Consider the following 576,716-nt stretch of genomic DNA (forward strand, 5'->3'; position numbering starts at 1 on the left):
CATTCCAGCTGACTAATTTTCCGATGCTCGATGGCCCACTTGCATTGGTTTCACTTGCCACCCGACAATCAAAGAGTTGGAATCTGGTCCATTTTCTATGATTTTGGAATGACACCACCTTCGTGTAGAAGTGCCATGACCTTGTAGTGTCATCTACCTTCCACCAATCACTTGGTCTGTTATCCTAATCAATGACTGTGGAGCCCCACACCTTCTTGCCAATACTTATAATGTTTTGAATGCTTTGTCAAGAGAGAGAAATGAAATCACCGTTACTAGCAAGAACACAGCCCCTTACCTCTTGTTCAGTGGCATAGACAGCCCCACAGCACGCCCAAGTGCGCCTTCCCAACCTTTTAGTAAATGCTTGGAAATTCGGGCTCATCTCCTTTTAGGCATTGGCGCTGGCACTTAAAGGGGGCAGGTGAATTTTTGCTCTTGGTATTATGCACCATTACGAGTTTTTGGCTTTTAAAGGGAATAATCTCGAACATCAATGTTTGTGCGCCAATCTCTGCATGTGTTTTTCACTTTCCGGGTTTTAGCAGACGAGCTATATCTGCGAAAAAACAAAGAAAAGGTGCATTAATTCCTCACACGTTGGATTCCATATTCTGGTGCAAACTACTGCTTCTGATGGAAATATATACATTATAATAAAACTCATAATACGGTCAATTGTGCGCTGGGGAGGCCCAATAATTATAAACCTGTGTATAAGTATTTCTCGCGTTCAGCTCACTTTTCAGTTGCCAATGAGCTTTCGGGAGACGTAAGGCCGCTCATGAAAACCTACTCTGAATTTCAGTGGGTTCCTTCTGCGGTACGGCGTGTATCTCATGAGAGAGGCGGGGGTCGAGGTGCCAGGGCACGTGTCACTTTAGTGCTAGCACCAAGGAAACGCACCTCGATGTGGGCGGACCACAGTTCACATATAGAAGTTAAGTGTGGTCTCTGGAGTTCCCTTGAGCTTGGAGAAGGTCTCTAGAGACCAAAGGAGGCCTCTGGGGCCGAGGGGAGGGCCTGCACCTCGTAGAAAGGCACAAACCTACAGCTTTCACCGGGATTGTGCGGTATGTAAGCTCAACAGCGCTGCGTGAGGGAGGCCGTCTATACCGGAGAGACAAGGGCCACCAATCTCTAACAGTGCTGATCTAGAGGGTAACCTCAGCGCCTTGAGACCTTCACGTGTGAGTACTGCGCTTTACAAATTCCTAATTGATTGATTGAACCTACTCAACCTAACCCTCCCTGGACCAACCAAAACATCAAAGGGGACTGGATGGAGGGAACCCAGTCAAAGACGGGAAGGTAACAGATAATTTCTCCGTCAGCGTGTTACATCTGTATGAAATAACAGGTGCACACAGGAGGAATGTTTACCCTCTCTCTCCAACAGGGTTTAAATTAAGCAACCGACACGTGTCTTCGGTCAGCATCTATTTCAGTACAACTTGACAGCCCCTGCCTAATGTCTGGCACACTTTAATTTACTCAAACCTAATTAGTCATCCCTGGTCTCAATTAAAGTCTTAAAATACACAACCTTGGGTATGGAAATTTCAGGCTTCTTAAAATCACAAATCAAATTTAAAAACAAATCTCCCCCTCTAAACCCGGGGAGACGTCCACTCCCAATCACACCAGAAAAGGGCAAGTCAAGAAAAGTTTTGATTTGTTTGCCCGAGACCCGACGGCACCAGATCCTGCTCTTGACTGCCCTTTTCTTGGGACTAGTCTCGCCACTGCATGGACCAGCAGACGTCTTGAATGGAGAATGTAACCCAGGTAAAGCCCAGTTTAATTTAGTAACTTTTGAGAAGGGCTTATAAATAATCATCTATTTAATCACACGATGGGTAAACACTAATCATTAATGGAACAGTCTCTGCATCAGAAAGGGGCATCACACAATACGGTGGAAGGGAAAAGTAGGTAGAAAGTGGCTGAGCAGGTGATGGACGGAGAGACATGAAGAGGTGAAGACGGACAGCACGTGTGCGTGAGGTAGAGTGAACGCCGTGGAGGATGCGTGTACTCGGTAAGAGAAGGGGAGAAGCGAGAGGGGAGGGGAGGCTGAGGGGGAATAAGGCGGACCTTTCATTCGAGGGAGGGAGGAGGAGGAGGGCTGACAGGGTTGGGCGACGGGCAGCGTTTCACTTTTAACAGGAGCTCTGGCACAGCCCGGATGGATTTGGATGTTTGCCACGGAGGAGAAGTCTGTGTCCTGTCATCCTCCAGATTGCTGTAAGCAGCACGGACGGCTGGGGAGAGAGAGGTGCTGAGGCTGAACCCCGCCTCGCTCCGCCGTACGGGAGCGTTGCTGCTCGGCTGCCTGTCTGAACTGTGACCAGAGCTCCACCAGACCCCCCAATCCTGGGGGACGGGATACCGGCGGCCGGCGTAGCCCCAGCCCAGCCGCTGCGCACACCCCTGCCTTCATCTAACCGCGCGTCTCATCGCCTTTACAGACTGCCTGTGCAGCAGGTCGCCTTTATATTTGAAGAGCCTGCTGACAGACTGCATCATATGGTGAAGTGAAGGCGGACACTGGTCCTATTTTGAAAGCATTTTTGGCACTCGTAATACAAGCATATTTCTTGATTGGACATCAGACAATGGGAATTAATTTAATCTATTTTTGCTTCATAATTAATGCATGGATACCAGGTAATAAGTTTACAGATGTTCAACCATCCGCCTTCCTTTCCTCCCGTCCATCCATTCATAAATCGATTGTCCCTTTCTCCTTCCATCACTTCCACTTCCACCTTTTCTTTTCTTTCCTTTCCTTTCTTTTCCTTTCCTTTCCTCTCCTTTCCCCTTCTTCGCTGTCTCATATCCTTCATTCATTCCACTTCTTTTCATCCTTCCTACCTCCTTTCCTTTCCTTCCCACGCATGCTCTCTTCATTTTCTTTCTCTATTCGATAACATTTTTTCCAGTTTTCTACTTGTCTTGTTTTTCTCATTATTTGTCTATTTGTACTGTTTCAAAGTAGAATTTAGCAACCCTCTGCATGATAAATGCAATATAAATTTAACATCTGCCCTTTAAGTGGTGGACTTTAGTGGCTTTCAAAGTTAAGTGTATGCTTTTTGGAGTAGTGCCGCACGCACTCATTTAGCAGTACAGTTTCCCTGCTTTGTGTATGTATGTGCACTTCACCCACTTTCTATTTCCGCTTTTCAAGGGTCCCTGCAAGGAGATTCGCAGAGGAGGCTGTACAAGGATCTGCTGAAGAACTACAACCCCCTGGAAAGACCTGTAGCGAATGACTCCCACCCACTGACGGTGACCTTTGGCCTTAGTCTCATGCAGATCATGGATGTGGTAAATACAGAATGAATTTTCCACTCAGGTGGAGGGGAAGGGATGGCAATGTCTCGTATTGGCATTAAGGCGTGTGGTTGTGGTGACTGGTGTCTTGTTATTGTTCCTGTTGACTACCCCATAAAAGCAAAGTTTAAACATGTCAGAGTTTGACAATCCTTCAAATGGAACTTACATAAAATATGTATGTGCCAAGGGATCATAACTTTTATCTTGTGTTCTTTGTTGAAAATCTGTCCACAGTCAGAAGCTAGTGACCATGTCTCTCTCGCGGTGCCTCTGTAACCCACAGGTCCCCCGAAATGCAGGATAAGAACCATTTTACCACTTAGGATAGTTTAAAAAATAATAAGGTTTAGGCTGTGGTTTGTACTAAAAGAGACAAAACAGAAAGTCAAAACGATCGGGGCCTCTGAAAACTTGACATTCATAAAATTCTTTTAGTTACTCTGGGTCTGACACACGTTATCTGTTGCACATATAACATGCAGAGTACGAACCTGAACCAGTGCAGCTGCAGAGTCATCAGCTTTAAAACCCGGCCACGTGTTGTGGCAAACCCGATGATGCCTAAACGTCTTTAAAATTTAGTATTTGTTTTGCGTCCATCAGCGGTTTTCTTTAATTTGCCCGCTTTGTAGTTGATCCTAAGAAACTTAATTAGAGGCAGCTCTTTATAGGTTCTAATGTTTCACTTGCACCAACTGGTGAGTTTTATTAATAAATGGAGTCTACTTATTGGTGTCTACAATAATTTATTGCTGATCCTGCATCCTAATTTGGGGTAATTGTTGCACCCTCGGAGGAAACATACATATGGGAAAAGTGTGGCTTGTAGGAGCATGACCAGGTCAGTGCCTCGCAGGTGTAGAGTGGTTGTGGTCTCAATCCTGACAGGCGGATTCAAAGTGCGCCAGGATCCGGCCCACCCTCAGGGATAGTTTTAGGGAAAGGTTATACTAGACAGCTACCTAGAGGACCACCAATAAGTCAGGTGGCCGATTATAAGCATCAATGGCTGCTCCTATGCCAGGGCAAGACGAGGGGAAATGGCAATTCATGGAGCTTGACAGTAATACCTGTTCCAGATATGCCCACTAGGCCGTTCCAATCTACGTCTGATAACTCAAATCGACCCTCCTCCAATCACATTTACACTGATCTAGGGCCAGCATTACAATTGAACTCGCAATCATGATCTTCATTCCTAGACAGTGGATGACAGAATGGCTTATTTATTGAATGAATGTAGCACTATATGTTTGTTTAGCTGCATCACAGCTTGATGATTCTTCCAAAAAATCCTACCTTACATCTGAGATGTTGGCCAAGAGGACTAGTGGCTCACAATGCAAGTATATGGCTAGGATTCACTATGCATGGATAGGAAAGCAGGAAACTAGACTGTGACACTAGCTTCCATAGCTAAGCCCTTTACCTTTTGATGTGAGACATAGCATCTAAGCTAACTATCTGTAAAATCAGAAAGACTGTTTTAACAAATACAGGGGACGTTTTAATCACGTGACAAGCTAGTGACTTGTAGAGCACAATCAATATCTAACTGCTAGTCAATTACAATATTCAGGCAGCAGCACTTGTGTCACTCCAAGGAGTGGTGAGGGAGGTATTTGCCCTTAAAATAATTCCCTTGAAGTCGAGCCTCCAAACCCACAGACATCCTACAGTCATGTAAGCAGGTATTCTCATCACCACTGTATGATACATAAGATGCCGTGCTGTGTTTTACTAAACCCCTTCAACTGGTGTAAGGCTGTTCACTTTTCCAGAATTCTAGCAACATCTCGATCTCTAACATATGCTTCAAATGGGAGATTCTAAGGGACAGATTTATGGAAAGTGGCGCTGCACCTTTCCCTGAGCCCCTTAGCGCTCTCCTACCGCCACCATGTGTGCGCCGTATTTAAAATACGGCACACCATGGCAATTCTATTTCACGCTACTGATGTACTCTGCAGGAGTGTCGGCAAAATGTTGGCGCTACTCCTGCAGACTACATATGGGCCCATTCTAAATAATTGAAGCCCCTTTTTAACGCCTGGTCTGAGTAGGCATTAAAAGTGCTGAAAAATATGGCGCAAGGAAATCTTATATATTTCCTTGCGCCATTTTTTCAGCCCCCATAGCGGGGGAATGCCCCCCCTTGCTTACATTATACCTGGTGCAGGTATAATGTGGTGCAAGGGTTTACAAAGTGGTGCAATGCAAGCATTACACCACTTTGTAAACATTGTGCTTGGGAAATGCTACCTTAACACCACATTTGCGTCAAAATAAATGCCCCAAATGTGGCGCAAGGTGGCGCTAGGGGTGCATAAATATGCCCCTAAATATTTCTTCCAGAGAAATTTGCACCTATCCCTTTCTAAAATATGTAAAAAACATTACTTGTGGCAATCAGATATCCGTCCCGCTACATTTCCGGCAAACTGTTGAGAATCCCCTATTTCTCAGTTACTGCTTGGATACAAGACTGTGAATACCTTTTGTACCCCCAAATTGTACTTCAGAGAGACGAGTTAAGGGTCACGATTTGCTTGTCCTCCTTTCGTCCTTGATTTTATAAATTCCTTTGCAGGCAGGTATGTACTTCTATACCACCCTTATACCACAACCTTGATTGCTACGATCATTCTTCGTTTCAGGCTAGATTTCCAAGATTAACAGTATTTGGAACGTTTAGTTCATTACACACAGTTAATAGCACAATACATACAGCCGAATTTTATGGGAACTGAGTAATGGCATTGAACGGAAGGTGATTTGACGCATATATTTGGTTTAGTGTTTGGTTACTTTAGTACATTAACTGCTGTTGGCAATTTGGGGATTATTACAATATCTTCCTGTGTTTTTTAAAATTAATAACTCTCTTATTTGAAGACTGATTTGCTTCTTTAGCCACTATGTCACCAGATTTGTACTGTTCTTGGGTTTACAATGGCTATTTAGGACACTAGCTGTCAGTCCATATGCCATTAATAGACATAGGAATGGCGTTTACTTCCTTGGCGAGCCACAGCAGCCAATGAATAGATGTACTTACTTTTTGTGGTCTAAGAAAAAGATGCTGAAGTTTTTCTTGGATTCCTCACATTCTTCTGTCACTGCTGTTGCAAAAAGGGGATTGTGGGACTTCAAAGAGTTATCTATTTTACCTTCTTTGCATTTTCTATTCAGTTAGTCCAATAAACGGTGTGAGAATGTCTTATGTACCACACTGCAAGCTATTTCAAGTGATAACGTCTACTTCCTACAGGAAGGATTCAACCACAAAAGGTGGTTAATGAATAGTACAATTAAAATATTGCTAATGTTATTACTATTTCATATAATTTATCCGGATAATGTTGATCCCTCACACACCAGCATCTCTTCTGCATTACCATTCCACCCTAAAAAAAGCAGCTTTGAAAACAATACTCTTTGTTGCTGCAGAAGATGCAGATGGCAATTGGGCTGAATAAATCTATGTGAGACAGGTTCTTGCCGCCCACCCATGGATCTTTTACAGGCTGTGTATTCTGGTGCCAGACACGTCTTGTGTCTGGCACGAGAATACACAGTGTCATTGAAAGAACATCACATATCCATAAAACACAAAACAAAGCCACTTTCTACACCACCGGGAGTGTCAGCCTTTCACCTCACTTGAGTGGAAAACACATAGGTATGACTCCTTATCCTCAACAGTGTGTGCTCTATAGGCGGGTCTGCCTTGTGTAAATTGATTTTGCAGCCTTTTTGTCACTTAATAAAGAATGAAGTAAATAAATGACTGCAGTCCTTGCCCCCATTTAATCAGCTCCGCAGGGTTTGTATTCATGGAATATAAAAGCCACATATCTCTCATCTAACTACCTAGTCTAATAGTACCTCTAATGTAACTATATGATCACAGGAAAGGATCTTTTCATTTGAAGCCAGGAGACTTTTTGGGCCAGATATATCAAAGGATTTTACCAGTGCTTAATTTGTAAACAAAAACGTGCTGGTGCCCAAAGCTCTCCTGTAAAACACACGGCTGCTGCAATTAAATATGCGAACACAGAACATCAAGGCAGCGTAATCCTAAAACCTTCAAGGGCCTCTTTAATCCATTCACAGCCACTCCCTGTCTCTTCAGCTCACTCTTGCAGCCTTCTGCTCTCTCCTTTTGAACGCTTTTTCGAATTTTCACTTCCTCCGCCTTTCCCATACGTGTCTTTTTCTCGCAAGAAATCCCTGATGCAGAAAAGTAAGCTCCGGCCCTCAAAAATAAGGAGGAAACAACAAGCACAAATTAAGCACTGGATTTTACCCATTCTGTGTCCATGGAAAATGCTTTAGTGTGGATGATCCTTTGTGGCATAACACAAAGCTTTCCCCAATACTAGAGGGAACATGAACCCTGTTTTAAAGTAATCTCTAATAAATCAACAGATAGCTTGGGAACAGATATAGACAGAGAGGAGAATGCAAAGAAGTTCTAGGACATTGTTATTTTCTTAAGGCTAGATAGACTCAGCAAATAAGCCACAGTTGTCTTTTAGGATCGCGCACATACACCACATAAAATGCCCATCCAAGCCCAACATGCAAAAAAATGAAAATGAGTCCAATGAACCACTGACAAACTTAAAAATAAAACGCGAAAAGCAAGAGCACGTAACGCCTGCCTTAAAACTATTCCGTTGGCCGATGGTTTCATCCTGAACTGAGTTCAAAGTCATTTTCACTATCCTTATGATTTTCTCAGTCAAGAACCCAAGCTAGCTGCAGACGCCTGTTTCTCACCGCAGGGTGACCATAAACCTTCCAAGCTGATACCCCCTGGCAAAGCACCAACAGAAATCTAATGCAGATCAAGCACTTGAGCAATGGCTCAATCACTGCTGGTTGAGTTGTGTCCTTCGCGTTTCAGTGTGGAGTTTTACCTGCGTCATAGCTGGCATGATGTGGACCTTGGGCATCTCATGAAGTATTGTTGTCGCTCATACTTTCTGCTTGTTGTTAGGAGCAACTAATATATATATTCAGCTTTACTCTAAAAGAACACGATTTTTGATTTGAAGTGATCTCTTCTCATAGTTAAAGCACGTACGCCAACTTCCATCCATTATTCTTTCACAGCAGCTTGGACATTCTGAACATTCTCCTGGAAGTTTTTCATGACCCCAGTATGATTTCTTTGTGGACCCCACTGTGGCCACCACACACAATTAAATAAATGACATTGAAACAGTAAATCAGAAACGCTTTTTTTGTACTAATGTTGTTAGCAGAGATTTAAATATCTTCCAGTTTCCACATGATTTGTTTCTCACTACGTACCAAACAGACATCTTTTTTCTTTACATTACTATTGCACCGGGCTCCCTCACATGGGGGGAGCCCCACATATGGCAGGTCCTGCACCAGGCCATCATACCTGGGTAGGGGTGGGGGTGCAACACACCTCTGAACCCCTAACATGGCAGTAGGGATGGGATTATTATGGCAGGGTGAGATCAAGATGGGTGGGGCAATTCGGCTTACCTTTTCTTACTTGAGCATGACACAAATGTCATGGGACTCTCCAACGATGCTGGCAGGGACACGAAGGTAACATCCAGGGGCAGAGGGTTGCGGGACTTCAGCTAGTTACCACTGAGGTTTGCACCCAGAGATGTTGCGGTGGTGGGGTTCTCCCATTTGAAGGGACCCACCCTGGGTCACTTAGCCCAAGTGGTGGTTCCAGGGATTGAGAATCACCTTCGGGGCAAGTCATGATGTCATCCGCAGTCACTGATTTGGATATGCAGCAAAAGGAATTGAGATAGTGTTAGTAAAGCAAATGTATTAGTGACTCTGTGAAGGCTAGATATCTACACATGTAAATTAAGCTCTAAATAGAATGGATTACTGCGTATAAATGTTTGAAGTGATGATTGATTTTAAATATTGTTGTTGTAAAAATAAAATATGGCTGGGATTTACAACCCCTAACTCAAAAAGGGTGCCTTACTGACTAAGGGGGTCATTCTGACCTCCGCGGGCGGCGGAAGCCGCCCGCCTGGCGGGAACCGCCAGAAGACCGTACCGCGGTCGAAAGACCGCAGCGGTCATTCTGAGTTTCCCGCTGGGCTGGCGTGCGACCGCCAGAAGGCCGCCCGCCAGCCCAGCGGGAAACCCCCTTCCATGAGGATGCCGGCTCCGAATGGAGCCGGCGGAGTGGAAGGGGTGCGACGGGTGCAGTTGCACCCGTCGCGATTTTCAGTGTCTGCTTGGCAGACACTGAAAATCTTGGTGGGGCCCTGTTAGGGGGCCCCTGCAGTGCCCATGCCATGCTGCAGTGCCATTGGCATGGGCACTGCAGAGGCCCCCAGGGGCCCCACAACACCCGTTACCGCCAGCCAGGTTCTGGCGGTCAAAACCGCCAGAGCCAGGCTGGCGGTAAGGGGGTCGGAATCCCCATGGCGGCGCTGCCTGCAACGCCGCCATGGAGGATTCCCTTGGGCAGCGGGAAACCGGCGGGACACCGCCGGTTTCCCGTTTCTGACCGCGGCTGTACCGCCGCGGTCAGAATGCCCATGGGAGCACCGCCAGCCTGTTGGCGGTGCTCCCGCGGTCGTTGGCCCGGGCGGTCCATGACCGCCAGGGTCAGAATGACCCCCTAAATGTGTAAAGGGACCCGTAGAATTCTAACTCTGGGGCTGAAGGGAGGCCTCGGCAGTATCACGCCATATACAAGGCTGCTCATTATCCTTTATTGGTAGTGTCAGCAAAAAAACTTTGAAGTACTCTCTATCCCATAGTATAAAACTGCCTTAAAAAACTAAAATACATGTTAAATAATGGTTTTCGTTTGAAACTAAGCTAAGACTGATTTTGTTTGAAGTACAAACGTTGATATCTACTGAGGGAATAGCACTAATTAATTATATCTTTTTTTTTAAATAGTAAGAATATTTAACTTCTTAGTGGAAGGCAGACGTTGCCTATATTTCCGACACTTTCTATTGAAATGTAAGGCTAATCCTCAAATGTATGTCTAAGCCACTACGATTACATTTTGAAGCAAGAGTGTGCTCATCACGGCCTTCTGACGTGAATTGAAACTACAAAATCAATGCATGGTACAGTATTTTGCTCATGTTTTCTCAGAGATGCTATCCTTTTGACAGCACCTTATAAGGTAAAAAAAGAACGGGATGATTGAATCAAACATCCCTTTACTTCCTCAGTGGTAACTAGCTGAAGTCCCAGAAACGATTAATGTAGTCCAACTCCAAGCTCAATAGACAACCTAGGAATCAAGCACTGGCAAAGCCAATAGGTCTCACCTCCTCAACAAAGAAATTCAGTTTAGTGAGTAGGGGCATTCTTCAGTAGAAGATGCTCTCACTACAATAGAGCTATACCGGCATGTGCAAGATCAGTGGGAGCAAGAGATCAGTACTAGTCTATGGCCTTGTCCATTTTTCAAGACAACAGGAGATGGCACAGGAGATGCTTTGGATAACAAACAGTTCATAGCAAGTATTGGTCAGAAGAGTTCAGTGCAAACTACAACTAAAGATTATAGCATGCAGAGGTAGAAGATCTTTGTTGCTATGTTTCAGCTTATTTAAATTGTGGCCACAAACCAGTTTTTGTGTTATTGACTTCTTTCAAAACCTGCATGGTTCTTCTGCTGTAACTACGGATGTAAAAACATGCTACTGCTCTTAACAGATAATTTCATTTGTTAAATGGGTTGCTGATTAAAGTGATGCTGTTAGACTTTTCATCCTTGGCGTGGTCTCCCCTAACTTTTTGCCTCTGTTTCCAAGGTTGTTGATGTGTGCTAGACTCTGTTTTTGCTGTTTTTGTTACTCTGGGCACTTTACCACTGCTATCCAGTGCTAAAGTGCAAGTGCTCCTGTATAAAATGTGTATATAATTGGCTTTCCACTATTGGCATATTTGATTTACTGGTAAGTCCCTAGTACAGTGCACTAGAGGTGCCCAGGGCCTGTAAATCAAATGCTATTAGTGGGCCTGCAGCACCTGTTGTGCCACCCACATTAGTAGCCCTGTAAACATGGCTCAGACCTGCCACTGCAGTGTCTGTGTGTGAAGATCATAACTGCCAATTGCCACTTGCCAGGCCTAAACCTTCCCTTTTCTTACATGTAAGACACCCCTAAGGTAGGCCCTAGGTAGCCCCATGGGCAGGGTGCAGTGTATGTTTAGGGTAGGACAGATATTAATGTGTTTTATATGCCCTGACAGCGAAATACAGCCAAATTCGTTTTTCACTGTTGCAAGTCCTATCTCTCTCATAGGTTAACATGGTGGCTACCTTTAAAAATGATTAAAGCGTAGATTCCCTTTGGGAGCAGATAGACATGTGGAGTTTGGGGTCTCTGAGCTCACAATTTAAAAATACATCTTTTAGTAAAGTTGATTTTGAGATTGTGTGTTTGAAAAGGCCACTGTTAGAAAGTGGGCATTTTCTTGCTTAAAACCATTCTGTGACTCTGCCTGTTTGTGGATTTCCTGTCTGGGTCAGTTTGACAGTTGGGCCGTTTGCACCTCTCTCTAGACAGTGACACAAAGGGAGCTGGTGTGTAGCCTGCATATCCTGATAAGCCATCTGTGCTTGGAGGGAGGGGAGTAGTGGTCACTTTCACCTGAAAGGGCTGTGTCTGCCCTCATACAATGCAGTCTCCAACCCCCTGGTGTGTTTCTGGGGCCTTGCCCGGGCAAGGCAGGATTTCAGAAACAAGAGAGACTTTCCTTTGAAGTAAGCCTACTTCAAAGGCCAAAATGGGTATAAGAAGGGCACCCAAAACCACAGATTTTAGATCACTTCTGGACATCAAGAGGAACCTCTGCCTGGAGAAGAGCTGAAGAGCTGAGGGGAAGTGCTGCCCTGCCTGTGACTGTGCTTTGTGGAGCTATCCGGCAGTTGCTGCTTTTGCCTGTGCAAGGGGACAAAGACTGGACTTTTTTGTGCATTCCTGCTTGTGAAGAAATCTCCAAGGGCTTGTCCTGAGCTTGCCTCCTGTTGTTGATGTCTCAGGGCCATCAAAGACTTCTCCTGCCAGCACCTGGACTCTCTGCTGAGACTCCTGCCCTGCCATGTGGTACCCTATCCAGTTCCTAGGGCCTTGACAGGTGAAGCTGGCAGACCAAGATTGAAAATCCACGCACAGACCACCGTGCGGGGAAAATATTGATGCACCTTCCAAGACGTGGCTGAAAAACGACACACCACCGGCTTCACAGCAGAAATCGATGCTCCACCGGCATCGCGGCTGGAAGATCGATGCATGCAGCTGGAGAAACGACATGCAACACCTGCTGACGGAGGTTGATAACGTCACAAGCCACATAGCGCGGTTTGGCTGATACCGTGCAGCAGGATTTTCAACGCAAACATTGATGGGCATGGAAAAATTACGCAACGTCTGCCAGGACTCGAGTTCTTGCCTGGATCGATGCCTGGATCGATGCATCGCTCTCCTGCGAAGAGGAAAAACAATGCACACCGACCCGACGGGAGAAGGAGAAACAACACACTTTGAGGGTGAGAAATCGACACATCACTAACCTTTTTCGACGGACACTCGCCCTTGCATGTTATTTTGACGTAACCCAGGTACTTTTCAACGCTAACAGTGTTTTTACTGTTTTCTCAAGGATTTGAGACTCTCTTGCTTTTAAAATTAATAACTTGACTTGTGCTATGTTGGATTTTTTTTGTCATTTTGGTCTTGTTTTGTTTAGATAAATATTTCCTATTTTCCCAAACCTGCATTGTGTCATTTTGTAGTGTTTTCACTGAATTACTGTGTGTGTTGGGACAAATACTTTACACCTAGACTCTGAAGTTAAGCCTGCCTGCTTGTGCCAAGCTATCAAGGGGGTGAGCGAGGGTTAACTGAGGGTGATTCTCCTTTACCCTGACTAGAGTGAGGGTCCTTGCTTGGACAGGAGGTTACCTGACTGCCAACCAAGTACCCCATTTCTAACAGATGCCTTATGTTTACAAATTGATAAGTACAAGTTCACTAATTTTGCAACTTTTTTTTAACCAATGTTATGTCAATAACCTTCATGAATCACATTACACACAAAGGCCAAGGTGTTTTTTTATGGTCTGGACATTGTTACTACGGCTTTGTATTTAACTTAATTCCTCTCTTGCTTGTATATATTTGTAATTTGCGAGTGCATTGCTTTCAAATTGGCGGGCTCAGTTTAATTTGTAAGGAAGCAAATATGTACTGCTGTGGTTTCATATATGCCCCTGCCTTATCTAAAGTATAATTTATGTTTAAAAATATCAAATTGTAAACAACTACATTGTAGCGCTGTACAGGTTAATACTAATGATTAACACATTTCATCAAGAACCAATGAGCAAACATATTCAAATTGCTGCTCTGATGCCTACGAGGTCTAATGTTGTTCCATGGTTCACGGAAAGTTGTATTGTATTTAGTACCCTATTTATGAGTTGCCCGGACTGTTGGGGAGCTAATTCCTCACACTTACTGACACTATGCGGTGACAGCCAACCATTACCCTGCAATTATGAGTTAAACTCCTTGAAATGGGGAGTAACTGTGCAATACAGAATTAATATTTTTCCCTCGTGGCCTAGTGCATTCACTTACCTCCTGCTTTGACTAGGTAATAAATATATGTGGGGTCTTCTATGTAGGACGGGAGCGGTGGCTGGGGTAGATAAGGCAGGGAAGATAAGGGGAAGTTCATTTCTAGAAGAAGAACATTGAATTGTCCTCCCTTGCCAGAGAAAAAAGCAGGGGCGGAGAGAGGAAAAGGGCTTGACTGCTGTTGTAGCCAAAGTTTGGGGAATACAGTTTTACAGGTCTAAAGTACCACCCAGTAAATTCCAGTGTTTGTGTGGGAAATCCAACCCCTGGAATACCACTAAACCTGATTTTAAGTTAAGACAGGAGGCGAGCGTTATCCATAAGCCTTTTATTCACCGCTTCTGTGCAGCACTTTTAAAGACTCATTCGAACTGAACATGAAGCCACAATACAAATAGAATGTTAACAGTAAACTCATTTCATGCTCTTGATTCACTGGAGATTTTATACCTCGGGCGTCAAGGCTACCTCTGCATGTCTTAACAGCGATACTAACTTCCATTGGATGCTCCTTAGAGGTTGTGAGGACCAGCCAACATGTTCGGATCCATCAGCATCACATACCAACCTGCGCTTTGCCTTCCAGTTCCCTAGAAGCAATCAAATAGGAGATAGGGAAACAGTAGCTATCAATCAGAGTCAATAACACTAAGTCATCAAAATAAAAATATTAATGTGCTCTCAAAAGAAAAAGTGAAAGAGCATGCCTAATGAGTGTGTTTCACATGTCTATGGATGTAGAAATGACAATTACATAAAAAGCTAAGGGATGCATCCGTAGAAACACATTAAATATAAGTCTCCTCGCCCTCCTAGCCAATGCAATACGACTCATGTGACATATATTCCCATTTTCCAATTCTACTGTATTTTTTCTGACTTCTTTAATCTTTTTAGGTTCACTGAATCTGCTCTCACCCTTCGCCACTTTCCTGACAGATTGTACTCTCACCCACTGTCCAGCCTTTAGATGCACCTCTTTAACACCATGTCTGCTGTCAATATAGACCTTATTCTTTTCCTGAGACTTAAAATATTTTTCCTTACATCCTCTGTGTTCCTGTATTAATTGCTTGCTCCTGCACATCCATCTTGGATTTAATTTGGAAAAAGGTACCCGACCTCTCATTAAACCAAAAGGACTCTCCCTAACAGACTCATGAGGTGTTTATCTATTTGACCATAGCATTTTCTTCAGTTCATATTCCCAATTCTTATTTCCTTTGTTAGCTATTTGTACAATACCTTTAATAACTCTATCTACTCTTTCCACTACAGCATTACCCGTAGGATGAGACAATGCTGTGAATTTTTTCTCTATACCAGCCAACTTCACAAAATTCCTCATCTCTTCTGACTTAAACTGTACACCATTGTCCGTTAATATGGTAGCTGGAAACCTTTCTCTTCTGAATACTTCCTCTAAGAACTCAAAAACAACATTAGTGTTGATCCTTTGAACTACTTCCATTTCTATCCATCTAGAAAACATATTCACAAGAACTATTATGTATTTGTATGTACCATCCTTCCATGTAATGGGGACCATTATATCCAAAGTAACTTCCTTCCATGGTACATCTGGACACCCTAATGACGACACAGGTGGATTTAATGTTTTCTGAGTCTTGTCACTCATCTCACAATCCACACAGTTACATACAAATCTTTCATCATCTAAATCAACTTTAGGCCACCAATATAATTCCTTTATATTTTTTTTGTACGAGATATTCCTGAATGTCCTTCATGGCCAATAACTATCAAACCTTGCCTAACACCACAAGGAAGAATAACTTTCCCACTCCTACATACAAAAGTTTCCTCAACACTCAGTTCATCCCTTACTTCCCAATATGCCTTCAATTCCTCTTTTATTTTTGCTTTGCCGCATTCTTCCCATCCCTTCACCATCTTGTTTCTTACTTCTTTCAACACTACATCTTTCTCATGTTCCAACCCCATCTGTGAAAATTCCAGCTACACACCACTCATTCCAGGGATCCTGATCTAATTCTTTCATAGGTAAATACACTCTGCTAAGAAAATCTGCAGTCACATTTTTTTCCTGGTACATATTGTACTTCATGAAAGAAATCTTGCAATCTCATCGACAACCTTGCTATTCTTGCAGACGCTCTAGACAGACCCTCCGTCGTCAAAAGTTTAGTAAGCAGTTTATGCACATATCTTACAATGCATTTCCTGCCCCAAACAAACTTGCGAAAATGTTCCAGCGCCCACACAACTGCCAATGTCTCTGTCTGTAACAGAATACTTCTCCTCACTCAGTGATAGTGACCAAGAAACTAATGCAACAACTCACTCCTTTCCATTTTTGTTCTTTTGCGTTAAAACTCCACCCAGTCCCTTACTGCTTGCATCAGTGGTGACCATTGCTTGTGCCTCCGGGTTAAAACCCTGCAAAAGTGGAGCCTTTAAAATTGCCTCTTTTATACTTTCAAAACCTTTTTGACAAATATCACTTCATACGAACTTTACTTTGTTCTTCAATAATAACCTAATTTCATGTGTTTTGTGAGAAAAAGTTTCTACACACTTCAAGTAAAATTCTGCTAAACCTAAAAAGGATCTTAAATCATCCTTCGATCTAGGAGATGGTGCATTTAGAATGGCTCCAATTAATTTCTTTTTAGGTTGAATTCCTCCTTGGTTAATTTTATGACCTAAATATGTAACACTCTTCTGAGCAAACTTACACTTACCCTTTTCTGCTGTTAAGCCCTTTCCTTCTAAAATGGATAAAACTTTCCTTAAAATGTCATCATGTTGTTTTCTGTGTTTTCCCATTACTAAAATGTCATCCTGAAAGAAAGTTACTTCAGGTATATACCCAAATAGTTGTGTCATCAGTCTCTGAAATACTGCTGCAGCTGACACTAAACTAAACGGCATGCACTTGAATTGGAAACATCCAAATGGTGTACAAAACGTTGTAAGATGCCTACTGCTACACTCTAGAACTACTTGGTGGTAAGCCAAGGACAAGTCTAATGTGGAGAATAACTTAGCTTGCTTAGTTAACAATAACATCGCATTGTAATGGGAATTGATCCGCAATGATGTTATTGTTTAACTACCTCAAATCCACACATAAACAAACCTTTCCATTCGATTTCCGAGCTACCACTAGAGGTGAAACCCATTCGGACGCTTCCACAGGTTCAATTATATCAAGTTTAAGCAACTTCTCTAATTTTTTACTTCCTCTCTTACTATTAAAGGAATATTCCTAGCCTTTTGAATTTTTGGTGTGGCTCCTTCCTTCAGCCGAATGTTATGAGTGAAACCTTTGAGTCTCCCAATACCTTCTTTAAAAACTCTAGGAAACTCTTGGAAAACCCACGCTTTAGTATCTTCTTCCTCACATGCAACTAAGACTTGTTCTGTACTATTGGGTTCCAAAATGATATTCAACAACTTTTGATCCTTCTAACCTAAAACAGAAGGTCTATCTTTGGCCACATACAGTTTACCTACTGCTTCCCTGGTCTTACATTTCAAAACTAGTTCTCTGAACCCTACTATATCTATTTTATCCCCAGTATAACTTTCTGGGGAAATATCTGGGTATTCTAAATGCTCTCCTAACTCGTTAATGAACAAATTATGGCATATATTCTCTGATATAATGGTGAATGGAGAACCTGAATCAACAGCAACTTGTAAAGATACTCCTCCAAATGATACCCAACACAATGGCTTAGTACCTTTTCTTTCAGCCATATTCAACACTACTTTACTACTTCTTTTGTATTTGACCCTTTCATCAGCTCCCTCACTCTCTCCTGATGACTCCTCTTCATCACTTTCTTTCACTTATGCAACCTTCTTGTCACCACTCTTCTATAACTTCTGTTTACAAACTCTGGCAAAATAGCAACTATGCCACACTCAATACACTTTGCATTTTTCACTGGGTACTTTTCAAATCTTGCAGAATGAAAGGTGCTACCACATCGATACCAACTTCCATAAAAGGTATTAAAACTTTTAACTTGACTTATGTTGTCTCCCTTTTTTTCCCTTTTTGAACATCAACATCACTTCCTCCAGTGTGCTTATACTTTTGTGTTTCTGTTGAAACCTTATTTACCATTTCTACATTTCTTTTTTCTTGTGCTAACTGGCTTTAGTGCAACGATCTGATAATTCTGCTTTTTTTACCATTGCAGTAATGACATTAAGATTTGCTTCCCCTTCTACCCATAACCTTTCTTGCATAGCTTTGTTTTTAAGTGTACATAACTATCTGGTCTTGTACTAATTCATCATGCAAATGCCCTAATCTACATGATCTCGCTAACTTCTTTAAGGAGGAAACATAGTCATCAATGTTCTCATGCTTTTCCTGCTTTCTTTGAAAAAACGCATGACGTGTAACCGCAATGCATACAGCTGGTGAAAAATGTCCATCAAGATCCTGAATAGCATTTGTGAAAACATCCCCATCTCCACTTCCTCTATCTTCTTTTTGTAGTTTTTTAAAAACACATTTTACTAGTTTTGAAATAAAACAAAATACAAGAAGTCGCTGCATACTTTTGGCCCGCCATCTTCATGTCTCTGTTATATCATATTGATTTTTCATAAACCAATAGGCAATAGTATCTATAACACAAGTACAATTAGATCAATTGTTCATGTTGCATAGTTCCATATACAGCCTTGTTCTTGGGACTTATATGTCATATCTCTTATGCGTGGCCTAGTGGTGCGTATTTTTGAGGCCCTCATCTTTTAAGGGTGAGTCTCCCATGTATGTCTTCCCCCCTCCTATCCTCCCTCCCTCCCTCTTGTGTGCCTAGCTATGCCTGGATATCTAAACAAATCAGTGTTCTTGTCGCTGTGGTGAGTGCCCCCTGGACATGCTTTGTCCTCTTCTCCCTCTGCTTTGACCACTGTACCTATGTAAAGTGCTAAATGTTAAATGTTGGGAGATTAGTCTCTGGACCTTTGCAGGAAATTACAGTTTCTCTACCTTAATGGGATAATGTCTCATCTTGGGGTGCTTCTTTCAGTCCGTCCCAGTCAAATACCAAAGTACCCCAGGCTCGTGCCCTCTCTATCAATCTCTAACCACTCCTAGCTTCCTGATACCTCACAGTCTCTTCTGCTCGTGCCCTTTTCAGCACTTCTCCTCTCCACGTTCCCTCCTGAGGGCCTTGGGATGCTTTCCATGTCATTGCTATTTCTCTTTTAGCCAGTAACAAAGCTACGTTTCCGAACTGATCGGTCACACGGGCTGTGTGCCTGTACCCTCCAAGTAAACAGTGTCTGGGGTTGTTGGAAATTTCTCGTTCCAAAACATCAGTTAATGAGTTAAGAACAGCTTCCCAAAACTCTCTCACCTTCAGAAAGTCCAAACCATATGAAGGAATTCTGCCTCTACCTCCCCACATCTGGGGCATGTGGCCTCTTCCACCCCAAAATGTCTCAGAAGTCTCCCTGGCATCATGTAGGCCGTATGTAGGACATATATGTTTATCAGCTTGAAGCAAACATTCCGTGAGATCCTTGGGGTCTGGGCCAAGATCTCCTCCCAGCCTTTATCCGTGATGGTGGTGCCTAGGTCTACTTCCCACTTTTGTTTAAGATTTGTAAACGGTGTACATAATGTTTTCCATATTTTCTTGTAAAAGCAGGTCACTGCCTTGTAGGTGCCGGTGGCAGATGTCAGATATTGACACAACTCAGAAAGGGAGGGCTCAACATTCCCAACTTGCCAATGCACCCCAATCGCCTCAGTGACCGCTCTAAGAAGTAAAAGGTGGCCTGGGGAGAGATTGTATCGGCCGCGGAAGTCTTCAAATGGTAGAAGGATATTAGCTTTATACAGGGTGCCTATGGATGTCGCCCCAGCCGCCTTCCAGCTCGCCAGTCTCCTCCACTCCCCCGTACAGTAGTGTCAGTAAACATTGCAACAGGATGTCTGGTGAGTAAGGTTTGCCTCCCTTAGAGTGACAAAGATAGCGCACCCAGCCTTTATGCATGACCTTCAGTTCATTAGAGCCAGTGGCAGCTGGGGGCCGAGCTGTAGTATCAACCTAGCCAGCAATAGGAAGTCCAGTGTAAAAGGGGTGGGCTCCCATTCGGGCGCCATGTGCAAAGCCATCTAGTGGGTCAACCACTGTAGGACTCAAAATCGGGAATGGTTAGTCCACCCTCTGAAAAAGGTCTTTGCAGTATAGTGAGGGCAATACGCTGTCTACCGACCACCATTGATTTTAGTTCCTTAAAATAGGTTCTCGGGATCCACAGCGGGAGGGTGGAGAAGAAGAATAGCAAGCAGGGTAATGCTATAATTTTCAGGAGTGGGACCCGTCCTGCTACTGCCAGTGGGAGGGATGCCCAGAAGGTCATAGTGCTGCGAAGCCCTCATATCACACGCTCTATGTCCCCCTCTAGTAAGTCCATCCAGTTATGATGAACATGGACTCCTAAGTAGGTCAAGCATCGTGGTTCCCAGGTCAGATCGTTAAGGCCTGGAGGGGCTACTCTGCCTTCATGATTGGGAATAGATTAGACTTTAGCCAGTTCACTCGGAGCCCAGATATGGAGCCAAAAATCTCCAAGAGATGTTGTGCCCCACTCAGTGCTTCTCCTGCGTTTCCTAAAAAGAGAAGACGGCAGAGTGCAATGTAATAGGTATGGGTCGCCACTACGAGTACTCTATAAGTGTTCCCCTTTCTAGCTATACAGGCTAATGGCTCGATAGCAAGAGCAAAAAGGGAAGAGTGGACAACCTTGCCTGGTCATCCTCTCCACCTTATAGTTCTCTTATATGGTGGCCCCTGTGCGAACCCTGGCCGTCGGTCCGGCATAGAGCAGTTGGGTCCACGGTACAAACTGATCCCCAAGACCAAACTTACGGAGAACCTTATGCTGCAAATACTGCCATTCCAGGCTATTAAAAGCTTTTTCAAAATCAGTAGCAAAAACCATCACCTCCTGCTTATCATAAGCATCACTATCTAGGATAGAAAAAAGTCACCAAATATTAGTAGCTGTATGGTGCCCAGGGATAAACCCAGCTTGGTCCGTATGAACTAAATGTGGCATATGCTTTAAGAGGCGCGTAGCTAATATTTTGTTTAATATGTTATAGTCCACTGACAACATCGACAGGGGCCGATAAGACATCACATCTGAGGCTGGTTTCCTGGGCTTCAGCAAGGGAATATTCAGAGCTTCTCAGGTCAATGCAGGAAGAATGCCACTTTTCCTGGCCTCCTCCTATATCTCGACCAACCTCGGGCCGAGCTTGGTTATATACGTTGAATAAAACTCCACCGGAAGCCCGTTTGGTCCCGGGGTTTTATTTCACGCCATGCTAGTGATAGCCTCCCTCACTTCTGCAAGTGTAGTCACTGCACCCAAATCTGTCGCCTCCTGCACTGAAACAGTTGGGAGGACAAGAGGTGATAAGAAATCTTTAATGTCCCTCCCAGTTGGTTCACTTTACTTGTGCAGAGGTCGGCGTAATAATAATAATAAAATTCCTTATTGATAGCAGCCTGGGTATTTCTGCTAATTCCAGTGACGTCTGCCAGTTCTACTATAGTCGAGCTCCTGCATGCTGGGTTCGCTAACCAGGCCAGAAAGGAACTGGAGCGGTCTCCCTCTGAGTGTGTACGTGCTATATAGGCTTTGTAATCATAACAACGTAGTCTCTTGATTGCTACTATCGTGTTTTCCACGTCGGTGAGAAGTGCTGTCTGCAGGTCTGGGTCCTCTGGTTTCTGTTGCTCAAGTAAGCGTAGTGACCGTTCTGCCTGTGCTATGTCATGGAGCAGTGCCTGGCGTTCTCCCTTGGTTGTTGAGATGCATCGTCCTCTAATCACTGCCTTGAATTCATCCCATTCTATCAGTATCGAGTGTGTCTAGCATTGGTCTCAAAGTAATCATTTATGGCAATGCCTATGGTGTCTTTGAAAGCCTGGTACTCGAACCGTGCAGGCTGGAGCTGCCACATGGGTATTGGTGTCGGGACATGGAACCATCTCAGCATCAGGAGGAGGTGGTTATGATCTGAGACCGTTCGGGTCAGATATTCGGAGAGGTGTATTGTCTCATGTGCTTTTGGTGAGCAAAGGAATGTGTCCAGTCGTACATGAAGGTCATGTAATGGGGAATAAAAAGAGTAGTCTCTGAGCTCCGGGTGATGAGCTCGCCAGGAGTCAATCGGGCCCCACTCCCTTGCCGGCCTATTAATCGTGGAAGATAGAAGAGGGGTGTGTGATGTATCTAATGTTGTGTCTGCAATGCAGTTAAATTCCCCTCCCAACAGTATGGAGCCCATAAAATGCAAGGCCAGCCGTTCAGAAAGGGATGCCAGGAAACTTGATTGGTCTGTATTGGGACTGTATATGATCCCCAGGACTATTTCCTGCCCATCTAATATACCTATGACTACTATATGGTGCCCCAAAGGGTCAGTGATGAATGTGACATGCTGATATGGGACCCCGTGCTTAATCCACACTAACGTCCCCCAGGCATATGCTGAATAGGTAGTATAGTAAACTTGGCTCCTCCATCGCCTCTGAAGAGCCTTCCGCTCAATTGCATCTAAATGTGTCTCCTGCAGCAGAGCTAATTGATTTCCCCACCTAGTGAGGTATGAAAAAACGTTATACTGCCTAGCCATGGACCTCATCCCCCTAACATTCCAGGTTAATACCTTATTCTTCTGTGACGTGGCAATAGGTGGAATAGTGCAGGACTTGGTAGAAAAGGTAAGGGCTTCTCACCCGTCTTGATGGTAACAACTTTCTCAGCTATGTACGTGTAGCAGGAAGCTAGGCAACACACTTTAGGTTCTTCATTAATCAAATAACATTGTCCCAACTCCCTGTCCCCCAGGCAAGAGGTGTGATGCCCTCACCCAAACTGTTCAAGAACTGGAAATCAAACTTGTTAATGCCTTCTGTCGTTCAGGCTACGGTTTATGAGAGGGTGCAAATTTAGTTGCTATGGTCTCCAGGGAACCCGAGCCTCCATCTCGCCCCGCATCTCACAACCAGTTTACACGTAGGCCCATGCAGATGGTGCAGAGACAAGGCATATCCATCCACTGCGGGCAGGTGCTTGTTGAGGGAGAATAACGCTTCTTTGAATGAGTACTGCTGTAGTCGTCTGGCGTCTGTTTAGATAAGTTCATCCGCTGTGCTTGGGGTGACCACCGGGAGGAGCACACTTGAGTGGGTCGAACATACAGATTAACTGTCCGATGCAATCTGTTTCCTGCTCCCGTCTGTTCCCTGCTCCTCTCTCAGGTCAGAGACATATTGCTTAATGAAGAATCACCCATCGATTCAACTGCTGCTACCACCCTCTGTCATTCCTCCTGTGCCTCCTCCGCAGTGGGTGGACCAGGCCTGGTTGTAGACTGTCTCCGGTGTGAGCGAGGGCACTTTTTCCTCTTCCGTCTCTCAGAGGGGCCTTCCTGGCCCTGGTCAGGCACATGCTCCAGCCAGGGCCATGCCTCCTGTGGTGTGGTAAAGAATTCCACCCCTGCCAGTGTAACCACCCAGAGCAGGGCAGGAAACTGCATTGAATAAGAGATCTCCATTTCCCTAAGTCTCTGCTTGACTGCCACAAAAGCTGCTCTTTGTCGCTGGACCTCTCTAGAGAAGTCGGTGAATAATGAAACCCTACTGTTTTCCACCATTATGTTCTCATGCAGCCTCGCTTGTTGCAGTATGTAGTCTCAATCCTTGAAGTGGAGTAGTCATGCTACCACTGTCCTCAGTGGAGCTCCGGGGGCGGTGATTTAGCAGGCACCCTGTGGGCCTTCTCCAGTGCAAAGAAGGGGGAGAGCCCCTCCGGAGCCACGACAGACCTGAGCCAGGCTTCCAAATAGCTCACCATGTCCGTGTCTTCAACTTTTTCGGGAGGCTCCACCACTCTGATATTGTTACGGCTTGCCCTATTCTCTGCATCTTCTGCTCTGTTTTCTAGTATTTTTAAGCGAGCTTTGATGGTCATCAAGCAGCCATCCGCAAGTGCCAAGGCAGGAGTTGTCGCTGATATCTCCCGTTCCATCTTGGTGACCCGCTCCATCAGACGGCGATGGTCATCACAGAGGAAGCCCAAGTCTATGCTTAAAGTGTCAATTGAAACCTCCAGTGCTGTGTGAGATGCCACTATGGCCTGTAGGACATCTTGCAACGTAGGAGTGGTGCTGGACATTTCCAATGTCGCTGGTAGTGTCTGTCCCGTCTCAACACTGGGAGCCCGCATATGCTGGGGGCCACACATCTCCTCATCTCTTTTCATGAGGGCCTTTTCCATGTTGTGCAGTCAGAGTGGTGTGTGCTTCCGTTCGGGTGCGCCCTTTAGTAGAAAATGAGTGCCCTTCTTGAGCTCGTGAAGGGTCTCGCACTACAGGCAACAGTCGCCTTTCTGGTTCCTCCCGTTGGTGGAGACTGTTCCGGTCTCAACCACTACAGAGTCTCCGCTGCATGTCTCCCAGGTCTTCCAACGACAGAGAGCACCCTCCAGTCAGCGGAAAGTCATGTTAGTGTCCTCCGGGGGGCCGCCCAGCCACCTGCAACAACGCTATTGTTCTGTGCTGGGTGGGTCTCTTGTGACAGCACCGCCTTTCTCACCTGGCTCCCAGCTGCTCCTGGGTTCCGTGCTGGTATCAGATGCCCTCAGGCCCCATAGGTGTCCCCCCAAAGGACTTACGTCTGCCAGACGTTTCATCCAGGAGGCCGCCATTTTAAAGGCGGTCGGCCTCACCTCCCGGCCCCTGCTGCAGCTGCTCAGTCCCTCTCTGTGATCGGAAGGTCAACAGGAAGAGGCACTATCGACACGGGGGCTCAGCTAGTAGCCCCCGAGTGTCTCCCACCTTGCAGGATGGACGAATGGGGGTTCAACGAGGCCACGGGTCCCGGAGCTCCGGTGTCCTGCCCCCTACGCCATTCGTTGCGTAGCCACGCTACTCTCATCTTTTTGTAGTTGATTGTAAAAACGTAAGCCTTCTGGTCCTAAGCAATACATGAGAAATCTTTTTTTCCTTTCTAGTGTGAGTGGACCATTGCAATCCTCCAGGTTGTCCAAATAGTTTAGGAAATATGCCTTCCACTCACTCCACTGCACCACTGGCTCTCCTGGAATTGGCAAAAATTATTTTGGTGAATTCAAATGTAGTTGTGCCAGGCCACCACTAGGTGGGTCTCCACTAGTTGACATATTCTTTCAGTATAAAAAAGAAACAACAACAAAAAATACAATTTGTAAATAATGTGTCACTGTATATATTCCTGTACTCACTTGAGGCGCTCACCATCCAACAAAAATAATAAAAATAACTTGTTTATTTACAGTAAAAACAAACACCCATATTCTAAAGGCAGTATTTACTTCCACATATGATTGTGAGTGTTTTAAGATGTCTGCCTCAAATAACAAGCCTGGCAAAAAAATGAAAACTTGTTTTCATAGGTGGTGGGGCTTGTTTGAAACATGCTGGGTGTCTTCACACACTTAAAACATGCTGTGTGTCTACAACGCTTACATCCAAAGAAGTGCACTCCACAGCAAACACACCAGCACCCAGCAACAGCCGATGTTACAGAAACGTCGCAGCACACGAGGAAAGCTGCAATGACAGTGAGCGCGCACTGACCATTTAAAAGATGCAGTACAAGTAAGTCCTCCGGTTTTCAGACTTCAGTTTAGGTATTCAGTATTCGATGTCAGGATTAACACCCAAAACCGTATTCAAAACAGAAAATAAAACTCACGATCTAGTCCACAAAATTCTTCAAGGTCCTCGTTTTTAGTGAAAAATAGATGAAATTCACCACCTGCTGATATTCCTCCCAAAGTTCAAGGTCCTCGCTCCTCGCCAAAATGGTGTAGTAAATCCTCACAGCAATCAGATTACTTAATTCCTTCTTTATTTGTACAGGATATATATACAGAGCTGTAACTGCCTTTATGCACCTCTAGAAGAATGAATCATAACATTCTCCTCCACCCTTCTCATCCCCCACATCACGACATTCTAGATTCCACATTCCTAGTACATTCCATTACATGCTAGTCACTACACAGGACTCCTGGTTTAACTCACCCATGTGTTATCATTTTGGAACTATTGACTTCAATGCCATTTTTCAATAACTATCCCAAAATACCTTTTCTGGATAGGAAAATCATAATTCTTAGCACATATCCAATGTCCAATAAAATGGCCCTCTCTGAAGGGTCACCCAAAACCTTTTGCCTTCCTCCTCCTCTTTTTCTGACCTCATTTTTGTTGGCTTTAGGAGCCTGGACACTTTACCACTGCCAACCAGTGCTTCGCTGTCATGACTTTATCACATTGCTTTGTAATTTGTTGTAATGTTATTGAGTATCCCAGTTTGTGTCAGATGAATTTATGCCTTTAACTTGGTTTAAGTAAACCTGTCCTGTTGACTTTTAAGTAGTGCGTGTCTGTGAAAGGTAACCAGTGCTAAGTCTGTATTTTGAATTTCACTGACCCTTTGGGGTCCAACCTACAGTGACGTTTATGATTCAGAGAGTAGGAAATACATAGTTATGACAAAGATTTAGATGGGGGGCATAGGGACCAGACCAGTAAATTGACCTAAAATATTGCATTGTTGCGATCTGAAGAGCTTCTTTGTGATTGATTGATTGATTAATTGATTTGAGATGCACTAATCACAGCATCACTCAGGGAGGTGGCGGTTCACATTGCAATTAATACTCGGATTCAGACACAGCCCCAAAGGTTACCTTAACCCTCTGTCTGGTGGGGATGCTGCACTCACCGGCAGACATCACATATTACTTCTCTTATGCCAAAGGCAGAGTCAAAATATGTAAAGGTAACTTGCACTACATTATCCAGGTTTAAATCACAGGTCTGGGGATACCACAAAAATTCTGCTGAATGCTAGACTCAGAGATGGGAAGCGGTGTATTTCCTTATGTTTCTGCATCCTGCCTGCTTGGAGCAGGTGGGAAGGGAAAGCCTTCCATACCTGCCTCTGGGAGCCATTAAGCTGAAAGATACACTCCAGTTCACTAATTAGCTTTGGTAAAAATCAATGGCTGTTACAAAATGGCATTGATTCTAAATAGTTTTGCTTTGCACCAGGACAGAGATCCGTATTTCCCAGTGACAGCTTCAGCAAGAGACCTGGGTGTTTCTCTTTTGCAAAAATTATCTTTTTATCCTGTTTGGTTCATATCCTGAGTCCTTGCACTCTCTGTGATTTGGCTTTCACAGTTAACAGAAACCAGTGGCGGGACCACAGTTGCATGGAGCATGTGCCCATGCACATGTGGTCACATTTTCAAGCACAGCCAAGTGTTGCCATCTGTCAATCGATGAGGTCACTGTGGGTTACACATTTTACAGCGTCTACAGCAGCAGTACCCAGAGGCCGTTTGTGTAATATCTGGCCTTGCTTCCTAATAAAGTGACAGAAAGGACATACTTGAAAGAAAATTCGTTTTTTTCAGTGTCCCATAATCATTTGTGTTTGTCTTTTTATTCTAAAAAAAGACAAACGCCCTCTACCCACTATAGCTGTACCAATTGTACCAGATCGAAAGCTCACAGGAACCGAGTGTCGGAACTCAGGTAAGGATCATAAAGCATTTCGGTTTATAGCGCGTAGAAACGTTAAACGTAGAAACCACAATACAAACATTCAGCCTGAGACATTGTCCCGAACATACCAGGCATTCCAATAGCAAGCTAATTTCTCCACATATCATACTAAAACCTCACTTAAAGTCGGAGAGTTACCGACTTCCAGGATCCACAAATAGCCACTAGAAAAAACGGCACAAGTTAATACTTAATTTAAATTTCGTTACCAAAAGTATGAAAAACGAACATCTCTTAAGTATTTAATAATCAATTTGTGGTTGTTACATGAATGGAAGGCCGGACACCTCTGCTACACTCACGGATGCTCTATGTGGGCCTCGAACACGCTGCACCGCAGAAGGATGTTTTAGAAACGATTATGGTTGTTTTCTGCTCAAAACTGCGCTTCAGGCTTCCTCCTTTTCAAACATAAAGGGCCTGATTTAAGGAAAGTGGTGCTGCACCTAGTGCAGCGCCACTTTCCCTGCGCCCCTTAGTGCCCCCCTGGCGCCACTGTGTGGGCACTGTTTCTAAGATACGGCGCCCCAATGCGGTAGTTAGGGAAACTAGCATCAAAATTGTTTACGCTAGTTCTGAGCTTTGCAGGACTAGTGTAAACAATGTTGACGTTAATCCTGCAAAGCCCTTTGAGGCCCATTGAAAACAAAGATGTGCCTCCTTTGAACGCCTGCTTTGAGCAGACGTTAAAAGTGCCAATAAAATGACGCAAAGAAATATCTTAGATTTCTTTGCGCCATTTTTTCAGCCTCTCTTATGGGGGAACGCCCCCTTTCCATACATTATGGAAAGGGGGCGTTCAGGGCATTACAGGCATAATGTAGTGCAAAGGGTTACAAAGTGGTGCAATGCATGCATTGTACCACTTTGTAAATGTGGTGCAGTGATTTTGGCCTTGTTAGGCCACATTAGCATAAAGAAATGACACTAAAATGGTGCAAGAAAGCACTAGGGGCTCTTAAATCAGCCCCACGGCTTTATAGTTAGCAACCACGTGTGCCTTAATGTATACTCACATCTATACAAAGCAGTGGGAAAATAATTATAGTGTAGATAAAGAGATTCCACTGATGGTTGTCTCCATACCCATCTGACTACCAGTGCACTTTCAAAGTGCAGACTCTAAAAATATATATCATTTGCTGTAACATTTCATGCCAAGACGTGCATAGAGTGCATCATCAGGCACATCTATGCCTTCCCCAAACTTTCGTAACTTTTTTTTGCATACTGTTCCACTCACATATTCTGTGACCCTGCTCAAGAATAAACAGAGCAGCTCCAAATTATTATAGGGTTGGGACACACATACATAGAGGCTTGGTACTGTGCTTCTGAGGTAGTAGTGGACACTGTAGGAAACTGTCAATGTATTATTTGATAGCTGCAGATCAAAAGATGAAATACATGGGGCTCACCTGTGACCTGTCACAGCACCCCGCTTCCATACCCACTCCTGAACAGGTCCTTGAAGTAGTCTAGAATAGGAATGTACAATATAGATCTAATTGGCTAGATCCACTTCAGAATTCCAGGATAGCCACTGACTACATATTCCTTGCACGCTTTCACCCTGGATCTATATTAGCCCTCCCGGTATAGAACATTTTCTATCTGACTGGTAACTTTAGTATTACAGAAGGCGCTGAAATAGGGACAGCTCCAGAGCACATGTATTGCCTCTTGTATCCTAAAGGGGCATTTCTTCTTTTTCTTTGGGGTGTGGTCCCATGGAGAAAAGGGAAACACTTGTCTCTGACTCTGTGCCATTTTGTGGACATGGTTGTAGAGGCAAAGAGATCACCAGGATGCACACTAGCTGTGTGCCCCAAAATAAGTGGTACACTGTTAGTGTGCACCATGATGGCGGGGCTCTTAAATGGATGAAGGGGTCCCATGGTCCCCTCAGACATCCTCTTGTAGGTGGTGTACAGTGGCTGCTAAAATATCCCCACTTCCTTTTACTATTGTGCTGCCCAACCCACAGCCTCCGGTTGACACCTGCCATAGAGTTAGCACCATATTTGTAAAAGGGTGCACTGCCTCTGTTTGCATTCTAAAAGTGTGCCACACGGCAAATAAGGACAGTGCACCGTTTGTATAATGTGGCCTCAAGTGATTCCATTGTCCTGATTACAGATCAGGTGCATGTTCCTGGTCTGCTCCAGATGCACCTTTTGAAAGGTGCGCCTAGTGCACCCTATGAACTTCCTTTCCAAAGTGAAACTACCAACTCACGGCTGGCCCGGAGCAGCGTATTCAGTGAAAAAAGGAGAGGCTGCTTCCAAGCACCTCTGTGTTTCATTGCATGGGTGACGGTCACATGCACTTTAACTAAGCTACAGAGATTCAGCTGCAAGGAGGAACAGTGAATTATTGCACCTGCATTCAAGGGTATGTCTGAGGGGCCATGGAACCCCCCTGCTCACTCTAGAAGGCTACCTTCAGACAATGTACTTACAATGCACCATCCTTATTGTGCTGCACTGTCAGTGTGTCGCCAAACGGCCTGTGTGGCTCTGTGCCCCTGTCCATAATAGGATGCTGGAACAGAGGCAAAGAGAATCCCTCATTAGCATCAGGACCTGCCCTCTAAGAATGAGGGAACACCCCTGAGCACACATGTAGCAATAATACAGAAGGGGCTGCACAAGCATCGTGGCTTCTTCTCTAATATCACAGTGCCCCAGGGGTGCACAAAGCTGCACACGCCTGCTGTGCTCCCAGAGCACTGTTCATAATACAAGCCCACGGATATACCTAGCTGGAGGGGAGTTTGGGGATGGCATGGCTCCCTGGAATGCAAACTCAACACAGCCCACATGAGGGAAATAGAAGTGGCGTTGTCTGCTAGAGGAATGCAGCACAATTGTCACACTTCATGTACCTCTGACAGGCACAGCTTGTTCCAAAGGAGGTGCTGAAAAGCACTATTCAGTGAGTTTGTGTAGTCAATTTTGTGTCATTTCAATTTACTTTGTTTCGGAAAGTTTTGAACTGCATGCATGGCACCTTCAAGGTGCTGTAAACATCTAGTACAGAAGAATTGACCTGAACCAAAAATAGTGCTAGTCCATGTACAGCCAGGTTTTGACTTCCCTCAAAAACCTCCAGTGTATGTGAAGGATATTCACTAAAATTAAGGCAAGTATTATTAACATAAATACCCACCACACAACTGCCTAGTGTGTCATAATAATAGAACGTTCATGAACTTTGGGCAATAGCGTACGGATATATTATATTTGTGGGTGCCTGCATATCCTCATAGAACTGAGATCTCATCTACAGTTCTGTCAGGGTTTGTAGAGTCTCCTTAATGGTGGGTTAATTCTCTGAAATCCCTTGTGCTGAAACAGACTGAGCATCTCAGACTATGCTGTCTTACTTTGCTTTTTGCTTTGTCTAAAAGGTCCCCTTCTTCAGGAATTAACATATTTATAGCAACCGCTTGGTGATCTGCATTTTCTCCCCACCTCAGGCAGCATTGGGCAGGTTAATATTCCATAATGAAAACATGAAGGGCTGGCAAGGCTCCTCTCGGTTGAGTGAGAGGACATATAGGCCCTCATTATGAATCTGGTGGTTGCTTGACCTCCAGACTTGCAGTGGTGGCCCCACCGTCAAGAAGCTGGCGGTGGGACTGCCACATTATGACCGTGGCGGAGCCACCACAGTCAGACTACCGATACCGGTGTAATCCGCCAGGGCAGCGCTGCTCACCCTGGGGATTACGAGTCCCCATTACACCAGCCTTTCCATGGCGGTTTAGACCGCCATGGAAAGGCTGGCGAAATGGGGGCATCAGGGGCACCTGGGGCCCCTGCACTGCCCATGCACCTAGCCTGGGCAGTGCAGGGCCCCCCATGCACACCCCCATCGTGCATTCCACTGCCCAAATTCAGGGTAGTGGAATGAGCGAAGGGGGCTGCTGCACCCGCTGCACGGCCACATTGGCGTCTGCTCCATTAGGAGCCTGAATCAATGTGAAATGCCCTGTTCACCGCAGAACACTGTTTCCACATCTGTTTCCACATGCCGGCCCTAAAAGGGCCATCGGGGTTCAGGTGGCATAGGCCTCCACCGATCGCCAAACTCGTAATGAGGGCCACAATGTCCAATATAATCCTTGCATTATTTATTATTTTACTCCTACTATAGAAATAAAACCTTTGAGCCTATCCAATGTACTCTATGTCTCACCTTATACCTCTCCTAATATAGTCAATGCCTCCACTCTCTGACTCTTCCCAAAGCTCTTTCTACTACTATAATCTCCAAAATAACCTTTTCTAGACTCTTCTCTGCTCCATCCCTCCTTGGATCACCCCAAACCTCATTTTACTTCTGCAATGTCCCAAACAACCCTTCCTAAATACTTCCCTAATGTATCATTCCTTTCACTCATCCCTAACCTCATTTTACTAGTATGAACTCCCTAATCCATTTCTAGACACTCTTCCTTCCTCCGTCTCTCCTTTTACTCATCCCAAACCTCATCTTACTACTATGATCTCCCAAATAACACTATCTAGATTATTCCCTCTTCTATCCCTCCATTGTCCTATTCAATCCAACTAACTGGCACCGCTCAAATTAACTCCTATTTCCCAATTCTAGTCTGCCACTAATCCGTTTTGTGGTGCTGAGAAGTGTACTACTCTCTGAAAAGTGCTTTGAAGCCTGGGCAAGGCTAGTAAGCGCTGCATAGATACAATTATAATTACAAGTGCTGCAGTGAGAAGGGAACTTCTGTAATATGAAACTGCGTGGCTCATTGTGAAAATGGCTGCAACTAATATAAGTGCTAACCTCCGAACATTAAAGAGCAAGGTTAGTGGAACAAATGCAGTGTTTTACAGACAACACTGGAAAATCTCTACAACCTTTTCTTAAAGTTTGGCACCACAAAGAGTCCTCTCTCGGAAGATTAGAGGAGTGATGCTGTGTGGTAATGAACAGAAGGCTGAGAGACAGAAAGCCTTGTAACATAAGCTCTGATTCCGAGTTGGTCAGAGGAGTAGGTGGTATTTATTGCACATGATAAAATCCAACTCTCTGTCGTTTGGAATTTATCGGGTGCCATATAATAGCACCTTTTCTGCGTTTTTAGGGAACAAAATGCGTAATGCACCAAAATCTGTATCTTATGATAGATATTATACTCATTTCTGCTGTTAAATTCCTGTATATTTGGCATGCCGAAATGTATTGAAGGATGTGGTACTAACTGTCCAAGCCAACTCCGAATTCCGATCACTGGACAAACAGAGGTTTGAGCAGGAGTCAGGAAACACTGACCAACTCGGAACCATGGCCTTTCTCTTAGTTGCCAGTCGCCAGGGGATGCATGAGATGCACTTTTGCCTATCCTCACAAGAAATCCAGTAGACACATTCTGGACTTAATAAAAAGGCATAAATAGCAACACAACCTTAGACTTTCATTACGAGCGACACCCTGATTAATGAGGTGGAATTTATAGGGCGCAATAAATATCAGTCAATTACAATTTTGGGGGGAATAGCATGCCGATTTTGGTGCTTACTGCGCCAAAATTCAGATGTTTCGGTGAATATGTCCGTTTTCCTCTGAAAATTATCGGAAGGTTTTACCTGCTGATATTTATTACAAAATTCATACACATATAGTTAACTGGGCCGCTCATAGTGAGGTTCACAGAAAGGCCTGTTTTGTGTCTGCTTCCCTAATCAAGGTATCTGTGCAGTCTTGTGACTGCTTCTAACTAACCAACTGCAGCAGACCGATGCATGGCCTATGTACAATAAATAGTGTTAACAACGAGAACGTTGTGAATGTTTTTTTTCAGTGTCTGTGGATGAGTGTTTCCTCTAAATAAATTCTACATTCATCAATCTTAGATTTAATAATGGCGTGACATAGAGTGGTAAATGAAGCTGACAACTGCAGTCTAGTTTTATGTTTATCTGTTTGTTTGAGAATTAAAATCCAGGCCGCATAATACAATCAAGAGCTTAGCTTCAAGGGTGGTGCTTGGGGTGTTACACCCCCACATATTTGTATTTTCTGATGAATAGTTGGGTACATGGGCTTTCAGTCGGGTATGGTGAGGTGTTTGTCCGATTTCACCTGGGTTTTTGCAATCACACACTGACAAAAACACTCTCTCTCTCTCTCAGCTCTGTTCTGAAAGTCTTCAAAATGTTTTTTAAACACAATGTTGTGTTTCTCTCGCTTAGCACTCCTACCAATCCGCATTCCTCTCTCTTTCCATTGCCCATTGGGTCCCTCTCATGCGCCCTCTCTGTCATAAAATGCATTTTAACATTATGTGCCAGCATGATTTTTGGGAAATATGAAGAGACCCTCCCTCAGTCTTACTGAAAGCTACACCACAGTTTAAAATCAGTGGTATCCCCTGGTGCCGTATTTTGACCCTAGTGATTATAAGCCCAGACCCCACTTTGATTTCAGTCCTGGTTTACACATACAGGCATCTCCTTCTCTATAGGTTTGCCTGTGACGCACGGCAGCATCAGAGGTGAAATAGATAAAGCACTGAGACCAGAGAGGGCAAAGCCTTCCGACACCAATCATGTCCACTTCTTTTCAAGCTATTAAATGTGCTTTACATCAATTATGCAGAAGGCACTTACTGCATCTACAACTAAGCATAGAAACCTGGAAAGCTTTTTGCAGAGTTGTTGACTGGCTCTCTTGACTGGATAAAGCTGTAAGGATTTACAATGTCATTTGGCCGATAGTCATGTGTGTGATTGGTTTCCCTTTATTTGACAGCATTTTCTTTCAGCAAAACTCAACAGCAGTAATGTAAACCGAGATGGGCACGAGTCATTGAAACTGCGCCTTTAAAATGAAAGGGAGATATGGAGGTGCCAGTACAACCTGTAGCTCTTCTTTTTAAAGGGAACCAGTGTCAGACGTGCTATATACCGAGCATCGGGCGTTTACCCGGGAGGTTGGAAGCGTGGAGGCTGATTTTGTTACTGGGGCCAGTATTGCAACAGTGCTGCTATATCAGTCCTCAGTAACAAAAGCAGCAATCCATCATAATGTACTTACTCTCATTTCCTGCCTCCCAGGGTCAGCCACTACTTCACACTTGCACTCAACTGCTGTTTTTGCGGGGGCTGGTTTGACAAAATTGCCAGGGCTGCTTTGGGTTCCCATTCTGTCCCTGAAGGCAGGGCCCAGAAGCAAGTACAGATTTTTCCCTGCATGTGTGAGTAGCACAGTGGGACTGGAGACCAAATTGTTTCTTATGTATATATGTATGATTGTGGTGTTCATTCACACTTTTTCTTGGTTGTTATAATTCTCTTGTGAGTTAATGGAAGAGTGATTCCAGTGGTCAAGGTCCGAATTGGTACTTGAGTGAAAAATACTGAGGTGGCCTATTGACTGTTGGTTTATAAGGGAGTGCATGAGTATGTCTGATGACTAATTGTTTGAGTAGGAGTAGTCTTTGTTTTAGGCACTTCGAGGATTTGCAAACAGGGATGGGTAGACCAGAGGCTCTTGACTTCAACTCACACATTGAATGGGGAGGGGGATGACAAGGTGTAATTTATTCAGGAGTGCTTGTCCTCCGAGAAGTCTCTTAAGTTGATGTAAGAAAACCCTTGATGAATGAAAGGCTGGGCTGGACAACACTTTTGTGGCCTCTATTACTGGTTGACATTTGCTCCAGAATGATCTGGTTCCATTCTCAGCAACTTAGGACCTGTTTGGTGATTGAAAGGAGGTTTGGTAACCTGAATTTCTTGGTCCACAACGGTGGCAGTAAGTGGGTGACACATGACAGATCACTCCTTTAGGGGCACAAACCCCACTAGATGAGACTGGGTGGAGTTTCTGACTCCACTTCTTCATTCAGGGGTGAAGTGATTTCTTAGACCTCACGCACAGCTAAGCATCAGACCACAGTTTGTTTTCAGATGTGCAAACTGTTCCTTTACTTTGGAATATGGCCAAGCACCCAATAAGAATTCATGAGAACTGTTATGTACAAGACAATGCCCTTTCATTTTGTTAGCAAAGCATCTCAAATTATCCCACTCTTTAAAGTTACCTTCCCTACCCTCTCAGTTCTAATGGCCGCCATCCTATCCTTTTTCCCAGACATCATCAAAGTACCTCTGGGCCTACTAGCTCCCTTTCTGTTCAACACTACGGTCCAAACCTGTGTTTAATTTCCAAGTCTTTCAAGCTAGGTCTGGGACGCCAAGCTCATCTGATTATTTTATTGTTGCCCCATTTAGCTGCTTTAACTAACCTATGCTATTGCACTTTAATCTTTTTGAACCTTTTCTCCACCATGGGCAAATCCTCCACTCAGGAGTTGGTCCTAGCCTTCATCTGCTATCAGAGCCACTCTTATACCTTTTCCATCACATTCACTACATACGTTCTACTGCCCAGCGGGGAAGTTTGAACCTCATCATGCCTAAACAGAACTGGCAAATCTACACAATGCCTCCGCATTTGATTGGTTTCCCAAATCTACACAATGCCTCCGCATTTGATTGGTTTCCCCGTCCTTGCTATACTCTTCTTGACAGCAATTGGGTCCACTTCATCTCTTATCTTTTACACGTGTTCCTTATTGCAATAAAATATCTTTTCACCATTTTTATTAGTTCAAGGACAGATGGATGCACTCTGCCTTTCCTTAATAGGTATATGATGAGTAAATCTAGCTAGTCCTTTCTTTTTGATGAAGCATAGAGTGGACAGTAGTTGTGCCGTGCCTTGACCAGGGAACCATCACAGCTTATAATAAGCCCAATTGCTCAAAGCTTTGCATGACTACGTGTGATTCAGTCCAATTTATCACAGAGTGCTTGTAGGTCCAAGCTTCCATTGTTTTCTCCCCTGACTTGATCATACTGGAAAGAGAGTACTTGTTAAAAATGGAAGCTACCCACCAATTATCTCAGTCGAACAACACTCTAAAACGCTCAAACTTCCATCTGCCCAACTGTTTCACTCTCATCTCCTCCACATCTATTTTGTAAACCTCAGTTTCTGTCACTGTTCCAAAAATGTTCGTACCGATATCCTTCTGTGGAATGCCACCTGCTGTCAAACACATTCTCACTGTCCCAATACGTGGCTGCTTGTTACACCCTTCCCATTTTCATATGTAGCATCTCCCCCCCACTTGTCACCTCTCATCTATTTGTAATGAGAACAAAGTCACCACAGTTTAACTCTCTTCTTCTTCTAAGTTCTGTTCCATCTTGCAAGTACTTCAATTAAGCCCCCTTACTCCAATGTCTTCCAATATCAGACCCAAATCATTTTCCTCCGCCAAAGTCGACATCTGGAAGGCACCCAAAACATCATAGTAAAAATGGCTGTAAACCATCTATACCCCGATGTGGAGGCACTGACGGTTTTTGCATCAGTCTTAGAAACCCTCGTCAAGGGAATTGTAATCACACAACTACTGTCAGCTCTGCAGCCGCTGATCCTTAACCATCTCTGCTTGACGAACGACAGACCCTTCTGTTGGGTTCATGCTTCCTAAATCATATTCCGTAAACGGTTATTCATCCCAGTTTGCCTGCTAAAATGACAGGGGCCATTTGTCTCTCCACCATGTTAACCAAAGAATGAAGTTTGTATTCCTTGCGCTTCGTAACCATTACTCATCTTCACACTTTTCATGCCATCACTCTTAAGACATTCCCCCTGCTTGTGGGTTTGATATTTAGGTTGATACTTCCTGTGATCCGTCAATAGCCCTCAGTGCTCTCATCCTACCATTCAAGTATCTTCCAGTACTCGCATTGCAAACTTATCTGCACCCACGGCCAGCACATGAGATCTTGTCCACTGTAAGTTAGACACTGCATCACCTATATTGTTTTTTACACTGGCTATATATTTTCCCTGAACAAAACACTGCATCAAAAACAAGATAACACAAGTTCGTTCAAGACCATCATGCTGTTATTCACCTTCACTACAGTCTTATAGTCTATCATGAAAGTCACTTTCTGCTGCCCCTCTCTGAGATCACTGAGAAGTATTAGATGAAAGCCATGCTGTGGTTTCTAGACATCCAGGAGTATGGGCATTTTCAGTGCACCATTTTCCCTTCCAGTAAATTTAATCATCTCGGGTGCTGTGTCTTCTCATAATATTTCTGTCATCCAGGACATCAGATCATCATGAAGTAAGGTTCTCACCTTTCCAAAAGAAAAATACCGGTCATTTGTTAATGTTTTAAGACCTGGACATTCTACTTAAATAGAGCTTCATATAAAACCATCCATATTAATTTGCAACATGACTTTTCTGTTTTTGTTTGCCTTACTTACCAGTCAGGGAGAATGAAGGCAGCTCTTGAGAACGTTTTAACGTGCTTTATTCTCATATTTGCTGTCTGAAGTGTGTAATGATAAGGGGCAAAATACAAGCTTTAGGAGATTTTTCTAATTTTTGCACCTGCCACGGCATTAAAATAACGACCATGCTGGTAGGAAAACAGCCAGGTGGCAGCTCTATCTTGAAGCCACATTGTCACACCATCATCAAAGTATTGGAACCGGTACACAGTCTACATGTCTCAGTGCACTCTCTCCTTCACCTTTATCTTATGATGAAGCTCAGTTGTGCCCTTCATGCAATGTGACATATGCCTACAAATACTCTGCTCTGTGCCTTAAACCTGCATGCAAAGTTCAGATATCTTACAATCTCCTGTGCAAATCTTGTCTCACATCTCCTTTCTTGCATAACCTACCTCAATATCTGCAATTTGTTGATTTACAACGGAGGCATCATCACTGCTGAATGGAACTGAATCTCCAACAATATCAATGTCATCATTTGGCCCACAGTCTTTTCAAATGCCAGGGGCACTCTGGATTTCACAGACAGTTTTTCAAGAACCATCATAACCAGCACCCCTCTCATGTTGCAGACAAGTTTACCATCTCAGGTGGCTCTTGGTGGACTCACAGCCAAGACGCTATCAGACTGGAACTAACTGTAGTGTAAAAGAAGGAAAAAAAGCAAGGCAGCAGTCCTTTCCTATCAAAGTATCCAGGATCTGGAACAATATCTCATTATACATGAGGACTGCCTCAACGCTTTTCCAATTCATTAAAAAGATGAAATGCACCTCTTTAAAGAACATCACACAACAGTGCATTAGCATACACTTCTGCTCCAAGAACCCATCAACCTCTCCTATCACAATTTACCACATAAATACATACAAGTAATTTTCACTCTTCTTCAATAGGTATCTGTCACAAGATTTGCACCATGCTTTGACAAAAGCATTGTCTCCAGCTATTGTCCTTGCTGTCTCCTGAACCCAGGTCATTCTGTGTCCCTATACCATCTGGATTCATTTCTTATCAAGGGTCCCACAAAGATCCCCTAAATTGACTTTCTATAAGACACCACACCTTCCTGTGTATTTTTCTTCCACATGGCACACTTGTCACTCTCATTCCCTTGGCTGTCTCTGCGGCCAGTCATCTGCTGCTTATCCTTCTTGGACCAGGTCTCGTGCACAGGTTTAGTGTTCACCATCCCCCGAGTAGACTGCCACACATTTGCCATTCGTGCATCCTTTACCCTTATTGTGTTGACCATTCACTATACGTTCCATGCAGATCCTGTCCATCTCATGACTGTCGGCCAACTTGTCTTCATCCCTTTGCCCCTCCAGTTCATCGTCCTCCAAACTGCTTTAATTTTCAAAAAATCCTGCCCGTTTGATAATTAGACTTTTGTGCATTCATCATGCATCCCGAACTCATTTGCATGCCCCTGCCAACTCACATCAGTGCTTTGCCAGGTACCATCCTTTCTCTGTGTAAACCTGAGCCAATGCCCTCACCTCTTTGTGATAAAACCCTATTGACAACACTTCTCCTGCCATCTCAGTGCTCTCTGTTGCCTCTTCATCGTGGTTACTTGGCGGTGATGGCATGCATTTGGGAGCAGGTGGCGCCCTTGCCAGTCCATCCTCTCATGCTTGTGCCACTGTGAAGGCTGCATTTATCTTACCCGGGAGGAACCCCTTTTGGCATCTATTTAATCATGTCTTCACCTGTAGTGTCATTAAAGTCTCAGGGCCCTACGTGGAATAGATACACGCACTTTATCATCTTCTGTGCAACCCAAGCTTTAGTCCCCTCCTGTAAATTGTCTCCCATGCAATCCACACCACTTTTAGGAGCGACACACCAGGCATTGCTGTTTCTCCATTCCATACTTTCTTATTCAACAAGAATCTTCTCTTAGTCCACGTTTCTTTTTATATGTACCTTAACTTTACTCGCTGTTCATGTGCAAACGCGTTTTGAGGTCATCCTGCACTGATTTGTAATAATCCTCTGACCTTTTAGTAAGTCTGAAATCCTAGCTCTTCTTGTATGGCCTATCAGTTGCGGCATCCGCACCTCCATCCTGTACATTCCCTTTTTGTGACCCAGTGGTCCTGCTTTCACAATCAGGGCCCTTTCATCACTCATTCAAACTTGGGGTGGCAGCTGCAAGCAAGCCCTGCCTCCAACACCCCCTGCAATGCCACCCTCTTGGACCTAACTTCTGTTGCTGATGTTCTGCTGCCAGGGTGTTACCACACACTGCCGGCATCCTGTAGGCAGCTATGAGGACATGCGTTGCCATATTTTTCTGAGAAATGTCTTATGTCGCTCAACCTTCCATTCACTCCGGCTTGGTGTGGCTTTAGGAGATTTTGATTGATGGCATGACACAGCCATGGCACAGCCATATTGCACTCTCTCAAATTTCCCAGGCAGACAGTGCAAGCCTCTCTCCTCGGCATGGAGGATGCGTTGAAGTTAAGTCTCTGAGCGCCTGATTTGGTGATCATATATTCCCACGCTTATTTTGAATCTCGATTAATAATATTATATGAGCCGCAATTTTCTACAATTAATGATACTCTAATGTAGGTCACCCTGTTCTGTTCTCATTCCATGTTTTATGCATAAAATATGGATAAAGCTGTATGTTCGTGCATTTTTTAAAGTTTATTTGATAGCAGTAATTTATCTGTAATCATAGGTTGAATAACTAGAAACAGAAAAGCAATTGAAAGAACATTTGAGTATACCCTTTCCCCCAAAGTCTCCATCTTACTTCTAGTTCCTGTTGCAGTGTTTGTTCATCAGTCCATTTCACCTGACAATTTTCTGACTGGTAAGCGCTGAGCAAGCTGAAAATAGTAGCTGCCGCGGAGTGAAAAGACCACTGCACCTCTCTGTTTGAATTGACCATCCAGTGTCCTCACCCAACCTTGGAGAGGTATTTGTATTTCTCAGTGCTGTCTGTTTCCTGTTATTTTTTACTCTCAGATGGTGCTGGTAAAATACACTATTTAACAGTGCCGAGGTATCTTGATTCTGAGGGCTGGTTTGGTTCAAATAGTTTGATAGGTACCGTGCCACTGCTTTTTTATTTTTTGTTTGTAAGGGCCACATGTACAAAAGTAATCATTTATGATTATCAAATAGTGAATTTTTGCGATTTGCTATTTAGTAATCGCAAACACCAGTGTACAAATGTGTCTTTGAAACATTTTGCAATTCCCAGTGGATCGCAAATAGACATACCTCATGAACATTAATGAGGTAGGTTTCCGTTTGTGACCCAGTGGGAATCACTAAAATTACATAGATGGTGGCCTGCTGTGGTCAGCAGACCACCATGTCTGTGATTGCTATTAAATAAAGCAATCTTTTTTTATTAAATGCAGTCCGTTTTTCTAACAGGATGTTTAAAAAAACAATGAAAAGTTTTACATGGGACTACTACCTGCTCTTAAAAGTACTTTAAAAAACATTCACGAAGGGAAAGCTGTCCCTTGAGGACCTTTTCCAATTTCGAAGGGACCCCTTCCCATTTAGGAATGGGTTACTTCCAACCTGAACTTGGTGGTATATTGCAAATGTTTTGCGACTGCATTTTGGTTGCAAAACATTCACACATACCACTGTGATTCAGTATTAGGAAGGGACCCCCTAGACACATCCCTTCCACATACCGAATCTCAAATCCCCTTCAGCAGGTTTTGAGGAAGACTAGGTGTGACATCACTGCTCTTTTCACTGTCTCTCTCAAAACTTTTTGTTTTATTTTTTGTAACCTCTCATGGTTTTGTACTGCATACAATCCATTATCATTGTTAACCTCTTCTGTACTTCCACCTACAATCTCTTGTTTAACCTAATTGACTGTGAGCTAACTTAAAAGTTTTTACCCTCTTGCTGGATGTCAAATTCTAGCTGATGTCATCAAAGTTAGGCCTTTGCCTAATTAAAGAAATGACTAGAAGAGACAAGAAAGAATATCATGTTTAGCTGTTTAAATTGATTCGTTGTTATCCAGGTGCCCATTTCTTAAGATCGCCACATGAAACGGGAGCAAAGTACATTAAAAATATGTCATATTTTAACCACATTCTTTCAAGGTAGAGTTACAGCGAGAATTGTATAAGTCTTACCTTAAAAAGTGTTGCCCACGTGATTTTTAGTATTGAGTTCAACTTAATGAATAGTTTTATATTACATTTTGTCTTACAGCAGTGTTTTTTAGGGGATAACTGAATAGTTAATGTAGCTGGTGAAGTGAGTTACAGTTAAAAATATTATAAAGATTTGAAAAAAGGGATTTTAACAGTTTTTTGACTAGACTGTTTTGGTCTCGCCTAAGGCAGAGCATTTGCTTTCTCTTTCAAGACCTTTTGTTATCTTACAGGGGGCACAGAAGCTGACCATTACTTACAATTGGTTGGTTTCACCGCCACTCTCATTTGCGTCCTCTGTATCGGCCAGCTTCCATGGGCTTCCTTCCTCTTTGTGTGTTTTTCCTTACTAGAGCACGGTTGCACTACTGGTGTCCTTCCACTTTGCATTTCTTCAGGGTCTACTTTTTTCTTTTTCTTTGAGCATTATGTAAGAGTGTGTGTTTTCAGATGTCTCCCTTCTGCACGTCTCCCACTCTGTGTTCCTTTCCAGTCCCTCCCACACGCTAAACCTCCATTGTCCTTGTTTATCCCCAGTCTCTCTCTTCCACCCTCCTTTGTCCATCTGCTTGTTCCAGAAACTCAGGCACACCCTCTGTTGTCTGTGTGATCCCCCACCTGCATTCTTTACTCCCTCCTTCATATTGCCTCTCTCCCGCCCTCTGTGTTGCCTTCTTCTCTCCCTCTGTTTTCCCTCCTTAGTTCTCTCTATGTTGCCTTCCTCCTTCCCTCTGCGTTGTGAGTGTTTGAGAAATTGGGTTGAGGAACATGTGAGCTGTTCTCAAGGTGGGCCACAAACGTCACTCAATACACCTGTGCTTAACTTTCTGGTAGCTTGGCACAAAAGCAGTCTGGCTTAATTTAGAGGCAATGTGTAAAGTATTTATGCAGGACACAAACAGTAATAAATGAAAACAGAGCACAAGAAAAATCCACACAATTTAGAAAAATAGAGTGCAATTAATTAATTATTTGACACCAAAACGACAAAAATCCAGTCAGTAGAACTAAGATATACAATTGTAAAGATTTAAGGTAAGTATAGCGGCTAAAATCACGAAGTGCCACTCAAGGTCATCTGGTCGTATGAGACTGGGTGAAAGTCACAAGTTCAGAATGACGCAATAGAGCCGGATGTAGGGACCAAGTTAGTCCCAATGAAAAAGTTACCTTTTAAAGACCAGCGCAAACAGTCCAGTTTGCAGTGGAGCAGGCCACGAGGAGCAAGGAGAGCAATGCAGATGGTTGTCACTGTAGTGCAAAGAGTAGGCCAGGAGTCACAGATGGTCTTTGCTGTAGCATGAAGATTCTGTCAGGTGTTGTGGGAGGTTGTTCCTGGAACTCTGCATTGGTGGCCACAGCAGGCTGTCAGTGTAGCATGAACTGCACATCTTGCTTTGACAGTCATCACTGGCGGTTGCTGTAGTGTCAAGAGTCAATTTCACTGGACCTTCACAGTGGCAGTAGGAATTGGTGACAGGTTTTTGGCATGAACTGGCTCGTTTGTGGTTCTGAAGAGCCCACAACTTCAGGATTTCTCCTTTTCCTCTAAGAGGAGCTCAACTGATGTCACACCAAGGGATTAGGGGCCAAATTTACAAAGATAAGGAATGGAGATTTCCAAATAGCAATTTTATTTGAAACGCTATTTGAAAATTGCTATTCCTTATATATGAAATAAGTGGGAGGGAGTCAGGGTCCTTAAGGGTCCTATGAGTCCATTCATGCCTGTGGATTGGCTGGTAATGACCTAGAGCACAACATTTGGAAGGAGGTGGAGCCCAGGTTGCACTTGGAGATGTTAGTGTTGCCTGAGTGGATGTGCTTGACCACACAGTCCATGGCAGACTGAGAGTGTAGTCAGGACTACCTGGCCATTCTTCTAGGGTCCAGGTACTCCTGCCTGCTAAAAAGAGGAAGAACAAGAGGGTACATAAACCAGCTTCTGAAACTCACCCAGGGAAGAGGGCAGCAAGCCAGCACAGCATAGCAGCAGTCCAACAGAGTGGCAGTCCTTCTTCCTAGCAGAGTATTCACAGGTCCAGAAGTGTACTCAAGAGTTGGTGTCTGAGGTCCAGTATTTATACCCAGTACAATTACAGCCCTGTTAGCCCTGGGAGCACCCGGTGTGGTAACCCTGTACATTTTGATTCTGACCCCCTGTTTTTGGACCCTGTGCTGGAATTTGTTTTTGCTGGTTATGATACTCTGGGCACTTTACCACTGGTAACCAGTGCTAAAGTGCAAGTTCTATCTGTCTAAAAGCTATTGGTAATTGGTTTTCCATGTTTGTCACATTTGATTTACTGATAAGCCTCTAATAAAGTGCACTGTGGGTTGCCAGGGCCTGTACATCAAATGCTACTAGTGGGCCTGGAATGCTGATTGTGCCACCCACCTGAGTAGCTCTGTAAACATGTCTCAGACCTGCCACTGCAGTGTCTGTGTGTGCAGGTTTGCACTGCAATTCAACCTGACAAGTGTACCTACTTGCCAGGGCCAAACCTTCCCTTTTACTACATGTATGACACCCCTAAGGTAGGCCCTAGGTAGCCCCAATGGCACATTGCAGTGTATTTAAAAAACAGTACATGTATTGGTGTGTTTAACATGTCCTGATAGTGAAATGCTGCCAAATTCGTTTTTCACTATTGCAAGGTCTATCTCTCCCATAGGTTAACATGGGGTCTTCCTTTAAATATCTTTTAAGTGCAGTTTCCCATTGGGAGGAGAAAGAGATTTGGAGTTTGGGGTCTCTGAACTTAGAATTTAAACATACATCTTTTGGTAGAGTTGTTTTTTAGATTGTCTGTTGGAAAATGCCACTTTTAAAAAGTGGACATTTTCTTGCTTAACCATTCTGTGCCTCTGCCTGCCTGTTGAAGCCACGTCTGGGTCAGACTGACCGTTGGGTTGTTTGTGAATTCCCTCAAGACAGTGACACAAAGGGAGCTGAGGAGTGTCCTTCATACGAATTCTAAAGAAAAAGAGGTACGCTGTTCCAATCAAGAGGAAAAAGGGGAGACCTAATTCAACAGGAGCAAGAACCCTCAAGCATCACACTGGATGACTGGCTTCATCATTGGGAAAGCTCCTCGTTAGGCCGGTACTGCAATGCCTAACGGGCTCCCCGAGGGGGGCTCTTAACCGTATTTCTCTAATAGTAGCGAATGGAATCAGATCATATAGATGGAGTACCTAAATTCAAGTACCCGAGCAACAATGGAGAGAATGAAATAATAAACATGGTTATCCATCAAATAATGTCTCCCCTTTTTCCTCTTGATTGGAACAGTGTACCTCTTTTTCTTTAGAATTTGTATTGGGAGACCGTACACTGGACCATTAACCTCCCGGTCCCTCCTCTTTGTACCTTTGAGTGTCCTTCATATACTGATGAGTCTCCTGGGCTAAAGTGGGGAGGGAGGAGCTGACATTTACACCTGAAAGGGCTGTGGCTGTCCTCACACAATGCAGACTCCAACCCCCTGGAGTGTGTCTGAGGCCAGGCCTGGGCAAGACAGGATTCTGTGAAAAAAAAGAGACATTCCTTTGAAGTTTGCCTGCTTCAAAGGTAGAAATAAGTATTAGTAGTGGACCCAAAACCCCAGACATTCTGATTACTTCTGGATCAAGGCGAACCTCTGCCAAGGAGAAGAGTTTGATGCTTGAGGAGGACCTGCCATTCTCCCTGTTGCTTTGCTGTGCTGTCCTGCTGCTTCTACTTGAAGAGGGAAAGAACTAGACTTTGTTTTCTGAAATCCTGCTTGTGAAGTTTCTCCAAGGGCTTGGACTGAGCTTTCCTCTGTTCTGAAGTCTCAGGGACACCAAAGACTTCATCTGCCTGTGCCTGGGCTCTTCCGCTTCCGCTATATTTTCATGACATGTGATAATTTCTCTAACCTGCATTACTTGCAAAGTATTTATTTGCTACATATTATTTTGGTCTTCTTTGGGTCATAATATAACAATCTATTTTTATAACCCTGTGTGGAGTCTCTTTTTATGGTGTATTTATTGCGTTATTGTTTGAATGTGTTGCACCAAAGCTTTACACATTGGCTCTGTAGATAAGTCTGCCTGCTCTGTGTCAAACTACCAGAGGGTGAGCACAGGTTACCTGTGGTGTTTATGTAGCTTACCCTGACTACAGTGGTGGATTCTGCTTGACTTGGGTGAATACCTTAGCCAACCAGAAACCCCAACAGTACTGATGAAAGTTAATGACAGGAGAAAGTAATTTTGGAAAATGTATTGATAATTCTGATGAATATAGAACAATGTGTAAATTTTAATGATCATTCTGCTATTTCACTCTCTTATTATTCAGTGTAATGTAATGTGAATGGCAACTCCCACACTAGCAATCTTTTATTCATGAGATAAAATATACTGACATCCTGTTGGCTATATTATTTTGTGTCAATAACAAAGGCCAGCTCTTGTTCAACTTTCAAAAACCCATGGTAATAAAATCACTGCCTCCTGTTTATAGAACATTGGTCTAATTATTCAAAAATTCTATGTACCACGAAAATGTTGCTTTACAGCCGCTTTAAGTCACTATTAGCAGTCCATTTACTTTTTTAGAGGTCACACAGGTCATCTGTTGATGTACAATGTTGCAGTTATTAATGGGTGGTTGATTTGTATTCTTGTGGTTTAAGAATCATTGATTAGTATTCTTGTGGTTTAAGAAGGGTTAGTCTCTGTTGGCAGCTGCGCCAAGTCTATTGTTGGAGGCCAGGTTATTCTTGGTTTGGGAATCCCAGTTAACTGGCAACTCGAGTTCCCAGCATCCTGGGAACTGACAGCTAAACTTAAGGGACATTCACTTGACAGTTCCCAGGTACCCCCGGTTGTTGTTCATTGACATAGTGGTTCATGAGCCAGAGAGTGGGGACTCTAATGGTGGGACAGTGAGCTTCCAAGCATATCCTCAGTGGATAATTTACTTAAGAACTTAGAAAAATCCAAATGTTTACCGCTTGACGAAAGTTAGCAGGGAACAGGTAGAACAAGCACCCAAAGAAAGTGAGTTCCCTAGCCCCGGAGACAGAACGGCGATCTTAGAGTTAACTTTTGCTTGACACATTCTGTTATAAGCATTGAAACATTATGTAGGAGCAGAAATGTTCTGTGTGGACCTCATTTTGGAGATAAGTTTGTCCTTATAATCTATGATTATTTTGCTGAGGATTTTGAGTTTAATTCTGTATTCTATGGAATGCCAATGGATTTATTTCAAGGAATGTGTGATATTGTTTGACAGCCTTCTGTTTTATCAGAGGCAGTCAAAATGATTTTGAAATATTTGGAGATTTAAAATCCCTTTTTTGGATTGTTCACAACCACAATGCTGCAGTAAGCTAAACGGGACAGAAAGCTGAAATTAAGTGGTCTAAGGCAAGGACGTTCCTTAGAATCCTGTGTTGGAAATTTGTAATTTTCGCTCTTAATTTGTAGTGGGAGGTAGAACAACTAGAAGTGACTATGACACCAATGGTTTGAACTTCCTGTGCCTGTGTTAGGGATCTTGTTAGGACCTGAGAAAAAATATATATATATATGTTTGTAATTGATATGCCCACCATATAACTGCCTAGTATAAACATATTCCGATTTAGCTCAATCTATTTCATCCAGAAATGGAAGTACTTCAAACATTCCAAATGTTAACCAACTCTGCAAATCCATGTTCCAATCAGAACTTAATCTGAATGTCACCTGCATATATCAGGAAGTTGTGGTGATGTTTCTTCAACCTGTTACATCATGATACTATGAAATAGAAGATATTTCACAGACAGGGGACAATCCATGTCATGCATTCAGGTGAGGGGGTTATTGGTTTAATCCTGATCTGTTTAATTTGATTAGGAATATGGTGCACTCATTCATGCAATGGCCCAACTGAAATGACAGTCACAGACACTAACACAATAACATATCACATTATTGCTAGAACATTATGAACATCCTAAGTGTGATATCAGCCTTGAAACATGAATGTAAATAAATTCCTGTGAGAAAGTGGATTGTTAGTTGACTTGGATGGTAGTCTTCTTCAAGCAGTAATGGCACTATAATTTGCCAGGTCCAGTTAGCTCTCAATAATTTAAACATGTACACAACCATTGGTAGCTAAAGCACAGAGCAGACAGTCTTAACTTAGGAGAAATGGGAAAAACATTTATCAGTTCTGAAATAGTTAAAAAGTTGAATGCACAACACAATACAAAAATCAACCCCAATTTAGAGGAATTTATAAGAATAGAGAATACTCTAAGAAGCAATTAGACACCAAAATGACAAACATCTGATGTGGGTAACCAGACACATGATTTTTCAAAGTTTTAGGTGTTTCTAGTGCTAAAAAGCACAAAGCACCAGCCACAGGTAGTTGGTCATGCTAGACCAGGTCAAAGTCAAAAGTTAAGGTCAACCGTGATGGAGGTAGATACAGGACCCTGGTTCATCCCAGGGAAAGTTTACCTTCTGACTGAGTAATTTTTCTGAGGAAAGGTTCTCATTGATGAGGTGGGTTGGGGTAGAGGCTGAGCCTGAAGAGGTGTTTGATGACACCAGGCAGCTGAAACGCAGGCCCATGGTGGGAGCCTCTCCACCAGCAGGACGTTTGAGGACTCTCAATGCCGAAGGCAGAAAAACAGTGAGTGGTGGAGTCCAAAGTCTGGCTTGCTTGGCATTGGCCCCAGTGATATTCCTCTACATTTGGATCTTTCTGGAAGTGAGGAAGCTTTCAGTGGGGCCAACCAGCAAATTGAGTCCGACCGGCAGTTTGGTGTTGGTGGCTGTGACAGTCTGGTGGTAGTCTCTTTTACTTTTGGAGAAAATATTAGAAAAAGTTTCTAAGTGGCTTGCCTTGCAAATTTTGAGGGGGGGAGAGAAAAACTCTACTCTGACACCAGCCAAGGTTCCGAACCATTCTGGGAACCACTTGTATATATGTCTCAATGTCCCAGAAGCCACCAGCAGGACCCAGAGCAAATCCAATTGGAACTAGGCAGGTGGACACAGCAGCCTTGGGCTTCTTGCAGCTTTTGTGTTCATGGAACTTAACAAGAGGCTAGCCAACTAGCCCTTGGAGTCCACACTTTAGACCTGGATACAAGTGGAGAGCGGGGATAGCCCTTGAGGTTTCTCTCTATAGGCTCAACAGCAGGTGCAGTCTTACACAGGTGTAGAGGTGTTCTGAAGAGGATAGTGGGGGTGCCACATTTATGCCAAGTGCCAGGCTGTGAGTTGAGGAAAGGAAACTCCTGGCCACTCTCTAACCAATGGGGTAAAAGTTCCCACGGCTGTCCTATCCATTTCTGCAGCACGTCTTGTGTGTTTTATTGTAAACTATTCCTTAGAGCCCCTCTCTACCTAAAACCAATATGGCAGGATCTTTCATTCCTGGTTCAAGCTCCCTGTGCCCACCCAGAAGTGTGGCCATAATAATGGAAAAACCTTGTGGTCACTCAAAACCAGTTCTGTGGCAGCCCCTCTCCCACTGGGATTGGTTCCATGCTGGCTAGCAGAACAATGAAGGGACATCCATAGATGTGAGTTACATCTTCTTGTGACTGGTTAGGCATCAAATATGAGTAAGTTCCTGGGCACTGCCCAAATGGCCACCCTGTCAGGAGGAAAAACATCTCACCCCAACCAAGCTCTTTGCCCACTGTATGAAAGCAATACATGTAATCCCCAGGAGAGACATTAACAGTCAGAAGACACTGAAAACTTTCTAAAAGTCACATTTTCAGAACAGTAATTTAAAATCTGACTTCATCAGTAGATTTTATTTATTTGAAATTCCTATTAATTTGAAACCTTGAATCCTTGTTCTAGCTATTCCCAAACTGAAGTTGAGTGTTATAAGGAGTTATAATGTAACCCAGTGTTCCTCCATCAGAGGGCCAGACTTGCCACAGTGAAAAACAAACCTGGAGAATTTTCATCGCCAGGACATATACAACTTAAGTACACATGTCCTACATTTGAAATACCATGCTCCCTGACCTCTGAACACTTAGGGCCTACCCTAGAAGTGGCTTACAAGTACTAACAAGGAAGATTTAGGCATGGCAAAAGGTTTATTCTGCCATGTCAAATTTGCAGTATTAAAAGTACACACTCCGGCAGCAAAGGAATGCCTGAACACATGCTTTGCATTGGCACAATAGGTGCTGCAGTCCACTAGTGACATTCAATTTACAGGCCAAGGGTACACTGTGTACCATAATCTAGGGACTTACAGCTAAGTTAAATGTGCCAATTAGGATGTGTAACCAATTTGACAAGTATTTAGGGGTCAGAGCACATGCACGGGGTCTTGTTTACAGGGTCCCAGTGTACAGAGCCAAAAAACTAACATCAGTTAAAAAAGTGAGGGTGATCATGCAAAAGAGCCATTTTCTCACAATTTCCTATTTACTTCCAACTTAGGGCAAGCAGGGACAAGTGCTCAGAAAACATGGATTAATCAAAACAAAGAGAAAGGTTTTTAAATATTACACAATGATCCCAAGAATGATACATTCAGGCCCATATTTATACTTTTTGCTGCAAAACTGAGCAAACGCAGGTTTGCGGCAAAAGTACAGCACCGGCTTGTGTCATTCCAAAGCGCCAGCTGGTCACCTAATTAATAGAACCCCACAAGCAGGTGCTAAGCTTGGCTAACGTCAGGAAAAATTACATTAGCCGGGTGGGGGTGGCGGTACGGGTAAGGGGGTTTAGCCTTGAAAAATGACACTAGGCTGGTTAGAGGCAAGAAAAATGCAATTGACCAGACTAGTGTCATTTCTTGATGCAAAACCATCCATACCACATGACTTCTGTCTAATAACAGACAGGAGTCATGCCCAACGCCCCAATGGCCAACACAGGAGACCAGTGTGCCCTGGCCATGGCCATTGCACCCTGTGCCATACAGGGGGGCCCATTTCAGGGCCCCCAATGGCACTTAAAACATTTTTAAAAAATACTTACCCATACTTACCCTACTAACCTGGGATGGGGTCCCCCATCCTCTGGTGTCCCTCTGGTGTGGGTGGGGGTGTTCCTGGGGATTGGGAAGGGCACCTGTGGACCCATTCCATGGTGGTTAACCATGGAAATATGTCAACAGGTCCCCTCACGTCTGGTGTGACCCATTATTTGGCTCCTCCTCCCACCCATGTATCATTTTAGCACAAGGGATAAAGATGGGGCTACGGAGATAGCACCATTTTTTAGATGTGAACACCTATCTTGCATCTCATTGACGCAAGGTAGGTTCATGCATCCCAAAAATGGTGCAATTAGACCTGTCAAACGTCAAAATATAAATATGGAGTTAGGTTTGTGACGAATTTGCGTAAAATAAAATGATGCAAATTCGACGCAAATGGAGTATAAATTTGCCCCGCAGTCTGTCTAAGGCAAATACCAAGGAGCCACTGAGCACATTGTTCCTGCTAAGGCACCCTATGATGATTTGGTTATGCCCGAAGAAACATCATAGGCACCAGAAGTAGGGCTAGAAGCCAGGGACTATCCGCAGGGCTGCCTCCTCTCTAAAGAGCTCCATACCCAAAGAACCTCTCTAAAGAGAGTTTTGATAATACACACAAGGGCACTGTACCATTTGAGTACCATTCTTCGATGTTTTTCAGGCCAAATCAACCTTGGAAGTGGGTGGGTGGGATTACATAGATCTGTGCATTGCCAGGCTTTAAGGGACAAAGAAGATTCCTGAAGGGCAGTTCAACCTTTTATATCTCAAGCCAGCTCTGTCCCATTCTTAGGACCACTTCTGGTCGGTTATCCATCCCCCAGATACCAGGCTCCTGGGCAAGCAATGGATGCTGGGAAACCCCACAGTGGAGGGGCCTAGCCCATTGAAAAAGGAATTGCCCTCAGCCCTTCACAGTGGATCGACTAATGACGCCCCTCCGCTACTCGCAGTGAGCTTGATCCAAACTGGTAGCACCCCAAATCATTTTCAAAGAAGTGGTTCATGAAGATCCCTTTGTCCACTGTGTCATTTCCTGCAGCTCCGTCAGGGGGGCCAGGCGTGTGTTTTGAGAGCCGGGAAGTGGTGTTGCCTAGTGGCACTTTGGTTCCCTTTATTGCTTAAAGCCTGATTGCAGGTCCTAATACAAATTATGGTGGTCATTCCAAGTTTGGCGGGCGGCGGTTGCCGCCCGCCAAACTTATGCCGCCACTTGGCCGCTCTGCAGTCAAAAGACCGCGGGGGCCCTTCAGACTTTCCCGCTGGGCCGGCGGGCGCCCGCCAAGGGAGCCGCCGCTGGCCCAGTGGGAAAGGCCCTGCAACACAGAAGCCGTCTCCGAATGGAGCCGGCGGTGTTGCAGGGGTGCGACGGGTGCAGTTGCACCCGTCGCGATTTTCACTGTCTGCTATGCAGACAGTGAAAATCATGCTGGGGCCGTGTTAGGGGGCCCCACGACACCCGTTCCCGCCATCCTGTTCCTGGAGGTAAAAAACACCAGAAACAGGCTGGCGGGAAGGGGGTCGGAATCCCCATGGCGGCGCTGCTTGCCGGACCGGACCCGGCTGGGCGACCGCGCCTGTACCGCCGCAGTCGGAATGCCAAATGAAGCACCGCCAGCCTGTTGGCGGTGCTTCCGTTGACATCCACCCTGGCGGTCTATGACCGCCAGGGTTGGAATGAGGGCCTATGTGTTTTAAACATAGACTTGAAGGTATCTAGTGATTTCTTTTTCTAAGATTTTGCATGGTAAAGAGGGTTTGTTATATGATTCCTCTGGAGAGTGGTTAAGGCGTTGGGTATATGATGGCTTACGTACTTTGTGGTCAGCCATAGGGATTTTTTGCAGTACTTGTTAACATTGCTTGACAGGTTTCGTTGAATGTTTAAACTCTTTGCTTTTCCCTGCTGTATGAAGGACCTAGACAATTTACATCGGCTTGAGCCCAGAGAGTAATGGTTGTGTGAACCCCCAGTAAATCAGAGAGAAGGTATATATTATGTAATTGTTGTGAAGATGTTGGGGTGTGCTTCATGGTGAGTTCCTGTATTTTCAGATTCTGCAACCACACAGCAAAATGTTGTGTGAATTTGTTTTACAGCACTTCTCTATATCTTGGTCTGGCCACCTTGCAGTGGTCCGCTTTATTTTAAAACGTGTTTCTTCTTTGTCACAAACCACCGGGACATTCCAGGGGCAAACCATGAGGCAATGAACACCCCTAGAAAGTGAAATAATGTTAATAGGATGTTTTTCATATGCTTTGAAATACTGACTTTGAAATGAGAACAAAAAGAGAAGATTTTGGTGACAAAGACTGCAAGCATCAGAATTCAGGTTAACACCTGAATATAAATGTTAAAGCTGTCTCAACTGAGCACGGCCTTAATTTTTGATGCAGACTTTTGATGTTGACATTTTCCCAAGCAATGCTTTGTCTTATTGAGCTTCAAGGGCTGAAGCATGTATTGTGTATTTTTGTTTCATTCATCTGATTGGTGTATTTGTTTTAATCTGATCAAATGCAATAGCAGTTTATATTTTTTCTCTTAATCCAATGTGATCGTCATGTATCTAGTGTGTCTTCTTTAGTGTGAACCCTTCATCAGAAATGAAAAGGAGACCATTTGTACTTCCTGTTGTTCAGAATTGCGCTGTGAGAGTTCAAGCGAAAATAATAGCCGAGTTCTAAAATCATTTCTGTGCAACACAGAGCACTTAACACTGCAGAGTCAGTGACCTAAACTTTCTGCGGCACTGTGAGAATCGCAAGCAAGTCTCAACTGGGTCTGTCTAGGAGCTGCTTGTATAGAGAATGCGGAACAGTGGAAACCATGTCTTTTTTAATCTCGGACACACACGTCTTCGGCTTTCTAACAGAATGAACACATTATAATTGGTCGTACTGGGACAGAAAATAGGACCGGAGGTAAATTAAAATTGTTCCCCATTAGCGAGATAGCTTAAAAAGTGGCCCACATTTACAAATTGGAGCAGTTTTGAACGTTTAAAGATACGATGTATAAGTGTACTGTAAGGCATGGGAGACTGCAGACATTTGTGCTTGGGTAGTAAACACCAGACTTTTAACATATCCACAAACAGCCAAGAAAACCGGACCCACGCACTTGTCAGAGCCACTAGGGTAGCAATGTTGTTATGGGCCCTTCTGCAAGAAAGTAATAATTTTTACTGCTGTTGAGGTAGTAAAATACAGCAATTATCAGGGTTCAAAGGGCCCTTTAGAGCTCTGGCGCCATTGCACCTGTTGCACCTATGGTAGCGACATCCCTTGCCAAGGCAGCTCTTCAGACACTGCCAGATTACCCTTTAAGCCAATATGCAGCAAAATCACATTATATTTAGTAGTATAAATTGACATATTTAAAATAGAATAGATTCCCGATCGTTCCAACATTTTCAAACTAACCCGTGTTTGATTTCTAAAATTAGTTTATTTAACATGTATTTAAGAGTGTCTATGATCACCCCTCTTCTGATTTCATTTTACTCTCAGCTGTTGTCCTACTAAGAGTGCTTTGCCGTTCCTCTTCCAATATAGCCATCATCATCACTAACTTTATTTAGGTACACACAACACATAAAAACATATAAATACTTTAAAAAGCGTGCATCTAATACACACAAGGTCCAGTGATAACCTAGTATGTCAGTGCAGCATATACACGGTTACATAATGGAAAAAAAGTATAAAAACAGAAAACGCTAGAGAACTATGCTTAAGCAAAATTACCTGGTCAGCAGAATCCTCAAAAAAAGGATCATTTTTAAAATACCTAAAAAAAAAGTCCGCTATGCTAGCCAAAAGCCTACCTGACCTAAGAGCTGCTTCATAATTCTAGTTCTATATTCTAATAATTAAACTGCATTGTGCTTTTACAATATGCCTCACAATCATTGTCTAAAGGTTTTCCTGGATTTTATGTGCCAAATTGACTGCGGATATTTTGAAATCGAGAATTTGATACAGCTCTTATTATCTGTCTTAAAAATTCTCAATATCGATCTTTGATCCCGAGGGAGCGGCAAAGAGGAGCAATCCACCAAGCACGCTGTTTCCCATAGGCATTACCTAAAATAGCACATGCTCTTCCTTCTCGTCACCCCCTACTGGGACCCTGGCAGACAGGATTGAACTGAAAGGGGACCTGGTGCACTTCTAAGCCACTCTTTGAAGTTTCCCCAACTTCAAAGGCACATTTGGGTATAAAACAGGGCCTCTGCCCTACTACCTCAGACACTTCCTGGAGAAGAAACCTGAACCAGAACCTGCACCCTGACAAGAAGAACTGCCTGGCTGGTGAAAGAACTCACCTGACTGCTTTCTACAGAGGACTGCTGCCTTGCTGTTGCACTGCTGTCATGCTGTGAGGGAGAAAATTCCACGCATCGCATACCGGAACGACGCGCAAACGGTCAACAAGCACAGGATTCCACGCACAGACCCCGGGGCGTCTGAAAACCCCGCAACCCGAAGAGGAGACCCGTCCGTGCACCAGAAATTGACGCAACGTCTTCCCCACGTGGAAAGTAACGACGCAAGTCCGTGTGTGAAGCAGCAAAACCGACGCACAGACCATTTTTCCACGCATCTCCTCCTCTGCGGCCCTTAGCGGAGATTTTTCACTCCAACCAGGTACTTTGTGCTTGAAGGGGACTTTGGTTGCTTTTTAAAGACTTAAAACACTTTGGGGCGTATTTATACTTTTTGGCGCACAACTGCGCCAACGCAGTTGTGCGTCAAAAAATTTAACACCGGCTAACGCCATTCCAAAGCGCCATGCGGGCGCCTTATTTATGGAATGACGTTAGCCGGCGGAGCTGACTGGTGTGCGTCAAAACAAATTACCCACACCAGGCAGCGCCGGCGTAGGGGAAAATGGAGCTTGGGCGTCAAAGAATGGGGCAAGTCGGTCTAAGGCAAAAAATCTGCCTCAACCCGATTTGCGCCATTTTTTTTGACTCCCACCCTCCATTGACATGACTCCTGTCTTAGCAAAGACAGGAGTCATGCCCCCTTGCCCAATGGCCATGCCCAGGGGACTTCTGTCCCCTGGGCATGGTCATTGGGCATAGTGGCATGTAGGGGGGCACAAATCAGGCCCCCCTATGCCACTAAAAAAAAAAAAAAAATACTTACCTGAACTTACCTTTAAGTTCCCTGGGATGGGTCCCTCCATCCTTGGGCGTCCTCCTGGGGTGGGCAAGGGTGGCAGGGGGTGTCCCTGGGGTCATGGGAGGGCACCTCTGGGCTCCTTCCGAGCCCACAGGTCCCTTAACGCCTGCCCTGACCAGGCGCTAAAAAATGACACTAAAGCGGCTGGACGTCATTTTTTTTGACCCGCCTACTCCCGGGCGTCATTTTTGCCCGGGAGTATAAATACGGCGCACATGCCTCGGAGTAATTTTTTAGACGGGAGCGCCTATCTTGCATATCATTAACGCAAGGAAGGTGTCCACGCAAACAAAAATGACGCAAACTCCAAGATCTTTGGCGCTAGACAGGTCTAACGCCAAAGTATAAATATGGAGTTAGTTTTGCGTTGGATTTGCGTCAACAAAAACGACGCAAATCTGGCGCAAACAGAGTATATATATGCCCTTTATATCACTTCCCAGTGATATCTTTACAATTTCTTATTGCATCTTTTATTGTTTTGGCCTGCAAATATCCAGATAAATATTATATATTTTTCTAAACACTGTGTGCTGTATTTTTTGTGGTGCTATATTGTGTTATTGTATGATTTATGGCACAAATACGTTACATATTGCCTTCTAAGTTAAGCCTGACTGCTCAGTGCCAAGCTACCAGAGGGTGGGCACAGGATGATTTGGATTGTGCGTGACTTACCCTGACTAGAGTGAGGGTCCTTGCTTGGACAGGGAGTACCTGACTGCCAACCAAAGACCCCATTTGTAACAGGTAGGGTGCAGCCAGTACTCACTCAAGCCTAGCTTAGTCAGCCACTTTTTTATGTAGCTTAGCCAAGGGAGTGAGTGTGACCTATGATTGCCTAATATGTCGTCAAGACATTCTCTGTAGGGTGCCAACTCCTCAGTTATCCATGTACGAACCCAATATAAAATTGGTTTAGAATTGATTACATCACCAATTGATTTTAAGTTTAAGGCAAGCCTTGATGAGAGCATTGATGCGCTAGTTGGATGTTTCCACAATGTTTTGATAAAGAAACTCTCACTTTTTTCAAGGGAATCTAGCTTGCAGAAGCTCCACAGTTCTACACCATAAAGAGTTGTTCCACAAGCTTGCACCTTGTAGATCTCCAGGGCTGGGGAGCAGAATATGCTGAGGTTCAGATGGCGAACCTATTAATAGACTCAGCTTGATGCCTTAGGGTCAGTGAGCTTTTCTCAATCTGGGCCTTCCAACTGTGAGAATCAGTAAATATCACCTCTAGGTAATCAAATTTGGGAACTCTTTCCTATATCTTTCTTTCCAAGACTCCTCTTCCTTTTGCTTTTCTTGGCGAGTTGAACACCATATATTTGGTTTTGATACCATTTATTTCCAGACCATAGCGTCTGCAGGAAATACTGAATCTTTCCAGAAGAATACATAATCCCCTAGGCGTTTTTGGAAGAAGGAGTGTACCCTCTGGAAATAACTCTGAGACCTGGGAGCCAGCTATTTGTCTCACAGTCCATCGGGTCTGTGATTCAACCATTGATGAACAATAGGAAGAAGGTAGGAGGCAGGACACATCCCTCGCAAACGCCTCTTCTAATTGGGGTGTCTTCCGTAGTTCCCCCTACAGTCCCCACCTGACTCTAGTAAAATGTTGGATCAATGACAAGAGACCATTTTGCCCAAGACCTCCCATAGGTTTACCCTTGCGACTAGGTCGAAGGAGGCTCACAGATCTACAAACAAGACATACAGGGAGCCCTGTTCCATGTCTATAGATTTCATTTTATACTCAGGAACCGTAGGACCTGGTCAACTGTGTGCTTATTTTAGGTTTAAACCCAGCCTGGAAGTGAGTAAGCACCTTGTTTGGAGACATTCATTCTCAAAGTTTTGTGAGAATTTGCTTGCCATCGACGATGTGAACGTTATCAATGAGACTTATAAGTCGATAGTTAGTGGGGTTATTTCTAGCACCTTTTGTGAAAATCAGTATGATTTCAGCTCCCTTCCCAAGAACTTCGAATTGGGGCTCCTGCATTTTTAACATTTGACAAGTTGTTTATGTATGGTCCCCATACTATGCGTTCAGTACGATACAAGTTGAAGGGGATCTTGTCAAGGCCAGGTGCTTTTCCAGCTTTTTGGGCCTGGATTGCATTGAGAGTATCTTCTAGTGTAAATTCCACTGGTTCTCGCTTGACCTCATTGGATCCCCATAGTATGAGTGAGTAAAGAAATGAACAATGCTTGACCCACTCCCCAGAGGATATATGAATTTCTGGCTGGGTATAATCCTTGCTCCCTCCATGTGTTACTAGGTGCCAAAACCTTCTGTCATCTTTTATCTTTACTGCTTCAGGCAGATCTCCCATATCTTATTTTCCCATTGGGTCTTACTGATTTTGATAACGGTTGCATACCTATGTCTGCATGTAGTTATGTGTGGCCTTTTTATGGCCTTAACATGTGCTATTTTTAGCCTCTCTACAGTCGTGATTAAACCATTCATGCATTTTACAGGGGATTCTGCAACTTTGATGTCTTTTTTGAAGAATTCAACCCAAACGTGTGGTTAAGAATTGTGTGGCCAGAGACATGACTATATTAATTGAGGAAGTGGGGAACATACTGATAACGATGCCTCTTGCAAAGAGGAACTACCTAAAGGAGGAAAGATGGCTGAAATTTTTAAGGAAAGACCTAAGGCACGTAAGAAAGATAACCTGCCAGTTTCACAACAATATACTGGGAAATTAATTTCTTCTAAATCAAGTGATTTCTCAATTTCTGTCAGCATAGGGCACCAGGCGCAACCCGTCCTTTAGGGTGGAGGGGCCACGCTCCCCTCACCTTTTGCCACTCATGAAGAGTGTCTGTCAGGCGGAACAAAGGTCAGCCTGACAGACACTCTTAATTTTCAGCTCAGACATCCAGGAGTGAAACATGTGCGATTTGCACAGATTCCTGGCTGCCTGAACTAAACTTTGCTGGGCTGAGGAGGTCACAGCTCCCATGGGCCTCAGCAATGGGGCCTCAAGGCCCTCCCCTGGGTGACGAGGAAAGCGTCACCCATTGACTTCGACCAGGTTTAAGCCCTGAAGCACCCAGGGCGAGTGTCAATCAGTGACACTTCATCACAGAGTGGGGTGGGGTCAGTAGTCTCACTGACCCCATCCCACTCTGTGATGAGGCTGGGACTGCTGCCTTCCAGCCAATGAGGGAAGGCAGCAATCCCAACCCTCCTGGGACCTCGAGGCTGAAGGTAAGTGTGTGTGTGTGATGTTTTAAAATGAATGTTTGGTGCGTGCGTGAATGTTTGAATGTTATGAGTGTTAATGGATGTGCGTGCGTGTGTGAAAGAATGAGTGTGTGTAATGTTTTAAAATGAATTTTTGGTGCGTGCGTGCATGTTTGAATGTATGAGTGTTGTTAATTGATGTGCGTGCGTGTGTGTGTGAGACTTGCAAACTGTTGTACACTTCAGATTCCAAGTTTATTACCATTGCACCTCCTGGAAACTCTAACAAACCTGAAATTCATTTCCAAAAACTTGGCTGGGCTTCAAAAAAAGGTACTGTAAGAGCTATGAGCTCCTGCCCTAGAAGCAATGGTGCAGTTCCATCTTTGATTCTGTGTATTTCTAAGGCTCCTTGTCTGGCTACTAACAAGGCTTCAGAACCCTCTTTGGTCCCACGCGAATCCCAGGCAGCTGGTTTATTACCCACAGGTTCCTTGCATAATTGTTTTATACCTCCCAAAGCAGTTCTAAATATTAGTCTTTCAGTTCTCTGTCCAAGAACACAATTGGGCCAAATTGTGTACAAGTCGAACATTTCTCAACTATTGGTTGGTTTTATCAAAAGTGGAATATAATTTAAAAACAATGTATTACATAGAGTTAGGAATGCTCAACATTGTTATTCTATTGTTTATTCAGGTATTGTTTATGTCAAACGTCATGTTGCACACAGGCACCTATGGGACATAATTAAGGTGAAGCTGGTACATGCACAGTTAGCCGCATGTCTGAGTTTGTTAAAACAGCACACTTCCCCTCCAGAGAGTTCTGAAATTCATTATAAGATGGAACTCCCAGGCGAAGCCAATGAGGGATTTGGGTGTAATATAGCGAGCAGCAAGAAAGTAACACTGGCTGCAGCTCCCTCAATAGGAAGAAGCAGAATTGCTTCAGATTGACGGCCCTCCCCTCTCTTTTTGCTTAATGGAAAAGAAAGTCCCTATTGGCAATACTCAAGGCATTCAACTCCCCAGCCTTGACAGGGAAATAAAGAGAATTATCCATAATGACACAAAAGGGAACCTATACAATCTAAATGACCACAAAGAAATTAGCTCAAGACTGTCCCATTTACTATGGTTGCTTCAAGGAGTAAACATTTAAAGATGCAGCACTTAGCAACTCATTGAAGGATGCAGCACCTATCTATCCATTTAGGGTTAGTGAATTGGAATCTAGCTGGGATCAGATCTAAAGTAGTTGATGAGGAATAGGGTAGATTCATTGATGAATATTATATTTTCCTTTTTCAAGAATCTTGGGTGGTCAACAACGCTTATACAACAGGTTAGATCACATATAGCATTGAGGCACAACCATCTAGTACAGGCAGACCACCTGGAGGGCTAATCATATGGATTAAAACTGCACTTGAGTGTATAATCAAGAAAATTGACACTGACTCTCCAGACATATTATGTCTTAGACTGAATAAAAAGCAAGGGACTCCCTATCTCCTGGTAAATCTTTAAAATAGGACTACCCCCAAAATAATCACAAAGCACAAATTCATGTGAAAGTCATTTTCAATCAGTTTCAGTATTACAGCTCACAAATCTTGCTACTGGTTAACTCTTAATTGTTTTTTAATGTAGATAAAATCATCTGTCTAGAATCTTTAAAAAAAACTCCACTGAATCCAGTACGAACACATATGTGAAAAACATGTTTTTAATGTTTTGGAAGCTGCATCAGCGTATAATGGTGAATCATTTTTATAATCATACTTTAGGAAAATAAACAAGGAGCGATAGTTGAAAAAAAGTGATCCCCAAGTGAGAAAAGAAACACCACACCATAAAGCAATAAGGAAATCACTTATAGTTCTGTGATCTTTGGTTTATCTCACAAAGACAGCATCTTATTAAGTTATAAAGTATGCTTGTCAATACATTAATTGATAAAAACCAGGGTCTCATCAGGACAAAAATGACCTGGGGAATGGTGAAAGGTTGGAATAATAAAAGCCCCAGCTGGATGTCAAATATTGATATCAGTGTTTGACCCAGAATGGTGCACCTGGGTAGACTGACAGCATCGTCTCACAGTGGGGAACACTGTATTTTCTTAATTCTGAAGTCTGGATACAAGGCCTCAAAATAAGGCATCTCAAGCTTTACAAATCTAGAATAAAATCTTAATTGATCACCAGGAAAGACACTTGATGGTCATTACGGTTGATTTTAACACCTGTTGGGAACCTTAAGCCCCTATTTTAGAAATGAACAAAGGCGAAAATGAGAATTAGAGAATTCCACCTTGACTTCATTCGAGGAGAAATACGAGGATGAGCATAGCTGCTTTACAAATGGTAGACAGTTTTCACCCATGATTTAAGAGCATGCAATGGCCGATCCATATCGGATCTTTATGCTAAATCAACATTTGAGAGGGGCGTTCGCACAAGTAATATCTATTATATTCTGATGAACATTCTGACAGTGATCATCACCCACTCATATTAGAATTAAAAGGGTCTCATATTAGAGATATATCATTTCCTGAAGCATTTCCATCTTAAAAAACAATAGCATTAAACCAACAATAATTTAATTGGAAATAGGCGGACATATATAACACTGCAAGTTCCATTCAAGATATTTATACAATACTAAGATCACTTGAGGGTGGGAAAGTACTATCTTCCAAACCATGGCCATTCATGAAGAATTATTTTCTATGATAGCTATTTGATAAATGGGTAATTGATAGGCAGATAGAAGAATAAAATCAGTAACATTTTCAGTCTACAATTTCTTTGACTACTAACACAAGGTAGTCACAGTACCTTCACTTTTGCAATTGGCCATCTATTCTCGACCTCCCGATGCAGAACCAAGAGGGGTGGCCCTGCCCTGCCTTATCCTGTCTTTGACGGGTGTGGACAGAATCAACCTTCGCCCGGGCTTCGACTGGGTGCGGCCTTAATGGGTCCCATGCAGCGGGAGGTGTGTGAGCGATATGTATTGCTGAATGATGGTGGCTTCTCCTCCCCTCATTGATGCTCACGGACGTGGCTGTTTCTGGGGTTGGAGTCCCTTTCTGGCAACAAATAATCTCATTCAGCAGAAGCCTGTGAGCATTATTTAGCGCTGAATGTTGGTGGCTTCCCCCCTTGTTGGCGCTCACAAGTGCCGCTGTTTCTAGAGTTTGCATTCCCCTTCTGGCAACAATTAATCCTGCACAGCAGGAGACATGTGAGTGCTATGCACTGCTGAATGATAATGGCTCTCTCCCCCTAGTTGGTGCTCACAGGCTCAATGGTTTGTGGGGCTTGGAATCCCCTTCTGCAACAAAGAATCCTGTGCAGCAGGAGGCATGTGAGTTCTATGTAACACAAGTGTTCTGCCTTCCTACTTATCTCATATTAGAGCTTACAGAACATCTCTGGAATGCACTTCTGAGTTCAAAGAAGACGTTTATTGTTGTTAATTCTTCCCCACCCACAAGTTCTTGAGAGACGAATTAATAGATTTCAAGCACACGTTCAAATGAGCAAAAGTATCGCAGCAATGACAACAAAATATATCACAGTACTTCTCAGTTGCAATGTACACAGCAGGTTATATATAAGATATTGATAAGATATTGAATGCAAAGCAAAACAAATACTTCACCATGTGAGAAACTATTTACAGCTTCATCTTTCTGGGGTCTGCAAGTTGATGACTCCAGTCAACTGCGAGAAAGAGATTATCTACCCACACGGGAGACTGGCAACTGGCACCAAGTTCCAGCCCGAAGTCAATCAGATTCGAATCTAAATCTCTGAAGCCCCGAGTCATCCTTACAAAAGCGTGCCCCCTCCTCTCAGACTTGGGAAAACTACGCAAGCCTTTGGAGACTGGCCAGATCTCTCAGACTCCTCCTCTTCCCAAGCCTGAGCAGAAAGGAAAACACCAAATGTACTCTCTCTTATCAGGTCTAGTCTAGTGTGAAGAAAACATCTTGGTTCATCTTGTGGAAAAACATAGCTTGGAAAAATACAGCTTGGATTCTCAACTGCAATGTCTAACTCCACGTTAAAGGCAATAGGCAGCTAACCTAAATATCAAATGTAATGTCTAATATCATGTCAAAGCCAATAGGCAGCTGAGCTGAATACAAAATGTAAGGTCTAATATCATGTCAAAGCCAATAGGCAGCTAAGCTGAATACACAATGTAATGTCTAATATCATGTCAAAGCCAATAGGCAGCTGAGCTGAATACAAAATGTAATGTCTAATACCATGTCAAGGCCAATAGGCAGCTAAGCTGAATATAATGTCTAATATGTCAAAGCCAATAGGCAGAATACAGAATGTAATGGCTAATGCAATGTCAAAGCCAATAGGCAGCTAAACTGAATACAGAAAGTAATGGCTAATGCCATGTCAAAGCCAATAGGCAGCTAAACTGACAAAAAATATAATGTGCTACTGGTGAACATTGAGCAACTAATATGCGCAGTGGTGAAACACAAAGTCATTGGTCAAACATAATTAATAGCATCACACACGAGTGATGGTGGCTCCTCCTCCCTTCATTGGCATCATGGGGGCTGTTGGTTCTGGGGCTTGGAGTCCCCTTCTTCTGCATCAGCCTCATCAAACTTCAAGCATGAGTGGCCAGCAACATTTTGATGCTCAGTCCTCAGAAAACTAAGACTGTTCATATCACCAGGCTGTAAATGTCGATTTGATCATTCCTCTTGTAGATGATTTGTTCACAGTCCACAGTGTTTGCCATCTCAGAAAGCTAATCGGCCCTACTAGAGACTGTCTGTTTCCTCCAGTGGTGTAGGATGCAAAGCATGGCTGTGACCATTCCCAATGCAACCCACCATTTCCCATGCTTTGTGGATATCTCACAACCAGAAACATCATGTAGAGGAACCAGCCTGGCTCCTAGTCTTGTTTCCAGAACCTGACCTTAGTGCACAAAGCCAACAGATAAGGTTCTTAAAACTGCTGATCAATACGTAGTGAAGTCATCTTAGTGATGGTCTAATTGCACTAGTTTTAACATATTGACCAACATATTCACTATAGCAGGTACAACAAACTTCTGAAATGTTACTTTTGCCCACTGGCCAAATATCGCTAAGACCCTCATTCTGAGAGACTGAGCATACCACATCAGTAACCTCAAATCTAGTATTACTGAGACTGCCAAATTCTAAGTGGGACCCTGAACAGCCTTTTAGAAATAGGGAATTAATACAGGAATTGGTGTTATATCACATAATTTCCTCAATTGTTTCCTTTTTCTGTTGCTTTTTTAATTGAAATTCCACCAGTTTTCTTCTGGAGTGAGGTATTCACACATATCTTCTAATCCCTGAATTGGCTGGAAACTTCCATTATCAGCTAAATTGTGAATTGCAGACTGCACAGAATGAGGGCCTAAGCGTATTCTAAAGAATAGTGATGTCCTTTGGTATCACAGAAGGGTGCCATAATCTGTAATAATAAATGCATGGGCACACTTTCTGTGCCTTAAAATGTAAAACTGATTGTACAATAATTTGCATGGCGACATCATTTGTTCTGGTGCATAATACAATTATGGATTATACTGAGGGATGCCACTTGATGAAGGAGGAAAATAAAAACCACATAGAAGGTGAACTTATTTAGCCCTTTCCCCCACCCAGGTAAAGGCTTTGGGAAGAGGCGATGAAGTTCGGAAGGAATCTCTGGGTACCAATGTTGATGTTGAAATCATCCTTTGTAAATCAATAGGGACTCTGATCTCTCTCCAATGTGAACTACGGATAACCTACAGCAAAGCTAGGAGGCAAGGCTGAGGACAGTGTAGGAAACAGAAAACATTTACTTTTTTAACCCAAAATTGAGTGTGGTGAAATCTTTACAGGAATGTCCTCTTAAGCTTTTTCATGTCCCTGGAATCACCGGGGCAGTGGTTCCCAACCTGTGGTCCGGGGACCCATGGGGGTTAGCAAAGCCTCCTCATGGGGTCCGCGACTACTTAGAAAATTAAATAATATTAACAGATTAGGTCACCAGCATTTAGTAATGACTCACTGGGGGGTCTTCAGATATCAATAATGATTCAGTGGGGGTCCCAGGGTTCCAATAATGATAAAGTGGGGGTCCATGGAAGTCAAAAGGTTGGGTACCACTTACCCAGGGAATCAGCTTTATGATCCTTGGCAATCTTTCTATCCTTGGAATTTAAGTAGATGGGGGATCAACCTCCTCAGGTCCTTCTCACGGGTCACACATGCCATGTGCGGCAGGTTCAGTTTGCCTGGTATCCTTTCACAAGTTCAGGAGTGTTCTGAGGGAGGCAAGGTGAGAACCCAGGTTTGTAAAATTCACCAGCCTGTTGGTGGGGGACTCCTATTTCTCCTATTTCCTTTCTGACCAGTCGAATAATTGTTGTGAGGCCTTTGCCTACTTACGTTTTCAATAGTTCTTGTTTGTTTTGCAGCAAACATGCCCAAACTGCAATGTGCCAGAGGACATCCAAGATTGCTAATTTATTTGCCCACACTAAACATGGGCCCTGAAAGCTGTGAGTTTGAGTGGGGAGTGTACTATGGTAATCCTATTGTCCTCTCATATCTAAAATTAAATCTAATTTGAATCCACTGTAGCCACACCTAACACTAAATCCAGTTTGAATCCACTGTAGCCACAATACATCTAGAAATAGAAGTCTAGTAGTACAAAATAAGATACCTGCAGGAACCAGGCAGGTGATACACAAAAATTCTCATGGCATCCTGTTTGCTTCCTTTGGATGGTGCAAAACATTTACATATGTTTCAGACAAACTTGCAATGAAGCATATGCCACTGTGACGTCAACAAAAGTCCCAGAGGCCCAACTCTGCATATTTTGTTGAGTTCAGATGAGTCATCCCTGCCCATTCAGGTCAGTCTTTCATGTCTTTTTGGGAGGAATTTCACACCTCTTTCCCACCTCTTGTGAGCTGGGCATAAGATTGGAGAATCTAGGAAATAAATGCAAATTAACCATCAGGAACTTCAGACAGGGACAAGGTAACGTTCTAAAAGTTACTTTTCTTTAATTTTAAAATTCTGACATCACCAATGAATTTGATTTTTAATAACTATTGAAAATAGTGGCTTCAATTATTTTCCTACCTGCTCTCTTTCCTGAGATACAGTATTAGTATTTTAGTAGGCCAGCTAGCCTTGCCACAGTAACAATAGCTTTTAGGACCTTCTCACTCTGGGGACAGAGTAAGATTAATTTTGTACATGTCTCACTTTTAAAAACAGCTACAAAGTCTATGGAGGTGTGATTTATTACAATTTCAAAAGGTAGATCTCACTGCAGGTTCTCCCCAGTGTGCAGAGACTCAAAACTAACACTAAAATTCAGGGAAAAAAGTGGATGACAGCGAAAAAGGGGCATTTTGTTATACTTGTTTTATTCATATTATTGTTTTTGAACCTACCATTGGTGCTTAAAACATTGTCAAACATGGAGGCAAGGATCTGGAATAAAGCTGGAGGTAGCAGAATTAGTACTTGATTGAGAGTAGGCACTTTTACTAATATTGGTATTGTTAGAAATGGGGTTTTTGGTTGGCAGTCAGGTTGCCCTCTGTCCTTGCAAGAACCCTCACTCTAGTCAGGGTAAGTCACACACAATCCAAAATTAGCCTGTGCCCACCCTCTTGTAGCTTGGCACGAGAAGTCAGGCTTAACTTAGAAGGCAATGTGTAAAGCATTTGTGCAATAAATCATACAATACCATAATATAACACCACAAAAATACACCACACACTGTTTAGAAAAATATATAATATTTATCTGGGTATTTGCAGGTCAAAACAATCAAAGATGCAATATGAACTTGTAAAGATATCACTGAAAAGTGATATATAGTGTCTTAAGTCTTTAAAAAGCAAACAAAGTCTCTTTCAAGCACAAAGTACCTGGTTTCTGGTTGAAAATCTCCGCAAAGGGCCGCAGAAGAAGAGATACGTGGAAAAATAGTGTGTGCGTCGATTTCTCCCCAGCACAAATGGACTTGCATCGTTATTTTTCACGCGGGGAAGTCGTGCGCCGTTTTCTGGCACGCGGACAGTCTCTTTCTATGGGTCGCGGGGATTACCAGATGTCCCGGGTCTGTGCGTGGATTCTCCTGCCTGTTTTCCGGCTGTGCATCGTTCCGCAGGGCTGTGCGTCGAAGTTTCGCTCTCAAGGTAGGCGTCGCGTAGATTTCTCCTCTTGAAGTCGGGCGGCGCTGTCCTTGCGAGACCGTGCGTCGAAGTTCCGGTCGTCCCAAAGGCGTCGCGTCGATCAGCGTCGGTGTGCGGCGTTTTTCTCGTTGCGGAACAAGCTATGCGTTGAAAATTTCGGCGCACGAAGCGTCCAAGTGAAAGAGAGAAGTCTTTTTGGTCCTGAGACTTCAGGGAACAGGAGGCAAGCTCTATCCAAGCCCTTGGAGAGCACTTTTACAGCCAGACAAGAGTTCAGCAAGGCAGCAGTCCAACAGCAAGGCAGCAGTCCTTTGTAGAAAAGCAGACAGGTGAGTCCTTTGAGCAGCCAGGCAGTTCTTCTTGGCAGGATGTAGTTTCTGGTTCAGGTTTCTTCTCCAGCAAGTGTCTGATGAGGTAGGGCAGAGGCCCTGTTTTATACTAAATTGTGCCTTTGAAGTGGGGTTGACTTCAAAGAGTGTCTAAGAAATGCACCAGGTTCCCTTTCAGTTCAATCCTGTCTGCCAGGATCCCAGTAGGGGGTGTGGCAGTCCTTTGTGTGAGGGCAGGCCCTCCACCCTCCCAGCCCAGGAAGACCCATTTAAAATGCAGATATATGCAAGTGAGGCTGAGTACCCTGTGTTTGGGGTGTGTCTGAGTGAATGCACAAGGAGCTGTCAACTAAACCTAGCCAGACGTGGATTGAAGGGCACAGAAAGATTTAAGTGCAAAGAAATGCTCACTTTCTAAAAGTGGCATTTTTAGAATAGTAATATTAAATCCGACTTCACCAGTCAGCAGGATTTTGTATTACCATTCTGGCCATACTAAATTTGGGATGTCAGGGATGAGAGCCAGGCCCCAGGCCTCTCAAAGCTCTCCCACCACTGTGGCTGTGGAGAGTGGGGGGCGGTAGCCCCAGGTGCTGGGCACCCTTTAACCACTCTCCCTTCCACCAGGTCAGGGATGACAGCCTGAACCTGGTCCTCCCCTCTGGGGCTCTGTACCCTCCATCCTGGAGCGGTACCCCCAGAGTCCAACATGGTCAGGGTGCTTATAGAAGTCGCCCTGTACCCTTCCTCCACCAGTGCAGGGCTGTTAACCTGCAACTGGCCCTCCAACCTGGGGTCTGTACCTTCAGGTTGGACTAGCGTCCGGGGTGAGGTTTCCCTCCCCCTGCCCTCCCTTCTGGGGTCCAGCACCCTCCAACTAGGAGTGGCCTCCTCAGAAGACAACATGGTAGAGGCACTGTTATCAGTAGCCCCTCCCTCCAGGTCCGGGGGGACACCCTGAACCTGGCCTTCCAGCCCAGGGTCTGTACCCTCAGACGTGATCATGCCTGGCAAACCAGGACTTTCTGGGGGGGCACACCTACCCCCCACCGGGTCAGAGTTTAACCTCTGAACCGGGTTCTCCAACCCAGGGTCACCACCCTGAGGTTGGGCAATTGCCTGGCACACCAGGACTTTCTGGGAGGCACACCTACCCCCCACCAGGTCAGAGTTTAATCCCTCAACCTGACTATCCAACCCAGAGTCACCACCCTGAGGTTGGACAATTGCCTGGCATGCCAGGACTTTCTGGGAGGCACACCTACCCACCACCAGGTCAGAGTTTACCCCCTGAACCCGGCTATCCAACCCAGAGTCACCACCCTGAGGTTGGACAATTGCCTGGCACACCAGGGCTTTCTGGGGGCACACCTACCCCCCACCAGGTCGAGTTTAACCTCTGAACCTGGCCATCCAACCCAGAGTCAACACCTTGAGGTTGGACAATTGCCTGGCACAGCAGGACTTCCTGGGAGGCACACCTACCTCCCACCAGGTCAGAGTTTAACCTCTGAACCTGGGTATCCAACCCAGAGTCACTACCCTGAGGTTGAACCATTGCCTGGCATACCAGGACTTTCTGGGGGCATACCTACCCCCACCAGGTCAGAGTTTAACCTCTGAACCCGGTGATCCAACCCAGAGTCACCACCCTGAGGTTGAACCATTGCCTGGCACACTCACCCCCCACAAGGGACAAACCGTCCCCAAGGGCCACACAAGAGTCTGGTTGGCGCAGGTCTCCTGACCTCTGCCCATCTGACAGAGTCTGGATCTCCCCCAAATCAGAAACGGTTTCACCTGGGTCATTCCTGGGGGGCTCTGCTCTCAGAGCTAACCCCACACTCTCCAGGCCCTCCACTGGGGTCCGCAACCCCCTCTCAACCCTCTGTCTGAACTTCTGCACCCCCTCACTAGGAGTGGTACTGCCAGACACCAGAACTGTTGGGATGCTGGCTACAGTCTCCCCCCCAAGTTCTTCTGACACTGTGGGGCTTCCCTCAACAGGTGGCCCACAGTACAGGCTAGGCTCTGGGACCTATCTGGGACACTACAATCCTCTCCCACCTCACTTGGTTGGGAAACACTTAGACCACTCCCTTCAGGAGCACCCCCAAATGCCTCTTCAGACACTCTGGTACTCACCCAGAAGTCTGCCTCCATTGTAAGCTCTCTGGGGTCAGAGAACTCACACTCCACCGGGTGTTGGCGTAACTCTGGAAAATAAGGACCAGACATATGCTCTCTAGCATATGCTCTCTAGCAATTACATCACTCTGCCCTTTGCATGTATTAACCACAGTACCCTTCACCCAACCATCCAGTAACTCATCCTTGGAAAAGCACTCTACCTCACCCTCCTGATGCTGGTGAGACAGTATCTGACTGTCCCTGACACTCAACCCATACTCTTCTGGGATGTCTTTACACTCTATATCCAGGACGTCCACCAGGGGGGAACCCTTTTCTCTGTCGCTCTCTGCTAGAGCCAGTAAAGTGTCCCTCCCCCCAGTAGGAATATGACTCCCTGTGCCAGTTCCCCAATCCTTCTCAGGGACCCTGTGCATAACGGGAACTACCTCATACCCTTGAACCACCTGGGGTGTGTCAACTCCCTTCTTCAAGTTGGGCACCACATCTCTGGGCTTGTGCCCTTCTTCAGCAGCACTGGATGCAAGATTTTTGCTGCCACCATCTGAACTGGAGTTAGCCCTCCCGGCCTCCAGTTTCAGCTCTTCACAGCTCAGCTCTTGACCTGCAATCCTTTCTTCTTCCAGGGCTAAGGTTCTTGCTGCCTCAGCCCTTTCAATAAAGTTATCTAGCTCCTCTCGAGCTAGGGTATATTCATCTTTCACTGGTTCTCTTTCCTCATCTGAGTAGTCTTCCTCCTCATCTGAGCAGTCCTTCTCCTCATCTGAGGGGTACTTAGTCATTTGGTTTCTTGCTGCCTCTCTCTCTGCCCATCTTTCTTCCCCCCAGACTATGTAGTTATGTAGCATTCCATCTTAGTAGATCTCCTTGATACAGGAAGGCCCCATTTTCTGCAAAGCCTCCTTAGGTCAGCCTTAGTGAGGTGGTCAGTAGGCACAAAGAATGAGTAGGTAAGCAACCTCATTCTGATAAGGTCTTACCAGCAAAAACCAAAATCCAAAGTCTAAAATATCAATAGTATATCCAGGAGGACATCAGAGAACCAAAAGCAAAAAGATGAAAAATCAAGTTGACCTTCAACTGTGGGTAGGTAGTGAAATACTTAGCTACTGTATGTCACTGCACAAACATAAGTCCTATCCTCACTGCTGATCACCAATGTTAGAAATGGGGTTTTTGGTTGGCAGTCAGGTTGCCCTCTGTCCAAGCAAGAACCCTCACTCTAGTCAGGGTAAGTCACACACAATCCAAAATTAGCCTGTGCCCACCCTCTGGTAGCTTTGCACGAGCAGTCAGGCTTAACTTAGAAGGCAATGTGTAAAGCATTTGTGCAATAAAACATACAATACCATAATATAACACCACAAAAATACACCACACAGTGTTTAGAAAAATATATACTATTTATTTGGGTATTTGCAGGTCAAAACGATCAAAGATGCCATATGAATTTGTAAAGATATCACTGAAAAGTGAAATATAGGGGGTGATTCTTACTTTGGCGGGCGGCGGAGGCCGCCCGCCAAAGTACCCCCGCCAGAACACCGCACCGCGGTCGTAAGACCGCTGCAGTGATTCTGGGTTTTCCACTGGGCTGGCGGGCGACCACCAAAAGGAAAACATCCTTCCCACGAGGACGCCGGCTCCGAATGGAGCTGGCGGAGTGGGAAGGTGCGACGGGAGCAGTGGCACCCGTCGCGTATTTCAGTGTCTGCAAAGGGTTCTGTGTTTTATCTCTACTGCCCATTTCAGGATGACCCTCGAACAGTTAAAAATGTTCCATAAATGCTGTCGCTGTCGTATGGCATTAGGCACACTCTGTTTAGACTTCAAACATAATTTTTGACAGAAAAATTGCTTATTATAAAGAATTGGATGTTGTACCTTCCCACATTCAAATTTATGATCCCTGCAATCTTCCATTTGTTAAGATATCAGCATTCACCAAAACCGAAAATCTAGACTTATGTTGGCAGTATGGGACTAAGGGCCAGATGTAGCAAAATAACATTTTGCGACTTGCAAATAGCGAGTCATTGCGACTCGCTGTTTGCAAGTCGCAAAATGTTATGCAGAACGGTGTCTCTGACACCGTCTGCAAGTCGGTATGGGGTCGCAATGACCCACCTCATGAATATTCATGAGGTGGGTCGCAAATTGTGGCCCCATACCGACTATGGGCACTCGCAAACATGGAGGCCTGCTGTAGTCAGCAGACCTCCGTGTTCGTGACTGCTTTAAATAAAGCAGTTTTTTTTTTTTTAAGTGTAGCCCATTTTCATTAAAGGAAAACGAGCTGCACTTAAAAAAAAAAAACGAAACCTTTAGTTTCGGTATTTTTTCAGGGCAGGGAGTGGTCCCTTGGACGACTCCCTGCCCTGAAAAAAAAATTCTGGGCCAGTCACAAACTGGAAGGGGTCCCATCGGGACCCCTTCCAATTTGCGAGTGGGTTACCATCCACTTGAAGTGGATGGTAACTGCAACACCATTTGCGACCGCATATGCGGTCGCAAATGGTGTTGCATACCACTAGGAATCGCAAATAGGAAGGGAACACCCCTTCCTATTTGCGATTCTGAAATGCATTTTGCGAGTCGGTCCGACTCGCAGAATGCATTTCTGCATAGGAAAATGTGATTTGCAACTCGCAAACGGCAGTTTTTGCCGTTTGCGAGTTGCAATTCCTTTCCTACATCTGGCCCATAGTGACATACTTGTCTTACTTGTCCTACCACTGGAGTGAATAATGCAATTGTAAATATAGTTTTTGGGCAAAACTGTCACAACACAATCAGTTGTTACTCTAAAACACAAAATTTGCTTTGCATTACCTTAAAGTCATAATTACATTTAGCTATTGCATAAAACTACAGCGCTGTGTTTTGTTGAGAAAGGCAACTATTGGGCATATCTATGCTCTGTTAGACATTAGACCAAACCTGCCTAGTGTGTTCTGTTGGATGTTTGTCTGTGGTTTATCCTGATTTTAAGTGCTGTTGTGAGTTCCTTCAAAGGTGATTTGTGACATTCCCGAATGTATGACTATGACATGAACAATATGGATGTTGGATAGCAGTGTGTAAATTTTGAAATAATTTTACACAAATGCTTATTTTTGAGTAGGTCGTTGGTGGTGGTGGACTCGGCACTCATTCTTGGGGACCCAGACTTATTTTTCATAATCAGGCTTTGACCGAAAGCAGGAGAAAGACAGAAATAGAAAGAGGAAGTGAATATAGGATAAGAATGATAAAGTGCGAAACCAGGGATGAAAAAGTGACTATAAAAGTGAGATAAAGGGACCAAAAGATAGCGGTGGAAGATATCTGTAGGAGGAAGAATTTAAGGTAGGCAGAGCTAGTGTTCTCCAGCCCTGACATTCTGGTGAGTTCCTCAATTTATTTTTGTTAACGAAGTAAGGAATGAATCATCGATGCAGAGATTTGAAGTTATTCAATTTTTCCATGCTATAACCCAAGATTGCCAAATTATAGAAATTAGAAATGTGAGACAACAAGCAGATTTAAGTCATAACATTTCTTCAGAAAATAGACGTTTTGTGAGCGGTTTCTCTTTTATAGGGTAAACATCGCACAAAGAGAATCTTTGCAAGCTGCATAATCTGCTCAAAATATATTAACAACTGCAGCTAATCTCTCCTTGTAAAGTTTGACCTTTGCACGCCCATAAAGTGAGGCTGCAACCCAATGCAAATTTTACCAGGTCGATGTGATAAGGAATACATTGCATTAGTGTCTTATAATACATTTGGAATTTGTAATACCTATTTTAAAAGCCCATCTCTAATGTCTTTATAATCACCGATTTGTGAAGCACCCAATCGCCAATTATACAGAAATGACATCAGAAATCAACTGTAATAAGTTATTACAATTGACACCTGATATTACGATGTTGGCTGAGAGAGCCAGTAATCCAGGGGAAGGCAGGTCGGGTCACGGAGGATTATTAGAGCAGCTGTCTAAAGAATGAAAACAAAATGTCTCTTTTATCCCTTAGGCTCTGTTTTTCTAGCTGGTGTGGTTGTTGCAGGAATTACCTTTTAATTTGTCGCTGTTTTAACATATTGATCCATTACGGTCTGTTCTGATCATGAAATGTGTTGCATTGAGTAAGTAAGTGACAGAACAATAAAACGTAAGTCAAATCATATGTTTTAAGCTCCATATGTTCGACAAAAACACAGCTAATTGGATGTTGAAAATTGTTGAAATGAGTTTAATCTTGTCTGTTTGACAGATATGTTGACCATGTATTTGACAATTGATAACGCGTCCAGCCCTTATAAATTACCTGTACCTGGACACGCTGGAGGTCGGTGAACCTTTTAGCCGAGTTGGGCTCTCCTCATCCTCGAATAGTCGGGTAACTTAAATCAATAATCAATAACTATCATATCCGATAGCCAATACTCAATTAATAGATTGAAATAACACATTAGGAATCAATAACACTTGGTATTTCGACGCACCATGACCTTTCAGTCATGAATAACCACACCGGTTTATTAAAAGGTAATGAGTTTATTTCCCTATATTAACAAAGCTAGCACAATGTATATGAGTCTCAAGACCAAATGATATATGTATACGAACAATACTAGCTGTCCATAACGGCGGAAGAAACACAATCTATGCAAAATCTGAATAATAATGCATTCAGTTATAGCAATACAAATCACTAATATAAGCAACTGAATTTGACTAATTTCATACATCGGTCAGCATAACAAGATTTCAATTTAGCATGGTGCATCGGATAAAATCCCTCAACTAACCTCTAATTAGCATTGGCCTGTGGGGTTTCATGCAAAAATGAATTTAGTCAACACAAATTTGGAAAACTTCTAGCTCGGGCCCTATAAAAATAGCAGTTGGTACCTAAAAGGAAAAACACAATGCATAATACAATTATCCTTTCATAATTACCAATTACAATCAGCATTCAAGAAAGTCTTCGTCCCTCAGGTACGGGTTCGATCAGCAAGGGGCAGAATTTATATGTATTTATTTTTTAATATAGATTGTAATTTTTAATGTGAACTTTGAATTTAATTAATCCATTTAAATTGAGTAGCGGTGTGCAGGGAATTAAGGCATTAGGATGGGAAGTTATTTAAAATGTGAATTATTGTTTTTTATGTGTAATCAATTTTTTATGTAGATTACATTATTATTGATAATGTTTTATGTAGATGATTTAGTTGATACGTTATTATTTGTCTTTTTATTCATTTTTAATTAGTTGGTCAGATATTTAAAAACATTTTGAAGAAACTTTCTATAATTCATATTTATTTTAATTGCTTTAATTAATCATTTATGTAATATAAAAAATGTTTAATTTACAAAACATTTTGAAAGAATGTTAATTCTATGTTGCTGTTTTCTTGGATACGAAGGAAAGTGTATTTAAAAAATATTTTTGAATTTTATAGATTTCTGTGTATTTTGTAAAATTAAATTTGTATTTTGTTTAATGACATTTACCTCTATTTACCTATTATAAATATAATTTTTTTATGTTTGTTTAAATATTTTTTAAAAAATTATTTCATTTTATATTTATTTTTTAAAGACATTTTTGTATTTGAATATTAAATGCTTACCTCCATTCTAACACTTTCCCTACTGCGGTTTGAGTAGAAATAGTAAACCTAATCCCTCCAGATTCCAGAACCTTCCCTACTTTTACTTATGCTGGAGGGGGAATAGTAATTTAAACCTGCCCTAAATCCTGCACTTTTCCTCATGTTGTTCACACTGGAGTAGGAACAGTAAATATAAACCCTTCAAAGTCCAGCTCTTAACCTAGTTTTGCTTCGATTGGAGTGAAATAGTAAATGGCACTCCATCAAAGTCCAACATTTTCTCTATTACACTTAATTTTGGATTGCTTATATTTCTGTTATTTTAAAAAAAAGCATTTTTAGTTTAAAAAAATATATATATAAACTGAATATGTTGCAGTGCTTATTTAATTCTTTTTTTGTTGGTTTTGTATTCATTCTGTTATTTGAATTTGATATATCATTTTGCTGAATATATGTTTGTTAATTTTAATATGTTCTTATTATTTATACACACACACACACACACCCATATATTCACTTACAAAATCAAAGGCTACAGGGACGTTATAGTTAGGATATGCATTTACTTGCACAAGACCATAGTAATTCAGCAGTTAAAGCTATAGTTAACTCAAGTAAATATAACTTGTGCCCTAAGGTAACTATAACTCACGCCTTCGCTATGAGCTGCTTATTACCGCAGATATTACAGCACCAATAATAACTTTTATAACATCATGAAAAATATCAATGAAACATTAGCAGACAAATTATTGAAGAAAAAACTGTGCATGGTGGAGGTACAAATTATAGTTACCTTAGAGCCATCAATGCCCCTGGGACCTGGACCACCTGGGGGCAATTTTTTTTAAAAAAGCCGGGAAACTGCCATTTAAAAATTTTTTTTTTATGAAATCCGACATATTTTCCCGACATTTAAAAAAATACTTTTTAGCCTTGGCGGAGTCTGTGAGGGAACCCTAGATCAAGGTTAAAGGGTCAGGGTGACCCTAGCATGGCCCCTTTTCTTTTTTTGCGACTTTCCCACTGGGAAGATGGACAGAAACAAAGGTTTCCACCCGTCAGTCCAGTGAAAAAGGTCAGGCAGCACTGTTGCCGGCTCGTAATTGAGCTGGCAGCAATGCTGCCACCCACAGGGGGCTCCAGCAACCTCCAAATGTATTGTGAGGGCCCTGGGCAGGGTGACCCCTGCACTGTCCATGCCAAGTGCATGGGCAGTGCTGTGGCCCCCCTGGGGCCCCATGCAACTGTTCTCTGCCAGCCTTTTCATGGCGGTGAAACTACCATGAATAGGCTATTGGAAACCCAGGTTGTAATGAGCAGGGTGGCACTGCATGCAGTGCCGCCCTGGCTGATTGCGACCTGCCCTCAGCCCGTTGGGATCACAGATCCCGACGGAGACTCCAGGACTGCCAGAGTCATAATGTGGCGGCCGGACCGCCACAGCAGCGCCGGTCCTGACCACAACTGCAAGTCTGGCGGTCTGCTGACCGCCAGACTCATAAACATGCTCTTTGTGTACATATTTTCAGTAGTATTGTGAGAAACTAAGGTCCATGATTTATAGATATATTGATAGCTGGTAAATTCAAGAATCCAAGCCTTCTGATTGGCCGAAGGGGCTTTTTTTTACTGAGGCCTTGAATGGCTGGCCGCATCATGAATTCAAATGTTGCAGTTGCCATTAGAGGAATTGAGGTCCCCAGTCCGGAAAATGTTTTTTTAAAGGACATAAGATGGCAGAGTAGGAACACTCTGACCCCCTAGTCCTTGTAGGGGAGTCCATTGGGAACACCAATGGGGCCAAATGAAAAAGGTTTGCTGGTCCCACTGGAGTATGACAGGACTGGCCAAAACAAAAGACAAGCCACCATACCTTTTTATTCCTCCACTGCCCAGTGGGTGGTTGCAAGTTTAATTATTTTTTTATATAATTCTGGATTTAGAGGCATAAGTGAGGCCCCTCTCCCCAGCCAACCTTTTACCTTGGGGACCCCATCCCCTGAGCCTGCTTCAATGATTTCCCCACTGCAGGTGCCAGCACCTTCATTCTCCCTGGCCGCACATAGTGGGAGATGGCTGGAGCAGTCCGAAGTGGGCTCCCCACACTGCTCCTATGCTGAGAGACAAACTGGTGGCTATCCAATTTACAAAAAAAGAAAAAGACACCTGCATGAGAGACAAATAAATAACTGGCAATGCTGCTAATAAACTATTCATGGTTCCCGGCCCTGGAGTGCCCCATAATGTCCCTCAGTGGCCTTATTTGCTTATTGGTTTGGCTCTGTGGTGCGGCAATCTGAGCAGGGGCTCCTGCAATGTTATTGCAACAGCCCCCCAGAAGTGATATATAAAATGTGCTGGATGTTTCAGACAGCATGAAATTGATGAACTCCCAGGAAAGGGTACCCATTGAACTGAGCACTCTGAGCAGAATGATTTTTTCTTTGGATCAGGAGGATAGGGACCCTTTGTGGTTGGCCTTATGGGCTGAAAAGTGTTAAAGAAAAACCCAAACACAAGTTTATTGTTGTTCTTTTTTAGACAGCCCTTTATTTCTAATACTTTAGTATCATTGAATTTTAATGAACATTGGAATGTGTGTATTAATGATGAATGCACTAGATTATTTGTATTGATTCCATTGTTTTTAATTGTAAATTGTGACTGATTTACTAAAGTGGTGACCATTAGAGAAAGCCAGTAGGTCTGCCCGGATTATAATAACCCCATGATAAAGCCAATAGGTCTGCCTCTTATATATTAATGTGATGACCCCTTGACAAAATCAGTAGTCCTGTCCTATTCAAAACAACACCCATTTGTGGTTGTCACAAAACGTATTTCCATCTCCCGACTGTAGATACTTGTAATTTCATGAGTAGTATTCAACAGTGCCTCTGTAATGGATGTTTCTTTTGCAGTGACTGAACAAGGCCTTTGGCCATGCATGGCAGGGGGTTGGCAGGTAACACAGGAGGATTCTAGGCTTGTGGCCAACCCCACACCGCGCATGGCCTTTGGCCATTTTTGTCAGGGGTTGGTATAGTTAGGAATGCTAATAAAATGTTACTATACTTTTAAAAAAAACTAGAAGTTCACTGAAAAAAAAACAAATATTAAATTGCTGTTATAGTTAGGTATGGTAATATTATCTTACTTAAATTTTTAAGTGACAATATCAGTTCATACATAACATTTTACATTAAAAAAAACATTGTAAATCACCAGTTGTAGTTCACTGAAATAACTTGTGCTGCTGGCATGCACTGCTTCGGGTGTAACATATTACATCACTCATGACATGTTCTATGCCATTAGTGATAACAACACTGATGACATTTGAAATCACATCACCATGCATGGAGAGGACACAAGTTATAGTTACTTCAATGTTCTTTTCAGTTTCAAATGCATCTTTAGTGTGCATAGAGTAGCCTGACACCTCCTCTGTCGTAGCCGAGATATGGACTACAGCAGCCAATAGTCCGTAGAGTAAAGGCGTAAAGCCAGGAGAGTAAAGGGATTATTGTGTCAGCTGTGTAATGCTGCATGGCCGCCAGGGCATTCCTACCAGTAGTGCAGCAGTCCCAGGTGTGTGAGTACCATACTGCAATTCAATTATGGTTGTCTTTGTCTACACAACTGGTGGGAGGGGGCATTTTTCTTCTTTGCATTATGCCCATGGCATCCTTGCAATGCCACTGCCTGTGAGGATGAACAGCTCTACTTGCACCTCAGATGCTCATCATTTCCGGTGCTCTCTGCCTCCTTAACATGCATAAGACTTAGGCACATAATACACACATTACATTATATTTATTTCATTGAATGTGAAGCTACTCATTCAGCTGTGCAATGATAAATTTGTACACTATATAGGACATACTGGCTACCTTTGCATATTTCACCAGTTATAACCTTCTGTCACCGCCATCATTGGTGAAAAGGCACAGCATTATAACGTAAGGCAGAAGATGACCTATACATTGAAATTGACCTTCTAAATCATTCTGTTCTAATATATGGACAACCTAGTGAGTCCATAGTAAGCAATCACTCAAGAACATGTACCTCAACATACTACCATTTACCCCAAATAATGTCTAAATTAGCAGCAAGAACATGCTTACCCTTAATAATGTTAATACTGTTATTGGTCTTCCCTCAAACATTTTGCCTTACTCTTTCATTTTTGCTGATCTTGTTTTTTGGCATTAGGACTCTGAGCACTTTACTGCTGATAAACATTACTAAAGTACTTGTGCTCTCTCATTTAAACATGGTGAACCTGGCTTACACCCAAATGATTAACTTACTTGTGAGTCTTTTGTAAAGTGGTGCAACATGTGCCCAAAGTCTGTAAATTAAAAGGCACTATGGGGCCCGCAGTACTTATTGTGCCACCCATTTAAGTAGTTTTGTAAACGTGTCCCGGGCCTACCATTGCAGCTTGTGTGTGTAGGTTAAACTGCCATTTCAACCTTGCAGAAATAAACTTTTTGTCAGGCCTAAACCTTTCTTTTTAATACATATAAATCACCCCAAGCATAGACTAAATAGCCCATTTGACAAGGTGCAGTGTGTTTAAAAAGTTAGACCTGTACTTTTACTTTTGACATATCCTGGTAGTGAAAAGCTGTTAAATTTGTGTTTCACTTCTCCCACACCTGCCTTTCTCATAGGATAACATTGAGTTAACTTATTACATTTAATAAGTGAAAACGTTCAATTGGGAACAGGTAGGAATATCAGGTTTGGTGTCAAAAGAATTGTAATTTTAAAACCTCTTGAATGTTAAAATTGGTTTTTTTATCACCATTCTAAAAATTCCACTTTTAGAAAGTTGACGTTTATTGTCTCAGCCATTTGGTGCCTTCATCCTAGATCCTTAGTCAAATGACTAGGAGTAGCTGAGACAAAGGTGAGATGGGTGTTGGGAGGAGTGGCCATCACTGACTGGATGAGAGGGAAGAGCTGTCACCTACCATACTTGCACATCAAGAAGTCTCTGCCTAGCACACTCACAATGGGTTTTGACACTAGTCTTTGGTCCCCCAAGGCAAGCTAGAGCCAGGGCAAGGAGGCAGTAACTTCCAAGCTCCTACTTCAAAGTGGGCACCAGGTATAGCTAAGAGACCTCAAACCCAACTATTCAGTACACCACTGGCCCTGTGGATATTACTGAAGAAGGACTGCTGTGCTACTTTGCTGCCAGAAGGACTGTTACTCTGCTGTTCCGTTGCCTGCTGCCCTCCTTGCTAAGAAGGAAGGATGGACCTGCACCCTTCATCCCAAGCAGGGGTGACTTCAAGTTACAGCTGACTGAAATCCTGTTTTGAGCTACAGGAACATAAGAAGATCTAGAGTCCTCCTGCATCTGTCGAGCTGACCTGCTGCCAGGGCCCCCCTCGGCTCTGCTGGCCTCTGTTGGAGTAAGTTCTTGATCCCCAAGAGGTGCCCCTCAGGTTCCAGAACCTTGGTTTAGCTTCAGTGGAACTCCTCCTCAAAGAAAAGGAGAAATCCTGAGGTTTTGGGCTCTTCAAGAATGGGCATGTTTGTGCCAAGATATTGCTGACCATAGCCCACTAACAAGAAGTTCTGGTAATCCAGACTCTTTGTGCAAGAGCGACCTCCAGTGATGCCCAGTAATTTGAGATCTGCACTTTGTGCTACAGCATCTGCAGCTCACAATAACCGTCTGCAGTGCCCAACAGGATATTTGTTCTACAGTGAAGACTGTCCGTGGTGTTTGTGCCCGCTCATGTGTTACATCGACGACCAACCGCAACAATTTCCCTTGCTCCTTGTGACCACCTTCACCAGGAACGAAACTCTCTCTGCTAGACTTTTGAAGGTAATTCTTTCAGCGGACTTGGTCCTGGGATCTGGCTCATGCTCCATCTGGGTTGGCCTGAACTTGTGACTTTCACTCGGTCTCGCATGAGCAGGTAAACAGGAGTGGTGCTTTGTGCTTTGTGTTTTGTGTTTTATGCTTGTCTGAAATATTTTTAATTCCATATATCCGGTTCTACTGATTGTATTTTTGTCATTTTGGCCTCAAATAATTTATTATATTTAACTTTTTTTCTAAATTAGTATAGGATTTTTCTTATGTTATGATACTCTTTAGTGTACTGCATAAGTACTTTACACATTGCCTCTAAGTTAAGCCTCACAGCTTTTGTGCCGAGCTACCAGAAGGTAAAGCACAGGTTAATTTGGGATTTGCTGGTGACTTCAAACTGACAGAGATTGTGCTTGCTGCTTGAGAAGGGTTTCAACCAGCTCAACCAGTCACCTCATTGCTTACAAATACTAATTACTGAGCAGCACCATGTGAAATGGGGTCTCTAGTTGGCAGAGATATACATCCTTGTCCAAATAGGGACCACAATCCTAGTCAGAGGAAGTCACACACAATCCAGATTATCCTGTGCCCACCCTCTGATTTCTTGGCACTGAGCAGTCAGGCCTATCTTCGAATGCAATGTGTAAAGTATTTATGCAATAAATCATACTGTAACACAGTGAAAACACCACAAAAACACACCACACATGTTTAGAAAAATATATGATATTTATCTGGTCAAATTAAGGTCAAACCGATTAAGTTTCAATAAGTACAAGTTGAGATATCACTTTTGCAGGATTAAAAAGACTCTTCAATCTTAGAAATCAACAGTTGTCTCTGTTTACACAAAGTACCTGGTTTGCATTAAAAAAGAAGAATGCACGGAGACAGCAGAGGAGGAGATGCGTGGAAAAATAGATTTTCTGATGTGGCACAGACAATGCATTGTTTCTTTCCATGCTGCACAGGGCTTTGCCTCGATTTCCGGTGTGCAGACTTGGTTCCTCACTGCAATGAGGGGATCTTTTTGACACCCAGGGACGATGCAGGGAAATCCTGGGTGTGCGGTAAAAAGTCACAAGTGTTGCATCAATCCGGTAGGTAATGTGTTGAATTTTCTGTCACACGGCAGGCGCTGCGGCGATCCTTCACTTGGGAAGACGTGCTGCGTCATTCCGGTTCGGCTGTGCATCGATCTGGTAGGCTGTGTGTGGAATTTCCAGCCGCAAGGCAGGTGTTGCATTGATTCTTCTCTCGGGACGTCAGGCTATGTTGTTCTAGCTTGTCTCTGAGCAATTTCTCTGTTGCAAAACAGCTGTGCACTGTTTCTGGGAGGCTGTGCGGCGATTTTCGGTGCACAAGGAATTTCCTGAAGAGATGAAGTCTTTTTGGCCCTGAGACTTCAGAAAACAGGAGGCATGCTTAATCCAAGCCCTTGGAGAGCACTTCCCAGCAAAGTCAGAGGGCAGACAGGCAGCAGGGCAAAATGCAGGGCAGCAGTCCTTCTCAGCAAAGCAGTCCAGATGAGTCTGTTGGGCATCCAGGCAGTTCCTGTTGACAGGTTGCAGGTTCAGGTCAAGAAGTTTCTGATTTGGTGGTGTCAGGGACCCAGTTTATATACCCAAAAATTCCTTTGAAGTGGGGAGACTTCAATGAGTGGTTTTGAAGTGCACAAGGTCCCCTTTCAGTACAGGTCTGTCTGGAGGTGCGGATGAAAGGGGTGACCTGTACACTGGCATGGTTCATGAAAATAGGTGTAAGACAGCATTCAAACAATACTAAAGTGAAGATAAGTAAAATCCCAAACCAATTTAGAAAAATATTAATTTTAATAAATAAAATGACACCAAAACAGTAAATACTCCATTAGCAGATCCAAAGGTATGAGGTTTAAAGTTTAAGGAAAAATAGAAACTCAAAGTGCAAACTGGTGGTATCCATGTGATTGGGACTGGGACAAAGTCATGAATTTAGGCCAACTGTAATGGAGCACCTTTTGTCCCTAATGCAGAAGCTGTGTGGTGCAGCATTATGAGACTCTACATCGCGATGTGTCAGTTCCGGTAAAGGTGCTGATCAGGAGCTGCAGGGTGATGTAATGCAACTCCCTGCAATATTCTGACCTGTGATACATTGGTTTTGGTAAATCCACTGGTCAGGAGGATCTGCGAGGTGCTTCAATAGGAACTCCTGCACTGGTCTGCTTCATGATGCTTTTTTTGTTATGCTTGTCAGCAGCTGCAAGGAGCTGTGTTGCAAGATCCTGCATCAGTCTGCATTTCACTAAATTGGTTCAGTTGAAATTGCTGATCAGGAGCTTCAAACTGCTATGCATTTTGAGTACCTGAATTGGTCAGTGTCACGTTGAGATGGCTCAGAATCCGGTGGAACCTTCAGTTGGCCTCGGTGGAGTACACTCTGACTCCAGCAAAGGGTCCAGGTCCAGAAGGACAGCACTTGGAGGATCAGGACTCCCTCCCAGAGGCTAACTGAGGGGATCAGACCAGGTCCAGTTGGGTCTGGTCAGATGGGAAGCAGGAGAAGCCTCTGGAAAATTATTGTATCCCTGTAGCTCAAATGGAAGGTCAACCAACTGACCCTTGGAGTCACTTCTGAACATTTTTGATTCTCGTGAAGCAGGTCCAGTCTTTTTTGTTCAGACAGCAGGGTAGTCCTAGTTCTGAATCTTCTGTAGGTCAAAAATTGTTCTTATGAGAGGTTCTAATGATGCCATTCCTATAGCCTGTGCCAGCCTGTGCATGGGAATGCACTTTTTGGTAACCTTCCCCCTTTTGCTAGGTCTGGCTCCAAACATGGTAACAAAGGACAGGCAGGCCAAGATGTGAGCTGCATTTCTCAGTGGCAGGGTAGGCAGCTAAGAAGTTGGGAAAAGAGTGAGCACAGCCCTCAGGCTGCCCTTTGTCACTCTGGAAAGGCTGGGTACAACTCCCTCACACCCTCCTGTTCAGCAGAGGAACACCCTGCTCACACCCAAGACCCTTGTGTCCCCATGTCTGGAAAGAATGCACAATCCACCACAGGAGAACCGTTCAAAGTCATGTGACTGTGGACACTGGCAGAAAGGCACATTTGGTTCAGTCAGAGAAATGGCAACTTTCCAAAAGTGGGATTTTCAGAATAGCAACTTAAAATCTGACCAATCAATTAAGAGAATGTTAAGTTACAATTCAAATGAGTGGAAGAAGCACCTCTCTCTGTTTTCAAACTGATGTTATCACATTAGGGCCCTCTGCACTTTACTACTGCTAACCAGTGCTGAACTGATTGTGCTCTCTCCTTCAAACATGGTAAAATTGGCCTACATCTATTTGGCACATTTAATTTACTTGAAAGTCCTTCGTAGATGGTACTACACGTACACAGGACCTGGAAGGTAAGTGCTAATAGTGGGCCTGCAGCACCCATCGTGCCACATGCTGAAGTAGCCCAGTAAAACCTGTCTTAGCCATGACTTTCATTGATGCTCCACGCCAAAGGAATTGTTAAAGAAAGCCACAGGGAGGAAGCCATATATAATACATCAGTACCCCCAAGGCATCAGAATTACAGATGCTGATAAAGATCTGGTCATATGGAATATGGCAGGCCAAATTCTCAAAACAAATGTTGCTAGGAAACTGGCCACTGGAGTAAAAGAAAAAACGGTGTTTGTGCCTTGACAGACATGTACAGAAGTATGAGTTCCCAGTGATTATTCTCGGTATTGAGGCACAGTACACCATGAATCATCATGAGCACAATGAAATGGAAAATGTGAAATAGAACATTGCACACAGATAGCAGTGAAATAATTTCAAGCACACGGAGACATGCTGCCAATAGATGTGAGATAAGTCATACCACTGTGGAAGCCGATATACCATACAAAACAGGGGATACGCGAGCATTCCCTGTTCTTTGAAACCAAAGTGCCATGGTATGTTATTCCTAACAGGTCTGAGGGGTTAAGTAGCCAGACAGTGATGTAAAAAAGAAATATTTTAGCACAAGACAGACACTGATGCCGCGAGCCAAATGATTTGGCTGGCGCAAGTAATTTTGCTGCCCTTGGCCAAAGTAATATTTTTGCTGGCCTATCTTTATTTATTGCTTATTTATTTGGCACTTTTGTTTAGCGCGGGCACAGACCCGAGGGTAAGAGAGTGCTTTCAATAGGAATTATTTCTAAGTAATCAGAGGGTTTGCAGCAGAAAAATTCCATCCAGGATCTGGGGTGCTGCAGGTCAGGTAAAGTTTATAGAGGTGAGCATTTTTGCTACCCCCATGATTTGTGCTGGGCATGGGTCTGGACCTGCATAAATCCCTGAAAATGTTTCCTATTCCGGGCTGTACCTAATGGGTGGGTGGGGATGCATAGAGCCCCAGGCACTACTCTTGACCCAGGGCTGTTTTCAATTCATGCATGGAAGATGAGAGGGGCAGGAAAAAACAGGCCAGGGCCAGAGACGTTTTAAGGCACGTGTAAAGGGGCCTCTGGCCCAGGACCCCAGCCTTTCAGGGGGCTCGCTGATAGAACCACCTCTGTTCTGCAATTTCTTGCCCCGATCACCATGAAAAATTCTCAAACAGATTGTTTTAAATGGCTTTTTCCTTTAATTTATTTTTAATGTGGGTGATGTGTGTGAATCTATTCCAGACGTTTTTCAGGCAGATGTACTTTTCATTTCCATGCAGCATATATAAAATAGTTTATTTTAGATCAAAACATGCCCCCACATCTGAGAAATAGGAGGGTGTCACAGAGATTCTTTGCAGTAATAATTAGTGAGCTGCTGCTATGTTACAATATTGAAAACACTCATCATTATCCCTAAAAATTAGATTTTAACATTTAGAATTTCGACCAGTGTGCCTGTGCACCGTCAGTGGCCTGGCCAAAGAGGGTAGGAAAGAGCTGAAACTAGACCATAAATTCAAGCTGTTGCGAACAGATGCCCCCCGAAATACATTTGGACCAGGACACCCAACATTCTTAAATTGTCCCTGGTCACGACAGACTAGCTGGGAGCACTGTCTGTTTCCCCAGAAAGTGTTCTGGACAAGGAGATAAGGAGAACATATAGCCACAGCCACTTCTCTCAGCCCGGGGTTGTTCAGAATCCATAGAGTGGAAGGAATGGGGGGTACATATTGTCCTAGGATCTGCTCTTGGCCCGGGACTGTTCCTAGTTCGTGGGATGTCTCTGGACCCAGAATTATCAGATCCAGAGTTTGCAGACCCAGAATTACTGGTTGAGGAATTTTTCAAACCCAGTAATTCTACACCCACAGATCCTATCAGAATGACGATTGATCGGATTCCAACCGAGTTACCCCTCTGAGCAGACCCAGAATTATTGACTGTCATTGTTGAGCATCTACTTGCAAGGGAGTGGGCGTGTAATTAAAAACTTACACAGATCCAATAATCTCGGGTTTGAAGAGTAGAGCTATCACTCGAGATAAACACAATTTACAGACCCAGATACCCGAGCAGATCTAAGGTACTCTGATTTGCAGTCCCAGGTCTCAGACAGTCGTCAGGACATTTAATAAATTAGTCATATGATAACTAGATTAGTGTCAAGAAAACAGCGTCAGCAACAGGTTTCCTCAATTTAATGTGAATTATTATTCACATGTCAGCTTGAAATATTTTGTAAATGTACTCATTTTGTCTGTAAAAAAATTAACTTGTCATTTTTCCGAAAATTGTCCTATTTTCACCAATACCAGGTTTAACTTTTACTATAAGGAATATATTTTATGTTTATCGAAGTCAAGCACTTAACATGAATGTGTCTCCAAACACAAGCTTTTCATTTTTAGCATAAAAGGTATTTTCTTGCCAAATGTTTCCTATTTATTTTATGAAAATACACTAACTTTACCCCAGCTAACATTTTATAACGGTCAATGCCATGATGGGCTCAAGTAATACCCATAAACCAACCATGCCTTTCGCTCCCCCGTATGCCATCCATGTGCCCTTGCTCCATTCGAGACCATCATTGATCCTCCCCATTTGCCAGCCATGCCTTGACCTAGCATTTCTCCAATTGCCAACCGAACCAAGACATTACCCGTTTTGCCAACAGCCTAGCCATGTCATTTTCTGTCCCTGTTACCCTTGTAAGTGTACAATGTTGAGCCCCTTCCCCCTTATGTCAGCCATGTTATGATAGGATTCACTTGGTGGCACACGTGCTCTTCTTTTTCTGTTTTTCATGATGAGATGCTCATGTTTTCCCCATATATTGGCTTTGCAATGATGAGCCCTATCGTATCACACTCCAGCCAAACCATGACATACCTCTTTTTCTGAAAGCTGTGATGTGCCCGTGACACTTCTAAAAGACGCTATCAATGCAGTTAACAGCTCCCTGTTAAACTACCCTTGGTTACCATATATGATATACTATGATGTGCCTGTTTTCCCTACATGCAAGCCATGCTATGATATACTTTTATTATAATTCTTCTATTACATGATATGTCCATTTCACCTTATTGTAGCCATGGCTCTGCATGATTTTCACCTCCATTACCAAATAAGTGACTCTGGCCACAGATATGCACACATGCACAAACACACACACACATATACTCGCACATACTTGGATAAGCACACATATGCATGCAATTTAGGTTTTTTTTGTTAACTAACTCAAATATGGCATCATTTGTGTATTTGTTTGCTGAATGATTGTGTCTTTATTTTTGTGGATTGATTTGCAGTGGAAATCAATAAACTTGCTTAGGCCGGGGTCCCCAGCATTCAGTAATGACTAAATGGGGGTCCCTAGACTCCAATTGTGATTCAGTGTAGGGTCCTCAGATTCTAGTAATGACTACGTGAGGGTCCACAGAATTCACTGCTCTCACGCAGGGGCAGCTCCTGTAGGGGCAAAGCGGCAGGGCAGGGGAACAACAACAGAAAGAAATAAGAAAAAAGGAAGCTTACCTCTGCTGCCGCCTAGCTGTTCTTCTGGCTCCCGCTTCACTCGCTGCAAGCACAGGCTTCCAGCCTGCCCAGCGAGCAATCCTAACACTGCTCTCGCATGAGAGCAGTGTTAGGATTGCCCGGAGTGCCCTGGCTTGGTGCTCCTAGTGGGAGCCTCTGCCTGCTCTCTCCAACCCAGCAACACAGTGCCGGGTTGGAATGAGCCCAGTGTGCTTGTGCGGTTAATCGTCCTGAGATGGCCATCCAAACATTTATCGCACTGAGGGGAGTGCTGTGCACTCCCCCTGCGTCCCTGTCATCGACTGTGGCCCTGCCTCCCTGAAAAATAAAAACCATAATCAACATTGTTTATTAGCATTATTTTTAATTTTGCTGTTCCTGCTGCAGGCGGGGGTTGACGCTCCTCCACCATAGCAGAGGAGGCTCACCTTCTCTAATGTGCTTATACAAGTGGGATTGTTCAAAGGTAAAACAATACTGAATGTGGCATTACTGATATCAGGCGGTGTTAAGTATGTTTACTAGACCATTGCAGTTTTTGTAGCACAAAGTGGAATATAATGTGTAGTTCAGTATTTCTACACAATTCCCAACGCATAAGCTGGAGCATCCCTTTATATTACAGCACATCCTGTAATTGTAATGGGGCTGGTAACTACTCTTACTGGTTCCACTGAGATTATTGTGCTGAACATACCGAGGAAAAAAGACACTAAGGAGCTTAATTATAAGCCCCTTACACGGCTGGTGCATCACTTTTTATACAGGAAAAAGTGACGCACTGACAGCGCAAGGTGCTTGTAAATAAGCCCCTAAATGTTTAGAATATGCTTCTACATGCTGTTAGAGCAATGGGTCATGCAACCAAAGAGGGTAACCGCATTTACCAGAATGTCCATTTTCTGTACAATGAGCATGCAAAAGACAAAAATGCTCTCTTTTTTGCTGCTTGAAATGACACAATTGAAAAGAAAAATGTTAAATAACTGTCTAGTTGAAGTGAAATATAATGCACGCTTCTAATGATAAATTGATATTTGGAGTCACATTTCATTTCAGATGACTGTGCTAAACAAATGATGATCAAGCATTACCATATTGGTATTTTGGGTTGCCAGTATATTGCTAAGACAAAAAACGTTAAATGCTTGTAAGGAACATTTTTGGGCTAATGCTGCTAGTTTTTCGACTGTAAGTGAACTGAGTTGCCAAACAAGCCTCGCTGCCAATGCTCTGGCCCTCTAAAAGATATATGTCTAATTGACTTACCCACAATTGGCATAAGTTAACTTATTGATAAGTCCCTAGTATATGGTACCAGAGGTTCCTAGGGCATGTAATTGTGATGACGCAGAAATGAAGGTTTTACATTTATTAGCGCATAAAACGTAGTGCTGCAATAATCAAGTGTGACTTTAACCAAACTAATAAAGATTGTACGGGGACAAATGTGCCCTCAGAGTAGTTCGCCAACATTTATAAGCGTACTTTATATAACGTGATGTATTAGAATTGTACTAATCTGACATAACCGTAAACGTGTGCCATGATTTGCTTGTTTGAAATGTTTTAACTTAGCATAACTTTAGTGGAGGCTTCGGCCTAGTTGCCTTGTCTCACGGTTTAGATGCTCGTGTTTTTCTAATGTGCTAATAAAACGTGTATTCTTGCTTGAAGCTGTACTTTTCCAGTGAGATCGGTTCACATGCTTATCTTTAAGGTTTCGTGCCAGCCTGGCATCTTCTTCTTTGCTCCAAGGTCAATCTGCAGGTGCAGACAATGGAAGCTCTGAAAGTGAGTTAATTGGTAAAATATGTTGCAACTTACGTTCCCGACTCCAAGGATAATGTATGCCTAGGTAGAAGCTTGTGAATTGTTGTTTTTGATTGGACAATTTGAAGCCAACCTATGAACCCTCCAATGGAAGACCCTACTGGATTTGAACTGTTGTTTATTTAAACCTGGTGCACAAGAAGAAAGCGGCCATTACCCATTGCACCCACTGAGGACATTAGACATTTGCAGGACATTGCAGCCATTATGGCCCATCTTGCCGACCTCGTCATTTTGCCATCTTCTACGATGCCAATTGATGTTCAACGCCATTTTGAATGAGACTTTGATGCTTTCTCTAATCGAGAGAAAGAGACTTTAAGTAATTCTCACCCTAGAGACTTTAACTTTGATTTGCCCCTTTGCATAAAGTAGTAGTTTTGTCCTTTTATCTTGCCGCTGTGAGGCAATTGCCCCGTCCACCCTGCCCCCTTTGCCCCCGTCCCATGCTGATCGAAACCGGTACCTGTGAGACGAAGACTTCCTTGAATGCTGATTGAATTTGGTAAATATGAAAGGAAAATGTACAATTGCATTGTGTTTCTTTTTAGGTAACCAACTGCTGATTTTTGATAAGAGCCCTAGTTAGGAGTTTTCCAAATCAATGTTGCTAAATTGTTTTTTGCATGAAGTCCCACATGCAGATGCTAATTTGAGGTTAGATGAGGATTCATTTGTTGCACGATGCAATTTGAGACCTTGTTATGCTGACTAATGTATGCAATTAGCCCATTACAGATTATAGTTTTAGTAGTTTGCGTTGCTATTATCGAATGCATTGTTATTCAAATGCTGCATAGATTGCATCTTTTTCGCCGTTATGGACAGCTATTAATGTTCATTTACATATATCATTTGGTGTTGAGACACATTTATATTGTGCTAGCTTTGTTAATATAGGGAAATAAATTCATTAACTTTGAATGAACTGGTGTGGTTATTCATGACCGAAAGGTCATGGTTCGCCGAAATGTTTTCTGGATTAATTGTGAAGTGTTATGTTGATCAGGGCATTGCTTATGTTCATTATTGATTATTGATTTGATTAAATTGACTAATCTCGGGTGAAGAGAGCCCCACTTGGTCAAAAGATTCATCGACCCAAGAGCGTCCAAATACAGGTAATTTATTAGGACGGAACGCTCTATCAGTAGATGGTAGCAGAGGATGGTTTCGCCCTTTGGGACCCCACTCGAGAGGACGGTTTCGCCCTTTGGGACCCCACTCGAGAGGTATATGGTGTTGAATTGACGGTTACGCTCTTTGAGACCCCACTCGAGAAGTATATGGTGTTGAATTGAAGGTTACGCTCTTTGAGACCCCACTCGAGAAGTATATGGTGTTGAATTAGATTTTCTTGGGTAAAACAGATTGAGAGAATGATGATGCCCTAAGTCCCCCGCGACTTTCCCGGGATCTCGGAGCTTGCGAATGGAGAGAATGGAGGTGTGAAATCGGCGTTGGCGGTACTAGTGACGGTATGAGTGAAGTCAGGATTTTGCGCTTGCACAGCTTATTGCCGCAGATTGTTTGAAAAGGTTGCGAGGATTTTAGAGAATAGCGGAGGTGCGACTCCGAGTGTGAGAGTAGGGAAGTCGTCGAACTTCATGTGCATGTGGCGCTTTGTGCAGAAAAAGGTCCACGTGGTTGTTGTTGTTGAGACGGGCCCTGCGAGGTCAAGAGACTCCGGAGTATGTTGAAAAGTGTATGAGACACTTGTTTTATGTTGTGGTCTGGTCGGTTTAATAGGTTGACCGGGCGTGGTCAACGAGTCGGTACGTGTGTTAAGGGAGTGGAAGAAAACTTCGACTTCGGGCTTTGACAAATTCTAAGTGCACTAGAATAGATCACTGACAAGTTGAGAGCAGAGTCTGCGGGTCAGAATTTGCTTGCGAAAGTGGGGACCGAGAAAGATGGAATAACTGCTGAGGCTAGTGAAAAATCCCTAAGGTCCTGAAGCGATTGTGTTACCCTTCCTGTAGTAAACCGACAGATCTGTTTTATTATTATTTGGTTGCTCGCGATACATGCCAGAAGTTGTTACGAGAGGAGCTGAGTGAAGGAGGACAAGCCGCGAGGCTTTGTCAGCCGCAGAGTGTGTGAGTGTGACGTCACTAGGAGCCGCGCTGGGATAGGTTGGTTGCAGAGAAGGGCCGCGCACGGATTGGACGCAGTCCGTGGGGCTCGATTGGAAGGGGAAAGGCAAGCGAAGAGTATTCCGGGAATTAAAGTCACTTATTGATTACAAACTTTGTGAAATAAAAGACGAGAAAATGAAATTTTTTAAAGCATTAAAGAGTGCGATGAAGGGGGAGTCTTACATTAAAGCGAGCGTAGGAGAGGAGACGCCACCCGAAGGTACACCAGCTTACATTGTAATGGAGGAAAGGGGGGTAGCTCCGTGCCTTTGGCTAAAGCAATGGCACAAGCTGACAGAGAGACATGGGAGCGTAGCGTTCCCGATCCATGGGACATTCAATATAAAGATCCTAGAGAATTTGAGATTCGCGATGTACGACATGAAGGTACCTCCAAGGCCAGCACAGTTTGAGGCTCTAGCGATTTGGGAACTAATGGCTCGACAGCAACAGCAAAAGAAGTTCGAGACCAGGATAAGAAAGGTAGAAAAGACACTAGCGGACGCTAGGTGGGATAATGCACAGAAGGTGTGGAGGTCAGATATATTGCAGGGGATAAAATTGTTTCCCGCAATTGCTAAGGAAGAAGAGGCGACAGGCAAGAAAGCTACCTGTAAGACAAACAGGAGGTGGTCCAAAGATAGAGAGGACGGGGAAAAGTTAAGGAGAGAAGACGAGTCAGAGGATGAGGAGTTCATCATGCAATTGCTGAACGACCGTCCACCACCTTATGCAGAGAGTGAACAAGGTCCAAGTACCAGTTCTGCCCCTCCGGCACCGGTACAGAATAATGAAACTCCGAATTCAGAAACGCCATCGGGATCTAAGGACCCGAGTTTACTGTTCACCCCGCAGATACCGCAGGTTAGGAGAATATATCCAGATGTGCCTATATTGAAAACAGCAGAAAATTATCTGCCGCAGGTCCCAAGGTACTACAGCAGTGACAACAGTACGGGAATGATTCTAGATCCAACCGTAATGGGAGTACAGAATGGTCGCAACCCAACATTGGCACAAGCTGAATCAACCCAGTTTTTGATGCCTCAAAAGCAGATGCAGGGGGGAACCGCACATGCTCAGATGACGGGGAGTCAGACGGGCATGCCGGCAATGATGACCCATAGTGTGGGAATGAACATGCCTCAGAACCTGGGGAATGGACAGAACCCAGATGCGATATCCCTACCCATTACTGTAGGTCCACCGGTACCTTTGTACATTCAGCCTAACTCAGGTATGAGCGGTCAAGGATCAGTGGTGCAGAATGGGACGGAAAGGAGGTGCATAGAAAACACTCCAGTGACAACTCCGATAGCGGCTCTGCCAACTGGATCTGGGTCCTTGATGGAGTTTAGTCCCATATGTGCTCAGTCAACAGTGGTGAGGTCGAGTCCCCCACTGATGATACCGCTAGCATCGAACACTGAAAAGTTGCCGCAACCATCAATGGCAGTCGATGTGAATGCTACACTGATGGGGTTGAATGCGCAACAGCTGACACAGTGGTTCAACAGTCTGAATTCCACACAAAGCTCAGCCAGTGGGAAGGGAGAGGACTATCTGAATAGGGTCAGGTTGAACATGGAAGCAGAAGAATTGGTGGAAGGGACTATGTGTTTGAATAGGTTAGAGTCCTACTCGGAAGAAGAGCTGAGGTATCTATGTCCCAGGATTACGAGAGAAGTGAACAAGGTACATAGAAGATTGCAAGAAATAGCTGACAAAAATGGGGTTGAGATAGACAAGACAAAACACTTGAGCAGGAGCTATAGATTGGATTTCGGGACCACAGACTTTGAACACATGAGGTCAGCAGGCATGAAAACGCACCTTAGAGAATTGCTGCAGAGTGCACAAGTGTGGAGGTGCTTAGACAAATGGGAAAGTAGATGGGCAAAGAAAAAGGAAAAGAAGAAAGATAGGCCCTCATTCTGACCTTGGCGGTCGGCGGAGAGGCGGCGGTCGGACCGCGAACAGACCGGCGGTATTAAAAATGGCATTCTGACCCTGGCGGGAACCGCCAACACAGCCCGCCAACTTAACACTCCGACCGCCACAGCGTTACAAACAAACAGCGCGGCGGTTCCCGCCAACAGCCCGGCGGCAGACAAAGTGCCGCCCACCCTATTACGACCCACCAATCTGCCACCTTTTCCGGGGCGGGAGCACCGCCGATAAGAACACGGCGGAAACAGACTACGAACGGGAAAACGCTCACCTCTACGCACTCCACGCGAGATTCCGGCAGTATGGAGCCAGAGTTACAGGTCATCCCCGCACTCCTATTCCTCCTCATATACCAGGAGCACGCCCGGCGGCGCGGAAGACATCGGTGAGTACTGCACCTACGACACAGGGGAGGGAAAAGATTACCGGCACACACCCACCCACCCACACCCACTACAACACACACATCAATGCATTCCCACAGATCACTGTCACAACCCACAAACCACCCCCCTCCGAAATAATGCAAAGACCAAAAGAAGAGATCATAAACGGGCAGATATATTGAAATATGTACGCCATTAATCCCAAAAAATAAATAAACTATGTACAAAATATATACAGCTACTAAATGTAGTCCAACCACTGTCCGTGGATCACAGGGGTCCTGTGCAAAGGGGCAAGGCCCAGTCCCACGACAAGAACTCCACGGAGAGAACACTGCAGTGGCATCAGAAAGAAAATAGGACAGGCACCTCAGGGGGAAGGGAAGGGGGGGCACCTCAGCCACTTGAGTACACGACGCCAGATCCACGAGGGGACTCCATGACCACTGGCCCATCCTGGGGAGAGCAAAGCCACAGTCCAAACAGTCCATACAGTGGGTGGCCTGCCCACTGGGCCATCCTGGGGAGAGCAAAGCCACAGTCCATACAGTCCATACAGTGGGTGGCCTGCCCACTGGGCCATCCTGGGGAGAGCAAAGCCACAGTCCATACAGTCCATACAGTGGGTGGCCTGCCCACTGGGCCATCCTGGGGAGAGCAAAGCCACAGTCCAAACAGTCCATACAGTGGGTGGCCTGCCCACTGGGCCATCCTGGGGAGAGCAAAGCCACAGTCCAAACAGTCCATACAGTGGGTGGCCTGCCCACTGGGCCATCCTGGGGAGAGCAAAGCCACAGTCCATACAGTCCATACAGTGGGTGGCCTGCCCACTGGGCCATCCTGGGGAGAGCAAAGCCACAGTCCATACAGTCCATACAGTGGGTGGCCTGCCCACTGGGCCATCCTGGGGAGAGCAAAGCCACAGTCCAAACAGTCCATACAGTGGGTGGCCTGCCCACTGGGCCATCCTGGGGAGAGCAAAGCCACAGTCCAAACAGTCCATAACAGACCCCACTGCCACTGGAGGAGGCAAGTTGGCCAGAGGACATCCTGCAGCCCTGCCCGAGATAGATCCTGCCCTGCCACGTCTGCCAAAGGGCCAGCGGTTCTTGCCTTGAAGGGCCCAGTTCAGCGGTTCCTGAGACGGCGGGGCCCAGTTAAGCGGTTCTTGAGACGGCGGGGCCCAGTTCAGCGGTTCTTGCCTTGAAGGGCCCAGTTCAGCGGTTCTTGCCTTGAAGGGCCCAGTTCAGCGGTTCTTGAGACGGCGGGGCCCAGTTCAGCGGTTCTTGCCTTGAAGGGCCCAGTTCAGCGGTTCTTGCCTTGAAGGGCCCAGTTCAGCGGTTCTTGAGACGGCGGGGCCCAGTTCAGCGGTTCTTGCCTTGAAGGGCCCAGTTCAGCGGTTCTTGAGACGGCGGGGCCCAGTTCAGCGGTTCTTGCCTTGAAGGGCCCAGTTCAGCGGTTCTTGCCTTGAAGGGCCCAGTTCAGCGGTTCTTGCGTTGAAGGGCCCAGTTCAGCGGTTCTTGAGACGGCGGGGCCCAGTTCAGCGGTTCTTGCCTTGAAGGGCCCAGTTCAGCGGTTCTTGCCTTGAAGGGCCCAGTTCAGCGGTTCTTGAGACGGCGGGGCCCAGTTCAGCGGTTCTTGCCTTGAAGGGCCCAGTTCAGCGGTTCTTGCCTTGAAGGGCCCAGTTCAGCGGTTCTTGAGACGGCGGGGCCCAGTTCAGCGGTTCTTGCCTTGAAGGGCCCAGTTCAGCGGTTCTTGAGACGGCGGGGCCCAGTTCAGCGGTTCTTGCCTTGAAGGGCCCAGTTCAGCGGTTCTTGCCTTGAAGGGCCCAGTTCAGCGGTTCTTGCCTTGAAGGGCCCAGTTCAGCGGTTCTTGAGACGGCGGGGCCCAGTTCAGCGGTTCTTGCCTTGAAGGGCCCAGTTCAGCGGTTCTTGCCTTGAAGGGCCCAGTTCAGCGGTTCTTGAGACGGCGGGGCCCAGTTCAGCGGTTCTTGCCTTGAAGGGCCCAGTTCAGCGGTTCTTGAGACGGCGGGGCCCAGTTCAGCGGTTCTTGCCTTGAAGGGCCCAGTTCAGCGGTTCTTGCCTTGAAGGGCCCAGTTCAGCGGTTCTTGAGACGGCGGACGGTCTATGGCCAACTGCTAAATGCCTGGTGGTGCCCTCCTGGGCAGCGGGGATGGTGCTCCTTCACTGCCCACCTGGGCTGTGGGTGGTGGGGCCCTCCTGGCCAGCTGGGCTGGGTCCTCCCTGGGCAGCGGCTATGGGGCTGGTGGGCTCTCCCGGGGCAGCTGTGCCGGTTCCTCCCGGGGCAGCGGCTATGGGGGTTGTGGGCTCCTCCTGGGCAGCAGGCCTGCTGCCTGACCTCTCCAACTTGCTGCCCTTGCCCTCCTTAGTCGTTGGCCTGTGGCCCTTTCCTCCCTTTGGAGCTGTGGCTGGTGACTGTCTCTGGGTGGTGTCCGGGGGGGATGTAGAAGGCGGGCTCCTGCGGCGCCCCTTCCGCCTTCTGCTCCTCTTCCCAGGGGGTGGGCTGGCTGTCCCCCTGCTGCTGGGCGAAGATCCAGACATGCGGGCTGGCGGGCTCCAATACCCCTGCACCCTTGTCAAGGGGGCTGCAGGGCTGGTGGTGGCTGAGGTGCTCTTCTTACCCCGACGAGAAGGAGGGGGGGCTCAGGGTCAGGAAAGAAGTTAGTAGTGGCGAGGAAGAGCTTCTTGGGACAATGGAGAGTGGTAGGTACAGTGGGAATGGGAGTGGAGGGAGAGGATGTGGTTGTAGGTGAGTCACGTTTGCTGTCTTTGGGTGCAGGTGCAGGAGGGATAGGCTGTCGTGAGGTGGATGGCTGTTGGGTGGGTGGGTGGCTGCGTTTGTGTGGTGTGGAAGAGGGGGTGACAGACACAGTGGGAGAGGACACAGGGGACGTGTAAATGGCAGTGGGGGTGGTGACTGCACGTGTGCGGACTGGAGTGGAGGGTGTGCTGGTGATGGAAACACTGGCTGATGGTGAGGTGAATGGAGGTGTGAGTGTAGACGTCACAGGGAGGGAGGAGGGAGACGAGGAGGTGGGGGTCACAGAGGTGGTAGTGACTGTTGGCATGTCTGCATCGGAATGTTGCGTGTGTGAATGTCTGCGTGATCTGTGGTGCTTATGTTTGGATGAGCTTCTCTTGGGTGTTGAGGTGTGTGCAGGCTGGTCTGATGGTGTGGGTGGGACAGGCAGAGGAACAGGAGACTGGGAGGAGGGAGTTAGTAGAGGCAGGCAGGAGACAGGGACAATGGCTGCCGTCAGTGCTGAGGCCAGAGCCTGGAACGATCGCTGATGGGCAGCCTGACCCGAATGAATGCCCTCCAGGTACGCATTGCTGCGATGAACCTCCCTCTCCACCCCCTGGATGGCATTCAAAAGGGTAGTCTGCCCAACAATGAGCGTTCGGAGGAGGTCAATGACCTCCTCACTGAGGGCAGCGGGGGTAACAGGGGCAGGGCCTGAGGTGCCTGGGGCGAAGGAGATGCCCGGCTTCCTGGCAGAGCGGGCACGGGGCGAACGCGGAGGGGCTGCTGGGAGGGCGGAGATGGTGCGCTGGGTGGCGGCTGTACCTGTAATGGCGGGGGGCACGGATGGTGCCACCCCCGCAAGGGAGCCCCCTTCCGAGGACGTGTCCGTGTCGCTGCAGGCTCCAGTCGTCCCCGTCGTGGAGCTCCCCTCGCCCTCCGTCTCACTGGTCCAGTCTGACTCTGTGGCATGGCCCTCCTGGGCCATGTGAGATGCAGCTCCCTCCTGCCCCGATGCCACTTCTCCTCCGCCTGATGATGCTGATGCACACAAGCACAGAAAGACAAACAAAAAGGGGGGGGGAGAGAGAAATAAAGGGATATTGATTACATGGATCTCCGGTACAGTTAGCGGACATGACAGACACAGATGCCCCCTGCACTAAGTTGCGCACTTGGGGTCCGCTACGCATTCGTGGAACATGCCCTACACGCCTAGAGTTGTCAACTGCACCCATGGATGACACGGCCCAGGGATGGCTGTACTGACACACTACTGAGGGTGGTGGCTGGGGACACAGGGGCTTACGGGGGTGCCCAGCCTACAGATATCGCCCTGGCCTAGGGGGACCCACAGCCCTCCTCCCCCACCCAGACACCTCCACTGCGCAACAACAGAGTAGATAATGCTTGGACTCACCCCCTTGTGTCTGCTGTGCTGCCCTCACGCGCCCATCCAAATCAGGGTAGGCCACCGCCAGGATCCGGAACATCAGGGGGCTCAGTTGACGGCAGGCACCCCGCCTACGTTGGGAGGCCATCCCCAGCAGAGACTCGGCGGTCTTCTTGGTCCCGCGGCGGATGTCCTCCCACCTCTTGCGGCAGTGGGTGCCCCGTCGATGGTGGACCCCCAGGGCCCGGACTTCCTTGGCGATGGCACGCCAAATCCCGATCTTCTCATGGGCGCGGACCTATGTGACACGTACAGGGAGGGAGAAATACCACGTTCAAGTTACTCAGCATTTTCCTTTCCAGTGGCCCAACGCCCCCCATCCCCGCCAGGCCCCCCGCCAGGCCCAACATGCCCCCCATCCCCGCCAGGCCCCCCGCCAGGCCCCCCGCCATGCCCAACATGCCCCCCATCCCCGCCAGGCCCCCCGCCATGCCCAACATGCCCCCCATCCCCGCCAGGCCCCCGCCAGGCCCAACATGGCCCCCATCCCCGCCAGGCCCCCCGCCAGGCCCCCCGCCAGCCCCAACATGCCCCCATCCCCGCCAGGCCCCCCGCCAGGCCCCCCCGCCATGCCCAACATGCCCCCCATCCCCGCCAGGCCCCCCGCCAGGCCCAACATGCCCCCCATCCCCGCCAGGCCCCCCGCCAGGCCCCCCAACATGCCCAACATGCCCCCCATCCCCGCCAGGCCCCCCGCCATGCCCAACATGCCCCCCATCCCCGCCAGGCCCCCCGCCAGGCCCAACATGGCCCCCATCCCCGCCAGGCCCCCCGCCAGGCCCCCCGCCAGCCCCAACATGCCCCCCATCCCCGCCAGGCCCCCCGCCAGGCCCCCCGCCATGCCCAACATGCCCCCCATCCCCGCCAGGCCCCCCGCCAGGCCCAACATGCCCCCATCCCCGCCAGGCCCCCGCCAGGCCCCCCGCCATGCCCAACATGCCCCCCATCCCCGCCAGGCCCCCCGCTAGGCCCAACATGCCCCCCATCCCCGCCAGGCCCCCAAGCCAGCCAGTGGCCCCAAATCCAGATAGAATTAAACTCACTTGTTGGTCTGGAGGACCGTAGAGTAGCGCATACTGGGGGAGGACCCCATCCACAAGTTTCTCCAACTCCCCTCCAGTGAAGGCAGGGGCCCTTTCCCCAGTCGCAGCAGCCATTGTCCCTTCCAGACCGAGGTCACAGCAACACTTGCAGTATAGGTCCTCTCCTGTGAAAGTTCAAGTCGCAAGTGGATAAGTAGATAGAAAATGGCGGTCACGTCCGCGGCGGTGCGTACCGCGGCGGTGCGTCCCGCCACCGCCGGCGCCCTTCGCCATTGGCTCCTGAAACCCATAGGCTTCAATGTTAACCAATGCGGCTTCGCGCCGCGGTCTTCGGCCGCCGCCCGCCGCGGTGTGCCACGCCAGCGCATTGACCTCACATCCCATTGTCACACTTCACAGGTCAGGCAGCCGCCATTTCCAGGGCCCACATGGCTCAATTTCAACTGCGTCACACAGGCCTAGGCCTTGCATAGCCACTCAGACACGCCATTCACTGCATAGAGAATCGTATACTGTGCTAGCTGTGAGTACGTACCTGTGGGTTGCCTGACTGTGTGCTCCATGTTGTCCTTCCTAGGCACCGTCCGCTGGGTTGGGCGAGGAGACGGATGAATCCTCCCGTGTACCGACCGCTGGTGGACCTGGCGACAATGGAAGAACGCCACATTATCCTGACCTACCGTCTTAACCGTGCCACTATCCATGAACTGTGTGCCCGGCTGGAGCCCGACCTGATGTCCCCCATCCGCCAACCCACAGGGATTCCCCCTCTGGTGCAGGTCATGTCAGTACTCCATTTCTTGGCAAGTGGGTCATTTCAGACAACCGTGGGAATTGCTTCTGGGATGTCTCAGCCCATGTTTTCAAAGGTGTTATCCAGAGTGTTGTCTGCCCTGATGAAATCCGTGAGGAACTACATCATTTTCCCTGAGGTGGGCGAACTGGCTACAGTGAAGGGTGATTTCTACGCCCTTGGACATATTCCCAACGTAATTGGGGCCATTGATGGGACCCATGTGGCTTTGGTTCCCCCAAGAGACAGGGAGCAGGTGTACAGGAACAGAAAAAGTTACCATTCAATGAACATCCAGGTGGTGTGTTTTGCTGACCAGTACATCTCGCATGTAAATGCCAAATTCCCAGGGTCAGTGCATGACGCCTACATCCTCAGGAATAGCAGCATCCCTTACGTGATGGAACAGCTACAGAGACACCGTGTATGGCTAGTGGGTGACTCTGGGTACCCCAACCTGTCGTGGCTACTGACCCCAGTAAGGAATCCCCGGACCAGGGCAGAGGAACGGTACAATGAGGCCCATGGGCGTACTAGGAGGGTGATCGAACGCACCTTTGGCCTCCTAAAGGCCAGGTTTCGCTGCCTGCATATGACCGGTGGATCCCTAATGTACTCACCTAAGAAGGTGTGTCACATCATCGTGGCCTGCTGCATGCTTCACAACCTGGCTTTGCGCCGCCAGGTGCCTTTCCTGCAGGAGGATGGTCGAGACGGTGGTGTTGTGGCAGCGGTGGAACCTGAGGAGAGTGACGAGGAGGAAGACGACGGGGCTGAAACAGACAACAGGGACAGAATCATTGAACAGTACTTCCAATAGGACACAGGTAACATTTCAAAGATAATTTAGTAAATGTTAACTACTCTGCAGCATCTCTGCTGCCTGTCTATTTGCCCCAGTGTATGATGACTGAGTTTTGGCTTTTCCCTCCCTATTTCAGATCTGGGGTCCCCACTACGAGTCCTGTGCTTCGTTTCCCCATGGACTACAGCTTTGTGGCAGCTGTTTGTTGACTTCACCATGTACAAGGACATATTTGCACTGTCATGTCAATTACAATCTATTGAAATCACAGCCAGACTCCTGATATTTTGGTGCAAAATAGGTGTTTATTGAAGTGCTCAAAATGGGATGGGTGGTTTCAAGTGAGTGGGGGCTATGGTGAAGGAATGTCCATGGCAGAGTCCAGAGTAACAGTCACACAGGTGCATTGTCCAGAGGCCTGTGGAGAGATGGAGCATGGGCAGTTCGAGGATGGACAGGGTGACAATGTGGGACAGTGGGATGACATCAGGTGGTATCCATTGCTGGCGGGGGTCTTGACATCCTACTCTGTCTTGCGAGATCTCAGGGCCCTCTTGCGGGGTGGTTCTTCTCCTGCAGGAGGTGGGGGTCTGGTGGGCTGCTGCTGTGCGGGGGCCTCCTGTCCACTAGCGCCGGCGGAGGTGGATGGCTGTTCTTGGTCCCGGCTAGTGGCAGGGGCCCTTGGGTGTTGTTCAGTGTCCGCCCTGCTGTTTACGAGGTCCTGCAGCAGCCCTACCATGGTAACCAGGGTGGTGTTGATGGCTCGGATGTCCTCCCTGTACCCCCGATAGTGTTCCTCCTGCAGCACCTGGATCTCCTGGAACCGGACCAGTACCGTCGCCATCGTCTCCTGGGAGCGGTTGTATGCTCCCATGATGGTGGTGAGGACCTCGTGGAGAGTGGGTTCCCTGGGCCTCTCCTCCCCCCCCTGTCGCACAGCTGCCCGCCGAGTTGCCCTGTTTCCCTGGGCCTCTGCCCCCTGGCCGGTGTGCCCACTACCACTGCCCCCAGGTCCCTGTTGTTGTTGGGGTGGTGGGTTATCCTGGGTGCCCTGTAGTGGTAGACACACCGCAGATTGACGCGCCCTGGAGACAGAGGCATGGGCCCGCTGGGTGGGAGCTGTGCTGGTGTTCCCAGAGGGGTTAGGGTCTATAGTGGCCTGTGCCTGTGTGAGGGGAACCGACTGTCCAGAGGTCCCCGATGGTCCGGGCTGGTCATCGGTGTCCAGATCGACAGAGCTGCTGTCATCGCTGACGGCCTCTTGGGTGGGGGGTGTGGATAATTCTGGCCCCTCCGCCGCGGTGTGTTGACGGTAGGGTCCTGCAGGGGTATAGAGGTATGGTTATAGTTTCAATGTGTCGCATATGGGTGTATCTGTGGGTTCTCGTGTCCCCAAGTGCTGGCATTCGTGTGTGGGGGCTTTGGTGAGGGTGGCTTGTGGGGGGGATGTGTATATGCATTGGGCATGCTTTGGTGATGGGTGTCCATGCTTAGTGGACGCATGCAGGCCTAGGTTTTGGGATGAGTGGGTTGTGATGGTGAGACATTGGCGGGGAATAGGTGTGGTGGGGGTGGGGGTGAGGATGGTGTTGGGGGTGAGGATGGTGGTGGGGGTGAGGATGGTGGTGGGGGTGAGGGTGGGGGTGAGGATGGGGTTCGAGGATGGGGGTGAGGGTTGGGGTCTGATTTGGCATGCAGGTGGGGGGGAAGCAGTATTGAAGCTTCAACTTACCAGTATCCATTCCTCCGCCGACTCCTGCGAGGCCGTCAGGATGCAGGATGTTCAAGACTTCCTCCTCCCATGATGTGAATTGTGGGGGTTGAGGTGGGGGTCCTCCGCCAGTCTTCTGCACGGCGATGTTGTGCCTGGATACCATGGAACGCACCTTCCCCCGTAGGTCGTTCCATCGCTTCCTGATGTCTTCCCGATTTCTGGGGTGCTGTCCCACTGCGTTCACCCTGTCGACAATCCTCTGCCATAGCTCCGTCCTCCGGGCAATGCTGGTGTATTGTATCTGTGTGCCGAACAGCTGGGGCTCTACACGAACGATTTCCTCCACCATAACCCTGAGTTCTTCGTCTGTGAAGCGGGGTTGTCTTTGGGGTGCCATGGGGTGGTGTGTATGATGTGTGGGGTGGAGTATGTGTATTTAAGTGAGTTGAGTGTGGTGGTGTGTGTTGTTTTGTGTGTGGATAGTGTGTGGGTGATGGTGTTGAGTGGCTGTGGCTGTTATGTTTTGGATGCTGGTGTCTCGCTCTTGCCTTCTTTACGATTTTGTAAGCGTAGGGGTTTGTGGGTGATGTGGGTGGGTGTTTTATATTGTATTGTGTGTGTGGGAGTGGTGTGTGTATGTGTATCAGGTGTGTGGGATTCAAATCGTCCAATGTGGGTGAGTTTTGTTCGTTGGTGTGTATTCTGACCGCGCCGGTGTGTCCCGCCAATGGAATACCGCGTTTGAATGACCGCCGCGTGGATTCGTGGGTCGTAATGGGATGGGCGTATTTCTGTTGGCGTGGCGGTGGAGGTTTGGTCACCTCCACCTTTCCGCCGACCGCTGGTCTGGCGGTCTGTTGTGGCGGTAGGATTTTCGGAGGTTTGCCTTCTGCGGGTCAGAATGACCGTGGCGGGTTTCCGCGACCGCGGCGGGATTATGGAGGATTTCTGACCGGCGGTAGGCGCCTTTTACCGCCGAGGTCAGAATGACCACCATAGTGTCCCAGAGCATAAGGAGAAAAGACCACAGAGTAGTGATGCAATAACCATGTTACCAATGAGGGAGACAGCAGGGGGAAAATTAATACATGTACCGTGACACAGAAGCGACATTCAGTCTTTTACGGATGATTTTCCCAAACTGAGAGAGAAACCGATTGAATGGTATCAACAGACTGATAGGTTTGTGAAGCTTGCAAAATGTCTTTGGGAAGACCTGAACACCCTCTTTGAGATTGTGGTTCCGGCAGATTTGTGGGAAGACTGCAAAAGGGCTGTAGGTTGGCCGACAAGTGAACCAGAGAGGGACAGGGATACGGGTGCACCATCACCTATGGTAATGAGCTTGTACTATAAGGTGATTAAGCATTTGAAGACGAAGGTTGCCGCGAAAAATGTGGATTGGCAGAAGATTGATCGAACTGCCCAAGAGGCTAAAGAGTCGATTCATGGTTACTATGAGAGGTTGTTGAAGGCGTTCAAGAACTACAGTGGCACGGAAACAATAGAGGCGAAGGACATGCTTCATTTTGTGTTTAGATTTGTGGAAGGGCTGAGACCAGAGATAAGTCAGATGATAAAGACGCATTTGATTTGTTGGCAGTCGAAACCGATTGATGAGGTGTTGAATTATGCGAAATACTGTAGCGACGAAATTGAAGTGAAACAGAAAAGGTTGAAAGAGAAAGTGATGGTGATGCAACTTAAAGCAGCTCAGACAGGTTTGCAAGGGTTGCAAGGGTTCCAACAGCAGATACCGCAGCCGCAGCCGCAGCCGCAGGGAAACATGGTGTTTCAGCCACAGGCGAGAGGCAGAGGCAGAGGAGGCTTTGGGAGTAATGGTCCGGATTTGAACACTGTTGCGATTCCGAATGGTGTGCAGGCAATGAAAAGGGTGATGCCGTGTCACGTGTGCGGAATCGTCGGGCATTGGAAACGCGAGTGCCCGATGGTGGTGCAGGAAGGTGCAGGTGTTGGCCAGCAAAACAATGATGTCAATGCATTCCAGACAATGAGGGGACCGAAAATGAGAGGTCCAAACCCAAATTTTCAGACCATAAATCAGCTGCAGGGATTACAGCCCATGCAGCCGCAGCAGATGAAGATGCCCCGTATGCAGATGACGCAAATGCAGCCAATGCAACAGCAGTTTCCCATGGTACCTAATCAGCAAATGCAAATACCTTTGGCACCAGTGAGTCAGCAGCAAGTGATGGTTCCTCCACAGGTCTCGGGTCAGGTGATGAATACAAATGGCACAGTACAACAGTTCCCATTACACAGTGAGAATGGAATAAACAATGTATGGGAGAGTGAAAGTTCAGATGAGGAGGGAAATTGTGTGCTTGCAGCATCCTTGGAAGTTGATCAAAAGGGTCCATATGTGGAGGGAAGAATTATGGGTCATCGTGTTTCATTCTTGGTTGACACAGGAGCCACACGTTCAACTGTTAGGAGCATTGAAGTACCAAATTTGCCACTCTCAGGGAGAACAGTTCAAGTAGTGGGAGTAGCAAACAGGCACCTGACGAACCCAATCACAGATCCAGTACAAGTCAGAATTGGTAACTATCAAGGGTCACATAATTTTGTGGTATGTGACTCAAGCCCGATAGCACTGTTAGGGAGAGACCTATTGTGCAAATTGGGATGTTCGATTATGTGTTCGAACGATGGAATTAGAATTCAGACGAGCAGTGATGGGGAAGAAGAGGACAGTGTAGAAGGGGATGAGATGGAAACTGTCGATGAAGAATATCCTCTGATTAACCTTTTTCCGATGATAACTGAAGAAGATATTCCAGCTGAATTACGGGAAACAGTCGGAAAGGAAGTGTGGGATATGACAGGAAAAGAGGTGGGATTGGTGAAAGGAGTGGAACCAGTGAAAGTGACCGTAAAACCCAATGTAACCTTTCCCCAGACCCCACAATACCACATGGCACAAGACACCCTCATGAAAGTCGCCCAACTCATTGACGAGTTTGTAAAACAGGGAGTGCTGAAAGAAGTGTTAAGCAGTCCATGTAATTCACCAATCATGGGACTAATAAAGCCGAGTGGAAAGGTCCGAATTGTGCAGGACTTGAGGAAAATAAATGACATCATAATTAAATGCTGCCCTGTAGTACGGAATCCAGCTGTGATAATGTTTCAAGTCCCTTGCGATGCCGAGTGGTTCTCAGTCATCGACTTGTCACAAGCATTCTTTTCGGTGCCTCTTCATGAGGACAGCCAATTTCTCTTTTGTTTCAAATTCTTGGACAGAGTTTAAAGTTGGTGTCGAATTACTCAAGGGTTTTCTGAGTCACCGTCAATTTTCAATCAGATTCTAAAGAAAGACTTGGAAGCGTTAGAATTGCCATTCGAGTCAACCCTAGTACAGTACATTGATGACTTACTGATTGCATCTAAGACAGAAAGTGGCTGCACAGCCGACACCATTGCTCTACTGAACCATTTGGGAAGGAATGGACACAAGGTGTCTCCTTCAAAGTTGCAGTTCTGTCAGAAGAAAGTGAAATACTTGGGTCATCAAATAGAGAAAGGGTCACGGAGAATAATGAAGGAAAGAATAACAAGTGTACTTCAAATGAGTCCACCAAAGACGAGGAGGGAGGTGAGGAAGTTTTTGGGGATGGTGAGCTACTGTCGCCAGTGGATTCCCAACTTCTCAACTCTAGCAAAGCCTTTACTGAAACTGACCCAGAAGGATGCCTTGGATGAAATTGAGCTGAAAGGAGATGAGATGGATGCTTTTATTGAATTGAAAGAATGTATGTGCAGGGCTCCAGCTTTAGGTATGCCTGATTACACAAAGCCTTTCACATTGTTTTGTCATGAACGTGATGCATGTTCTTTGTCTGTCTTGACCCAAGCCCATGGTGGCATAAACAGACCAGTAGCGTATTTTTCAGCTACTTTGGATCCGGTCGCAGCAGCACTGCCAGGGTGTTTGCGCGCCGTAGCGGCAGTTGGTATCAGCCTCCCTCAGAGTGAAGGAATAGTGATGGGACACCCATTAACAGTCATGGTCCCTCACTCAGTTGAGATACTTTTGACCCGCTCCCGAACGCAACACATGACTGGAGCAAGACTCACAAGGTATGAAACAATAATTCTGGGCTCACCGAATGTGCAGCTGAAAAGGTGCACTACGTTGAATCCAGCAACCTTGCTTCCCGGTGAAAATGCTGAAGTTGAGAACGCTGAAGACGTCGAGCACGACTGCCTTCAGGTGACTGAATTTTGCACAAAACCCCGACCTGATATTAGGAATACTAAGCTTGATGAAAATGACCATATTATTTTTGTTGATGGTTCATGTCTGAGAGATGGGTTGGGAATTTTGAAAGCAGGATATGCTGTATGTACTGTAACAGGTGTCTTGGAAGCATCCTGGCTTCAAGGAGTCTATTCCGCACAAGTAGCAGAGCTTGTAGCCCTTACAAGAGCATGCCAACTGTCTACATTGATGAAGGTTACCATTTACACTGACAGTCAGTACGGGTTTGGAATTGTGCACGACTTTGGGCAACTATGGTCACAGAGAGGTTTCCTGACCTCTTCAGGGTCCCCAGTGAAAAACGGGGAGAGAATAAGGGAATTGTTACACGCCATTCAGATGCCAGCCGAAATTGCAGTGGTAAAGTGTAGTGCTCATACAAAAGGACAGGACTATGTTTCCCTGGGAAATGCATATGCGGATCAAGTCGCAAGATTTTGTGCCTTGAACTGTATATTGCTCAGGGATGAATGGAATTTGATAAGTGAACCAGAACTCGAACCAGCTGAAGCATTTGCCTTGAAGGTCGTGGATACAATGGATGAACTAAAAGCATTACAGAATAGCGTCAGGGAGGATGAAAGAGCTTCCTGGATGAAGTCACAATGTACAAGGAGACCAGATGAGTTATGGGTTTCAAATGAAGGAAAATTTGTTTTACCAAATAGTCTCTTATCGCAGCTAGCGCGGTTTTATCATGGGCAGGCTCACCTAGGGAGAGATGCCATGATAAGATTGTTCAAAACTGATTGGTTTAACCCCAGATTCCGTCAAGTTGCAGAAGCAGTTTGCCATCGTTGTGTCATTTGTCAGCAGATGAACCCAGGAAAGGGAACGGTTGTGAACATGAGCCACATTGGCAGGGCGGGTGGCCCGTTCAGCAGAATGCAGATGGACTTTATTGAGATGCCTGTGCATGGAGGTCTGAAGTATGTGTTGGTGATTGTGTGCATTTTTAGTCACTGGATTGAAGCATACCCCACACGTAGAAATGACAGCCTTACAGTTGCAAAACTATTGTTGAGGGAGTTGATACCACGTTTCGGATTCCCGATCTCTTTAGAATCAGATAGAGGAAGTCACTTCAATAACGAGGTGATAAAGTTACTTTGCGCAGCGCTGAACTTTGAGCAAAAACTGCATTGTAGCTATCGCCCTGAAGCCTCAGGACTGGTGGAACAAATGAATGGTACACTGAAATCAAGGATGGCGAAAATATGTGCATCGACAAATTTGAAATGGCCTGACGCATTGCCTTTGGTGTTAATGTCAATGAGAAACACCCCTGACAGAAAGACTGGATTGTCCCCGCACGAAATTCTCATGGGCAGGGCCATGAGACTTCCTGCAGTTCCCGCAAACGCGCTTTTGAATATTACAGATAATATGGTGTTAGACTACTGCAAAGGTCTGGCTGACGTGGTTCGCTCTTTCTCTCACCAGGTGGAAGCAACCACCTTGTCACCGATCCAAGGTCCAGGACACACACTGAAAGCAGGTGACTGGGTCATGATAAAGAAGCACGTGAGGAAGTCGTGTCTGGAACCCCGTTGGAAAGGCCCTTTCCAAGTGATCCTGACGACCACTACCGCTGTGAAGTGTGCGGGAGTTCCCAACTGGATCCACGCCAGTCATACAAAGAAAGTGTTGTGTCCCACAGATGAGGAAGTTGAAGCGCTGAAACTGCCAGTACCTGATAAAGTGCCGAGCGCTGAGACAGAGCAAAACAGAACTAGAAGCGAACAGGCAGAAATAGAGGAGAGAGAAATATTCTCTGAGGACGAAACAACCGATTCACTTGGGGAAGACCAAGGAGAAACCTCAGACAGCGACGAAGCAGCTGAAAGTGACAAAGAGCCTGAAGAAAGTAACGGTGACAAAGGGCTCGAAAGAGGTGAAGAAGCAGGAGAGCCTGATCAGAGGAGGGCTTTCCCAGAAGCAGACGGTACAGAAAAAGAAAAGGAAAACCTGATTGACTCCCCAGAAGGAGGGGACAAGGCAGAACAGAACGAAACTGTTCAAACTTCTTCAGAAGAGATCGCAGGTCCATCAAGTGGACACAGTGCAAAGAGAAGACCAAGTATATCACCAGTAAAAGTAAGGACTAGAGAAACGTTGAACGACAGTGAAGGGCCAAGAGTGAAAGAGAAAAGAAAGGAAGTGTCTGTCGTGGTACCAACATCAAGTGAAGAAAAGACTTGGCCAAAGAGGAAAGTACCAGTGAGGCAGAATCAAAGAGAGATGCAAAATTGAAAAGGAAAAGGATACCAAACAGGAGATATTCCGGTCCAGAATGGGCATATGTAGTCAATGACGATTGGACCGACGAATTTGTATCTCTTAGCCTCGAGAACGAAGAAGAAGAGATACCAATAGAAAAGAAAAGTTTTATGGACACTATTGACTGAAAAACTGATAAATGACATTGCTTGCTATAATCTAACGTGATACAACCAGCTGAGACATTGCTAAACCGGATGAGACATTTGCTAACTTGATAAGACTTTGATAACCTGATTGACTCTTAAACCCGATTTGAGACAACGTTGCTAACTGGTAAAAGACTGAGTTATTGCCGAATTGAGACAAATGCTGCTAACCGATAAGTGACTGGGCTCCTGAAGAAAACTGTGTGAACATTGCGCTCGTTCAGCTTTGTAACTAATTGCTAAATCGTTTCTTTATAGGTGCTTCTAGCTCTCTGATTCTATACAGATCATGACTAAGTACGCTACACAAAACAGTAGAGTGAAATATTGTAAATATGCGTGTATAGGCTTGCTAACTGCATGTGTACTAATAATAATGGCAATAGTGCTTGCAACGCGTGGTAAGGGTGAGAATGAGAAAATTGATGCTTCTACTTCCGCTCCTGTTACTGTCACTGAACTAACCGCATTGAAAAGACTAGAATTAGATGAGAGACACTTGCATGATAAGAAGGAACTTTCGTATAATGTTTTCTATCGCCTACTAACAGAATATGTTGAGACTATGGATGCGAAAGATTGTTATGTGTGTACACAGATACCGACATCGGTAACGGAAGGGGTGACTTATCACCACATGCCTCTTACATATGGGATTACATGTAGTTTAGTAACTTCTAGATTTTATGGTCAAACTAACATACAGTATTTTTATTCAAATTATGATGTTACCTTTGCATATGTTCCTATAATAACGCAACTAAGCCAGATTGCTAAAGATTGGGATGCTAAAATAATGAGGGAATTTTTCGAGCCAATGCAACCTTTTGAAACAGCTCACGCTCATAGGGAAAACCTTACCTGCTCGCTCTCTGCAGTAGAAATAAGCTTTTTAGATCGCACAGATGATAGAAGGGCGCAAATGAATGCGAAATTAGAAAAAGAGCTAAGTAAGAGGACTTCAGTAGATAATTATGCTTTTGCCGCAATAAAAACACAAGGAAAAATAGCTTTAGACGCTTGGCATGTAGGGAAATTTTGTATATATCGTGGTGAATCTTATTATGATAACATTTTCGTGGGAGCGAGTGAATGTAAACATACGTTTATCTTTAAGGCCAAATGGACATTCATGCTGAACGGACTTGACCCTGTCATACCTGGTGTATATTACATTTGTGGGCATAATGCCTATTATCGTCTTCCAAAGGGATGGTGGGGGAGATGTTATTTGGGTATTGTGTTCCCAAAGGTTTATCAACTGGATGACCTATCGGTGATTCCAAAGACGCCTGGATCTCATCGTATCCAGAAAAGAGAGACCGCAGCTGCTGTGGTAGGAGATATATTTGGAGCCATGATTCCTTCATTGGGAGTTGTGTTGAATTCCATCAAAATAAGAAAGTTGTCTACTATAGTGGATAACATGTTGACAAAGTTTTCAGGTGCTATAATCCTGATGGATGCTGAACTTGCAGCAGAAAGAGCTATGACTCTTCAAAACAGGCTTGCCCTAGACATTCTTTTAGCAAAGGATGGCGGCATTTGCAAAATGCTTGGTGCACGTTACTGTTGCACGTATATACCAGACAACAGTGTGAAGATTAAAACAATGCTTGCAAATCTAACAAAAGAGAGTGCAGACTTGAAGGAATTGAAAGAACCAGGAGTTTGGGAGAAGGTTGGAAAGGGAGTTGCTTCAGTGGGAAATTGGCTTGGTGGCATTTGGAATGGAATATTACTAAAAATAATACAGGGAATACTAATAGTACTAATTTGCATCTTTGGGATTTGGGGAATAAAGAGGGGAATACTAATGATCATGGCAAGAATTAAGAGAAGGAAGGAAGAGAACATGATGAAAAGAATGGCAGAAGAATACAAGGCAAGAACAAGGGGAACTAAAAGGCAAAGAGAACTGACAGAATTTTAATGGAATACAATTTGTGGGAATAGTTTTGTGTGATGACAAATAGTCATCAGAGGAGGGATTGATGACGCAGAAATGAAGGTTTTACATTTATTAGCGCATAAAACGTAGTGCTGCAATAATCAAGTGTGACTTTAACCGAACTAATAAAGATTGTACGGGGACAAATGTGCCCTCAGAGTAGTTCGCCAACATTTATAAGCGTGCTTTATATAACGTGATGTATTAGAATTGTACTAATCTGACATAACCGTAAACGTGTGCCATGATTTGCTTGTTTGAAATGTTTTAACTTAGCATAACTTTAGTGGAGGCTTCGGCCTAGTTGCCTTGTCTCACGGTTTAGATGCTCGTGTTTTTCTAATGTGCTAATAAAACGTGTATTCTTGCTTGAAGCTGTACTTTTCCAGTGAGATCGGTTCACATGCTTATCTTTAAGGTTTCGTGCCAGCCTGGCATCTTCTTCTTTGCTCCAAGGTCAATCTGCAGGTTCAGACAATGGAAGCTCTGAAAGTGAGTTAATTGGTAAAATATGTTGCAACTTACGTTCCCGACTCCAAGGATAATGTATGCCTAGGTAGAAGCTTGTGAATTGTTGTTTTTGATTGGACAATTTGAAGCCAACCTATGAACCCTCCAATGGAAGACCCTACTGGATTTGAACTGTTGTTTATTTAAACCTGGTGCACAAGAAGAAAGCGGCCATTACCCATTGCACCCACTGAGGACATTAGACATTTGCAGGACATTGCAGCCATTATGGCCCATCTTGCCGACCTCGTCATTTTGCCATCTTCTACGATGCCAATTGATGTTCGACGCCATTTTGAATGAGACTTTGATGCTTTCTCTAATCGAGAGAAAGAGACTTTAAGTAATTCTCACCCTAGAGACTTTAACTTTGATTTGCCCCTTTGCATAAAGTAGTAGTTTTGTCCTTTTATCTTGCCGCTGTGAGGCAATTGCCCCGTCCACCCTGCCCCCTTTGCCCCCGTCCCATGCTGATCGAAACCGGTACCTGTGAGATTAAGACTTCCTTGAACGCTGATTGAATTTGGTAAATATGAAAGGAAAATGTACAATTGCATTGTGTTTCTTTTTAGGTAACCAACTGCTGATTTTTGATAAGAGCCCTAGTTAGGAGTTTTCCAAATCAATGTTGCTAAATTGTTTTTTGCATGAAGTCCCACATGCAGATGCTAATTTGAGGTTAGATGAGGATTCATTTGTTGCACGATGCAATTTGAGACCTTGTTATGCTGACTAATGTATGCAATTAGCCCATTACAGATTATAGTTTTAGTAGTTTGCGTTGCTATTATCGAATGCATTGTTATTCAAATGCTGCATAGATTGCATCTTTTTCGCCGTTATGGACAGCTATTAATGTTCATTTACATATATCATTTGGTGTTGAGACACATTTATATCGTGCTAGCTTTGTTAATATAGGGAAATAAATTCATTAACTTTGAATGAACTGGTGTGGTTATTCATGACCGAAAGGTCATGGTTCGCCGAAATGTTTTCTGGATTAATTGTGAAGTGTTATGTTATGTTCGTTATTGATTATTGATTTGATTAAATTGACTAATCTCGGGTGAAGAGAGCCCCACTTGGTCAAAAGATTCATCGACCCAAGAGCGTCCAAATACAGGTAATTTATTAGGACGGAACGCTCTATCAATTGAAAGTGTCATAAATGTGACAAAACAAAGCACGACTCCCAGCCCACCATTGCTGGCTCGCAGAGCAGTTACTTTTAAATTGCTAACTTGACTTTGCCATTTAAATAATGACAAAGCCCAAACCTTCCTTTTAAATACTTCTACACCTAATCCCTCTAATCCCCCTAGTACAGGTTTACTGATCCCTAGAGGCATGGTGCATTATATTAAAAAGATGGACATGAGTTTTAGTAACTTTGCATGTCCTCACAGTAAAAAACCCAAACTGTAGTTTTTACTGTGGAAAGGCTAGTAGTCCTATTGGTGAGTGCAGAGTTAAAGGCTGATAACTCAGCAGAGCTAACTTCTGAATGGGACTACCAAATATAGTACTTCAAGGTATCAAAAAAATCTTTGCATTAAAACTGACTTGGTGTCCAAGTAGAATTAAATATAACTTTTTCACCAATGGCAACTTTAGTACGTTGGCTGTTTGTTGCCTAAAGTTTCCAGTGACTGCAGTTGCACATAAGCTGCTGTCTTTGAAAAAATCATTTTTCCCTCCTAGAGGGCAGAGGTTTGAACGGCTCTCAGAAAGGATGGCCAAACAGGCTATGCATCCAAAAGGAGAGCTTCAAAGAGGAAGCCGTCTGTTAGAAATGGGGTTTTTGGTTGGCAGTCAGGTTGCCCTCTGTCCAAGCAAGAACCCTCACTCTAGTCAGGGTAAGTCACACACAATCCAAAATCAGCCTGTGCTCACCCTCCGGTAGCTTGGCACGAGTAGTCAGGCTTAACTTAGAAGGCAATGTGTAAAGCATTTGTGCAATAAATCATACAACACCATAGCATAACACCACAAAAATACACCACACAGTGTTTAGAAAAATATATAATATTTATCTGGGTATCTTCAGGTCAAAACGATCAAAGTTGCAATAAGAATTTGTAAAGATATCACTGAAAAGTGATATAAAGCGTCTTAAGTCTTTAGAAAATAACCAGAGTCTCTTTCAAATACAAAATACCTGGTTTCTGGTGGAAAATCTCCTCAGAGGGCCACAAAGGAAGAGGTGCGTGGAAAAAGGGTGTGTGCGTCGATTTCTCCCCAGCACACACGGACTTGTGTCGTTATTTTCCACGCGGGGAAGTCGGGCTTCGTTTTCCGGCACGCGGACAGTCTCTTTCTGTGGATCGCGGGGATTACCAGATGTCCCAGGTCTGTGCGTGGATTTTCCTGCTTGTTTTCCGGCTGCGCGTCGTTCTGCGGGGCTGCGCGTCGAAGTTTCGATCTCACGGCAGGCGTCGCGTCGATTTCTCCTGCGGAGTCGGGCGGCGTTGTCCTTGCGAGGCCGTGCGTCAAAGTTTTGATCTCACAGCAGGCGTCACGTCGATTTCTCCTGCGGAGTCGGGCGGCGTTGTCCTTGCGAGGCCGTGCGTCAAAGTTTTGATCTCACGGCAGGCGTCGCGTCGATTTCTCCCGGGAAGTCGGGCGGCGTTGTCCTTGCGAGGCCGTGCATCAAAGTTTCGGTCGTCCCGAAGGCGTCACGTTGATCAGCGTCGGTGTGCGGCGTTTTTCTTGCCGCGGAACAATCTGTGCGTCGAAAAGTTCGGCGCACGGAGCGCCCAAGAGGAAGAGTGAAGTCTCTTTGGTCCTGAGACTTCAGGGAACAGGAGGCAAGCTCTATCCAAGCCCTTGGAGAGCACTTTTACAGCCAGGCAAGAGTTCAGCAAGGCAGCAGGCCAACAGCAAGGCAGCAGTCCTTTGTAGAAAAGCAGACAGGTGAGTCCTTTGAGCAGCCAGGCAGTTCTTCTTGGCAGGATGTAGTTTCTGGTTCAGGTTTCTTCTCCAGCAAGTGTCTGATGAGGTAGGGCAGAGGCCCTGTTTTATACTAAGTTGTGCCTTTGAAGTGGGGGTGACTTCAAAGAGTCTCTAAGAAATGCACCAAGCCCCCTTTCAGTTCAATCCTGTCTGCCAGAGTCCCAGTAGGGGGTGTGGCAGTCCTTTGTGTGAGGGCAGGCCCTCCACCCTCCCAGCCCAGGAAGACCCATTCAAAATGCAGATGTATGCAAGTGAGGCTGAGTACCCTGTGTTTGGGGTGTGTCTGAGTGAATGCACAAGGAGCTGTCAACTAAACCTAGCCAGACCTGGATTGAAGGGCACAACAAGATTTTAGTGCAAAGAAATGCTCACTTTCTAAAAGTGGCATTTCTAGAATAGTAATATTAAATCCGACTTCACCAGTCAGCAGGATTTTGTATTACCATTCTGGCCATACTAAATATGACCTTCCTGCTCCTTTCAGATCAGCAGCTGCCACTTCAACAGTGTATGAGGGCAGCCCCAATGTTAGCCTATGAAAGGAGCAGGCCTCACAGTAGTGTAAAAACGAATTTAGGAGTTTTACACTACCAGGACATATAACTACACAGGTACATGTCCTGCCTTTTACCTACACACCACCCTGCTCTAGGGGTTACCTAGGGCACACATTAGGGGTGACTTATATGTAGAAAAAGGGGAGTTCTAGGCTTGGCAAGTACCTTTAAATGCCAAGTCGAGGTGGCACTGAAACTGCACACACAGGCCTCGCAATGGCAGGCCTGAGACAAGGTGAAGGGGCTACTGAGGTGGGTGGCACAACCAGTGCTGCAGGCCCACTAGTAGCATTTAATCTACCTGCCCTAGGCACATGTAGTGCACTCTACCAGGGACTTAAAAGTAAATTAAATAGTCAATCATGGATAAACCAATCAGTAGTACAATTTACACAGAGAGCATATGCACTTTAGCACTGGTTAGCAGTGGTAAAGTGCCCAGAGGTCAAAAGCCAACAACAACAGGTCAGAAAAAATAGGAGGAAGGAGGCAAAAAGTTTGGGGATGTCCCTGTCAAAAAGCCAGGTCCAACACCGTCTTTGAAGGGCAAATATTTGTCACACACGAAAGAGGCTGTTCTTTTGTTTTATCAGACAGGCAGCATCTTGGATAGAGAGGGAGAAGCCATTGCCAAACAGGTTTTACTGTGGGCATGTAGTCCCCAGGTAGCCTTGCCTCTTGGATGGGCTAGGGAGCTCCACACACCAAGAGAATGCTTTGACCATGTTGGGAGTAGCCAGAATGGTGCATTCTGGGCTAGCCAATTCCACACTTTGCCAGAAGCCATCACTGCACAGGAGGGTGGCTGGCAACCCATTTGCTAGGAGTCACCACATCCCCCAAAGGCATGACATGAGTATAATTGTAGCACCCCTGGGACCCTGGGCTGGGGAGAGGACCAAAGAAGGACAGACCTACAGTTCCTTGGACCCAGCAAAGAGAGGCTGCGACAAAGACTGGATTGCACTTTCTGCACCTAGGGCTGGCAAATAAAGGACTGTGCCAGTGGTGCCCCACTTGACGTAAAGTTGTCCATGTGTCCCAGACAGAGAAGGTGACTCCAAAAGTCAGTTGGCTGACTTCCTGTTACAGCTACTGAGCCATAAAAGCGGAAAAAGCCTGCTTTGGAGAGCTGGTAGCCAGGAACTCCTAATCACCATTGAATGCTGCAGTGCAGCCTGGCATACCATGTCCTGACCCTCAAAAGTTGCACCTTAGTCTGCTGGACCTGAGTGAGTAATCAGAGTGCAGTTTGATCATCCAGCACAGAAGTTATCAACAGTTTAAAGGGACACCCTAGTTTTGCTGGGACCAGAGACCAGTAGATTAATGGCAAATGTTTTTTTAGCTGGATTTGACCCAGAGTTCAAGGAGTGTCAACTCCTGTAGCCCCACCGTATTCGTGGACCAAGGGTTGTGTTAGGCCTGTCAGCCTTATGGTGATCTTCCCCCAAATGCTGCCTCTCATTTTTGCTGTATCATATTGTTGGCCTTCGGACTCTGATCATTTTACCACTGCTGACCTGTGCTAAAGTGTTTGTGCTTCTTCCCTAAACATGGTAACACTGGTGTATCCCAAATTGGCATATTTAGTTTACTTGCAAGTCCCTTTTAGAATGGTATACCATATACCCAGGGCCTGTAAATTAAATGCTACTAGTGGGCCTGCAGCACTGATTGTGCCACCCACCTAAGTAGCCCTTAAACATGTCTCAGGCCTGCAACTGCAGCGCCTGTGTGGGCAGTTTCACTGCCAATTCGGCTTGGCATTTAAAACCCCTTGCCAAGCCTTAAACATCTCTTTTAATACATTTAAGTCATCCCTATGTAAGTAAAAGGCAGGACATGTCATTTTAAGTTTTACATATCCTGATGGTGAAAACTCCCAAAGTTGTTTTTCACTACTGTGGGACTACTCTTCGCATAGGAAAGCACTGGAAAATCCTTATACATTTAGGCTGTAATTCCTGATCAGAAAGGAGTTGCTGCATCATGTTTCAAATAACTGGAATGGTAATGATAAATCCTCTTTACTGGTAAAGTCGGATTTAACCTTACTATTTTAGTAATGCCACTTTTAGAAAGTGGGCATTTCTCCGCAGCTCTGTGTGTCTGCAGCCTGTCTCCAATACAAGTCTGGGGTGGGCGACAGCTACACTTTGTGCAATCCCTCTAGACAGCCGAAAACCCAGGAAGGTTGAGTGTGTCTGAGCACTCATCTGCTTTCATCTGCATTCGGATGGCTCTTCCTCCGCTGGAAGGGTGGAAAGGAGCTGACACTTACATCTGCAGAGGGAGTGCCTGTCTCCACACAAAGGGCTGATTATCATCTACTAATAGTTTAGAGCCAGGGCTGGAAAGGAAGGCCTACTGTGCACTTCAAAGACCCTTCTTTGAAGTCACCCCCACTTCAAAGACACATTTGGGTATAAATCCTGGGTCACTGACTACATAAAATCAAACACTACTGGACCTGTGAAGAACTCTGCCAGAAGTAAGGACTGCTATGCTACACAGAGTGTCACTCTGTTGGACTGCTTTCTAAGAAGCACTACTCTCTACTTTGATGATCCTAACCCTGCTGAGGAAAGGACTGGACATCTCTTATCTGAACCCAGGAGAACCTGAAGGGCTTGCTGGCTTGCCACCTGTTTATATGTCTCAGGTCCAACAAAGTCTTCCTTTAACCTTGATGCTGCTGGACTCTGCCATCTGTGAGTCCTACCCTTCCCTGAGGTGCCAATCCAGTCCTTGGCCTCAGAAGTGGGTTTCTGCAGCTTTTTCTACATTGGCAAAGACGCATAAGTAACTTTGTGCAGCTTGGAACCGAGGCATCACCCTTCGACGACGCCTCAGTAGCTGCTCAGGAACAGTGGTTCTACAGCCAGCATGGCTAGCTGATGATGGTCTGCATGGCTCACTGAAGATGCAGTTTCTTCATCTCAATGAAGTTCGATTGGGACCTGACTGGTAGACTTGACGATGACTCATCTACCTGACTGCGTGGTTTGGAACTGATGTATTGAGTTCTCCACGCCAACGCTTGCTACATTCAAGGCACTTTCTCAGTGGACCCTGCATGGAACCTGTAGCCGGCCTTCCCTCCATGGCAGTCGGCCTGAACTTTGGATTTACCCTGGTCTAGCATGACCTCGAGTAACCTTTTTGCAATATCGATGTCTAAGCACTATTTTTGGTTTATACTTTAAAAATTCATAATGCAGCTTCGACTTATTGTATTTTTGTAGATTTGGTCTTGACTATCTCATATAATAATTCTCTATTTATCTAAACATATGTGGAGTCTTTTTGTGGTGTTCTCATTGTGTTACTGTGTGTGCGTTTGTGCACAAATACTTTACATATTGCCTCTTTAGATAAGCTTCCCTGGTCTGTTCTAAGCTACCAGAGAGTGAGCACAGGTTATCTCTAGGTGTGCATCTAGCTTACCCTGACTAGAAGTGGAAATGCCTGCTTGCACAGGGTGCATATTCTGACAACCAGAACCGCCATTTCTAACAGGGTGGCCATAGGAAGATCACCAACACTGGCTCAGCATACTCAGGATTCTTGAGCATCTTCCGCATCCTGTATCCCTTGCATCAGGACCACTCCATTAATTCCTATGGCATTTCATCCATGGAACCTGTAACTGGAATGGAGATGGCTTTCCTTGCTGGATAACTGTTCTGTTGGACCTTGTTGGTCACTGTTACTAGCTCCTTGTTCGATTTACTTGCCACAAGAGTGCCCTTATAGCTGGTTTCAAGTTAAATGTTGTGGCTAATCCTAAACTACAAGTCGAGGTATATTACAATGATTTATTGCGCTAAGTGAAAAGTTGTGATTTATTATTTCTTTAAAAATTCATATCTCTGGAATCCTTCAGTGGACATTTGTGATTGAAGTCTCTGTTTCTAAACAAAAATACAACCTATTTTTGTAAATTGGTGTCAGATTTTATTGTGTTGCATTTACTTTCTAATCAACTGTTTTGATGCTCATAAATGCTTTACACTTGTTACCCTGACTGCTCTAAGCCCCAGCTACCTAGGACTGAGCTAAGGGTTTACAAACAAACCTGACTGGACATGATATGTAATTGTATCTTTATTACACAGTGAGATCGCACAACCAGACCATATAATACACTGCTTTCCTTGCCATACTATGCAGTACAGTGATTAATCATTTAAAAATAGCATTAGTCTTTGGAAATCGTTAGTAGGCCTCTAGGTATTTCAACAACCATTCATTCATTTGTGAAGCCCTCTGCATTTTATGGTCACAAAAACATAGTGATGTATTGCCTTAGCTCATAAATACATCAATGTGCAAAATATACTGTTCCTTAGTTCCATTTAAAACTGAATGACTTTTACAATGTCTTTGCAATTTATCACAGATATTCCTGAAATTTGCAAACATCTCTGGTTAACATTATCTCCACTGCCACAGGAGAGGGTGACTCACTTTGCATAATTACTAACATCCCAATTATACCCCTCTTTTTTCACATGAATTAAATATAAAGTGATCTCTTTTATATTTCATGTTTTATTTTTCGAGAGAATGTTTCAATTTCCTTTTTTGCCTCAAATGGTGTGGCAGGTCAAAAAGGAATCTGCCACATTATGCATTTATGGAACGCTGTTAGCAAGGAAATGGTATATTCCCTTGTTCTCCTTTGGACAAAATTGTCGAGTTGATGGAAATTAACCTTGTTTCAGTGAGATATTTCATATTTTTATTAAATACTTTCCCTTTGTGAAGGAAGTCATTGACACCGTTGCATTCGAGTCGGATGCAAGCTGCCACACTGTTTTTGCTGACCGAGTCTGGTTTCTGGTGTCCAGAAGACATCATCTGAATAATGTATCGATATTAAATGTTTTAATCACAAAGATGAATAAAACGTTCAGTCGCTTTGACACATTCAATATGTTAGCACACAGGTTAAAGTTTGTTTATATGTTTTCAATATTATGTCATGGGTCTTGACATGCTATGCACAACAGCATTTTATCCAGCGCTTTCTACTTTGAAGGCGCTTTTATTGCATGTGCGGCCCAACAACGCACCGCCACCCCCACTGAAAAAAACAAATCCCAGCGTTCAATAAAGTACTGATTGCATACTTTTTCCAAATGAGGCTTGCACGTCTAATTCCTATAATGTTATATTTATTGTTAGATATGGGGTTTCTGGTCGGCTAGGGTATGCACCTCAGCCAGGCAGAACTTACCCACTCTAGTCAGGGCAAGGGAGTTACACGTCCAAGATAACCCCTGCTTACCCCCTTGGTAGCTTGGCACGAGCAGTCAGGCTTAACCCGGAGGCAATGTGTAAAGCGTCTGCACAACACACACAACACATGTGACACAATATCCCCACCACAAAGGAAACACAACACCAGATTATATGAAAATATACTGTATTGTACACAACGCAATTATCAGACCAAACATCACATATCAGTACTATCCTGCTACCTTAGCAGTTGTCAGAACGTTACACATTAGTTACTCTGCAACCTAGCAGTAGTCACACATAACACACAGGTTACTCAGTATTCTGCAACATAAGCAGTAGTCAGGAAAACACGTTATTACATCACAGCACTTGTCATAAGAATATCATAAAATGCCCATAGTAGGAACATTAGAAAACATATGGCAAGTTAGAAAAACATATTAGCAAGCATGTCCATAAAAGGAACATTTGCATACACATATGTAAAAACATCAAACGCAGGTAAGTAATATATGAATCAAACAAAAGTCTGTAGAAAGAAGATTGGATTGCAACTATATTGGTCCTTTAAACAGTATCTGGTTGGATGAAGGCACCTCCAGCGCCTAGAAGGCGAACAATGGGGCCCCCGGCGCTCCTATGCGCAAATCGGGGCCTCCCTTATACTCTGGGGTCAGAGGAGGGCGACATGCACCTCCTCTCTTTTATAGACAGGTCCCTCCGGGGACCCTGATTACTGGGGGCCCCCAAGGGCCTCAACCGGTCCTCACCAGGGGGGCCAAATCCGGCAAAAACAACTTAGGGCAGGAGGGGGCACCACGCACCCCCTCCGGTTTAATGACAGGCCCCTCCCGGGACCCGCGATCTCTGGGGGCCCCCCCAGGCCTCCACTGGCCCTTCCACCAAGGGGGGGGGCCACAATAATGCCCATTTTACCTAACAGGAGAAAAGGAGCGTCCTGCTCCTAACGCAGAGGCCAGGGGAAAGGGGGCACTCCCCACGCCTTCCCCTGGTCCTGCCGTGAAGCCACAAGAAGATCAGACCCCTCCTGGGGCCCAAGCAGACACTCGCCTGCACCCGATGCGATGCGCGAGTGTTCTTCCAGCTTCCCGGGCCGCTGCTGTGATCTTATTTAAAGGGACACAATGCAGCAAGGAGCCTACGAGCTCCCAAGGCTCCATAAGCGCGCTGCAATCCGCGCTATGGCAGCCGCAACCACGGAGAAGCACCCCTCGTGAAGAAATGGATGCAGGCATCAGGGGCCACAGCACCCTGCCCCTGGGGAGCAGAATCTTAAGACAAGGTCCTCAGGTGGAGGGCCCAGCTACAGGCCAGCACAAGGGAAAGCAGCAAGTGGCAAGTCCTTCACAGTGACCAGGCAGGTCACAGGTCAGCACAGCAGCAGCAGTCCATGGCGGTTCCTGGTGAGTCCTTTCAGCCTTTGGTGTCCAGTTCCAAGATGATTCCAAGAGTCTCCAAATTGTGGGGAAAATTCCCCTGTACTTATAGTCAGTTCTTACAGTGTTTTACAATGGTAGGGAGAGGAGGTTCAAGCAGTTACAACTGGTTCTGGGAGTGCCCCCTCTCTCCTTTCAGCACAGGCTCCAAACATCAGTGGGGGGTTAACAACCCTATTGTTTGAGGCCAGGGCACAGTCTTTACAAATGCAGGTGCAGGCCTCTCCCTTCTCTCAGCCCAGGAAGACTATTCAGTATGTAGATGCACCTTTGTGACACCTCCACCCTCCCTGTGTACCGGCTGTCTGAAATGTATGCACAAAGCCCCAACTGTCACTCTGCCCAGAGGTGGATTGGAGTCAAGCTGCAAAACACCAGAGTCATAAGCACAGATAAATGCGCACTTTCTAGAAGTGACATTTCTGTGATATTAATAAAAAATACACCCACACCAGTAAGCAGCATTTATTATCACCGTCACAACCATACCAAACACGCCTACGCTACCCCTCATAAATCAGACAATACCCTTTACACATAAGGCAGGGCATTTCTAATGCAATCCTATGTGAAGGCAGCACTCACAGCAGTGAGACACCAAGTTAGGCTGTTTGTCACTACCAGGACAGGCCATGCAATATGGCACATGTCCTGCCTTTCTACATACATGGCACCCTGCCCATAGGGCTAGCTAGGGCGTACCTTAGGGGCGACTTACATGTAGTAAAAGGGGGGTTCTGGGCCTGGCAAGTAAGTTTATATGCCAGGTCCCTGTGGCAGAAAACTGCGCACACAGGCCCTGCGCTAGCAGGCCTGAGACAGGTTTTGAAAGTCTACTTCAGTGGGTGGCACAAGCAGCGCTGCAGGCCCACCAGTAGTATTTCATTTACAGGCCCTGGGTATAGAGATACCACTGTACAAGGGACTTAAAGGTAAATTAAATATGCCAATTAGGTATAAGCCAATCATACCAACTTTAGATGGGAGAGCACCTGCACTTTAGCACTGGTCAGCAGTGATAAAGTGCTCAGAGTCCTAGAGCCAACAGCGAGAGGTCAGAAAAACCAGGAGAAAGGAGGAAAAAAGACTAGGGATGACCCTGCGTAAGGCAAAAAGTCCAACATTTATTTAATCTATTAAGCATAGTAAGTGCGGAAGTGCTGGAAGTGATAGCTTACACCCCTTTAATGAAAGCACCTGCACACAAGCACTGTAAACAGCACAATAGACCACATACCCTTCCCTTATCCTCCATTCTGTTGTTCTATTATTATCAACAGCATCTCAACACATCTCTGCTTTAAATAACCCTCTCATTAACATATATAGGGCCAGATTTAAGAAAACCTTTCTTGCGCCCCTTACCGCCCTCCTTATGCCACCATGTGTGCGCCATATCTAAGATACGGCACACCATGGCGCTAGTTAGGGAACTAGCATTAAAATGTTTCATGTTAGCTCGGAGCTTTGCAGGATTAGAGTAAAAAATGTTGACGCTAATCTGCAAAGCCCATTGAGGCCCATTATGAATAATGGTGTGCCTCCTTTTAACGCCTGCTCTGAGCAGGCGTTAAAAGTGCTGAAAAAAATGACACAAAGAAATCTCTTAGATTTCCTTGCGCCATTTTTTGGGCTCCTCTAATGAGGGAACGCCCCCTCTCCATACATGGCACATGCATGATGTAGCGCAAAGAGTTCAAAGTGGTGCAATGCATGCATTGCAGCACTTTGTAAATCTTGTGTGGCGTTTTTGGCCAAAATGACGCTAATGCGTCTCTAGATGGCGCAAGGGGCTCTTAAATTTGCCCTACAGTTTTTTGGAACCAGTGTTTCAGGTATTGATCAAAGTGATAAAACTCTAATTGAATGACGAATTAAATGGTGTGGTATCTGCCATACACCACGCAATGTAATCAGAGTAAAAACCCTACTCTTTTCACAGACATTTCATCCTTAAATCAACAGATGGCCAGTTAACACAAATGTGCTAGTTCTCCAGAGTCGCCTCTTCGGTGCCTCTTACCACATGTGACTAGTACCAGGATACAGAGAGCTCATGAGCTTTTTTGTGCAGGTTCTGTACTCTTTCACACATGATTTCCAAGGTGTCCCCTGGTGCTCTGATATTTAGTACCCCCTGCTGGAGATGGACTGTACAATAACAGTCATTTTGAAGTATACTTTTTCCTCCCAAACCTACAAGTCTTGCTAACAGCAAAGAGACCGTAGATGAAAGGAGAAAAATGCATTTGTCAATACATTGACTGTGACCTATTAAACCTGAAAGGCTTGTATATTTTTCTATCTTAACGAAAATCTGTTCTGGTTTGTTGTGAACTGCAGTAGGGACTCCCTTCTGGACCGAGGGTGGGGGCTGGAGTGCCAGACTGCAAAGCCCAGAAACATTTTTAGGTCAAGCATAGCAGTGCGCATGCACTGCTATTCTCGACATGTTGTAATCTATTCTGTGGGCTTTAACCAAACCCATCACTTTCCTTCATTCCTGGACCTGCCTTTCAAAAATCCCTTGATGTTGTTGGTAAATGCTTTTGTTTGTCCCTCCTTGAGGCTGTTTTGTTACCGCCTTGGAGCATGACCCTGTTACATGGATTATTGCATAGTCAGCCATGTACCTTAGTGTGGTGAACTATTTTTTCTTTTGCCTCGCTGTTTTGCTCATGGCGGTATGTTGTTTCTTCATCTTCCTTGGTTTCGAGCATCTTGTAGTTTCTTTGTGATGTTTGTGGCATATTTGTTTTTGCAGTTTTCTGTAGCATGAACTAAACACAAAGGTATTGGAGCGCTTTATTTATTTGTTTTTTTTGTTGCAGTTTTATATAGTTCAAACTCGATCCAATGGTATTACAGAGCTTTGCATGAGCACCGGTTACATTACACAAGTACACATTCATTTTTGGTAGCAAGAGGAGATTAAGGACCTTATTACGACCCTGGCGGATGGTGGTATTTTGGGGAAAAGTACTGCCAACAGGCTGGGGGTACCTTTCCCCAAAATATAACATTGATGATATGGCTCAAGCCAAACCACCAATGTATCACTCCGTCCACCAGGGCGGTAACAGCCGCCGGGCTGGAGACTCCAGTCTCCAGCCAGGTAGCTATCACGTACCACCCGCGGGATTATGACCCCGCCTACCACCATGGTTTCCGTTGCTTCCTCACCGCCACGAAAACCATGGCGGTAGGCACTATCAGTGACAAGGAATCCCTTCCCTGTCATTGATAGGGGTCTTCCCCGTACCCCTCTCCAGAACCCTCCTCCCCCCCTCCCTCTGCAGAACCCTCCTCCCGTCCCCCTCCCACTCCAGACCACCCCCACGACATACACGCACATTCAAGCACCATCATACACACACTCATACCCACATTCACCCATGCATGCATACACCCATTCACACACATCCACACATACATACAAGCACGCACCCATTCACACAACATATACGCACTCACACATCCACACATGCACACACATACCACACGCAACACACCCACATACACGCACGCACAGACATACACACACATCCCCACACACACACACAACACCCCCCCCCCTGTCAGAGCATCCAACTTACCCGATTGCAGGGGGTCCTTCGGCTGGAGTCGGGACGGGACGCTACTGTTAGCAGCAGTGTCCACCAGCAGAACACCACCAGGCATGATAAGGTCTGCGGGGGTCAACTGGTGTGGCGTTGCTGCTGGCAGCAGCGCCACCTTACTGCCATCCGCCGCCACGACCGTAGCCGGAATTCTGCCATCCTTCTGGCAGAATTCCGGCTACAGTCATAATATGGCGGACGGCTGGTAGCCACGGCAACGGTCTTTTGGTGGACGTCGCCACTGTCATAATGAGGGCCTAAGTGATTTGCCCAGAATCACAGGATGTTGAGCCGGTGCCGAGACTCGAAGCGTGTTCTCCAGCTCCAAAGTCGGCAGCTCTGGCCCTTGCATCACATTCTCTCCACTAGGGTTCTTTGTCTGATGATTGTTGGGGAAAGTCTGAGAATTTTTTTTAATATACCACTTGGTAATACAGTTTCTGCAATTTCATAGCACTGCAAAACAGGTGCCATTCTTAACAAAATTGCTAAAATTCAGTTAGGCTGGTATTGCCTATGTAGAGGAATAATTCCTTTAAAAGTAAAACACAAAGAAATATATGGCTGTCCCCTTTTCTTTGCTCCTAACTCTTTTGATCCCCTAATTTTCCAGGTTAACTGCATGAAGGTTCCTCTTTTTGGCTTGTTTGGTGCTAGAAAGGTTTAGGTAAACACACTAGAAAGGGTTGCATCCCTAGGGTATGTATCACAGCCAGTCTGTCAGAATGAGGCAAAAACACTCCCAAGATGATGGCCTGGTGGTGTCCTTTCTCCTGCAGAGACAGGCTTTGGAGGGTTGCTGTGGCAACTGGCATACATCCCCTACACTCCAAACCAAAACACATAGGTAAAAGACATTGTCATTTACAATGCCAATACCTCTCACTCTCACAAATGCGAGACCTATTGCATTGCAAATGCTTTTTCTGCCTGGTGGAGACAACACACAGAGTCCTGGGCTGGGCACGTAAATTCATGCTTGTGCGCCCTCGATGTGGAACACCATTTTGGGCAGAGATTGGGGACTGGAATCTCCGACTACAAAGCCAAGAAGCCTTTTCCTGCTGAGGGGCGGGTAGCATACAGCCAGTGCCACTTTGGGCACATAAATTCGTGCTTGTTTGTCCATGACATGGGATGCGTGTGGGATGTACCAGGTGTGTGCCCAGGTGATATATACCAGCAGCTTCTCCAAAATGGACTCCTTATATTTTAGTTTTTACGGATATGCCCCCTTTGCTATCATCTTCTCAGAAGGAAGCCAAACTTGCCCTCAGGAATAAAATGTTGTTCTGGCTCAGAAAGAACTCAGGCTGGGTCTATGATTTATCAGCAGTAATACTAACTTATAGAATAACTCCCTTGGTAAGAAACAGGGCAAAGGAGTTTTGAGGCAACTGTATAATTTAACATTTTAGAAGACCCACTGTTGCAAATGCCCTCCTTGAACCCCTGCACTCAAGGTCTTTGTCCATTGAGCCTGTTAAGGTTTTATATATTAGGTATTTCTATAAATAGTATTGTCAGGCCTCTGTGGCACCTTTGGCGGCAAAGGATGGACATGGGAGCCCAACTCAGCAGGTGCATTGTCTAGAGACAAATAATAGCTACGAAGTACTTTAATCGCTTGAGCAAATTGATTGCCTGACGTGGCTCCACCTGAATGTTAATCATTGTTGGGAGGTTAAATTGAAAGTACCCATATCACCTTCTCTGCCAAATAAGCCTGACCCAGGAAAGATTTTTAGGCTGGTCTCCTGGGATGTGGCAGGTATCTGGTCAAAACTGAGTAATGTAGATTGAATCTCTTTGGTTCATGAGCACAATATTGTAGTTCTTCAAGAAACATGGGCCATTGACCAATTTTGTATAAATGGCTTTCATTCATGCAGCGTCCCAGCTATTGCTTTTAAAGACTAGTGGGGCTAAAGGAAGGTTGATTTTGACATCTGTAAGATTGGTAAGTAAGGAGGTTTATTCCGTTCCTAACTGTCAAATGCTATTATAATGTCATCCCCCCATGTTTTGAGTTGCATCTGGTTAATCTTTACTACAATATATTTGATGTAAATGTGACTTATGTGACTGAAAAGCAAGACAAAGAGATTGCCAAATTTCAGGACAAGCAAAAAGGGAGTTTCTATTTTTATGGATTGGGACTTATAATATAGGTTTATGTGGCCTTGAGGACTTTAAGGGGGGAACAATGCATTTTAAGCATGTGCCTTGTGGAGAGGCATTCAATAATATTATTATGGGCAGGGATCTGGTTTGCTGGTAGTGATTACGGATCTTTTTATGTGCCATCCCTCCCTACTTTCAAGAGTAATGATGTAGATGTAGTAATATAGATTATGTGCTTTTGTCTTCTGCCCTATCCCCCTTTTTACTGATATTCAGTTTTTTGGCAAGTTGCAATAGTGGTCACAAACCACTCATAACTGTTTTTAACATTAATTTAATGAATGTAAATAATCAGGGTGATAGTCAAGAGACTGAGGGCCTCCTTATAGGATAGAATGGAACTTGTAATACGGCTGACAAGATATCTGTCACGTTTGTGACAGAGTATCCCATCTCCAAAGGTCGTAATCAGGCCCTGAATCCTCATGGAAAAAATACATCTAAAACTTTTCTCGCCAGAGTTAATTAGGGAGAATCAGAATCTCTTCATTGTTCTGATCAGGTTTCATTCCACAGAGCCTCCTTGAGTATCACTCCTGCTTGGCAGAGTAAGAGGGACATTCATGCTCATGCCTTCTTGATTTTTTCCCACAGCTCCTGGCCTCACTAACAATTGCTGTCAATCTGTATGAAACTACACACAAAATGCATCTTTCTGCCTAATGCACCCACAATTTTCAGTTTGGTGTTGATGAAATTGAGGATTTTGAATACTCATCAAATTTTTAACTGATAATTTAAAGATACTAATACATTTTTAAACATCAGCAGCATTTAATATAGAAAGAATGGAAAAATTACAGCACATTTACTTGCTAACGGTCTTGTTCTGACAGATAGTACTATATTTGCGTGGGTGCAGGTCGCCTAAACATGCATCGTACTCCATGGCTCTGCCAGCTCTCTGTACATATTACTGTAACATTCTACTCTGTCCCTCTTTTACTCAGTTAAATCTTAGAGCCCTTCATACTACAGGAACACAAAGAGTAAATCACACCCCAAAGTTGTAGTAGAGAACTTTTGGTGAATTTATATGGTCTGGTTTGACAGAACAGATGTTGCTAGACAATTTAGTATGTCAATATCACCAAGAGAGGGGCTTTGGCTCTGCCCACATATTGGGAGCCAAGAGTGCATGTTTTGATTGGGCAGAAGCTTTGTACTTCCACAAAATAGTGCTGGCCCTCCACATGGCTGTTTTTGTTTTGTTAATTTATCCAGCTGCCTTAGCTTGGATGATTAGGGGCACTAGCATGACATTTGCAATGCCATCAAAGTGTCTTAGATAACAACATGTTTTTTGGCATTTCTCTCTGGAAACAGCACATATGGGAGGAGTTAGTTACTAACATAAATGGATGTTGAGGTCTGACTTGACAGTGTATTCATAAACCAGACCTATTGCATTGACAAAACTTGTTATAGTCTGACCTTTACAGTGCAGCTGTTACTAGACAATTATGGGATCATCACTAGTGAGGGGATTTCGCTCTGTCTACATGTTAGGAGTCTGGAGTACATGTTTTGATTAGGCAGAAGTTGTGTGCTTTGACAAAATGTTGACTATTCTCCAGACAGATGTGATCATTTTGCTTATTTATCCAGCTGCCTAAGTTTGGACTTACAAGGTCACACACATGGCATTGGAATGTTACTAAAGTGTCTTAGATTCCTAAATGATTTATGGTCTTTTTCTCTGGCAGCAGCACAGATGAGATGGGTCAGTCATAAACCTGCATGGATGTTTAGGTCTGGCTTCACAGTGCAACTGTCACTAGACCTATTAACCTACACCAGTATTATGCTACAGCTCTTTGCCTTCACAGAAATACATATATATATTTTCGTGCTATTTACTTGTAAAGCTTCACATTACCATGGAACCTTCCTTGAAAGGCAGACTTATTGAAATTGCCAGTCTTTGTTCCTCTTGTCCTTACATAGGTGGTCATTCTGACCTCGGCGGTAAAAGGCGCCTACCGCCGGTCAGAAATCCTCCATAATCCCGCCGCGGTCGCGGAAACCCGCCACGGTCATTCTGACCCGCAGAAGGCAAACCTCCGAAAATCCGACCGCCACAACAGACCGCCAGACCAGCGGTCGGCGGAAAGGTGGAGGTGACCAAACCTCCACCGCCACGCCAAGAGAAATACGCCCATGCCATTACGACCCACGAATCCACGCGGCGGTCATTCAAACGCGGTATTCCATTGGCGGGACACACCGGCGCGGTCAGAATACACACAAACGAACAAAACTCACCCACATTGGACGATTTGAATCCCACACACCTGATACACATACACACACCACTCCCACACACACAATACAATATAAAACACCCACCCACATCACCCACAAACCCCTACGCTTAAAAATTCGTAAAGAAGACAAGAGCGAGACACCAGCATCCAAAACATAACAGCCACAGCCACTCAACACCATCACCCACACACTATCCACACACAAAACAACACACACCACCACACTCAACTCACTTAAATACACATACTCCACCCCACACATCATACACACCACCCCATGGCACCCCAAAGACAACCTAGCTTCACAGACGAAGAACTCAGGGTCATGGTGGAGGAAATCGTTCGGGTAGAGCCCCAGCTGTTCGGCACACAGATACAATACACCAGCATTGCCCGGAGGACGGAGCTATGGCAGAGGATTGTCGACAGGGTGAACGCAGTGGGACAGCACCCCAGAAATCGGGAAGACATCAGGAAGCGATGGAACGACCTACGGGGGAAGGTGCGTTCCATGGTATCCAGGCAAAACATCGCCGTGCAGAAGACTGGCGGAGGACCCCCACCTCAACCCCCACAATTCACATCATGGGAGGAGGAAGTCTTGAACATCCTGCATCCTGACGGCCTCGCAGGAGTCGGCGGAGGAATGGATACTGGTAAGTTGAAGCTTCAATACTGCTTCCCCCCCACCTGCATGCCAAATCAGACCCCAACCCTCACCCCCATCCTCGAACCCCACCCTCACCCCCACCCCCACCACCATCCTCACCCCCACCACCATCCTCACCCCCACCCTCACCCCCACCACCATCCTCACCCCCACCACCATCCTCACCCCCACCCCCAGCACACCTATTCCCCGCCAATGTCTCACCATCACAACCCACACATCCCAAAACCTAGGCCTGCATGCGTCCACTAAGCATGGACACCCATCACCAAAGCATGCCCAATGCATATACACATCCCCCCACAAGCCACCCTCACCAAAGCCCCCACACACGAATGCCAGCACTTGGGGACACGGGAACCCACAGATACACCCATATGCCACACATTGAAACTATAACCATACCTCTATACCCCTGCAGGACCCGACCGTCAACACACCGCGGCGGAGGGGCCAGAATTATCCACACCCCCCACCCAAGAGGCCGTCAGCGATGACAGCAGCTCTGTCGATCTGGACACCGATGACCAGCCCGGACCATCGGGGACCTCTGGACAGTCGGTTCCCCTCACACAGGCACAGGCCACTATAGACCCTAACCCCTCTGGGAACACCAGCACAGCTCCCACCCAGCGGGCCCATGCCTCTGTCTCCAGGGCGCGTCAATCTGCGGTGTGTCTACCACTACAGGGCACCCAGGATAACCCACCACCCCAACAACAACAGGGACCTGGGGGCAGTGGTAGTGGGCACACCGGCCAGGGGGCAGAGGCCCAGGGAAACAGGGCAACTCGGCGGGCAGCTGTGCGACAGGGGGGGGAGGAGAGGCCCAGGGAACCCACTCTCCACGAGGTCCTCACCACCATCGTGGGAGCATACAACCGCTCCCAGGAGACGATGGCGACGGTACTGGCCCGGTTCCAGGAGATCCAGGTGCTGCAGGAGGAACACTATCGGGGGTACAGGGAGGACATCAGAGCCATCAACACCACCCTGGTTACCATGGTAGGGCTGCTGCAGGACCTCGTAAACAGCAGGGCGGACACTGAACAACACCCAAGGGCCCCTGCCACTAGCCTGGACCAAGAACAGCCATCCACCTCTGCCGGCGCTAGTGGACAGGAGGCCCCCGCACAGCAGCAGCCCACCAGACCCCCACCTCCTGCAGGAGAAGAACCACCCCGCAAGAGGGCCCTGAGATCTCGCAAGACAGAGTAGGATGTCAAGACCCCCGCCAGCAATGGATACCACCTGATGTCATCCCACTGTCCCACATTGTCACCCTGTCCATCCTTGAACTGCCCATGCTCCATCTCTCCACAGGCCTCTGGACAATGCACCTGTGTGACTGATACTCTGGACTCTGCCATGGACATTCCTTCACCATAGCCCCCACCCACTTGAAACCACCCATCCCATTTTGAGCACTTCAATAAACACCTATTTTGCACCAAAATATCAGGAGTCTGGCTGTGATTTCAATAGATTGTAATTGACATGACAGTGCAAATATGTCCTTGTACATGGTGAAGTCAACAAACAGCTGCCACAAAGCTGTAGTCCATGGGGAAACGAAGCACAGGACTCGTAGTGGGGACCCCAGATCTGAAATAGGGAGGGAAAAGCCAAAACTCAGTCATCATACACTGGGGCAAATAGACAGGCAGCAGAGATGCTGCAGAGTAGTTAACATTTACTAAATTATCTTTGAAATGTTACCTGTGTCCTATTGGAAGTACTGTTCAATGATTCTGTCCCTGTTGTCTGTTTCAGCCCCGTCATCTTCCTCCTCGTCACTCTCCTCAGGTTCCACCGCTGCCACAACACCACCGTCTCGACCATCCTCCTGCAGGAAAGGCACCTGGCGGCGCAAAGCCAGGTTGTGAAGCATGCAGCAGGCCACGATGATGTGACACACCTTCTTAGGTGAGTACATTAGGGATCCACCGGTCATATGCAGGCACCTAAACCTGGCCTTTAGGAGGCCAAAGGTGCGTTCGATCACCCTCCTAGTACGCCCATGGGCCTCATTGTACCGTTCCTCTGCCCTGGTCCGGGGATTCCTTACTGGGGTCAGTAGCCACGACAGGTTGGGGTACCCAGAGTCCCCCACTAGCCATACACGGTGTCTCTGTAGCTGTTCCATCACGTAAGGGATGCTGCTATTCCTGAGGATGTAGGCGTCATGCACTGACCCTGGGAATTTGGCATTTACATGCGAGATGTACTGGTCAGCCAAACACACCACCTGGATGTTCATTGAATGGTAACTTTTTCTGTTCCTGTACACCTGCTCCCTGTCTCTTGGGGGAACCAAAGCCACATGGGTCCCATCAATGGCACCAATTACGTTGGGAATATGTCCAAGGGCGTAGAAATCACCCTTCACTGTAGCCAATTCGCCCACCTCAGGGAAAATGATGTAGTTCCTCACGGATTTCATCAGGGCAGACAACACTCTGGATAACACCTTCGAAAACATGGGCTGAGACATCCCGGAAGCAATTCCCACGGTTGTCTGAAATGACCCACTTGCCAAGAAATGTAGTACTGACATGACCTGCACCAGAGGGGGAATCCCTGTGGGTTGGCGGATGGGGGACATCAGGTCGGGCTCCAGCTGGGCACACAGTTCATGGATAGTGGCACGGTTAAGACGGTAGGTCAGGATAATGTGGCGTTCTTCCATTGTCGACAGGTCTACCAGCGGTCGGTACACGGGAGGATTCATCCGTCTCCTCGCCCAACCCAGCGGACGGTGCCTAGGAAGGACAACATGGAGCACACAGTCAGGCAACCCACAGGTACGTACTCACAGCTAGCACAGTATACGATTCTCTATGCAGTGAATGGCGTGTCTGAGTGGCTATGCAAGGCCTAGGCCTGTGTGACGCAGTTGAAATTGAGCCATGTGGGCCCTGGAAATGGCGGCTGCCTGACCTGTGAAGTGTGACAATGGGATGTGAGGTGAATGCGCTGGCGTGGCACACCGCGGCGGGCGGCGGGCGAAGACCGCGGCGCGAAGCCGCATTGGTTAACATTGAAGCCTATGGGTTTCAGGAGCCAATGGCGAAGGGCGTCGGCGGTGGCGGGACGCACCGCCGCGGTACGCACCGCCGCGGACGTGACCGCCATTTTCTATCTACTTATCCACTTGCGACTTGAACTTTCACAGGAGAGGACCTATACTGCAAGTGTTGCTGTGACCTCGGTCTGGAAGGGACAATGGCTGCTGCGACTGGGGAAAGGGCCCCTGCCTTCACTGGAGAGGAGTTGGAGAAACTTGTGGATGGGGTCCTCCCCCAGTATGCGCTACTCTACGGTCCTCCAGACCAACAAGTGAGTTTAATTCAATATGGATTTGGGGCCACTGGCTGGCTTGGGGGCCTGGCGGGGATGGGGGGCATGTTGGGGCTGGCGGGGGGCCTGGCGGGGGGCCTGGCGGGGATGGGGGGCATGTTGGGCATGGCGGGGGGCATGGCGGGGATGGGGGGCATGTTGGGCCTGGCGGGGGGCCTGGCGGGGATGGGGGGCATGTTGGGCCTGGCGGGGGGCCTGGCGGGGATGGGGGGCATGTTGGGCCTGGCGGGGGGCCTGGCGGGGATGGGGGGCGTGTTGGGCCTGGCGGGGGGCCTGGCGGGGATGGGGGGCATGTTGGGCATGGCGGGGGGCCTGGCGGGGGGCCTGGCGGGGATGGGGGGCGTTGGGCCACTGGAAAGGAAAATGCTGAGTAACTTGAACGTGGTATTTCTCCCTCCCTGTACGTGTCACATAGGTCCGCGCCCATGAGAAGATCGGGATTTGGCGTGCCATCGCCAAGGAAGTCCGGGCCCTGGGGGTCCACCATCGACGGGGCACCCACTGCCGCAAGAGGTGGGAGGACATCCGCCGCGGGACCAAGAAGACCGCCGAGTCTCTGCTGGGGATGGCCTCCCAACGTAGGCGGGGTGCCTGCCGTCAACTGAGCCCCCTGATGTTCCGGATCCTGGCGGTGGCCTACCCTGATTTGGATGGGCGCGTGAGGGCAGCACAGCAGACACAAGGGGGTGAGTACAAGCATTATCTACTCTGTTGTCGCGCAGTGGAGGTGTCTGGGTGGGGGAGGAGGGCTGGGGGTCCCCCTAGGCCAGGGCGATATCTGTAGGCTGGGCACCCCCGTAAGCCCCTGTGTCCCCAGCCACCACCCTCAGTAGTTTGTCAGTACAGCCATCCCTGGGCCGTGTCATCCATGGGTGCAGTTGTCAACTCTAGGCGTGTAGGGCATGTTCCACGGAATGCGTAGCGTACCCCAAGTGCGCAACTTAGTGCAGGGGGCATCTGTGTCTGTCATGTCCGCTAACTGTACCGGAGATCCATGTACTCAATATCCCTTTATTTCTCTCTCCCCCCCCCTTTTTGTTTGTCTTTCTGTGCTTGTGTGCATCAGCATCATCAGGCGGAGGAGAAGTGGCATCGGGGCAGGAGGGAGCTGCATCTCACATGGCCCAGGAGGGCCATGCCACAGAGTCAGACTGGACCAGTGAGACGGAGGGCGAGGGGAGCTCCACGACGGGGACGACTGGAGCCTGCAGCGACACGGACACGTCCTCGGAAGGGGGCTCCCTTGCGGGGGTGGCACCATCCGTGCCCCCCGCCATTACAGGTACAGCCGCCACCCAGCGCACCATCTCCGCCCTCCCAGCAGCCCCTCCGCGTTCGCCCCGTGCCCGCTCTGGCAGGAAGCCGGGCATCTCCTTCGCCCCAGGCACCTCAGGCCCTGCCCCTGTTACCCCCGCTGCCCTCAGTGAGGAGGTCATTGACCTCCTCCGAACGCTCATTGTTGGGCAGACTACCCTTTTGAATGCCATCCAGGGGGTGGAGAGGGAGGTTCATCGCAGCAATGCGTACCTGGAGGGCATTCATTCGGGTCAGGCTGCCCATCAGCGATCGTTCCAGGCTCTGGCCTCAGCACTGACGGCAGCCATTGTCCCTGTCTCCTGCCTGCCTCTACTAACTCCCTCCTCCCAGTCTCCTGTTCCTCTGCCTGTCCCACCCACACCATCAGACCAGCCTGCACACACCTCAACACCCAAGAGAAGCTCATCCAAACATAAGCACCACAGATCACGCAGACATTCACACACGCAACATTCCGATGCAGACATGCCAACAGTCACTACCACCTCTGTGACCCCCACCTCCTCGTCTCCCTCCTCCCTCCCTGTGACGTCTACACTCACACCTCCATTCACCTCACCATCAGCCAGTGTTTCCATCACCAGCACACCCTCCACTCCAGTCCGCACACGTGCAGTCACCACCCCCACTGCCATTTACACGTCCCCTGTGTCCTCTCCCACTGTGTCTGTCACCCCCTCTTCCACACCACACAAACGCAGCCACCCACCCACCCAACAGCCATCCACCTCACGACAACCTATCCCTCCTGCACCTGCACCCAAAGACAGCAAACGTGACTCACCTACAACCACATCCTCTCCCTCCACTCCCATTCCCACTGTACCTACCACTCTCCATTGTCCCAAGAAGCTCTTCCTCGCCACTACTAACTTCTTTCCTGACCCTGAGCCCCCCCCTCCTTCTCGTCGGGGTAAGAAGAGCACCTCAGCCACCACCAGCCCTGCAGCCCCCTTGACAAGGGTGCAGGGGTATTGGAGCCCGCCAGCCCGCATGTCTGGATCTTCGCCCAGCAGCAAGGGGACAGCCAGCCCACCCCCTGGGAAGAGGAGCAGAAGGCGGAAGGGGCGCCGCAGGAGCCCGCCTTCTACATCCCCCCCGGACACCACCCAGAGACAGTCACCAGCCACAGCTCCAAAGGGAGGAAAGGGCCACAGGCCGACGACTAAGGAGGGCAAGGGCAGCAAGTTGGAGAGGTCAGGCAGCAGGCCTGCTGCCCAGGAGGAGCCCACAACCCCCATAGCCGCTGCCCCGGGAGGAACCGGCACAGCTGCCCCGGGAGAGCCCACCAGCCCCATAGCCGCTGCCCAGGGAGGACCCAGCCCAGCTGGCCAGGAGGGCCCCACCACCCACAGCCCAGGTGGGCAGTGAAGGAGCACCATCCCCGCTGCCCAGGAGGGCACCACCAGGCATTTAGCAGTTGGCCATAGACCGTCCGCCGTCTCAAGAACCGCTGAACTGGGCCCTTCAAGGCAAGAACCGCTGAACTGGGCCCTTCAAGGCAAGAACCGCTGAACTGGGCCCCACCGTCTCAAGAACCGCTGAACTGGGCCCTTCAAGGCAAGAACCGCTGAACTGGGCCCTTCAAGGCAAGAACCGCTGAACTGGGCCCCGCCGTCTCAAGAACCGCTGAACTGGGCCCTTCAAGGCAAGAACCGCTGAACTGGGCCCTTCAAGGCAAGAACCGCTGAACTGGGCCCTTCAAGGCAAGAACCGCTGAACTGGGCCCCGCCGTCTCAAGAACCGCTGAACTGGGCCCTTCAAGGCAAGAACCGCTGAACTGGGCCCTTCAAGGCAAGAACCGCTGAACTGGGCCCCGCCGTCTCAAGAACCGCTGAACTGGGCCCTTCAAGGCAAGAACCGCTGAACTGGGCCCTTCAAGGCAAGAACCGCTGAACTGGGCCCCGCCGTCTCAAGAACCGCTGAACTGGGCCCCGCCGTCTCAAGAACCGCTGAACTGGGCCCCGCCGTCTCATGAACCGCTGAACTGGGCCCCGCCGTCTCATGAACCGCTGAACTGGGCCCTTCAGGGCAAGAACCGCTGGCCCTTTGGCAGACGTGGCAGGGCAGGATCTATCTCGGGCAGGGCTGCAGGATGTCCTCTGGCCAACTTGCCTCCTCCAGTGGCAGTGGGGTCTGTTATGGACTGTATGGACTGTGGCTTTGCTCTCCCCAGGATGGCCCAGTGGGCAGGCCACCCACTGTATGGACTGTTTGGACTGTGGCTTTGCTCTCCCCAGGATGGCCCAGTGGGCAGGCCACCCACTGTATGGACTGTTTGGACTGTGGCTTTGCTCTCCCCAGGATGGCCCAGTGGGCAGGCCACCCACTGTATGGACTGTATGGACTGTGGCTTTGCTCTCCCCAGGATGGCCCAGTGGGCAGGCCACCCACTGTATGGACTGTTTGGACTGTGGCTTTGCTCTCCCCAGGATGGCCCAGTGGGCAGGCCACCCACTGTATGGACTGTATGGACTGTGGCTTTGCTCTCCCCAGGATGGCCCAGTGGGCAGGCCACCCACTGTATGGACTGTATGGACTGTGGCTTTGCTCTCCCCAGGATGGCCCAGTGGGCAGGCCACCCACTGTATGGACTGTATGGACTGTGGCTTTGCTCTCCCCAGGATGGCCCAGTGGGCAGGCCACCCACTGTATGGACTGTATGGACTGTGGCTTTGCTCTCCCCAGGATGGCCCAGTGGTCATGGAGTCCCCTCGTGGATCTGGCGTCGTGTACTCAAGTGGCTGAGGTGCCCCCCCTTCCCTTCCCCCTGAGGTGCCTGTCCTATTTTCTTTCTGATGCCCCTGCAGTGTTCTCTCCGTGGAGTTCTTGTCGTGGGACTGGGCCTTGCCCCTTTGCACAGGACCCCTGTGATCCACGGACAGTGGTTGGACTACATTTAGTAGCTGTATATATTTTGTACATAGTTTATTTATTTATTGGGATTAATGGCGTACATATTTAAATATATCTGCCCGTTTATGATCTCTTCTTTTGGTCTTTGCATTATTTCGGAGGGGGGTGGTTTGTGGGTTGTGACAGTGATCTGTGGGAATGCATTGATGTGTGTGTTGTAGTGGGTGTGGGTGGGTGGGTGTGTGCCGGTAATCTTTTCCCTCCCCTGTGTCGTAGGTGCAGTACTCACCGATGTCTTCCGCGCCGCCGGGCGTGCTCCTGGTATATGAGGAGGAATAGGAGTGCGGGGATGACCTGTAACTCTGGCTCCATACTGCCGGAATCTTGCGTGGAGTGCGTAGAGGTGAGCGTTTTCCCGTTCGTAGTCTGTTTCCGCCGTGTTCTTATCGGCGGTGCTCCCGCCCCGGAAAAGGTGGCAGATTGGTGGGTCGTAATAGGGTGGGCGGTACTTTGTCTGCCGCCGGGCTGTTGGCGGGAACCGCCGCGCTGTTTGTTTGTACCGCTGTGGCGGTCGGAGTGTTAAGTTGGCGGGCTGTGTTGGCGGTTCCCGCCAGGGTCAGAATTGCATATTTTAGACCGCCGGCCTGTTGGCGGCTTGGCCGCCGCTTTATCACCGACCGCCAGGGTCAGAATGAGGGCCATAGTCTTCATTGGTGGTCTTGATTATGAAATCACTCTACCCTTGTGTTTATCACAGGGATGGTTAAAATATTTCCCGACCTGGCAGCAGTATTTTTAGGTCTGGCTTGTTAGTACAACTATCACTGATCAGATGCGATAAACAGAAAAGAACAGATATTGGGGCTTTGGGTCTGCCCATGTGTTGATTATCATTTCATTGGGCAGTCTCTGTGTTATTCCACTCAAAAAGAGTGGTTGTTTTGCACTTTTTTCCATGTGGGAAATCTCAGCAGGACTAAGAAAGTTATGGTTTCAATTTAATGACAAATGTTATGAGTCTGATCAGTTTATTGTTTAAAGTTATGACCTAGTAATTACAGCTAGTATATTTATTGTGAAAAGCATATGTTAACCCCTTCGCTGCAAGGCCTTTTCCTCTCCTGTGCTGAGCATTTTTTTGGCTATTTGGGGCAGTTTGCGCTTAGGCCCTCATAACTTTTTTGTCCACATAAGCTATCCACACCAAATTTGCGTCCTAGGGTTTCTAGGGGTACCCAGAGTTTGTGGGTTCCCCTGAAGGAGTCCGAGAAATGAGCCAAAATACAGCAAAAAAATAGTTTTTAAAACAAAATGGGAAAAGGGGGCTGCAAAAGAAGGCTTGTGTTTTTTTCCCCTGAAAATGGCATCAACAAAGGGTTTGCGTTGCTAAAATCACCATCTTCCCAGCTTTCAGGAACAGGCAGACCTGAACCAGAAAAACACATTTTTCAACACAATTTTGGCGTCTTACTGGTACATACCCCATTTTTACTATTTTTTGTGCTTTCAGCCTCCTTCCAGTTAGTGACAGAAATGGGTGTGAAACCAAGTTGGATCCCAGAAAGCTAAACATTTCTGAAAAGTAGACAAAATTCTGAATTTAGCAAGGGGCAAATCGTGTAGATCCTACAAGGGGTTCCTAAATAAAATAACAGCTGAAATAAAAATATATTGAAATTGAGGTGAAAAAAACAGCCATTTTTCTCAACGTTTTACTCTGTAACTTTTTCCTGCGTTGTCAGATTTTTGGAAGCAATATACCATTATGTCTGCTGGACTATTCTAGTTGCAGGGATATATAAGGCTTGTAGGTTCGTCAAGGACCCTAGGTACCCAGAGCCAATAAATGAGCTGTACCTTGCAATGGGTTTTCATTCTGTACCGGGTATACAGCAATTGATTTGCTGAAATATAAAGAGTGAAAAATATGTATCAAGAAAACCTTTGTATTTCCAAAATTGGCACAAGATAAGGTGTTGAGAAGCAGTGGTTATTTGCACATCACTGAATTCCGGAGTGCCCATACTAGCATGTGAATTACAGGGCATTTCTCAAACAGACGTCTTTTTTACTCACTGTCTTACATTTGGATTTTGGCCCCTAGCTCAGCCGGCAGCTAGGGAAACCTACCAAACCTGCACATTTTTGAAAACTAGACACCTAGTGGAATCAAAGATGGGGTGACTTGTGGGGATTTCATCAGGTTCTGTTACCCAAAAACCTAAACCTCAAAATTTGTCTAAAAAACACATGTTCCTCTCATTTCAGTGATGCAAAGTTCTGGAATCTCAAAGCAGCCACAAATCTCCTTCCACCCGGTGTGACCCCAAGTCTGCCAATAAAAATGGTACCTCACTTGTGTGGGTAGGCCTACTGCCCCTGAAAGGAAATGCCCCAAAACACTATCTGGACACATCAAAATGATCAAATACAAAACTACTTATTTTTGCGGGGGGAGGCACCTGGGTTTTGGTCCTGGGCTCAGCAGCCATCTAGGGAAACCTACCAAACCCAGACTTTTCTGAAAACGAGACACCCGAGCGAGTCCAGGGAGGTGTGACTTGCGTGGATCTCCCAATGTTTTCTTACCCAGAATCCTCAGCACACCTCAAATTTAGCTAAAAAATCTAATTTTTCCCACATTTCTGTGTGGGATCACTGCACCGGGACAAATTTCCTACCACCCAATGTTCCCTCAGTCTCCCGGTAAAAATGATAGCTCACTTGTGTAGGTGGGCCAAGTGCCTGTGACAGGGAAGAGCCAAAAACATGCTGAAATTGATGAAGAACCAAAGCGGGTCCAAAAGGGCAGTTTGAAAAAAACATTTTTAGGCTGACAAGTGCAGCAGAATTTTTATCAGTATAGATGAGACAATGCTGGGTGGTAGGTATTTTGTGGATTCCTGCAGATTCCGGAAGGTTCCATCACAAAAATGTGGGAAAAATGTGTGATTTCCTACAAAGTTGAAGGTTTGCAGGGCATTGTGGGTAATAAAATGGTGCGGGGTGCATGTGAAACAAACCACCCTGGAATCACCTAGATGTTTGGTTTTCAGATGTGTCTAGGTCTTGTGGATTTTTCTACATGGCAGTGTCCCAGAGTCCATAAAGTGCAGCCCTGACCATTCCAAGTGGGACGATTTTGAGAGTTAGCCTAGCTCTCATGGCGCAAATGTAAAACCAAAACCTTAAATAATCAAATGTCCTCTTGCTTTCCCATTGATACGATGTTTTAGTGTGCGGGGGAGAGCTGAAAGACTGTTACTTCCTTCAGTTGGGGTGGGGGTGTAACCAGGCCCATACTGGTTGGTGGCCACCACCCAGCTATTTTTTTTTTTTTAATTCCCTGGCATCTAGTAGACTTTCTGCCCCGGGGTGTGGATCTAGGGTAATTGCCCCATCTGCCCATTGGCAGGCAGAACAACTTTGGCCCCATTTATTTGAGGTGGGGGTATGGCCATATCCCCACCCTCTTATTTTGAAAAACAAATCTTCCCTGGTCTCTGGTGGGCTTTCTGTCCCCCTTGGGGGCAGATGGGCCTTCTGAAAATAGGCCAATATGCCCCCAAGGAGGGCAGCTATGGCCAACAGTAATGTGCCCCCATGGGGAGCAACCATTGCCCAGAGGGCTGCCCCCCCCAAACAAAACTCACACATACACACACACCAATCCCTGTTGCCTAAGTGGTTTCTGCCCTCCCGGGGGTAGATCGGCCTAATAGAAATAATAGAAATAGGTCAATCTGGCATCAAGGGGAGTGAAAATGGCCTAAACTTAATTTGCCTCCCACCCCCATGGGAGCAACCCTTGCCTAAGGGGTCGCTCCCCATATATAAAAAACTAAAGTAAACATAAACAAAATTATATCCCTGGTGTCTATGGGTTTCTGCCCCGGGGGCAAATCGGCCTAATTATAATAGGCCAATCTGTCCCCAGGGGGGCAGAAAAGGCCTACAAATATTCCCCCCCACCCCCAGGGAGCAGCCCTTGCCCAAGGGGCTGCTCCCCTTATACGCAGGGATGAAAAAAAAAACTGGTGTCTAGTGGTTAAAAATAGGCCGATCTGCCACCAAGTGGGGCAGAAATGGCCTAAATACAATTTGCCCCCCAGGGGAGCAATCCTTGCCTAAGGGGTCGCTCCCCAGCTGTAAAACAAAACAAAAAATCCCTGGTGCCTAGTGGTTTCAGCCTAATAAAAATAGGGCGCTCTGCCCCCAAGTGGGGGCAGAAATGGCCTAAAATAAATTTGCCCCCCCACCGGAGCGGCCCTTACCTAAGGAGTTGTGCCCCTTGTGTGAAATTGACCTTAAAAAAAAAACTCCCTGGTGTCTAGTGGTTTCTGCCCTCCTTGGGGGCAGATTGGCCTAATAAAAATAGGCTGATCTGCCCCCAAAGGGGGCAGAAATGGCCTAAATATAATTTTTCTCTAGGTGAGCGACCCTTGCCTAAGGGTTTACTCCCCACCTCTAAAAAATGAAAATAAATATATGATCCCTGGCGCCTAGAGGTTTCTGCCCCCCGTGGGGCAGATCAACCTAATAACAATAGGCTGATCTGCCCCCAGAGGAAGCAGAAAAGGCCTTGACCCTTATGCCAATTTCCTTTTTCAAGTGATCCCTGGTGACTAGTGGGCATTTCAGCTGCCAGATCGCCTCATGATCCGGCTGCTGAAATGCTCTGAGAGACTTCAAAGGGAAGGAACTTCCATTCCTTCCCTTTGAAGCCTCTCAGGCCCCCATCACATGATCGGAAGAGAAATGCAAGGCTTCCAGCGTGATGGGAGGCGGCCTCTGATAAGGTCAGCGCGAGATCACGTGGTGATGTCATCAGGCGTCACTGGTGGGGGTTGGGGTGGAAGGGGAAGCGATTCCCTTTCCAGCCCTGCCATGGGGGAGTGGAGGAGAAGCCGTTCCCTCCAAGCTCTGGTGCGGGGACGTAATGGTTACATCCTCTGCACAGGAGCACTGTGCCGCGGGACGTAACCATTGCATCCCCGGCCCAGAACCGGTTAAAGCCAACAGACATTAGCGGGTGGATTGTTATTCTGCTGTGTCAATGTGTAACTCTAATTTTGTACATATGCAATTTTATGACTGTATGCCTGATGGTTGGTGTTATACCTGACATCCTTGGTATAGTTTCCCCCTTTCCCTTCTGTTTTTGTTGGTTTTGGTACTCTGGGCACTTTACCATTGCTAATCAGTGCTAAAGTGGAAGTGCTCCCTCTGCAAAATCTAATTATGATTGGTTATTCATAATTGCATATATATTTACTAGTAAATCCCTAGTACAGTGCACCATGTGTGCCCAGGGCCTGTATATCAAATGCTACTAGCAGGCCTGCAGCACTGATTGTGCCATCCACATTAGGAGCCCTGTAAATATACCTCAGGCCTGCCCCTTTGCAGTGTCTGTGTGTACAGCTTTGAGCTGGTATGTCAACTTTGCAAGTGCACCCACTTGCCAGGCCCAATCCTTCCCTTTTAGTACATGTAAGGCTCCCCTAAGGTAGGACCACAAGGTAGTCCCATGGGCAGGGTGCACTGTATTTAAAAGGTAGGACATGTACTAGTGAGTTTACATGTCCTGCTAGTGAAATACTGCCAAATTCAGTTTTCACTATTGCAAGACCTATCTCTCCCATAAGTTAACATGGGGATTGCCTTGAAATATCTTTTAAGTGTAATTTCCCATTGGGAGCAGATAGAGATATGGAGTTTGGGGTATTTGAACTCACAATTTAAAAATACTTTTTTTTATTGAAGGTGGTTTTGAACTTGTGTGTTTGAAAATGCAACTTTTAGAAAGTGGGCATTTTCTTGCTTAACCATTCTGTGCCTTTCCCCGGCAGTGGAAAGCTTGTCTGAGTAAGGGTGACAGTTAGGCTGGTTGTGAATTCACTCTAGAGAGTCACACAAAGAGAGCTGAGGTGTGCCCTGCATATCCTAATGGGTCTTTCTGGGCTAGAGTGGTGGAAGGAGCTGACACTTGCACCTGACTAGGGCTGTGTCTGTCCTTACACAATACAGTCTCCAATCCCCCTAGAGTATATCTGAGGCCAGGGTAGGAAAGGCAGGGTCTTGGGCACTACAAAGATTTTTCTTTTCCTACTTCCAAGGCAGGAATGACTATATTGGACCTGACACCCCGGACCTTTAGAACACTTCTGGACCAAGAAGAGACTCTGCCAAGGAGAAGAGCTGAAGAGCTCTGAGGAGGAAACTGCCCCTTTGCTGTGCATGCTTTGCTGGGTTGGACTGCAGTTGCTACTTCTGCTTTTGAAATGTAAGAGAGAGCCCCTCCACCCTTCCTGCCCAGGGAGACCCATTCAGTATGCAGATGAATGTAGATATGACTGAGAGTCCTGTGTTTATGGCTCGGAGGCTGGAATACACAAGGGGAGCTGCCAACCAGCACAACCCAGACGTGGATTGGAGACAGGCTGTGAGGCACAGATGGCAGTAAGTGCAGAGAAATGCCCCCCCTAAAAGTGGCATTTCTAAAATAGTAATATTAAATCTAACTTCACCAGTAAGCAGGATTTTCTATGCTAGCCATACTAAACAAGACAAGGCTACTCCTTTCAAGATCTACCACTTAGAAGTATATTAGGGCAGTTCTAATGCTGGCTTGTGAGAGGAGCAGGCCTCACAGTAGTGGAAAACAAATTTGTGAGTCTTCCCCTACCAGGACATGTAAAACACATAAGTACATGTCCTGCCCTTTACTTACATAGCACCATGCCCTATGGGTTACCTAGGGCCTACCGTAGGGGTGACTTATATGTAGAGAAAGGGGATTTTAAGATTTGGCAAGTAGTTTTAGATGTCAAGTCGAAGTATCAGTGAAACTGCACACACAGGCCTTGCAATGGCAGGTCTGAGACATGGTTAAGGGGCTACTTATGTGGGTGACACAACCAGTGCTGCAGGCCCACTAGTGTCATTTAATTTACAGGCCCTGGACACCTCTAGTGCACTTTTACTAGGGAATTACATTAAATATGCCAATTGGGTAGTAACCAATGTTACAATGTTTAGGAGAGAGAGCACATGCACTTTAGCAGTGGTAAAGTGTGCAGAGACCTAAAACTAGCAAAAACAGGGACAGACAAATGGAGGGGGGCAGGCAAAAAGCCTATGGCTGTAGGGTCTAACAATATTTTTACTATGTTAGTTTGCCTTCATCCAGCCAAATTTCAAGGTGTAAATATGTTACTTCTGAACATTAATCAGCTACATTCAGAAATGGCATGTATTTTGGCATTTAGAACTTGTAAATGTAAGACTTTCCGAGGGCTGGAATACAGTTTTAAAATCTATTCTAAAAATCACAAACTGATTAAAACGTTGTGAGGACACAACTGTATTGTGGTACAAGAACTGTGTAATGAAGCACAAACAAGGGATATGTGAAAGACAGTGCAAGATCTGTACAAGTTGTAAAGCATCACACACAAAAAAGCAGTGTAAGGCACAAATGCAGGCAATGGTATGGAAAGAATCGAAATCTAGTGTACGACACTGGGTATTCATTTTAAGAATAACTAGAATTATTATGAGGGAATAGCTTTCTGATTGAACAAAATTGTTTTGAGGTTGAAGCCGGTCATGGATGTAATCAAAGGAAATATGTACCTTTCGGACAGCAGTCTAGATACATTTGTTTTTCCTCCATCATTCTACAGTGTACAAATCCACAGTGTCTTATCAACAGTACTCAAATATAGGTATTGGCCTTACTAAGTAACTTTAAAATGACTAGGCACTGTGTCCATCTAAGTTGGTTATGGTGATAAGACAATAGGAAAAGCTGTAGGCCTCATTGCTTTGCAGGCCTTATTGCTTTGCAGAGAAAAGCTATGTTAGATGCCCTAGGTTTAATTTGTTATGAAAATATATGAAAAAAGCAACAGGCATGGCTTATTCATTATAAAAAGCATATGTTACAGCCAATAGGTCAAAAGAGCAGATTAAAAAAGAATTGATTATTATATTACCAATTTAAAGCTTGTAGATAGGTATATTGGGCCAGAAATATGACATCTGTATTTTGCATTTCCTAAGTAGTGAAGCCTAAGAAATCACTATTTAGGAAATGCAAAATAAAGTGTACAAAAATAGCGATTTCCTAATAGTGCTCCCTACAGACTAGGAATAGCTATTAGGAAATCACTGTCTAAGAAATGCTAAAGTCATAAGTACAAATGGTTTTGCATTTCCAAACATTCGATTTTCAAATAGGAAATTAGGGCCTACTGACCCCCTTGATGCACCCCCAAAAAAGTGTTGCAGATGTAAAGCTCACAAATGTCCTAGAGACATTTGTGCGCTACATGGCACTTTAAAAAATGCATTTTATTATCCATTTTTTAAACTTGCACATGGTTACCATCAACTTGGAGTTGATGGTAATAACATTTCCTAAATTTCCATTTCACATTTAGGAAATGCTTTGTACATGTGTAGAAAGCTATCCCGGTTTTTAGTGAATACCTAAGGTAGTTACACCTTTCACCAGTTGTAGGTATCCCTTATTAGTGAAATGTAGGCAGTGTCTAGAAGCCAGGCTCTCTAGGAGTAGCTGTAGCTGAGCAGCCAAGGCCTATCTAGGTGACATGCAAAGCTCATCCAATACCACTGTAGTCACACAGTACTCACACACATGAAAGAAAACACTTAGGGGGTCATTCCAATATTGGCGGGCGGCGGGCGCCGCCCGCCAAGCGGAAACCGCCAATTGGCCGCTCCGCGGTCAAAAGACCGCGGAGGCCATTCAGACTTTCCCGCTGGGCCGGCGGGCGCCCGCCAAGGGAGCGCCCACCGGCCCAGCGGGAAAGGCCCTGCAACACAGAAGCCGGCTCCGAATGGAGCCGGCGGTGTTGCAGGGGTGCGACAGGTGCAGTTGCACCCGTCGCGATTTTCACTGTCTGCTATGCAGACAGTGAAAATCATGCTGGGGCCCTGTTAGGGGGCCCCTGCACTGCCCATGCCAGTGGCATGGGCAGTGCAGGGGCCCCCAGGGGCCTCACGACACCTGTTCCCGCCATCCTGTTTCTGGCGGTGAAAACCGCCAGAAACAGGCTGGCGGGAAGGGGGTCGGAATCCCCATGGCGGCGCTGCTTGCAGCGCCGCCATGGAGGATTCTCCCAGCCGGGGCTAATCCGGCGGGAAACCGCCGGACCCGGCTAGGCGACCGCGGCTTTACAGCCGCGGTCGGAATTCCACATGAAGCACCGCCAGCCTGTTGGCTGAGGCCCTTAGTGTCACAAAAATAAAGGTTCTTTATTTTGGTGACTCAAATGCCAAAATACCATAGAGACTATACTCCTTTAGGAGGTAAGTAATGCACAATTTATATACACTAGTATGCAGAAATAGCTGTAAAAACAGTTAGAAAACTGTGCAAATAGTGAAAATCACAATAGTTAGAAATGTGCCAGGGAGAACACAAATCATATACTAAGAAAGTGGAATGCAATGTTGGTTTCCCACCTAAACAAGTGTAGTGTGTAGCAGGTCGCTGGGAGTACTAGAAAACAGCAAAGGTAAGTACTAGAACCCACCACAGAGCCCACAAAAGTAGGAGTAAAATGCAGTAACTTTCCCAGAACACAGAAACACGAAAAAGATGATTATGCAAGAACCAGAAGAGACTGCAAGACATGAACAGTTGATTCCTGGACCTGAAGACCTGTGGACGAAGGGGACCAAGTGCAAGAAGCACAGAAGAGTCCAGGTAGAACAGGAGCCCCTGCTAACACAGATGAAGGTGCAAAAGACGAACCACTGGGGAAAAACAGTCAGTACTGCACCCAAGAAGATGGATTTGGGTTCCTGGTTGGTGTAGATGATGTCCCACGCCGGATGGAGGATTGCAGTCTGGTTTTCATCCCTGGAGTCCTCCAACAAGCCTTGGCACACGTAAAGCTCGCGGTTAGCGGAAAATGGCACTGTCCAGGACCAGGAAGGCCCAGGTGGACTCTACCCAGGAGAAGGAGTCAGAGGGGCCTCTCAGCATCTCAGAGATCCCACAGAAGACCAGGCATCGTGCACAGGAGTCCCACAGCATGGAGACAAAGGAGGTGCAAAAGGAGGCCAATGCTGCACTACAACGAAGGCTCCCACGCCGCCGGAGAACCACTCAGGAAGATGTGCATCGCAGGATAGAGTGCTGGGCACCGGAGCTACACGATGCATTAAGAACTTCATGGAAGGATGCCAACAAGCCTTGGCAACTGCAAAACACGCAGTGTATGGGGATACTGTCTTGCGTGGGGAGGAAAACCTCAGAAGTCTGTAATAGCGATACTTGGGGTCTTCTAAGGAGCCTCCAGAGTGCATGGAGTCATACAACCAATGCTGGAATTAGCACTGGGGTATGATTCCAACATGTTTGACTCCAAACAGGACCATATTCGGAGTTACCATTATTTAGTTGGACATAGGGCACTCACAAAGTCCACAAAAATAGTCCTGGATGTTGTGGGGGCACCTCAGCTAGTGCAGGGGTGCCCTCACACACAGGTACTCTGCACTCTGCCTTCAGGGCTGGAGTGCCTGCCATAGGGGTGGCTTATAAGTGACCTGGTGCAGTGTAAATGGCACTGAAAGGGAGCATGCACCTTTTCATGCAGGTTACAATGGTAGTCCTGCAGAGGCCTTTGCATAGGCTCCCTATGGGTAGCAAAAGATATGCTGCAGCTCATAGGGATCCCCTGGAGCCCCAATGCCCTGGTTACCTAAGTACCATATACTAGGGACTTATAAGGGAGCACCAGCATGCCAATTGTGAGTGAATACTGGGTTACCAGTATGCAACAACCAAATGTAGAGGAGAGAGAGCATAAAAACTGGGGTCCTGGTTAACAGGATCGCAGTGAACATATTCAAGCACACTGACATCAGGCAGAAAATGAGGGTAACCATGGCAAAACAATGGAACTTTCCCACAACATGTGCTTAGGAAATCGCAAATAGGAAATCCCTATATGTGATTTCCTCTTTGAGAATCACAAAAGGCAATTTCTACTGGGATGAAATCACATTTTGCGTTTCCATATTGGCCTTTGTACATCTGGATTGGGTCTGTTGAGAAAAGCCAAATCATTTTGTACATCTGGACCTTTGTTACATGAAATCTCTCTAATTACTATAGTAGGCAAGGAATTTGGTGTTTATTACCCCTATAACAAATCACTGTAGTAGAACATGTGCTCTATATTAATCCTTGCTAGATTGTCTTAGGAGGAATCCAAAGGTTTAATTATCTGTCAAACTATTGTAATAGAAATAAAAAAGGTAAGAGCATATATACATATAAATAGTTAAATGGGGTTGGATCAGCCCTCTTCAACCATTGGTTGATTAGTGTGTCATTCTGAATCAGTATCTATTTATGAAAGCATACACCATGGGCTGCTGTTAAGCCTACTTAACCATTTTCTGGATTGCCTCATGAGCGAATATTTTTTGTCTGATCATATGCACTTCTTCCTGAGTATGCTTCAGTGGCAAGGCTGGTGGACCAGTCTTTTAGCTTTCCATTTACCTTTTTTTAGAGATCCTTGTTGCTGTTTTTCCATCTTCTTTTTAGGTTTTGCCTGCACAGTGCATGCGCTGTGCTTGTTCGTTTTTGCCTACACAGCGTTTGTGCTATACCTGCGAAATCTCTTGTGTTAAAAAAAACAACCTTACAAGGGGCTTGGAGTTTGCCCATTACTTACCTTGACTGACCATTGGCTGGCTTCCACATGGCTCTTACTTCGCATTACTTACTGTTGGCTAGCTCCCACGTGGCTTCATATCACTCTACTTACTTTTGGCTGGCACCCATGTGACTCCTTGCTGGCCAATGCCTCCTCTTCCTCCTCTCCGTTGTTGTGCTGTTCTGGTGGCCAGTGTCCTCACACTGGCCACAGCCTTCACAGACTTCTGCAGGTACATTTTTTTTAAAATTACCTTTACATCTTCATCTCCACCTCCTTTCTTTCTATTATCTTCCCACCCTCCTCCATTGTCAGTTGTTTTCCCACCCTTCTCCTAAATCTTACTTTATGTGCTCTTACAGCCAGAGCATGTTTCTCAGTACTTCTTGCCACTCCACCACCAGTTTTTCTCAACATCTGACCCCACCTTCCTCCCATTGCTAAAATTGACAACAGTGCCCCGAATTCTATGAACATTTAAGCTGAAAACACACTGCCTCTTATGCTGTGCTTATTTTAGTCATGCGATCTCACCTTCACTTACCCTGAGCTGTCTCGTGTATATATTTCTGGCCATGCAGTGGATTCACTATGGAGGTGGAAGAGACTTTCCTTGGTGAGTTTGTTGGCTCATGCCCCTGTTTTCCAACACATGGTTCACCTCACTTTATCCCTGTGCTTCTGTCCCTATTTGGTTTCCCACCACACCCCTCCTCCCACCGTCATTTTCTCATCACCCTGACCCCCTCCTCCCACTGTCTATTTTTACAGGATGCCTGGGAGTTTTGCACAGGCCATCACCCGCATCCACCCATAAAAACAACTGAAAGGTTTTCACATGGTGTTTACAGGGAGAGCTCTGCCTCGCAGTGATCCAACAATGGGCTTTGTGGTTTGTTGCTGAAGGTGCAGGCACGCACATTAAACCCAGAAATTACAGATCACGTAGGTGCATGTTTAGTTTTCGACATGCACTCATGTCTCTGCAGACAGTGAACATTGCGACGGGTGCTGGTGAACCCTACACACAACAGCATTGTTTCCGGCTCTATTATGAGCCAGGGACAATGCTGTTGGGTGTTTCCACTGGGCCAGCGGGCGGAAACAAAGTTTCCACTGCTGACCCAGTGGGAAACTCTTAATGGGCCCTGCGGGAAGGTGGCCCCATTGGTGGCAACCTGCCTGTTGGGACTTCCTAGGACGGGCTTTTCCATCCACCGAATTTGTAGTGACCCCATAGTGTCTCTTTGCCTGTGCACGTAGCCACTACCCTGCCCCCAGCTGCGTAGTAAAATTCAACCATAATTAGACGCAGAAGGCCTTTCACATCTGGGTGACCAGGTGCTATTGCTCATGTTGCAACGCTAATAGCTACTTTCCTAACTAAAACCCATTTGAAATTATTATTCACTCAAACAAAGGAAAAGAGGGGGAATAATTATTAAATACTAAAAGCAACATTCCTCGGCCCCTCCTAAAGCCACTTGGCTGCTTGTACAAGCCCCAGTCTGCAGGTGCCTTTGTGTCTTACATCTGTTCACTGATTGATGGGACCATGGGGGCCTTAAATACAAGTCAATGTTCTCCTGCAAGCAGAAAGCAAACAGGCTATTAATGGCATTACTTGAAAGGGCTATTTCAATACAATCTACCTGTTTTAACTGCAACTTTCTTTGTGGGGTTGATAACATGTTTTCGCATCCATCACAGGAATCAATATGCCTCACTGAAGTTGAGGAATATTTTGACCCAGTAGAGAGTGTGGTTAACCATGCACAATTATTTCAAACCCAACCCAACACATTTAAACACCATGACCAATGTGGCCATGTAAGGAAAACTCCAATCAATAAAGGTTTCAATGATGTATTTCACATCCACGAAGCTAAAGTCATGCAAATGTTGTGCAAAATCAAACTGTAAAAAACAGGGGCTAAGGCAAACGAGCGTCGGCCCACTGTTTTTTCCAAAATGGAAAAATAAAATGATAATAACATACATTACGTTATTAGCATTTTATTTTTCCTTGTAGGGCGGGCGGAGCTGGGCTAGAGAGAGGGGGCCTGAAGAGGGCTATGTGCACACTAAGGGGGTCATTCCTACCCTGGCGGTCCGAGACCGCCAGGGTAGGGGACGGAGGAAGCACCGCCAACAGGCTGGCGGTGCTTCTGGGGCTATTCTGACCGCGGCGGTAAAGCCGCGGTCAGAAAAGGGAAGCCGGCGGTTTCCCGCCGGCTTCCCGCTGCCCCTGTGAATCCTCCACGGCGGCGCTGCAAGCAGTGCCGCCATGGGGATTCCAACCCCCTTTCACCACCAGAACCTGGCTGGCGGGAACGGGTGTCGTGGGGCCCCTGGGGGCCTCTGCAGTGCCCATGCCACTGGCATGGGCACTGCAGGGGCCCCCTAACAGGGCCCCACATTGATTTTCAGTGTCTGCTTGGCAGACACTGAAAATCGCGACGGGTGCAACTGCACCCGTCGCACACCAGCAACTCCGCCGGCTCCATTCGGAGCCGGCTTCCTCGTTGCTGGTGCTTTCCCGCTGGGCGGGCGGGCGGCCTTTTGGCGGTCGCCCGCCAGCCCAGCGGGAAAGACAGAATGACCGCCGCGGTCTTTTGACCGCGGTACGGTCTTCTGGCGGTTCCCGCCAGGCGGGCGGCGACCGCCACCCGCCAAAGTAGGAATGACCGCCCAAGTGTGTATATCTTTTTGGCCGGTAGTGTTTGGCCAGCCAAAAAGACATGCACACTTTGCAAGTTCTGTACCCGGCTGTATAGCACAGTCGGGTAGAGAACATGCCCAGGCTCCCATTCCCAGTCTGAGCTGTAAAACAGGCTACTCAGACCAATCACGATACTGCTGTCAGCAGTGTCATGATTGGCTGGGAGCCTGTGCAGCTAAGAAGAGGAAGAGGATGGAGGGGAGATAAACGCATCTTCGCTCGAAGGTATGTGTTTTTAATTTTTTTTAAATGTATGTATCTTTTTAACCCCCCTGTCCCATCGCACCCTTTACCACCCCATCCCCCCATTCGGTGAAGCCACCACTGAAGATAAATCAACACCATTGGTTGCTCAAAACGGCAAAACAAGTTTAATCTACTTAGCATCAACACCATTAAGCATTCAAAAAATACATATAATTAAAGAAACAATCTGAGAAATAGAAACATGTCTCAAATCAGACTTTGTCTACATTTGTCAAATCAAATTAAACACAGATCAAGAATCAGGGTTGGATATAGGTTTTCCCTACTGCTAACCAAATTAGGACATGCATGTGTGGGAACGGACTGACATGTGGACAAAATGCAAAATGCAAAAAGAGACAAAAATAAAATGGAAAACAATCTATCTCTGGCTAAAAGAAATTAACTAAAAAAATAAAATAGGTAGGTGCCAGTATGGTAACTTCTATTCTATAAAAAAAGGACATATCAAGGAAAAATAGCATTAGCAGGGAGCTAAGGATCAGCATTCAAACATAGCAAAGCATGTATTTCATCAGCAAAGTCTGTTAGAAGCACCATCAAGGAAGTACAGAACACCAGCTACACAAAGAATATCAGGGATCAAGAACCAAGGAAAGACTAACTAAACTTGTAAAATCCATCCCTCCTAATGAACACCTAAAACATATGGTAGGGCCATATCACGCAAAGGGGGATCTATCCAATCAGAGTCTAAACACAAATCGAAGTTGCAGCATTGCAAAGTTTTCTCAGGTTTGGTCTAAAGTCATCTTCTCCTCCCATGTAAATCCAATTGTCAATTTCAATTTGAATATCAGTTGCAACCACACAAATTCGTTCCTCTTCCCATGTGAAAGCACATGTCGATAGAAACAATTTATGTCAGGTTAAGTCCTCAGGCCTAAATATTCCAGAACCAATGGGATTTATCTACAAGTCTTGTACATTTAAGCAAAGGATCCCTTTACTATTCAGAAGAACGACCTAATGGATAAGTTCATTTTAGAGATAGAAGAATGATTCATCACTTTTACATGACTGAAAATAGGAGGTCTGCAGTCCTAGTTATGCTAACACAAGAAATATGGATGCATTAATATAATAGTTAATAAACAAGCATTATATTCAAACTTATAATTCCAACATTAACAATACATCATCAGAGAGAATAAAACATATCATTATAATTGCAAACTAGTTAAGGCATCACGTTAAATATGGCAAAGAAGTGCATTTATTTTTATGCTCGTGTCTATTTAAACTCATAAATCACTTATTAAACATTACAAATCATAATTTGTTTGCCTATTAACAGTTATTCTAATGCTCAAAATATAATTTGGCATCAGATAAATCTTGTTAGCACATTGTTAAATCAAGTGGCCACAATTGTGACCAATACAGAATGAAAACATGAACATTTTTGAAATACGTGTTAGTGCAGGTTTCTACGTTAGGCTTTTGAATATGAATCAAAATGTCATCTACTGCTGATGGCTGTATCACTAAAAGCATTTCTAAAACTTTTGCTCAAATAGTCCCTTTTCTGAAGTCAATCTATGCCGTCACAAAAAGGACACTCTCATTTCAATGAGACAACTCAAAGCCTTGTGGTTTGATAACATGTTGGTACTGGCCTACTGTAACTCAGTTCTCTTTAGGTTTTTATAAAAAATACTCCTCATCTTCATAATTGTAATATCTTCCCTCTTCTATTTACTCTTAACTCTTTTAACTTTCCAAAATTTTTACAATTTGTAAGATCTAACCGCAACCATGGCACACAAAGCCACAATCAGCAAAGGTATCAAGATCATCCTTACTATTCCCTTTCCCAGGTTTCCAAACCAGGATCCAATGTTCAAACATCCTTCACCTATTGCTTCGCAGGCACCTGTCATTTTAAATTCCTTCAGGTAATTTTTCAGATTTGTGATGTTAGAGATAAACTTCCTTATCTGTTTACTATTATCCGGTATGTAAGTGCAGCAATGCTGTGCATGCAAAACTTTACAGGCCCCACCCTCCTTTGCCAACAATATGTCTAATAGAAGACAATTTTGCAAAACCATTGATCTCACAGCAACGATCTCCATAACCATTAGCAGCAATGCTCTCGCATTATCAGAAGACATTTGGTCAATTATAGTTGACAACTTCCTAATCTTGATATCATTCAAGATCACTCCAACGATGGAATAATAACACCAAAGATATCACCAGTAATCTCTGCTGCAGTAGCTCTTCTCTTCACTCTGGAATTTGGTTACTCTTTACAGACTTGATTGTCAAAATTGTCCACATGATAGATTTTCGGGAAAGCTACCCCTAGATAACATTTACCATACCAGCCTTTCGGCAGCTTGTAAAAGGCATTCTTTCCACAAATAAAATAAACATCTGGTATGGCAGGGTCCTGTCCATTTAGCATAACCTTCCAAACACTTTTGAACAAAAATAAATTTCTTCATTCACTAGTCCCTACAAAATGTGTGTCCATCTTTGATTGAGGGCTATATATACATAGCTTTCCTACATGTTTACAGTCTAATGCTAAGTGTCCTTTTGCATCATTGCCTGTAATGTGTGCAGCATCTTTCTGCCAATCCTGTAAAACTACTCCTTTTCCTATTTTGGTTTTCATTGCTTTTCTCCTGTCATCCACCTGATTAATGTAATCCTTCTCCACTGGTGTGAGAATGTATGTAAATTGTTTTTGTGAGCATATGCTGTTCCAAAAGTCAGGGTCAGTTCAAAGAAGCCTCCCACCATGTCAATGTTTTTCACTTTAGCAATACTACTCAGATGCTGATTTATAAAATTAAAACACTACGTTATAATTGGAATACAAATATTGTACGTACTCCTAGTTATATAGTCAAGTTAGCATTAGTAACAGACTGCAGGAAATTCCATATGTTAGTAGCAAGCTGGGATGAGTTATTCCTTCCTGTACTGATGAAGGGATCTGTGTATCTGTGTGCAAACATAAAAATCATGTTCCTTTATAGTCTCAATGTATTGATACAGTAACCTGTAGTATGCATTTGAAGACAAATCTCCCTCTGAGTCATCAAGGTGAAGTAATCTCTCATCTTCATACAAGGGATCTTGTTCTGTATGGGAATTTTCCAACATTGGTGTAAATGTGCTCTCATCTTTGTCTTTCACAGGCAGACTCAATCGAACTATCAACAAAATACTCACAATCAAGCATACTATTGCTAATCCTACACACACATACTTACATTTACTCTCTTTAACTTGATCCAACCTCGTGGCTTGTCTATAGTCAGACCAAGATACCAAATTCAAAAATGCAAAAATCAAAATAAAAAATCAAAGATGCAAAATCGGCTTTTTATTATCTATAGCATCCTCTTTGTCTTTTTTTTTTCTTTAGGTGAGCAAGGCAAAAACAACGCTAAAAAAATCATCTCAAAGTCTTTCTGTACTTATTTACAAAGTTCTTGATCTTCTAGAAAGTTTATTGAGTTTTTATACTTCTACGTTCAAATCACTACTGAAAGTTCAAATGTCTTGAGGAATAAACCATCTGATAATCGCTTATTAGCAGCTCCAGCAAATAATGTCTCCATTCATCAAGCAGCAATGTAATTTCAAAGTTCAGTTCTAAAGCAATTTCAGGTTCCAAAATATTAAGTTGAATTTGAATGGTCAACACAAAAGGCTAAGAATTCCTTCTCCCATTCATTAACTGTGTAATACGTTCATTCAGGTGCTGAGTACCTTTGACTTGGCTTTCTTTTTTTGCCCTTCTTGCTGCCAGACTTTCACTGACACTTTGATCAGATTCTTCAATTAATTTAACAAGAGTTGGAGGCACATTTATTACTAGGTCTGGATTTTTTGGGGGCCACTGGTCTCCAACCACAATTCTTGTTTCAGACACAACGGGGATTTAATGTTCTCTGAGCTAGCAGGAGTCGACTGGCTCTGGCTTTACCCTCCTGCACCTTGGACTGACTTTGACGCGCTCAGATTCTCACCAGTCTGTGCATGTTCTGCGACAGCCACTAGTCCAATTCTTTCAGTTTGGCTAACGAGGACCTCTTCTCTCACTGCATCCGACTCTAGAGAAACAGGCACTGTATTTTCAAGAGGGCATGGAACTTTGCCCTTTGACTCACATGAACCCAGTTCAGCAGACCAGCACACTTAACAGCAGGTGTGGTCACCAAGATGACCTGGTAGGGCCCTTTCCACCAACGTGGCTCTAAGCATGACTTTCTGACATGCTTCTTCACCAGAACCCAGTTTCCTGGACTCAAGTTGTGGCACTGTTCTTGTGGTGGTTGAGCAGTTGCTTCTTCAACCTGATGAGACAAAGAATGAACCACATCAGCTGGTCCTTTGCAATAATCCAGCACCAAGTCATCTGTAATGTTCACAAGTGCATTTGCAGGTACAGCTGCCAACTTCGTAGCATGCCCCATAATGATTTCATGAGGGCAGTCCTGTCTTTCTGTCTGGTGTGCTCCTTATGCTCATCAGAACAAGTGACAATGCATCCGGTCATTTCAGCATTGTAGATGCACACACTTTAGCCAGTCGAGACTTTAAAGTTCTATTCATCTGTTCGACTACTCCTGAGGCTTCAGGTCTGTAACTGCAGTGCAATCCTAGGTCTGATTCCAAAGAAGTTGTAAATCTGAACTGAGGAATCAATTCCCTCAAAAGCACGTTTGCAACTATGAGGCTATCATTTCTGTGGGTTGGGTAAGCCTCAAATTAATGCGAAAACACACACACCACCACCGAAAACATACCTCAATGCATTGCAAGCAGGAATTACAGTGAAATCAAGTTGCTTTCTGTTGAAAGGACTTCACAATCTACCTATGTTGCTTAGATTAATCACAGTGTGTTTCCCTACATTCATCCATTAAAATATCACACAGCTGTAACACACAGCTTCTGCAACCAGTCTGAATCTGGGGTTGTATCATATTTGTCTGAAAGTTATAATCATGGCGTCTCTACCAATGTGTGCCTGTCCATAGTAACACCTAGCCATTGAAGGCAGCAAGCTATTTGGCAACACTGCTTTTCCTTCACAGGAAACCCAAACATTCTCTTCATCTCTTTGAACACAACCTGCTCCGCTCCAACCTCTCACGTCACTTCTTTCACTTCATCCTGCAATCTCTTACCTTCTTCCCAGGTATCAAATGCTGTCATGAAAAAACTTAGGTTTGTCTCACTGGTGTTGCTTCCACTACTCCATTCCTCATTAAAGGATGTGCACAGTAGCGTGCCACTTGGACAGCATCAGCATTGCCCAATGACATGTAATCAATTGACTTTTGATGTGCTGCACATTTAACAACTGCAGTTTTCACAGGCAACTGCAATGCCTTCAATAATTGATGAACTCTGTCACCATTTTGGATATGTGATCCAGAAAAGGTCATGAAGCCTCTCTTGGGCTACAACTGTCCAAAGTCGTGAATGACACCAAAACCATAATAAGGTGAAATTTGTCATTTTGAGCTGTTCAGAAGCACAGCATGCTCTAGTGAGAGCAATCAATTTGGCTACCTGGGCAGAAAAGATTCCTTGAAGCCATGAAGCTTCTATCACTCTTGAGACTGTGAAAACTGCATAACCAGCTCTCAGAGTTCCATTACTGTCTCTTAAACAGAAGCCATCAATGAACATGACATAGTTATTTTTATATCTAGTAGGTATCTTGAATATCAGGTTCTTGGTTTGGTGCACATTTCAGTCAAATCGAAACAGTCATGCTCAACCTCATCCTCATGACAATATATATTTTCAGCAGTAATGAGTAAAAGCGTTGTGGGATTCAGTGCATGGCACGTTTTAATATTACAATTTGGAGATCCCAGAATAACTTGCTCAGGCATTGGTTAAATACTGGGTCTTGGTTCTTGTTAAAAGGACTTCAAGAGAATGGGGCACAAAAGCATTCAGGGGGTGGCCCATGACAATGCTTTTGCACTGACCAATGCTGACACCAACAGCAGCAACAGATTTTAAGCTGCCCGGCAATGCAGCAGATACACCCTCAAGTGTAGTGGAAAAATATGCCACTGGCCTGTTGACACCTCCATGTAATTGTGTCCAAACAGAAAGTGCACAGCCATCTATTTCACAGCAAAACAAAGAAAAACATTTGTTGTACTCAGGCATTATCAGAGCTGTGGCTCAGCACAGGCTTCCTCTCAGCTCAGAGAAGGCTTTAATGCATGTGTCATTGAACAGCACCAGATCAGACACCTCCATGTGTGTCAATTTCGATAAAGGCTTTGACAGAAGGGAAAAATTCAGAATCCACTGATGGCAGTAGCTGACCATTCCGGAAACATTATGACATCTCTCTGTGTTACTAGTAAGTTAATTTGCAAGATCACAGAAATTCTGTCTTGACACATATTCCTTGCACCCTTTTTGTGGTAACCTAAGTATTTCACCTCGTTTTGAGAGTACTGCAGTTTTGCTGGGAAAACTTTATCACCATTCCTGCCTAGGCGATTTAACAGGGCAATTGTATCTCTCCTACAGGCCTCACGTGTGTTTGATGCAACCATCAAATCATCAATGGCATCATCAGCACCAAAACTGAATGAAAAGGCATTTTACGTGACTCCAAACTCTTTTTCAAAATCTGATTAAACGTAGATAGTGACTCAGTATACTCTTGAGGCATAACACACATCGAAAAATCACAGCTCCAGAATTTAAATGCAAATAAAAATTGACTGCCCTCATGAACTGGGATGGAGAAAAATGGCTGACACAGGTCAATGACAGAAAACCACCCCACCTCACAGGAAATCTGGAACAGAATCACTGCTGGATTCAGTACAACAGGACAACATAGAATGACAATCTTGTTCCACTTTCTCAAATTCTGAACTACGCAGTATTTTCCATTGGACTTCCGCAGTCCTAAAACAGGGGAATTGCATGGACTCCCCAGGATCTCTTTTACAATACTTTGCTCAATGAAATTTTATATTACAGGGGTTTTTCTAGCAATTATGTCTGGGGTCATATTGTAAGGTGGTATCCTCAGATACACTGCATTTGGTTTCATTGTGATTTTAACTGGCCCTACTCTTATAAGACCAATATCCTTTCCTGAATAAACCCAAACTTTTGCCATAACTGTCCCTTTCAGATCCTCGGGTAAATCATTAACTATATTCATTGGGTATAATGAATTGGGAGGGTACAGTTCTTAAATTTTGCTGGATATCATCATCTCTGTTTGTCTGGAAAGGCTATTTCCTTGTGAGCGCAGCTAATGGAACAGTCTAGCTTGCAGAGTAGGTCCTAACAAGCTCACAGGACTTGAATTACAAATCACAAATTAGTTCTGGTCCTCAAATGACCGTATTTGACATGCGATATGTTCTGTAATTCAGTTAGTTAACTGCTGATTTGGTACTCCTACCACCTGAACCTTTCTTCCTGACAAGGTTATATTTGGTACTTCTGCAGTTCTGACAGTGGAATACATTGCTCCAGTGTCAAATAGGAATGAAACATAAAGTTGGCATTTACCTAGGGACCACGTTGATCCACCTCTAAAGATGTGGCCTTTATGCAATCCTCCTCATCAGAACTGTCACTGTTATATGTTTCTGAAAACTCCTCATCTCTAAAATCAATTAAGGGATATTTTGTGATCAACTGATTCACATTTGAATTTGCTCCCTGATTCATGTTTTGCTGAGGAACCATCACTTGCTTCTGTGTCATTGGAGCTTGGGGAACTTGCATTTGCTGAGGGACTTGACTTGTTGCAGGACTGCATTTGCTGTAATCCTGTAGGAACATCTACATTTTAGATTTGGGATCTTTGGATTTTTCGAATTTGAACTTGACCACTGTCAACAGTCTGAGCAACACCACCATTCTGCACCAAATTATTGATAATATTCATAATATTATACAGACACTCCTGTTTCCAGTGCCCAAAGTTGCTGCACGCATGACATAGCAGTATTTTTTTTATTGACTGCACATCAATCACATTACCACTCTGATCTATCTGAACACTGCGCCCTCTATGTCTAAACTGAGGCACATTGTTAACCTGCTTCTCCACACCTTACATTCCATTAGTGTTCACCATCATCTATGGGCTCTGATTTCCTGTCAGAGTGGATTTAGCTTTCATCACCATCAATTTCTGTTTCAACTGTTTCAATTCAATTTCATCATTACAGTATCTTGCGTGCTCCAGTACTTCATCAATCAGTTGATTCTGCCAAGAAATCAAATGCTACTTAATCATGGTTCTAATCTCAGGTTTCAATCCTTCCAAAATCTTAACACAAAATGACTCATGTCTATCGGCTCAATAGTTTCCAAACCACTATGCTGTTTGAAAGCCTGCAGCAATCTTTCATAATAGGTACGAATTGACTCCTGTGCTGCCCTGTCAATCTTTTGCCAGTCAAAAGATTTTAGGGAAACTTTGTTTTTCAGAAACTCAATCACTTTATAATACCCTTTCATCACCTCTTCAGATGGCGTACCTGTTACTTGATCTTTTGGCAGTTCATGAGTTGGCCAATCAACACTCCGCTTGCATTCAACCAACAAATCAACTGGAACCACAATGTCAAAAAAAGTGTTCAAATCTTCCCACAGGCATTTTGAAAGATTCACAGATCTCGCTGTTTGCTTATACCACTCCATGTTTGCTTATAACACTTCACTGGCTTCTCCCTCAATCTTGGGTAATCATTTGTGAATGACAGTATATCACTCCTGCTCCACGGGACATGTACATAACCACCTGGAATCTTCCTCATTGTAGCACTTTAATACTATCATTGGCTTGATTTGCTCCAGCCAGATACAAATTCTGTTTTGTTTTCTTTTGGTCTCTTTTCTTTGTCCATCTGCCTTGCCATTTATCTAATGCTCCCCATGTTTGGATGTACGTAATGAACTTCTTAATGTCAATTCTGATGCAAAGTGATCCCATGTTTGCAATGTCTTTGGTACTGAACTCTAACCTGTAACGTCTTATTAAGGGCTTTGACTTTTCTAAATCCACATCATATTTCTCAGCCATTTCTAATAATTTGTCATAAGTCAGCCCTGCATGTTGTGTAACATCTTTGCACAAGAAGGGCAATTCATCTTCAGTGTATGTATCCAATCATTCCAGCTCAAGTGTTCCCTCAATTAACTCAATTAATATTAATTTTAATCTGGGCACATTCACTGTTCTGTCTCTATCTAGGGTCTCTTCTGTTCTGACACTACTAATTGTTGTACCCATTGCTCTTCTTCGACTCATACTGTGTAACCACTCAGTGAACTGCTGCGCTGGAAAACCTTGCAAACTAGTATTGCTTCTCTTGGTCATATTTTATGGGGTACTTCAATTTACACTGGAAATCTGGTGTGGGCATGCAAGGGTTGGATTTCCCTGCAGGCGTCTCACATCTGCCATTAGTCCTACTTAATTTAACATCTGGTTAGGATCTGCAATTCGTGTAGGAGTCAAAGTTGGAACAAGCAAAGCTATTCTCCCCATTTCCGAATTGTTTGAATGTATTGGTCTCTGCATATCACATGGTGACATCACTGCAGATACAGGATTTGTTGTCTGGATATCACTTCCAGGGTTACTTGAAACATACAATGGGCAACTGGACTGCACCATCAGTGCATCAGGTCCTGTCAAATTGGTCTGATTCTGAGGAATTCCCATTCCAACACTTTGAACATTTAAGATTGTACTGAAAGTCTGTCCTGATTGACTCGAGGAAACAATTGGTGTTGTCTGCACTAGGGTATACATGGGCATAGTCTGGTTCTGACTAAATGTTTGCACAGATGCTGTCACATTAGGTGTAGACATCTTTTGATTCACATGAGGGTTTGGCATTTCCTGATTCATGACTGGACTTGCAATGTTCTTAGCTGTACTTACAACTGAGACTGATGGATACATTGTGGGCACTTGTGTCACTGATCTCACAGGTGTACTTGGAGCTATCTGAACTGGGCTTTGTGAAACTGGAGCTGTCAGCGCATTTAAGGTTACATTTTGTACTGCTCCCTCACTTACATGATTTGGTGGGGGACGATTCATTAAAGATGATTTATAAACTCATCTCTTGAGTCACTTTCATGTGTAGTTGTCTTTTTATCCTCATCCACTGTCTACTCTGCTTTCTCTGTCTGCTTCTTTCCCATTTTAGGTTTTGTACTCCCATCGCCTTCTTCTGTGATAGCTGGAAACATTCTCACCCCATCCAATATCTCTGCCTTCTACATTTTCTGTTATGCATCCCACCTAGCTTCTGCTAGTGTTGTAGCTGCTTTCTTCATTCTGGTTTCAAATGTTGCCATTTCTTTTTGTCTAGCAACAAGTTCCCAAATAGCAAGGGCTTAAAATTGAGCAGGTCTTGGAGGAGGCCTTAGTTCGCAAAATTCTCTCCTCAAATTTTCTAAAATTCACAAATTGAAAGTTCTGTAACACGGAAAAGCGAATGAGCCTTCTTTCTCAGTAATCTTTCACCACTGTTTAACCCTAATACGTGCTTAAACTAATTTCATCTCTGACAATTCATATGCTGATGTTCCTTCGGATGCTACCTGTTCACCCTCCCTAATTGGAATAAACACATCTGCTCTCAGTGCACTACTAAAGCCTGGAAAACCTTCTTTTTTCAAACACATTCAGTTAATAATACAAATGTCAGTGAAACCAGGAAGTAATTCCAATCCCACAATCCTTTTTGCAAGCTGTTCGAGTGTGGCTTTCTCACCGACCGACCAATCCCAGTGCAGTACAACTCACTTCACTCAGCACCTGCAGTTGCTTCACATTTGTGTCTAACACAATTACTCACACAACAACTCACACACACACTAAATGCAAAATATTGCAAGCACTTCAAAAACCAATAACTTGACTGGTCACTATGGGTAAGTCTCAAAATCTTTTGAAAGCAGTACATCTACTTTTCCAACTGTGGTTTTTGCAGTACTACACAAGTGAAACTTGACTAGCAATTCTCACCCTGGTTGATACAGGTCCTCCCTGTGCACACAGTACTCACCTATTACCAGCCAACAACTCACACTCAAGGAAAACCTATGACACTCTCAATGGCGCTTCATGACACATGCCTCACTGCAGACAAGAAATTAACCAAGTGTCTTCTATACTTGTGCATTATTCCAGGGTCTTAGACCTGAACGGACCAGTCAACAACAACAACCGCAGACAATTTTTTAGCACAAAGCACCACAATCACTTCTACTACGGCGACCCTGCAAACACCTCACAATCCCACACTTTATTGTAATCTGCAGCAAAAAGCATTGCAAGCACAAATCCCTACTTGTACTTACACCGCACTACACTTATAGACACAGTGCTGGAATTTCATCAACCTCTCAAACTAACCATACAAAAACTACAGGGTGATCACATTTTGGACTGAACAATTACAGGTGCTTAATACTGACCAATATGGTTACTCATCTTATGGGAAGTAGCCGTCACTCTGCTACCACAATTTGCTAACGCGTTTTCTCACTCTTCACAGGAATCAAAATGCCTCACTGAAGTAGAGGGATCTTTTGACCCAGTAAAGAGTGTGGTTAACCATACACAGTGATCTCAAACCCACCCCAACAAATTTAAACACCAATGTGGCCAAAGAAGGAAAACTCCAATCAATAAAGGTTTCAAGGCTTTATTTTACATCCACAAAGCTAAAGTCATATAAACTGTACGCAAAATCAAACTGTAAAGATAAATCAGAAGCATTGGTTGCCCAAAATGGTGAAACAAGTTGAACCTACTTAGCATCAACACAACCGTTTGGTGGGTCCATAGCACGCAAAAGGGGCAATATCCAATCAGAGTCTAAGCACAAATCGAAGTTGCAACATTGCAAAGTTTTCTCAGGTTTAGTCTGAAGTCATCTTCTTCCATGTTAATCCAATAGTCAATTTTAATTTGTATATCAGTTGCAACAATACCAATTCTTCCCAGGGTATACAATAGACTTGTTCTCTTCCCATGTGAAAGCACATGTTGATAGTCCACAGGTCTAAATGTTCTAGAACCAAGGTCATTTAGCTACAAGTCTTGCAAATTTAAACAAAGGAGCCCTTTATTATTCATAAGAACATCCTAATGGTAAAATTCATGTTAGAGAAAGAAGAATGATTCATCACTTTTACATGACTGTAAATACAAGGTCTGGAGGCATAGTTATGCTAACACAAGAGATATGGATGCATTAATAAAATAGTTAATAAACATGCATAATATTCAAACCTATAATTTCAACATTAATAATACATCATCACAGAGAATAAAACATATCATTATCATTGCAGGCTAGTTAAGGCATCACGTTAAGTATGAAAAAGAAGTGCATTCATTTTTATGCACATGTCTATTTAAACTCATAATTCACACATTAAACATTATAAATCATAATTTGTTTGACTAATAGCAGTTACTTTCAGGCGTAAAATATACTTTGACATCAATTAAATCATCGTAGCACATTGTTAAATCAACTGGCACAATTGTGACCCATACAGAATGAACACTTTTAAAATATGTGTCGGAGCAGCTTTCTACGTTAGGCTTTTAAGTCTGAATGCAATGTCACCTACTGTTGATGGCTGGGTCAATAAAAGCAATACTATAATTTTCGCCCCAAACAGGGGTAGTTGCTGAAGCAGATAAAGGACACAGTGCGCAGATCACATGCACTGAAACCATGCAAATATTACAGATAGGGATTGCATTATATATTTTTTCATACAGTTTTAAGGGGAATTGTACCAACTTTTTTACATATTGCACAGTTGGGCTGCCATATTTTATTTCATAGACTTTTGAAGGGAATTGTGTGCCTACTTGTTTTACATGTTGCAAAGTTAAGCTGCACTGCAACATAGCTTACATAAAAAAAAATGCTTTTATTCAGCCAGCATTGACTGCATCATAGTGCTTGTTTTTTTAAACTTTGTCATGTTGCACAGCAAAGCCAATAGATTTTGCATAGGAACACCTATTGACTTTGCCAGTGCTTGTTTATTTTATAATTATTTTTAAAAGCATACTGTAACTACAGACACTGCTACTGGGTGATTTGCTTACTGTTCATTCATCTGGAATATGCTGCATCCCGCACAACTACTACTTCTAAAATGCCCAGCTGCTTGGAATGGTATTGCCCATTCCAGAGTGTATCATTGATAAATCATTCTTCTAAATGTGGTTACCATGTGGAAACTCTAAAACAATGATTTACTATGCACTCTATCATTGCAAAATGGCCACTCGCCGCTATGTTTAATTTTATTTTTTATTGCAAGCATACCATTTAGGCAGAAGGTTATTGTAACTTTTTCTGCTTTTATCCTTTTGATTTATCTTTCAGGTCCTTGTTGAGTTTGTGTATGTTTATGTGGATGGCTAAGTAGGTGAATGAAAGAATGAATTAGTGGGTGCATAAATGCATGGATGAGTGTCAGTGTGCATTTAAAAAGACTATTTCATGCCTAAAACTAACCAAGGACTGAAGAGAAACTTGCAATAAGACCTGTTAGCATTGCCAGTTCTTGTTAAAGAAATATAGCTCAATATTTTGACACTGGGCCTACTGCCCTCCTAAATTAACTACAGTAAAGCACTGACAGCTGCCACTGGATTTCACATAGGGCTTTTGTGGAAAAAGACTATGGCCCTCATTACAATCCTGGCGGTCGGTGTTAAAGCGCCGGTAAGACCGACAACAGGCCGGCGGTAATAAAAATGGAATCACGACCATGGCAGAAACCGCCGACATAGACAGCCACTTTAACATTCCGACCGCCACAGCGGTACAAACAAACACAGCGGCAGTCACCGCCAACAGACAGGCGGAAGACAATGTATGCCCACACTATTATGAGAGGCCAATCCGCCATCTTTTCCGGCGCAAATTCAACGCGAATAAAAACACAGCGGAAACAGGACTTGGAAGGGAAAAACACTCACCTCTACACAACCCACGAGGAACCAGGACGCCATGGAGCCTGAACTCCAAATACTCCCTGTGATAATATTCCTGCTCCTTTACCAGGAGCACAAAAGACGGCGGCGACGACCACGGTGAGTCCTGCACCTACAACACAGGGAAGGGGGAGGGAAAAGAGAGTGACACACCCTCACCCACAATAACATACACACCAATACATGCTGCAACATTACATTTACACCCCCCTCACCCTCCTGGAAGAAAGCAAGGACCAAAGGAAATGAGTTGAACGATTGTAATCATGAAAAATCCATTAGTCAAAACTTTATATACAGTATAAACAATTATGTACACCAACCAATCAAGTCCGGGTAGTGCACCATTCATAGTCCGTGGACCACTGGGCCCAAAATGCATGGGCGAGGCCCACACTAGATACCAGACTCAAAATGGAGAGAACACTGCTGGGACATCAGATCGAAATGAAGCAGGCACCTCAGGGGGAAGTGAAGGGGGGCACCTCAGCCGGATGAGTGCACGACACCAGCTCCACGAGGGGGCTCCATGCCCATTGATGTATCCTGGGGAGTGCAAAGCCACAGTCTCTCAAGTCTCTCCAGTGGGTGGGTTGCCCACTGCTTTATCCTGGGGAGTACAAAGCCACAGTCTCTCAAGTTTTTACAGTGGGTGCTTTCCCCACTGCTTTATCCTGGGGAGTGCAAAGCCACAGTGTCTCTAGTCTCTCCAGTGGGTGGGTTGCCCACAGCTTTATCCTGGGGAGTAAAAAGCCACAGTCTCTCAAATCTCTCCAGTGGATGGGTTGTCCACTGCTTTATCCTGGGGAGTGCAAAGCCACAGTCTCTCAAGTCTCTCCAGTGGGTGGGTTGCCTACTGCTTTATCCTGGGGAGTGCAAAGCCACAGTATCACAAGTGGATGCCTTTCTCCACTGGTTCTGGAGGGGGATTTGTGCCCAGAGTGCTAAACCCTGCCAAGGACAGAAGTAGTGGATGTGATTCTCCACTGGTTCTGGAGGGGGCTTTGTGCCCAGAGTGCTTCATCCTGCCAAGGACTGAGGTAGTGGATGCCTTTCACCACTGGTTCTGGAGGGGGCTTTGTGCCCAGAGTGCTTCATCCTGCCAAGGACTGAGGTAGTGGATGCCTTTCTCCACTGGTTCTGGAGGGGGCTTTGTGCCCAGAGTGCTTCATCCTGCCAAGGACTGAGGTAGTGGATGCCTTTCTCCACTGGTTCTGGAGGGAGCTTTGTGCCCAGGGTGCTAAACCCTGCCAAGGACAGAAGTAGTGGATGTGATTCTCCACTGGTTCTAGAGGGGGCTTTGTGCCCAGAGTGCTTCATCCTGCCAAGGACTGAGGTAGTGGATGCCTTTCACCACTGGTTCTGGAGGGGGCTTTGTGCCCAGAGTGCTTCATCCTGCCAAGGACTGAGGTAGTGGATGCCTTTCTCCACTGGTTCTGGAGGGGGCTTTGTGCCCAGAGTGCTTCATCCTGCCAAAGACTGAGGTAGTGGATGTGATTCTCCACTGGTTCTGGAGGGGGCTCTGTGCCCAGAGTGCTTCCTCCTGCCAAGGACTGAGGTAGTGGATGACTTCCTCCACTGGTTCTGGAGGGGGCCTTGTGCCCAGAGTGCTTCATCCTGCTAAGGACTGAGGTAGTGGATGTGATTCTCCACTGGTTCTGGAGGGGGCTTTGTGCCCAGAGTGCTTCATCCTGCCAAGAACTGAGGTAGTGGATGTGATTCTCCACTGGTTCTGGAGGGGGCTTTGTGCCCAGAGTGCTTCATTCTGCCAAGAACTGAGGTAGTGGTTCCTTTCTCCACTGGTTCTGGAGGGGGCTTTGTGCCCAAATTGCTTCATCCTGCCAAGGACTGAGGTAGTAGATGCCTTTCTCCACTGTTTCTGGAGGGGGCCTTGTGCCCAGAGTGATTCATCCTGCCAAGGACCCAGGTAATAGATGTGACACTCCACTGATGGTGGTGCAATATGCAAGCTGCCCATGCTCCTGGAACTGACCACCAGCCTCGTACGACTGACCACTGGGGATGGCAGCCATGTTTGCGGTGGTGCCACTGGCTCAGGATGTTGCAGAGCTGCTGGCTATGCTGGCAGCGGTGTCAGTAGCGGCGGTGCTGGTGGCGGGCTCACTGACTGTGGTGCTGGCGGCGGTGTCAGTAGTGGCGGTGCTGGTGAAGGGCTCAGTGTCCGGGGTGCTGGCGGCGGTGTCAGTAGCGGCGATGCTGGTGGCGGGCTCACTGACGGTGGTGCTAGTGAAGCGCTCAGTGTCTGGGGTGCTGGCGGCGGTGTCAGTAGCAGAGCTGCTGGTGGCAGGCTCACTGACTGTGGTGCTGGCGGCGGTGTCAGTAGCGGCGGTGCTGGTGAAGGGCTCAGTGTCTGGGGTGCTGGCCGCGGTGTCAGTAGCGGCGATGCTGGTGGTGGGCTCACTGGAGGCGGTGCTGGTGAAGGGCTCATTGTCTGGGCTGCTGGTGGCAGTGTCTGTGGCGGCGGTGTAGGTGGCGGTCTTGTCCGCCATGCAGGTTGGCGTCGACGTGGACCAGCCTTTGATTTTCAGGCCCTTCCCCACCTTGGATGGTGGCGCAGCTGTCTTGCTACTTTCGAATTTTTGTTTTGACTGAGCCCTTGGTAGCAGGTGTTTTGGCCTTCTCCCTCCGGGAAGTTTTTTAGACACACTGGGACGGGTAGATGGAGGGGGTATGGGAGTGGAGGAAGAGGTAGTGGTTGTAGGAGGTGTTAGTTTTGTGACTTTGGGTGAAGGTGCATGGGCTGTAGGCTATTGTGAGGTGGATGGCTGTTGGGTGGGTGTGTGACTGCGTTTGTGTACTTTGGGAGGAGGGCTCACAGACACACTGGTAGAGGACACAGGGGATGTGTGAATGGTAGTGGGGTGGTGATTGCACGTGAGCGGTGTGTGGTGATGGGCGTGCTGGTGATGGAGGTAGTGGCTGAGGATGTAGTGCATGCAGGTGTGACTGTAGACAAGACTGGGAGGGAGGAGGGAGACATGGAGGTTGGGGACACAGTGGAGGCAGTGGATGTTGGTATGTGTGCATGGGTATGATGCTTGTGTGAGTGCCTGTGGGATGTGTGGTGCTTATGTTTGCCTGAGCCACCCTTGTGTGTTGAGGTGTGTGCATGTTGGTCTGATGGTGTGCTTGGGATAGGCTGAGGTACAGGGGATTGGGTCTGGGTGGAGGAAGTTGGAGGGGGGAGGCTGGACACAGGGACAATGGCTGCCATCAGTGCTGAGGCCAGAGCCTGAAATGATCTCTGTTGGGCTGCCTGGCCAGAATGAATGCCCTCCAGGTATGCATTTGTTTGCTGCAACTGCCTCTCTACACCCTGGATGGCATTCAGAATGGTAGACTGCCCAACAGTGAGGGATCTCAGGAGGTCAATGGCCTCCTCACTGAGGGCAGCAGGGCTGACTGGGGCAGGGCCTGAGGTGCCTGGGGCGAAGGAGATGTCCACCCTCCTGGGTGAGCGGCCACGGGACACACGCTGAGGGGCTGCTGGGAGGGCGGTGCTGGTCGGGGGTGGTGGCTGTACCTGTATATGCGGTGGGCACAGAGTCGGTGTCACTGGTCTCTGCTCCTGTCCCCGCCGTGGAGCTCCATTCTCCCTCCGTCCCACTGGTGACTTCAGACTCCGTTGTCTTGCCCTCCAGGGCCATGTGGGATGCAGCTCCCTCCTGCTCCAGTGGCACTGCTCCTCCACCTGATGATGTTAATGCACACAAGAACAGGAAGACCACAAAAAGGGCGGGAGGAAGAAAGAAGAAAGACTTGTTCAATGCATGCAATACCGCTACCGTTGGCTGACACTACAGACACAGCAGCCCTCTGCACTACGCCATGCACTTAGAGTTCCCTAATTAATCACAGGGACATGGGGTACAAGGCCTATGCCCGATTGCTACACACATGGAGGTCACAGGAGCCTGACTAGGTGTAGATGGCTCTCACCACTGGTGGGGTTGGGGTGCCACATAGCCTGCCTCACAAAGGGTCCTTGCCTACAAAGCTCGCCCTGGCCTAGGGGAACCCACTGCCCACCTCCCCCAACCAGACACCTCCTAATTCACGCAGAGTCAGCTGAATGAGAGTGTACTCACCCCCTTGTGTTTGCTGTGATGCCCTCAAGCGCCCATCCAACTCCGGATACGCCACCACCGGGATCCGGAACATCAGGGGGGTCATGGTGCGACGGGCAAACCTCCCATGTTGGGAGGCCATCCCCAGCTGGGCCTTTGCCGTCTTCTTGCTCCAGCGGCGAATGTCCTCCCATCTTTTCCAGCAGTGTGTGTTCTGTCTGTGGTGGACCCCAAGGGTCCGGACGTCCTTGGCGATGGCACGCCAAATATCCTTCTTCTGGTGGGCGCTGACCTAGAGGAATAGTACAGTGGAAAAGGAAAAACTAACCGTCTGGACCGTCACAGTCATTGGCCCATGTTCCCACCCTTGCCCTGACCCACATACACTCACCGTCTGCTCATGTAGGCCTCATCCCTCCGTATCTTCCATCCACACCACTCCAAACAGGCATTGCCCATACAGCATGCTCACAGTGTACTCACCTGTTTGCCTGGAGGACCGTAGAGTAGCATGTCCGGGGGAGGACCCCATCCACTAAATTGTCCAACTCCTCCGAAGTGAAGGCAGGGGCCCTTTCCCCAGACACATGAGCCATCGTCGCTTCCAGACTGAGGTCACAGCAGCACTTGCAGTGTAGGTCCTCTCCTGTCGAAGGTCAGGTATCAAGTGAGTGAACAGAGTGAAAATGGCGGTCACGTCCGCGGCGGTGCGAACCGTCACCGCCGGCGTACATCGTCATTGGCTCCTGGGACCCATAGGGCCCAATGTTAACCAATGCAGGATTGCGCCGCAGTCTTCGACCACCTACTGCGACGGTGTACAACGCCAGCGCAGTAACCTCATATACCCTTGTCCCACATTACAGGTCAGGCAGCCGCCATTTCAGGGGGCCACATGGCATTATTTTTTAATGCGTCACACACATATCTAGGCCTTGCATACACACAGAGACAGGCACATAGCGGATTGACAAATGTGTGCAATAAATTATTTTTTTACTACCTCAGTGTTGGCTGAATCTGTTCTCGCTGTTCTCGTCCATGGGGCACGTCCGCTGGGGCAGGTGAGGAGATGGCGGCATCCTCCGGTGTACAGACCGCTGGTGGACCTGTCGACAATGGAAGAGAGACATGTAACATTCACATACAGACTTGATCATGCAACAATCCATGAACTGTGTGCCCAGTTGGAGCCAGACCTGATTTCAGCTATCCGCCATCCCACAGGAATCCCCCCTCTAGTGCAGGTCCTGTCAGTACTCCATTTCCTTGCAAGTGGGTCTTTTCAAACTACAGTGGCCATAGCATCAGGGATGTCCCAGCCTATGTTCTCAAACGTGTTGTCCAGAGTGTTGTCTGCCCTGCTTTAACACATGCGCAGCTACATCGTTTTCCCTCAGGAGGAGGATTTGCCTACAGTGAAAGGTGACTTCTATGCCCTGGGACATATCCCCAACATTATGGGGGCCATTGATGGGACACATGTGCAATTGGTACCCCCCCCCCCGCAGGAGTGAACAGGTGTACAGAAACCGGAAGAGCTATCATTCAATGAATGTGCAGATGGTGTGTTTGGCCGACCAGTACATCTCCCATGTGAATGCCAAGTTTCCTGGCTCAGTGCATGACGCTTACATTCGGAGAAATAGCAGCATCCCTTATGTGATGGGGCAACTACAGAGGCACCGTGTGTGGCTAATAGGTGAGGACAAGGATCCTATACCCTTTGAATAGTTGTCTGGGTTTGTCCCTAAGGGTTAGTGTGTGTCTAACAGTTGTCCCTCAACATTTGCAGGTGACTCTGGGTACCTCAACCTGTCATGGCTACTGATCCTAGTGGGAAATCCCAGGACAAGGGCAGAGAAACGCTACAAAGAGGCACATGGGCAAACTAGGAGGATTATAGAAAGAACCTTAGGCCTCCTGAAGGCCAGGTTCCAGTGCCTCGATATGATCGGTGGTTCTCTGTACTACTCACCAAAGACGGTGTGCCAGATCATCGTGGCCTGCTGTATGCTGCACAATTTGGCTTTCCGACGTCAGGTGCCTTTTCTGCAGTCGGATGGTCCAGAAGGAGGTCTTATGGCAGCTGTGGAGCCTGTGGACAGTGAAGACGAGGAGGCAGAAGAAGAAGATATCGACAACAGAAACAACGTGATCCAGCAATACTTCCAGTGAGACACAGGTAAGAAGACATCACTGCCTCCTACATCTCATACAATTGTTAGACCTATCATATGTCTGTCACTTTCACCCAGTGTATGGACCCTGACCTGTCACTTTGCCTTTCCATTTCACAGATGCGGGTCCCACTGTGTGACCTCTGCTATGTTACCTCATGGACTAGAGCTGTGTGACATAGGTATGTTGACAATACAATGGACATTGCTATTTTACTCAGTTATTGCAAATACACATTTGTGAAAACACAGACTGACTCCAGATTGTTTTGTGATTCAAGAGTGTTTATTTAAGTGCAAAATAGTGGAGGGGTTGTAAAATGGTCAGGGGTGATGGTGGAGGAATGTCCATGGAAGAGTCCAGTTATTTGTCTCACATGTGCATTGTCCAAAGGGGCATAGGAAGTGGAGCTATGGCAGTTTAAGGATGGACAGGGTGACGAAGTGGGACCGAAGGATGACATTCAGGGTGGTCTCATTTCTTGGCGGGGATCTTGCCATTGTTCTCTGTCTTTGTCCTGGATCTCAGGGACCGTTTGCGGGGTGGCTCTCCATCTGCAGGGGGTGGGGTGCTGGTGTTGTGGTCCTGTGGCAGTGCCTTCTGTCCACTAGCGCCGGCAGAGGTGGTGGGCAGTTCATCCTAGGCTAGTGTCAGGGGCCCCTTGTTATGCCACAGTGTCCCTCCTGGTGTTGACAAGGTCCTTCAGCACCCCTACAATGGTGACCAGGGTGGTGTTGATGGACTTGAGTTCCTCCCTGATCCCCAAATACTGTTCCTCCTGCAGCCACTGGGTCTCCTGAAACTTGGCCAGTACCGTTGCCATCATCTCCTGGGAATGATGGTAAGGTCCAAAGAGGTGGGAGAGGGCCTCGTGGAGAGTGGGTTCCCTGGGCCTGTCCTCCCCCCGTTGCACAGCAGTCCTCCCATTTCCCCGGTTTTCCTGTTCCTCTGTCCCCTGAACTGTGTGCCCACTGCCCCCAGGTCCCTGCTGTTCTTGGGTTTGTGGGTTTGCCTGGGTTCCCTGTAGTGGTGGACTCACTGCTGCTTGACGTGTCCTGGGGACAGAGGGATGGTCCCGCTGGGTGGGTGCTGTGCTGGTGTTTCCTGAGTGGGAGGCTCTGTGGTAGCATGTGCCAGTGTGTGGGGAACCAACTGTCCTGAGGTCCCAGATGGGCCAGGCTGGTCATCTAGATCCAGTTGGACAGAGCTGCTGTCATCACTGTGGGCCTCTTCTGTGGGGGGAGTGGACATGTCTGGAACCTCCTGTCCAGTGACGTTGGGTAGGAGTCCTGCAGGGGTGTAAAGACATGATTATTGCATCTGTGTTTGCCATAGTGTGCAATGGGTGGGTGACCGTGTACCCCAGTGCTTACATTCTTGTGTGGGACCTTGTGTGATAATTGTTTTGGGGTCTGTGTGGGTATCTGTAGTGGGCATGCTTTGGTGATGGGTGTCCATGCTTTGTTGTTGCATGGAGGGCTTGGTGTTGGGATGGATGGTTTGTGATAGTGGGACATATGTGAGGTGTTGGAGTGATGGGGGTGAGGGTGGGGGTATGTGATAGCATGCAAGTAGGGTGGGGAATATGGTAGTAAAGATTTGACTTACCAGAGTCCATTCTTCCTGCTACTCCTGCGAGGCCCTCAGAATGCAGTATAGCCAAGACCTGCTCCTCCCATGTTGTTAGTTGTGGGGGAGGAGGTGGGGGTCCGCCACCAGTCCTCTGAACTGCAATCTGGTATCTTGAGACCATGGAACGCACCTTCCCCCGTAGGTCGTTCCACCTCTTCCTGATGTCATCCCTAGTTCTTGGATGCTGTCCCACTGTGTTGACCCTGTCCACGATTCTGAGCCATAGCTCCATCTTCCTAGCTATGGAGGTGTGCTGCACGTGTGATCCGAATAGCTGTGGCTCTACCCGGATGATTTCCCCCACCATGACCCTGAGTTCCTCCTCAGAGAACCTGGGGTGTCTTTGCGGTGCCATGGGGTGGTGTGGGTGATGTGTGAGGTGGTGTGTGTTGTGATTTGTGAGGGGATGTGTTTGTGTGTGTTGTGTGAGGTGCGTGGATGTTGTGTGAGTGATGGTGTTGTGTGCCTGTGGATGCTGATTTGTTGATGGTGGTATCTCTCTCTGGCCTTCTATCACAATTCTGGTCGTAAGGGTTTGTGGGTGATGTGGGTGTGTGTTTTATATTGTATTGGGTGTGTGGGAGTGGTGTGTGTATGTGTATCAGGTGTGTGTATTTGTAATTGTCCAATGTGGTTGTGTTTTGTAAATGTGTGTGTATTTTGAGCGCGGTGGTGTGTACTGCCAAGGGAATACCGCGGTTGAAAGACCGCTGTGTGTATTTGTGGGTCGTGATAGTGTGGGCTTATTCCTGTTGGCGTGACGGTGGAGTTTTTGTTATCGCCAGTTTATCACTGACCTTTGGTGTGGCGGACTTGCAATGTTGTAATGAGGGCCTATATCCCAAACAGCTTCAACTGAGGGTTCCAGCTCCTGAGATCACAGGTCTCCCGGTTTGACTATTCTATTTGGAACAGTGTACTTATATTTAATTATTATTGATGGGAGATTGTACACTGGACCATTAACACTCCCGGTCCCTCCTCTCTTTGTTGATAGTATTATAAGGATATGGCAAGTCAGCAATTAGTTCTCTTATCACAGAGAGGAGCAAGGCTGAATGCCTTGTTCCGTTATAATGTCATAGAACTCTAGAATATTTTTTAATGTACAGCAAGGGGTACTTTCTTCCTTAAAATGCATGTGTATACCTTCATCTTTCCTAGGAACCGCCTAAATTGTTGCCCTTGGTCTTTCATGTTTTTTCGAAGAGCACAGTTGACCAATTGCAACTGGATTTGCTTGGACCCTGCTGTTGGCTTTTGGGAGAGTGGTGCCCACAAAGTCCTGGACTCTTGGCTGGTTGATTGGTGTTGAACTGTATTCCCCAAACTTTAAACCTGCATAAATGCTTAGAAACTTTTTTCAGAGCTTTTCCTCCAGAGAACCAGTAGGGATCAGGACCGCCACCAAAGTCTCACCGGTTTCCCCTGCTGAAAGGATTTTGAGTTATAGGTTTGAACACAGAGGGAATTCACTGAGGCCGATGTCAACACCCTGGCTTTGCACTTCTGGACCCAAGTGTGATTCTGCTGGATTCAAGCTGATTTTTCCTGGTTGAAAAGTTAGGCCTTCCTGAGTTTCTTCTAAAATGTTATAAGGTTTGAGAATCTGCAAGATCTTATGTATTTTCAATGGCAACTTGTGAGTGAAACTTTAAAATGCTGCAATCTTCATGCACCTCTCCTGGAAAAAGATGACAATGCTGAGTTACTTGGGGAAAATATCAAAATTCTCTGGTCTATTAAGCTTAAAAGTGATACTGTTTTTTTCTGAATTTTTGCTATTTGCATGTCTTTTTAAACATGTCACTACTGGCTGTATCCTATCATCACATCACTATTTCACACTAACCATAACTTGCTTGGCTTTCATGGAACTGTCTACAGTGGGCCAAATGCATACAGATAATGCAGCCTTATTAAGAAAACCTAGTTCCAAAACTGATTGTGCCAACTATTACATTTAATATTTCATATAATATGGCCTAGTCATGGTTTCTGGGTTGGTAGGGAATTTTATCAGGATGCATATCCTTAAGATAAAACTCTATTGTTTAATGAAACTGTTTTCAGTTATTGATCCATCCATCTGATCTATGTGGAAACAAGCTTGCCTTTTATATTATTTAACTCATGTGGTGTGTTTGACAGCTGGGAGCCATCTGATGCCACAGTGTCCATGTGCATCGGAAGGCTCCCGGCCGTCCGACATACACCACACTGGAAATTTCCTCCAAAAAGAAACATCCTCGGGAAATGGGAGAAAGCTTCCCTGCCTCCTGATGCTGTTTATTTGTTTTTAGGGAAATAAGATTTAATTTCCCTGAAAAAGAAGGTGAAATGAGCCGATGAGTCATTTTACTTTTTCTGTACCGGTGCTCGTATGGCTATCACAGCACGGTAAAGCACCGGAATGGAACTGATGCTTTCTCACCAGAAGAACCCAGAGAGTCAGACTCCCGGCGTTCACTTAGGCACCCAAAGAAACATGCTGCAGGATACCCCAGGGATCCTCACTAAGCCCGACCCTCTTCAACATCTACATGGTCCCACTTACTAAAATCATCAGATTAAACATTGTATCCTACGTCGACGATACCCAACTGATCCTCTCCTTGACCAACGGCCCATCAACAGCCAAGAGAAATTGTCACGACGGAATGAGAGCAGTCGCCACCTGGAGGGAAACCAGCTGCCTCAAACTCAACTCGGACAAGACAGAGATCCTCGTAATCAGCTCCACCCGCCTCCGTCTGGGATGACTCCTTGTGGCCAACAGCCCTAAGAAACACCCCCACACCCTGGGCATCATCCTGGACTCCACACTCAACATGACCCACTAAGTGAACGCTGTCTCATTGTCCTGCTGCCACACTGTGAGCCTACTTCAGAAGAATTTCAAGAGAATCCCCACCGAGACAAGAAGGACGGTCACCCACGTGCTTGTCAACAGCAAACTAGAATATGGCAACGCACTCTATGGTGACACCACAAAGAATCTCCAAACAAGACTACAGAGAATCCAGAACACAGCAGCCAGACTCATCCTAGACACCCCCTGCCACAGCCACATCTCTGTCCACCTCAGAGACCTGCACTGGCTCCCAGTTGACAAACGCATTACCTACAAGCTACTGACGCACACCTACAACGCTTGCACAACATAGGACCGGCTACCTCAACCACCGCCTGATCTTCTACACCCCCACCAGGCAGCTCCGATCCTCCTAAATGGCCCTCGCTACCATCCCCAAAATCAGGAAGAGCACAGCTGGAGGCAAATACTTCTCTTATCTCACAGCCTGGACATGGAATACGCTCCCACTCAACCTCAGACAAGCCACCTCACTGAAGCAGTTCAGGAAGGATCTCAAAACCCTGCTTTTTGAGTGAGCAGCACCCCCACAACAGCACCTTGAGACACATGGAAGTCATTCTTTACGTATTTGATTGATTGACTCCCCATAGATTCCAGAACTTTGCATCACTGAAATGAGAGGAAAATGTGTTTTTTAGACAAATTTTGAGGTTTAGGATTCTGGGTGACAAAACCTGGTGAGAGCCCCACTAGTCACCGCATCCTGGATTCCCCAGGGTGTCTAGTTTTCAAAAGTGTGCAGGTTTGCTAGGTTTCCCTAGGTGCCAGCTGAGCTAGATACCAAAATCCACAGCTAGGTACTTTGAAAAAAAGTGTCAGTTTTCAGTGGAAAAATGTAATGTGCCCACAATACATTAGGGTGCAATTAATGTCACGGGCACCAGGGTTACCCACACAAATGAGGTATCATTCTTATTGGGAGACTTGGGGGACTACAGAATAGCAGAACAAGCTTATTACTATTGTCTTTCTCTGCATTTGCACCTTTCAAATGTAAGACAGTATGTAAGAAAGATGTCATTTTGAGAAATGCCCTCTAATTTACCTGCTAGTATAAGTACCCACACATCCAGAGATGTGCAAATAACCACTGCTTCTAAACTCCATATCTTGCGCCCATTTCAGAAATACATAGGTTTCCTTGATATCTGTGTTTCACTCTTCATATTTTATCAAATGAATTGCTGTATACCTGGTACACAATGAAAACCCATTGCAAAGTGCAGCTCCTTTATTGCCTCTGTGTAACTAGGGTTCTTGATGAACCTATAAACCCTATATATCCCTGTAACCAGAATGATCCAGCGGATGTAATGGTATATTGCTTTTAAAAATCTGCCATAGTTAAAAGAAGTTACAGATGAAAACGTAGACAGAAATGGATGTTTTCTCAACTCAATTTCAATATTTGTTTATTTCAACTGTTATTTTCTATAAAAAAACCTTGTAGGATCTACACAAATGACCCCTTTCTGAATTCAGACTTTTGTCTATTTTTCAGAAATGTATAGCTCTCCAGGATTCACCATTGATTTCACACACATTTCTATCACTAACTAATAGGAGGTTGAAAACACAAAAATAGGAAAAATGGAGTATGTCCCAGTAAAATGCCAAAACTGTGTTGAAAAATTTGGTTTTCTGATTCTAGTCTGCCTGTTCCTGAAAGCTGGGAAGATGGTTATTTTAGCACCGTAAACCCTTTGTTGATGCCTTTTGCAGGCAAAAAAAGAGATGCATTCTTCTGCAGCACTTTTTTCAAATTTTTCCCCAAAAACTCAAATTTTAGCTGTATTTTGGCTAATTTCTCGGTCCCCACCAGGGGAATCCACAAACACTGGGTACCTTTAGAATCCCCAGGATATAGGAAAAAAGGCACAGGAGCGGGAAAAGACTTAGCAGCGAAGGGAGTTAATAAAAATTGCAAACACCAATGGTCTAAAGTATAAACAAGAAATTCAAGTGACAGATAAAGTTTGTGCTCTCTACAGTTGCTTCACTAGTCAGAAGACAAAATTATTGAATCGTTTCTAAATGGGAGAAGAGTAAATGCTGGGATTGTGTAACCTTAAATGCTGGCTATAGAATGAAAGGGCAGTATTGAAGGGTCCACACAATTAAATAAGCTGATGTAGTGTGTATTTCAGAACTTTGGCAAGCAAGTTGGTGTATCTGCATCTTCAGCTGTCTATGCTCCCCTGACCCATTTATAGATTGCTGGCACTTTCCTAAATTGTGGTTTGATTTCAGCCCCTGTGCAATAATAGTGATTGCCTTCCCCTTGATCAGTGAATGTTAATTTCTCTCTGGGACCCGCGCTGCTTCTGTTCATGAGCTACGACAGAGAGTGAGATCTGAAGGTTGGAGCTGTGAAATGAATGTTGCAATATTTCCAAGTGGCCTCAGTGTATACAAACAGGCTATATATACATGGGATCCTGCAAATTCTGTATAAAAACTAGTCTCTGATTTCCTTATTAAAGGTGACATGATGTGCCTAGTCACCTGTAATAAAGAAATACCATAGCTGCACAACTGTAGTTATTTATTACAATTGAGTTCTACCATCACAATGCCTGATACTAGAGCCAGGTGAAAGGCAGGACATGCATCATAATTAAAGCTGCAGTTTAAAAACTTGTCTTTACCTTTTTCTGATCTGTTTTTATAGATGAACAGTGATAGAAGAAAGGAGATATCAATGGCAACCTGATTATTATTGCATTTGATAATTATAGAAAATAGAATCTCTCTTTGTGTTTCTACATATTCCAAGATACAGCCCTATTATATACGCCTTGTAAACTGATTCTAATATTGTTTTGTAACACATATCTGATTGCATTTTTGATGTGTTTTGCTCTATAGATTCGACGTTCATTTTTCCTCTTCATAAAACATGCTATCTCTTTCATATTAAATAGCAATGCAGCAAGGATTTAAGTTATTTGTGGAAAGGTGAGATGTGACCGTGTATCATAAGGAATAAATTATAGCTACCATACATTATAAGTATATTGCAAGTAACCTTAGCGTCCCATGACCTTGTAAATGAAGTCAGCCTTCAGCCTCATTTCTCTTTATGGTCATAGAACTGCTCATTGACTTGCAACTTCCTATAATATGTGTCAGGGGTGCTTTATTCCATATACCTGGTGATTGAAGGATATGTATTTACTTCATGTCCCACCAAAAGAAGGTACAGTCAAGGGGACTAACTGATTTATTTATTTATTAACTGTATGCGGTTAATTAAGACCATTACAATTATTCAAAAGACATATGCATAATAAAACCTTTAAATCATAATACTAAACACACACAGGTTACAATGTTGTGATAATCAAACGTGCTAGTGCAGAAACCAAATGAGCAGCAATATTGCCATAAAACAACAGCTATGGTGCTGTGTGCACTTCTCAAGCATATATGATGGCTTCAAAAGAAGACAAAAGGGTGCCTCAGTCATCGGCAAAGTGCCAGTGCAAAACCAGGTAGCAACAGCGGTTGGTTGGATTAAACATGCAGGCTAACAAGTTACATCACACAAAGATCATCAACACAACATAGGTGATACCATAGAGCCAAGAAATTCAGTGGTTTCAGAGTAGGAGTGCCTAATACTCACTAATCACCCCCCTAACTGATGTGTCAGATCCTAGAACTACAGCTGGCATGGCTGAGAAAGAGGAAACAGGAAGCCTGTTGGGTACAGACCATTCTAAGCCCAGATGGGGTAGCTCGGTACAGAGATGGCCTCATTGTTAACGAATTCACTCATTATTATGAAAATCTTTATAGGGCTAGATCACTCTGCGACTCAGCAGCTATTGCACAATTACTGGCCGTGATTCATACCCCAGTGCTAGACACAGAAGCCTGTGACTCCTTGGAGGAATAGTTAATGCTGGCTGAAATACTGGCTGCCATATAAAAACTGCAATCCGGAAAGATACCAAGACCCAATGGGATACCTACAGAATTCTATAAAAGATATGTGAATGGTTGGGCCCTACTTACTGATCCTTTTAATAGAAGCCTGGGATACATGGGATCTCCCTCTGGGCCTACGAAGAGCCAATAGTGTGGTTCTCCCAAAGGAAGGGAAGCCCTGAGACAAATGTGGGTCATACCGCCCAATCGCCTTACTTAATATTAAAACTAAATTATTAGCCATAGTTTTAGCCACCCGACTGCAACAGGTAATCTCCCCCTTAATTCACCGGGACCAGTCAGGATTTATGCCTGGTAGATTGACCTGCTTCAACCTAAGACACACACATAATTGACTAAATACAGTTCAGACGTGGGAGGCACCACATGTTTTTCTCTCTCTGGATGCTGAGAAAGTGTCACTGGCCCTTCCTCAAACCGACATTAGTGAGATTTGGATTTGGCCACAGTTGTAAATGGCCTTTCTGCAGGGTCACCCCCAAACTTTTTTCCTTTCTCCTTCTCTTTTTCTGACTCTAATGTTTGCTGGCTTCAGTGCTAAAGTGCAAGTGCTCTCTCCTTAAAACATGGTGACACTGGCTCATACCCAATTGGCTTATTTAATTTACTTGTAAGTCCCTAGTCAAGTGCACTACATGTGCTCAGGGCCTGTAAATTAAATGCTACTAGTGGACTGCAGCACTGGTTAAGCTACACACATAAGTAGCCCCCTAACCATGTCTCAGGCCTGCCACTTCAGGGACTGTGTGCACAGTTTCACTGCCACTTCGACATGGCATTTAAAAGTAATTGCCAAGCCTTAAACTCCCCTTTTTCTACATATGTCACCCCTAAGGTAGGTCCTAGGTAGCCCATAGTGCAGGGTGCTATGTAGGTAAAAGGCAGGACATGAACATGTGTGTCCTAGTAGTGTAAAACTCCTAAATTCGTTTTACACTGCTGTGAGGCCTGCTCCTTTTATAGGCTAACATTAGGGCTACCTTCATATACTGGTTGAGTGGTAGATTCTGATTTGAAAGGAGTAACAAGGCCGCATTTAGTATAGCCAGAATGGTAATACAAAATCTAGCTGACTAGTGAAGTTGGATTTAATATTACTATTTTAGAAATGCCACTTTTAGAAAGTGAGCATTTCTCTGCACTTAAATCTTTCTCACCTCACAATCCATGTCTGGCTAGGTTACTTGACAGCTCCCTTGTGCATTCCACTCAGACAACCCCAAACACACGATGCTCAGTCACACCTACACACATCTGCATACTGAATGGGTCTTCTTGGGCTGGGAGGGTGGAGGGCCTGACACTTACATTTGAAAGGACAGTGGCCTGCCCTCGCACAATGGACTGCCAAACCCCCTACTGGGACCCTGGCAGACAGGATGGAACTGAAAGAAACCTTGTGCACTTCTAAGCCACTTTTTGAACTCGCCTGACTTCAAAGGCACATTTGAGTATTTAAACAGGGCCTATGACCCTACCAACTCAGAGACTTCTGGACAAGGCACCACTGGAGAAGAATCTCTGAACCAGAACCTGCAACCTGCCCAGAGGAACTGCCTGGCTGCCCAAAGGACTCACCTGACTGCTTTTCTGCAAAGGAATGCTGCCCTGCTGTTGCCCTGCTGCCTTGCTGCCCTCTGGCTCTGCTGAGAAGTGCTCTCCAAGGGCTTGAATAGAGCTTGCCTCCTGTTCCTTGAAGTTTCAGGACCAAAAAGACTTCATCCTGCTAAAGAACTCCTTTTACGGTGAAAATTAGATGTGCTACCTGCAAGAATCAATGCACAGCCTGCATCGCGGTGAGAAAATCACTGCACGCTGGAACGATGCAGCCTGGCTCCCCGAAGTGGAGATCGCTGCAGCGCCAGCGTTGCGACTGGAACTTCAACGCATGGCCCACGGAATCGACGCAAAGCTGAGCCAGAATGACGCAGCCAGACTTCCTAAGAGGAATTGACGCAAGCGCCAGCCAGTCAGCAGAAATTTCCACTCATCGCCCACTGGATTGACTCAGCTCCTGTGACTTGTCCTGCACACCCAGGATTTCAAAGCATCGTCCCTCAGGCGTCTGAAAATCCCGCAACTCGAAGAGGATCCAGGTCAGCACGCCAGAAATCAACGCAAAGGCTTCCCTACATGAAAACTCAGCAACACATCGTCTGTGTGCGCTGGAAAAATCAAACCACACCTCCCGTTTTCTACGTATCTCCCCCTTTGCGGTCCCTTGCAGAGAGTTTGAAACCAGGTACTTTGTGCTTGCAAGAGACATTTGTTGTTTTTTAAGAACTAAAGACTCTTTACATAATTTTATAATTTTTGAAGTGATATTTCAACATGTACTTATTGAATCTTGATCATTTTGACCTGCACTTAACCAGATAAATAGTCTATATTTTTCTAAACACTGCGTGGTGTATTTTTCTGTTGTTATACTGTGTTATTCCATGATTTAATACACAAATACTTTACACATTGCCTTCTATGTTAAACCTGACTACTCAGTGCCAAGCTACCAGGGGGTGGGCAGAGGATAATTTGGATTGTGTGTGATTTACCCTGACTAGAGTGAGGTTCCTTGCTTTTTCAGGGGGTAACCTGACTGCCACCAAGGACCACATTTCTAACAGCCACCGCTTTAGGAAATGCATGGCAGTATATTATAAGGATCTAGTTCTGACAGTTAGGCTTAATGGGAAAACATTAGACGAATTTTCAAACGGTAGAGGAACAAGACAAGGTTGACCATTGTCCCCACTTAAGTTCGCCTTGACGTTGGAGTCCCTGGCATGCACAATTCGGTCACATCCCAGGGTTGGAGAGTTCCATGTCTCTGATGAGGATGAACAGGAGGAAAAAATATTCTTATGCAGACGATATTCTCTTATACGTAACTAACCCCATTACCACTATCCGAGCGCTTTTCCAACTGCTGGTCAAATACGGGGCCCACACTGGTTATAAGATGCATTGTGATAAGTCAGTATTATATGTCGAACAGACTACATGACCAACTGTCACTACCACTTGGACTTGCTGGTGGCCGAAAATAGTTTCAAATACTTGGGCATTTTTTTCACTCACAATGAACTGTGCCCAAGCCACAATGTGGAGAGAGTACCTACAGATTTTCAGACCTATGTAGTGTGATGAATAGGGTGGGCATCCCTATTCAAAATTATTACACTCCCCAAGTTCTACTATGCACTTCAGAATACCTACTACCCAGTCTCCCAGATAATCTTCTCCAAAATCAATGGGAATTGAGGACCCCGCTACGGGATGGTTGACATCCGAGAATTTTGCTAAAACCATTGCAACGTAATCAATGCAGTGGAGGGTACTACAGTGCAGCGGACATGATTAACATTAGTAATTGGATTTACACCCGCAAGACCACCCAAAGTTCCAACTTGAAAGTCCCCTTTTGGAATGCAGAACTCACCCTCACTATCTTTATGGGGGAGGGGCTCTTGGACGATGTTGCTGGCAACACCGGTCGCAGTAGAAGCATGGGGCAAAGCCACATACGTTAGGTTGTGACCAAAAGATTACCAAAGAATCACTCCTCAGGTAAGGGACTTAGCTGTGAGAGATTGCAAAGTTGTGAGGGTTTTAACTGTGGGATACCAGTGGTATCTCTAGGGTGGGTGACATCCTAGAACAGGGGGACATTATGCCTTTCTCCACAATGCAGAAAGAATTCAATATGCATCCAACCCAATTTCAAAAACTGAGACATGCCTGGCAGGCTGAAGAACTAAGTTGCTAGGAGCAGAAGTACCTGAGTACGCCCCACTAGAGGTTTGAATACTAATGGACGAACTAGGCAAGGGGTCAATCTCCGCCATGTACAGAACAATTTACAACCATTCCCTGGGCAATTGCATGAGAGATGGCAACAGGATGTGAGAGAGACTGAAGTCATAGACTGGAAAGCGGCATTGATGCATCCATGTGAGGTTGCATCGATGCATGCTTAAGCCTGATACAGTTCGAACTCTTCCACAGGGTTTACTACGAACGCAGCAAATCATTGAGAGGACATTGCTTGTGCTGTGAAGAGGCTATAGGGACCTTTATTCACATGTTTTGGGAATTCCCTTATAAAAAAATATACTGGACAGCAATCCTCATGGAGCTCTCGACCATCCTGGAGTTAATGGTCCCACTAGATCCGCACTTTGTTTTGCTGGGGCTCCCAAGTGATGAAGATGTCCCACGTTTCAAACTGGTCTTTAGTTCACTGGCTTTGGTGGTGGCCAAGAGGGATGTGACCAAATACTTAGGGGCATCGGAAGTGCCCTCCCTACAGGAATAGTAGCGGGGGATGGACCTATATAGGGCAGCAGAAAGATGACATATAGAAGTAGAAGGTGTCCCCACAAGTTTGACAAGATATGGGGCTGGTGGAGATCTTAGTATGGACTGGGGTCTGTAGAGGGAGACCACACCATAACAGTGGACCAGATCACTAGCTAGAGTTAAACATTACAAGGCTGTCTCATATAATTTAATGTGCACCACCCCCTAGGCACAGTATGCCTGTGTCTCCTAAGAAGCATGAAATCTACTCTAGTATGATACTGCATACTATTGGCAACTATACTTGGACAATAATGCATGACATATATGATTGTATCACCTTTGTTGGGTTATGTATATACATGAAAATCGAAATAAACATAATTAAAAAAATAGTAGCAGTGGGGAAAGTACAATCTCACTCCATTCAAAGCACCAAGGGCATGTACCCTTACTAATAGCTGTACTGAGGACTGGAGAGAGATTCATATTGTTGGACACACCAGAACTCCAGACTGGGAGGAGAGTGCAACTGACTGTGCTGGAGGACCCTCCTGACTAGACCAAGCCTGGTGAAGGAGTGCAAGAGAAAAGAGCAGGAGTCTGCGGTGATACCCTTGGGTGACTAAGCCTATTAACAGCAAGGAAGACAAAATTGGTCAGCTGAATGTTTAAGGAAGTGGACTCACAGATTGTTACACTCTCACCTGAGTTTGGTTTTATGCTCTTTCAAAAGAGCTATACAGAGGCAAACAACGTGCTCAAGTGATTCCTCACTCTGGCCACAGCCCCTGCAGGTTGTTCCTTCTGTGGGTCGGTGACAATTGGCAAGATGTTTTAGAAACGGCCACTCTTCTAGCCTGGGAGCCATAAATCTTGCCTTTAGATGGTTTTAGTACGTGCAGGGAAGGTAAGATGAAAGAGATTCTGGCTTGTAAGTGCTGATGACTGGCCAGGCATGCTTACACTTAGCTAGGGTGGCCCTATGAGAGTGAAAAGACCAGAAGCAAATACATTTTTTGATGCCCAATTTAAAGGCTAATTGGATGAAGTTGGTAACCCAATGATCCTTCACATTCAAGAGACACTGGCAGTCCTCAAGGAACTGATGATCCGATTGCCTTGGGATGCTGGTGTTGATTTCAGACCATAATAGAGCCTCTAGGCTGCCACCCCTGCCCGCCCTTCAATTAGGACACAGGTTTATAAAGGTACAAGCACTAACTGCCTGCTGGTCAGGGGGCCTAGTTTCAGCCTGATCTGGGTGGCAGAAGAAGACCTTGGCAGATTGAGAACATGTTTGTATATCTTAATAATTAATTTATTCAGCATGCTACTGTCTTTGCTCAGTAATATTTTACTGCCATAGAACAATGACGGTAAAACTTTTGTTCTCATGACTTTCAAGGAAGGGGAAAGACTTGGCCCCAGCAGTGAGTTTAATAGTTTGGATAAGGTCATCTGGAGGACCTTTGTTTCAACATCCTTTCTTTGTCTTATAAAAGAACCTCTTTCATCAACATAGACCTCCAAATACTTGTATAATTGGTCTTTCGTGATCCTGCCATCCCCCTGTATGATTTTCTTCCAAATGTTACTACTTTAGTCTTTTTCAGTTTGATATCCATTGTTGTTGGTGTTTGTGTAGGTATGCAGCTTATTTAACAAGTGCTGTAGCCCTTCTCTCTTATGACTAAATAAGGCAAGTTCATCAGCATATAACAAGTTACTGATTTGTTTACCACCAATGTTAGGGGGGTAACGGTTCAATGACATTGAGAGATTGGGACAGGTCAGCAATGAGCAGATTAAAGAGAAGGGGGACTAACATGTAGCCCTGCTTTACACCATATATGGTTAAAATTACTCTGGACACACAAACACCATCACCAAACTTGATGCAGATCCAGGTTCATAAAGGTATATAGGACCAGACCACATTTTGATCTATCATGTTTGTGCTCTTTCCAAGCCAGCTTCCTGTGCTCAATGAAACCAGTTACCGGACAACTGTGCTTGGCCCATGTTTCCTGCAGGGAGTTAATATCAAAGCCATTCAGAAAAACTATTATGTTGAGGGACTGTAGTTTCTGCACAAGCCCACTGATGTTCCAAGAGCACAGGGACAGCGATAGTGACTTGGAGTGCAAAAGCACCATAGTGTTGGTTCAGTCATGGTGCTTGCGAGATAAGACTAATGGCAGTCAGTTCCAATCTGTTCTTGATGGGGCAGAAGTAACCACTGCATGTTCACCAGTGGTTGTGAAAGTTCGACCCAGGGCATTTTTTAGGATTGAATAGGGCTCCTTCCTGGGTGGCTCTGAGTGAGCCTGAGGTTTTACAAGGACCACTGAGTGAATGGTAACTTTATAGGGACTAATCTTAATGCTCCAAGTGTTAAATTCCTCAGAACTGGCTAGGGCTAATTGTTTGAGAGTCAGCGAAGCAAAAGTTGCCAGTGTTGCTTCTTAAATATGAAAACCCCTGGATGGCAGGAATTCCACTGGCACAATGTCACATGGCTCCAGGTGACTCATCTCGGGGACTGACTTCAATAATCTTAGAATGTTTCCCCTGTTTAAAATATCAAGGGGACCTCGCAAATGATATTTCTGATGAACAGCAGCTTACCAATTAAAAGTTGTGAGGTTACTTGCTGTAGAGAGCCATGTGGCCTGAGCAAGTCCTGGGCCGTGGGGGTCTCCTTCCTGTGAACCAGCCATGGCAGGCTCAGTAATATAGGCTGGATCCAAATGGTGGCTTGGGGATCTCTGGGTCCTTGTAATAAACACTCGAAGAGTATTGTTCATGGCATGGACTGGCTCACTGTTAGCCAGGAAGGAAAGCCCAGGATGGTCAGTGGGACGGCCATGGTTTGTCATCAACCTAACTCCACCCAAAACTGCATAGGTGACTCTTGATGTTACAACTTCTGAACATTCTGGATTGCCTAATTATTTGGCATCCGCTGTTTAGTGGGAGCTGCTTTCTTCATCCTTTGATGACGCATGCCTTGTTATTTTACTTGTGAACAATGGGAATAGATTGGAAGCAGGGGAGGGGTTCCTACTTGTCTTGTTCCACTGCTTCCAGAGTCACTTCCTTTCCCTCTTGCTAAGTGAACAGGGTGGCTGAGTTCCATCTGAAGCAGCTTTTCCAGGGGCTGGCTGGATTGCTGTGGTGAAAGTTACTGCTGTGGGAGGCAGAGATGATGCACTTGCCTTCTCACCACTTAGACTTGTTAGTTGAGTGTGCACATCCATTGGGGGCGGTTGAGACCTTTGAAAGCCCAGATGTTGGTCATGTTAGTTCTTCCTGAAGGGCTAATCACCTGCCGAGAGCCTGCAAGTTCAGGGTTAGAGCTGATGGAAATAATGTGCAGATCTGAGGATTGGACTATATGAACTTCTGGAGCTTGTAGACTGGTTACACTTTGCTGATGTTGTCTGTGACCCACTATGAGCCCCTTGATTTCTGATAACACATCGTTGAGAAAGGTTGGGAATAAAGACAAGATGTCTATGATAGGAGAGCAACAACAGGCTAACTGAACAAGGTTGGCAGTAGACTGCGCTCTTAAAATCAGTTTGTTTAAGTTATGAAGCTTGCTGTTGATCCCTGCTGTGAAGGCAGTTAGCAAATTCAGGTGTGCTACTTGAAGATCTAGCTTATCATAGTGGTAATTGAGGGCAGAAACAATGGATTGATGTGTCTGCAGGGGTTGTGGCCAGATTAAACCAGGAAGTGCCATGGTCATGACTGAAGAGACTTTACCTGGCCTTGCAAGACTGTGCGGTTGGTCGGTGATAAGAAATTACAGTTCCAGAAAGGATCAATCATTTAGTTCCATACCATCTGGTCTGTGATCTGGGATTCTAGCACCTTCTGGGTGAGAAGAATTAATGGGTGAGTGCAGTATAATATTTCTGGCTGGAGCTACAATCCATTGAGCCATTTGCGGGCTGAAGGGACAGTCTGCACTCACCTCCGTTGTTAACTCAGACCGAGAGTGAGCTGCTGGATGGAGATGACTTCTAATTTGAGGACCATGCATGGCTGGGGGTGATACCTTGGCAGGTTGGGTAGATGTTGTTGTTGTTGCATCATGTTCCACCTCACTGGAGGAGTGGGCGGGTGCTGAAGCAGGGGCCCTTAATGTGGCAACTGGTATAAAATTGTTAGGGGGTGTGGTAGCCCTAGAAGGTGACTGATGACAAGTCTGCTGGTTTGGTGCCGATGGGGCAGGTGGGGCAATAGATTTTTCAGACTCTGTTGGCTCAACTTTGGCCTCTAGGCCGCCTTGCCACTAATGTCTTTATGGTGGACTGGGATAGACCATGTTGGCGGAACTGAATGTACTATTGCCTGAAATTAAAGTTGTGGAACCCCAGTTTTCATCTGTGTTGAAGAGAAGGCTCACCCTTGCTTCTTGTGGTGTAGCCTGCACTGTCAACTTTGGCTGACTTTTTGAAGAAGTCTAAAAGGTTTTTTGGATGGGGGGGCCAAAGGGACCGGTCCTCCTACAGGACTCAGAAGAAATAAGGGATACACATTAAGAAGTGGAGGTTGGTTCTGGGCACATCATTTTCATTGTTTCCGGGCTCAACACTGAAGCCAAAGCAGGTGTTGAGCATGGGGGACACTGTTGTCTGAGCATAGGGACTAAAGCAGTGGTGTAACAATATCCCTGCGGTGCAGGGGGACCTGAGCTCCAGGGGTCCCCCTCAGCTGCACACAGTCACGCACTGCACACTGGCCAACACTGTGCAGGGGCAGCGGGCCCCTGGCCTTAGAGGTCTCGACTGGGTCAGGGAGTCTTGGGGGGTTCCCTCGATGCACTTTGGAGGGAGGGCCCTTCAACTTTCATTACCCCACTGGATTAAAGGGGTGAGCTTCCTGTTCCACAACTTTACTTGTTCCGCCTGCGACTTAAGGAAATTATGGGCTCCTTCCTCATGGCTTCCTTCCTGGTCACCTGGAGGACACCTGTAGGATACTCCAAAACTTGGGGCACCTATACTAGTGCTGCCTCACCTCCCCTGAATCGTAGCTTCAAAAGGGGTGCAGGGAAGTTGCACGAGTGTGCTAAGTTGAAGGTTAGAGCGGCCTGTCAGAGGTTGGGAACCTCTGCTAGCATCACCGTACCTCCCCTTAGGGATGGCCTTTGACAGGGGTACAGGTAAGGGGGCACAAGGATGCTAAGTTGAGGGCTTAGAGCGTTCTGTCAGAAGTGAGTAAAGAATGCAGTGATTTGGAAAATAAGCTTGAGGATAAGAGCTGAGGCAGGCTCCTGACTACTGTTTACAGAGGGCTGCCAAGCATTGTGTTGCTGCCATGGGGTAACGACTGCGGAGTTATAAGGTAAAAGCCTGTGAGTGGTTAGGTTGTTGCCAGCCACGTCGCTGCATGCAAGCTGCACTGGCTAACGTCAGCTGCAACCTCAGTCAAGGGCCCTCAGGGCAAACTAGCAGCCAGCACCAAGCAGCCACGAACCCCGTGCCACAGCGCTGGGACCATAGCTCCGCTCCGCAGATACAAAGTCAGGGCTCGGAGACAAAGGGCCCTAGGGTGCCTCTGTCCCATCTGGGACTGGGAGCCAAGAATCTGGGTAGTTGAGCTGGGTGCAGTGCCCTTTGCATCCTCCTTCAACAACAACGCCAGCTGCGCGTGACAACAGCACCTATCCGATGGCTAGGCTCAAATCCTGCTAATGCAGTTTAGTGGACTAAATGATGAACTTCATTGATTAATGTTTAATCTAAAAGTAGGTTCATAGCCTGGCTGAGCTGACTTTGCCTTTCCTGCTACTGAACTCAATAAAAATGATGACAACTAATTTTGGGATGAACATCAATTATAAAGTGCCCGGAGATGTGGAATGTGCTACATTGATTGTCAATATTATTACTAATGCTCCACATGCCAATTTGCACTTTGCCCTTGTTTGGTTCTTGAGATGGTGAGCATGCATAAAACGATTTACCTTCCAGTCCTTATAATCTCCACTCCTCCCCATGCCTCTAGTAAGCTGCCTTTTGATGTGGCACCATTATTGTATTGCATTTGTCAAGCAGATATTTTGTGGCTGATCCACTAAAATCAAGGAGCCAGAGACCAGAGTTTTACACTGCAATTCATTTAAATAACCGGAGGGTGTAGAGCATCTGCTTTTCTTTGCAAACTATGGTTATACATCTCTTTTGTTTCCAGCTGTTTTTTTCTCAGTCAGTTGTTTGGGGGTAAAAGTGTTGTCAGCACTGTCCCATGAAGCCATTGTGGAAAATATCCAACCTCAGGCTGGCCAGTACAGGCTTGGCTTGGCTATTGATCTCATGGGCTGTCTTTCATCGTCTGGTACGTTTCTTTGCCACACACTCATGTTCCTAATTATAACAATAATTGTGAATTAGTTTCAAACTGTTTGCTATAAAAATGTCTTGATATCATCGTTACTCATTCCAGGCATAATCACTGTGATCACCTAACTTTTTTAATTGTCATTGTTAATACAAAAGAACCACCAAATATTAATCTTATGTTCAATTGGGCACGCTCACTCATTTTTTTGACTTTAGTTATCTAACGTGCCTAGATAACAACCATTGATGTTATGGTGATGTCTTATTCTAAGGAAGCAATGAAGTAAAGGTTTATTGCTTAGCATGTGTTGCTAAAAAAGGGCCTACTTTCCGAATATTCCATTTGCAAAAAGTGGTTGCAATTTGCGCACTGACTGTGAATAGAATAGCATTTTGCAATAAAATATATGTGCTAATAGGTCAGTTCACAAAATACTGAATGGTAGAACAACCTGCCTAATTAATAAACATTGGGCCAGATGTAGGTAGGTTTCCTTTTGCGAGGTGCAAATTGCGAGTCCCAGCGACTCGCAATTTGCACCTCGCAAAAGGAAATGCGGAAAGGTGTCTCAGACACCTTCTGCGACTCGCTATGGGGTCGCAAAGACCCACCTCATAAATATTTATGAGGTGGGTCGCAGTTTGCGACCCCATAGTGAGTCTGGGCACTCACAGGGATGGTGGCCTGCTGGAGACAGCAGACCACCATGTCCGTGACTGCTTTTCAATAAAGCAGTTATTTTTTCTCTTTGCAGCCCGTTTTCCTTAAAGGAAAACGAGCTGCAAATAGAAAAAATACCGAAACCTTTTAGTTTCGTTTTTTTTTCAGAGTAGACAGTGGCCCATAGGACCACTGCCTGCTCTGAAAAAAAATTATTGTGAGCATTCACAAAGGGGAAGGGGTCCCCTGGGGACCCCTTCCCGTTTGCGAATGAGTTACCATCCACTTCAAGTGGATGGTAACTGCGAGTTGATTTGCAACCGCTTTCGCGGTCACAAATCAACTCTACATCGCGGTGCGACTCGCAAATAGGAAGGGAACACCCCTTCCTATTTGCGAGTCTGAAACACATTTTGCGAGTCGGTACCGACTCGCAATATATGTTTCTGCATCGCGTGAGGGCATTAGCTCCTCGCAAACGGCGTTTTTCGCCGTTTGCGAGGCGCTAATGCCTTGCTACATCTGGCCCATTATCCAGGTTGCGATTCGCAAACCCAGTGTAATTGGCTGCAGTAACAGGGATTGTGGCCTGGGGTGGTGGCCTACAAGGGACTGCCGACCACCATCCCAGTGACTGCATTCCAAAACACGACACTTATTTGAAAGGAACCAGTGCTGCTATAAAAAGTCTCCCGGACCACTGCCTACTTCCCCAGAGTATGCTAAAATGATTCACACAAGGAAAGAGGTTCTAAGAGACTCTAATGGGACATTATTGGGGCTCCTCCCCCTTTGACAGTCAGTTACCTCGCCAATTCGGTGGTTGCTAACTCATCAATGGATTACATTTGCAATTGCGGTAATAAATAATTGAAGCATTGTTTCTGAAACGGAAATAGGAGGGGTTGTCCCCTCTCATTCCCCCCTCTCATCTGCAAATCAGAGGGGATTTAAAAAGTTGTTGTATGAGTCAGAAAGAATTTCCTTACTTGTAAAAATCCTTTGTGCATAAAGAAAAGCCCATCTGCAGTTGCAAACCCTGTGATTTTGTGAATTACATGGTTTGCAATCGCAAATGGGCTTTGTACATCAGCCTCGTAATTACGTCTAGGTGCACAATAGCTGAACGCACAATTCTGATCTGAGAGGAGGCATTTGGGAAACAGCTGGAACAGGCAGGACTTGAACACTCAGTTAAGAGGCCATCTCATACCTTGTTTCTTCCAAGGGTGTGCAGTCACTTTTCTGGAGATAGCACTGAAAGATATTCAGTAGTCGATAATATTCGAGATCATGGTCTTAAATTTTGTTCATGCCTTCACAGCCAAAGTAAAGGGCCCAAGAACTTAAAGTCCATCTGTAGCAGTTAGTGTGGTTTTTAGGCCTAAATATCAGACTTAGGGACAGATTTATGAAAAGTTGCGCTGCACCTAGTGCAGCACCACTTTCCCTGCAGCCCTTAGCGCCCCTTAGCGCCCCTTAGCACCCCTTAGCACCCCCCTAATGCCATCATGGTAGCGCCCCTTAGCACCCCTTAGCACCCCCCTAATGTCATCATGGTAGCGCCGTATTTAAAATACGGCGCACCGTGCTGGTAGTTAGGGTGATTAGAGTCACAATTTTTTTACCCAAGTCCAGCGCTTTGCACGTTTAGCGTAAAAAATTATGACGTTAATCCTTCACAGCACCCAGAGGCCCATTGTAATCAACAGGAGGCTCTTTTTAACACCTGCACTTAGCAGGCGATAAAAAGTGCCAGTAAAAATGGCGCACAGAAATCTCATAGATTCCTTTGCACCATTTTTACGGCCCCCCCAATGCCTGAATGCCGCCCCTGCATACATTATGCCTGGTGCAGACATAGGCGGTCATTCTGACTGCGGCGGTCGGCGGTCGCCGCCCGCCAAGCGGTTCCCGCCGAAAGACTGCGGCGGCCATTCTGGCTTTCCTGCGGGGCCGGCGGGCGACCGCCAGAAGACCGCCGGACGGCCCAGCGGGAAAGCCCCTTCAACAATGAAGCCGGCTCGGAATGGAGCCGGCGGAGTTGCAGGGGTGCGACGGGTGCAGTGCCACCTGTCGCGATTTTCACTGTCTGCAAAGCAGACAGTGAAAATCTTTGTGGGGCCCTGTTAGGGGGCCCCTGCACTGCCCATGCCAATGGCATGGGCAATGCAGGGGCCCCCAGGGGCCCCACGGCACCCGTTCCCGCCATCCTGGTTCTGGCGGTGGACACCGCCAGAAACAGGCTGGCGGGAAGGTGGTCGGAATCCCCATGGCGGTGCTGCAAGCAGCGCCGCCATGGCGGATACCCTGGGCCAGCGGGAAACCGGCGGGAAACCGCCGGCTCCCCTTTTCTGACCGCGGCTTTACCGCCGTGGTCAGAATCGCCCAGGAAGCACCGCCAGCCTGTTGGCGGTGCTTCACCCGCCCTCCGCCATGGCGGTCATGGACCGCCAGGGTCAGAATGACCCCCATAATGTTGTGCAAGGGGTTACAAAGTGGCGTAATGCAAGCATTGCGTCACTTTGTAAATATGGCACAGCATTTTTCCCCTTCCAACACCACATTAGGGTAAAAAAAATGATGCTAATGTGGCGTTGGAACTGCGCAAAGCCAACATAAATCTGGCCCTTAGCTTGTGATAATCCAATAATCTCTGTTGTACATTAATTTATTTATTTTTATTATCTATGAACCCTCCGCATAAAAGGTAGAGGAGTAAGAGACTTGCATATAATTACAGCTTACCTTTATTGTAATGAACCAATAGTCAACTACAATAGCACTAAATGAAAAAGTAGGATAGCAGCTGCTTTAATACCACACTGGAATAGCCAAGTGGGGTGGTCAAGGTTACAAGGAGCAGTCTTATATACACAGTAAATGCTATCACATCAAATTATAAATGTGAACATCAAAGGAATTTAACAATATTCACAGACTGATTTTATTCTTCTTTTCACATGCACATTGATATGTTCTTATATTAATTAAGATATCTCTTTACATCATGGATCAGTGATCACTTTTCACCCTAAGAGGTTAAGTGTAGGGTTTTATCAGGGCTGAAATTGTTTTATGAAAATATTCATTAAAATTAGCACAGGTTTGGAAAAACACTTCCACTGTAAGTAATAGAAATATCTTCAGTGCTGCACACTGGTGAGTATGGAAAACACGAACACATGAAGAAAAGGTGACAAAGTAATCAGTGCCCATTGTTCTTGTGAGTATCTGTATCTAATGTGTATACATGTATTGTATGACAATAAAGAGGAGCAAATTCAAGGAATACTTTTTGGGTTCAGGGGTAGGCAGCAAAATATAGGAGAGTAAAAAAGGAAAATGCAACTGTTAGACCTTACATGCTTGGCATGGTATTCCCCAAAACTATGTGCCTTAACTCCTCCTGTCTTAATTAGCTTGTTTTGCTGGCATTAGCACTGTGTCTGTGCTATCTACTTCGAACATGGTAAAATTGGCCTTTATCTATTTTGTGCATTTAATTTACTTGCAAGTCCTTAACACATGGTCCTACATATACCCAGGACCTGCAAATTAAATGTTAGTAGTGGGCCTGAAGCACTTATTGTGCGATCCACTAAAGTACCCTTATAAAAGATGCCTTAGGTTTGCCACTGCTGCCTGTAGTGCAATTTTAAACTGCCATTTTGACATGGCAAAATAAACCCTTTGCCAGGCCTAAACCTTTCCTTTCATGCATATCAGTCACCCCTAAGGTAGACCATAAAGGGGAAGATTGCATTGTATTTAAAAAGTATAACATGACTGCTTAAGTTTTATAATGTACTCATAGTGGAACAACTCCTAAAATAGTTTTCTATCTCTACCACTGGGTTACTTTATTACATTTTATAAGTGATAACCTTTGATTGGGACCATATAGCAATATGATGCTACCACTCAAAGGAATTGTAATTTAAAATAATCTTCAATGGTAAAGTTTAGATTTTACGTCACAATTCTGAAAATGCTACTTTTAGAACATTGGTATTCTCTTGTCCTAACCATTTGTGCCTTTTGGTAGTGTCCTGGGTCACATGACAGTGAATGGTTCTGCTGTTTGGGCTTTGTGTATTCCTCCAGGACAGTAACAAATAAGGGGACCAGGTGTGGGAAGGGTGGCCCTTCCTACCAGGGTGGCTTGGGGCATAGTTAATCCTTGCCCCACTTACACCTCAAAGGGCTTGCCCACAGCACACACAACAAAACCTCATACTAGTCTTTTGTCACCACAGACCTCTTGGAGGGTTGACAGAGAAAGGGAAGAACATTCTAGATCCAGATGTGGGTTAAGTATAGCGGATCCCCCTACTTTAAGGGATGGCATCAGATATAATATATTAGACCTCTAGAGACACTCATCAATTGACTCCTGAGCATGTCAACAATACAAAAGGCCTGCTTTGCCCTCCAGAGAACTGCCCTGAAGCTACCAGAGGGACACCCTGCTGCTTAAGGACTGCCTTGCTTTCTGCGGAGGAAGACTGAACCTTCTCCCTTTATCCCAGGCTAACCTGAATAACTCAGAGAGTCAGTTGATTGACCTCCTTCCTGAGCTAGAGGGACACAACAAGCCCCAGGGGCCTCCTTGCTATTGCCTAGCTGATCTGCTGCACTGGACCTGCTTGGACCTGCAATTGGAGCTGCCTGAGCCCTGCTGACCTCTGCTGGAGTGAGTTTCCGATTTCTCAAGATGTGCCTCCCCGGGTCTTGAAGCACTGGCTGAAATCAGTTAAGGTCCTCCTGTGAAGAAAGATTAAATCCTCAAGTTTTGGCTCTTTGCAACTGCGAATGGGTCATTCATGCCAAGATTTTGCCATCCACCATTCTGATGAACCTGGCACTTCACGATGCAGTGACCGCCAGCAATTAGCACTGGGATATTCACACTTTCTGCTACAGCAACGGCAGCTCACAGTGACCGCGTCATCTTGAACTTGGGACTTCCCCTGGGTCTAGCACAACAGGACAACTGCAAGTGCCTCTTTGTGCTTTTAGGTGCTATATTCACTGTTCTACTGATTGGATGTTTGTTGTTCTGATATAATTTTATTTATTACAATTTACTATATGTCTCTAAGCTGGCTTACTATTTTCCATGTGTTGTGTGTTCATTTTATTACTATTTGTGTGCTGCATTAATACTTTATACTTTGCCTCTAGGTTAAGCCTGACTGCTTTATGCCAAGCTACCAGAGGGTAAGCACAGGGTAATTTAGTGACTTTCGTGGTTCACTCTGAAAAGGATTATGGTTGTTTACAACAACCAAATATGTGTGGAAAATTGTACTGCAACACTGATCATCATCAAGATGAAGAAATAATCTTTATTCTGTAACAATGATAGGCTAGTTGTATATGGACAACATTTGGGTCCATAGATATACATCAGGGGGGAACATTCTAAGCTTACTGAGGAAAGTTCCTGTTGTATTGTGCATGGAAACCTCAATATCCTGGGACCATAAACCTTGGAATGCCCTTTGTCTGACCACCTCCCACCACATCTTTCATAGAAAAGAGAAAACCTTCTTATTCTACTGATTTGTTTCTGTATCTCTCCTTTTGTGTGCTTAATATATGCTCCTGTTTTCCAGTGATCGACACTACCAACTGTGCATGGGAATACACCACATTGTGGCACTTTCAGACTATTTTTCAGCACTGCAAAAGTGTTTAGGAACTGAATGTATGACATTATAATGACACTCGCACTTCCAGACCATACCTGCAGCTTGGGGGACCTGCATTAGTCAAAATGTGACGGTTGTTTCAGGTAGAGAATTCGACCACAGCTATTCAGCCACTGTGGTAGCATCTGTGGGTGGTACTAACAGCAGTGAAATACCCTGGAGCGGGCCCTGGCACTTATGTTGTCATAAATACGACATGGGTTTATTATAACTAAATTACTTCTTTCACAGATACAAATATGTTATGATTTGTAATTGGAACTTAGAGTGCCAATGCATTCTGCATTTTAAGTTCCAGTGGCAGTGCGGGCATTCCTGCGAGGACAGTTGAGAGTTGACTGGCCGAGGAACAGCCACGCTCTGGCTACTGGGAATCTATCAAATAAATATATTCTTAGGGCCTCACTTCAAGACCGCCGAGGTACCACTGTGCTGAATACCGCCAATGCAGGCGGTTTTCCGTGCAGCGAATCATGACTGCTGGCGGCCCTCTGTCCTTTTCCGGATGGACAGCCGTCAGCAGCCATACTGGCGGTCAGCGGGGAAGTGGAGGCTGCTCCACCTCCACCGCCCCATCTTCAGAGCACCGTCCACCGAAGCCCAACCCAGGATTCGGTGTGGCGGTGTTCTGGTGACGGGGAGCTGGCGGCGGAGCAGCCCCCATGGATCCCGTCCCCTCCCGGAGGATCACCGTACAAGTTAAGGTGATCGTCTGTTAGGGGAAGGGGGTGGGGAGGGTGTTGTGTGTTATATGCATGCATGGGGGTGTGCATGTGAGTATGTAGAGGGGGTGTGTGAGTGCGTGTATGCATGCAGGGGGTGTGTTGTGTGTTTTGAAAATGTGTGCGGGTCGGTCTGTTTGCATTTCTGTTTGTATGTGTGTGGGTATGTGTTGTAGTGTATATGTGCATGTAGGGGTATGTGTATTTTCATGTTGGGGGTAGGGGTGGGGAGGGAGTGTGTGTAAGTCAATGTTGGGGGTGGGGAGGGGGTCCTACCACTTTAGAGGGGTTGCAGGAGGGTGTGGGACATGGGGGGAGGAATCAGGGTTGGGGGAGACCCCTATCAGTGCCAGGGAAGGAATTCCCTGGCACTGATAGCGGCCTACCGCCATGGATTTCGTGGCGGTTCCAAACCACCCGAAATCCATGGTGGTATGCAGGGTCCTGATACCGCCGGCGGTCTGGTGATGGCCACCGGGCTGGAAACCGAAGTCTCCAGCTCAGCGGTCGTCACCACCCTGACTGTCAGAATGGAGAAGTGGCGAATGACCATAGCGGTTGTACATGGTTATTATGTATCACCATGGAAACAGTGATAAGCACACTGAACTGCACTTGATGTATTTTGCTTATAAGCGTATCATCATCAAGATCAATAATAGCGGTGATACGCGCACCAATTCACTTTGTATAATTTTGCATATTTATTGTCTTAAACTTTTCTAGATAACAAAATAACAGTGTTATTATAAGTATTAGCAGTAAGATATACATTTGATTTCTCTCTTGTTCACAGTACCATAGTACCATATATTGTTCTCTGTACCATGCAGTTTAATAATATAAATTTCCCTCCAACATTTCTACACCAACCAGGAACATTATCCATAGAATGAGAAGATTGGATAACTATGTTTGCAACACATGTGAAAGCTTTGGGACTTCAAGACTTTAATACTTCAAGAAAAAAGGCCTTTACTTCTCAATGCTTTAGGCAAAGAAAGGCAACACATTTTAAGTACTTACCAGTAGCTACAGCATCTAATGAAGATCCACTTGAGGATGTTTATTTGGAAGCAAAGAAATGGCTGGAAGTTAGATTTGTGAAGGAAATAAATATAGTAATGAGCTGATATAAAGTGTATACTCATTCACAAACTGAAGGTGAATCAATTGATGACTTTGGTGGTCATTCCGACCTCAGCGGTTTTTTCTCCAGACCGCCGAGGCCAGGGGAGACAGAATACCGCCATTGCCGGCGGTATTCATGCCTCCCTATTCCGACATTTCCGCTAGCCCAGCGGAAATGGCACATCAACATTGCCGCCGGCTCGTAATAGAGCCGGCGGCAATGTTGATGTGCAGCGGGTGCAGTAGCACCCGTCGCGCATTTCACTGCCCGAAATTCGGGCAGTGAAATGCGCGATGGGGCTATGCCTGGGGGCCCCTGCACTGCCCATGCCAAGTGCATGGGCAGTGCAGGGGCCCCCAGGGGCACCCCCAGTCCCCTTACCGCCAGCCTTTCAATGGCGGTGTTTACCGCCACGGACAGGCTGGCGGTCGGGGACTCATAATCCCCAGGGCAGTGGTGCTTGCACCGCTGCCCTGGGGATTATGCCCGCCAGGCGGAAGCCTGGCGGGAAAGAGGAGGGGCCGGCGGTATGACTGTGGCTTTTCCGCCACGGTCAGAATTGCTGGCGGAACACCGCCAGCCTGTTGGCGGTCTTACCGCCAACATACCGCCGGCCGCCAGGGTCGGAATGACCCCCTTTGTCTCAAAATGAAGAGAATTATCTATGAAATGTAAATTTGGTGTCATGACTGATGAGTTGGTGTGTGATCAACTCATTGTGCATTGTAAAAGCAAGAACATTCAAGAGCGACTCTGGGCAGCTAAGAATCCATCTCTTAAAGATGTTATTGATATTGTGAGGATTGTTGAACAATCTGAGCATTGCATGAAAGAAAAATAAATTAGTATCAGCAGTGTACGCGACCACAGGGTGTGACACATCTGATTCAGAAGTTGGGGCAGTTGCGAAAAATAACAAAAATCTCTCAAAATTCAAACAACAAACTAAGAGATGTTGCTGGTGTGGAAGCAACTTCCATACTGCAGATTACTCAAAATGTATAGTTATTAACAAAACTTGTTGAAAGTGTGGACGTAAAGGGCACGTCTCAAATGTATGTAAGCAAGAGAATACAAGTGGAGTAGCCACTGTGGATGAACAACTTGATGCAATAGAGTACGCTGGAGTAACTGATAGAATTCTTGTGTGAAAGATAATGAAGTCAATAAAGGCAGGAAAAAAAGACCGGTAGCTGACTTTGTGATTAATGACAAGACAGTAGAACTGATGATACACTTAGATTTTATGTATACCATTATTTCTAAAGAAATATTTACTACCTTGTGGCCTAATACTAAGTGTTCCCAAAGGATATTAACCCAGGCAGCTACCAAGGAGAAAAGTTAATTTGGTGTCTTCCATAGAAGCAATCATTGAATTTGGAGGGAGAAATACCTGTGGCAAAGTTTATGTAGCTGAGAGTGGACCACCCACATGACCTTAACATTGTGGTAAGCCCCAGAGCTCCTAACCAAGTAATGGTAGTAGAAGACATTACACTTTCAGATATTGTGCAATAAGCACAGGAAGTATTCTATGAAAAATTGGGCCATTTAAAGGTCTGTCTATAAGTAATTAAACTCTTCATCTTACCAGTGTGCAGGGTTTGATTGAAGCGTCACAAGAAAATGTAACTTAAATTGATTTAAAAATCTGTAGTGGAACCTTTTTCTTGGTATGTCTCCATTTGTAGTTATCTAAACCTGTTTTTACTTAAAAATGAGCCAAAGAAGAAATACACATATTACATTAAATGTTATAGGCTCAATTGAACTACAATGATACATTGGTCTGCCAAATTACTTGCTTGCTCTTTAAACTCATATACTTCCCTGCATGACCTCCAGCACAAAAGGCAGTGTAATTCAGGAGTACAATTTAGCTTATACTTGCACTAGAATCTTCATGCACTTATAGTGCAATAGGTCAACTACTTGAAAGGACATTGTGGCATTCATTGAGTTCTCTCTCATCTTTAACTTCAAACACACTAACAGTTAGCACATATGTAAAAGAATGATAATTCAACATGTCACTCTAGCTGCAATATTTTGGAACACAAATGTAATCTTAAATCTCAAAAGTTCAACATTTAAGGCTCCAGCACTGCTTCATCATTCTTCAGAGGGTCAGTGTGTGCTCTGTCTCTAGTGTCTGCTTTAGAGGGGTGGTGGAAATATTAGTTTTTCATGTCTGCCTAGAATACTCTGCACTAAGACTCTAACTTCCCAAAAAGAACTACTTGCGGAGTTGATCAATACTCAGTACCAAATACTGTTTGCCAACAAATGTGAAGTGATGAAGGGCACCAGGGTCTTCTTTCTGCATGCCAGCATTTTGCCCGCCATTTTTGAAGAAACCAATGTGGCTACTGCAAGTTTCACCAGGCTGGAGACATGCAACTGAGGCACAATGTTATCAGACAATTCATTAGCAAAGACACAGTTCTAATTTGCCATGCGTTTAGACAATGCTAAACCCTCCTTCTCTGAAGGAAGGCAAAAGATGAGAGACTGAAAAATTCATTGCTTTCACAGACTGCTCCAAGAAATCTTTCTACTGTCGCCAGTAGCACAGCTTTCCTTATTGGGAAGTTGAAAATGGCCTTACTGAATCAGAAAAACTGACAAGTTCTAACTCCATTTAGCAGTATGTTTTCCTAGAGACAAACAAAGAATGTAGAAACTATACAATTCTGACTTTCAACCGCCAGGCATGCTCTAGAACATCTGAGAATCTACTAATGGAGCCAGCAAGCTGTCAACAGAATGCAGCAAGCAAACATGCCACAAATACACACACCTCCTAACCCTACTCTACCCTGCTCATTTTAGACTTCTCAGCATTGTAGTGTCCTGCTGGACACATTATAGTGTTCCCACCAACCACTTTGCTGAGTGCTAGCTTCCACACTCACCCCACAGGTGACCCTGCTAATAAAAGGGGCCTGGCGCACATGCCCTGGGCCAGTTGTACGAACCCTATGTCTCTGTGTCATTAATATTAGTAGCATGAGGGCCTAGGCTCCCCAACATTACAATGGCAAAGAGTGGGTCTGACCCCACGTGCGCGCTAGCAGCAAATCTGCTGTTGTTTCTGGGGGGAAGTGGTGCCTCTGCCTAAAGCACCCCGCACCTACTGCCAGAAAGACACCATCACCGGTGGAGGGCGACGAGACAGCCACCCAGAGCGACCACCGGCGTCCACAGTGAGGCCCCCGCAGCCGCTCACCTGCGGCAAGATAGCTTGCCAACTGGTGCTGCCCCCGCAGCCCCTGAGGCAGAAAAGCCATCTATGGCCCCGCAGACTGCCATCTGGTTCTGGTGGTGAAAAAGGTGGGCCAAAGACTGTTGGACAAAGGACAGTGCACCTGAGTCCTGACGGCGAGAGCACACAGACCCTGTGACAACCCCCCTTATGGCTCCAAGCGTGACTTGGATGTGGTCCTGTTAGCTGGTCCTCAGCGATGCCTTCTCTTGGCCTGCGATAGGCCCGGCACAGTCCACAGGCTCCCGTGGCAGCCCGCCAAAGGGCCTCGAGGAGACTCCTGTCCAATGGAGTTCTGGCCCGAGTAGGAGCCTGGAGCTGCAGAGGTTAGGATGCACCAAGGCCTTTAAGGACGATGCCTTTTCATCCAGGTCATCCTCAGTCTTTGGAGTTCGCCATTCCTGGAGCCTGAATGCCTTCCCAGAGATCTTTGAAGTGGACTTTCCACTGCTTCTGATGCACCCACATCGAACATTGTAAATAGACTTCCAAACCTCAAGCCTAGGTGGGACAGGACCTACACTGCCCTAGTGCATTGTGATGTCATGGACAAGTGGTTGAGGTATCTGGACTTCATCAACTGCTATTTGTGTCCAGAGCAGTCTGGATAAATTACAGATGCATAGTGCCCCCAACTCTACCTGTCTACGCAGCATATCAGGTGGAACGCCTGAAGAGACTCAGGTGGTCATTATGACATCAGGGGTAAAATGAGCACTGCCGGACTTTCACCACAAGAAGGGTGGAAATCCAACAGTTTTGATGGAGGTAACTGGTGGTAAGCTGACACTGCTACCACCAGCACTGCCACGCCAGTAAAACTCCACCAGCCTTATTATGTTAAGTAATATGGCCTGGCGGTGTTCTGCTGGCGGGGCACTGCTGGCGGTAGCAGCACCCCTTCCCGTTCTCTGCTGGAAGACGACCTTGCTCAAGGTAAGTCGGGCTTCCGACAGGGGGAGGGGCTGTTAGAGTGGGGGGTGTTGTGTGTGTCTGAGTGTGTGCATGAATGTGTGAGTGAGTGTGTGAATGCATCTGCGTGTGTGTTGTGTTGTTTGTGTGGTTGTATGCGAGTGAGTGAATGCATGTCAGAATGGTGAAGTGAGTGCATGTCTGCATGTGTCTGTGATCATTGTAAGAATGTGTGTGAACATGTCTGGATATATGTGTGTATGAATGCGTGTATGCAAGTGTGAGTGATTGGGTGTATGCGTGGTGCGTGTCTGCAGGTGTGTGTGTGTATGGATGGTGAGTGTTAGACTTTTCATCCTTGGCGTGGTCTCCCTTAACTTTTTGCCTCTGTTCCCCAGGTTGTTGATGTGTGCTGGACTCTGATTTTATTGTTTTCGTTACTCTGGGCACTTTACCACTGCTAACCAGTGCTAAAGTGCAAGTGCTCCTGTTTAAAATGTGTACGTAATTGGTTCTCCATGATTGGCATATTTGTTTTACTGTTAAGTCCCTAGTAAAGTGCACTAGAGGTGCCCAGGGCCTGTAAATCAAATGTTACTAGTGGGCCTGCAGCACTGGTTGTGCCACCCACACAAGTAACCCTGTAATCATGTCTCACACCTGCCACTGCAGTGTCTGTGTGTGTATTTTTACTCTGTAAATTCGACTTGGCAAGTGTACCCACTTGCCAGGCCTAAACCTTCCCTTTTCTTACATGTAAGGCACCCCTAAGGTAGGCCCTAGGTAGCCCCAAGGACAGGGTGCAGTGTATGGATAAGGTAGGACATATAGTAATGTGGTTTATATGTCCTGACAGTGAAATACTGCCAACTTCGTTTTTCACTGTTGCAAGGCCTGTCTCTCTCATAGGATAACATGGGGGCTACCTTTAAATATGATTAAAGTGTAGATTCCCCTAGAGAGTAGATGGACATGTGGAGTTTGGGGTCCCTGAACTCACAATTTAAAAATACATCTTTTAGTAAAGTTGATTTTAAGATTGTGCGTTTGAAAATGCCACTTTTAGAAAGTGAGCATTTTCTTGCTTAAACCATTCTGTGACTCTGCCATGTTTGTGGATTCCCTGTCTGGGTCAGTTTGACAGTTGGGTTGTTTTTCACCTCACACCAGACAGTGACACAAAGGGGGCTGGGGTGTAACCTGCATTTCCTGATTAGCCATCTCTGCTAGGAGGGAGGGGTGGAGTGGTCACTCTCATCTGAAAGGACTGTGCCTGCCTCTGACAATGCCGGCTCCAACCCCCTGCTGTGTGTCTGATGACTTGCCTGGGCAAGGCAGGATTTCACAAGTAGGTGTGAGTCCTCTTTAAAGAAAGGTGACTTCAAAGACTAAAATGGGTATAAGAAGGGCACCCAAATCTACAGACTTGAGAAACACTTCTGGAACCAAGAGGAACCTCTGCCTGGAGAAGAGCTGATAGCTGAGGAAGAAGTGCTGCCCTGCCTGTGACTGTGCTTTGTGGAGCTTTCCTGCAGTGCTGCTTCTGCCAGAGTAAGAGGGCAAAGACTGGACTTTGTGTGCCTTCCATCTTGTGAAGAAATCTCCAAGGGCTTGATTTAGAGCTTGCCTCCTGTTGTTTGAAGTCTCAGGGACAGCAAAGACTTCTCTCTGCCAGCACCTGGAGTCTCTGGAGAGACTCCTGCTCTGACAAGTGGTGCCCGATCCAGTCCCTGGGCCCTTGAAAGAAAAGCTGGTGGAAATCCAAGAAAATCGACTTCGGACGACTCCGGACCGACGCCGCTGCTGAATCCGGTAACGCCGCCTGCACCTGACGGCGTGACCTTCGCTGGAACGCGACGCTCTTCGCAGGCCCGACGCCGCTGCAGCCCCGCTGAAGTCCGTGACTCCGTGGAAGTCGCCGCACCACATCGTGACCGACGCCGCTGGAAGTGCACGGATTCAACGTTTCGCACAGACGCCGCGATTCCCCACTTCGCGCATCGGCTTGTTTTCACTCTTCACCAAAGGTACTGTACTTGGGGGTCTACACGACTCCGTGTCCGGCGCCGCTGGTGTTGGCTTGTTGGGAACGACTCCGTCACGACGCCGTGTTAACATCTCATAGAAGCATTTTTGTTTCTAAGTGCTATTTTTGAGTTTAATCTTTAAAAATTCATAACTTGACTTGTGTATGTTGGATTTTTGTCGTTTTGGTCTTGTTTTGTTTAGATAAATATTTCCTATTTTTCTAAACCGGTGTTGTGTCATTTTGTAGTGTTTTCATTAAGTTACTGTGTGTGTTGGTACAAATACTTTACACCTAGCACTCTGAGGTTAAGCCTACTGCTCTGCCAAGCTACCAAGGGGGTAAGCAGGGGTTAGCTGAGGGTGATTCTCTTTTACCCTGACTAGAGTGAGGGTCCTTGCTTGAACAGGGGGTAACCTGACTGTCAACCAAAGACCCCATTTCTAACAGTGAGGGTATGTCTCTGAGGATCGGAGGGGTCGGGGGTATCTGTAAGGATCATAGCGGTGGGGGTGTGTGTGTGTGAGGATCAGAGGGGGTGGGGGACTTCTCAGCATTGTAGTGTCCTGCTGGACACATTCTAGTGTTTCCACCAGCCACTCTGCTGAGGGCTGGCTTCCACTCTCACACCACACCCATCCATCATGCACACTGGAAATAAAATGAAGCCGTTCAAAAACAACAAATATTTAAGGATCATGAGTTACTTAAGTTACTTGCTCATAACAAAAGTGTCTCAACACTTGCTCAAAAGCTAAGGCTGCATCCACACAAATGTGATTTTATTCCAGCTGTCACTCAGAGCTACTTATGAATGTCTATTTCCTTTTTTGTTTCTATCTATCTGGTAGAATGTGACTTTAGTCAAGAACCATATGCAGCCCCATAGCCAATTTCCCTTTAATGAATTGATCAGAAACTATTTGGAACTCTAAGTGGAATTTTCTAAGGCACTAGGTACAGCTAAAAAGATAATTTGCAGCTTAGAGATTTGCACTGCCTATCTACTGTTTTATGAAACTATTTTACTTCTTCTGAAATGTTTATTAAAAACGGTAAGCAGGGTTAGGGTATAGATGGCCTTATTTTTTTATTTTTGCTCATGTTTTCCTCCAGCCTGATGGTGTCTTGGATGTGGTTGTGCTGAGATGCACTGGAGATGATAAGCTTATCTGTCAGGTAGGCAGAGGTGCCAGTTATGATTATGTAGCTGGCTTTAAAGATAGTGCAGACTTGAGGGGGATCATTGGGGTTCCAGTAGGTTGGGGGTGAAGTGGTCATTTTTCTCTGGGCCCTTCATGAGGCATGCTGATGCATTTAGGATTACTTTAAGCGGGGAAGGGCAGTTGAAAGTCTGGGAGGACATATAGCAGGCCATTGCCACCAACCAGATGAGAAAATATGAGGCTTTGAATGGCAGTATGAAGTTGGTTTCAGGGAGGATGGATTCACCATCTGTAGTAGCTTGTACCATGCTGGCTGTGTAGTTGCAAAGGGGAAAACATAGGGAGTGATTTAGTTTGAAAATGATATATTTACTCCTTCTAGTTGAATTTTTTAAAAGTGGCCTTTTTAGACGGGGGCGTGGTCTGGCCGTCGTGGGAAATGGCTGCCTGGTGAATGCGCTCTATGCGCCGGAGTTGAGCCCAGGGGACTTGAGGGGCTATTGGAGGATGGGAGCACCTCCACAAGCCTGCAGTTGGGCACCCCCAAGTTCCTGCAGTCCTCGAGGGACGGGGGTGTAAGAGGGAGATTATCAGCAGCCTCCCTACCTGTGCAGGAGTGGGCCCTATGCCGCGGAAGGAGGAAGGTAGGTGCTCCTCTGCCACCAGAGTATACCATTGCCAGAGGCCACCTACCACAAGTGTTGTAGAGATCGTTGTTGTGTTTTAAAATGTGCTATTGTAATTCGTTGTTGGGGTTGGGCAGTGTACCTTTATGGAATGCTGGGTGCGTGGAGTTCTGATGACTTCATCAGCTCCCGAGTCAGTTGCTGTACTTGGAGCTGTGAGGACGTTGGTGTTGATGTGGAAATAAACTTCGTGTCCAGGAATATTCCTTCTCTGTTTTTCCCTTCTTTTGGATACAAGATAAATTGAATTCTGATTGCAAATTTTCTAAGGATCCAGTATGTGAAGTTAAAATTGGGGAAGTCAAGCTAAGTGTCACTGTGGATTCAGGCTCACCTATATCAATTGTATCTGATACAAATTATCATTCACATTGGAGTAACCTTCCCTTGTCAGCTCCTGACATAAAAACAGTAGCTTTTGATGGTCAAGAAATTGATATGATCGGGTATTTCTTAGAAAGGATTTGTTATCAGCAGAAGACTATTAGTACAAAAATATATGTAGCCAAGAGAGGGTACAATATTCTGGGGTGGAAAGAACAAGGACAATTTGGGATGGTTCTGAGACCGGGTACTGAACGACCTATCACCCTGATTGAGAAAGTGGACATAAAACTTGATACTCTTAAAGATGTCCTAGACAAGCATACTGTGATTTTCAGGGATAAGCTGGGCTCTGTAAAAGGTTATGAGCATAAAATAATTCTCAAACCTGATGCGATACCTGTGGTACACAAGGTGCGTAATGTGCCCTTGAGCATCAGAGGGAAGTTAAAGGAGCACCTACGTGAGCTATGTGCTGATGGAGTCATTGAATCGACTAATTCGTCTCAATGGGTTTCTCCGATTGTGGTTGTAGTTAAGAAAACGGGGGATTTGCGATTATGTGTGGACTTGAGGTCTTTGAACAAAAATATTCTAGTTGATTGTTTCCCGTTGCCCAAAATACAGGAGTTATTGGCACGATTGGGGGGTATGAAAGTGTTCTCCACGATTGACCTCAAGTCCGCCTATCATCAAGTTGAGTTGAGTAGGGAGTCTCGTTCTCTTACAACATTTGTCACTCCATTTGGTGCTTACAGATTTTTGCGGATGCCTTTCGGTTTAGCTTCCGCAGCATCTGTGTTTCAGAAGCTAATGTATCAACTGTTTGGGGAAGTACACGGAGTGTTGGCACATCAGGACGATATTTTGATAGGCTCAGAGTCTATTCAGGAACACATAAACAAACTTGATAAAGTCCTAGAAATTCTGGAAGATCACGGGATTACGGTGAGAAAAGAGAAATGTAAATTCATGGTTGAGACGGTTGAATATTTAGGTCACACAATTTGTGCACAGGGAATCCTACCCAAGAAGGACTTATTAGGGGCTATTGGAAATGCTCCATCTCCTAATGATAAAGACCAGTTGAGATCCTTTTTGGGTCTTTGTGAGTACTACTCGCGATTTGTTCACAATTTTGCGTATCTGACAGAGCCATTAAGGAAGTTGTTGAGGAAGGGTGAGAAATTTCAGTGGCAGGATGAGCAGGCTCAAGCCTTCTTAACTCTTAAGACTCTCATAATTGAGGCTCCTGCTCTTCATCCTTTCAATGAAGACGTACCTTCTGTCATTACTGTGGATGCGAGTGGGATTGGCCTAGGAGCTGTTTTAAGTCAAATGATAGGAGGCAAGGAATTTACCATAGCTTTTGCGTCCAGACGACTTTCTGAGGCCGAAGTGAATTATAGCACAATCGAGAGGGAGGCACTAGCTTGTGTTTGGGGTGTCAACCATTTTTAAATGTATGTTTGGGGGAGAGAATTTACTTTGGTAACAGATCACAAGCCATTGGTTTATCTATGGAATGACAACATTTTCAATAAGACTAGTCCTAGATTTAACCAGGTTGTTGGCTAAACTGCATGAGTTTAATATGAAAATGAAACATATTCCTGGGGAGAACAATGGTAGAGCAGATTTTATTTCCAGGTGTCCGGTTCACAATCCAATTGATGGGAAGCAAATGGAGGATGAGGATGTCATGGTGGGAATGATAGACGGAGTGTTTGTTTCTGGGGAAGTCATTTCCAGGCAGGTTTGGGCGGAAGCTATGAACAAGGACAATTCTCTATTGCTTCTTAAAAAATATATTTGTGAGGGTTGGCCAGCAGGGAATGGTGTTTTAGAAGTAATAAACCCTTTTTGTAAGGTTAGAGAGGAATTGAACGTGGAGGACGACCTTGTCATGAGGGGGGAACGTTTGGTACCTCCTAATGAATTAAGGCACAAGTTGATACAGCTGGCTCATGATGGGCATGTTGGAATCACTGGCACAAGGAAGAGGTTGCGTTTATATTATTGGTGGCTGGGTATGGACACAGAGGCGGAATTTGCAGTTAAGAATTGTAGCATTTGCAAGGGGGCAGATAAAGGTTTGCATACTAGAGAAGTGCCTTTGTGTCCTGTACCATTTCCTGATAAACCTTGGCAGAAATTGGGATTGGATTTCATTGGTCCAGTTGGGGGTTACAATGACGGAAAGAAATATGTGTTGGTTGCAGTAGATTATCATTCCAAATGGGTTTCGTACAAGTTTTTAAGAGAACCTAATACCACCAATGTGATTGGATTTTTAAAAGAGATCTTTCATTGGGAGGGTATTCCCAGGTTTTTGGTCACAGATAACGGGGTGCAATTAGTATCGCACCAGATGGTTGAACTTCTGAGAAGACTTAATATTAAGCATCTTACAACTGCATTGTATAGTCCGCAGGGTAATGGGCTTGTTGAGAGAGTAAATAGATTACTCAAGGAAACTATTCAATTGGCCATCAGGTCAGGGAAGAGTATACAGGAGATGGTGGCAGAAAGGATATGGTGTTATCACAACACACCACATTCTTCTACTGGTGTTGCTCCTTTTGTACTTTTAAAGGGTAGACATTCTTGCAATGAACTGTCTCCAGAGTGGGTTGTACAGGAAACTTTAGGGGGTGTTGTTACTTCTGATATCAATCAGGTGAAAGACAAGGTGATTAAGCAACAGGTCAAGAGCAAATTGAGATATGACGATCTGAAGAGAGTTAAGGAGGTTCAATTTGGTAGAGGTGATGTAGTTAGAGTAAAAAAACCTCAGGGGAAGGGAAAGGGATTGTCAAGTTTTTTTCCCACTGCCAAGGTGGTCAGAGTATCCAAACATTCTGTTATGGTTGAGGGTGGCAAATGGTGGAATAAGAGGAATGTGGCGAAAGTGACAGATGAAGCCCCTGGGGTAAAACATTCAGGTGTTTGGGCTGGTGTTGAGTTGAAAGATAGTGGTTATGATGGCGGTGCCTTAGGTTGAGGATCAGGTGAGAATGTGGGGTGTTGTAGTTCTCCACATGAAAGAGGATGTGTGTTTTCTGGGCAATTTATCTAGGAAGAGGGTCAGGAGAAGACATACGAGAAAATAACATGCATGACGGTCGTGGACATTTTGGCATAGGAAATACTGCGGGGGTGATGGGTGAGGGTGAAGTTGAAAGGTTGGAGGAAGGTGCTAATCTGGAGGGTGTGATGGGTAGGCCCAAAAGAAATGCTGTTAGACCCAAATATTTAAATCAGTTTGTGACGTATTAGGTATGTAGGGAGGCAGTGGGATATTGCCTTTATTGCTTATCTACAACTTGCCGTTATTGCCTATGTATAACTTGTTTTTCATTTCTTAGTCTATGTATGGAATGTTTAGAATGTTAATTGGGATTTTTCATTTTCAATGTATCTTTTGTATATTTTATTGTAGCATAGTAGGGAATGGGTAACATATGTGTTTGTATTTGTTCTGTTTGTTAAGGGGGAAGATGTGTTGTGTTTTAAAATGTGCTATTGTAATTCGTTGTTAGGGTTGGGCAGTGTACCTTTATGGAATGCTGGGTGCGTGGAGTTCTGATGACTTCATCAGCTCCCGAGTCAGTTGCTGTACTTGGAGCTGTGAGGACGTTGGTGTTGATGTGGAAATAAACTTCGTGTTCAGGAATATTCCTTCTCCGTTTTTCCCTTCTTTTGGATGCAACAATCATCTATCAGCCTGGATCACGTTTGGCCTCATAAGCAGGTGTGTGCCCATAATGCCTGACCTCCTGAGCGCCGGGACACATGGGACGGGGGACCATCATCATAGTGAAGTGGCAGACTGTGTGAACTGGGTGCTACTCAGGGACTGACCCTTTGCGTTAGCTCGTTGGGTGCGCACCCCACCTCAGTTCGACGTCACCCTCGCCAGTGTGTCTGGCTTGTATCGAGGGAAATCACCCGCCGACCTCACACACGACCTGGCCTAGCACTGTTCATCAAGATTGGGCCTACTGCGGAGGGTTACGGTTGGGGAGTGCAGCGCACTCGGTTTAACGCCTACGGGAGCAGCTGCGTCCACATGGGAGGGGTTCTTATGCTGGATTTTGCATCCCTAGGAGACAACCAAGCCTCCTGCACAGCCACGACATAGCTTAACAACTGTGAGGGTCTCTTGCAGTTCCGCTCCAGGATCCCTTCTTCTCCCAGGTGGCGATGTTAGGGCGGAAAACATCAGACAGACACTCCCGACAACTAATGTTCTCAGAAGCATTACCGAAATCCATGGTGGCACACATGACCCCTCCTAGCTCCGCGGCCCAGACGGCCAACCCTCACCCTGCCGATGATACTGCCCGCATCTTACAGGAAATCACAGCAGTGGGACGGCGTCTGGAGGCAATGGATTTGAAGATTTCAGACCTCTCTGCGGCCTCAACCTCCATACGGGCAGATATAGCCCGTTTCCAAGTAACAGTAACGGACTTCGATAATCACCTCACAACCATTGAGAATCAAATTGCTGATCTGCCGGCCCAGGATGGGGAGATACAGTCCCTGCAGATAAAGATCACAGACCTGGAGGACAGAAGAAGGAGAGACAACATCCGCTTTTTTGGCATACCGGAACACAAAGAAGGATCGGACGTCAAGTCCTTCCCTACAAATGTCCTCCCTGAACTCACAGGCCTTGATTTTTCCCCACCTTTGGAGTTTCAAAGAGCCCACAGAATTCGTCCTCTGCATAAAGCACCCCCGGGGCAGCCACTCCCCATCATCGCATGTTTCCTCCGCCACGAGCAGGCCTTTCAAGTAATTTCAGTGGCCAGATCTCATGGCACGTACTCTCAGAAGGGTCATGAGATTCAGGTGGCCGCGGACTTCTCCAGAGTAATGAACGAGAAACGGAAACCATTCCTGGCAATATGGCCTCAAATAGGCAGCTTGACATCAAGTTTGGCCTTTTCGTGCCCACCTCTATGTGAATTTCCCTGGATGGTAAATCAAGAGACTTCTTTGATCCCGCAGACCTTAGGTCCTTCCTCAATGACCTCACTCTGCATCCCATGGACCACACTCCTGCCCATCCGAGAACAGATTCTCTGACCCTGGAGGATCCTTCTTCTGTTGCTACTTCCCATCACCACGCCGCCTTGCAGACGAGTGGACGGACCTACGACCGCACACTAAAATCGAAAGAAGGCAGAGAACATGCTCTTCAGGCTGTGATTGCCCTCACCCAGGATCAAGACAGAGACAAATCCCGATCCCCTCTGAAACCATTAACGACAGCGGAATGCCCATAGTGCTGATCTTCCAGCACAGCCAAGAACCCCTCCTCTCCTGCCAGAAGCATGTACTCCCCTGCTGGACAGATAAGTGACCAGTTCACTAGCTTCCACTTCTCTCTATCCCCGTTCTGATAGGAGGTGCCAGTATTGTAACTATTATAACTATTGTAACTATTGTCTTTGCCGCTTCTGTTGATAATGTCTGCCCTATGCACAGAGCTCCTAGTGCATCTGGCTGGCAGGGCGCTTCCCGTCCTTTCTGGGGCTTTGTCAATGACAGGGCTGTGGGGATGTCACAAGCCAGTTGCCTCCTGTTTCCCCTCTCGATTTATATTTCTGGTTATGATTTACTCCAGCTAGTATGTTGTATATACTCAATGTTACAAGTACCGTATGAGCTCTTTTGTCTCAAATTCGTTGTTAGTCTTATGTTGTGGGAGGGGGACCTTCCTTCTGCTGCCTACCCTCCTTCTGAGATGCCCTCCGCTGTCTGTGTGACATGCTCTCTTGCTTTCTTCCCCCCCCCCACTTTAATAGCTATTACCCTGGGGAGTACCTCAGGTGACACAACACAGTTCTTCCTGCCCCCCACATCGCGGAGCCCCCCAACTTTGCACCACTTAGCTTAGTTTACCTCAACTTACCTTGCCACTCCTTCCGCGTTCTCCGTCTGCCAGTCCTGGTTCATTGATGCAGGTCCTCTTCATCTTCCTCCCCTCAGAGACCCTCGCCCCGACGGGATGAATAGGAATACCGCCGACGTGGAGGTCCCCTAATTTCCCTCAGATGCCATCATCCCCAAGAGGCAGTCGTCCTCACACTCCCTGCCCAGGGCACACCGTGCTACGTGCTTTCAGGTTCTATCATGGACCCCCTCCTCGATGCTCTCTCTGTTTTTTCCATGATACATTATACATCATGTTCTTTCCCTACCCCTTTGCACTATCTGAGTTTTTTACTTAACAGCACTCACTCCTGGTTGTTTGTGGGTGGCCCTTCGGGATCCCCTACCCTTCCCCCTCCTCCCTCGGGCTTGCTCGGCACGCAGGCCATGCAGGTTCTGACCAGCAGTTTAACAGGGTTTACAATAGTGAGGTAATTACCTCGGTTTCTATAGTCCACGCTTCTGTGTCCTTTGAGTATTCTTTGATTTTTATTCTATATCCCTACTTTTCTTTCCTAGCCGCCCCCTCCATTCCTCTATCCTAACTTTGTTATCCACGGAGTTGGCCTACCCGTCCCCTACTTCCCCCACGTATCTTATATCGCATCTTGCTCTCTCCTGTCTCTCCCTCTCTCCGCATCTCTCCAGCTGATCACTTGCCCCCCCTCCTGACCGAGGATTGCCCCACACCCCTTTCCTTCCCCGCAGGACCCCTATGTCCTTAGTCTCCTCACTAGCACAGTGACTTCTTGATAGGCATGCCTGAGCTAGGAAGACTCCACTCTCACTGCGACCCGCCTGTCCACGTCTGTGCATGGGATCCACAGTTCCACTGATTGTCCTCTCCTGGAACATCCATGGCATGACACACTATATCAAGCGGCAAAAGATCTTATCCTACTTACGATCTAAAAGATCAGAAATCGCCCTCCTCCAGGAAACATATCTTTCGCCCTCAGAGCCAGAGAAACTAAGCAGAGACTGGGTGGGGAAGGTACTCTTCAGCGGAGCCCCATCTGTACACTGTGCACCGCAGGGTTTAGGAAGGCCGCGATTCATATTCGGCGATCTTTACAATTCAGGCTTCTCAATACGTGGTCTGACCCTGAGTGATGCTATGTCCTTACCAAACTTAAACTGGGTGCTTCCACGGTCCGTGTTGGCTCAGTCTACGCTCCCACGGGCTCCAAACATCCTTTTTTCCTCTCTGTGAACCGCCTATTGACGGAGATCGGAGCCTTCCAATATTTACTGGGTGGGGAGTGGAACCTAGCACAGGATGCCATCCTGTTCCGATCAGGGGGCAATGACGCCGACCGGGCCCTCATGGGCGATATCCTTTCTGACCATGGTCTTCTGGATCATTAGTGGCTCTCCATCGGACCTTGAATACACTTTTGTCTCACCAGTTCATGGGACCCAATCCAGGCTAGATTACTTCCTCATTACCCACAGGCTGTTGCATACGGTCAGGGAGTCCCAGATCTTACCGGCCGCATTGTCTGACCACCCCCCAGTCTTAGTGGCCCTTCAGCTTGGGGTGGCGTCCCCGGGACATAAGCCCTGGAGGCTTCAGACTTCTAGATTTAGGACACCTAGTGGGAAGGAGCAACTCCGATCCCACGTTGTCACTTACTTACTCAACAATAAGGGCTCGGCCTCCATACCTCAATTGGTATGGGCTGCAGCGAAGGTGACAATACGGGGATAACTCTTGAGGGACGCTGCCATTGCTAATGCCCAGCGGCATGACAACCAAAGAGCACTGGAAGCCTGCATAGTCCAGACTACCCGTGAATACAGCCGGACTCCTTCCCTGACTATCCGGGGCTGCCTGGAACAGGCCAAATTGGAGCTTATTGCTCTCTTTACATCACAAGCATAATATGCTCTGCACTGCCTGAAAGGTCGCCATTATGAGCATGGGGAGAAGTCAAGGATATTATTGCCGCTCAGCTCCGCCAAAGGGAAGCAGCGTTGGCCATCCCAGCCCTGCATGGCACTGATGGTAAATTTATTACCCACCCCCCAAGCGATTGCGGACGAATTTGGTCACTTTTACCAAACCCTTCACACCCCCAAAACGGTGGAAGATCAGGGTAAGTTTACCACCTTCTTTGAGAAGGCAAACCTGCCTAGTCTTTGGAGGCTGGAAGGGCTTTATTGGACAGAGATATCAGTAAAGAAGAGATCCAACAAGCGATAGCCAAGCTTCCTTACCACAAAGCTCCCGGAAAGGATGGATTCTCAACAGAATTTCATAAATGGACTGGGGCGGATACAACCGACGCCCTATATGAGGACTCCCATGGGGTGGACCAGTCGGGCTCTTTACACCCCCTCTGTAACAAAGCCTCTATAATAGTATTACCCAAACCTGGGAAGGACCCCCTCGTTTGCGGCAGCTACCACCCTATATCCGTCCTCAACGGAGATATCAAAATATTAGCGGGAATTCTCACGGCCCGCCTTAAGAAGGTCATCCCCTCCCTGATACAACACACGCAGGTGGGCTTGGTACCCGGCCGGTCTTCTAGGAATCAGTTACGTACCTTGCTACATGATCTCTGGGCGACATGAGACTCCCGGGAGGAGGCCCTTGCTCACTCCCTGGACGCAGAAAAGGCTTTGAATCGTATAGAGTGGTGGTACCTCTTTGAAACTCTAAAACGATTTGAACTTGGGACTAGCTTTATCAATAAGGTGCTTTTGTTATATGATTTACCAACAGCACAGGTCTTCTATCCAAAACCTTTTCCATCAGGAATTTTGCTAGCCGTAGAAGCACTGACCGCAGTGATCCGTAGATCGTGTCTCATAACCGGAGTGCCCATACCAGGCGGTAGTTCCACCATTTACCTTTATGCAGACGATATCTTACTAACCCTCACCGATCTGGCTAGGTCCCTACCGGCACTCCTAACCATCTTAACTGATTTTGCACTCCTCCCGGGTTACAGGATTAACTGGGACAAGAGCAAGGTGTTGCCCTTGTCCCCTGTGACAGTAAGCGCATCGGTGCATGGCCATCGGTCAAGTGGAAGCGGTTGCGTCTACAATATCTGGGCATCCACATCAACAAAGGGTTGGAGAATATGGTGGCTGATAACCTGCTGTTAGCCAGCATGAAAAGAAATTTCGATAAATGGGCACATCTGGGTCTCTATATGTGGGGCAGGGTGCAGGTGGTGCGCATGGTGATACTGCAGAGATTCTTTTATGTCCTGGGCATGCTGCCTCTACAGAGTCCCTTGTCCCTCCTTAGAGAGACAGACCTTCGCATCCGAACCTTTGTCTGGGGGATGCTGCGTCCCTGATTATCTAGGACTACACATCTCGCCCAACGTGGATGCGGGGGACTAGGTCTTCCCTCCGTGGTGCACTATGCCCTTGCATTACACCTCTCACAACTGTCCTTCCTTCTTCTGGGAGCACAGGATCTGCCGCTGTGGGTGGAGACAGAGCGGACACTCTTGCACACCCTACCGGGCCTCAATGTGCTCTGCAACTCAGGACGTTCGTCCTCTCAGTCATTTAACCCCATAATTAGAGCCATGCAGAACTCCTGGCTACAGGCGCACCGCTTATTGGGAGTGGATCCTATGATTCATGATCATGCCCTGATTTGGGGCAATGCAGGTCTCTGGATAGGGGGAAATACTATTGTTTGGGAGGAGTGGCAATCGAAGGGCCTCTTCCGAATTGATCAACTTCTAACTGATGGCCAACTAAAATCCTTTGCAGTTCTCCAAGAGGAATTTAACCCCCCACCCATCCCTCATGGTATTTTCTGCAGCTCAAACTGTATTGAGAGACACTTGGGGACTCCTCCCTGGTGATTTCCCCAATCCCCAGTACTTCACTACTTGGAAACCTGGGGTCTCTTCCGAGGAGTCATTTCTGGAATGCATGCCCTACTGAACAATCATATATTCTCCCTCCCCCTTTTGGTCTGTCTCGAGGCTAGTGGCAGACACGTCTTCAGATAGAATGTGAGTTAAAAGACTGGGGGGATCTGATTGAGGCAAGAGATCGTTGGGTTTGAGAGGCTCGCATAAAAGACCCTACACAACTGGTTCTGGATCCCTCAGAAACTGCGGTCTGCTGGGTTACTGCCCCACGCCTCCTCTTCGCGGTGCCCTCACGCTTGCTGCAACCTCCCTCACATCCTGCATGATTGCCCCATTATCCAACCCTTCTGGCGATCGGTGGGGTGCACCCTTAGGGAGACGTTACCCCTGCCAGCCCTCCTCACCCCTTCCCTCTTATTGTTGAACGATGCCAGTTACTTGCGTGACCTGTCCCGACTGCAGCAACGTTTACTACACACAGCATTAGCCACGGCCAAATTGTGTATCCTCAGACATTGGCACTCGGAAACTGACCCTACCCATGGGGAATGGATTGCTGCAATGTATCAAGCTGCCTCTCATGAACGGATTATCTATAGCCTGCAGGACAGTGTAGTGTCTTCCTTTAGACGTGGGCCCCCTTTCTTTCAACACCGCTAGATTGAGTGCTCCATTACATTATAGTTGGCTCGCTCTCAGGTGCATGACGCCGATCCCTCCAACTCGTGAGCTATACACACGTACATGCGCAAATCCCACCACACCCGCTATTAAATAATATAATGTACTGTAACATAATTTGTGAATATATATACCTGCGATATTCAGACATGTGGCCACGCAGGAGCTTCGCCTTACCTCAGCATGGGCAGCCTCCACATCCCTTCCACCCACAGCCCTTTCCCCTCCCTACCCCCCTCGGTCACTACTCCTTGTCACTTTCCTCTCTCCACTTTCACTTTATTATCCTTCTCCCACGCTCGTCTTCACTCTACTACTCCCCTCCCTCTTAACTCGGGACCACGTATAGATGAGTAATCTTGCTTTCTGCTACCTTCCTTGTTCTTAGCTCCTCCCTGCCCCTTATCTCTCCTGTTTTCTCTCACCACCACTGTATCATGTCCTACCCTTTAACACTCACCTGTGAAATTCTATAAGACCACTGTGGTCTTTCTCCTTTGTTTAACGCTTCCCATCTCTTCCCCCTCTCTTCTCTCCTTGCACTTTTCCCCATCTTTCCATCATTATGGTTCTCTCCCTTGCACCCCCTCCCTCCCCACACCCCCATCCCAAATGCCTTACTCGTCCCCTGATGACTCCTCCTTCCTTTCTCCCCCCCTCCTTCTTTCTCCTGTTGGTATATTATATGCTTCCTTCTACCATCCTGGCTCTTTTACCCGCCGCTGGATCACGACCCTAACTCCTGTGACTCCATGGTTTGGTGCTAATATCCCCAGAAACGCAAACATAGAAGCCCCATATTGCCCACCCTGCACTTATAGGCTCAGAGACCCTTTATAATGGCTAGACCATCACACCACTATATAACTACTTCTCAGTATGTTCCGGCCCTGTTTAATCCATTAGGGCCTAGACAAAAAACACAGGAGACTCGTGTGGTTCTGAGACAAGTTAATTGACAGCATTGTGCCACGATTTCTAGAGACTATGCACCACATCTAGCTTGAATCCGAGAGGGAGGTAGGGAAAAACAGCACAAAGCGTTAGGGATCACTGCACCTGCTACCTCTAGGAGACTCTGATATGGTACAGGCCATGTTGGCCTCTTGTGTTCTTCTTTACATGATGGAATGGTCATGTGTTTCTGTACATTGCGATTCTACATCTTTGAACTGTTATGATTGTACCGCCAGTGTCGTATAATTTGCATGGTGGAAGAACTAAGGGGGTCATTCTGACCCTGGCGGCCGGTGGCCGCCATGGCCACCGACCACGGGAGCACCGCCAACAGGCTGGCGGTGCTCCCACGAGCATTCTGACTGCGGCGGTTCAGCCGCGGTCAGAAGCGGCAAGTCGCCGGGCTCCCGCCGACTTACCGCTGCTCGGGGGAATCCTTCATGGCGGCGGAGCGCGCTCCGCCGCCATGAGGATTCTGACAGCCCCTACCGCCATCCTGTTCATGGCGGGAAACCCGCCATGAACAGGATGGCGGTAGGGGGTGCCGCGGGGCCCCTGGGGGCCCCTGCCGTGCCCATGCCAATGGCATGGGCACGGCAGGGGGCCCCCGTAAGAGGGCCCCGCAAAGTATTTCAGTGTCTGCCATGCAGACACTGAAATACGCGACGGGTGCAAACTGCACCCGTCGCACCCCTGCAACTACGCCGGCTCAATTCTGAGCCGGCATCCTCGTTGCAGGGGCATTTCCTCTGGGCCGGCGGGCGCTCTTTTGGAGAGCGCCCGGCGGCCCAGAGGAAATGTTAGAATGGCCGCCGCGGTCTTGTGACCGCGGTCCGGTCATTTGGCGGCGGAACCTTGGCGGACGGCCTCCGCCGTCCGCCAAGGTTAAAATCAGGCCCTAAGTAATGTCTTATTGGTTTTCTGAAAAAAAATTACAACACAAAAAAGTGGCATTTTTAAATTGAATACAAAAAATTCTCCCAAGAGGTAATTACTATTAACATTTTTAATGCTGCCACTAATTACAATTTTCTCTTTCCATTTAGGATGAAAAGAACCAAGTACTGACAACAAATGTCTGGCTGCAAATGGTAATTTTAAAATACTTTTATCTGTTATAGAACAAAATGAAATTTAATATGCTGAGAATGAATCAAAGAAGGTCAGCCCTGACCAGTTCCCTAAAACTCCTTGGGGGTCATATTGATGTTAAGGGATCATGTTAATATTCTTATTATCATTTAGGAGTGTTTGTGCTGTAAATTTCCCATGTTCACGATTCAGATAAAGCCATCTTTGGCTGTTGGTTGGCAGACATATTGGGGGTTATTCTAACTTTGGAGGAGTGTTAATCCGTCCCAAAAGTGACGGTAAAGTGACGGATATACCACCAGCCGTATTACGAGTTCCATAGGATATAATGGACTCATAATACGGCTGGTGGTAAATCCGTCACTTTTCCGTCACTTTTGGGACGGATTAACACCTCCTCCAAAGTTAGAATAACCCCCATTGTTTCCAATACAGACCATAAATGTAGAGTGTGATTTGGAACAGCGTCTCGTTCATGACTTAATGGCGCTATCTGTTTTCGATTTGATGGCCTTCTTCCCTATTCTTGTGTTTGTCCCTTGTGTTTGCAGCTATTCAGTCTTACAATGTTCTGACTGGATGAGTTGCACCTTTCCACTGCTGTCTTAAGGGGACTCCTTTTATTTTGTATTAAGCACTCCACGGGAGTGCATGTGTTTCATTACTCCCATCCCCTCTTGTTCCTCTGATGGCCTGTGTGCTCTTTTTCACTCTCTTCCCAAATGATCTCTGTTTTTTCCCCCTTTCACGTTTTTATTTTTCTATTTTTTCATAATTTTCTACAGCAACTGCAGATATGAGGCTGCTTACTTCTTTTCATCTGCTTTCGTGCATTTTTCACTTTTCCCCCTACTATTAATCTAAAATGGTCATCTGCCATGCTAGATGGGTAAATTAATAATGACCTTCATATGTCAAGACGGATGTGCAATCATGCTTTAGTACGTATGTATATGCGTGAGTTAGGATGTGTCATGACACATATACATTAGCGTCATTCTTGAAAAGGATTTTCTTTATTAAAACCATTGCAAGATTGCCAGCCACGCAGGCTCATAATCATGATGACCATGTTTCCATGGGGACGGCCGTCAAAAAAGTATTGTCGTGTATTTTAGGGTCGTGACCTAATGGCTTTGCTAAGGCTCGTTTGCCTTGCACATCCTTGCACTTGTTACTGGTGTTTTGTGTAAGTGTGATTTAAAGCACTTTCAGTTTTGGCACGTAAGAGAACCAGACTTGTGGAGGTGGGATAGGATTTAACCTTGTTCACACAGGCAAACTTTGAAATCAGTAATACAAAGAGGTCTGTTGACACCATAACAGTGCCACATCCTAATGTTGTGGACTGTTGATATAACAGCAGCAACACATTAAGATTTGCAGCAATTGTTTCTTACTTGCCATGCCATATGCATGCATTGTCATGAGAACATGATATCAGAGTGGCAAAAGTGGTGTCCACGTGCACACTGTTGAATGGCCTATATAGCCTCTGTGGTGACGTCAGTCAGCAAAATCCCATTAGGGCAGCAGATGCTGCAGCCTGAAAGATAAACTGGAGTTATGCAACATGCAAGAAATCAGGCCCACAATATCACAAATAGAAGTTAAAAACATAGTAGCATAGTAGTAGTAACCCCAAGTAATTGCCCTTCAAATGTGTTTTCCTCTAATCTCTTGTGCGAACATTCCTCAAGACATGTGCATGTACACATATGAATGAGTTCCTGGCTATGTAGGAAAGGGGTTTCTAATAAAAAAAAACATTCCAATATGGCTTCTAATGTTCACACATGCATCATGAAGCACATGTGTGAAGGTGTGTGCAGATGCATGCTGGGTGTCATTATAGTGTGGGCGGTACATTGCCTTCCGCCTGTCTGTTGGTGGTGACCGCCATGCTGTTTGTTTGTACCGCCGTGGCGGTCGGAGTGTTAAAGTGGCTGTCTATGTTGGAGGTTTCCGCCACGGTCATAATTCCATTTTGTTTACCGCCGGCCTGTTGGCGGTTTTACCGCCGCATTACCACCGACCGCCATGGTTGTAATGAAGGCCTATATGTCCTACCTTAACCATACACTGCACCCTGCCCTTGGGGCTACCTAGGGCCTACCTTAAGGGTGTCTGACATGTAAGAAAAGGGAAGGTTTGGTCCTGCAATTGGGTACACTTGCCAAGTCAAATTTACAGTTAAAACTGCACACACAGACATTGCAGTGGCAGTTCTGAGACCTGATTACAGAGCTACTTATGTGGGTGGCACAACCAGTGCTGCAGGCCCAAAAGTAGCATTTGATTTACAGGCCCTGGGCACCTCTACTGCAGTGTACTAGGGACTTATTAATAAACCAAATATGCCAGTCATGGATAAACCAATTACATACACATTTTGTATAGGAGTACTTGCACTTTAGCACTGGTTAGCAGTGGTAAAGTGCCCAGAGTAACGCAAACAGAGTCCAGCACACATCAACAACTTGGGAAACAGGCAAAAAGTTTAGGGAGACCACGCCAAGGATTAAAAGTCTAACAATAATGTTATACACAGACAGGGACTCATAAAACCAACATATGTGCCTACATACCTGTTGCCTGTAGCTGGGGAGGACAGCAACCCCGAGCAGTCATCTGTTGAACCTGGGAGGATGGACTATCAGCGGCGAGTGCTTAAAAGTGTGTGCTGTTTGCCCATGCAAAGACAGGCACGTCTTAACCACTCTGAGACAGGAATTGGCAGGGCAGGGCCATCCCTGTAATGCCTAGTACTATCTGAATGCATTTTTTAATACAGCCACCGATGTGCCTTATCGGGTCATCTTTCTGGTAAGATCCATCGACCTGAGAGAAATAATGTTGTTGTTAGCTGTAATCTTGACCGATGGAGCACAGGATGAGTAATTACTAACCATAAGGCTGGTCTAATACATTGACTTATTAAGCAGCCTAAATGTAATTATTTGTGATACTACCCAAACCTGCTTGTCTTAAGCTGCAGAATTAGAGGAAGAGAAAAGCCCAGAGGAGCATGCAGGGCACTGCAAGCGGTAAAAGGACTGCCCAACATGCTGCACTGAACTGCATGATAGATGAGACTGATAACCTCATCGAAAAAGTAGAAACCATTCTTAATAAGGCAAAGGAGCCAGATTGCCTTGACAATGGGGTACAATTTGTAGGAATATTTAAAAAGGGACAAAAAGATGCCAAGTTATTGATGCACATTCGAGATAAAATCCAGAATAATTCAGAGGGGGGAGACTCTGCTGATGTAAATAAGGGATCTGCGATGGTCAGCACCTTGAATGCTGAGAGACAAACCCTGTCCGCAAGGATGAATGTAATACTATTGCGACTACCCTGTGCAAATTGTTTTAGCTTCCTTGTTGATGTCGATATTATATCCACTCAGACTAGAGTGTCTCACATAGGTTTAACATCTAGGATGATGAAGGAGTGTGATTCGATAAAAGAACTTAGAGATCTCATTGGGCAGATGAGGGAGAAATCAGCAGCTTAGGAGCCCAAGTTGTTCAATTAAGGTCCATGATTGAGAAGGAATATCTTGCCCACCCAATAGGTGATGAAAATGCTTGTACGGGAGCCTGATGAACGAAGATGTAAATAGGCCAAAAGTGGGATGACTGATGGAGGGATTGGGTACACAAGGCAGCACCATTTGAGAGGGAATACACTTCTACTAGTGATGATCTGATGCCATGGAGCACCAATTGGAAGAGTATAACATGGAGCAGGAAATTTATGCCTCTCCTTATATAAACCTCCATATTTTGCTCCAGCATACAGTCAGAATCAGATAAAATAAAACGGAAGAATACCCTAAATCCCACCACCGCAGTCCATGAATTGGGGACAAGAAGAAGAATGGTGGAAATTGGGAATTAGACCACCAAGATGGGAGAGAAGCATTCAAAATCAGACTGGCTCATATGGAAACTCACCCAAACGACTTTACATGGTTAATGTTTAAAGATTACTCATGGAAGTTAAGGAGAACAACAAGTCTTTCAGAAACAAAGTGATACACTGGGTAAGGAATCCCAGGCATTGGTATTCCGTGATTAGGTCAGACTAGTTGGAGGTGAAAGGTTGCTCCCCACAGAATGCGCAGTTTGACTACATAGTCCTAGAATTGAGCAAGGAGGAGCATGCAATGGGTTTAATAAATTTAGACCTGTGTTCCCACCCCCAAAGGGTTTCCTTATTCATTTAAAATATAACTTGCACCCTATGGAACATCATACCACTAACGTGAGTATAATGCCTCCTGTAACATAAATAAGTGGACCCATAAAATGCTGCTATTGTTAGTGGCAAAAATGATGGCCTCAACGAGGTCAATTGATGCTGGAATGACAATGTTGCATCATCTGGAGGGAATCTGCCACTGTCCTTATACACACTTCCAGCATCAACCTGGGAACAGGAAGGTAGAAAGATTGATAGACATAAGGATTTGGGAGGATTGATAAAGCAGAGTGCGGATCTGACACAAAATTTATTCCAGAGTAAGGATGACAGTCCCCAGTTTAATATGATTTTGTGGAATTTAGCAGGATTTAAATCTAAAGTGATAGACCCAGAATGGGGAACCCTTATAGACAAATATGTGTTTCAAAAACTTAGGCCGTACAGACCATATTAAGGACAGGCTAACCTAATTTTAGCAAAGAAGTTACATTGTCAACCCCAGTTGTCTTGCTGGAGGCCTAATAATTTGGATTAAGACCTGCCTAGACTGCACGATAAAAAGGTTAAACTTTAATTCTGCTGACATTTTGGGACTTGATGTCAACTCTGTGAAGGGTCATTTTGCAATAAGACTGGATAATTTGCATAAGCATCCTTCTAACCTGAATCGTGACTCAGAAACTTTGATAGCACTAGCAGAATTTTAGGAGAATTACAATACTGTGAACCATCTTATTATAGCTGGGAATTTGAATGTGTCAAGAATCTGTGAAGCATTTTATGTTTTTTTGCCCTGCCTACGTGAAAGCCAGGAGGAGTCGGATAATCACAGTTTGTCCGTTTCTTTCTATTTCACGACTCGCAGATGCTATTCGTATTTTGAGTTCTGAAAATATTGAGTGGGTTGTGTGTTCTGTGTCAAGGTGCTTTTTATTTGCATGACGCATCAGATGCAAAATATTAGATACAATTTTATATTTTTATGATATAGACCGACTTTTGCACGTGCATTTTTTAGGCCAATTGATCATAGTATAATGCAGATTGTTGTTAAAAGCTCCTGCACCTTACTGATGGATACGTTTTGAAACCTATTATTAATTGCCCAGGTGTACAATTCATGTCTTAAAGACCGTGGACACAGATGCTTATACAGGTCTAGACAGGTTCTACCATTCCTGTTTCGTTAGTGGAAAATCTCCCAACGTATTTTCCAACCGGTATTGTATTTTTTAATTTCATGATGATGTATTTGTATATACTGTATTTATTTTTATTTGATGTGAAAAAGTGTTTTAAGATCATATATTGATCAAATAAACTACTGCTACAGTATACATAGGCAGACGTACAGAAAGTCCAGATGGAAGAGCACATTGTCAAGAAAAAAATCAGAGAATGATGTGTATATTAAAAGTGGTTAGAAATAAATCCACATTTCGGCTCTAGTGTCATTGATTAATAATGTGCCATCCAAGCTAGAGAGTGGCACGATATAAGTGCAGTGAGTGAGACCCCAAACGTCCAGTCTCAGTTAAAGGAAAAGCAATGCAGTCGCGTGGCTTCCTTCAGGAAAGACCTGATGCCTGCCTTTCATGGGAAACCCCTAGCAAATATCCAGCTACAGCTCAAGGTACCAATTTTATTTGTAGAATTTCACTCCGAAGCTAACTATGAATTCATTGTTTTAAAAGTTGTTTGTTGGTACATAATCTCCAGAGACAAGGAGGGAGTAAAACGCTGATAACTCACTTTTTGTGCCAGTATTGGACAGATTACTATTTACAATGGGACGTGGCTGACTACCCTGGAGTGAAAAATGTTCGATTTCCGGATGGTCAGATATGGAAACCAGACATTCTCCTGTACAACAGGTATGTTATGATTTATGTTATCAAATCCAAATACTTGCTGAATGAAAGGTGAATACAGTTAGTGATTTGGCAACTTTGTAACAGTTTGTGATCTTCAACTTCAGCAAAATTATTAATGTATTTATGATATATTTATACCGCATTGTAGATTGTGGACAAGGAGCATTTGGACGTTAGAGCGCTGTACAAGAAAGCGAGAAAACAATTTTAGGAAAATAAGCAGTGTTAATACAACGATACACTCTAGCAAAAAGTCAGACCTTTATTTAAATTGAGCATGTGGTTCTAGATCAGGTCCACGGGCACTAATTTTGTGTACTGCCAGTTATTTTTCCTCCACAAACTTTCATCGATACCAAGTGAGACAAAAACATTTAAAAAAAGTTGGACGGAGGAAGTGAGAATGGCCTAAAAGCAGTGACAAAGCGAGTAACAGGGATGCAAAAGTACCTACAAGAGTGAGCTAAAGAGGAAGGGAATGTCTGGTGATGGATTAAAGAGGCTTGGGGTGAAATCAAGACTGCAAAACCTTGTTCATCAGCACCATGGTCTTCAATAGTGGACAGCTGTGAGTCACCTGGCAGAAGGAAGGTGCTGACTCCCTTTGGGGAGGGGCCCTGTCAGGCCTGCTCTCTAGAGATGAACAGCACCCTTTTGAATACCTTCCCGCCCACCATGCTAAGTCTTTGGGCAGTGTGAGCCTTGTCATGATGGCTTTGCAATACAAAACATGAATGTACGCTGCCAGCTGAGGAATGCCATTGACTTCACCTCCATGCCTGCCAGGTGCAAGAACCTTCCCAAGAGAGGCAGCGTACATGTGCGACTTGCTGCTTTTAAGTCTGCTGATACAGGTGCAGATGTCGACGCCACAACTTCAGCATGACCAAACCACTCCACTGTGAGTTCCATTTGCAGGTGTAACAGTGGTTGTCGTACACTCACAGGATGCTTTTTATTGTGTGTGGTACTGCTACACTTCTTCAGACATGCCTTTCAATATATTTAGGCAGATGGGTGACTATTTGCATGTAGTAATTTATTGGCTTGGGTGTTCGTGTCAGCATGCAATCTCTACTTTTGCCTTTCATCAAACCCCATTATGCTTCCACAAGGGGCCTTGCATGCAAAATCCCTGTGTTAACATGAGTTTTAGAGCTTCTATGTAAGTCTTGGATTCATCAATCCCAGGCCTGATGATCCTTTTCAGGTCAGAAATTTCCAAGTCATCTGCTGGTCTCTTCTTAGGTGGTCGCAGTGCTTTTTCTAGGTTCCTGAGTTTTTCTGCCTGTGGTGTTTGCTACAATTGCCTTATGTGTTGCCTTCAGCCTGTTTCAGCTGTAGGTGTCTGCTCTGACTTGCTTCGTGATCGCGTTTTCCTCTTGGAAAACCTTGGTCTATGTATGACTGCTCTCTACCAGTGGCTTCTCTTGCTATTGCAGGTAGTTTATAATTCCAGCTTTTACCGGCTCAAAGACAGCCTTTGCTTTGGTCCATGTTCTGGCCTATGTGCTCCATCTATGCATTTCTTTATTTAGGCTGTTCTCTTCCTGGCCCAGGGTTCACCCTTAGTCTTTTTTCCTTCATTGGTCTGTATGGTCATGATTTGCCCTCTTCACTTTGTTGGTGTTACTGACCATCCTAATGTTGTCTTCTTTTGGTTTGGGTCCCCTGTGGTTGATGTTAGGGGTGCTTGTCTTGGATACCCTTGCAAGATGTTGTTTAGCTGTGGCTTGTGTGTTCCATGCACAATTGACTTTCCCTTCACCTTAGAGCTCAAGGTCCCAGGCACTCTACTTTTGGAAGCTTTGCTTATGCGTTTATCCTGCTCTGAAGTCTTTGGGCCTTCACACAGCCTTCTTTGTCCTTGGTATATCTTCATGTATGTATGAAGTGTGGTGAGGAACATGACTGAAGAGGTAATGGCATGATTACTTACCAATAATCTTCTTTAGTCTGAGTCCTAATATTCCTTGTAACAGTACTCATTATCTGCTGCCCTAGTACACTTTTCCTAAATTGAGATTTCTTATTTAGAAATTGCAATTCTCGCAATTTTAAAGTTTGCAATTTCCTAATTGCGATTGAGAATTTATAGGAATCACTGTTAGTGGAATCCACTATTAAATACATCTCATTTTGCAATTCCCTAATAGGGATTTCTACCAATTTACTATTTGGAAATCGATAAGCCTTGGTTTCGAACATAAAGCCCTATGAGTGTTCACCTTGACAAGGAGTGTTATTGTGCCTTGCGTTAGGCAGTCACTGAACCTGAAACAAGGTAATAAACGTATATTTTGTGTGGCTCCTTACAAATTATATGGTAGGATGATCACTGTTGTTAAAAGGAGGAAATGTGTTCACTGTTTTACCCCATGCATTCTTTACTAGAAATATGTTGGCAATTATCTTAGCTAAACAAAGCATCGGAAAGTGATATTATCAAGCATCACATAGTCTAGTTATACTCTTAAGTTGTTTTTTTGTATGATCACAGCCAAGTGCCACTTAAAGTGCCTTGATATGCAAATTCTGTTTGCAATAAGAAGGAAAGTTTTTATATTAAAAAATTAGTTTTGCTAAGGTGCAATTTGGTTCATTCCTTTTTCATGTGTCGTATCTAGAGATATTCAGATTATTCCAAGAGACCTAGGCTGGCTGATGAAGGGTGATACCCTGAAACCAGTCTCAGGATACTTCTTTCTGATCCAGGGAGGACCTGGCCTGGCAGTTTGTGCTGGACTCTTTCCATGGGAAACAGGGTCAAACTGGGGTGACGTGGTGAGCAAAATAACAATGGATTAAACCCAGAGCTGTGACTGGGGGTGAGTGTTTGAAAGGTTTCCACACTCCGTCCATCATTTTATTTTGTTTTGTGATGTTGCCTTGTGCGCCCTAAGTGGCTAGGGTATGCACAGGCATGGGTCCCTTGCTCACTGCGCCACTGGATTCAAGCTGCCTGGCTGATGAAAGATGATACCCTGAACGGGTCCCAGAATGCTTGTTTCTGGTCCATGGAGGACCTGGCCTGGCAGTTCGGGCTGGACTGTTCCCATGGGCAACAGGGTCAAGACTGATTTGCATATGGCGGGGTCCAAACTGGGGGTGACGTGGCAAGCAAACCAATGATGGATTAAGTGCAGATCTGTGACTGGGGATGAGTGTTTGAAAAGTTTCAATACTACATCCATCAAGATTATTTCATTATATTTAGTTTTGTGATGTTGCCTTATGCCAAGAGACCACCATCATGTGTTATATTAGAACATAGTGATGTAACAGCAAATGTAGATCAGAGAGTGCATCATCAAAATGATAGGGTTGGTTTGAGTGTTCATTAGTCTGAAGGATGTAGAATGGTGTGATTAACAAGTGTTGAATGATTCTGGACAAAGGACTAATGAAGTAGGTTAACAATTTTATGCATTCTCCCATTATCAGTATTATTACATGAGAGGATGAACACTCATTACTTTGTGTACATGAAATCTCCCTGTCGCGGTCTTGGTTGAACACTTATTTTTGCTGTTGTTTCTTCGATTAGGTTCAGAATTCTACATCTTACAACTAAATTTAGCATTGTCTCTTTTGCTTTTCCATCGATCTGTTTCTAAAGGTTTGAAAATATTATTATTTATTGGTTGTCACATTTTCTATGTAAAATAGTCCTTCATGTTCATGTGAAAAAGTATACCATTTTTGTGTGCTGGTTTTATAATGGCAACCATTTTCTATTGAAGATCTGGAAGCTTTTCCTTCGTCTTCGATATGTTATCACAAATCCTTTATGAGTAGATTTATTTGTATTTCAAGAACTCATTCCGTCTGCAGTGAAGAATCCATGACTTTGGAAGGGCTTCCTAAAAGGGTCTGGACTATCAGAGTTGTTTCTAAAGTCTTCATCCAGTCTACATCTTCTCTCAAACTTGTTTTCATTTCTCTCATCATTTTGACATAATTATGTCTTGGGCACAGGATATAAACCAAAGTCCTTGCTCAAGAGGTTTATTTCAATTGGTGATGAAAGCCGCGTAGTTAAATAATTAACTGTTCCTTGAGTGTGGCAGGGCTGCAGCTCTGCAGTGAATTTGGTCTTACATGCCTCTCTTTCTTTTATGTTGTACTATATTATTGGTTAATTTATGAAGCAGTGATATGAAATAGAAAGTATGTGAAACATTTAAATGTATGTATAACATCTGTAGATTACAGTTTAAAAACATCCTACTTTCATATTAATTGCTTCTACAATCCTTTATAGTTTCTGTTCAGCTTCAAAGCATCTGTTGGTGCAAATGTAAAGTTCATTTTTAAATTGGTCTTAGATCCCTGTGATTGTGAATGTTCATTTAAGCACAAGCTGATGTAGGATGAGTGCAGTGTTTTGTGGTATTATATACCAGAAGTCAAACTATTCAAAATTCATAGTTCTAAAGAGAGCTTCATCTTATTATCCAGTCAGGCATGGCAAAGTACATAAAGAAGACTCATTCAAGGATAAAATGTCCCATTCAATGATAAATTGTCTCACAGCAGAGCCAGTCTCCTGTGAGTAAAATCAGGAAGCATTTCAAGTAATATGAAATGGCAAAAGTTGTGCATACTTTGTGAGAGCTGCAATTCTAGAATTATGTAAGACTGTGCCAAGATAAGGAAACATCACACTAGCCATGTGTACATCCCAAATAACAGCATAGAGTCCGGACAAAAATATGGAACCCTAAGTTAGAAAAGGAATTAAAGGCCAGATGTACTAAAATTACATTGACAATTAGTAGTCACAAATTCCTCACCAAGATTATGAGAAAATAATCTGGTTTTGTGAACCGACCTATTTGTAAACAGGTTGGTTCACAAAATACTGAATAACAGGGGGTCACAAAATGACCTGCCTGATTGAGGTTCATGAGGCAGGTTGCAGTTTATGACCCCCGTGACTGGCTACAATCATAGGGATGGTGTCCCTGGCAGGACATTTGGGGCAAGACAAGACCTTTGCCAGGCTTGTCACCCACTTCTATTGGCCCAGGATGAGGGCAAACTCAGATGAGTTCTGTAGGTCCTGTCCTACCTGCCAGGCCAGTAGTAAAACAGGGAAAAGGTTAAAAGCCCTCCTGATCCCACTCCCTGTCATTGGCACCCCCTTTGAAAGGGTGGGCATCGACATTGTTGGTCCATTGGACCCCAAAACTGCCCTAGGCAACTGGTTCATCCTGGTTTTTGTGGACCATGTCACCCGTTACCCAGAGGCAATCGCTCTGAGGACTGTAACTGCACCAGTGGTGCCCAGAACTCAAATGGGAATATTTACCTGTGTGGGATTCCCAAAGAAGATAGTGTGTGACAGAGGCACTAACTTCATGTCTGCATACATGAAGTTCATGTGGGATGAGTGTGGTGCAACCTACAAGTTCACCACACCCTATCACCCCAATCTAATTGTCTTGTGGAGAGATTCAACAAGACCTTGAAAGGCATGATCACAGGTCTCCCTGAGGACCTGAGGTGTAAGTGGGACGTCCTCTTACCATGCCTTCTCTTTGCTTACAGAGAGGTGCCCCAGAAGGGGGTAGGGTTCGGTCCCTTTGAGCTTCTCTATGGGTACCCTGTCAGGGGACCCTTAAGCATTGTCAAGGAGGGGTGGGAGAAAGCTCCCAAGGCACCCTCTCAAGATGTGGTAATCTACATGCTGGCCCTCCGCAACCAGATGCACTGCTTCTGGAAAACGGCCAGTCAAGAGGTAATGAAATGGTGGTATGACCAGAAGGCCACCCTGATAGAGTTTCAACCTGGAGACAAAGTATGGGTAATGGAGCTAGTAGAGCCTAGAGCTCTCCAGGACCACTGGTCTGGCCCATTTGAAGTGAAGGAGTGGAAAGGGGAGGCCACTTACCTAGTGGACATCCAATCCCCTAGGAACCCCCTAAGGGTGCTCCATGTCAACCCACTGAAGCCTCACTTTGAGACCAACGAACTCAACATGCTTCTGGTGATGGATGAGGGTATGGCGGAGGAGAGTGAACTACTCCCCGACCTGCTCTCTGCTAAGGAAGGTGATGGGTCAGTGGAGGGTGTCATTCTCTCTGACTCCCTGACCCTAGACCAGAGAGGAGGCTGCTACCAGTTACTGGAACAGTACTCCTCCCTGTTTTCCTTCACCCCTGGACTCACACGCTTGTGTGTCCATGATATTGACACGGGAGACAGTCCCCCTGTAGAGAACAAAATGTACAGGTTGTCAGATAAGGTGAAGGCCAGCATCAAAGAGGAAGTCTCCAAGATGTTGGCTCTAGGGCTTATTGAGAAGTCTAGTAGTCCCTGGGCCAGCCCTGTGGTGCTGGTACCCAAGGCTGCTGCACCTGGTGCCAAGTCAGAACTTCGGTTCTGCATGGACTATTGGGGTCTCAATTCAGTCACACGGACTGACGCTCACCCCATCCCCAGAGCTGATGAGCTCGAAGACAGGCTAGGCACTGCCAAATTCCTCTGTACTTTTGAACTCACATCAGGGTACTGGCAGATTGCCTTGACTGAGGGGGCTAAAGAGAGATCTGCATTTTCCACACCAGAGGGCCATTACCTATTCCGCGTGATGCCCTTTGGGTTGAAAAATACCCCGCTACCTTCCAACGGTTGGTCAACAGGGTCCTAGCTGGCAAGGATACCTTCTGCTCAGCCTACTTGGACGACATTGCCATCTACAGTGACAGCTGGGAGGAACACCTGCTCCACCTCAAGGTGGAGCTTCAGGCTCTGCAACAGGCAGGCCTGACCATCAAGGCCAGCAAGTGCCGGATTGGGCAGGGTTCCTTGGTGTACTTAGGGCACCTAGTAGGTGGTGGCAGCGTGCAGCCCCTCCAGGCCAAGATTGAAACTATCAAGGCCTGGCAACCACCTAGAAAACAAACCGAGGTGAGAGCATTCTTGGGCCTCACTGGGTATTACTGCAGATATGTCAAGGGGTATGGAACCATGGTGACACCCTTGACAGAAGTCACATCCAAAAAGCAACCTAGGTTGGTGAATTGGACAGAGGCTTGTCTGAAAGCCTCCCTGAAGGAAGCCATGTGCATGGCCCCCTATGCTCAAGGCTCCTGACTACTCCAAGGAATTTATCGTGCAGACAGACGCTTCAAAGCATGGCATAGGGGCGGTCCTAGGAAAGCTTAATCTAAGCCCTTGGAGAGCACTTTTGGGCAATGCAGACTCCTTCCAGCACAGACAGAGTTCAGCAGGGCAACAGCATGGTAGCCATCCTTCTCAGAAAAGAGATACAGATGTGTCCTTTGGGCAGCCAGGCAGCTCCTCTGACAGAAATCAGGTGTAGATCCAGAAGTGGGTCAGAGACCCAGTTTATATAACCAAAAATTAATTTGAAGTGGGGGAAACTTCAAAGAGTGGTTATGAAGTGCACAAGTTCCTCTATCAACCCAGTCCTGTCTGCCAGGATACCTGCGGGGGGTTATCAGTCCTTTGTGTGAGGGCAGGACACTGGCCTCTGAAGTGTAAGAAGGAGCCCATCCACCCTTTCTGCCCAGGGAGACCCATTCAGTATGCATATGAATGCAGATGTGACTGAGAGTCCTGTGTTTATGGATCTCTGGGTAAAATGCACAAGGGGAGCTGTCAACCATCACAAACCAGACGTGGATTGGAGACAGACTGTAAGGCACAGATGGCAGTAAGTGCAGAGAAATGCCCACTTTCTAAAAGTGTAATTTCTAAAATAATAATATTAAGTCCAACTTCACCAGTAACCAGGATGTTCTATAACCATTCTGTCCATACTAAACATGACAGGGCCATTCCTTCCAGATCAGAATTTGCCCCTCAAAAGTATATGAGGGCAGTCCTAATACTAGTCTACAAGAGGACCAGGCCTCACGGTAGTGAAAGATGAATGTATGCGTTTTTCACTACCAGGACATGTTAAACACGTAAGTACATGACAGGCATTTTAACTACATAGCACCATGCCCTATGGGTTACCTAGGGTCTACCTTAGGGGTGACATGTAGAAAAAGGGGAGTTTGAGGCTTGACAAGTAGTTTTAAATGCCAAGTTGATGTGGGAGTGGAACTGCACACACAGGCCTCGCAAAGGACGGCCTGAGACATGGTTAAGAGGGTACTTATGTGGGTGGCAGAATCAGTGCTGCAGGCCCACTAGTAGCATTTAATTTACAGACACTGGGCACATGTACTAGGGACTTACAGGTAAATTAAATACATCAATTGGGTAGGAATCAATGTTATCATGTTTTAGGGAGCGATCACATGCACTTTAGCATTGGTTAGCAGTGGTAAAGTGTCCAGAGTACTGATACCAGCAAAAATGAGGTCAGAAAAAGAGAAGTAAGGAGGCAAAAAGTTTGGGGTGACCCTTCAGATAGGGCCATTTTCCATCACTTGACCTCATATAGCATCCATGTCACCTGAGGCCACTGGTCTTGTGGTCTGGAATTCAAAGGTTACAGTGCTTCAAAAATGTCAGCATTTGTATTACATGCAACAACACTCCTAAGCTACATCGTTATTGTTGTTATTGGGCCATTCTTCCAATGCAATACAAGTTCCCTTTTAAACAAGGGTAATAGTAGTGATGTCAATTTGTGCACAACTTAGGCATTCTTTCCACATATGTCGATAGGTCCAAATCCAGGACTCTCTCAACAGATGCCTCTACTATAAGTGTAATAGTATATAATAACTCTTCCCATAATTGTTTTATTCGGGAGCAGTTCCAGGCCAGGGAGTGTAAGAAAGTCGATGTAAGTAATTTAAAGCAGACTCATTTGTATCTCTAATTCATAGATACAGTTTGCAGTTATGCATAACAGAAAGACCATTTTTGTATGATCCAAGGGTCTCCCAGTTCCTCCTCCCAGACCTCCATTGCTGGTATATTCATCAGTTGTATTGTATCATTAGATATATTATATAGACGCGAAATCCAACTCTTGCCATTTTCTAGTCTCACAACTTTAGCAAGCAGTTGGAACTCCTGTGGTTCCTGTTGGAACTTTAGGTTTTGGGCCTTTTCAGCCTGCTTTATCCTATGGTGTGTAAACATATCAAGTGTGTTTGTGTGTCCCTTTTTAATAAATTGATGTGATGAATATTCCATTTTCATATAACTGCCCCATCATCATCATTATCAACATTCCATGTCTACAGAGTGTGTCCTGTACCACCTGTTCCACTGTTAAACTGGCTGCTGGGTTATACCACAGTGGGCTATATGGCAAATATGTTATTAGTATCCCTGCTAATTTACTGAGATCACACCATGCTTTATTTGTTGCAACAATATTTACTTCATTCCTAGGGTGTCTGATAGGGTGTAATAAGTAGGTCTGCAGTGAACCTCGTTCTACAACCGCCGAATACAGCACGATATTGGCGGTGGTTGGGGCAAGTATGCTTGTGCAATCAGGTAATATTTCTCATGATCGGGCACCCCATTAGCTATTGACTGTGTCATAATCACCCATCACAGTCGGGCCAAATTAACAGCCCAAATCAATCAGCATAGCGAAGAATAAAGAGAATTAAAGCAAGTTTGTCTCAATTATTATGAAGGAATAGCCGATTTAAAGAAAAATTACTGAATCACTCAGCAAATATTCAAAAATATGTGCTGGGCCTGTGCTTATTTGCTTTGAATGCTTGATTGTTGATGTCCGTGTATATCTTGCTCCTTCTTAGGATGAGAAAGGACTGCTTTGAAATAAGCTGATCTAGAAGTCAAGAGTTTCCAGGTGTAGTAAACTGCACAACAAAAATAAAATGACACTACAGACATTCACTGTCCAACACAGGCCCTCACATGGCGATGGGCTACAATCTGAAACGTCATTATTAAAGAGGAAAGAATATATATATTATAATTTGACGCACTCGAATCAGCCCAATGCGCACTGAAAATGACACTCTTTCCAGTATCGGCTTATGTGTTCTTTCATCCAGAGGGGGGGTGTTATTCCTTTTAACACCTTTTATGCAACCTAATTGACCTGTTTCTATTCATCAGGAGTCTAGCAATCAACATTTCATAAACATGTTTTGTTTGTCCATTGCATGCACTAGTACAGATTGCAGTGTCATCAAGTACCCCGAGGTTAATAAACCCCATGGATAGTGTCACCTCAAGCCTGCAAGTGGTTTTTACATTTGTTTCACTGACAGAAGCATATGGTTCTGTCAATGTGAGGCTGACACGTGCATTGATAAGTAGCACACAAGAACGGCAGAGCGATGCCCTCAGCTTCATGGTTTACTGAATATTCTGTTTATGGAGTTTATTTTACCCCCCTCCATTTATAGAATGTTTTGTTCAGAAGATACTGCTGAAGGCTCAGTATGAGCCACCACTGTAACACTAATGTGCATTTTTCAACGAATGCACATATTATATGCGGTTCTGCATTTTTCAGCATTGAGCCGGAATTCAGATTAATAAATAGCCTGTCTGAGACGGCACGGGTTTGGCTTGCATTTTATGAGTCTAAGGTCCATATTTTTACTTTTTTGCGCCCCATTTGCGCCATTTTTTGACGCAAAAGCGCCGCAAACTTACAAAATATAGGGCCATATGTACAAACACATTTTCCCATAGACACAGAATGGGCAAAACTGCTTGCTACATCTGCTATTTTTTAAGTTTGCGCCCAATTTGCGTCAAAAAATGCGGCGCACAAGAAGTATAAATCTGGGCCTAAGATACTAATATACGTTTAGGGCTTTTTACTTGTTTTTTTTAAAGCTGAATTGCCGTTTTAAAGGGAGAGAGCTAATATGTGTTCATGACTGTGAGGACTCCTTTAGTGTCCAAATTTAGTAATTTAGGCATTTAGCCCAAAACGTCTATTTACACGTGAAATTTTACACTTAGTCGAACACCATACTGATGAATTTAAGTATTAAAACGTTGTATCGGGGCAAATCACATCTCGGTATGTTATTTAGTGCTGCTGATTAAATTGCTGTAAGCAAGAAGGCACGAATGATTACCAGCAATGGGAAGGACGCTTTTCTTAAGCTGAACCGACACCTCAGCCATCACCAATATGCCCTGTCACTGAATAAAGACACCAGTAGGATTAACCAATTGCTCCCTATCATGCATTAAAACAAAGGTGTTGGATTTAGTACCCCTTAAAATGATGATGATGATATGGAAGTGTATATTTACTCATTTCAAAAACTCAGAGCATAGTCAAGTGCACTAGATCAAATTTTTTGTTTCTATTTCCTCAGCAGGCAAACTAGACTCACCATAGAGAAACCCATTCTCTTGAAGCCTCTGCCAGTTTTTGGGATATTCTCTTCCTATTCACACCCTGGAAACTGATTTACTTCTGTCCTTAACAAGAGTCCATCTTCACCCATTGCCAGGTTGTAAATATGCCGAGAGAAATATCTGTGGGTCTGCAAACATTTCCAGGGCATGCCAGACCTGGATGACCCACTCCTTGCTCATGACAGCAGATTTACTCCCATTTAATATTACTTCATAAGGACGTAATACTATGAGTGAGTAAATAGATTTATAAACATACATTCACACTTTTTTATGCTAAATGTTATTGGGCGTAATAAGTCAAGAGGTTGCATATGGAAATGGTGTTGAGGACCAGATGCTTTAGTTGGAGACCATCTAAAAAATAATTTAAACCTAAGCAACTGAATTAGATATTGGCAGATGAGTTTCTTCATCGCAACAGTGACAGATATCCCATCCATCAAAAAATAAATTCCATTATATCTTATGGGACTTATATTTCGGCGGACGGGATATTCATCCCTGTTGTAAAAGAGGAACTCGTTCACCAGAATCTAAATCAGGCCCTAACTCAGTGTGTAAGAAACTGGATTATTTGTTGAAGGCGGTGAGAACCCACTTAAAAAAATAATACATTTTTTTGATGGGGTGAACCACAAAAGTGAATAAATAAACCTGTGCATAACACTTTGGTAGCTTGGCAAAAAAGAAGTAAGACATAATTTAGAGGCAATGTGTAAAGTATTTCTGAATCACTCCAATGGTAATACAGTGAAAACACAACACAAGAATAATACCAAACCAATTTAGAAAAATAGAGGGGATAAGACCTTCCCCTTCCACCACCGACCCCCCCCCCACCCCCCCCCCCAGTGACGTCAGCGCGCGAGCGCGCGCTGATTAGACACAGGGGCCTCCCCCAAAGAGAAATGCTAAGCATTTCTCTTTCAATCACGTGGGGGAGGCCCGGAGGGGCTTCAAAGGGAAGGAAATGTATTTCCTTCCCTTTGAAGTCTCTCCGAGGGTTTCAAAAGCCGGATTGCAATCTGGCTTTTGAAACCCCACTAGACACCAGGTATTTTTTTTTTTTTGATATTGTCATAAGGGAGCGACCCCTTGGGCAAGGGTCGCTCCCAGGGGGGGCATGTTTTCGGGAAGGCCTTTTCTGCCCCCCCCGGGGGCAGAAACCTCTAGGCACCAGGGATATTTTTTTTCTTTTTTTTTACGTTTATTTTTTTTTTTTTAGGTGGGGAGCGACCCCTTAGGCAAGGGTCGCTCCCCTTGGGGGAAAATTATATTTAGGCCATTTCTGCCCCCCTTGGGGGGATTGGCCTATTTTGATGAGGCCAATCTGCCCCCAAGGGGGGTAGAAACCACTAGACACCAGGGAGTTTTTTCTTTGCGTGAATTTCACGCAAGGGGAGCGACCCCTTAGGCAAGGGTCGCTCCCTGGGGGGGGGCAATTTATTTTAGGCCATTTCTGCCCCCCCTGGGATGGGGAGCGACCCATCGGGCAAGGGTCGCTCACCTGGGGGGCAAATTGTATTTAGACCATTTCTGCCCCCTTGGGGGCAGATTGGCCGATTTTAGGTCAATCTGCCCCCAAGGGGGCAGAAACCACTAGGCACCGGGGATTTGTTTTTTGGCGCCAATGTCACGCAGGGGGAGCGACCCCGTAGGCAAGGGTTGCTCCTGGGGGGGGGGGGTTGGGGGTGCAAATTTATTTTAGGCCATTTCTGCCCCCCCTGGGGGCAGATCGGCCTATTATTAGGCTGATCTGCCGCCAGGGGGGGGGCAGAAACCTCTAGGCGCCAGGGGAATTTTTTTTTTTGTGTTTTTTTTTGTGTTTGTTTGTTTTTTAAGAGATGGGGAGCGACCCATCAGGCAAGGGTCGCTCCCCTGGGGGGCAAATTGTATTTAGGCCATTTCTGCCCCCCTGGGGGTAGATTGGCCGATTTTAGGTCAATCTGCCCCCAAGGGGGCAGAAACCACTAGGCACCGGGGATTTGTTTTTTGGCGCCAATGTCATGCAGGGGGAGCAACCCCGTAGGCAAGGGTCGTTCCCGGGCAGGGGGGTTTTGGGGGGGTGGTCAAATTTATTTTAGGGCATTTCTGCCCCCCCCCCCTCCCGGGGCCGGCTGAGCTAGAGGACAAACTCCACAGGTAGGCACTTTGCAAAAAACACCTCTGATTTCTGTGAAAAAATATGTTGTGTCCACGTTGTGTTTTGGGCCATTTCCTTTCGTGGGCACTAGGCCTACCCACAGAAGTGAGGTACCATTTTTATCGAGAGACTTAGGGGAACGCTGGGCGGAAGGAAATTTGTGGCTCCTCTCAGATTCCAGAACTTTCTGCCACAGAAATGTGAGGAACATGTGTTTTTTTAGCCAGCTTTTGAGGTTTGCAAAGGATTCTGGGTAACAGAACCTGGTCCGAGCCCCACAAGTCACCCCATCTTGGATTCCCCTAGGTCTCTAGTTTTTAAAAATGCACAGGGTTGGTAGGTTTCCCTAGGTGCCGGCTGAGCTACAGGCCAAAATCCACAGGTAGGCACTGTTTTCTTTAAAAAATTTGGATGTGTCCACGTTGCGCTTTGGGGCGTTTCCTTTCGCGGGCGCTAGGCCTACCCACACAAGTGAGGTATCATTTTTATCGGGAGACTTGGGGGAACGCTGGGTGGAAGGAAATTTGTGGCTCCTCCCAGATTTCAGAACTTTCTGCCACAGAAATGTGAGGAACATGTGTTTTTTTAGCCAAATTTTGAGGTTTGCAAAGGATTCTGGGTAAAATAACCTGGTCCGAGCACCGCAAGTCACCCCTCCTTGGATTCCCCTAGGTCTCTAGTTTTCAGAAATGCACAGGTTTGGTAGGTTTCCCTAGGTGCAGGCTGAGCTAGAGGCCAAAATCTATAGGTAGGCACTTCGCAAAAAACACCTCCTGTTTTCTTCCAAAAATTTGGATGTGTCCACGTTGCGCTTTGGGGCGTTTCCTGTCGCGGGCGCTAGGCCTACCCACACAAGTGAGGTATCATTTTTATCGGGAGACTTGAGGGAACGCTGGGTGGAAGGAAATTTGTGGCTCCTCTCAGATTCCAGAACTTTCTGCCACAGAAATGTGAGGAACATGTGTTTTTTTAGCCAAATGTTGAGGTTTGCAAAGGATTCTGGGTAACAGAACCTGGTCCGAACCCCGCAACTCACCCCTCCTTGGATTCCCCTAGGTCTCTAGTTTTCAGAAATGCACAGGTTTGGTAGTTTTCCCTAGGTGCCGGCTGAGCTAGAGGCCAAAATCTACAGGTAGGCACTTCGCAAAAAACACCTCTGTTTTCTTCAAAAAATTTGGATGTGTCCATGTTGCGCTTTGGGGCTTTTCCTGACGCGGGCACTAGGCCTACCCACAGAAGTGAGGTGTCATTTTTATCGGGAGATTTGGGGGAACGCTGGTTGGAAGGAAATTTGTGGCTCCTCTCAGATTCCAGAACTTTCTGCCACAGAAATGTGAGGAACATGTGTTTTTTTTAGCCAAATTTTGAGGTTTGCAAAGGATTCTGGGTAACAGAACCTGGGCCGAGCCCCGCAAGTCACCCCTCCTTGGATTCCCCTAGGTCTGTAGTTTTCAGAAATGCACAGGTTTGGTAGGTTTCCCTAGGTGCAGGCTGAGCTAGAGGCCAAAATCTATAGGTAGGCACTTCGCAAAAAACACCTCTGTTTTCTTCCAAAAATTTGGATGTGTCCACGTTGCGCTTTGGGGCGTTTCCTGTCGCGGGCGCTAGGCCTACCCACACAAGTGAGGTATCATTTTTATCGGGAGACTTGAGGGAACGCTGGGTGGAAGGAAATTTGTGGCTCCTCTCAGATTCCAGAACTTTCTGCCACAGAAATGTGAGGAACATGTGTTTTTTTAGCCACATTTTGAGGTTTGCAAAGGATTCTGGGTAACAGAACCTGGTCTGAGCCCCGCAAGTCGCCCCTCCTTGGATTCCCCTAGGTCTCTAGTTTTCAGAAATGCACAGGTTTGGTAGGTTTCCCTAGGTGCCGGCTGAGCTAGAGGCCAAAATCTACAGGTAGGCACTTCGCAAAAAACACCTCCTGTTTTCTTCCAAAAATTTGGATGTGTCCACGTTGCGCTTTGGGGCGTTTCCTGTCGCGGGCGCTAGGCCTACCCACACAAGTGAGGTATCATTTTTATCGGGAGACTTGGGTAACGCTGGGTGGAAGGAAATTTGTGGCTCCTCTCAGATTCCAGAACTTTCTGCCACAGAAATGTGAGGAACATGTGTTTTTTTAGCCAAATTTTGAGGTTTGCAAAGGATTCTGGGTAACAGAACCTGGTCTGAGCCCCGCAAGTCACCCCTCCTTGGATTCCCCTAGGTCTCTAGTTTTCAGAAATGCACAGGTTTGGTAGGTTTCCCTAGGTGCCGGCTGAGCTAGAGGCCAAAATCTACAGGTAAGCACTTTACAAAAAACACCTCTGTTTTCTTCCAAAAATGTGGATGTGTCCATGTTGCGCTTTGGGGCGTTTCCTGTCGCGGGCGCTAGGCCTACCCACACAAGTGAGGTATCATTTTTATCGGGAGACTTGAGGGAACGCTGGGTGGAAGGAAATTTGTGGCTCCTCTCAGATTCCAGAACTTTCTGCCACAGAAATGTGAGGAACATGTGTTTTGTTAGCCAAATTTTGAGGTTTGCAAAGGATTCTGGGTAACAGAACCTGGTCCGAGCCCCGCAAGTCACCCCTCCTTGGATTCCCCTAGGTCTGTAGTTTTCAGAAATGCACAGGTTTGGTAGGTTTCCCTAGGTGCAGGCTGAGCTAGAGGCCAAAATCTATAGGTAGGCACTTCGCAAAAAACACCTCCTGTTTTCTTCCAAAAATTTGGATGTGTCCACGTTGCGCTTTGGGGCGTTTCCTGTCGCGGGCGCTAGGCCTACCCACACAAGTGAGGTATCATTTTTATCGGGAGACTTGAGGGAACGCTGGGTGGAAGGAAATTTGTGGCTCCTCTCAGATTCCAGAACTTTCTGCCACAGAAATGTGAGGAACATGTGTTTTTTTAGCCAAATGTTGAGGTTTGCAAAGGATTCTGGGTAACAGAACCTGGTCCGAACCCCGCAACTCACCCCTCCTTGGATTCCCCTAGGTCTCTAGTTTTCAGAAATGCACAGGTTTGGTAGTTTTCCCTAGGTGCCGGCTGAGCTAGAGGCCAAAATCTACAGGTAGGCACTTCGCAAAAAACACCTCTGTTTTCTTCAAAAAATTTGGATGTGTCCATGTTGCGCTTTGGGGCGTTTCCTGTCGCGGGCGCTAGGCCTACCCAAACAAGTGAGGTATCATTTTTATTGGGAGACTTGGGGGAACACTGGGTGGAAGGAAATTTGTGGCTCCTCTCAGATTCCAGAACTTTCTGCCACAGAAATGTGAGGAACATGTGTTTTTTTAGCCAAATTTTGAGGTTTGCAAAGGATTCTGGGTAACAGAACCTGGTCTGAGCCCCGCAAGTCACCCCTCCTTGGATTCCCCTAGGTCTCTAGTTTTCAGAAATGCACAGGTTTGGTAGGTTTCCCTAGGTGCCGGCTGAGCTAGAGGCCAAAATCTACAGGTAAGCACTTTGCAAAAAACACCTCTGTTTTCTTCCAAAAATTTGGATGTGTCCATGTTGCGCTTTGGGGCGTTTCCTGTCGCGGGCCCTAGGCCTACCCACACAAGTGAGGTATCATTTTTATTGGGAGACTTGAGGGAACGCTGGGTGGGAGGAAATTTGTGGCTCCTCTCAGATTCCAGAACTTTCTGCCACAGAAATGTGAGGAACATGTGTTTTTTTAGCCAAATTTTGAGGTTTGCATAGGATTCTGGGTAACAGAACCTGGTCCGAGCCCCGCAAGTCACCCCTCCTTGGATTCCCCTAGGTCTCTAGTTTTCAGAAATGCACATGTTTGGTAGGTTTCCCTAGGTGCCGGCTGAGCTAGAGGCCAAAATCTACAGGTAGGCACTTCGCAAAAAACACCTCCTGTTTTCTTCCAAAAATTTGGATGTGTCCACGTTGCGCTTTGGGGCGTTTCCTGTCGCGGGCGCTAGGCCTACCCACACAAGTGAGGTATCATTTTTATCGGGAGACTTGGGGGAACGCTGGGTGGAAGGAAATTTGTGGCTCCTCTCAGATTCCAGAACTTTCTGCCACAGAAATGTGAGGAACATGTGTTTTTTTAGCCAAATGTTGAGGTTTGCAAAGGATTCTGGGTAACAGAACCTGGTCCGAACCCCGCAACTCACCCCTCCTTGGATTCCCCTAGGTCTCTAGTTTTCAGAAATGCACAGGTTTGGTAGTTTTCCCTAGGTGCCGGCTGAGCTAGAGGCCAAAATCTACAGGTAGGCACTTCGCAAAAAACACCTCTGTTTTCTTCAAAAAATTTGGATGTGTCCATGTTGCGCTTTGGGGCGTTTCCTGTCGCGGGCGCTAGGCCTACCCAAACAAGTGAGGTATCATTTTTATTGGGAGACTTGGGGGAACACTGGGTGGAAGGAAATTTGTGGCTCCTCTCAGATTCCAGAACTTTCTGCCACAGAAATGTGAGGAACATGTGTTTTTTTAGCCAAATTTTGAGGTTTGCAAAGGATTCTGGGTAACAGAACCTGGTCCGAGCCCCGCAAGTCACCCCATCTTGGATTCCCCTATGTCTCTAGTTTTCAGAAATGCACAGGTTTGGTAGGTTTCCCTAGGTGCCGGCTGAGCTAGAGGCCAAAATCTACAGGTAGGCACTTCGCAAAAAACACCTCCTGTTTTCTTCCAAAAATTTGGATGTGTCCACGTTGCGCTTTGGGGCGTTTCCTGTCGCGGGCGCTAGGCCTACCCACACAAGTGAGGTATCATTTTTATCGGGAGACTTGGGGGAACGCTGGGTGGAAGGAAATTTGTAGCTCCTCTCAGATTCCAGAACTTTCTGCCACAGAATTATAAGGAACATGTGTTTTTTTAGCCAAATTTTGAGGTTTGCAAAGGATTCTGGGTAACAGAACCTGGTCCGAGCCCCGCAAGTCACCCCTCCTTGGATTCCCCTAGGTCTCTAGTTTTCAGAAATGCACAGGTTTGGTAGGTTTCCCTAGGTGCCGGCTGAGCTAGAGGCCAAAATCTACAGGTAGGCACTTCGCAAAAAACACCTCTGTTTTCTTCCAAAAATTTGGATGTGTCCACGTTGCTCTTTGGGGCGTTTCCTGTCGCGGGCGCTAGGCCTCCCCACACAAGTGAGGTATCATTTTTATTGGGAGACTTGGGGGAACGCTGGGTGGAAGGAAATTTGTGGCCCCTCTCAGATTCCAGAACTTTCTGCCACAGAAATGTGAGGAACATGTGTTTTTTTAGCCAAATTTTGAGGTTTGCAAAGGATTCTGGGTAACAGAACCTGGTTCGCGCCCCGCAAGTCACCCCTCTTTGGATTCCCCTAGGTCTCTAGTTTTCAGAAATGCACAGGTTTGGTAGGGTTCCCTAGGTGCCGGCTGAGCTAGAGGCCAAAATCTACAGGTAGGCACTTCGCAAAAAACACCTCTGTTTTCTTCCAAAAATTTGGATGTGTCCACGTTGCGCTTTGGGGCGTTTCCTGTCGCGGGCGCTAGGCCTTCCCACACAAGTGAGGTATCATTTTTATCGGGAGACTTGGGGGAACGCTGGTTGGAAGGAAATATGTGGCTCCTCTCAGATTCCAGAACTTTCTGCCACAGAAATGTGAGGAACATGTGTTTTTTTAGCCAAATTTTGAGGTTTGCAAAGGATTCTGGGTAACAGAACCTGGTCCGAGCCCCGCAAGTCACCCCATCTTGGATTCCCCTAGGTCTCTAGTTTTCAGAAATGCACAGGTTTGGTAGGTTTCCCTAGGTGCCGGCTGAGCTAGAGGCCAAAATCTACAGGTAGGCACTTCGCAAAAAACACCTCTGTTTTCTTCCAAAAATTTGGATGTGCCCACGTTGCGCTTTGGGGCGTTTCCTGTCGCGGGCGCCAGGCCTACCCACACAAGTGAGGTATCATTTTTATCGGGAGACTTGGGGGAACGCTGGGTGGAAGGACATTTGTGGCTCCTCTCAGATTCCAGAACTTTCTGCCACAGAAATGTGAGGAACATGTGTTTTTTTAGCCAAATTTTGAGGTTTGCAAAGGATTCTGGGTAACAGAACCTGGTCCGAGCCCCGCAAGTCACCCCTCCTTGGATTCCCTAGGTCTCTAGTTTTCAGAAATGCACAGGTTTGGTAGGTTTCCCTAGGTGCCGGCTGAGCTAGAGGCCAAAATCTACAGGTAGGCACTTCGAAAAAACACCTCTGTTTTCTTTCAAAAAATTGGATGTGTCCCCGTTGCGCTTTGGGGCGTTTTCTGTCGCGGGCGCTAGGCCTACCCACACAAGTGAGGTATCATTTTTATCGGGAGACTTGGGGGAACATAGATTAGCAAAACAAGTGTTTTTGCCCATTGTCTTTCTCTACATTTTTTCCTTCCAAATATAGGAGAGTGTGTAAAAAAGACATCTATTTGAGAAATGCCCTGTAATTCACATGCTAGTATGGTCACCCCGGAATTCAGAGATGTGCAAATAACCACTGCTCCTCAACACCTTATCTTGTGCCCTTTTTGGAAATACAAAGGTTTTCTTGATAGCAATTTTTTACTCTTTATATTTCAGCAAATGAATTGCTGTATACCCGGTATAGAATGAAAACGCACTGCAGGGTGCAGCTCATTTATTGGCTCTGGGTTCCTTGGGTTCTTGATGAACCTGCAAGCCCTATATATCCCCGCAACCAGAGGAGTCCAGCAGACGTAACGGTATATTGCTTTCGATAATCTGACATTGCAGGGAAAAGTTACAGAGTAAAACGTAGAGAAACATTTATGTTTTTTTCACCTCAATTTCAATATTTTTCTTTTTCAGTTGTTATTTTCTGTAGGAATCCCTTGTAGGATCTACACAAATGACCCCTTGCTGAATTCAGAATTTTGTCTACATTTCAGAAATGTTTAGGTTTCTGGGATCCAGCATTGGTTTCATGCCCATTTCTGTCACTGACTGGAAGGAGGCTGAAAGCACAAAAAATTGCAAAAATGGGGTATGTCCCAGTAAAATGCCAAAAATGTGTTGAAAAATTGGGTTTTCTGATTCAAGTCTGCCTGTTCCTGAAAGCTGGGAAGCTGCTGAGTTTAGCACCGCAAACCCTTTGTTGATGCCATTTTCAGGGGAAAAATTACAAGCCTTCTTCTGCAGCCACTTTTTCCAATTTTTTTGAAAAAAACCAAATTTTCCCTGTATTTTGGCCAATTTCTTGGCCTCCTTCAGGGGAAGCCACGAAGTCTGGGTACCTCTAGAATCCCTAGGATGTTGGAAAAAAAGGACGCAAATTTGGCTTGGTTAGCTTATGTGGACAAAAAGTTATGAGGGCCTAAGCGCGAACTGCCCCAAATAGGCAAAAAAAGGCCTGGCACAGGAGGGGGAAAAGGCCTGGCAGCGAAGGGGTTAAAAGGTTCAAATTAAAAATAATGCGAAAAGGCGAGAAGCAAAAACTGCAGTCATCTAGTTTCACCAGACTGGGAAAAAGTGGCAAGTCTAGACTGACAGTGATGAAGCGACAGTCAGGTCAGGTATCAGATGAGACTCACTTGGAGTTGTACCTTTTGTCCTTGGTTGCAAGAGTTGTGCAGTGTGGCAATGTGAGGCTATGCTTCAGATCCATCGAGTTGCCGATCAGGTGCTATGAGCTGTTGTGATGTGAGGCCTATGCATCATCCTGAGACGTTTTGGGCCATATTTATACTTTTTGACGCAAAACTGCGCTAACGCAGTTTTGCGCCAAAAAAATTAGCGCCGGCTAACGCCATTCTGAAGCGCCATGCGGGCGCCGTATTTATTGAATGGCGTTAGCCGGCGTTAGCCGACCGGCGCTGCCAGGTGTGCGTGAAAAAAAACGACGTACACCAGGCAGCGCCGGCGTAGGGAAAAATGGCGTTTGGGCGTCCCAAAATGGGGCAAGTCAGGCTGAGGCAAAAAAATCGTCTTAACCCGATTTGCGCCATTTCTTTTGGGCGCCCAGACGCCATTAACATGACTCCTGTCTTAGCAAAGACAGGAGTCATGCCCCCTTGCCCAATGGCCATGCCCAGGTGACTTCTGTCCCCTGGGCATGGTCATTGGGCATAGTGGCATGTAGGTGGGCACAAATCAGGCCCCCCTATGCCACAAAAAAAAATTAAAAAAATACTTACCACAACTTACCTTTTCTTCCCTGGGATGGGTCCCTCCATCCTTGGGTGTCCTCCTGGGGTGGGCAAGGGTGGCAGGGGGTGTCCCTGGGGGCAGGGGAGGGCACCTCTGGGCTCATTCTGAGCCCACAGGTCCCTTAACGCCTGCCCTGAACCAGGCGTTAAAAAGAGGCGCAAATGTGGGGTTTTTTGCCCCGCCCACTCCTGGGCGTCATTTTTGCCCGGCAGTATAAATACCACGCACATGCCTGGGAGTCATTTTTTAAGACGGGAACGCCTACCTTGCATCTCATTAACGCAAGGAAGGTGTTCACGCCAAAAAATGACGCTGACTCCATAACCTTTGGCGCTAGACGCGTCTAATGCCAAAGTATAAACATGGAGTTAGTTTTGCGTCGAATTTGCGTCGAAAAAACGACGCAAATTCGGCGCAAACGGAGTATAAATATGCCCCTTTGTGTCTTGGATATGGTGAAGCCGCTGTTCAGGAGCTGGAATGTGATATGAGGTCCTGTGTTGGTCTGCACTGTGCTGCGTCGGGTCCGGTGAAGTCAACAATCAGGATCTGCAAGGTGCTGCAATGCGAGAGGACCTGCTCCATTCTGCGTCAGGTCTGGTGAAGCCACACATCGAGGTGATGCCCTGTGCTGCGATTTGAGGCCCTGCATCGGTCTGTGCCACACTGTGTCAAATCCATTGAAAATATCTGTTGAACAGGGAGGTGTACACGCTGACTCCAAGACCCTCAGGATGGGACTCTCTCCCACACATGGGACCAAGTCAGATCTGGTTGGGTTTGGTCAGCTGGAAGACAGGAGAAGTCCTGGAAGTTTATGTCCCTGCAGCTCAAACTGGAGATCAGCAAGCTGACCTTCGGAGTCATTTCTGTGGTCTTAGGTTTAAGGCAAGCAGGTCCAGTCTTTCTTATTTACTGGGTAATCCAATGATATTTCAGTGTAATTCCTTCCTATATGATCAATATTACTTTCAAAGAGAACATTTCTACTCATTAACACTCATTTCTAGAAAAGAAAGGTACTGTGTGCAAGAAATTCAGTTGGCATAATGTGTATTCCCCTGCTCTTTTTCATTTTAGGACTCTCGCCCAGAGAACTCTACTGTGGATTTATTCATGCTCAACAGACATCAACTATGTGTGCTCTGTTAGTATGGTGTACCTTTGTTCTCACAGAACAACATACACACCTATGGGATTGGCTTGCATACTTCTTATTTCCACAGTGTGACTGCGGAAAAGATGACTTACAGCCTACTGTAAGCAACATTAAAATGCAGGTCATCCTGCCTGTCGCATCTGTATCAGTTACAGAACTGTATTTCAGGTAATTCCCAACAGTTCAAAGTGCATGCCATGCATTTTAAGAAGATGCACTGATCTCTGACAGTCTTGTTTGAGGACCAATGTGTAGTATAACTGAAATTCTATTCTTAATTTGGATCTCAGGCTAGGTGGTAGTGATTATTTTAATTTTCATACCCAATATGAAAAATCTCCAGTCCAAAAACAGTTATCTATTTAGTTTAACCACTTCTTAGATGCAGTAAATTGTATGTCTGGAGTTGATTAACTGAATAAATGAGATACTCGTAAGACCATTTACTAACCATGCATTAGAAATCTACCACTCCAGTGCTTAAAAAGAATATACACAATCTCCAGATGATGAGGGGGTGGGCATCCCTGTAAATGCTGACCTGTCATTTGTTGATGAATAGCTCAGCAAGCTCCTAGCCCATTTCAGGAAGTTATACTCTCCTGGTTCGCTGTAAAGCCTGCTGTGTGAGATAGTGCCATCCAAGGTGCTCAAATGCTTTTGAAGTGGATTCAGCTGAACTTGTTAATGGTGAGCAGATTTAGAAGGCAGGGGAGATCTTCTTAGGCAATTGTCTGCCCATAGCCATATTCATTTTTTCAAGACGTTCTGGTAGAATGTTCGCATGACTAAACACTCTCACAGAACAGTGGCTCTCTGACATTGCAGTAATAGGGAGCAGAGGGAGCACACCACCATTACCAATCACACCATAGGTTGTTCCATGCTTGCTGAAGGAAAGAAATACAGAAGAAGAAAAAGAAGACCAATCAATCAATCAATTAGGATTGTTATAGTTCGGCTACTTCACCTGTAAGAGTCCCGAGGTGCTGAGGGTTTGTGCTGCAAGATCACTCTGCCTGTTCCTGTTGGTTGAACATCCAGGTGTTGATGTCTTTCCTTAAATACTGAGGCGATGGTGAGGCTCTGAGGTACGGGGGGGTGTTCCAGGTATTAGCTGCCAGGTAGGAGAACGAGCGGCCTCCGCTGTTGGCCCGGTGGATGCGTTAGGTGGCTGCCAGCGAGATGGATCTGGAATGGAGTTTTCCAGTCGGTTGGTGGAATGTCACTCAATTGTTGAGGTACTCTGATCCTTCGTTGTGTAGTGCCTTGTAAGCGCGGGTGATAAGCTTGAACTGGCATCTCTTTGTGACTGGTAGCCAAAGAAGTTTCCTGAGGTGAGGGGTGATGTGCGTCTGTCTGGGGAGGTCGAGAATGAGTCTGGCTGATGTGTTCTGAATGGTCTGGAGTTTCCTCATGAGTTGGGTGGTGATTCCTAGGAAGAGGGAGTTGCCGTAGTTGAGTCTGCTGATGACGAGGTCTTGCAAGACACTTCGGCTGGTGTTGGATGGGAGCCATCTAAAGACCTTTCTGAGAAGCAGGCAGAGGAGACAGTGCTGACCTGTTTCTTGATGGATAGCTGTCTGTCAGTGATGATGCTGGGGTTGTGAGCATGCTTGGGGGTGGGACCCTGCTCGGGTGGCCAACATTCGTTGCTCTGTAGGGTACCCTTGCCTTTCCTGAAGATGAGTACTTTTGTCTTGTCTGTGTTGAAATTGAGACAGTTGTTGTTTATCCAGTTGGCCACCTCCTTTATGCACCTTTAAAACCTGTCTTTCATGGTCGTTGGGTCATTTGTCAAAAGGAGGATGAGTTGGATCTTGTCGGTGTTAAGAAATGATGTTGAGTCCATGGCTCCTGACAATATTGGATAGGGTATCATGTATATGTTGAAAAAGCCTGGCCTGAGAGATGAGCCTTGAGGTACACCACTGATGATGTCTTAGGGGTCAAGGAGTAGGGGGGATGATGACCTTCTGCATTTTTCCTGCAAGGTAGAAAGTGATCCTCTTGAGGGCTGTACCTTGGATTCCGATCTGGTGGAGTCTGTTGATCAGTGTGTCGTGGGATATACTGTCAAAGGCTGCTGAGAGGTCGAGGAGGATGAGGGCTGCTGTTTCTCTGTGCTCTAGAATCATTCTGATGTTGTCCATGGATGCGACTAGAGCTGTCTTGGTGCTGTGTTTTGCTCTGAAGCTGACTTGGGAGGGATCCAAAATGTTGTGGGTGTCGGTTAGCTGGATGTTGATAGCTTTCGCAATGATCTTAGCTGGAAAATGGAGCTGGGAGATGGGTCTCTAGTTCTTGAGGACTCAAGGGTCCGCAGAAGTTTTTTTCAGCTGTGTCTTTACATCAGCATGTTTCCATTTCTGGAGAAATTTGGCTGTTGTGATCAAGGAGTTGAGGACCCTGTTGAGTTCTCTGCTAATGGGTTGATTGCTGAGGTTGAAAGTGTGGTGGGGGCAAGGGTCATCTGGGTCTCTGGAGTGTATGGATCTCATGATGGATGCTGTTTCCTTCATTGTGAGGGTGTTCCACAAGGTGAGCTGGTGTGGGTGGGTTTCAGTCGGCGTGGGGCAGTTGATGTCGTCCTCGTCGGGGAATTGGGATGCAAAGTCTTAGTAGATGGTGTTGATTTTGTTGTGGAAAAAGTCTGAGAGGGAGTTGCAGAGGGCTTGCAAAGGTGTAATGGTGTTTTCTGTTGCTGAGGGGTTGGTGAACTCCTTGACTGTGTTGAACAGTTCCTTGCTGGTGTTAGAGCTGTCATTATTGAGAGTGGCTTGGGTGTTTTTCTTGGTGTTTTTGAGGAGGTGGTGGTAACCGTTCAGGGTGTATTTGAATCGTTTTCGATCCTCAAGGGTCTTATTGGTGCACCATCTTCTTTCCTTCTGTCTGCAGTTGTGTTTTTGGGGTTTCAGTTCTGCCGTGAACCAGTTGGGGTGTCTTGTTCATTTCTTGGGGTATGTGGATTTCCTTGGTGAGACTTCGTTGGCACTCGCCATGGTCCAGTTCTTTAAGTTTTCTGCTGCTTGTTCAGTGTCCTCGGTGATGGCGGGTAGGGGGGAGTTGAGTGTGTTAGTCCATTGCTGTTCTGAGACCTTTGACCAGCTGTGCCAGGTTTTCACTGGCAGTGGCGGTGGGGATGTTGGGGGGTTCTGAGATGGTGAAATGGAAGCAGTGGTGATCGGTCTAGGTACGCCCTTTTCAAGACCAAAGGAGGGTTATGATAGGTTTGCCGAAGCACAAATAAATGTTGTGCTGCTGATTAGGAGAGTGATCACATTTTTGTAAAAATGTGAGCCTTGATGTTTTTTATCGACCATCTCAACCAATAAATATTCCAGCAATTTTAGCCCTATTGAATATCTGGACAGGTAGTCTATATTTAGTCTAATATTTATTTAACTAAATGCCCGACAAGAAAGGCAGGGCACTCTAGAGCTACTCATAAACTCCTCACTAAATTCCACAGCTGATAAACAGTAGAAGAAGCATGGACCATGCTGTCTATATTTTAAGGTCTGTATTTTGAATTGTAGAATATGGTTCTTCTATTGTGTCTATGTCACTATAGACAGTAGAAACATCATAGTATTTGGTAACTAAAATGAAAGTAAACCTCCACCCTTGAGAAAAAAGATTTGGACAATAACAAGAAGAAAAGTGTCTTCCTTGCAAGGGCTATACAGATTTTCTGAAGCTAGCCATCGGGACTTCTTGAGGCTAGCTATAAATGTCTGTGTAAGAAATGTAGCTTAAATGGTCTAAAGGCAATGAGAAGTTACTGGGTCCCATTTGTGGCTATTCGAGTCTTTCAGTTCTGCTGTCCTATAGACGTAATACAGTCAATCATCCAACTAGGCATCTAGTACCCTTTTAGCCCTTGCCTCTCAGTGTAGCTCAATGTCTAAATTCCAGCTCAGATAAATATATGTTCAATTTCAAAAGCGTATAACAGATGCATATAGTACAACTAACTCTGAATGTGTGTTTATGATCTACAAATTAATTGGAAAGAACATTCTGATTTCTCCCCAACTGACTGTCAAACAAAAGTTATGGCTTAAGCGAACTTTATCCAAATGATAGAAAAGAGCTTAAGTAATGCAGATTTTAAGCTTCAGTCAAAAAGAAAGGGACTTTTTTAATGATTTCTCCAAATTAATTCTATGGTGCTATTTTGTCATGACCAATTTATTCTGTGGCCCATCTACCATTGTGATATCTATGCACAGATACCAGTCTAAGATAGAGAACAGTCTTCCTCACAAGATGTGCACACACATGCACAACCATGTATGATAACCTAGTGTTAACTAAGAGCCATCATTGTTCTATTTGAGATGCATCTGGGGTACTAAGGACCTTATTGAAAGTTTGATGGACAAGGTGTTCCATCAAACCATGATGGATGTCCAGTTCTTATATTTGGAATGCCACTGACAATAATGCACTTGCAACATGGTGGATGAGACATCCTCCAAGTCCACTGTCCACCAAATTCCACATAATTCCCGTACATTTTTATAAATCAGTGCATTTCCCTATGGGTAAAATCCTTTGATACATCAGGCCCTAAGTGGCTTCATAGTCACATAGTAGAACAAGACTTTGGCTACTCTTGTCAATGTTCTTGCCATTCTGCACTGACAATGTATTTAGCTGGAAAAGGCCCAGTGCCTAAGCACTGATGCTGTCAGAATTGAAACGCTTTTAGGAAACACATATATTTTTCCTCATTAGACTTTCACCCAGAGCAAGAGACGGAAAAGCACATGAGGCAGAAAGATTCAGGAAAGGAAAAATGTAAAACCTTGGCAAAGGGAGAATCCAGAAACAGGCAAGAACGAGAAAAAAAGGGCAAGGAGTGTCTGGTTGTAGATTAAAGAGGCATGAGGTGGAATCAAGGCTATGTATCTTTGGTATTCAGCATGCTGACATCCATTATCAATTGCCACTTGATTCTGAGCAATACATAGGGGCTGACACAGATTCCTTTAACAGATTAAACACTGACTGTTGCCATAATCACATTCCACTGTGTTCATTGTGGGCCAAGGCCCTGAGTGTTACATATTACAGTCATCTGAACCTGGAGTATTAGGGTATGATTTAGATCTTGACGGTATTACCGCCAGTCTGTTGTGACGGCGGTCCCAAGTACCTCGTCAAGCTGACAGTGTTCCGACTGCCGTATTTTGATCTATGGCTGTTCAATTGCCATCCTTGTTGATGGAGTGTTTTCCATTGCAGTATCTTCAACCAGCATCCGACGTGGCGCACTCCAATGCTGGTGAGTAACGCACCGTCGCTGTCTTGATTGCCACATTGCGCCAACCATATTTAGATAAGCCAGTTGAGCTGGCAGTGTTCCAGCAGTGGTCCCATGACTGTGGCAGTCAATAGAGGGACCCTTTCAGGATTGGACTATTGCTGTGGCTATTGGATGGATGTTAACGGCCCACACATGATATATATTGGAATATTGTGAGAGCCTGAAAAACACACTATGAAGCACACTCCATTTCAGACAATGATCCTTTGCCATTCCACTGCTGACCACCATTCTGAGGATGACCGTGCCACTGAACAGCCAATATGACCCCTGTTTTTTCACTTTTTTGTTATTTTTAAAATCACTGCAGGGACACTAGTATATATATATATATATATATATATATATATATATATATATATCATATCACTATGGCAGGGAGGAGGAACCCACATTTTACAGAGGGAGAATTGACAATCATTGTGGAGAAAATTGCTTCAGTAGAGTCCCAACTGTTTGGAGCAGAAGTACAAAATACTACCAGTCTGTGCACGCAGGAGGAAATTAGGAAGAGGTTCAATGACTTGTGGGGTGAGAGTCCATTGCCTGCCCTCCAAGTGTCACCTGAAGGCCCAGAAAACTGGTGGTGGTTCTCCCAGCAACCCCCCCCCCCCCACCCTGATTACAACTTTTTTCCCTTGGAGGAAAAGGTCTTGCAGATCCCATATCCTGAAGGAGTGACAGGAATCCTTGGTGGAGTGGAGACTGGTAAATTACACCTATAAATGTCTCACTAATCCCAAAAGGAATCCTTGCCCTTAAAATAGCTGCTCAGAATGTTTCTGGACACTTATCAAAACATATATTTAAACATCAGTTTCTAAAATGCCTTGTGTTATCAAAATGAGTAGCATCTTCGTTGTTACAATCAATTTAACAATGACCAACACATATTGTCAGATTGTGTGTTGTTCTCTAAGGATCACTCCTTGCATGTGACTAGTCCTTTGCTGTATCTCAATGTAAGTTGTTGTACTTCAAAAAACAGGTTCCAAAAATCCATCCATATGCACATGAAGGTATGGTGTTTGTAAGTTGTATTTTAACCTATTCACAATATACACATATGCGTGTACATACTGTATGTGTGTGTTACATTTTCACAGTATTTATTTATGTAGGTATGTGTTACTCACTCTTTCACAAGTAGTGGCAAATAGTGTTTACAAATGACTACAACTATCTTGATGCCCTGCATGTGACTCTGCAAAATAATAGTGCAATGTAATGTTGCCCAACCTCCCTTTCCTTCCACATACGCCCAAAAGTCAAAGCTTTACACAGTTGTCATCCACCATTTCATGTTTGTATCAAAATTTCATCTGCTGTGTTGATCCAGTATGTTGTCACCTTCTTGTTACACCATTGAATTGATCTACCTGCTTACATAAATCATAGTTTGTATATTCAAAGGGTTTCCAATAATGTTGTGTGACATGCTGATTATAAGTAGTATTGATACACAATTTACTTTGCAGTGTTCATATGATGACCAATGCCAGTTAGTCCAATACGTTGTACCATGGTTTGTTTTTTAGGCTGCTAGGCATTGAAATGGCTCATTTCTCAAATCTCCTCTCTACTCTGTTCAGTTACATGTCTGCTGTGTGTAATGTACACCTTCACAATAGCATGTTACATTTCTGTACATCTCTCCATCATTGTTACTGCAGTGTGCATCTGTGTACATTAACCTGCATGAGTAAAAAGTAAAAAATCACACAAAGACCTAAACATCCCAATAAACATAATATTTCCCATTTTTAGGTTGTGTCATCTGTAGCTGGAGTCAGATGTGAGGTACAATACAGACCTCTAATGTTTTTTTTGTTGTAAATTATAGTAGGGCCACACCCAGTGCCAGTGGGCCACCATCGAAGACACCTCCACTCCACTCTGGTCTGTATTGGCAGACAGCCCCAGTGAGTCACACTCAGCCCACACCTACACCTCCAACCCCAGCTGCTATAACAACTGTGCCTTTGAATACCTCTACTTCCTGTGTCCAGTAGAACACAACTCCATTCTTGTGCACCCCAGTCCTGGCTACTGTTGAGCAATGCCACCAACTCCAATTGTGCCAGAATCCAGTGGGATGGGCCACACTGCCTCAAGGGCACAGACTTGTGGGGGAAGGCACTGTGGGCCAGGAAAGTGATGCCTCTGACATCATTAAAATCATTGTCACCCAGACCACTATTGACTGAGTCTTGGGAGAAATACAACAGTCCCAAGACATGATGGGCCAGGTCCTAACAGAGATCCGGGACCTTAAGCAGGTACAGAGGGAGCACATTCATAAGCTGCAAAATCACACCTCAAATTTGTGCTTCTTTACTGGGGTAATGTTTTCCATTTATCATCACATGTGCAGGGCTTTTCCTGTACCTTCCCCTGTCTGTGGTCCTTCTACATCAGGACAAAATGTACCTTCTGCAGCCACAGACAGGGAGGCCGGGCCACAAGAGGAAACAGATCTACCCACCTGAGTCCCTGCACCTGTACCACCACCCCCTCCAAGGAGGGGACTTTCATCCAGACCACCAGGAGACGATGGCAAGACCTTGAATGCCACCTACAAGAGACACAGAACCTAATTTCCCCCAGTGTGTGTCTACCATTCACTCTGTGGGCTATTTCACAGACACATTTTCCTTTTCTGATGAGAGATGTATTTCTTACACTGGACTCCGAACAATTTGTGTGCAACAAACATAGTCTCATCTACCATGATGGACTTTTGTTTTTTATTCTTGTTCTTTTTCATTCTGGTTTCAAAGGTATTGCACTCATCTTTGTGCACATAAAACAAAGTCAAAACTGGTGTTGTATTCATTGTGGTAATTCCTTTTCTATGTCTTCTGTATAACATCATTTTTTAAATCTGTCAAACAATATGATACTAAAACAAATAAGATATACCAACTTGGTAATGTGTTGCCCATGCAAACAAAGATGGAAAAAGAAACAATGAAATCTGAATGTATTGGTGTCATACATTTCTAGGTAACACGTTTGTGACACTATCAAATATGCTTTTCCCAAACCATGCAGAAGCCAAACAGTCTGTGCCATAGAAGAAAGGGAATGTCATGAAATTAAGTTTAATAGGCAAACTATTATTGATTCATGACCTGGGCTGGAGCCCCCCGAATAGGAATCCTACATCAATAACACTAATAGTGTACATCATGGCAGTACCAACATTTGAGGCCAGGTGACCATTTCAGGACACTGTGGCAGTATCTGGTGCAATGTTACAGCCACCATTCAGTGGTGTGCTAAAAATAATTCTTTCAACTATGAGGAGACACATCAAAAGCTTCCTATTCTGGACACAGATTGCAGATTTAGCTAATGTAAAGGGAAACCAATATGCCATGGCTTGAAATACACATGTGTTTAGAGGAGGTTAAGCAGCACATAGTGCCTTGGTGGTGACCTTCAACGGAAAACAGGTCTGAAACAATCTCAAGAAACTCCATTTAATTACAGTGCAAGTTGTCCCTGTACATGATCTGCCTATCCCAATTGGGCGTCTGTCCCAGGTTCAACCCATGTTCACTTTGTACATTCCAATAGCAACACATCACTGCAAATGTCACAACTTTGAAAGGTTCATATGAAGATGTCATGGGGAAGTACCCTGAAGCAGAATAACAAGGGAAAATTATTGATTTCACATAGGCAATTTGACTCAAATGATAAGTTAAGAGGACACATATACTTAGCACAAGTAAAGTTAATCTATGTCGTTAAACCCAGTAGTCAATGTAGGGAATCTGATCCACAACATCTGTGCCTTGGACTTTCCTGAACTGACCATTCCTACCCAAATTACCATTGCAGACTGATATGTTCCGTATGTTACAAGTTGTTGTGACTTTGGATGTCACACTATGTAAGGGTACACTTACATTCAAGTGAAGAAGTGGTCAATGACATCTTTCAGGTAGGTTAATGCCTTCCTTTTCACCACTGTTATCTTCATTGGGCATTTTGACATCCTCACCCAGTAGCTCTTCACAGTCTCCATCTCCTGTGATAATTGGGATGTTCTGTTGCAGGGCTACGTTGTGCAGCATGCAGCAGGCAACCATGATCTAGTACACCTTCTCTGGGGAGTAGAGGAGGGCTTCACCGGTCTTGTCTAGACACCTTAATCTGGCCTTTAGGATCCCAAAAGCTCCTTCCACTGGCCTCCATTTTCTTCCATGGGCCTCATTGAAGTGGACCTCTCCTGGTTTTGGATTCCTCAGCGGTGCCAACAACCATGGTCGGTTAGGATCTGGTGAATCTCCTACATGGAAACAATCAATTGATACATTAAAATCAAATCAAGACATTGTACATTCATAAACTAGAATTAAAGCAAATAATCCTCAAGTCATATTGTACTTACTAACAAGCCAGGCTCTCTCTCGTTCAAGTTGTGATATTTGCAGGGTTATGGTGCTGTTCTGTATTGCAAAGGAATCATGTGTTGATCAAGGAAAGTGGGCACACACACCTGAGATGTATAAATCCGGTAAGCAGACAACTTGCACATTGAAGGAAAAAAAGTTATTTTGATTGCAATATACATGTTCCCAGGAGTGTGGTGGCACCAAATCAACATGTGTGCCATCAATAGCTCAAACCACGTGTGGTAGGCCAACCAAATCATAAAATTCTCTCCTCACAGTGGCAAATCCTAAGCTCTTGGAAATTAGATGAAGGTATTGATGTGTCTCATCATTGAAGCAAGGATATCTTGTAGCACACTACTAAAAGTTGGCTGTTACATACTTCCAGATACTGCCACAGTGTATTGAAAAGAATCAGTGGCCACAAAATGAAGTACTGCCATGAGCTTCATTTTTGGTGTTATTGCTGTTGTATTCCTGTTTTGAGGCCTGAGATCAGGTCCAGCTGCTCACACAAATCCAGTATGGTTTGCCTATTTAATCTGAACTTGTTAACTATGTCTCTTTCCTCCATGGCAGCAACGTCTGAAAATGGTCTGAAGACATGAGGACACATTCTTCTTCCCATCCCTGGGTTCATATGCCTGCACTTAAGGAAAACAATTAAATTGTCACACAAGACTTTCTCAATCAAAACACATATCCTGTCTGGTCAGTTTAGTGATCCTATTGTGTCATATATGTTACCATAATTTTCAAACATCTTTGTTACTTCAAATTGACATTTTTTACAGGTCTGCCATTTTTAAGAATTAATGTGTGAATATTACATTTGAAATGTATTATTTGCATTTTTTTTTTACAACTACCATCAACTGAAGTATATAACATACACCGCAGCACTATTGATGTCAAACACTTTAACAGATCACTTTTTTATGTGTCATAACTTGCCAAAAACAGTGTCATACATATCTGAGATTTGTATACAAAGTAGCCACAATTTTGAGTGCTGGGAAGGCACAGAAATTTAAAAATACACAGTTAAATGTCCTAAAATGGCAGGTGCCTGACCCTTCCTTCTGGACATTGGCTATTTGACGGTTGTCAGTGGAAGTTGATCGGGTAGTAGGTGGAGCACTACACGGCGGACACTGCCATTGGCTTAGATGTGTGATGGCCACATATAAAAGCCAATGGCTGTGTCCATCTCTGTCTCGGAGCCCGTACTTCTGGAAAAAAACTCACTTGCCTCCTAACACTGCAGCAAACAAATCCTTCTTGACTTTTGCTGCTGTTACTGACCTATGGGAGCCAGGATGCTGTGAAGTATTGTTAATGTTAATCACTAAATGATTTAGCTGGGTACAAAATGTTGTTTGTCAATGTTAGAAATGTCTGTATATTGAAATGAAAAGTCGCGTGAAGAATAAGCTCAATGTTCATTTCATGTTACTCACAATTCCAGATTTCATTGCACAAACTGAGGCCTTACTTTAAGTGACAGTACACACTGTATCACTAGTATAAGTGAAAACATGCAGCCCATGCTGAAATGAGTGAAATGTAAAGTGAACGAAGAATCTTCAAAGTTGTAATGTCTGATTCTGTTCTGTCAAGTGAAATTACATTCCATAATTAGAAATAAGAGTATCTCAATGTTTCAAACATGTCATGGTGCCACATATAGGGAAAGGTATTTCCTGTGTTGCAAGTCTAAATGTCAAAGGCTCTCAATCATCCATACATGTATGTCACCATTACTACACACACTTGTTCATACATCACCAAACACCATGCTCTCACTGACACATGGCAGCCATTCCAAATTGCCATTAGTCACTGTATGTGGTGCAAACCATGATATCTGGCTCTTTGATGCTTAGTCATGAAGCCAATGTAACTGTGCATTGGGCTATGTGCAAATAGTGTATGGGTTATTTGGCTTTAGTGTCTCACAATTATTAGGACAAATCAGGATTGCCTCTCACTATAGGAAAGGTTTTCTAGCGCTGGCCTAGATTATGTGTGTGGCCTGGACTGGTAACATGAGGGGATAGAAAGTGTTGAGGGTACTCAACAGTTCACTGCCAATTGTACATTTTAAATGTTTTAAAAACATTTGTACTGACTGCATTGGGAATGCTTTGGGAATGCAAGTGTGAGATGCAACAAAAGTGTGTCACAGCACTACAGACAAACAAAATCACTCATCACTTATTTTTCTCATGCATACAGGTCAATGTCCATCAAAAGCGCTGCATATGGAAGGCCATCACAAAGAAGGTGCAGACCCTGGGGGCCCATAAGCGGCGTGGCCTGCATTGCAGGAAGAGGTGGTAAGGTCTCCGATGTTGGACCAGAAAGTCAGCCCAAGTCCAGCTCAGCCAGGCCTCCCAATGAGGCAAATTTGTGCACCGCACCCTGACCCTCGTAATGGCCTGCATCATTGCGGTGGCCTACCTGGAGCTTAAGGGCCAGTTAAGGGCCCAACCTGAATCAAGGGGATGAGGTGTTGTATGTTGCTATTCTTCTTGTTTAAATCTTTTGATCTATAGTTATGTTGTTTGATAGCAACATGCTGGTTGGCACACTTCCAACGCCTATGAGGATTTCTGGAGGTGTAAGTTATTCAGACAGTGCCTAATGCTGTATTTGGTGTATTGTTTTGGGTGTTAGGTTTTCACTAGCTTTCTTATCACAAGCCAAGTACTGTTTTGAGCAGACATGTGTCTGCATGTGAAAAGGCGTAACTGGACTTTTTCCATGTAATGAGGGGCATTTCTACCAAACATGGCCCTTTTGAGGATTGGGTCAAGTGTGATGCTACATCAGCAGGTAATGTAGGCCCTATTACTGCTGGCCTAGTATAGTATGCACTTATGATACAGTTGGTGTTTCAGACTTTGCATTGATAAGTTGGTACAATGACAGTATGATCATGAGCATCTGCTCCAAAAGGTCTGGAAACGTGTACAATGGCATCAATCATTATCTGATATTTGCTAGAAATGTTTTTTACAGCAAGATTCAAGTCAGTTCATGGAGACCATAGGTGATTGCCATGTAGCCATAATCCATCACAAATGTGCATGTAAGCCAGTCTGTGTCAACCAACATTAATTCATATACCAAACTGTATTGGTGGAAACAGACATGTACCCCAAATGACATTTAAGTGTCCTTAGTTATGTCCAGGGAAAAATCAATGATGGTGGGGAAAGTGATACTTAAAAGGACATTTGCAGATGGAAGGTTACATCACATGGATGTTGGAGTATCCCATCTTGATGAGTCAATATCAGACCTAAAACATGACTGTTTTGGTAATCTGGATATGTTTATGCTCTGCATTGAAGTGAGTTAGGAGTGTAAACAGGCCTATGTATTTACTCCTGTTGTCAAAGCCATTTGTCAGGCAGATAAATAAAAGTGGATGAGATACAAAAGGCATACATTATATGTGAGCTTGCATGGGGAATTTCTAGACTGCAAGGAAATGGATTGTGACATTCTTTCCTGCATGCATGAGATACTGGTGGCAAATGTTTTGTGAGCAAAGGTTACGTTCAATTCTATTTATACAGATACACTCAACCTGTTGTATCTGTGTTTTCAGCATCATCAGGGTAAGGCGAAGGTGACTGCAACCATGTCAGCAGGGAAGAAACTGGCCATTGTGGCACTGGTGCAAACACCACTGACACCAAAGGACCTAGTGCCACAGAGGATGAGGGGACTGGCACGGAGGCCACCAGTGACTCAACATCTTCTTCAGAGGCCTTCACAGAAGATCAGTCTGTAGCGGTGGTGAACCCCAGCGCAATAATTCCACCTGCATAGTTGTCTGCCACCCATGTTTCTATCTCCACCCTCCCTCCTGCTCCCCCCCAGTTGGCCATACCTTTCCCCTTTAATGGGGTGGGGTCACCTTTGCTGCAGGCACCTCCCCCTGCCCCTATCTCCCAAGCTGCGCTCAATGAGTAGTCTATTGACCTATTGTGGACTGTCTCTGTAAGCCAGACTGCACTACTGAATGCCATCCAGGATCTTAGTGGGCCATTTGACATAGATGGTAACTTACCTGGATGGCATTCACTGTGCCATGTCTGGCCTACAGAGGTCATTTCAGGGTCCGGCCTCCTCGTTGACTGCAGCCTCCCACCCATCCCAACCTCCGACCCCTTCCTTGTCCCAAATCCCTCTACCCAGCCTATCCAAAGCACACACACACATTTGCATGCACCCACTCACACACAAGCAGAACATCCACACACAAACAAAAAACACAGAAACACAGACACACACACACACACATACAGACACCACACCCCCACCACCACCACAAGCATACCCAGAGACGCCACACCCACCACAACACAAACATTCACACCCACCAACACCACACCTGCAGACATGACACCCATCATGACAAAAACACCCACACCCACCACACCACACCAGCAGCCACAACACCCATCATGATAAAAAGATCCACACCACCACCACCATACCTGCAGACATGACACCCACCACAACACAACCCTCCACAACCACCACACACACACATGCACCAGCACATCCACAGGCACCACAACCACACATAGCACCTACACAGCACAGCCATCCACACAGACACACACACACACACACACACATACATTGCACGTTATACACACTGTACACAAATGCCCACACTCACCCATGCAACAGACAACCAGTAAGAGGCACAAACCAACGCATATTCCACATACACCAGACCTACAGGTACCATCCGCAAACACTTGCATATCAGACACTACCACTCCCTGTTCCTCCCAACCTGAACTTCCCATTTTCCCAAGGAAGACCTTTTTTTTCTCTGGTTCTGACTTTCATCCCCTTCCACACCCCAACCCACCCCTTCCACATCCCAAACCACCCATCCCAAATTAATTCCACTCCTCCCAAATGCCTTTCTACCTCTGATATATCCCAAACCCACCCCTCCCAAATCAAACCTACCCCTCCCAAACTCTAACCCACCCCCAAACCTAAACCACCCCTACAAAATCCAAACCCACCCCTCCCAAACCCAAGAAGCCCCCTAGAAAGATCAGTGAGGTTCCTGATCTCTGCCCAATAGATGCCCCTTCCCAAGGAGGTTGTACCTGGCAGTGAAATTAGGAGGCAAGTTCAGGGCCTGAAGTTGTGGACAATTTGGACATTACTTTTTGATGATGATATAAGTTAAATGAGAAACGTATATCATGCTAATATAAAAAAATAATTTAATTTTGAATACCCTTGTTCTGGCTTTATTTTGTTATTGTTAATAATTTCTGATGATGTTAATTCTACTAATGTTTGTGCTATGCACTTACTCTCACTTATAACAGTGCCTAGGTTTTATTTTTTACATATCTTTGGAATGCATACATTAGTGTTGTGCATTTGTGATGCTAATTTGACATGAGATCTGTTGTTTGTCATAAATTGCACAAACCAAGGGGGCATGTGAACTTCATACATCTCTGACATGTTTGCAGTTTAGAGTTAACATTGGTTGCACATTCTGTGTACACCCACTTGTAACATTTTGTAGTGCGATTGTTACACTATTGTGGATTTCTGTACTTCCTATTGGGTATACTCTTTATGTATATGATATGATAGTTTAGGGAAAATGATTGTGCAGCCCTCTATGAATACATTTCAGGTTGGGATTAATATGACGTTTTGTGTAGTTGTCCATTGCCATGAAAGTAGATAGTAACAAATTGGTGAGTGTTTCTGATATATATCAAGGTGTGTTTTTAAACATTATTCTAACTACAACATTATAGACATATGCATTGCACATCATTGCACTGTTGCTTGCAAGTATTTGTTATGCATGCATGAGTCCTCTGCTAATGTACCCCGACATTTTAAAGGATGACAGGTAATTCAATGACTTACCTTCTGTTCCGGCAATGAAGGGGTTGATTTTTGTCTTGGTCCAGGAGCAGCAGCAATGGCAGGAGTTGTATGACTGGGTTCATGAAAGCAGGAAATGTGAAAACTCAGAAAAAGAGGAGTTACTTAATTTTATCCCTCCCAATCCGCCAACATTGGTATGGAGGTTTACCTGCCACAGTTGCATTAGTGGGAAGGCACATGATGATTGGCTCGGTGGTAAAAGTGGCAAGAGTCCTGTCGCCGGCGGCTATTTTTCCTATAAAGCCATTGACATGGCTGGTGATTAATGTCAGTGACCGTAGTTTGTCTGCAGTTTTTCGTCTATGGAGCCTCCAACATCTAAATCGAGCGGGTGAACTACCTAGTAGACAGACGGGAATCCAGACAGAAAGTTGACAGTGGGTTCATTACCACCAAGATCTAAATCAGGCCCTTAAAGTCGATTTGAACTGAAAAAGCTACCCCCTGGACCTTCTGTTACCCTCCTTCTTCTTGCAGAGTGGTGAGAGCACAATTCTCACCATTTTGTACCAGTATAAAGGTACCTGTCTGGGCTGCAACTACTTGAACGCATTTTGTGGTTTTAACTAGATATCACCTACTTGTATTTTATTTATTCAGACATGCTAGCAATGCTAGACATTTAAAACATTTAAGGGTACGTTTTACAAATATATTCAATTTATGCATGGCTTTCTTAATTTAACAAATCTACCATAAAGCACAAATCTGTTTACTGGTAGCTGCACCATGTTGTTCTTCTGTAATGTGTGTTACAATGCTCCACTGCCCTTCACTTTAACTTCATTATGTGCTAACGTAATCATGTCACAGCAGTCATTTGTCTTCCCAAATTTTCAATCTGCTCTTCCTTTGCAGTTACAGAACTCATATTTTCTTAATTATTTTTATGATGTCTTCAGAATGAAGAGCTGGATAATTTCTTTCTTAATATGATGCTCTCTTATTCTTTAAATTCAGATTCACAGTTTGTTTAGGTTGATTGAAAGTGAACCTTGATGTTAGATGTGTTGATTTTTATATGAGTATCAGACTACGTTGTGCTTAATGTAATGTCTTTATAGTTCTTAATAATGCATGAAAAATATTTTTAAGTCCTCCGCTTACTATATCCAAAATATTAATACCCAGTCATTCAATGTTCTTGATAATGATAATGCTAGCAAAACATATAAAATTGCTAAGTGGATTGATGGCATTCTGAGTGTAAAGGTATTCAGAGACATCATAATTTTGATTTCCCAAACACCAGTAAAGAAAGTCTACAGTCTGTTCAAAAGACAGAGGGGCAAGCATAATGGTTTCTCCCTCTGTAAATACACAAGATCAGCTGAGAAAACACTTTGGAGGCCGAAGTCCCGACGGACAAGTTGCTGCCAGTGCAGCTGCCTCCCTGCGGACCCCATTATGAGTTGCCCACTGGCCCAGCGGGAACTGGCCTACAGCATTGTCTCTGGGTGGCAGCAATGCTGTAATGCATAGGGTGCACCAGTACCCATCGATAAGCAGACAGTGATATTTGCGACGGGGCTGGCCAGGGGGCACCTGCACCCTGTCTCTGCCAACCTTTGCGGAGGTGGGGGTCCGACCGTGGCACATATGCTGCGGTTATAATGTGCCTGTCAGACCATCACCAGAGAGGTTGGACCACCTCTTTGGCGGCAGTCAGACTGCCACCGCAACATGGTCGTAATTGGGCCCTTAGTAACATTTCTTTGTGAACATAAACACACATCAGAGACAATCCATTGGCTATGGTATGCACCTAAGCCAGGCAGAACCCACGCACTCTAGTCAGGGCAAAGGAGTTACACACCCAAGATAATCCCTGCTCACCCCCTTGGTAGCTTGGCATGAGCAGTCAGGCCTATCCCAGAGGCAATGTGTAAAGCGTTTGCACAACACCCACAACACATGAGACGGTCTATGTCCACCACAAAGGAAACACAACACCAAGTTATACAAAAATAAACTGTATTGCACACAACATCATTAGACCAAACACAACATGTCAGTAATACCCTGCTACCCAAGCAGTTGTCAGAACATTATGCAGTACTATTACTCTGCAGAAATCTGCAGTAGTCACATATAACACACAAGTTACTGATTATTCTGCAACATAAGCAGTAGTCAAGAAAACATCACTGAAGAAATGCACTTGTCACAAAAGTATCATAAATGTCCATAACAGGAACATTAGCAAGCATATGGCACATCATGACAGGAAACAGGTTAGCATAACATTGCCAGCATGTCCATAAAAGGAACATTAGAAAAGTATATGGACAGTCTTCGGGAAACATATCGGCCTCAAAAGACCCCAAATGATCAGGTTGTTATCCAGAGTACCTGTCTCCATATGTCGTAGGCACCTCAAGTGCCATGAAGAAAACTGGGGCCCCCCTGTGCTCCTCAGCACTTAAAGTGAGGCCATATTTATGTTTGGGAGAAAGGGGATGGCATGCACACCCTCCAGTTTTATACAGGGGCCCCTCCTAGTGCCTGCCCCCAAACTAGGTCACCCACGGTCTCTGCCAGCCCCGTTGGGGCCACGACTGGCCCTCCTGGGGGGAGCAGAGCAACAGCAAAGGGCCAAGCGCTGCTGGGGCCTCCCATGAGGCTAATGCCCAGTCCGTGGGTCACACCGCCTAAATGTGAGGGGCCCAACAGCAATAGGGGCCCCCAACAACCCAAGAGGGGCTTGGCTGACCTCTGATGAGGCCTCCGCCCCACCCCGCTCGGAGCCCACACAACAAAAATGGGGCCCAGTGGAGCGGGGGGCCTCCGAGGCTCTTCCAAGGGCTCCTGCATCCAAAGTGGTGCGTGAGCCTAGGACAGCCCTCCCAGGCCGCAGCAGTGATCAGGCTGGAGCCGGGGCCTGCTACTGCCCCGAGGGTGCTCCTCGGAGCATACTACGTGCCAGGGGCACCGTTAGGAACACGCTTGCTCCTTTCTTCACTTTGTGGTGCCTCCGGGGCACAGGGAGCAGCGTGTTTCAGCTGTGCGCTTAGCTTTGCTCTGGATAAGGATCCCGGCTCGTGGTGGTGATTTTCAACAGGAGGAGCAGTCTCAGGGCATGAAATTGCATGAAACAAAAGCGCTTTCAAGGCGCTTTGCGGCCACAGAACGGAGCCCTCTCCAGGCGCTATCAGCGATAAGCAAAAAGCGCTCTCAAGGTGCTATACAAGTAGAATGGAGAGCTCATCATGCTCTGTAAGTAGACGATTACAGGGGTCAGGGGCACCAGCACCTAGCCCCTTGGGACACAACAGTGGAGCACAGAGCGGCAGGGCCCAGCAGCAGGCAAGCACAAAGGGGATGCAGATAGTGGCAGTTCTTCAAAGTGATCCAGCAGGTCACAGGTCAGCACAGCAGCAGCAATCCAAGGCGGTTCCTGATGAGTCCCTCCAGCAGCATTCTGTGTCCAGTTACAAATATGTTACAGGGTCAAGAGTGTCTCCAAATAGTGGGGAAAAATCCCCTGTACTTATACTCAGTTTTGAAAAGGTTTGACAAAGAGGGGCAGAGGAGGTTACAACCAGTTACAACTGGTTCTGGGAGTGCCCCCTCTCTCCTCCATCACAGGCTTCAAACATTAGTTGGGGTAAACAAGGCCTTTGTGTGAGGCCAAGGCACAGTCTTTACATAAGCAAGTGTGGCCCATCTCCCTTCTCTCAGCCCAGGAAGACTATTCAAAATGCAGATCCACCCACCTCTGTGATACCTCCACCCTCCCTGTGTGCAGGCTGTCTGAAATGTATGCACAAAGCCTAAATGTCACTCTGCCCAGACGTGGATTGGAGTCAAGCTGCAAAACACCAGAGTCATAAGCAGAGAGAAATGCTCACTTTCTGGAAGTGGCATTTCTGTAATGATAATAAAAAATCCACCAACACCAGTATACAGCATTTCTCACTACCATTACAACCATACCAAACATGCCTACGCTACCTCTCATAAATCAGACAATACCCCCTAAACATAAGGCAGGGCATTTCCAATGCAATCCTATGAAAAGGCAGCACTCACAGCAGTGAGAAACCAAATAGGCTGTTTGTCACTACCAGGACAGGCCACGCAACCAGGCACATGTCCTGCCTTCTACATACATAGCACCCTGCCCATAGGGCAAGCCAGGGCCTACCTTAGGGGTGACTTACATGTAGTAAAAGGGGAGTTCTGGGCCTGGCAAGTACATTTAGATGCCAGGTCCCTATAACATTAAACTCTGCATGCAGGCCCCGTGCTAACAGGCCTGAGACAGTTTGTAAGGAAATGCCTCCTTGGCACGGTTACCCCCTGACTTTTTGCCTTTGCTGATGCTATGTTTTGATTTGAAAGAGTGCTGAGGCCTGCTAACCAGGCCCCAGCACCAGTGTTCTTTCCCTAACCTGTACTTTTCTTTTCACAATTGGCACACCCTGGCATCCAGGTAAGTCCCTTGTAACTGGTACCCCTGGTACCAAGGGCCCTGATGCCAGGGAAGGTCTCTAAGGGCTGCAGCATATCTTATGCCACCCTGGGGACCCCTCACTCAGCACAGACACACTGCTTGCCAGCTTGTGTGTGCTGGTGAGGACAAAACGAGTACGTCGACATGGCACTCCCCTCAGGGTGCCATGCCAACCTCACACTGCCTATGCAGTATAGATAAGTCACCCCTCTAGCAGGCCTCACAGCCCTAAGGCAGGGTGCACTATACCATAGGTGAGGGCACCAGTGCATGAGCTCTGTGCCCCTACAGTGTCTAAGCAAAACCTTAGACATTGTAAGTGCAGGGTAGCCGTAAAAAAATAGAGCATTAGTATTATCTCATTTTGCCACTATCTTACCTCTAAGGGGAACCCTTGGACTCTGTGCATACAATTCCTTACTTTGAAATAGTGCATACAGAGCCAACTTCCTACACTGGTGGATCAGCGGTGGGGTACAAGACTTTGCATTTGCTGGACTACTCAGCCAATACCTGATCACACGACAAATTCCAAAAATTGTCATTAGAAATAGATTTTTGCAATTTGAACTATTTTTCTAAATTCTTAAAAGTCCTGCTAGGGCCTTGTGTTAGTCCCTGTTAGCATTTCTTTTAGAGTTTAAAAGTTTTGTGAAAGTTTGAATTAGATTCTAGAACTAGTTTTAGATTCTTAAAAAGTATTCCAACTTTTATAAACATAATGCCTGGTGCAGATGTGAATGTGGAGGAACTTGACCTCACACCTTACCTCCATCTTAAGATGAGGGAGCTAAGGTCACTCTGCAAAATAAAGAAAATCACAATTGGCTCAAGAACCTCCAAACAACAGCTCCAGGAGCTTTTGGCAGAGTTTGAAAAAGCCAACCCCTCTGAGGATGACAACCCAGAGGATGATGTTAGTAACATGGAGGAGAATTCCCACCTTCCAGTCCTAACTAGGGAACCCAGGGACCCTCAATCCCTGATTCCAACTGTGATAGTCAGATATGCTGCTTCCCTCACAGGAGGGGCCAGCACCTCTGAAATCATTGAGGATAGCCTCAGTGAAGAGGACCTCCTGCTAGCCAGGATGGCCAAAAGATTGGCTTTGGAAAGACAGATCCTAGCCATAGAAAGGGAAAGACAAGAGATGGGCCTAGGTCCCATCAATGGTGGCAGCAACATAAATAGGTTCAGAGATTCTCCTGACATGTTGAAAATCCCTAAAGGGATTGTAACTAAATATGAAGATGGTGATGACATCACCAAATGGTTCACAGCTTTTGAGAGGGCTTGTGTAACCAGAAAAGTAAGCAGATCTCACTGGGGTGCTCTCCTTTGGGAAATGTTAACTGGAAAGTGTAGGGATAGACTCCTCACACTCTCTGGAAAAGATGCAGAATCTTATGACCTCATGAAGGGAACCCTGATTGAGGGCTTTGGATTCTCCACTGAGGAGTATAGAATTAGATTCAGGGGGGCTCAAAAAACCTTGAGCCAGACCTGGGTTGATTTTGTGGACTACTCAGTGAAAACACTGGATGGTTGGATTCAAGGCAGTGGTGTTAATGATTATGATGGGATGTACAATTTATTTGTGAAAGAACACCTATTGAGTAATTGTTCAAATGACAAACTGCATCAGCATCTGGTAGACCTAGGACCAATTTCTCCCCAAGAATTGGGAAAGAAGGCGGACGATTGGGTCAAGACTAGGGTGACCAAGACTTCCACAGGGGGTGACCAAAAGAAAGGGGTCACAAAGCCTCCCCAGGGGAAAAGTGTTGAGACATCCAAAAACAAAAATAGTAAAGAGTCTTCTTCAGGCCCCCAAAAACCTGCACAGGAGGGTGGGCCCAGAGCCTCTTCACAAAACAATTTTGGGTACAAGGATAAAAACTTTGATCCCAAAAAGGCCTGGTGTCGTAGCTGTAATCAGCATGGACACCAAACTGGAGACAAGGCCTGTCCCAAGAAAAGTACCACTTCAAACTCCACTCCAGCTAACACTGGAATGGCCAGTCTCCAAGTGGGATCAACAGTGTGCCCAGAGCAAATCAGGTGTCACACTGAAGCTACATTAGTCTCTGAGGGTGGGGTGGATTTAGCCACACTGGCTGCCTGGCCCCCTAATATGCAAAAATACAGGCAGCAGCTCTTAATTAATGGGACAAGTGTAGAAGGCCTGAGGGATACAGGTGCCAGTGTCACCATGGTGACAGAGAAACTGGTTTCCCCTGGTCAATACCTGGCTGGACAAACTTATCTTGTCACCAATGCTGACAATCAAACTAAAGTACATCCCATGGCTATGGTAACTTTAGAGTGGGGAGGGGTCAATGGCCTGAAACAAGTGGTGGTCTCCTCAAATATCCCAGTAGACTGTTTGCTTGGAAATGACCTGGAGTCCTCAGCATGGGCTGAGGTAGAACTGAAATCCCATGCAGCCATGCTGGGTATCCCTGAACTGGTGTGTGTCAAGACAAGGGCACTGTGCAAGGCTCAGGGTTAAAAAGTAGAGCTGGAGTCTGGAAAAAGGGCCCAGCCTACCAAGAGGAAAGGAAAGACAACTGGGAAACCAGCTGCAACACAACAACAAAAAGAGAACCTCTCTTCTCAGGAAGAAGTTCTGCCCTCTGAGGGAACTGAGCCTATGGAGTTAGAACCTTATCAGGTTGAGCTCTTAGGCCCAGGGGAACCCTCAAGGGAGCAGTTGTGTAAGGGGCAAGAAACATGTCCCTCTCTTGAAGGCCTTAGGCAGCAAGCTGCTGAAGAGTCCAATGGCAAGAAAACTGGAACACATAGGGTCTATTGGGAAGATGGACTCCTGTACACTGAGGCAAGAGATCCCAAACTTGGTGCCACTAGGAGAGTGGTAGTGCCTCAGGAGTTCAGAGAGTTCATACTGACCTTAGCCCATGATATTCCTCTTGCTGGGCATTTGGGACAAACCAAGACGTGGGAGAGACTAGTCAACCACTTCTACTGGCCCAACATGTCCCAGAAAGTCAAGGAGTTTTGTGTCTCCTGTACCACCTGTCAAGCCAGTGGTAAGACAGGTGGACATCCAAAGGCCCCCCTCATTCCACTTCCAGTGGTGGGGGTCCCCTTTGAAAGAGTGGGTGTGGACATAGTGGGTCCACTTGAACCTCCCACAGCCTCAGGGAATATGTACATACTAGTAGTAGTGGATCATGCTACTAGATACCCTGAAGCTATTCCCCTTAGGTCGACTACTGCCCCTGCAGTAGCCAAGGCCCTCATTGGTATTTTTACCAGAGTGGGCTTCCCTAAGGAGGTGGTGTCTGACAGAGGTACCAACTTCATGTCAGCATACCTGAAACACATGTGGAATGAGTGTGGAGTGACTTATAAATTCACTATACCCTATCATCCACAAACTAATGGCATTGTTGAGAGATTCAACAAGACATTAAAAGGCATGATCATGGGGCTCCCTGAAAAACTCAAAAGGAGATGGGATGTCCTCTTGCCATATCTGCTTTTCGCTTACAGAGAGGTGCCTCAGAAGGGAGTAGAGTTCTCACCCTTTGAACTTCTGTTTGGCCACCCTGTAAGGGGACCACTAGCTCTTGTGAAAGAAGGCTGGGAGAGACCTCTTCATGAGCCTAAACAAGACATAGTGGACTATGTACTTGGCCTACGTTCAAGGATGGCAGAGTACATGGAAAAGGCAAGTAAAAACCTTGAGGCCAGCCAACAGCTCCAGAAGTTTTGGTATGACCAAAAGGCTACAATTGTTGAATTTCAACCAGGGCAGAAAGTCTGGGTTTTGGAGCCTGTGGCTCCCAGGGCACTTCAGGACAAATGGAGTGGCCCTTACCCAGTGCTAGAGAAGAAGAGTCAGGTCCCTACCTGGTGGACCTAGGCACTAGCAGGAGCCCCAAGAGGTTGATCCATGTGAACCGCCTTAAGCTCTTCCATGATAGGGCTGATGTGAATCTGTTGATGGTAACAGATGAGGACCAGGAAGCTGAGAGTGAGCCTCTCCCTGATCTCCTCTCATCAAACCCTAAAGATGGCTCAGTAGATGGAGTGATCTATTCAGACACCCTCTCTAGCCAATATCAATCTGATTGTAGGAAGGTCCTGAAACAGTTTGCTGAGCTCTTTTCCCTAACCCCTGGTCAGACACACCTGTGTACCCATGATGTGGACACAGGAGACAGCATGCCTGTCAAAAACACAATTTTCAAACAGTCTGACCAAGTAAAGGAAAGCATCAAGGTGGAAGTCCACAAGATGCTGGAATTGGGAGTAATTAAGCACTCTGACAGCCCCTGGTCTAGCCCAGTGGTCTTAGTCCCCAAACCTCACACCAAAGATGGAAAGAGAGAGATGAGGTTGTGTGTGGACTACAGAGGACTTAATTCTGTCACCAAGACAGATGCCCATCCCATTCCTAGGGCTGATGAACTGATTGACAAATTAGGTGCTGCCAAATTCTTAAGTACCCTTGACTTAACAGCAGGGTACTGGCAAATCAAAATGGCACCTGGAGCAAAAGAAAAGACAGCATTCTCTACACCTGATGGGCATTATCAGTTTACTGTTATGCCCTTTGGTTTAAAGAATGCCCCTGCCACCTTCCAAAGGTTGGTGAATCAAGTCCTTGCTGGTTTGGAGTCCTTTAGTGCAGCTTATCTTGATGATATTGCTGTCTTCAGCTCCAGCTGGCAGGATCACCTGGTCCACCTGAAGAAGGTTTTGAAGGCTCTGCAATCAGCAGGCCTCTCTATCAAGGCATCCAAATGCCAGATAGGGCAGGGAACTGTGGTTTACTTGGGACACCTTGGAGGTGGAGGCCAAGTTCAGCCACTCCAGCCTAAGATCCAGACTATTCTGGACTGGGCAGCTCCAAAAACCCAGACTCACGTCAGGGCATTCCTTGGCTTGACTGGGTATTACAGGAGGTTTGTGAAGGGATATGGATCCATAGTGACAGCCCTCACAGAACTTACCTCCAAGAAAATGCCCAAAAAGGTAAACTGGACTGTAGGATGCCAACAGGCCTTTGACACCCTGAAACAAGCAATGTGCACAGCACCAGTTCTAAAAGCTCCAGATTACTCCAAGCAGTTCATTGTGTAGACAGATGCCTCTGAACATGGGATAGGGGCAGTTTTATCCCAAACAAATGAAGATGGCCTTGACCAGCCTGTTGCTTTCATTAGCAGGAGGTTACTCCCCAGGGAGCAGCGTTGGAGTGCCATTGAGAGGGAGGCCTTTGCTGTGGTTTGGTCCCTGAAGAAGCTGAGACCATACCTCTTTAGTACTCACTTTGTAGTTCAAACTGACCACAGACCTCTCAGATGGCTGATGCAAATGAAAGGTGAAAATCCAAAACTGTTGAGGTGGTCCATCTCCATACAGGGAATGGACTTTGTAGTGGAACACAGACCTGGGACTGCCCATGCCAATGCAGATGGCCTTTCCAGGTTCTTCCACTTAGAAAATGAAGACTCTCTTGGGAAAGGTTAGTCTCATCCTCTTTCCTTTCGTTTGGGGGGGGGGGGTTGTGTAAGGAAATGCCTCCTTGGCATGGTTACCCCCTGACTTTTTGCCTTTGCTGATGCTATGTTTTGATTTGAAAGTGTGCTGAGGCCTGCTAACCAGGCCCCAGCACCAGTGTTCTTTCCCTAACCTGTACTTTTGTTTTCACAATTGGCACACCCTGGCATCCAGGTAAGTCCCTTGTAACTGGTACCCCTGGTACCAAGGGCCCTGATGCCAGGGAAGGTCTCTAAGGGCTGCAGCATATCTTATGCCACCCTGGGGACCCCTCACTCAGCACAGACACACTGCTTGCCAGCTTGTGTGTGCTGGTGAGGACAAAACGAGTAAGTCGACATGGCACTCCCCTCAGGGTGCCATGCCAACCTCACACTGCCTATGCAGTGTAGATAAGTCACCCCTCTAGCAGGCCTTACAGCCCTAAGGCAGGGTGCACTATACCATAAGAGTATATGGTCTGGGAGTCTGTCATACACGAACTCCACAGCACCATAATGGCTACACTGAACACTGGGAAGTTTGGTATCAAACTTCTCAGCACAATAAATGCACACTGATGCCAGTGTACATTTTATTGTAAAATACACCCCAGAGGGCACCTTAGAGTTGCCCCCTGAAACCTTAACCAACTACCCGTGTAGGCTGACTGGTTTTAGCAGCCTGCCACACTGGAGACATGTTGCTGGCCACATGGGGAGAGTGCCTTTGTCACTCTGTGGCTAGTAACAAAGCCTGCACTGGGTGGAGATGCTTATCACCTCCCCCTTGCAGGAGCTGTAACACCTGGCGGTGAGCCTCAAAGTCTCACCCCCTTTGTTACAGCACCACAGGGCATTCCAGCTAGTGCAGTTGCCCGCCCCCTCCGGCCACGGCCCCACTTTTGGCGGCAAGGCCGGAGCAGATAATGAGAAAAACAAGGAGGAGTCACTGACCAGTCAGGACAGCCCCTAAGGCAACCTTAGCTGAAGTGACTCTGACTTTTAGGAATCCTCCATCTTGCAGATGGAGAATCCCCCCAATAGGGATAGGAATGTGACCCCCTCCCCTTGGGAGGAGGCACAAAGTGGGTGTAGCCACCCTCAGGGCTAGTAGCCATTGGCTACTGCCCTCCCTGACCTAAACACACCCCTAAATCCTGTATTTAGGGGCTCCCCTGAACCTAGGAACTCAGATTCCTGCAACCTAAGAAGAAGAGGACTGCTGAGCTGAAAAGTCCCTGCAGAGAAGACGGAGACACCAACTGCTTTGGCCCCAGCTCTACCGGCCTGTCTCCCCCCCTTCTGAAGAAACTGCTCCAGCGACGCTTTCCCCAGGACCAGCGACCTCTGAATCCTCAGAGGGCTGCCCTGCTCTAGAAGGACCAAGAAACTCCCGAGAACAGCGGCCCTGTTCACTCAAGACTGCAACTTTGTTTCCAAAGGAGCAACTTTAAAACGACTGCGTTTCCGCCAGAAGCGTGAGACTTGCTACTCTGCACCCGACGCCCCCGGCTCGACTTGTGGAGAAACAACACTTCAGGGAGGACTCCCCAGCGACTCCGAGACTGTGAGTAACCAGAGTTGCCCCCCCTGAGCCCCACAGCGACGCCTGCAGAGGGAATCCCGAGGCTCCCCCTGACCGCGACTGCCTGACTCTCAGATCCCGACGCCTGGAAAAGAACCTGCACCCGCAGCCCCCAGGACCTGAAGGATCGGAACTCCAGTGCAGGAGTGACCCCCAGGAGGCCCTCTCCCTTGCCCAGGTGATGGCTACCCCGAGGAGCCCCCCCCTTGCCTGCCTGCATCGCTGAAGAGACCCCTTGGTCTCCCATTGATTCCAATTGAAAACCCGACGTGTGTTTGCACACTGCACCCGGCTGCCCCCGTGCTGCTGAGGGTGTACTTTCTGTGCTAACTTGTGTCCCCCCCGGTGCCCTACAAAACCCCCCTGGTCTGCCCTCCGAAGACGCGGGTACTTACCTGCTGGCAGACTGGAACCGGGGCACCCCCTTCTCCATTGAAGCCTATGTGTTTTGGGCACCACTTTGAACTCTGCACCTGACCGGCCCTGAGCTGCTGGTGTGGTAACTTTGGGGTTGCTCTGAACCCCCCACGGTGGGCTACCTTGGACCCAAACTTGAACCCCGTAGGTTGTTTACTTACCTGCAAGAACTAACAATTACTTACCTCCCCTAGGAACTGTGAAAATTGCTCTAAGTGTCTAGTTTTAAAATAGCTATATGTGTTTTACTTGAAAAGTATATATGCTATTGTGATTATTCAAAGTTCCTAAACCAAGATAAGATATTTTTCTATACAAAAACCTATTGGCCTGGAATTGTCTCTGAGTGTGTGTTCCTCATTTATTGCCTGTGTGTATCTACAACAAATGCTTAACACTACTCCTTTGATAAGCCTACTGCTCGACCACACTACCACAAAATAGAGCATTAGTGTTATCTCTTTTTGCCACTATCTTACCTCTAAGGGGAACCCTTGGACTCTGTGCATACTATTCCTTACTTTGAAATAGTACATACAGAGCCAACTTCCTACACAGGTTTGAAGGGTACTTCAGTGGGTGGCGTAAGCAGCACTGCAGGCCCACTGCTAGCATTTAATTTACAGGACCTGGGCATAGGGGTACCACTGCGGAAGGGACTTACAGGTACATTAAATATGCCAATCAGGTATAAGCCAATCATACCAACTTTAGAAGGAAGAGCACCTGCACTTTAGCACTGATAAAGTGCTCATAGTCCTAGAGCCAACAGCAAGAGGTCAGAAAAAATAGGAGGAAGGAGGCAAACAGTCTGAACCCGCAAAAAGGGCCAGGTCCAAAAAGAACACAACAGTAGGGGTTTAGATCACCAGTGGCGGCTGGCAACTATGTAGAGTGATGCAGCATGCAAATGGATGGTGGGTGTGTGCATGCACTGTGATACATGCAAGATAGAGAGTATACAAAACCGTTTTCAGTAATATTGCACAGCTCATTAAACGTGCCAGCAAGGAGGTTTCAGTGCCAAATAAAGCTCTTATATATTGGGGTGGCTGGTTCTGTTACAAACTTTAAGTATAACCACATGAAGTAAATTACATACAAAGAAATCAAAGATTGAATTGGAGTGATTTCTATGCTAAGAGATTATTTTAACACTCTTGTCTGTCATGGAACTGTAGTTGAAAACCACGTTAGAATATCACAGCAGTACAAGATTCCCTTGCACAAAGAAAACAGGCAAGGGCAGCTATACGGAACGCGCGCTACCCTGCACACACGCACTCACACACACACACTTCCTCTTTCATTCTCTATCTCAGACTCTCACTGATATTTACACTTGCCACATCCCCATGCGCCAATGTTGTCATGCACTTGTCTAACAGCCTAACATAATAACACAGAAAGTACTTCCTCCTTTTTCGAGTGTGAAATGTGCTGAAGATCACAGGGTGCACCACAAACGCCTGGCCTGCTAGTGGAACTTTAAAGTCATTTGTCTTTGGAGAGATGAGGGCACGCATAAGAATGCAATAACCCCTCAAAGTGGCCAATTATCAAACTATGGAGCCTAATTTTTGTGTAGTTTATTGACATTATCATTTCCAGTTACCATTATGGTTTCTACAGTCAACAAGTAAACTCATTTGAGTAATAATTCTTTATGTGTGATAGCACTGAGGCACATCCCTTTAAGTTGTGCAACAGAACCACAGAGTATCCATAAGGGCAGTGAGCTCAGAGTGTGCAGCTGCCTAATGTATGGGAATCGACCGGAGCAGTGGCGCGAGGGCTCGCATAAAAATGCCACATTTAATTCACAGCCTTGCTCAGTTTATTAATGATGATTTGGAACATTGACAAATGTTATATTCCCAGCCTAAACGTTTCTTGAATTATGATTGGTATTAAAGCACAATGTAACTCATAAATATTTAACTTGTAGGCCGCATCCTTCCAAAACATAACCTGATAATATCTTAGTTATTACAGGGCACATATTGCATGATTCACAACTTTTGTATTTGATCCCCCGCTCTTCCCAGAGTCTGTTCAAAAGTGACTATTTTATATAAATAAAATAAAATTCACTTACCTTGCTCCTGCTTGCTGACATGTCCTCCCCGTACGGTGTTCTTCTCTCAGGCTCCAGCGCGGGTCCCATCCAACTCCTTTGACAATCCTGGTGGTGCCCTCATGCTGTTAGCAAGCATGAGAGAAGCTCCAGGTTTGGAGGGTACAGCCCCTTTTGATGCACCCTAGGGCACTGGAGGCCTGTGATTGTTCTTAACCAAGCTGTCTAAGACAGCTAGGTTAGAAAGGTTTAAAGTGTGCATGTCTGACTGGCCATCTCAAGACAGCCGGCAAAGAGATATGTGCACTTTAAACCTAAGTGCACAGACTTCCCACCACTCCTTCCTTCTGTTGTCATTTAGCAGGCCCATCTTGCCCTGACACTCATTAGGGACAGATGATGAAAAATATAATGGTAATAAATTAACTTTATTACCATTTTATTTTCTCATCACCATTTTATTTTTAATCTCTGGGGCTATTCTGAGGGCTTTTTTTAAGCGGGACGATGCTCCTCCTCTCTAATTGAGGAGTGTTGTACCTGGCTTTTTGACAGGGTCATCCCCAAACTTTTTGCCTCCTTCCTCCTATTTTTTTTGACCTGTTGTTGTTGGCTTTTGACCTCTGGGCACTTTTACCACTGCTAACCAGTGCTAAAGTGCATATGCTCTCTGTGTAAATTGTACTATTGATTGGTTTATCCATGATTGGCTATTTAATTTACTTGTAAGTCCCTAGTAGAGTGCACTACATGTGCCCAGGGCATGTAGATTAAATGCTACTAGTGGGCCTGCAGCACTGATTGTGCCACCCACTTCAGTAGCCCCTTAACCTTGTCTCAGGCCTGCCATTGCAAGGCCTGTGTGTGCAGTTTCACTGCCACTTCGACTTGGCATTTAAAAGTACTTGCCAAGCCTTGAACTCCCCTTTTTCTACATATAAGTCACCCCTAATGTGTGCCCTAGGTAAACCCTAGAGCAGGGTGCTGTGTGGGTAAAAGGCAGGACATGTACCTGTGTAGTTATATGTCCTGGTAGTGTAAAACTCCTAAATTCGTTTTTACACTACTGTGAGGCCTGCTCCCTTCATAGGCTAACATTGGGGCTGCCCTCATACATTGTTGAAGTGGCAGCTGCTGATCTGAAAGGAGCAGGAAGATCATATTTAGTATGGCCAGAATGGTAATACAAAATCCTGCTGACTGGTGAAGTCGGATTTAATATTACTATTCTAGAAATGCCATTTTTAGAAAGTGAGCATTTCTTTGCACTTAAATCTTTTTGTGCCCTTCAATCCACGTCTGGCTAGGTTTAGTTGACAGCTCCTTGTGCATTCACTCAGACACACCCCAAACACAGGGTACTCAGCCTCACTTGCATACATCTGCATTTTGAATGGGTCTTCCTGGGCTGGGAGGGTGGAGGGCTTGCCCTCACACAAAGGACTGCCACACCCCCTACTCTGACCCTGGCAGACAGGATTGAACTGAAAGGGGGTCTGGTGCATTTCTTAGACACTCTTTGAAGTCACCCCCACTTCAAAGGCACAACTTATTATAAAACAGGGCCTCTGCCCTACCTCATCAGACACTTGCTGGAGAAGAAACCTGAACCAGAAACTACATCCTGCCAAGAAGAACTGCCTGGCTGCTCAAAGGACTCACCTGTCTGCTTTTCTACAAAGGACTGCTGCCTTGCTGAACTGCCTGGCTGCTCAAAGGACTCACCTGTCTGCTTTTCTACGAAGGACTGCTGCCTTGCTGTTGGCCTGCTGCCTTGCTGAACTCTTGTCTGGCTGTAAAAGTGCTCTCCAAGGGCTTGGATAGAGCTTGCCTCCTGTTCCCTGAAGTCTCAGGACCAAAAAGACTTCTCTTTTTCACTTGGACGCTCCGTGCGCCGAAAGTTTCGACGCACAGCTTGTTCCGCGGTGAGAAAAACGCCGCACACCGACGCTGATCGACGCGACGCCTTCGGGACGACCAGAACTTCGATGCACGGTTTCGCAAGGACAACGCCGCCCGACCTCCAGAGGAGAAATCAACGCGACGCCTGCCGTGAGATCGAAATTTCGACGCGCAGCCCCGCAGAACGACACGCAGCCGGAAAACAAGCAGGAAAATCCCCGCACAGACCCGGGACATCTGGTAATCCCCGCGATCCACAGAAAGAGACTGTCCGCGCGCCGGAAAACGACGCACGACTTCCCCGCGTGAAAAATAACGACGCAAGTCCATGTGTGCTGGGGAGAAATCGACGCACACACCCTTTTTCCACGTATCTCTTCTTCTGTGGCCCTCTGAGGAGATTTTCCACTCCAAACCAGATACTTTGTGCTTGAAAGAGACTTTGTTTGCTTTTTAAAGACTTAAGACACTTTATATCACTTTTCAGTGATATCTCTACAAATTCACATTGCAACTTTATTCGTTTTGACCTACAATTATCCTGATAAATATTATATATTTTTCTAAACACTGTGTATTTTTGTGGTGCTATATGGTGGTATTGTATGATTTATTGCACAAATACTTTACACATTGCCTTCTAAGTTAAGCCTGACAGCTCGTGCCAAGCTACCAGAGGGTGGGCACAGGCTGATTTTGGATTGTGTGTGACTTACCCTGACTAGAGTGAGGGTTCTTGCTTGGACAGAGGGCAACCTGACTGCCAACCAAAAACCCCATTTCTAACATTGGTGATCAGCGGTGAGGATAGGACTTGTGTTTGTGCAGTGACATACAGTAGCTAAGTATTTCACTACCTACCCACAGTGGAAGGTCAACTTGATTTTTCATCTTTTTTTGCTTTTGGTTCTCTGATGTCCTCCTGGATATACTATTGATATTTTGGACTTTGGATTTTGGTTTTTGCTGGCAAGACCTTATCAGAATGGGATTGTGTACCTACTCATTCTTTGTACGTACTGACCACCTCACTAAGGCTGACCTAAAGAAGCTTTGCAGAAAATGGGGCCTTCCTATAGCAAGGAGATCTACTAAGGAGGAAATGCTACATAACTACATAGTCTGGGGGGAAGAAAGATGGGCAGAGAGAGAGGCAGCAAGAAGCCAAATGACTAAGTACCCCTCAGATGAGGAGGAGGACTGCTCACATGAGGAGGAAGACTGCTCACATGAGGAGGAAGACTACTCAGATGAGGAAAGAGACCCAGAGAGAGATGAATGGCTCAGAGGTCAAAGGCGGCAGGAGCAACAATTAGAGGAGTATCTTGCAAGGGTTGAGACAAAAAGACTCTTAGCCCTGGAAGAAGAAAAGATTGCAGCTCAAGAGCTGAGCTGTAAAGACCTGAAACTGGAGGCCGGAAGGGCTGAGTCCAGTTCAGATGGTGGCAGCAAAAATCTTGCATCCAGTACTGCTGAAGAAGGGCACAAGCCCATAGATGTGGTGCCCAACTTGAAGAAGGGAGTTGACACACCCCAGGTGGTTCAAGGGTATGAGGTAGTTCCCGTTATTCACAGGGTCCCTGAGAAGGATTGGGGAACTGGCACAGGGAGTCATATTCCTACTGGGGGGAGGGACACTTTACTGGCTCTAGCGGAGAGTGACAGAGAAAAGGGTTCCCCCCTGGTGGTCGTCCTGGATATAGAGTGTAGAGACATCCCAGAAGAGTATGGGTTGAGTGTCAGGGACAGTCAGATACTGTCTCACCAGTCTCAGAAGGGTGATGTAGAGTGCTTTTTCAAGTTTCAGTCACTGGATGGTTGGGTGAAGGGTACTGTGGTTAATACATGTGAAGGGCAGAGTGATGTAATTGCTGGAGAGCATATGTCTGGTCCTTATTTTCCAGAGCTACGCCAACTCCAGGTGGAGTGTGAGTTCTCTGACCCCAGGGAGCTTACAATGGAGGCAGACTTCTGGGTGAGTACCAGAGAGTCTGAAGAGGCATTTAGGGGTGCTCCTGAAGGGAGTGGTCTAGGTGTTTCCCAACCAAGTGAGGTGGGAGAGGATTGTAGTGTCCCAGGTAGGTCCCAGAGCCTAGCCTGTACCGTAGGGCCACCTGTTGAGGGAATCCCTGCAGTGTCAGAAGAACTTGGGGGGGTGACTGTAGCCAGCATCCCAACAGTTCTGGTGTCTGGCAGTACCACTCCTAGTGAGGGGGTGCAGAAGTCCAGACAAAGGGTTGAGAGGGGGTTGCGGCCCACAGTGCAGGACCTGGAGAGTCAGGGGTCAGCTCTGAGAGCAGAGCCCCCACAGGAATGTCCCAGGTGAAACTGTTTCTGGTTTGGGGGAGACCCAGACTCTGCCGGATGGGCAGAGGTCAGGAGACCTGCGCCAACCAGACTCTTGTGTGGCCCTTGGGGACGGTGTGTCCCTTGTGGGGGGTGAGAGTGCCCCCCAGGAAGTCCTGGCATGCCAGTCAAAGATTCAACCTCAGGGTGGTGACTCAGGTTGGATAACCGGGTTCAGAGGTTAAACTCTGACCTGGTGGGAGGTAGGTGTACCTCCCTGGAAGTCCTGGCCTGCCAGGCAATGGTTCAACCTCAGGGTGGTGACTCTGGGTTGGCTAACCAGGTTCAGAGGATAAACTCTGACCTGTTGGGGGGTAGGTGTGCCCCCCAGAAAGTCCTTGTATGCCAGGCAATGGTTCAACCTCAGGGTGGTGACTCTGGGTTGGATACCCAGGTTCAGAGGTTAAACTCTGACCTGGTGGGAGGTAGGTGTGCCTCCCAGGAAGTCCTGCTGTGCCAGGCAATTGTCCAACCTCAGGGTGTTGACTCTGGGTTGGATGGCCAGGTTCAGAGGTTAAACTCTGACCTAGTGGGGGGTAGGTGTGCCCCCCAGAAAGCCCTGGGGTGCCAGGCAATTGGCCAACGTCAGGGTGACGATCCTGGGTTGGAGAACCAGGTTCAGAGGTTAAACTCTGACCCGGTGGGGGGTAGGTGTGCCCCCCAGAAAGTCCTGGTGTACCAGGCAGTTGTCCAACCTCAGGGTGTTGACTCTGGGTTGGATAACCGGGTTCAGAGGTTAAACTCTGACCCGGTGGGGGGTAGGTGTGCCCCCCAGAAAGTCCTGGCGTGCCAGGCAATTGTTCAACCTCAGGGTGGTGACCCTGGGTTGGAGAACCCGGTTCAGAGGTTAAACTCTGACCCGGTGGGGGGTAGGTGTGCCCCCCAGGAAGTCCTGGCGTGCCAGGCAATTGTTCAACCTCAGGGTGGTGACTCTGGGTTGAATGGTCAGGTGCAGAGGTTAAACTCTGACCTGGTGGGGGGTAGGTGTGCCTCCCAGAAAGTCCTGGTTTGCCAGACAGTGATCCAGTCTGAGGGTACAGACCCTGGGCTGGAAGACCAGGTTCAGGGTGTCCCCCCGGACCTGGAGGGAGGGGCTACTGATAACAGTGCCCCTACCATGTTGTCTTCTGAGGAGGCCACTCCTAGTTGGAGGGTGCTGGACCCCAGAAGGGAGGGCAGGGGTAGGGAAGCCTCACCCCAGGCCCTAGTCCAACCTGAAGGTACAGACCCCAGGTTGGAGGGCCAGTTGCAGGTTAACAGCCCTGCACTGGTGGAGGAATGGTACAGGGCGACTTCTATAAGCACCCTGACCATGTTGGACTCTGGGGGTACCGCTCCTGGAGGGAGGGTACAGAGCCCCAGAGGGGAGGACCAGGTTCAGGCTGTCATCCCTGACCTGGTGGAAGGGAGAGTGGTTAAAGGGTGCCCAGCACCTGGGGCTACCGTCCCCCACTCTCCACAGCCACAGTGGTGGGAGAGCTTTGAGAGGCCTGGGGCCTGGCTCTCATCCCTGGCAGCTGTCAGTAACCACTGTGGCTTGCTGTCCGGGTGGACAGAGTTATCCCTGGGGAGGGGACAAGTGTCACCCCCGAGGGTAAAGTGGGCAACACCACTGTGTTAGTCCTGGTGGTACTATCCTGCTCCTGGGATACATCTGTGAGCAAAGTAAGGTTAGGTGCTGCACAGATGGGATCCGCAGGTAAGGAGAAAGGTTCCCCATGGATGGGCTTAGTGGGCTCTGAGAGTATGGACAGAGGGATCCAATTGGAGTCAGGAAGGCGAAGAACTGGAGCATGCCCCTGCTGTTGTGGGCCTGGGTCCTTGTTCTGTCGCCTCAAACAGGGAAGTACATCAGGATAGTGATTGTTCTCCCCTGGTTTTAGGCTGGTAGGGGGTCATGTTGTACCTGGCTTTTTGACAGGGTCATCCCCAAACTTTTTGCCTCCTGCCTCCTATTTTTTCTGACCTGTTGTTGTTGGCTTTTGACCTCTGGACACTTTTACCACTGCTAACCAGTGCTAAAGTGCATATGCTCTCTGTGTAAATTGTACTATTGATTGGTTTATCCATGATTGGCTATTTAATTTACTTGTAAGTCCCTAGTAGAGTGCACTACATGTGCCTAGGGCATGTAGATTAAATGCTACTAGTGGGCCTGCAGCACTGGTTGTGCCACCCACTTCAGTAGCCCCTTAACCTTGTCTCAGGCCTGCCATTGCAAGGCCTGTGTGTGCAGTTTCACTGCCACTTCGACTTGGCATTTAAAAGTACTTGCCAAGCCTAGAACTCCCCTTTTTCTACATATAAGTCACCCCTAATGTGTGCCCTAGGTAACCCCTAGAGCAGGGTGCTGTGTGGGTAAAAGGCATGACATGTACCTGTGTAGTTATATGTCCTGGTAGTGTAAAACTCCTAAATTCGTTTTTACACTACTGTGAGGCCTGCTCCCTTCATAGGCTAACATTGGGGCTGCCCTCATACATTGTTGAAGTGGCAGCTGCTGATCTGAAAGGAGCAGGAAGGTCATATTTAGTATGGCCAGAATGGTAATACAAAATCCTGCTGACTGGTGAAGTCGGATTTAATATTACTATTCTAGAAATGCCATTTTTAGAAAGTGAGCATTTCTTTGCACTTAAATCTTTTTGTGCCCTTCAATCCACGTCTGGCTAGGTTTAGTTGACAGCTCCTTGTGCATTCACTCAGACACACCCCAAAAACAGGGTACTCAGCCTCACTTGCATACATCTGCATTTTGAATGGGTCTTCCTGGGCTGGGAGGGTGGATGGCCTGCCCTCACACAAAGGACTGCCACACCCCCTACTGGGACCCTGGCAGACAGGATTGAACTGAAAGGGGGTCTGGTGCATTTCTTAGACACTCTTTGAAGTCACCTCCACTTCAAAGGCACAACTTATTATAAAACAGGGCCTCTGCCCTACCTCATCAGACACTTGCTGGAGAAGAAACCTGAACCAGAAACTACATCCTGCCAAGAAGAACTGCCTGGCTGCTCAAAGGACTCACCTGTCTGCTTTTCTACAAAGGACTGCTGCCTTGCTGTTGGCCTGCTGCCTTGCTGAACTGCCTGGCTGCTCAAAGGACTCACCTGCCTGCTTTTCTACGAAGGACTGCTGCCTTGCTGTTGGCCTGCTGCCTTGCTGAACTCTTGTCTGGCTGTAAAAGTGCTCTCCAAGGGCTTGGATAGAGCTTGCCTCCTGTTCCCTGAAGTCTCAGGACCAAAAAGACTTCTCTTTTTCACTTGGACGCTCCGTGCGCGAAGTTTTAGACGCACAGCTTGTTCCGCGGTGAGAAAAACGCCGCACACTGACGCTGATCGACGCGACGCCCACGGGACGACCGGAACTTCGACGCACGGCTTCGCAAGGACAACGCCGCCCGACCTCCAGAGGAGAAATCGACGCGACGCCTGCCGTGAGATCGAAATTTCGACGCGCAGCCCCGCAGAACGACGCGCAGCCGTAAAACAAGCAGGAAAATCCCCGCACAGACCCGGGACATCTGGTAATCCCCGCGATTCACAGAAAGAGACTGTCCGCGCGCCAGAAAACGACACACGACTTCCCCGCGTGATAAATAACGACGCAAGTCCGTGTGTGCTGGGGAGAAATCGACGCACACACCCTTTTTCCACGTTTCTCTTCTTCTGTGGCCCTCTGAGGAGATTTTCCACTCCAAACCAGGTACTTTGTGCTTGAAAGAGACTTTGGGGGTCATTCTAACCCTGGCGGTCGTCGACCGCCAGGGCTAAAATGACGGGGGCACCGCCAACAGGCTGGCGGTGCCCGCAGGGCATTCTGACCGCAGCGGTTTGGCCGCGGTCAGAAGTGGAAAACCGGCGGGCTCCCGCCGCCATGGAGGATTCTGACACCCCATACCGCAATCCTGTTCCTGGCGGTTCGCCCGCCAGGAACAGGATGGCGGTATGGGGTGCCGTGGGGCCCCTGGGGGCCCCTGCAGTGCCCATGCCAACGGCATGGGCACTGCAGGGGCCCCCGTAAGAGGGCCCCACTTTGTATTTCAGTGTCTGCTTTGCAGACACTGAAATACGCGACGGGTGCCACTGCACCCGTCGCACCTTCCCACTCCGCCGGCTCCTTTCGGAGCCGGCGTCCTTGTGGGAAGGTTGTTTTACACTGGGCTGGTGGGCGGCCTTTTGGCGGTCGCCCGCCAGCCCAGTGTAAAACCCAGAATACCCGCAGCAGTCAAATGACCGCGGTGCGGTATTCTGGAGGGGGGAACTCTGGCGGGCGGCCTCCGTCGCCCGCCAGGGTGAGAATCACCCCCTAAGTTTGATTTTTTAAAGACTTAAGACACTTTATATCACTTTTCAGTGATATCTCCACAAATTCACATTGCAACTTTATTTGTTTTGACCTACAATTATCCTGATAAATATTATATATATTTCTAAACACTGTGTGGTGTATTTTTGTGGTGCTATATGGTGGTATTGTATGATTTATTGCACAAATACTTTACACATTGCCTTCTAAGTTAAGCCTGACTGCTCGTGCCAAGCTACCAGAGGGTGGGCACAGGCTGATTTTGGTTTGTGTGTGACTTACCCTGACTAGAGTGAGGGTTCTTGCTTGGACAGAGGGCAACCTGACTGCCAACCAAAAACCCCATTTCTATCAAGAGCCGCTCATGTTTATCACACTGAGTAACAGCATCTATACAAACTATTGAGTGGTATAAACCTTGCCTCCAGGTCCCTAATAGAATTGAAAATTCTTCACTCAATAGTTAGAAAAAAATTATTAAATGTGAGGAGCAGAGTCTCCGATTATACTTGTTTAAAGCTTTCCCACAACAGAAGTAATATCCATAACTGGTTTATAATTAGGGTGTCCGGTTTTAACGTATTTTTTTTATTTATTTTCATCTATATTTATTCATATTTATTTTTTGACAACTTTATTGCCATGTTTCCATATTTGTTTTGTTTTTTGAGAATTCAGATGTAAAATGATATATATTTCCTTTTATTTAACTGAAAAGCGCACTCATACTCCAATGTCTGTTCTGTTTTAGCTAATTAGGCAAACAAATATAACAAAACACTACACCCACAGGTAAATATTAGCATTATATACAATTATTTGATAACATAGCCTGTATTTAACCTGTTTTTCTAACTCCCTATGAGGTCTATCTGCTCAGCTGTTGGCACGGACTTCATGAAGACAGCATGGACAGCCGCTCACAAGGAGCTCAATATTCTGTATTTTTCCAATTTAAAAAATAAATCCAAACAGGAAACATGTTTTCTGTGTGTATTTATCTGTTAAAATCGGTAAAAACAGAAAACTGTGTGCCATATTTATAAAAAATCTTCTTAAACGTTGATTCAGACGACCACTCAGCAGCCTTCATAATGTAATCTAATCTAGGGCCTAGAGCATAGGCTTTTGATGCCATTGTGCCCATTGCAGAATGATATTCAACATTTTCTATGCCAATGCTTCTGACAACAACCACTTCACCCAATGGGCTTAGGTCATCGCTGCCATGGGTTCAAATGGTTTCTGAAGTTAAATTCATTTTTGCTCTTTATTATCTTTCTGAAAATCTGTAGTAAGATCTTTATATACCTTTGGACAATGAACCACACATAATTTGTAGTTATCCAGAAACAACATATATCCTAAACTTAACTTTGTATGTCTTGAAATATGGAATGCTCTGACATCTGACACCTTCCTGCAGGAAATCAGACAAAGCAACATGGTTAACTTTGCAGATAATTGTTTATGTGATGTCTATGTTGTTTTGCCATCTTAGCAAAAATCTCAAAATTAGATCCTGTGAAACCATATATTTGGGTTGAGGATTTGAAAATCTAAAGCGCCCACTGGTTTGCCATCAGCGTGAACATGGCCTGACATAATGAAGGACTGAAAGTTATTTACTGATTAGTAAAACAGACTATTTGATGCCATTTCCAATAAAACTAAGTAATAAGTGCAGTTCTGCATCCAGGGGGTCCACACTCTGTTTGATGCACCAACTGGTCCATTGTGTCTGTGGTGAGTTAAATAATTTGTAAGTGCTTTCTGCCCAGGTATGCCACATAAAGGATTTAACCAGCTCCAAATACCTGAAATTTGATGGCCCGTGTGTATGAGAGGATGTTGTTGGCCCAGTGGAGCCATGAGGAGTGGCTGGACAAACAGAACTTCAATCTATAGATCGCAAGACATCTCCAGGACAAAAGGGAACCATAATGGGACCCTCACAGCGGAGTGACCAGAATCACTTCAGTATTCTGCCTCTTGTACTAAGCCGCTACCCTTGGAGTCATCAAAAAGGGTGCAAACCCCGAATAGAGACAGTCCTTCCAATTCTGAAGTTCTGCAGTTGTCCCTTTTGCTGGTGGGTCTCCAACTGAAAAACATCTCCAATTGTGTATTCCACCTTGAGGCAAACACATTTGTCATACAAGAACCCCACTTCTTTTTTCAAACAGTGAAAAATCCCTAGGCCCAGCCTCTAGTCACTGCTGTCCATCATGATTCTGGTGTTCTAATCAACCACCCCATTGCTCTAACTTAGTTTGTACTCCACTATCACAGAGATATGATGCTAAAGGCAGAAATGCCAAAATTATTTTGTTATTTCCATTAGCATTCATGATTGTATACCTCCCTGTATGTTTATTTTTGTATTGTCCATCCTCATATGAATATAACAACTTGCCTTCTGAGGTGATAATGGCCCTCATTATGACTTTGGCGGTCATTTTGAAAGACCGACAATGCTTTGGGCACCAGAAGACTGCCAGTGCTGGCGGTCTTTCGCCCACCATATTACGAGTACTGCAGGATTTCCGCCACATTTTGGTGGACATCCAGCAGTAGTCGTGCTGGTGGGCAGAGACGCATGAGCGGTTCCACCACCGGCCCGCACCCCAGAAGGACTCCACTAGCCGTATTACGACCTGTAATACGGCTTGGTGGTATCCTGATGGCGGGCGCTGCCGGAGGTGGAAGCGCCCGTTCCCTGCCGGGCGACCTCCTCGCTGGATGAGGTAACTCGGGCATCTGACAGGGAAGGGGGGTGAGAGGGTGTGGGGTGTTTGTGTACGTCTGTGAGTGGGTGTATGCATGTGTGTATGTGTGCTTGTCTGCATGCATGTATGCATGTTTGTCTGCATGTGTGTATGGGTGTTTTTATGGGTGTGTGCATGAGTGGTTGAATGTGAGTATGGATGTTGAAGTGAATGCGTGTATTAGTGCTGAGACCATCAGCCACCAATTGACTCTGGGCAACATATTGCTCCACAGCCCCATGTACTGGAACCGGACTCTAGCAATATTTCTGATTGGCACCCAAAGATTGCCCTGCCATTCCATGCTTCCTTATGCTGAAGCCACCATAACAGTCCCATACTGACTTCCTATATACCTGGTCCATGTTAGACAGACCCTTGTGGAGACACAGAATCTTCAGCGCAGAGGGCCCAGGAAGATTATTTGAATCAAAGATGTCAATAGACCACAATCCTCACTTCTAACTTCAAAAATACAGTCAATTTAGACAGTGCTGACCTTAATTCCTTCTTGATACGTTTCACTTTTTGTGGTGCTAATTGCAAATGAGACTTCACAGAGTCAAATTGAAACCCTAAAAATTAAATTTTCTGAATTTGGGTCAAAATCATCTTTGGGACATTTTGAGTCATTTGGGACATCTTGATACAAAATAATTGCCTATGCTAAGTGAAACACTGTTGTGGTCTGTCCTACTCTATTATAATGAGGTTGTCCAAGTTTACATATCAGGCTTACCCCTTTCACTGGCAGAGCTTCTACCACTGGTCTCCTCAATTTGGTGAAACACCGAGGCTGAATGGAAAGGCACAAAATTGCCTTCCTCTGAAACTGGAGGAAACACCTGTGAGATAGGAAGATCAGAACAGTGAGGTAGGGAGCTTTGATCTAGCCTCACCATTCAGTCTCTCTACTGAAATAAGTCTCACTAAAGATGGATGTATTCCATCTCCAAGTGTTGCTATAAAATCCATTTGTTGAAGTACTTTATATCTACTACCCACCTGTGACCCCCACTTTTTTCTGAAGCAAGAAAATATTGATATTGTAATCTCTCGAATGAGGCTGTGGTAGACAAATTAGCCCTTTCTCTAACAGTACTTTGGTCTCTATATCAATCTACTTCTTATCTGGTAGGGGAGAAGTCAAAATTCATGAAAGTGCGCATTGTGCTAGAGTACAAAAAACTTGAGGTTGAACCCTTGTACCATCTCCGAACTCCACACATCCTGTGTCAGCATTCATCAGTTGTAGAGAAACAGCTGTATTCTGCCCCCCAACATTACTTCTGATAGGGGAATAATCACTACCTTTAAAATTGGAACCACTTTCACTTGTGGCCCATCTTCAATAACCTTTCTGGCATCTAACACAGCCTCCTCTGCTTCTTGATGGAAAGAAGGTGTTCCCTCCGCATCATACCAACTCCTTCGTGGGGGTGTTGAGAAACGTCACCTAGGAATTTGGTTGAAACAATGGACGTATGAGCATCCTCAATGATGCCCAGGCCCTCCAAAAGGGTTGGCTGGAATACTTTCTTTAGTGAGAGTTGAGCATAAGCCAAGGCCATTAACATGTTCAAATATTTTTCTAGACCTTAATCATAGGGATCTCCGAAGAGTAACTCTCCTGAGACAGGGTCCACCTCTGCCATTTCTGGATCCATCAACTCCAGGTCTTTCCTTATAAGGATAGAGTTTCTCCTTTCCATTGAAACGGCACAGTAGGACCTGATTTATACTTTTTTAGCGCTGCATTTGCGTCATTTTTTTAGGCAAAAGCGAAGCAAACTTACAAAATATATAATTGCATTTTGTGAGTTTGTGCTGCTTTTGGTAAAAAAGTTACGCAATTGCGTGGCTAAAAAGGTATAAATCAGACCCCAAGTGTTGCCAAGCTGGCAGATCACTTGTTGATCCAATCGTGTAACTATTTCTGGATCCATAGGTAATATTTATTGCTTGGCTTGATAAGCAATTTCTAAAATCTTTATCAATGGGCCAGAGTGATCTAAATGCTTACTCTGAAATGACCACCAAGTTATGTGTATGCTTTTATTGAGGTCTTGAGAGAACCTTTGCATGAATGTGAAAGCATACTATGTCCAGTGTTTCTTATACCTTTCATGATAAAGCTTCCATAGTAAACCTGCTATAAAACTGATTGTTGAGGCATGCTCTAGCCTGGTCTCCTGCCCTGTTGGCCACCTGGGGTTTTTGAAGGAGATCATTGCTCCTGCTATTTCGGCAGAGGGTGACATCAATATTCTGGATAAAGTTAATGTGAGGTGCAGTCAATTTAACAAAGTGTCTGCTTTTTTGATTAGTGATCTCTCTCTTCATAAGCACACTTTCCACATTTCTGAATTATTAAATAGTAGAAAATTAAATGTGCTTTTTATGACAGAGACCTGGCTAAATGATTCCTAGGCTCTGGACATTTCCTTGGTCCTCCCATGATGTCACAAGGGAGTAGCATAGCTTTTAAGCATCCTATGAAATGCTTAACCTTTGAGCTTCCTGAGTTCCAGGAAGCAGAGAGTCTTGGTTTTCATCTTGCGCTGTCAGCACAAGTTTCCTTCTCCTGTGTGCTTATCTATTGCCCCTCTGGCTATGCAGGGAATTTTATTAAATCCCTGGAGGTGTCTCTGCCCCCGCTATTGCGCTTGGCCAATTTTACTTTTATGGGTGACCTTAACCTTCACATCAATGATCCGTCGGATCAGCCAGCAACTACTTTGACCAAGACCATATTGTCACTCAGTCTGTCTCAGCTATTCACTCTCCATTGATTTGTTTTTTCCTAAATGCCTTTTGATGAGTAGCCACTCCCCTGAACCTATCCCCTGATCATTTCTTAACTCCTTTCAAATAGAAGAGAGAGAAGTCAAATCAGAATGTCGGTCTCACTGTCTGCACTTTCTTCTGAGTTTGGAAAAATGTGATGGCAAATGAATTGGTAGAACTTTTAGCTCATACTTTCCCCTCAAATAATGATGTTGACCAGGCTATAGAGACCGTAAATTTTTGACTTGCAGGTGTGGCAGATTCATTAGCCCCTTTTCAAATGGTGAGAGGGTGAGAAAAGTTATGCAGTCTGCTCCCTGGTTCGCTGTCTCTTTGGCTGCTGAATGGAAAGCATGCAAAAAACTTGAAAGGTGTCAGAGTCACCAGATCCTTGGGGTCTGTGCACGTTCCCAACAGGTCCACCACTGAACAGCTCCAAGACTCTGATAGATAAATCACAGAGACTGAGAGAGTTCAAGAGGGGAAGAGGGGATTAGGAAGGGAACAGCTGGGAAGGAGACCTGTAGTAAGAAAAAGGTTAGAAAACACGATATGAATATTATATCTCCTGAAATCAATACTAGACTATGATTCTAAGCCTAGTCACTCTGAAAACATGAACAATCTAAGAGTTAAGTTTAAAATGACTAAGTTTCAAGATGGCCGGATATCTGTAAGGGAATCAAGATGAATTAAATGAAAACTTTCTTAAACCAGTCATATAAATCCTGTTTTGAGAATGTATACTAGGACCATACAATATTGCATCTAGAAACTCTGGCCTTCTTGTACTCTTAAAATGTTTCAACACAAATTGTGCATATTGCAGATATATATATATATATACATATATATATATATATATATATATATATATATATATATATATATATATATATATATATATATAGTAAACACCATAAAAGGATTGTGCACCATGAATAACACAATATGGATTCAGGAAACAAATCACATAACTTGTCAACTCGAATATTACATAATAAATATCTTAGAATAGTGGCATACAATAAACAACATGAAATAAACCCGAGGAGAGAATCGTGCGTCTTGCCGATTCGAGTGTCACCATGTAAAATACCAAGAAATGGTAGCACGCAATGAATATCAAAGTCAAATCATCATTAATCGAATCGCGCGTCTCGCCGATTCGTAAAACACAATGTAAATGTCAAGAAATAGCAGCTCACAATACATAACAAGATCAAAATACAATGAAATGAATCGCGCTTCTTTTGCCGATTCTTAAGCCACCATGTAAATGTCAAGAAATGGTAGCGCGCAATGAACAACAAAGTTAAATACTCATGAAACGATTTGCGCGTCTTGCCAATTCGTAAAACATCATGTGATTGTCAAGAAATAGTAGCGCGCAATGGACAACAATGTTTAAACACCATAAAACGAATTGCGCGTCTTGCCGATTCTTAAGCCACCATGCCAATGTGAAGAAATGGTAGCACGCAATGAATAACAAAGTCAAACCTTTATGAAACAAATTGCGCATCTTGCCTATTTGTAAACTACCATATAAATGTCAAGAAATGGTAGCGTGCAAGTAATCTGTTACTCATTTAAGAATTGAACCAAGAATATGAAAATTCTCAATAACGGTGTCGGAACAGTCCAACCACCGTCTTACCACCTGGAACAATGATCACCAATGAAGGATGAAGGGCAGAAGACTGGAAGATCCAAATAGGCCGCCGGGAGAGGAGCTCAGGAAGAAGCTGCTGCTCTGCACCGGGACCTCTGAATAGTGAGCACTGGGAATTGGGCTGGCTCTCTTTTATAGAGTCTTGGCCCAGCCCAGAACCACGCCCAGGCATGTTGCAAGGAAAGTCACTGGAAGGACCTGGAAAGGGGCCACACCCTAACACACTCTGAAAACCTGCAGCAATACATTGCCAAGGAACAGTATTTGTAAGCATATTAAAAATAAGTTTTCAGGATTGAACTCTGCAATACAAAAGGTTAAACCACAACATATCAGCACAATGCATGAATTACGTTGAGTGCTGGGTTTTTGCATTTTTGTCGCCAATAGAGCGTGTACTGCTCTGGTGTTGACAGTACTCCCCTCTCCCAGACGCGCTCTAGGGCCTAGTTTGCTTGGATTAAGACGATGAAAGCGCCTCACAAGTACTGGAGGATGAACATCACATGCGGAAACCCATGAGTTACTTTCAGGACCATAACCTTTCCATGAGATTAAGTTCCATAGATTACGCCCCCTCAGTTTAGAATCCAACACTTTCTTGACTTCGTATTCTTCTTCCCCTTGTACTAGAACAGGAGATGGATGAGGGTGGACCTTTTGGACTGCCTTTTTCAAGAAGGGAACTGTGGAACACTTGATTAATCCGTAAGGATCTGGGCAATTGTAGTTTATAGGTCACCGGATTGATTTGCTGAAGGACAGTATAAGGACCTATGAATTTGGGGTTAAACATGTGCTTCTTCTTGAAGTCTATATGTTTTGTGGAAAGCCACACTTTGTCACCTGGTTGATATTGCGGTCCCTCACAATGTTTCTTGTCATAATGCCTTTTATATTTTTTGTTTGGCTTTTTCTAAATGCTGTTGAATCAGTTTCTGGGTTTGATGTAAATGCTGAATGGTTTCTGACACAGCTGGAGTAAGAGAACTTTCTTGAGAAATTGTGATGGGCAAGGCGTCAGGATGATAGCCAAATAAACCAAAAAAGGGTGTAACGCCAATAGAAGTGTGGAATGAGTTATTGTAAGCTAACTCAGCTAACCAGAGCATAGATGTCCAAGAATGAAGTGCCTTTTCAGCATAGGTATTGTTTCAAAGTCTGATTTAGTCTCTCATTTTGACCATCTGTTTGAGGATGGTGACTAGTAGATAGCGTAGAAGTCACTTGGAGTGTTTTACACCATGTTTTCCAGAAACTGGAGGAAAATTGTGACCCCCAATCGGAGAGGATAACCTTTGGCAGTCCATGATAACGAACCACTCTGTTCAGTAAAATAGTTGCCAGTTCACTAGAAGTGGGCAATTTTTTACAGGCGATGAAATGTCCATATTTCGTGAGACTATCTACTACCACCAGAATTACTGAATGCTGTTGAACCACTGGAAGACCGGTAATAAAGTCCAAAGAAATGTGCTCCCATGGACGACTTGTGGTTGGAAGTGGATGTAACAACCCTTTTGATTTTGAATGACTTATTTTAATGCGCGCACAAACTTCACAGTTGTTTACCATTGCTTTTACATCTTTTGTTAGGGTAGGCCACCAAAAATAGTGTTGGATCAGTTCAAGAGTTTTAGGAGTACCTGGGTGACCTGCCGTAGGTTTAACATGCAACCAATGGAACACTATCTTGCGAAGTTTGGTAGTGGGTACGAACAAACGAGCGTCATGAAAGGGTAAACCTTGCTTGATTGACCTTTTGGGATCTGCTTGGGCCCATGTTTACCATTTTTCAACAGTGAAAGAGTTGCGAATTTCTTCAAAGAAATCTTCTGTTTTTATGATACATAGAACCTTGTCAGGAACAATGATAGCTCTGGAGGCTTGAAATGCAGGCAACGTGGTAGACTCTTGATGGGACAAGGCGTCAGCCTTGCGATTATCTTAACCAGACCGGAAGGTTACTACAAAATCAAATTCTGCAAAAAAAAGCATCCAGCGTAATTGCCGAGGGGACAAGAGTCTGGTGGAACTCATGAATTGAAGATTACGATGATCAGTATATACTGTGACAGTGTATTTGGCACCCAACAAATGATGTCTCCATTCTTTAAAGGCGTCACAAATCACCAAAAGCTCTTTTTCAGCTATGACATAGTTCTATTCGGCTTAGTTCAACTTCCGAGACATATAAGCTACAGGATGAAGCTGACCAGTGTCTTTATTTCGTTGTGATAAGACGGCTCCTATTGCTACATCTGAAGCATCAGCTTCCACTATGAAAGGTTGATTCGCATCAGGATGAGTCAAGACTGGGGCAGTGGAGAAAGCTTTCTTCAAAGTCGAGAAGGCTTGATCAGCTTCTGGGGACCATACAAACTGTTCTTTCTTTCTTAGTAGCTTAGTGATTGGAGCCACTGTCTGGGAGAAATGATTTATTAACCTCCGGTAAAAATTTGCAAACCCCAGGAAACATTGTACATCACGAACAGTCTTTGGGGTGGGCCAATCAGATACAGCTTTTACTTTCTTTTCTGCCATCATCATACCTTGAGGGGTAAGAATAACCCCTAAAAACTCAACTGTGGTAACATGAAACTCACACTTGGTTAGTTTGCAGTATAAATGGTGTTTTCGAAGGGCTGCAAGAATTTTCTTGACATGTTGGACATGTTCATTTTCATTGTCTGAGTAGATCAAAATGTCATTGATGTAGACTATGGCAAATATGTTGAGGTACTCTCTAAGAACATCATTCAATAAAAATGTAAATGCTGCTGGAGCATTACACAGACCAAAAGGCATGACGGTGTATTCAAAAAGGCCATATCTTGTCTTGAACGCTGTTTTCCATTCGTCACCCTCTCTCATTCTGACCAAATGATAAGCACCTCGAAGGTCAAGCTCCGTGTAGATTTTTGCTCTCTTTACTTGTTCCAATAAGACCGGAATTAGGGGTAAAGGATATTTATTCTTGATGGTGACTTTGTTCAAACCCCTATAGTCGATGCAAGTTCGAAGTTCTCCATTAGCTTTTATAACAAAAAACAAAGGCGAAGCTGCAGGAGACTTAGAGGAGCGAATGAAGCCATTCTCCAAAAACTGATCTAGGTATTTTCGTAAATGTTGATTTTTATGGTCTGACAGGGCATATACACGACAGTTGGGAAGTATCGCACCTGGGGCAAGATCAATTTGACAGTCATAAGATCTATGAGGAGGTAGAGTCTCTGCTTCTTTCTCATCAAATACATCTTTGCAAGATGAATACTGTTTGGGCATCTGAATTTCTTTCTCCGCGGCAGTAGCTATGTAAGAGTTGCAAACTTTTGGTACTTGAATCTTTTGGAGACATTGTTTGTTACATAGTGCAGATGAGAACACGATTTTTCATTCTGCCCGATTGATCTCCGGATTGTGATGAGTTAACCATGGCAAACCGAAGATAATCCCATATTGGGGAGCATGGATCATGTCAAGGATGATTTTCTCTTTATGTTTCTTTCTTTGATTCTTATCTTCACAAATCATCGACAAGGGGATAGTCTGAAGAGTTACCGGACCTCCAGTCAAGAGTTTTCCATCGACTGCCTGGATTATTTCTGGGGTCTTCTTTTCAATACATGGGATCCACCATGCACAAACCAATTGGACGTCAACAAAGTTACCAGGAGCCCCAGAATCGACTAGAGCCTTTTTGAAATAGATCTTTTTCTTGACCTGAACTCTTATTTCCAGTTTAAGATGTCTAGATTGTGAAGGGTCCACGGTGACACCCAGGAGCAACCCTTCTCTGCATCTTGGGTGTTTTAGTTTTCCAACTCGACTGGTGCATTGGCTGCGACCTTCTGAACTGGACCTTGCTTGTTCTTTGGTTTAATTGGACAATCTTTGGCAAAATGACCTTTTCGCCCACAATAAAGACATTGTCCATTTTTTCTGCGTAGGTCCTTTTCATCTTTGGTCAAAGGTCTTCTGATGGTTCCAATTTCCATCGGTTCCGACGTTCTTTCTTTCGGAGTTCTTGAGTCTCTGTTATCATGAACACACCATGAATATTTTTCATTCTTTTTGCGCGTTCCCTTACGTTCTGCTAAATGATGATCAAGTCTCAAGACAAGATTTATTAATTCTTGCCAGTCTGTAGGTTGTGGGTCGATTTGAGCTAAGATATCTTTTAGTTCCTCTTTGAGTCCCTTGTAAAACAAGACCGCTTGTTTTTCTTCAGGCCAGGATGTCTCGGCAACCAACCGGTTAAAGTTGGCTAAATACGACACTAGGTCTTGATTCCCTTGGCGTAAATCTAATAATTCACGATCTGCTGACTGTGTTACAGTTCTACGATCAAAAACTCTCTCAAATTCACGAACAAAATTTCTCCAGTTGTACAACAAGGGACTATTTTTACGCACAAGAGGAATTGCCCAAGTAGCTGCATCCCCAGACAGATATGATAACAAGAAAGCTACTTTGGACTGGGCATCGGGGAAAGTATTTGGTCTGCAGGTGAAGTGTAGTTCCACTTGAACCAGGAAAGATTGCGCTTTCAAAGGGTCACCTGAGAAACGTTCTGGGGGAGCTAAAGGAATTGCAGAAGGAACATTTAGGGAAATCGGATTACTTCCAGCAGCCTGAGAAGAAGTACCTGGCCAAGACATACCTGTGGGACTTTGTTCCTTCTTCTCTAACATATCTTGCAACTGACTCATCTCTCTGCTAAGCTAGTTGTCAATTCTTTGGATGATACCACCTCTGCTTGGAGCTGGGTGATAGCCTTGACTAACTCGTCTAGCGTGGCCATGCTTAGAACATACACAAGCCAGGAGGATAATAATTAGTGGGCTCACTATTTTGTCAGAGTCACCAGATCCTCGGGGTCTGTGCACATTCCCAACACGTCCACCACTGAACAGCTCCAAGACTCTGATCAATAAATCACAGAGACTGAGAGAGTTCAAGAGGGGACGAGGGGATTAGGAAGGGAACAGCTGGGAGGGAAACCTGTGGTAAGAAAAAGGTTAGAACACACGATGTGAAAATTATATCTCCTGAAATCAATACTAGACTATGATTCTAAGCCTAGTCACTCTGAAAACATGAACAATCTAAGAGTTAAGTTTAAAGTGACTCAGTTTCAAGATGGCCGGATACCTGTAAGGGAATCAAGGTGAATTAAATGAAAACTTTCTTATTCAAGTACTTTCCTTTACATGAGAATCAGAAAAAAACATTCTGTCTAAATTTTAAACCAGTAATATAAATCCTGTTTTGAGAATGTATACTAGGACCATACAATATGGCATCTAGAAACTCTGGCCTTCTGTGTACTCTTAAAATGTTTCAACACAAATTGTGCATATTGCAGATATATATATGTATATAGTAAACAACATAAAAGGATTGTGCACCATAAATAACACAATATGGATTCAGGAAACAAATCACATAACTTGTCAACTCGAATATTACATAATAAATATCTTAGAATAGTGGCATACAATAAACAACATGAAATAAACTCGAGTGTCACCATGTAAAATAACAAGAAATGGTAGCATGCAATGAATATCAAGGTCAAATCCTCATTAATCGAATTGCGCGTCTTGCCGATTCGAAAAACACGATGTAAATGTCAAGAAATAAAGCTCACAATAAATAACAAGATCAAAATACAATGAAATGAATCGCGCTTCTTTTGCCGATTCTTAAGCCACCATGTAAATGTCAAGAAATGGTAGCGCGCAATGAACAACAAAGAAAATCCTCATGAAACGAGTTGCGCGTCTTGCCAATTCATAAAACATCATGTAAATGTCAAGAAATAGTAGCGCGCAATGGACAACAATGTTTAAACACCATAAAACGAATCGCGCGTCTTGCCGATTCTTAAGCCACCATGCCAATGTCAAGAAATGGTAGAACGCAATGAATAACAAAGTCAAACCTTTATGAAACAAATCGCACATCTTGCCTATTTGTAAACTACCATATAAATGTTAAGAAATGGTAGCGCACAAGTAATCTGTTACTCATTTAAGAATTAAACCAAGAATATGAAAATTCGCAATAACGGTGTCGGAACAGTCCAACCACCGTCTTACCGCCTGGAACAATGATCACCAATGAAGGATGAAGGGCAGAAGACTGGAAGATCCAAATAGGCCACCGGGACAGGAGCTCAGGAAGAAGCTGCTGTTCTGCACCGGGACCTCTGAATAGTGAGCACTGGGAGTTGGGCTGGCTCTCTTTTATAGAGTCTTGGCACAGCCCAGAACTATGCCCAGGCATGTTGCAGGGAAAGTCTCTGGAAGGACCTGGAAAGGGGCCACACCCTAACACACTCTGAAAACCTGCAGCAATACATTGCAAAGGAACAGTGTTTGTAAGCATATTAAAAATACGTTTTCAGGATTGAACTCTGCAATGCAAAAGGTTAAACCACAACATATCAGCACAATGCATAAATTACGTTGTTTTGAGAGTGCTGGGTTTTTGCATTTTTGTCGCCAATAGAGCGCGTACTGCCCTGGTGTTGACAAAAGGATTTGGCATAGGGATTATTTCCTCAATATTAAATTGACCTATAAAACTACTTTAAGAGCATATCATGTCTCTAATACACAGGCCCAAATTTCCTATTTCAAGAATAAAATCAACTCTGCTCCTCATAGCTCCAATTCCATTTTCCAGATTGCCAAATCCTTTCTTTCTCCCAAATGCTGCCACAGGGCAACCGTAGATTTGTACAACGTTCTAGTGGCATTCTTTGAAACTAAGATTGCTGATATTCAAAAGACCCCTCAGCTTTAGAGGAGTGATCCCCTGTTACACCTGATGGCGGGGACAGCAAGCTTGATCAGTTTAGGCCAATCTCCCTCGAGCAATCAATTGAGCTTATTCTAAAATTTAAATCAGGTTCTCCTTTGGGTGTTTGCCCTCCTGAATTTTGGCGTAATGCCTGCTGCTTGGAAACTTGCCAAAGGGATCCCTCGTCATAAGAAACCTTCTGTTTATCCTAACATTGTTAGTAATTATAGATCTATCTCCTTGTTGCCAGCTTTTGCCAAACTGTTAGAAAAGCTGCTCAATGACCAGCTCTCCGACTATCTGGAGCAAGGCAAATTTTTGCATCCATGCCAGTCTTGCTATCGTCCTCTGTACTGGAGATTTCTGATCATATCAAATGGACGTTAGATCAAGGTAAAAATGTAGCACTTATAATCTTCGATGAATCAGCCGCATTTGATACTATCTCTTCACCATGCTTTCACATTGATTGACTAAATTGGGTGTGTTTGTCTGCATGGGACTGGTTTAAGTCCTTCCTGCAATTCAGAGACCAATCAGTCTGGCAAGCATCTTTCATCCCTGAGGTTAAAGTAGTTAACCAAGGTTTCCCCCAAGGCTTACCTCTGAATCCAACTCTTTTTAATGTTTTTATGTCACCTTTGGCCACGATAGTGGAGTCACTTGACTGTAAAATTATCTTGTATGGTGATGACTGTGAGAAAGGGCCTCTTTTGACATGGTAACCCCCCACTTTTGCCTGAAAAATGATGTAGTTCCAAACTGTAAGTGCCCAAGGCTCTTGTTAAACAGGTTTCCAGGGCCACATCTCTTTCCCCTAAGCTGTACTGTGTTTGGCATTTCAGCCACTTTTGTAAGTCCCTAGCAAATGGTACCCCTGCTACGTAGGGCATTGGTACCAAAGAGGGGCCCCAGAGCTGCAACACTAATTGTGCCACTCTGAGAGGCCCCAAACCAGCTTCATGCAGACTATCATTGCAAGTGCATGACAAGATGTATCTGTTAGAAATGGGGTCTTTGGTTGGCTGTCAGGTTACCCCCTGTCCAAGAAAGGACCCCCACCCTAGTCAGGGTAAAAGAGAATCACCCTCAGCTAACCCCTGCTTACCCCCTTGGTAGCTTGGCACAAGCAGTAGGCTTAACTTCAGAGTGCTAGGTGTAAAGTGTTTGTACCAACACACACAGTAACTTAATGAAAACACTACAAAATGACACAACACAGGTTTAGAAAAATATAGGATATTTATATCAACAAAACAAGACTAGAACAACAAAAATCCACAATACACAAGTCAAGTTATCAATTAAGAAGCAAAAAGAGTCTTCATGTAATTTTAAACACACACTAACACTGTGAGCATAAAAATGTACCTTTGGTGCGTCAAAAATAACCCAGCACGGGTGAGTGTGCGTTTAAAAGGGCTTGCGATGCGTCAATTTCACTCACGAGTGAGACCTTGTTTCGTTTCTCCTCTCGTCGGGTCGGGCGTGTCGTTTCTTCCCTCCTCAGGAGAGCGATGCATCGATCCGGTCAGCACTCTCGGGTCCGGGCAGGCCTTGCGTGGTTTTACGCGCCCAGCGGTACTTGCGTCGGAAATCCAGCCGCACGATGATCCGAAAACCACGCATCGTGGGTTGCGATCTCACCAGCCTCCATCAGCGATGCTGCGCCTCGTTTCCCCAGCTCCGTGCGTTGACCTTCCGGTCGCGTTGCAGGCGAGTGTCGATTTTCAGCTGCGAAGCCGGCGCTGCATCGATTTTTCAATCGGAATTGCGACGATCTTTTCCCCGCACGCCGTTCTGTCTGTGGATTTCTTCCTCTTAGGCTTCCAGCTTCTGCTATCAGGGTCCCAGGAACTGGATGGGCACCACAGGGCAGAGTAGGAGTTTCTCCAGAGACTCCAGGTGCTGGCAGCGAGAGGTCTTTGCTGTCCCTGAGACTTCAAACAACAGGAGGCAAGCTCTAAATCAAGCCCTTGGAGATCTTCACAAGATGGAAGGCACACAAAGTCCAGTCTTTGCCTCTTACTCTGGCAGAAGCAGCAACTGCAGGATAGCTCCACAAAGCACAGTCACAGGCAGGGCAGCTCTTCTTCCTCAGCTCTTCAGCTTTTCTCCAGGCAGAGGTTCCTCTTGGTTTCCAGAAGTGTTCTAAAGTCTGTGGCTTTGGGTACCCTTCTTATACCCATTTTCTCCTTTGAAGTAGGCCTACTTCAAAGCAAAGTCTATTTTGAATGTGAAATCCTGCCTTGCCCAGTCCAGGCCCCAGACACTCACCAGGGGGTGAAGACTGCATTGTGTTAGGGCAGGCACAGCCCTATCAGGTGTGAGTGACAAGTCCTTCCCTCCCTCCTAGCACAGATGGCTCATCAGGAAATGCAGACTACACCCCAGCTCCCTTTGTGTGACTGTGCAACTGTCAAACTGACCTAGACAGGGAATCCACAAACAGGCCAAGTCACAGAAATGGTATAAGCAAGAAAATGCTCACTTGCTAAAAGTGGCATTTTCAAACACACAATCTTAAAACCAACTTTACTAAAAGATGTATTTTTAAATTGTGAGCTCAAAGACCCCAAACTCCACATGTCTATCCGCTCCTAAAGGGAATCTACATGGTAATCATACTTAAAGGTAGCCCCCATGTTAACCTATGAGAGGGACAGGCCTTGCAACAGTGAAAAACGAATTTAGCAATAATTCACTGGCAGGACATATAAAACACATTACTGTATGTCCTACCTGAACCATACACTGCACCCTGCCATTGGGGCTACCTAGGGCCTACCTTAGGGGTGCCTTACATGTAAGAAAAGGGAAGGTTTAGGCCTGGCAAGTGGGTACACTTGCCAAGTCGAATTTACAGTTAAAACTGCACATACAGACACTGCTGTGACAGGTCTGAGACAAGATTACAGAGCTACTTATGTGGGTGGCACAACCAGTGCTGCAGGCCCACTAGTAGCATTTGATTTAAGAGGCCCTGGCACCTCTAGTGCACTTTGTTAGGTACTTCCTGGTAAATTAAATATGCCAATCATGGATAAACCAACCAACTATGCAATTTACACAGAGAGAATATCCACTTTAGCACTGGTTAGAGTTCAAAAACAGCAACACGATAGGAAGAATAGGAGGCAGGAAGCGAAAAGATTGGGGATGACCCTGCATAAACTAAAAAGTCCAACACAACCCCCTACCAGTCTAAAGCAATGGGAGAACAATCAATACCTTGATGTACTTCCCTGATTGGGGCAATAAAACAAGAACGCAGGCCCACAACAGCAGGGGCATGTTCCAGTTCTACGCCTTCCTGACTCCAGTTGGATCCCTCTGTCCATATCCTCAGGGCCCACTAAGCTAGCCCATGGGGAACCCTCGCCACATTTACAGATACCATCTGTGCAGCACCTTACTGTACTTTGCTCACAGATGTATCCCAATGGGTAGATGGTACCACCAGGGCCAACACAGTGGTGTTGCCCACTCCACCCCCGGGGTGAGACTCTCCCCCCAGGGACAACTCTGTCCACCAGGACAGTAAAAGCCACAGTGACTCCTGACAACTGTCAGGGATGAGTCCAACAGTATCCAAAATTGCAAAGTTAATATTGCACTTCCCAAGAGTGCCATGTCCACTAACACTGCATGCAATATAGGCTAAGTCACCTCTCTGACAGACCTTACAACCCTAAGACAAGGTGCGCTATAATGAATATGAGGGCATATGTGTACATGGGCAAATATGCCCCCACTGTGACTTTGCTAATTCTCAGACATAGTAAGTTTACAGGGAAGCCATAGCAAATGCATGTGCTGGACACTCATCATTATGAGTTCCCCAAGTACACAATGGCCTTTCTGAACCCTGGGCTGTTTGGTATCAAAGAAATCAGAATAAAAAGCCCACACTGATGCCAGTATTGGATTTATCATTAAGTGTACCCAGAGGCCATCTTATAGGTGCCCCATGCAAAACCTAACTGCCCTGGCATGGTTACTGACTGGTCATAACCAGCCTACCACCACCAGACATTATTCTGGACTCCTGGGGTGAGAGCCTTTTGCTTTCAGGAAACAGAACACAAAGCCTTTCCTGGGTGGAGGTGTTACCCCTCCTCCCCCAGGCAGACACCCTGCACCAGCGGTCCGCTTCAAAGCCTTTACCATCGTTGAAATCTGACCTCGCCTTTGCAGCTAGCAGCAGATGGCCACCCAACCGTTTTATACCTACTTTAGGCAGAAAAACATGCGGCAAAACTAGCAAGAATAGGAAGAGTGTTCATCCCCAGCCTGCACCACTACTCAGGTGTGGCAGGTAAAGTGACTACTCCATTTTATTTTCCTCCACCTTGGATAGCAGAAAAATAGCCAATCAGGGTTAGGAATGTGGCACCTTCCCACAGGAAGTTGTCATTTAGTGGGTGTATCTAAACTAAGGCAGGTACTCCCCCTAACGCCCCCTAAATGCAGCATTTAGTGGGCATTCCAAGTCCAATAGATCAGATTCAATGGACACAAGAAGACCAGGAACAAAGACGACCTGAGGAACGAGAACAGAAGTTCTGCTGCAAAAAGACAAAGGTGCCAAACCCTGCCTACTGCACAAGGACTCAACAACCACCACTGAGGTGTCACCGGGAAACCTGAAGAATTCTACAAAACCCCAGATCACATCCAGTTTTCTAAAAATCACCAAGAACGTCCCTCGGAGTGAAGGTATCACTCTCCTGCAAGTTGCATTCAAGGAAACAGTGAAGTTGAGTTTCACTGACCGGCTGCTGACCAGTGAACTGGTCCCAGCAGCCCAACCACAATCCACACAGACCAGAAGGACAAAACCTACCAGTGTGCCAAGTTTGGTGGCCTGGGACTTTTAGGGCCCGAGACATACCATTACCCGGGGTACTGGGTCCCCAACGTCAGCCACCCAAAAGCAAAGTCCACCCCAGACTCTCAAAGCCCAGAAGCAAGCCCCATTAAAGGAACATCAGGTCCCTCAAGAACCACCACTCATAGTGGCCCTACTGACCTGCAATCTACCCTCTAAGTGACCTGCTCTTGGCTCCAAGGACTTTAAGATGCACAACTCCTGGTTGACCCATCTGCGCTGCACTCAACTTCACGGGCCCATGCATTGACAAACCAGCTGTGCTCTAGAGGTCCCTAACCCCTTGCAATGTCCACCCTTCACCTTTAAGTACTCTGTGGAGTGTGTTTACCGGGAACTGGCAAAATGGCTCCATCTGGCCCACAGGACATCTCAATGACCTCAACCTAAAAAAATAGAAGGTGACACTCGTGAGAGCATTGCCTGATTTTATATGCAATTTTAAAGATTGTCCTATTGATTACTATGGTGTCTAAATATGCACAAAAACAGAACATTTTCTAAACTTTGAAAAATCATAACTAAAAAGGTACTTACTGTATATTGATGATATTGATCTTTACGATTTTATAAAAATCTTAAGTAATTTTGTAAATTGGTCCCCAGTTGTTCTTCTGAGTGTATGTCCACATTTATTGATGCTGTGAGTTCAATAAATACTCAGCTCATCTCCAAGATAAGCCTAACTGCTCACCCACGCTACCACAAAAACAGAGCATTAGGTGGCCTGCTTTTAACGTCTGGATACCGATGTGGGATTGCTTGGACTCTCTGCACAGTACACATAATTTTCATACACTATATAGAAAGCCAGCCTGCTACAATGATACCTAACTGCCTTTTGATTTTGTGGGACCCCCAGCTGCAAATTAATCTACCTTCAAGGACTCCATGCTTGCATTCTTTGAATCGATGTAGTTCACTTTAATGCAATACTGATAAAGCAGAAATTCTTCTGATTGGTTCACATGCTTCGAATTGGTGGGAAGACATTTGGCCCCCTGCCTTACCGGGCCTCCCTCCTCCATCACTGGTGGCAAAAAAATGGGGGTCAAGCTGGACAACCTTTTGCCTATGTGACCACATATTTCCACAGTAGTGGGTCAGTGCTTTGTAATGCTCGGTATGCTGACAAAGTTTATTTTTCTCCTGCCCTTTTACTGCAGGACAACCATGATCCATGCCATGATTACCTCATGCTTGGACTACACCAAAGCTCCTTATTTGGGAGCATCGTATGCCCTGCTAATCCGTCTTCAGATGGTCCAAAATGCTGCAGCAAGGCTCATTTTGCACCTTCCGAGTCACACTTCAATCTCCCCATGTACTGAAATCTTTACATTGGTTGCCAGTCAGGAAGTGGATTTAATTCAAAGCCCATGTCTTGGTTCACAGGGCAGTGTTCCTTGCCAGCCCAGGATACACAGCAAGGAGATTTGTGCACTATTGCTACTCTAGAATGCTGTATGCAACGTCTGCTATGTTGTTGGTTGTCCTGCACAATATACACCTAAGGAAAGGTGGCAAAGCTTTTTAATTTTTTGGCGCTAAAGCTTGGAACAAGTTTCCTTGTGATCTGCATAAGATTCTGATTTACTCCACCTTTAGAAGGAAATTAAAAGCTTGGCTTTTCTCATCTAAGGTACAGGGCTTTGATCCTAGCTGCTTATCATTTGTCTCCTTCCTTTCCCTCCTCTCACCCTGCATAGTGGAGGACTCGGCCGGTTGCCTAGCGCTCAGGAACTACAATTCCCATGAGCCTAGGCGACGGCACTTGGTCATTCAGAGGCAACAATGCCTCCCATAAACACGCCGGGCCCTGGGACACCATTTCCCAGGAGCCAGAGAACCCGGAAGACGCACCGCGCACCTCTCAGCTGAGGGGCACACGTGAGCACTACGTGGCACAAACTATTCCAGTCGGGTCTCCTACTTAAGATCCCCGTGCCCCGGCACAGTCTAGGAAGCGGCTGGGACGCGGACCACGTAGGTGAAGTACCAAGATGCCACCTTTGGAGCAGTAAGTTGGCTACTCCTCTTAGTTGGAGCAGTCTAGACCCACCACAAATATAAGTAACCCTCTCTGTTTGTTTGTCTTATACATGAAGTTTCTGTTGTATTGTCACCAGCTCCTTTTGCAGCATTTTCCACACAAGAAAGGATGTCATAGTATCTAGCAGTACCTTTAATTCACACACTGAGCAACATAAAATGTATTGTCTGTGCCTTTGCAATCCCTCTCTTCCACCTCAATTTCCCCATGCTGACTAAAAACCGCTTTTCCTTCATAAAGTGTGACTATGAGGGGCAACTCCCCTCTGCTTGTCCCCAGACCAGAGGCTATCCGCCTTGTGTACATAGGGAAAAATATACATGAGCTAGCAGCCCATGCTATGGCCATAGTAATATTTGCATGCAAGTGTATATTACCCACAGCATGATGTTTACACCTTTGTGTGCAGTGATGTGGAGTGATGTGGCACATATATTTCACTTTTATTGAACTCTTATCTTGTTTCTGCTTTAGGCCATACCTCTAGAGCATAACCAGGTAGCCCTGCTCACTATTAGCATATCAATCTAGCCCCTCACGTATTAGGGATCCTTGACCCTGAAGAATGCCCCAGACCATTTAGGCTCTTAGCGCGGGCAGAAACATGTTGGTCCCCACTTTTTAAAGATACTTTGAATCATTAAACTCAAAGGTGTCCCCAATGTTCTTTTAACCTTACCTACAAACACCTATATTAAATTCTTATATTGAACAGGTGATTTGTAAGGTAATTTTATTATATATCAGACCTTTCAACTGGATCCCTTGACTTATCCACCAAGATAAAAAATCAGCAATCCCTCAGAGTTCATTTAACAACGAGGTTGAGTCCGCCCAGGTAGTATCATCTTAAAGGGAACTCCCTCACTCACCCAACTGCCACTCTCTATGTCCATGAAGGCAACCGCCTAACCGGCGAACCCTGAATAGGCTATAAGAGACCTATTGTCTATATCCCCCACACACTTTTTGTGTCTGCAGTTCCTTGATGAAATGGAGTCTGTGTGGGGTTGTATTACTCCCAATACTATATTTTTGTGTCGCAACACTCTGAGTAGCCATTAGCTTTACAAATTCCTTCATTTATTCACTCTCAACTGGCCTGTGTTAGTCTCCAGAACATCAGCTACTTTGGGATTCGGTACCAGTCCTCAGACCACATATGGACAATAACCGGGCTGAATGTTAAGGCCCCAGGCTGGTTCTGTGGTTCTACTGTGGTTACTTTTACTTTGGGCTTCCTCTTGCCAGCACCTGTAAAGGGGTTCATGTGAAAAGTCAGAATGCAATGAGCTGTCACTTGTGTCTCATGTGTGAAGTGAGTAATATGAACTGAACGCATCTCTGCTTGAATCTATCACACTGTATCTAAGTTGGAGACAGTCTTTGTAATGCGTCAGTATGAGGCCACTCATCGGTTTTGGCCTTAGACTTGCTAGGCTGTTTCTCTGAAATAACATTTGGCTGTTATGATACAGTATTCTCTTCACCTTCATATTTTTTAAGCATAGTGCCGTAATTGCTCAGTGAGTGGATTGAAGGCTACTGATATTGCCTTCAAAATAGTGTTTGAGCTGATTCCCTTTAAAGTAATCATGGTATTCATGAGGGTAGAATGGCTATGAATCATCCATTGTTCCTGATTAAGAGCAGGATGCTACCCATACCTGAGTAATAGAGGGGACTATCCCCAAGAAATAACAACTATTAGAAGGCTTTAAACATCAATAAAGTTATTAGTGGAAAAAGATTCCATTGTATTCCTAGGACAGCGTTCTTTCCAAAAATGTTTGCAAATATTGTATCTTCACTACAAGGTGCTTTATGAGGGCTAAATTTGTAGCTCTCACCAGGCAAACTCAAATACTTCCTGTAGGCCAAGAGCTAAATATTGCCCTTAATTTTCTAACTCATATTGCTATGACTGTGAGTGCTGATGTATCATCCCTGCATATGCAATGTAAGGCTGCTACTTATAGATGGGCAGTAGAGAACATATTGTTCTTCTGGGGTGCATACACCAAACAGCGTGCTCGCTCGGTCATCCCTTTGTGACGCCTCTTGGGGCTTGACGACAGGCACATTGCCTTGAGAATATGCAGGGCAGATAATAGGAGCAATGTCGTTTACTCGTTTGCCCGTTACTTAAACTCCACATGACATCTCAAGAAAAGAGGTGATAAGTCCCCAATGCACCCTTTACTTTAACTCTAATTGAGATAATGACTTGTCTGAATGATTTTAAGTGATTTGTTTGAGCTTTTGCTCAAGAACAATTGTTAAGCAATATGGCTTCATTCAAAGGTCCTATCAAGTTTCTGGCTCCATGGAAACTAAGGCCCTCATTATGACATTGGCGGTAAGTTCCGCATGCCAACTGCCGCCAACATATTGCTGGCGTGGCAGATTACCGCTACCTATATTATGACACACACATAGCAATCCGTCACTATACAGCCACACACACAAGTCCGCCAGACCAAAGGTCAGTGATAAACTGGCAGTAGCAAAACCCACACCGTTACACCAACAGAACTACGCCCACAATATTATTACCCACGAATCACTGCAGCGGACATTCAATGGCGCTAAACCATTGGCAGTACATAGCGCCGCGCTCAAAATACACATACAAAACAACACCACATTGGACAATTCAAACTACACACACGCGACACACATACACACACCACACCCCCCACACCACTATAAAACACAAACCCACATTACCCACAACCCTTTACGACTAGAAAGAATTGCCACAAGAGAGAGGTACAGCAAGAGCACCCACACAACCAGAGCCACATAACACCATCACCCATACCCCATCTACGCACCTTACACTACACACCCCAACACATCACCCCACAAACCCTCACCCACTTGACTCACACTACACCCATGGCACCACAACAACGCCCCAGGTTCTCAGAGGAGGAGCAAAGGGCCATGGTGGAGGAAATCATCCGGGTAGAGCCACAGCTATTCGGATCACAGGTGCAGGAGACATCCATTGCTAGGAAGATGGAGCTATGGCGGAGAATCGTGGACAGGGTCAACGCCGTGGGACAGCACCCCAGAACAAGGATGGCATCAGGAAGACATGGAGCGATCTACGGGGGAAGGTGCATTCCGTGGCTGAAAGACACCAACTAGCTGAACAGAGGAGTGGCGGTGGACCCCCACCTCCTCCCCCACAACTAACAACATGGGAGGAGCAAGTCTTGGCAATCATGCATCCTGATGGTCTGGCAGGAGAAGGAGGAGGACTGGACTCTGGTAAGTCAACTCTCTATTACTATCACCCCCCCTGCCTGCATGCCATCACATACCCCCACCCCACCCTCACTCCCATCACTCCACCACCTCACACACACCCCACCATCACAACCCACTCATCCCAATGCCAAGCCCTGCATGCAACACCAATGCATGGACACCAATCACAGACCTGCATGGACACCTATCACTAAAGCATGCACACTAGAGATAATCAGCTAGCCCACCAAATAACAACTCACACAAGGCAAAGCTGCCAGGGCAATAACAACCATAGAGGGAAATACACCCATGCACAGGATGTCACACGCAGAAACAATAACACTGCATTTACATCCCCACAGGTCCCCCAGCCCATGTCACAGAGAGGAGGTGCCAGCAACATCCAATCCCCCCCCAGAAGAGGCCCACAGTGATGGCAGCAGCTCTGGACTCCTGGATCTCGATAACCAACCTGGCCCGTCAGGGATTTCCGGACAGTTGGTTACCCAGATACAGTCCCATACCACCACAGAGCCTCAACCCTCAGGAAACACCACCACAGCACCCACCCAGCGGGCCCATACCTCTGTTCCCAGGACACGTCAGTCAGCAGTGTGTCCACCACTACAGGGACCCTGGGCAAAACCACAAACACAGGACAATCATGGACCTGGGGTTAGTGGCAGTGGGCACACGGTCCAGGGGACAGAGGCACAGGACAACAGGGAAGCTGGGAGGACTGCTGTGCGACAGGGGAGGACAGGCCCAGGGAACCGACTCTCCAGGAGACACTCACCGTGATCCTGGGAGCATATCAACATTCCCAGGATACGCTGGGCCAGATACTGGACAAGATGCAGGAGAACGAGTGGCTGCAGGAGGGACAGTATCTGGGGATCAAGGAGTACTTGAAGGGCATCAACACCACCCTGGTCACCATTACAGAGGTGCTGGCAGACATGGTCAACACTATGAGGGAGACAGTGGCACACAACCGGGCCCGTACCACTAGCCAAACCGATGAACAGCCCTCCACCTCCGTTGCCGCTAGTGGACAGGAGGCCCCGCCAAAGGACCAACAGGCCACCAGCACCCCTCCCCCTGCAGAAGGAGAACCACCCTGCAAATGTTCCCTGCGATCGAGGCAGAAGCCAGAGACTGTTGCCAAGACCCCGGCCAGGAAATGAGACTCTCCTGAATGTCACCCTTGTGTCACCCTCTCTACCTTGAACTGCCATTGCTCCTCTTCCCATGCCCCCTTGGACAATGCACCTGTGCTACCAATAGACTGGACTCTACCATGGACTTTCCTCCATCATCACCCCAGCCCATTTCTCTACCCCCAATTCTTCATAGCACTTAAACACCCTTTGAAAAAATACGGAGTATGGAGTATGCCAAATGATTTAAGTATGTATTCGTTTAACAAGTTTGCATTGCAATTCAACTGTACAGTAATGTATACATAGGAAAGACCTATAGTTGGCTACAGGCAACACACTAGGAGTGAGGGGGGGCACAAATATCTACAAATAGAGATTCCAAAGGGTACAGTTAGTGTCCATAGAAGTCAGAAAATCAGTCTGCCAGTGACAATCTCAAACACAAAACTGTCAATTAAATCTTAAGTTACAGCGTCTTACCTGTGTGTCATTGGAAGTATTGACGCATGATTGCACTTCTTTTGTGCTTATACTCATCCTCTGCTTCCTCTTCTTCACTGTCCACAGGGCCACTGCTGCCACACGGCCATCTCCAGCCTCATCCTCCTGCAGAAAAGGCACCTGGCGACGTAAGGCAAGGTTGTGCAACATACAGAATGCCACGATGATCTGGAAGACCTTCTTGGGTGAGTAGTACAGGGATCCACCTGTTAGATGAAGGCAACAAAACCTAGCCTTCAGGAGGCCAAATGTCCTCTCTATAATTCTTCTTGTTTGCCCATGTGCCTCATTGTAACATTCCTCTGCCCTTGTCCTGGGATTCCTCACAGGGGTCAGTAGCCATGAGAGGTTGGGGTAACCAGAGTCACCTGCAAATATCGAGGGATAACTGTTAGCCACACACTAACCCTTAGGGCCCACACCATACCCATACACCAACATCCACTGGATGGGAACCAGGGCTCTCCTATTAGCCACACTCTGTGCCTCTGGAGTTGAGCCATCACATATGGAATGCTGCTATTCCTCAGGATAAAGGCATCATGCACCGACCCAGGATACTTTGCATTGACATGGGAGATGTACTGGTCTGCCAGGCACACTATCTGCACATTCATGGAGTGAAAGCTCTTTGGAATTCTGAACACCTGTTCATTTCTCTGGGGGGGGGGGGAGATAGTGCTATATGTGTCCCATCAACCGCCCCAATTATGTTGGGGATGTGTCCCTTTGCAAGGAAATCAGCTTTCACTGTGGCCAAATCCTCCACCTGGGTGAAAACGATGTAGCTGTGCATGTGTTTAATGAGGCAGACAACACTCTTATCAGCACTATTGAGAACATTGGCCGAGAAATTCCTGCTGTCAAGCCCACTGTCACTTGGAAGGAGCCAGTTGCCAGGAAATGGAGCACCGATAGGACTTGCACAAGAGGGGGGATCCCGGTGGGGTGACGGATAGCAGATATCTGGTCAGGCTCCAATTGGGCACACAGCTATTGTGTGATTGTGGCCCTGTCAAGTCTTTAGGTGAGGATAATGTGCCTGTCCTCCATTGTTGCCAAGTCCACCAGGGGTCTGTACACGGGGGTATGTCTCCATCTCCTATTTATCCGCAGTGGTAGCAATCTATTGGGCAAAGCAGTGAGCAGCTGGTCAGTATCTCATATTTCCAACCACTAAACTTCATTGCATGTTGTGATTGTAACAGTATATTGTTGGAGATGTCCAAATGGGGCTTATGTGTACTGTGACGCAGTTAGGTGCCATGAGCTGCTCCCCCCCTGAAATGGCATCCGCCTGTCCTGTATGGAGGTGTCAGAGTCACCAGATCCTAGGGGTATGTGAACGTTCCCAACACGTCCACCACTGAACAGCTCCAAGACTCTGATAGATAAATCACAGAGACTGAGAGAGTTCAAGAGGGGAAGAGGGGATTAGGAAGGGAACAGCTGGGAAGGAGACCTGTAGTAAGAAAAAGGTTAGAACACACAATAAGAAAAGTATATCTCCTGAAATCAATACTAGACTATGATTCTAAGCCTAGTCAGTCCGAAAACATGAACAATCTAAGAGTTAAGTTTAAAATGACTAAGTTTCAAGATGGCCGGATACCTGTAGGGGAATCAAGATGAATTAAATGAAAACTTTCTTATTTAAGTACTTTCCTTTACATGAGAATCAGAAAAATATTCTGACAAAATTTTAAACCAGTCATATAAATCCTGTTTTGACAATGTATACTAGGACCATACAATATTGCATCTAGAAACTCTGGCCTTCTGTATACTCTTAAAATGTTTCAACACAAATTGCGCATATTGCAGACATATATGTATATAGTAAACACCATAAAAGGATTGTGCACTATGAATAACACAATATGGATTCAGGAAACAACTCACATAACTTGTCAACTCGAATATTACATAATGAATATCTTAGAATAGTGGCATACAATAAACAACATGAATTAAACTCGAGGAGAGAATCGTGCGTCTTGCCGATTCGAGTGTCACCATGTAAAATACCAAGAAATGGTAGCATGCAATGAATATCAAAGTCAAATCATCATTAATCGAATCGCGCGTCTTGCAGATTCGTAAAACACGATGTAAATGTCAAGAAATAACGTCTCACAATAAATAACAAGATCAAAGTACAACGAAATGAATCGCGCCATTTTTTGCCAATTCTTAAGCCACCATGTAAATGTCAAGAAATGGTAGCCCGCAAAAAAACAACAAAGTTAAATCCTCATGAAACGAGTTGCGCGTCTTGCCAATTCCTAAAACATCATGTAAATGTCAAGAAATAGTAGCGCGCAATGGACAACAATGTTCAAACACCATAAAATGAATCACGGCGTCTTGACGATTCTTAACCCACCATGCCAGTGTCAAGAAATGGTAGCACGCAATGAATACAAAAGTCAAACCTTTATGAAACAAATCGCGCACCTTGCCCCTATTTGTAAACTACCATATAAATGTCAAGAAATGGTAGCGCGCAAGTAATCTGTTACTCATTTAAGAATTAAACCAAGAATATTAAAATTCTCAATAACGGTGTCGGGATAGTCCAACTACCGTCTTACCGCCTGGAACAATGATCACCAATGAAGGATGAAGGGCAGAAGACTGGAAGATCCAAATAGGCCGCCGGGACAGGAGCTCAGGAAGAAGCTGCTGCTCTGCACCGGAACCTCTGAATAGTGAGCACTGGGAGTTGGGCTGGCTCTCTTTTATAGAGTCTTGACTCAGCCCAGAACCACGCCCAGGCATGTTGCAGGGAAAGTCTCTGGAAGGCCCCGGAAAGGGACCACACCCTAACACACTCTGAAAACCTGCAGCAATACATTGCAAAGGAACAGTATTTGTAAGCATATTAAAAATAAGTTTTCAGGATTGAACTCTGCAATGCAAAAGGTTAAACCACAACATATCAGCACAATGCATAAATTACGTTGTTTTGAGAGTGCTGGGTTTTTGCATTTTTGTCGCCAATAGAGCGTGTACTGCTCTGGTGTTGACAGGAGGGACATGTCGAAATGAGGTATTTCCGCTTACGTTGTGCGCCGTTGCAGGAGGCGGTAGAGAACAGCTGTGCAACTCCTCATTGGTTATTATTGGCTCCTATGGTTTACAGTGGCCAATGGTGATGTACGCCGGCAGTGACGGTACGCACCGCCGCGGACGTGACCGCCATTTTCTATTTGTTCACTCACTTGCTACCTGACCTTCAACATAAGAGGACCTACACTGCATGTGCTGCTGCGACCTGTGTCTGGAACTGACCATGGCTCGTGTCACTGGGGAAAGGGCCCCTGCCTTTACCTCAGTGGAGTTGGAGAGACTGGTGGATGGGGTCCTACCCCAGTACCAAATGCTATATGGGCCTCCAGACCAAGAGGTGAGTACACTGTGAGCACACTGCATGGGGCATGAATGCATGGAGTGGTGTGTGTGAAGGCCTCGTGTAGGGGGGGTTGGTGGATGTCCCCTGGGAGGCGTGCAGCTTGTGTGCTGGGCCCTGTGTGTGAAAATGGCGATGTGAAGGGGTATGGTGGGCCACAAGTGTAACAGGCAGAACGGTCTGACTGATACCTTTTCATCTGTGTATTTCTCAGAAGGTCAGCGCCCATCAGAAAAAGGGTATATGGCATGCCATCACCAAGGAGGTGTGGACCCTGGGGGTCTACAGCAGGTGGAGAAACCACTGTCGGAAGCGGTGGGAGGACATGAGACGCTGGGCAAGGAAGACAGCGGAGGCCCAGCTGAGGATGGCCTCCCAGCAAGAAAGGGGTGCCCGTCAAACCCTGACCCCCCCTGATTGGCCGCATACTGGCCGTGGCCTATCTGGAGCCAGATGGGCTCTTGGGAGCATCACAGCAGCCACAAGGGGGTTAGTACAGTGCCCCAATACACTACTTGCGCGTAGTGGGATGGTATCCGGGTGGGGGATGTGTGCCTGTGGGTGTCGCTAGGTCAGGCCGGCCATTGTCGGGTAGGTCCCATGTTGGGCAGGGCCTGATGTAAACTTCCTCCAATTAAGCTAGTAGGCATCCACTACTGGGCACGGTATGCTGCAATTGGCGTGGGGTTTCCTAGTCCAAGGGCTGGTGACTAGCATTGCCTAGTGCTTAGGACAGTTTCCTGTGTGTGAGTGTGTCGTATACGCCAATGGTGGTGTTGTTGCTGCCATTGACCAAGTGTATCCTTTGTCTGTCCCACCCTTTTTGTTTTGTCACCCTGACCTTCTGTGCATTAGTATCATCTGGCGGAGGAGCAGAGGCACCGGCGATGGAGGGAGCTGCATCCCACAGCACAGGACCCAGGTTGTCGAATCCACCAACGGTGAGGGCCCCAGTGGGATGGAGGGCAAGGGGAGCACCACGGCGGAGACTGGAGGGCACAGTTATAATAGTGATACCTCCTCCGATGGAAGTTCCCTGGTGGTGGCGGACACCTCTGTGCCCACCCCAACTACAGGTACAGCCGCCGCCCTGTACCAGCACTGCCCTCCCAGCAGCCCCTCAGCAAGTTTCCTGTCTCCGCTGACCCAGGAGGTTGGGCATCTCCTTCGCACCAGGCACCTCAGGTCTGTGACTCAGTTGGCCCTTCTGCCCTGAGTGGGGAGGCTATTGACCTCCTGCGATCCATCTCTGTTGGGCAGTCAACCACTGTGAATGCCATCCAGGGGCTGGGAGCCCAAATGCAAAAGACAAATGCATTCCTGGAGGGCATTCACACTGGCATGGCGGCCCAACATAGATCAATCCAGGCTCTGGCCTCCTCTCTGATGGCAGGCATTGTCCCTGTTTCTACCGGTCCCCCCTCCAACTACCACTTCCCAGTCCCATTCTCCTCAACCCCATCACATCCCAGGCACACATACAGACAAGCATGCACACAAGAAAACACCCAAGAGTGGCACAGGCAAACACAAGCACCACACGTCATCACACAAGCACTCACGCAAACACCATACAGTTGCAGACATAACAACATCTACTGCCTCCACTGTCTCCCCCTCCAACTTTCTCTACCCAATCCCAGTCCCCTCAACCCCAACCTATCCCAAGCAAACAGGCGGGCGAGCATGCACCCAGGACAACACTCAAGAGTGGATGTGGCAAACACAAGCACCACACTTCATCCAACAGGCACTCACACAAACACCATCCAGAATCAGACATACCAACATCCACTGCCTCCACTGTGCCCCCCTCTTCCTCCTCGTCCACCTCCCTCCCAGTTGCGTCTCCACTCACACCTGCATGCACTACATCCACATCCACTACCACCATCACCAGCACTTCCATCAGTACACACCCCTCACTAGTAGTCACCACCCCCATATCGATGCACACGTCCCCTGTGTCCTCTCCCACTGTGTCTATGCCCCCTCTCCCAAAGTACACAAACACAAGCACTCAGACACCCAACAGCCATCCACAACAGCATCCAGCCAATGCACCTGCACCCAAACACAGCAGACTGACACCTCCTACAACCACTTCCTCTTCCTCCACTCCCAAACCTGCACCCTCTTCCTGCCCCAATGTCCCTAAGAAGCTTTTCCTCTCCACCGTTGACTTCTTCCCTACCACTCCTCCCGTCCTTCACATCGGGACAGGGTGGTCAGAACCCAGGCGAGCACCTCAGCCACCCAGTCCACTGCCACTGTAGTGTCGACAGCTACTGTAGGTGGGAGAGGATACCAGGCACCAGGCAGCCACACTGAAAGGGTGCCTGCACCAGGTGCTGCAAGGAAGGCCAAGGAGGCACCCCCAGCTACCTCAAGGAAGGGCAAGGAGACAGCCACAGCTGCTTCAAAGAAGGGCAAGGAGGCAGCCCCAGCTGCTTCAAAGAAGGGCAAGGAGGCACCCCAGCTGCTATAGGGAAGGGCAACAAGCAATCCCCGGCTGCTGACAGAAAGGGCAAGGGGCCTGCACCTGCAGGCAGGCAGGCAGGAAGGACAGGAGGATTGGTGCTGGGACTCATTCTGAGCCCCCACCACCAACCATGGTGGTTCAGCCATCCGAGGCTGCAAGGGAAGGGCTGGAGACTCCCCCCACCACAGCCAGCACCGCCACCAGCACCACTGCCAGCAGCAGCAGCCGCAGTGGGCAGCCGTCCGAGGCTGCAGGGAATGGGCTGGAGCCTTCCCACACCACTGCCAGCTCAACCAACAGCACCACCACTGCCACCAGTGAGCAGCCGTCACCGCTGGTGGACAATGTGTAGTTCTGCATCCATGGGCTGTTGTGCGGCCTAGCACCAGCAAATCCTGTAGATGTGACACCCAAGTGAGAGACTGTGACCTTGCACTTCCCAAGATCTGCATCACTGGGCACAATGCCCCCTCCAGAACCAGTGGAAGAAGCCATCCACTCACCCCATCCTCCACGGGGTGAATCTCACTGGGCACAATGCCCCCTCCAGAACCAGTGGAAGAAACACTGGGTACAATGCCCCCTACAGAACCAGTGAAGAAGCCATCCACTCACCCCATCCTCCACAGTATGAGGCTCACTGGGCACGATGCCCCCTCCAGAACCAGTGGAAGAAGCCATCCACTCACCCCATCCTCCACAGGATGAAGCTCACTGGGCACAATGCCCCCTCCAGAACCAGTGGAAGAAGCCATCCACTCACTCCATTCTCCAGAGGATGAGGATCGCTGGGCACAATGCCTCCTCCAGAACCAGTGGAAGAAGCCATCCACTCACCCCATCTTCCACAGGATGAGGCTGACTGGGCACAATGCCCCCTCCAGAACCAGTGGAAAAAGCCATCCACTCACCCCATCCTCCACAGGCTGGGGCTCACTGGGCACAATGCCCCCTCCAGAACCAGTGGAAGAAACCATCCACTTGAGAGACTGTGGTTTTGCACTCCACAGGACCAAGTAGTGGGCATACTATCCACTTGAGAGACTGTGGCTTTGCACTCCCCAGGACCAAGGAGTGGTCAAACCACCCACTTGAGAGACTGTTGCTTTGCACTCCCCAGGACCAAGCAGTGGGCAAACCACCCACTTGAGAGACTGTGGCCTTGCACTCCCCAGGACAGCGTAATGGGCATGTAGCCCCATCCGGGGCCAGTGGTGTTGTACCATCTTCCGGCTGAGGTGCCCCCCATTTCCCATCCCCCTGAGGTGCCTGGATATTTTCGACCTGATGCCCCTGCAGTGTTCTCTCCGTGTTGTTGCAGGAGTAAGGTGGGGCCTTGGACTATGTGATGTGGCCCTGTGGCCCACGGTCATTGAGGACTGGGCAGTGTTCCTACATTTGTAAATATGCATATACTTTTTTATTTGAATGCACATATTTATACTATTTTATATTATTACACTCACTTTAATCAATTCCTTTTGTCCTTGCATTATTCCTGAGGGTTATGGGGTGAATATGTAATGTTACTGCATCTGGTTGTGTGTATGGTGTTGGGAGTGGGGGCGTAGCGTGTTGCGTGTGTGTGTCACTCTCTTTTTCCTCCCCCTTCACCTATGTGCTAGGTGGCAGTACTCACTGTGGTCGTCTTCACCGTCATTGGTGTTCATGATGAAGCAGAAGGTAGGCGAGCATGGAGAATATATGCAACTCAGGCTCCATGGCGTCGTGGTTGTTCCATGAGTCTCCAGAGGTGAGTCATTTCCCTTCTGAGGTCTGTTTCCACCAGACTTTTGATGTCGTTGATACCAGCCCGGAAAAGGTGGCGGATAGGCCAGTCATAATACAATGGGCACAACATTGTCTTCCGCCTGGATGATGGGCGGTTACCGCCGTGGTGCTTGTTGATTCCGCCCTGGCGGTCGGTGTGTTAAAGTGGCTGTATGTCTGAGTGGTTTCCGCCGTGGTCATAATTCAATTTTTGTTACCGCCGGCCTGTTGGCGGTATTACCGCCGTTTTTTCGCCAACCGCCAGGGTTGTAATGAGGGCCTAAATCTCTTTTAATGTTTTTATTGAGTTGAATTGATTCTCCATTATGTTTTATGTTGATGTTTTTATGTGGATTTTTATGTTTTTTATTAACCGAGCTAAAGTTAATGGTGATGATGATTGTGGTTGGTCTTTTACCCTGAAGTTCAGTTTCTAGTTACAGCTGGTGAAGCCTTGTGGTTATAAGATTAAAACCAAAATAATTATTTGTTTGCCAAACAATGGTCCCTCGCTCACTGTGCCATAATACTGGGAGGATGCTTGTTTTCTCATTAATGGGGGACCTGGCTTGGCAGTTTGGTCTAGACTATCCCTTGTAGGAAGGCACCAAGACCGATTTTCGTATGGTTGGTTGTTTTTCTGTTGTGGCACAGAGTTAAAAAAGGATGGAGTTGAATGTGGCAAAGAACCATTGCCAGTGTCTGAGATGAATTCATATCCATTCATTTGTAGTGCTGTCTTGGTGATCCTTGGGGTGATTTATGTACCCTAAGTCCAATGTATGCCTTTGCTGACTTGCCCAAAACACACCATTTTCAAGATATTGCCCCCAAAGTAGGTACCTATATGTTTTAGTTGATGCCAATTCAATACTACATTTGACAATCTTGAGAGTAATTGGGTCAGTAATTGGTCCTCAGCTGTGCCTGAAGCTGAACACCAGTTACTAGAATCACAATAGCCCACTGACAATACTTTTAACATCCTACAGTGGTTCATTATGGACTTTGCTGATGTGAGACCATTGTTGTTTGGGTGGTGTTTTTTGGGGTAAAAGGTATTACTAATGTTGAATGGACTCAGTAGCAGCAGGGGCTTTAGCCTGTTGGATTGGGTAGTGTTTCACCTAGAGGCCATTGACCCAGAGTGCCAAACAGCCAGATAATTTACTTAAAGGGTACTATATTGTATTTTGTTGTTCTTGCCCGATGCTCATAAACTAAGGTATTGCTCAGGGGCAGCTCCTCCGCTATGGCGGAGGAGCGTCGCCTAACCCCACCAGCAGCAGCAGCCACTGCAAACCTTTCACTATAAAACAATAATAAACAATGGTTATTATCATTTTATACTGAAAGGGCAGGTCGATAGGGCTGTGAAGAGGATGAGGGGGAGTACACAGCACTTCCCCTCACTGCGCATGAATGTGTGGTCGGCCGTTTCGGGCCGGCCAAACATACATGAGCTCTGGGATCTCTCCAACCCAGCAATACAGGCATTGTATTGTTGGAATGGAGACAGCAGGCAAAGACTTCCACCTTTCCATGGAGCACCCTGGCTAGGCTCTCAGTTCAATCCTAACGCTGCATTCACGCTGCCAGCAGCATGAAAGCAGCGTTAGGATAGGACACAGGGCAGTCTGGGAGCCTGTATCTGCAGTCCAGTCTAGGAGTGGATGGGAGCAGTGAGGCGCAGCAAAGAGCAAAAAGGTACGTTTTTTTAATTAGGTATATTTTTTTAATTTTGTGCTCCTCCCCCGCCACGTGCCGTGCTGCCTCTTTTCCCTCCCGCAAGCAGCTACTGGTATTGCTTATAAACATTACAGTAAAAATGAGCAATCTCATACTTTTACAGGTTCACCCAAGCTCAGGGCCAAAGGATAGCACTGGCAATCTGGTAAATATTTAAAAAGGTAGCATCTATGTGTAAATGAAATAAAAGTTATTAGTTCATATCCCAGGCCCAGAAGATGCAAATACCTACTGGTATTATTCCTATTTTAAACTTCTAACCTTTCCTTTTACTTATCTATGTGTCTCTTGGTGCTAAAACATGTAGGCATTTAATAACTGTAATATAGGCTGTGCGAAGAAGCCAATTATTGATCAATGGTGATCTGTAAACATATCGTGCTATCTTGACATTTAATGAGTGAAATTTGCTGAGCCATGCTGCATCAGAGTGTATATCTCCTATTACCTCACAAAGTAAGTCCTGACTACCTGACATCACTAACTCTGGACAGTCAAGTGCCCATATACTGTATACTGAGGGCCTAATTTAGAGTTCGATGGATAGGTTACTCTGTCCCAAAAGTGACTGCTATCTCATCTGCCATATTGCAAGTGCCTTTGTACATAATGAATTTGTAATATGGTAAGAGCAATATCTGTCACTTTTGTGACTGATTAACCCATCCTGTTAACTTTCAGGCCTAGCTACACACTATACAAATGACTCATTCATTCATTCTTTCATTCGTTCAGTCATTCAGAAAACACATATATGTGACTGTGGACTTAATATGAGAATGAACTTGACCCATATGCTGCTTTATTGTCTACATAAAGAATAGAGACCTTCGAGCAAGATTGATTGAATTAATCATCCTAAAACATGAGGCTTTTCACAGAGACAAAATGCTGTATTGCTTTGTTCTAGATCTACTGTGGAAATATCTAAATTAGATAAATGCGCATAGCAATGGTATGACATATAGGGCCTGATTACAACTTTGGAGGAGGTGTTAATCCGTCCCAAATGTGACGGATATACCACCAGCCGTATTACGAGTTCCATAGGATATAATGGACTCGTAATACGGCTGGTGGTATATCTGTCACTTTTGGGACGGATTAACACCTTCCTCCAAAGTTGTAATCAGGCCCTTAGTTGTGACTAAAACATTTTTTTTATTTTGCATGATAAAGTGCTTGCGTGCTCCGCCAGTTTAAATAGTACTGAATAACGTGTAAGGTTTAGTCCAGGTGCATTATGTTGATAATGCTGGGTTCTGGTTGTATTGTATATTACAATAATTACACCAATTTACAAAAATGTGTGATGATAGGGCAAGGACGTCTGTGACTAACATATTATTTTATATTGTTTATGAGGAATGGCTAGTGTCCTATGCCGGATTTTTAAATGTTTCATTGGTTTTTAGATGATGTTTAATTTGCTAAGAAAACTGACACAACCCAGTAGCTACTCCCCACAGGTTACATGAAGGTTAACTGCAGCATTTTTGGTGACAACGCACCTACTCCTAAAGTAATCAAATCTGAGGAAGAGTTAGGGCCTGACTTAATTCTCCTTTTATAGCTCCTGCTCTCCGTGTTTGGCAATTGTGTCTCTTTCTTTTTTTAAAATAGAACATTTTGACTTTGTGGTGCGGAAAGTTTTAATAACCTTATAGCTAACTACATTGGCCTATACTTGTCTTTAAAGTCTTGGTCCTTTGTTACACGAGCTTGCCTTTGGCTCAGACATATAGGGGGTGATTCTTACCTTGGCGGGCGGCGGAGGCCGCCCGCCAAAGTACCCCCGCCAGAACACTGCACCGCGGTCGTCAGACCGCTGTGGTGATTCTGGGTTTTCCACTGGGCTGGCGGGCGACCGCCAAAAGGCCGCCCGCCAGCCCAGTGGAAAACAACCTTCCCGCGAGGACGCCGGCTCTGAATGGAGCCGGCGGAGTGGGAAGGTGCGACGGGTGCAGTGGCACCCGTCGCGTATTTCAGTGTCTGCAAAGCAGACACTGAAATACAAAGTGGGGCCCTCTTACGGGGGCCCCTGCAGTGCCCATGCCATTGGCATGCAGGGGCCCCCAGGGGCCCCACGACACCCCATACCGCCATCCTGTTCCTGGCGGGCGAACCGCCAGGAACAGGATGGCGGTATGGGGTGTCAGAATCCTCCATGGCGGCGCAGCGAGCTGCGCCGCCATGGAGGATTCATTTGGGCAGCGGAAAACCGGCGGGAGACCGCCGGTTTTCCACTTCTGACCGCGGTCAAACCGCCGCGGTCAGAATGCCCAGCGGGGCACCGCCAGCCTGTTGGCGGTGCCCCCGTCATTTTAGCCCTGGCGGTCTTGGACCGCCAGGGTTAGAATGACCCCCATAATGTTGAAGCAGACCTTTAATGGGCAGCATAACCAGCTACAGCATGCCACCCATGCTACAGTGCACTATAAGGTTATGTTTGTGTACTGGTGGTTGTTGGACTTTGCCCTCTCTGCAGGGTCACCTTCAAACTTTTTACCTTCACCCCTCCTGTTTTTTTCTACAGGTTTTTGTTGGCTTTTAGGACTCTGTGCACTTTACCACTGCTAACCAGTGCTGATGTGCTTGTACATTCCACCTAATACATGATACAATTGGCTTACACCCAATTGGCACATTTAATTTACTTATAAGTCCTAAGTAAAGTGATAAAACCTGTACCCAGGGCTTTTAAAGGAAATTCTACTAGTCGACTAGCAGCCCTTGTTTTGTCACATAATTAAGTGGCCTGTTAAAATATGCCTCAGGCCTGCCATTGCAGCTTTTGTGCAGTTTTAAACTGCCAATTCGACCTGGCAAAATAAAACTATTGTCAGGTGTTGATGTGGCCCTTTTTACAGGCTCATCCTCAAACCTTTTGCCTTCCTCCTCCTATTTTTTCTGAACTCTTTTTGTTGGCTCTAGGACTCTGAGCAATTTATCACTGCTGATCAGTACTAAAGTGCAGGTGCTCGCCCTTCTAAATTTGGTATGTTTGGCTTACACCTAATTGGCACATTTAGTTTACCTGTACGTCCCTTGTACAGTGGTATCCCTATACCCAGAGCATGTAAATTAAATGCTACTAGTGGGCCTGCAGCACAGCTTGTGTCACTCACAGAAGTAGCCTTTCAAACCTGTCTCAGGCCTGCTACCGCAGGGCCTGTGTGAGCAGTTTACTGCCACAGAGACCTGGCATCTACATTTACTTGCCAGGCCTGGAACTCCCCTTTTTCTACATATAAGTCATCCCTAAGGTAGGCTGTAGCTAGCGCTATGGGCAGGGTGCTGTGTATATAAGAGGTAGGACATATGTCTTTATGCACCTCATATCCTATTAGTGAAAAGCAGCCTTTTTGGATTCTCACTACTGTGAGTACTGCCTCTCTCATAGGATTGCATTGGAAATGCTCTAACATATGTCTATGTGGTATTGTCTGATCTAGAGGGGTGATGTAGGTTTGTTTGGTATGGTTGTAATGGTAGTGAGAAATGCTACTTACTGGTGTAGGTGGAGTTTCTTTTAATAAAGTGGGCATTTAGAGTGACAGCCGGACTTTGTGCATACTTTTCAGACAGGCTGCACAGAGGGAGGGTGGGGTGTCACAAGAGGGCATCTGCATATTGAATGGTCTTCCTGGGCTGGGAGGGGAGAGGAAGGGCACGCCTGCATTTGTAAAGACTGTGGGGGTCATTCTGACCCCGGCCGGCAGGGAGGCTGCCTCGGGCTGGGCCACCATATAGAGAAGATGGAAGCGGCCCGGGAGGCCCTGGAGGGCCCCAGACACATCCCAGAGAGGAGCACGGCTTGTGAAGAAGCTGCCAGTATTTTGCAGCCGCCCCCAGGATGCAGAGGGCTGCCTGCAGGCTCCTTGATGTTTAGGCTCATGTAGGAGATTTAGAGAGGTCTCTCCTGCTACGGGGCATCTATCCTGAGTCTTAGCTGGATGGGGTGAAACCTCAACGGAGGTCTCATTCCCGCTAAGAATGTTTATCACATTAAGTAGACTAGGAGCATGGGAGCTCCTACACTAGTAGGGGGTGTTAGACCTCCTTCCCGCAACACGTAGTAAGGGTGCAGGAGCCACTGGGGAACCAAGTCGCGTTGAGGCTTACTGCCTGCCAGGCACCAAAGGTGCTGAGGCACCGGACCTGCCCAATATGGGTTAGGTATGTCCCACCTATAATGATTTGTTTTTGACCTGGGCCATAGGGAAATGCTTCCATGACATGCGCATTAACTTTGGGGATAAGGATAACTTGCCATTTGGGAAGGTTTTACTCCATGTGCGTCCATGATGTCTTAGCATTCATGATGGTGTGTTTATTCTGACAGGTGCATTGTTGGTGACAGTGATGATTTTGCCTGTGTGAATGTTTCATTCTATGCAATTTTTCTTGTGTGACAGTAGTCTTTGCTTGTGTTGCAGAATACCAGCAACCTCAGTGTTTACCTGATTACTGCTTACTTTTGCATAGTACTAGTAATCTGTGTAATGTTCTGACAACTATTCATTTAGCAGGGTATTACTAATACCTGTTGTGGTTGGTCTTATGATGTTTTGTGCAATATAGTTTATTTTTATATAACTTGTTGTGTTTACTTTGAGGGATATTTATTGTGTCACGATATGCCTGATTGCTTGTGCCAAGCTACGAAGGGTGTGGGCAGGTGTTATCTTGGATGTGTAACTCCCTCGCCTTGACTAGAGTGGTGGGTTCTGCCTGGCTGAGATGCATACCTCAGCCAACCAGGAACCCCATTTCTAACACCAGGCCTACACCTCCCTTTGTGATATATTTAAGCCACCCATAGTGTAGGCCCTAGAAACCCATTGGTCAGGGTGGATTGTATTTAAAAGGTTAGACATACTTTTAAATTTTAACTTGTCCTGCTAGTGAAACACTCCTAATGTTGTTTTTCTATTACTGTGCGAGGTTTCCAGCTGCCGGGCCTGTTAGTTGCTCCCCTATAAGTAATGGGTATTGGGCATAGGCAGTGAACAATAGGACCTGGGTGTAGTTGGGAAAGTGCCATCCTAGCAGATGGGAGCAGTGGACTGTTCCCTGCCCCACTTAAATTTCCAAGTAGCTTCCTCTTCTACACCCAAAATTAACTTGAAACCAGGCTTTTGCCATGCTAGACATCTTGGGACCTGGACAGTGCAGTAGAAAGTTCCAGAACCATCTCACAGGGCTGGTATAGGGGACTCCAGAAGTTTCTTCCACTTCAAAGCTGGCTGGCACCAGGTATAAATAGTGCACCCTCAGACCAACTCTTCAGTACATTCCTGGACCTGAGAAAAACTATGGAAGGACTACCTTGAACTCCAAATGACAGTCCTGCTGCTAGAAGCCTGCTTTGTGTCTCATGGAGGTGTCCTGCTGCTTGAGGCCTGGATTTTTCTCAGAGGTCTGCCCTGCTGCTATATGAAGTCTGTCCTGTGGCTTAAGGTCTGCTTTGTTCTACATAGGACAGCCCTGCTGCCCTAGGCCTGATTTGTTCTTCAGAGAACTACCCTGCTTGAAGGAGAGAGTGCACCCTCTGACCAACTCTTCAATACATTCTAGAACTGAGGAAAACTACAGAAGGACTACCTTGTACTGCAAATGACAGCCCTGCTTCTTGAAACCTGGTTTGTGTCTCATGGAGCTCTCCTGCTGCTTGAAACCTGTCTTTTTCTCAGAGTTCTGCCCTGCTGCTACCAGAAGACTGACCTGTGGCTTGGGGTCTGCTATGTTCTACATAGGACATCCCTGCTGCCAAGGCCTGCCTTGTTTTTCAGAGAACTACCCTGCTTGAAGGAGAGAGGACCATCTCCTTGACCCCAGGACTACTAGAGTAACTCCAAGGGTTACCTCTTGATCTACAGGGAACACGCCCCAGAGACCTCCCTGCAACTACGCAGCTGACCTGCTGCAAATGGCCCTGCCTGGACCTGCAATTGAACCTGCTTGGACCTGCAACTGGACCTGCTTGAGTCCTGCTGGCCTCTGCTGGAATGAGTTCTTGATCCCCACGAGGTATCACCCCAGGGCTTGGATCCTTTTGTATAAATTTCTTTTAAATTACAGATCAAAACAGTACAACAGAGTAGTACCATAGAGCTAGAAAAGCTTCTCTGTGGTACACTTGAATACAGCCACCATTAGTAGGCAAATAGTCCCAGTATCCTGAGGTTCTAATAATCACATTTGGAAAATAGCACTCTAAGGGGCATATTTATGAGCCCCTAGCACCACCGGTGGCTCTATGCCCTGTGCCATATTTACAAGGTGGCGTTAAGCCACTATTTGTGGCTCAACGCCACCTTGTAAATATGAACCCTTCACACGCAGCCCTTTGGATGTATGTGGCATGCAATGGGTATTGCTGTGGCCATGCTGTTACCCTGCTACGAGTTTTCGTAAAACTGAGGCAGCTTCAAAATTTAACGCCACTTAGCAAGATGCAACGAGGAGGAATACTTTTATTCCTCCTCGTTTTTTGCTTTTTCTAAATGTGCTGCATTCTGCAACATGCATAGAAAGAGCAAAATGCCAGACATGATTCTTTATATGCAGGAAGGTGTCCCTTCCTGCACATAAACAATCACTGATGATGATAGTGGAAAGATGCCTGCATTGACGCTGGCAGTTAAATTTAGCGACAGCACATGGGACAACACAGGGGTGTGCCATAATCAGTCAGTAAATACGGCGCATCCCTGCATTGTGAAAATGACGGAACACGGGCACTGCCAATTTGGCACAGCATGGCACTCCGTCATTTTCCTATAAATATGGGCCTAAGTAGGATATCAGTTGGTGTGCAGGAGCAAGGGGGGAAGGAGAGAGGGGGAAAGAGGGAAGTGAGTGCCTCTCAGGAAGGGTGCAGCAGGACAACTCCCTGCTCACGGGGCACACTAAGCACGCTCAAAGTGCTGCACTGACATGCAGTTGCTTCAGGCCGTTTTATTGCAAGGAGCCATGGGCGTCAGGCCCAGTTTGTCAAGTTCAGTGTTCGCACAATGTGGGATGCACCCCTCATCACTGCCCACCTGCACACTCAAGTATCTCTCTAGCAGAGCCCAGATGTTTCTGGGCCGTGACCTCACTGGCGATAGTTCCCAAAGGCTGTCAGATTTTAGTGGCAGAATTCTGCATCCTTAAGCCGCGCATTTTTTTTTTGTACTGGGTGCTGTCCCCAGTGGATTGCCACCTTTTGCTTGGCCAGCAGCAGCAAAATCACAATAAGTTTTCGTTGTTCTGACGGGATCTCTTTCATATACAAAGCAGTGCGAGCCGAGGCATGTGCTCTAAAGGGAGGTCAGTTATTTCCTCAATAGTATCAAAAACAGCATTCCAGAACTTGCCTATGCCCAGGCAGCCCCAGGCTGAGTGTAAAAAGTCTGCGCTAGGCGCTGAGCATTGGGTGCAGTGCCCGTCCTCAATGATGCGCATACTATGCAGGCGCTCCGGGGTATGGTAGAGCATATGTAAGTATTTAAAGTGTATTGGATACAGTCAATAGTTGGGTGAGAGTGCTCAAACTTGGGGGCAGCAAAAGTGCCATTACTTCTCAGAGATAGGGCTGTCAAGGGCAGTATGCCACGCTTGTCAGGTGCTGGGGAAATGTACTAGGGCAGCATCTTGCATGCCAGAATATATTCTAGTGATGAGCCTACAAAAAGGACGGGTTTATTAACAAAATATTCGAGGCTGGTGGTGCTGCAGGCAATGTAGCAATGTATTGTACACACAAAATTTATAACTTAACACAACATTTCTTAAATATTATCTATACAGTGTGCAGTTCTCAAATGAATAATGCTGTATTTTTAAGAAACAAACATAAATAGCTAATGCTCTGTGTTAGACCTGGCATCCTTGGCGTGGTCTCCCCTAACTTTTTGCCTCTGCTTCCCAGGTTGTTCTTGTGTGCTGGACTCTGTTTTTGCTGTTTTTGTTACTCTGGGCACTTTACTACTGCTGACCAGTGCTGAAGGGCTCCCTAAATGACATTGTATGTGTAATTGGCTTTTCCGTAATTGGCATATTTGATTTACCAGTAAGTCCCTAGTAAAGTGCACTAGAGGTGCCTAGGAGCAGTAAATCAAATGCTACTAATGGGCATGCAGCACTGATGGTGCCACTTATATAGGTAGCCCTGTAAACATGTCTCAGATCTGCCACTGCAGTGTCTGTGTGTACAGGTTTAAGCTGTCAATTCGTCCTGGAAAGTGTACCCACTTGCCAGACCTAAACCTTCTCTTTTTATACATGTAAGGCACCCCTAAGGTAGACCCTAGCTAGCCCAAGGGCAAGGTGCAGTGTGTGTTAAAGGTGGGACATGTACTGATGTGTTTTACATGTACGAACAGTAAAATACTGCCAAATATGTTTTTCACTGTTGCAAGGGCTAGTTCTCTCATAGGTTAACATGGGGGCTGCCTTTAACTACTGTTAAAGTGCAGTTCCACTTTTAAAAAATAGGCATTTATTTGCATTGTAGATTCCCTGCCTGGGTTAGACTGACAGTTGGGCTGTTTGTGAATCTCCTCTAGACAGTGACACAAAGGGAGCTGGGGTTTAGCCTGCATACCCTGATGAGGCATCTGGGCTAGAGTGGAGGCAGGAGTGGTCACTTACACCTGTGTGGGCTGAGCCTGCCCTCACACAATGCTGTCTCCGACCCCCTGGTGTGTGCCTGGAGCCAGGCTTGGGTGAGGCAAGATCCTGTAAACAACAGAGATTTTTCTTGAAGTTGGGCAACTTCAAAGGCAGAAAGGGGTATAAGTAGTGGACCCAAAGCCCCAGACTTTCGATTTTTTCTGGATTTGCTTCTGGAACCAAGAGGAACCTCTGCCAAGGAGAAGAGCTGAAGAGCTGAGGAGAAGTGCTGCCGCTGCCTGTGACTGTGCTTTGTTGCGCTATCCTGCAGTTGCTGCTTCTTCCTGTGAAAGCGGACAAAGATTGGACTTTGTAGTATATTTCTGCTTGAGAAGAATCTCCAAGGGCTTGGACTGAACTTGCCCCCTGTTCTGAAGTCTCAGCGCCATCAAGGACTTCCTCTGCCAGATGAGACTCCTGCCCTGCCAAGTGGTCCCTAATCCAGTCCCTGGGCCCTTGAAAGAAGAAGCTGGTGGAAAATCAAGAAGATCCAAGGAAACCGACTTTGGATGACTCCAGACCGATGCCGCTGCCTAATCCGGTGACCCTGCCTGCAAACAAAGCTGTTATCCTCGCTGGAGTGTGACGTCCTCACAGGCCCGACACTGCTGCAGCCTCGCTGAAGTCGGCAGCTCCGTGGAAGTCGCTGCACCATGTCGTGACCGTGGGATACCAATTCTGCCGGTAGTGCACGGATCCAGCGCTTTGCACCAACACTGCCTCACCTCCACCGCTCTGCAGCAAGAAAACGGCGCCTCTTTGTGACACCTCCGCTCCTTTGCTCTGCAGCACCAGAACCAATGCCTCCTCGAATCCAGTGACACCGCGATCCCCGACTCCGTACACCGGCTTCTTTCTGCATTTGCCCAGGTACTGTACCTAGGGGTCCAGTCCCCAGGGGGACTCGTGCCATTGGCGGCAGATTGTTGGGAACGACTCAGTCACTATGCCATGATTTTGCCAAATCACAGTTTTGTGTTTCTATATGCAATATTGAAGTTTAATCTTTTAAAATTTCAAAACTTTGCTTGTGTATGTTGGATTTTTGTAATTTTGTTCTTGTTTTGTTGAGATTAATATTGGCTAGTTTTCTAAACCAGTGTGGTGTCCATTTTGTAGTGTTTTCACTGTGTTACTGTGTGTGTTAGTATAAATACTTTACACATTGCCTTTGAGATAAGCCTGACTACTTGTGCCAAGCTACCAAGGGAGTGAGCAGTGATTATCTAAGTCTATGTCTCCATTGCCCTGATGAGAGTGAGGTCCCGAAAAGAGTGTAAACTGTTTGCCAACCAGAGACCCCATTTCTAACACTCCTAAATGGTGCAACTAGTCCCAGAGTGCACTACTGGAGTGCCAAAATAATTACCAAAGAGTGAACAAATAATCAGTCAATTCAATAGTTCACAATGTCTTCAAAAATCTTCATATAATTTAATGTTATTTGAACATCATAACACATGTTGTGACAAATGTAGCATCACTTTTGAGCTTGAACAGATACAGGATAAACTCCGGGTCACAGTCGCAATGGACAAATTTCAAATTAGAACCCAATGCATTTCGGGTATAAACCCTTCCTCTGGGGTAGCTCTAAAGCAATGAAGTGATAAACAAGAAGTCAGGTACATAGAGACATATAATATTAACACATAAGATAAGTACAGCCACAAAAAGTGTGGCTGCTGAGCTAACTGCTACACATGATTGAGAAATACTAAATATCTTCAAAGATTACCCAACAACAGAGTGAGCATGCGTAGTGAACCCTAAAAACTTTGGTGAAAAAGAAGTGCTACAGATGTCATTGTGACGTGTGTAGCCATGTGCTCGCCAGTGTTCACCATGTGGAGATTCAAACGTGAAAGTTCACCCAACACACCTTTATACAATAACACGTGCCAAAACCAGAAATAAAGACATCGGCCCATGTGAGGTTCTCTGTGAAAAAAAAGACAGAAGATCATGCTTACAAAAATTGTGGTGATGCTTAACACCCCTCACACAATAAGACTTACATCGCTATCGGGGTAACAGTGCCTAGGTGGTGCCAGCAATTCAAATCCAAATGATCTTCTTATGTGTGGTAACCCACGAGAAATAAAGACGTCCTGAACCTAGGGTTAAAAGTAATGAAGTCATCTAAAAAAATCTTGCAGAAACATTCTGGGAATCACACAAGTCAGCCCCCAGTACATGTAGGAGTAATTGCTATTACACTTTGATGTGTAAAAAAATTCTCTCATGCTGGCTCCATACCACCAGTCGTACATATAACCACTCCTGAAAGTACCCTTTATGGGCACCGAAAACTGAAACTGGGAAATTGACAAAATGATAGTAGACTGGAATACCCATGAGTGAGCATGCAACAGTGCCCAGTGAACCCTAAAAACTTTGGTGAGGTGGGATGAAGCAATGCAAGTTCCCTCATCATCGTTTGCATGGCGGGCTCTCCATAGGTCAATGAGATTATTATCCTTTATATTGGAGTGCAGTAGGGCAGCCATTCGCGGGTGGGGTCGTCTGGAGCCTCCTGATCTGTTCGCCAAATGATCGAGGATCACATTAAAGTCCCCATCCCATAGCAGTCCACTGGGGCCAAGGGACTCCGCCAGCGCCTGTGAAGAAAGAATGATCATCCATGTTGGGACCGTAAATAGAGTGGAGCTTAAACAGGTTTCCCTGCAGTGTGCCTGCCAGTGTCATACATCAGCCTTCTTTGTCGCAGATTACCTCGCACGTATGCCAAGGTAAGAAATTTCACAAAAGTATGATGACCCCCATGTGTAATTCGAATAGTATGTTGTGTGTTGTTTCCCAATCCAGTCAGTTTGTAAGCGACTAAGCGTGCCCTCGGCTAGGTGTATTTCTTGGAGGAAGCAGATGTCTGCGCCATGTCTTTGCCATCACGTGGCGTGCTTTGCATCTGTCATTGAGCCCATGGAAGTTCCACGTTATCCACAGATATTGGTGTTATGTCGCACTGTCTTTGGGCTGGATCAGTAGGAGCAACTCGTGCTTGTGGGTCTCGACCACACATTACAGCATTGGTGTGCATGCAGTGAGTAGTGAGAGGGGAAAGGACCATGAAGGGGTGAGTAACAAAGGGAGAAAAACATTCCAACATAATATCCCCCCAACAACACACCCTCCACCCACTTCAGCCCTCCCAAACATGTCAAAAATCACCAACCCACCCCAATTCTGGCTTCTAGGGCCAGTGTGGAAGAACATCCTGGTACTCATCCTGGGAGGGGGGGCATGCAGAAGCCTTACACTTACCCAGCAAAAGAAGCTGGGGACCGGAGTAGAGAGTGCAACATAACAGAGCATCCACCAGGGCATATCCTGACTATTTGTGCACAGAGCGCAAACCAATAGCCCAAGAACAGTGAGTCAGTAATATCAGCAACCTGAGAGGCTAGTCAAGCAGCAATGTAAGGAGAGCACGCAGGTCCTAGTCATTGTCACTGGAAACATTCTGATCCAACGTGGCGGTGGTGGTGAATGGCGTGTCGGTCTTTTGTGAAAAATAAGAAATTTAGCAGTCGCCGTCAGGTCTGTGAAGTACGTGGTCTTGCCAGCCATGAAAGATTTGGAGTTTGGCTGGATATATAAAGGAATATTTTGCATCTGTTCTAAGGAGAGGGCGTTTGACTGGAAAAAGTCTCTTCTGGCAGCTTGCACTGCAACCGTAAAGTCCGAGTAGAAGGACCCTGGTAGACGAGGAGCTGCCAGTGCCTTGCAAGTCTTAGCACTGTGTGCCTATAGTTTAATAGGTGGGCAATTATGGGGTGGGCCAGAGTTCTAGGTGTGGGTCTCAATCCCAGGGTTCTGTGCACTCTCTCCACAGTCAGCAAGGTGGAGAGTGCCTCCCTAAAGAGGATGCGTAGCATCTTTTCCAAGTAGTCTTTCATCTGTCCCATGTTTGTGGACTCCAGAACCCCATAATTCTAAGGTTGTTGCACCACAAGAGCACTTCTAGGTCTTTATTTTTGTTGCAGATCACTTCTAGGACTTTTTAAATTTGGAGCAGTTTCTCGCTTGCCGGTGTCCCGTCGTCTTCAAGTACTGATCTGCAGGTTTCCAACTGAGTCAGACGTTCGCCATGGCCATCAACCCTTTCCTTAAAACAATCAAATCTATCTGTCAGCAGTTCAATTTTGGTATATCTGACAGTTAATCTGTGTTTTAAGTCTAAGAACATTGCCCATATATCTGTGTTCCACAGGTGTTGGGTCTGCGGTACTCAAGCTCAGCTGGCCATCATCCTGCAATGCTTCTGTTGATCGCATCTTCTGTCGCTGTTCGAATATGAGTTTCAATTGCTTTACATTGGATTTTTCCATCTTGAGAATATTTAATGAGGTGCAAGTGAGTGATCTCATTGGGGATGTCGCTGATAAAATAGTTGAGTCCGAAACTTCTTCTCAGCCAGGTCCTGCCATGCCTCAGAGTGAGTTCTCGAGGGGCACAAGCAGACTGCAGACATGCAGAGAGTTTCTCAGTTGTGCATTATGTCTCCGGGTGGTCCCTGGTCCTGAAGAGAAGTGGAAGGCTCCACCACTCCTCACAGGGCCTAAGCAAGGGGCACAAGCAGGTAGCAATCCCCCAGTCATGCGGGGGTCCCTGCAGAGGTATTTGATCCCAGTGGACTCAGTTGAGTCCCGCAGGTCCTGCAGCCATGCTGATAGGTGTTCTTTTATAGCCTCTCTCACTCAGATGTGGTTCAATATCATATCCCAGCCCCCTTTGTTGGCAAGCTGCCCCTGTGGGTTAGTTGGGGTCCTCAGGTTCAAGTGCAGTGAGGCCACGAGGGGCACATCAGAGGCCCTCTCCGCTAAGACTGTATGTTTATCCGGTCAAGATCGTCTAAATATATTTACCACTCATGGCATTCCCGTCAGTCAAAAGATTGCCCCCACCGCTCAGCACACCCCAGTCTCACCTGTTTTATGGGGGTGCTAGCAGTTGGTGCATCAGCGCCATCACAGTTGTCATGGGGAAGTGCTCAATGTTCCCGCAGCAGGCCCCATAATGGGGGCCGCAATGCACAGTCTTGCACGTGGGCTGCGTATTCCAGTTCACAGTGCCCGCTGCTCCAGACTCCCAAGTATGGCCCACCCAGTGAGCCATGCACCCCTCACTCAGGCCCAGGTGGCTCATGTGGGCCACCCCACAGGGGTTCCGAGGTCACGGTCCCCGGCTGGCGAGTGAGAGCCCCCCAGGTGCAGGATCAAATAGGCCCTACACTGCGGTTCTCCTGGGGCAGTACATCAGGGGTGGTTACACTTCTGGGTGTGTATCTTCCTGGCTGCATGTGGGGGCCTCTGGCCACAGCCTCCAGTCCCTTCCTCTCCCCAGGTTGCTCGCTGTCAGCAGCAAAGTTTCTCATCTTTGCATCTGCAAAAATATAGTTTCTTTTAAAGGGAGGGTTGGAGAAATGTTACCACTGATGCTGATGCCGCTATTCTTGTAGGATAAATGTAGATTTACTATCCCCAGTCAGCGGAGTCTCACATAACGGTGGCCATCTTGCATCTGGGCTCTCTAGCATTCCCCAGGTCCTGAATCCTTGTCTGGTATCAGTTGAGCTCTTCCTAACAAATCTTTAAGTTTTCAACTCTGCACACCGGATGTTGAAAAAGTAACTTTTTCAGTGGGATTGACCTAGTTCCTGTATCCAGCCTGCACTCCATTGTGGTTGGTCTGAAGTTGTGACTTTGTTCCTGCCTAGCACAACCAGATACGCACTGTTAGAATTGGGGTCTTTGGTTGGCTGTCAGGATACCCCCTGTCCATGCAAGGACCCTCACTCTAGTTAGGGTAAGTCACACACAATCCAAATTATCCTGTGCCCACCCTCTGGTAGCTTGGCACTGAGCAGTCAGGCTTAACTTAGAAGGTGCAATAAAGCTTGCAAAAACACAGTATAACACCACAAAAATACAACCCACGGTGTTTAGAAAAATATTGAATATTTATCTAGTTGAATGCAGGTCAAAACGATCAGGATTTGATAAGCACACATTGAAATATCACTTTAAAGAATGATAAAAAGAGTCTTTAGAGTTTAAAAGCAACAAGTGTCTCTTGCAAGCACAGAGTACCTGGTTTGCGTTGAAATTATCCACAAGGGGCGGCAGAGGAGGAGATACGAGGAAAACCGGGAGGTGCGGTCGGTTTCTCCAGGCGCACACAGACGATGCAGTCAGGGCCTTGCGTCAGTTTCCGACGTGAAGATTAGGATCCTCTTCGGGTTGCGGGGTATTTGGACACCCCAGGGATGATGCAGAGAAAACCTGGGCGTGCAGGCCGAAGTCACAGGAGCTGCGTCAATCCCGTGGGTGATGAGGGGAAATTTCTGTCGCATGGCAGGCACCGTGTCGATTCTTCTCGCAGGAAGTTGGGCTGCATTGTTCCTGCTCAGCTATGCATCGATCCAGTGGGCCGTGCGTCAAAGTTCTGGTCGGAACGCGGGTACTGCATTGATCTCCTCTCAGGAAGCCGGACTGCATCATTCCCGTTCGGCGTGCCGTGATTTCCTCACCGCGATGCAGGCTGTGCGTCGTTTGTGTCAGGCGGTGCATCAAATTTTCACCACAAAAAGAGTTATTTGCAGGATGAAGTCTTTTTGGCCCTGAGACTTCAAGGAACAGGAGACAAGCTCTATCCAAGCCCTTGGAGAGCACTTCTCAGCAGGGCCAGAGGGCAGCAAGGCAGCAGGGCAACAGCAGGGCAGCAGTCCTTTGCAGAAAAGCAATCAGGTGAGTCCTTTGGGCCGCCAGGAGGGTTCTCTTGGTAGGTTGCAGGCAAGTACTCCCATCCCCTTGCAGAACCTCTTCAGCTGTTTAACAGTGTATGTCTCCAGCTTGGCTAGGTCAAAATCTTCAGCTCCTGCTTGAGACCAAGCCAGAGACATGCTGAATGAGGATTTAGTTAAAAATGTCAGGCAGAAAAACGTAATTGCAGAAAAAGATAACAATTCAAGTTGACCCTCAACTGTGGGTAGGTAGTGTACATGTAGCTATTGTATGCCACTGCACAAATACAAGTCCTATCCTCACCTCTGATCATGTTAGAACTGAGGTCTTTGGTTGGCAGTCAGGTTACCCCATGTCCAAGCAAGGACCCTCACTCTAGTCAGGATAAGTCACACAGAATCCAAATGATCCTGTGCCCACCCTCTGTTTTTTTGGCACTGAGCAGTCAAGCTTAACTTAAAAGGCGATGTGTAAAGTATTTGTGCAATAACTCATGCACATGCAAGAATACAGTATAACACCACAAAAATACACCACATAGTGTTTAGAAAAATATAGAATATTTATCTGGTTAAATGCAGGTCAAGACGATCAAGATTTGATAAGTACATGTCAAAATATCACTTTAGAGAATGATTAAAAGTGTCTTTAGTCTTTAAAAAGCAACAAGTGTCTCTTGCAGGCATAAAGTATGTGTTTTGCATTGAAATTATCTGCAAGGGGCCGCAGAGGAGGAGATACGTGGAAAACGGGGACGTGTGTGTCGATTTCTCCGGGAGCACACACACAAGGCGCCGATCTGGTGGGCGATGCAGGGAAATTTCTGTTGTACGGCAGGTGCTGTGTCAATTCTTCTCGCAGGAAGTCGGGCTGTGTTGTTCCAGCTTGGCTCTGTGTTGATTTAGTGGGCCGTGCATCAAAGTTCCGTTTGCAACGCTGGCGCTGAGTTGATCTCCTTTCGGGGAGCCAGGCTGCGTTGTTCCGGTTCGGCGTGTGGTGATTTTCTAACTGCGATGCAGACTGTGCGTCGTTTGTGGCAGGCTGTGCCTCAAATTTTCACCACACAAGGAGTTCTTTGCAGGATGAAGTCTTTTTGGCCCTGAGACTTCAAGGCATGCTCTATCTAAGCCCTTGGAGAGCACTTCTCAGCAGAGCCAGAGGGCAGCAAGGCAGCAGGGTATCAGCAGGGCAGCAGTCCTTTGCAGAAAAGCAAACAGGTGAGTCCTTTGGGCAGCCAGGCAGTTCCTCTTGGCAGGTTGCAGGTTCTGGTTCAGAGTTTCTTCCCCAGTGGTATCTTGTCCCAAAGTGTCTGAGTTGTTAGGGTCAGAGGCCCTGTTTAAATACACAAATGTGCTGAGTGGAATGCACAAGGGAACTGTCAACTAACCCAGCCAGACGTGGATTGTAAGACACAGAAGGATTTTAAGTGCAGAGAAATGTTCACGTTCTGAAAGTGGCATTTCTTGAACAGTAATATTAAATCCAGCTTCACCAGTCAGCAGGATTTTGTATTACCGTTCTGGCCATACTAAATATGACCTGGTTACCCCTTTCAGCTCAAGATCTACCACTCAAACAGTATATGAGGGTCGCCCCAATGTTAGCCTATGAAAGGAGCAGGTCTCACATTAGTGGAAAACATATTTAGGAGTTTTACACTACCATGACATATAAACTACACAGTTAGCGAATTCTGCTTTTTGGCACTATTTTTACTTAAACATTTAAACTTGCATATCTCCGGTTCTACTGTTTGTATTTTTTTTGTTTTGGTCTCATTTTAGTTATTTACTTTCCTGATATGTCTCTAAATTGGTGTGGGATATCTCATGTGTTGTGTTTTCAGTTTATTATTGCTTGTGTGCTGCATACATACTTAACACATAGCCTATAAGTTAAGCCTGACTGCTGTTGTACCAAGCCAGAAAAGGGTTAAGCACAGGTTCAATTTGTGTCTTTTGTGGTTCAGCCTGACAAGGATTGTGGTTGGTGCTTGAAAAGGGTTATCAACCCCCAAGCAAACATACAATTTCACACAGCCATGATACAGTGATGTCACAAATTGTTGTTAATTATATATCTTTTTCATCATGTAGCGATTGTTGATTATAGGATCTTATGCTCCATCCTTGAGAAAAAAGTTTTATTCGTAATATCTTGTCTTGGAAATTTTACTTAGCTCTCTAATTATCTAAAACATTTTTTGCAAATTCATGTGTATCTTCCCCATGTGTTTTCAGAAAAATTATTTGAATTGCTGTGTAAAATGTATATATTCTACACCAGTGGGTTATTAGTGGATTCTGCAGCAAATGGCTGACACTGAACTGGAAAATTCTGACTAAAGTACTAAATAGAGTGCGAATGTGACACATTGATGATAAAGGTGAAGCAGTCATGGACACTATAGTCCTCATTGTGAGTGACATTGGTAAATGGACCTGATTTTCCCCACCACTGGAGTTCCCAACACCAGAAGTACTGGTAAACCCGGGTGTGGAGAAAACCCAGTCTATTACAATTAGAGTAAGGGCCCACCAAGAAATTAGGAAATCCTCTAAGAATCAATCATTTTGAGCCTGTTTCCCTCATTTATTCTGCATTTCCCCCATGATTTGACAAGGAGATTTCAGATATCTTCAGAAGCCATCTCAGGGTGGGAGTAAACAGATCCACGGTGTTTTGCATATTCGGAATTCTAAAGGGGAGCAGTAACAGTTGCTACTTGCCCCATCTGAAATAAAAGGCACTTGTAATGAGGACTCTATGTTTTTGGAACAGAGAGGTATAGTATGTTTTAGTTACAACAGATGATAGTTTAAAATAAATATAGAATCCTCTCTCAAAAATAACATTTCCCTGCCTGTTTTCATCTGCATTGTAGCTTCAGAGCTCCAAGATTTAACATATTATGTAGGGGCATTTTAGAAGTCCAAGGACGGCTCCATCAGTCTTTCATTTCATTATATTGGGTAGGATGGCGAAGTTGATATTTTCAGGCAGTGCCCCGTTTGAGAGTTAGCAGTTTTGGGCCCAAATGGGTACTCAGACCCTCCAAAACAGGTGGTGTTCAAAGTTTTCTTTTTAGGGTTGAGCGCACAAGTGCAACGTCCATATTGTAATCTCTCTTTGGGCTTTTAACCATGCTGTCACTTTCATTGGTTCGTGGACTTGCCTTTTAAAAGCTGCTCATTTTTATTAGTTAAAGGCATGCATACCTCATGCCTTTTCCGGTGGTTAGCCTTCCTCAAGCGCACCAGCCAACTACTGAAAACAGACAAGGCTCTATGTTTTTTAAACCTGGTTTCTGCACTACTTTATCTTTTTATTTTCCACACAGCACGAGCACACTGGTTTTTACATAGTGCAATAATTCTCCTTTTTTTCCTTTAAATGTATGTGGCAAGAAAAGTTCGGTTAGGAGTTTACAACGCTAATAGCTCTAACTCGAGCAAATGCGAGACCATTTGCATTGCAAATGCTTGTTTATCTTTGTGTTTCAATTTCTCGTTGTGTATCTTTTTTTTTTACTCCTTGAATGAAATTGTAAAAGTTGGCCAAACTGTGATGAGTAATTATGTAGTGATAATGTCTGCATAGTTTTGGACACAGGAAAGCAGCATCAAGATCCTGTACTCAATAAAAATAAAAAAGCTAATTTGTACTTTGTACTTGTAATTATGCTTTTTATAGTGGGTTAAACTGAATTTTAACATATGTTGTTGTAGCATATTGATGTTATGCGCACTCTGAACAGGAAGTATGTAATGTGTGGGGAGGTGTTAGGGTGTGGTTAATGATGTAATGAACAGGTTGTGAGTGTATGCTGAACAATATAGTAAGGTTAGATCGCAGCTCCAGTGTAGCATTATTCATCTGCATGCTCCTGGGCTGGGGAAGATGCTACAGTCATGATTTTGTATTGTAATTTATAATGCAAAGTACATGTACACACACACCTTTATATATCTATATATACTATTCAAATACACACACATACACACACACACACACATATATGTCTAGATACTATTTAAATATGTGCTTCCCATGTCCCACTTTTGCCAATTTATGAAATGTTCGAGACCATCAAAGCGAAGTATTGCTAAACAAATACTACATGTTCAATGTCTTAAAACCACAAACCTTTCCAATATATATATTTATTCAGTAGTTTTATGAAGCACAGCGCATCACTTTTTGATCATATCGGAAGCACTATTGCCACAGTTTGTGCATTGGGAGGCACTGAAAACTATAGTCCAGTAGTTTGATGCTGGATCCCAATATAATATTCGTCAATACTGGCCTTTATCTTCAGGGGAGTCAGCTGCAGGCGAGTTTGTATATTTCACTTTTAAGTCTTCTCTGGAAATAGAAGTAATTTAAATTTGAACAATTAAAACTGTATAATACATCATATTTGTATAAACTGGAAAAAACTTTAAACATGTGAATAACCAGTTTAGGTACATAGTGTATGTAGTGTACATTTTCGAGGCCTCCTTTATTCCCAGTGCTTGTAGCAGATTAGGAGAGGACCGTTGTTCTTTGTCTATTCAGCCTACTGCAAAGTAATGTCCAGCACCATGTCAGTTGGTGCAGGCACCTTCTGTGAACTGTTAGCACTCTAGTTTTTGTTAGAGGTATGTTATATTAACAAGAAATATTTTGGAATCTAAATGCAGTGATATTTGCCTCGTGAATTCTGACTTCCGGTTATGATAATCCGTGGTATATATCACCAGAGTAGTAGTTGATTAAAATTCTTCATTTCAATATTCCACTGCTCACAGATTTACCTTAATATATTATGAACTACCGCATTTCTATCTTCCTGGTCGGAGGGAGTACCCTCTTCCTACTAAGGTAAAAGCTTCTCCCTGGTTAGAAAAGAGGCAAAGATATGATCGGGTAATCTGGTACTAGCTCTGACTAGAATTATTCCCCTTTCTTGACGCTCCTGACATGGAAGGAAGATTTGGCTGCCCAGTTAAGAGGTGTGTCTACAGCTCTGCCCCTTCTCCTCCATGGGTAACTGAAGGTATTTGCCCCACTCTATGACACATCTATAGCAGGATGATTGCGTGCAAATGGGTCTGTGGTAACAGGAACTGTTGGAACAAGGGGATCAATATGATGACACAGATAAACCAGCAGCTGGAAGTGATTCTGTCAAGTGAATCATCAAAGCACTACCACAGGTAGCCAGCCATGTAAGTGAGGCTACGCTGCAGTCTTCTAACCTTGCAGCCCGTGAGCAAAGGATAGTGCACAAATTACATAAATGTTCTATATCAGTGCCCAGGTGTTTCACTGAGTACTTCCTCGCCGCGTGGGTTATACATGCACACATACACAATATAGTGGGTCCGCGCTCACTGTTTTGCTGTTTATGGAAAAGAGATAACCAAGCCATCAAATTAGCAGAGCGCAGAGCCAGAGACGAGCCAAGGGTCTATTTTGACTCTAAGAGCCCATTCAGGAGTCAAGCTAGGAAAATGTTTGGCATGTAAACCGTGCATCATGCATCAAATAAAAATATGAAGAAGTCTCTTCAAAATTCTAAAAAGTGTATTTTAAACACAAGAAAGTGTTTCCCTTGATAACGCGTCCCACCTTAGATAAGTTACTTACACAGGGACTCGTTTTAGGCCAATGAATCTTTTGACCCTGATTGGAGACACCTTAAGACGAGGTATCTATTTAGCATTTCAATCAATAGATCAATAACCTCATTAATATTCACAATACAAATCAATCAAATTAGTTAATGTCACTAATAAGAATTGAAACACACCATGGCCCGTCAGCCATAAATAACCACACAAATTTAGTAAGATTTATGACATTTATTCCCTATTTGTTACACTCTACCAGTAAGTTTATTAGTCTCAATAACAAAAAGCACATCAACAATGTCACAATGTGGCAACTTGAATAAGACTTCATCAAAGCAAAGATCATGAACATTAGAACAAAGCCCGACGTCAACATGAATTAACTTTAGCAGAGTATCATTAGCGCATTTATTCAACAAAGCAAAGATTCAGTCATTTGTCTATTTGCGTTCGTTTAGTGAACTCTTGACTACCCTCGAATTAGCATCCGCATCTTAGGCTTCATGCAAAACAATTTAGTAGCACCAATTTAGAAAACATCTAACTATGGTCTCTATCAAAAGAGCAGTTGGTACCTAGAAAGAAAAGGCAAACAGACAATTACAATTTCATCATCATATAGTTACCCTCCATAATGGGTCAGCAGACAGAGTCAGTCTTCGTCCTCAGGACATCAGTTGATTCGCCATCAGCCGGGGCAAGCAGCAAAGTCTCAGCAAGACAGAGCAATAAGGAACACTTCCCTCGTAAGGAGGTGAAGTAAGTATCGGGCAAGGCAAGAAAGGTGAGGATGGTTTAAGAATTAAACAGCAAAGTCTAAGGCCGAATGTCAAAGTAACAGCATGAACGTCCCTATAATGGCTCAATAATGGCAATGGCAAATGGCTAGGTAATAGCACGAAAATGGCTCACAATGGCTGATTTCTCCTTGTGACATGGCATTATATCAAATCCGGCTAACAAGCTTTTAATTTCCAATTGGGCAATATTTGGTGCATCATTATCTCTGTCCAATGATCCATTGATCAGCTTACTAGTATTTTGACTCTAGACAGTTCTCACGTAGTTTATCGGCTCCTGTAATTGACGTCTTCAAAAGATAGAATGTTAGGTCGGAAAAGTTACACTTGTCATTTCAGTCAGTAGTTCGAATGTCTTTACCAGTTTCAGGCGACCTTGCACCTGTTACGAATTACACTGTTGCATTCGGCAAGAACATCTCCTTGAGCAAGTCGGGTCTCATAAGAAAGAATTTACTACGGTTACACACACATCTCTAACTTCTGGAAAAGTACAGCTTCATGTCCTTCAGGGTAACAGCACATTGCACGTTAGAAAAACACATTTAATATGAGACCAGGCAGTTAGGCCCAGACCCTTGCTAACTAAGGCCTAGTGATTAATTTAGCAAAACCTTAACATATAACTCTTAACGCTAATACAGAATCATACATTAGTACATTAATAATCGATTATTAATCAATTTAATTAATCATCGTATACATTGGTGGCCACTCCCCGTGGGTACATTTCTAGCGCGTACATTAATATTAGTCTGTCACGTTTTCTATGCAGCTTCATTACATATTATTTTGCAAGCAGTTCATGTTAATTTTTATTATAAAAGCTACACTCCAACACACTTTTGTACAGTACATTACATCACTGCATGGATGTTTTTTATTAAAAGAGATAGCTTGTAAAAATATTGTTAAAAACATTCATGATCCCACTGTCCTGAAGAAAATGCATTTAGTGAACTAAGAGGCAGTTCAGTTGTCATGTGTACTCTAAATGTGGGCTAGATTGTTAATATATATAGGACATGAGTGTCCTGTTACTACCACCTGGCTACATCCAAAAGTAGCTGAATTTCATATAAAATACAATTTTTCACCCAGGTGTGCCGTAAAATGAAATATTTGGGTTATATGCTACTCACCAGTAGAGTTTTTGGCTAATGGTTCACTTGTGTGGCTGGCAGAAATGGCCCATTGTGGCATAGGTGATTTGTGTCAAAAGAAGGCTGTTTTAAAGGAAGCCTGTGACCTCCGCCCTGAGAGAGGATGAGGTCCTCTGGGAAGCCTGCATGTATCTGAAGTCATGCTTATGAGCTGACATAGCAAGGGCACCTTTGACACTAATAGAGCAAAGGTTGGTAGTAAATAACAAGTAACATGTCATGACACGCAAACTGCCCACACAGTCAATCTTTTTACAGGTTTTAATTTTTCTGGAATATTTTCCCTGTCAGTTTGTTGCTGGGAAAGCATCTTGCAATTAAGTTTAGGTTTAAGAGAGATGGATAGTGTAAGAACTTTGTAACTATGCCAGATGTGAAATCTGTTCAAGTAATAGGTCCATAATTTCCCCTAAATGGGAACCAAACACTTGCCTCTCTCAGGATAGCAAAGGAGAGCAGTCCAAGGCCTACTCAGGGGAGGTGGTGTGAACTACTAATCACCATTCCCCCGCATGTAATGATAACACTCAATAAATGATTGTCCAGTCAGTGATATTTCTTTGAAAATGGAAAAGTGCTTTTATTATATATACACTACTAAATACTACACATAAATTTACACATATATACATCAGGCTGATTTAAATACTGTGGTGGCACTCTGAAATCACATTTGACCACTAAAGGGTCACAACTCATCAGAATCAGGGTAACCCCCACCCACCTAGTCCAGTTAGTGCATTACATAATGCAGGCCTATTGGTTTTGTCATGACGACACCACAGCAATAATCTAATGTAAGCCTTCTAACTTTCTCAAGGTCACCACTTTATAAAGGCTAACAACCACATGTTAAATATTCATCATTATATCACAATAATCAATAAACATACATTCATTATTACCAATAAAACATTTCAATGCTTATCAAATACCACTGTCATCCATATATTGTTAATAAAGCATTTGAAACAAACATAACATGTGCCTGTGTCTATCTTTACTACATTAAGGTCACATAGCATGCAGCCATAAAGCCAACCACTAGGGTTTACTGCACTCCCAGGCTGTAGAACAAAAGTTCCATCTTTGGGAATGTTTGAAAAACAAAAAGGAGCATCTCCCCAGGTCAGGTTTTCTGTGATATAGGGAGACATAGGGTGACTTTGTAAATGTTGAAGGTGTGGGCCTCTGCACCTCCTCTAGCCCCCAGATTATTTTCTAAACATGTTGGTGGTGACATTGTTCCCTTGGGGCCACCACTAAGCTCAGTACTTTAGACTAAATAAGCCCAGCTGGGCATTGTGGGGTGGTTCCAGGCTGGGAGCTTGGAATAATTTATTAGTGGCTTGGCTGTAGGCTTTCAATGCAAGTGTATTTTTTCATTCTTCTTTCAGAGCAGGGGTGTCTGGTCCCACTTAGTACACCCACAACATGATTGCTACATTGGGGCAGTGTGAGGAGCCCACTCCTGCACTGCACAGTTGGCTCCCTGCATGGCCGGCTTTGTTTGCAAAGGAGTTGGTAAACTCCTTCAACCTGTTCTATGCCTCGCTCCCACAGACCTCGGCACAGTGAGAGGAGGGGGCCACAACAACAGTGCTCCCCCTTTCTCTTCACTCTGTTGGAGGCTCAGAATTGGTATCCCAGGCATCCTGTTGTGAATAACTGATCCAGGGGATGGGGTTCCAGCATAAGAGTGGTTCCATGTACTCCCCCTCCCGGAGCATTTCGCAACCAGGATCTTTGGTTGATCCCCTGACACTGGTCTACCCTGAAGATAAAATTCAGGCAGCAGAGCCCCTTGTGCTCCATTATTCAGCGAATATCTCATGCTCCATTTGGCAACTTCCAACGATCTTGGCTTCTAAAGCATCACACTTTAGAGGAAGCTGGTTCCATTGGCTTCTTGTGCCAGCTTTTCTCTTCATCTTCGTCATCTTTGGTGCTCCTCTCCTCCTGTTGGTCACAGAAGTCCAGAACTTCCCCCTAGCTGATCTTTAAGAGATTTAAGGAAACCAGCCTTCCTGGTGCTAGAAAGGCCCACTGGTCCTGAGGCCAACTGTAGGCAAAATACGTAGTCCATTAGGGCATCATGGGGCTTGGCCGTCCAGCTTTCCATGGTGTTACTGTCATGCAGTTCCATGGCCAACTCTTGTTCCCTCCCTTTTAATAGTGTTTGTAAATGGGTTAGAAAGGTCTAGAAGACCAATCTTAGGGTTCTACATTACCCCTCCACCCATGATCCAACCCTCCTGCACAGTGTCATGGGACAACTTAAGATGGCGCCCTTAACTGGTCTCCGTTCACGTATAATATGGCATCCTAAGCTATGTCCCTAGCTTGCATTAGTGCCAAGGACTTTCCCACCTAAACGTCAAATTTCCCCTTCTGTGTTGGGTCCAAATGTCTGGGCTTCCTCCTTTGTTCACTGGACCTGAGCTGTCCCAACCCTGGTACAGTGTGATAGCTAATTAACAGATGCAGATTTTCTTCCCCGCCCCCTTTCTTCTTAGGAGCTGAGTGAAGTACTGTGAATTGCTCCTTTTGCATGGAGAGGCCTTTATTCTCTCTGCTGGGGAACAGAGTAATTATCGTGGCCCAGCCGGGTGACAAAAGGCCAGGAATCTGATCCTGAGCTGATCCACAGAAATATGACAATTCGGGATGCCCCCTTGAGTGTACATGTAGGTTTGTAGGGCCTGTGTATTAAAACTGGATGCACACATTTCACCCCAGTTTCATACCTTACTGGACTTTGTAGGCCTAGGGGAAGCAAAACCGCAATTTAAGGCAGATTTCCCCTTTGTGTATAATATAATACAGTGATACTGCACATAAACCAGTAAACCCTACTGACCTTATCCATGAGTGATGTTGGAAAGTGGATAATTGGTAAGGGCAGGTAAGTACCTACATTTAGCAATAGGCCACTAACCCCTACTAGGTTAATTTAGGTCTCAATAAATTAACCCTAGCTCAACCCTTGGTATCTTGGCAACAAGCAACAAGGCTTAACTTAGGAGACAATAGTCCAGATGTATCAAAGATCCGTTTCGCATTTCTTAAATAGTGAATTTTAAGATATCGGTATTTAAGAAATGCAAAATGGGTTGTAAGAAATGTGCGATTCGGTAATAGCGATTTCTTAAAATTCGCAATCGCTATTACTGAATCGCAATTAGAGAATGGGACTCCATTCATCCCTAAGGGACTGTAGGCCAATAGGTGCGAATGGCTTTGAATTTCTCAATTTGCGAATTCCAGTTAGGAATTTGCAAATTAGGTAATGCAAACCCCAGGGTGCTGGGGGCCTAAGACCCCCTCTGATGCACCCTAAAAAAATATTTGCGGACATGTGAAGCCCAACATGCCCTAGGGGCATGCGTGTGCTACATGTCATTTTTAAAAATGCATTTATAATGCATTATTAAAAATTGCACATGCTTACCTCCAAATTGGATTTGGTGGTAATTGCATTTCTTAAATGCCCAATTCGCATTTAGGAAATGCTTGCTACATGTGCTTTGGAAATCGCAAATAGGAATTCCGTATTTGCGATTTCCCATTTAGAGAATGACAATTTGTGATTCTCTAAATCGGGTCGCAATTTTAAGGAATCAACATTTTAGCGATTCCTTAAAATTGCACAGCGAATGCCTTTCATACATCTTGAAAGACATTTTTGCATATGCAAATGTCCGAATTTTGCGATGCGCACCGTTGGCAACTGAGATTGCTTAATACATCTGGCCCAAAGGCTGTGATTATGGTTTCGGCTTACGGAAAAGCCCATCTGCTGAAGTTGCGACGTTAGGTTGCCGCCAGTGTAGCAGCCTCCCCGCTGAGTCCATTACGAATTTCCCACGGGAAATAGTTAGTAATAGAGCCAGCAGCAATGCTGTTGTGCGTAGGGTGCACCAGCACTCATCACAATGTCCACTGTCTGCAAAGCAGACAATGAACAATGCCACAGGTCTGGCCAGGGAGGGCCCGGCACTGCCCATGCCAAGTGCATGGGCAGCACAGGGTTCACCCTGGGGCCGTCTGCACCTTGTCTCCGCCAGCCTTTTCATGATGGTGCTACAGCCATAAAAACCTTGGCGGGGAAGGGGGTCGTAATCGCCAGGTAGCGCTGCTTGTAGTACTGCCCTGGCAAGTTAGGGCTGCCAACACCGCCAGGACGCTGTGTAGTCAAAATCTGGAAGTGCGGTGGTCTGATCGTGGCATAATATGGTGCACCACCTATCCTGGGGTCACAAAACATACATGCCCTACCATAGACTACGGACTGATAGGTAGGTTGACATAGGCAATTATAATTAGCCTCATTTTCATTCTTATTTTACACAGAGCACAGGCCCTGGGACTGGTTAGGAGTCCCCAGGGTACCACCAGAGTTAGGAAAATACCAGCAAAAAGTGGGGGGGAAAATTTTGAGGGCTTTTGCAATCTGCCGCCCAGTTTTCTCACAAGTAACCACTAATATTATAAGGCCTATCCCAGGTCAACATCTAACCTTGGAGTGTCCCCTCTGCATCAAACTAACTGTGCGCAGGCTGTACACGACGGTAGCCTAGCCCACACAGTACGTCAGTTTTCTTGTTCAGTTGCAAAGACCACCATAGGTTGAAGATCATTTGATAATGCTTTTTTCAATGAGTATCCAGGAGTGCAGCAGAGTCATTATTCATAAGCCATGTTTTAGGTGGAACATACCAATGTCTTGACGAGGTAGAGAAGAGTGCCATTCCACAGAATGGGGGCAAAGGCATAGAAGAGATGATTTTGTGTGTGGTGTGCCTTTTGTATCTTAAAGTTCATAATGTAAACAAAGCACTGGGATGTGGATTTTGCTTGTATGGTATGCTGCTTGGTTCATGAGTAAGATGAGCAAGTTTAGGGTTTGTAGAATGTATCTGTTATTTCCCCTGATTAGAGATTAAGTAGGCTAATGCAAACATATAGGAAACATTTCAGCGAAGTGAAGATGGAGCTGTGACGTCAATCAGCATTGCGTTACCCACATCCATGCATGAGACTGGATAAGCACTTGGGCTGCAGATCAGTTAGTCCAGAGTAATGGCTTGAACGTATGGATAATGTTGAAGTGAAACCACCACACACTACAGGTTTTGAAGGATAGATAAGTGTAATTGTAAAAGGCAAGAAACAGGCCATAGAAAAAAGTGAAGAAGTCATTGAGGTTCATGCTGTTGCACCATGTATAGATTTAGCATTCAGACCATGCTACCCTTTATCCGAACAATTGCTGCCTTGCCTGGGTTTGGTTAATGTAAGGAAGCCAGATATCTGAGTGAGAATAGTATCCAGGCAAGTTCTGAGTCAAAGGGTAGCACTGGCTCATGACACCTTGATGCTCAAGTTAGTGTCACAGATGTATTTTTCGATAGATATGTTCTGCTGGATGAGAAGTATACTCTGTGGTTCCTTGAAGGGATTGACTAACATGGTGGCACATGTTGAATAGTGGGAAATGCACATGTCTGGAAGTTACAGAGCTCTTTAACCCCTTCGCTGCCAGGCCTTTTCCCCCTCCTGTGCCAGGCCTTTTTTTGCCTATTTGGAATAGTTCTCGCTTAGGCCCTCATAACTTTTTGTCCACATAAGCTACCAATGCCAAATTTGCATCCTTTTTTCCCAACATCCTAGGGATGCTAGAGGTACCCAGACTTTGTGGGTTCCCTGAAGGAGGCCAAGCAATTAGCCAAAATACAGTGAAAATATCATTTTTTTCCAAAAAATGGGAAATAGGGGCTGCAGAAGTAGGCTTGTGTTTTTTTCCCTGAAAAAGGCATCAACAAAGGGTTTGCGGTGCTAAAATCACCTGCTTCCCAGCTTTCAGGAACAGGCAGACTTGAATCAGAAACCCCAATGTTTCAACACAATTTTGGCATTTTACTGGGGCATACCCCATTGTTATGATTTTTTGTGCTTTCAGCCTCCTTCCAGTCAGTGACAGAAATGGACATGAAACCAATGCTGGATCCCAGAAACCTAAACATTTCTGAAAAGTAGACAACATTCTGATTCAGCAAGGGATAATTTGTGTAGATCCTACAAGGGTTTCCTACAGAAAATAACAACTGAAAAAAAAAAAATATTGAAATTGAGGTAAAAAAACAGCAATTTTTCTCTACGTTTTACTCTGTAACTTTTTCCCGCAATGTCAAATTTCTGAAAGCAATATACCGTTACATCTCCTGGACTCTTCTGGTTGCGGGGATATATAGCGCTTGTAGGTTCATCAAGAACCCTAGGTACCCAGAGCCAATAAATTAGCTGCACTCTGCAGTGGGTTTTCATTCTATATCGGGTATACAGCAATTCATTTTCTGAAATATAAAGAGTGAAAAATAGCTATCAAGAAAACCTTTGTATTTCCAAAATGGGAACAAGATAAGGTGTTGAGGAGCAGTGGTTATTTGCACATCTCTGAATTCCGGGGTGCTCATACTAGCATGTGAATTACAGGTCATTTCTCAAATATACGTCTTTTTTACACACTCTCTTATATTTGGAAGGAAAAAATGTAGAGAAAGACAAAGGGCAATAACACTTGTTGTGCTATTCTATATTCCCCCAAGTCTCCCGATAAAAATGATACCTTACTTGTGTGGGTAGGCCTAGCGCCCACAACAGGAAATGCCCCAAAACACAACATGGACACATTTTTTTACAGAAAACAGAGGTGTTTTTTGCAAAGTTCCTACCTATAGATTTTTGCCTCTGGCTCAGTTGGCACCTAGGAAAACCTACCAAACCTGTGCATTTTTAAAAACGAGAGACCTAGGGGAATCCAAGATAGGGTGACTTGTGGGGCTCTGACCAGGTTCTGTTACCCAGAATCCTTTGCAAACCTCAAAATTTGGCTAAAAAAACACATATTCCTCACATTTCGGTGACAGAAAGTTCTGGAATCTGAGAGGAGCCACACATTTCCTTCCACCCAGCATTCCCCCAAGTCTCCCGATAAAAATGATATCTAGCGCAAAAGTTAATGGCTCAAAACACAACGTGGACACATCAAAAGTATCAAATACAAAACTACCTGTTTTTGCAGGGCAGCGCCTGCGTTTTTGGTCCTGGGCTCAGCAGCCTTCTAGGGAAACCTACCAAACCCAGACATTTCTGAAAACTAGACACCCGAGGGGGTCCAGTGAGGTGTGACTTGTGTGGAACCTCAAATTTAGCTAAAAAATCTAATTTTTCCCACATTTCTGTGTGGGATCACCACACTGGGACACATTTCATACCCCCCAATGTTCTCCTCAGTCTCCCTGTAAAAATGATACCTCATTTGTGTAGGTGGACCAGGTGCTTGTGAAAGGGAAGAGCCAAAAACATGTCGATATTGAGGGGGAACAAAAGGGGTCCAAAAGGGCAGTTTGACAAAAAAAAATTTTAGGCTGACAAGTGCAGCAGAATTTTTATCGGTATAGATGAGACAATGCTGGGTGGTACGAATTTTGTGGATTTCTGCAGATTCCGGAAGGTTCCATCACAAAAACGTGGTAAAATGTGTGATTTCTAGCACAGTTGGAGGTTTGCAGGGAATTGTGGGTACAAAAATGGTGTGGGGTGCATGTGAAACACACCAGTCTGGATTCACCCAGATGTTTCGTTTTCAGATGTGTCTAGGTCTTGTGGATTTTTCTACATGGCAGCGTCCCAAAGTCCATAAAGTGCAGCCCTCACCATTCCAAGTGGGACGATTATGAGAGTAAGCCAAGTTCTCATGGCGTAAAACTAAAACCCAAAATAATCAAATGCCTTCTTGCTTGCTGTGGGATAAGATGTTTTAGAGTGCAGGGGAGAGCTGAAAGACTGTTGCCCCCTTCAGTTGAGGTGGGGGCGTAACCAGGCCCATGCTGGTTGGTAGCCACCACCCCAATATTTTTTGTTTTTTTTAAATTCCCTGGCATCTAGTAGACTTTCTGCCCCCCCCCGGGTGTAGATCAGGGGGAATTGCCCCATCTGCCCACTAGTGGGCAGAACAACTTTGGCCCCATTTGTTTGGGGTGAGGGTATGGCCATACCTCCACCCTCTTATTTTTGGGAAAAAAACTTCCCTGGCCTCTGGTGGGCTTTCTGCCCCCCCTTGGGGCAGATGGGCCTTCTAAAAATAGGCCCATCTCCCACCAATGGGGGGCAGATATGGCCAACAGTAATGTGCTCCCATGGGGAGCGACCCTTACCCAAGGGGCTCCCTCCCTAAAGAAAACACACGCATACACACACACCAATCCCTGGTGCCTAAGTGGTTACTGCCCTCCCTGGGGGCAGATCCGCCTAATAACAATAGGCCAATCTGCCCCCAGGGGGGGCAGAAATGGCCTAAAATATATTTGCCCCCCTAAACCCTCCCAGGAGTGATCCTTGCCTACGGGGTCGCTCCCCTTGCGTAACATTGGTGCAAAAAAAGAAATCCCCGGTGCCTAGTTGTTTCTGCCCCCTTGGGGCAGATTGACCTAAAATCAGCCGATCTGCCCCCAAAGGCGGAATAAATGGCTTAAATACAATTTGCCCCTCCAGGGGAGCGACCCTTGCCTAAGGGGTCGCTCACCATCTGTAAAACAACACACAAAAAAAAATCCCCGGTGCCTAGTGGTTTCTGCCCCCCTTGGGGGCAGATCGGCCTAATTAAAATAGGCTGATCTGCCCCCCAGGGGGGCAGAAATGACCTAAAATAAATTTGCCCCCTAGGGGAACGACCCTTGCCTAAGGGGTTGCTCCCCTTGCGTGAAATTCACGAAGAAAAAAAAAACTCCCTGGTGTGTCTAGTGGTTTCTGTCCCCCTTGGGGTCAGATTGGCCACATAAAAATAGGCCAATCTGCCAAATGGCCTAAATATAATTTGCCCCCTAGGGGAGCGACGCTTTGCTAAGGGGTCGCTCCCCACCTCTAAAAAAAAAAAAAAAAAAAAGATCCCTGGTGCCTAGAGGTTTCTGCTTTACAATCCGGCTTTTGAAACGCTTTTGAAACGCTGAGAGAGACTTCAAAGGGAAGGAAATTCATTTCCTTCCCTTTGAAGCCTCTCCGGCCTCCTCTACATTATCTGAAGAGAAATGCTTTGCATTTCTCTTCCGATCGCGCTGGAAGCTGAGCTTCCAGCGCGATGGAGGAGGCCTCTGTGATTGTCAGCGCGCGATATGCGCTGACGTCACGGGGGTGAGAGGGTCGGGGTGGAAGGGGAAGGGATTCCCCTTCCATCCACGACCAGGGGGTGTGGGTGCCTTGGGGGGAGTGCTCAGTTCCCGGGTGCAGGACGAAGTGATCTCGTCCAAGGCACCCGGGAACCGGTGCCTTCGACGAGATCACCTCGTCCAAGGCACACAAGCGGTTAAGAGCTAATTTGTAGATATTGTTGTCTGTCTAAGTGCAGTAGACATTTTAGGAAACTTTCAGTAGTACAAAACATGATAAGTGTGAGTTCTTGATCAATGATTTTTAAAGTTGTGAATGGGTTGAGGATTACAATGATAGAGCTGTTGTCAATGGTTATTGTGAAACCATTGTGCACCATCTAAAGGATTGTTTTGTTGATTTATGTATTGATATGTGTAGATCATACTGTTGTCACCATACTCTGCATTATGCACCTGTAAAAGTAATGCAGTATCTTACTCTACTATGTTACTGTACTATACAAGTTCTGTGAGCTGTCTCCACTTCATCTTTGTTGACTCTGATAGTTGATGGTTTAACAGGATTGAATGCTAAGTTTCTTCATTGCAGGAAGAGCTCAATGCCAATGTGCTCCAAGTTCCCTGCATACATTACAGAAGTGCTTGTTTTTCTTGATAAAATCTGCCCCAGTACCCTGGGCTGCTGACTTTGGCTGCCCAGATATTACCAAGCTTCTATCACTGTCTCCTTTTGTGCCTCAAGCTGCCTCTCAATGTCCATCCTTGGGCTCTGAGCGCCTCACATTGTCTGTGTATTATGCACCTGAAGCCCCCTTGTCATGTGATCCAAGATTATCACAAACTTTCTCCATCTGCCACACTTCTCACACTGTCTGTGTTCACCAAGCTCATCACACTTTTTGCCCAGGTATTGTGGGGTCTTCAGAATGTCCACCCATATGCCACAAGCTATATGACAATGTCTGATGCACCACTGAGGCTATCCATGAGTCACAAAATATCTCTCACTCTTTCAGCTTTACACATCCGTCCATGTGTGTAAAGCTTCTCACACTCCATGGCACCAGGGTGTATGTGTGCCTATGTGGCTCTTCACACTCTGACCTTCTTCCTGCCTGTTCCATATGTTGAGAGGTGCACAAGCGTGATTTTATATTCTCATCTGATGGACCTTTTTATGTTGATTGAGAAACAGCAGGGAGTTGACATTAATAAACAATTAAAACTTTTGTGAAGCCCATTCGACCCCACAATAAGGACTAGGAATCGGTGATTGAAGTTAAGTTGGTTTATTCCCAAACAAATATATATATGCATGTCATGAAAATATTAAAAATATACAGAATTACAGCTGCCAAACTAAAACATCACAATCAGTTCAGTCTCAACAGATTAAGGTACAGAGCAATTATAGCCAGGGCAGTACAGAAACAGAGAATTAGAAGTAAGTTTTCCATTAATATATCCCTACTCTCTCTCCTGAACATGAACATCTAAGCAGAATTCTAAATAACAAGTGAGGATGACTGGAATAAAAACACAAGAGTGGTTGAAAAGTCTTAGGTACATTTGGGAATGCGAGAAGGTGTAGCATAGTGAAGACTTCAGTAGAAATCTTCAAAATAAGAATAAGTGTTTAACATGAAGCTTAACACTTGCAAGCATAAAGGAAGCAGAGAGGTCCTATACTCCTTGAAGTCTAAAGGCAATCTGCCTTAAGTTCTAATAGGTTAAGCATTAATTAAACAAACAGCACCTTCAACATCAGTGGAGTTTTTCCCTCCCTTTCAGGGACCAATCAGCGACTCATCCGTTGAGTGAAGGTTGTAACATCACCTAGATTTCTCATCCCATGAAACTCAAGCAGTCTCTGCAACCTTGAACATCCCAAGTCCCTGGTACAGGATAAATAGGAGACTTTAGCTACTCATTAAATCTTCACGTCTCTTGCCAAGGTTTCTCTTCTCAGACCTTACTATCAGTGTAATTAAACCACACGCTATACTCCTTTCCTCTAGCTATCAAAGCCTTGAAACACACCTGCAAAGTAAGGCATGGCAAACAAACAAAATGGATTTCAGAATTAAGACCTTTAGTCGGGATAACTTTAACTAAACATTTAATGTGCATTTCGAATATATGGTTATACATATGCACATGTTAACTTTCATAATAACTGCAAACTCTTATTAGAAAACGCATGTTACTTCCACATACACTACTTACGACATAAATGCAGAACATGAATAAGCAATACATGAAAACATTTTAAATTAACATTAGTACACATGTTTATAAACCTTCAATCTTTCAGGGATTACATTTTAATAATGTGCCTAGAAATGCATGCATGTTATTAATATTAAAACACACAGTAAATATAATGTCAAATACAGTGCTTGAAATGGAAAAATTAAAGTGCTGGTACTCTGAATCAGAGTACCCGCTTGTTTCTAAGAAGTGCCGGTACTCTTCAATTGAAAGTATTACGTTTTTCTTGAGATGTGCCGGTACTCTCCCTCTCAAAATAAAAAAGTGCCGGTACTCAGTACCGGACAGTACCGGCCCATTTAAAGCACTGACTCAAATATATATGTATAAATGTGCAATGACTGATATGTAAACTATGATGTCTAAATTGCACCACGCCAGGGCTAAATATGCTTACACAGTCTGTTATTGTGCACAAGCTCCTCGCATTATCTCTGCTAAATATACTGGACTCAAATTGTCTGACCAAGTGCGTCAAAATGCGCACACTGTTCACCCACGCACTGCCAGTTTCCCTCATGATCATTAAAGGATTGGGGTCTGTACGTGCTGGGATGAAATAATTACTCATGTTGTAATATTTTGTGAAGAAAATATGTTTTGCTTAATTTCAACTTATTGCACATTCATAGAGTACTTTATTTGTATTTCATATTTGATGAAAAATAGTAATTTTAGAAGGCTCCCAGGCTATAACGTTCTAATTCTGCTTCTTGATTTTTATTTGACCACATTAAGAATGTGCATGCATTTCTCTTAAAACGTTAGTGAGACTTAAGAAATCGCCGAGAAAAACGTTTGTGAGATGCTAATGAATACACAAAGTGTGTGCATTTTATTATACATGCACATTAATTATATTACCTTGCAAATGCTTTATGTATCATAAGTATATTATCTGCTTTAATGTTCTTTGCAGTGTGTCTTTAAATATGATTGACCTGAAAAGCACAGATTAATATTTTACCATTGCCCCCTTCTCCAGCCTCCCCTTCTCTAACGTTTGGAATTCCCGTCCTATGAAGGTTCTTATCCACAGCACGATTCCACGGGACTCATCATTTCTGTGAGAAAAAAAAATCACAGATTATGTTTGTTAAATTCTTGTTCTCGTCTTTTTTAACAACAAATACTTGACCTTTGTACTTTGTGTGCGATCCACTATAATCAACTATTCCGAGCATACACTCGTGTCGAACTGCTTCCACCCCTTTACTGCATCCCTCTGCATCTTCCACGATAAATATGTCTCAATGTGACCTTTCTGTTACAGTATGAGTATAAACTACTGAACATTAAAGTAGCAAAAGACTAATGAATGTACTATAGATGGAATTGTGATATAGAAATGATACATTCAAAAATGTTAATTACAGACACATAACAATAGTGCTGCATTCGCTTTACAGTACTTTACACCATTATAATTAATACATAAAACAGCACTGACTCAAATTGCATTCATTCCATAGAAAATTTTCATGGCTGTATTCGCACTGTCATTGTCTAACCTTCAGCACAGGCATTGTTTGCATATGATAAAATGTTATATTTGTCACAGAAAAGTATTCAAGTCACCCTGAATTACCCCGCGTCTGAATTAATTTGCCGAATGATTTAGCAGAGAAACTCTTCCCTTGAAATCATGAATAAGATTCAATATTTCTGCGTAGGACGTACACGATCACTTTCCTGGGTGCGAGGGGAAGGGGTACCAAGTACTTGTACAGCATCAAACGTCAGTGACTGATATGACTAGACCTTGCCTTAAATATAACAATGTATGTTACACTTCCAGCTGTGCATTCTTCTTTATGGTCATTGCAAGTTTCTGTGAACTTCCTATCCATTCTCATTTATCTGACATCCATTTCATCCTTTCAGCGCTGATGAGAGGTTCGATGCATCATTTCATACCAATGTTTTGGTGAACTCCTCTGGAAACTGCGAGTATCTACCACCAGGTATGTGCCACATTTAAATGAAGGCTATTGTAAAAACTACAAATGATGACAGCTAAGCTCTATTTCAACATATACTAATTTTATTTTGCATTGGTTTTTTAAATTTTATTTGAATTTGTTCATTTACAGAGAGAACTTTGAAATGATTACTCTGTGGTGTTTGCGTATTCTGTTTTATAAAGGATTTGTGGCATCAGCCACATAATCACTATCTGTTGCTGACTGATCAAAAACTAATAAAAACTTGCTGCACATTGTGGCATGCAGTGACAGACCCTATACCAAGGTTGACTCTTTCCTTTTCAGTTTCAGATTCTTTTATGAAGGTCTTACTTTGATACTATGCTTCACACAGCAGTAATACGTGATAAAGTGACAGAACACCTTAATAATACTTTTATAGAATGTGCCACATTGTGTTGCAATATTTCCCTTATCTGTTAAAGACTTCTAGCCGCAGATTCCCTACTCTATAATTTTTCCCAGGCTCCAGCCTGGATCTGGAAACTTTATGCCCATAGCAGGTCTGCACTTCGGAAGAGGACGTTACGCAACTCCATCTCAACGTTGTCCACCGGATGTGATGTCAGCGAAGTCCACATAATCCCCTTTCCGACACAAGTTCCTTCTTTTCTGTGCATGTAACTGTATCCAGTAATGGTTAATCAGGTCGTTTGTAGTCTACTTCGGCATTTTCATCTTTTGCAACAGTTTGGTTTTTCCAAGTCTCTGGGGTTCAAATCCTGTGAGTCCTTTGACTGACAAAATGTTAGCTACAGATCCCCACTCAATTTGTATGTGATGCCTAGGTAAGCACCATAATGCTGAAGAGTGCAGCTCCTGTTGTCAACTTTGGCTGAAGGCTTTGCGGGAGCGTCTTACGAAGCTTCTGGTGATGTGGATGTCAGAGTCATCCCTGTCTTCCCATTGACCAAGGTCTTCTCGTACTGACCTCAGCTCGTGGGCTGTTCTCACAGATACCGTCCTCCATCAATGTCAAGAGGTATGTCTCATTGCAAGTGGTTGAAGTCATGTAAGTTGCCAACTTCACCACATTCGACCTCCCACCATTCTTCGGTTGAGGTGTCGAGGTCAGAGTCTACCCTGAGTCTCCCTCCCTTTCCAGGAAAAATGGCGATTCTAGAACAGATGCGTGAATGTTATGCTTCCCTTCCTGCTGTCTTTGGAGAATCATCTTCCTCTGGAGCACCTATGGGTCCCAAGGAAGTGAGAAGTGTCTTGACTGTATCCACGCTGGCGTGCTCGCCCTCGGCTTCAGCGCCAGTTGAAAAAGCCGTTATGGCGTCTGTGCACAGCCCTTCGGTTTCCCACCTTCGGCGCCAGTATCCGATCAGTCAACTCTGGCGACTCTGCTGGACGTGGATCAAAGTCGAATCCCTCTCTCCGTCTGAAGTATAAATCAATGTCCAGGAATCGACATCTCGACACCGTTGATGTCGGGAATGACACCAGTCATGCCTGTTATCCCTGATCTTCCTCCAGAAGAGTCCACTCATGTTTATCCTGCTGAGGGAGATGGTGAAGAGGCGGTAGAGGAGTTTGGATTTTCATCAACTTATAGAGAGGAGAGCTGGCTAACTTATCTAGCTGTGGCTAAGTTTCTTTTTCAGCCTCAGGCCTACTTCCCCCCTCTGGATTTGCTACTGAGGCGAGCTCCTCTTTTACAGACATGCTGATAAGGGTTGCTGTAATGTTGGATCTGACACTTACTTCAGTGGAATTAACTTCAGATCCCCTAATTGATGCCCTCCATCAAGACCAAACAGAGGATGAACCAGTTCTTCCTTTCAATGAAGCCCTACATGATGCTTTTTAGGGGCTTGGGCTTAGCCTGATACAGTGGCCCCTGTTGATCGGGCTATGTCCCATAGGCACTGACCTGGCCCTAGTGGTTGTGCTTGTCTCATAAGACATCCTACAAATCAAAGTTTGGTGGTACAGGCAGCTTTGGCCTCCCATGATATTGAGTCTCTCCCACATGTCCCATCTGACAGGGAGTCCAGGAGTCTAGACGTCAAGGACAGGAATATTTTTTCCTGCACAAATTCTGGTCTGTGCTCTGTAAATACAACTTGAGTTCTTGGACGTTTCTCTCATTCCTTATGAAACTTATTGGCAAACATCTTTTCTACACTTCCGGAAGATATTAGGAGCACTCTTGCCCCTATCATTCAAGATGGTCAGCAAGCAGCTAAACTAATCATTCGCTATGGTATGGATACAACTGACTCTGTGGGTAGAGATATGGACTTTTCATTTGCTCTATGTCGCCATGCCTGGTTACGTACTTCTGGGTTTCCAGAGCCAGTCCAAGCCACATTGATTGACATGCTGTTTGATGGTTCCCACTTATTTGGTGCACAGGCAGACTCATCTGTAAGGTGGTTTAGTGACAGTAGGAGTGGAACAGCAAATTATCTTGGTTGCTCTCTTCCTTTGGGCCTAGTTGATAACTCATGTTCTGGCAGGTAAGGTGCTGTTTATCTGTACTTATTCCATGGAAGATCTATGCTCCGGCAGGGTCATGAAGCTTTTTATTTTACATATCTGTTTGACCTAATGGTGGCACCCGGTGGGTGATCCTGCTTTTGGCAGGGGTTATTTTTCCTTAAACTGTTTTTGGGTACAGTGCCTGGAGCCCTATGGGGCTTTTCATGGCTGAGAGTTCAAGGCTACTTTCATTATTGTCATTACTTGGTGTAAAGTGATGGCTTTCCACTTCAAGTTGTCAATAACAGCCTCCTAGAGTGTTATCACTTTTTAATACACTTAATAAAAGGGTGAAATTGTTCACTTTACTCAGAAGAAAATCTTGTGCTTAAGAGTTGTTACATTCATTGTATATACCAAACTCTAAGTGGAGAATGTGATTGTATGCCCGTGAGCATTCATATATATATATATATATATATATATATATATATATATATATATGTGCACAGTCTAAATTACTTAATTTTTGGGCTATTGCACCTTCATTTGAGGGTACTCACTTGCTCCCTCAGCAAAGAGTTAGTTTTTTAACTTGTGAGATTATGGATTTATACTAGTATCCCTTCTAGGGAACTTGTAATATAAACCACTCCTATTGGAGCGTTAGTGTATTATTTAATCTTTGTTCAAAGAGGTTTCTTTAGGGGATTCCACAGCACTAAGAATCTGTTTACTAAGTCCTTCTTGTGTCAAATAAGGTAGCTGTTGATGTGCACTAATTGTGGTGTACATTCTACTTTTACCTATGATATGGTAATAACAGCTTTTCTACTTTGATAGATTAGATACTTTAGAAGCCAGAAACTATTATCCTGGGACTTTAGCACTTTCCTTGTTTTCGTCGTAAAGGTTTCCTATTATAGTTATCACAATTTGACATATTTTTTACACTTTAGTGTAGACATTTGTATGATATTGACATGTTCCTTGAACATTATTTTTTTATTTTCCTGACTTATGTCAGGTTATCATGGGTCTTCATTGAGACGTGTCTCTTTGTAAATTCTGTTCATTCTCGTGTGTACAGTAGTTATTCTTATGAAGTCTTTAGCAGTTTCTCTGCACTTTTACACTCTGCATTCAAGAATTCCTTCTTTTCTGAAGGGTTTTACCCTCTTTAGGGGTACTTCCTCCTCCCTATGAAGATATTTATACCTGTTGTACTTGAGGAGGTTAGATATTAATACCTCATCTAGGTACAACTGTTTTCAACATTACCTGACTCTATTTGATGTAGGTTCGATTCACATTTGTAGAAGTGTTGTCCATCTGTGGATGAGTCTTATTCATTATAAGAGTCATATACACACCTTAGTTTCTGCCACACTACCAAGGTCCCCTTTTCAGACTTGGGGGGTCATTCTGACCCTGGCGGTCGGTGATAAAGTGGCGGCCAACCCGCCAAAAGGCCGGCGGTCAAAAAAATGCAATTCTGACCCTGGCGGGAACCGCCAACACAGCCCGCCGCATTAACACTCCGACCGCCACGGCGGAACAAACAAACAGCGCGGCGGTCACCGCCAACAGCCAGGCGGCAGACAATGTACCGCCCACCCTATCACGACCCACCAATCCGCCACCTTTTCCGGGGCGGGAGCACTGCCGATAAAAACACGGCGGAAACAGACATTTCCAATGGAAAACGCTCACCTCGAGACACTCCACGCGGAATCCGGACAGCATGGAACCCGAATTGAACATCATACCTGCTCTCATCTACCTGCTCATCTACCACGAGTACGAACTCCGGCGCAGACGTCAACGGTGAGTACTGCACCTACGACACACGGGAGGGGGGAGGAAGAAAGGTTACGGGCATACACATATGCGACCCCCCCACCCCCCCAATATGTACACACCAATGCAGAGCAGGAAGTCACAGTGACACCACACAAACACCCTTTAAAAATACAATGATACAACCAAATTTGGAATAAATTTTCATGTTAAAAAAAAGCACCTGGAAATAATTGAGCAACCGTGAAAAATATTTACAAAAAACAAAAATATATACACATCAGTGTATCACTGAAGTAACAAGTCCTGCACATCCTACGAATCTAACATGTCCGTGGGCCAAGGTTCTGCCAAACAAGGGCAAAGCCCACACACGAGACCTGAGTCCTTTGGAGAGAACACTGCAGGGGCATCCGATGTCAAAACTACAGGCACCTCAGGGGGAAGGGAAGGGGGGGCCACCACAGCCACATGAGTCCACGACGCCAGATCCACGAGGAGCCACCATGCCCACTGTACCATCCTGGGGAGTGCAAAGCCACAGTCTCTCAAGTCTCTGCAGTGGGTGGGTTGCCCACTGTACCATCCTGGGGAGTGCAAAGCCACAGTCTCGCAAGTCTCTACAGTGGGTGGGTTGCCCACTGGACCATCCTGGGGAGTGCAAAGCCACAGTCTCTCAATGTCTCTACAGTGGGTGGGTTGCCCACTGTACCATCCTGGGGAGTGCAAAGCCACAGTCTCTCAGGTGGATTACAGAGTCCACTGGTCAAGGAGGAGGCATGGTGGGCACAGTGAACCATAAACAGTGCCTGAGACGGCGGGACCCAGCGCAGCGGTGCATGACATGGCGATGTCCAGCGGAGCGGTGCTTGACAGGAAGGGTCCAGCGGAGCGGTGCTTGACAGGAAGGGCCCAGCGGAGCGGCGCTTGAGACGGCGGGGCCCAGCGGAGCGGTGCTTGACAGGAAGGGCCCAGCGGAGCGGCGCTTGAGACGGCGGGGCCCAGCGGAGCGGTGCTTGACAGGAAGGGCCCAGCGGAGCGGTGCTAGAGACGGCGGGGCCCAGCGGAGCGGTGCTTGACAGGAAGGGCCCAGCGGAGCGGTGCTTGACAGGAAGGGCCCAGCGGAGCGGTGCTTGAGACGGCGGGGCCCAGCGGAGCGGTGCTTGACAGGAAGGGCCCAGCGGAGCGGTGCTTGAGACGTCGGGGCCCAGCGGAGCGGTGCTTGACAGGAAGGGCCCAGCGGAGCGGTGCTTGACAGGAAGGGCCCAGCGGAGCGGTGCTTGAGACGGCGGGGCCCAGCGGAGCGGTGCTTGACAGGAAGGGCCCAGCGGAGCGGTGCTTGAGACGGCGGGGCCCAGCGGAGCGGTGCTTGACAGGAAGGGCTCAGCGGAGCGGTGCTTGACAGGAAGGGCCCAGCGGAGCGGTGCTTGAGACGGCGGGGCCCTGTTCAGCGGTACCTGTCTCCACGGCGGGGACCTGTTCAGCAGTACCTGTCTTCACGGCGGGGCCCTCTTCAGCGGTACCTGTCTTCACGGCGGGGCCCTCTTCAGCGGTGCTCTTCTGCACGGCGGGGCCCTGTTCAGCGGTACCTGTCTTCACGGCGGGGCCCTCTTCAGCGGTACATGTCTTCACGGCGGGGCCCTCTTCAGCGGTACCTGTCTTCACGGCGGGGCCCTGTTCAGCGGTACCTGTCTTCACAGCGGGGCCCTCTTCAGCGGTACCTGTCTTCACGGCGGGGCCCTCTTCAGCGGTACCTGTCTTCACGGCGGGGCCCTGTTCAGCGGTACCTGTCTTCACAGCGGGGCCCTCTTCAGCGGTACCTGTCTTCACGGCGGGGCCCTCTTCAGCGGTACCTGTCTTCACGGCGGGGCCCTCTTCAGCGGTACCTGTCTTCACGGCGGGGCCCTCTTCAGCGGTACCTGTCTTCACGGCGGGCCCTCTTCAGCGGTACCTGTCTTCACGGCGGGGCCCTGTTCAGCGGTACCTGTCTTCACGGCGGGGCCCTCTTCAGCGGTACCTGTCTTCACGGCGGGCCCTCTTCAGCGGTACCTGTCTTCACGGCGGGGCCCTCTTCAGCGGTACCTGTCTTCACGGCGGGGCCCTCTTCAGCGGTGCTCTTGCAGTATGTCAAGGGAGTCATACCTGGCCTGGACACCCTGCTCACTCGCCCTCCGACCGTGCTGTGTCAGGCCCCTTCGGGGAGTGAGTCCTGGGCCCTTTGGTGTCGTCCCTTGCAGTCGGGATGGGGCTTGTGGGGCCCTCCTGCTCCGCGCTCCTGGTGGTTGTCCTCTCCGCCCTGCTGTCCTTCCGCTTCTTAGATGGGGCTCTCGGGCCCTTGCCTCCCCTGGCTGCTGTGGCCGGTGAAGTGGCCGGAGTCACCTCCTTGGGGGCAGCCGTCTCTGTCCGCTCACGGCGGCCCTTCAATTTCCGGGTCCTCTTGCCTGGGGGGGGGCTGGCTGTCCCCTTGCTGCTCACCGAAGTGTTACTGCCGCCAAAGGGTGGACTCCACATGCCATGCACCACTTGCACTGTAGTAGTTGGGCTGGTGGTGGCTGAGGTGCCCTTGGGACTTTTCCCAGTTGGAGGGGGTGGGTCGGGGGAGGGAAAGAGGTCAAAACTGGAGAGGTAATTTTTCTTGGGACCAAGGTAAGGGGTAGGAGTAGTGGTGAGAGAAGTGGAGGAAGAGGATGTGGTTGTATGAGAGCCAGGTGTGCTGTCCTTGGGTGCAGGTGACTGGGACGTAGGCTGTGGTGAGGTGGTTGGCTGTTGTTTGGGTGTCTGCCTGCGTTTATGTGTCTTGGAAGAGGGGGTGACAGACACAGTGGGAGAGGACACAGGGGACGTGTAAATGCCAGTGGGGGTGGTGACTGCAGGTGTGCGGACTGTAGTGGAGGGTTTGCTGGTGGTGGAAGAACTGGCTGATGTTGGGGTGCATGCAGGTGTGAGTGTAGACGTCACAGGGAGGGAGGAGGGAGACGAGGAGGACGGGGACACAGAGGTGGTAGTGACTGTTGATATGTCTGCATCTGTGTGTTGCTTGGGTGAATGCTTGTGTTTTCTGTGGTGCTTATGTTTGGATGAGCTGGCCTTGGGTGTTGAGGTGTGTGCAGGCTGGTCTGATGGTGTGGATGGGATAGGTTGAGGTACAGGAGACAGAGAAAGGGTGGAGGCAGATAGAAGAGGGAGACTGGAGACAGGGACAATGGCTGCCGTCAGTGCTGAGGCCAGAGCAGTGAACGCTCGTTGATGGGCAGCCTGACCCGAATGAATGCCCTCCAGGTAGGCATTGCTCCGATGCACCTCCCTTTCCACCCCCTGGATGGCATTCAGAAGGGTAGTCTGCCCAACAATGAGCGTCCTCACCAGGTCAATGAGCTCCGCACTGAGGGCAGCAGGGGTAACAGAGGCAGGGGCTGAGGTGCCTGGGGGGAAGGAGACGCGCGCCTTCCTGGCTGAGCGGGCACGGAGCGAAGACTGAGGGGCTGCTGGGAGGGCGGTGCTGGTGCGCTGGGTGGCGGCTGTACCTGTTGTTGCGGGGGGCACAGATGGTGCCGCCCCCGCTAGGGAGCTCCCAAACTAGGACGTGTCCGTGTCGCTGGTGTCTCCACCGGCCCCCGTTGTGGTGCTCCCCTCGCCCTCCGGATCACTGGTGCCCTCGGTGTCTGTGTCAGTGCCCACCGGGGCCTGGTGACCTGCAGCTCCCTCCTGCTCCGACGCCAAATCTCCTCCGCCGGATGATGCTAAAACACAAGAAGACAAAGAATTAGGGTGGGGGGAGAAATTAAACAAAGTTGAGTGCATGCCTTAGCAATACCCTTTGCGGAGAGGACAGACACAGGTGCCTCGTGCACTAAGTCGCGAACTTGGGGTACACTACTCAGTACTTCTGACTAGGCAAACAGGTCTAGGGACAACACACGCGCACATGGGTGATGCTGGAGCATGGGTAGCTGCACTTGGCACCCTACAGAGGTGGGGGGCGGGGGCACAGGGCCATGCCTAAGGGAGCGGACTACACTACAGAGAGCGCCCGTGCCTAATGTCACCCACAGCCCTCCTCCCCCCCAGACGCCTCCAATGCGCATACAGATGGGAGAATGTGCGGATACTCACCCCCTTGTGTCTGCTGTGCTGTCCTCAAGCGCCCATCCAAATTAGGGTAGGCCACCGCCAGGATCCGGGACATCAGGGGGGTCATGGTGCGACTGGCACCCCTCCTAGGTCGGGAGGCCATCCCCAGCAGTGTTTCTGCGGTCTTCCTCGTTCCGCGGCAGATGTCCTCCCACCTCTTGCGGCAGTGGGTGCCCCGTCTGTTGTGGACCCCCAAGTTCCGGACTTCCTCGGCGATGGCACGCCAAATATCGATTTTCTGGTGGGCGCTCACCTGTTTGACATGTACAGGGTGGGAAAGAGAAACCGTCACATATCTGCATGTTTGGAGTACATGCCCCCCCCTCCCCAACCTTGTCATGGTTCCCATTCTCTCATCTGTCGTGCGTTGCACTCCCCATTCCCTCCACACCCCACCAACTTACATCCCCCCCCTCCACACAGGCATAACCCATTCAATGTGCACTGAGTGTACTCACCTGTTGGTCTGGAGGACCGTAGAGTTGCGCATACTGGGGGAGGACCCCGTCCACGAGCTTCTCCAACTCTTCTGAACTGAAGGCGGGGGCCCTTTCACCAGTAGCAGCAGCCATTGTCACTTCCAGACCGAGTTCACAGCAGCACTTGCAGTATAGGTCCTCTCCTGTGGATGATCAGGTCTCGAATGATTAAGCTGATAGAAAATGGCGGTCACGCCCGCGGCGGTGCGTACCGCGGCGGTGCGTCCCGCGACCGCCGGCGCACATCGTCATTGGCTCCTGAAACCCATAGGCTTCAATGTTAACCAATGCGTCTTCGCACAGCGGTCTTCGACCGCCTACCGCCACGGTGTGCCCCGCCAGCGCAGTGACCTCACATCCCATTGTCCCACTTCACAGGTCAGGCATCGGCCATTTCAAGGGCCCACATGGCTTAATTTCTAATGCGTCACACAGGCCTAGGCCTTGCAATGGCACACATACAAACATATCAAACCATACATTTACCTGTACTGTGCAAGCTGTGTTGTACGTACCTGTGAGTGGATTGACTCTGTACTCCATATTCTCCTTCTTAGGCACCGTCCGCTGGGACTAGCGATGAGAAGGAGGAATCCTCGCGTGTACCGGCCGCTGGTGGACCTGTCAACAATGGAAGAACGCCATATAATACTACGATACCGACTTGACTGTGCCTCCATCCATGAACTGTGTGCCCAGCTGGAGCCAGCCCTGATGTCCCCCATCCGCCAACCCACAGGAATTCCCCCTCTGGTGCAGGTTCTGTCAGTCCTCCATTTCTTTGCAACTGGCTCATTCCAGACAACAGTGGCCATGTCATCTGGGATGTCTCAGCCTATGTTTTCCAAGATCTTATCCAGAGTGTTGTCTGCTCTGATGAAACTCATGCGGAGCTACATCATTTTCCCAGAGGAGGGTGATTTGCCTACAGTGAAAGCTGATTTCTATGCCCTTGGACACATCCCCAACATCATTGGTGCAATTGATGGAACCCATGTGGCTTTAGTCCCCCCAAATGACGATGAACAGGTGTACAGGAACAGGAAGAATTACCATTCAATGAATATCCAGGTGGTCTGTTTGGCTGACCAGTACATCTCCCATGTGAATGCCAAGTTCCCTGGGTCAGTGCATGACGCGTATGTGATGCGAAATAGCAGCATTCCCTATGTGATGGAACAGCTACAGAGACAGTGTGTGTGGCTAATAGGTGACTCTGGTTACCCCAACCTGCCGTGGCTATTGACCCCAGTGAGGAATCCCAGGACCAGGGCAGAGGAACGGTACAATGAGGCCCATGGGCGTACTAGGAGGGTGATTGAGCGAACCTTTGGGCTCCTGAAGGCCAGGTTTAGGTGCCTGCATATGACTGGTGGATCCCTAATGTACTCACCAAAGAAGGTGTGTCATATCATCGTGGCGTGCTGTATGCTCCACAACCTGGCTTTGCGACGCCAGGTGCCTTTCCTGCAGGAGGATGGTCCAGATGGTGGTGTTGTAGAAGCCGTGGAGCCTGTGGAGAGTGAAGAGGAGGAAGACTCTGAGGACGACACAGACAATAGGGACAGAGTGATACAACAGTATTTCCAGTAACACCCAGGTAAGAATCACCCACGCCATTTCACAATTGCTTATAGCCTCCTGCATCTGTACTTTCTGTAGTTCCCCACAGATGTTTTTCATTAATTTTTGCCTTTCCCTTCCCTTCTCAGTGCTGTCTGACTCAGTACCTGACTTCTGCTTGGTTCGCACATGAAATACAGCGTATTGACATTGGTATGTTGTCATGACTAATTGACAGAACAGAAATTGAACAGTAATATGTAATACATTTGTTAATAATACAGCATGACTCAAAACAGATTTGTGTGCAAAATGTGATTTATTTACAGTGCTAGATATCGGTACATGTGATTCTAAGGGTGATGGGTGGGGGTGGAGGAATATCCATGGCAGAGTCCAGTTCTCAGTCTCACAGGTGCATTGTTCTTTTGCCTGTGGAAGGATGGAGCATAGGCAGTTCATGGTTGGACAGGGTGGCAATGTGGGACAGTGGGAAGACTTGAGGGGGTATGTCCTGCTGGCGGGGGTCTTGACATCCTACTCTGTCTTTTTTTTTGGTCTCAGGCTCCTCTTACGGGGTGGTTGTTCTTCAGCAGGAGGTGGGGTTCTGGGGGGCTGTCGAGGTGTTGGGACCTCCTGTCCACTAGCGCCGGCGGAGGTGGTAGGCTGTTCCTGGTCCGGCCTAGTGACAGGGGCCCTGTGTGGTGCACCATGGTCCCGCAACGCGTCCTCTATCCTGTGGAGGGCCAGGACGATGGTCCCCATTGCGGTCCCGATGATTCTCAGCTCCTCCCTGAACCCCATGTAGCGTTCTTCCTGCTGTGCCTGGATCTCAGTGAACCTGGCCAGTACCGTCGCCATCGTTTCTTGGGAGTGGTGGTATGCCCCCATGATGGTGGTGAGGGCCTCTTGGAGAGTGGGTTCCCTGGGCCTCTCCTGCCCCCCCTGTCGCACAGCAGCCCTCCGAGCTGCCCAGTTTCCCCCGGCCTCTGTCCCCTGGCCGGTGTGCCCGCTACCACTGCCCCCAGGTCCCTGTTGTTGTTGGGGTGTTGGGTTAGCCTGGGTGCCCTGTAGTGGCGGACACACCGCTGATTGAGCTGTCCTAGAGACAGAGGCATGGGCCCGCTGGGTGGGAGCTGTGCTGGTGTTGGCAGAGGGGGTCGGGTCTGGTGTGGCCTGTGGCTGCCTGAGGGGAACCGACTGCCCAGAGGTCCCCGATGGTCCGGGCTGGTCATCAGGTTCACTGTCGACAGAGCTGCTATCCTCAGTGTGGGCCTGTTCCGGGGGTGGGATGGACACTTCTGGACCCTCCTGGCTGGTGTGTTGTCGTTCGGGTCCTGCATGGGGTAAGAGAGTTTGGTTATTGTTTCTGTGTGTGCAATAGCGTGCGTGTTATGGGTGCCCTTGTCCCCCAGTGCAGGCATTCCCTTGAGGGAGGTGTTGTGAGGGTAGTTAGGGGGGGGGGTTAGTGCAGTGGTCATGCTTAGGTGATGGGTGCCCATGATTTGTGTTGGCATGCAGGAGTTGGTGTTGGGATGGGTGGGTTGTGCTGGTGAGACATTGTCAGGGAGGATGTGTGCTGGGGGGTTGGGGGTGAGGGTGGGGGTGTGGGTTGGCATGCTGGTGGGGTGGGGGGGATCTAGTAGTTGAGATTGTACTTACCAGAGTCCATTCCTCTGGCTACTCCTGCGAGGCCCTGAGGATGCAGGATGTTCAAGACGTCTTGCTCCCACGATGTGAATTCGGGAGGGGTGGGTGGGGGTCCGCCGCCAGTCTTCTGGACCGCGATGTTGTGCCGGGAGACCATCGATCGGACCTTCCCCCGTAGGTCGTTCCATCTTTTGCGTATGTCCTCCCTATTCCTGGGATGCTGTCCCACCGCGTTGACCCTGTCCACGATCCGCTGCCATAGCTCCGCCTTCCTAGCTATACTGGTGTGCTGCACCTGCGAGCCGAAGAGCTGGGGTTCCACTCTTAGGATTTCCTCCACCATGACCCGGAGTTCTTGGTCCGAAAAGCGTGGGTGCCTTTGGGGTGCCATGGGGTGGTGTGGGTGTGGTGTGGGGTGGTGTATGTGATGATAAGTATGTTGGTGAGTGGTGCTTTGTGCTACTATGTGGTGTGTGTGATGGTGTAGTGTGCCTCAGTGTGTCTTGCTTTGGATTGTCTGCTGTGTCTCTCTCTCCTTCTCAGTAATTCTGGTCGCAGGTGTTTGTGGGTGATGTGGGTGTGTGTTTTATAGTTGGTTGATTGTGTGGGAGTGGTGTGTGTATGTGTATCAGGTGTGTGTATTTCAAATTGTCCAATGTGGCTGTGTTTTGGTGATGTGTGTGTATTCTGACCGCGGCGGTGTGTACCGCCAATGGAATACCGCGTTTGAATGACCGCCGTGTGGATTCGTGGGTCGTAATGGCATGGGCGTATTTCTGTTGGCGTGACGGTGGAGGTTTGGTCATCTCCAGTTTATCGCTGCCCGCTGATGTGGCGGCCTGCAGTGGAGGATGGAATTTTGGAGGTTTGGCCGTTGTGGGTCAGAATGACCGTGGCGGTTAACCGCGGCCGCGGCGGTGTTATGGCGGTCTTCTGACCGGCGGTAAGGGCCTTTTACCGCCGAGGTCAGAATGACCCCCTTGGTGTTTTATTCAGCTTTAAAAAAAAGCAGTCAGGTTACCCCCTGTCCAAGCAAGGACCCTCACTCTAATCAGAGCAAAGGAGAAACACACCTGGTTAACCTCTACTCTTGGTAGCTTGGCACAAGCAGAAAGGCTTAACCCAGAAGCAATGTGTAATGTATTTGTACAAACACACACAGTAATACAGTGAAAACTCTACAAAATGGACACCACACCAGTTTAGAAAAATAGGTAATATTTATCTAAATCAAAGAAGACCAAAACGACAGAAATCCAACATACATCAGTCAAATATGAATTTTCAATTCAACTTTTGATTCCTTACTCGCGAGTGAGACCGTGCATCGGGTAGGTGATGCGTAGCTATGCTTCAATTTCCCGAAAGGGGCACCTCAGATCCACGCCGATTCACAATGACTTTGACACCCCGGGATGATGCGTGAGAAATCCAGTCGCACTGTGTTAGAAAACTGTGCTACGGGGGTTTGCATTGTTATTAGCAGCTGCAAGTGGATGTTGCATCGTTTCTCCAGCTGCGATGAGTCGATCTCTCAGCCGCGATGCAGGGGGAACGTCGATTTTAGCCACGAAGTGGGTGGCGCATCATTTATCAGCTGCGTTGCAGATAGTGCATTGAAAATTTCCCCGCATGGCGTTTCGTGTGTGGATTTCAGCTTTTGTTCTGCCAACTTCACCTTTCAAGGACCCAGGGACTGGATAGGGCACCACTTGGCAGGGCAGGAGTCACAGCAGGAGGCAAGCTCAACTCACACCCTTGGGGATTCTTCTTCAAGCAGTAATGCACAACAAAGTCCAATCTTTTTCCCCTTTCAAAGGTAAAAGCAGCAACTGCAGGATAGCCCAACAAAATCAAGTCACATCCAGCACTTTTCCTCAGCTGAACTCCTTGGCAGAGGTTCCTCTTCATTCCAGAAGTAATCTCAAGTCTAGGGTTTTGGGTCCACTACTTATACCCCTTTCTGTCTTTGAAGTAGGCAAACTTCAAAGGAAAGTCTCTGTTGTTCACAAGATCCTGCCTTGCCCAGGACAGGCCCCAGACACACACCCGGGTGTTGAGGGCTGCATTGTGTGAGGGCAGGCATAGCCCATTCAGGTGTAAGTTACCACTCCTCCCTCCACTCTAGCCCTGATGGCTCACCAGGATATGCAGGCTACACCCCAGCTCCCTTTGTGCCACTGTCTAGAGGAGATTCAGAAACATCCCAGCTGTCAGTCTGACCCAGACAGGGAATCCACAAACAGGCAGATTCACAGAATGGTTTAAGCAAGAAAATGCCTACTTTCTAAAAGTGGCATTTTCAAACTATCAATCTAAAAACCAACTTCACTGAGTGATGTATTTTTAAATTGTGAGTTCAGAGACCCCAAATTCCACATTTTGATCTGCTCTCAAAGGGAACCTGCATCTTAAGGATATTTAAAAGCAGCCCCCATGTTAACCTATGAGAGAGATAGGCCTTGCAACAGTGAAACCCGAATTCAGCAGTATTTCACTGTTAGGACATGTACAACACATCAGTAAATGTCCCACCTTTAACATACACAGCACCCTGCCCATGAAGCTACCTACGGCCTATCTTAGCGGTGCCTTACATGTATAAACAGGGAAGGTTTAGGCCTGCTGTTAGAAATGGGGTATTTGGTTGGCAGTCAGCTTACCCACTGTCCAAGCAAGGACCCGCACTCTAGTCAGGGCAAGTCACACACAATCCAAATTATTATGTGCCCATTCTCTCGTAGCTTGGCAATGAGCAGTGAGGCTGAACATAGAAGGCAATGTGTAAAATATTTGTGCAATAAATCATGCAATAACAGTAAAACACCACAAAAGTACACCACACAGTGTTTAGAAAAATATATGATATTTATCTGATAAGATGCAGGTAAAAACGATTAAGATGTAATAAGTATATGTTTAAATATCACTGTAAAAATGAAGTAAAGTGTCTTTAGTCTCTTAAAAGCAACAAATGTTTCTTGCAAGTACCTGGTTTGCGTTCACATTCTCAGCAAGGGACCGCAGAGGAGGAGGTGTGTGGAAAATGGGGAGGTGTGCGTACATTTTCCTGGCACACATCGGCAATGCGTCATTGAGTTTTCACGCAGGGCAGGCTTTGCTTCGATTTCCACTGGGATCCTCTACGGGTTGCAGAGTTTTCGGACGCCCCGGAAATGATGTGTTGAAGTCCGGCGCTTGCAGGACGAAGTCACAGGGGCTGCGTCGATCAGGTGGGCATCGCGCAGAAATTTCTACCGCACGGCAGGCGTTGCATCGATTCCTCTCAGGAAGTCGGGCTGCGTCATTCTGGCTTGGCTTTGCATTGATTCAGTGGGCCGTGTGTTGAATTTCCGGTCGCTACGCTGGCACTGCGTCGATCTTCTCCTTGCAAAGTAGGGCTGTGTTGTTCCAGTTCAGCCTGCTGTGATTTTCTCACTGCGATGCAGGCTGTGCGTCGTTTCTTGCAGGTTGTACATCTATTTTCACTGCACAGGGAGTTCTTCTTGTAGGAATGACATCTTTTTGGTCCTGGGACTTCAGGGAACAGGAGGCAAGCTCTATCCAAGCCCTTGGAGAGCACTTCTCAGCACAGCCAGAGAGCAGCAAGGCAGCAGGGCAACAGCAAGGCAGCAGTCCTTCTCAGAAAGAAGTCAGGTGAGTCCTTTGGTCACCCGGGCAGTTCTTCTTGGCAGGTTGCAGGTTCTGGTTCAGGTTCTCTTCTCCAGGAAGTGTCTTGATGAAGTAGAGTGTCTACCTCAGAAGTGTCTTCTTCAGAAGTGTCTAAATTGGTAGGGTCAGAGAACCTGCTTAGATACCCAAATGTGTCTTTGAAGAGGGGGAGACTTCAAAGAGTGGTTTAGAAGTGCACACGGTCCCCTTTCAGTTTCATCCTGTCTGCCAGGGTCCCAGCAGAGGGTTTGGTAGTCCTTTGTGTGAAGACAGGCTGCTGTCCTTTGACATGTAAGTGTTGTGCCCTCCACCCTCCAGCCCAGGAAGACCCATTCATTATGCAGATGTGTGCAAGAGTGACTGAGCATCTTGTGTTTGGGGTTGTCTGAGTGTAATGCACAAGGGAGCTATAAACTAACCCAGCCAGACATGGATTGGAAGGCACAGAAGGATTTAAGTGTAGAGAAATGCTCACTTTCTAAAAGTAGCATTTCTAAAATAGTAATATAAAATCCAACTTCACCATTAAGTAGGATTTTGTATCACCATTCTGGCCATACTAAATATGACCTGGCTTCTCCTTTCAGATCAGGATCTACCACTCGAACAGTATATGAGGGTAGCCCTAATGCTAAGCTATGAAAGGAGCAGGCCTCACAGCAGTGTAATATGAATTTAGGAGTTTTACGCTACCAGGACATATAGAACACACATCTTCATGTCCTGCCTTTTACCAACATAGCACCCTGTCCTAAGGGCTACCTAGGGCCTACCTTAGGGGTGACTTATTTGTAGAAAAAAGGGGAGTTTAAGGCTTGGCAAGTACTTTTAAATGCCAAGTCAAAGTGGCAGTGAATCTGCACACACAGGAACTGCAGAGGCAGGCCTGAGACATGGTTAGGGGGCTACTTATGTGGGTGGCACAACTAGTGCTGCAGCCCACTAGTAGCATTTAATTTACAGGCCCTGGGCACATGTAGTGCACTTGACTAGGAACTCACAAGTAAATCAAATAAGCCAATTGGGTATGAGCCAATGTCACCATGTTTTAAGGAGAGAGCATATGAAATTTAGCATTGATTAGCAGTGGTAAAGTGTGCAGAGTCATAAAGCCAGCAAAAATGAGGTCGGAAAATGAGAAGGAGGAAGGCAAAAAGTTTGGGGGTGAGCCTGCAGAAAGGCCATTTCCAACACCTGGCAAGTGGGTACACTTGCCAAGTCGAATTGGCAGTTTGAAACTGCACACGCAGACACTGCAGTAGCAGGTCTGAGCCATGTTTACAGGGCTACTAATGTGGGTGGCACAACCAGTGCTGCAGGCCCACTACTAGTATTTGATTTACAGGCCCTGCATACCTCTAGTGCACTTCACTAGGGACTTACTAGTAAATCAAATATGCCAATCATGGAAAACCCAATGACACATACATTTTATACAAGAGCACTTGAACTTTAGCATCGGTCAGCAGTGGTAAAGTGCCCAGAGTACCAAAAACAGCAAAAACAGCACACAGTCAAAACATGGGAGGCAGAGGCAAAAGAGGCAGGGGAGACCACGCCAAGGATGCCAGGTCTAACACATAGGTGTGTGTTTGTTATACTCCTATGTCAGTAGGTATATACATTGAGAATATCTTGAAGATGTTTTTGACAATCGATGCTACTTTTCCTGGGGTAAAAGCATATTTATATGCCAAAAGGTTACTATTGTTGTGTTAAACTAATTTCTTTTGAATGAGGGCAATTGTATGTTTTCTCTGCAAGAGATAAACATTTTTATGTTTGTCCTATAATGTAAGTCTGGTTAGGATATATTTCTACATAGTGAGAGGTATTGCTCAATGGCATGTTATGCTGCTCTGTGTTCCAACAGGGTAGAACATACAATCTCGGTCTACATTTAAGGACAAATAGATTTTTCTTAACTAGCTCATTTGGCAGTATTGTCCTACGGGGCACGGGTTGAGTTTCTTACCCATGTTTTCTTTGGCTATATGACTTTCATTGCTGTGGCCATTTCCACAGTACTTTTGGGGTGCTCGTGCGTGGGTTCAGATCCCACTGAGTGAGCCAATAATTTTATATTAATTTTGTTAGTTTGCCTTCAACACCGACTGGTCTTATTAACAAGGATTTTCTTTATTCCATGTTCTGAATGTTTATGACTCCTTAGCCGTGGTTCTTCCCACAAGCTTTACGTCATGAAATATGTTAGGGTTCACCTACATTCTTATGAATGCCCTATCATTTTGATTTTCTCTTGAGCGGTTTTGTTCTAAGGACACACTTTTAATGCTCTTGATTATGGGTAATGCTATCTCCATGCTTTTAACTTTTTTATAACTTTTTCTTACTGAGGTCCTTTACAGTTCTTTTAGTGAAGAGAATGTGTTTCCTCATAGGGATTCTTATGAATACACAGTCTGTTTCTCTTGTACTAGACCAGTTTTCATGAGGCTAAAGACTCAATATTGTTGGGTGGCTTCTGACACAGATTTAAAACACTAACATGGATAAAAAAAATTCCATGTTTATCATTTTTTATGGTTTTCTTTACCTGTGGTTCCTTCCACAGGTTTGATTTTGTTGAGTATATTATTATTCACTTTAGGTATTTTGAATGTCCGGTCTTCTTCTCTTGTTCTAGACTGGTTTTGTTATATGTATAGACTTTTTTAAAGGCCTCAGTTTGCATTCCCTTCTCCGAATTGCTATGACTTTGGTATCTGAGGCTAAGTAAGGAATCAGCCGCTAGATGAATATGTTTCTTACCTTGGGTAACACATTATCTGGTAGAGACAGGTTCAAGTCACAGATTCCTTAATGACCCTCCAATCCTCCCCGCTCTGTGAACTGAGTTCCCCCTTCGTTCTCAGAAGAATTTATTTTAGAAATCTACACCTTGACTTAAGAATTCAGTGATTATTTGAAACAGGGGTGTCTTTTGTGCTAGCACACTGTTTCAACAGGCAGTTTCTGTATGTGGCTCCATCTTTTGAGTGCAGAAAATAGTCACGGAGGAAACTGCCATCAGCACGAGGGGGATTATATGGACTCCGCTGACATGCTATTGGAAAAAAGTTTAGGGATTTAGGCTTGCGTCTGGAGAGGATTCTAAAGTAAGGAATCTGTGGCTATAACCTGTCTTTACCACATAAAGCATTACTGAAGGTAAGTAACTTCTTGCCACATAATTTTGTCAACCACAATTAAAATAGGTTGAAATTAATGTGGCCTATTTTTTGTATTAAAGAATAACGGTGCAGAACTATGAGTAATGTAAACTGTAGTGTCATTTACGTAACTTTAAAAAAAATAATGCTTCTGTGCATGAGTAAGTATGCATTTACATCCAAAGTGTAAGCTTCTTGTTGATGTTGTTGTGTCTTCTATGGAAATGGCATTTTTAATTCCCACCATTATTTTTTTGTAGTGAGATTCCTTAACCCCTTTGCTGCTAGGACTTTTCCCTCCCTGTGATAATCCTTCTTTTGGCTATCTGGGGAAGGGCCAAAAACATACAGAGATTTAGGGGGCGTCAAAGCGTGTTCATAAGCTAATTTTTCTAATACATTTGTAGGCTGACTCTGCTTTGGCCCCACACACAAGTGAAGTATCATTATTATTGGGAGACCAAGGGGTACACCTGGTGGTAGGAAATTTGTGGTTTATTTCTGTTTCTGGAAAAATATGGCACAGAAATGCAAGGAAAATGTGTGATTTTAGTCATATTTTATGGTTTAAGGGTATTTTGGGTAAGAAAACTTGTTGGGATCCATGAGAAGTATACCGCCCTGTACTCCCCTGTGTGTCTAGTTTCCAAACATACCTAGAGTTGGTAGATTTTTCCTAGACACTCTCAACTCTCTTACTTCTGTGGGATCCCAAACACTCAAATTGTGAAAAAAACACCCCTAGTTTGTGTTAAAAAGACTCCTCACCATCAATCTAGTTAGTGGCATGCTTCATCATTGGGGTCGACCTCGAGACACCTAGCGTGTCAGTGGTGTGCTTTGATTCCTGATTGAAGTGGAACAGGTTTTTTGTGAGTTGAATTCCCAACTGAGAAGGGAAGTGCAAAAAAAATATTTTGTGGCTACCCAACATTATTTTTACACATACATACTGGTTGGTTTTGGCATGAGGGTGAGTGATGGTTCAATATATAACATTTTATTAATTAGGGATTTTGCAAAAAAGTGAAATGCTTCCTAAATAATTGAAAGGTCAAAAACTGAACCAATGACTCACAGCTTGTGAGCTGTAAAGCCGTGTCATGGCAGCAACTTCTTTAAAGTCCAGTCACACACCTTTCATACGAGACACACACACAAGACCATTCACACCACCAGCCACGGGCCCAGCACATTTCAACACTCTCATATGCCCAAATGCTTGACACAGCAATCACACTAGCTGAGAGAGTATATGGACTGGGGTTTGGCTAGCAGTGTATGTAGTGACCAGCAACAAGTCAATACTCACACACTACCAGCCCAGCGCCAGCTCATACACACCATCAGCCAAGCACCAGTCCATGCATACCGTCAACCAAGCCCCAGTCTGTGCACACGGCCAGTCAAGTGCCACTCCATGCACACCGCCAACCAAGCGCCACTCCAGGCACACCACCAGCCAAGCGCCACTCCATGCACACTGGCATCACATTTTTTTTAACAAAAAAGAATCACAAACAAATTGTAAGAAATATAAAACTACAAACACAAAAGATCTAACTAAATACATGACACTAAAGCCAACCGTGAAACTAAATAAAAAATATAAAGCAATATAGAACAGGCAGTTCACTTTTTACACTCACAGTAGCTCCCAAAAATTATTTTGGGTAGAGTACATTCTGAAATAAGTGGGCACATACAGCCCAGGTTTAGAAGGACAGTCGGGCAGTATATACGGCTCTCCTTCTGAGCACCTCTTTGCCTACAGACTCTACATCTCCTACTGTAAAAGTGTATTTTTGGTGTGGGAGGACCGTGATCAGGAAATTGGTGATCTTTCAACCTAGCCACATCCTTCACCACCCCAACTCTAGGAACACTTGCCTCTGGAGAACAGCCGTTAAATATAACAAAAGCAATGAAGGTTGCTAGGTGAAAAAGATGGATAGCCAACTTCTCATACCAAATGTAAGCCTTAAAAAAAGAGCAGTGTAAGGTTCCCACTTCTGATCTATTCTATCAACACAACTCATGTGCCTATTATAGTCTAAAATGCACCTAGATTTGAACACTTCAGCAACCTGAACCCAAACAGTTACAGGGGAAGTACTTTCATCATGGATGGTAGTCAGCGTGTAGACAACTCTCCTATCTACTAATTTCACAGCTAGAAGTTCATCACTACTCAAAGCACTGCACTGTCCTCTCTCACGTTTTTTTTACAAACAAACTCTCTTGGTTTGTTTGGCTACAAGCAACAGTGTCCACTTTGACCAATTACTTGAACAACTGCCACTAGTGTAGACGTTATCTACATATAAATGGTGACGTTTGTTAAATTGTCCTCTATCAAGTTCCCACACAATCTCACTAACTACAAAAGTTGACGGACAGCCAAGGATGTCAATGCTGAAATCCCTATCACCCAGAAGTTATTGACAAATCGAGTCCTACTCTCAGACAGCATATATATCTTAATTCCATAACGTGTCCTCTTGCTAGGAATATACTGCCTAAAAACCAAACAGCTCTTAAACAGGACCAAAGACTCATCAACAGCTATTTCTTTCCCTAGAACACAGATCTCTGAAAGCCGATCTACCAAGTGATCAAGGACAGGACAAATCATAAAAAGATGGTCACAATAATGGTGATCTCGTGGCAACGCTAAAGCATTATCAACAAAGTGCAGCATCCGAAGCAGAAGCAAGTACCAACCACGACTCATGGTTGCAGGAAATATAGCCGTTGCCATCAAGGGACTAGTAGATTAGTATGAAGACAGCGACGGCTTCCTTACCAAGCCCATCAAAAAGGTTAAACCCAAGAACTTCTTCAAGTCATACAGATTTGTGGGAGTCCACCGGGTAGCTCTAGAGTGAGGCTTATGTCTGGCACTGTTGTCCCTCAAATACTGTTCAGCAAACAAATTAGTCTGCTCAACGATCTCATCCAAAAGTACATTGTCCATAAACAACTGAAATAAATTTATAGGCAGAGAGTTTTCAGAATTCACTCTACACCCTATGACACCAGTAAAGGCAAGCAACATCAGCTGCACCATATTTGGGGAAGCACAGGCTTCAGCTCTTGCGATGGGAAGCCTTTCAGCCCCAGTCTACAATAGAGATTCCTCTGGCTGCACCATCAGCACATCAGTGTCCTCCTCTAAAGGCGGCACCTCCTTTGTAATGAGAGTGGCTTCGTCATCAGATGATTCCTCTCGGACAAAAAATTCACTCCCAGAATCTTGCACTTCTTCCTCTGCCTCAGATACAGAGTCAGCCTTATAATCATGGTGGGAGGAAGATTCAAAAAGCATACCAACAACCTGCTGAGTGGTCTTCTTGCGGCCAGCCATAATCCTTACTAATGAAAATAACTTGACAAATATGTCAACAACAACCAACACTATGTAAAATAAGTAATAAACAAAGTGTAGCTTTATCACAAAGACGTATACAGGCAAAAACAATACAACTCACTTGCCAAAGAAAGCTAGACTCACCAGCACCTACTCTGGGAAGACACAGCATGCACCAACAATATCCCACTAGAAAGGAAATACAAAATGAAATTACAGAAAGGACAACATAATACACATTGAGCACAAACCCAAAGATAATTTCACACACAATCAAACAGAAGCTAAATATGCTGATATTATTAGATGCATTTACAAAAAAACGCACCCAGGCAGGACAATGATACTCATTTGAAGTAAACAAAAAAACTTTTCTTACCAAACACATAAAACTGCAGATCAACCAGTGCTGAAACCGCAAGAGAGAGTCACAACAAAGGAAAACAAAAGCTTTGCACTAGAAAAAAGGAGAAATAAAACATTATGATCACAAATGGTGACAAAAAATAAAACAATTAATAATATAAAACAATATGAAGTCTGCATATCACCATTAAAATGATAGCCACACACATTGTCAGCCAAATGTTATTTCACACTCAACTGCAGTCCAGGCACACCTGCTTTTTTCCCGCCAGCCTACACATGCAGACCATTAGCCGAACTCCAGATAACACACACACACACTAGTGGTTTTCTGCATGCCTAAACAAATGGCCAAAATACATGCCCCAAACATGGGGAGAAACCCTTACCAAAGGAGCCACACCCCACCATATAAATGAATAAATCCCTGGTCTCTACTGGCTTTCTGTCCCCGAGGGGGCAGATGGGCCCACGAATATGGCTAATCAGTCTCGGGGGGCAGAGAATGGCCAAAACAATTCCGGGGGTTAAGGGGAGCAACCCTAGTCCCTTCCCCATGCGTCTGTAAAACCTAAACTCTCTCACCCACAGAGAAGGGCTTACCAAAATGCATCCTCTCCTTGAACCTGCTAGAAGCAAATGGCTCCCAGCACGTTCTTGGATGCATGTGATATGGTCTGTGTGCGGGGAGCATGCCAGCGTCATCAGATCACCGATTGGGGGTGGCAGCGACAGCACTTCTGCTGACATTTCCCGTGGAGGGGAGAAAGTGGGCTGCCCACTGGGTGAGCACCAGTGCTTCCCCTATGGGTTGATGCAAAGGCGGGATGGCACACGCCAACCGGTTCTCATGATGGAACCATTCTGTCATGAGCACGGAAGGGGTTAAGCACTCAGCAGTTAAACACCGGTGTCCGCAAGCTTACTTTCTTCAGATTGTGTAGGTTAATCTTGGGTGAAATTTCAATTATGCCAACCTAATTTGTGTAATTTTGAAAATTTCACTTTATGATTGCTAAACTTACACCATTACATTACTTTGCGTATTTGCACAACATTTTTGATAAAAATGTACAGCATTTGCACCATTAACAGTAAAAATGTACTGTTAATTCATAGGAACAACAGAACATGAGCGGTTATTGTTTGTGTTGCTTCTGTTTAAATATGTCCTTTTCCCAAAAATGGATGCAAGAATGTATTTTGCTCTTAAATATAGTGTTAAATGAACATTCACATTTTGTGTAATTACTTGTAATTTCACATAATTTTAACATCATTTTGCATAATGATAAGAAAGTAAATTACATGAACTCCACACACCCCTAGTGTACATGCAGAATAGAGGAGCAGAATAGCCTGATCCCTTACCTACTGCACCGGAGCATTCCTGGATGGAATCGAGAAAAGAACATATTCATGCATTTTTATCCTCATGTTCTTTTTGTACGTCCCTTTAAGAATGTAGGTTGGGCACTCCTGTCTTAGTTCAGTTTTACAACTTGTGCCTTATTTTACATTATCCCATATATATATTCATATGTTAGCCAGCCTGCTTTAAGCATTTACTTTTGCATATTTTATCAGCTGCTTCTTCTAGGACAACAAAGTTCACAATGCACATTTAATCAGCCTTGTACTACATGTAATCTGTACTCCTTGTCCAAGGCTGGTATGCATAGTACATGATATGCTAATTCATGTTCCCAGCCCAGGAGCCACCTTCTATCTCTGAGACACAGAATTATATTAGAACTACTGTTCCTAACAATGTATGGGTCATTATATAAACTACACTTAGGCCGAGTGGGGTAGAAGGCATTCCAGTCATGACAATCCTGAGCCACCTACCTCACAATTGCTGATGCTGATCTTACAGCCTCCAAAGAGGATTGCCATCCGCACAACAAGAAGACCACTGCTATTCGATTCAGGTATTGGACAGGGGCTAATCCCTTAGGTCGGGCAAGGCAGTGGGTTAAAATCACTATGCCCTTAGATCTAGACATAGGTTGTGGCAGGAACGTTTAGACTCTCTAGAAACACAAATCATTGTGGTATCATTAATCTTCTTCTTGGCTGTAATGTTGATTATGGTGCACTGTTTCATCTGCCTGAGTATCGTGTTGCATGCTTTTTATACCAGAATGCAATTCAATCTAATTAAATCAATCAATTTTGCACCTTGTGTTTCACATTGGCTTGCGTAAGTAAGTGAGCGAAAGGGGTATGATCTGTTTCCACAACTTCCCTAAGGAGTCATGTTGAGGTTGCCATTATCAAACTTTACCACAACAGGTTTGGTGGTCAGGGTGAGGCACTGTGAGCTAGCCAGGAGTTAGACGGATAGGTACTGAGCGACTTGGGTTATACTCCCACGCTAGGTGGTGCTGCCGTCCGAAACACAGAGTCCAATTACCAAAATGAGGACTGCATAACTTCACAAACTGTGATATATGCAAAATAGACTTTAAGATAATAAAGTTCTATTCCTCTGATAAAAACATTCCTTTGTACCAATTTATTGCCAATGAAGAACTATTCATGTACCATGATCAGATAAGTCCATCTGATGTTAACAAGCACCATCTTGCAGTAAATGTATACATTATCTATCCCTAATAGACTGTCTCTATTAAACTATAACTCCGCCCCCACACACAAAAGACAATCACACACCCACAAACCATTGCCAACCACTCACATACACATCAGATGTAAAAGATCTGACAATATTAGTCTAAAGAGCAGGAACAGTAGCACACTAGAATACAACCCACACATATTATACATGTGATGACCAATGAAAAGGAACTATGTCTGCCTCTGAAATCAGACAATATAGCTATTTGTCAAGTCCTACAGTGTCTAAACAACAGAAAATTATATTAAAAACACATATATACATACACATGCACACACTATGTGCGAATCAAGGGTCATTGTAACCCAATCAAAAAAAAAGTATAGTTGTTAACCACTTACCTTTTGGCTTTGCCAGTGCTTCTTTTGTTTTGTCATTTTCTTTAAAAAAAATTGGTTGGCAAGCTGCTAGGCCCCCATAAATATATATAAGAAAACTAGCTAAAGGACAAAATTATTTATGGTCTAAAAAAACACACATTGCCATTATAGACCCTAGCATTTAAAGGAACTACTTTCCATGAGGATGTGCTGCTTGTGAAAGGGCAGAAGGCTGTCACTCACCGCGAAGTTAGCCAATGGCAATAGTGGTCGGACCTACTGCTGTATATTATATGCTGCAGTGGACAGAAGAAAAATGTGGATGACACAAGAACAGACCAATGGATGAAGAGAGCTGCCTGGAATGCCCCAGTGATTTTATTATACATGTTTTAAATTAAAAGGTCTTGGCTACTGCCAAGCCTTATGACCTTTTTGACAAACATATGCCCCCCACAGGCCCTATACAATTTACCACAATTGGCTTAAATCACTAACTAAATAAAGATGAGGTCTTTCAATTTTGATATAGTGTATGGGTTTTTCATTTTGAACAATTGTGTGCCAATGGGCAATTCACCATGTTCAATTAAGCTCACATTTGTGTCACTTATCTTCATTTTCCTCCAACCAGCTAGTGCCCACACCCCAGGGCCAAGCACTGAAGCCAGATATCTTTCAGATAAATGTGTGATGTGATGAGAAACACTTCCTGCTCTGTGACCAGCTGTTTGGCCTGTCAGTGACCCAACCTGATGCAAACTATGTAGAACCAATACCAAATAAAATATTTTATGGTATATTAGTCTTTGAGCCACTGTTTGCCCGCGGGATCTACCTGCACTCGTTTTCGGCACCAGCACTCATTTTTCCTCATTAAAAATTTACCCTGCGCAAGAGACAGAAAAACATACACATGGGTAAGGAAGAAGAACTGTAAGGTGAAAAGGCCATCTCAAAAGGAATATGCAGGGACATGACTGGCAAGAATGAAGTAAAGGGACTTCAGTCCCTGGTAACAGATTAAAGAAACCTGAGGTTAGTTCAACACTACTCATTGGTATTCAGTATGCCAATTTTTAATAGCACCGCCGGAGCAGAGCGTTTCGGCCACTAGCACTCATTCGTATACAAATTAAGCACTTTTTTAAATTTAATAGAAACTGGAACTTATGATCCAGGGGATCTCTACTGTAAACACTTGTCCTGGGCAGAAGAGCAGTTCTCATGGAAAAGAAAATTTTGAAAATGAAGCAGGGCATGTAATACAAAATTAATTGCCATTCCAGTTGCCTGCAGGAAAACAAAGCTATCTGGGGTTATCTTACAATGGGAAGTTATGAAGTGAGCTTTAGTAGGGAGGCAGATTCCCCCACTGAGGGTGAAACGTTATGTGGCTGCAGACCCTCGCACCTCATAAATCACCAGCAGGCTTTAATTGTAAAGCAGAAAATATCCAATGGTGGAAGAGTTTTAGTTTTTGACTTCAAACCATAAATAGAGGTTTATCTAAAATGGGGGGAATCGCCAAAGATCAAAATAAACTCCAAGTTAAAACTCATCACCTGTAATCAAGTGGCACATATGTGATGCAGCAGTGCACTTTGCCATATGAACATTTGTGGCTAATCTGTTCTCTATATTCAGATGAGAGCTGATTTGAGTGGAGTTTCGTTCTTGTATGTGCATTAAAATGTGATACAATGGCATTTTGCAGTGCTCTTTGGCACAAAAAGGGGTTCCATTTGTGCCAATGCTTATCTTAGGTAACAAATAACAGTAAAATGAAGTGAATGTTTGAATGAATCTCATCTACTGGCAATCCTTCAGGACCATCAGGGTGAAGTCGCAAGCAGTTCATTGTTTCTCACCCTTTATTCCAGTCATATGCAACTAAATCTTGGTCCTGCTTCTGTTTGAATTGTCCAGCCCAAACTGCCAGACCAGGTCCTTTTGAGATGAGAGCACCAGTGACACTAAACAGGTTTTGGCCAAGACGTATTTGTATATTGCTTGTCTCTGTCCGGAGTGGAAAACAAATTGAAACGCAATGTGGAATGCGATGGGTATGCCCAAAAGGTGACCCCATGGTCACTGACCTACTGGATTAAGTTGCACCTAACTGATGAGGCCAAGTAGGCCAAGATGGTCTGTTTTTGTTCCCATTTTGAGGAGATCTGATCAGGCAGTATGGGAAGATCTTTTCCCATGGAGCAGACCCAAACTGATTTGTATGATATCTGTATGGAGTGGCACAGTGGGTAAAAGAAAGCATTACTACTACTAATTATTGCATGGCAAGATTTAATTACATTTATTATTCTAAATCTCTTATTAATACAGGTATTTTCAAAAGTACCTGTTACATAGATGTGCGCTGGTTTCCATTTGATATTCAGAAGTGCAAGATGAAGTTTGGATCCTGGACCTATGATGGCTGGTCCCTAGACCTGAAGATGCAAGAGGCCATTACCTCTAGTTATACCTCTAACGGAGAATGGGATCTTGTAGGTAAGACCACTATGTTTGCAATAACAATAAATAATAAGTGAATACATTTAAATAAAACTGGAAAAACCCTTCAAATGAAAGATACAGTCAACTCTGTTATCAGCAAAAGCGTCTATTTTTGAAGATACTGGCACAGGATGGTTTATAAAGTAAGGTTACAAGAACAAATGTAGTCTGTGTAAATACACTGAGCCCAGTTTTGAATGCTTTTCTGATGTGGCCAGTAATTCCATTCCCTCCAGTGCTACTGATATTGGTAACTCTGGAGAGGTGGAATTACAGGCAGATTACAAGTAGGACACTTGGGTTGAAAGTTCAGCCCCGATTCCCAGGATAATTTCTCATTTTCTCCTGATATTTCACACTGTGACTGCACCTGCTTTTAGCATGTTGTAGGAAATTGGGTTACTCGTTGAAAGGGGTGAGATTCTACTCAAACAGCAATGCAGGCCCTGTCAAGGTGAAATTACAAGCAAACTCCAAATTAACCTGTGCTCAGCCATCTGGTAGCTTGGCGCAAGCAGTCAGGCTTAATTTAGTGGCAATGTATACGGTATATATGCAGCAGTTCAAACAGTAATGAAGTAAAAGCACAACACAAGAAAAATTCCACACCAATTTAAAAATGTAGAGTAAAATGTAATAAATCATGTGCCTAAAAGAATCAAGGGCCAACTGTGATCATCTGGTCACGCTAGATAGGGACAAAGTCACAATTTCTGGCTAACTGCGATGGAGCACAGGCTGGATACAGGGATCAAGCTAGGCCCAATCAACAAAGTACCTAAAATCCAGTTTTGTAGAGCGTTTCGAGATCCTGCATCAAGAATTTGTTGCATTGGTCCTGAAGAGCTGCAGGGCTGTGTTACGCATACCTGTGCCATCGTAGAGGATGCAGCTGATGAGGGGCTTGTGATGCCAAGTCTACCTCAAGGATGCATTGTGATGTGAACTCCTGCATCATCATCGAGAATGCCATTGATAGGGGTCTGCCCATGTGAGGGCCTGCATCAAGGGTGCATCACATAGTGGTGGTTAAGAGGAAGCTGCAATGTGAGGTCCAGCATCAGTGATGCATTGCTCAGCAGAGGTTCTGATGGGGCTCCAATGAGATGAGTTGGGCTGCATTATTTCTCGCCCCAACTTGGTCCATCGCGCTCTCCCTTAGTCGGCCTGAACTTTTGACTTTGTCCAAGTCCTGTGTGACCAGATATCCCTTTTGGCTTCTAAGCACTATTTTAAAGTTTATTCTTTAAAAATTCATAACTCAAGTTCTACTTGTTGGAGTTCTATCGTTTTGCGTTTATTTTATTCAGGCCCACTTTCAAAAGTCTAGTACTGGTTTGGCACTATTTGGAGGGACAAACCTTACAGCAGGCAGAGTCCAGGGACAGGGTTCAAGGTGGTTGGAGCTTTTGCAGTCCCTAAGGCTCTAATCAGGAGGACAGCCAACTAGCCCTTGGAGCTAATCTGATGTTCCTGGGTTGAAGATGCAGGTTCAGGCTTCTTCCCTCAGACTGCATGGCAGCAGGTCAGCAGAGTAGCCAGAAGCAGAGTATGAGTCCTTCTTGCAGCAAAGCAGCACAACAGTCATTCTGTGTCTTCTACAGGTCCAGAAGTGTACTGAAGAGTTAGATCTGAGGGTCAAATATGTATAGCTGCTGCTCACTTTGAGTACATTGGAGAAAGTTCTGTAGGTTTTCATCCCCAGAGATGCTTGGAATCTCCTGCACCCCTGCCCTGCCCCAGCTTGTCAGGGGTCACAAACAAACAATGTTGAACCCTTTGTGAGTGTGCTCAGGCAGAGCTTTTGTGATGTGTAGGTGTGATAGGTGACAGCTTCTCCCCCTCATCAAGTCAGAGATGGCCCATCTTGCCAACACCTATTCCCCCTTTGTCTCACTGACTGTGAGCAATACACAAAGAACAACTGACAGCTACACCTAGTCAAGTGACCCAGGAGCAGGATGCAGGCACCAAATGGATAGGGCAACAAAATGCCAACTTTCTAAAAGTGGTAGTTTCAGAATTGTGGCTTAAAAATCTGACTTTATCTTGAAAAAGTGTTTTAAATTACAATTCTTTATACACCAAACCTGACATGCTGACTTGCTTCCAAATGAATGTTGTCACTTATTAAATGTAATATGATAACCCAGTCCAGTGTTACCCTATGTTTTGGAAATGCTCCATTATGCAGGGTGATCCCTAGACATTTTGCTTTCCTCTACCCCTTTTTGTTGTATTCATTTTTGCTTGTTTTGGGCCTCTGGCACTTTACCACTGCTCAACAGTGCTAAAGTGCATGTCTTCTCTCCTTAAAACATGGGAACATTGGCATATACCTAGTCGGCATATTTAATTTACTTATAAGTCCCTGGTAATGTGAACTTTGTATGCCAAGGGCCTGTAAAGTAAATGCTACTAGTAGGCCTGCAGCACTTGTTGTGCCAACCACTTAAGTAGCTCTTTGAACATGCCTCATGCCTGCCATTGCAAAAAGTGTGTGCAGTTTTCAACTGCCATTTCAGCCTTGCGTTGTACTGCTTTGGCTTTATGGAATTTCCAGAAAGATATGATGCAAGGAATTTTAAGAATATTCATTACTGAAAGCTGTCATTTGGGAGTTGGAGCACAGAGATGGCTGGGACATTTTATCCTGTGAACAAACTTACATTAAACATTAAACAACATGCTTAAACTGCAGTGTGTGGAGCTCGTTTCATTACATTGTCGACGACTAGGAACTTAAGGACCCACAGGTGGTGGAGAAACGTCTCAACAGCCATCAGGACGTGTAAGAAAAATATTTAAAAAGGAAGATTGCTGCAAGAAGATATGCTTGCTGTAGCTGACTCCATTTCTGTCTCTGCCAACTGCTGCTGATTTGAATTATTGAGTAGTAGCCACCTCATCTGGCTGGTTCAGTGCCCTTCTTTCATGATTCAATGTCCTTCATTCATGTTTGAACATTTTGGAAATACAATTCATAGTTCAATGTGCCTTTTTAGATATGAGTCTACGCGTGTTTTGGCTAGACAGCCTTTTTCATGATTGCCACATTGAGAGACTAATTAGATCGAGCCACAACCTGCAAAAACATAACATGAAATAACCAACTGAGCCACGTCCACTAATTCACAAAATGGTTAGCATTGTATGATACTGCTTTACAGGTCGATTTCCAATTAAGATTCACTACAATCATGAATATCCCTTCTAAGGGAGTATTCTCAAGCTATTAATGATCACCAAGGGTCTCCAGACATTTTATTGCCGCCCAAACACCAGGTCGTTCTGAAAGTAGAAAGAATAACCTCCCTATTATAGGATATATCAATAATGTCCCTATACTTAGAGCTAAGAAGGGCTTTAATGTTCAAATACATCTAATGAGTCCAGTATCAACCACAACCCAACTATGTGGGTCCAAACAGGCCTACCTGTCAAAACAATCTTCTTGAAAACGCAATAATCAGAAAAGACTCTGAGCTCTCAAAACCAAAATCCTGGGTATTAAAAACATCCTGATTACACCTATTATCCAAACACAAATAAAACCAAGTTCTACCTTTTACAATATGTCCTCATTCTCTAATGATGTAAAGAGTGCGTCTCCAAAATGATACAAAAAATCGTCAAACTAAGAGTAAACCAAAGAGATTTAAGGTAAACAAAAAAAAGTAGATCGCCAGATGATAACAGGCAGTGCTTTAAATGGGCTGGTACTCTCCGGTACTGAGTACCGGCACTTTTTTATTTTGAGAGGGAGAGTACCGGCATATCTCAAGAAAAACGTAATACTTTTAATTGGAGAGTACCGGCACTTCTCAGAAACAAGCAGGTACTCTGATAGAGAGTACCTGCACTTCTATTTTTCCATTTAAAGCACTGATAACAGGCATTAATGGATAACCTCCCAACACCTGTTTCCATTCTCGGCTAAAAAAATAAGAAGATCCCAAACCCTGACCAGCATTTCCTATTAAATGAAAATGATTTTCGGCCCATTAGAAAAACCTCTAACAATTCCAGTTGATATCCGTCTAAAAATAATCATGGTAAAATAACCAGCACCACTACAACAAATGGTCCATGTCAATACACGGATGATTCCTTTTCTATATTTTGAGCACATTACGGAGCTCTCCTGTCGGGAGCTAACTACCTCTGTCATACATTCTTTGTGACCTTTCCTGCGCCCCTCTCACCCTCTGGAGGCTCTCACATCGCACCAGCCTTCTGGAATCCTCCAGCACGGGTCAAACCTGCTCCGAGTCTGTAAAAGGAACCATCACACTCTACCAAATCCTTAAATAACCGGATACTCAGGAGCGTTGTGTACTGACGTCCCGACGCTATACAAGTGTATCCTAAAGCGGCGGCTATTTTCACATGGGCCAAAAAATAAACTCCTCATTTCAATCAACCTCATCTACATTACTTCAACCTATTTAATGAATACATCACTCTCAACTCCTCTACCAATGGCCCAATGCCACATCTCATAGTAGGTCTAGGAAAGAAATGTTCTCCCAGCTGGGAGGGAACTCTTCGAGGTGTGAATTACATAGTTACAGACCCCTCCATCATGGCACCTAACTGAACTCTCTCAATGTCTCAAAAACGTATTAATTCATAAAATAGCAATGCCTCCTCTGCTATTAAAGCTGTATTTGGATATATCCCCTTACTTAATGCATTTAAACTACCCAGGTGAGCATAGCTAAAAAGATAATTTGGTGGCAAATTTCGACAGGACAACCCACAAGGATTGAAAGCAAACAGTTTATACCATCATAGATGTCCTCCTTACAAACCTTCCGCAGGATAAGCCCATGTTAACATCCTACCTGATAGCGTTCTCCAAGGGAATCTCGCCTTTCAATCCTATAATGTAAGTTAGAAGGGTAAAGATCCAAAATACCTCTAGTCATTTTCTATAATCAGCAGGGTCTTTCCTTGCTGGTATTGTTATTTTTTCCAAAAATATGCCATTTCATGCTATCCAGAGAATGTCCCTTTTCCAGAAAATGATTTACTAATGGCACCACAAGCTTTTTTGTATTGATGGTTGACCTATGCTCATTGAGGCGTATGTGATAGGCTCGGACTTGTCTCTCCCACATAGCCCTGCACACAAACACATATTAACACATAAACAACATTCTGAGTTTTGCAGTTGGTTATAGTATTAGGATATATAGTGTGTCCATTGTGTCTAAAGGTGTCTGTTTGTATTGCACTCTCACAGGAAATACATTAACCACACCTAAAATTGCCTCTCACAGGGTTACTCCCATCTATGGTCTTCTGTTAAAATCCCACACCGCTGTTAAATTACAATCTCACTAGTCTATCTCTAAGATGCGTTTTTGCAGTGATATGCGAACATAGGTTTTGGGATTTTCTCCGTGCTCTCTGAATCATTATTCAAGATAAGCCACTTAGAATTGATTACCCGACTGACTCTTTTATTCATCGCTGAATGCTTGTTTATGCAAGTTAGTTTTGATTCACTTTCCCTCTTCACATTGTTCAACAGATGATTTCTATCATTACCATCCTCTTTTATACAATTTTCTAATCAATCTTTATGGATACCCTCTCTCGAAGAATTTCTCCCTCACTACTGCAGCCTTCTCATCAAAATCACTCAGATTGCTACAATTCCGTCTTAATCCAAGGAATTGCCCAAATGGTATCCCCTGCTTTTGGCTTCTCAGGTGGTAACTATTGAAATGAAGCAAGATGTTCTGTGCTGAGGTTTTCACATATAGATCCACCTCAAGTCGCCCGCATTATGACGGATCCATTTATCCAGAAATTCTACTTTCTGGTAGTTGATATTTTCTGTAAAGGTCAGATTATGGTTGTAAAGATTTCAGGTTAATGGTTTCTTCCTCTCCTTCCTAGATGAGAAAAATATAATCTATGAACTGGGACCAATGAAGAACCGATTTGTGGAATGGGGCCACTCTATTATGAATAAATCTATCTTCAAAATGCCCCATTAAAATGTTTGCTATGCTGGGGGCCCAGGACTTCCCCATGCTGACTCCTTTTGTCTGCATGAATAGGTCACACCCAAATTCAAAGATATTCTCTGAAAAGTACAATTTAAAGTCATTCAAGTATAAATGATCAAGACGCCTCTTCCAAATAATGACTCATAAATTCTTCAACAGTGGCGAAAGCTGCCTCCACGGGTATATTACTAGAAAGTACCTCAATGTTCAATGTGACCAAAATCTGATTGGATTAATTAAACCTCAAACCTTCCACAGTTGTAATCATGTGTCTAGTATCTTTATATCTTTAATATAGTATTTTATACTGGGCACTTTGGGGCGCAAAAACAAATCCACATACTTGGACAAGGGTTCTCTTACCGATCCTGTGGTCGTTATTATCGGGCGCAATGAGGGATCTTTGCTATCCTTATGGATCTTTGGTACCTTGTATATGCTGGCCATGCAAGAGTTCTTAACATTCAGGAATTTCATGCTCCTTATTGCAGATAAAGCCCTCATTGAGGGCTTGCCTACTTAAACCCTTTATCTTCTTTGTCATTCTCTGGGTGGGATCAATTTTAATACTTGCATAATGCTCCTTGTTGTTGAGCATAACTTTAATTTTATTGATGTAATTATCAGAATCCATCACCACAATTCTTCCGCCCTTATCATTACTCTTTATGGTGATTTGTTCATTTTGCGATAAAGTAGTCAGAGCTCTAACTTCTAACCTTTCTAAAGTAGGCTGTGGCTTGGGGACACATTTCATGGCACCTTTAAGTTTGTGCAATATTGTCCTCTCAAAGACAGCAACCCCTTGACCTACTTGTTCTAATGTAGGAGTAAACACAGGGGGTCATGCCAAAGCATTCAAAATGTTTACAGCCTTGCCTTAGGAAAGAAAGAGTAAATGTCCTAATTTAATTCAAACCGATTGAATTTCAGATTGGGAATAAATTTAAGTGCCTTAGATAGTAATGACTTTGCAGCTTCACCTAAAAGTATCTTGAAGAGATTAAATATGGGAATACCCTCTATTGTCTCCAATACTGTCCATTCCTGGTTTCTCAGTATTGGTACCTGTTGTTCCGTGGGAAGTAATTCCCTCGATGTCTGGGCTGAACCCTCATTGTGTGCTCCTCATTGACCACCCTGCTGGCCTAAAAAAGGTGAACCAACTCCCCCTGCCTGTTCATGCTGTAATCTCCTCTCTGTATAATAAAACTGGTGTGAGCTGGCTTCATTCTATGATTCTGATGACTGAGAAAAAGTTAGAATGTTCTTGGTATAATTCCCTTGGTCATATGTCTCTCTCTCTCTTGACATTGACCTTGGGCATAAAGATTATTTGCCAAATAGGGATACGCCTTTTCTCTTTGTAAATGTCTTATATCTTTTACAGTTTGTCTGTCTTTTCCTTGACCAAATAATAATTGAAGGAGGTCAGCTCACTTTCTATCTTTTCCAATTTTTGTTTCACTTCCTTTAAAGCATTCAATGTTTTCAATTTCTCTCAAGCATCGCACTTACCAGGGCCAAAACAATCTGCCATTCTGTTTCTACTAATAACATCATCTAATCTCTGGAACAATGATTGCTTATCAGAGACGATTTTTCCAGACATTTATGAATGTGAACAAGTAGCCCAGGAATATTTCTTACCTGTGGGCCCTGTAGTATTATTTCAGCCCTCAGATACTTGAGCATTAACTCCCCAAGAAATTCAGTTCTCTGATTTTCTGTTTTAAAAATAATAACTTGATCCATCCCTGACTGTCCATTACTGTTGAACCTGTTCCCTAATTAACTGGCAAAACTCCTCATCGTTAATGTCTCCAAAATGCACACACATGCAACCTTTGTGTGTCTCCTCACTCTATCAAACTGTAGCAAACACCCACCTGTAAGGTGCCTAAAGCTTAACCCACACAGACAGGCTCTGGGTCAGCAAAACATGAAAAAAGGGACTTTCTGTATACACTTAGGCAGCGGGGCAGCGAACATGTCATGAAGTATCAGGGGAAACCCCCCATCCAGCCTATCAGTTTTTAAGATATTAATCTCATTTATTGTACCTCTTCATGTTCATATACTATATCAACATTTTTATTATAAATCACCACTTTCCATATAGTGCAGGTGTTACAAGAGGATACCATGCAAGCTGAAATTACATGCGTGAGTGGAGTAGTGAGGAAAAGAAATTGCACGTGTGCCCTTGTGGACGAGGAGTAGTGAAGAAAGAAAACTTTGCACGTGTGCACTCGCTCTGCCTGACTCTATTGCTGGTACGGAATTGCCTTGTGCACATTGTTGTATCCTGTTCTATGGACATGCGTATTGATGTTATCTGACATCAGTTCATGTAAAGGATTTGGTACGTGTGCATAACCAGTCTTCTGAAATGAAGGGAGTTAAAACAGGGATTGGAGCTAATTACTACATAAATTCAAATCTCTCACAAATTGACTATACGTTTGAAATGTATATCTTGGGTGTTTAATCAAGCACTGGTGGCTAGGGTGAACTTCTTTATAAGATGTATGTTCAACAATTAATTTTTGGGTATCATACCAGATCCTGGTGTTTACAAAACTATTATATTTTCTTATTTTTTGAGACATTTTTGGGTATCGCACAGGATACCGGTTCTTATAGGACTGTTATTCTGTAGTTTATATTTTCTTAATTTTCCTAGGACTTCATGATAGTGTAATTTCAGTTTGTTCTAAACTAATTTCTATGTAATAAGCAAAGTTTGCAGTGTCATAAACGTTGTAGTGTGATAGTGAAAGTTTTGAGATAAAAAATATCACTCCTCCACCATTTTTTCTCTCCACTCAAGGAGGCCCAGTAATTAAATGGCCCAAATGGAAGAAAGTATTTTTACACTATGCTAAAATGCGTGTTACCAACTTGAGCTTTGAAAGGAAAACCTCCTTACTACTATATTGCTTAGGTCCAGAGGTACAAGAGGCATTTTCACACTTATTTGATATTATTAAGAATGAAGCAGAAGGTTTAGATGAGTTTGACCGATGTATAAAAAAGTTGGACAGTCAATACTAAAGTTAACACTATACTCAAATGGTTTCATTTTGGTATGACAGAACAACATTCCCAAGAATCTGTAGAGAAATATATAGCAGATTTACACAAGTTAGGTGCCTCGTGTAAATTTGAAGGTGCCATTGATGAGCACATTCATGATCAATTTATGTTGGGTTGTAACATTGAGAAAGTCAGGGATGAATTATGGCAGAAAGATGGTACCAAACTAGGTGAAGTGCTATTGATAGTCAGCATGTGTAGATGTGATAAGGAAGAATAAAGAGGAATTTAGTTCAGCTACAGAGTCTCTCCAAAGGAAAAAAAATCTGATGAAAAGAATGCAGAGACTAAGAAGAAAAAAATCAAATTCAGTGAAATCGTTTTCCAATGCGATGCATATAGCGAATGATAAAAAATTTCCTGTCTGGTCAGTCAAATGTTGCTTCTGCTGGAAACTTGCTCATTACAGAAACTGTTGTAGATCACAAAACAAAATAATGAAAGTGAAGGAAGGAAGTCATGGAAGAAGATGAATGTGAGTATGATGGTATTCACTGAGGGGAGAGTGTTATCCAAATAGGACAAAAGGGCAAGAAAAGGCCAATTGATTGGGTGAATGTGAATGGATCTAGTGTACAAATGCTATTTGACTCATGAGCTAAAATATCCTTAAGTTTCTAAGAACCTTTTTCTAGAGTACTGTTGAATCAAGTCAAAGTATTTGCACGTGATATGAGACCTTTAGAATCTGGGGGGCAATCTTTAAAGTATGGTTATTTCATAGGAGAAACTGAGTGCAAAAATTGGTTCACAGCTGGGAACATATACATTTCATTAAGGAGGACAGTTTAATCAGTTGGATTCAATAGCGTGCTCTCAAGATAATGTTGAATCTGAATGGTGAACCACTCATAATATTGAAAAATATTGCACCACATTCAGTGGACTGTGCAAAACAAGACTTCAGTGATATGGAATGCGGGGAATCATTCAAAAGCAGCTGTAGAAAATGAATTGTATAATGATAAAACATTGCAGTTGTTACGTCAGGAATTTTCTGATGTGTTTTCTGAAAAACTAAGTTGTCAAACAGCTTATTCTATGAAATAGTGTTGAAAGAAAAGTACACTACCAGTGTGAGCAAAGTGAGAATTGTCTATTAGCATTAAGGCAAGCCATGTTAGTTGAAACTGATACGTTAAAAGTGGAGGGAATTGTCAATAAAGTACAAGCATCAGACTGGGTAGCACCAGTAGTAATAGCTCACAAAGCAACAGGTGATGTACGGCTTTGTGTAGACTTAAGAGGGTTGAACAAATCAGTAGTAGTTGATAGATACCCCCTTCCTAATGTTACAGAGATGTTGTCTCAATTGGAAGATGCAATTGTTTTTTCAACGCTGGATCTATTGTTTGTCTATCACCAGATCAAACTAGTGGAGGGTTCCATTAATGTTACCATATCCATCACTCCTTTTGGTCTCTTTAGATTCACAGGAAGGCCCTTGTGACCAGTGAATATGTAAAACCTAACAAATATCTTGTGAAAACCATTAGGATGCTTCCCATGCCTGAAAACAAAGATGAGTTGGTAAAATTCTTAGGTATGGCTGAATATTATGATACATTTGTTCCCTGTTTTGCTAGTTATACCTATAAGCTAAGATCATTGTTAAAAAATGGAGCAAAATACATCTGGGCATCTGATTGTATTTGTGAGTTTGAGGATATAAAAATGTTCCCTGTTTTGCTAGTTATACCTATAAGCTAAGATCATTGTTAAAAAATGGAGCAAAATACATCTGGGCATCTGATTGTATTTGTGAGTTTGAGGATATAAAAATGTTCTATCTAAAGCTCCCTTGTTGCAGAGCTTTAACCTCTCAGATGATTAGATGTTAGTCACTCCTGCCAGCTCCAAAGGGTTGGAAGTGGTTTTTAAACAAGGTCATACTAGTGGAGAAAAATACATTATGTTTATTTCCAGATGTTTGGTAGGTCCTGAATATAGATACTCTATTAACAAAAGATAAGCTTTATGTGTATGCTAGGCCATTAAGAAACTAAAAACAAAAAACCTGTGGGGAATTAGTTTTGTGGTGAAGACAGACCACAAATCTCTCAAGGATGTTTTTGAAAAAAAGTGTTAGATGCTATAACAAACCAGATTTGTAGGTGGGTTGTTTCATTACAAACATTGAACTTTGGAGTTGAGTACATTCCAGGAGTAGAAAATAGAACAGCAGGCTGTCTATCATGTTCAGTCACAGATGCACGAGAGACAAGAGATGAAGAAGAGGAATGGGAGCTGAATGACTACAATGTATGTGAGGTGACTGAAGAAATTATAGATGAATAGGAATGGAAGGAATTAATTAAGGCTGCAAATGTTTACAGGAGATTATTAAATTGATAGAGAATAGTTGGAGTTCAAAACAAGGAGTAACACAAGTTACAGTGGGATGAAATACTGGAATGCAGAAATCCGCTAAGCATGGGTTGGTGTGGAGAGGTACGTGGATTATACCTCCAAAGTGTGGGTGAGATAATTTTATGCAAGTAGCTCATGAAGGGCACCAAGACATATGCTAAACCAAAGAGTGGATTAGACTACATTTCTGGTGGCCTGGATTTGATGTTCAAGAAGAGAGGTCTATCAGAGAGTGTCAAGCGTGCATGTCTGGTGATAAGGTCTGCAAAGCAAGAGAATAGCCAGTGGTAGTGAGAGGTATTCTAGAACGGGCTTGGCAAGAAGCTGTGTTGGAACCAGTCACATGCAGAAGTGGACAGTATGTTACAATGTTAATTAATATGTTTTCATCGTGGTCAGAGATACATATATCTCAAAGCATAGAGACATGTAAGTTTATACTTTTTTTAAATGAAGTGTTTGGTAGGGTAACGGTGTACACTTGGTCTCAAGTAAAATGGAAGAATGTTTGTCAAAAAGGGCTATAAAACGTAGAAAAAGTTCACTTTACCACTGGGAATCCAATGGTATGATGTAAAGATTTAACAGGATTTTAAAGGAATCTAATCAGATTGCTAAAATGCAAGGAAAAATGTAATACAAGAAAAAGTTGACGCGTACCGGTTAACACCACATTCAGTTATTGGGAAAGTACCCTTCAAATTATTCAGGGGCAAGAAACCCTACTGTCTCATGTGCCCTATGTGAATTAATAATAAGGAAGTAGGAGCAAAAGTTGAGCAGGGTGAATAGAGAGAAAAACAATATGAGAAGGTGTTGAGAAGGAAAGATATATTTGATTCAAGATACACTACGTGCAAAACCACAATAAGAATGGGTGACTTGGTTAGGGTAAAGAAACCTCAGTTAGGTGGGATATTTTCAAAATTTTCAACTCCTCTTAAGGTGGTCAAATTGTTTTGAAATTCTGTAAAACTGGAAGGCAATTAGATTTGGAATTTTAGGAGAATCATGGTGCTTAAATGTAATCCTGAGGCAATGTTATTTCTGAGCACAAAAAAGGGAATGAAGAAGATATGCAAAGAGATCTGAAAGTGTTAGGAAAAGTGAAAGGTTGAAATGGAAACCAAGCTTTATGACAGACTATGAGGCTCATTACAAGTTTGGCGGTCCCAGTGGGGAGGACTCCACCGCCATGGCAGTCGTGTCGCCCCACCACCCTATTACAAATATTCCCCCGGTCTGACCTTGCTGACTGGTGGAAACCTTGAAATAGAGCATTCCCGCTGGACAGTCTGGCAAGAACAGTGCTATGAGATAGCACTCAGCTCTGTTAAAGGAGCTGAGTGCTGTTTCGTAGCACAGAGGGGGCCGACCAGAACTCTCAGAATGCACACTGGCACAGCAGACAGAGTGCATTCTGGCAGTGCTGGGCAAGGGGCCCCCTGTACTACCTTTCTGCAAGTCTTTTCATTGCAGACTCCCAGCCATGAAAAGGCTGATTGAAAAGGGGGGTTGTAATGAGCATGGCAGTGTTGAGTTCGTGCTACCATGGCTGATTACAAGCCCAACCGACATCATCCCATCAGGGACCATGTTAGCAGCAAAGACGGTGGTTCTTTGAGGGTCTGGCCACCAAAGTCGTAATATGGCAGTAAGACCATCAAAGCTGTGGTCGTTCGACCGCCACCACGAGTCTGGCTGTCTGCAGACTGCCAGACTTGTAATGACTCCCTAACTATAAATTGTAGTCACTAATGTACATGTTAGATCACTAATTTTGAATTATGTTATTTTCTCTTTTTGCTTTATCTTTACTTGATTTATCTTTTATTGATCTAACTGCTGTTTCTAGTGCTATACCTAATGCTAGTTTAGTAGTACCTATGTTTTTTCTTGCCCATTTGGAAACTGGGGAGATGTGTGGCATCATATGGAATTTTCATGTGAAGATTATGATGTAAAGAATTCTATCAAATGTTTGTTCCTGAAAGCTGTCAGTTGGGAGTTGGAGCACAGAGGTGTTTAGGATGTTTTATCCTTTAAAATAACTAACATTAAGCAACGTGTTTAAACTGAAGTGTGTGGACCACGCTTCATTACACCCAGCAAAGTAAACCTTTTGCCAGGGGCAAGCCTTCTTTTTTAATGCAAATATCACACCTGAGGTGGGTCCTAGGCAGCCCCAAAGGCAGGTGCAGTGTATTTAAAAAGTTGTATTTGTACTTCTAAGTTTTACAAGTCCTGGTAGTGAAAAACTCTTAAATTCATTTTTCACTACTGTGAGTCTATCTTTCTCATAGGTTAACATTGGGATTACTTTATTACATCTTATAAGTGTAATTCACACTCTGGAAGAGATAGACTTTGCGTTTGGTGTTTCTGGAATCACAATTTGAAATCCTAATTTAGGATGAAGTTGGATTGTAAATTTCAGTCCTGAATAATGCCACTAATAGAAAGTCAAGACTGATTTGCAAATAGCTCGGCCCAAACTGCGGTGGCATGAGCAAAATAATTGATGGATTAAACCCAGATCTGTGACTGGGGGGGAATGTTTGATTGGTTCCGGATTCCTTTCATCATTTGTGTTTGTTTGCTTTTGTTGCTATAAGGGTGCTGGATATGGCCAGACTTGGGTCTCCTGCTCACTATGCCACTGGATTCAAGCTAGCGTGGCTGATGAAGGGTGATACCCTGAAACCAGTCTCAGGATGCTTGTTTCAGGTCCAGGGAGGACCTGGCCTGCCAGTTGGGGCTGAACTGTTCCCAACGGGAACAGGTGGGATCATGTGTCTGACAAGTCTATTGTTGTTGCAAACACATAGTAAGGATGAATTGGTGAATGTTTAGGGGAGTAGTCTATAATATTAAACTGAGAAATATGGACATAATACTAGACATTGTAATATAAATATACACAAATGAATCCCCCTTCACCGCTGGCATTCTTTTCCACAGCTTCGCCCCTTGTCTCTTCGTTGTCTGTTTACACTTCCTCGACTAAACAAAGGCCACCAACTGTGTTTACTAAGAGAACTATCAGTGTGTAGGAGAAGTAAAGAACTGTATAGTAGAAGTGATGAAGTAGAAAGAAAACATAGATACAGATAGCAATGAAGAGGGGAGTTCGGTGGAATAGGGAGAGATGTACGGCGGAGACAGAAAGATGAGGTTGACCGAATGAAAACAACAGATGTAAACAAGATACAGAGGTAGTTAAAGACAGAGAGGCTGAGGTACACAGAAGGTTGTAGAATAAACTAGACATAGGGAGAAGGGAACATGGAATGTGGTGTGGTATAAGGAGGTAAGTTAAAAAAGTGACTTAGAGGGACACATATAACTATAGAGATATGCAAGGTAGAGAGACATATGAAACAGAGTGTGGAGAAGAATTAGAAGAGGGGTCAGATATAGAATGTTATGAGGGCGAAAGGAAGGTAGAGGATGTAAAAGTTAGAGAAAGTGAGTTCAGTAGAGTGAAAAGATGTTAAATGGAGAGAACGAGGTGCGGGAGGGAAAGAGATGTGAGGCTGATGCAGAGATAGAGTCAAAGAAAGTACATAAGGTACAGAGTTGTGAGGTAGAGACAGATGTGAGGTAGAGAGATTAATAAATAGAGAACGAGAGAGGGAGAGAGAGAGAGAGAGACAGAGAGGGAAGACTAGGAAAGTTGAAATAGAGAAGGTTGTGCAAAGGGAGGTGAAAGAAAAGGTAAGGATATGAAGAGGCAGAGTAAAAAAATAACAAGAAAGGAGTAAGGAGTAAGGTGTAAGGAAGTGATTCAGGTGAAGTGGGGCGAACAGAGGTAAAAAGAGAGACAGCGAGAGAGGAGGTAAAGTAGAGAGGCAGGGAAATAAGTTGTGCTGTAAATTGGGGGGTTAGGTTGTGAGAAAGGAAATAGAGGTGCGGTAGAGAATTGATGTAAGACAAATGTGAGGTACATAAATGAGGAAGATAGAGAAATTAGGTTAAGGAAGAAGATGAAGTATATAGAGTGAATAAGAAGCATTCTGTTGGACAGGGTCACAGCGTAGATAGTGACTAATGTGCTTTTAACAAAGATAGAAATCCGTTGTTTACGGAGCTGCTGTTTCCTTGCTCTCCGTATTCTTTCTTAGCTCTTTAAACATTGTTAATATTGTAAAATATATTTTATTTTTTATTGTGAATATCTAAATCTTACTGTATTAACATAGGGGTCACTGGGAAGCGGAGTGAAAATTTCTACGAATGCTGTAAAGAGCCATACCTCGATGTGACATTCACAGTGATCATGAGGCGGAGGACGCTATACTACGGACTGAACCTTCTCATTCCTTGTGTGCTCATATCAGCATTGGCCCTCCTGGTCTTTCTGCTACCAGCTGATTCGGGAGAAAAGATATCTCTTGGTAAGCAAAGAAGAAAGAAACACGTGAGATGTGCTTCATGGTTTCAAATCAACAGTCATTGAATATATAAAGGAAACATGTCAGGAATGAAGCTGCGCGCCCTGGGCATCCAATGTAACTGCATTCAAACACTGACATTTTATTAGAACGAAACACGGTATGTACAGCTATAAAAAGTAACACACCGCTAACTGATTACTGATTACGGTGCGCTTTCAATAATTTGGTTCGAAAAAGAGTAAACTAAATGCCCTAAGCTTATACATTTCTATTCAGATCCATCCCTTAGTAAGTCGTATGGTTAATTTATTTATTTCAGTTTAAAGTATACCTCACATCCATGGTTCATGTTTCACACATGGCACTACATACACTTAATGAAAGGCGTGTTTACAGTGGTATAGATGTTCAAATATGCAAATATGTGCACATGAACACTATTAATATTAATTCAAGCATTACTAACAGTATTTGTTTGGTATTGCTTGTGCCAGCCCATGCGCTCTCATTTGTCAGAGATATTGTATAAAACAAGGGGCGTGCAGCTCGACCATTGTTTATTATTCATTGGCTTCTCTGTCACTCCTACTTACTGCCTTCTAATTAGCCAGTGCATCCCGGCTTCACTTCCTCTTCAAGCTGGAGTATAAACCAAGTAGTGATTGCTTCGAGTTGATTGCTGTCCCTCCTCTGTTCGCTATGTGATTGAGGTACTATCTTTTTTACTTGTCTTTTGAACCCTTCCACCAACATACCCGTCTAGCCCCCCCCAACCCCGTTTATATGTTGCTTTAACCCCATACTCCCTCTGTCTTGTTTCGGCTCCACCTCTTCGCCTTCTTTGTTGCATCGAATAATGCCAACCTCGGTTATTTATTTTCAGATCTCACCCTCAAGGTTTACATGGCATTATAGGACAGCAGTACTTTAAATGGATTTATGGCAGTAGATGCCCTATCTTCACCGCCATAGTTTCTGTATGATACTTGTTGGAGTCACATCATTTCTGAGTAATGTTCTGGCTAAAAAGATTACCTACGCCCTCCGCTCTCAGACTCCCTTCTCATACTCTTTCTCTCATCACCGCAATTTATCTGCATAATTGGATCTGCCGTAACCCGAGAACTCAATAACGCCAGCTTCTGTGCGTGGTCCCTGATTTCTAAGATAATGAACCTGAGCTTTGCTGCACAGTGCTGCAGACAAATTGACACTGTGCACTGCCTGCCGTATTGATGGACTATTTGCAGGACAATTGGTGTCTTCCTTTGAGGGCTACACATTTAGTTCACCATCCCCATGAAAAAACAATACACACTGTGCATATGCACACATGCACACTCATCCACTCTCACACTGACACTGCTATGCCAAATCACAGACCACAGGTGTGAATGAACAAAATCACACACACATAACTGAGACATGGGCGCACCCATTACACGCACACTCACCCACTCATACACATTCACCCACTCACTCACTAGCACTGCTATATCACATAACCATGTGTGTGTGTCAACAATTTCATATCCTCGCACACATGACACATCCACAACCTCAGAAGCATTATTTAAAGAATGCTGTTTCCTTCGGCAACAAGACACAGAATAAACAGTGTGTAATCCCTTACCATCTGCAGAGTCTCACAACCAGGTGACAAACAGGAACACAGCAAGGTGCTAATAACAGCTTGTGCACCCTGTAATCTCACACAACTCTCCAGGATTCCAGCAACCTGTACACTAAATAAAGACCTGTTGGCTTCCGTGATGTAAGACAGGGAGAAGAACATGCCCAGGTCCCAACTCATCACACCCAGAGTCTTTTGTCTTTCTTACCCAGGTACCCCTCCCTAAAAATGCTCAGCTCTGCAGGATCCCAGAGGGCTATTAACTGTCACCCATTGTGTTGAATTCAAGAGTACTGCTATCAATAGTGTGGCAGGTGCAGTGTTGGAATTGGGTGTATACTCTACTTTTGAAGATTATGGACCTCACTCATACAGAACTTTCCTGGCATTACCCTGTGCCCCCTAACAACAACATGGTAGCTCAGTATTTATAATACAGTACACCATGGTGCTCGTTAGCACAACTGTGTCAACACTTTTGATGCAGTTGTGGCGCTTTGCTGGACTAGCATCAAAAATATTGACGCTAGTCCAGCAAAGTTCAGGGAGGCCCACTCAAAAGAGCCTAGTGTCAGGTTAAAGCCTGCCCTGGGCAAGCATTAAAAAATTAAGTTAGAATGGTGCAGTGAAATCTTGTAAATTTCACTGCAACATTTCTTTGGGCCTCCCTGCGGGGTAACGGCTCCCTTGCATACATTATCCCTGGTGCCGGTATAATGTGGTGCAAGTTTTTACAGACTGGCGCAATGGTGACACTGCGCCAGTTTGTAAATATGGCGTGGGGTGGAGGACTGTTTTGTGTGGCTGTAGCATAAAAAAATAACTACTACAGCGGCACAAGGGGCTTTCAAATGAGCCCCTAAGATTGCTAGCTGGTAGAGAAGGGGATTCTGAAGATTGAAGTATGATGTGAAGCTGTTTCACAGTGTAATGTATTAAGCTCATTATGTGACATTCTATGCTTGGCCAATGCCCTGCTGCTAGAAATCTAGCAACTCACTGAGCACAGAAAGGATGCAAGTAAGCACAGAAAAAGGCACCATGATGTGGCCGTGTGAGAATTAAAAAAAAAAAAAAAAACTTTCAGCAATGCTGTAAAGCAGTTGTACTGCTGTACAATCTGGCTAAACCAGTGATACGCCAAAATCGTTCGTAGGTGAGACCTATTGGCTTTGACATTATCTGTTATTTGTGTCAGTAGATGCCCTATTTGTGACAGGTCTGGCCAGACATGGATCTCATGCTCACTGTGCCATAGGACGCAAGCTGCATCTCACTGATGAGGACCAAGTATCACAACATTTGTCTGGTCTTGCTTGTATGTTCCCTAGTAGAGGGTATGGCCTGGCAATTTGGGCTAGATTGTTAGAGCAAGCCAAGGCTGGTTTGCATACTGCTGGTCTATGTCTTCGGTGGCATAGTGGATGAAGAATGGCAAACTGAAATGCCACCCCAAGCAATTGCCTTTAGTGTGATGGGTATATACCAAGACGGGAGTGTGTTGTTTACTGTTCCACGGAACTCAGCTTCACCAATGAAACCTAATTTGGCAGATACAGTTCTGATGTTGTTGATTTTACAGTCTGCAGAACACATGGCCTGGAAGTTCAGACAGAATTGTTTGTATAGAGGCAAGATCAAGACTTATTTGTGTGTGGCTGAAGTTTTTCTAGACCCTCCTTCAGTGAGTAGCTAATGTGCCACTAGTAGCTCTCCACCTACCTGTAAACAGCTGTCAGGTGTGCAGCCCAGCCTACTAAATTAGAAGCTTTTTCCTAGATGATTTAATAAAGTTAAACCCAAATTTTGATTGTGTATTTGGGATGGAAATGTGCGTATTCTCAAAAGTCATAAGCGGACGTTTGGGGAAAACTGTCCAAAAATGAATATTTGAGGGATAAATCATAGAGAGTTTGTGAGACATATTACTAAATATTAATATTGTGCCACAGTATAATTTTCCTATACATATATACAGGTAAGAATAAAATATAAAAAAAATATATGATTTTACACTAATATCGAAAACTATATACAAACATATACTTTTAGTAAGATATATGTAGTTAAAAACATTAAACCTTAAATATTTTAACATATAACATTAGTATGACATAAATTAACTACGTTTAAATGATATTCAAATGTATATAAAAGATATACTTACTTAAACAAACACACAAACATATATATATATATATATATATATATATACTGTAAACATGTTATAACACATTAATGTTAATATATATTATAAGTTTCAAATTGTTTTTAAAAAATACTAATATTACAAGTGCATATATATATATATATATATATATATATATATATATATATATATATATATATATATTTATATACACATAAAAATAATGAAGCATGTAACAAATAAACTGCAAAAACATTTAAAATATTTCAAATTCAACTATACATAAAAAGTTAACAACAGATAAAAATGCGCTTTAATAAAAATATATAAACAATTACATACATGTATATATATTACAAATATAAAATTAAATACACAAACCCATATGAATAATAACTTTGGATGCAGAAAGGGTAATATGTATTATTCCCACTCCAGTCTGTGGAGCAGCAGGGAATGCATCGGACACCAGAAAGGTAAAATGTACTATTCCCACTCCATTGTGTGCAATAGTAGGGAAAGCATTGGAGTCAGGAGGGGTGAGATGTACTATTCACACTCCGGTCAGTGCAGCAGAAGGGAAAGCTTTGGACACATAAGTAGTACGATTTACTATTCCCACTCCAGTGTGTGCAACAGTAGGGAAAGTGTTGGACTCAGGAGGGGTAACATTTACTATTTGAACTCTATTCAGAGCAACAGTAGAAAGAGAGTAATTCACTTCAAACAAATTACACAATTTACCAACTCTATTAAATACCCCAAAATAGAAAATTCTAACTATAAATATTACACATCTAAATGTTGACAAAAATAGAAGAAATAACATAGGGGGTAATTCCGACCCTGGCGGTCAAAGACCGCCAGGGTCGCGAATGACGGAAGCACCGCCAACAGGCTGGCGGTGCTTCCGTGCCCATTCTGACCGCGGCGGTAAAGCTGCGGTCAGAAAACCGGGGCCGGCGGTTTCCCGCCGGTTTACCCCCGGCTGGGCGAATCCGCCATGGCGGCGCTGGGATTCTGACCCCCTTACCGCCAGCCTGTTTCTGGCGGTTGTCACCGCCAGGAAGAGGCTGGCGGTAACGGGTGTCTAGGGGCCCCTGGGGGCCCCTGCACTGCCCATGCCACTGGCATGGGCAGTGCAGAGGCCCCCTAACAGGGCCCCATTAAGGTTTTCACTGTCTGCTTAGCAGACAGTGAAAAGAGCGACAGGTGCAACTGCACCTGTCACACCCCCGCACCACCGTCGGCTCCATTCGGAGCCGGCTTCTGTGTTGCAGGGCTCCTTCCCGCTGGGCCGGCGGGCGCTACCTTGGGTAGCACCCACCGGCCCAGCGGGAAGGTCAGAATGGCACCAGCGGTCTTTTGACCGCGGTGCGGCCAAATGGCGGTTCCCGCCAGGCGGGCGGCAACCGCCGCCCGCCGGGGTCAGAATGACCCCCATAATTCTTACAATGTATATTAATTATTATAAATTAAAACAAATATGATTAATATAAGGTAATCAAAATAAAACAAAGTAAAATACAATTAACATATTAAGTAATGCAATTTTTTTAATCGTCTTGTGCTGGATCTGCCTTGGACGGCATTGGCAAGTGAGAGCCTTAGGCAGCTGCACTGGCTGCCCACAGGGAAGAGTATTGCCTTTAAAGCTCTCTGCCTGACTTATGAAGCTTTACATTCCCAGGGCTCTAAATATCTAAGCTCCACTTCAAGGTGGTATACACCTAGCTGCTGTTTAAGATCAGCCAGCTTACACCTGGTCATGGTCCTCTGCTGTAGGAATTCTAAATGGGGTGAGAAGGCCTTTTGGGTGGTGGCTGCTAAGTTGTGGAATACTCTTCCGATACATATCTGGAAACTAGAAGCTTTCTTGCCTTTACGGAAACAGCTCAAAACCTGACTTTTGCCCTGTAATCTGCCCCATCTTTTGAGGTGGAGCTGTCTTCCTTTTTTTTTTCTTTCTGCCAGCTCACTTCATTTGTCTGCCCATCACTCTGGCAGCTTTTCGATGCTATGGCCAGGAAGCACTTTATAAATAAATGTAAATAAAAAAATGTAAATAAATAAATAAAATAAATAAATACATTATTTAAATAACTTTCACCGTATTGCCCTACAATCTAACAAACATGCACCTAAAATATGACTTAACACATATGATAATTTGACAATTAACATAATTATAAATAAATCATTATTAATTATCTAAAAATTATTCCTAATTAACTTCCCACCCTTTACCCATACAAACCCAACAACCTGCACCTGCAATTTACCTTGAAAATATCTTAATTACTGAATTTACATAATCAATTATCCATAAAATAATCAATAGTAATTAGAAAGTCATTATTAATAATAAGTAAGACTTTTTCAACCCTTTACCCCTATAGACCCAACAACCCGCAGCTAAAATACATAACAATAAATTAATTACACAATTTACATAACTATCAACTATATAATTAATATTAAATAAAATTAGTTTGTTATAATCAATTCACTTTACACTTTACACTTTTTACCCCTAAAACACCACAACCCACACCTAAAACATAGCTTAAAAAAGAAATTAATTGTACAATTTAATTGTACAGTTATCAATTAAATAATGAATAGTAAAATCCATTATTAATTATTTATAATTAATTAACTTCCCAACCTTTACCCCTACAAACCCCACAACCCACATCTAAAACGTAACTTTAAAAAAAATGTAACTACACAATATAATTATCAATTGAATAATTATTAATAATTAAAATTAATTGTTAATTATAATATCTTTACTCCCCACCCTGTACCCCTACAAACCCCACAGCCATCTACAACACTAAAAATAATTCAGAATTAAATAAAATTAAAAAACAACTAAAACCTGACAAACTTTATTAAAAATTTAACAATAATTACACAACCAAATGATAACATATACAATTAAAATATATACTGTTTAGAGATCCCAACAGGCTGACAGCAGTGCAGGTTGAAGTCAGCCAGGGCAGCGCTGCACTCAGTGCCACCCTGGTGATTACAACCTAGTTGTCCCCCAGCCTTTTCATGGTGTTTTCACAGGCAGGAATAATGTATTTTTAAATCGTTCAGCACATCATCAGCTTTATAGACTGATTTGATTTTCCAAATTGTCAGAACTTACCTTTTTTTCTTTTTGATTTCAGGAATAACCGTATTGTTGTCCCTAACTGTCTTCATGCTGCTAGTAGCAGAAATTATGCCAGCAACATCTGATTCAGTGCCATTGATAGGTAAGACCGTCTTTTTGCATTTAATAACTTCTAAGTATGCAGAAGAAATTAAGCATTTGCGGCTCGCAGCTCTTAAAAGGGGGAGGGCGCGAGTAGGGGGTTACATAAATTTTTTTTTTTTTTTTTTAAACTTACCTGAACACAGGCTGCACCAATCTTGACACTGCTAAAAGCAGTGTCAGGATTGGCTGTGAGCACCCAGCCAGGATGTCCCAGGCAGACTGGGAGCCTGTGCAGGCTCTCTGTCTGTTGCCGGGCTGGAGACGACCTACTGCACATGTGTGTTTGGCTGGCCCAAGACATCCCAGTAACCACACATGCTCTCAGTGCACATCACCCCGTGGCCCCACCCCCTTCAGAATGAAAGGATAATAAACATAGTTTATTATCCTTTCGTTCTGAAAGAGTTGCAGCTTCTGCTGGGGTGACACATCTCCACCCTTATGGAGGAGCCGCCCCGGAAATTAAGGCACCTTTATCATAGTATTGTATGTTTCAGCATTGCTGGGTGAATAAAAGAACATTCTGTAGTCCAAATTTTTCTCCATATTTACTTAACTTCGTTTAAGAATGCTTGAAAGTTGGGAACAAAATTAACATATTCTCAGGGAATAATGTATCGTCCTTTAAGAATAAAAGTTTAGATTGTTTTCTTTCAATAAAAAGTCAAATCTGATTCAATTAAATTAGTAATATTTGCCGTACGCCCTAAAAAAATAATCAACTTTTCCTAATGAGGTACATATTTTCATGTATTAAGAAAAGGAAGCTGTTTATAAAACATGTTTATAAAATGCAAATATTGATCCTTGTATTCTTGGGAACTTGACAAGCTCAGTGAAAATGCATTTAATTATGAGATTTGAATACGTGGTATCTCAGTTGGTTTCCATATTTCAGTATGTAAACATCACATTAGTGAAACCAATTTAATGTCAATTGCAGCAGTAATTTCAGTAATTTAATACACAATGTCTTTGTCTGCTTGAAGGATGACTGCTGACTAATGAAGAATTTCATTGTTCGTGAAATTCCATTAACTTCCTCAGCACTATTGTGAGCCGTATTCCGCACATTTTCACATATGGCCGTTTGAAGTTTAGTAGCTTTAAATAAAATGAAATGCAATAGCAATTCGACAGTAACATTTTTTTCTATGAATGAGAAGAAATGAGCTTAAAACGTATTTAAGGGGCCGGCATTGTAATTCACTTTATAACTCGCACATAGATCTGAGCACATTTGTATGCGAATCAGATCTTGCATAATTCCCTATTTTTGCGTTTTGTGTCCTTAGGAGAGGAGCTATACTATCACTATATATTGCCATAGTAAAACCGAACTTTAACAAAATGCATTCACTGGTAAACAGAACAAAGCAAAGTTCAACGCTCAAGACACTGCAAAGCAATATCACTCAGCGCCAGCAATACCTTTAGGATACAGTGTGGCAGAATGAAAATCCCCGTCTAGTTAAATCATAGATTGTTCTCTGGACACTTAACCAGAGAACAATGCTTTAAAAGCCATGTTCAGGGTGACCATACAAGTGCATGCCTGACTAGAATAAGGAGGATGTGCTGTCCGAGCCGTCCCTCTTCTTGATTCAAACCCTCAAGTAAGGCAGTTCACTGGCTCTCAGGTACACTTTACCAATTTGGCTACGAGTTGTACTTTGGTCCTCTGACAGGGCACAAATAACATATATATAAATATATGTATATATATATTTATATATATATATATATATATATATATATATTTTTTTAGACACTCACCACACTCTTTAGCAAGGCATATATGTTCGGGCAAAAAAGGTATGCAAATTAAACTAGACGGGCAATATTTAGCCTGCCCTTTATCCCAGGCTTTAAGGGGATGTGGTTTATGAAGTAAGTTGATTCAAAGGTGTTAGGGTTCTTTGAGTAGCTTCCGGTCCCAGATATCAGGTTCACTTATACAGAAATAGTCCTGTGTGCCTTCCCCTGGGAGTGCCACATGAATTAGAAAGAGAAGGGTGGTGTTAAACCTGTCAGCCTCAATGTGGGCTTCCCCCAAACCTTTTGTCTTTTTCCCTTATATTTTTGATGAATTATTTTTTTCTGGCCCTAGGACTCTGTGCAACTTACCCCTGCTCGCTTGTGCTAAAGTGATTGTGCTCTCTCCCCTAAACATGGTAGGACTGGCTTATACACAATTGGCATATATAATTTACTTATAGGTCCCTAGTAAAGTGATTCCATCAATACCCCTGGCATGTAAATTAAATGCTACTCGTGGGCCTTCAGCACCAATTGTGCCACCCACTTAAGTAGCCCTTCAAAACATTTCTCAGACCTGCCAATGCAGCCTGTGTGTAGTTTTAAACTGCCATTTCGATCTGACAAGATAAATGATTGAAGGAGCAGTGAGTGAGTGTTGTTAAAGGAGAGTCTGTGCATGTTCAACTTATGAGTCTCCCACAGGTCAGGGTGTACTTATGGTTAATCTTGTCTCAATAGAGCTCCCATTGCAACACTGGGCCACTGATAATTATTTGAAAAAGGAGAGCACATTTGGCAAAATGCAGGCCTGATCTACTGGAAGTAATTCTTTACATACGTGGGCACCCATAACAAATGTAGGCTCTGGCATCCTGCAGGAATACTGGAGTCGGTTCTTGGGATATGAGGCACCCACAGCAAAAATGCTGGCTTATTTTAGTTAATTCTTGGCCTCAGTAAAGGTAACCATGACATATGGATGAGGTGCAGGCAAAATATGAACAAATACTGGTCCTGATTTACTGGAGATAATTTTTGACATATGGGCCATTCATGACATAATGGCAAAATTCTGATAATTCTCAATTTATAAAAGAGGGGGACACATGCCAAATTTTGAGAAACATGGGGTCAGCTTGTGTGAAGCGTTAGGCTTAATTGGCACACAATGAAAATATTGGAATGCTTCATAAGTGCTTTTTCACTTTTCGACAATTTTATGTGAGCACTGTGGTTTAAAATGCACTATTTTACTGCATTGTTTTCAAAAATGTTTTAAGGGGCGGGGGGGGGGGAGAAAATAAGAGGCTCACTTTGTTCGTACACTGGGATTGGGGCAGGGATTAAGCCCCACCAGTTTCAAACATCAGCACCCACCAATTGTAACGAAGGCTTTTAAGTGCTTCTTTTCAAATAATTGTATTACATTTTTTGCCATTTCCTCACATACATGCATAATTAAATAACCCACAGTTCAATTACTTTCAGTTGCATCACAATGATCGACTTGCAAATGTGTTTCAAATCTCAAAATACTTGAGCACAGTATAGATATCTAATCTAAAACTAGTCCCATCTGAATTTTCCAGACCTAAAATATTGTTTATATTTTGAGAGATGCACATGTACGTAAAATATTTCTGGTTTGTTATCACCGCAAGCTGTCTAATGACTAATGATTCGTTTCAGCTTTTGATTGCAAATACAATTAACTTCAGAATAGGAATACATCACATTTCATACACACAAGTGCAGTGGCGGCCGGCAGCTTTGGGAGGGGGGCGGGCGGGGCACACACACACACAAACACACACACACACAGACTCGCACGCACACACGCTCATCCATTAACAACACTCATTCCATTCAAACATGCACGCACGCACCAAACATTCATTTTACAAGATCACACACATTCATTCTTTCACACACTCACGCACGCACATCCATTAATAACACTCATTCCATTCAAACATGCACGCATGCACCAAACATTCATTTTACAAGATCATACACATTCATTCTTTCACACACACGCACGCATGCACATCCATTAACAACACTCATAACACTCAAACATGCACGCGCGCACCAAACATTCAATGTAAAACATAACACACATACATACACACACACACTTACCTTTAGCCTCCAGGTCCCAGGACCTGAGGTCAGCCAATGAGGGAAAGCAGCAGTCCCAGCCTCGTCACAGAGTGGGATGGGGTCAGTGAGACTGTGACGAAGTGTCACTGATTGACACTCGCCCTGGGCGCTTCAGGGCTTAAACTGAAGCACCCAGGGAGAGTGTCAATTGGTGACGCTTTCCTCGTCACCCAGGGGAGGGCCTCGAGGCACCTTTGCTGGGCCGAGGAGGTCACGCCCATAGGAGCTGTGATCTCCTCAGCCAAGCAAAGTTCAGCTCAGGCAGCCAGGAGTCTGCGCAAATCGCGCATGTCTGCTCCTGGCTGCCTGACCTGAACATGAAGAGTGTCTGTCAGGCTGACCTTTGTTCAGCCTGACAGACACCCTTCATGGGGTGGGGTGGCGTGGCCCCTCCGCCCTAAAGGACTGGCCGCCACTGCACAAGTGTACTTTTAGTTTTGCGTATGCATCGTGACAAAGTAAGTTAGAAGCCTTAGGGACAAATTTGATCAAATGGTCCTAAAATTCATTTGGTTTGTGGATTGGAAGGGCATATTGTAAAGAAGAAATCGGAATTTGATTTAATTCTATATGCCTACATTTCAAGCCCTAAGTACATTTTCTTTTTCTTTGACCTCCGTTAAATACTGAGGAGTGATGCTTTTGCCTCAACTCTCATGTTTATAGTTTTATGTACTAAACCATCGCAAACCATTCAGCTAGCATGAGGGTGAAATGGTGTTAGAAATGCTTACTGTTCTGCAGAGGTCGAATTTCTTTACCATTTTCGCTGCCTGACAGAGCCAATACGTCAATGCACAATAGGAGAGAGCAGCATCTGTGGATCTCTCCAGGACTGTGTGCCAACCAGACTGCACTCCCATTTCCTTCAACTGAAACTCAGGGCTGTGGTGGGGGGCTGAAGGCATGGAGGCTATTTTCTTAGGGCTTATATGCTGGTGTGTCACTTCCAGCTAGCTTCTTAGAGCTGCAACAGGTAAGCTTTTGCAGAAAGCTCCATAATTTATATGAAACACGTTTCTTGCTAATTAGAAGGTGGGAGTTGCTGCTGTGTAGCACAGATCACTATAGATGTACCTGGACCAGTTGTGTATTGCTTCTGAAGTGCTCTAATTCTGAGCCATTTTTTAAACCAGTTGATCACAGAACTACCAATGTACATGCACTAGGAAATTGACGCTAGTCCTAACCCTACAGAAAGAGGGTATTACGTGCACCATTTGTGGAGCTCTCCAGTGGAAGGGGACCTGTGAGCAGTACTCCTGCCACATGTACTTAACAAATTAGCTGCAATGGAAGTCTTGCAACATAGAGTTGGAGAGCTGAAGGTCGGTTTCGCAGGGGTCATATGTTGTTCATAAATGCCATCCTCCTCTCCAGGGGTGGTGGTAGCCAGAGCCTGTGAGCAGCACTGCACCGTTCACATCTGCAAATGTTATGTTCACCAGAGAATAGGGTATGCTATCAGACGTGGCAGCCCTCAGCCAAAATTTTCATCCACTGCACCTTTTTTTAAACTTTAAAACTTTTTGGTCTTAGAGGGGTCAATAGCTATGTACAAGCATCTACACACTAGTAACTTCTGTGTACAACTTGCAAGCGAGCTCAACTAAAACTGAAATGCAATCCATAGTAGAATGAAACTGTGCAAAGAAGACCATTTGATCAACTTAGTGGCAGGGGCTGGGTTGGGACTAGAGGTAGGTAATTCAGGACAGTCAACTAAATATTTCTTTCTGATATACTAGGATCAGTATATCATGTGATAAGAAGCAGATTTACTGGGCAATTGGTATTTATCTGTACAGGGTTACTGGATTATTTTGAAAGCTAATGAATTAGGAACTGTTTCCCTTTTTAGACCTGTTAGCCTTAGTGTGGTTTCACACAAATGTTTGCTTTTACAATTTCCTGAAATTCATTTTTGTTGGTGTTAGAAATGGGGTCTTTGGTTGACAGTCAGGTTACCCCCTGTTCAAGCAAGGACCCTCACTCTAGTTAGGATAAAAGAGAATCACCCTCAGCTAACCCCTGCTTACCCCCTTGGTAGCTTGGCAGAGCAGTAGGCTTAACCTCAGAGTGCTGGGCGTAAAGTATTTGTACCAACACACACAGTAACTTAATGAAAACACTACAAAATGACACAACACCAGTTTAGAAAAATAGGAAATATTTATCTAGACAAAACAAGACCAAAACGACAAAAATCCAACATACACAAGTCAAGTTATGATTTTTAAAAGGTTTAAAATAAAAAGAGTCTTTAGGTAGTTGTAACGACACACTAGCGCTGCTAGCGTGTAAATGTACCTGGTTTGCGTCAAAAATAACCCCGCACGGGCGGTGTGCGTCGAAAGTAACCCTGCACGGCTGTGTGCGTCGAAAACAACTCGGCACGGCGGTGCGCGTTGAAAAAGCCAGCCACACGACGATCCGAAAGTCCCGCGGCGCAGGGTGCGATCTCTCAGCCTCCGTCAGCGATGCTGCGCGTCGTTTCTCCTGCTCCGGGCGTCGGTTTTTCGGTCGCGTTTCCTGCGGCGTCGTTTCTCAGCTGCGGAACCGGCGTCGCGTCGTTTTCTCAGCCGCGATCGGATTCGCGTCGATCTTTTCTCCGCACGGTGCTCGGTGCGTGTATTTTTGTCCTTAGGCTGCCAGCCTCTCCTTTCAGGGTCCCAGGAACTGGAAGGGCACTACAGAGCAGAGTAGGGGTCTCTCCAGAGACTCCAGGTGCTGGCAGGAAGAAGTCTTTGCTATCCCTGAGACTTCAACAACAGGAGGCAAGCTCTACATCAAGCCCTTGGAGATTTCTTCTTCAAGATGGAAGGCACACAAAGTCCAGTCTTTGCCCTCTTACTCTGGCAGAAGCAGCACTGCAGGAAAGCTCCACAAAGCACAGTCACAGGCAGGGCAGCACTTGTTCCTCAGCGATCAGCTCTTCTCCAGGCAGAGGTTCCCCTTGATTCCAGAAGTGTTTCTAAAGTTTGTAAGTTTGGGTGCCCTTCTTATACCCATTTTAGTCTTTGAAGTCACCTTTCTTCAAAGGGGACTCACACCTTCTTGTGAAATCCTGCCTTGCCCAGGCAAGGCCTCAGACACACACCAGGGGGTTGGAGACAGCATTGTCAGAGGCAGGCACAGTCCTTTCAGATGAGAGTGACCACTCCACCCCTCCCTCCTAGCAGAGATGGCTAATCAGGAAATGCAGATCACACCCCAGCTCCCTTTGTGTCACTGTCTGGTGTGAGGTGAAAAACAACCCAACTGTCAAACTGACCCAGACAGGGAATCCACAAACAAGGCAGAGTCACAGAATGGTTTAAGCAAGAAAATGCTCACTTTCTAAAAGTGGCATTTTCAAACGCACAATCTCAAAATCAACTTTACTAAAAGATGCATTTTTAAATTGTGAGTTCAGGGATCCCAAACTCCACCTGTCCATCTACTCTCTAGGGGAATCTACACTTTAATCATATTTAAAGGTAACCCCCATATTATCCTATGAGAGAGAGACAGACCTTGCAACAGTGAAAACGAAATTGGCAGTATTTCACTGTCAGGACATATAAACCACATTACTATATGTCCTACCTTATCCATACACTGCACCCTGCCCTTGGGGCTACCTAGGGCATACCTTAGGGGTGCCTTACATGTAAGGAAAGGGAAGGTTTAGGCCTGGCAAGTGGGTACACTTGCCAAGTCGAATTTACAGTGTAAAAATACACATACAGACACTGCAGTGGCAGGTCTGAGACATGATTACAGAGCTACTTATGTGGGTGGCACAACCAGTGCTGCAGGCCCACTAGTAGCATTTGATTTACAGGCCCTGGCACCTCTAGTGCACCTTACTAGGGACTTACTAGTAAATCAAATATGCCAATCATGGATAAACCACTTACATACAATTTAAACAGGAGAGCATATGCACTTTAGCACTGGTTAGCAGTGGTAAAGTGCTCAGAGTTGAAAAGCCAACAGCAACATGTCAGAAAAATATAGGAGGCAGGAGGCAAAAAAGTCTGGGGATGACCCTGCAAAAGCAAAAGTCCAACACGACCCCCTACCAGCCTAAAGCCAGGGGAGAACAATCAATACCTTGATGTACTTCCCTGATTGGGGCGATAGAACAGGGACCCAGGCCCACAACAGCAGGGGCATGTTCCAGTTCTACGCCTTCCTGACTCCAGTTGGATCCCTCTGTCCATACTCTCAGGGCCCACTAAGCTAACCCATGGGGAATCCTTCTCCACATCTACAGACACCATCTGTGCAACACCTAACTTTACTTTGCTCACAGATGTATTGCAATGGGCAGATAGTACCACCAGGGCCAACACAGTGGTGTTGCCCACTCCACCCCCGGGGTGTGACTCTCGTCCTCCCCCCCCCAGGGGCAACTCTGTCCACCAGGACAGCAAGCCACAGTGGCCCCAGACAACTGTCAGGGATGAGAGCCCGACCTCAGGCCTCTCTAACCACTGTGACTGTGGAGAGTGGGGGGTGGTAGCCCCAGGTGCCTGGCACCCTTTGACCACTCTCTCTTCCACCAGGTCAGGGATGACAACCTGACCCTGGTCCTCCCCTCTGGGGCTCTGTACCCTCCCTGCAGAAGCGGCACCCCCTGAGTCAAAAACTGTCAGGGTGCTTGTAGAAGCAGTCCTGCACAATTCTTCCATCAGTGCAGGGATGTTAACCTGCAACTGATCCTCCAACCTGGGGTCTGTACCTTCAGGTTGGACCAGGGCCAGGGGTGAGGCTTCCCTCCCCCTGCCCTCTCTTCTGGGGTCCTGAACCACCCAACTAGGAGTGGCCCCCCCAGAAGACAACATGGTAGGGGCACTGTTAGCAGTAGCCCCTTCCTCCAGGTCAGGGGAGACACCCTTAACCTGGCCTCCCAATCCAGGGTCTGTACCCACAGACTGGATCACGGCCTGGCAACCCAGGACTTCCTGGGGGGCATACCTACCCCCTACCAGGTCAGAGTTTACCCTCTGAACCTGGTCATCCAACCTAGGGTCACCACCCTGCGGTTGAACCACTGCCTGGCACACCAGGACTTCCTTGGGAGCACACTTACCCCCCATCAGGTCAGAGTTTACCCCCTGAACCTGATTATTCAACCCAGAGTCACCACCCTGCGGTTGAACCATTGCCTGGCACACCAGGACTTCTTTGGGAGCACACTTACCCCCCATCAGGTCAGAGTTTACCCCCTGAACCTGATCATTCAACCCAGAGTCACCACCCTGCGGTTGAACCATTGCCTGGCACACCAGGACTTCCAGGGGGGCACACTTACCCCCCTCAAGGGACACACTGTCCCGAAGGGCCACACAAGAGTCTGGCTGGCGCAGGTCTCCTGACCTCTGCCCATCTGACAGAGTCTGGATTCCCCCCAGCCCAGAAATGGTCTCACCAAGGTCATTCATGGGGGGCTCTGCTCTCAGAGCTGACCCCTGACCCTCCAGGTTCTCCACTGGGGTCCGCAACCCCCTCTCAACCCTCTGTCTGGACTTCTGCACCCCCTCACTAGGAGTGGTACTGCCAGACACCAGAACTGGTGGGACGCTGGCTACAGCCGCCCCCCCAAGTTCTCCTGACACTGTGGGGTCTCCCTCAACAGATGGCCCTATGGTACAGGCTAGGCTCCCCTCCTGGTGTTCCCGCAGGGAACCCTCCAGGACCTGGGACCGGATCTCGGGCACCTTGGGCCTCAACCCATCCCCATTCCCTCTCCTCTGAGACTGGACATGGGGTCCCTCACCCATCCCACTACACTGGGACCTACCTGGGACACTACAATCCTTCCCTACCTCACCTGGTTGGGAACTACCTAGACCACTCCTCTCAGGAGCACCCCCAAATGCCTCTTCAGACTCTCTGGTACTCACCCAGAAGTCTGCCTCCATTGTAAGCTCCCTGGGGTCAGAGAACTCACACTCCACCTGGTGTTGGCATAGCTCTGGAAAATAAGGACTAGACATATGCTCTCCAGCAATTACATCACTCAGCCCCTCACATGAATTAACCAAAGTACCCTTCACCCAACCATCCAGTGACTCTGCCTTGAAAAAGCACCCCACATCACCCTCCTGAGACTGGTGAGACAGTACCTGACTGTCCCTGACACTCAACCCACACTCTTCTGGGATGTCTTCACACTCCATAACCAGGACTTCTACCTGGGGGGAACCCCTCTCCCTGTCACTCTCACCTAGAGTCAGTAGAGTGTCCCTCCCACCAGTAGGAATATGACTCCCCATGCCAGTTCCCCAATCCACCTCAGGGACCCTGTGCATCACTGGAGCTACCTCATACCCCTGAACCTCCTGGCGTGTGTTAACTCCCTCCTTCAAGTAGGGCACCACCTCTCTGGGCATGTGCACTTCTGCAGCATCACTGGATATACAATTGTTGCTGCCACCATTCCAGCTGGACTCAGCCCTCATGACTTCCAGCTCTTTCAATTTAAGCTCGTAAGCATAAATCATTTTTTTAATCTCTAAGTTCCTCCTCCTTTCTTTCAACTCTTCCCACTTGTCATACTCCCTTTGCATCCTCAACTTTTCTGCCTCCAACCGGCGAACCCTTTCTGCCTGTCTGTCCTGTAACTCTTCAGGAGTCAGACCCTTGGGTGACACCCTGCCATCCCTCCTGGGGACCCTCCCCCCAGGCGTAACAGGTTCTTCCACTACACCACTGTGTATCCTCTGCACTTCCCCACCCATATTCTCCTCCTCTGTGTGCCCTCCAGCCTTCTTGATTGTCACCCCCTCCCTGGTGGAGCTCTCCGTGGGACAGTCAAGATCTTTAAGGAACTGTTTCAATTGAGCAACTGAGTACTCCTTCAGTTTCTCCATTTCAAACACAGCTCCAGCTGTTGCATCTCCAGATTGAGACATGATGGTCACAAGTGCAAAGTTCCAAAGGCAGAAAATAAGTTCCCAATGAAGTAAAAAGAATCAGTCAAGGGATCAGCAAAATCATGGAAGTAGAACAAAAAGAGTCCTTAAGAGAAAAATCAAAAGATCACCAAACAAGTAGTATGTGGTCACGTAGTGGTCTGAGATCAAAACAGTAGTGTACACTTAATTACTGTATGTCAAGTACAAATACAAGTCCAATCCCGACCGCTGGTCACCAATGTTAGAAATGGGGTCTTTGGTTGACAGTCAGGTTACCCCCTGTTCAAGCAAGGACCCTCACTCTAGTTAGGATAAAAGAGAATCACCCTCAGCTAACCCCTGCTTACCCCCTTGGTAGCTTGGCAGAGCAGTAGGCTTAACCTCAGAGTGCTGGGCGTAAAGTATTTGTACCAACACACACAGTAACTTAATGAAAACACTACAAAATGACACAACACCAGTTTAGAAAAATAGGAAATATTTATCTAGACAAAACAAGACCAAAACGACAAAAATCCAACATACACAAGTCAAGTTATGATTTTTAAAAGGTTTAAAATAAAAAGAGTCTTTAGGTAGTTGTAACGACACACTAGCGCTGCTAGCGTGTAAATGTACCTGGTTTGCGTCAAAAATAACCCTGCACGGGCGGTGTGCGTCGAAAGTAACCCTGCACGGCTGTGTGCGTCGAAAACAACTCGGCCCGGCGGTGCGCGTTGAAAAAGCCAGCCACACGACGATCCGAAAGTCCCGCGGCGCAGGGTGCGATCTCTCAGCCTCCGTCAGCGATGCTGCGCGTCGTTTCTCCTGCTCCGGGCGTCGGTTTTTCGGTCGCGTTTCCTGCGGCGTCGTTTCTCAGCTGCGGAACCGGCGTCGCGTCGTTTTCTCAGCCGCGATCGGATTCGCGTCGATCTTTTCTCCGCACGGTGCTCGGTGCGTGTATTTTTGTCCTTAGGCTGCCAGCCTCTCCTTTCAGGGTCCCAGGAACTGGAAGGGCACTACAGAGCAGAGTAGGGGTCTCTCCAGAGACTCCAGGTGCTGGCAGGAAGAAGTCTTTGCTATCCCTGAGACTTCAACAACAGGAGGCAAGCTCTACATCAAGCCCTTGGAGATTTCTTCTTCAAGATGGAAGGCACACAAAGTCCAGTCTTTGCCCTCTTACTCTGGCAGAAGCAGCACTGCAGGAAAGCTCCACAAAGCACAGTCACAGGCAGGGCAGCACTTGTTCCTCAGCGATCAGCTCTTCTCCAGGCAGAGGTTCCCCTTGATTCCAGAAGTGTTTCTAAAGTTTGTAAGTTTGGGTGCCCTTCTTATACCCATTTTAGTCTTTGAAGTCACCTTTCTTCAAAGGGGACTCACACCTTCTTGTGAAATCCTGCCTTGCCCAGGCAAGGCCTCAGACACACACCAGGGGGTTGGAGACAGCATTGTCAGAGGCAGGCACAGTCCTTTCAGATGAGAGTGACCACTCCACCCCTCCCTCCTAGCAGAGATGGCTAATCAGGAAATGCAGATCACACCCCAGCTCCCTTTGTGTCACTGTCTGGTGTGAGGTGAAAAACAACCCAACTGTCAAACTGACCCAGACAGGGAATCCACAAACAAGGCAGAGTCACAGAATGGTTTAAGCAAGAAAATGCTCACTTTCTAAAAGTGGCATTTTCAAACGCACAATCTCAAAATCAACTTTACTAAAAGATGCATTTTTAAATTGTGAGTTCAGGGATCCCAAACTCCACCTGTCCATCTACTCTCTAGGGGAATCTACAATTTAATCATATTTAAAGGTAACCCCCATATTATCCTATGAGAGAGAGACAGACCTTGCAACAGTGAAAACGAAATTGGCAGTATTTCACTGTCAGGACATATAAACCACATTACTATATGTCCTACCTTATCCATACACTGCACCCTGCCCTTGGGGCTACCTAGGGCATACCTTAGGGGTGCCTTACATGTAAGGAAAGGGAAGGTTTAGGCCTGGCAAGTGGGTACACTTGCCAAGTCGAATTTACAGTGTAAAAATACACATACAGACACTGCAGTGGCAGGTCTGAGACATGATTACAGAGCTACTTATGTGGGTGGCACAACCAGTGCTGCAGGCCCACTAGTAGCATTTGATTTACAGGCCCTGGCACCTCTAGTGCACCTTACTAGGGACTTACTAGTAAATCAAATATGCCAATCATGGATAAACCACTTACATACAATTTAAACAGGAGAGCATATGCACTTTAGCACTGGTTAGCAGTGGTAAAGTGCTCAGAGTTGAAAAGCCAACAGCAACATGTCAGAAAAATATAGGAGGCAGGAGGCAAAAAAGTCTGGGGATGACCCTGCAAAAGCAAAAGTCCAACACGACCCCCTACCAGCCTAAAGCCAGGGGAGAACAATCAATACCTTGATGTACTTCCCTGATTGGGGCGATAGAACAGGGACCCAGGCCCACAACAGCAGGGGCATGTTCCAGTTCTACGCCTTCCTGACTCCAGTTGGATCCCTCTGTCCATACTCTCAGGGCCCACTAAGCTAACCCATGGGGAATCCTTCTCCACATCTACAGACACCATCTGTGCAACACCTAACTTTACTTTGCTCACAGATGTATTGCAATGGGCAGATAGTACCACCAGGGCCAACACAGTGGTGTTGCCCACTCCACCCCCGGGGTGTGACTCTCGTCCTCCCCCCCCCAGGGGCAACTCTGTCCACCAGGACAGCAAGCCACAGTGGCCCCAGACAACTGTCAGGGATGAGAGCCCGACCTCAGGCCTCTCTAACCACTGTGACTGTGGAGAGTGGGGGGTGGTAGCCCCAGGTGCCTGGCACCCTTTGACCACTCTCTCTTCCACCAGGTCAGGGATGACAACCTGACCCTGGTCCTCCCCTCTGGGGCTCTGTACCCTCCCTGCAGAAGCGGCACCCCCTGAGTCAAAAACTGTCAGGGTGCTTGTAGAAGCAGTCCTGCACAATTCTTCCATCAGTGCAGGGATGTTAACCTGCAACTGATCCTCCAACCTGGGGTCTGTACCTTCAGGTTGGACCAGGGCCAGGGGTGAGGCTTCCCTCCCCCTGCCCTCTCTTCTGGGGTCCTGAACCACCCAACTAGGAGTGGCCCCCCCAGAAGACAACATGGTAGGGGCACTGTTAGCAGTAGCCCCTTCCTCCAGGTCAGGGGAGACACCCTTAACCTGGCCTCCCAATCCAGGGTCTGTACCCACAGACTGGATCACGGCCTGGCAACCCAGGACTTCCTGGGGGGCATACCTACCCCCTACCAGGTCAGAGTTTACCCTCTGAACCTGGTCATCCAACCTAGGGTCACCACCCTGCGGTTGAACCACTGCCTGGCACACCAGGACTTCCTTGGGAGCACACTTACCCCCCATCAGGTCAGAGTTTACCCCCTGAACCTGATTATTCAACCCAGAGTCACCACCCTGCGGTTGAACCATTGCCTGGCACACCAGGACTTCTTTGGGAGCACACTTACCCCCCATCAGGTCAGAGTTTACCCCCTGAACCTGATCATTCAACCCAGAGTCACCACCCTGCGGTTGAACCATTGCCTGGCACACCAGGACTTCCAGGGGGGCACACTTACCCCCCTCAAGGGACACACTGTCCCGAAGGGCCACACAAGAGTCTGGCTGGCGCAGGTCTCCTGACCTCTGCCCATCTGACAGAGTCTGGATTCCCCCCAGCCCAGAAATGGTCTCACCAAGGTCATTCATGGGGGGCTCTGCTCTCAGAGCTGACCCCTGACCCTCCAGGTTCTCCACTGGGGTCCGCAACCCCCTCTCAACCCTCTGTCTGGACTTCTGCACCCCCTCACTAGGAGTGGTACTGCCAGACACCAGAACTGGTGGGACGCTGGCTACAGCCGCCCCCCCAAGTTCTCCTGACACTGTGGGGTCTCCCTCAACAGATGGCCCTATGGTACAGGCTAGGCTCCCCTCCTGGTGTTCCCGCAGGGAACCCTCCAGGACCTGGGACCGGATCTCGGGCACCTTGGGCCTCAACCCATCCCCATTCCCTCTCCTCTGAGACTGGACATGGGGTCCCTCACCCATCCCACTACACTGGGACCTACCTGGGACACTACAATCCTTCCCTACCTCACCTGGTTGGGAACTACCTAGACCACTCCTCTCAGGAGCACCCCCAAATGCCTCTTCAGACTCTCTGGTACTCACCCAGAAGTCTGCCTCCATTGTAAGCTCCCTGGGGTCAGAGAACTCACACTCCACCTGGTGTTGGCATAGCTCTGGAAAATAAGGACTAGACATATGCTCTCCAGCAATTACATCACTCAGCCCCTCACATGAATTAACCAAAGTACCCTTCACCCAACCATCCAGTGACTCTGCCTTGAAAAAGCACCCCACATCACCCTCCTGAGACTGGTGAGACAGTACCTGACTGTCCCTGACACTCAACCCACACTCTTCTGGGATGTCTTCACACTCCATAACCAGGACTTCTACCTGGGGGGAACCCCTCTCCCTGTCACTCTCACCTAGAGTCAGTAGAGTGTCCCTCCCACCAGTAGGAATATGACTCCCCATGCCAGTTCCCCAATCCACCTCAGGGACCCTGTGCATCACTGGAGCTACCTCATACCCCTGAACCTCCTGGCGTGTGTTAACTCCCTCCTTCAAGTAGGGCACCACCTCTCTGGGCATGTGCACTTCTGCAGCATCACTGGATATACAATTGTTGCTGCCACCATTCCAGCTGGACTCAGCCCTCATGACTTCCAGCTCTTTCAATTTAAGCTCGTAAGCATAAATCATTTTTTTAATCTCTAAGTTCCTCCTCCTTTCTTTCAACTCTTCCCACTTGTCATACTCCCTTTGCATCCTCAACTTTTCTGCCTCCAACCGGCGAACCCTTTCTGCCTGTCTGTCCTGTAACTCTTCAGGAGTCAGACCCTTGGGTGACACCCTGCCATCCCTCCTGGGGACCCTCCCCCCAGGCGTAACAGGTTCTTCCACTACACCACTGTGTATCCTCTGCACTTCCCCACCCATATTCTCCTCCTCTGTGTGCCCTCCAGCCTTCTTGATTGTCACCCCCTCCCTGGTGGAGCTCTCCGTGGGACAGTCAAGATCTTTAAGGAACTGTTTCAATTGAGCAACTGAGTACTCCTTCAGTTTCTCCATTTCAAACACAGCTCCAGCTGTTGCATCTCCAGATTGAGACATGATGGTCACAAGTGCAAAGTTCCAAAGGCAGAAAATAAGTTCCCAATGAAGTAAAAAGAATCAGTCAAGGGATCAGCAAAATCATGGAAGTAGAACAAAAAGAGTCCTTAAGAGAAAAATCAAAAGATCACCAAACAAGTAGTATGTGGTCACGTAGTGGTCTGAGATCAAAACAGTAGTGTACACTTAATTACTGTATGTCAAGTACAAATACAAGTCCAATCCCGACCGCTGGTCACCAATGTTAGAAATGGGGTCTTTGGTTGACAGTCAGGTTACCCCCTGTTCAAGCAAGGACCCTCACTCTAGTTAGGATAAAAGAGAATCACCCTCAGCTAACCCCTGCTTACCCCCTTGGTAGCTTGGCAGAGCAGTAGGCTTAACCTCAGAGTGCTGGGCGTAAAGTATTTGTACCAACACACACAGTAACTTAATGAAAACACTACAAAATGACACAACACCAGTTTAGAAAAATAGGAAATATTTATCTAGACAAAACAAGACCAAAACGACAAAAATCCAACATACACAAGTCAAGTTATGATTTTTAAAAGGTTTAAAATAAAAAGAGTCTTTAGGTAGTTGTAACGACACACTAGCGCTGCTAGCGTGTAAATGTACCTGGTTTGCGTCAAAAATAACCCTGCACGGGCGGTGTGCGTCGAAAGTAACCCTGCACGGCTGTGTGCGTCGAAAACAACTCGGCACGGCGGTGCGCGTTGAAAAAGCCAGCCACACGACGATCCGAAAGTCCCGCGGCGCAGGGTGCGATCTCTCAGCCTCCGTCAGCGATGCTGCGCGTCGTTTCTCCTGCTCCGGGCGTCGGTTTTTCGGTCGCGTTTCCTGCGGCGTCGTTTCTCAGCTGCGGAACCGGCGTCGCGTCGTTTTCTCAGCCGCGATCGGATTCGCGTCGATCTTTTCTCCGCACGGTGCTCGGTGCGTGTATTTTTGTCCTTAGGCTGCCAGCCTCTCCTTTCAGGGTCCCAGGAACTGGAAGGGCACTACAGAGCAGAGTAGGGGTCTCTCCAGAGACTCCAGGTGCTGGCAGGAAGAAGTCTTTGCTATCCCTGAGACTTCAACAACAGGAGGCAAGCTCTACATCAAGCCCTTGGAGATTTCTTCTTCAAGATGGAAGGCACACAAAGTCCAGTCTTTGCCCTCTTACTCTGGCAGAAGCAGCACTGCAGGAAAGCTCCACAAAGCACAGTCACAGGCAGGGCAGCACTTGTTCCTCAGCGATCAGCTCTTCTCCAGGCAGAGGTTCCCCTTGATTCCAGAAGTGTTTCTAAAGTTTGTAAGTTTGGGTGCCCTTCTTATACCCATTTTAGTCTTTGAAGTCACCTTTCTTCAAAGGGGACTCACACCTTCTTGTGAAATCCTGCCTTGCCCAGGCAAGGCCTCAGACACACACCAGGGGGTTGGAGACAGCATTGTCAGAGGCAGGCACAGTCCTTTCAGATGAGAGTGACCACTCCACCCCTCCCTCCTAGCAGAGATGGCTAATCAGGAAATGCAGATCACACCCCAGCTCCCTTTGTGTCACTGTCTGGTGTGAGGTGAAAAACAACCCAACTGTCAAACTGACCCAGACAGGGAATCCACAAACAAGGCAGAGTCACAGAATGGTTTAAGCAAGAAAATGCTCACTTTCTAAAAGTGGCATTTTCAAACGCACAATCTCAAAATCAACTTTACTAAAAGATGCATTTTTAAATTGTGAGTTCAGGGATCCCAAACTCCACCTGTCCATCTACTCTCTAGGGGAATCTACACTTTAATCATATTTAAAGGTAACCCCCATATTATCCTATGAGAGAGAGACAGACCTTGCAACAGTGAAAACGAAATTGGCAGTATTTCACTGTCAGGACATATAAACCACATTACTATATGTCCTACCTTATCCATACACTGCACCCTGCCCTTGGGGCTACCTAGGGCATACCTTAGGGGTGCCTTACATGTAAGGAAAGGGAAGGTTTAGGCCTGGCAAGTGGGTACACTTGCCAAGTCGAATTTACAGTGTAAAAATACACATACAGACACTGCAGTGGCAGGTCTGAGACATGATTACAGAGCTACTTATGTGGGTGGCACAACCAGTGCTGCAGGCCCACTAGTAGCATTTGATTTACAGGCCCTGGCACCTCTAGTGCACCTTACTAGGGACTTACTAGTAAATCAAATATGCCAATCATGGATAAACCACTTACATACAATTTAAACAGGAGAGCATATGCACTTTAGCACTGGTTAGCAGTGGTAAAGTGCTCAGAGTTGAAAAGCCAACAGCAACATGTCAGAAAAATATAGGAGGCAGGAGGCAAAAAAGTCTGGGGATGACCCTGCAAAAGCAAAAGTCCAACAGTTGGCTTTAGGACTCTAGCACTCGTTTGCAGCAGTAAAGTGCACAAAGTGTTTGTGATCTATTTTCTAAACATGGAAAATCTGGCATACACCAGATTGACACCATTATTTTACTTATATGTCCCTTGTAGAGTGGTATATAATTTACTGAATGCTACTAGTGGGTCTTCAGCACTTATTGTGCCACTGTTAGAAATGGGGATTCTGGTTGGCTAGGGTGTGCACCTAAGCCAGGCAGAACCACCCACTCTAGTCAGGGCGTGGGAGTTACACACCCAAGATAACCCCGGCTCACCTCCTTGGTAGCTTGGCATGAGCAGTCAGGCTTATCCCAGAGGAAATGTGTAAAGTGTTTGCACTACACACACAACACGTTATGCACTATTCCCACTACAAAGAAAACATAACACCAAGTTATATAACAATGAACTGTATTGTACACAACATAATTAGACCAAACAAAACATGTCAGTAATTCCCTGCTACCCAAGCAGTTGTCAGAACGTTAAACAGTACTGATACTCTGCAGAAATCAGCAGTAGTCAGGAAATCATTACAACAACAATGCACATATCACAAGATCCTCATAAATGCCCATATCAGGAACATAAGAAATACATGTAAAGTCACCAAAACAGGTTAGCATAACATTCCCAGAATGCCCATAAAAGGAACATCAAAAATACGTATGGCAAGTCAGGGAAACATATTAAGAATGCCAAAAACAGCATGTTGCCAGTAAAATTGTACCTGTCTTTGTATGCAGTCGACACCTCGAGTGCCACAAAGAAAATGGGGATCCCCGGCTCTCCTTGGCATCAAAACGGGGACCGTGTTATGGTTGGGGAGAGCGGGACGGCATAAACCTCCTCTGATTTTATACAGGGGGTCCTCCTAGGGTCTGCGCCCAAACCAGCACCTTCAATCTCTGTGGCCCCCTCCCAGGCCACGACTGGCTCTCTGGGGGTGGGGGGGCGGCAGAGCCAAACGGTGAGAAGGGTAAAGCGGCACTGGAGGCCTCTGATGAGACTTCCTCCCTGCTTTTCTCAGAGCGACCCACTCGGGGCCTCCGATAAGACCTCCTCTCCACCTGTCCTCAAAGGGCTGACTCGCCCGCACTCGACCTGGTGCGCGAGTCAGCTGCAGCCCGCCTGGGCCAATGCATTGGTCTAGGGCACAGATGGGCCCTGTTGGTGCCCTGGGGGTGCTCCTCTGAGTGTACTTCTCCCCAGGGGCACCACTAGGAGCGCACTCGCTACAGATTTCGAATCTTCGTGCCCCTGGGGCACCTGAAGGAGTGTGTTTTCAATGCACTTGGCAATCTCAAAATGCTCGGGTCATGGCGGTGAATGCTTTGCGGTGAAGCGCTCTGAAGGTACTAGTAAAAGGACGAGTGCTCTCAAGACACTCAGGTCATAAAGTTAAGTGCTCTCCAGGTGCTTTTAGGGCAGTTAAGTGGAACACTCGCCAGGTGCTATGCCACAAAGCTGAAGCGCTCCTCCTGCACTTTGAGAATAAAACTCAAAAAGGTTTCAGAGGGCAGGAGCCACAGCACCCAGCCTCTGGGGACACCAAGATGGACCACAGGATGGCAGGACCCAGCAACGGGCCAGCACAAAGGGGATGCAGTCAGTTCCACTTCTTCCTAGAGACCAAGGAGGTCACAGGTCAGCACAGCAGCAGCAGTCCAAGATGGTTCCTGGTGAGTCCCTCCATCAGCATTCTGTGTCCAGTTACAAGCATGTTCAAGTGTTCAGAGTGTCTCCTTTTTCATGGAGAACCCACGTGTACTAATACTCAGTTGTGCAGAGGTTTAACAAAGGTGGGGAGAGGAGGTTCCAACCAGTTACAACTGGATCTGGGAGTGTCCCCCCTCTCCTCCAGCACAGGCTCCAGACATCAGTTGAGGTTAAGCAAGCCCTTTGTGTGAGGCCAGGGCAGAGCCTTTACAGATGCATGTGTGCCCCGCCTCCCCTTCCCTCAGCACAGGAAGACCATTCAATATGCAGATGCACCCCTTTGACACCCCCACCCTCCCTGCGTACAGGATGTCTGAAAAGTATGCACAAAGTCCAACTGTCACTCTGCCCACACATGGATTGGAGTCAAGCTACAAAACACCAGAGTCATAAGCACAGAGAAATGCTCACTTTCAAGAAGTGGCATTTTTGTAATGATAATAAAACATCAACCTACACCAGTAAGCAGCATTTCTCACTACCATTACAACCATGCCAGACATGCCTATGCTCATAAATCAGACAATACCCCCTACACATATGGCAGGGCATTTCCAATGCAAAACTACGAGAAGGCAGCACTCACAGCAGTGAGAAACCAAATAGGCTTTTTGTCACTACCAGGACAGGCCATGCAACCAGGCTTCTACATTCATAGCACCCTGCCTATGGGGCTAGCTAGGGCTACCTTAGGGGTGACTTACATGTAGTAAAAGGGGAGTGAATTTAGATGCCAGGTCCCTGTGGCAGAACACTGCACATGAAGGGCCTGAGTTAGCAGGCATGAGACAGTTTTGAAAGGCTACTTCTGTATATGGCACAAGCAGCGCTGCAGGCCCACTAGTAGCATTACATTTACAGGCCCTGGGTATAGAGATACCACTGTACAAGGGACTTACAGGTAAATTAAAAATGCCAATTAGGTGTAAGCCAATCATACCATCTTTAGAAGAGAGAGCACCTGCACTTTAGCACTGATCACCAGTGGTAGAGTGCTCAGAGTCCTAGAGCCAACAGCAAGAGGTCGGAAACAATAGGAGGAAGGAGGCAAAAAGTCTGGTGATGAACCTGCAAAAAGGGCCAAGTCTAACAGCCATCTACTGAAGTATTCCCTTAAAGAATGTCCCAGGTCTGTCATTGCAGCCTGAATGCTATTTTAAACTGCCAATTCCACTTGGCAATATAAAATCCTTGTTAAGTCCTAAAAACTCCTTTTATTGCATATGCCACCCCACAAGTTAGGTCGTAGATAGCACATAGGGCAGGGTGCATTGTAAGTAAAAGATTGGACATGTACTTTTCAGTTGTACGTGTCCTGGTACTATAAAATTCCTAAATTCGTTTTCAGTATTGTGAACCCTACCTCTCTCATAGGATAGCATTGGGTTGCTTTGTTACATTTAATAAGTGCTAATGTTTGATTGGGAACAGGTAAAAAGTTCATTTCTGGTGTCTGAGAAATTAAAAATCCTCTTTAATGGTAAAGTAGGATTTTAAATTACATGTTTAAAAGTGCAACTTTTAGAAAGTTGGCATTTTCCTGCCCTACCCCAGGTTACATGAATGTATATAGTTGGCAGTTGGGCTTTGTGTACTCCTCCCAGACAGCTACACAATAGAGGGATTATATGTTCTTGGATGGGCCATCACTGATAGGATGGAGGTGGTGGAGCTGGGCACATTCCCACTTGCAACTGAATGGGCTGTGGTCTGCTTTCACACAAAGGACTTTTTATCCCTGCATTCTTCATGCAGCCAGCTTGGAGCCAGGGCAGGGGAAGTAGGAAACTTCAAGCACTTCAAAGGGAATTTTCTAGAAACTTCTCCTCCTTTGAAGAAGGCATCTGGTATGAAAATAAGACTCTCAGAGACACTCTTCATTTGAGGTTCTGGATCTGGAAAAGGACTCTCAGCGGACTGCATGCTGATGTGGCCTGCTTTGTACTCCACATGCTGTTTTGCTTCACCTGGAAGGATACTTTGCTGCCTAGTGTCTGCCTTAGCCCTCAGTAGCCTGCCCTTCTGGTTGAACCCTGTTCTGTTGTTGAACCCAGAACTACCAGAATGACTACAAGAGCTAGTTGGCTGGACTCAAGATCAGAGCCCTAGGGTCAGAAAATGCTCCAACCACCTTGAATCCTCACCTTCCCCGAGTGAGTCCTGAACATTCAAAGTGGTACCATACCATTCCTGTCCTAGACCCTTGATGGTGGTGCCCAGATAGCTAAATTCTAAACCTTGGGACTTAGAAGATTTTTGGCTAAAAACTGGTCTGAGAACCTAGCGAAGACCGGGGCCAACCTTCTCATTTATCCACCTAAAGTACATCACTGGTTAATTCCATTTGTGCCTTACACTCTGTCACTGTTCCCTAAGGTAGCCTCTTCTCCCAAACTTTGACACTCTCATGAATTCTCTTTTAACTAACCTTCTACACTGTTCATTGGGGCCATCATTCCCACTGGCCCATCTCCTTTCGAAATCTTTTCCTTTCACTGTTTTCAACCGCCTCCTTTATAACCAGTCACCTTGGGTTCACTTGTTACTATGCCAATCAAAGGTCCTCTCCTTCAAAAATGAGTCTCTGTTGAGTAGTTGCACTTGCCACCTTTTATGATGCATTGACTTAGAGCACACTTATATTGCATTGCCATGCTCTCATGACCACAATGAATAGGACCAACCATATTTGTACACTGCTATCCAATAACCATTTTCACCAGGAGATAACACATGTCTTAAGGCTACATGATGTACACATAACAATTTGTTGCTGTGCTAATGTAATTTATAGTACAAACATCTTGATGCTTTGCAATGGTGTTTATGAATATGTTCATTGCAAATGTATTCTTCTTTTTCCAAATGTATTAATCTTTTTGGTCCATATTCTAACCGGTTTGGGATGTTTTCAAGCCTCTATCATTAATAACATTGCGTGGACTTTGCAGTATTTGTCTCACATTCTGTTCCCAGAATTGTGTGCATGAACCTCAAAATTATGAACACAGACCTTTGTCTTATAAAATCAAGTAATCACAGCTTCGCATTTCTAGTACATCATCAGTTCCCTGAGGTATCCCATCCTTCTCACACAGTTTTTCAACTAGCATTGAGAATGAGCAAATAGAGTGCTCTGTACCACTTGTCATTGTAAAATAATAGTGGGAAGGCATAGGTACGATTCTTCCTTTTACCAGCTTAAGCGTATGCTCAATATGTTTGTGCTGCACTTGATTAAATCTTTTCTTTATAGGTAGGGCCATAGTTACTCAGCTTTCCAAGACAGCTTTCTTCAAATTAATGCTTTTGGCAAGTACATACAATGTTTTACGTTTTTGCATTTCTGAAACATTAACATTGTTCTACAAAACATCATGGCTAAATATAGAGAACAAATTATAGTGATGATAAGTATATACTAGTAAGTATAGATATACTATTCATAACTCCATATTCATGTACCTTGAAGATATAATTATTGCCAAGGTACATATATGTGAAATTCATTACAGTAAGCCAGTGCCCACCACTTGCAACCACTAGCTGAAATTATGCTGAGAAGAGGGAAATAGCTTGAACTTAGAGGTGTATATTTCTAAAAAAAGGCATAGTTGCACAATATTAAAGGGACATAACATGGATGGAAGGGATGGGAGGGGCATCATTGCCTCTCATTGTTCCTGACCCTTCCCCGGACTCAACAATGGTAATAAATAGCATACTATACTCTGTGCATCTGTTTATATAAGATACGTAAATTAAAAATCTAAAAGTAATTAAGTTAAAAACAATAAGGATGATGTAAAGCAGGATGATATAGTGGTACGAGATAAAAATACAAGGGGATCGGTGTTACTACATGACAATATGTAACATGCTTGTGTAAGGTATGCAGACTTACGAGTGTTATACCTGACATCCTTAGCATGGTGTTCCTCAAAACATTGTCACCATTCCCTTACATTGATGAATTTGTATTTATTAACATTAGGACTCAGTGCACTTTACCCCTGCTAAAAAAAGTACTAAAGTGCTTGTGTTCTCTCCTTAAAGCATGATAAAATTTGACTACATCTAATCATCCTTGCCATGGTGTTCCCTCAAAGTTTTGCCTTCACTCTCTTACTTTTCTAAACTTGTGTTCGTTGGCAGTAGGACTCTGTGCACTGTACCCTTGCTAACCAGTGCTGAATTACTTATATTTCTACTTAAACCAGTGCTGAAGTGCTTATGTTTTCTCCTTTACATATGATACAAAATTGAATGCACCTAATAGGCCCATTTGATTTACATACAACTTCCTAGGAAAGGGACCCTGGGCCTGCAAATAAAATCCTACTAATGGGCTGCAGCACTGACTGTGCATTCACTAAAATAGCCTTTTAAAATATTTCATAGGCATTTCATCCTGGCCAAATAAACCTTTTGCCAGGCTCAAACCTTCATTTTTAATACCTATAAGATAGGGCATATGTGTTTAAGTTTTACATGTAATTGCAAAAAAAACCTCCTAAATTATTTTTTCAGTGTTGAAGGCCTTTGTCTCCCATAGACTAACACTGGGTTACCTTATTAATAAGTGCTAACGTCAGTTTGAGACCACATAGAGATATGTTGCTTACACTCAAGTGAATTTTAATTTAAAATAACTTTTAATGGCAAAGTAGGATTTTAAGTTACTATTCTGAAGATGTGACTTTTAGGAAGTTGGCCTTTTTCTACCTAAACCAACTGTGTCTTTCTGCCAGTGTCCTGAGTTACATGACTGTGAATGTCTCTGCTGTTGTGGGTTGTGTATTGCTTCCAGACAGTGCCACAAAGGAGGCCTTGGAGTGAGGGAAGAGAGTCTTCCTGACAGGATGGCTGAGGAGATATTGTGTTCCGCCCTGATTAGATTTCAAAGGGCCATGCCTGATGCACACACAAAGGAGCATGACACCAGGCATTCCATTGCATCCATGACTGTAGAAAGTTTGGAAACTAGACCAGGTGAAAGAGAAGAACTGACCAGAATCAGTCTTAGGGGTAGGTCAGGGAATTTCCCTAACAAAAAGATTGCCATCATGTATAAAAAACGTACCTTCACAACCTCTCATCAGAGAATTCCTGGACCTGTAGAAGCGTCAGTATAAGCACTGCCCTTCTATCTCAAGACAGAAGTTTAGACCTGCTTACCCAGGCTCCCAGAAATGATTCCAAGGGTCAGGTGGCAGACTACATGTTTCAGCTCCTGGTACACTACAAGCTTCCAGATGCCTCCCTTCAACTGCCTAGCTGGCCAGCACCAACTGGACCCTTCTGGACCTGCCTGAGCCCTGCTGCTAGACTCTGCTAGAATGAGTCCTGATCCCCAAGAAGTGTCCCTAGGCCCTGGACCTTAGACTGACATCAGAGTACACACCTTCTGAAGCATAGGGGAAGATGCAGAGGTTTTCGGCTTCTTGCGACTGTGAAATGACCTGTTTGCACTGAGAATCGATTGCCCACAACAGCCACCTATGCAAAGCTCTAGCTGGACCTTCTGTTCACAATGGCTGTGACCGACCGCTACGACTTCCAATGTAAGACCTACACTTAAGCCGACAGCCCACTATGACCAACAAAACTCAAACAATGACCGGCTCTTCGTGCTACAACAGCGACTGTCTGCATCGCTCAACCTGCTCCTCCTGCCTACAATGACCTCCTCTGCAAATGGGAATATCAACTCTATGCGCAGACTTGAGAAGGTGGCTCTTCAGTGGGATGAACAGGGTCCATCTATGTGACCAACGCTCCTTCACAGTTGGCCTAAACTGGTGACTTTCCCTCAGTCCAGCTTGAGGAGATAACTGCGAGTGAAGCTTTGTGCTTTGTGGCTCTATTTCCATCTAATACTTAAAAAACTCATATCTCCGATTCAACTACTTGGAGTTTTGTAATTCTGTTGTCATTTGATCGATTACATTTTTCTCAAGTTTTCTAAATTGTTTTGTGATTTGATTGTGTTGTGTTTTCACTTTATTACTGTTTAAGTGCTGCATTAGTTCTGTTCACGTTAATTCTAATTTAAGGCTGACTGCTTTTGTGCCAAGTTACCAGAAGGTTACTCACAGGTTTATTTAGTGACTCTTGAGGCTCACTCTGACAAGGATTGTGTTTGTTATTTGAGGGAGCTTCCACCCCTCTCAACTAACAACCAAATTTCTACATTAGTGTTTAGTGTTGGGTGTCAGTGCTTGCGTTCATGCAGTACCATTCAGTGATTTGTACAAAACTGAAAATCCCTAATAATAGTCTTATTATTATTATTATTGATTTGTTTTAAATTCTACTTTATTAACCATAGTTTTTTCCTTTTTCCAAATTTAACTCCATCCTCACATTTGCCCTACCTGTGATACCTGCTTGAGAAAATAGGGTTGGAGATTAACAACATTGATAACCTGAATAGGTCAGAGTTGAGAAAGCCCTGCAAGGAGCTAAGCTAACCTTGGAGAAGGGACCACAAAAGTGGACTTTCAGGTTTCCCTCAGAGTCTATTAGGTGGTCTGCAGGACGCAAGCTGCAACAAGGGAATGATAGAATAATAACCCTGGGGACGAGGAGATGAATGAAGTGCAGAGATGCAGCAGGAAGAGGAAGGAAACCTGCCCCAGGAGCAAGGTCCCTTGTCAGGTACAGTGTGTCTTCCAACAACCTGTCCTTTTGGGAACTGGAGTGCAGTAGGGGTGTGAGAGCGTTCAGGCTGCAGATAGCCAAAAAGAAATTGTCTTCAGAGGATAAGAAAGCAGCTGCAGAGAACAGAAAGGTTAAGGCAGAGATTGTGTTAGCCCAGGAGAAGGCTGAGGCTGAAAGGGCCTTGGAGGTGCAGAAGCTAGCCCTGGAAGAAAATTAAATATTGCTGGTTCATGAGATAAGCTAGAAGGAGCTGAAGCTAAAGGCCAAACAGCTCTCAGAGTCCTGCAGAAATGGTGGCAGTGACAAACAAGTGTCCAATGGAGATAGGAGGTTCCACATACACAAAAGATCTGGTGCCTACCTTTGTCGTAGGCGATAATATAGCCAAGTTGTTTGAGGCCTAGAAGATAACTCTAGAGATGCATAGGGCCCCCAAGAGGGATAGGATACCCAGTCTCTGGAGGCATGTACTTACTGAGGGGAGGGATTCACCATCGTCCCTAGGAAAGGTTGACAGGGTGAAGAACCCACTCATGAAGGAAGCCCTTGTCTGAAATATGGTCCTACCCCTGACAAGCACAGGTTGAAGTTCCGGGAAAGACAGCACCTGATAGACTCCAAGCTCACTGACCCAAGGAGCTTGCGAAGGAAGCAGACTGCTGGCTCAGCACCAGGACCCACAAGAAGGTACCGGGGAGGGGCACCAAAAGTGTGGACAGCACCCCAACTAGAAGAAGGAGGGGAAACAAGAATAAAAACAAAGAGTTCGCTCAAGGACCCCAAAAGATTTTCCAGGGGAAGAATTCCCTGTCCCATCCTGACCAAAAGAAAACTGGTTTTCATGGGAGGAAGCATCCAGATCACTTTACACATAAGTGCTACAGACATGGGCAAGCTAAGGGGGATTCCATCTGCCCAAAAAGGCAGCAGCTCCTCAGTGGTGGGCAGATCCCAAGGATGGCAAGTGTAGCGCTCGAGGCATAGGTTGCCCTAGTTAGTCTGAGGGTGGTGCAGAGGTTACCCTAGGACCTTAGGGTGACAGAGAGATGGTACCAAAGGCTAATAATACTAAATAGTGTATGCAGTGGGTCACCATCAATGCTCAGAGGGAGGAGGCTCTGAGAGACACAGGAGCTAGCATGACTAATGTTAGGCGTCATCTGCTGTCCTTAGAGCAGGTAATTCTCAGTGTAGACCTCCAAGTTGTGACAGTTGATGACCACAAGAGTCACAAACTGTGGCTGTGTTTCACTTTGAATGGGGGTCTCAGGTCCCTTAACTGACTATGAGTGCAGCCATGCCTTTGGATTGTCTACTTGGAAATTACATGGGTAGTTTTTTAACACAAAAGAAACCTAGTTATCACCAGCGACATGGGGCAGTAAGTGGAACAAGGAACAGAGATCCCTAGTTGAAAGAATAAGCAGAAATTATGTGCAGTCAAATGACAATTTTAATTAACTAAACAAAGTCATTTCAATCCTCAACAAATGCCAGGATGAACATCAAGACTCCAACATCTTCCATAAGCTGAAGATCACTGTAGCTGGCACTGAGACGCATAATAACTCCCCTGCGTTCATCCATGAAGAAATACTGCCATTCCTCACAATAGACTTAAGTTTCAAAATGGGCATCAGATAACAGGGGCTAGTCGCATGGGAATGTTTGTGAGTGCCTGCATGTATGGAATCATCATCAGGCAAGGAGGGACTAGGGCAGACTGAAACAGGCTAAAGGAGCAGGAGTAATGATTTCTCATTAGCTAAAGAAGGATCAATTTCCAGTCACTATAACTAACTGTGGTCCCTGGCTTCTGACGCAAATTTTGGAACTTAGGGCCAGATGTAGGTAGAATAGATTTTGCGACTCGGAAATTGCGACTCAGTGCAACTTGCTCAGTGCGACTTGCAATTTCCGAGTCGCAAAACCATATGCAGAATGGTGTCTCAGACGCCTTCTGCGAATCGCAAGGGGGTCGCAAAGACCCACCTCATTAATATTAATGAGGTGGGTCGCAATTTGCGACCCCCTTGCGATTCCCTGCACTCACAGGGATGGTGGCCTGCTGGAGACAGCAGACCACCATGTCTGTGACTGCTTTTTAATAAAGCAGTTTTTTTTTTGTAGTGCATCCCGTTTTCCTTAAAGGAAAACGAGTTGCAATACAAAAGAAAAAATGAAACCATTTGGTTTCGTTTTTTGGGAGCAGGCAGTGGTCTATTGGACCACTGCCTGCTCTGGAAAAATATTTTTTGCGACATTCACAATGGGGAAGGGGTCCCATAGGGACCCCTTCCCTTTTGCGAATGAGTTAGCACCCACTTCAAGTGGGTGTTAACTGCGAATTGCTTTGCGACCGCTTTCGCGGTCACAAAGCAATTCTGCATCACGGTGCGAGTCGCAAATAGGAAGGGAACACCCCTTCCTATTTGCGAGTCGCATTACCATTTTGCGAGTCGGTACACTCAGTTGCTAATTAAAAGGAGACTTTTGTTCAAATATGTTAAAAAACCTCATGGAGCGACAGTTGAGGATAGGGTCGTCTGACTCTAGACAGGAGATGAAGATCTGCCTGCATGCGTGGTTCCCTTTTTCCTTCAGGAGAGGTTTGAGGAGACGCTTCTTCTCCATGCACAAGATCCTCTTTGATTATACTGCATAAGTGGCAGTTTCTGTCACCAGTATACAGCCAAGCAGGTTTATCTCCAAGAGCTAGAAGGCAGCCCAGGTGACACTCCAACAATTTGAGCTTCAGGTGGAATGGGTAAGTGTGAGATAAGTACAGCACTTGTTTTAGTTTTGAGCAGCCGTTTATGACCATCCAAGCATTGCTTTTTTTTTTTTGCAAGCTTGACTTTGTCTTCAAGTAATGAGATTTTAGCCGTTGCTGAGTTGATTATTTTTCTGAAGGCACGGTATGGTCCAGAGGTTCCCAAGATGCAAGCTGGCTAGGCTTTGGTCCAGTAGTGTTTGAGGCTGTTGCTGTACCTGCTGCTACTCGAGCTGTCAATTGCTGACAACAGGATAGAATTTAGTGAGTTGGGCTCTGCATGTTATAGTTTGAAGAAGCATTTCACTGTTGCACACTGTCGCCAAACCAATTGCCTTGTTAGACTAAGTTCTAGCTGAATTTGGCTTGGGTAGGAGCTTGGTGGTAGATTTAGTGTGTAACAATAACCTCCAAAAGTGCACAGTCACAACCAAACAGGGCCTGACTACTATAGGTTAAGGTTGGCAAGAGTTTAGCTGCTATGACTTTGAAAAGAAGGTCAAGCACTGGGCCTTTCAAATTCTTGTATAAGGTACGAAAGACAATAATCAAGGCATTGCTCTTAGTTGTGATGGCTCTAGCAACACCCCTAGTTACTTTTATTATTTTGCTGTTTTCAAGCCGTGGGCTCCATGGTACCAAGTGCCATTGTTCTTGCATGCCCTGATAACCAGAATCACCTTAGTATTCTTCTGAATGATAATCAAGTCATTTTGTGTATCGAACAAATTAAGAGTATTTATCAGTTTATGTAGACCTACTTTGGTCAAGCTGCACAAGACCATGCGGTTCATGTATAATAGGTGGTTCAATGCCAGATTGCCAAGATGCAGAACGTGGCTGTTGGTTTCATCAAGGGCTGGTGAGAGGTCATCCATGAAAAGGTTGAAAAGACATGGGGCCAGCACGCACCCCTACTTAAGGCCTTGTTGAGTGTAGATTTTTCTGAACAGAAGAGTGCTATTTCCAATTTTAATCCACACCCAAATTTATGTAAAAAGGGACTCTATGGTTCTGAGAAGGTGTGTCGGAATGTTCCAAGTCCTATCCTTCCTCTAGAGCTTTGCTTGATTTAATCAGTAAAAAGCTGACTTTCCCCACTTGGACAGGGTGATAGACAATGCCAGGATATTAGTAATGATGCCAGAGCTTTTCCTGAAGCCAGATTGTGTAGTGAGGATTAATTGGTTTGTGTCCCCCAAGAGAGACAAATCGTCCAGGATGAGAGATGCAAAGTATTTTGCTTCATTGTCCGAAAGTGTGATAAGATGAAAGTTCTATGGTGAGATTTTGGCTCCAGCTTTGTGAATTGGGCTAATCACAGCACCTTAACATGAGTTGGGTATGGAACATGTATTGACTGCGTAGGAAATAGGAGGGACAACTTCCCTGACCATTACCCTGGATCTTGCTTGTAAATGGCCTGGGGGATTCTGTTTGGATGCACCTTCCCTCCTGCTTTTAATGAAAACATTTATTATGTCTTGGACGGACAGTTGGACCCTAACTGGATAGAGGAGAAACCCTGGATCTTTTACCAGGAAGACCCTCTGCAAGGCGTTAGATGCTGATAGAACCTCTTTACAGGATGGCAGTGCAGGGATTACCTCGGAGTGAGTGGTATTTTACTGCTAAGAAGTGTTTTCTAAGAAAGGTGACCCAGCACTCGTTCCTGATGGGCACGCTTCCAAGGGGCTGCTGTTGCTGTTATAAGTTGTTCACGGCTGACCAGAAGTTTCTAGAATTAGGTTACTCAAGGCTAATTTAATATGGCCCGGAAACAACAGGAGAGGACATTAATGGCTTCTGGGATCTATCTGAGCTAGAGGGGTGGAAAGCAGAAGGGAGCTGCTCCTGGGCAGAGTTCTGCAAAGCAAAGAAAGAGTGTCCCACTCTTGGTGGGTCTACGATGGCAGGCTGAGGCTCAGGCAAATAGAGGTACCTTTGGTGATCACCTCATCTACTGGGATAATGGCCTACTTTATAGTGGGCCTAAGGTCCCTGAGCCTGAGGAAACATGTGTGCTAGTGTTCTCCCTGTGCTACTGGGCCTTCCTATGGATACTGACTCCTGAGGTACCCCTCGGAGGACATCTGGGGCAGACCAAGACCTCTGCAAGACTGGTCTCTCACTTTTATTGGTTCCGGATGAGAATGACCTCAGATGTATTCTGTAAATCTTATCTGACCTGTCATGCCACTGGGAAATCAGGAGTAAGGCAGAAGGTTCCTCTTATTCCTCTCCCTATTATGGGAATACCCTTTGAACATGTGGCCATTGACAGTGTGGGGACTCTGGACCCCAAAGCAGTTCTAGACAACAGGTTTATCCCCGGCTCCATAACTTTAAGACAGTGACTGTGCCTGCAGTGGACAGGCCACTGATGGGGATACTTGCCCAGGTGAGTTTCTTTAAGGACGTGGTATCTGACTGGGACACCAACTACATGTCAGCTTACATGAAGTCAGTGTGGGATGAGTGTGGAACAATCTACAAGTTCTCCACAGCATGCCATCCCCAGAACAATGGACTTGTTGAAAGATTTAATAAGTCCCCTAAAGGCATGATCATGGATCTGTCAGAGCCCTTGAGGCAGAAGTGGAAGTCCTCTCACCATGCCTATTTTTTTGACAAATATACCTTGCATGGTGATGGATGTGCATCCCTGCTCTCAGTGCCCCAATAGTAATGATATCTAGATCCCTAATTCTAATTTTACTTGTCATAGGAAAACACGGATCATGCATGTGCGTCATCATATAGGCATGTCTCATGGATAGCGGTCTTATTGGACTGGGATGGGGGCCCAAAGCACTACCCTCATATTGGCAAAAACCTACCGGCCCTTTTTACCTGTATCACTGAAGTGAGGTCTTCAAGTTCATTCATTTAAAGTTCCACAGCTGTGTGCTTAAGTCACCCTTAGCCTACATCGTTTGGTGTGTAGTGCTGCACAGTGCATGTGTGGTATCCATGTACAGGGTGTACTTGTGCTTGTGAATAGTACATTACAAGGATAATTCAATATTGGCAGTGCATGTATATTGTCTGCATGTTTTGGGTGTATGTGTGGCTGAGACTTGTACAATACATAAATGTTGCAGTTCTGTGCAGTGTGTGTATATTATATGCATGTATTGGGTGTATTTATGACTGTGAATGGTACATACCTGAGAGGTGTAGTGCTGTGCACTAAGGGTATGCTATGTGCATATGCTTTGTGCAGGCATGCCGGTGAAGGATACAATACATGGTAAACTTTGGGTTCCATTTTGGGAGACCCAGAGCTGGGTGGAGAAATAAGAGGAGAGGCGGTATAGGAGTCCCCCCACAGGCAGATGTGTATATTGCTGCATTCCTCTAAGCTGGGTGGGACACACTGGAGGATGGGAGAACCAGGGTGTCCAATACACTTTAAAGCTCTTTGATTCAGAGCGAGGTCACAAGGAAGGGGCCTGGGCATATCCCAGGGACAAGATGGGGGTTGTTGGACCTGTCAGCCTTAGACTGGTCATCCCCCAAACATTTTGCCTTACGCCCCCATTTTTGCTGATTTCATTTTTGCTGGCCTAAGGACTCTGCCTACTTTATCAGTGCTGACGATGACTAAAATGCTTGTGCTCAGTCCTCAAAACATGGTAACATTGGTGTTAGAAATTGGGTTTCTAGTCAGCAGTGGTATGCAACTTGCCCAAGTAGGGACCACAATCCTAGTCGGGGTAAGTCACAACACAGCCTACATTAGCCTGTGCTCTCCCTCTGGTAGCTTGGCAGAGACTAGGCAGACTTAACTTAAAATTATTAAAGAAACAATGATCCCTAATTGAAAGCTGAAATATATATATATATATATAGATATGTATATATCTATATCTATGGCAGGCTGGGCAAGTGGGAGAACAATCATACCCATATGCACAGTCCAATCAACATAATAAATATTTTATTAGCAATTGAATTACACAATGAAATGTAAGTGGGAAAACATGTTCAATAAGAACAAACTTAGGCAAATTTATGACAAAAATAAATACATCTGATAAGACACAATTCAACAAAGACACAACTTAACCCTTATACATCCAACAAACAATTCACATGGGGTCAATGTGTCAAAGTAGACCATGTTTTGATCCTTTTAGCAATACTAGGACCATCATCAAGACTAAAATAAGAATAAGCCTGAGGGCAGTATACATAAACAAGAAACAAACGGAGGGAAAATGGAGGGAGAAAAGAAGGAGTAAAAGGGGAAGGAAAAAAGACAAGGCGAAAGGGGAGGGGAAAAGGGAGGACAATGAAGAAGAGAAAAAGAAAAAGAGGAAAAGGAAATAAATTAGTTAAGTTAAATGGACAAAAATCACAAAAATAATGCAAAAAGGACTAGCACAAATAAGTTGAAAAAAAAAAAAAAAACACAATGCCCCAATTGTGCGCACCAACATGTTTTAAATTATAATGAAAAAGAGAGTATATACCTGAACATGTAAGGAAAAATAAATTAATACGGACTGACAATGAGCAGTAAAAAGTGCTGCTACCTGTAGCTTAATCTGCAAGACGAAAAATTATTGGGTTCGACTAATTGTTATAAAAAAGTGCAGGTACTCCAACCAAATGTGGTTCCACACTCACCATAATAGTATGACACGACCAATAAATTTGATAGAAGGACAGCGGTGAAAATAAAGTCATGTCAATCTTTGAGCTAGGGAAATAAAGGGCCAAAAGAACTGGTAAGCAACCTTATAACAAAAAGCAACCAAGAATATTGAAGGGAAAAGAGGGGTGCACTTCTGAGAATCGGGATCTGGTGAAGCCAATGCCAATGTTAACAAGCTGGGTGTTCAGAGAAAATGACAGCTGCAAGTGTGCTCCATAAATAGATTGTAGAAAGCGAAAAGGGACTATTAGAAAAAAGAGAGGGGACCAAAATTAACTACTTCGGTGGCCAAATTGGAAGGGAGTTTAATTATATAAATCTATCCCTATTGAGCAGTAATTCTTTGCAATATCAAGAATAGTTGAACATTCAGCTAATACCACAATATATCATGAAAATGAAGAAGAATATAACCTAAAGCTGAATAATTCTCTCTTTATATATGGAGTCCGTCTAAAGAATGTGAAAAAATAATTTGGAAATCAATTTCAAATCACACATACATGTCATGAGGACATCAATTCCCACTAAACCAAAGTACATAAAAGGAAGACCCATTGCTAAGAACTTGCCAAGTCCATATATAGTCATATTGGAGGCAACAAAATAGAAACAACGGCCTTATAATAAAATATAATTAATTGATCTTCTTACTAATGCATGTGGATACCCTCTGATAAGAAGTCTATTTATTAATATGGGTGCCTCACAAAAAAAAAACATTTTCCTTCAAGAAACAACTCCTCCTAACCCTTTAAAACTGAGACTAGGGAAGTAAATCTCTGAGTGCTCTAGGATGATCGCTCATGTAAGCCGGTAACACATTTCTTTCTGTGGTCTTCCTGTATAATTCTTTATCCTTGATTCTGATCATAAGATTGAGGAAGGGGATCTCACTACCATTCCAACCATACCAAATATGACAATGCCACTCCTTTCAGATCAGAAATTATCACTTCAAGTTACATAAGGGAATTTCCAATGCTGACCTATGAGAGAAGGAAGCTTCACAATAGTGAAAAACTACTTTGGGTGTAACATGTCCTGCTGTTTATTTACATAGCACTTTGCCCTATGGGCTACCTAGAGCCTACCTTAGAGGTGACATATGTAATGAAAGGGGAGTTTATGGCTTGGCAAGTAGTTTTATAAGTCAAGTCGAAGTGACTGTGAAAATGCACACACAGGCCCTGCAATGGCACACCTGGGACATTGTAAATGACTCCTTATATTGGTGGCACAATCCATGCTGCAGGCCCACAAGTAGCTTTTGATGTACAGGCCCTGAGCACATGTAGTGCACATTACTAGTGACATATAAGTAAATTAAATATGCCAATTGGCTATGAGATGCCATTTCCAAATGGGAACAGTTCATGTTTGGTAGCTTGGGGATTTTAATGAAATATCCTCTCTTATGGTAAAGTAGGATTTTAAATTACAATTTTAAAAATGCCACTTTTAGAATCTAAGACAAGTGGTGTCAACCCAGTCCTGGACCCTTGTAAGTGGGCCTAAGGTGCTCTTCCAGCCTCTGTAGATCTAGCGGAACAGAGGCATCTCCTCTGCCATGAATCACAACCCCTAGCAGAACCGACGACTCACCCCTGCTGGATCTGCTGCAAAGATCTGCTTTGCATTGCAGCCCTTCACCCCATCAGAACTGCCACTATGCAATGCATACTCAGGGCAGGCCGTCACATCCCTTGTTGATGGCAGCCTCAACGCCGGATTCCTCATTGCAGACTAGCAATTCCTCAGAACTGAAGTATCGCCCCAAATGTGTGACCCATCCTTGATGCCGGACTTCGCATCACAAAGGCCTTGTTGACGTGATCCTTGACTATGATGGAGGACCTTGCACCTCAGCCTCGCCACATCTTGGAATTGGTACATTGCTTCGGATGGGGGATGCATCTTTGACACAGACCCTCGTAATGCTTCGCAAACCTGGATTAAAGTACTCTGTTCAGAGGGCCTCACAGTGTCCCCATAGCTAGCCCGTGTTCCATCCCGGCGGCCTGTTCTTGTGACTTTGTCATGGTCTGGCACAACCAGATATCCACCGTTGGCACATTGGGATATTTAGCTCTATTTCTGCTAAACCTTTTAAAACTGAATATCTCTGGTTCTACTAATTGGATTGTTGTTGTTTTGATGTTGATTTATGTATTAAAAATACTCTATTCTTCTAATCTAGTGTGGGATCCTTTTGTGGTATTTATTTTCATGATGTTGCTGTTTGAAGTGTTGCACACATACTTTATACATTGCCTCTGAGTTAAATCTGACTGCTCTGTGCCAAGCTACCCAAGGGCTGAGCACAGGTTAATTTCGGGTTTGCTTGTGACTTTGCCCTGAGGAGAATTATGATTCATGCTTTGGTAGGATTTCACCCCCCTCAAACAGTAACCCAATCTCTTACAGCACTGATAACAGAATTTTAAAGAGTGGGACTGAGGCCTTGGAGTAACCTATTGATACATATATCACTGTGGCTGACATCCTGGTGTGAACCCTTTGGTCGCTCCCATGGCCTGTGTTATGGGGATACCCAATTTGGAGTCTCTCCTACTGTGACAGAATGCTTTCTGGAGGAAAAGAGAAAAGAAGAGTGGGTACTTCAAAGAGAAGCAAACCCTCAACATAAACTTTAAAGAATGAGATTCTAAATCACATTTTGGGTCAGGAAATGCAGCAAAAGAAGGGGAACTTGAGACCCCAAAAATTGTCTACTGTCAAGCAGCCAGTCAGGATGTGTTAAGAGGTAAAGCTCTGCAAGAACTTTGCCTGTGACCAGGACTGGGGGCCAAGGCCTGCTAGTCTCATAGCTAGGTGAATGGACATCACCCAGCGTATCCAAGACAACCTGCTGTGGAGCCTGGAGCACCAGCATTTGCCAAGACCAATGTGCCCGATAAGGAAAAGTGGAGCGTTGGAGGAAGCAAGGTCCAGTGTTGAATCTGGGTGAATTGATTCCCTTGGTGAGGTGTGAGGACTTTTAACTGCTTCCCTGATTAGGTCATTGCCCATTTCTAGGTGAATTCAGTGACCCTTGTGTGCCAAAGGAGGGCTGTAATGAAGTGAGCCATGATGACTGTTGCACTGAGCAGGTCATTGCCCATGTGTAGTGTAAAATCAATGACCCGGTATGCCAGAAGGGGCTGTGGTGAAGAGTGCTGCCATGCCGAGCAGGCGATAGCCCATGTATGATGTTAAGACAGCAACCCGCTATGCTGAGCATCCACCGTGAACACTGTAGCTGTGCTGATCAGGTCAAAGTCCATGTGAAGTGGAGGAAAAGTGACCCTGTATGCCAGAAGAGGCCACTGGGACCAAGCAAGAAGTGTAGGCTAGTTGAGATCATCATCAGAGGAGAGGCTGTCGTGTTGAACCTAGCGGGCCTGACCCTTAAATGAAGACCACCGCCAGGATCAACAAACCCCTCCACAACTGGTGGGAAGAACCAAAGAACTTAGCTAGTCTGGAGGAGCCCCAAGAACCCCTCTAGTCACTGCCACGAAATGACCTCCTGTGGGGGACACATAGGACAGCTGAGTGCAGCCTACCTGGGCCGGGTGTGAAACACTTAATAGACACAGCCACTTCTGCTCCAGCATCTACAGATCATTGATACTCCGGACACTCAGATTCTGCTGGGGCGAGTAACACTAATTTTATGCCAGACGGCCCTGGGAAACTTGCTTTCCAGATATCACTGCTGCCCTAGAACACTTTTGACTTCGATATGGAGTGTGAGTTCTGAGACTCAGACTAGTAGTGGGGCTTAACCTGAATGTTGCCTAGACTGAAAGGGGAATAACCACTACCACTAGCTTGAGGGGAGAAGAACTCGGGGACCTGCCTATGAAACAGTAGAGCCCTGACCTTGGGGAACCGTGTATTATTGTGATTGTTGTATTTTACTTTGTGGTCATATATAACCCACCTTTGTTTGATAAAAGCAAGTATTTGACTGGAAAATCTTTTATTGCTGCTTCTGCATGTATTTTGAGTTGTGAGTCTGTTTTCACTCCCTGACTCTGCGTCCCCTATGAGAAGCCGTGGACTGCTCGATCAGCGCTACCAATGAGAGTCAAGTGATGGAGGGGTACATGGTCCAGTTGCTTGGGACCCATAGTATGTAAATTTCCTGGACTTCAGGAGTAGAAGGTCTGAACCCCATCGTTGTGCTTACCCAGTGGCTGTCTAAATGGTGTTCTGACACCTGTTGTTTGTTTACATGGAGGTGCCTTATCATGGAGTCAGGTTCTGTTAAACCTCTGTAGGGGCACCCTATTAGGGGCCGCTCAGCCTTATGAAGGACAGTTGGAAGCAACTTTCCTAGAAATCCCCCCTAGGATGCAGTCAGCTCCATGTTGGCCCAGCAGACTCAGATGAAGCACTTTTCGCAAAAGGCAACTCAGAAATTGGAGGCCAACCAGGAAGTCATGAATCTTTGGCATGTCCAGAAGGCCACTCTGGTTATGTTTTAGTCTGGTCAAAAAAGTGTTGTTATTGGAGCATCTAGAGCCCTGGCCTTGCAGGACAGTGGACGAGCTCTATGAGGTCAAAGAGTGAAAGGGGAAGGTTACCAACTTAGTGGGCCTCAAGTCATCCAGGAACTCTCTGAGAATCCTGCAGGTCAACTGCACAAATCCCACTTTGAGAAGTGCAAGGTAACCATGCTCCTGGTGACAGGATGGAAGAGAGTAAGCCTCTCCCTGGCCTTCTGTCTTCCAAAGAGCAACATCAGTCAGTGGACGGAATTGTCCTCTCCCCTTCCGGACCTTAGAACAACAGACGGAACTGTCACCACTTGATAGGACAGTTTGACTTGCTTTTCTTGATGACCCCAGGGCTCAACACTTGATGTACCCATGTTATTGACAACAGGGACAGCATGCATGTCAAAAACAAAATTTACAAGTGGTCTTATAAAGTGAGAACCGGTATTAAGGGTGAGGTATCTAAAAAGGTATCTAAAATGCTGGAGTTAGGATGTGATTGAGAACTTCAGTAGCCCTTGGTCCAGTCCTGAGGTTCTAGTACCCAAGGCCGCCAAACCAAAACTCCAATTCAGTGTGGATTACATTAGGCTAACCTCAATCACAAAGACAGATGCTCCCCTATCCCCAGGGCTGATAAGATCATTTATCACTTAGGAGCTGTCTACTTCCTTAGTACCTTTGACTCGACATCAGGGTACCAGCAGATTGCCTTCAGCGAGGTTAAGGAAAGCGAGGTCTGCATTCTCCACCTCAGAGAACTGTTTCCAGTTTTGAATGATGTCCATAGGGTTATGGAAGGCCTCTGCCAACATTCCAGAGGTTGTCAACTGGGCCCTGTTTGGGTTGGAGGACTTCAGTGCTGTTTACTTGGAAGACATAGCGGTGATTAGCTTTGGCTGGGATAACCACCTGCACCACGTCTTGGCAGTACTTCAGGCCCTGCAGAAGGCAGGCCTGACTATCAAAGTCAAGAAGTGGCAGATGGGGTTGGGATCCACTATACACTTAGATCACCAAGTCAGTGGGGACCAACGTGGCTTGGGAACCCCCAAAGAACCAGACAGAGATGAGGGCCTTCCTAGGCCTCAACAGTTATTAAAGAAGCTTTGTCAAGGGATTTGACACCATAGCTGTCCTTTTGATAAAACTGACTTCTGAGAAGTAGCCAACGAAGTGATCTGGACAGGGGTGTGAAGTCTTTCGAAAGCTCTTGACACCTTGAAGGAGGCCGTGTGCATGGCACCACCTCTCAAGGCACCGTAATTCTCCAATAAGTTAATTTTACAAACAGATGCTTCAGGGCATGATTTTGGGATTGTTCTCTCAGAGCTGAATGATGAGGGCTTGGACCAACTTTTAGCCTTCATCAGCAGGAGGCTACTTCCTAGGAAACACGAGGTGGAGTGCAACGAAAAGGGAAGCCTTTGCAGTGGTCTTGGCACTGAAGAAGACCACACTTGTTTGGGACTCACTTCTAGTTTCAGACAAATAAACCCACTGAGATGGCTAATGTACATGAGGGGTAAAAATCCCAAACTGTTGAGGTAGTAAATCTCCCTAAAGGGAATGGACTTCATGATGGAATAATCGCCCTGGGACTGACCACACCAATGCTCATTGTATTTCCAGGTTTTTCCACCTTGAGGATAAGAATGGATAGTTCGCCCTGGTTTTTGCTTTGGGGGACACCTGTTAGACTTGGCATTCTTGGTGTGATATGCTCCCAAACCTTTTGCTTTCTCTGTCTTACTTTGTTGAACTTGGTTTTGTTGGAAAAAGACTCTGTGCACTCTACCTCTGCTAACCAGTAAGAAATAGTTTGTACTCTTTCCTTAAAACAAGGTAACATTGGACTACCTAATTGACAAATTCAATTTTCTTGTAAGTCCCTAGTAAATGGCACTACATGTAGCCAGACCCTGTACATTAAATTCTACTAATGGGCTGCAAGAAGAAAAGACGAGTAGAACGAGGAACTTGAATATTTGTAAATTACCTTAGTGTAGGGGGTGCAGCGAGAGTAAGGTCCCATGGTATGATGGTCGTGATGTACATCATTTATAGCAGTATTTTAATACCAGACGGGGGCCTATTTATATTGCTTACAGAAGGACTTAATACTTCCCCAGTCTACACAACTGAGGGAACACTAATCAGGCTCTTGAGTTGTGCAGAATTGTTTCTATCTGAAGAGTTGTTTTTTTTTTTTTTTTTTTGTGATAAGAGGTGTTTCGTTTCTCTAACTTAAAAAACTGATTTTCAGAGTGAAAACGTTCCACTTTTAGGAAAAACGATGCACGATTGTATTCTCAAGGTTGAACTGGCAAAAAGTCTGGCTTTTGCACCATTGAAACAGGAGGGAGTGTAAAAGCTAGTGCTTCCGTTTTTAAATGATTAAACATGATTAATGGCTTTCTGTTAAGGCGTTGCACCATCATCGGAATTACGTCTTGTGTTGTTAAATGTCATTATCATTATTTTCCATTACATGCATGTATCCTGAATAACAGGTAAATCTTCAGAATATTAATCTCAGTAGTGGAATGTGACAATTAAATGTAAAAATCCAACCATAACACTCGTTGGAATATTAGCTTAACAGGACATCTTGCTTAGGTGCGTTTAAAACAAAATTCTCTGCAATAACTTTGATCAAGAGGTAAATGTGCACTCACTCATGTTTTTTTCATTACAGCTCAATATTTTGCTAGCACAATGATCATCGTGGGTCTTTCTGTGGTTGTCACAGTCATTGTTTTACAATATCACCACCATGATCCAGATGGAGGGAAAATGCCAAACTGGGTATGCTTTAACTCGTCGCTAATGCTGATTAACTGCACGTATATATCTCTTTGTGTGCTTATTTCAATTTGCAAACTCGATTATTGAAAATAGGGACATGTAAAATATCTTAGACTGTTTATTCATTGACCATCAACAAAAACAGAATCATTTAGTGCAAAAACATACACAACCAATGGCAAACGTAATAGGTTTAAAAGTGCGTTAATGCTTCCGTCTATTTAGTCATTTATCCATCGTGCACGTACTCAGTCAGTTGTACTTTCATCCATGTATCTATTCATCCACCCATTGAGTTAGTCTTTCGATAACACATTCATCCATCCACAGTACCACATACACAACCTCAGCAATCAGTGGAGAGGCACTTTCAGAAATCAGTCAGACTAATCTGACTTTGATTCAAACATACTCCTGGACGTGTGTGACTGCTGGTCTCAGAGGGGAGTGGGAGTGCAGTCCATAGGGTGACTACTAGTGCACTAGTGTGTAGTGGGTTTGAGAGTTCTTCCAGTAGTGACTGTTGTGACAATGTGACTGTTAGTTTGTAAGTTAAGGGAGGGTGTTCTCTGTTGTGTGTGACTACTAGTTTAGTTTTTTAGAGATACAGTCAAAAGAGTATGATTGCTGGTGGGGGAGGGTTGTGACAGCAATGGCACCTCTAGAAGTGAATTTTAGGAGGGCACATATTGGACCTGTTTGGTCACCTACAAAGGTCAGTTACAAAAAGTGTGTGTGTGTGCCTGTGTGTGTGTCTGTGTGTCTGTGTAACTCTTGTAGGTTGCTCTTGGAATAACTATGTTGATCAGAATACAGAATTCACAATATATTTCCCAAATGTGCAATAATTGTATATTAAATGTGATGTCTCACTGACTGCATAATGCTTTGAGACCTTTTTCATAACATTTCCAATCTCTAAATATGGTAGATTTGGCTTACACCTAATTGGAATATACACTTTACTTTTAAGTCCCTTGTAAACTGCAACTACATGTAAATTAAATGCTATTAGTAGGTCTGAAGCACCCATTATGTCTTTAAACATGTTGCAGGCCTACCATTGCAGCCTGTGACCGTTGTTTGAAATTGCCAGTTTGAACTGGCAAAATAAACCTTTTGCCAGACCCAAACCGTCATTTTTAATGCATGCAAGGCACCCCCTGGGTAGGCCTTGGAGAGTCCAGTGGGTGGGGAGTAATGCATTTGAAAAGTAGGATATGAAATTTTAAATTTACATGTCCTGGTAATGAAAAACTCTGCAATTCATTTTCCACTACTGCAAGACCTACTGCTTCCATTGGATAACATTGGAGTTATATTATTACATTTAGTAAGCTGTTATTTCTAAATAGGAGCAGGTACGCAGTTCATGTTTGGTGTCTTTCGACTTGTAATGAAAAATCCTTTCTTATGGTTAATTCGGGTATTCAATTACTATTTTGACAATGCCACTTTTAGAATGTTGGCATTTTTCTGCCTTAGCCATTTAGTGCCTGTAGCCTGTCTCTGGGTCATATGACTGGGTGTAGCTGAAGCTGGGGTTTGTGTATTCCTCCTAGACAGCTACACACAATAGACAGCTTAGATGTGCCTGGATGGGCCCTCACTGACAGGATAGGAGGGCAGAAATGGACATACCTCTACTCACATTTGAATAGGCTGTGTCGTACATCCACACAAAGCACAGCATACCCCCTTTAGTTAGTCTGGAGCCAGAAAGGGAAGAAAGAATGTATGAGTACTTCAAAGGGAACCTCTAGAAGCTTCTTCCACCATCCTGAGGGAGGGCCCCACAAATAAATATTGGATGTCAGACACCATCTCTTCGCAATACTTCTGGACCTGTGGATACGCTGCCAGGAAGAAGGACTGCTGTGATGCTGAAATGACTACCACCCTGCTGAACTGCTGCGCTGAATGAATCGGTTCCCTTCTGTGCTAGCCTGCTGTCTCCTGCCTGGGTGAGAAGGACTGGGCCTGCATCTACTGAACCAATGAACCAAAGTGATTCCAAGGGCTAGTTGGCTGGACTCCCAACCAGAGCTTCAGGGACAGAAGGCTCCACAGCCTTGAACCCAGCACCTGGACTCTGCCATCTGTGAGTCCTATCCTGCCAAGTGGTGACACCACAGTCCTGAACCTTTGGAAGTGGGTCTGAAGGTGCTCTGCCAGCCAAGCTATGGATTCAGCAGATCTGACATATTTCCTCCACAGGGCAGTGAGTCTCTAGCAGAACTGGCACATAGACTTTGCAGTTCGATGAAAGTACATTTCATTACTGCAGCATAGTTGTATTTGTTTTATGGAAGGTTAAGGTAAATGAGAACAACCTGAAAGATACTAATGACAGTGTGTGGAAGAGTGGCTTATTATTTGGGGTGGATTTGAATCCATCAAATGTAATAATATCAAGTATTCAGTGTCACTATCCTTGGTAGGACCAGCAAACGTTTCAGTAATTTAAACCTGAGCTCAGCCCCTGGTAGCGATGGCCCAGAGAAGACAGGCCTAACTTAAGAAAATGTTTAAGGCATTTAGAAGTACTAAGTCAGTTAAAAAGTCAAAAATACAAGAGTCTAAAGATCCTACTCCAATGTATACAAATAGAGAATATTTTAATGAATAAAATGGCATAAAAACAACAACAATCCAATTAGGAATTTTTTTTAAGTTTTGAATACAAGTAGTGCCAAAAAGTGCAAAGCGTCATCTACGGGCAACTAGCCCCAACAGACCCGGACAAAAGTAATGGGTTAGTCAACAAAGAGTTGGTAAAGGATGATTCTGGTGAAGCTACCGACCAGGAAGCTATCAATGTTAATTGGATGCTGCTCGGCATCAGGCCTGGTAAAGTCTCCCTTTAGACTTGGATTTTTTTCTGGAAGTTGGACTTCCTCAGCTGGGTAAGGCTGCAGGCAGTAGCTGAAGAAGGTTCTTCATTGTCACATACAGGGAGCTGGGGCAAAGGCAGGTCCACTATCGATGAACCTTTAGTGGATTGGCTGGCAGGTTAGTCCCAGTCTTCTGACAGTTCTCTAGGCAAAAAGTCCTGAAAAAGCTTCTAAGTCCCATGTCTAGGTTTAGGCAGGAGGAATGACCCCAGCCAAAGGTTTTTGGACCTCAAGACCACAAGAACAGCACTTGAGTGTAAAGACTCGCTCAAACAGTATTGTACAAGGTATGTCCAGTTGAAACCGGTCAGCTAGGTTCTTTCAGGATTGGCCTTTCTGCAGCTTTTGTGTCCCCGTAACTTAACATTAGGCCAGTCAACTGAGCCTTGGAGTCACTTCCTTTGTATAGGGTACAAGTGGGAGCGGGTCCAGCTCTCAGGGTTCTCCTCACAGGTCTTAGCAGCTGGTGCAGTTCATCTTCCACAGGCCTAGTAGTGTTCTAAAGAGGGTGCCCAGGGATGCCACATTTATGTCTGGCACAATGTTGTGGTGAGGTAGCTCCTGGTCCATCCCTAATCAATAGTGAAAAAGTTGTCAGTGGTAACCCTACCAACCTTAGCAGCAGATGCTGTGTGTTCTACTGTAGACAATCCCACAGTGCATTCCTCTACCTAAATCCAAGATGACAGTACCTTTTTTCTTTATGCAGAGGTCCTGTGCCCACCCTATGGGCATGGTCAGGAAAATGAGCAACCCTTCCTCTATTGACATTCAAAACTGGTTCTGCAGGCAGCTCCTCCCCCACTGGGTCTGGTGCCTGACTTGCTGGGGGGAAAAAAGGAAGTGGCCAGGTCCAGGTGTTACCTTCATCCTTTTGTGACAGTTATCATCAAAGAGGCTTACCCTAAGTTCCCGAGCATTGCTTATTTGATCATCATGTGGAAGGAACAGAAAACTTCTCAAGGATATTGTCTCAGTTCTGACAGCATGTTCACAGCCCTTTATAGAGCTGTTCAGCTACTAGATGACAGTTGAAAACTCATGCAAGTGGTCTTCTAGAGGCCTTAGACAGGCAAAAAGTGAGTTTTTAAAAGTGCTTTTTGTAAAATATTTAGTACAAATCTGCCTTTACCAATGAAATGGATTTAAAATAAATATTGTTAAACATCCAAGAATTAACTTTTTAGAAGGTTTCTAGGCAAAGATAACATGTTTTAATTTTGATATTAACTCCCAGTGGTTTCCTCTGAAGCAGTTATCCCTGATACAGTGAAAATGGTGTTTGGGGCCTTATCACTGTAAAGACATATTTTACAATAATTGTTTACATGTCCTTCTTTTAAATACCATGCACCTTGTCTTATTAGGCATTAAGGCTTAGTGAAGGGTGACTTACTTATATTCAAAAGGAGAGTTTAGGGCTGTCAAAAGGTTTAATTTTGACAAGGTCAAAATTGCAGTTTAAACGTGCAAAGACGAGCTTCTCGTAGTAAGCCTGCGGTAAGATTTTGAATTGTCACTTTAGTGGTGGCACAATATGTGATGTAGTCCACTAGTGCAATTTAACTGTTAGGCCCTGGGTACTAGTGCAGTTTAACTTTTAGTCACTGGGTAAACTTTGTGCCATATACTAGGGACTTATAGTTAAGTTAAATGTACTAATTGGAAGTTTAGATAGTTTCAACATGATTTAAGGGGTCATACATGTGCACCGGGGTCTGGTTAGAAGAGTGGCAGTGCACAGGGTAAAAACACCAGCAGCATCAGTACAAAACAATGGGATGATCCTGCAGAAATAGACATTTTCCCAAACTGCCCGGTTTAAAAAAGAAAATGTTCTCATTAGTTGGCAATTAAATTAGATATCCATTCTACTTGTATGCACTATTCCTGGTATAAACTTTGAAAACGTTTTGAGCTAATTGTATTGTAAGTGCTTCCTTGTTGGTTTTGGGTGTATGGACTACTCACTTTGCCCTGTGTTGTGTTTGTGCTTTCTATTTCCAGACAAGAAATATCTTGCTGAATTGGTGTGCTTGGTTTCTGAGAATGAAACGACCTGGAGAGCACAAAGTGCGCTCAGCCTGCCAGCATACTAAGCGTCGCTTTAGTACATCAAGTGTGGAGCTGAACACTGTGAGCGGCCCACAGTCAAATAATGGCAACATGCTTTACCTTGGATTTAAAGGCCTGGAGTGTACTCCCACCACTGACTCTGGAGTAATGTGTGGAAAGATGACCTGCTCCACATCCGAAGAAGACACCCTTCTTCACAACATGCACCACACTGAGGGTGATCCAGATTTAGCAAAGATATTGGATGAAATTCGATATATTGCGAATAGGTTTCGAAGCCAAGACGAAGAGGAACTTATTTGCAACGAGTGGAAATTTGCAGCCTCTGTTGTAGACCGGTTGTGCTTAGTGGCTTTCTCTGTCTTTACAATCATTTGTACGATTTCAATTTTAATGTCCGCACCAAATTTTGTAGTAGCTGTATCTAAAGATTTTGCTTGACTATGATTTGCACAAAAGAGAAGGGTTAAGAATGATTTCAGCAGTTAATGGATTGTGGATAAACATGACACTGCTGTGCCAATTCACTTTATGAATACATCAATTTGATCACGAAGGAGGAACGTCTAGAATAAGAGATGGTTTACACTCAGATTTCCGAAATGTGAATTGGGTAAGGAACGGCTTCCACATAATAAGAAGCACCAGTATTGCCATGCGTTCTACTTCTTCATCACAGGCAAAACATTTAAAGAATACACTTTATGATTTAAGGTGGCAAACCACTTTAAAATGCAAGTATACAATCACTTTGTTCTCCCTTATAACTTTCATAAAATATTTTTTCATAATAATTTTCTTTAGTCAGGCAAAGATATTTGCAAATCTTTCACTTTACTGATGTTTCATGTTTTTTGATTCTGCAATATATTTTGAGAGATTTACCGTGAACCCAGCCCGTAGAGTTGGGCTTATATTTACACCACCATCAGGTGTGTGCTTCATACTTCTTCATTTTTCAGTGTTCTACACACTTTTCTTAAGAATTTAAAGGCTTAAGTAAAGGGAATCTTTGCTTATATGTTTCAACACATATTTCCTTGAGTCATAATCTATGGGTTCCCATCACAAACATGCTGATATCCTCCTCCTTCCAATAAATGTGAGCACTTCTTTATGCTACAAAGGTGCCACATTTCACCCTGGCAAGCTTGTAAATCAATTAGGGACTACTGAGGTAACATCTTCTACCCTGTCCTGCATTTTGACACATGTAGCACTGCCCCGACAAGATCCCTGTTGTCTATTACTCGCACCCTTCCCCAGCACTTTTGCAGCAAACAAGACTAAGGTCTGATAACAGTTCTAGTCGGTGATGTCCTTGAAGGTCAAAGCTGAATGATGGCATATTGATGAATAGACGTTCATGGCACTGGCCAATGTTGCAGTCAATCATAGAATACAGACCATGCCTGAGTGAAAACTATATATAAACTGATAAGAGGGGCAAAAGAGAGAGTTTAAAAGGGAAAAGTGACACGGTATGTTTTTTTGACGAGGCCAATAACTTTTATACGTTCCTTTTGAAATGCGAATATGAAATTGCGTATATCCCATTAAAAAAACACTGCCGTCTATATTTAATCAAGTCTGTTTTTATAATAGAGGTTCAATAATCCACGTTTTAAATAGCTAGAAGTTTGAGTTAGCTGACTGAAGAGCAAATGCAAGTATCGCTCTACCATTCAAAGATTCGCTTTGACTGAATTATGTTATGCTGTATATACATTTATTTGCGAATACTTCTGAAGTCGCTTCGAGGTCCACATCTATTTCCAGATTAGTCTTTTATTTTACGTACAGGGTGTGGGTAAAATGTGGTTCTAACCAGAAACACAAAATATTTTTATATAGTAGCTAAATGGTATAGATCTCTCTTATGGTCCATTTTAGACATGCATACAAACATATTGTTGATCATAAACAAAGACATGCCTGTAGCAAGAAAAAACATACTGGGACTTGAAAAGATGTTCCTAAAGTACCCGTTTCTAGACGTGGAATAAACAGTACCATATGTACATCTCTATGAGTAGTCTGTACATATATTATCTTGTGAATTAATAAATGAATACATTGGCGACACTTGCCACTGTTGGACCTTACTGTTCTCTATATGATGACGCTCATAAATGGTTCAAAATTGTATGGTTCAAGCTAACTCCACCTACAAGCAGAATGACTTTTATATGAAGTAATTTTATATAATTAGTATGTATCGTATATTCCAAGTGTACTTATATGTAGAACTTGCATGTTTCACAATTGCAGAATGTATAGATATTTCTATTATCGTCGTAAAATCCATGTTATTCGTAATGTGCCAACAATTCTCCAGCTAGTCTACACGGAAGATACAGGACGAATACATAATTGATGCACCGACAAGGCGACATCAAACCATTTGAGAATAAAATTAAAATGAAATACAATTTTTGTAAAGATTTATTTTAGAAGTAACAAGAGCACATAAAAAAGCCGTGCAAGTCAGTACACACAAGATCATTCCTGCTGGTTCTGCATGTCCAGCGGGTTCAGACTGAGTTTCACATTTGATCCTTTAATAAAGCGTAGAAGTGGTAGAACAAGCTAAACAATCGGTGCTTAAAGTTAGTTTTATTGGCAGTGGCATAATTTCACCAAATTCACAGACAAGGGCAAAAGAAATTAGAAGACTCTAACAACCACAAAAAAACAAATAAATAATAAGATCTACTTACACTTTAAAAATGATTAGAATTGACTAAATCATTGAGTGCACAGCAGTCTACAGCGCTTGCAATCATCGATCTCTGCTCCTAAATCCTCCTTCTTAGTGGATTGACATAGAGAACAATGATAAGGTTGAAATAAACTGACAGACAGGGCTACTTCTGCCTAGTCAGGTTTTCAAGCCATAGCTACCCCCTTAACAATGTAAACACAAAATATAAAGAATTCGGCAAAATCGATTTATCTAGGACGTTCTTCATCATGAGAGGTGTCAGAAGTGATTCTAACGGGTGAACAGATGTATCTGTCCATGTTTGAACTAATTGTGTGCCTAGTCAAATCTAGTGTTGTACCAAATGAAACACAACGCACTCTACTGGTGTATGCACACAAAACATTTTCTTTCAATACTATTAGTAGTCAGTTTAACCCTACGGACGTTTCTGTTACAATTGTTGACATACAGAGAAAGGAAGCACACACCTTTATTAAATCCGCTTGCTCTTCGTTTTCTTTTCTCAAACTATGACTGACGGTATGTACCAAGGCATACTTTGTAAGCTGAAAGTGAGAGAAAATGAATTGACCCATTCAAAACGCTGGTATATAGTTGGATTTGGCTGTTGGCTACTATTTTCATTACTAAAATGTAAGAAAGTAATGCTCCATAATGCTATTTTCCTACCCCTGCCGTAGTTGTGAGTTTGCCTCGTAGAACTCATGATCAGTGTCAGTGGAATAGATATAGTTATCGGAATTGAGTGGTGACTTTCCAACTAGGCCTGGGAGGAACTTGTTGAGTTTCACTCTGCGGAATTCTGTGGAGTTACATAAGAAGTTCACAAGATTCCAAGGAGCTCCATGAGTAGGTGGAATGCAGACATGTTGCTCTGCTCGCGTTTATTTTTCTGCGCTGCTTCTTTCTGCCATTTGAGTAGATTTTCTTCTCAAGTGGGAAAAGGGTCAAGACTGATTTGCATATGGCTGGGTCCAAACTAGGGTGGCATGGTGAGCAAAAGAGTTGTGCCTGGGGGGGTTAATGTTTGATTGGTTCTGCATTCCATCCTTCATTTGTGTTAGTTTGTTTTTGTCACCCTAAGTGCGCTGGGTATGCCCAGACATGGGTCCCGGGCTCACTATACCATTAGATCTATGCTAGCCTGGCTGATGAAGGGTGATACTCTGAAACCGGTCGCAGGATGATTGTTTCTGGTCCGAGAAGGACCTGGCTCAGCAGTGCAGGCTTGACGGTTCCCATGGGGAACAGGGTCAAAACTGATGTGCATATGGCTTAGTCCAAACTGGGGTGTAATGGTGAGCGCAATAATTGATGCATTAAACCCAGATCTGTGACTGGAAGTGAAAATGCGATTGGTTCTGCATTCCGTCCATCATTTGTGTTTTAACTGCATTAAACCTGTGGCAGGTATAATGTGACACAGGGCTATTCAAACTGTTGCATTGGGCCCAATGCATCAGTTTGTAAAGTGGATTACTAGCACCACGGCTGCACCAAAAAAAAAAAAAATGATACACTGGCAGCACAATGGACATATACTGTTCCAAATGTCAATGTAGGTTTAAAGACACTTCCTACTGAGTCAATAGTTTTCTCTTTGACAATGCTGCTTATGTGTTCCATGATGGGAACAACTGAAAACACCAAATCACAATTTGAATAGTAGTATTAATAATACTCCTGCTGATCCAAAAATGTCAGTAACAGGCTACAGAACATGACATAGATTAGGGGTAAACTATAATATGTGATTCTTTCTCTTACTGAGAAAGGCAACTGTGTACACACGTAACAATCTCTAACTTCCATAGTATCTATATACTCATACAAACGCTTATAATCCACATTTGCTGATAAATCACCTTTAGTACCATCAGTGTGTAAATATTTCTCATCTTTGTACAGGAGATCTTGTTTTGCAATTGGGTCTGCTGAATTCTGAGTACTTGTGGATGTAACTTTCTCTGAATCACTTTCCAGAGTCAAACTCAGTCCAGTTAACATCAATATGATCATAATTATTGTCACTACTACTACAACTATGCATACATATTTACATTTGATACATCTATTGCAATTCAACTCCATGATTTCACCAAATTCAGACCAAAACTTCTGAATTCAAAAATCAAAAATGAAAGGTGGCTTTATTGTTTCACTGTCTCTTTTCTTTCCTTCTTATTTTGAGCAAAGCAAATCAAAAATAGTCTTTTCAAAAATGCAATTTTTCACAAGGGCCAATTAATGGATTCGGAAGCAAAACTGTGCTAATGCGTCAGATCCATAGCGCTTGCTAACGCCATTCCAAAGCACCAGCCGGGCACCATATTAATGGAATGGCACTCTGTGGCGCAAAGGACAGGCTTGCATCTAAGAATAAGATGCTAGCTGGGGAGGATGGCGGTAGGGGAGAGGGCGCTGGGAGGACAGAAATGACACTAGGCAGGTTAGCAGCAAGAAATATGCCACCAATCAGCCTAGCATCATTTTCTGACGCTAGCACCCAACAATGACTCCTATTTCAGTAAAGACAGGAGTCATGCCCACCAACCCAAATGCCCAGCCCAGGGGACCAGTGTCCCCTGTGCTAGGCCATATTACCCAGTGCCAGACAGAGGGCCCCATCCCATGTAAGGGGCCCTCAATGGCACTGAAAATATAAAAGAAAAAAGAAAAAGAAATACTTACCTGTACTTACCCTGGATAGCGCCCCCCATCCTATGGTGTCCCTCTGGTGGGGGTTGGGCGATTCCTGGAGCATTGGTTGGGCATCTGTGGGCGCATTCCATGGTGTTTAGCCATGGAAATGGATCCACAGGTCCCCTAACGCCTGGTCAGGCGTAGGAGTTAAATAATGGCTCTAAGCAGGCTTAGCACCATAATTTGGGTCTGCCAACTCTGTGTGCTTCGTTTGTGCACCAGAGTACAAATAAGGCATTGGGGGTTAAGATGATATTGTCGACTGGAATGCCTACCTTGCATCAAATTAACGCGATGTAGTTTGCCACATCCACAATATGACGCTAACCCCTATATTTTGATGCTGGACAGGTTTAGCATCAAAATATAAATATGGGATTAAGTTTGTGCTGTTTTAGCGTCAAAATAAATGTTGTTAAAACAGCTGTATAAATATGGCCCAAAGTTTCTTGATCTTTGAGAAAGTTCTTCAAGAGTTTTCTCTATTTGCAAATGTTCAAAAGCATCTACTAAACATTCACATGTCTCTAATAAAGGCACAGCTGGTAATCACTAATAGTTACTTCCAAGGTGTAATTTTTCTCTTCATCAAGCAGCAATGAGGGTTCAAAGTTCAGCTCCACTGCAATTTCAATCTCAAGAATGTTGAGCTGGATTTGAATTGTTAGCACAAAAGGTTATAAACTCCTGCTCCCAGTCATTGGCAGCAAAATATGTCCATTCAGGTGGTGAGTATCTTTGACTTGGCACTCTTTTTCTCTTTGACCTTCTGTTTGATTGACTCTCAGCATCACTATCACTTTGACTCAACTCATCAGTCTCCTCAGCAATTATCGGAGGCACTCGCACAGCTTGTACTGAATGTTACTTAGGCCAATTGTCTCTGGGTACAACTCTTTTTATCTAGCACACCTGATCCTTCATCATCATCCAAGCTTGTATGAGTCAACTAATTCTATCTTGACCCTTCTGTATCATACACTTTTGTCGACTCTCTCTGAACCTCATCAGACCAAGTCAATGCTGCAGTGGCCACTTGTCCAATATCCACATCTTGGCTGACCTGTTCCTCTTACTCACTGTAACAGACCCTTCTGGAACAGGTGTTGTATCATCAAGGGGACCTGGAACTTTGCAAGTCTGGCTCGCATGTACTCAGTTGAGGAGACCAGCACAGCTTACTGCTTTAGTGGTGATGAGAACCACTTGATGAGGGCCTTTCCAACATGATTCCAAGCATGTCTTCTCTATATGCTTCTTTATTATAACCCAGTCGTCCGGGCATTAGTCATGGCAAAGCTTTTGCTGAAGCTGTGCTGTGGCTTCTACAACCTGATGAGACAAAGAACGAACTATGTCAGCCGGCCCTTTGCGATAATCCAATACCAAGTCATCTGTTGTGTTCACAAGCACATGTGCAGGCACTACTGGCAATCTCATGGCTCTGCCCCATAATTATTTCATGAGGGGATAACCCTGTCTTGTTGTTGGCTGTACTGCACATACTCATCAACACAAGAGGCAATGCATCTGGCCATTTCAGAGTGGTGGATGCACATACTTTCGCCAGTCTGGACTTCAGGGTTCCATTAATCTGTTCCACAATTCCTGAAGCTCATGTGTGTAGCTGCAATGCAATCTTTGCTCAGCTTGTAATGCCGCATACAAAAATTTGAGGATCTCACTATTGAAATGAGTTCCACAGTCTGATTCCAATGAAGTCGGGAAGCCAAAGTGAGGGATCAACTCAATAAGTGTCATCTTTGCTGCTGTGAGGTTATCATCTCTCCTGGTCGGGTAAGCCTCAACCCAATGTGAAAAGATGAAAACAACATCTAGGATTTACCTCAATCCATTGCTCACAGGTAACTCTATGAAATTAAGTTGCATTCTGTTGAACGGTCCTTCAAATCTACCTACCTGAGTCAGTGCAACAATTGTTCATTTTACTACAGTCATCTGTTTGCATGTGACACATCTGTGGCACACAGCTTCTGCAATTATCTGAATCTGGTGGTTAAACCATGTCTGTCTTAATGTTCTCATCTTTGCATCCCTACCTATATTTGCCTGTCCGTGATAGTGTCTAGCAATAGGGGGGAGCAAGCTATTTGGCAAAACTGCTCTTCCATCACTTGAAAACCACATATAATTTTCATTTTTTTTTACATATCCTGCTCTAACCCAGCTTTGCTGTTCTTTCTTTGCTATACTGCTTCCTGCAATCTTTTAACTTCATCCCACATATCAATAGAAGTTAAAAGAAAATTCTAACTTGTCTCATCACTGTTTTCCTTGCTTCACTCTCTCTTAAAGGAGGTGCAGTTTAAGGCACAATATCTGGCCACTTCATCAGCATATGTATTCCCTAAGGTTACATAGTCAGTAGATTTTCTATGAGCAATGCATTTAACAACGGATTTTTTTTCAGGCAACTGTAATGCATTCAATAGATTATAAATCTTATCACGGTTTTGGATAGGGGATCCAAAAGAGATCATAATACCTCTCTGGGACCATAACTGTCTGAAATTATGAATGGCACCAAAACCTTACTATCAGTGAAAATGGTCACTTTAAGCTTTTAGGAAACACAGCATGCTCAAGTAAAAGCGACCAGTCTGGCTACTTGGGCTGAAAAAACTCTGAAGCCGGGAGGCTTCTATCACACTTGAGACTGTGCAAACCACATAACCTGCTCTCAGGATACCATCTTTATCCCTTGAACAGGAGTCCTCAACAAATATAACATAGTCATTTTGTTATAATTTCATTTAATGTCAGGTTTTGGTTTGGTCACAAGTTTGGATTGGAAAAAAGAGTTGCTGGGTTCAAAATGTTATAACATTTAATTTTAACATTGGAAAAAGCAAGTATAGCTTCTTCATAGTGTGTCAAACATGCACTTGTAAAGTACTGTGTCTTTGTACGCGTCAAAAAACTTTTCACTGAAAGGGGAATAAAAACATTCAGGGGATGACCCATACCAGTGCCTTCCACCGTTAGATGCTGAGTGCAGCGATGGCCTTTAAACAACCAGTCGGTGCTGATGCTACAGGATCAAGTGTAGCAGAAAAATAAGCTAGAAGCTTGTTTGCATTTCCATGCAACTGTATCAAAACTGAGAGTGCACATCCATCTCTCTCACAGCAAAACAAAGAAAAACAATTTGTTATAATCAGACATTCCCTGAGCTGGGGTTCAGCATAGGCTTTCTCTCAGCTCTGCGAAGGCAGTCATACAGTTGTTATCCAATGGTACCAGATCAGACATATCTTTGTGTATCCGCTTGGTCAAAAAGGGAAAAGTTTGGAAGCCACTGGCAACAGTAGCCAACCATACCCAAACATATTTGAACTTCTTTCTGTGTAACAGGAAGATTCATTTTGCATGCTTGCTGAGATTCTCTCTTGGCACACCTTGCATCTTTCTCAATGTGGTGACCTAAATACAGGACTTCCTTCTTGCAATATTGTACTTTTGCAAGGGGAACTTTGTTTTCTTTCAAATGATTCAAGAGAGCAATTGTATCTTTTCTGCATGCTTCTCAGGTGTTTGACGCAACTAACAGGTCATCTATATACTGAACTAAGACTGAATAAGAGCCTTTTAAAGAACCGCTGATTCTTTTTCAAGATATGGTTAAAATGGACAGTGACTCAGCATACCCTTGAGGAGTTCTGCACCATACCATAACACGACCTCTGAATTCAAATGCAAAGAGGAATTGGCTTTCTTCAAGCAACGGTATGTAGAAAAAAGCTTGGCAAAGGTCAATCACAGTATACCATAATGCTTCATAGGGAATCTGAAATAAAATCACTGCTGGATTTGGTACCCCGGGACAACATGGAACAAAACTCTTTGTTCACTTTTCTCAAATCTTGGAAGATGCAGTACATTAACTTCATAAAATCTCTTTCAAGACACCATGTTTAAGCAGACGGTTTATCAGGGGTGTACTTGCAATTTTCTCAGGGGTCATATTATATGGGGGGTATATTCGGATACACTGCATTTGGCTACTCTGCTATATTGATAGGTTCAACCCCTTTGATGAGTCCTATCTCTTTCCCTGAAAAATCCCAAACTTCAGGTGCCATTGTGTCTTGTAAATCTTTGGGAAAATTATCACATGTCAGCATTGGGTACAATGTGACACTCAAGTACTGCTCTACAGTTTTACAGGGTACATCTTCTTCATTTCTCTCAATTGCTATTCCATGGGGTGTGCAGCTAATGGAATAATCTAATTTACACAGCAGGTCACGACCAAATAAACTTACAGGACTTGAATCGCAAACCACAAACTGGTGCTCATCTTCAAAAGAACCTATTTTTACAGGGATGCATTTTGTCACAGGGTTTGTTTACTGCTTATTTGTGATTCCTACAACCTGAATTCTTTTTCTTGAAAGGGGAATATTTGGTACTTCTTTTGTTCTGAGAGTGGAACGTGTAGCTCCAGTGTCAACCAAGTCATGTCCTATAACATTGCCATTTACATTGGGGCCCACTTTGATCTACTTCTAAGGATGTGGCTAACATGCAATCCTGAATTATCAGAGATATCAGCTCTTAGCAGATCTGAAAATTCTTTGTCACTCAAATATAAAAAGAAAATTGTGGTGTAATCTGATTTATGTTTGTTGGGGCACAACCATTTGCTGCTGAGCCATCGGGGCTTTTAGTACTCGTACCTGTTGTCCTGGGGACAGATTTACATTTTATAATCAGGGCTTTTGAACTCTCTGAACTTGAACCTGAATATTGCCTTGTGTGTGAGCAACTCTAACATTTTGCACTTGATTGTTCATGGTATCATAGGGAAATTACCTCTGCCTATGTCCACAATTTATGAAAGCATGACACATATGGGTTTTCTTCAACATCTGAATGCCAGCGACATTTCCACCCTGATCAGACTGAACACCATGCCCTCTAAATTTGGTCTGAACAACATTTGTCACTTGCACTTGCTGTTGCAGACCTTTCAGTCCACTAGTATTCACCATCATTTGTGGGCTATGATTAGCTTTCTGTGCAGCTTTCAATTACATCTCCATTACCTTTTCCTTAAGCTTTTTCTGCTTCAGTTCTATTTCATGACTTCAGTATTTAGCTTACCGCAGGTTCTCATAAATTGGTTTGTTCTGCCAACAAATCAGGTGTTGCTGAATCATGTCACTTGTTTCTGGCTTCAATTCCTGCACACATTTGAACACAACGTTACCCACATCTTTTGTCTCAATTGTCACTGTACCACTATTCTTTTTGAAAGCCGGCAATAATCTTTCATAATATGCATAAATTGACTCTTTCGACTCCTGGGAACTTCTGCAGATTTTCTAGCTATCAATGTCTTTCGGGGACACGTTATTGTTCAAAAATTCAATTACCTTGTGATACTTTTACATCATTTCCTCAGACAGCACACCTGTAACTGGATCTCTCGGAGCTTCACAATCTGGCCAATCAACATGCACTTTACATGCATTCCACAAATCATTTGGAACAACAATGTGAAACAATGCATTCAAATCCTCCCACAGGCATTTTGAAAGTTTCTCAAATCTCTCTGTCTACTTGTCCACTGGTTTCTCTCTCAATTTTGGCTAATCATTTATGAACGACAAAATATCACTCCTACTCCAGGGCACATGAAAATAACCTCCACCTGGTATATCTCTCATGTACATCATTTTCACATTGTCCTCAGCTTGATTTACTCCTTCCGGAGACACGTTTGCCTTTGCTTTCTTCTAAACCCATTTCTTTGCACATATATCTTCCCACTTGTCTAAGGCTCCACCATGTACTGATGTATGTAATTAATTCTTTATTGTGCAATTTAATTCCTGGAAATTTCACGTTAACTGTGTCTTTAGTGCTAAATGTCAATCTGTAACTTCTTTTCAGGGGTTTTGATTTTTCTAAATCCATATCATATTTCTTTGCTACTTCTGCTAATCACGCATACGTCTGTCCCGCACGTTGAGGGATGTCTTTACACATGAACCACAGCTCATCCACTGTGTAAGTTTCCAATTGGACAGTGTCTAATGTACCTAAAATCATTTGTTCAATTCTAATTTTCATCTGGAATCATTCACTGATCTATCCCTCTCAGAGGTCTTTGCTGTTCTTGTATTGACATTCGTAATACCTGTTTCACCTTGTGCACTCAAATTATTCAACCAATCTATTAACTATAGTGCTGTGAAACCTTGCAAACTAATATCATTTCATTGTGGTACTTCTGCTCTTGGCTGTCCCAAATTCTGCTGGTTTGGGGAATTAAAGTGTACAATGCTCTTTGGGGTGTTAAAAGGTACTCTTCCTTGTGGTGTGGTGCAATGAATGTTTTGAATCTGATCTGATCAGGTCTGGGCATGCATGGAAGTGGATTTCCCTGAGAAAATCTTGTATCAGGAGTATATCCTGACTGACTAATTGTTAAATTTTGGTCTACAGTTCAGACTGGGGTAAATGGTTGGATGAGATATGCACTTCTCTCCATTTCTGAATTATTAGAAGACGCTGATCTCTGCATACAAATTGCTGATATGCAAGTCAAATATTCTGGTACCTTAGGAACTGTTGGAACACACATTGAATGAGCATTGCTTCCAGATGTACCTGAAGCATACAAAGGGACAATGGGAACTATAGTCACAGGAAAAATTAATGCATCTGGACCAATGTGATTGTCTGATTCTTAAAAACTGCCATTCTTACACTCAGTCCTGTCAGGACTGTGTTGTAGCTTTGCCCTGTTTGACTCGGGATAACATTTGACTGAACTGGACTAAACACTGGCATAGGTTGTTTTGGAGTACAATTTTGCATAGGCTGATTCAGAGTGGGTGTCTGATTCAAATTAATATTTGGTAAAACTTGATTTATCATTGCACTCGGTACAGGCTGAACTGCTTCTACAGTTGAAACTGGTTTCATTTCATACATCATTCACCTCAAATTGTCCACAATTCTCAAATTAAACGATCCATAACAGAAAAATGCTAAAACACTTTCTTTCTCAGTATTTGTACTCTTCTGTTCAAGCAGAACATCCTTTTACAGATGACACATAATAGCGTGGAGTTCATTTGGGTGGGGCTTCTACACCCTCTCTAACTGCAATGAATACATCACACTTCACCGCAATCTTCAAGGCAAAAGCAATGCAAGTGTAAAACCATATCTGATAGAGACTTCTAGCTGCAGATTCCTTATCTCTGAATTTCCCCAGGCTTCAGACTGAATTCTGAAACTTGTGCTGAAGCACAACCCCTACACTTGCCTTCGGGTAGCTCCATTCGGCTCTGCATGGTGTCATCGGCATCTGTAGTGCTGGAAGTGACATTGCGGGCACCCAAACAGGCACCACCAGGCGTGTGGGTGCCTGTTCTTTTCTTTCCATGCCAGTTAATGTAGATCCAAACAGAGCTACCATTTTGTCACTATTTGACAGGCCTTATTTTGATGTTTTGTTGAAGTTTTCTCTTGTTCTTGTGTCAAGGATGTCATATAAGAAGGCAGGGTTCAAAGTGCGTGATGCCACCATGCCAGATTGGTTATGAACTCTCATCTCGTCTATCCCTGGTCCCTCAAGCGAGACAATGACTCCAAGTTGTGCTCAGAGTGCCAGGCCATGCCTCTGAAGGCTTTGAGGGAGTGGTCCCTAAAGTTGCTTGCAGCCCGGCAGTCGAAGACACTGGCACATGTGGCTCCTCAAAAATCTCGGTCTTGGAGAAGAAGGAGGTACCAGGACCACTCCAAGAACCCCAAGTCCTCTTCATCACTCTCAAGGTCCTCAGGAACCTGTGAAGAGGCACAAGAAGAAGAAGAAGTCCAAGACGACTGTGCCCAACAAGTTGAGTGGGGAACATCAGCATTCCCAGCAAGGTCCTGCTGAGCCATTGCTCAGTTCGACTCCGGACCTTGCCCTGTTTCCGTGAGTCAGATTGACACCCACTCAAATAAAGGAATTTTATGAGGCTATGCATTCCATGTTCGAGGGGGCCGACCCCTCTGGAGCACATTTGGGCCCTGTGTGGTTGAAGGAGGCCCATTCAGGTTCAGCGCTGGCGGCTTTCACTTCAGCTCCAATGGGGTCTAATGGATTCTACTCCAGGTCCAGACCCGCACTGGTCGTACCCAGGATGCAGATGCAAATGCTCTGGATGCCGCCGCTGCTCACTGATGGCGCCAGCCCCATACTGATTCAGGATGATCCGGAGCCAGAATGGCATAACACAATTCCGGCACTAAAGGTGCCAAGTCATTGCCTGAGCCTTATTTTACATAGACAAGGGAGAAGATTGGGAGGAATCACTGGACTCTCAGAATACCAGTTAGAAAGAACTTTGGACAGTTTTTAATAGCATATATATGGTTCTACTGGTTGGATTTTTGTGTCTTGGTCTCACATGATTAATTACATTCTACTCAATTGTGTTCTAAATTGGTGTGGGATTTTTTGTGTTGTGTTTTCACTTTATTATTGTTTTTTAAGTGCTGCATAAATACTTTAAACTTTGCCTCCAAATTAAGCCTGTATGTTTTGTGTCAAGGCACCACTGTGTTAAGCACAGGATAATCTGGAGTTTGTTTGTGTTTCACCGTGACAAGAATTGCTGTTAGGGTTTCATCTCCCTCCAGCACTAACCCAATTTCCTACATTTAGGTGCTGGTGTAACATATCTGCATGCTAGGGTGCTGATGTCCAGCTCTCAATATGTGTGTTCCCTCCCCTAACATTGTGTACCAATTGGTAAAAATTGGTTAATCCTTCATTGACTAGACTAACTTGCAGATCAATTTCTAGTGAAAGGTACTACGAGTATCTAGGACCCGTATATTAATTTATTTAGTGGACTGCAGAACTATTTGTGCCACCACTAAAATGCCAAGTAAAGACTTGGCACTAGTCATGTTCTGTAGTCTAGATAGCAAGTAAAAAGATATCCCAATTGGAAATCCTAATTGGGAAGTTTAACTTACCTGTAAATCCCTTGTATATGGTACCTAGGCACCCATGGCCTGTAGGCTAAAGTGTCACTAGTGAAAGGTAGTGCACTTGAGTGTGTACTACATGCAGAGGAAAGAAAAAAAGCATGACAGTTGAAGACCTGCAACATTAACCCTTTTTACTAGCCAAAACCTTCCTACTTATTACTTATAAGTAATCCCTAAAGTCTACCTCGAGTGCCCAGAGGCTAGGGGTCATGCTTTATAAATGACAGGCCATCTATAAACTGTGCTTTATCTGCCCTGGTAGTGAAAAATCCCCAAAGTCGATTTTCCCTATTGGAAAGTTGATAGCCCCATTGGAAAACATTGGGTGACATTTATTAGCTCTTATGAAATGGACTCTCCAAATGGAACTAGCCAGAAGGGTGTTTCGAAGTGTTAAATTAATAGTTACATAAAATCCAACACATGATCAAGTCGGATTTAACATAACTAGTTTAGAAACTAGTTTAGAAAAGTAACTGTAGGAGCTGTATTTTTCCACTTTGCCTAAAAAGCCACTGGTAGCCTTTTCTGATTGACCCAGCAGCTTCCATCTTACACGGCAAACTTGTGATTAGGTGTGAAGTATTCCCAGGAACTGATAACAAAGGAGCTGTCTGCTTAGCGGTGTTTTCCTCTCAGGTAGCAATATGGATTTCAGGAGAATTGAGAGAAGAGCAGAGTCAACCTGAAAACCAATCAGCCTAAGCTGCCCCGCTAGAAGTAGTCCACTCAAACGATTTCAGCGGGAACAGCAAGTCATCCATGCTGAGCTCTCCATTGGATTCCGCAGGCTTGCTTCACCAATGACGAGGAAAATCCTCCAAGAAAAAGACAGATTCCGAAAATAAAGATTCAATCACAACCAACTTGCTCCCTGTATCTGACCTGCATTCCACACTGTCTGCCGTAACTTTTGACTTTAACCCAGTCCAGCACAATGAGATATCTGGGGTTGGCGCTTTGTGGTTTTTGCCACTAGATTCAAGTTTAAAAGCTTAATTCTTCCATAAAGCATATCTATAGTTCCTTACAATAGATTTTATCGTTTGGTGTCATTTTAAAGATTATCATTTATGCTATTTCGTATAAATTAGAGTGGAATTTTTATTGTATTATGTTTCTTATTTTTGAGCTGTTTTGGTGTTGGCAAATAGTGTACATGTTTTCTCTTAAGTTAAGCCTGACTACTCTATGCCAAACTATTAATGGTCAAGCTAAGGTTTAATTTTTGGAGACCTAACTAGACCTTATAGTAAATTGTGACACTATTACTTGATGAGGTCTTCCACCTCCATCAACTTATAACTCAGCTTTCTGCAAGCAGCATGCTGAATTCTCTACCAGATTGATGTGAATGCGGATACGTCCCATGCAATACCTTGTTATTGTCTCCAAGAGTCAGGAGTGCTGTACTGAAATATAGGCTACAGTAAGACATCAAGGTAGTCATTTTGACTTCAGCAGTCTTTTCCTAAGACCACTGAAGCCACGGGCACCACAAGACCGCCAGTGCTGGCGGTCTTCCGACCGCAATATTACGAGCACTGAAGAATTTCTGCCACAATTTGGGCAGGAATCCTCCAGTAGTCATGCTGACATTCGGAGGCACAGAGGCGGTTCCACCACCAGCCCTGCCCCACCAAAAGGTCTCCGCCAGCTGTAGTACGACCTGTTGGTGGGGTGCTGCTGGCGGTGGGAGCGCCGGGTCCCGTCCCCTCAGGGAGGAGCACCTCGTTGGACGAGGTAGGTGTTCTCTGCAAGGGATTATACTCTCCCTTGAGGAGACCTGAGAGATTACATAATGGTTGCCCAGAGTGATCCCATCACTTTGTGTATATTTGTAGATTGTTGCATAGTATTGAGTAGTGTGTGTGAATAAAAAATGTACTTTTACTTTATCAAAAGAAAAAGCACAGACTGGACAATCATTTATTGAGAGTCATGCTTGTGTGCACGTGAATGGGGATTACTAGCCCACACCACCTCCCTTGAGTAATCCTTGGATTGATTTGCAACGCTACCCATATGAGAGTCAAGCGCTACAATGGGGTGTTTGGTTCCCAGTGGCAGACGTGTGGGCACTCGTTACTTGTGCAGGCCACACAACTAATGACCCACCTTCCAACACACCCCCACATCCCAGTACCCCCAGTAACCCCCACATATCCCCGCTCTCAGTACTGATCCCCCGGCCCCTGCATAGACGCACTTACTCTCCACCCTGATCCCTGTACTTACCTCCCGCATACATGCACATACCCACAGACACGCACACCTTGACAATCACTCACACTCACAACACCCTTACACTCACGCACACACATACACAACACCGCCCCAAATCCATACACACGTACATGCACACAGACACAACACCCCACTCACACACACACTCACTACATTCACCCCCATTTGACACACATACACACTCCATCCATGCATGCACATACACACCCCAACCCAGCATTCACATTCACCCACACACGCACCACCATCACCACATTTACACAGACACTCCCTCCCCCCTTTCATGACACGCATACACACACTCACACACATCCATTCACACACCCCATCACATGGCAAAACAATCCCAATGCCCCCCTTGGACATTTGAACATTTGACAGTATTCAACATTTTGACAGTACAGTGCAATGAAAAAACCTACATTTGTAATTAAATACTTCCATTTTGCCAAGAGATGGCTGTCAGTGTCATTATTCAGATTAGCCTAATCAGAGAACATATGGGACCAAACTCTAGCACTATAACCATCAGGATTGCTTTTAGATTACATTTGAATTACTCCTCCTTGAACGTAAAATAACAGTACAATAAATGAGACAATACCAGCCTACACCCATGGTAGACACCCTTATGCAAGCAGGAACAAAAGGTCACTAAAGCTTGTGCTTAATACACCAGTCCAACCCTTGAGGGGTTATCTTTCATGTGTCCCACCCTACCTAGGGTGGGGACACCAAACCGATGTTGGGGGGAGGCTGCGCTGCTCCTGCAGCTACCCCTGTCTCTTGGTATTCCTTTGGTGGTGGCCCCATCTCCCTGGGACCACCACAGCTGTTTTGGGGGCTCAAATGGCAGCCCCTGCCCCGCAAAGCATGCTGGGGCAGCTGCATAAATGATGAGCGTCTCTCCCGCTGAGCTGGGGAGAGCCGCTGTGCCGTTTCTTTCTACATTTCTCCTGGGGGTGCCGGTCCCACCCGGACACCCCCACACCACACAGAGAATCCCTCGATGGAGGTGCGGCCCACCCCTGGCCGCCCACGCTGGCTCCCCAAATGCCCAGCACCTCCGGGTGCTGCCGCGGGAGCCGGCTTGCTGCCTGAGGTCTGCCCACTCCAGTGGGCAGACACTGAAATACTTGCGGCTGGACGGACTGCGTGGGGGAGTGGAGCGGCACACCCCCTTCCTCCAGGCATCTTTGGGGCCCCAGGATGGGGTCCGGGGCCCCACCTCCTTGGCTCCCCAAGGTTGTCTTCTTCTTGGGCCCCGGGATGGGGTCCGGGGCCCCTCCTCTCCTTGGAGGGGAGCGCGACGGCACTCCCCGAGGCCCTCCCCTGCTGGGGTCCCGGGATGAAGTCCGGGGCCCCTAAGGGCCATCTTCACAGTGATGAAGAAATGAACCAGGCTTCACGGGGCCCCATGATGGGGTCCGGGGCCCTCTTCCTCTGCAGAGAGGGGGAGTGCGACGGCACTCCCCTTTGCTCCTCTTCCTCTTGGGCAGCCCCCAGGCCCACCCTGGGGGCACAGTCTCAAGCAGCTGCGGAGCTCCACGCGCTTCGTAACTGCTTTCCCCAAAGGTCAAAGGTCGCCATCCTTTGTCCTGTGATATCTCGGGCCCCCAAGGGCCAATTTTCATAATTTCTGTGTTGTTCCGCTCCTGGTGACAAGCCCTTGCCACCAGGAGCACTCTCCTTAGGCCCCTGGGCCTGGAAGGGTCCCAGATTCTTGGGGAGCCAGTCCCACTGACTCCCTGCGCCAATCTTTCCTCTGGGTTCCCTCTTTTCCTTCTGGGCAGCGCGCTGTCCTTGCGCTAGCCCAGTCCTCCCCCCAACTAGTCCCCTGGGGGGGCAAGGGGGCCAGCTTGCCTGGCCCTGGCATTCACCTCGCTGGCCTGAAATCCTTCAGGGGCAGAGTCCCTGCCCCAAGGGCAGTCAGGAGGTTCTTCCTTCCAGTTGTCCATGACGCCCGTCTGCAGTCCCAGTGTCTAGCAGTGAAACACAGCCAAAAGAGAGAGCTCTCCCCTGTGCAGGACGTTTTAAGTGGGGGCGGAAGTGTCCAGCAGGTCTGCACCTCTGGCCTATCCAGATGTGCCACATCTTGCACAGTCTTCTGGGATAGCTAAAGATGGCATCCTCCAGGAGTTAGGTGCCACATGTGCTCTGAAAGTCTCAGACCCTCCTCCCTGACATTCCTCACAGGGCTTCTCCAGCCTGCTCCTGGCACAGAGTGACAGCTGGCTGATTGATGCAAGGCCCTGCTCAAGCAACTGGACAGAGCAGTAATTGGCCCTAATCCTGAGCTGAGTCAGAGAAAGATGACATCCCTGGATGACCCATAAGTTGTACAACTATGCTCTTGTAACCAACTGCATCATTCTTTTCTTACAGTTTACAGTGTACTTTGGTGTGACTCTGGTCTCTGTGGACCCCAGAGAACTGGAGTTGCACCCTAGGCCCTCCTTTTCCCATTGACATTTAATGGAGTATCCCCACAATGCAAATACCTTAAGCACACTGACATTGGCATTGAGCTGAGTGTCCCTACAGTGAAAAGACAGTAAGCACACTGACTCTCCCTCACATGTATACACCCCTCTCATGAGACCTACTCCAGGTCACCACCAACTCTGCATAGTTCCTTCTGCACCAGGACGACCTAACCGCAGTTCTTGGGCTGCGCACACCAGGATTCCTCCTCCCACATCCCTCACATGGGTGCACATCCATGCGCACACATGATCACATGTAACCTGCCCGGGGCCTACTGCCCTTGCTACGCCACAGCAGCCTTTCCTTAGCACGGCGGCACCGGTGGTAAACACGCGCAGGCCATTTTACCATGTGTTTACTGTGCGTGAGTCACCTCATAGGAGGCTTCCTCACAGTAAACAGTCAAAAACCAGGTGGTCAAAAAATGAAAAATCAGGGCAGACCTGATGGTCAGAACCGTCCTCTAACAGGGTGGGAATATTGTAAGGGAAGGGGTGGGGTACTCTTGGGTAGATGGGGGGTGGGAGAGTCGTCTACTGGTGATCGGAATGTAAATTCCTATCACTGGTAGCCTTTCCGCGAGGGATGTTGTGACGGTGATACCACCACAAAATCCCTGGCAGAAAGGGGACTCATAATACCACCGGTGGTATTGGGTGGACCGCTGGGTCAGAGATACTTATCTCCGGCCCGCCGGTCCGACTGCCCTGGCAGTAAGCATGGAAAAGTGGTGGTTTGGCAGAGACCAAACTGCCACAGTCGTAATGCGGTGGACTTCACCAACGGCTGGCCCATCGGCGGTGAGACCACCACCATGGCCCTTTCGGAATGACCCCCTAAATGTAATGACTGTGTGCTCCCTGCACCCAATCTCCGCCAGCAGTTAAGTAGCAGTGCTACCTCCATGTAACCACTGGTGAAGAAAGGGATTGTAATTCCCAGGGTGGCACTGCTTGCAGAGCTGCCCTGGCAGATTAGGACAGCCAGCACAACCAGTCCCTCCTATGGAAGACAACTGGCCATGCGGGTGGTCCGACTGTGGTGCTACTGCCATGATCATAATGTGGTCGGACCACCACATTGGCAGCAGTCCAACTGCCAACACGACTCTGGCTGTCTGAAGACCGCCAGGGTCGTAATGAAACCCATAATGTGGCAATCAGAGCACCTATATGACAACATTTATAAGTTGTCACAAATGAATGGATAAACAATAATTGAAAAAAGAAATATCACACCCCAGGACTGCATTTTTTGTAAAAACATGTAATCGCAGTACTGTAACTAGGCAGCAGCTTGGCACTCCTCATATCCCCCTTGCTCCCTTCCAACATATGTCCCACTTCATATTGATTCATATGTCCTCCCCTGCATTTTTTTGCAGGCATTACAGAAAACCACACTGGCTCTATCAAAGAATTAAAAATATAATTCATTGGATGGCTTCAAGAATTAGAGAGCAGATCAGTTAATAACTGCCTTAAAGCTGAAATTAAATTGCTATTATATGCATTCAGTAATAAAATATCAGCTCACATTGGAGCTCAGAACATATTTGCTCATTTTAATAAGATTTTGTTCACATCTTTGAGTGCTTGAAAAAATTTAATAAAGGAACAAGGCACATGATATAGCACTATTTTTCACATGGTACAGACAGGCAGACAATTCAAATATCAGATTTCACAGCAAGGAAGTAGCACCTGAAATTAGAATTACTATGTCAGGCAGAGGTAAAACCAGTTATTATGGTGATTTTAAGTATATTCTGCCAAAGTTATTTGGCCAGCGATTGCTGCTGTTTTATAGCAATAAATAATATCTAGTGTTAAAATATGACATTCAAACACGGATGCTCTTTCTGTTGGGATGGAAAAGTCCCTTGCATGGTGATAGAGGTGTACTCCTGCCCTGAGCGCCCCAGGTTCTCCTATGTCAGAATCTCTGGTGCTGATTTTTGTTGTCATGGGCAAACACGAATCATGCGTGTGCATCATAACATAGTCCTGTCTCACAGATTGTAGTCTACTTGTACCAACAGACACACCCAATGTGCTATTCTTATAGTGGTGAAACGTTGCAGCCTTTGCTAGGAGATAAGTAGCACGAGCAAGGTGATGGCACCATTTGATGTAGTGATGTTGTGACCAGCAGAAGTGAACAGACCTTTTTACCTTTGTCACTGGACTGAGGCCTTCAGGCTCACTCATGTAAAGTTCTGCTGCTGTATGCTTAACTCACCCTTGGCCTACATCAAATTAGTATGTAGCATTGGGCATCCCAAGTGTTGTTGCATGTGTGTGATGTGTGTATATGTGCCTGTTAATGGTACAATATATGGAAGATTCTAGGTTCCATTTTGGGAGACCCATGTCTGACTGGAGGGGCATAATGAGGTAGATGAACCCCTCCAGAAAAATGGGTAGATTTGCCGCTATCTTGTTAGCTGGATGGGTCACATACTAGAGGAAGGAAAGCCAGTTCTTCACTATAGTTCAAAGTGCGCTCTTGATTCAGAGAGATGCTACTGGAAAGGGGCCTGAGCACGTCTCAAAAAGGGGGTGGGGTTGCTAAGAGTGATGAAGAGTAGGGCTAAGGCCCTGGGGTAACCTTTTGATGCACATATCACTGTGACTGACAGCCAGTAGTGAACATCTAGTCAGTCCCATGCCCCGTGTTGTGGGTCAGATTTGAAGTTGCTCCTGCTGTGACGCACTTCTTTCTAGATGAAGGGCATGGCAGAGCAGTGGCACTTCAAAAGGAAGCAAATCACCAACACAAATGTCAAAGACCCGGGCTCTAAATCCCATTTGATATCTGGAAATAGACTTTTTGAAGGGGAGCTCAAAGTCCCCTAAATTGTCAACTGTCAAGCAGCCAGTTGGGCTGTGCGAGGAAGACAAGCTATGCAAGATTCTTACCTGTGACCAGTGTTAGGAAGATAAGTCCTGGCAGCCTCCCAGCTGGGTAAGAGGTCATCACCCATGGAAATACAAGACCACTTGCCCCTGCAACCAGAAACACCAGTACCTGCTTGCTTGCCAGACCACTGTGCCCGGTGATGAAGAGATTAGCGATCAGAGGGAGTGAGGCCCAGTAAGGGATACAGGCCAGTGGATCCCTACCGGGAGGTCTAAGAAGACACCTGCTGCACTGATCAGGTTGTCACCAAAGTGCAGGTTCAAGTTGGTAATCCCGTATTCCAGAGGTGGTAATCCTGAAGTTAGCAATAGTTGGCATCACTGCCATGCTCATGTCTATAGGTTATGTGCGGAGTGAAGTCTGTGACCCCTGTACGCAGAGGTGGCTGCCATGAAGATTACTACTGTGCCGGTCAGACTACAGCCCGTTTTGTCTGTTGCGGACCCCGTATGCTAGAGAGGGCTGCATTAAGTAGTAAGTGACTGCTGAGCCGATCAGGCAGATATCCCTGTGCACAGTAAGGTAGGTGACTCCATATGCCAGAGGGAGGCACCATGAAGAACAAGGCATGTTGCCTGGTTCTGCTGTCATCAAGAGTAGAGGACGCTGTGGTGACCTGTGCTTGCCAAAGCCCTGAACGAAACTAAAGCAATCATCCCTCCCACCCTTGAGAAGGATCAGAGAAACTTACCGTCTCACTGCAGGAAGCACTGAGGTCCCCTAGTCACTGCCACTGCAGAGTTACAAGTTGTACCCACCATCAGCAGCCACTCTAGCTGCTTCACAGTAATGGAGAGTGGAATCCTCCCATGGACTCTGGCAGAGCAACCCTTGCAGGAGCAGGTAAGACTGATCGCAAGGCCTTGGGACAACTTGTTCTGCCACACAGTACTTTGGGTGGTGAAACATTTCTGACTTTGAAAGATCGAAGTGAAACTCCTGAGACTTGAACTACTAGTGGGGCTTAACCTGAATGTCACTTACTTTGAGCTGTAAGCCTGTGTTCACCCCTGTATACTGCAAAAACAACAAGTGATGGACGGAATGCTGAACATTGTCAAACATTCACCCCCAGTACAGTGATCTGGGCCTAAATCCATCGTTCTTTTGCTGCCCATGCCATTCCAGTTTGGACCCAGCCATGTGCAAATCAGTCTTGACCCGGGTCCAAACTGGGGTGGCATGGTGAGCAAAAGAACGATGGATTAAAGCCAGATCTGTGACTGGGGGTGAGTGTTTGACAATGTTCAGCATTCCGTCCATCACTTGTTGTTTTTTCTTTGTCGCCCTAAGTGGGAAGGGTATGCCCAGACGTGGGTCCCGTGCTCCCCATGCCACTGGATTCAAGCTAGCCTGGCTGATGAGGGGTGAAACCCCGAAACCGGTCCCAGGATGCTTGTTTCCGGTCCAGTGAGGACCTGGCTTGGCAGTTCGGGCTGGACTGTTCCCATAAGGAACAGGGTCAAGACTGATTTGCATATGGCTGGGTCCAAACTGGGGTGGCATGGTGAGCAAAAGAACGATGGATTAAACCCAGGTTTGTGACTGGGGGTGAGTGTTTGACAATGTTCAGCATTCCGTCCATCACTTGTTGTTTTTGCACCCCTGTATACTACCTTACCCCCTGAAAAGCCTTGGACTATTCAACCCAGAGTACTAATTAGAGTCAAGTGCTGAAGGAGTACTTGGAGCAGTTGACAAGGATCCATAGATTGGACACCGGCACATCTGAATTAAAAGGCCTCAACACCAAGGTGTGGGCCAGAAGCTTCTACTAGGGGTTCTGACAGTTTCTATCAGTTAACTAAACTTTTCCTCATGTCCCTAGAACAACCTGCAGCTATAAAGAGATAATCAGTGTCACTTTTTGACTGTGACTTTTTGTCACAGTTTTACAAACACCACCCTTGCCATCATTATGAGGCAGATCACTTGGGCTTCTGAAAATCAATGAAAATGCACCATTCATAAGCTCCATGCTGCTTGCTTTTAGTGCACAAAGTGGATTCAGTTCACAGTCTTGCACATCGCTTGCTGACTATTTCACTACCTATATTCACTCACTTAGGGGGTCATTCTGACCCCCGCCAGCGGCGGATGCCGCCGGCCTGGCGGGAACCGCCAGAAGACCGTACTGCAGTCAAAAGACCGCAGTGGTCATTCTGATTTTCCCGCTGGGCTGGCGGGCGACCGCCAGAAGGCCGCCCGCCCACCCAGCGGGAAACCCCCTTCAACGAGGATGCCGGCTCCGAATGGAGCCGGCGGAGTGGAAGGGGTGCGACGGGGGCCCCACGACACCCGTTCCCGCCAGCCAGGTTCTGGCGGTGAAAACCGCCAGAACCAGGCTGGCGGGAAGGGGGTCGGAATCCCCATGGCGGCGCTGCTTGCAGCGCCGCCATGGAGGATTCCCTGGGGCAGCGGGAAGCCGGCGGGAAACCGCCGGCTTCCCTTTTCTGACCGCGGCTTTACCGCCGCGGTCAGAATGCCCCCGGAAGCACCGCCAGCCTGTTGGCGGTGCTTCCGCGGTCGTTGGCCCTGGCGGTCCATGACTGCCAGGGTCAGAATGACCCCCTTACTTCCTTCTTACCTATACAATAATTTGTGTTTCTGTATTTTCTGGAACAATGTTTTTCAGGGTAGGAGAACCAAGATGCTTCTATAGGATCAGCTAAGGATCTGCATTATTTACGACAGTTTGCATGCTGCTGAATGCATGTATTCATTTCTGCTGGAACAGAAGACATTTTGCAGTTGTGTGGCATTATCACCATGCATGTTAGGTGTATGATTACTTGCTGCAAGATGGAAGATGTGATCTGGTGAAGCTTCCAAGCAAGGAGCCCACAAATCCACCAACATCATCATGCCCTATTTCTGCCTTGGACTATCGGCAGTCGTGGGGTGCTCTTCAAGACTGCGGGCATGCTTGGGCACACCGGAGGACTGCATGCCACACTGAAGAGGTCTGTATTGCTGAACTGAGTGTGTGGACCGAGTCAGCCATGGGCCCGCACAGGAGTGGTAGGAGCTACAAGTGGTGGCTGACACAAAGACCCCTCTTCTCTTATTTTTCTCCCCACAGCCTTGGTGACAGTTGAGTTTGGGGCCACCGGTAGGGAATCCAGACAGCAGCGGCCCCCAGGGGTAGTCGACGCTGTGGGCCACGCCATGCTTCACCTTGTGATGCACAGGTGAGCCTGCATTTGGTGTTGGGGATGTCAGAAGGGGGTAACCCTCTCCCTTCGTAGTAGTGGAGATGTTGGGGGACACTGAGGGGCCCCCCTGCATATATTCACAGTGAAGATGCAACCTGGGCCAGAGACAGAGAGAGTGCTCGCAGCATCCATACCCTGACCGGCCACTTGCATCACCAGACGTCACTGGCAGCTGGACTCACCCTGAGGATTGTGGACCTGTGAGACGGCGCTCAATGGGGATCACCATGACTGGACAACACAAGTCGTATGCTTCCCTGGTGCCTCTGTGCTACACAAATGGTGCTGGGAGACAGCAGGCCTGTCTCGATTCCCTTCACCCTTTTTCCCTAAACAGTAGGTACACCTTGACACTTCCTCATATGAGTTGGAGAGACTGCCGCAATCCTGGGGCGAACATGGTGTGAGCAACGCTGGGGAAGACCCATATGGTCATGGTAGACAATGGGAGTCAACCTATAGCATTAGCACTCGCCTTTGTTGATATTGAAGAGTTGTTGCAAGCTGCATGGGCCCCAGTGTCCGCACAGCTAGATACCATCCTGAATGCCATCTCGGTGACCAGTCTAAACCTGGGATGCAGGGTTGATGTGGTGGCACAGGAAATAGGGCTTTGCCATCAGGATTAAAAAAAACTGTCAGAGTGCTGAAGAACTTGGAGGTAACCACTGTAGAGTTGCAGCCCCTAGCACAAACCCGTGCCCAGCAGATCGGGGCCCTCACTGGGAGAGTTCAGCAGGATGACCTGGACATGTCCACTCATTACAAAACAATATGGGATTGATTGGTTTTCCGGAGAATGGAGGGGGGAAAACCCCATAGCCTTCGTGGAGTCTTGACTCACTGTGTGGGTCACACCTGAATATCTGTCCCCTTACTTAACTACCAATCATGCACACAAAGTTCCAGCAAGGCAACCCCCTCTGGGTGCCCCACTGCAGCCAATGGTGGCCAGGATATTGAACTTTAAGGACAGGGATGCAGTGCTGAAGGCTGCTAGGAGTCTGGGCATGCCTCACCTTTGACAATACTAACATCCTATCGTTCCTGGACTACATACTCATGGTTCAGAGCAGGAGAGCGTCCTTCCTTGGAATAAGGTGCAAGCTGTGAGAGACCGGACTTATGTACTCATTTCTGTTTCGAGCAAACCTGAAAGTGTTGGATAATGCAAAATCCACTTCTTTAGGATGGTACTAGGTTGAACGGTGATGGCATGCCTTACTTGAGGATAATGACGCTACCTTTCGGAGATCCTCCTCGGGTTACCCCCAGCTGAGATGCAGGAGGCACCCGGGGAAGGTGCGACGAGGTGATGCTAGCATCCCTGGGGCCCCCACACAGGCTCAGGCACAAAGTGAGTAGATATCATTGCTTGTGGTGGCGGCTCACCTCTGGGATCTGGACACTGCTGCTCCCACTGAAGGGTTAGGGGGTGCTTCACCTGAGGGTGAGTCAGCGGTCACACAATACAGTGCCTCCTTCATTCCGCTCCCTGTGGTCATGCCCCAGATGGCTGATGAGATGCTCTAGGTGCGGCCAGTGGGAGGGAGTCACTACCGAAATTGTTCGACCCGCACATTGCCTATTGCTGCACCCTGGAGCCCCTAGCAAAGGCCCGGGCAGAGGGGCAGGACGTTTCTCCACTATTGATGGACCTACCTACGGGGCATTGCCAAACTTGGACACTGATGGGTATGGTATGTTTGATCCCGCCACTTTGGGAACCCTGTGGCTTTTGAGCTGCCATTGCAGAGGACTCTAAGCCTGATATATTAACTGTTTGGGCAGCCAGATGTTGCTCTGCCGCTCTGGAGTCAGGAGTTGGGAAAGTTGTTTTATTCTTAGATCTGAGCTGCCCTTAATAAATGCACAATAATATACTTGGGAACTGCCCTCGTGTCCACAGCTGCTTGGAATTGGGGGTTCTACCTTTCTGACCAGTACCCCTCTCCTTACTAGGTGTATCACCATTGGTAGAGTATCATTTCTACTGTGGAAAGATCCGGGCATGGGAACTGCCAGGAGGTGCAATACTGTCCACCAATATATCAGACGACAAGGGGTCCATTGAGCTTTATTACAAAAAACACACATTGCATGGTGGAGGATCGGCAACTGCAAAAGTGTTGCAGGAATAACTGCAGTGGCACTACCTATTTGGGCTTTTCCTGGAGGGTGGTAATTTGGATATACCCTTCAGCACATTTTCAAGGCATGGTGAGAAAGTGGACCCTGAGGGGTGATATGTTTTTGTGGAAGGCAAGCTGGAAGGATGGGTGGTGTTATTGGGCATCATATACATGCCTAATATGGACCAATCACTGTTTCTAGCTAGGCCTGGGTAAAAAGCTCTACTCCGCTCACAGAGTTTGCAGAATTTGGCAACACCGAATGCAGAGTTAGCAATAGACTTGCACTCCGCAATGGAGCAGAGTTTTTTTTCTTTTGGTGCACTCTTGTTGTAGTTTCACGTGCGCGGGAAGCGCGACAAGGGACTTGCTAGGCACTCGTGAGCGCAAACAAGATTTTCTACCCACCTGCGAGATTTTGCAGTCTCTCCAGTGACTTCTAGATCTTCTTTTTGTGACGTAGGTGAGCGCGAGTGAGAAGGTCAAGCAGCTAAATCTCCTCAAAAATATAATTTTGAGTTAAAACCTTCTCTAATTGACCATTCACATTGTTTTTTTTGTTTGAGGAGTACTTTTAAATTTTTTTTTTTTTTTTCAACAAGATACTCCAACTTCCTGTTCCTGTCCGGCAGGCTCCTCCCAGTGCTTTGTCCATCTCCTGGTGAAGTTTCACTTGGATTTCGAGCTGGAAGGATCACTCTTTTTGTCTCGTGGATGTATCATTGTATTTAAGGACATTGTTGTATTTGAGATTTCACAAGTAAGTTCAAAAACACTTGTATGAGGGTGTTGTACAACTTGTTTGTTTAATAGAGGGCAGTCACCAGGATTTATCTGTACTTTTATTGGATTTTAAAAATTTATTGTGGTTGAAGGCCTGCAGTTTCAGTAGGAGCCTAGTTATTGTTTTAATTGTATTTTTTCTTCTTTAAAGGAAAAACGTTTCACAGTTCAGTATATTTTCTCCATGTTTTGTAAATTTACAATATTCATTTAATTCACTATGTTATGTGGCTTAGTCTGTTAATAGAATAGGCCATCCAGCTGTAGGCCCAGGCTAGTACTAGTCATTGGTGCATGATGAAATAACTGTTTGTGGTGTTTGTTAAACTGAAACATCATTTAGACCATGGATGGCCTTGGACTAAATAATTACAAAATGTTGTTTGGCTGTATGTTACTTTTTGTTTCTGCAAACAGTGTGTGCTGGGGAAATATATTTGATGTATTTGCATGATATGTGTTGTCATTGTAAAATGTACTTTTTTAGCCCATTTAATTTTTGTTATCGGAATGGCTGACTCAATGCTGTACCAATTCCTCCTTTGTCTGTACAGTTTTCAAGACTGCGTGCCATAGGGCACCCTTTGTCTTTGTTCCCCATGCCGTGAGGCCAGACGCCCTTTTTATATAGTCAATTATAGTCCTGTATGTGCTTTTTGTCTTCTTCTATTCATCCTGCTTGTTGTAACTTGTTTGACCTTGTGGCTGGTAGTCATTTTGTGTAGGCAGGTAGTGTGCTTTTGCCTTGGGCCTGCATGTTCTGTTTAGTTGTGATCATGCCTCCTTGCTTGTTGTTGTTGCTGTTTGACCATATGGCTGGTGGCCATTTTGCCAGCCAGTGTTCTTTTAGGCCTTCACGTGTTCTTTGTTGTGGCCGTGCCTCCTTGCTGGTTGTTGATGTTTGACCATGTTGCTGGCAGCCATTTTAGGCAGCTAGTGTGATTTTTTTTTAAGGCCTTGCATGTGTTCTTTGTTGTGGGTATGCCTCCTTGCTGGTTGTCGCTGTTTGACTATGTAGCTGGTGGCCATTTTGTATAGGCAGCCAGTGGGCCCTATGCGCGGCGCCTCACCCCTTCACCACATAGCAATGCACAACTGCCTGTATGTATTCCTCTTTGTTCAATCAATCAATCAAGAAATTTATAGAGAGCGCTACTGACCCGTGAGGGTCTCAAGGCGCTGGTGGGGGGAGATCACTGTTCGAACAGCCATGTCTTGAGTTTTTTTCTGAAAAGCAGGAGGTCTTGCGGAGGTTGGTGGGGAGGGAGTTCCAGGCCTTGGGGGTGAGATAGGAGAATGATCTGCCTCCTGTGGTGGTGCGTTGGATGCGGGGGACTGTGGCGAGTGCGAGGTCGGCGGATTTGAGCCAGCGGGTGGGAGTGTGGAAGTTCACTCTTTTGTTGAGGTAGGTTGGGCCGGCGTTGAGGAGGATTTGTGTGCGTGGATGAGGATTTTGAAGGTGATCCTTTTTTCTATGGGGAGCCAGTGAAGGGATTTGAGGTGTGGTGAGATGTGTTCATGGCGGGGGAGGTCCAGGATGAGGCGCACGGCTGTGTTCTGGATTCTCTGGAGTTTGCGCTTGAGTTTGAGTGTGGTGCCGGCGTAGAGGGCATTACCGTAGTCTAGCCTGCTGCTGATGAGTGCGTGGGTGACGGTCTTTCTGGTCTCTGTGGGAATCCATTTGAAGGTTTTTTTCAGCATGCAGAGTGTGTTGAAACAGGAGGAGGTGATGGCGTTGATTTGCTGGGTCATGGAGAGGGAGGGGTCCAGGATAATGCCATGGTTGCGTGTGTGGTTTGCGGGGGTAGGTTCGGGGCTTAGGGGGGGTGGGCCACCAGGAGGCGTCCCATTTGGTTTTGTGGGGGCCGAAAATTATGATCTCAGTTTTGTTGGAGTTGAGCTTGAGGTGGTTAGCTGTCATCCAGGCAGCGGTGTCTAGGAGTGCATCGTGGAGGTTGGTGTTGGCGGTAGTAGGGTTGCGGGTGAGGGAGAAGATGAGTTGGGTGTCGTCTGCGTAGGAGAGGATGGTGATTCAGTGTGGTTGGAGGATGCTGGCTAGTGGGATCATGTAAATGTTGAAGAGTGTGGGACTGAGGGAGGATCCTTGGGGGATTCCGCAGATGATTTTGGTGGCAGTGGATTGGAAGGGTGGGAGGCAGACTTTTTGGGTTCTATCAGTGAGGAAGGAGATGAGCCAGTCTAGGGCTTTGTGTCGAATCCCAGAGTTGTGGAAGCGTGCGCGGAGTGTGTGGTGGCAGACAGTGTCAAAGGCTGCGGAGAGGTCTAGGAGTATGAGTGCGACAGTCTCGCCCTTCTCGACTCTGGTTCTGATGTCATCAGTGCATGCGATGAGGGCGGTTTCCGTGCTGTGGTTCTTGCGGAACCCAGATTGGGAGGGGTCGAGTGTGTGGTTTTTGTCGAGGAAGTGGGATAGGCGGGCGTTCACTAGTTTCTCAGCGACCTTGGCGGGGAAAGGGAGGAGAGAGATGGGGCGGTAGTTGGAGAGGTCGTCTGGGTCAGCTTTGGGCTTTTTTAGGAGTGTGGTGATTTCCATGTGCTTCCAGGAGTCTGGGAAGGTGGCGGTGTCGAATGAGCTGTTGATTATGTCTCGGACCTTGGGGGCGATGGTTGGGCTGGCTTTGTTGTAGATCCGACGGGGGCAGGGGTAGGAGGGTGATTCAGAGTATACGGAATTCATTGTTTTTTCCGTTTCTTTGTTGGTGGTTGGGGCCCAGGTGATGAGTAGGCTAGGAGGGGTGTGAGGGGCGTCTGTGTTGGATGGGTGGGGGGTATGTGTGGTGGGTGTGCGTGGTATCAAGCTGTTGTGTATGTCTAGGATTTTGCGGTGGAAGTGGTTTGAGAGAGAGTTGCAGAGAGTTTGTGTGTGTGTGGTGTCTAGGTTGCTGGCTTTAGGTTTGGAGAGCTCTTTGATGATGGTAAAGAGTTCTTTGCTATTTTGGGAGTTGTTGTCTATGCGTTCCTTGTAGTGTGCCCTTTTGGTGGTGCGTATGAGTTGGTGGTGATTGCGAGTGGAGGTTTTGAGGGTGGAGAACTTAGTGGTAGAGGGTTCTTTTCGCCAGGCTTTCTCCGCTTTGTGTCATTTGCGCTTGGAATCTTGGAGTTCAGCAGTGAACCATGGGGGGTTCTTGATGTTGTGGGTGGTAGTGTTTTTTCTGAGGGGGGCGAGTGAGTCTGCACAGGTAGTGATCCATTTTGTGAGGTTATGTGCCTCAGTGTTGGGGTCATTGGTGTTGGGTGGGGGGTTCTGTGCCAGTTGGGAGTTCAGGCGTTCTGAGGGGATCTTGTCCCACATGCGGTAGGGGGTGGTGGGTTGGTGGTGGTGTGGTTTTTTTTTGGCAAAGGAGAAGTGGACGCAGTGGTGGTTGGTCCAGTGGAGTTCAGTGGTGTGGGTGTAGGTTATGTGTTGGCTTGAAGTGCAGATTGCATCAAGTCTGTGTCCTGCTGAGTGGGTGGGTGCTGTGACCAGTTTTTTATGTTCCGAGGTTGGTGAGGTTGTCTAGGAGGGAAGAGGAGTTGTGGTCGTGGGGGTTCTCCAGGTGAAAGTTGAAATCGTCGAGGTGGATGTAGTATGTGGAGATGAGGGCGTGCGGGCTGATGGTGTCACAGAAGGGGGGGCGTGGCCCAGGGGGTCTATATGCGAGTGTACCTCTGAGGGTGGTATTGTTGTTTATGTGGATTAGGAAGTGCATGTGTTCTTCGTTGTTGAGGGTGTCGTGGGTGTTGGTGGTGACCTTAATGGTGTCTTTGTGCAGGATGGTAATGCCACCGTCTGGTTTGTTAAGGCGGTCTTTGCGTTGGAGTTTGTAGCCCTCAAGGGTGGCTGTAGCTATGTCAGGCTCAGATGAGTGGTTTGTCCAGGTTTCCATGAGAAAGACAATGTCAGGTGAGTGTGATGTGATGAGGTCCCAGAGTTCTATGGCATGTTTGTGTAGGGAGCGGGTGTTTAGGAGCAAGCAGTTGAGATGGTTGTGTTGGGGGTGTTGTTGTTGTGTTGTGCGATAGTGTTGGTGTGGGTGCTCGTGGTGTTGCTGTGGGTTGTGGTGGTGTTGACGTGGGGTGTGTTCAGGTTGTGTTTTTTTTGTGGTGGGGCCAGTTGGTGTGTGTGGGGGCTGTGCAGGAGTTTGTTACGTTGAGATTGTTGTGTTTGGTTTTGGGGGTGCTAGGGTTGGTGTGGGGTGTGTGGGTGTTGGGGGTGTGAGAGGTGGAGAAGGAAAATAGGCAGGCATAGCAGGTGAAGGGACCCTGTGTGTGTGTGGGGCTGGTTTGGGTGCAGGCAGGGCGTGCTCCTGGGTTGAGGGAGTGGAGAGTGTGTGAGGAGTAGTGTTGTTTGGGGGGGTCTTGGCTAGGGGGACCAGGGGGACTGGCGCTGGGTGCAGTCCAGGCGCGGACAGGCACAGACGAGCTTGCCTCTGGTGTGTCTCCGGCATGCCAGCGGCGCACCCGCTGCACGTGGACTTGTAGCGACCACCATTAAGAAGGGGAGGTGGGAGGGAGGAGCAGCTGGGAGGCGGGAGGGGAAAGCAAATGGGGGCGCGAGGTTGGGCGCGGCCGCAGGGATGCAGCGGTGGGGATGGCAGAGGATCAGCTCAGGGAGAGCCGGCAGAGGAGCGCACAAGGGGTAAAATGGCCCAAAACATGCAGAGAAATACGGCAAAAACAAGGCACAATAAGACAAGGCACAATAAAAAATTATAGAAACAGTATAAACAAGGCACAATATAAAACGATGGAAACAGTCACAATAATACAATGTACAGGTCTAGTGACGCTTACCAGTAGCCCACTAGACACCAGGGATGAGGCGCAGGCAGGTGCCTGCCGGTGGAGGAGGGCGTTGAACACGCGATCAGCAGCATGGATGGGGGTCAGGGACACGGCACAGCTAGGTGGTGCTGCACGCGTGGGGGAGTGAGCTCCGGCCAAAACAGATGAGGGGTCACTTTGTTGTGGTGGTCATGCCTCCTTACTGGTTGTTGTTTGACCATGTGGCTGGCAGCCATTTTGTGTGCTACGCTTGAGGCCTAATAGGTCAATGCTTATTACTAAATGTACTGTATGAACAGTGATTTATATTATACTATATACTTTTTGCGTTTTTCACCTGCACCACTCCTTGCCTCCAAATCCCAGTAGCCCCATTCCCCAGTACATCAGCAATTGCATTTTTTAAATTTGTAATATTTTTTAAAATAATTTGTTTCACAAACTTTATTTTATTTAATATAATATCAATATTAGTTAATACTTATTTTTTTCTAGTTTTTTTAAATTACAATTTTTTATTTCATTTTGTAAATATTGTTTTATTTTTTATTATTAATTTTTATTTTTTTCCATTTTCACCATCAGCCTCATGTCTGCAATAGGCGCGCAGCTGCACAACATTGTTCAATGATTATTCCATTTGTCACCAGCACCTCCCTGAGTGCCACATGCCAACCTGATGCACATAAAGCTAACAGTTACATTCTGTATGTTGTAGTTGTTGCTCCTTCTTATTCTTCCTGAGTGGACATGATGATGAAAGTTAATGTTGGTGTTGTTTTATGAATGGATACACTGTATTGTTAATTATTTATAATTTAAGTAACTACTAAATTATATTGTTTCTAATACTAGTAATTGAACTCCAACAATGCCATGTTCTGCCAATGTTTTTCTTGCATGTTTGCTAGACCTCACCCACAGTACTGCCAGACAGAAGGACTAGGCATGACATGATGCGTCACCACACTCACAACACTGACATCTCTTCAGCTTGTGAAACTAAGTGCTACTGCCAGATGACAGCTTCTAGCTGACCCCAAAGAAAGGTTCCATCACTGGTGTGTCACCCCAGGTCTTTATCAGACAACAATGTGTGCCTGCTGCACCGGCCTCTGGGGAGCAAGCTTGGAGAAGCATTTCCGCATCAGCAGCCCCACTGAAATCTAGGCCCAAGTCCATGTCCAACACAGAGGAAGCCTCTCTAGTCACGGCAATGCAGACTAACAGTGCCATTTAAATGGACTTATCTCTTTCTTAAAGTAGTACCCAATCATTGCTGGAAACTCAGCACAGCGGACGACAACAGCAGCAGACAACACCAGTAGTTCCCCCCGAAGTAGGAGCACATTATGAGGATATTGACCTTCATGCTGAGAAAGTAGAAGCCACTCTTTCACTACTATAACCACCATGGTACCTTGGGAAACAATGCAGGCCTCGCTTCATCTATTCAGGTAAGAGAACTATGGAGCAATGTTGTACTTTTAGGCAGTATAATGGGCAATGACAAATCCCCCCCCCACTCCTTATGGGTCAAATATAGTACCAGACTACATTGCAGAGACTAGAAGAGTAGTAGGACAAGGGTACTGTCGTAGGCTGACCGATATCAAGCACTCAGGACTCGTTGCGTCTATAGGTAAGTAGTGTTTATTTGAGTTTCATAACACTTCCAGGTGAAGTAATTCTTTGATATTGGGCTTCTGTTCTTCGGACGCCTCCTCCCGCCTTGCTTGACTAATCTCGTCTTCTTTTTCTGCTTTCTTCATAGGCCTCTCAGGAAGCTTGTGTGGACAGAAGAAGAATAGGCGCGGTAAGTGATTGAGCAAGTAATTTCTCTTCTTCTCTTCTCCTACTCTTTCTCTCTTTTCCTCTCTCTGCCTTTTCCTTTTTTCTTCTGGGCTAGTTCCCTATTCTTTAGAGGTGGGTAACGGACAGGATAAAATAAACCATGAAACAAACAAAGAAAAAATAAATATATATATTTCCTTGTCCTTTGTTTCTGCTCTTTCCTTTCTTCTCCTGTGTTCTGTCTTACTCAGATCTGTCTGGTCGTGTTTGATTTTGGCTTTGCTTTGCTTCCTTTCCTGTAGGTTCTTTTCTCTTTCTTTCCTTTATTTTCTCTTGAGTCTCCTTATCGTTATAGCTTCTTTCTTCTGTCAGTAACTGGAACCTGTTCTCTTCCTGTTAATCTCTTACTGTGCTTTCTGTGCTCTCCGTTCCCGTCCTCCCTAACCCTTATATGTTTACCTCCCGCCTCTGGTGATCGAGCCCTATAATAGTGCCTCCCTCCCGTCCTCCCTAACCCTGCCCGTCAACAGCCCCGTACCTGACTTAGCCACGCTTCTCCTGAAGCGTGGCGGGTTCTAAGGTTCTGCTTCCCGGGGCCGGCTTTCTTCGTCCCGGGTTGGGACAGCGGTGATTCCTTGCTCCACTCTTGCTCCGCACTCAAGGGGTGCCGATAGCCCTAGGGGTCTCCCCGACCCCTGGGTCCTCACGAGTCTTCGGGGTGGGTCCTCTGTAGCCTTCTTTACGACTCCTCTCCGACCATCTGACGTCCTCTCTCCCAACTCCGCAACCTGGTCTTTTGGCTTCCCAGGTTCCTGCGGAGAGAGTCCCGAGCCTATCGTATTAGGTGACCTCTGAGGCACTTCCAGGTCAACCCATGTAGCGGCAGCACCAGTCGAGATTGTGTGCGGGTCGGCCCGGTCGGACCCGTCGCAGGTACCTAACCGCATAACTAATTGTTATACACTTTCAGCAGATTTTTTTGCTAAAATGCAGCAGTGCAAAGTGAAACATCCCAAAAACAATTTGAGACATATATAACTTTAAATAAATATTTATTTACCCTACAATAACAAGAAGATATACCCGCCCCTTCCTTACGCTACTGGCCCACACCCCAAACAAATCACCCTGCCCTTAACCAAAATCCAAAAAAAACTCTACTGTCCATGAATAAAACAAAGTCTAACAGTCCCATACCCTTTCCCAAAAACCCATTCCCATCCTCTCCACCCACAAGTCCTACACACCAAAACAAAGCTTAAAAAAGGGGCAGAAGAGGGCAGTAATGCTGGGCCAGGAGTTTTTGAAGGAGCCCCTCCGTGCATGCCTGCCTGGCTTCTATTCGTGCTAGCCTTTGAAGTACGCTGCACTGAAAAGCGGTGTCTAGAGGTGAGGGGGCAGCAGTGGTGGAATGGAGGCTGCAAGCAAACTGTGGTACCAGTATTGAGAGTGAGAGGCTAGAGGCACTGGGGGCTGGCTGGGGCCCTGGGCATTGGCAGCGGCTGCTGCTCCCTCCTCCTTCATGACCACCAACCACCAATATCAGCCCTGATGGCCTGCAGCTTCTGCTGCACAGCCGAGCTGCTATTTCCTGCCATGATAGTGGACTAGCAGGAATAGCTATATCCAGAAAGAAAAAAGAAAAATTGTTCACAATGCTCTGCGCCAAGCACTTTTTAAAAATGATGTAGTGGCACAGTAGCAGTACATTTGTTCATCACCTCAGGTCATTTGATTTTGATGTGATTAGAGTCCCAGCCATTATGCACTATGGAGTACCAGTATTTTACTCTCTCCTGGTGTACTAAATTAATGGAGGCATGCTAGCTCAGCTGGCACCCGTGGCCCTAGTCGTACTTGTTACTGTCTGCAGCTGGGGAAGCTGTAATAGAGAATTATCTTATTCCAATGGCCCTGATTTTCTCCAAAATACTTTTCAATTTTATCTCGACTACAAGGCAGGTAAATACTAAAAACGAAACATGCCATGTACTATAATAATATCAATCATGCAGACAACCTTTGTACACAAGTAGATGGTGGGAAAAGCAATGTACTGCAGTACAGGGAAAGGAATATAGATTGTTTTTGACACTTTGTCACAGACTATTCCATTCACAAAAGACAAGTCACTTATTTAGTCCCACTTTACTCCCTGTCCTCATCATCCTCCTTCATCACATTTTGTAATAATAATAACCCTTTTTCCAACAAAATGCTTTTGCTTGCCAGGGAGGAATGGAATCTTAACTTTCTCTTCTGAGAGGTAAGTTAGAGGGGATTAGGCTGGGTAGGTAGAGTAGACACATTACTGATCAATTCATCTTAATCATCATGTGCCTAAAATTTGACTAGCAGTGTGAGTAACTTTGGTGTATAGTTGGCAAATGTTGAAAGGGAAAAATGTGAGCAGACGTAACTCTGTCACTTGGCTCAAAAAATGTGGCACCCGCAAGGAAGACTGGGACAGAACTTAAGAAAGACTAAAGGGGTAAGGTATGAGGAAGTGACTGAGTGAGTGGGAACTGGGAGGGAATGGAAACACACCTTGTTTTTACATTGCCATGCATTGAAAACTTTGAACATAAATGACACATTAAATTACCTTAAGCAGACGCACATTGCACAGCCAACATTGCAGTGCCGATTCTGCCAAAATGAACCATGCAGTTGTTTGGTCATCATCCATCCTTCACATCCACTCATGCACCCTATCACCCACTTATATGAGTATTATGCACCCTTTCACCCACACATCCTTTCACTCATATTACATTTTACCCATCCTTTCTCCTTCCATCCTTTTTTAATTTTCCATAAACCCATCATAGTTAAAGTTAATTATGAACTTTTGTTTGCTGAGTTGCAGATAGAAGAGGCTGTTTATACTTAACTCCAGCTGTATCTGCTTAAGCAGGGCATTAAAGAGCAAGTCAACAATAACACTAGTACACCCTTGCAGTGAGTACATTACTAATTGCCAATAAGCCATCAATATGACTTACCACCAACCGCCACTGCTACTGCCGAGACTCCCCCTTCAAGTGCTGCCATGTTTGTGCTGGCGCTGTTCCCGCGGCCCCTACACTGGTGGGTTACATAATTTAGATGCCCGATATGCCTCCCCCTATTTTTTATTATTATAGCAACATATGACCATTACACATCACTACAATCTGGTTACAGACTTATCTTATATAAAAATATCAGGTAGGCATCTTGTTGGTTGGCAATTTTTGAAAAGCTAGACAGTGAAGCCAAACAAAAACTTTTTGTAATGGAAGGGCAGAGCTATTGATGAATCTGAGGTTTTAAGAGAAATAAAAAGATGTAAGAATTGGCCAATGACGGACATATATGCCCTCATTACAACCCCGGCGGACGGTGTTAAAGAGGCGGTAATACTGCCAACAGGCCGGCGGAAAAAAAAATTGAATCACGACCATGGCCGAAACTGCCAACATAGACAGCCACTTTAACACTCCGACCGCCACGGCGGTAGAAACAAACACCGGGGTGGCAACCGCCAACAGACAGGCGGAGGACAAAGTACCGCCCACTGTATTTCAACACGCCTATCCGCCACCTTTTCCGGGGCGGAACCAACGCTATCAAAAACACGGCACAAACAGTACACAGAAGGGAAACCACTCACCTCTCGACACCCAACGAGGAACCAGGACGCCATGGATCCCGAGTTACACGTCCTGTCCATGCTGGTCTTCTTCCTGCTGTATCAGGAGCAGGACAGACACCATTGACGACCACGGTGAGTACTGCTGCTACCACACAAGGGAGGGAAAAGATAGTGACACACACACACAACATGCAATACCCCCGCCCCCACCATCACCCACAACACCATACACACAAATACTTGCAGCAACATTACATATACACCCCCTCACCCGCTGGAAGAATGCAAGGACAAAGTTAAATGATTGTAATGAGTGTAATCATGAAAAATCAGATAGTGAAAGTTCAAAAATCAGTATAAACATATATGTACATCAACAACACAAGTCCGGAAAGTGTACCAATCATTGTCGTGGACCAGTGGTCCCAAAACACATGGGCGAAGCCCACACAAGATACCTTACTCGAAACTGAGAGAACACTGCTGGGGCATCAGATTGAAATTAAACAGGCACCTCAGGGGGAAGGGGAGGGGGGGCACCTCAGCCGGATAAACGCACAACGCCACTGCTGCACGAGGGGGCTCCATGCCCATTGCTGTATCCTGGGGAGTGCAAAGCCACAGTCTCTCGGGTCTTTCCAGTGGGTGGTTTGCCCACTGCTGTATCCTGTGGAGTGCAAAGGCACAGTCTCTCAAGTTTTTCCAGTGGGTGGTTTGCCCACTGCTTTATGCTGGGGAGTGCAAAGCCACAGTCTCTCAAGTCTTTCCAGTGGGTGGTTTGCCCACTGCTTTATCCTGGGGAGTGCAAAGCCACAGTCTCTCAAGTCTTTCCAGTTGGTGGTTTTCCCACTGTTTTATCCTGGGGAGTGCAAAGCCACAGTCTCTCAAGTCTTTCCATTGGGTGGTTTGCCCACTGCTTTATCCTGGGGAGTGCAACGCCACAGTCTCTCAAGTCTTTCCAGAGGGTGGTTTGCCCACTGCTTTATCCTGGGGAGTGCAGCGCCACAGTCTCTCAAGTCTTTCCAGAGGGTGGTTTGCCCACTGCTTTATCCTGGGGAGTGCAGCGCCACAGTCTCTCAAGTCTTTCCAGCGGGTGTTTTGCCCACTGCTTTATCCTGGGCAGTGCAAAGCCACAGTCTCTCAAGTCTCTCCAGTGGCTGGTTTGCCCACTGCTTTATCCTGGGGAGTGCAAAGCCACAGTTTCTCCAGTGGATAACAGTCTCCACTGGTTCTGGAAGGGGCTTGGTGCCCAGAGTGCTTCATCCTGCCAAGAACTGAGGAAGTGGATGTGATTCCCCACTGGGTCTGGAGGGGGCTTGGTGCCCAGAGTGCTTCATCCTGCCAAGGACTAAGGAAGTGGATGTGATTTTCCACTGGTTCTGGAGGGTGCTTGGTGCCCAGAGTGCTCAACATGCAGTGTGGCTGGTCCCATTACCTCACATGGGTGTGTGTGCCACGAGATTGCCTAGGAACAGGTACCATGATACGCCATGGAGGTAGAGACATACCACACCCTGCTGCAGATTCACCTTCCACCTGCAGGTGCAAACAGTGATGAGAGTCATGCCTCATGGAAGCTGGGCAGGGTCCAGGAAGTCTCCTCCAGCCTCGGACGGCTGCCCACTGGGGATGGTAGCCATGTCAGCTGTGCTGCCACTGTTCGAGCACGTGGCGGGGCTGGTGGTGGTGCTTGCGGCGGTGTCTGTGGCGGAGGTGCTGGCGGTGGTGCATGTGTCAGCACCTGTTGAGGGACATAGCAGGACATTTCCTACAGCCTCGAACGGCTGCCCACTCCGGAAGATGCTAGGGACTCTTGCTGAGGCTGGAGAAGTGCAGGTGGCGGTGCAGGTGGCGGTGCTGATGGCGGTGCAGGTGCCAGTGTTTGCCGCCGTACAGGTTGGTTTAGTGGTTGACAGAAGGGGTGAATCTAGTCCCTCAGTCGGAGCCACTGTGCCCTGTCCTGACCTGCTCTTCGGCTTGAGTCCCTTCTCCACCTTTGATGGTGCCACAGGTGTGTTGACACTGTCCCCTTTTGTTTTGGAGGATCCCTTGGTGGCTGGTAGGTGCGGCTTCCCCCTCCGGGATGTGGGCACCTTCTTGACTTTGGCAGGTGGCGGAATGTCCTTGGCCTCGCAAGGTGGCACACTGGCAGCCCTGATGGGTGGTGCACTTGATGACCCCGCAGTTGCTAGCACCACTGTACCTGGGGATTTGGTGGCTGAGGTGCTGGGCTGGGACCAGGAAAGACTGGCCCTAGCCGAAGGACGGGGGGGAGGTGTAGGGAAGAGGTCAATGTTAGCCTGGAAAAGCTTCTTAGACACACTGGGATGGGAAAATGGAGGGAGTTTGGGAGTGGAGGAAGAGGTAGTGGTTGTAGGAGGTGTACGTTTGCTGAATTTGGGTGAAGGTGCATGGGCCAGAGGCTGTTGTGAGGTGGATGGCTGCTGGGCGGGTGTGTGCCTGCGTTTGTGTACTTTGGGAGGAGGGATCACAGACACACTGGGAGAGGACACTGGGGATGTGTGAATTGCAGTGGGGTAGTGATTGCACAAGAGCGGTGTGTGATGATGGGCGTGCTGGTGATGGAGGTAGTGGCTAAGGATGTAGTGCATGCAGGTGTGAGTGGAGATGAAACAGGGAGGGAGGAGGAGGACGTGGAGGAGGGGGACACAGTGGAGGCAGTGGATGTTGCTGTGTCTGCATGGGGATGGTGCTTGTGTGAGTGCTTGTGGGATGTGTGGTGCTTATGTTTACCATGTCCTCTTTTGTGTGTTGATGAGTGTACATGCTGGTCTGATGGTGTGCTTGGGATAGGCTGAGGTACAGGGGATTGGGTCTGGGTGGAGGAAGTTGGAGGGGGAGGCTGGACACAGGGACAATGGCTGTCATCAGTGCTGAGGCCAAAGCCTGAAATGCTCTCTGTTGGTCTGCCTGCACAGAATAAATGCCCTCCAGGTATGCATTTGTTTGTTGAAAATGCCTCTCAACACCCTGGATGGCATTCAAAATGGTAGATTGCCCAAAAGTGAGGGATCTCAGGAGGTCAATAGCCTCCTCACTGAGGGCAGCAGCGCTGACTGGGGCAGGGCCTGAGGTGCCTGGGGTGAAGGAGATGCCCACCCTCCTGGGTGAGTGGGCACAGGACACACAGAGAGGGGCTGCTGGGAGGGCGGTGCTGGTAGGGGGGGTGGCGGCTGTACCTGTTGATGCAGTGGGCACAGAGGTGCCCGCCACCGCAAGGGAGCTCCCATCAGAGGAGGAGTCACTGTCGCTGGTGTATGCTCCTGTTCCTGTCGTGGAGCCCCTCTCGCCGTCCGTCCCACTGGTGGCTTCAGACTCCGTTGCTTCACCCTCCAGGGCCATGTGGGTTGCAGCTCCCTCCTGCTCCAGTGCCACTGCTCCTCCACCAGATGATGCTAATGCACGCAAGAACAGGGAGACAAAACAAAAAGGGGGGGGAGACAGAAGAAACACATGTTCAGTGCATGCAACACCACTACCGTTGGCGGACACGACACACAGCCATGTACTAACAGTTCCTAGCAAATGCACATGCCCATGGGGGACGAGGCCTAAGCTCAATTGCTGCACACCTGGAAGTCACTGGGTGTCGATGGCTATTACCAGTAGTGGGGTTGGGGTGAAACAGAGCCTGCCTAACAAGGGACCTAGCCTACCAGGTTTGCCCTGGCCTAGGGGAACCCAGAGCCCACATCGACCACCTAGACGCCTCGTAAAGCATGCAGTCAGCTGAATTAAAGTGTACTCACCCCCTTGTGGCTGCTGTGATGCCCTCAAGCACCCATCCAACTCCAGATAGGCCACTGCCAGGATCCGGTACATCAGAGGGGTCATGGTGCGATGAGCACCCCTTCCACGTTGGGAGGCCATCCCCAGCTTGGCCTCCGCCGTCTTCTTGCTCCAGCAGCGCAGGTCCTCCCATCTTTTACGGCAGTGGGTGCTCCGTCTATGGTAGACCTCCAGGGTCCGGATGTCCTTGGCTATGTCTCGCCAAATACCCTTCTTCTTGTGGGTGCTGACCTAGAGGAAAAGTGAAGTAAAAATGGATGTTTCTAGCCCGTACATTTCATCTCACTCATTGTTAAACACCTCCCACCCTGGCCCAAACATACATACACACACAATTCTGACATGCTGGCTTGTCCCCCCCCCCACCCTCTTCCATCCACAACACTCCACACACTCATGTGCCATCCAGCATGCTCACAGTGTACTCACCTTTTTGTCTGGAGGACCGTACAGTTGTGTGTACTGGGGGAGGACCCCATCCACCAGTTTCTCCAACTCCTCCGAAGTGAAGGCAGGGGCCCTTTCCCCAGACACTGTAGCCATCGTCGCTTCCAGACACAGGTCACAGCAGCACTTGCAGTGTAGGTCCTCTCCTGTTGAAGGTCAGGTATCAAGTGAGGGAACAGTAAGAAAATGGCGGCCACGTCTGCGGCGGTGCGTACCGTCATGCCGGCGTACATCGTCATTGGCTCCTGGGACCCATAGGTCCCAATGTTAACCAATGCTGAATTGCGCCGCGGTCCTCGACCGCCCACTGCGACGGTGTACAACACCAGTGCAATTACCTCATTTCCCCTTGTCCAACCTTATGGGTCAGGCAGCCGCCATTTCAGGGGGCCACATGGCATGGAAAAGAAACGGTGTCACACATATTTAGGCCTGGAATATGGACAGATACAGGCACATTGCGATTTTCCAACTTTTTACCAAATCACACATTGTGATTCCTAAGTGTTGGATAACCCTATGCTCGCTGTTCTCCTCCATAGGGCACATCTGCTGGGGCAGGTGATGAGATGGCGGCATCCTCCAGTATACAGACCGCTGGTGGACCTGTCGACAATGTAAGAGAGACACATCATTATCACATACAGACTTGATCGTGCAACAATCCTGGAACTGTGTGCCCAGTTGGAGCCAGACCTGATTTCAGCTATCCGCCATCCCACAGGAATCCCCCCTCTAGTGCAGGTTCTGTCTGTACTCCATTTCCTGGCCAGTGGATCTTTTCAAACAACTGTTTCCATGGCATCAGGGTTGTCCCAGCCAATGTTCTCTAACATGTTGTCCAGAGTGTTATCTGCCCTGCTCAAACACATGCGTAGCTACATCGTTTTCCCTCAGGTGGAGGATATGCCCACAGTGAAAGGTGACTTTTATGCCCTGGGACATATCCCCAACATAATTGGTGCCATTGATGGTACACATGTGACATTTGTCCCCCCCGCAGGAATGAACAGGTATTCAGAAACCGCAAAAGCTACCATTCGATGAATGTGCAGATGGTGTGTTTGGCAGACTACTACATCTCCCATGTGAATGCCAAGTATCCTGGCTCTGTGCATGACGCTTACATTTTGAGAAAATACAGCATCCCTTATGTGATGGGGCAACTCCTGAGGGCACCATGAGTGGCTAATAGGTGAGCCCAAGGTCCCAACACAGTTGACATAGGTGTCTGGGCATGGGGTTGTCCCTAAGGGTTAGTGTCTGTCTAACAGTTGTCCCTCGACATTTGCAGATGACTCTGGTTACCCCAACCTGTCATGGCTACTGACCCCAGTGAGGAATCCCAGGACAAGGGCAGAGGAACGCTACAATGAGGCACATGGGCGAACTAGGAGGATTATACAATGCACCTTCGGCCTCCTGAAGGCCAGTTTCCGGTGCCTCCATCTTACAGGTGGCTCCCTATACTACTCACCGAAGAAGATGTGCCAGATCATCGTCGCCTGCTGTATTTTGCACAACCTGGCTTTGAGATGCCAGATGCCTTTTCTGCAGGAGGATGGGCCAGATGGTGCTCTTGTGGCAGCTGTGGAGCCTGTGGACAGTGAAGAAGAGGAGGCAGAAGAAGAAGATGTCGACAACCGAAACAACATCATAATGCAATACTTCCAGTGGAACACAGGTAAGAAGATGTAACTGCTTCCCACATCTCATAGTATAGTTGGAGCTAGCATAAGTCTGCCATTTTCACTCAGTGTATGGACCCTGACTTATACTTTGCTTTTCCATTTCACAGATCTGGGTCCCACTTTGTGCTCTCTGCTATGTTTTCTGCTGGCCTACAGCTGTGTTACATTGGTATGTAAACAAGTACATTGCCATTGCCATATTCCAGAGGTTTTGCAATTAAACATTAGTGAAAGCACACAGACTACAGATTGTTTTGTGATTCAAGTGTGTTTATTTCTGTGCAAATAAGTGGAGGGGGTGTGAAATGGGCTGGGGTGATGGTGGAACAATGTCCATGGCAGAGTCCAGTCTATTTGATTCACAGGTGCATTGTGCAATGGGGCATAGGAAGTGGAGCAATAGCAGTTTAAGGTGGACAGGATGTCACAGTGGGACAGAAGGGTGACATTCAGTGGGGTCTTATTTCCTGGCGGGGGTCTTGGCAATGTTCTCTGTCTTGTTCCTGTATCTCAGGGACTGTTTGAGGGGTGGTTCTCCTTCTGCAGAGGGTGGGGTGCTGGTGGCCTGTTGGTCCTGTGGTGGTGCCTCCTGTCCACTAGGGCCAGTGGAGGTGGAGGGCTGTTCATCATCCAGGCTAGTGTCAGGGGCCCGTTGGTGTGCCACTGTGTCACTCCTGGTGTTGAGAAGGTCTGCCAGCACCCCTGCAATGGTGACCAGGGTGGTGTTGATGGACTTCAAGTCCTCCCTGATCCCCAGGTAGTGTTCCTCCTGCAGCCGCTGGGTCTCCTGAAACTTGGCCAGTACCGTGCCCATGGTCTCCTGGGAATGGAGGTAAGCTCCCATGATGTTGGAGGGTGCCTTGTGGTGTGTCGGTTCCCTGGGCCTGTCCTCCCCCTGTCGCGCAGCAGTCCTCCCAGTTTCCCTGTTATCCTGTGCCTCTGTCCCCTGAACCGTGTGCCCACTGCCCCCAGGTCCCTGATTGTCCTGTGTTAGTGGGTTTGCCTGGGTTCCCTGTAGTGGTGGACACACTGCTGATTGATGTGTCCTGGGGACAGAGAGAAGGGCCCGCTGGGTGGGGACTGTGGTGGTGTTTCCTGAGGGGGGAGGTTCAGTGGTGGTTTGTGACTGTGTCAGTGGAACCAACTGTCCCGAGGTCCCTGATGGGCTGGTCATCTTGATCCAGGCGTGCAGAGCTGCTGTCGTCACTGTGGGCCTCTTCTGTGGGGGACTGGATATGTCTGGCACCTCCTGTCCGGTGACGTTGGGTATGGGTCCTGTTGGGGTGTGAATGCATAATCTTAGTATCTGTGTCTGCCATCTTGTGCAATGGATGAGTTAACCTCTACTCCAGTGCTTGCATTATTGCCGTGGCCCTAGTATGATTGTTGATTTTGGGGCATGGGTGAGTCTCTCTACTGGACATGCTTTGGTGATGGGTGCCCATGCATTGGTGTTACATGCAGGGTTTGATTTTGGGATGTGTGGGTTGTGATAGAGGGGTATCTGTGGGGTGTTGGGATGATGGGTGTGAGGGTGGGAGTATGTGATGGCATGCAGGTGGGGTGGGGGGATAAAGTAGTAAAGATTTGACTTACCAGAGTCCAGTCCTCCTGCTACTCCTGCAATGCCCTCAGGATGCATTATTGCCAAGACTTGCTCCTCCCATGTTGTTAGTTGTGGGGGAGGAGGAGGTACAGCAATCTAGTGTCTGGATACCACGGAACGTACCTTCCCCCGTAGGACGTTCCACCTCTTTTTAATGTCATCCCGTGTTCTTGGATGCTGCCCCACTGCGTTGACCCTGTTGATGATTCTCTGCCATAGCTCCATCTTCCTAGCAATGGATGTCTGCTGCACCTGTGATCCGAATAGCTGTGGCTCTTCCAGGATGATTTCCTGGGTGTCTTTGAGGTGCCATGATGTGGTGTGGGTGATGTGTGAGGTGCTGTCTGTTGTGATGTGTGAGGGGATGTGTTGGTGGAGGTGCGTGGATGTTCTATAAGTGATGGTCTTGTGTGTCTCTGGATGCTGGTTTTGTGTTAGCTAATCTCTCTCTCTGGCCTTCTTTCAAAATTTTGGTTGTAAGGGTTGGAGGGTGATGTGGGTGGGTGCTTTATATTGAATTGGGTGTGTGGGTGTGGTGTGGGTATGTGTGTGAGGTGTGTGTATTTCGATTTGTCCAATGTGGTTTTGTTTTGTAAATGTGTGTGTATTTTGAGCGTGGCGGTGTGTACCGCCAATGGATTACCGCGGTTGAAAGACCGCCGCGTGATAGTGTGGGCGTATTCCTGTTGGCGTGACGGTGTTGGTTTTGGTATCGCCAGTTTATCACTGACCTTTGGTGTGGCGGACTTGTGTGGGTGTCTGTATTGTGGCGGATTCCGAGCTGTGAGTCGTAATACCTGTAGCGGAATTCCGTAGCCGCAACAGTATGTTGGCAGTCTTCTGCACGGCGGAAAGCTGGATTTACCGCCGGGGTTGTAATGAGGGCCACAGTCTTGGTTGGCAAATACAATGGGACCATCCATTTCATACTTCCAACCATGGTGGATGTTCATCATCAACAGCTGGCACACGATAATAATGTAATACATACAGAACATTGGAGAGTCCAATTACATGACCATGTCCAAACCCTCTTTTTTTTACTAATTGAGCTGGAGTAAGAAAAAGAAAGTCTTGGGTAAAATATCTTACTTGGGAATGCAATCTTCACTGTAGAGTACATGGGTTGTTCTCTGACCCTTACAGTATCACCACTTTCTGGGGCCAACAGAGCCGTCTGCCCCAGCACTTGTTGAGGGGGCATCTCCAGCTTCCTCACCCTCCTGACCAACCTTGTTCCTGCCCCTAGATGCTGAATGATGTAAGAAAGAAGGAAAAAAGAAAAAAGATTAGTGGTACAGTTAATAATAATCTCTCACAAAATATTTTTGAAATGAAAAAGCAAATGCAGTATCATCAAACTTTTCTAAATCAGAGCACCTGTATGATATTAGTACTGTGGACCATTCTATTACAAATTTCCTAACCATATTCCAAATTTCCTAAAACACATTTTGGAATTACTGATAAAATGCAGTGAATTATATTTTGCTTCTCATCGCATTCTCAGTCTCCCAACACCCTTTGACGGCCAAATCAGGCCCTCATTATGACATTGGCGGTAAATCCCATTTCCCGAATGCTGACTGCGGCCAACATACCGCCGCCACGGCAGATATCCGTTCATCCATATTATGACACACAAACACCAATCCGTCAATATTTGGCCACATACACAATTCTGCCACACCAAAGGTCAGTGATAAACTGGCGGTATCAAAACCCACACCGTTACGCCAACAGAACAACGCCTATCACATTGTGACCCATGAATCACGACAGCGGACATTCAATGGTGGTAAACCATTGGCGGTACACACCGCTGCACTCAAAATACACACACTCAAACTAAAGACCACCACATTGAACAATTCAAACTATACACACCTGACACACATACACACACCACACCCACACACCCACACAACTATAAAACACACACCAACAGTACCCACAACCCTTTACGACTACAAACCATTGGCACGAGACAGACACCACAACCACAGACAAGACCAGATCCACACACCCCATCACCTATACACCACCCACGCACCTTACATCACACACTCCAACACATCATCCTACACACCCTCACCCACACTACTCACACAACACCCATGCCACCACAAAGACACCCCAGTTTGTCAGAGGAGGAGCTAAGGGTCATGGTGGAGGAAATCATCGCCTACCCCTCTCTTGCTTTGTTTCCTCCCTCCTCACCACCTCTCCCCTATATGGCAGCGGTTGGGCAGTTCCACTCCAGAAGCGCTGTTAATAACGTACAGTGGCTAAATACCAGTAAAATGGTGGAGTGGCAAGTCCCCAGTCCTTCATGGCTAAAGAGAGCGCTGAGATATTCCCCACGTTTCCTCATGCAAGAGGATGATAGGCTCAAGATTATTGTTTTTATAGTCTTGTTTTAAAGCTGTTATACCATCTTGATACACAAGGCTACATTGGCAATGATCAGTTATGTTAGATAATGATGGACCATTGCTCCTGGTGTGTGATGCTCGGCATGATTGCTGTATGATCAGTATACTAAATAAAACAATAAACATTGTTTAAAATAAATCACCATGCATGTTTCAATAACTTGTGGTGGAAACATGACACAAGTGAAATGTAAATGCCACAGCCACGTCATTCAGTGCCACAGAAGTGCAGGAACTGCCAGACCGACTATACTTGAAACTCGAGTGAGGGAAAGAGGCTTTTACAATCGACATAAAGACCAGAACGTCACTTTTTTTAGGATTATCTTGATACCATTTCAGGAGAGGTGTTGAAGGAATTTAACACCTTACTTGGGTTCCTTGTACTCGTCAAGACACCATCCAGGAGCACAAAGACAATCTGGGAAAAAGGCTGTTGAAAATCAGAGGTGTGAATATTGCAGAAATGAGATTCAGCAGACATGATGAACTAGAGGTGGGGGAAATGTGAGTCAAATGCTACAAAACATTTTTCCCTGGAAGAGGATCAGCTGCAGTCCTGTTGCAACAATTACGGGAGGAGAAAATAGAGAAAATATTGAAACAGTTGACCTGAGACATTTGTGCTAGGAGACTTACACATATCATATGTGCTAATTTTTTATCCCCAAAGTGGCACAAATGAAATCAAGCACCAATGTTCACCAAAAGTGGATGGCCCAGATGAAGGACGTGTTCCACTAATAATGAGTTCCTAGAGAAATATCAGTCTGTCTGCCCACATACTTGCGCACATATGTTTACTCATAGCAGACTTTAATTCTGAAGGTGGCACTGGCAGTTACAGGCCAGGTCTATTTTAACAGTAGCTTACAGTGAGTAAGATTTCATTAGGGATGTTTGCTCAGAGTAGTGATTTAAAACTTAAGTGTTCCAACAAATTTTTAAAAAAGGAGGAGGAACTGATGTATTCCAAATCTCATTATAGTACTTCCTTTCCTCCAGAAACTCACACTACTAATAAAAGGGCAGATTTATACTTGTTCAGAAAAAAACTGCGTTAGCGCAGTTTTGCGTGAAAAGGTATAGCGCCGGCTAGCACCATTCCAAGATGTTTGCCGGGCGCCATATTTATGGAATAACGCTAGTCGGCGCTAATGCTCTGTCAGCATCCTTGGAAAAGATGCTAACAGGGTTGGGGTGGCGTAGAGGAAGCCGGGTCTTGTGCCCTGAATTATGGCGCTACACTGTTCAGAGGCAGAAAAATTGCCTCTAAGCAGCGTAGCGCCTTTTCTGGTGCACAACCCCATGAACATGGCTCCTGTCTTAGTAAAGACAGGACCCATGTCCACCACCCCAATGGCCACGTCCAGGGAAAAGATGTCCCCTGGTTATTGGCCATTGGGGCCAGCGCCATGCAGGGGGCCCCAAGTCAGGGCCCGAGCGGTGTTGGAGAAAAAAACAAAACTTACCAGGACTTACCTTGGATGGGTCCCCCAACCTTAGGTGTCCTCCTGGTGTGGGTGGGGGGGCCCTTGGGGCCAGGGAAGGGCACCTGTAGGCAATTTCCATGATCCCTGACCATGGATATATGCCTATAGGTCCCCTTACGCCTGCCCATACCCAGGCGTTAAAAAATGGCGCTAAGCAAGCGTAGTGCCATTTTTAAGGCCCCATTCCCCTGTGCTGGATTTTAGCATTGCGGGATAAGTATGGTGCAAAGGCCATATCGTCCTTTTCTGGACGGGAACACCTACCTTGTATCTCATTGACGCAAGGTAGGTTTTCCCATCCAGAAAACAACGTTAACTCTAGAACTTTGGCGATAGACGTGTCTAGCGCCAAAGTGTAAATATGGAGTTAGGTTTGTGCTGAATTAGCGTAAAAAAAAATTATGCTTATTCAGCGCAAACTGGGTATAAATAAGGGCCAAAGCTTATTACCACAACTGTCTGAAAGACACCTTTTCAAAGGGTACAGTGAATAATACCCAATTAGATAATTTCACAGTAGTTGCCATGCTACCAGAACATAATTGCAGGCCCTAATAATAGGACCTTATGTTTTCCTCCGTTGGTTGATCATATTTCTATCATAATTTCAACACAATCCAATAATTTCATGTTACACAGCCGATAGTGGAGCCTTAAGCTATCTATTTATGAATATTGAAAAAGTGTAACGAAAACAAATCTGCCCTATTAATATGTGCTAAAACTAAAGTCACCTAAAGATAAAATGAAAAGGGTGTGGCCCGGTCCCTTTGTGAGAAAATACACATTTTCATACCTCAATTACCCCTCCAGAGGACCTAAAAGAAATACTGCTGTTATTAAGTGACCTAATAATCTATCGTTTAATTACAGTTTTTATAGTGCAATACATCTCACCATACTGAGGGCTGTAATTCACCCATTACCCCACCCCCAAGAAGCACACTGCTTAGGGTTACCTTTCTGCTTTGAATCCCTTAGATCTAGAACTATCTGCAGCTCAGAAACTATAACCATCATGTACCGATGTGCCAGTGATTGGAATCTGCATCCACTTCTAGCCCAAAAGAATATAATATAAGCTTTCAAAAAATCTGTCAGTAGCAAAAGCTTTGAATTGTCCACCTCATTCTTGTAAGCCATTCAGTCTGTGCCAGTGTGTAGAAGATGTGTTTACGATATATATAGATTATTTAAATTCATTGAGAATTAGGGCCTGATTCTAACTTTGGAGGACGGTGTTAAACCGTCCCAAAAGTGGCGGATATACCACCTACCGTATTACGAGTTCCATAGGATATAATGGACTCGTAATACGGTAGGTGGTATATCCGCCACTTTTGGGACGGTTTAACACCGTCCTCCAAAGTTAGAATCAGGCCCTTAATGCTCATATTTCTGAAGAACTCTTGACAGGAATCCATAAAGACACCTACTTTTCCATTGTAACTCATCTTTGTCCCTAAACTTCAAGCCTGGCTATCGAGCATTTATTTTCACACCACAGAGCACAGCAACCAAAGTTGGACAGTTTTATATCTACAAAGATAGGCCCTGCTGCTCTCTCCTATAGCACTGGCAAACTATCTGACTGCCTAGCAACACGTATCCACCTTTGCACTGTGATCTCTCAATGGTTTTAAGCCGTAAGGGTACGTTTCCATATGAAGTACTATGCTTAGGCTGTTCTAAACACTTTTTTCGCTTTGTATGGGTGCTCTACAGGGCAGCACACATGCAACTTTAGAAACGTTTGTAGAAAATAAAACTTTTCTCCTACTTTGTCACCTGCCTCAAGTAGGTAAACATTTTGGTGCAAAGCCCTCTCTACAAGAGCCGATAGATAGGGCTGTGCATCAAAACCAGTGGGTGGTTAAATGGAAATGCCCATGTACCATCTTTGGGATGCTTCCTTGATGCAATGTAGTGTAAAGAAATGTAGAACACTACTTTGCATTACTATGGGGCTAAAATAAGTTTTATGCTGGAAAGTAATAACTTTGGCCCTCATTCTGACCTTGGCGGTCTTTTCGCAAGACCGCCGATTTACCGCCGCGGTGAAGACCGCCGACCGCGGCGGTATGCCGCTGAGCGCATTCTGACCGCTGGGAGCGTTCCGCCGGAAAACCGCCAGCAGCCACACTGGCGGTCGGCGGGAAAGTGGAGACTGGTCAACCTCCACCGCCACGCCAGCAGAACACCGCCCACAGAATTACGACCCACATTTCTGTGTGGCGGTCTTCTGTTGGCGGTCTTCTGTTGGCGGTCACCTCCCCATGGCTCCTGTCACCTCCCGGAGGACCAATGCACAAGGTAAGTTGATCGTCTGTGAGGGGAGGGGGTGGGGGGGGTGTTGTGTGATGTGTGCGTGCATGGGGGTGTGCGTGTGAGTGTGTAGAGGGGGTGTGTGAGAGCGTGCATGCGGGCGGGGAGTGCTGCTGTGCCTATGGGCAATGTGTTTAGTTCGGCGGGTGCGCATGTCGGCATGTATGTGTGCGGGTATGTGTCCCCGTTGTGTATGTGTGTGTGTAGGGGGTGTGTATATGTGCATGTTGGGGGTGTGTGCATGTCGGGGTGCGTGTATGTGCATGTCGGGGTGGGGGTGAGGAGGGGGTTCGTACCACCTCTGGGGGGTGGCAGGGGGGTGGAGGGTGTGGGGGGAGGACTCGGGGGGCAGTGGGGGGTGGGGGAGACCCCTATCAGTGCCAGGGAAGGAATTCCCTGGCCCTGATAGTGCCTACCGCCATGGTTCGCATGGCGGTTCCCGAACGCCAGAAACCGCGGCGGTAAGCAGGGTCATGATACCGTTGGCGGTCTTGGGTCGACCGCCGGTCCGGAGTGCGCAGACTCCAGCCCGTCGGTCATGACCGCCGTGGCTGTCGGAGTGGGGAAGTGGCGGTCGGTCGCGGCGGTGACCGCCGCGGTCAGAATGCCATTTTTAATACCGCCGGTCTGTTCGCGGTCCGACCGCCGCCTCTCCGCCGACCGCCAAGGTCAGAATGAGGGCCTTTGTGTCAATTTTGGTGATTTTGCATGGCAACATTGATATATTTGGCCCTGTCTACTCATGGTTAGCTTTCAATTTCTTCACAGTACATTTGCCCGCATGATAAAATTAGGATATACTAGTGTGAATATAGAAAGGTGTTTAATTATGATTTGTGTGAGAAATTGGGTTGTTGATTGACGGGTTGCGAGCCCTTGTCAAGCCACAACCATTGTCCTTTGCAGGGTGAACCACAAAAAGTCAAGAAATTAACCTGTGCCTTTGTGGCTTAGCACAAAAAGAGGTCAGGCGTAACAATGTCTTCAGTATTTATGCAGTACACAAACAGCAACACAGTGAAAACACAATAAAAATCCCAAACAAATTTAGACAAATAGAGTAAATGTTTTAATAAATTGTTTGACACTAAAACCATCAAAATCCAATTAGTAGAAACAGAGCTATGAGTGTGTGAAGTTTAAGGTTCAAAACAGCAAGTCCTCATTTTTGGAAAATGGCCAACTGGGCACCTTTAGAACCAACAATCAAGGGGGAGATCGTGCAAGATAACGACGCCCCCGAACCGATGAGGCTGTTTTTTCCCTGGGGGGAGTTTATTCGACGACTGGCACATTTTCTTCTTCAGAATGTGCAATGTGACCATGCAGGGAGCAGTTTGGTGAGTTTTTTAATCTTTTAAACTCTGTTTTTTACTTCTTTAAGCCTTTGTGGGGATTGCTTCTATTCTTAAAAATTTGTTTTTTTTTTCTCCTTGGCCACGCGCTATAATACCCACTATTATTTTAATTAATGTAGGGACCTCTAAAATTGATTTATTTTTTGGCCATTTTGAGATGTCGAATCCGAAATCATTTTAGATTCTTCATTTTAGATTTTCTTCTATAATTTTTTACATTTGTCCTTCGAGGTGACCTAACCGAAGGAGAGAGAACATCAATTAAAAATACTGTATTAGGACTACATTGCATCACTAAAATGGAGATTCATCATACTTCAAAAGTATCTGTATCCTCTATATCTAATTCTAATGGTCGTAAAGACTCCGGGGGTAACAAAAGAGCTAAAAAGGACCCATCCTCTCCAACTAAGGGGGTCATTCTGACCCCGGCCGGCGGCAGTAGCCCCCGGCCTGGCTGGGACCGCCAGAAGACCGTCCCGCGGTCAAAAGACCACGGCGGTCATTCTGGATTTCCCACTGGGCTGGCGGGCGACCGCCAAAAGGCCGCCCGCCAGCCCAGTGGGAAACACCCTTCCACGAGGAAGCCGGCTCCGAATGGAGCCGGCGGAGTGGAAGGTGTGCGACGGGTGCAGTAGCACCCGTCGCGAATTTCAGTGTCTGCTAAGCAGACACTGAAATTCAAAGTGGGGCCCTCTTACGGGGGCCCCTGCAGTGCCCATGCCATTGGCATGGGCACTGCTGGGGCCCCCAGGGGCCCCACGACACCCCTCACCGCCATCCTGTTCCTGGGGGTCAAAACCGCCAGGAACAGGATGGCGGTGAGGGGGTCGGAATCCCCCATGGTGGCGCAGCAAGCTGCGCCGCCATGGGGGATTTCTCAGGGCAGCGGAAAACCGGCGGGACACCGCCGGTTTTCCGGTTCTGACCACAGCCATACCGCTGCGGTCAGAATGCCCTCAGGAGCACCGCCAGCCTGTTGGCGGTGCTCCCGCCGACCCCGGCGGTCAAGGACCGCCGGGGTCGGAATGACCCCCTAAGTCTCCATTGCCTCTTACATTGGAAGAAATTACGGATGAACATAAGTTAATAAAGCCTTTTGTTATGGAAACAAATATTGCACTCCAACGAATTGAAGAGAAATGGTCACGTCTGGATTCTCGACTTTCTGATGTGGAGCAGTGGAAAATCGTAATCGGCGCAATAATCTTTGCATTTATGGCATTCCGGAAGGCTCAGAAGGCCAAGATTTGATATCATTTTTGCAAACTTGTGTTCCGAAGATTGTTGGTCTGCAGAATACCACGGTCCTTAGCATTCAGAGAGCCCATCGTATTTAATGACAGTCTTGACCGCCGCCACACAACGCAAAAAAATGTTGTGGTCAGGCCAAAAGATTTTCTTTAGTCAGGATGTGGCCATGGGGACAGCCAAAAGAAGAATTTCTGGGTCTCCGACCAGCTTTAAGATCCATGAATGCTAGATTTGGCCTTGTTCATCCTTGTTTCTTTAAAGTTACCTTCAAGGACAAAACAACTACTTTTGAAAATCCCTCTGATTTGAAACTATTTATATATACCCACAAAGGGGGGGCAATGGAACTCAGCAAGACTTGATTGGTTAATGTTGGATTTTTAAATAATTTATTCTTTCTTTGCAGGTATTGAAAACATTGAAATGTCAAGCAAAGAAAATCCCCTTTCCGATTGTTTCTATATTCTTGTATAGCTCAGCATCATAGTGTTCTTTCCCTTGTTGGTAAGTCATGTCGTCAGTTGTTAATACTGTAATGTATTTATTCTGTTTTAACGTCTCTCTCCCTTTTGCTGTACAATCATTTTAATTTCTCGGGGGTGTTGCTGTTGATTGGCATCTAATTTTCTTGCTCCTCCCTTTCTTCCTTACAAAATATAATCTTCTTGTCAGGAAAATTTTGACTGAAGCCTTTTGGCTTTTCGTCATCTTGTTTTTCTTCTATCAATGGGGTGCTTTTGCCACCTCTTTACTTCGCCATCTCTTTCCTCTTCTCTTCTTCTCCTTTTGTCTTTCTTTCTTCTTTTATATATTTTTTTTACCTTGCAATGCAATGTTGGCATCCACGAGCAACCTCAACTGGATATGTGTTCAGAATTTTCCCTTTCACCTTACTCTATGATGCATATGTTTTATATATTTTAAATTTCGTTAAGGGTCTGTTGTCTATATGTCTTCCCCCAGTTAAATGACCAGTCTTCGTATTATTTCATGGAATGTTAAGGGTTTACGCAATCTGGTTAAGAAACAAAGAATGCTTCAACATCTCTCTAAATTAAACTGTCAGGTTGCTCGTACAAGAAACACATCTAGAGGAGCAGGACTTTAAAAGTTTAAACAGAAATTGGGTTGGCCATGGTTTGGTTCCTTTGCCGTTCATAACAAGAATGGGGTATTAATTTTGTTTCATAAATCTTTACATATACAAGTTATACTGTAGAAGAATTTAAAGATGTTACTGGTAGATGGATATTATTGACAGTTAAAATTAATGGGGTGCTGTACTCCATTTGAAATGTCTATGGTCCAACAGGAGTAGAGCCTCAGTTTTGGATTCATTTTTCTTCTTTATTATTATCTTGCAATTCTGGCAAGCTTGTGGTAGGAGGTGATTGCAATCAGCTGATGGATCCTTTTCTTGATCGTCGTTCTCAAATTCGTTATATCCCTAATAAAATGCAAAAAGCATTTCATCAAGCAATCTCCTCTAGAGGTTTACGTGATATATGGAGAATTGCACATCCAGATGTAATAGAATTTACGTTTTATTCTGCAGTACATCACTCATATTCTAGAATAGATTAAATATTTGCTACACAAAATATTTTACAATCAGTCTCACATACTGACATTGGGTCTATTCTTATATCAGATCACGCCCTGGTAATTATTGAATTGAACTTTCCAGGCACTTCCTCATCTTCTAAGCGCTGGAGATTTATTAACGTCTTATTGCAAAACCATTTACTTATTGAACAATTTACAATGTTTTATAAAGACTTTTTTAGCCACAACTTATCTTCCGATACTCAGATGAATTTTATATGGGATGCATTCAAAGCTATTGCCAGAGGTTTTATTATAGATTATGTTGCCACTAAAAAGAAAGCAAATTCTAAAATTTCCTCTCAACTACTTGCACAAATAAAGCGTCTAGAGCATGAATACTTCTCCTCTAACAAACCAGATACTCTGTCCAGGTTGATTGATGCTAAATTACAATACAATAAGCAATCTTTGGATAGTGCATGTGGTACTCTTCTCAAAATAAATTCAAACTTTTATGGGGGGAAAAATAAAGCGGGTAAACTGTTGGCAAACTACTTAAAGATTAAAAAACAAAAGTCTAAAATTACACAGACACATTTGGAAACAGACACACTAATGACTTAAAAATTCTGGAATGTTTTACTGATTACTGCACCACATTATATACTCCGAAAATACTTGTAATATATTTGAGGTTGATGCTTTCTTCCACTCTATTCCTAAGACACATAAAGTAGACTTGTCTCTATTAGACTCTGAATTATCTGAGTTAGAAATTAAAAAATGCCATCACCAAACTTCCTAAAGATAAGGCCCGGGTCCTGATGGCTTTTCAATTGAATTTTACTCAACATTTGCATCCATTTTAGTTCCAAAGTTATTAACACTTATACAATATTTCTTATTGCAAGATCAAGCAAAGGGCACTTTTTCTGAAGCTATGTTGTGCTTGATTCCTAAAAAAGATAAAGATTTAGCAAAATGTGGTAAATATAGACCCATAACCCTTATCAATGTTGACTGTAAAATTTTTGCAAAAGTCCTTGCCTTACGAATTAATCATTTTATCCCAGATTTACTAGACATTCATTAGTCAGGTTTTGTTAAGGGGTGGTACACATCAGATAATTCTAGAACTTTTCTCAATATTCTCCATCTTGCTTCTAGGTCCAGGGACCCTATACCTGCTATAACTCTCGATGCTGAAAAAGCTTTTGATCGAGTTTGTTGGGATTTTATGTTTGGAGCCTTAAAATGGCATGGTTTTAGTCCTCATATTATTAAACTCATTAATATGTTATACTCCTCACCTTCTACATCTATTTTAGTAAATGGTCAACAATCCCATTACTTCCCCCTACACAGAGGTACTAGACAAGGTTGTCCTCTATCACCCCTTTTATTTATCTTAGCCCTTGAACCCCTTCTAGAGAAAATACGTAGGTCATCTGATTTTTACGGCTTTAAGCACAAAGACATCGAGTTTAAATTTACAGCATATCCTGACGATATTCTGCTCTTTATCTCTAATCCTCAACTGACTATTCCGGAATTTTTTCACTTATTACGAGAATACTCAAATATCACATGATATAAGCTTAATGTCGACAAATCGGAGGTTTTGCCATTAAATGCTTATTGTCTACCTGACATGTTCAAAGATACTGGTTTTACTTGGAACACTAAGCATATTAAATGCCTGGGCATATCCTACTCCAATTCTATTAAAGACACTATTCGTATTAATCTCAAAGAAGTCGAGTCAAAGATTTCGAAATTGCTTGACAGATGGTACCCTCTTTATTTAACTTGGTGGGGAAGATTGGTCGCAATCAAAATGACGTTGTTGCCCATTTTAAATTGTTATTTATCTATGCTCCCAGTTAAACTCCCATCTGTTTTTTTTAAAACTATAAATACACTATTTATGAAATTTTTATGGAACAAGCGTAAATCTTGTATATCTTTAATCAAACTAGAAGAACCTAGAGATAATGGAGGTGTAAATTTTTCATGCCTTAAAAGATACCATTCTGCATTTGTTTTAAAACAAATCTGGATGTCCCTCTCTCCCACCTTTCACAATGGAACCTCTCTATGAAGTCAATTGGAACACTCACAAATTACACCATTTACTTTTAGAGATGCAATTCGGCTTTCAAAAACCCCTAAATCGCTTCACTCTCCGATAATCACTCATTCTATCTCTATTGCCAAGCCATTACTTATTGCCTTTCACTCCTCATCTGCAAACCTTAGGAAAACTCCCATGTGGTACAACAAGGATATTAAAACTCCTAATAAAACTTTAGCCTGGAAGGAGTAGATGCACAAAGACATTATAACTCTGGATCATTTAATTTTAGATAATGCTGTACTTGCATTTCAAGATATTCAACAGACATTTCATATTTCCTCTCATTACGCCATGCAGTACCAATCTCTCTCCGCTATCCTTTATAAATTGTTATCTCATACTTTGGATACTCCCTTTTCTACACAGCCTATTTCCCAGCCTTATAATTTCTCCTCACAAGTCCCAGCATCCTTTATATACAGAACTCTTACACATACCAGTCGCATGAGACCAGAGTCTAAAATAGAATTGGCATGGGAACAATTTTCAATCTAAATTTTCCTATATCTACATGGAAACAAATATGGTCAAAACTTCATACAACATCCCATTCAGCATCTACAACTCAAACATTATTTTATTTTTATAATCAATTGTATTATACTCCTATGGATATTTATGAATTTAAACGTGTTAAAGACAATAAGTGCTGGTCGTGTTCCAAAGAAAATAGCCATTATATGCACATGTTTTTTGAATGTCCTCCAGTCCATACTTTCTGGAAACAAGTTTGGGATAAAGCCAATCACATTTTGGAATCTGATTTGCTATAATCACAGAATGGATCGAGCAAATGCTAATACTACTCAACTGTTAATTAAAAGAGACAAGTTATGGCTTCCTCTTACATATTTTCTTTCACAACACAAGATCTTTCATCCTACTGTTAATACTGTTTTTGAACCTCCTTGAATGTCTTTTATTTTGTTTGTGCTTTTTTTTCTTTTTATTTAGAATTAATGGTTGCTCTACTGAGAACAAGTGATCTTCATTTTGCATTGTTTTTACTTTTCTTTTCTTTTTTTTTTTCTCTTCTCTTTCTTCTTTACTAACATTTTACATAAATGCTATTATTTTATGGTACAATATTTTATTCTGATTGTGTATAAAATTGTTTTTATAGGTATAATTATCCTAATGATTTTTTTTGTTCGAATGTAGTTATCTTATTGTACTAATGTTTGTTAACTTATTCAATAAAGCATTATTAAACAAAAAAAGAACCACAATCAAGGGTCCAGGAGTGAATGGAGACCTCTTGGGGGGTTCAAGACTTAGGGCCTGATTACAACTTTTGCGGAGGGGGTTTATCCGTCCCAAATGTGACGGATATCCCGCCCGCCGTATTACGAGTCCATTATATCCTATGTAACCTGTAATATGGTGGGCTGGATATCCATCACATTCGGGACTGATTAACCACTTCCGCCAAAGTTGTGATCAGGCCCTATGTCAGGCTGGGTCCAGGTGAGGGTTCAAGATGATGGGAACATATTATACCTCTGTGGCTCTGAACAGGAGGCCAGAAAAACTAGCCCTTGGAGTCACTTCTGGACGTCCTGTGTGCAGGTGAAGATGTAGTGCTCCACAGCAGGGCTGGCCTCTGAAGGTTCAAGGCAGGCTCCAGGCAGTAAAACAGTCCTTCCAGGTACAGCAGCAGTCTGTGAGAGTGCACAGCAGGTCAGAGCCGCACGCAGTCGTCGGAGAGTCCTTCCATGGGCCCAGTAGTGAACTGAAGAGCGGGTCTGACAGTCCTATTTTTATACCCTGGTACCCAGCTCCTAGAAGCTGGGAGACGTTTCCAGAAGGGTTCTTTGACAGTCCAGGAGTTTCCTGCCTCCCTTGCTCTGGCTGGCTGGCTGCAATGACAATACAGGTCATTAAGCCTATTGTGTGTTGGCAGAGCGCAGCCTATTTAGGTGTAAGCGGGACTGTGCTTAGCTCTGCCTCCCAATCAAGATAGATAATGGCTCATTCAGGTTCTGCTAATCCCACTATTGTGTGACTTTCTGGGAGGAATTAGCAATATCCTAACTGTCAGTTACACCCAGTCATGTTACCTAAGGCAGGCTGCAGGCACAGAAAGGGCAGGATCATAGCAACCTTTCAAAAGTGGCATTTCCAAATTTGTAATGAGAAATCTGACTTTACCATTAAATATGTTTTATCATCATAACTTCATAAATACCAAGCATGACATATCTACCACCTCTGGTTTAGGAATTACATCTTATTAAATATAATAAGGAATCAACATGGAAGTGGGACACTTCAGGATGCAATGGCAGGCCTGGGCCACAATTTAAAGTACTACTTAAGTGGGTTGCACAATAAGTGCTGAAGGCCAACTGGTGACATTCAATTTACAGACACTAGGTATAAGATATACCAATCTACAAGGGAATTACATGTCAGGGATATGCAAATCAAACCACGTTTTAGAGGGAGAGAGCACATGCAATTTAACACTGATTAGCCGTCCTAAGGCCAACCAAGCAAAAATCCAGCAAAAAGAAGAAGAAAGAAGGCACAATGTTTGGGGGTGACCCCGTAGAGAGGACCATTTCCAACAATTATGCTTTGACAAAACCAACTCTACCTTCGGGCACTGAGAGGATCAAGTGTTGGTGTGACAAGATGCAAGTTCGGTGTAACGGATTGACCTAGGTTTTATTTGTATTCATATATCAAATAATCCATTTCATTGTCCAGGTACACTTTCTTTGCATGACTCAATCACCTAAATATTTCCTTGCACAATGCCATTTGTTTTTGGTAAATATAGATACCAAAAGGAATTTTAGAGACCAGTGAATGCATATACAGGCAGATAATTCTTCCCAATGGAATTTTGGAACATATTTGCTGACAAATGTGTACATGTTTATTACGGTCATATATATTTTTGCTTAAGAAATTAAAACTGGAAACAGTTAATGCCATCCCCAGAGTATACCTAGATGAAATTGGTTGTATGACAGTATATCGACAACAACAATATCAACCTACCAGAACATCATGTCAAAAATATTGTCTACAAAAATATTGAGTTTACATACGTTAAATGTAAACTACCAAAAGATTGTGTCAAAAATATTGTGAAACAGAATATAATCAAAAAGGTAAGTATTTTGAAATGCATATATATATATATATATAGAGAGAGAGAGAGAGAGATAGATAGATAGATAGATAGATATAGATATATATTGTTATATATATAATTATAAGAAATTCACTTCCAATATTAATTTACAAAATAATAGTATAATTAAAAATAGAAAGTTTGAACAAACAATGCAAATAAAATAGATATCTAAATACATTTTTTTTAAATATGTAAATAACAAATTTTTTTTTTTTAAATACATTGAATGGAAAACATGTAAAAGTAATAATTAACAAACCTACAGATAACCAAAACATAGATATCCCTAATTACATATTAAAATTAATATAACATAATTCAATTGATACTAGGAACTAAATTTATAAATACAAATATATGTATTACCTACTGGCAGTCACCTGTAGGTAGTTATAGTTAGGATCTAGTTTCAATAGGAAAAGCGTTTTTGTTTCGCCAATAACTTTGGCGCCATTTGATGACTCTCCCCAAAAATTTCAAAATTAGTACAACACTTGGTTCAGCTGCTGCTTTGAAAGATTTGTGGTGATTTGCCAAGCAGGGGTTTAGAAAAAAGGGGGTGGGGGGTTGTCCCAAAATGCGTTTTCCCTGTGCCATTTCCTAAAGAGATTTGGAACATGACTACAGCCCGAACCGCTGGACGGAATTACACCAAGTTTGGCAGAAAGGTAGGTCTTGGTCCAGAAAGTGACCTTTTTGTTATTTATTGTAAATATGTTCAGTAGTTTTTGAGGTATTAAAGGAAAAATAATTTTATATATCCGTTGGTGTTCAGATATGCTCTGATTGGCCAACACGCATTGTAGTGAATGGCAGGTTTTGAGGGTCACAAAAAGAACATTTAAAGAGTGATAAATTCTGTGTTTGACAGAAAGGTGTTTTCTCATGATTGTCTCACAGATGTTATGGAAGGTACTCCAGAAGATAAAATCAGAGCATATTGTCTGTAAATCCACACTATCTTTCTCAGCCAAATGAGAATGAAGTCTGACATTCTCAGTAAAACATGTATTTTCAACAGGAGCAGCCTGTCAGTTGATTTCCTTGTTTTACAGCTGCCTCCCAGGGTGTTCTAATGAACAACTAGAACGCTAACCGTCTAACTTATGACAAAAGTGTGTCACACCTGAAGCGATCTTGAAGGAATCACACTGGTAAAACCTAGAAAAAAATAATTTAGAGAAGGAACAAAATGAGGGGCTTCATTTTCTCACAGCAACTATGGTTGGTGCTGTAGAAAGAAAAATTAGGACACATTTTAAGTATGTTCTCAAATATCTTCTTCCTCTATTTCATTAACACATTGTGACATGCAGACTGAAACATGCACTTTCAACCCCAGGAGCAGAATGCCAATTAACTCACTAGTGATCAGCAGTTTACTACAGGGTTCTAATGAGCAACTACAGTGCTAACATTCTTAGTATATGCCAAAAGTGTGGCGCATCTGAGCACCATCTTGATGGATTCAAAGAAAGGGAGCACACTGCCGATGGAATCAAAGTGGAAAACTGAAAGCATTTCCTACAGAGGATACTGCAGTTAACCCCTTGTACACAACGGACGTAATGGTTATGTCCGTAGCGGCACCTCAGGTCCCACGGACGTAACCATTACGTCCATGAACCGGCCCTCAGGGGAAGTGCTAGAGCTCCCCGAGTGCTGCCCCCGACCTTCCCCCAGGTCAGGGCTGGAAGGGGAATCGCTTCCTCTTCTACCCCCGACCCCTCCTGACCCTCCCACAGTGACATCTGATGACATCAACACTCGATTGCATGCTGACCTCATCAGAGGTCACCTCCATTGTGCTGGAAGCATGCTTCTAGTGCAATGTGAAGAGAAATGAAAAAGCATTTCTCTTCTGCTCGGGAGGAAGGGGGCCGGCAGAGGCATGAAAGGAAAGGAAAGGCCTTTCCTTTCATGTCTCTGCAAGCATTTCTGCTGCCCAATCTTAGACACCAGGGAATTGGTGCAAGGGCCGCTCCCAGAGGCAGACAAATAAGTTTCAGGCCATTTCTACCCCCCCGGGGGCAGATCGGCCTAAAATAATTAGGCCGATCTGCCCCTATGGAGGGCAGAAAATCCCTAGACACCAGGCATAAAAACATTTTTAGGCCGATCTACCACTGGGGGTAGGGGGTGGGGCAGAAACCACTAGACACCAGGGAATTTTTTATTTTTTAGATTTACACATAAGTGGAGCAGCCTCTTGGGCAAGGGCTGCTCCCTGGGGGGGCAAAAATATTTTTAGGCCATTTCTGCCCCCCCCGGGGGCAGATCAACCTAATATAATTTTTTATATGTAGGGAGCAACCCCTTAGGCAAGGGTCGCTGCCTGGGGGGCCAAATTATTTCTGGGCCATTACTGCCGCCCCCCCTGGCATTAGATCGGCCTAATTATATTAGGCAGATCTGCCCCCGGGGACACGAGTCATTAGACGCAAGGGTATTTATTTTTTTATTATACTAACGCATAAGGGGTGCAGCCCCTTGGACAAGGGCTGCTCCCCAAGGGGGGCAAAATATTTGTAGGCTTTTTCTGCTACCCTGGAGGCAGATCGGGCTTAATATAATTAGACACCAGGTATATATATATTTTAATTACTTTATGTTTTTATGTATGAGTATTGACCCCTTAAGCAAGGGGCACTCCCCTGGGGGGCAAATAGTATTTAGGCCATTTATGCCCTCCTTGGGGGCAGATCGGCCTATTTTTGTTAAGCCAATCTGCCCCCAAGGGAGACAGAAACCACCAGGCACCAGGGATTGGTGTGTGTGTATGTGTGTGTTTTGTTTGGGGGGCCATATCTGTCCCCCTTGGGGGCAGATCAGCCTATTTCTGGAAGGCCCATCTGCCCCCAAGTGAGGCAGAAAGCCCACCAGAGACCAGGGAAGATTTCTTTTCAAAATAAGAGGGTGGGGGTATGGCCATACCCCCACCCCAAATAAGTGGGACTCAAGTTGTTCTGCCCACCATTGGGCAGATGGAGCAATTACCCCCGATCAACACCCCAGGGGGGCAGTAAGTCTACTAGATGCCATGGAATCAAATAAAAAAAAGTGGGGTGGTGGCTACCAACCAGTATGGGCCTGGTTATGCCCCCACCGCAGCTGAAGGGGCTAACAGTCTTTCAGCTCTCCCCCTCACACTAAAACATCTTATCCCACGGCAAGCAAGAGGACATTTGATTTTTTTGCGTTTTGGTTTTACATTTGGGCCATGAGAGCTTTGTAACTCTCAAAATCGTCCCACTTGGAATGGTGAGGGCTGCACTTTTTTTAATTTGGGACACTGACATGTAGACAAATCCACAAGACCTAGACACATCTGAAAACTAAACATCTGGTTGACTCCAGGGTTGTGTGCTTTACATGCACCCGCACCATTTTCTTACCCACAATGCCCTGCAAACCTCCAACTTTGCTGGAAGTCACAATTTTTTTTGTGATGGAACATTCCGGAATCTGCAGGAATCCACAACATTCCTACCACCCAACATTGTCTCATCTATACTGATAATAATTCTGCTGCACTTGTCAGCCTAAAAATGTTTCTTTTCAAATTGCCCTTTTGGACCCTCTTTGGTTCCCCCTCAATTTCGACATGTTTTTGGATCTTCCCTGTCACAGGCATTTGGCCCACCTACACAAGTGAGGTATCGTTTTTGCCGGGAGACTGAGGGGAATGTTGGGTGGTAGGAAATTTGTCCCGGTGCAGTGATCCTACACATAAATGTAATTTGATTTTTTAGCTAAATTTGAGGTTTGCTGAGGATTCAGAGTAAGAAAATGTTGGGGGATCCACCCAAGTCACACCTCCCTGGACTCCTTTGGGTGTCTAGTTTTCAGAAATGTCTGGATTTGGTAGGTTTCCCTAGATGGCTGCTGCGCAGGTGCCCCCGCAAAAACAGGTAGTTTTGTATTTGATAATTTTGATGTATCCAGATAGTGTTTTGTAGCATTTCCTTTCGCGAGCCCTTGGTCTACCCACACAAGTGAGGTGCCATTTTTATCGGGAGACTTGAGGGAATGCTGGGTGGAAGGAAATTTGTGGCACCTCTCAGATTCCAGAACTTTCTGTCACCGAAATGAGGGGACAAAGTGTTTTTTTGTCCAAAGTTTGAGGTTTGCAAAGGATTCTGGGTACCAGAACCTGGTAAGAGCCCCACAAGTCACCCCATCTTGGATTCGCTTTGGTGTCTAGTTTTAAAAAATTTGCAGGTTTGCTAGGTTTCCCCAGGGTGCTGGCTGAGCTAGAGGACAACATCCACAGCTAGCACTTTGCAAAAAACAGCTCAGTTTTCTTTGAGAAAATGTAATGTGTCCTCGTTGTACTTTGGGGCATTTCCTGTTGCGGGTGCTGGGCCTACCCAAACAAGTGAAGTACCATTTTTATCGGGAGACTAGGGGGAATGCTGGGTAGAAGGAAATGTGTGGCTCCTCTCAGATTCCAGAACTTTCTGTCACCAAAATGTGAGGAAAAAGTGTTTTTTCACCAAATTTGGAAGTTTGCAAAGGATTCTGGGTAACAGAACCTGGTGAGAGCCACACAAGTCACCCCATATTGCATTTCTCTAGGTGTCTAGTTTTAAAAAAATTGCAGGTTTGCTAGGTTTCCCCAGGATGCTGGCTGAGCTAGAGGACAACATCCACAGCTAGCACTTTGCAAAAAACAGCGCAGTTTTTTGAGAAAATGTAATGTGTCCACGTTGTGCTTTGTGGCATTTCCTGTCGTGGTTGCTAGGCCTACCCAAACAAGTGAAGTACCATTTTTATTGGGAGACTAGGGGGAATGCTGGGTAGAAGGAAATGTGTGGCTCCTCTCAGATTCCAGAACTTTCTGTCACCAAAATGTGAGGAAAAAGTGTTTTTTCACCAAATTTTGAAGTTTGCAAAGGATTCTGGGTAACAGAACCTGGTGAGAGCCACACAAGTCACCCCATATTGCATTTCTCTAGGTGTCTAGTTTTAAAAACTGTGCAGGTTTGGTAGGTTTCCCTAGGTGCCGGCTGAGTAAGAGGACAACATTCACAGCTAGCACTTTGCAAAAAACAGCTCAGTTTTCTTTGAGAAAATGTAATGTGTCCACGTTGTGCTTTGGGGCATTTCCTGTCGCGGATGCTAGGCCTACCCACACAAGTGAAGTACCATTTTTATCGGGAGACTAGGGGGAACGCTGGGTAGAAGGAAATGTGTGGCTCCTCTCAGATTCCAAAACTTTCTGTCACCAAAATGTGAGGAAAAAGTGTTTTTTGGCCAAAGTTTGAGGTTTGCAAAGGATTCTGGGTAACAGAATCTGGTGAGAACCACACAAGTCACCCCATATTGCATTTCCCTAGGTGTCTAGTTTTAAAAAATTTGCAGGTTTGGTAGGTTTCCCTAGGTGCTGGCTGAGCTAGAGGCCAAAATCCACAGCTAGGCACTTTGCAAAAAACAGCTGTTTTCTTTGGGAAAATGTGATGTGTCCACATTGTGTTTTGGAGCATTTCCTGTCACGGGTGCAAGGCCTACCCACACAAGTGAGGTACCATTTTTATCGGGAGACTAGGGGGAACGCTGGTTGGAATGAACTTTGTGGCTCCTTTCAGATTCCACAACTTCTGTCACCGAAATGAGAGGAAAAAGTGTTTTTGACCACATTATGAGGTTTGCAAAGGAATCTGGGTATCAGAACCTGGTAAGAGCCCCACAAGTCACCCCATATTGTATTTCCGTAGGTGTCTAGTTTTAAAAAATGTGCAGGTTTGGTAGGTTTCCCTAGGTGCCGGCTGAGCTAGAGGTCAAAATCCACAGCTAGGCACTTTGCAAAAAACAGCTCTGTTTTCTTTGGGAAAATGTGATGTGTTCACATTGTGTTTTGGGGCATTTCCTGTTGCGGGTGCTAGGCCTACCCAAACAAGTGAGGTACCATTTGTATTGGGAGACTTGGGGAAACACTGGGTGTAAGGAAATTTGTGGCTCCTCTCAGATGCCAGAACTTTCTGTCACCGAAATGAGAGGAAAAAGTGTTTTTTGGCCAAATTAAGAGGTTTGCAAAGGATTCTGGGTAACAGAACCTGGTGGGAGCCCCACAAGTCACCCCATCTTGGATTCCCTTAGATGTCTAGTTTTACAAATGTGCAAGTTTGGTAGGTTTCCCTAGGTGCTGGCTGAGCTAGAGGCCAAAATCCACAGGTAGGCACTGCAAAAAACAGCTCTGTTTTCTTTGGGAAAATGTGATGTGTTCACGTTGTGTTTTGGGGCATTTCCTGTTGCAGACACCAGGCCTATCCACACAAGTGAGGTATCATTTTTAATGGAAGACTTGGGGGAATGCTGGGTGGAAGGAAATTTGTGGCTCCTCTCAGATTCCAGAACTTTCTGTCACCGAAATGAGAGGAAAAAGTATTTTTTGGCCAAATTTTGAGGTTTGCAAAGGATTCTGGGTAACAGAACCTGGTGGGAGCCCCACAAGTCACCCCATCTTGGATTCCTCTAGGTGCCTAGTTTTCAATAATGTGCAGGTTTGGTAGGTTTCCCTAGGTGCCGGCTGAGCTAAAGACCAAAATCCACAGATAGGCACGTTGCAAAAAACAGCTCTGTTTTCTTTGGGAAAATGTGATGTGTCCAAGTTGTGTTTTGGGGCATTTCCTGTCGCGGGCACTAGGCCTACCCACACAAGTTAGGTACCATTTTTATCAAGAGACTTAGGGGAATGCTGGGTGGCAGGAAATGTGTGGCTCCTCTCAGATTCCAGAACTTTCTGGCACCGAAATGAGAGGAAAAAGTGTTTTTTTGGGCCAAATTTTGAGGTTTGCAAAGGATTCTCTGTAACAGAACCTGTGAGAGCCCGACAAGTCACCCCATCTTGGATTTCCCTTGGTGTCTAGTTTTAAAAAATGTACAGGTTTGGTGGGTTTCCCTAGGTCCCGGCTGAGCTAGAGGCCAAAATCTACAGCTAGGCACTTTGCAAAAAACATGTCAGATTTAGGCGCGGGAACCGCCAGAAGACCGTACCGCGGTCAAAAGACCGTACCGCGGTCAAAAGACCGCGGCGGTCATTCTGTCTTTCCCGCTGGGCTGGCGGGCGACCGCGAAAAGGTCGCCCACCCGCCCAGCGGGAAAGCACCAGCAACGAGGAAGCCGGCTCCGAATGGAGCCGGCGGAGTTTCTGGTGTGCGACGGGTGCAGTTGCACCCGTCGCGATTTTCAGTGTCTGTCAAGCAGACACTGAAAATCAATGTGGGGCCCTGTTAGGGGGCCCCTGCAGTGCCCCTGCCAGTGGCATGGGCACTGCAGGGGCCCCCAGGGACCCCACGACACCCGTTCCCGCCAGCCAGGTTCTGGCGGTGAAAAACGCCAGAACCAGGCTGGCGGGAAGGGGGTCGGAATCCCCATGGCGGCGCTGCTTGCAGCGCCGCCGTGGAGGATTCACAGGGGCAGCGCGAAGCCGGCGGGAAACCGCTGGCTTCCCTTTTCTGACCGCGGCTTTACCGCCGCGGTCAGAATAGCCCCAGAAGCATCGCCAGCCGGTTGGCGGTGCTTCCTCCGTCCCCTACCCTGGCGGTCTCGGACTGCCAGGGTAGGAATGACCCCCTTAATGTAAAAATGTGATGTGTCTATGTTGCGTTTCCCGTCGTGAGCATTAGGCCTACCCACACAAGAGAGGTACCATTTTTATTGGGAGACTTTGGTGAACACAGAATAGCAAACCAAGTGTTATTGCCCCTTGTCTTTCTCTACATTTTTTCCTTCCAAATGTAAGACAGTGTGTAAAAAAGACGTCTATTTGAGAAATGCCCTGTAATTCACATGCTAGTATGGGTACCCCGGAATTCAGAGATGTGCAAATAACCACTGCTTTTCAACACCTTTTTTGTGCCCATTTTGGAAATACAAAGGTTTTCTTGATACCTATTTTTCACTTTTTAAATTTCAGCAAATGAATTGCTGAATACCCGGTATAGAATAAAAACCCTTTGCAAGGTGCAGCTCATTTATTGGCTCTGGGTACCTAGGGATCTTCATGAACCTACAAGCCCTATATATACCCGCAACCAGAAGAGTCCAGCAGACATAACGTATATTGCTGACATCGCAGGAAAAAATTACAGAGTAAAACATGGAGAAAAATGGCTGTTTTTTTCACTTCAATTTCAATATTTTTTTATTTCAGCTGTTAATTTCTGTAGGATCCACACAAATGACCCCTTGCTGAATTCAGAATTTTGTCTACTTTTCAGAAATGTTTAGCTTTCTGGGATCCAGCATTGGTTACACGCCCATTTCTGTCACTAACTGGAAGGAGGCTGAAAGCCCAAAAAATATTTAAAATGTGGTATGTCCCAGTAAGATGCCAAAATTGTGTTAAAAAATTGGGTTTTCTGATTCAAGACTGCCTGTTCCTGAAAGCTGGGAATATGGTGATTTTAGCACTGCAAAATTTAGTTGATGCCATTGTGAGGGAAAAAAACACAAGCCTTCTTCTGTAGTCCTTTTTTCCCATTTTATTTTTTTAATAAATTGTTTTGCTGTCTTTTGACTAATTTCTTGGTTTCCTTCAAGGGAACCCACAATGTATCTCTTTGCAAAATCACATACCAATGATTGGAGATCATTAAAATTTGTGGGAATAGCACAGATAAAAAAGAGTGAGAGAGGGGGGTGACAGAATTCGAAAGCTAAGACAAATGGAGAGTAAATACATCATTCAGCTCCGCACGAAAATGCCGTATGGGCTGACCATGGATGAGGAATTACATGTACATCTATGAGTATGTAGGGCAGACATTTATTATTATTTTATTATTGGTACTCAAGTCAAATAATGATAGTCATTGAATTGGAGAGAAAAGGTTTTATTGTCATTTGTGGTGGAATTGATATGACAAAATAAGAGAAAAGAGAAATATGAAATTGAATGAATGCAATAAAGTTTCCAAGAATCCATGTATATACAAAGAAAGAATCATCAGACTAGAATGAAAATGAATGAATGCAATAAACATTTCAAGAATCAATGTATATACAAAAAAAGAATCATCAGACTAGAATGACTTCAAATAGATATGCGGTACCATATATAAATGAGTCCTTGTCAAATAAAACGAATGATAAAGGAGAAACATCATTACATGTGCAGTAAAAGTAGTGAAAAGACAATAGCAAATATAAATAGTGCTGAATTATAAATCAGATGGGATTGGAAGAATTTTGAAAAACTAAAGAGAGTAAGATTATGGGGGTCATTTCAACCCTGGTGGTACAGGACCACCAGGGTTGAAATGACGGAAGCACCGCCAACAAGTTGGCGGTGCTTCCAAGGTCATTACGACCGCGGTGGAAACTCCGCGGTCGCACCGCCGGGGCCGGCGGTTTCCTGCCACAATGGCCCCGGCGGTAGTAATCCGCCAGGGCAGCGCTGCTAGCAGCGCTGCCCAGGGGATTACGAGTCCCCGACCGCCAGCCTTCTCCTGGCGGTTTAGATTTAAATGTTTGAAAATGATTAGGTTTTGGAATGGGGTGTGTAACTATTCCTAAATCCAACAATTTCCTTACTGTTGGTTAGAGTGGAGTTGAAATAAGAAATGTAGCTCCTCCAACATCCAACATCCAACACTTTCACTACTGTTGCTTAGATTGGAGTGGGAATAGTCAATCTAAACCATCCAGATAGTAAATCAGACCCCTCAAAAGTCCACACTCTCCCTGATTTTGCTTTTGTAGGAGTAAGTATAGTAATACTTAGCCCACCAAAGTGCAACATTTCCCCTGCCTAAACTTGCCTTGGAGTTGGAATAATAAATCTAACCCATCCAAAGTCCTACACATTCTCTACTGGTGTTTAGTTTACAGTGGGAATAGTAAAACAAACATCTCTAAAGTCCAACACATCCCCTGCTTTTTCTTGCATTTGAATGAGATTGGTAAATCCTTCCAAAGTCCTTCCAAAATCCTTCCAAAGTCTAATACTTTCCCTACTTTTACTTAGATTGGAGTGAGAATAGTAAAACCGACTGCTCCAAAGTCAAACATTTTCCCTGATTTTGCTTACAGAGGAGTAGAAATTGTAAATCGAACCCCTCCACAGTCCATTCTTTGCCCTCATTTTGCATGCATTAGAGTGGGAATAGCAAATAACCCAACAACAAACAACACTTTCTCCATCTGCTAGTAAATAGTAAATCCAACTCTGCCAAATACAACACTTTCTATGATTTTGCTTTTGAAATAGCTGCACTCTAAAAGCTCAAGATAATTAAAATATTGAAGCAAGAAATATTGGTGCTTCAAAGATGGTGAAGCCGTATACAAAAGTTCTAGGAAAATATTTGGTGCAGAGTACAAGCTTATGCTGGGTAGAATCAAACTGGATCACTCAAAAGATGGTGACTTAGGCGAAAGTCAAACAAATAAACCTTGGTTGCCAGACAAACAAGGAATTAAAACATACCATAATAAGCCGACCATACAAATAACACTTGAAAAAGGATGTTAAAAGAGAAATTTGCAGAAACCTATAACTGTAAATGAAAGCTGTAGGAAAATGCAATTTTCTGGTGTGAGCACCCCCATTATTAGTTGGACTGATGCTGCTAATTTGTTTAACACTGGCTCTGGGACCCTGCTAAAAAATCCCAGTAATGTGGCGCTGACCACTAATGAAAACATTGACTAACTCCTAATTGTTAACCAAAATGTTTCTATTTACATAAGGACATAGTTTATAGTGCAGGAAAATACCCAGAGCATAAAAAGTTAAAGGTTGCTTACAGAATGCAGCTCTTGTTATGCCATTGTCTAGTGTTTATAAAAGAAACCTGGTTTCAGGCCTACCATTGTAGCCTGACTACTGAAGCATAAAACCTGCAGTTTTACCTGTTAAAATAACCCTTTTTGTCTACCCTTTTAATATTAGTAAGTCACCACAACCTATGCCTTGTAGCCCAGAAAGTAGTTTTTAAAAGTAGAATATGTAGAAAATAAGTTTGCCATGTCCCTACAGAGACAAGGCTATACAAACTAGTTTCACTGTGGCAGACTAGCTGTTTCTATGTAGAAAATCGAAGTACAGATTCAAATGCAACAGCTATCATTACGAGTTTAGGGATGAATTCCGATTCCTGTGCAGACATGTCTTTACACGGAGATCAGAATTATGAGTTATGTGATAATTGTCACATCCTCATATTTTTCTCATGATAAATTATGGCAGGTCAACTGTGTCAAAATGTATTGTGGAAAAAGGCCTGAAAAAAAGACAATATATGATGAATTCAGTGTGTGGTAAATACCTCACCCTGGAGTAATGGTATTTATCACATGTGGTAAATATCCATCCCTATTCCAACAAACTTATAAAGAGGGCCTAGTACAGTATATTGAGAATGAGCACCTAAAAGATTGTTAAACGATTTTAATAGTTATAAAAATTAAATTCAATGATAAATTTAGAATTTTTTATAAATATTAAGTTGCATTTTCCCTGCTTGGAGATACTGGAAGCTAATTTACATTAATTCCGTGGCAACACCCACCCTGTACGTTGCTTCAATGAAGATTGAATGAGGTGTGAAATGCTCCTAGGGCTACACAATAGGTCATGTAATTGACAGGTCTATCTGAATGGGTGGGGTGACTCCTTTGAGCTCAGCAGAAGGGTGGAGGATTCCTGTCCTTTTGACAGCACAATTTAAAATCCTGTCTGGCAGGTGTGTTTGAGCCACATGTAACTCTTTAGCAGACTTCAAAGAGCACAGACGGGATGCCAGAACAATTCTTGCAGTTTCCAGTGTGTAGTGCTGATGCACCCTGTTTTTCCTCATAAGACCTCAGTCTCTTGTTTGGTGTGGGTACAGGACCTTCTTCAGATTAGATATTAAGGTTAGTTGTGGGTGAACACTGCTGATTTCTATAATCCACTACTCTACGCACCCCCAGCCTTCAAAGCCCAAGTTTAGTTTGGCTGAAGACTCTGACCAGCTTGACATTACCCATGCAGAGGGCACTTTAGGACTGTCTGTGGTAAACCAAAAAGGAACTACTGATAAACCTGGCAGGGTTAACATCCAGGAATATTTACCCCGTTGGTTAGGGAGTGCTAGGAGTCACCCCTACCTACTAGCTGGTTCCAAACATGAGCACCTCAAGGCCCCTCCTCAGAACACTTTCTGGACCTGCGGAAGAAAAGAAGAGCCTGGACCTGACATCTGTCTACTGAAAGGACTGGGCCTGCTCCCTCATGGAACCAGAAAAAAGAAGTACACTTCAAGGGTAGATTTACTGACCTTGTGTGTGGCTACAGTGACACAACAAGCTGCAAGAAGCCCTTTCCTGAAAATTTCCAGCTGACCAGTGGCAAGTGGAACTAGGACTAAACTTTGCTGTCGGCCTCTGCTTGACACTATGAGAGTCTTTAAGTTCCTTTCTGCCTTGGGACTGAGAAGCTTTTTGAACCAAAAACCTCAAAAGCTTCCGAGCAAGACTGCCTGGATTTGTGTATCTGCCTCTGGTTCAAAAACAGCGGGCACAATTACAGCTGTGTCTCATGGGCAGAAATGTTTTTCTTCAGAAAATGGCAAAGTTCAATTTTGGTTTGAGAATTAGAATTTATTCAAACTTTCTAGTTCCAGGCCCCAGCAAGACCAATCTACGTGGTATATCTAACTTCTCCATTGTGATTGGCTTCAAATTATAACTAGGTCCCAGTCTACAGTGACCATTCACGCTACCGTGGGCGCTTTACACTTTTTGGTGATATTTCCCAGTAAATCTTTAAGAATTCATACCTCAGGTTCCACTTGTTGGATTTTAGTTGGTTTGGTGTCATCTTGTTCATTACAATTTACTCTGTGGCATTTTTATTGTGCTGTTTTGTGGCGTTTTACCTCTCTTGGTACTCCTAAATGCTTTATATATTTTTTGTTAATTTAAGCCTATCTGCAGTGTACTATAGCTACAAAAGGTTGAGCTCAGGTTTAAATAACTGAACCCTTTGACTGGACCTAATAGAATATTGAGTTTGTTACTTGTGGTGAACACCAATCCACCTGGGGAGCACTATGATGAGGGCCTTATTGAAAATTGGACTGAGGCCACCCATCTTCTCGACTTCGGCATTGGCCACCAGAAAGGACTATGTTACGTTTCCAGATGGCCATTTGTAAAGCTCCGTGGGGAAGACATCTTCCCCGGGATCCTTACAGAGATGACCTGTGCACCCTCCTCCTTAGTGATTGGTCGTGAAAGAAGGGTCCTGCCAAACTCGTTCAGCTAAGGAAGAGTGACCACAACTGGAAAGCAGTTGATGCGCATTTCATCGGATACTGCCTATGATGCATAGAGGTGGCCATAGTACTCCGTAAAGCCATCCACAATCTCACTTGTTGGTGTGTAATTAGGTGACCCATGGGGTTCTTGATGGCTGGGACAGTAAAGGTCATCTCATGTTGGTAGAGCTGGGCTGCAAGCAGCCAGCCAGCCTTCTCACCCTTCTTGTAGTGTCCGTGCTGAAGATTGTCGAGGGCATGTTGCCCCTGAGGGGTAGTGTCTGTTGAGTCAAGTCAGGCAAAGATAGATGCCACCAGAGAGTTCTGTTGCTCTTCCCTACGTCTGTTATGGAGGGCTGCATCACAAATGACCTGCCCCCTGATAGTGGCCTTAACCGCCGTCCAGAGCATCCACATGAGAAGCCACTAAACCCTTATTGTCATTCAAAAATATCTTGAGACAAGCCTGAAGAAGCTGTTTTTGGTGTGGCATCTGATAAAAGGAGGTGTTAATCCTCCAAGGTTTCTGGATCGGGCGTGTCAAGCCAAGGTTGAGCAGGAGGCTGGTGAGGGAAAGGTCTGACAGCAGCCCTTCAAAATGCAGTCCTCAACCACCACTAGTATAAGGGAGTGCAAGACCACAAAACAGTCCTACCGGGACTGGGTGCCATGCATCAGGGACAGTTGGGTGTAGGACATATAATTTGGGTGGTGGATGAGCCAAACCTGCAGCACGCCATGGTCATCTGAAGATCACACATAGCCCTATCCGAGCTTCCAGCCCTGTCAAATGGGCTGGTGCAGTCTAGAATACAGTCCAGAGCAACATTCCTGTCCCCGTGTTACAGGGGGCGTGTATCACAGCTCCATGAGGATGCAGTGAAGCAGAGGCATAAATTCATCTTGGTACCAACATGGGCATAGTTGGATTTCACACACACGACCCAGTTCATTATCTTGAGGAGGGCAAAGACATACCTCACCTCTGGACCTGTCCACATCTTGGGAACGGTGCAGGGTAGCTACCGGCACAGCAGGGTGGCCACCCTGCACTTGCATGGCCGAGGTGCATCCTGGGGAGCAGCTGAGATGCATGCCTGCATGAAGGCATGAAGTACCCTTCAAATCTAATCCTGCTTGAGTTTATCAGCCTCAGAACTCCTAAGGTGCATCTCTGCCAACAAGACTATGGCAGACATTCTGACCGCGGCGGTCGCCGCCCGCCATGCGGTCACCGCCGAATGACCGCCCCGCGGTCAAAAGACCGCGGCGGCCATTCCAACTTTCCCGCTGGGCCGGCGGGCGACCGCCAAAAGGCCGCCCGCCGGCCCAGCGGGAAAGCCCCTGCAACGAGGAAGCCGGCTCCGAATGGAGCCGGCGGAGTTGCAGGGGTGCGACGGGTGCAGTGGCACCCGTCGCAATTTTCACTGTCTGCTAAGCAGACAGTGAAAATCTTTGTGGGGCCCTGTTAGGGGGCCCCTGCACTGCCCATGCCAGTGGCATGGTCAGTGCAGGGGCCCCCAGGGGCCCCACGACACACGTTCCCGCCATCCTGGTTCTGGCGGTGAAAACCGCCAGAAACAGGGTGGCGGGAAGGGGGTCGGAATCCCCATGGCAGCGCAGCAAGCTGCGCCGCCATGGAGGATTCCCTGGGCCTGGGGAAAACCGTCGGGAAACCGCTGGTTCCCCTTTTCTGACCGCGGATTTACCGCCGCGGTCAGAATAGCCCTGGAAGCACCGCCAGCCTGTTGGCGGTGCTTCCGCGGTCCCCGGCCCTGGCGGTCATGGACCGCCAGGGTCGGAATGACCCCCTATATCAGCTTTCACCTAGCGAGCGAGGCCATGGACATTCCAGGACAGGTCCGTCAAGCCTCCCATGCAATGGATAATGGAACCTGAGTGGGGAGAATGTGAAAAGGGAAGAGGAGGTGCGGGGATTGGGGAAATAGCCTGCAGCAGAGGGCACACAGAGCAAGATGGGGGAAGGGTAGGGAGAGGCGAATAGAGAGTTGTTGTGGGAGAATGAAATGGGTGGTGAAGGGGTGGAGTGGAGGGAGGGAAGAAAAGGAAAGCTGGGTACCTAGCTCACAAGGGATGGGAGGGAGAACTCTTTAGTCAGCAGAGCAGAAACCTACCACCACCTGGAGTCTCCTAGACAAGGCCAGGCCAGAGAGGTAAGAAAAAGAAAGAAGGACGATATGCAATTCCAGTATTTATGAGAAAACCAAGGAGTAGAAGAACCCATACATCGAAGCCATAATAGGACAAGGGTGAGACTGCTGGGGATGGGAGTGGATATCCCATCTGTGCAAACAAACTTGCAGGAGTCGGAGTAAAGGGTGGGTATGAGGCCTTCAGACTGTGCGAGCATGGAGACCCCCAGTTTAGAGGGGGTGGATGCATAGGACCCCACCCCTGGCAGAGCAGAGACACCACGGGAAGAGAGGGCACCTGTGTACAATGCAACCCCTTCCCGAACCATAAGGCAGTAAAAATAAGAACAGCAAACAAGAACCAAGCAAACCTCCACTGGTAAAACACACAGCAGCAGAGAAGCCCAAAAGAAAACCAGCAATAATAATACTGAACAGAAAAGAGTAGACAATCCGTTGTGCAGGCCAGAGTCATCAGCGGAGTCACTCCCAACAGCAGAGACAAGGGAGAGCAATAAACAACTCAGAGTAGTCATCCAGTCGGCAGCCCTATAAGCCACGGGCACTCCTAGAGATCCTCCTCATCAGGGTCAGAGACCTTAGACACCTTCATTGGTGAGCAGGACTTGTCCCTGCCACTCTCCTGTGTATGATCAATTACCACTCTGCTTGATCTGTAATTCCTGCTACGGGAGTGGAGAGGGAGAAGCCGCTCCTTCAACATGCCCAACTGGTGCTTCTGGCCCAGGGTATTGTGGTGGAACTGATCTCCATCAGAGGAAAAAGGCAGGACAGTATCCATGTTGGAGTCCTGCAAAGAGTCAAGAAATACCCTGCGGTCATACAGTTCCAGGAAGTCTTTTGACCTGTCATCCATGGTGATCCACATACATGATCCACATACACACCACCTCCAGCAGTTCATATTTGATGTTCCACTTCCACAGAGCCACATGTTTGTCTCCCAAGAGAAGTCTCTGATGCATATCTCATTGTTGAAGGGGCCACAGAAGCGGACTGTGGTCAGTATCTGATGGACTTGGGCATGGAGCAGAAAACAAGCAATGAGCAGGTGAGGCTTGCCAGTAGTCAGCAGTTGGCGGGCACGGTATGATGCGTCTGCTGGATGTCCAGGAGAGGTGTGAAGGAGTGGCACAAAAGGCATGGGTCAAGGTGTCATCGTGCACCTCTTTCTTGGGAATCCCAAAGAAGCAAACATCACTCCATGACTGTCGGCAGCGAAGCTCCTCCCACTAAACATTTGGTAAACAATCTGGAATGTCTTAGTTGCTGGGAAAGTTCAGTATTATAGAAATGTACATGATGTTGGCTTGGTGTTAGAGTTTACTCCTCCTGACCAAACTAGAAAAGCTGGGACTTTTGTCAACTTTTATTGAGTCAAAGACGTTGATTTTGAATCGCTGGCTGGATTCAACAGGCTGGTTTGCCCTACTGAAGGAGAAGTGACTTCCAGAAATGTTTCTAAGTCTGTAGGTAGAGGGCTTCATTGGGACCAAAGCTGAGTCGCAACCTGTTGATGTTGAGGTCTTTTTCGGCACAGACTTTGAACTTTCCCTGTTTGGAGTTTCCCTACCTTCTACAACAACTTTGCTGGGACCTTGATCTTCAGCAGCCCATTGTTGCTGATGCCTGCTTCAGATCCAACTTGTAAGTTGTCCCACCAACAAACTCATTGATGACCACTTCTCCATCGCAGTTGGCCTTAGCTTTGGAGTTGACCCCTCCAGCACGCCCAGATAGCCTCGGTTGGCACTTTTTGCTTTGTGGAGCTATTTTTAATTTAAACTTTAGAAAGTCATATGTCCGGTTCTACCGGTTGGAGTTATGTTTTTTTTGTATCATTGCATTTATTAAAATTTACTCTTTTCTTGAATTGGGCTGGGATTTTTCATGAGTCTGAGTAGTGTATAAATACTTCACACACTGCTTCGTGCCATGCTACCAGAAGTTTAAGCACAGGTTTATTTAGTGACTTTTATGGTTCACCCTGACAAAGATTGAGACTATTATTTGAGGTGGGTCCTCATCAACTCAAATAATAGTCCAGTTCCTTTCACCATCAGAAGTTGAAAAGCATGAAGCCCTATATATGTTGACACCAGAATGTTTTGAGAAGTCGAGCAATAATCAGACACTGTTACTTCATTGCCTACAAAGCTTTGCTGTGAACAATTCATTTTCTATCTAATGCAGCTGAAGCACAGTTTTACCTCTCTTATAGGGTCATTGTGGACACCGCCTCCAGTTGTTGGAAATTAATGTTTTCTGCATAGATTTCTGGACCTTCCTTCAATTGAATTAATGACTCTGTCCACTTTTTACGACTGCTAATAAACCTCACACTGGGCCGACTCCAATTCATGCAATTCCACATTTAAATATATGAATATACTTACACCAGCTGTGTCCTTGCATTTTACTGTGGGAATACTTGGCCACAGTTTTATTACATGCCTGCATTCTTACATTACATCATTGACCTCATAAATGACAGTGGTCAGTCATAGATCAAGATGACAAGGTCATAAAATATTATCACAGTACCATAACTCATTTTGAGTGCTACACATAGGGGGTCATTATGAACATGGTGGTAAACCCCGTTCCCCGCCGTGGCAACTCTGAACAGAATCCCCCCATTGGCGGTGAAAGGAAACCCCCCATATAAAGATGCAAAAATCTGAATCCGTCAAATATTTCCATGCCACCAGTCACTGCCGGGACCTTGTCAGCAAAAATGCAGAACATCCCACCCCACCACCGCCGAGCACACAAACTCCCCGCCCTCCAAATAATGATGCAGAAAGCACTGTGGCGGTCAGTGGAAGTCGAACGACCATTGGCGGTACAGGCAGCCACGGCCAGCAATGGGACCCAACAGTAAAAATTGCACACATTGGCAAGTTTGAAACCCGCATACCTGACACACATCCACAACACTATAAAACACTCAGAGACACACCCCATAATCCTTTGCATCGCTAACAGGACAACTGAGATTGAGAACTCCACAAGCAGACACTGAATGCCACAACACACAAATCACACACCCAACCACACAACAGCACCTTCACCTAGATCCACACAACACAACACACCACTCACAACACACACCATGGCACCCCTCAAGCACCCACGCTTCACAGAAAGGGAGCTAAGGATCCTGGTGGGCAAGATACTGAAGGTAGAGCCACAATTATTCAGGGCACGTCCAGCACACACTCATTGCCAGGAAGATGGAGTTCTGGCAGACCAATGTCAACAAGGTCAATGCAGTGGGACACCATCCACGCACGAGGAACGACATCCGCAAGAGATGGAACGACCTGCTTGGGAAGGTGAGGTCCATGACATCCGGTACAACATTGCAGTCCAGAAGACTGGGGGAGGACCTCCACCAACATCCTCCGACTACACTGACTGGGAGGAAAAGGTACTGGCCATCCTGCACCCTGAGGACCTCACTGGACTCACTGGAGTAATGAACTTGGGTAAGTTGTCTACAAGTTACCCATATCCATCACACCTGTAATGCATACACCACCCCAATCCTCCAACATCCACCAGGACCACTACAACTATCAGGCCACAATCACAACATCCATTCACACTGCATGCCCACAATTCCACCAACAGGCCAACATACCTCCCCCTGTGCACAGCCACCTACCCCTGCAAGTAATCACAAAGGCACTACACCACCCACAATGCACCTCTATATCCTAAGCAAAATGCAATGGCAACCTCACAAAGCCACCCTGCATGGCCCAAACGTGGAAAGCTGCACAAAACAGCCCAGCCCTGTGCACCCCATCTGATTATGCAATTGTAACCGACATGTCCATTCCCCCCAGGCACCAGCACCCATGCCACCCTGACGGACAAGACAAGTAGTGGCACTGCCCCACATGGAGACAGAGGCACCACTCAGGACACTGGAGAGGGAACCCTGGATAGTGAGGAATACCCTGGCCCCTCACACAGTCCTGTACTGTCACCATCCAGCATCCCCACCCAGGACACCCAGGACACCACTGACACACCTACCACACACCCACCAATATCAGGCCAGGGCAACCGCACCCACACCTGTGTATCCAGGCCACAGACTGGTGGAACACAAGGACAGAGGCCACAGTCACCACCTACCAACAGGCAGGAAGACGATGGCCCCAGTGCAAGTGATACCACCAGACCTGTGCAGGGGACATAGGCATTGGGGACTAGGCCCAGTGAGAGGGCATCAGTGGCCCAGGGGGGAGGCCACAGGATGGATGCTGCAGCCCAGGATGTGATCTCTGAGGTCCTGGGAGCATACCACTATACCCAGGACAGATTGGCCCAGATTTTGGCCACCCTGGAGCAGAGTCAAAGGCTGCAGAGAGCCTAACACCAAGATACCATGGAGCAGTGGAAACTGCACAATACCACCATGGCCACCATAGCAGGTGCGCTGCTGCACCTTATCCCAATCCAGCCTGAGACCCCCACAACCAGGAAGACCCTATTATAGGCCAAGATACAGACCAGACAACAACAGCAGCAGCAGCACACCGGGCACCTGCACCTCAACCCGTACAGGCCAACACAAGACACCCAAATGGTCCCTCTGGCCCAGATATGGCACTAAAACAGCTGCCAAGACCAAGGCTCCCTCTAAGAAGTGACTTCGACGTGAACTGTCCTCCAAGTGTGCCACTGAACCACCATCCACACCGGGCAATAACAAACCCCAAAACTGTAAATAACAGATGAACATATCATCACTGCCAACAATCGCTGAGACCATGTAGCCAATATGGACATCCACCAGTAGCCAACTCCCATCACTGTAAGAGCACCATGGCATCCCTGACACCAAATAAAACACCTGTTAACCAATGTAAATGTCCCCTGTCATTATGTTAAAACAAATCGAAGTGTGCATGCAATTGTCATTGAAATCATTTATTCATATCTTAATTGCAGGAATGGCACCCAACGCATAACATGGGGTCATGCCAACAGAAATGTCAAACAAGATGTCCATAATGTCACATGTTCCATGGTCACAGAGCAATGTCTATAAACACAACACCCCCATAGAGGATAAGGCATACCGACAGTATGCTGCACAGAGAGCAACAGCATCAAATAGTACCACTTAGTTACTGGAAGTACAGTTGGATCAGTTGGTTCCTGGAGTGAACATCTTCTCCCTCCTCCTTATCAACATCACTCCCATCCCCTCTCAGAGGAAGCTGGTCTGGATATACAGCACCCTCCTCCTCCAAGAGGGGAAGAGATTTCCTCACAGCCACGTTGTGCAGCATGCAGCAGGCCACCAATATTCTACACACCTTTTCAGGTTCATAGGCCAGGGATCCACCAGAGATATGGAGGCAACAGAATCTAGCTTTCAGGAGTCCTATTTTGCGCTCTATCACCCTCCTAGTACGTCCATGGGCCTCATTGTAATTCCTCTGCATCTGTCCTACGATTCCTCACTGGTGTCAGTAGCCAATGCATGTTGGGGTAGCCAGAATTACCTGCAAAAGGAGGCAAAACAGGACTGTCACTGACAACCCTCAGTTGCAGGCAGCCTGGCTGTCTGCTATGTGCCAAAAAGTGTCAGACACACTTACCTATGATCCATCCTCTGTCCCCTTGTAGTTGTTCCATCATGTGTGGCACACTGCTGTTGCTCAGCACAAAGGAATCATGGACTGATCCAGGGAACATGGCATTCACATGTGAGATGTACTGGTCTGCAGTAGACACCAATTGAATGTTCTTTGAGTGAAAGCCCTTCCTGTTTCTGTACACCTGTTCACTTACTCTTGGGGGGATGAGAGCTATGTGGGTTCCATCGATGGCACCTATCACATTGGGAATGTTGCCAAAGGCATAGAAGTCTGACTTGATGGCAGGGAGATATATTAAAAAAAGGAGGGGATTAGGAGGAATTATGGTCCAGTGTATATCCTCCCAGTGGAAACATCAAGAAATATGTGATACACTATTCCAACCAAAAAGAACGGAAACTAATGGCGGGGGTCCTAAATTCTAGGAGCAAGAAACCTCACACATCCATAGGATGTCATGCTTCATCATCGGAACTGCTCCTCGTCAGACTGGCACTGCAATGTCTGACGGGCACCACCCCTGGTGGGGGGGGCTCTTTGCCGGAGATCTTTTTCAATGATGGTGCCGTGACCCCAAAGGTGAATAAGTGACAGAGGAGGGAGGGAGGAATTGGGGATTATATGGGCCACATATGTTTCCTTTTCAGGAACCACGGACCTGGGTAGGTTCCCGCCTGGCCGCAGCAGACTTTATTTGCGCTGGACCATTGGTCTATGTGTTCCTAGGAAGCTCGTTCTCTAATTTAGGACGGGCGACAGTTAGGAATTATTGGTTCCATATTTATGTAAGTGACTGTTATTTTTCCGAGATACTCTCTGGTTTTCAGTAATCTGTACACTTGACTAAGGAAACATATGTGGCCCATATAATTTGGAGATACACATAGTCATCTAGGTCCTGATGAAGCGTCACTGGATCCGTATGGACCACCAGGATGCGAAACATGTTAACCCATGATAGGGTTGGCTTTGGAAAATCCCCAATTCCTCCCTTTACTATTTTTATTATAGAGTGATTGATCATTATCTCTGGTTCACTCTTATGACTAAACTTTTTAACCTTGGTCCTGACCGTCCATCTGGTCTAATAAAACTATTGACCCAGTGGTGGTTTTGTGAGCCAATTTTAACCACAATTTTTTTCGATCTCCTCTGTCACTTATTCACCTTTGGGGTCACGGCACCATCATTGAAAAAGATCTCCGGCAAAGAGCCCCCCCACCAGGGGTGGTGCCCGTCAGACATTGCAGTGCCGGTCTGACGAGGAGCAGTTCCGATGATGAAGCATGACATCCTATGGATGTGTGAGGTTTCTTGCTCCTAGAATTTAGGACCCCCGCCATTAGTTTCCGTTCTTTTTGGTTGGAACAGTGTATCACATATTTCTTGATGGCAGGGAGGTCAGCACTTTGGGGAAACCTCACATAGGACTGCAGGTGTCGTACAAATGCATTCAGGAATCTGGACAGTATAATGCTAAACATTGGCTGTGAAAAACCTGCATCCATGCCCACTGTCACTTGAAATAAGCCCGTGGCCAGTAAATAGAGTGCAGAGAGCACTTGCACTTCAGTAGGGATGGTATGCTGATTCTGATTAGCCGGGCTCAGTGCTGGATCCAGTAATGCACAAAGTTCATAAATAGTAGCACTGTTGAGTCTGTAATTGATAATGATGTGACACTCCACCATGGTCCCCAAATCAACAAGTGGTCTGTACACCGATGGGGCCCTCCCCCGCCACTTGGGTCTGTACACAGGAGGAGTTGAGAGCACATGTGAGGAACACACATACATCTGCCCAACATGTTAAATATTCAGCACTGCTGGCATACAAGTCGATGACATATGCATAGTAGGATGTTTAACTGGAGGGACATGTGTTCAGTGATACATCAGGACTGTTGTAGTGAGTAAATGTATATTTGTTCATGCCTATGGGGACAATTGGGGCCTGCATGGGGCAAATGAGAAATTTATAACTGCATAGTAATGGCCAAACTGTCTGCCCCCTGTAATTCAGAAATTTTGTACTGGAAGTGACCTCATACCCCTAGCGGTTGTCGTAATAGCGTAAGGCGGTGTTCACCGCCGTGCTACCATTCATTGGTTAACATGGTTGTCAATGGGGAATATTAGCGTATCATGATCGCCACCAGCGGTGTCGGTGCACACCGCTGCGGAGTGTACGCCATCTCGTCACCCAAACTTCACTTGACTCCCGGATTATGTGAATGCAGGTACTCCCCTGAATGTGCTGCTGTGTCCTGACTCTAGTCCTGGAAATGGCACGAGTGGCAGGGGAAAGGGCCCCGGCCTTCACCACTGAGGAACTTGACAAGCTCGTGGACGGGGTCCTAATCCTGTACGCCAAGCTGTATGGTCGACCAGAGGTACAGGTGAGTAGGCTGATTGGGGGGCATGGATGTGTGTAATGGTGGTTGATGGCTGTAAACATGTGTGCACGTTCCACACTGTTCAGACATGGGATTCATGATATGCTGCGTGTGTGAGGTCCTGGTATGCTGTTGTGAGTGTCCATTCCATAGGGGGCATATAGCCAGCTGTATCTAATGGGCATTGTCTGACCTCTATGTTACTTTTTCTGTGTCCCCCATATAGGTCAGCGCCCATCAGAAGAGGGGACTCTGGCATGCCATCGCCAGGGAGGTGCGGACCCTGGGGGTCTACGACGGGCGGAGCACCCACTGCAGGAAGCGGTGGGAGGACCTGCGGCGGTGGGCGAGGAAGACCTGTCAGGCCCACCTGGGGAAGTCCTTCTAACGAGGAAGGGGTGCCCGTTGGGTTCTGACCACCCTAATGCGCTGCATTCTGGCGGTGGCGTATCCGGACCTGGATGGGCGCTTGAAGGCTGCCAGCAGACACAAGGGGGTGAGTACAGAAACTATTGAATGCCTCCTTGATGGATGTCTGAGTGTGCTGTAGTATGTATGCTGTCTATTGGCAGGGACTCTGACTGATGTCATTTTACATAATGCCCCCGTGGAAAGTTAGGTTGTAAAGGTCAGGTCTGCAGTACTTCAGGTTCTTCTGTGATGTTAGAAATAGCTGTAGAGCAGGGTTGTGGTCACTAGTCAGGGGCATAGCCATGTGTATAGAGGTAGGTGCTGCATGGTAGAATATTTGCATGGTGGGTGTATGTGTGAACCAGTTATGTACCTCCATTCAGCTATTTACAAGTGTCTCTCCCATTTTGTCTCCCCATCCCTGTGCTCTTGTGTTGTCTGTGTACATTAGCATCATCTGGCGAGGGAGCTGAGGCACCGGCGAGTGTGGATGCAGTGGCCCATTGTTCCACGGAGGCAGAGTCGAGCAACGCCAAAGGACCAGTGGGTTGGAGGGCAAGGGGAGTACCATGGGGAGGCAACTACCACTGGAGGTAATGACTCTGATACCTCCTCCGATGGGAGCTCCCTGGTGGTGGCGGACCCTAGTGGGCCCACCCATTCTGTGTCATCTTCCACCACCCCCCATACCATCACTGCCCTCTCATTTGCTCCCCACCGAGTTGCCTGTGCCCGCTCACCCAAAAAAGTGGGCATCTCCTTCGCCCCAGGCACCCCATCCCCTGTCTCAGTCAGCCCTGCTGCCTTCACGGAGGAGGCTATTGATGTCCTGAGGACCATCTCTTTAGGGTAGACAACCATTGTCAATGCCATCCAGGGGCTAGCATCAGAGGTGCAGCAGACCAATGCCTACCTGGGTGGCATTCACGGTGCCATGTCTGGCCTACAGAGATCTTTTCAGGCTTTGTCCTCCTCTTTGATGGCACCCAGTGTGCCTGGTCATTTCGTCCCCCCTCCAACCACCTCTACCACTTCCAGCTCCCCACTCCCTTCACCCGTCCCAAGCACACATTCTGACAGCCATGCACACACCTCAACACACAAGAAGCACACTGAAAAACACAAGCAAACTAATTCCCATAACAGGCATACACACAGCCAACATACAAAGGCACACACACCAACATCCACTTCCCCCAGTGTGTCCACCTCTTCCGCCTCCCTGTCTGTCACCTCTACATGCACACGCACAGGCACTGCACCCTCATTCACTGTTGCTAACCCCATTCTGGCAGTCACAACAAAGTCAGACACCCATTCATGCACCGCAGACTCCACACCTGCACTCACCACGACTTTGGTTGACACATGCAGCACACTCACCAAACTTGCAGACACACAGACAACATACATTTACACTGGCAGCTTGTCTTGTCCCACTGTGTCCACCCCCCTCCTCCCAAGACACTCAAATGTTCCAAAACACCCACCCAATAAACATCCACCATACCTCAGCATACTGTACAGTCACCTGCACCCACGTCACGCACACCTACACCTGTCACGACCACTTCCTTCTACCTCCACTCCCACGCCTTCCTCCAGGTCCACCCCGATTGCCCCTAAAAAACTTTTTCTATCCCATGTAGACCTATTTGAACCCACTGGCCTACCCTGTCTCGTCCCTAAACGTGCCCACCTCCTTGCCCTGTACACTACTCCCACATCGCAGCCCACCTCTGTCTGTCCTTCCCATTCCCGTGCTATCTCCCCTGCGAACAAGAAACCCCATTCTGACCCAGGTACATCTGCCGCACCCAAGCCCCCTCCACCTCCCAAACATAAAGCCAAGCTCCCCCTCCAAGTCTTAAGACCCCACCCCCACAACTCCTTGCCCCTGCTCCCTGAGGTGCCTGGATGTCCCATTGTTGCCCCTTTAAGGTGGAGTACCGTTTGCACTTGTGGGAGTCAAGTTGAGGCCATTTGGGCCCATCAGACTTTGGATTATGGACTGGCCATTGGCCTTCAGTTGGACTTCTGTTGCTCCTGGACCTTAATAAAAAGTTTGTGTGGCCAGTGTTGCTTTTGGCAAACTCCGGATCCATGGTTCATCGTTTCTTTGTGGGGAGGTGTTGTGCACATGTGTGTACTTTGGGCAGGTTGTCTTGGCCTTGTGTCGGGACAGTACCTCTTGCTCTGGGGTGTATGGCTTGTGCTGCTGTGAGGGGTTGTGGGTGCTTTGCGCTGTGGGTGGAGTCGGTGGGTATGCAACTGTGCCCTTTCTTCCCTTGTTTAGTAGGTTGCGGTACATACCATCATTGTATTCGTCTGTGGTCTCGGTCGTGGAGGTATATGGCATGGAGCAGGTCTGGCATGATTTGCAACTCTCTATCTATGTCTTTTTGGCGTGTTGTGTGAGCCTCCGATGAGTGTTTCCTTATATTTTATACGTTTCCATCTGGCTTTGCGTGGCAGTAGTTCCCGCCCCGGAACTGACGGCGGTCTAGTGTTTCATTATTTGATGGGCGGGTAGGACCTTTCCGTCGGCCTGTGGGTGGCCTCTGCCATCATTGTTGGCACTCCTCTGCTGGCGGTGAGTGGTTTTCAGGCTGCCTGTTTTTCAGGTGGTTCATAATTTGGTAGGCCAGACCACCTGACTGTTGGCAGTAGTTACCGCCAGCGGAGCAGTGTTTATCGCCATGTTCATTATGAGGGCCATAATTCTTGAGATGGTCATAAATCATAATTAGGAGATGGTTATAAATCACGGTTGATAGTTGTTGATAGGTCATGCATCATCTCTGCCTTACATACATCAAATCGACAGGATCATAAAACATTGCTGCAAGTCATAACCATCAACGGTTGACATGACCTAATCATCTATGCCAAATATCAATCAGGTCCTTGTCAGTTGCTGGTCATAATTCTGACATCTTTTGTTGTTGAGTCCATCCTCCATACCTCTTTTCGGAGTCATACAGTTTTGTTGGTCTTTTGTTGGTTATTTCTCTGATCGTGAGGGGGTAGCCTCTTACTGCTGTTAGGCTCAACTCACTATCTTGTCCGTCCATTTTGTGCCCTGCCAACCAGTGGGTCTGTGCTGCGAGTGCCATGCTCTGCTTACTCCCCCATCTGCTTACTTACCGTGCCATAAGGCACCCCAAGGTAAGTGGCCTTCCTCTGGCACACCGCCCTCCGGTGTGCCTCCTTTACCAACCAATGTACCCCTGCTACCACCACACCACCTGAGGGGCTCACGCACCCAGGCAGGTCCCCCTTTTCATCCTTTGGGGTTTGCTCCTTCTTCCACTTTTTAGTGCAGCCCTCAGCTACCCGACTGGCTCTCACTCGTGTGCCTCAGTGTCACTGCAGCCAGGCCTCACAAGAATCACTGTTATGTCAACGCATTCCTTTCTGATGGCCTACAGGTCACTTTCATGCTTAAATGAAGCTGATTAAAGGTGCTGTCCCTGCCACACTGGCGGTGGCCTCCTGGTCTTTGCCATCTCTTGTGATACCGAACTCATATATTCAGCCCTGATTAATTTCTGCCTCCAGGATCCTTGGGGATGGGGTACCTATCCTGGCCTCAACAAAAAAACTGAGGTATTCACTGTGATGACTGGTACTTGTTCAGAAGTCGGCCTGGCTAATCTGCCTAACCAAGAGCCAAACGCCCTTTGCAACCCTGTCTGTCAGCATAGTGGAATAAATCCCTGTGACTGGAGCACCCGGGACCTTCCCTTTGGTCTCCCAGTGCTATATCCACGACTAGTGGGAGGAGGTATCCAATGACAGTTGCCCCATCAGGCGTGTGGTGACCCTGATACTCAGTTTTCTTGTTGCCTCACACCCTTTGAGTCCTAATGGCCAGCTAGATGCTGATCAGAACTAGCTGAATTTGTACTCTTCTCAGTTACTTCTACCAACCTACTTTGCCTCCCCCTATAGGTTTATTCAGGACATTTCTTCCCTGCCCCAGCATATTAATATTAGTGGGTTGGACCACCCTGGTTATGCTGCCAGAGCAGAGTGAAGCGGTTAGCGCTCCAGGCTTTCGCTACTATAGCATTACAGGGTACATGGCGATATCTGTTATACTGGGTACTGGTTCTCCTTGTTAGTCCCTTGCGGCTCAATCGTCCTATTCAGGGAGAGCTAGGGGTGTTTATCCCTGTGGTTGAAAGAATCCTGCAATGCCCAGATCCCTTCGTTAATGTGGGTCGTCATTTGAAGAGTGTTTCATATTGCAGTTAATATCACTACTCCCAGTTTTATTTCCAGTGACTTAAATGCCATTTTTTGTGTTAAGTCTTGACTTTGCTTGACAGGAAACTTCCAGGGATGGCTTCACATTCGTGCACCTGTGTGCTGCCAGTGAACCATGAATATACCTTCTGCAGGGGCAGCACAATCATTTTATCTCCCAGTGCCCCAGCTGAGGGTGCAGTGGTATTTTCTCATAGAGGGGTTTAATACACAATTGCCTTTACTGGGCCCTGATTGGCCAGAAGTCTTTACGCCAGCCTTGGTATACTTTTACTTACCTTGGGGGAGGGAGGAGAGGGACACCCCTTCTCTTGTTGGTTTGCCTCTAAGGCGTTGGAAGCCATTTGAAGCCATTAATTTCCGGGTCCCGGCGACTGTTATTGTGCTGGCCCCTAATGCCCCCTTTTGGGGCAGCCTCTGCCCTGTAATAGTAAACTTCTTGTGCTTCCCCATTGAAACACATGGGGGGTGATTCTGAGCTTGGCGGGAGGCGGGAGCAGCCCGCCAAGCGGGAACCTCCAGAAGACCGTACCGCGGTCAAAAGACCGCGGCGGTCATTCTGGGTTTCCCACTGGGCTGGCGGGCGACCGCCAAAAGGCCGCCCGCCAGCCCAGCGGGAAACACCCTTCCACGAGGAAGCCGGCTCCGAATGGAGCCGGCAGAGTGGAAGGGGTGCGACGGGTGCTGTAGCACCCGTCGCGAATTTCAGTGTCTGCTAAGCAGACACTGAAATTCTAAGTGGGGCCCTCTTACGGGGGCCCCACGACACCACATACCGCCATCCTGTTCCTGGCGGCCGAAACCGCCAGGAACAGGATGGCGGTATGGGGGTCGGAATCCCCATGGCGGCGGAAAGCCGGCGGGAGACCGACGACTTTCCGTTTCTGGCCGCGGCTGTACCGCTGCGGTCAGAATGCCCAAAGGAGCACCGCCAGCCTGTTGGCGGTGCTCCCGCGGACCACGGCCCTGGCGGTTTTTACCGCCAGGGTCAGAATGACCGCCATGGTGTACTTTAAAAACACCCTATTTGCTTCCCTCAGCTACTCCAGCTCTCTTCTGTTCAGTAGTCATCCCTCACTGTTCCCAGATTTCACTTCTGCCCATTCTTGGCAGACAGTAGTTGCTGTGAAATACGTAGCAAGTTTAACAGATTCTAGAAACACTCATGGGAATTGTGAATGCCATGAGATTTACTTGAGATTATTTTTATTGTAAGCTCCTGGTATGTGTTGTGGGTGAGTCAACAATAACAGGCTATTCAAGTACCTCTCTTTTCTTGGTGCGTTATCAGTTTCAACAGCCTCCATTGTAACTTCACTTCCCATACGGCTTACCTTGTGCCTTGAAGCCTTCTTTACAGGTGTGCCCCGTCCTTTAGGGCGGAGGGGCCACACCCCCTCCACCTTTTGCCCCTCTTAAAGAGTGTCTTTCAGCCTGACAGACACTCTTCATTTTCAGCACAAACAGCAGCTGAACTTTGCTGGGCTGAGGAGGTCACAACTCCTATGAGCGTGACCTCCTCAGCTCAGCAAAGGTGCCTCGAGGCCCTCCCCTGGGTGACCAGGAAAGCATCACCCATTGACTCTCACCCTGGGCGCTTCCGGTTTAAGCGCTGAAGCGCACAGGGTGAGTGTCAATCAGTGACACTTTGACACAGAGTGGGGTGGGGTGGGGTCAGCAGTCTCACTGACCCCATCCCACTCTGTGACGAGGCTGGGACTGCTGCCTTCCCTCCTTGGCAGTCCCTTCCCTCCTGGGACCTCGAGGCTGAAGGTAAGTGTGTGTGTGTGTGATGTTTTAAAATGAATGTTTGGTGCGTGCGTGCATGTTTGAATGTTATGAGTGTTACTGGATGTGCGTGCGTGTGTGAAAGAATGAGTGTGTGTGTGTGATGTTTTAAAATGAATGTTGCGTGCATTCATGTTTGAATGGTATGAGTGTTGTTAATGGATATGCGTGCATGTGTGTGTGTGAAAGAATGAGTGTGTCTGAACTTTCACAATGAATGTTTGGTGCGCATGTGCATGTTTGAATGTTATGAATGTTAATGGATGTGCGTGCGTGTGTGTCTGTGTGTGAAAGAATGAGTGTGTGTGTGTGTGTGTGTGCTTCCCGCACACCCCCCCTCCCTCCTAAAGATGCCGGCCCCCACTGCTTCTTTATTTATTTTTTCATGGACAGCAGCAGCTAGAACTTTAAACCCGCTATCATCCAATGTTGTGGACATCAAAACCTCATCAAGCGATCTGTCCGAGCCCAGAAAAACGCCTAAAAGTAGAAAATAAAAGATGAAAAAAGGGTATTGTGCACACTATGATAATTATCTTGCATCAAAATAATGCAATAAGACTACAGCAAAATAGTTGCACTGTGGAAGTGAGAGACTACACTTGCAGAATGTCTATTGATCCATTGTAAGGGAAACCAGTCACACATCTTCTGATTACATGCTGCCCCATGACCAATCTATGCACCGCAGTGCATTCTAAGAGGAGAGTTCATCTCTTCATCTGGATAACAACATACAACAGTTTTTGGAGGTAACTGTGGTTATACTTACGTTCTGTTGAGGCAATGCTCAAAAAAGAAGATAATCCCATTGCATTAGTTTCTACAGTAAATGCATACTAGAAGACAGGAGACATGACCACATATACAGTATTTTGAATGGTCTTGGGAGTGCATTCAGTTGCTTGGGTGCCCCTGGTCTATTGAAAGGTTCTTATGTGCCTAAAATGTTTCCAATCATGAATCCTCAACAACTACTTGAACAAGAGAGCGTTCTCATTCAGACAGTCTTTCCATCTGTGCCTGAAGAATGAACTGCTTGTTCACTCCCACCTTAGCCACTACTGGACTTCTGTGTTTCATGAAGCAAGTCAGTGTGGATTGGCTAGTGCAAAGGGATCTCACTGCTGTTCATCTAAAACCGTCAACTAACTCAAATTAGTACTTTGACAAGAGATCTGAGGCACAGAATTGTTTGTGAGAGATGAACCAGAAAGACATATATAAGGGAGTGTAGGGGAAGGATCAATGGAAGAGGAGGTATTTGGAGAGAGGTACAGGGTAGATGAGACAAGGAGAACATACACACATCCTCAAAAGTAAACAAAGTCCCAAATTCACATGTAGCCACACATGCGTACATACACCCACATTCCTAAAATTAGAAAACCCAAGTAAAACCACATAGAACAATGTCTGTGTGTGTCCATGTGTGTGGTTTACTTGCATGCATTTGTAGATTGAAACCACAGATTGTTGCACACAAGTATGTCACACACAAGCATGCACAAACATCAACAGAAATTGTGCATACATTTTTGTAACTGAGTATATGCAAGAGAGAGTGTGTGTGAAATAGACAAAAAGAGACAGCTTTTGGCGAGCAGTGTCTGAAAGTGTCAGAGCAGTATCTGAAAGTGTCAGATACACACAGTTATCATCCTTTCTACTCTCAATCACAGATACAGAGTGTAGGAAAGTACTATCTTGCCTGGCATGTTAACCCCATTTTTACTTGTGTGTCAGTTTGTTTTCGCCTGTCTCACTGGGATCCTGCTAGCCAGGACCCCAGTGCTCATAGTTGTGGCCTGAATGTGTGTTCCCTGTGTAGTGCCTAACTGTGTCACTGAGGCTTTGCTAACCAGACCCTCAGTGCTTATGCTCTCTCTGCCTTTAAAATTGTCACTGCAGGCTAGTGACCATTTTCACCAATTCTAATTGGCACACTGGAACACCCTTATAATTCCCTAGTATATGGTACCTAGGGACCCAGGGTATTGGGGTTCCAGGAGACCTCTATGGGCTGCAGCATTTCTTTTGCCACTCATAGGGAGCTCAGACCAATATTATACAGGACTGCCACTGCAGCCTGAGTGAAACACCATCCACGGTTTTTCACAGCCAGTTTACACTGTACTTAAGTAACTTATAAATGACCTATATGTCTAACCCTTACTTGATGAAGGTTAGGTGCAAAGTTACTAAGTGTGAAGGCACCCTGGCACTAGCCAAGGTACCCCCACATAGTTCAGGGCAATTTCCCCGGACTTTGTGAGTGCAGGGACACCATTACACGTGTGCACTTCATATAGGTCAATACCTATATGTAACTTCAGAATGGTAACTCAGAATATGGCCTTGTAACATGTCTAAGATCATGGAATTGTCCCCCCATGCCAAATCTGGTATTGGGGTGCCAATCCCATGCATCCCCGGGGCTCCAGCATGGACCCCGGGTACTGCCAAACCACCTCTCTGGGGTTTTCATTACAGCTACCGCTGCTGCCAACCCACAAACAGGCTTCTGCCCTCCTGGGGTCTGGGCACCCCAGTCCCAGGAAGGCAGAACAAAGGATTTCCTCTGAGAGAGGGTGTTACAACCTCTCCCTTTGGAAATAGGTGTTAAGAGCCTGAGAGGAGTAGCCTCTCCTGGCCTCTGGAATGCTTTGAAGGGCATAGATGGTGCCCTCCTTGCATAAACCAGTCTACACCGGTTCAGGGATCCCGCAGCCCCTGCTCTGGTGCGAAACTGGACAAAGGAAAGGGGAGTGACCATTCCCCTGACCATCACCACCCCAGGGATGGTGCCCAGAGCTCTTCCAGTGTGTCCCAGATCTCTGCCATCTCCAATACAGCGGTGTGAGGGCACAATGGAGGCCTCTGAGTGGCCAATGCCAGCAGGTGATTTCAGAGACCCCTCCTGATAGGTACTTACCTGACTAGGTGGCCAATCCTCCTCTGAGGGCTATTTAGATTCTCTCCTGTGGGCTTCTCTTCAGATAATGAATGCAAGAGCTCACCAGAGTTCCTCTGCATCTCCCTCTTCAACTTCTGACAGAGATCGTCTGCTGACTGCTCCAGGACACCTGCAAAACTGCAACAAAGTAGCAAGAAGACTACCAGCGACATTGTAGCGCCTAATCCTGCTGTCTTTCTCAAATGTTTCCTGGTAGTGCATGCTCTGCCTTCACCCTGCACTGGAAGCCAAGAAGAAATCTCCAGTGGGTCGATGGAATCTTCCCCCTGCTAACGCAGGCACCAAACGTCTGCTTCACCGGTCCGCTGGGTCCCCTCTCATCGTAATGAGCGTGGTACCTGGAACACAGGAGCTGGATCCAAATGACCCCGACAGTCCAGTGATCCATCTGTCCAAATTTGGCGGAGGTAAGTCCTTGCCTCCCCTCGCCAGACAGTAATCCTGTGTACTGCATGAACTGCAGTTGCTAGGGCTTCTGTGCACTTTAGCAAGGAATCCTTTGTGCACAGCACAGCCCAGGTCCCCAGCACTCTGACCTGCATTGCTCAAGTCGCTGAGTTGACCACCTGCTTCGTGCGACCCTCCTTTGTAGTGTTGAGACAACCGCCATGCTCAGTTTTCTTGAACCTGTGTGAAAGTACTTCTGTGGGTGCTGCCTTCTTCTGTGTGGGCTCTCTGTATTGCTGAGGGCCCCTTCTGTCTCCTCTTCTAAGTGGCGACCTCCTGGTCCTTCCTGGGCCCGGCAGTACCCATTTTCTTTAACCGCAACCTTTGCAGCTAGCAAGGCTTGTTTGCGGTCTTTCGGCAAGAAAACAACTTTGCATCCTCCAGCAGTCTGTGGGACATCTTCTGTGCAAAGAAGAAGTTCCTGGCATCTTCAGGTGTTGCAGAATCTTCAGCTTCTTCCACCCAGAGGCAGCCATTTTGCACCTTCATCCGGGGTTTAGTGGGCTCCTGCCCCCCCTGGACACTTTCACGACTCTTGGACTTGGTCCTCTTCCTTTACAGGTCCTCAGGTCCAGAAATCCATCTTCAGTGCCTTGCAGTAAGTTGTGGTCTTTGCAGAATCTCCTACCACAACTTTAGTGTGTTTCTCGGGAGGTAGGGTCACTTTACTCCTACTTTTCAGGGTTTTGGGGTGGGGGTATCTTGTACACCCTTAGTGTTTTCTTACACTCCCAGTGACCCTCTACACACTACACTACGCCGGGGGTCCCTAAGTGGTACGCATTCCACTTTCTAAGTATATAGTTTGCGTTGCCCCTAGGCCTATTGCATCCTATTGTATTCTACAGTGTTTGAACTACTTTTCTAACTTTTGTATATTTTACTTACCTCCTAAGGGAGTATATCCTCTGTTATATCTTTGGCACATTGTCACTAAAATAAAGTACCTTTATTTTCAGTAACTCTGAGTATTGTGATTCTTATGATATAGTGGAACAGTAGAAGCTTTGCATGTCTCCTAGTTCAGCCTAAGCTGCTCTGCTATAGCTACCTCTATCAGCCTAAGCTGCTAAACACTACTAATCTACTAATAAGGGATAACTGGACTTGGTACAAGGTGTAAGTATCATCAGGTACCCACGATAAGCCAGGCCCGCCTCCTACACAGATGCTTCACACATCAAATAAAATGGAAATCTTCTAACACACACAAACACAGAACATACAGATAGCTGCACAGATATGTAAACATATACAAATTCACAGTCCACTTACTAGCACAAATCTACATATGCTGATTCACCAAATGGCATGCAAATTTTAGATGCACACAAATTAGCCTACTAACAGATGTGGGTACCTACAGTGAGGAAAACATCTACAGAGGATCTATATTAGAAGTCAACAAACATGCATAATCATCTACTCTGAATGATGAAAGGACAGAACTAGATTTTGGCACACTTACATCCCCAAACTACACCCACATATGCATATAATGTTTATAAACTAGGGGATATATACTGCTTACACAAGTCTACAGTTAATGAAGAGTGTATTGTTAGTCTAAGATAAAGGGGGAATGAGAGGGTGTAGTGCCAAGGATGAGGAGCGCTAACAGTAAATGTGAAGAACTCCCCTCCGAGTTCCTGGACACTGGAGGGATCCAAGGTTGTCCTGATGTTAGGTTTGGGAGATGAAAGCCTAATGGGAGTTGCAGATTCCAAACTGTGTATGGAAGGTAGAAAGCTTCTGATAGTGACACTAACTCTGAAAGGTTTTGTGAGGACTAAAGTGGTGTTTAGTTAGTGAGAGAGGCAGATTCCCCTTTCCCTTTGACTAGAGTGCACGCTGAGAGACTTAAGGGCATATTTAAGAGCCCCTATCGCCACCGGAGTGTCATTTTTTGTAACACTCCGGTGTTGCAATGCCCTGCACAGTATTTACAAGGTGGTCTTAACCCCTTTGTAGGGAAGGAGCATGTATTGGGTGTTGCTGTGGGCGTGCCACCACCTCTAGACCTCTGGAATCTCTGATTCTGAGAGAGAGGGCGGCCCAACCACCAGGGTTGTAATGTGGCACTCGGATGGCCGCATTGGTGGCTGTCCGACCGCCATCCACGAGTCTGGTGGTCTAGTGACCGGCAGACTTGTAATGAGGCCCACAGCGTGCTGTGCTGGTATAGGTCAGTTGGTGTGTTGCTGTACCGCTATTGGTCAAATACTTCATATGGGGTCTGTTGGAAAATGGGCTATTGGTAAGGGCAGGTAGGTACCTACACTTAGCAATAGGCCACTAACCTCCACTAAGGTCCAGTTAGGTCTCAGTAAATTAAACCCAGCTCAACCCTTGGTAGCTTGGCAACGAGTGTCAAGGCTTAACTTAGGAGACAGAGTGTAAAGCATTCAAATATCACAAAACAGTAATTAAATAAAACACAGGAAACAGTTTAAAAATCCAAAACCAATTTATAAAAATAGATAATATTTTTATCTTTAAAATGACACCAAAACGAATAAAATCAGATAAGGGGAACCGGAGATATGAATTTTTAAAGAATTATTATTTTTTAAGCGCCTAGAAACAAAAAGCGCCAATCGGGTCATCTGGTTGCACCTCGACTGGGGGAAAGTCAAAGTTTCAGGCCGACTGTGATGGAGCCCTGCTCGGCTACAGGCCGCGGGAGGCCTCAGTTAAAATGTTACCTTCACACTTAGTGCCATATTTATACTTTTTGACGCAAAACTGCGCTAACGCAGTTTTGCGTCAAAAAAATTAGCGCTGGCTAACGCCATTCTGAAGCGCCATGCGGGTGCCGTATTTAATCAATGACGTTAGCCGCCGTTAGCCGCCGGCGCTGCCTGGTGTGCGTGGAAAAAAACGACATACACCAGGCAGCGCCAGCGTAGGGGGATATGGAGCTTGGGCGCCAAAAAATGGGGCAAGTCAGGCTGAGGCAAATTTTTCGCCTCTACCCGATTTGCACCATTTTTTTCGACTCCCAACCCCCATAGAAATTACTCCTGTCTTAGCAAAGACAGGAGTCATGCCCCCTTGCCCAATGGCCATGCCCAGGGGACTTCTGTCCCATGGGCATGGTCATTGGGCATAGTGGCATGTAGGGGGGCACAAATCAGGCCCCCCTATGCCACAATTTTTTTTAAAAAAAATACTTACCGGAACTTACCTTAATGTCCCTGGGATGAGTCCCTCCAGCCTTGGGTGTCCTCCTGGGGTGGGCAAGGGTGACAGGGGGTGTCCCTGGGGGCATGGGAGGGCACCTCTGGGCTCCTTCTGAGCCCACAGGTCCCTTAACGCCTGCCTTGTCCAGGCACTAAAAAACGGCGCAAAAGCAGCCGTACGTCATTTTTTTTTACCCGCCCACTCCCGGGCGTAAATTTTGCCCGGGAGTGTAAATACGGCGCACATGCCTCGGAGTCAATTTTTTAGACGGGAACGCCTACCTTGCATATCATTAACGCAAAGTAGGTGTCCACGCTAAAAACTGACGCAAACTCCATGGATGCCAAAGTATAAATATGGAGTTAGTTTTGCGTCGGAATTGCGTAAAAAAAAACGACGCAATTCCGGCGCAAACAGAGTATAAATATGCCCCTTAGTCTTTTTTTCGAAGATTTTCTTCAGCGGGACGAACCTGCCAGTCCAATCTGACCTCCTGGAGCCCTTCTCCGGATGCACGATGCTGGAATCCTCAGTGGAGATTTTTACCTTCGGACTTAGTCGTTTTTTTCGAGGTGAAAATCCTTCGACCGGGGTAAACCTGGATCTTGATCCGACGTCCATGGAGCCCTTCTCGGATACGCTGGCTGGAAGGTCCCGGTCAACTTTTTACCTTCGGACTTAGTCTCTTTTTCTGAGATTTTCTTTACCTGGACGAACCAGCAAATCAGGCCGGGTCGCGGTTGAGGCAAGCCGGCTAGAGTTGCCGCGGCAGGTCGGTCCCTCTATGGAGCTTTTTTTACAAACGTTGTCAAAACTTCTCCAAACTTCTGGGGCTTCTCCCAGATGTCCTTTTAAGGTTCTTTTGGGGTCCACAGCTCACCCCAAGGGTCCAGAAGTTCTGAGATGGTCCTTGGGGGGTGCGGACTACAACTCCCAGAATGCACCTGGCGCAAACTCCTTTTTGGCCACTGGACAGTGGTCAGCTGGTCGCTTTCTTCAGGAGTTGGTGCAGGGGACTCTGGATAGCAATTTTTCACCTGTAGCAAACAGGGAGTCCCTCCTTGAACCAGTTGAAGCCAGGCAAAGTCCTTCTTGTAGTGAAGCCCAAGTGTGCAGCTGGTGCAGTCCTTCTGAGGGCAGGTTCCAGGTGCAGGCCAGGGGTCCAGCAGGGCAGTCCTTCTTATTCTATTGTTCTTCCTTGTTGGATGTGGTAGGGAACTGAGGTGTGGGTGCAGGTCTGCCAGTTTTATCCTTGCTCCTGGGTGAAAAGCAGGGGGGTCCTGGTTCTCCAATCAGGTGCAGGGTCCTTCCCCCTGTGATGACCACTTCCTGGGAAGTGTGGCAAAAATCAATCCCAGGAGGCAACATTCTCTAAAAATCCATCATGGCTGAATCTGATTTTTGGAGGTTACATCTGCCTGAGCCCACCCACTGGTGTGGCTAAAAATCATAAACACACCCCTCTCCTGCCCTCTCCTAATCTAATCAAGGGGCACCTAGTTGTCTGGGGTTGCAGGATGTGGGGATGTTGCTGGTTGCTCCAAATGTCCTTCTCTGCCTTTGAAGACCAGTTTGGCAGCCCTCCCCCTTCCTGCCTCACCATCTGCTGAGGGGAGATTCCCTCCCACAGGCACATTCCTTTGTGTGAAGCCAGGCCACTTCACATCTCATCAAGGCAGCTTGGCCAAGCTACTAGAGCTGGCCAATCAGAGCACAGCAGCAAAAACAATGCAGGGCTGAAATGGGCAACTTTTCAGGTAAAGTTTAAAACTCTTTACCTGAACAAGTTATATTAAATCCAACAACTGGAAGTTGTGGGATTTATTACAACAATTAATTTGATACCAAGCATCATTTAAGGAGACTTTAAAAATTAAAATAAAGTCTCCCCATTCTAGCCTAAGAAGGCCATTTACTACAATGAGGGAAAAACGAATCTGGCTGTTTTTACCTCACCAGGGCTTATAAAACTATTTTTATAAAGTCCCTGCTTATAGTTACATGGCACCCAGCCCTAGGGGCATGTAGCGCACATCTTAGGGGTGACTTATATGTAAAAATAAGGCAGTTTGAGACTTTGGAACTACTTTTAATTCCAAAGTCGAATTTGCATATAACTTTAATTTAAAAGCAGCCAGCAAGGCAGGCCTGCCTTTAAAATGACACTGGGCACCTCAGCAGTGCACCTATGGGTGCACTACCTATGCTGTGGGCCCTAAACCTACATGCCCTACCATATACTTGGGAATTATAGGTAGGTTAACTTAGCCAATTATAATTAGCCTAATTTGCATATCCATTTTACACAGAGCACAGGCCCTGGGACTGGTTAGCAGTACCCAGGGCACCATCAGAGTCAGGAAAACACCAGCAAAAGGTGGAAAATGGGGGCAAAAAGTTGGGGGGCCTCTGCAATCAGCCCTGTTTTCTCACACAAGCCCCCCCCAGCCCACATGCCCAGGAGACTCAGCCCAACCCTGGGAGAGTCTTCCTGGCTTGTTAGGCGAGGAAGACAGTGAAGAAAACTGGCTGTCCCTTTGCAGGGCCTACTCTGCCTTACATCCTCCTGTCATGGTCACTCCCTCTGGGTAGTGAACCCACCCCAACAGTGAAATGACCGATCTCAAACTGAAACTTCCCTCTAGGGGGGTCTTCCTCCTCTCTCTTTGCCAACTTGGGTAGTGAGGTGCCCACCTCCCCTACTCCTAACTTTGTGAGGGCAACACCTAGCTTACCCAAAGAGGTCACCCAACACTTGAGCAACCCCACCATGACCAACAGGGTCAGGGGGCCTACTTTGCTATTGGCCCTGGGGTCTGCCTCCCAGGCCAAGTACAGTGCTGCCAGGAAGGCTAGCACCCAGCAGAGGCTACTGACAGCTGTCAGTACCCAGAACCACCCCCTAAGCTCTCCACTGACAGGTGGCTGAGCTGCTTTAGGGGCAACTGTGGGGTCCTGGCACCCCTCTTGCTGTCTAGAGTGGGGGGCTACCACCTCATGTGGCAGACACCCTCCTTTCACTCTCCCTTCTGTCAGTGCAGGGGCAACACCTTGCATCTGGACAGCTGCCTGACTACTCAGGACTTCCTTGGGGTCAGGTGAGGCCTCACCAGTGCCAACTCTGGGCTCCCCCCCTACTGGGGCAGAAGGCCTTTGGCTCCCTGGAACTCTCTTTAAGAGTGGCCTACCCTTCCTTTTCTTCTTTCCTTTTCTTGGGGACCCCTGTCTCCTAACTGTAGAGACTGACTCCCCAGTATTTTGGGTTGGGGGGGCGCCCTGGGCGACCACCCCATCTGGGACCAGACTCACCTCTGGGAGGTCATTGCCCAGGATACAATCTAGGGGGAGGTCAGCACTGACTACCACCCTAAACCAGTCAAGGATACCCTCCTTCTCTAGGGGCACTATGGCTACAGGTTTGGAGGTGACCTCCCCTGTGGCTATCCTGACTTTCCTGGTCTCTCCTGAGACATACATGTCTGGGGTCACTAACCAGTCACTCACCATAGTGTGACTAGCACAGGTGTCTCTCAGGCCAATGGTAGGGATCCCATTCACCTGAATGGGGTGGAAGTGCCTACTCCCACCCTCAGGGATCACCAGCTTACCATCTGGTCCTGTCTCCCAGCTCAATGCTAGGAGGACTTCATCATCTGAGGAGTCCTCCTCCATGGCTACACTGGACAGCCCAGTGCTAACCACCTTCTTTGGACAGACTGCATCTCCTCTGAAGTGACCTGTCTGCTGACAATCAAAGCAAGCCTTACTGTCCAAGAGCTTTTTTAACCCTGGGTCTCCCTGTCTGTGCTTGTCAGAGTGGGAGTGGGATTTACTCTCCTCCTTCTTAGGGTTCTGGGGTACAGAGAGAGTCTCTGTGGTGGGCTTACCACCTCCCTCCTTAGGTTTTTGGGGACCTGACCCCCCCCCCCTTCTTGGAGTCTCCCCCCTGGGACTTGACAACCACCCTGGTTCTCAACCACTCATCAGCTGCCTCCCCTAGCTCTCCAGGGTTGGTCTGCTTAGAGTCCACTAGATGCTGGTGTAACCTTTCTTGGGTACAATTGGTCAAGATGTGCTCTCTCATGATCAGATTGTATAACCCCTCATAAGTATTTACTTTGTTACCAATAATCCAGCCCTCTAGTGCCTTAAGTGAGGTGTCTACAAAGTCAACCCAAGACTGGGTACTGACCTTCTGGGTGTCCCTGAACTTCATTCTATACTGCTCTGGGGTCAGATCAAACTTCTTGGTTAAGCACCTCTTCATACTAGGGTATGAATCTGCCTCATCCCCTCTTAAGGTCAGAAGCCTATCCCTCCCTGAGTTGGGGACCAACTCCCACAAAAGGGAACCCCAGTATTGAGGCCTAACCCTTCTCATTTGGAGTGCCCTCTCAAAGGCCTCCAACCACTTGTCTATATCATCCCCCTCTACATAAGCAGGAACCACCCCGTTGGGTAATCTGGGGCAAACCCCCCCACCCATGGACACCTCAACTTCTCTGTCGCTGCCACCATCTCTTTTCTCTTTCTTTGCCCACTTCTTCTTTTCTAGTGCCAGCTTCTGTGCTTCCAAAGCTATAAATGCTAGCTGGGCCTCCAGCTCTCTTTCTCTGAGGGACAGGTTCTCTCCTCCTGAAGGGACCCCCTGCCCCCAACTAGCTTTGGGACTGCCCCTAGTGACTGTATGTAATGAGGACCGGTCTTCCTCATCCTCACTTAGGCTCAGATGCCCTCCTTCCCCTGAGTGGTTAGAGCTAGCATCCTCCCCTACTTCTCCCTCCTCTGGAGCTTCCTCTGGGTCTATCTCTTGGGCCTCAGCCCATGCTGTAAGGGATTTGATCAGGACATGCTTCCTGAAGTCAGTGGTTACAGGCAACCCTCCTTTAGTAAACAACCCCTTAAGCTGGACTACTGTCAGTGTGGGTAGGCTAGCCAGATCAAGCTCCATGGTTCCCTAGTTTTGTGTCAACAAAAACTTTTTGCAAAAATTGGAAACAATAATTTAGAAAAATCACAAAAATTCAATAATTGAACTTAATCCAAATTAAAAATTAAAAACAATTTTTGCACTATGACAATTTTAAGGATTTTTATTTATTTTTACTTAAAACCGTAACGTGATACTGAACACAAGTAGAGGATCCCACCACTGCTCACCAAAAATGTTGGAAAATGGGCTATTGGTAAGGGCAGGTAGGTACCTACACTTAGCAATAGGCCACTAACCTCCACTAAGGTCCAGTTAGGTCTCAGTAAATTAAACCCAGCTCAACCCTTGGTAGCTTGGCAACGAGTGTCAAGGCTTAACTTAGGAGACAGAGTGTAAAGCATTCAAATATCACAAAACAGTGATTAAATAAAAGACAGGAAACAGTTTAAAAATCCAAAACCAATTTATAAAAATAGATAATATTTTTATCTTTAAAATGACACCAAAACTAATACAATCAGATAAGGGGAACCGGAGATATGAATTTTTAAAGATTATTATTTTTTTAAGCACCTAGAAACAAAAAGCGCCAATCGGGTCATCTGGTTGCACCTCGACTGGGGCAAAGTCAAAGTTTGAGGCCGACCGTGATGGAGCCCTGCTCGGCTACAGGCCGCGGGAGGCCTCGGTTAAAATGTTACCTTCACACTTAGGGGGTCATTCTGACCCTGGCTGTCACCGACTGCCAGGGCCAACGACCACGGAAGCACCGCCAACAGGCTGGCGGTGCTTCCTGGGCCATTCTGACCGCGGCGGTAAAGCCGCGGTCAGAAAAGGGGAACCGGCGGTTTCCCACCGGTTTACCCCTGGCCCAGGGAATCCTCCATGGCGGCGCTGCTTGCAGCGCCGCCATGGGGATTCCGACCCCCTTCCCGCCATCCTGTTCCTGGTGGTTTTTACCGCCAGGAACAGGATGGCGGGAACGGGTGTCGTGGGGCCCCTGGGGGCCCCTGCACTGCCCATGCCACTGGCATGGGCAGTGCAGGGGCCCCCTAACAGGGCCCCACAAAGATTTTCAGTGTCTGCTTTGCAGACACTGAAAATCGCGACGGGTGCCACTGCACCCGTCGCACCCCTGCAAATCATCCGGCTCCATTCGGAGCAGGCTTCCTCTTTGCAGGGGCTTTCCCGCTGGGCCGGCGGGCGATCTTGTGGAGATCGCCCGCCGGCCCAGCGGGAAAGTTAGAATGACCGCCGCGGTCAAATGACCGCGGCGGTCATTCTAACTTTCATTTGACCTCGGTGCGGTCTTTTGTCGGTTTCCGTCCGGCGGGCGGCACCCGCCGTGGTCGGAATGACCCCCTTAGTCTTTTTTTCGAAGATTTTCTTCAGCGGGACAAACCTGCCAGTCCAATCCGACCTCCTGGAGCCCTTCTCCGGATACACAATGCTGGAATCCTCGGTGGAGATTTTTACCTTCGGACTTAGTCGTTTTTTTCGAGGTGAAAATCCTTCGACCGGGGTAAACCTGGATCTTGATCCGACGTCCATGGAGCCCTTCTAGGATACGCTGGCTGGGAGGTCCCGGTCAACTTTTTACCTTCAGACTTAGGGGGTGATTCTAACCCTGGCGGTCGGTGATAAAGCGGCGGCCAACCCGCCAACAGGCTGGCGGTCCAAAAAATGGAATTCTGACCCTGGCGGGAACCGCCAACAGAGACCGCCACAGCGGTACAGACAAACAGCGCGGCGGTCACCGCCAACAGACAGGCGGCAGACAATGTACCGCCTACAGTATCATAACTCACCAATCCGCCACCTTTTCCGGGGCGGGAGCCCCGCCGATAAAAACACGGCGGAAACAGACTACGAACGGGAAAACGCTCACCTCTACGCACTCCACGAGGAAGGAGGACAGCATGGAACCCGAATTAAACATCCTACCTGCTCTCGTCTACCTGCTCATCTACCACGAGTACGAACGCCGGCGCAGACGACAACGGTGAGTACTGCACCTACGACACACGGGAGGGGGGAGGAGGAAAGCTTACGGCACACACATATGCGACCCCCACCCCCCCAAACTATGTACACACCAATGCAGAGCAACAAGTCACAGTGACACCACCCAAACCCCCCTGAAAAATGCAAAGACATAATTAAATGGTGAATAAAAATTTATGTACAACATAGGCTCTGAAAAGTATTGGTCAACGAGCCAAAAAATCAATATCAAAATAATTCTATATACATTGCAATGGATAACCGAGGCAATTAGTCCTGCACATCAAAAGAAAATCGAAGTGTCCGTGGGCCAAAGTGTAACAACACAAGGGCAAAGCCCACACAGGAGACCTGAGTCCTTTGGAGAGAACACTGCAGGGGCATCTGATGAAAAAACTACAGGCACCTCAGGGGGAAGGGAAGGGGGGGGCACCACAGCCACATGAGTCCACGACGCCAGATCCACGAAGGGGCCACCATGCCTACTGTGCCATCCTGGGGAGTGCAAAGCCACAGTCTCTCAAGTCTATACAGTAGGTGGGTTGCCCACAGTTCCATCCTGGGGAGTGCAAAGCCACAGTCCATCAGGTGGATTACAGTCTCCACTGGTCAAGGAGGAGGCATGGTGGGCACAGTGAACCGTTAACAGTGCATGCAGGAAGGGCCCAGCGGAGCGGTGCTTGAGACGGCGGGGCCCAGCAGAGCGGTGCTTGACATGAAGGGCCCAGCGGAGCGGTGCTTGACAGGAAGGGCCCAGCGGAGCGGTGCTTGAGGCGGCGGTGCCCAGCGGAGCGGTGCTTGACAGGAAGGGCCCAGCGGAGCGGTGCTTGACAGGAAGGGCCCAGCGGAGCGGTGCTTGAGATGGCGGGGCCCAGCGGAGCGGTGCTTGAAAGGAAGGGCCCAGCGGAGCGGTGCTTGACAGGAAGGGCCCAGCGGAGCAGTGCTTGAGACGGCGGTGCCCAGCGGAGCGGTGCTTGACAGGAAGGGCCCAGCGGAGCGGTGCTTGAGACGGCGGTGCCCAGCGGAGCGGTGCTTGAGACGGCGGGGCCCAGCGGAGCGGTGCTTGACAGGAAGGGCCCAGCGGAGCGGTGCTTGAGACGGCGGGGCCCAGCGGAGCGGTGCTTGACAGGAAGGGCGCAGCGGAGCGGTGCTTGACAGGAAGGGCCCAGCGGAGCCGTGCTTGAGACGGCGGTGCCCAGCGGAGCGGTGCTTGAGACGGCGGGGCCCAGCGGAGCGGTGCTTGACAGGAAGGGCCCAGCGGAGCGGTGCTTGACAGGAAGGGCCCAGCGGAGCGGTGCTTGAGACGGCGGGGCCCAGCGGAGCGGTGCTTGACAGGAAGGGCCCAGCGGAGCGGTGCTTGACAGGAAGGGCCCAGCGGAGCGGTGCTTGACAGGAAGGGCCCAGCGGAGCGGTGCTTGAGACGGCGGTGCCCAGCGGAGCAGTGCTTGAGACGGCGGGGCCCAGCGGAGCGGTGCTTGAGACGGCGGGGCCCAGCGGAGCGGTGCTTGACAGGAAGGGCCCAGCGGAGCGGTGCTTGACAGGAAGGGCCCAGCGGAGCGGTGCTTGAGACGGCGGGGCCCAGCGGAGCGGTGCTTGACAGGAAGGGCCCAGCGGAGCGGTGCTTGAGACGGCGGGGCCCAGCGGAGCGGTGCTTGACAGGAAGGGCCCAGCGGAGCGGTGCTTGACAGGAAGGGCCCAGAGGAGCGGTGCTTGAGACGGCGGTGCCCAGCGGAGCAGTGCTTGACAGGATGGGCCCAGCGGAGCGGTGCTTGAGACGGCGGGGCCCAGCGAAGCGGTGCTTGACAGGAAGGGCCCTGTTCAGCGGTGCTCTTCTGCACGGCGGGGCCCTGTTCAGCGGTGCTCTTCTGCACGGCGGGGCCCTCTTCAGCGGTGCTCTTCTGCATGGGGGGGCCCTGTTCAGCGGTGCTCTTCTGCATGGCGGGGCCCTGTTCAGCGGTGCTCTTCTGCACGGCGGGGCCCTGTTCAGCGGTGCTCTTCTGCACGGCGGAGCCCTCTTCAGCGGTGCTCTTCTGCACGGCGGGGCCCTGTTCAGCGGTGCTCTTCTGCACGGCGGGGCCCTGTTCAGCGGTGCTCTTCTGCACGGTGGGGCCCTGTTCAGCGGTGCTCTTCTGCACGGCGGGGCCCTGTTCAGCGGTGCTCTTCTGCACGGCGGGGCCCTCTTCAGCGGTGCTCTTCTGCACGGTGGGGCCGTCTTCAGCGGTGCTCTTCCAGTAAGTCAAGGGAGCCAGACCTGGCCTGGACTCCCTGCTCAGTCGCCCTCCGACCGTGCTGTTGCTGGACCCTTCGGTGACGGAGTCCTGGGCCCTTTGGTGTCCTCCCTAACACCCGGGATGGGGCTTGTGGGGCCCTCCTGCTCCGCGCTCCTGCTGGCTGACTTCTCCGCCCTGCTGCCCTTTCGCTCCTTAGATGGGGCTCTCGGGCCCTTGCCTCCCCTAGATGTTGTGGCTGGTGAAGTGGGCGAACTTTGCTCCTTAGGGGCAGCCGTGTCAGTCCTCTCATGGCGGCCCTTTAGTTTCCTGGTCCTCTTGCCTGGGGGGGGGCTGGCTGTCCCCTTGCTGCTGATTGAAGTGTCACTGCTGGCAAAGGGTGGACTCCAGAACCCATGCACCACAGTGACACTCGAAGCTGGGCTGGTGGTGGCTGAGGTGCTCTTGGGACTCTTTGCAGATGGAGGGGGTGGGTCAGGGGAGGGAAAGAGGTTAAGATTAGCGAGGAAAAGTTTTTTAGGACCAAGGTAAAGGGTAGGAGTAGTGGTGATGGGAGTGGAGGAAGAGGATGTGGTTGTTGGAGAGTCAGGTGTGCTGTCTTTGGGTGCAGGTGCTTGTGCTGGAGGCTGTCGTGAGGTGGATGGCTGTTGGGTGGGTGCCTGCCTGCGTTTGTGTGTCTTGGAAGAGGGGGTGACAGACACAGTGGGAGAGGACACAGGGGACGTGTAAATGGTAGTGGGGGTGGTGACTGCACGTGTGCGGACTGTACTGGAGGGTGTGCTGGTGATGGAAGCACTGGCTGATGGTGGTGTGCATGCAGGTGTGAGTGTAGACGTCACAGGGAGGGAGTAGGGAGACGAGGAGGAGGGGGACACAGAGGTGGTAGTGACTGTTGGAATGTCTGCATCTGGGTGTTGCTTGGGTGAATGCTTGTGGGTTCTGTGGTGCTTGTGTCTGGATGAGCTGCCCTTGGGTGTTGAGGTGTGTGCAGGCTGGTCTGATGGTGTGGATGGGATAGGCTGAGGAACAGGAGACAGAGACAGGGTGGAGGCAGTCAGAAGAGGGAGGCTGGAAACAGGGACAATGGCTGCCGTCAGTGCTGAGGCCAGAGCATTGAACGATCATTGATGGGCAGCCTGACCCGAATGAATGCCCTCCAGGTAGGCATTGCTCCGATGCACCTCCCTTTCTACCCCCTGGATGGCATTGAAAAGGGTAGTCTGCCCAACAATGATGGTCTGAAGGAGGTCAATGACCTCCTCACTGAGGGCAGCAGGGGTGACAGGGGCAGGGGCTGAGGTGCCTGGGGCGAAGGAGACGCCCGCCTTCCTGGGCGAGCGGGCACGGAGCGTAGGCTGAGGGACTGCTGGGAGGGCGGGGCTGGTGCGCTGGGTGGCGGCTGTACCTGTAGAGGCAGGGGGCCCGGATGTTGCCGCCACCGCTAGGGAGCTCCCATCCGAGGACGTGTCGGTGTCGCTGGTGTCACCACCGGTCCCCGTTGTGGTGCTCCCCTCGCCCTCCGGATCACTGGTGCCCTCGGTGTCTGTTCCTGGGCCCACCGGGGCCTTGTGACTTGCAGCTCCCTCGTGCTCCGATGCCAATTCTCCTCCGCCTGATGATGCTAAAGCACACATGCACAAGAAGATGAAGAAGAAGGGTGGGGGGAGAAAAACGAAGACCAGGTTGAGTGCATGCAATGTCAACACCGTTGGCGGAGAGGACAGACACAGGAGCCTCATGCACTAAGCCTCGCATTCGGGGTACACTACTCAGTACTTCTGACTAGGACAACAGGTCTAGAGACGACAAACGCGCACATGTGTGATGCTGGACCATCGATAGCTGTACTTGTCACCCTACAGAGGTGGGGGCCGGGAGCACAGGGCCATGCCTAAAGGAGAGGACTACACTACAGAAAGCGCCCTGGCCTAATGTCACCCACAACCCTCCTCCCCCACCCATACGCCTCCACTGCGCAGAAAGATAGCAGAATGTGCTGATACTCACCCCCTTGTGTGTGCTGTGATGTCCTCAAGCGCCCATCCAAATTAGGGTAGGCCACCGCCAGGATCCGGGACATCAGGGGGGTCAGGGTACGACTGGCACCCCTCCTAGGTTGGGAGGCCATCCCCAGCAGTGACTCGGCGGTCTTCCTGGTCCCGCGGCGGATGTCCTCCCACCTCTTGCGGCAGTGGGTGCCCCGTCTGACGTGGACCCCCAGGGCCCGGACTTCCTTGGCGATGGCACGCCAAATGTCCACTTTCTGATGGGCGCTGACCTATTTGACATGTACAGGGTGGGAAGGAAAAATTCATCAATTTTCTGCATGTTGGATGTGATTGGCCCCCCTCCCCAACCTTGCCATATGGCACATGCTCTCATCTGTCGTGCGTTGCACTCCTCATTCGCCCCCCACCCCACCAACTTACATCCACCCCACTCCACACAGGCATAGCCCATTCAATGTGCACCCAGTGTATTTACCTGTTGGTCTGGAGGACCGTAGAGTAACGCATACTGGGGGAGGACCCCATCCACAAGTTTCTCCAACTCCTCAGACGTGAAGGCAGGGGCCCTTTCCCCAGTCGCAGCAGCCATTGTCACTTGCAGACCGAGGTCACAGCAGCACTTGCAGTATAGGTCCTCTCCTGTGGATGATCAGGTCTCGAGTGATTAAGCAGATAGAAAATGGCGGTCACGCCCGCGGCGGTGCGTACCGCGACCGCCGGCGCACCTCGTCATTGGCTCCTGAAACCCATAGGCTTCAATGTTAACCAATGCAGCTTCGTATAGCGGTCTTCGACCGCCTACCGCCACGGTGTGCCACGCCAGCGCATTGACCTCACATCCCATTGTCCCACTTCACAGGTCATGCAGCCGCCATTTCAAGGGCCCACATGGCATAATTTGTACTGCGTCACACAGGCCTAGGCCTTGCATTGCCACACATACACGCCTTTCAATACATAGATAATCGTGTGCTAGGCATGCTGTGGTGAACGTACCTGTGATTTGCTTGACTCTGTGCTCCATGATGTCCTTCCTAGGCACCGTCCGCTGGGACTTGCGAGGAGAAGGATGAATCCTCGCGTGTACCGACCGCTGGTGGACCTGTCGACAATGGAAGAACGCCATATCATACAACGATACCGACTTGACCGAGCCACTATACATGAACTGTGTGCCCAGCTGGAGCCAGCCCTGATGTCCCCCATCCGCCAACCCACAGGAATTCCCCCTCTAGTGCAGGTTCTGTCAGTCCTCCATTTTTTGGCAAGTGGCTCATTCCAGACAACAGTGGCCATGTCATCTGGAATGTCTCAGCCTATGTTTTCAAAAATGTTGTCTAGAGTGTTGTCTGCCCTGACCAAACACATGCGGAGCTACATTGTATTCCCTGAGGAGGTTGATTTGGCCACTGTGAAGGGTGATTTTTATGCCCTTGGACATATCCCCAACATAATTGGTGCCATTGATGGGACCCATGTGGCTTTAGTACCCCCAAAAGACGATGAGCAGGTGTACAGAAACAGGAAAAGTTACCATTCTATGAACGTCCAGGTGGTCTGTTTGACTGACCAGTACATCTCCCATGTGAATGCCAAGTTCCCTGGGTCAGTGCATGAAGCGTATGTGATGTGTAATAGCAGCATCCCTTATGTGATGGAACAGCTACAGAGACAACGTGTGTGGCTAATTGGTGACTCTGGTTACCCCAACCTGCCTTGGCTATTGACCCCAGTGAGGAATCCCCGGACCAGGGCAGAGGAACGGTACAATGAGGCCCATGGGCGAACTAGGAGGATCATAGAAAGAACCTTTGGCCTCCTGAAGGCCAGGTTTAGGTGCCTGCATATGACAGGGGGATCCCTGATGTACTCACCAAAGAAGGTGTGCCAGATCATCGTGGCCTGCTGTATGCTTCACAATCTGGCATTGCGACGTCAGGTGCCTTTCCTGCAGGAGGATGGTCCAGATGGTGGTGTTGAAGCAGCTGTGGAGCCTGCGGAGAGTGAAGAGGAGGAAGACGAAGAGGACGACACAGACAACAGGGACAGAGTTATCCAACAGTATTTTCAGTAGCACCCAGGTAAGATTCACCCACGCCATTTAACATTTACTGAAAGCCCCCTGCATCTTTACTTTGTGTATTTCCCCCCAGTTCTTTTAAACTGATGTTTCATTTTCCCTTCCCTTTTCAGTGCTGTATGACCCACTGCGTGACTTCTGCTTGGTTAGCCCATGGACTAATGCTTATTGACATCGGTATGTTGTCATCACAAAAATAACAGAACATTATTGATCAGTAATGTGTTATACATTTGTAAATAATACAGGCTGACTCCTGAATGATTTCAGTGCAATGAGTGATTTATTTTTAGTGCTAGATATTGGTACATGATATTAAAACGGTGATGGGTGAGGGTGGAGTTATGTCCATGGCAGAGTCCAGTTCTCAGTTTCACAGGTGCATTTTCCATATGCCTGTGGAAGGATGGAGCAGGGGCAGTTTAAGGTTGGACAGGGTGACACTGTGGGACAGTGGGATGACATCAGGGGATATCTTATGCTGGCGGGGGTCTTGGCATCCTACTCTGTCTTCCTGTGAGATCTCAGGTTCATCTTGCAGGGTGGTTGTTCTTCAGCAGGAGGTTGGGTTCTGGTGGCCCGTCGTTCTGTGGGGGCCTCCTGACCACTAGCGCCGGCGGAGGTGGTAGGCTGTTCCTGGCTAGTGACAGGGGCCCTTTGTGGTGCCACATGGTCCCGCAATGTGGTTTCTATCCGGTTGAGGGCCTGGACTATGGTCCCCATAGCGGTAGCGATGTTCCTGAGTTCATTGCTGAACCCCATGTACCGTTCCTCCTGCTGTGCCTGGATCTCGGTGAACCTGGCCAGTACCGTCACCATCGTCTCCTGGGAGTGATGGTATGCTCCCATGATGGTGGTGAGGGCCTCTTGGAGAGTGGGTTCCCTGGGCCTGTCCTCCCCCCCCTGTCGCACAGCAGCCCTCCCAGTTGCCCTGTTTCCCCGGGCCTCTGTCCCCTGGACGGTGTGCCCACTACCACTGCCCCCAGGTCCCTGTTGTTGTTGGGGTGTTGGGTCAGCCTGGGTGCCCTGTAGTGGCGGACACACCGCTGATTGACGCGTCCGCGAGACAGAGGCATGGGCCCGCTGGGTGGGAGCTGTGCTGGTGTTCCCAGAGGGGGTTGGGTCTGCTGTGGCCTGTGTCTGTGTGTGGGGAACCGACTGTCCAGAGGTCCCCGATGGTCCGGGCTGGTCATCAGGTTCTAGGTCGACAGAGCTGCTGTCCTCGCTGGGGGCCTGTTCTGGGGGTGGGATGGACAAATCTGGACCCTCCGTGGCGGTGTGTTGGCGTTCGGGCCCTGCAGGGGTAAAGGAGTATGGTTATTGTTTCTGTGTGTGCCATGGCGTGCATTTTGAGTGCCCTTGTCCCCCAGTGCTGGCATTCCCTTGTGGGAGGTGTTGTGAGGGTGGTGGTGGGGGGGGGGTGAATGGGTATGTGCAATGGTCATGCTTTGGTGGTGGCTGTCTATGGTTTGTGTTGGCATTCAGGGGTTGGTGTTTTTTAGGGTGGGTTGTGCTGGTGAGACATTGGCAGGGAGGTTGTGTGCTGGGGGGTTGAGATTGGGGGTGAGGGGGGGGTTGGCATGCTGGTGGTTGGGGGGGGGGTGAAGTAGTTGAGAATCGACTTACCAGAGTCCATTCCTCCGTGTACTCCAGCGAGGCCATCAGGATGCAGGATGTTTACTACCTCTTGCTCCCATGCTGTGAATTGGGGTGGAGTGGGTGGGGGTCCGCCGCCAGTCTTCTGCACAGCGATGTTGTGTCGCGACACCATCGAGCGCACCTTCCCCCGTAGGTCGTTCCATCGCTTTCTGATATCTTCCCGATTTCTGGGATGCTGTCCCACAGCGTTGACCCTGTCTACGATCCTTTGCCATAGCTCAGCCTTCCTTGCTATAGTGGTGTGCTGCACCTGTGTGCCGAAGAGCTGGGGCTCAACCCTTATAATTTCCTCCACCATGACCCTGAGTTCTTGGTCCGAGAACCTGGGGTGTCTTTGGGGTGCCATAGGGTGGTGTGGATGAGGTGTGGGGTGGTGTTTGTGGTGATTTGCGTGGTGATATGTGGATATGTGTGAGTAAATGTGGTGTGGGTGATGAAGTTGGGTTCCTGTGTGTGTTAGGGTTTTCGATTGCTGTGCTCGCTCTCTCTATCTCTATCTCTATCGCCTTCTCTCCGATTTCCAACTAGTGGGGGTTTGTGGGTGATGTGGGTGTGTGTTTTATAGTTGATTGGATGTGTGGGAGTGTTGTTTGTATGTGTCTCAGGTGTGTGTATTTCAAATTGTCCAATGTGGCTGTGTTTTGGAGCTGTGTGTGTATTTTGAGCGCGCCGGTGTGTACCGCCAATGGAATACCGCGGTTGAAAGACCGCCGCGTGGATTCGTGGGTCAGAATGGCATGGGCGTGTTTCTGTTGGTGTGACGGTGGAGGTTTGGTCATCTCCAGTTTTTCGCGGTCCGCTGATGAGGCGGCCTTCCTTGGATGTCGGGTTTTTGGCGGTTTTACAGTTGGTGGTCAGAATGACCGTGGCGGTTTACCGCGGCCGCGGCGGTAGAATGGCGGACTTCTGACCGGCGGTAAGGGCCTTTTACCGCCGAGGTCAGAATGACCCCCTTAGTCTCTTTTTCTGAGATTTTCTTTACCGGGACGAACCAGCAAATCAGGCCGGGTCGCGGTTGAGGCAAGCCGGCTAGAGTTGCCGCGGCAGGTCGGTCCCTCTATGGAGCTTTCTACAAAAGTTGTCCAAACTTCTCCAAACTTCTGGGGCTTCTCCCAGATGTTCTTTTAAGGTTCGTTTGGGGTCCACAGCTCACCCCAATGGTCCAGAAGTTCTGAGATGGTCCTTGGGGGGTGCGGACTACAACTCCCAGAATGCACCTGGCGCAAACTCCTTTTTGGCCACTGGACAGTGGTCAGCTGGTCGCTTTCTTCAGGAGTTGGTGCAGGGGACTCTGGATAGCAATTTTTCACCTGTAGCAAACAGGGAGTCCCTCCTTGAACCAGTTGAAGCCAGGCAAAGTCCTTCTTGTGGTGAAGCCCAAGTGTGCAGCTGGTGCAGTCCTTCTGAGTGCAGGTTCCAGGTGCAGGCCAGGGGTCCAGCAGGGCAGTCCTTCTTCTTCTGTTGTTCTTCCTCGTTGGATGTGGTAGGGAACTGAGGTGTGGGTGCAGGTCTGCCAGTTTTATCCTTGCTCCTGGGTGAAAAGAAGGGGGGTCCTGGTTCTCCAATCAGGTGCAGAGTCCTTCCCCCTGTGATGACCACTTCCTGGGAAGAGTGGCAAAAATCAATCCCAGGAGGCAACATTCTCTAAAAATCCATCATGGCTGAATCTGATTTTTGGAGATTACATCTGTCTGAGCCCACCCACTGGTGTGGCTAAAAATCATAAACACACCCTTCTCCTGCCCTCTCCTAATCTAATCAAGGGGGCACCTAGTTGTCTGGGGTTGCAGGATGTGGGGGTGTTGGTGGTTGCTCCAAATGTCCTTCTCTGCCTTTGAAGACCAGTTTGGCAGCCCTCCCCCTTCCTGCCTCACCATCTGCTGAGGGGAGATTCCCTCCCACAGGCACATTCCTTTGTGTGAAGCCAGGCCACTTCACACCTCATCAAGGCAGCTTGGCCAAGCTACTAGAGCTGGCCAATCAGAGCACAGCAGCAAAAACAATGCAGGGCTGAAATGGGCAACTTTTCAGGTAAAGTTTAAAACTCTTTACCTGAACAAGTTATATTAAATCCCACAACTGGAAGTTGTGGGATTTATTACAACAATTAATTTGATACCAAATACTTTGTATGCATCATTTAAGGAGACTTTAAAAATTAAAATAAAGTCTCCCCATTCTAGCCTATGAAGGCCATTTACTACAATGAGGGAAAAACGGATTTGGCTGTTTTTAACTCACCAGGGCTTATAAAACTATTTTTATAAAGTCCCTGCTTATAGTTACATGGCACCCAGCCCTAGGGGCACATAGGGCACATCTTAGGGGTGACTTATATGTACAAATAAGGCAGTTTGAGACTTTGGAACTACTTTTAATTCCAAAGTCGAATTTGCATATAACTTTAAATTAAAAGCAGCCAGCAAGGCAGGCCTGCCTTCAAAATGACACTGGGCACCTCAGCAGTGCACCTATGGGTGCACTACCTATGCTGTGGTCCCTAAACCTACATGCCCTACCATATACTAGGGAATTATAGGTAGGTTAACTTAGCCAATTATAATTAGCCTAATTTGCATATCCATTTTACACAGAGCACAGGCCCTGGGACAGGTTAGCAGTACCCAGGGCACCATCAGAGTCAGGAAAACACCAGCAAAAGGTGGAAAATGGGGGCAAAAAGTTAGGGGGCCTCTGCAATCAGCCCTGTTTTCTCACAGGGTCATGCTGCGATTGGTTGTTGTAGTTGAACAAGCGATTGTGGAAATAATTTGATTTGAAATAAAATCTTGTGATTATTTATATTCAATCAAGGGAAATGAAATGCTTCACAATCATGTACATTTGTTTAGAGGAGATGTGCATATACCTAATAGAGAGGGAGAAGAGACACCTCCTGAGGGTGCCTCAGGTCACTATATGGCAATAAACATAGGGCTTCATGCATGTGTTTGGCTTAGTCAATGACACAAAATCACAGAAAAAGGTGAATTGAGGTTTCCACACTATGGCATATTCAGATCTGCACAGCATGAGGCATTTATTACTTGGGAGTGTGCTGCTCATGCCAGAGAGAAAGAATAGTATCAGGGTAGAGCCAGAAGAGTTGTGCATACTTATGCAGATGTTAGGTGGGATTCTGAACAGAAGAGGTGAAAAACTGACATGCTAGAGGGAGTTAGACTATAACCAACTTTGATAGGCACAGCTGTTGAGGGTGAGAATGAAAATAAAAGGAACAAAAACAGAAAGAGGGAAAGCAGAAGGAACCAGGCGACATGACTGAAGTCAGTGACAGTGATTCTGGAGACAGTCTTTTGGATGTGTTACTTCCTGAATATCCACCCCATACAGTGTGGTTCAGGAAGAAGGTGACAATGGTACTTTTGGTAATGGAAAGATTGTGTTAGCTAATGGCCCAGCAAATGTGACTCCTAGTCCTGTAGGAGCCACTCCAGCTAATGCACATTATTAGCCAAGAGGCAAGGGTTCAGAAAAATGTGCTCCAGTTGATCTTACCCAGAGCACTGTTGATGCTCTTACTGCTCTGGTTACCATTAGCCCTGTGGTTCCTATGTATAAACCTGAAGGCCGGGGAAAAACAAGATAAAATTTAGATGTTCCGAATGCAGGTGGTGGGTCAAATAGAGTTTCAGCAAGTCCTGATACTAGAAACTTTGTTCCTTTAGTTCCTTCTGTGGCAAGGGCAAATTTATAGGAAGCCAGCCTGGCGTGTAGTGGGTACCTAAGGTACTTACACCTTATACCAGGTCCAGGTATCCCCTATTAGTGAAATGCAGACAGTGTCTAGAAGCCAGGCGCTTTAGAGGTAGCTGTGGATTAGCAGCCAAGGCTTATCTAGGAGACATGCAAAGCTCATATAATACCACTGTAATCACACAGCACTTATACACATGAAAGAAATCACACAGTGTTACAAAAACAACGGTACTTTATTATGGTAAGACAACCTCAAATTTACTATAGAAGCAATACTCCCTCAGGAGGTACGTAATAGACAGGATATATATGCTAGTTGTCAGAAATAGGCATAAGAATTGTTAGAAAACAGTGCAAAACAATATAAAACACAATAGAGAATAGTGACCCTAGGGGGAGCACAAACATATGCTAAAAACATGGAATGCAAGAGTCGGGCCCCCACCTAGGTAAGTGGAGTGTGAAGAGGAGTGATGGGGGTGCCAGGAAAGCACAAAGGTAAGTACCACAACACCCCCAGCAACCAGGAAGATAGGAGTAAATTACTAGAATTTCCCCAAAACACCCACTTAGAAAAAAAGACGAGAATTGCAAAACCCAGAGGGGACTGCAAGAAACCAACAGTGGATTCCTGAATAGGAAGTCCTGTGGAAAGAGGGGACCAAGTCCAGAAGTCACTGCAGAGTCCAGTGGGGGCAGGAGCCCCTATTCACCAAACTGAGGATGCAGGAGTTGGTCATTGATGAGGAAGAAGAGTCAGCACTGCAGCCCTGAAGTCAGAGTGGAGTTCCTGGAAGATGCAGGTGATGCCCCACGCCGGAGGAAAGATCGCAGTTTGGTTTGCATGTCCTGATTCCACCAACAGGCCTTGCCAGAGGC

At 45.8% G+C, this 576,716-nt stretch overlaps 1 protein-coding gene across 2 annotated transcripts; it reads left to right on the forward strand.

The window, feature by feature from the left end:
- Positions 1–1,984: 1,984 nt before the first annotated feature.
- LOC138284016 (neuronal acetylcholine receptor subunit alpha-7) lies at positions 1,985–461,412 on the forward strand. Of its 2 annotated transcripts, none has more exons than XM_069222357.1 (10): positions 1,985–2,041; positions 3,194–3,333; positions 222,495–222,539; positions 228,517–228,626; positions 361,284–361,363; positions 389,326–389,493; positions 405,194–405,388; positions 412,356–412,442; positions 453,901–454,010; positions 458,912–461,412. In XM_069222357.1, exons 1-10 carry the CDS (start codon positions 2,029–2,031, stop codon positions 459,419–459,421), a joined length of 1,458 nt encoding a protein of 485 aa, XP_069078458.1. In that variant the 5' UTR covers positions 1,985–2,028; the 3' UTR covers positions 459,422–461,412. The 2 variants fall into 2 exon arrangements, with proteins under 2 accessions (XP_069078458.1, XP_069078457.1); XM_069222356.1 differs by lacking the exon at positions 1,985–2,041 and adding an exon at positions 2,104–2,670.
- The last annotated feature ends 115,304 nt before the right edge of the window (positions 461,413–576,716 follow it).

This window comes from Pleurodeles waltl, chromosome 3_1 (genome assembly GCF_031143425.1).
Source record: "Pleurodeles waltl isolate 20211129_DDA chromosome 3_1, aPleWal1.hap1.20221129, whole genome shotgun sequence".
In the NCBI taxonomy this organism is placed as follows: domain Eukaryota; kingdom Metazoa; phylum Chordata; class Amphibia; order Caudata; family Salamandridae; genus Pleurodeles; species Pleurodeles waltl.

What these genes read in the sequence shown, in the direction of transcription:
- LOC138284016 (XM_069222356.1), top strand. Translation starts at nt 2,619, where the DNA reads ATGGGAATTAATTTAATCTATTTTTGCTTCATAATTAATGCATGGATA. An exon ending in TCATGCAGATCATGGATGTG is followed by an intron (nt 3,334 to 222,494) that starts GTAAATACAGAA and finishes CTTTCCATTTAG; the next exon opens with GATGAAAAGAACCAAGTACT. An exon ending in CAAATGTCTGGCTGCAAATG is followed by an intron (nt 222,540 to 228,516) that starts GTAATTTTAAAA and finishes TTTTTGTGCCAG; the next exon opens with TATTGGACAGATTACTATTT.